Below are 527,244 nucleotides of genomic sequence, written 5' to 3'. Positions count from 1 at the left end.
CACTTCAATAATGTTTGTCATAACTTCCTCTTTCAGTCATATACAGTGGGGAGAACAAGTATTTGATACACTGCCGATTTTGCAGGTTTTCCTACTTACAAAGCATGTAGAGGTCTGTAATTTTTTTTATCATAGGTACACTTCAACTGTGAGAGACGGAATCTAAAACAAAAATCCAGAAAATCTAATTGTATGATTTTTAAGTAATTAATTTGCATTTTATTGCATGATATAAGTATTTGATCACCTACCAACCAGTAAGAATTCCGGCTCTCACAGACCTGTTCGTTTTTTTTTAAGAAGCCCTCCTGTTCTCCACTCATTACCTGTATTAACTGCACTTGAACTCGTTATCTGTATAAAAGACACCTGTCCACACACTCAATCAAACAGACTCCAACCTCTCCACAATGGCCAAGACCAGAGAGCTGTGTAAGGACATCAGGGGTAAAATTGTAGACCTGCACAAGGCTGGGATGGACTACAGGACAATAGGCAAGCAGCTTGGTGAGAAGGCAACAATTGTTGGCGCAATTATTAGAAAATGTAAGAAGTTCAAGATGACGATCTGGGGCTCCATGCAAGATCTCACCTCGTGGGGCATCAATGATCATGAGGAAGGTGAGGGCAGTGTTTCAAATACTTGTTCTCCCCACTGTATGTCACATTCTTGAATTTATTCACCCACCGGATAATTCACCACTTTGGCCAGTTGCTCGAAAGGAGACCACAAGAGATACAATCTAAAGGATAAGAGGGCCCATGAGGTCTCTCTAGTCCTAGTGGCACCAGGGTTTACTACTGTAGAGACTGACTGAGCTGGCCCTAACCTTATAGGGTTTACTACTGTAGAGACTGACTGAGCTGGCCCTAACCTTATAGGGTTTACTACTGTAGAGACTGACTGAGCTGGCCCTAACCTTACAGGGTTTACTACTGTAGAGACTGACTGAGCTGGCCCTAACCTTACAGGGTTTACTACTGTAGAGACTGACTGAGCTGGCCTAACCTTACAGGGTTTACTACCATAGAGACTGATTCTAACCTGGCCCTAACCTACAGGGTTTACTACTGTAGAGACTGACTGAGCTGGCCCTAACCTTACAGGGTTTACTACTGTTCTGTAGAGATGACGGAGCTGGCCCTAACCTTACAGGGTTTACTACTGTAGAGACTGACTGAGCTGGCCCTAACCTTACAGGGTTTACTACTGTAGAGACTGACTGAGCTGGCCCTAACCTTACAGGGTTTACTACTGTAGAGACTGACTGAGCTGGCCCTAACCTTACAGGGTTTATGACTGTTTTGTAGAGACTGACTGAGCTGGCTCTAACCTTTTATAGGGTTTACTGTTTTGTAGAGACAGACTGAGCTGGCTCTAACCTTACAAGGTTTATTACTGTTTTGTAGAGACTGACTGAGCTGGCCCTAACCTTACAGGGTTTACTACTGTAGAGACTGACTGAGCTGGCCCTAACCTTACAGGGTTTACTACTGTAGAGACTGACTGAGCTCGCTCTAACCTTATAGGGTTACTACTGTAGAGACTGACTGAGCTGTCTCTAACCTTACAAGGTTTATTACTGTTTGTAGAGACTGACTGAGCTGGCCCTAACCTTACATGACCGTAGCTAAGCTTTGTTCCTGGCGCTCACACACACTACACTGTTCTGTGTACGTTGTACACATTCCACCTCATGGATGCCAAATAGATGAACAGAGAAATAAAAATGAGTTACGTGATCTGGACAGATTAATGCTAGTCCCTACCACACCACACCTCTCCACGTCCTCTAGACAGATTAATGCTAGGCCTACCCACACCACACCTCTCCATGTCATCTGGACAGATTAATGCTAGTCGTACCACACCACACCTCTCCATGTCATCTGGACAGATTAATGCTTGGCCTACCACACCTCTCCATGTCATCTGGACAGATTAATGCTTGGCCTACCACACCACACCTCTCCATGTCATCTGGACAGATTAATGCTTGGCCTACCACACCACACCTCTCCATGTCATCTGGACAGATTAATGCTAGGCCTACCACACCACACCTCTCCATGTCATCTAGACAGATTAATGCTAGGCCTACCACACCACACCTCTCCATGTCATCTAGACAGATTAATGCTAGGCCTACCACACCACACCTCTCCATGTCATCTGGACAGATTAATGCTAGGCCTACCACACCACACCTCTCCATGTCATCTAGACAGATTAATGCTAGGCCTACCACACCACACCTCTCCATGTCCTCTAGACAGATTAATGCTTGGCCTACCACACCACACCTCTCCATGTCATCTGGACAGATTAATGCTAGGCCTACCACATCACACCTCTCCTGGTTCTCTAGACAGATTAATGCTAGTCCTACCACACCACACCTCTCCTGGTTCTCTAGACAGATTAAAGCTAGTCCTACCACACCACACCTCTCCATGTCCTCTAGACAGATTAATGCTAGTCCTACCACACCACACCTCTCCTGGTTCTCTAGACAGATTAATGCTAGTCCTACCACACCACACCATGTCATCTGGAAAGATTAATGCTAGTCCTACCACACCACACCTCTCCATGTCATCTGGACAGATTAATGCTTGGCCTACCACACCACACCTCTCCATGTCATCTGGACAGATTAATGCTAGGCCTACCACACCACACCTCTCCATGTCATCTAGACAGATTAATGCTAGGCCTACCACACCACACCTCTCCATGTCCTCTAGACAGATTAATGCTTGGCCTACCACACCACACCTCTCCATGTCATCTGGACAGATTAATGCTAGGCCTACCACACCACACCTCTCCTGGTTCTCTAGACAGATTAAAGCTAGTCCTACCACACCACACCTCTCCATGTCCTCTAGACAGATTCATGCTAGTCCTACCACACCACACCTCTCCTGGTTCTCTAGACAGATTAATGCTAGTCCTACCACACCACACCATGTCATCTGGAAAGATTAATGCTAGTCCTACCACACCACACCTCTCCATGTCATCTGGACAGATTAATGCTTGTCCCTACCACACCACACCTCTCCTTGCCATCTGGACAGATTAATGCTAGGCCTACCACACCAAACCTCTCCATGTCCTCTAGACAGATTAATGCTTGTCCTACCACACCACACCTCTCCTTGCCATCTGGACAGATTAATGCTAGGCCTACCACACCAAACCTCTCCATGTCCTCTAGACAGATTAATGCTAAGCCTACCACAGCTCTCCATGTCCTCTAGACAGATTAATGCTAAACCTACCACACCTTTTGTTGTCCTCTAGACAGATTCATGCTCAGCCTACCACACCTCTCCTCCTCTAATTCAACTACCAGTTCAAGAGGCCATGCTATGATGCAACTGGTGTTGCAGGCTGGTCTACATCCCAAATGGCACCCTATTCCCTATGGAGTGCACTACTTTTGACCAGAGCCATATGGGCCCTGGTCAAAAGTAGTGCCCTTAATCCCATTTGGGATGCATCCACGATCTCCCAATCAACAAATATCAGTGCTTGTGATAGTGTTCCTCATCAGAGAGGTCAACAGGTCAGTGTTCTGAGGGTTCACGGTCCTCATCAGAGAGGTCAACAGGTCAGTGTTCTGAGGGTTCACGGTCCTCATCAGAGAGGTCAACAGGCCAGTGTTCTGAGGGTTCACAGTCCTCATCAGAGAGACAACAGGTCAGTGTTCAGAGGGTTCACGGTCCTCATCAGAGAGGTCAACAGGTCAGTGTTCTGAGGGTTCACTGTCCTCATCAAGGAGGTCAACATGTTAGATACAGTTAAATTAGGGATTTCCCATCCTCTCTGTCTATGTCCCCAAATGGCAACCTATTCCCTACATGCAGGTCAAAAGTGGTAGGGAATAGAATACCATTTTGGACACAGCATCTTCTAACCCTGCCAGGATACCCGCCACTCTCTACACCTTTATTCTCCAAAAAGCAGCGACCCATTCAGCATCAATTAGCAACAGCCTACATACAAGGATAAAGCAATGAGTTAGGATACCAAAACCCACCTGGTAATTTTCTAGAACTGCTTTAAGGACAAAGGGTGGATTTTAGTTGTGTGTTTTAATTTATTAGACACACCACAAGGTTAAAGTAATTCTCTACATCAGTGAGTCTACTCTGTTGGATACAGAGCTCTGCTAGAGATATCCTGCTGGATGCCCAATCCCCTACTGAGGTTTGGCCAGTCTGATTATCATAGGATATGATCCTCTGACTGAGGATACATCCTCCGCTTTTAGGATTAATACAGTATTCCTCTTGTACCTTTTAGGATTAATACAGTATTCCTCTCTATCATTTTAGGATTAATACAGTATTCCTCTTGTACATTTTAGGATTAATACAGTATTCCTCTTGTACATTTTAGGATTAATACAGTATTCCTCATTTTCTAAATTCTTAGCTCTGGTCCAGGGGGCCTGTGTGGCTTGTTAACCCTGAACGCTGAGCCTCTTTGAGAGTACCAGAGCTACTAAGCCCCCCATATCCAAGACTGGAAATGAATAACAATTACTTCTTTTTTTTAACCTTTATTTAACTAGGCAAGTCAGTTAAGAACAAATTCTTATTTTCAATGACGGCCTAGGAACAGTGGGTTAACTGCCTGTTCAGGGGCAGAACGACAGATTTGTACCTTGTCAGCTTGGGGGTTTAAACTTGCAACCTTCCGGTTACTAGTCCAACGCTCTAACCACTAGGCTACCTGCCGTCCCTACACTCTAACCACTAGGCTACCTGCCGTCCCTACACTCTAACCACTAGGCTACCCTGCCGTCCCTACACTCTAACCACTAGGCTACCTGCCGTCCCTACACTCTAACCACTAGGCTACCCTGCCGTCCCTACACTCTAACCACTAGGCTACCTGCCGTCCCTACACTCTAACCACTAGGCTACCTGCCGTCCCTCCACTCTAACCACTAGGCTACCTGCCGTCCCTCCACTCTAACCACTAGGCTACCCTGCCGTCCCTACACTCTAACCACTAGGCTACCTGCCGTCCCTACACTCTAACCACTAGGCTACCTGCCGTCCCTACACTCTAACCACTAGGCTACCCTGCCGTCCCTCCACTCTAACCACTAGGCTACCCTGCCGTCCCTACACTCTAACCACTAGGCTACCCTGCCGTCCCTACACTCTAACCACTAGGCTACCCTGCCGTCCCTACACTCTAACCACTAGGCTACCTGCCGTCGCTACACTCTAACCACTAGGCTACCCTGCCGTCCCTACACTCTAACCACTAGGCTACCCTGCCGTCCCTACACTCTAACCACTAGGCTACCTGCCGTCCCTCCACTCTAACCACTAGGCTACCCTGCCGTCCCTCCACTCTAACCACTAGGCTACCCTGCCGTCCCTACACTCTAACCACTAGGCTACCCTGCCGTCCCTACACTCTAACCACTAGGCTACCCTGCCGTCCCTACACTCTAACCACTAGGCTACCTGCCGTCCCTACACTCTAACCACTAGGCTACCCTGCCGTCCCTACACTCTAACCACTAGGCTACCCTGCCGTCCCTACACTCTAACCACTAGGCTACCTGCCGTCCCTACACTCTAACCACTAGGCTACCTGCCGTCCCTACACTCTAACCACTAGGCTACCCTGCCGTCCCTCCACTCTAACCACTAGGCTACCCTGCCGTCCCTCCACTCTAACCACTAGGCTACCCTGCCGTCCCTACACTCTAACCACTAGGCTACCCTGCCGTCCCTACACTCTAACCACTAGGCTACCCTGCCGTCCCTACACTCTAACCACTAGGCTACCCTGCCGTCCCTACACTCTAACCACTAGGCTACCCTGCCGTCCCTCCACTCTAACCACTAGGCTACCCTGCCGTCCCTACACTCTAACCACTAGGCTACCCTGCCGTCCCTACACTCTAACCACTAGGCTACCCTGCCGTCCCTACACTCTAACCACTAGGCTACCCTGCCGTCCCTACACTCTAACCACTAGGCTACCCTGCCGTCCCTACACTCTAACCACTAGGCTACCCTGCCGTCCCTACACTCTAACCACTAGGCTACCCTGCCGTCCCTACACTCTAACCACTAGGCTACCTGCCGTCCCTACACTCTAACCACTAGGCTACCTGCCGTCCCTACACTCTAACCACTAGGCTACCTGCCGTCCCTACACTCTAACCACTAGGCTACCCTGCCGTCCCTCCACTCTAACCACTAGGCTACCCTGCCGTCCCTCCACTCTAACCACTAGGCTACCCTGCCGTCCCTACACTCTAACCACTAGGCTACCCTGCCGTCCCTACACTCTAACCACTAGGCTACCCTGCCGTCCCTACACTCTAACCACTAGGCTACCCTGCCGTCCATACACTCTAACCACTAGGCTACCTGCCGTCCCTCCACTCTAACCACTAGGCTACCCTGCCGCATCAAAAAGTATATTCACAAACAAACACAGTAGTCCTTGTCCAAAGTATAACTTTGTTTACCCAGTGCTGTACATGTTAAAGAAATGAAAGCCAGTATGTGGTTTAGTTCAATCCTGTGCTTTTAGCCCTTTGCAGCGTTCAATTCAACATCTCATTGAAAACCCAACAACGATGGTTCACTAAGTATTTGAGCATCTGCTTGTAGAAGTGCCTGTTTCAGTGAAGTTTAGAGTTGACCTTTGACTGGGATTATTAAAAGCACATATTTTATGTGCAATGTTATTCTTCAAGTTTATGTGTGAGTTAAATTGGGGTTTTGGACATTTTATTGGGCTATGAAATGAATTTATGATTAACAGAGACAGACAGACATGCAAGCAGGAAGGCAGGCTGGCTGGCTGGCTGGCTGGCACCTTATTTGCTGGTTGGTTGATTGGTTTGAATTTGTTTAAAATTGTTTTTATTAATAAATCAACATACCACTAGGCTACCCTGCCTAGGAAGATGATTTTATGTTGTATCAACTATTTATTTTTGTTGGTCAGCCCAAGCTTTTTACAAATATTTTTTTGTGTGTGGAGGAGGGAGAGGTGGGGACTGAAGAAAAGGAAGGGATTAAAACCACCAAAGCAAAACTCCAGGGTTTGTCCCGAAATGTGACGTCAGACAGAAGGACTCACTTGTAGCGAGCGTTGACCGGCGCTGGCTGTCATTTCCTCGGCGCCGTTTTGCAATAATCTGAGCTCGTGGAATACGTTCTATTTTTTTTTACAAGAATCTCATTCTGGGTTCAATGAAGTTGATATTGGCATCTCGTAATGAGGTGGCTTCTGCCGTGGATTCTAATAGTAGCCAGCACTCATCAGGTAACATTACTTATTTGATTTAATTCTAACGTTCATACTAACTTTTGATTTATTTTATCTATGGTTTTCAAGATTACAGGTTATGGATTACACATCATAAGAATATGAGACGTATAAATGATCGCAGGTTGTGCACATCTATCCAGATTAGATTATGTAATTGCGTAATAACAGACTTTTTGCGCGCGGTGCCAATTACCAATTACCCATTATTGGTTTCGCATTGACACTGGGCTATAATCGTGTTGTCAATGTTAATCATACAATAGACCTACTCAGAATCTGTCTCTGTGCTAGCGCTGAAACCTAGACAGTCATGAAACGCTAAGATTGGGCACTCCTCTACTCTCTCTTCCACTCTCTCTTTCCTCTACTCTCTCTTCCTCTCTTAGCTCTACTCTCTCCTCCACTCTACTCTCTCTTCCTCTCTTAGCTCTACTCTTTCCTCTACTCTCTCTCTCCTCTACTCTCTCTTCCACTCTCTCTTTCCTCTACTCTCTCTTCCTCTCTTAGCTCTACTCTCTCCTCCACTCTACTCTCTCTTCCTCTCTTAGCTCTTACTCTTTCCTCTACTCTCTCCTCCACTCTCTCTCTCCTCTACTCTCTCCTCCACTCTCTCTCTCCTCTACTCTCTCCTCCACTCTCTCTCCTCTACTCTCTCTTTCCTCTACTCTCTCTTTCCTCTACTCTCTCTTTCCTCCACTCTCTCCTCCATTCTCTCTTCCTCTCTTAGCTCTACTCTCTCCTCCACTCTCTCCTCCATTCTCTCTTCCTCTCTTAGCTCTACTCTCTCCTCCACTCTCTCCTACATTCTCTCTTCCTCTCTTAGCTCTACTCTCTCCTCCACTCTCTCCTCCATTCTCTCTTCCTCTCTTAGCTCTACTCTCTCCTCCACTCTCTCTTTCCTCCACTCTCTCCTCCATTCTCTCTTCCTCTCTTAGCTCTAGTCTCTCCTCCACTCTCTCCTCCATTCTCTCTTCCTCTCTTAGCTCTACTCTCTCCTCCACTCTCTCCTCCATTCTCTCTTCCTCTCTTAGCTCTACTCTCTCCTCCACTCTCTCCTCCATTCTCTCTTCCTCTCTTTCCTCTACTCTCTCCTCCACTCTCTCCTCCACTCTCTCTTTCTCTCTTTCCTCTACTCTCTCTTCCTCTCTTAGCTCTACTTTCTCCTCCACTCTCTCTTCCTCTCTTACCTCTACTCTCTCCTCCACTCTCTCTTTCTCTCTTTCCTCTAGTCTCTCCTCCACTCTCTTTACTCTACTCTCTCCTCCACTCTCTCTTTCTCTCTTTCCTCTAGTCTCTCCTCCACTCTCTTTCCTCTACTCTCTCTTCCTCTCTTAGCTCTACTTTCTCCTCTACTCTCTTCCTCTCTTTTCTCTACTCTCTCCTTCACTCTCTCTTCCACTCTCTCTCATTTTAGCTCAGCTAATGACAGGTCAGGTACTACCTCAGTACTGTCTCTGACTAATATAGTTGAAAGTGTGTTATTTGGTAGGTGTGGTTAAATGACCCTGGCCTGAAAGTGATTTATTTCTGTCAGTCACTAGTCCCATGGATGACCTTATAAGGGGAAACCAAACCACTAGATCCAGTTTGGTATTTGTGTCCATGGGGCACAAACTGAACTAGATTGAATTCAGTAAATGTAATGACTAAGGAAGAACAAACGGGTGTGTTTTGCATGTGATCCCTACCCTACATTGATCTTCAGTCTACAATACTGCAGCCTCATACACAACTTTATCTTCATCTTTAGGTTGGTGGTGGAACTCCTGGCCTTAGTTTGGAAATGTGTCAGAGTGTTTTCCTCTGGAATCAAACATATTTCCACCTGCTGTGGTCTGATGTCATCTACTACTGTCAAAAATGTTCCTGGAAGAACGACTTCCTTCCACAACACATTTGGGGTGAATGAAACTACAGGCCCCATTCCAATGTAACCCCTGTCTACTGTATCACTATACTGGCTGGGTGACCCCATAACCTCTGTCTACTGTATCACTATACTGGCTGGGTGACCCCATAACCCCTGTCTACTGTATCACTATACTGGCTGGGTGACCCCATAACCCCTGTCTACTGTATCACTATACTGGCTGGGTGACCCTATAACCCCTGTCTACTGTATCACTATACTGGCTGGGTGACCCCATAACCCCTGTCTACTGTATCACTATACTGGCTGGGTGACCCCATAACCCCTGTCTACTGTATCACTATACTGGCTGGGTGACCCTATAACCCCTGTCTACTGTATCACTATACTGGCTGGGTGACCCCATAACCCCTGTCTACTGTATCACTATACTGGCTGGGTGACCCCATAACCCCTGTCTACTGTATTACTATACTGGCTGGGTGACCCCATAACCCCTGTCTACTGTATCACTATACTGGCTGGGTGACCCCATAACCCCTGTCTACTGTATCACTATACTGGCTGGGTGACCCCATAACCCCTGTCTACTGTATCACTATACTGGCTGTGTGAGGAGGGGATGTTAGTTGTTGGTGCACATGACCAATGACATAGGTAGTGATGATGAACCTGGAGCTGCTGCTGGTCTCCACTCTGTGGGTTTGCAGGAAGACTGACATGCCAAAGACCAACCCACCTGTATGACCCAGTATTTCATAAATGTTGTTCTGTCCATCCTACAGGTCTTTTCCCAACATCCCACAGCCATGCCTCCCTTGACACCGACCATAGAGCTGTATAACCGTACAGCGTACTGCAAATGGCCGTGCAAGTGTGCCAAGAGCGCCCCCCTGTGTCCGCCAGGGGTCAGTGTGCTCATGGACGGCTGTGACTGCTGTAAGGCCTGTTCCAAGCAGGTGGGGGAGACCTGCAACGAGGCGGACGTCTGTGACTACCATAAGGGACTGTACTGTGACTACAGCGTGGACAAGCCGAGGTACGAAAAAGGAGTATGTGCCTGTAAGTGTCAGATAACTTTCCTCTTTGAGTTGTATCTTTTGTATCATCTCCATCTGTGCTGTGAAGTCCGTTTGTAAATATAGATTCAGTAATGAGAATGGACGTTGTTTTGATTCGACAACTGAATTGATGCATGTATTTCTTCGTGTGCCACAGTGCATTGACACACGGGTCTTTCTTGAGGAAGGCGTTTAGAGCTGGAATGCCGACATTGAACAGTCTCAACTATAACGTGCTTCTTGTTTTCCTATGTATCCCTATAGGGGATGTACTTTACTGTGTAGCGCTGATTCTTATTATTTTTTTACATGATCTATCAAACAGACATGGTGGGCACAGGCTGCGAGTACGACGGAGTGATCTACCGGAACGGTCAGAGCTTCCAACCCAGCTGTAAGTACCGCTGTCTGTGTGTAAACGGCGCCATCGGTTGTGTGCCGCTCTGCACAGACTCCCAACCACCCCGGGTGTGGTGCCAGACGCCCAGGCGGGTCAAACTGCCGGGTCGATGCTGTGAGCAGTGGATCTGTGACGAGCCCAGGAAGACGCGCAAGGCAGACCCCAAGCATGCGGAGATAGGTACACTACTACATTCTATGGGATGCATCTCAAATGGTACCCTATGTCCTTTGTAGTGCACTACTTTTGACCAGAGCACTATGGGGCCCATTGGTTTCCCAGAAAACCCGTTTGGAAGATTCCTGAAATCAGGAAGGATTAAGCAGGGAATCCAGGAGTCTTCCAACCAGTATTTCTGGAAAACCTGGGTGTTTTTTGGGGGGGGGAGTTACCGGAATTTGGCATCCCTAATCAGGAGTCTGTTCCTCTGTTGACATGGCAGTGCGCGCCAGCCACAATGAGGTCTGGCATAAGAACTGCATTACCCAGACAACCTCCTGGTCCCCGTGTTCCAAGACCTGTGGACGTGGCCTGTCCCTGAGGATCTCCAACGCCAACGACCAGTGTGAGTTGATCAAGGAGTCGCGCCTCTGCAACATCCGGCCCTGTGACGTGGACATCACCAAGCACATCAAGGTGAGAACATCTGTCATGGCTTGTGCCCTAAATGGCACCCTATTCCGTATAAAGTGTACTACCCATAGGGCTCTGGTCAAAAGTAGTGCACTCTATAGGGAATAGGTTGGTCCCTGGTCAAAAGTAGTACACTTTATAGACGCACACAATATCTCTCACTTTTGCTTTCAATGAAACCAGCCCCAACTTCATCAACTCATGTATTGTGCATATGAACATGGTTTTAAAGTCAACTGGGTGACATATGTTTTCTCAATACAGTTGAACATCGTTTTGACAGTGTAACGGTATTCTGACTCCATATGTCAACCACTCAAGTGTTGATTCTGACACATGTTGACCTATGAACCCCTCAGCCAGGGAAGAAGTGTCTGAACATTTACAGGGAAGAGCAGAGCCAGAACTTCACAATCTCAGGCTGCAACAGCAAGAAGCCCTACCGTCCAAAATACTGTGGTGTCTGCGTGGCCACAGACGATCGCTGCTGCATCCCTTACAAGTCCAAGACTATCGAGGTGGAGTTCGAGTGTCCCAACGGAGCCACTCTGACATGGCAGGTGATGTGGATCAACGCCTGCTTCTGTAACCTCAGCTGCAGGAACCCCAACGATATCTTCTCTGAGCTGGAGCACTACTACGACCACAATGACGTCATCAACTGACAACTGAGCAGCCTTGTCCGAGCCTGAACGTACGGCCCACAGGGCAGGAGACCATCTCCTGTTTCTGTAGCATGAGGTAGTTTAGTGTACAAGTACAACCCCTGGGTAAGACACTAGTCTGCCTCGGGGCCTTTTACCCAAATACATCTCCTGAATGCTGAATGCCAAGCGTTTTTAGAGTCTTTGGTATGATTCGACTGGGGAGAACTGAGCAGAGGACAGGTTCATTTAGGTTATTATTGACTCCAGCTTTACATTCCTTGGAATAAAGGGATTGATGATTTGTTGCTTAGTTGAATTAGATGTTCAAGTACCAGGCTGGAACAAAGCCTGCACACCCCTAAGGTCACCAGGAGTAGGATTGAAGAACATTGCAGTTGAACCCTGCCCAAACTCTTCATTATAATCTTGATAAAAAATAAAAATAAATAATGCACAGAGTTTATCAATTATTTAACCTCCATTCAATGAAAGGAAAAGGGATGTAGTTGTTTTTCAATTCAATTCATCAGAGAATGAACTCTACAAGGTGTCCAAAGCATTCCACAGGGATGCTGGTCCATGTGGACTCTACAAGGTGTCCAAAGCATTCCACAGGGATGCTGGTCCATGTGGACTCTACAAGGTGTCCAAAGCATTCCACAGGGATGCTGGTCCATGTGGACTCTACAAGGTGTCAAAAGCATTCCACAGGGATGCTGGCCCATGTGAACTCTACAAGGTGTCAAAAGCATTCCACAGGGATGCTGGTCCATGTGGACTCTACAAGGTGTCAAAAGCATTCCACAGGGATGCTGGTCCATGTGGACTCTACAAGGTGTCAAAAGCATTCCACAGGGATGCTGGCCCATGTGGACTCTACAAGGTGTCAAAAGCATTCCACAGGGATGCTGGTCCATGTTGACTCTACAAGGTGTCAAAAGCATTCCACAGGGATGCTGGCCCATTTTGACTCTACAAGGTGTCAAAAGCATTCCACAGGGATGCTGGCCCATGTTGACTCTACAAGGTGTCAAAAGCATTCCACAGGGATGCTGGCCCATGTTGACTCTAAAAGGTGTCCAAAGCATTCCACAGGGATGCTGGCCCATGTTGACTTCAATGCTTCCCACAGTTGTGTCAAATTGGCTGGATGTCCTTTGAGTGGTGGACCATTCTTGATACACACAGGAAACTGTTGAGCGTGAAAAACCCAGCAGCGTTGCAGTTCTTGATACAAACCGGTTCACCTGGCACCTACTACCATACCCCGTTCAAAGGCACTGACATCTTTTGTCACTGTCTGAATGGCACACAGACACAATCCATGTCTCAAGGCTTTAAAATCATTCTTTAACCCGTCTCCTCCCCTTCATCTACACTGATTGAAGTGGATTTAACAAAGTGACATCAGTAAGGGATCATATCTTTCACCTGTATTCACCTGGTCAGTCTGTCATGGAATGTTTTGTACACTCAGTATATTAAAGGAAGTTGATCATGTATTTGTGATGATACCATAGTAGGACACAGGGGTCAAACCTATTGTAATTATGCATCATATTCATATGGGGATAATCTTCTACCAAGTTAGGGCATTAACCACTGGAGTGGTCATCCTGTTGTGTACTCTTCTGTTTCCCTCTTTTTGTGCCATGTCATTAAGCTTACTGTGTATGTACTGTTGTGCTCAACATTTAGTCAAGTATTTTGTAGTTTACTGCAAAGTGTACAGTATATCAGACAAGATTCTCTCACATTTTCTCAGTTTTGCATTGATTTCCATTGACTCTTAGTGAACAATAATAGTGTTTGTCTCAATGTCTGCGTTGTCAAGTCAGTTATTATTTGAGCTCTACGAGGTTAAAAGTGTATCAACTTTTTATTGATTGAAACTTGATTGATCAGCTCAATAAGTGTTGTCATTTATTTCATTGGTCAATACTCTAGTAAACCATGTACCATATCAAATGTCATCATAAACAACAAACAAACTCATCCAGGAAGTCACATTTGATTGGTTCAAATAAATACAAAGTATTAAGATTTGGGTCGTGACAAATCTTTTCAAATAAATTTTGTAAAAATAATTTCTGCATTTTTTTTGCTATTTCTTTAATACAAAGTGGTACTATACATACATTGCATTTCTATATCATTTAAATCGTAATATAATCAGTTTTTCATCATTTGAAAGATTTGACCAAACATTAATACATCTTATCTCAGGGTTATTTAAGCGTCATCCTAGGATCACTGATAGCTACAGTCATTATGTATTACAGACGTCTCATGTTATAAAATAGGGAGTCGTCAGTTTGATCCATCACATATAAAAAGCCAGACAATAGACACAGATGGCTTTAACACCACAACTGTCCATGACATGTTAATGGTGGAAAACCCCCCTGGCATTGTTACATTCTAACATATCAGAGATACTATTTCCACAGAGGAACATCCATACAGATTACATATGACCCAAATGACATACAGTATGACAACCGTTGGGTATAAACTCTTATTACCCACAATGCAGTGAGAACAGAGCATAGGTAGAGGACAGTCTATCATAGCCATATGTTGTGGTTTATTGTCAGCAGCAACACAGGCAGTAGGGTAGACAGGACAGGGGTTATGGGGTTTGTTGTCAGCAGCAACACAGGCAGTAGGGACAGGACAGGGGTTATGGGGTTTGTTGTCAGCAGCAACACAGGCAGTAGGGTAGACAGGACAGGGGTTATGTGGTTTGTTGTCAGCAGCAACACAGGCAGTAGGGTAGACAGGACAGGACAGGGGTTATGAGGTTTGTTGTCAGCAGCAACACAGGCAGTAGGGTAGACAGGACAGGGGTTATGAGGTTTGTTGTCAGCAGCAACACAGGCAGTAGGGTAGACAGGACAGGACAGGGGTTATGAGGTTTGTTGTCAGCAGCAACACAGGCAGTAGGGTAGACAGGACAGGGGTTATGAGGTTTGTTGTCAGCAGCAACACAGGCAGTAGGGTAGACAGGACAGGACAGGGGTTATGAGGTTTGTCAGCAGCAACACAGGCAGTAGACAGGACAGGGGTTATGAGGTATATTGTCAGCAGCAACACAGGCAGTAGGGTAGACAGGACTGGGGTCATGAGGTCAGGGTTTAGGGACACTGGAGTTGTGTCCCAAATGTTCCCTATTTCCCACATAGTCAAAAGTACTGCACTATAAAGGAAATAGGGAGCCATTTAGGAGACAACCTATGACCTTTCAGTGACCAGGGCACTAGCAGACATCCTCAGTCTTGCTGCTGGACACGACAACGGTCTGATCTACGGTGCTGTTGGAGACATTCTCCGTGGACACGTCGGTGTGCTCCCGGGCGGGCTGGTGGTCGTTGGCGTGAGAGCGGCTCCTGCTGCTGTCGCAGGAGGCGATGCTGGAGCCTGAGGCGGTGCGGGACCTCACCAGTCTGGTCATGCTGGCTGAGGACACTAAGAGAAGGAAGGAGAGACAGTTACCATAGCTTGGTATATCTAACATAACATAGCATAACTAGCATAGCATACATATTTTTTTTATGTTTAGGGGGTAGATCAGCTTTAATATTGCAGATAGAGTGTAGCTTCCATCAATGTAATTGTCACGTCCACCCTATTCCCTATATAGTGTATTGCTTTGACCTGAGGGCTCTATTCAATCCGTATCGCGGAAATGCTGTATTACAGCGTGATTGAAATGCAATGCAGAGACGGCATTCACGGTAAAATGCTACACACAGTACGTCGCCTCGACTGGAAATGACCGTTACATTTCTAACGCTTCAGCAACACCGTTTGAATAGACCCCCTAGTCTTAGTGGAGGGGACACCGACACACATCTGTGACGAGCCCAGGAAGACGCGCAAGGCAGACCCCAAGCATGCGGAGATAGGTACACTACTACATTCTATGGGATGCATCTCAAATGGTACCCTATGTCCTTTGTAGTGCACTACTTTTGACCAGAGCACTATGGGGCCCATTGGTTTCCCAGAAAACCCGTTTGGAAGATTCCTGAAATCAGGAAGGATTAAGCAGGGAATCCAGGAGTCTTCCAACCAGTATTTCTGGAAAACCTGGGTGTTTTTTGGGGGGGGGAGTTACCGGAATTTGGCATCCCTAATCAGGAGTCTGTTCCTCTGTTGACATGGCAGTGCGCGCCAGCCACAATGAGGTCTGGCATAAGAACTGCATTACCCAGACAACCTCCTGGTCCCCGTGTTCCAAGACCTGTGGACGTGGCCTGTCCCTGAGGATCTCCAACGCCAACGACCAGTGTGAGTTGATCAAGGAGTCGCGCCTCTGCAACATCCGGCCCTGTGACGTGGACATCACCAAGCACATCAAGGTGAGAACATCTGTCATGGCTTGTGCCCTAAATGGCACCCTATTCCGTATAAAGTGTACTACCCATAGGGCTCTGGTCAAAAGTAGTGCACTCTATAGGGAATAGGTTGGTCCCTGGTCAAAAGTAGTACACTTTATAGACGCACACAATATCTCTCACTTTTGCTTTCAATGAAACCAGCCCCAACTTCATCAACTCATGTATTGTGCATATGAACATGGTTTTAAAGTCAACTGGGTGACATATGTTTTCTCAATACAGTTGAACATCGTTTTGACAGTGTAACGGTATTCTGACTCCATATGTCAACCACTCAAGTGTTGATTCTGACACATGTTGACCTATGAACCCCTCAGCCAGGGAAGAAGTGTCTGAACATTTACAGGGAAGAGCAGAGCCAGAACTTCACAATCTCAGGCTGCAACAGCAAGAAGCCCTACCGTCCAAAATACTGTGGTGTCTGCGTGGCCACAGACGATCGCTGCTGCATCCCTTACAAGTCCAAGACTATCGAGGTGGAGTTCGAGTGTCCCAACGGAGCCACTCTGACATGGCAGGTGATGTGGATCAACGCCTGCTTCTGTAACCTCAGCTGCAGGAACCCCAACGATATCTTCTCTGAGCTGGAGCACTACTACGACCACAATGACGTCATCAACTGACAACTGAGCAGCCTTGTCCGAGCCTGAACGTACGGCCCACAGGGCAGGAGACCATCTCCTGTTTCTGTAGCATGAGGTAGTTTAGTGTACAAGTACAACCCCTGGGTAAGACACTAGTCTGCCTCGGGGCCTTTTACCCAAATACATCTCCTGAATGCTGAATGCCAAGCGTTTTTAGAGTCTTTGGTATGATTCGACTGGGGAGAACTGAGCAGAGGACAGGTTCATTTAGGTTATTATTGACTCCAGCTTTACATTCCTTGGAATAAAGGGATTGATGATTTGTTGCTTAGTTGAATTAGATGTTCAAGTACCAGGCTGGAACAAAGCCTGCACACCCCTAAGGTCACCAGGAGTAGGATTGAAGAACATTGCAGTTGAACCCTGCCCAAACTCTTCATTATAATCTTGATAAAAAATAAAAATAAATAATGCACAGAGTTTATCAATTATTTAACCTCCATTCAATGAAAGGAAAAGGGATGTAGTTGTTTTTCAATTCAATTCATCAGAGAATGAACTCTACAAGGTGTCCAAAGCATTCCACAGGGATGCTGGTCCATGTGGACTCTACAAGGTGTCCAAAGCATTCCACAGGGATGCTGGTCCATGTGGACTCTACAAGGTGTCCAAAGCATTCCACAGGGATGCTGGTCCATGTGGACTCTACAAGGTGTCAAAAGCATTCCACAGGGATGCTGGCCCATGTGAACTCTACAAGGTGTCAAAAGCATTCCACAGGGATGCTGGTCCATGTGGACTCTACAAGGTGTCAAAAGCATTCCACAGGGATGCTGGTCCATGTGGACTCTACAAGGTGTCAAAAGCATTCCACAGGGATGCTGGCCCATGTGGACTCTACAAGGTGTCAAAAGCATTCCACAGGGATGCTGGTCCATGTTGACTCTACAAGGTGTCAAAAGCATTCCACAGGGATGCTGGCCCATTTTGACTCTACAAGGTGTCAAAAGCATTCCACAGGGATGCTGGCCCATGTTGACTCTACAAGGTGTCAAAAGCATTCCACAGGGATGCTGGCCCATGTTGACTCTAAAAGGTGTCCAAAGCATTCCACAGGGATGCTGGCCCATGTTGACTTCAATGCTTCCCACAGTTGTGTCAAATTGGCTGGATGTCCTTTGAGTGGTGGACCATTCTTGATACACACAGGAAACTGTTGAGCGTGAAAAACCCAGCAGCGTTGCAGTTCTTGATACAAACCGGTTCACCTGGCACCTACTACCATACCCCGTTCAAAGGCACTGACATCTTTTGTCACTGTCTGAATGGCACACAGACACAATCCATGTCTCAAGGCTTTAAAATCATTCTTTAACCCGTCTCCTCCCCTTCATCTACACTGATTGAAGTGGATTTAACAAAGTGACATCAGTAAGGGATCATATCTTTCACCTGTATTCACCTGGTCAGTCTGTCATGGAATGTTTTGTACACTCAGTATATTAAAGGAAGTTGATCATGTATTTGTGATGATACCATAGTAGGACACAGGGGTCAAACCTATTGTAATTATGCATCATATTCATATGGGGATAATCTTCTACCAAGTTAGGGCATTAACCACTGGAGTGGTCATCCTGTTGTGTACTCTTCTGTTTCCCTCTTTTTGTGCCATGTCATTAAGCTTACTGTGTATGTACTGTTGTGCTCAACATTTAGTCAAGTATTTTGTAGTTTACTGCAAAGTGTACAGTATATCAGACAAGATTCTCTCACATTTTCTCAGTTTTGCATTGATTTCCATTGACTCTTAGTGAACAATAATAGTGTTTGTCTCAATGTCTGCGTTGTCAAGTCAGTTATTATTTGAGCTCTACGAGGTTAAAAGTGTATCAACTTTTTATTGATTGAAACTTGATTGATCAGCTCAATAAGTGTTGTCATTTATTTCATTGGTCAATACTCTAGTAAACCATGTACCATATCAAATGTCATCATAAACAACAAACAAACTCATCCAGGAAGTCACATTTGATTGGTTCAAATAAATACAAAGTATTAAGATTTGGGTCGTGACAAATCTTTTCAAATAAATTTTGTAAAAATAATTTCTGCATTTTTTTTGCTATTTCTTTAATACAAAGTGGTACTATACATACATTGCATTTCTATATCATTTAAATCGTAATATAATCAGTTTTTCATCATTTGAAAGATTTGACCAAACATTAATACATCTTATCTCAGGGTTATTTAAGCGTCATCCTAGGATCACTGATAGCTACAGTCATTATGTATTACAGACGTCTCATGTTATAAAATAGGGAGTCGTCAGTTTGATCCATCACATATAAAAAGCCAGACAATAGACACAGATGGCTTTAACACCACAACTGTCCATGACATGTTAATGGTGGAAAACCCCCCTGGCATTGTTACATTCTAACATATCAGAGATACTATTTCCACAGAGGAACATCCATACAGATTACATATGACCCAAATGACATACAGTATGACAACCGTTGGGTATAAACTCTTATTACCCACAATGCAGTGAGAACAGAGCATAGGTAGAGGACAGTCTATCATAGCCATATGTTGTGGTTTATTGTCAGCAGCAACACAGGCAGTAGGGTAGACAGGACAGGGGTTATGGGGTTTGTTGTCAGCAGCAACACAGGCAGTAGGGACAGGACAGGGGTTATGGGGTTTGTTGTCAGCAGCAACACAGGCAGTAGGGTAGACAGGACAGGGGTTATGTGGTTTGTTGTCAGCAGCAACACAGGCAGTAGGGTAGACAGGACAGGACAGGGGTTATGAGGTTTGTTGTCAGCAGCAACACAGGCAGTAGGGTAGACAGGACAGGGGTTATGAGGTTTGTTGTCAGCAGCAACACAGGCAGTAGGGTAGACAGGACAGGACAGGGGTTATGAGGTTTGTTGTCAGCAGCAACACAGGCAGTAGGGTAGACAGGACAGGGGTTATGAGGTTTGTTGTCAGCAGCAACACAGGCAGTAGGGTAGACAGGACAGGACAGGGGTTATGAGGTTTGTCAGCAGCAACACAGGCAGTAGACAGGACAGGGGTTATGAGGTATATTGTCAGCAGCAACACAGGCAGTAGGGTAGACAGGACTGGGGTCATGAGGTCAGGGTTTAGGGACACTGGAGTTGTGTCCCAAATGTTCCCTATTTCCCACATAGTCAAAAGTACTGCACTATAAAGGAAATAGGGAGCCATTTAGGAGACAACCTATGACCTTTCAGTGACCAGGGCACTAGCAGACATCCTCAGTCTTGCTGCTGGACACGACAACGGTCTGATCTACGGTGCTGTTGGAGACATTCTCCGTGGACACGTCGGTGTGCTCCCGGGCGGGCTGGTGGTCGTTGGCGTGAGAGCGGCTCCTGCTGCTGTCGCAGGAGGCGATGCTGGAGCCTGAGGCGGTGCGGGACCTCACCAGTCTGGTCATGCTGGCTGAGGACACTAAGAGAAGGAAGGAGAGACAGTTACCATAGCTTGGTATATCTAACATAACATAGCATAACTAGCATAGCATACATATTTTTTTTATGTTTAGGGGGTAGATCAGCTTTAATATTGCAGATAGAGTGTAGCTTCCATCAATGTAATTGTCACGTCCACCCTATTCCCTATATAGTGTATTGCTTTGACCTGAGGGCTCTATTCAATCCGTATCGCGGAAATGCTGTATTACAGCGTGATTGAAATGCAATGCAGAGACGGCATTCACGGTAAAATGCTACACACAGTACGTCGCCTCGACTGGAAATGACTGTTACATTTCTAACGCTTCAGCAACACCGTTTGAATAGACCCCCTAGTCTTAGTGGAGGGGACACCGTTTGAATAGAGCCCCTAGTCTTAGTGGAGGGGACACCGTTTGAATAGAGCCCCTAGTCTTAGTGGAGGGGACACCGTTTGAATAGAGCCCCTAGTCTTAGTGGAGGGGACACCGTTTGAATAGAGCCCCTAGTCTTAGTGGAGGGGACACCGTTTGAATAGAGCCCCTGGTCTCAGTGGAGGGGACACCGTTTGAATAGAGCCCCTAGTCTCAGTGGAGGGGACACCGTTTGAATAGAGCCCCTGGTCTCAGTGGAGGGGACACCGTTTGAATAGAGCCCCTAGTCTTAGCGGAGGGGACACCAATGAGAAGCACTGTCATAGAAAGTGAATAGTCTCTGGGTACACTAGGAGGCTGGTAGCTACATTTTAGTTCTTGTTCTTCAGTTTTCTCTCAGCGCATGACAACGACAGCTTCTGTGAAGTGGAAACGTGTGTTTGGGTGCAGGGATAATGTAGAAACATTGTTTGTTTGGGTGCAGGGATAATGTAGAAACACTGTGTTTGGGTGCAAGGATCATGTAGAAACATTGTGTGTTTGGGTGCAGGGATAGTGGAAACATTGTGTGTTTGGGTGCAAGGATAATGTAGAAACATTGTGTGTTTGGGTGCAGGGATAGTGGAAACATTGTGTGTTTGGGTGCAGGGATAATGTAGAAACATGGTGTGTTTGGGTGCAGGGATAATGTAGAAACATGGTGTGTTTGGGTGCAAGGATAATGTAGAAGCATGGTGTGTTTGGGTGCAAGGATAATGTAGAAACATGGTGTGTTTGGGTGCAAGGATAATGTAGAAACATGGTGTGTTTAGGTGCAGGGATAGTGGAAATGTGTGTTACGATACTTACTGTAACCCACGATACTTACTGTAACCCACGATACTTACTGTAACCCACAATACTTACTGTAACCCACGATACTTACTGTAACCCACGATACTTACTGTAACCCACGATACTTACTGTAACCCACGATACTTACTGTAACCCACAATACTTAGTGTAACCCACGATACTTACTGTAACCCACGATACTTACTGTAACCCACGATACTTACTGTAACCCACGATACTTACTGTAACCCACAATACTTACCGTAACCCACAATACTTACTGTAACCCATGATACTTACTGTAACCCATGCCCTGGATGAAGTACTTGAAGGCCTCTGTCAGTTTGCCAGGCTGACTCACCTGGGGAAGTCCTCCACAGTCAGCCATCTGATTGGACAGAGACAAAAGATCATTGGCCAATCAACCGTCATTTGATCACAACAACCCTTTCTCATTATCCATCACATGTATTGTTCTGGGATGGTCAATGACATTGTGGTTGCGCATCTTTACTGTGAATCTTTACTGTGAATCTTTACTGTGAATCTTTACTGTGAATCTTTACTGTGAATCTTTACTACTTACAAAGTACTTTTGACAGTAATATGAATTGTTACATCTGTCTGAGCCACACATTAAACTCACCTTGAGCAGTGTGGTCTGTGTTGGGTTGAGCTTTGCGTTGCTCTCGACCACAGCCTCGACTGCAGGGGAGCTGTCTCCCACCACCAACAGAGCAGGACACCTGCAGGAGTCAGCAGATTAATTATCTACTTAACTAATAATGCTCATAGTCAATATCATAACTGATACTCATAGTCAATACCATAACTAAAACTCGTAGTCAATATCATACCTAATACTCATAGTCAATATTATAACTAATACTCATAGTCAATATCATAACCAATACTCATAGTCAATATCATAACTAATACTCAGTCAATATCATAACTAATACTCATAGTCAATATCATAACTAATACTCATAGTCAATATCATAACTAATACTCATAGTCAATAGCATAACTAATACTCATAGTCAATATCATAACTAATACTCATAGTCAATATCATAACTAATACTCATAGTCAAGTAATACTCATAGTCAATATCATAACTAATACTCATAGTCAATATCATAACTAATACTCATAGTCAATATCATAACTAATACTCATAGTCAATATCATAACTAATACTCATAGTCAATAGCATAACTAATACTCATAGTCAATATCATAACTAATACTCATAGTCAATATCATAACTAATACTCATAGTCAAGTAATACTCATAGTCAATATCATAACTAATAATCATAGTCAATACCTTAACTAATACTCATAGTCAATATCATAACTAATACTCATAGTCAATATCAAAACTAATACTCAGTCAATAGCATAACTAGTACTCATAGTCAATATCATAACTAATACTCATAGTCAATATCATAACTAATACTCATAGTCAAGTAATACTCATAGTCAATATCATAACTAATACTCATAGTCAATATCATAACTAATACTCATAGTCAATATCATAACTAATACTCATAGTCAAGTAATACTCATAGTCAATATCATACCTAATACTCATAATCAATATCATAACTAATACTCATAGTCAATACCATAACTAATACTCAGTCAATATCATAACTGAAACAATCATGAGTAGCTAGGGCCCTGAGTTTTCCCTGGTCAGGTCATGTGGCCAGGTAGAGTCAGGGTCCTGATGCTGAGTCGGTCCGTGTGACGTACTGCAGAGTTCTGGCGTTAATGTTTCTCCCTGGGACAGGCCTCTCGATCTCCAGGCCCCTGCGGCTCTGGTAGGACTTGAAGAACTGGGCCAGGTTGGACTGGTTGACATCATTGGTGATGTGGTTGCGGTATGTGGCGATCAGATCAGGGTTGTTCTGGATCTCCTCCTGTTGCGCAAAGAACAAATCTCAACGGTAACGCTTTCTATGATGTACATACTTATAATGCCTTATAACATAGTTTATAATGCCTTATAACATAGTTTATAATGCCTTATAACATAGTTTATAATGCCTTATAACATAGTTTATAATGCCTTATAACATAGTTTATAATGCATTATAACATAGTTTATAATGCCTTATAACATAGTTTATAATGCCTTATAACATAGTTTATAATGCATTATAACATAGTTTATAATGCCTTATAACATAGTTTATAATGCATTATAACATAGTTTATAATGCCTTATAACATAGTTTATAATGCCTTATAACATAGTTTATAATGCATTATAACATAGTTTATAATGCCTTATAACATAGTTTATAATGCATTATAACATAGTTTATAATGCCTTATAACATAGTTTATAATGCCTTATAACATAGTTTATAATGCCTTATAATACACATGTAATGTGTTATGACACCGACTATAAACATCCATAACAAAGGGTTGATGTTTCACAACAATTCATAGCTATTTAAATATAAATGTAATTGTATCATTCATAATCATGCATATACTGTAGCTTCCAGAGGGGGACAAGTGTAGCTTCCAGAGGGGGACAAGTGTAGCTTCCAGAGGGGGACAGAAGTCTTATATTGACAGGTTATTGAACGAAGCTACATCTTTAGGATGTTTCAAAACAATATGTTGCTCTTTCCATACGGACTGTCAGTAGTTGTAGTGTAGTAGATGAAACAGAAATAGTCATTAAGGTGTTAGTGCTACTATAGTTCCTGTTTCTATCTAACCCTTACCTTTCCATACAGACTGTCAGTGGTTGTAGTGTAGTAGATGAAATAGTCATTGAGGTGTTAGTGCTACTATAGTTCCTGTTTCTATCTAACCCTTACCTTTCCATACAGACTGTCAGTGGTTGTAGTGTAGTAGATGAAATAGTCATTGAGGTGTTAGTGCTACTATAGTTCCTGTTTCTATCTAACCCTTACCTTTCCATACAGACTGTCAGTGGTTGTAGTGTAGTAGATGAAATAGTCATTAAGGTGTTAGTGCTACTATAGTTCCTGTTTCTACCTTTCCAAACATGTGGTTTAGAACATGATCAGGAAGTGCTTGGATCCAGCCAGTCATCTGAACAGAGAGAGAGTTGGGAGTTTACAGTGGTGTGTGCAGGCTCCTCCAAGCCAGGCTCTGATCTAACACAAAGGACATTAAAGCATATTTATACATAATCCCCTAAGAATTTAACTCTTATCAGAGTAAATCAGCATGTCACCATGAGCTTAGCCTGAATTGTTATGTTAGCCTGAAATACCCACCACAATGTGGACTGTTATGTTAGCCTGAAAGACCCACCACAATGTGGATTGTTATGTTAGCCTGAAAGACCCACCACAATGTGGATTGTTATGTTAGCCTGAAAGACCCACCACAATGTGGATTGTTATGTTAGCCTGAAAGACCCACCACAATGTGGATTGTTATGTTAGCCTGAAAGACCCACCACAATGTGGATTGTTATGTTGGAGGGTCTTAACAATAATACAAAACAAATACAGATATTGCATATTCTTTTATTTACATTTTCAAAAGCACTTAACTTAACTTTGTTAGTTATGCTATGCTATGCTATGTTAGTTATGCTATGTTACTTATGCTATGCTATGTTACTTATGCTATGCTATGTTAGTTATGCTATGTTACTTATGCTATGCTATGTTAGTTATGCTTTGTTACTTATGCTATGCTATGTTAGTTATGTTCATTTTGCCATGTTATGTTATGCTAGTTATGCTATGTTCTGTTAATTATGTTATGTTAATTATGCTGTGGTATGCTTTGCTCTGTTAGTTATGCTGTGCTAGGTTATGTTAGTTATGCTATGTTACTTATGCTATGCTATGCTAGTTATGCTATGCTCTGTTATGTTAGTTATGCTATGTTATGATATGTTAGTTATGCTATGTTATGCTATGTTAATTATGTTATCTTATGTTAGTCATGCTATGCTATGTTAGTTATGTTATGCTATGCTACCTTGTGTGTAAGTGAATCAATCACGCTCTCTGCACGTGCATTGATGTTGATGAGGACAAGTCCCTCAACCTTATCTGGATGGTTCAGCTGTAGACAGGAAGAATAAAGACATGAAGAACATAGCACAACCCATTTGGGACATATTTAGGATTCAGAGAGCAGGAAATGACACAAACACTTATCACAACAACATTAACTTTGTTGTGATATCTACTATGAGCTTCATTGTTTCAGGGGTTCGTCTAACTCAATGATAACCATCACACAGGCTGTGTCTGTACAGTACAGAACAGTGTAGATGTGTACAAACAAAAGACCATTCCAAAAGACACTTTAATAATGCCACTTTAATAATGTTTACATATCTTGCATTACTCATCTCATATGTATATACTGTATTTTATACCATCTATTGCATCTTGCCTATGAGCTCTGTCATTGCTCATCCATGTATTTACATGTACTGTATATATTCTTATTCCATTCCTTTACATAGATTTGTGTGTATTAGGACGTTGTTGTGGAACTGTCAGATTACATGTTAGATATTGCTGCACGGTCGGAACTAGAAGCACAAGCATGTCGCTACGCTCGCAATAACATCTGCTAACCATGTGTATGTGACCAATAAAATTTGATTTGATTTGCTTGGCAATAACAATTATCAAGATTATGTTATATCAGTATCAACACTGTGGTATGTTGAAGGACTTTTACTAGGTTTAAATCCTAGTTGAATTATGGCTGCTCAATTTAACAAAAACAAAAGAGTTCAACGACAACTAAATCCACTCACAGCAAATTTAGCGAGGATGTAGGCACCAGCACCGCTGCCCAGTCCAATGACACTCTTAAACCTGAAAGGAAACAAGAAGAGGTTTGATGGGAGTTTGAAGCTTATAAGAAGAGGATGTAAACCTCTTCGTGAATGTAATTTATATTTAGTTATCCACATAATAAATGTGTTTTTGATCCCGGAGTGTAACACTTGAAAGCATTTATTAAAACAAGTGTTTCTCAATGGTAAAACAAATCAATCATAAGCGAAATCTTGCCTGGTTAAATATACACTACTGTTCAAAAGTTTGGGGTTGCTTAGAAATGTCCTTGTTTTTTAAAGAAAATCACATTTTTTTGTCCATTAAAATAACATCAAATTGATCATAAATACGGTGTAGACATTGTTAATGTTGTAAATGACTATTGTAGCAGGAAACGGACGATTTTTTATGGAATATTTTCATACTGTAAGCGTACAGAGGCCCCATTATCAGCAACCATCACTCCTGTGTTCAAATGGCACGTTGTGTTAGCTAATCCAAGTTTATAATTTTAAAAGGCTAATTGATCATTAGAAAACCCTTTTGCAGTTATCTTAGCACAGCTGAAAACTCTTTTTCTGATTAAAGAAGAAATAAAACTGTCCTTCTTTAGACTAGTTGAGTATCTGGAGCATCAGCGGGTTTAATTACAGGCTCAAAATGGCCAGAAACAAAATCCTTTCTTCTGAAACTCATCAATCTATTCTTGTTCTGAGAAATTAAGGCTATTCCATGCGAGAAATTGTCAAGAAATTGTCAAGAAATTGAAGATCTCGTACAACGTTGTGTACTATTCCCTTCACAGAACAGTGCAAACTGGCCCTAACCAGAATAGAAAGAGTGGGAGGCCCCGGTGCACAACTGAGCAAGAGGACAAGTACATTAGAGTGTCTAGTTTGAGAAACAGACGCCTCACAAGTACTCAGCTGGCAGCTTCATTAAATAGTACCCGCAAAACACCAGTCTCAACGTCAACAGTGAAAAGGCGACTCCGGGACGTACACAGCGTTGTACGAGATCTTCAGTTTCTTGGCAATTTCTCGCATGGAATAGCCTTCATTTATAGCCGTGCTTTTACACCCTCATTGCTTGCTGTTTGGGGTTTTAGGCTGGGTTTCTGTACAGCACTTTGATATATAAGCTGATGTAAGAAGGGCTTTATAAATACATTTTATGATTTCCCAGAACAAAAATAGACTGACGAGTTTCAGAAGAAAGTTCTTTGTTTCTGGCCATTTTGAGCCTGTAAGTGAACCCACAAATGCTGATGCTCCAGATACTCAACTTGTCTAAAGGCGGCCAGTTTTATTGCGTCTTTAATAAGAACAACAGTTTTCAGCTGTGCTAACATAACTGCAAAAGGGTTTTCTAATGATCAATTAGCCTTTTAAAATTATAAACTTGGATTAGCTAACACAATGTGCCATTGGAACACAGGAGTGATGGTTGCTGATAATGGGCCTCTGTTCGCCTATGTAGATAATCCATTAAAAATCTCTGCAGTTTCCAGCTACAATAGTCATTTACAACGTTAACAATGTCTACACTGTATTTCTGATCAATTTGATGTTAATTTAATGGACAAAAAAATGATTTTCTTTCAAAAACAAGGACATTTATAAGTGACCCCAAACCTTTGAACGGTAGTGTAAATATATATATATTTTAAATCATGTTTATGTTGATATTTGTACTGCACTGTTGAGGGAGCTTGCCAGTGCACATTTAGCTGCACCATTTATACCTGCTGTAAACTGTGTATGTGACAAATAAACGTTGATCTGTGATTTACCGAAAGTGCTTGAGGACCTCAGGGAGAGTCTCAGAGAGCTGGTCCATAGAGGGGTAGGTGTACCTGCAGCGGAAGACCAGAACAAAAGTTACCTCAAGTGCTCCTCATCATCACTAACACAAAACAAGTCATGAATGTGTCCCAAATGGCAACCTATTCCCTATATTGTGCACTACTTACAAGTAGTGCACTGTAAAGGGAATAGGGTGCCGTGCTCCTCATCATCACTAACACAAAACAAGTCATGAATGTGTCCCAAATGGCAACCTATTCCCTATATTGTGCACTACTTACAAGTAGTGCACTGTAAAGGGAATAGGGTGCCATTTAGGATGCAGACATAATGTTATTGTGCCAAACTTGACTCTCAAACATGTTGTTGTTGTTGACATGTTTCAAATGAATGTATCATCCATTTGTTATCTGTTGGTGCCTTGTCATTGTCTTGCTACCCTGTGGATATCATCTATTTTCTCACTGGATACTTCTACTACCTCCACATTCAGGTAGAGTGACCTGCAGTAGCCTAGGAGTGACTCGGTCCCCGATGTTGACTGTTTAAGAGTCTTGTGGACCAGGTGCCATGTGACAGTGGAATAGCATGGCAGGCAGCTGCTCTTAGTCCTGATGTCCACTAACACTAACAACAGATGGGACTAGGTCCCATTGTCCACTAACAACAGATGGGACTAGATCCCAGTGTCCACTAACAACAGATGGGACTAAAACCCAGTCTCCACTAACAACAGATGGGACTAAAACCCAGTGTCCACTAACAACAGATGGGACTAGATTCCAGTCTCCACTAACAACAGATGGGACTAGATCCCAGTGTCCACTAACACTAACAACAGATGGGACTAAAACCCAGTCTCCACTAACAACAGATGGGACTAAAACCCAGTGTCCACTAACAACAGATGGGACTAGATTCCAGTCTCCACTAACAACAGATGGGACTAGATCCCAGTGTTCACTAACAACAGATGGGACTACATCCCAGTCTCCACTAACAACAGACGGGACTAAAACCCAGTGTCCACTAACAACAGATGGGACTAGATTCCAGTCTCCACTAACAACAGATGGGATTAGATCCCAGTGTCCACTAAGACTAACAACAGATGGGACTAGTTCCCAGTGTCCACTAAGACTAACAACAGATGGGACTAGATCCCAGTGTCCACTAAGACTAACAACAGATGGGACTAGATCAGATGGGATCTGTGCTATGTGAAATCATTGGATCTGACTAATTTGTTTCTAATCAATTTCATGGTACACTGAGGACTACAACCACCAGAGAATCTTCAACTCAATAACCCGCCTGCGAAGCACAAATTCATGCTGCTAATTGAGGTTGGCACTGGTCACTCACTCTGTGGAGAGAGTGGAGGCACCCTCATGCTGCCCAGGGGCATCAACGTGGCACACGGCAAAGTGCCTCATGATCTCCTGCATGTCCTCGTGGCTGAACAGGGGGTTGAAGCACGACTTGTCTAGACACACAGGAGAATATAAGACAAGTTCAGCAAAGTGCTCCTAAATGTTTGTTTTCTTTCTTGTGCATTGCTGCTTTTGAAATGGACATTGAATTGAATAGAACAACCATATGGGACTGTATACAGATCATGACATGCAAGCCTGAATTAACACATTAAAAAACAAGTCATTTGTTTAAAGTTCTGTTTGTCATCAAAGCGCTGTGCTCTCACTGGTTTAGATGCATATCAATATGGAATGGAACTTATCTCTTTGCTGCCAGATGTGCACAATAACAATAAAGTAATCTTAAGATCAACTGGACTGCCCAGACAGAGGTCTCTCACAACAACCACAACACATACAGTTCAGTCCAATATCATGGAAGGTCATGATGACGGGGCGGCTGCCCTTGGGAACCCCCTTCATGGTGCAGTGGACCTGTCCAAACTGAGTCTCCACGTCATCCTCCTGTCATGGCAAAACAACTGGTTTACACAACTATAACTGTTCCCAACCCTTTTCGGTTACTGTACCACCAACTGAATTTTACTTTGCCCGGAGTACCCTTGATGTACCTTTGTGCATTTTACCAGTAAGCTTTTCAAGAGAAATGCTTGTTGAAGTTATCATGGATTGATCGGTGGTGACCATGTTACCTAGCCTCAGTGCAGTGGGCAGCTGGGAGGAGGTGCTCTTGTTCTCCATGGACTTTACAGTGTCCCAGAACATTTTGGAGTTAGAGCTACAGGATGCACATTTCTGCTTGAAAAAGCTGGCCTTTGCTTTCCTGACTGACAGCGTGTTTTGGTTCCTGACTTCCCTGAACAGTTAAATAGCAGAGTTCCTTTGCCCTTTAGTTCAGAGCCAAACAACCCATGTATTTGTGAAGAACTCTCCTGCGTTTATCCTTGTATTCTGTTATCTGGGCCTCACAGTATCCAACCACACAAACAAGTCAGTAATGGAAACTGAATGGATTATTATAAACAGGAGCATAGACTCTCTAAAACGCAACCTCAAGTCTCTCTCCTTATCCTTGTCCTCTAACCAGGACACCTGCTCCTGTGTCAGCTTCTACCTCACCCAGTACATTCAGAATATAGGGCGGCAGGGTAGCCTAGTGGTTAGTGAGTTGGACTTGTAACTTAAAGGTTGCAAGATCGAATCCCCGAGCTGACAACGTAAAAATCTGTCGTTCTGGCCCTGAACAAGGCAGTTCCTAGGCCGTCATTGAAAATAAGAATTTGTTCTTAACTGACTTGCCTAGTTAAATAGTGGTAAAATAGGTAACCTGCCTCAACACCAAAACCAGCACCTGGATCTCAAGATACACTCCTCTGCACAGGAATAACCTGTGTATCTACATGGTAGTTACATACTGTAGTGAGTAACTGGTACATTGTTACCTTGCAGCTGGTATGATGTAAATACATGGGTTTTAGGTGTTGATACGTACCCTAAAGCCGACCATAAGTCTAGTAACCGCCCCTGTGAGCCCCTGAAGGACAAAACAAAATCGCATTAACCACAGACTACAGCATCATAAATCAACTTGTTGGAGTGAGTTGTTAAACTCTGTTTTATCAAAAATGCCATCAACAGAAAAAGATAGAGAGTCTATCCTAAATGGTAACCTAGAGAGTACAACATTTGACCAGAGCACTGGTCAAAAGTCATGCACTAGAAAGGGAATAGGGTAACATATGAGATATTTGTATAATCTGCAACAGTATGGTTTTAAGTAACCTCAGGGTTCGTCCCAAATGGCACCCTAAATAATTGTTCTGAATGTTTTATTCCTGCCTATGTATTTTGAATGACCTGTGCACCATTTAATCCAAACTGATATCCAGAACTTTCCAGGTGTATAAACAACTAAACGACTCACAGGAAGTGGGTTAACGTTGACCTGCGCCTCATTTTCCTCCAGGTCAACCTCATCCAGCTCCATCAAAGAGGGGATCTGCTGAGAAGCCTGTTGATGTTGATGAGCACCCTGTTGAATGAAAAAGAAAAGTTGCACAAGAAACTGATGGTTGCTTCCCAACTGGCACCCTATTCCCTATATAGTGCACTAGTTTTTACCAGGACCAAATGGTCTCTATTCCCTATGTAGTGCACTACTTTTGACCAGGGCCAAATGGTCTCTATTACCTATGTAGTGCACTACTTTTGACCAGGAGCCAAGCGGTCTCTGGTCAAAAGTAGTGCACTACATGGGTAATAGGGTGCAGTTTGGGAGAAATCCTAATTCAAACAACCAACATATAAATAAATAAAAACATCAATATGACATTTTAAATCGATAGCAAAGCTATTGGATGTGTTATACAGTGGGGATTTAGGTATTACATTAGCTGCATTGTTCTGAAACGCTTCTGTAGGCTTATTTGCCATGGTCAACAAACGGAAACATCAAGCAGCATATGTACAGGTAACATTTGCCATGGTGCTGCGGACCATATGTGTCATTATATCAGTGAACAGATTACAGCAAATGTATTTATTTACACTGGGTTTCTTTTATGAATTAGCTAAAAGGGTAGCCTACTACACGTCCTGAAGTTTGTCAGCCTTTGCGCACGTGTGAGCGCGCAAAGGATTTCCAGCGCACGAGAGACCTCCTGCTAGTGATGGGCATTCCGAGTCTTTTCAGTGAGCTGGCTCATTTGTCTCGGTTCACGTAAAAGAGCCGGTTCATTTATCTCTCAAACAGCTCTTCGTTCAAAATGCTTCAAAATCGACCGAGAACCATGAAAAAGGTGCGAATATCCAATGTAAAGCCCAAAAGGTAGGTTACCATTATGTCAGATCGTGAAATGTGCGTTCAAGTACATTTTTACCTGGCCAAATTATTAGATGGCCTATAAAAAAAATAACCAGATTGACGCGCTCTCCTGAATATTTATTGTTTTTGCAGTGAAGATTCACCGTCTTTAGATAATTCGTTTGTAACTTAATAATTCGTTTGTCTGCAGAAAAAGTTGCTTTGAGCTCAAAAAGCATTATGCAAATCAGGGAGCCAAAATAACGGCTCTTTCCAATAAGATCCGTTCAAAAAGAGCCGTTCGCGAAGGACCCATCATCACTACTTCCTGCCAGTACCACATCATCTCAAAATCACATAAGTACGCATACCCGTACTTTATACCTCAGTGACACATACCCACCTTCCTAGACATGACGCTCAGTCGATGGTGGTACAGATGTGTTGATTGAAAATCGAAAAGGCACCAAGATTCTTAACTTCCTCAATTGTTTCCTTGGCAACTCTGACTATGACGTTTAGCCTAATAAACACATTTCATTCAGATGTCACAAAGAGTTTGGAATATCTGGTTGTCATAACGGTCATCATGGTCTGCCAGTTCAAATGAAAGGCAAATCCCTAGACAATTACCCTCGGTTATTTATAGCAAGCCTCATCATGATGACCTCGTGTTTTTAATCATATGACTGGTTTCTAGTTTGGATTTTATAGCCTGCCCAATAGTGTATTTTACTTCAAATATGCGGTGCTCAATGCAAGAAAAAACAACTCAAAATATAAGTGCATAGCCTACAGTAGGCTATATTTGAATACTGTTCAGATTAATACAACTATAGGGGGGTTATGATAAGCCTATGTGTGCTAAGCCTCTCCATGGGTATCACTCTAACCCAGATTTACAGGTTGAACACAACATGTGAGAGGGTTACATCACAACAATCACAATTTACTCCTCACCGTTTTAATCATTCACATGTCATAAACTCCTCACCACAAACTGTTCATGTCCTGGGGCAGCGAGACAAATGGCCCCCTATTGTCTACACAGTGATGGGCCCTGATCAAATGTCCAAGCACTATCAAGGGAACACACAAAAGGGTTCTTTGGTTGTCTCTGTGGAAAGGGTCCTACAGTCCATGGAACCCAAAAGAGTTTTACCTGGAACCAAAAAGGGGTCTTCAAAGGGTTCTATGGGGACAGTCGAAGAACCCTTTTAGGTTCTAGATAGTTCCTTTTTTTTGAGTGAGTTGTTAAACTCTGTTTTATCAAAAATGCCATCAACAGAAAAAGATAGAGAGTCTATCCTAAATGGTAACCTAGAGAGGACAACATTTGACCAGAGCACTATTGGCCCCGGTCAAAAGTCATGCACTAGAAATGGAATAGGGTAACATATGAGATATTTGTATAATCTGCAACAGTATGGTTTTAATAAACTTCAAGCTTTGTCCCAAATGGCACCCTAAATAATTGTTCTGAATGTTTTATTCCTGCTTATGTAGGAATAAAACAGTCGAAGAACCCTTTTAGGTTCTAGATAGTTCCTTTTTTTCTTAAGAGTGTAGGGTGCCATTTGGGACACAGGCGTATATCCTGTTGGTTCAGTAATCGGGGGGGGTCGCTGCCGATGCCTGGCATGCCAAAAAGCCCATAAATCTTTTGCAGCAGGTGCAGCAGGGGATCTGTTTCAGTCAGTCAATGCCAAAGACTAGAGAGAATATATATCCCAAATGGCACCCTATTCCCTGTATAGGACCTGGTCAAAAGAAGTACACTATAATGGGAATAGGTTGCAATTTAGGATGTAAGTCTAGAGCAGGCATGGGCAGATATCATATTAAAAACCGCAAATAAAAACCCTACTGCATAATGTGTAGAATTGCAAAAAAATTGCTGTGAAACTGCAAAAAATGTCTCTCCTCAAATCAAATCAAATGTTATTTGTCACATGCTTTGTAAATAACAGGTGTAAACTAACAGTGAAACACTTACTTACTTCCTCCCCATGGCTAAATGAGTAGAATTACATGAAATGGGTTAGCACATTTCAAAATCTACTTTCTGCGCTCCAAGGAAAATGTGTAGAATTGAAATTAACTCTAAAACGTACCTTTTTTCTCTTTGCTGTCAAGAGGGCAACCCTAAAATGTGGGCGCCAAAAAAGGCTGAGGCCTTTGACTGCATGTGTGGGTATGGATGTGGGAATGCAAACCCGCGTGTGCCACTGCGGACCCTCATCCCTGGTCTAGAGCAGAGCCCATAGGGAACACAGGGGCACGGGCCCTATCCTGTTTTTTAAAATGACATTTTGTTGTTGTTGTCGTTTCTCTGTAACATTACTAGACACCTAAGCAATTTTATGAAGTTGGCTTTAGCTAGCTTTGAAAGATTCCCAATCTCCTAACTTCTTAACTAGCTACCAAGAATCCATTTCAGGTTATCCATTAAGTTAGAGTATCTTAGCTGGTGTGCTTGTTGGAAAGGTTGGTACCAAAGCATGCAATAACTAAATATACTGAAAAAGACTCACATTCCTTTCAATCTCTTACCCAGATTTGAGCAGAGATGCAGAGTAGCATATTTTGTTTCTTGAAAAAAAAAAAACACCAGTCAGGAGGATTTGACATAGAATTAAGCATAATGATTATGTCTCTTGATTGCAGAAAAAAAAGCTGTTTCAGGTGCTCTCCAATTTACGGTCAGGGGCCTAGAACCCCCTCCAGCCATCCTCATATACTTTACATCACCTCAGATCTTTGGAGTGCATGACACCCCTGGTCTAGAGTCTAGGCCATGGTAATCGCTTCAGAACAGAGTCTGCCACTGCCTGCTGGAATGACACAGCTGTCAAGCATTCTTATTTCTTACCACGGCTTACACCTATGGCTACATCCTAAATTGCACCCTGTTTAATATATAGTGCACTAATTTTGACCAGGACCCATACAAAAGTAGGGCACTATATACTGTAGGATTTTTTAAAAAGTGTTTTATTTAACTAGGCAAGTCAGTTAAAGAACAAATTCTTATTTACAATGACGGCCTACCCCAGACAACACTGGGCCAATTGTGCACCGTCCTATGGGACTCTCAATCACAGCTGGATGTGATACAGCCTGGATTCAAACCAGGGACTGTAGTGACACCTCGTGCAATGATATGCAGGGCCTTAGATCGCTGCGCCACTCAGGAGCCCGAGGAATAGGATCATATTCCCTATTTAGTGCACAAATGTTGACCAGGGCCCATACATGGCACACCCTATTCCCAATGGGCCCCACCCTATTCCCCTCTCCCATCACAGGCCTTCCTTGTCCTATTTATCAGATAGACAAAGCTATTGCAGATTACTGTCGGATTATTAATATCTTTCTGAGCATTAAATTACACTGCATTCTGTGTCAGAGCCTGCTTTTATACTTTATTACATACAGTCACACATGTTTGACTGTGGTCAAGAGGCTTGGATCTATCGTTTGATTGGTCTGTCTGTCTGTCGTACCAGAATACTAGTACTCGGTGTAACATCACCACCAAGTAGCTGTTGTGTACACTTTAATCGTACGCTAGATGGCGTACCAGAGCAACCTAAAATATATACGTTTAGAGCATTGTAGACGTATCATTATGCTATGCAGCTGGGTATTGGACAACAAATAATGGGGTTAGGTAGAAAATATTTTTGAAAACGTCTGGACAGATGACATTTAGAATCTGACATAAGTGTGTTCCCGCCAGCTGTTTAAATGGTTCTGAGACCCGCCCCTATTCTCACAGAACGATTGTGACGCGAGGTCCCCATGGAGACAGAGGAGGGAGAAATGTCATTGTCGTTTTAAAATCACATGGACCGAGTTTTGATCGCTCCGTCTGTGTGCAATGAAATAGCTACAAACAATGTGAAATTGCTCATAAAAGTATCCAAGAGCTGCTGCCGACCAAGCATTTTAAGATACCATCGGTAGCTTGGAAACGGTAAGCCTTTATCAAATGAAATATGAATTTGCATGCAAGATCTAGTCTAACGTTACGGATGTAGCTATCTAACGTTAGCTAGCTTAGTGCTAGTTAGCTTGCCCATAACAACAGTAGCGGTCTGTTTATGATGGTCATTATGGTCATTGTAACTAGCTACCATGCAAACTGTAAACTTGCGTTGTGCGCTAACTAACCAACCATGTGAAGATTCTTGAAACAGGCTTAGTGTTTTGATGGCAACAGGTTAGCATTTTTAAGGTGGTGCGCAGTCCTTGTGCTTCTTCCTTGAATCAAACCATTTTAGAAGCTTTCTTGCTATTGAGGTTGGCTATACAAATACTGTTACACACGAACATCTTATTTCTACCGCAATTCCTCGGGAAAAAAACGATTCGTTTTTCTTGAAAATGCCCGGCTCGCCGAGATGCAAATAAATTCTTGCTCCAGTCCTTTGTTTACTTTAGTTGATGATGGCACACTAACGTTATGCCCATTTCTATGCAACTTTATGGAGGAACTCTCTCTAAAACCTCGAGTCCAGCTTTTATACACTGCGGGCTATGGGCGCTGCTCCCAGTTTTATTTCAGATCAAGATACTGATGAAATTTAACAGCACCAGACAAGATTATATTTATGCATATAGACAATTGAACATAGTGCTGCTGTTTTCTCATTCTCAAAATGTCCAAAGCTGATTTGTAGATTTACTATTGATATTTTAAAAGCAGTTATACAACCATGTACAGCAGCTAAATCCCTTTCACTTCACGAAATGTTCTTTATCCAATTAGTGAAATAAATCCTGATTTGGGGCGCAGTGGTCTAAGGCACTGCATCTCAGTGCAAGAGGCGACACTACAGGCCCTGGTTCGAATCCAGGCTGTATCACATTTGGCCATGATTGGGAGTCCCATAGGGCGGCGCACAATTGGCCCAGCGTCGTCCGGGTTTGGCCAGGGAAGGCCGTCATTGTAAATAAGAATTAGTTCTTAACTGACTTGCCTAGTTAAATACAGGTATCCTTTAAAACGATCATTTTAATATCATAGATGATCAGTCCTTGCGTCCATAGCTCTGGCTATGAGTTTGAGAGTAGTAAAAAAATATCTGTCCCATCCCTTTGCTTTGTTGTGAAACAGTGACGGGGAGGACGCTTTGTTATTGTTTCAACTGCTGATTGCGGCTTTAAGAACCGTTTGGCCTTTTGCAAGTAACACAGTTCCACATGGATAAATCTGTCTGGGAAAAAGTTATTGTGCTGTATTTCAAAATACCCCTGTATACGTTTACTACACCGGCTGCCAGTGGTTATGGAAAGTGGGTCTGATTGGAATAGCGTAGTGTCGGCTAGCAGGTAGCTCTAGATTTTTCTGTTAAAGTACTCTGCCCTGTTGTCACAGGTGTGAACAGGTGTGTGTGTGAAGCAGCAACCTGGTGAGAGGGTGGGCATCTCATCTGCCCTGTTGATTACTTCTACTGTCTTTCCCACATGAAGTCGCTCCGTCACAGACTTTCACATAGCATTCTCTCTCTGTTTTACTGAGGCTGTGGTACTATTGTCCAGACTGACTTCATTACAGGCTACTGCTGTGGTTTGTGGTCCCGGTGGGTCTCCAATATGTTTCTTCTGTCATATAGGCCTAACAGCAGGAAGCGCTGAGGCCTGGGAACAACTCTCCTCTTCTTTCTTGGTTTTGTGTGTTCCTTCCTAAAGGAAGTCATGCTTAGGACAGGCTCAAACTCAAGGCTCTATTGTGGCCACATTTTATTTGTGAGCCACTGACATAATGGGCATATTTCTCCTTGGAGTGTATCCCAAATGGCATGCTTTTCCCGGTGGGTCTTGGTCCAAAGTAGTGCACTATATAGAGTATCCCTATAGTGTGCCATTTGGGATTCAACCCCATGTCTAATTGTAAAGAACCTGTCCCTCTAGTGCTGAGGTTGATGACGGCAGTAATTTTTGATATAGGTCCTGAGTAGAGGCTAGGTCACAGTGGAAACTCCTTATGCATTAAGTCCTGTTCTAGTCACCCTGCTGCTCTGCCCACTGACCTGGCTCAACCTCATTGTTTCCCCCCTTACTGTGACACCGGCTTTTCTCTGCTGGTTGTAAACCAGGAAGGTGTGAGGAGGGAGACCCACCCCAGTTTGTCACACACTGGCCGGCATCCCAAATGATACCTTATTCCCGACTTCTGACCAGGGCTCTATTGGGGCACCACATAGGGAATTAGGTGCTGTTTTGAGATGTAGCCACAGCCTACCTAATCAGCCGCTGGCTCAGGAAGGGGGAGGGAAGGGCGGAGCCCCCGCTCCCCCACCGCTGACTCAGGAAGGGCCAGGAGAGGGAAGGGTGGAGCCCACGCCCACCACCGCTGGGCAGGGGTGTCCTAACAGTTGAATGTGTCAGTCCTCACTCATGGCATCGGCAACCATTGACGTAAATGGCTGCCATGGGGCAAGGGGTGGCTTCCTCCGCTTCAGTAATCCTGATACGCCCCTTTTATTGGGAAAATATGAGGCCCTGGAAAATGCATCAAGGAGGACTGGTGGGTGGTGGATGTGCTGGCACACACTCTGTGTGGAACTTGTTGGGGGGCACAAGCAAACAGTTTCCCTGATGCTGGAAACAGAGCTACAATTCAATCTATGAAGAAATGATTAGCTATAAAAGCATGGAAACCTCGCAAATGATCTCGCTTTCCCTTGCAAATGATATCCCTGTACGCACTTGATTTCTAAGTTGGATTATTCCGTTGTGTTAGACCCTTTTATGTTTTTATGCTGTGAAAGCAGTTGCGTGTGGCTGAGTCAAGTGATCCCAACTCATGAGGAGGCCTCTTCTGGGAATCCAGCTTTGTTCTCAAAGCCCCCTGGGATCAGTCACTCTTGACAGTAGTGAGGGAACCTGTTACTCTGTGGCTGGTAATACCCCCCCAGGTCACTCTTGACAGTAGTGAGGGAACCTGTTACTCTGTGGCTGGGGGGGCCAGGTCACTCTTGACAGTAGTGAGGGAACCTGTTACTCTGTGGCTGGTAATACCCCCCCAGGTCACTCTTGACAGTAGTGAGGGAACCTGTTACTCTGTGGCTGGGGGGGCCAGGTCACTCTTGACAGTAGTGAGGGAACCTGTTACTCTGTGGCTGGTAATACCCCCCCAGGTCACTCTTGACAGTAGTGAGGGAACCTGTTACTCTGTGGCTGGGGGGGCCAGGTCACTCTTGACAGTAGTGAGGGAACCTGTTACTCTGTGGCTGGTAATACCCCCCCAGGTCACTCTTGACAGTAGTGAGAGAACCTGTTACTTTGTGGCTGGCTGGTAATACCCCCCCAGATCACTCTTGACAGTAGTGAGGGAACCTGTTACTCTGTGGCTGGCTGGTAATACCGCCCCAAGTTCATAGCAGAACCAGCCATGTTGCCCAGAGCCAAGTTTCACAGCTACAGCTCAAATGGCACCCTATTACCTATTTAGTGCACTACCTTTGACCAGGACTAGGGCCCATAGGTCTTGGTCAAAGTAGTGCACTATATAGGGAATAGGGTGCCATTTGTTAATTGGCCCTCCATCTGACTTTCCTCTTGCCTTCTGCATGCAGGACCTGGCTCCCAGCCAACCAACTGCTGTTAAAGAAGCATAAAGGGACAGAATACAACTGGTGGAGCTTTGGGACTCGTATGGGAGCCTAATAAATGGTTATGTTAGGATTCCCTAAGGAGCAGGCCTCCCCTTTTCCTCATATTGGCATTTTGGAGCACTAATTGGGCACAGACATCACAGCCCAGGCAAGCCCACTGGTACGCATGTACACTCTCAAAAAGAGAGGCAAGCAGGAAGCACATGGTTTTAAAAGGGAACTTTTTCTGGAAGTGCAAATAGGTTCCTGACCCATTTGGATCGACCACTCTGAAAGGTGAGATCTCCGTTAAGTTTCAAGCTATTCTTGTTATTTCTGCTTGTTACAGTGCAAAACTGTAAGGCAGAGCTTTCTGCTTTTCCCTTTTTGTTCTGTAATGATATGGTCTGTGACTTTTATAGAATGTTTAGCCTCGTGGCAAAGTAATAGCAGGTATTGCACCGATGCTTCTTAGAATTACAGAGCTGTACGTCTCATTGTGCTGTGTGGATATAATGTCCTTCATGAATTACAGAGCTTTATGTCTCATTGTGCTGTGTGGATATAATGTCCTTCATTAATTACAGAGCTGTATGTCTCATTGTGCTGTGTTGATATAGCTGTCCTTCATGAATTACAGAGCTGTACGTCTCATTGTGCTGTGTGGATATAATGTCCTTCATGAATTACAGAGCTGTACGTCTCATTGTGCTGTGTGGATATAATGTCCTTCATGAATTACGGAGCTGTACGTCTCATTGTGCTGTGTGGATATAGCTGTCCTTCATGAATTACAGAGCTGTATGTCTCATTGTGCTGTGTGTATATAGTTGTCCTTCATGAATTACGGAGCTGTACGTCTCATTGTGCTGTGTGGATATAGTTGTCCTTCATGAATTACAGAGCTGTATGTCTCATTGTGCTGTGTGGATATAGCTGTCCTTCATGAATTACGGAGCTGTACGTCTCATTGTGCTGTGTGGATATAGTTGTCCTTCATGAATTACAGAGCTGTATGTCTCATTGTGCTGTATGGATATAGTTGTCCTTCATGAATTACAGAGCTGTACGTCTCATTGTGCTGTGTGGATATAGCTGTCCTTCATGAATTACAGAGCTGTATGTCTCATTGTGCTGTGTGTATATAGTTGTCCTTCATGAATTACGGAGCTGTACGTCTCATTGTGCTGTGTGGATATAGTTGTCCTTCATGAATTACAGAGCTGTATGTCTCATTGTGCTGTGTGGATATAGCTGTCCTTCATGAATTACGGAGCTGTACGTCTCATTGTGCTGTGTGGATATAGTTGTCCTTCATGAATTACAGAGCTGTATGTCTCATTGTGCTGTATGGATATAGTTGTCCTTCATGAATTACAGAGCTGTACGTCTCATTGTGCTGTGTGGATATAGTTGTCCTTCATGAATTACAGAGCTGTACGTCTCATTGTGCTGTGTGGATATAGCTGTCCTTCATGAATTACAGAGCTGTACGTCTCATTGTGCTGTGTGGATATAGATGTCCTTCGTGAATTGTTAACAGGGTAAGTCAGTCAATTGGTATTTAGGAAAATCCTCAGCAATTTAAGGCTTTTCATTGTAGAGACGTGTTGGACATATTTCTTTGTTGTATTTTTCTCCCTACAGTAGCTTGTTGTATTTTTCTCCCTACAGTAGCTTGTTGTATTTTTCTCCCTACAGTAGCTTGTTGTATTTTTCTCCCTACAGTAGCTTGTTGTATTTTTCTCCCTTCCAGTAGATTGTTGTATTTTTCTCCCTTCCAGTAGCTTGTTGTATTTTTCTCCCTTCCAGTAGTTTGTTGTATTTTTCTCCCTTCCAGTAGCTTGTTGTATTTTTCTCCCTTCCAGTAGCTTGTTGTATTTTTCTCCCTTCCAGTAGCTTGTTGTATTTATCTAGCTTTGTCTCCCAGTGTATGATATAATCTTCTGCAGGATTAATTAACTTAGTGAAAGAGATTCCCAAGCAAGTGACTGAAGAAGTTCAACCAACCCATGAGGAAAGACTCAACGCAGGCCTCTGAAGTTCAGGAGGTTCCTTCAAGCCTGCAGGCAGCTGCACAGTTTAGGCTAGTTAGCATGGCGTGCATTATCTCCAGAAAACTCCAGAGTCATACTAACTCATTTAAATGTTGCTGTTGCTCACAGAGGTCTTCTTGACCTGGCTCGTCTTTCATCTGGTTCTCTCACCCTCATCTGATATATTCCATCTGACATGGCCTTTTTAATGACACTCTGGGGAGGGGATTCTCCAGACACTCCTAATCTTGATTTATGAAGTGCCAGTGAGCCCTTACTCTAGGGAGTGTGCGCTCGCTTGTCTGCTGATGGACGGCTGTGGTTATGTGTGTCCTAAAGGGCACACTGTTATCTACATAGTGCACTGCTTCTAGGGCTTTGGTCAAAAGCAGTGAAGTATATATAGGGAATTGGGTGGTGTTTGAGACTCAGCCACTGTGTGTGTGTACTCTGCTGGCTAGTGTCAGCCAAGCCTCAGAGGACCCCATAGCATAGACAGGCACCACAGAGATACAATGAAGGGAAATGCTTCCTGTGGGGGATCCCGCCAACTTCTGCCACACTTGGCTAAATCAGATGGGATATTTTTGGAATTTTGTGATGTGTTGTCAGAGAGAGAGATGGGGATGGGGGGGGTGAAGCAATTGTATTTGTCATCTGCAAAAAGCTCCGAGCACTGGCATATTTGCCTGTGTTTATGGAAGGCTTTGAGGCAGTGAAGCTATATTTAAGATCACCTCTGGAGTCCTTAAGGGTGGAAAGTGCCAGTGCCTGCTGGTGCCTGTTCTGACTGCCAACACTGTAGAGCTGTCAGATGAGCACACGAATGCCGGCCTCTCTTAACCTGATATCTAATCTTGAAAACTGGCACATGGAAACAAGACCATGGTACGGTTGTCAGCTTTCTTAGACGGGTAAAAACCCAAGTGTTGCTTTGCTGCTGACCTCACGTTCTCCCCTCCAGAGAACTAGGCTAACTAGTACCAGGATCACCTCACATTCTCCCCTCCAGAGAACTAGGCTAACTAGTACCAGGATCACCTCACGTTCTCCCCTCCAGAGAACTAGGCTAACTAGTACCAGGATCACCTCACGTTCTCCCCTCCAGAGAACTAGGCTAACTAGTACCAGGATCACCTCACGTTCTCCCCTCCAGAGAACTAGGCTAACTAGTACCAGGATCACCTCACGTTCTCCCCTCCAGAGAACTAGGCTAACTAGTACCAGGATCTCTCAACTTATAGTTCTGTCTCGAGTTTCCACATTTTATGGCGCTAGGGGCTGTTTGACCTACCTATATTGTAGGTCATAGGCCCTATGTATTATCAGTGACACTCCAGCAGGTCGAGATGACTGGAAGAGGAACTAAAGTGACACTTGACTTGGGTTAGGATTTTCAAACAGTCTTTGGCAGGTTTGTTTTTCTCTTAAAGGGTAAGATGGATTGGACTGGTGTTATTGTCATTGTAGTGGGAAAATGCTAGCAAATTTGAACCCGTGTGAGATGTGATTACTGAAATCTACTGTAAATGACAGGCCCAGGCCTTGAATTTAGTGATTTTTAGGGGCAAGGCCATATGGCGTTCAAGCGGTGCCCAATCTGCCACGGCACCAAGGCCATTAACCAAAATATCCAATTAAATTGATTTGAAAACTGAATACCTGAGGCACTGTTTCTTCTGAAGTTGCCATTTGTGCAACTTCACCAATCTTGCAATCTAAGCGTAGGCAGTAAACATTTTGAAACTATTTAACCATAAACATAATTGTTTCAAACCTGGACGTTTTGGGGTATTTTATGAGGCATGTCTTAGAGTTACTAGCATAGGAATGTTATGGGGATTCTTTCATAAACACTTCCTTATATGCCATTGAAACCAGTATTTATCTCATGTTCTCAACTTTCTTTCGTTGTCGAGGAGCCAAAGACACAATCCTAGTCATAGTAACAACCCTAGTCATAGTAACAGCCCTAACAACCCTAGTCATAGTAACAACCCTAGTCATATTAACAGCCCTAACAACCCTAGTCATAGTAACAACCCTAGTCATAGTAACAGCCCTACCAACCCTAGTCATAGTAACAGCTCTACCAACCCTAGTCATAGTAACAGCCCCACCAACCCTAGTCATAGTAACAGCCCTACCAACCCTAGTCATAGTAACAGCCCTACCAACCCTAGTCATAGTAACAGCCCTACCAACCCTAGTCATAGTAACAGCCCTACCAACCCTAGTCATAGTAACAGCCCTACCCACCCTAGTCATAGTAACAGCCCTACCAACCCTAGTCATAGTAACAGCCCTACCAACCCTAGTCATAGTAACAGCCCTACCAACCCTAGTCATAGTAACAGCCCTACCAACCCTAGTCATAGTAACAGCCCTACCAACCCTAGTCATAGTAACAGCCCTACCAACCCTAGTCATAGTAACAGCCCTACCAACCCTAGTCATAGTAACAGCCCTACCAACCCTAGTCATAGTAACAGCCCTACCAACCCTAGTCATAGGAACAGCCCTACCAACCCTAGTCATAGTAACAGCCCTAGTCATAGTAACAGCCCTACCAGCCCTAGTCATGGTAACAGCCCTCGTCATGGTAACAGCCCTCGTCATGGTAACATGTGCACTGCTAGTCGCCTAGTTCTACGCAGTGTTAAATAACCCAGGGCATGTGTACTGCTAGTCACCTAGTTCTACACAGTGTTAAATAACCCAGGGCATGTGTACTGCTAGTCATCTAGTTCTACAGTGTTAAATAACCCAGGGCATGTGTACTGCTAGTCCCCTAGTTCTACACAGTGTTAAATAACCCAGGGCATGTGTACTTCTAGTCCCCTAGTTCTACACAGTGTGAAATAACCCAGGGCATGTGTACTGCTAGTCACCTAGTTCTACGCAGTATTAAATAACCCAGGGCATGTGTAGTGCTAGTCCCCTAGTTCTACGCAGTATTCAATAACCCAGGGCATGTGTACTGCTAGTCCCCTAGTTCTACGCAGTATTAAATAACCCAGGGCATGTGTACTGCCTAGTTCTACACAGTATTAAATAACCCAGGGCATGTGTACTGCTAGTCCCCTAGTTCTACAGTGTTAAATAACCCAGGGCATGTGTACTGCTAGTCACCTAGTTCTACGCAGTATTAAATAACCCAGGGCATGTGTACTGCCTAGTTCTACACAGTGTTAAATAACCCAGGGCATGTGTACTGCCTAGTTCTACACACTATTAAATAACCCAGGGCATGTGTACTGCTAGTCATCTAGTTCTACGCAGTGTTACGTAACCCAGGGCATGTGTACTGCTAGTCCCCTAGTTCTACAGTGTTAAATAACCCAGGGCATTTGTACTGCTAGTTGCCTAGTTCTACACAGTGTTAAATAACCCAGGGCATGTGTACTGCTAGTCCCCTAGTTCTACGCAGTATTAAATAACCCAGGGCATGTGTACTGCTAGTCACCTAGTTCTACGCAGTATTAAATAACCCAGGGCATGTGTACTGCTAGTCCCCTAGTTCTACGCAGTATTAAATAACCCAGGGCATGTGTACTGCCTAGTTCTACACACTATTAAATAACCCAGGGCATGTGTACAGCTAGTCATCTAGTTCTACGCAGTGTTACGTAACCCAGGGCATGTGTACTGCTAGTCCCCTAGTTCTACAGTGTTAAATAACCCAGGGCATTTGTACTGCTAGTTGCCTAGTTCTACACAGTGTTAAATAACCCAGGGCATGTGTACTGCATAGTTCTACACAGTGTTAAATAACCCAGGGCATGTGTACTGCTAGTCCCCTAGTTCTACGCAGTATTCAATAACCCAGGGCATGTGTACTGCTAGTCCCCTAGTTCTACACAGTATTAAATAACCCAGGGCATGTGTACTGCCTAGTTCTACACAGTATTAAATAACCCAGGGCATGTGTACTGCTAGTCATCTAGTTCTACGCAGTGTTAAATAACCCAGGGCATGTGTACTGCCTAGTTCTACACAGTATTAAATAACCCAGGGCATGTGTACTGCTAGTCACCTAGTTCTACGCAGTATTAAATAACCCAGGGCATGTGTACTGCTAGTCCCCTAGTTCTACGCAGTATTAAATAACCCAGGGCATGTGTACTGCTAGTCACCTAGTTCTACGCAGTATTAAATAACCCAGGGCATGTGTACTGCTAGTCCCCTAGTTCTACGCAGTATTAAATAACCCAGGGCATGTGTACTGCCTAGTTCTACACACTATTAAATAACCCAGGGCATGTGTACTGCTAGTCATCTAGTTCTACGCAGTGTTACGTAACCCAGGGCATGTGTACTGCTAGTCCCCTAGTTCTACACAGTGTTAAATAACCCAGGGCATTTGTACTGCTAGTTGCCTAGTTCTACACAGTGTTAAAAAACCCAGGGCATGTGTACTGCATAGTTCTACACAGTGTTAAATAACCCAGGGCATGTGTACTGCTAGTCCCCTAGTTCTACACAGTGTTAAATAACCCAGGGCATTTGTACTGCTAGTTGCCTAGTTCTACAGTGTTAAAAAACCCAGGGCATGTGTACTGCATAGTTCTACACAGTGTTAAATAACCCAGGGCATGTGTACTGCTAGTCCCCTAGTTCTACACAGTGTTAAATAACCCAGGGCATGTGTACTGCTAGTCACCTAGTTCTACGCCGTATTAAATAACCCAGGGCATGTGTACTGCTAGTCACCTAGTTCTACACAGTGTTAAATAACACAGGGCATGTGTACTGCTAGTCACCTAGTTCTACACAGTGTTAAATAACACAGGGCATGTGTACTGCTAGTCACCTAGTTCTACACAGTGTTAAATAACACAGGGCATGTGTACTGCTAGTCACCTAGTTCTACACAGTGTTAAATAACCCAGGGCATGTGTACTGCTAGTCACCTAGTTCTACACAGTGTTAAATAACCCAGGGCATGTGTACTGCTAGTCATCTAGTTCTACAGTGTTAAATAACCCAGGGCATGTGTACTGCTAGTCCCCTAGTTCTACACAGTGTTAAATAACCCAGGGCATGTGTACTTCTAGTCCCCTAGTTCTACACAGTGTGAAATAACCCAGGGCATGTGTACTGCTAGTCACCTAGTTCTACGCAGTATTAAATAACCCAGGGCATGTGTAGTGCTAGTCCCCTAGTTCTACGCAGTATTCAATAACCCAGGGCATGTGTACTGCTAGTCCCCTAGTTCTATGCAGTATTAAATAACCCAGGGCATGTGTACTGCCTAGTTCTACACAGCGTTAAATAACCCAGGGCATGTGTACTGCTAGTCCCCTAGTTCTACAGTGTTAAATAACCCAGGGCATGTGTACTGCTAGTCACCTAGTTCTACGCAGTATTAAATAACCCAGGGCATGTGTACTGCCTAGTTCTACACAGTGTTAAATAACCCAGGGCATGTGTACTGCCTAGTTCTACACACTATTAAATAACCCAGGGCATGTGTACTGCTAGTCATCTAGTTCTACGCAGTGTTACGTAACCCTGGGCATGTGTACTGCTAGTCCCCTAGTTCTACAGTGTTAAATAACCCAGGGCATTTGTACTGCTAGTTGCCTAGTTCTACACAGTGTTAAATAACCCAGGGCATGTGTACTGCATAGTTCTACACAGTGTTAAATAACCCAGGGCATGTGTACTGCTAGTCATCTAGTTCTACAGTGTTAAATAACCCAGGGCATGTGTACTGCTAGTCCCCTAGTTCTACACAGTGTTAAATAACCCAGGGCATGTGTACTTCTAGTCCCCTAGTTCTACACAGTGTGAAATAACCCAGGGCATGTGTACTGCTAGTCACCTAGTTCTACGCAGTATTAAATAACCCAGGGCATGTGTAGTGCTAGTCCCCTAGTTCTACGCAGTATTCAATAACCCAGGGCATGTGTACTGCTAGTCCCCTAGTTCTATGCAGTATTAAATAACCCAGGGCATGTGTACTGCCTAGTTCTACACAGTATTAAATAACCCAGGGCATGTGTACTGCTAGTCATCTAGTTCTACGCAGTGTTAAATAACCCAGGGCATGTGTACTGCCTAGTTCTACACAGTATTAAATAACCCAGGGCATGTGTACTGCTAGTCCCCTAGTTCTACACAGTATTAAATAACCCAGGGCATGTGTACTGCCTAGTTCTACACAGTATTAAATAACCCAGGGCATGTGTACTGCTAGTCATCTAGTTCTACGCAGTGTTAAATAACCCAGGGCATTTGTACTGCTAGTTGCCTAGTTCTACACAGTGTTAAAAAACCCAGGGCATGTGTACTGCATAGTTCTACACAGTGTTAAATAACCCAGGGCATGTGTACTGCTAGTCCCCTAGTTCTACACAGTGTTAAATAACCCAGGGCATTTGTACTGCTAGTTGCCTAGTTCTACACAGTGTTAAAAAACCCAGGGCATGTGTACTGCATAGTTCTACACAGTGTTAAATAACCCAGGGCATGTGTACTGCTAGTCCCCTAGTTCTACACAGTGTTAAATAACCCAGGGCGTGTGTACTGCTAGTCACCTAGTTCTACGCCGTATTAAATAACCCAGGGCATGTGTACTGCTAGTCACCTAGTTCTACACAGTGTTAAATAACACAGGGCATGTGTACTGCTAGTCACCTAGTTCTACACAGGGCATGTGTACTGCTAGTCACCTAGTTCTACACAGTGTTAAATAACACAGGGCATGTGTACTGCTAGTCACCTAGTTCTACGCAGTGTTAAATAACCCAGGGCATGTGTACTGCTAGTCACCTAGTTCTACGCAGTATTAAATAACCCAGGGCATGTGTACTGCTAGTCACCTAGTTCTACGCAGTATTAAATAACCCATGGCATGTGTACTGCTAGTCACCTAGTTCTACACAGTGTTAAATAACCCAGGGCATGTGTACTGCTAGTCACCTAGTTCTACACAGTGTTAAATAACACAGGGCATGTGTACTGCTAGTCACCTAGTTCTACACAGTATTAAATAACCCAGGGCATGTGTACTGCTAGTCACCTAGTTCTACGCAGTATTAAATAACCCAGGGCATGTGTACTGCTAGTCACCTAGTTCTACACAGTATTAAATAACCCGGGGCATGTGTACTGCTAGTCACCTAGTTCTACACAGTTCTTGCTTCCAAGTGAATGCAGCCTGGTTGGTATATTTAGCCCTAATCTTTCAGTAGCCTAATTCCCCATGACTTTCAATTCGGAGTGGAATTCAGAATGCCAAACAGAAGTTCATTGTTAGATGTTGTCTGAGGTCATTGATAGCAAGGCTATAGATGAGAAGTAGTTGCTTAACGTTGAAAAGGGAATCTGAGGTGAAAGGCAGGTAGCCTGAGTGCCAGTCTGTTTGTGCCATCATGCCAAACCGTTGTCACTCATGGTCATGTTTGGCTTGACAATGGCATCAATGGAGCTGGTAAGAGCACAAACAGATGTGGGACCGGTCTAAAGGCAGGCTGGCTGCACCATGGATCATGTGAACCCCTGTAGTACTGTAGCCTAACGTCCAATCGATCAGCAACAACGAGGTGTCTGATTTGAATCCAGGACAACTCAATACGAGAGGCAACTCTCTAAAGATAGAGGAAGAAGACATTTACACCATGAGCCCAGCAGGGTCAGTAATGCAGAATGAAATCCTCATGTCTAGCAGGGCGTTAAGAGGTATTCAGTTCCGGTGTTCCACACCCTGTGGCTCCTATTTATATCTGAAACACCAATCCTGTATGTCTCAGTTGTGGCTTACAGCAGGTCCACCTTTCAGAGCCACCAGTCCTCATGTGATCTGTTGTGGCCTGGATGAAAGAGTTCAGTTGCAGCAGCAGCTGGCTTCCTGCTCATAACAGGAAATGCAATTAAAAAAAGGAAGTTGGAATGAAGATGCTTGAAAGCTATTGCGCAAGGATTAGTCAAGTGTGCATGTGTATTTGTTGCCTTGATCAAACCCATGTGTCAAGCTCAACATGTCCCGTGATGATATATTTACCATGGGGATTTGAAAGCTACAGACCGTGTTGCTCCTAGCAACATCTTCCTACTGGGCCGTGTTGCTCCTAGCAACATCTTCCTACTGGGCCGTGTTGCTCCTAGCAACTTCTGCCTACTATATAGCCAAGTATTTCCAGGAAATAAATTCAGCCTTATCATGTTATAAATACCATTTTGCTGAGGTTCTTAAGATTCACTGGTAGGTCTAACCCTCTTCCAATATTTGTGCCATGCCTGCGTCCCAAATGGCACTCTCTTCCCTATATGTGCACTACTGGTCAAATGTTTTAGAACACTTTCTCATTCCAGGGTTTTTCTTTATTTTTACTTTTTTCTACATTGTAGAATAATAGTGACCATCAAAACTATGAAATAACACATATGGAATCACGTAGTAACCAAAAAAGTGTTAAACAATTCCAAATATATTTTATATTTGAGATTCTTCAAATAGCCACCCTTTGCCTCTTGGCATTCTCTTAACCAGTTTTACCTAGATGCTTTTCCAACAGTTTTGAGAGTTCCCACATGCTGAGCACTTGTTGGCTGCTTTTGTTTCACTCTGCGGTCCGACTCATCCCAAACCATCTCAATTTGGTTGAGGTCGGTGGATTGTGGAGGCCAGGTCATCTGATGCAGCACTCATCACTCCTTGGTAAAATAGCCCTTACACAGCCTGGAGGTGTATTGGGTCATTGTTCTGTTGAAAAACAAATGATCGTCCCAATAAGCCCAAACCAGATGGGATGGAGTATTGCTGCAGAATGCTGTGGTAGCCATGCTGGTTAAGTGTGCCTTGAATTCTAAATAAATCACAGACAGTATCACCAGCAAAGCACACCCACACCATAACACCTCCCCCTCTATACTTTACTGTGGGAAATGCACATGCGGAGATCATCCGTTCACCCACACAGCGTCTCACAAAGACAGTGGTTGGAACCAAGAATCTCCAATTTCGATCTTCAGACCAAAGGACAGATTTCCACCGGTCTAATGTCCACTGTTACTACATGATTCCATATATGTTATTTCATAGTTGTGATGTCTTCACTATTATTCTACAATGTAGAAAATGGTACAAATGAAAGAAACACTTGACTGAGTAGGTGTTCTAAAACATTTGACCTGTGTGTGTGTGTGTGTGTGTGTGGTTAAAGGGAATAGAGTGCCATTTGGGACGTAGCCTACCCCATGTCTAAACCATAGATCTGTGACTGGCTCAGAGTTGAGCAAGTACATCAGACAGAGCAGAGATAGTAGAGCAATCTGTTCCTGTTTCTCTACATGAGAGTGCAGCTTTCTTGTGGGTTACCCTTAGTTCAGCTAAATTAACCAGTGTGCCACTCTGGCTGACATTGGCCTTTGGAGTGGGCTCTGTTGGGGGAAAAAAGCCATTCATCCTATTTTTGGAAGCTGGTATGTCCTCCGCAGGACTCCCCGCTCTAAGAGAAAGCAGTATTGGAGTGGGGTTTTGTGTAGAAGCCACATCAAGCACGTAGCTTTCTGGGAAAAATCCATCCTATCCCCTATGGCCTTTTTATAGATGTGTATGACACACACACAAGTCCCCATAGCCAGAAGCCTTGTAGGCCTACTTTTTACCAGACTGTAGTTGCTCGCCGAGGCTTGCAGATGCCACAGGTGGAGAGGGCATATTGGCAGCAATAACAACAGTGATGATGTCATATAAAGATAATGAATCTCTCTGGTTGGTTACCTCCTCTGACCATGTGAGCCAACCAAGGGGAAAAAAGGATGAGCTCATGTTATCTCAGTGATTATATTACTCATACTTACGTCCACTTTCCATACAGAGCAGTTCATCTAGTCCACTCAGCTGAACGCATTAGCTAGATATTTGATGACCGCACTCACTGAGGTGATTCCAAGGTTACACTGTGTACACACGTCTTCAGGTAACCCTGGGTGGGTTTTTTAAAACATATTTATTGAACCTTTATCCAACCAGGAAGTCCCATTAAGGTCAGAAGACCTCTTTTACAAGGGAGACCTGGCCAAGAGGGTAGCAATGGTGAGTGGGGTACAATCAAATCACATTTTATTGGTCACATATTTAGCCGATGTTATTGCGGGTGTAGTGAAATGCTGGTGGTCCTAGCTCCAACAGTGCAGTAGTATCTAACAATTCAAAACAATACACACACATCTAAAAGTAAAAGAATGGAATTAAGAATAATATAAATATTAGGATGAGCAATGTCGGAGTGGCATTGACTAAAATACAGTAGGAATACAGTATCTACATATGAAATGAGTAAAACTGTGTGTAAACATTAATAATGGATTTGATGTCAAATCTAAAAACGAGCCAGGATTTTGAGGGGGTATGTATGATCACATGTGCCTGCAGGGGAGTGACCTGGCAGGATGCATACCAGCTGTACTATCCCTTTAGGAGTCACTATAGTGACAGATCTCTGACTCCTTGGGGTCTGACAGGCTGGCTGTTTAAACATGCACTTGACCTTGATTTCTGACGTCCAACAAAGGATTCCCATGAGGTCAAGAATAGCCCTTCATCTCAAAAGGAAGTTTTACTTTACCAGCTATCACAGTTTTTATCATGTTGGGATATATCAGAGTCTCAGGGCTCTCTCTCTCTCTCTGTATGAATCAATGACCTACCAATATAACAAAGTCCCTGTCCTTCTAGTCTTTTGCTCTGCGATTGTACAGTAATTGTGCAATCTGACCTTCTATAACCCGTGCCTTTCTAACAGAGAAGTTTCTTTTGACTTTCTAAGAACCTGAGGTTACATAATATTTCTTAGAGGGCTTGATTTAACCCTGTAGTCAGAGAACCTGGCAATCAAAGAGATACTTTATGCACGGAGAGAGAAAGCACATATCTAATTGGTCAGCAAAGTGGTTTCTTATGGGTTAGTTGTGACTGATCAATTAAATGAGGACAGCCCCCATTCTAATTGAACAAGAGCATGCCTAGTTAACATTGCATATGTATGTTACCTCTGTTGGCACATTCAGGAAGCCCCTGGTTTGAAATGAGGCTCTCCGAAATATATATATATATATATATTTTTTGATACCACAAATCAGGCATGCCCATTGATGTAAATGGTACTGCTGTGGTGTATATAGCCTTTCCACCCAAAGCTAGGTTGCCAAGATGTTGTGTAACACCGTTGTCTTCTAGGCTCCGCCTTCTCCAGGGTGTAGGGTATCCCAGGGTGCGTCATTGTGTTTGTTTTTGTCAGTTTGACCTTTACAGTTGGGCAATGCACTCCCATGACTACATGAAAGGGCTATCGGCAGCCGGGGGGGGGGGGTAGATAAGGTGGGCAAACTGAAATTTTAAATATATGCTATCAGTAAGCCTATTCCAGGTCTTGTACCATTCATTACCCTAGATGTGTAGTCCAGCCTAATGTAGCTATTCCATGTCTTGTACCATTCATTACCCTAGACGTGTAGTCCAGCCTAATGTAGCTATTCCATGTCTTGTACCATTCATTACCCTAGATGTGTAGTCCAGCCTAATGTAGCTATTCCATGTCTTGTACCATTCATTACCCTAGACGTGTAGTCCAGCCTAATGTAGCTATTCCATGTCTTGTACCATTCATTACCCTAGACGTGTAGTCCAGCCTAATGTAGCTATTCCATGTCTTGTACCATTCATTACCCTAGATGTGTAGTCCAGCCTAATGTAGCTATTCCATGTCTTGTACCATTCATTACCATAGACGTGTAGTCCAACCTAATGTAGCTATTCCATGTCTTGTACCATTCATTACCATAGACGTGTAGTCCAGCCTAATGTAGCTATTCCATGTCTTGTACCATTCATTACCATAGACGTGTAGTCCAGCCTAATGTAGCTATTCCATGTCTTGTACCATTCATTACCCTAGACGTGTAGTCCAGCCTAATGTAGCTATTCCATGTCTTTTTTATTTTTTTATTTTGTATTTATATAGCCCTTCGTACATCAGCTGATATCTCAAAGTGCTGTACAGAAACCCAGCCTAAAACCCCAAACAGCAAGCAATGCAGGTGTAGAAGCACGGTGGCTAGGAAAAACTCCCTAGAAAGGCCAATACCTAGGAAGAAACCTAGAGAGGAACCAGGCTATGTGGGGTGGCCAGTCCTCTTCTGGCTGTGCCGGGTGGAGATTATAACAGAACATGGCCAAGATGTTCAAATGTTCATAAATGACCAGCATGGTCGAATAATAATAATAAGGCAGAACAGTTGAAACTAGAGCAGCAGCACAGTCAGGTGGAAGTTGAAACTGGAGCAGCAGCATGGCCAGGTGGACTGGGGACAGCAAGGAGTCATCATGTCAGGTAGTCCTGGGGCATGGTCCTAGGGCTCAGGTCCTCCGAGAGAGAGAAAGAAAGAGAGAAGGAGAGAATTAGAGAACGCACACTTAGATTCACACAGGACACCAAATAGGACAGGAGAAGTACTCCAGATATAACAAACTGACCCCAGCCCCCCGACACATAAACTACTGCAGCATAAATACTGGAGGCTGAGACAGGAGGGGTCAGGAGACACTGTGGCCCCATCTGAGGACACCCCCGGACAGGGCCAAACAGGAAGGATATAACCCCACCCACTTTGCCAAAGCACAGCCCCCACACCACTAGAGGGATATCTTCAACCACCAACTTACCATCCTGAGACAAGGCTGAGTATAACCCACAAAGATCTCCGCCACGGCACAACCCAAGGGGGGGGGGGCGCCAACCCAGACAGGATGACCACAACAGTGAATCAACCCACTCAGGTGACGCACCCCCTCCAGGGACGGCATGAGAGAGCCCCAGCAAGCCAGTGACTCAGCCCCTGTAATAGGGTTAGAGGCAGAGAATCCCAGTGGATTCTTGTACCATTCATTACCCTAGATGTGTAGTCCAACCTAATGTAGCTATTCCATGTCTTGTACCATTCATTACCCTAGATGTGTAGTCCAATCTAATGTAGCTATTCCATGTCTTGTACCATTCATTACCCTAGATGTGTAGTCCAACCTAATGTAGCTATTCCATGTCTTGTACCATTCATTACCCTAGATGTGTAGTCCAGCCTAATGTAGCTATTCCATGTCTTGTACCATTCATTACCCTAGACGTGTAGTCCAGCCTAATGTAGCTATTCCATGTCTTGTACCATTCATTACCCTAGACGTGTAGTCCAGCCTAATGTAGCTATTCCATGTCTTGTACCATTCATTACCCTAGACGTGTAGTCCAGCCTAATGTAGCTATTCCATGTCTTGTACCATTCATTACCCTAGATGTGTAGTCCAGCCTAATGTAGCTATTCCATGTCTTGTACCATTCATTACCCTAGATGTGTAGTCCAGCCTAAATGTTCAGAGTTGTAAGTGTAACAAATGGAGTGATACATGTGCAGTACATCAACCTTATTAACAACCAAATATAATGACATAACAAGGTGTGGTAGTGTACTCCAGAAGACACTCCCATCACAAGGACGCCAGACGAATTCTAAAATGGCCTCCTCTGAAACGTATCAATGCTGCTCCATTTTATGTTCAGTGTCTTTTTTAAATCTGCAATCTTCTTCCTGTTTGACTTTGTTTTTGGACCAGAGGAGGGGTCTCGGGTTTCAAAACAAGCGACCCCAGCTAGCTCCCGGAGTTATCCAACGTTGCCTGGCTACTCTTGGTTGCAGCCAGCCCAGGCTAAATGTATTAGATAACAGCTGGTGGTGTTAAATATAGACAGCAGGTGTCTGCGAGGGCCCTGACTACAGTACTCACTATGAAGACACTCTGGAGTGTAGTGTCACAACAATGCTGGTGTCCAACACACATCTCCCATCCTGTCAAACGCAGCAGACCTGTTCTGTCCTTACCAAGACTTGACCCACCTGGGGGAACGCCTGTAATGCCGACAGACTGCTACAGAATTCCAACCCAACTATCAACTTTGATACCTTGTGTATGTCCCAAATTACACCCTATTTCCTATATAGTGCACTACTTTTGACCAGAGTCCTGTGGGGACCCTATTCCCTATATAGTGCACTACTTTTGACCAGAGACCTATGGGGACCCTATTCCCTATATAGTGCACAACTTTTGACCAGAGCCCTATGGGGACCCTATTCCCTATATAGTGCACAACTTTTGACCAGAGCCCTATGGGGACCCTATTCCCTATATAGTGCACAACTTTTGACCAGAGCCCTATGGGGACCCTATTCCCTATATAGTGCACAACTTTTGACCAGAGCCCTATGGGGACCCTATTCCCTATATAGTGAACAACTTTTGACCAGAGCCCTATGGGGACCCTATTCCCTATATAGTGCACAACTTTTGACCAGAGACCTATGGGGACCCTATTCCCTATATAGTGCACTACTTTTGACCAGAGCCCTATGGGGACCCTATTCCCTATATAGTAACACAACTTTTTTTTATTTCCCTTTATTTAACTAGGCAAGTCAGTTAAGAACAAATTATCATTTGCCAAACCCGATTGACACTGGGCCAATTGTGCGCCGCCATATGGGACTCCCAATCACGGCCAGTTGTGACACAGCCTGGAATCCAACCAGGGTCTGTAGTGATGCCTCTAGCGTTTTTGTTGTATGTTTAGCTCACATTATATAATTTTAAAGTATGCATTTAGGTGTGTAATAGAATATCAAAATGGTTGAGAGAATGCCGAGAGAGTGCAAAGCTGTCGTCAAGGCAAAGGGTGGCTACTTTGAAGAATCTCACATATAAAATATATTTTGGTTACTACATGATTCCATATGTGTAATTTAATAGTTTTGATGTCTTCACTATAATTCTACAATGCAGAAAATAGTAAAAAATAAAGAAACACTTGAATGAGTAGGTGTGTCCAAACTTTTGACTTGGTACTGTATGGTGAGCATGAATCTGAATAAAATCTCAGTATCGAATCGCAATCCATATAGAATCGGCACCTCCGTATCGTGATCGTGAGGTCCCTGGCAATTCCCAAACCTAGTTAGTTCCTTCATCACGGTGATTTATGTAGAGACTGATCATTAGAACTAGGGGTCCGTACCCTATAGCATCATGAGCTGTATCAATACAGTAACATCATGTCACTCAATGTCTTTCATGTTGTTCACAACAAGTCATCAGTGTTTGACTCTCTCTCTCTCTAAACGCACCTAATGTCTCTAACTCTGAATGAACAGCTATGAAAAGCCAACTGACATTTACTCCTGAGGTGCTGACCTGTTGCACCCTGTGATTATTATTAATTGACCCTGCTGGTCATCTATGAATGTTTGAACATCTTGGCCATGTTCTGTTATAATCTCCACCCGGCACAGCCAGAAAAGGACTGGCCACCCCTCATAGCCTGGTTCCTCTCTAGGTTTCTTCCTAGGTTTTGGCCTTTTTAGGGTGTTTTTCCTAGCCACCGTGCTTCTCCATCTGCATTGCTTGCTGTTTGGGGTTTTAGTCTGGGTTTCTGTATAGCACATTGTGACATCGGCTGATGTAAGAAAGGCTTTATATATACATTTGATTGACCTGTTATGCTCTCTGTGATCTCTGTTGTCTACCCAGTGTAGTCATGTGATCGTCCATTCCAGCCACATAATCATCCAATTAACGTCCTCAGAGGACAGCCCAAGCCTTCTGAAGATTTCTCAGAATGATGCTCTGGCCTCTGTGGCCTGGCTGCTAGGATACCGTGTGGACATGTTTACTAGTCATCTAGTCAGTCTGCGTGACAACAACAATGGAGAAGTCTAGCCTCACCGCCGTGCCCTCTAGTTGTTGTGGATATCTGCCCGGTACTGCTGTGCATCGATGACTCTAAAGTAGTGGACCTACAATACCTAGGACTAAATAGCGTTTTATGATAAATCTTGTGTTTACGAAGTCAACCCTGAGGTCTATTTGAGCCCTCAAACTGCTAAGCTTAATAGTTTTTTTAATCCCAGCTTGTTGTGGTTGACAGTCAATGTAGTAGCTAATAAGCTTGGCCAAGCTACATCCTTTACTGAGCCACGGCATGACTTCATAACCCGAGTATAAAGCCAACAACAAACAGATTGCCCTCCTCCGGGATCACTGGGCACTATATTTAGGCCTATCCAGAGACAGAGCTGTTAAAGTCTAGTTTTGTAACACACTGGCCCTGTGTATGAAGGATTAGACTGTGTGTACAGGTGAGAAGCCATTAAGGAGAGTGGAGAGATAAGCCATGGTGGAGAGAGAGAAGTTAGGCTATGAGGAATTGTTGTTCTGTTGTCTGCCATGTGTTGCTGTTGTCTATAGTATCCTGATTCATTTAGTCAGTTATCAAGTGCTAGTTTTAATGGAAGCTGAAGACTTACAAACCAACGAATTGACTTCCCAAACCTCAAATTCAGGTCTGGTCTGTTTGGTCTGCATCTCCTGAAGCTGCTCGGCACTCTGGGTTTAAAACTCTGTGTACCTGCTCCTCAAAGGAGGAAGGACCACAGCTTGCTGCTCTGTCCCTGCTACAAACATCTAACTGGTCTCTAAGGTTTGGGTCTCGTGTTTGGGCTGGTGAGAGAGTGTGTGTGTGTGTGTGGGGTTTGGGCTGGTGAGTCTGTGTGTGTGTGACTCCATATGAGTAATCATACATAATATCTGGTCCTCTGGCAAGGCTCAGACTTGGACTACATCCCAAATGACACCCTATTCCGTTTATAGTGCACTACTTTTGACCAGGGCCCGTCATAGTAGATATAGGGTGCTATTTGGTAAGCAACCTTTGGCCCAGTTTCAGCTACTCAGCAGGGCTTCCTACCTCTTGATAGGCTGAAATGGTTTTACTCCACAGGAGGCCCTGTAAATCTCCCTCCTATTTAGAACAACAACAGCCCTGATAGATATAATAGGCTACTGTGTTCAGGTGAGACCGGAATAGACACATAACAACATTAGATAAAGGAGTGGTGTTTGGCTAGGCTACAGTAAGGCTGTTATTGGAACAGTGATCCTGGACTGGAGCATGGTATACTGGTGATCTAGCTTGCTAGCCTGATCCTGGACTGGAGCATGGTATACTGGTGATGTAGCTAGCTAGCCTGATTTTGGACTGGAGCATGGTATACTGGTGATGTAGCTAGCCTGATCCTGGACTGGAGCATGGTATACTGGTGATGTAGCTAGCTAGCCTGATCCTGGACTGGAGCATGGTATACTGGTGATGTAGCTAGCTAGCTAGCCTGATCCTGGACTGGAGCATGGTATACTGGTGATGAAGCTAGCTAGCTAGCCTGATCCTGGACTGGAGCGTGGTATACTGGTGATGTAGCTAGCTAGCCTGATTTTGGACTGGAGCATGGTATACTGGTGATGTAGCTAGCCTGATCCTGGACTGGAGCATGGTATACTGGTGATGTAGCTAGCTAGCCTGATTTTGGACTGGAGCATGGTATACTGGTGATGTATCTAGCCTGATCCTGGACTGGAGCATGGTATACTGGTGATGTATCTAGCCTGATCCTGGACTGGAGCATGGTATACTGGTGATGTAGCTAGCCTGATCCTGGACTGGAGTATGGTATACTGGTGATGTAGCTAGCCTGATCCTGGACTGGAGCATGGTATACTGGTGATGTAGCTAGCTAGCCTGATCCTGGACTGGAGCATGGTATACTGGTGATGAAGCTAGCTAGCTAGCCTGATCCTGGACTGGAGCATGGTATACTGGTGATGTAGCTAGCTAGCCTGAGCCAAGGACTATTGTTTGTACTCCAACAGTCTGGACTATTCGTGACAAATAACACACCTAAAGTCTGATAAAAATGTTAAGAGGTGGAGCAGGGAGTTGTAACAGCGGTAATGCAGAGTATGTGAGTGGAGCTGGAGCGAGAGGCGGAGCTTGCCCAATTTAACTGGAGCACGGAGCAACTTTCCCAACGGCTGGAGCGTCGGACTTTCACCAGCTCCAATATCGCTCTAGTAACGCTCACTTCACCAGCCCAGGACATGCCTGGCCCAGCATGCATTTGTAGCCTACTTGTGTGCTGCTGTATCCCCTTGCTTTAGCTACTGTCATGGAGTTCACTAAATATTTTCATAAAGAAAATGATGAAACACACAGGTGCTAAACCAAGGTGACTTACAAAGATGAGGAGGACCAAGCAGTGGAGGGAGTGTGATGTAGTGTCCACAACTAATGAATCCTTGTGGAATCTGAAAAATCACCTTAAATAAATGCATGATTGGGTACTTACTACAGTTTAAAATAATGAATTCAAAGGCACTGTAGATTGAGCCTTATAAGGCATTCTTTGTGTAATTTGTATTTAATTCTAAGTCACATCCTATATGTGCAATTTCTAGACGACAATGATTTAACACAACTAAATGTTTAAATGCTAAGCGCTCTTTGTCCCTGCCTCTCTACCAGCCTAGTGTGTCACACTCACTAATGCTCCACAATGGATTTATTTGTAGGCTATAGCCTTGTGATAATAGTCTAATAATATAGCTTAAATAATACATTGTTGTTCCGTCTTAGGCTACCTGTCTGGCTACTGGCCTATTTACAGTGTTTCTATGCTGTTTAATACGACACATGACCTGTTTTCAAATGAAGAGCGCTTCTTAGTCACCTTTTACATGTTTCAATTATTTTCATTCAAATTATATGGTTTGGTTTCAATACTTCAAAAGCAAATGGTCGGTCCATGTAGTCACAAATAGATGGGTGTTGGTTAAAAATATATATATATTAATGAATAGAACGAATTTGGAGCTGCGTTTTTTTAAATGTCCTGTAAGCGAGGAGTGTTTTCTAGCGGAGCGGTTAGAAAGGACATGGCGCGCCCGTGCGCGAGGAGCGTTTTCTAGCGGAGCGGGTAGAAAGGACATGGCGCGCCCGTGCGCGAGGAGCGTTTTCTAGCGGAGCGGGTAGAAAGGACATTGCGCGCCCGTGAGCGAGGAGCGTTTTCTAGCGGAGCGGTTAGAAAGGACATGGCGTGCCCGTGAGCGAGGAGTGGGATTTCCGACCGCTCAGCTCACGCACTCTGCAGCAATGACAATGAAACAGCCCATCAAAAACACTGCTTCATTGCTGCAGATAGAAGTCTGACTCATGTGTGATGTTATTTATGAGCCAGTCAGTAGATGTAGTCCTTTCATTCCCCACCTGACCCACAGTCACACTGTCTGAGTCCCAAATGGCACCCCATTCCCTTATATAGTGCGCGACCTTTGACCAGGCCCGATAGGGAGTAGGGTTCCATTTGGGACTAGAGCCACAGTTAATGCTCTTATAGGAATGGCTGACCTGTGGGCTCCATTAAAGTCCTTGGCTGGCGTGCTGGCAGCTACACAGAAATAGCCCGTCAAGCCCCTTTGTTCAGCCGCCACAGGTTTCTGTCAGCTAGCTAGCGCCACTATGGGTTTGATTGACAGCTGAAGAGATGTCCCATGGTGGTACATGTTTCTGTATACTAGCAGTGAAGGGGAGTGAACAGAGTAATGGTGGTACATTATGTTTCTGTATACTAGCAGTTAAGGGGAAGGGGAGAGAACAGAGTGAAGTTGGTTAGGTTTATGGGTTGTTCTGACTCCTGGGGGTGACTGTTAAATATAGTGAAGTTGGTTAGGGTTATGGGTTGTTCTGACTCATGGGGGTGACTGTTAACCCTAACCAACTTCACTATATTTAACAGTCACCCCCAGGATTCAGAACAACCCATAACCCTAACCAACTTCACTATATTTAACAGTCACCCCCAGGAGTCAGAACAACCCATAACCTAACCAACTTCACTATATTTATGGGTCAACTCTCTGTGCCTCCTAGAGCATTACATGCATTTGTTTGTGACATTAACAGTTGAGTGCTGTCAGTGTCATATGACAAACCTGGGCAGCCTCAACTGGTTCAGAACAGAGATGGCAGAGAGAGAGAGAGCCTGTGGGAGGGACCACAGGAGGAGAGAGAGCCTGTGGGAGGGACCACAGGAGGAGAGAGAGCCTGTGGGAGGGACCACAGGAGGAGAGAGAGCCTGTGGGAGGGACCACAGGAGGAGAGAGCCTGTGGGAGGGACCACAGGAGGAGAGAGAGCCTGTGGGAGGGACCACAGGAGGAGAGAGAGCCTGTGGGAGGGACCACAGGAGGAGAGAGAGCCTGTGGGAGGGACCACAGGAGGAGAGAGAGCCTGTGGGAGGGACCACAGGAGGAGAGAGAGCCTGTGGGAGGGACCACAGGAGGAGAGAGAGCCTGTGGGAGGGACCACAGGAGGAGAGGCGTGGTGAAGATGTATTTGCCTAGATTACTATAAGCTTTCTCACGGGTGTGTGCAGTGTGGATGGACGCTCAGTGTGTGAAGGGGAAGCTCTGCAGAGTAACAGGTTGGAGAGACTCCTTGGAGGACCTGGGGTTTGATGAGCTTGATCAACCTGGTGGTGACAGAGGAATGAAATGCTTCTTGGGCTATAGCTGTGAGGGAGGAATCTAAAGAAGACTGCTTGTTGTTTCTCTTCTTGTCTATTTGAGGATGTTTTCTTGTCAAAGAAGTTGTCTCAGGTGAGCAGTACAATCGGTGGCTTCTCTAAGTGCTAGTTTTACTCTGGACTTTTACTTTCACATACAGTTGACTTCAACAGTTGTATTTTCTACTTCACAGTTGGCTACTATGTGTTCAGTTAGGAGGTAGTGAGGGAAGTTATTTTGGCAAGGAGATAGTGTAGTAATAACTGTAAAGCCGAAGCCCCCATAGATTGTATCGAATTACTGTCAGTGTGTCCGCGTTACCTCAATTAGGCAGCAACCTCATCCTTATTACATTTAAACGGTAGGCTACAACCTCATCCTTATTACATTTAAACGCTAGGCTGCAACCTCATCCTTATTACAGTTAAACGCTAGGCTGCAACCTCATCCTTATTACATTTAAACGCTAGGCTGCAACCTCATCCTTATTACATTTAAACGCTAGGCTGCAACCTCATCCTTATTACATTTAAACGCTAGGCTGCAACCTCATCCTTATTACATTTAAACGCTAGGCTGCAACCTCATCCTTATTACATTTAAACGCTAGGCTGCAACCTCATCCTTATTACATTTAACCGGTAGGCTGCAACCTCATCCTTATTACATTTAAACGGTAGGCTGCAACCTATAACATTACGACAGACAACACTACTAGGTTACAGTATGTCTCTACAGGTAAAACAACACTACTAGTATCATCCTGATCAAGTTTGTGAATTGTGGTATAACTGTAGAAATAACTGGAGAAGTGTCCCTACTGCACAGTGTTTTCCATTTGTGTCCTACCATCTCGAAGTATGCAGTATGTTTAGCGTATGGCGCTGTGTGCGGTTAGCGTATGGGGCTGTGTGCGATTAGCGTATGGGGCTGTGTGGGGTTAGCGTATGGGGCTGTGTGGGGTTAGCGTATGGGGCTGTGTGCGGTTAGCGTATGGGGCTGTGTGGGGTTAGCGTATGGGGCTGTGTGGGGTTAGCGTATGGGGCTGTGTGCGGTTAGCGTATGGGGCTGTGTGGGGTTAGCGTATGGGGCTGTGTGCGGTTAGCGTATGGGGCTGTGTGCGGTTAGCGTATGGGGCTGTGTGGGGTTAGCGTATGGGGCTGTGTGGGGTTAGCGTATGGGGCTGTGTGGGGTTAGCGTATGGGGCTGTGTGGGGTTAGCGTATGGGGCTGTGTGGGGTTAGCGTATGGGGCTGTGTGGGGTTAGCGTATGGGGCTGTGTGGGGTTAGCGTATGGGGCTGTGTGGGGTTAGCGTATGGGGCTGTGTGGGGTTAGCGTATGGGGCTGTGTGTGGTATTTGTGGAATTGGCAGTTCTAGGGTATCAGTTATCCTCACCTAGGCCCAGGGCCTAAAATTAACACCCGCCACCTGCTGAACGTGGGTAGATTTTGCCGTTGGCAGGTAAGAATGTATAATTCACCAGCTATGTTAGTGCGTGGCGGTACTCCAGGCTCTACAGTGTGGGTATTTCATAAAAATAGTCAAGCATTGGCCCAAGTGAGTTGTGATTTATAGCTAAATAAAAGCTGCAGTAGCTGTTTTCAAAGTATTAATGCCATTTTGTTTCGTATCTGTTAATGCACAAAGAAAGCTATAACATTAGGATTCAGATATCAGGCAGCAACACTGCCTGTCTGGGGGCTTTGAGTGTGGAAATATTTGTTTTTAGAAGCAATGGGCTCAGGCATAAAAGTTGGTCTAATTTACTCAAGTATCCTACAGTGATTTCTTGTTAATTTACATTGTTTTGTTCACAAACTAGGTTACTTTTTCAATGTTTGAGTTTCCTCCCACTGCTAGCAAAAAGAGACCTCGTTGGCTCTCTACTAGTGACACAGGCACAGGTGATGACTTGAGTGGCCCTGTTACCAAGGTAACCTTTAAAAGGGCAGCTAAACATTTTTTGTCTGATATTTATGTTAAAAATACTCAGGTCACAGAATAGTAAATTACATTGAGAAATATAACCAATAACTTCTTACTAGTAATACATTTCTTGTTTTAGAAACATTACTAAGCATGGCAGTTTGTTTGTTTCTTTGTGTAATTATGGCAGCACATTTTTTAAGATTTTGACTGGTAAAAAATCTGATTGGCTGGTAGATTACTTTTTGTATCTACCTGCCACAGTGGCTGCTATACAAAAAAGTTAGTTTTAGGCCCTGTCTAGGCCTGTCTTTTATCTGTCTGTGTCCTCTCCTTACCCTGTGTGTGTAGTTTGATAGAATAAAAGTTTACCAAATGATCTTCAGCCCAGCTTGATCAAAACAGGAAATGATGTCCTGAACTGACTGACTGGGGATAATGGAGAATAGGTAGACTTTCTCTCCCCAACTAACTGTGTGTGTGTGGTTTGACTGTTAGTCCCACTGACTCTCTCCTCTGTCTCGTGTGTGTGTGTGTGTGGTTTGACTGTTAGTCCCACTGACTCTGTCTCTGTGTGTGTGTGTGTGTGTGTGTGTGTGTGTGGTTTGACTGTTAGTCCCACTGACTCTCTCCTCTCTGTGTGTGTGTGTTTGTGTGTGTGTGTGTGTGTGGTTTGACTGTTAGTCCCACTGACTCTCTCCTCTGTCTCTGTGTGTGTGTGGTTTGACTGTTAGTCCCACTGACTCTCTCCTCTGTCTCTGTGTGTGTGTGGTTTGACTGTTAGTCCCACTGACTCTCTCCTCTGTCTCTGTGTGTGTGTGGTTTGACTGTTAGTCCCACTGACTCTCTCCTCTGTGTGTGTGGTTTGACTGTTAGTCCCACTGACTCTCTCCTCTGTCTCTGTGTGTGTGTGTGGTTTGACTGTTAGTCCCACTGACTCTCTCCTCTGTCTCTGCAGCGCTGCACTCAGGCCGGCCAGTCGTTGATGGAGTTCTTGCAGGGGAGCGGTGACTACTGCCACGCCCAACATCTCAGCGCTTGAACCCAGGCCCCGGGGGGAGGATGGCCCTGTTGCCCTGCTGCACCTCCCACCCCTGAATGCCCACAGCCAGGTCGCCCTCTCCACCCAGACCCAGACACCCCCACTCTGACTGTAGACTGACCGACGGACGGCAGGCCCACTAACTCACCAGATGGGGTAGTGAGTGTCGGTGGCCAAGGGCAGCGTAAGCTAACGGACAGCTACCTCTTCACCTCCCCCGAACCCCCCCGGCACCTTACTCTTCACCCTGTCCAACCCCCACTCTATTCCCAGCACCCCAAGACACCCTGGACAGGAGAGACTTGAGAGGACCTTGTAAAGTCCTTCTGAGGTGGGGTGTTGTTGCTGGGGTTTGTTCCTCAGCCTCAGAGAGACTAGCAGGGGTGACCTGCCTTCTTGGCTTCCTGCCTGGCTTCCTGCCTGCTGTGTCAGGACAGTGTAGTGTAGCTGGTGGGCTGGGTGCTCCTCTGTCAGGGTGGGTGTGGGCCCCTGGGTCTGGGTCGACGTCGTGGCGTCTTCTCCTGAGAGTGGGATCCTCAGTGTGTCCAGAATGAACCGTCCGGCTCCCCCCGTCGAGGTCTCCTACAAGAACATGAGGTTCCTCATCACACACAACCCCACCAACGCCACCCTCGACACCTTCATCGAGGTGAGACAGAGAAGAACCTTCCACACAACACCACTAACACCACTCTTATCACCTTCATCGAGGTGAGACAGAGAGGAATCTTCCAGACTGTTCTGGCTCTCGGTCGTCTAATCCTGCTGAGTTAGAAGTGTGACCTAGGTAACTGATCTAAAATCAGATTACTTCTCAGGGCTAAGCTTCATGAATATTCATGTTAGGTGAAAATGGAAGTGTCACAATGAATGGAATTTCATGACAATTAATATTTAAATTGGGTGACAATCTGTGATTGGCTAACCCTGAAAACTTGTTTCTAAGAACAGAGTGTGAGCCTCTCAGGGAAAACCCAGAACTGATGGTAGATCAGCATCTAGGGAAAACGTAATCCTACTCGGTCTGATTGGTATTACCACTGTAACTAGCTGTGTCATGTGACAGGGCGGTTACCAAATCAATCTAACTGGTATTACAACTGTCATTGTCAAACCTCCGACTCATGAATGGTTTTAATGAAGTTACCTCTCCCTTTTCCAGGACCTGAAGCAGTATGGTGCAACAACAGTGGTGCGGGTGTGTGAGGTCACCTACGACAAGACACCTCTGGAGAAGGATGGCATCACAGTCATGGTGCGCAAAGATACACACACACACACATCGGATCCCTCTTCTCTACACTCTCTCACTAGGGTCCTATTCACTAGGAACCAAACGGAAGCAAAACAGGCTGAAACGAAGGGGGACCGACCTGAATTTGTTCAATGAGAAAAGCTTTTTTTCATTTTTCTGTTGCAAGACGTTTTGCTACGGTGCCAAAAGTTCTGGTACGCTGTGCACTAATGAATATGACCCTGGTGGTGTTCAGTAGGTACAAAATGAGGTGAAACGTGGCCTGCTACTGTCTGAACTGGTCCATTGAGACTAGTCTACTGGTCCATTGAGACTAGTCTACTGGTCCATTGAGACTAGTCTACTGGTCCATTGAGACTAGTCTACTGGTCCATTGAGACTAGTCTACTGGTCCATTGAGACTAGTCTACTGGTCCATTGAGACTAGTCTACTGGTCCATTGAGACTAGTCTACTGGTCCATTGAGACTAGTCTACTGGTCCATTGAGACTAGTCTACTGGTCCATTGAGACTAGTCTACTGGTCCATTGAGACTAGTCTACTGGTCCATTGAGACTAGTCTACTGGTCCATTGAGACTAGTCTACTGGTCCATTGAGACTAGTCTACTGGTCCATTGAGACTAGTCTACTGGTCCATTGAGACTAGTCTACTGGTCCATTGAGACTAGTCTACTGGTCCATTGAGACTAGTCTACTGGTCCATTGAGACTAGTCTACTGGTCCATTGAGACTAGTCTACTGGTCCATTGAGACTAGTCTACTGGTCCATTGAGACTAGTCTACTGGTCCATTCCATTGAGACTAGTCTACTGGTCCATTGAGACTAGTCTACTGGTCCATTGAGACTAGTCTACTGGTCCATTGAGACTAGTCTACTGGTCCATTGAGACTAGTCTACTGGTCCATTGAGACTAGTCTACTGGTCCATTGAGACTAGTCTACTGGTACCTGAACTTGTCCATTGAGACTAGTCTACTCGCTCTGTTTCAAAACATTTTCTCCAGTATGTTCCTACTGACCCTGTTTCCTCTCTCTCTGCCATGTGGAGGATGTTATTCATGATCTCACCCTGCTGCACATGTGTTGGAGTAGAGGAAACACTACCTCCTGCCCCGAACACACACACACACACACACACACACACACATCTGGCTCAGCGTCAGGGTTTACCTCATGGTTTTACTCCTCTCTTGTCTCCCAACATCCTCTCCTCTCACCTGGTCTTTCTTTTTCTTCACTCTCGCTCTCTCCATTCTCTCCCTCTGAGTTAATAACGTTGTTGGGAGCAGTGAGCGAGTACCCTCTCAGAGGAGGGGTAGCATCAGATGAGAAGAATGTAGGGATGTAGAGATAGCTAGAGGCCCGGGTTACATAAGGCCCTTAACCACCCTCTGTCTGTTGTGTTATCAGAGTGACACGGTCACACAGAGTCCTCTCTCTTCTCTTCCCTGTGTGAGAGAGAGCCTTGTATCCTGGCTGACTGAGTCCTCTCTCTTCTCTTCCCTGTGTGAGAGAGAGCCTTGTATCCTGACTGACTGAGTCCGGCTCTGGTCAAAGGTAGTGCACTATGTAGGGAATAGGGTGCCATTTGGGACGTACCCTTGTACACTTGCTGACTGACTGGCTCAGTGCCTCCTCTTCAATAGGAACACAGCAGAGAGCAGAAGATTAGCCACCAGCTGAGAGAGACTGGCTGGCAGGTGAAACCCAGTTCCCTGTTCCCCTCCACATCTTCCTGAACTCCAGATGAAAACCATGTTGTCTGTCTCATTCAGAACGCTGTGTAATGTGCTGTTCTGTCTGACGTGGCTCGGGATGCTTTCATTGCTCAGAGAGGTTATTTATTGTCATTATATGGAGAAATGTTACTCCCTCAATCTCTGCTTTTGCAGGTTTCTTTAGTCTTACCAGTGTATCAGTAATGGTGGGGGTATATTTGGAGGCCATATATAACCAGTAATGACAGTGGTAAGTACCAGAGGTGCGTCCATCCACCTTGTGACTGACTTAACATAGACCATCCTCTGTAGCATGTGATAACGTTCAGCTGGCTGATATAAAGGGACTGTGGACGCATTCAGGAAGTGGCCCAAAATGGCACCCTATTGTGTCTATATAGTGCACTACTTTTGAGCAGAGCTCTATGGTCCCTAATCATAAGTAGTGCACTGCACTATAAAGGGAATAGGGTGCCAGATTTGAGACCTACACTCTGCCAAACGTCTCGCTGGTTGTCGTATGAGAGTCAAGTTGCAGAGGAAGAAGGATACCATGGTGACAAGGTCTGTTCTGGGGGTTCCGAGAAACGGCCCAAGACGTTCTTCGGGCCACAATTAGAACTCTGCCGCCTCCTCCTCCAAGCTCTTGTCTCAAGCTCTGGGCTGCGTTGGTTGGACTTGGAATGAGCTTCACGACATGAATAGCTTACTGTTGACATACCAGGCGGCTCTGTTCACCTCTTAGTAGATGTAAATGTTATTTTTAACCACATCCTCTCTACAGTCGAAGATTCTATTAGGGAGAGATTTACTCTCAAGGTTGTCACAACAGGTTCACCCATTATGGAGTTCTGTGGCGTCAAAACAGACATGTAAATGGACATTTCTGTATCTTCGGTGTTGTGGTGACTTCTACATATCTTGATGCCCACAACTTCTTTAGATATCCACAACAGGATGCAGAGCAATTCAAGGCATTTCATGTGAGGTTAGGGTCAGGCCTTGCCATGTACAGGATTTAGTGTCCTACCTGGAACATTGAACAGAGAGTAGAATGTATCCTGTGGTGGGTTCTGGCTGTGTGATACTGGTAGAATGGATCCTGTGGTGGGTTTTGCCGGTGGGTTACTGGTAGAATGGATCCTGTTGTGTGTTACTGGTAGAATGGATCCTGTTGTGGGTTTTGCCTGTGTGTTACTGGTAGAATGGATCCTGTTGTTGTTTTTGCCTGTGTGTTACTGGTAGAATGGGTCCTGTTGTTGGTTTTGCCTGTGTGTTACTGGTAGAATGGATCCTGTTGTGGGTGTTGCCTGTGTGTTACTGGTAGAATGGATCCTGTTGTGGGTTTTTCCTGTGTGTTACTGGTAGAATGGATCCTGTTGTGGGTTTTGCCTGTGTGTTACTGGTAGAATGGATCCTGTTGTGGGTTTTTCCTGTGTGTTACTGGTAGAATGGATCCTGTTGTGGGTTTTGCCTGTGTGTTACTGGTAGAATGGATCCTGTTGTGGGTTTTGCCTGTGTGTTACTGGTAGAATGGATCCTGTTGTGGGTTTTTCTTGTGTGTTACTGGTAGAATGATCCACTGGCTCAGCTGAGCTGTTGCCTTGGTAACGCATTGTCGTCAAACACACAAGATGTTTGTCCCTGGGAGCAGGTATTGTGTTGTTGGAAGTCCCACTCCACTAGAAGATAAGAGATGACTCTCTCTCTCTGTGTGTGTTATTTTTTACATGTAACCTTTTATTTAACTAGGCAAGCCAGTTAAGAACAAATTCTTATTTATAATGACGGCCTACCCTGGCCAAACCCGGACGGCGCTGGGCCAATTGTGCGCCGCCCTATGGGACTCCCAATCACGGCCGGATGTGATACAGTGTCTGATGGGTCTCTAGTGTGACTGATCCCTCCTAGACACCCATGGTTTCTGCTTTAAGCCTTCATCTGTCCAATGGAGGAGTCAAACAGCTGGTTTGAGCATCCTTGATGCTGTATGGTGCATTAGGTCTACATCTGACCAGGTGATGGATGTCTTAGTTAATCTACCATCGTTGCCTAATCCTTCAATGAAAGAGTGTTTGTCATTATAGGGGATGGTAGCCCAACATGGCCAGAAAAATACATTGTATCCAACCGACTGATTTAATGTACACTAACCAAACCAATTAAACGTTGAAGTCAAACAGTTCACCACAGTTCACTCAGTGAAGAAGAGGTGACCACACATCTGTTCTCTGTTGTGGTTCTGCACCAACTACAAACAAACCCCTTATAGTGTGTCTGTGTTGACAGAAGGCTTTCCTGATGCTGTGGGTGCTGATGGAACATGTATGTGTCCCAAATGGCACCCTATTGCCTACATTGTGCACTACTTTTGACCAGAGCCCTATTGTAGTGCACTATATAGGGAATTAGGGTACCATTTGAGACGAATCTAGGCCCTCAGAAGCCACCAGTCGCTGACTGAATGTTCCCACTATTTGGATGGGAGGTGCTTGTTGAGATGGCAGGAACAGTGAATAGTGTAGGAAGGACACAGTGTGTTGTCTGTGGGGACAGTTGGTTCATGTTGCGAGTCATGCTTAGATGACTGAGGTTGGTACACTCTGCGTTCCTCCCTGTTACGTGGGTACAGATGTCTCATTTCACAGTGTGTTGTCTGTGGGGACAGTTGGTTCATGTTGCGAGTCATGCTTAGATGACTGAGGTTGGTACACTCTGTGTTCCTCCCTGTTACGTGGGTACAGATGTCTCATTTCACAGTGTGTAGCGGCTTGGAACCAGTTGTTTCAGACATGCAGCGCTTCACAAACTCTTTTAAAAACATTCACCCTCAGTAGGGGATTCTGCTTTGTCTGGTTCCTCAGTTTGAAGTAGATAGGGGTGCAGTGTAGAGCTGCTTTGTCTCGTAACAATGGGCTCCCTCAGAGTGCCAATGCTAATCAGCTGTTTCTGTCAGAGAGACAGAACTGTACTGTTTATGATGTGTGATGCTGAAGACCAATTCCCACATTGTGTGGATAATTACATTGTTTTCTAATGTGAATGTATTTGTATGTTTTCCAGGACTGGGCCTTTGATGACGGTGCCCCTCCTCCCACTAAGATCGTAGATGATTGGCTGAACCTGCTGAAGACTAAGTTCCGCGAGGACCCTGGCTGCTGCGTGGCGGTGCACTGTGTTGCCGGGCTGGGACGGTACGGATCTTTAATACTCTTCTGTCTTAGGGTTCTGATTGGGCGAGACAGTTGAACCAAGATCACAAGGCTGCAGTGTCATCCACCCACTGTGACGGCCACTGTCCCAGCAGCCACCAGTCTCTCCCCTTCTCCTACAGCCAGACAAGGGCCCTCTCTCTGCATGCAGACAGAACCAAGTCAACTGTTAGCCAAGGGCCCTCTTTCTGCATGCAGACAGAACCAAGTCAACTGTTAGCCAAGGGCCCTCTCTCTGCATGCAGACAGAACCAAGCCAACTGTAAGCCAAGGGCCCTCTCTCTGCATGCAGACAGAACCAAGCCAACTGTTAGCCAAGGGCCCTCTCTCTGCATGCAGACAGAACCAAGCCAACTGTTAGCCAAGGGCCCTCTCTCTGCATGTAGACAGAACCAAGTCAACTGTTAGCCAAGGGCCCTCTCTCTGCATGCAGACAGAACAAGTCAACTGTTAGCCAAGGGCCCTCTCTCTGCATATAGACAGAACCAAGCCAACTGTTAGCCAAGGGCCCTCTCTCTGCATATAGACAGAACCAAGCCAACTGTTAGCCAAGGGCCCTCTCTCTGCATATAGACAGAACCAAGCCAACTGTTAGCCAAGGGCCCTCTCTCTGCATATAGACAGAACCAAGCCAACTGTTAGCCAAGGGCCCTCTCTCTGCATATAGACAGAACCAAGCCAACTGTTAGCCAAGGGCCCTCTCTCTGCATATAGACAGAACCAAGCCAACTGTTAGCCAAGGGCCCTCTCTCTGCATATAGACAGAACCAAGCCAACTGTTAGCCAAGGGCCCTCTCTCTGCATATAGACAGAACCAAGCCAACTGTTAGCCAAGGGCCCTCTCTCTGCATATAGACAGAACCAAGCCAACTGTTAGCCAAGGGCCCTCTCTCTGCATGTAGACAGAACCAAGCCAACTGTTAGCCAAGGGCCCTCTCTCTGCATATAGACAGAACCAAGCCAACTGTTAGCCAAGGGCCCTCTCTCTGCATGTAGACAGAACCAAGCCAACTGTTAGCCAAGGGCCACTCCTTCACAACTAATCCACCGTTTATTATTCAAAGCACAGAGGTTGAGTTCTGAAAAACGTTGAAGCAGCATTTATTTCTATTGTGTGTCTAAGTGTTTCCTCTCAGATTGGATCTCTACTAGTTAGCTCACCAGAACTCTGGTCAAAAGTAGTGCACTATATAGGGAATAGGGTGCCATTTGGGATGTAGCCAGTTGTCTTGTGAAATGTCAGTTAGCTGTATTCTGGTTGGCCATGCCCAGACTTGTAATGTATGTTCTGTAGTTGAGCCTCTGGACTCCCGTTGGCCATGCCGTACATTAGTTCGTACAGTTGGCCATGTCGTACATTAGTTCTTATGGTTGGCCATGCCGTACATTAGTTCTTATGGTTGGCCATGCAGTACATTAGTTCTTACGGTTGGCCATGCCGTACATTAGTTTGTACGGTTGGCCATGCCGTACATTAGTTCGTACGGTTGGCATGCCAACCAACATAACAGAGGAGTTGACGAAATAGAAGCACAAACTGATCTGGTTACCAGGCTCATTTTAACCCTGTCCTGTCTGGTGTTCCTTCAGGTGTCCTCTATGGCAGAGGAGAGACAACGAGTCACATCTGTACTGATGGAGTATATTAGCTAGTAGAGGAGAAAATGTCTCAAATGGTACCCTGTTCTATACATAGTGCACTACTTTTGACCAGAGCCCTGTGGGCAATAGGGAGCCATTAAACCAGGTTAAACCAGGCCTTTGGTACTAATAATGGTTGAGCTCATTGGTAGGAAGCTGAAGGAGCCCCTGTTCCCCTCCCCTCCTGGGTAAGCTGAAGGAGTCCCCCAGCCCCCTGGCCTCCCCAGGCTCTTCCGTTCCCCTTCCTGTGTTAGCTGAAGGAGCCCCCCCAGCCCCCTGGCCTCCCCAGGCTCTTCCCTCCCCTCCTGTGTTAGCTGAAGGAGCCCCCTGGCCTCCCCAGGCTCTTCCCTCCCCTCCTGTGTTAGCTGAAGGAGCTCCCCAGCCCCCTGACCTCCCGAGGCTCTTCCCTCTCCTCCTGGGTAAGCTGAAGGAGTCCCCCAGCCCCCTGGCCTCCCCAGGCTCTTCTCTCCCTCCCCTCCTGTGTTGGCTGAAGGAGCTCCCCAGCCCCCTGACCTCCCCAGGCTCTTCTCTCCCTTCCCTCCTGTGTTAGCTGAAGGAGCCCCCCCAGGCTCTTCCCTCCCCTCCTGTGTTAGCTGAAGGAGCCCCCCCAGGCTCTTCCCTCCCTCCCCTCCTGTCTTAGCTGAAGGAGCTCCCCAGCCTCCCCTCCCTGGGTTGGTGAAGCACCGTCTATCTCTGACGTACTGGAGACCTCCTCTGGGACTCGTCTGTGGTTTTTGACAGGGCGCCAATGTTTACTTAACTCTGAACTGTTTGTTGTCCTGTTAATCAGCTGGGGAGTCTTTGGCTTTCAGCTGGTAACCTCTGCAACATCTAAGTGGTCTGGGGGCTGATATGGCTTGACAGGGTAGAGTTAGATGAATATGTTTGAATGTCTCATGTCCATGCAGGCAGGCACCTCATCTGTTTCACTGATTCCTAGAAGTCCCGTGTTTGTGTTAGTGGTGTTATGCTCTTCAGCTCTCTATTTCCACACTGACTTACCGTAACCACAGCAACAACCCATATAAGGCTAGAAAAGGGGAAAGTGGGCTACAGCTTTTCCTAATGATTTGTTACCTGTAAATATTAGTGGCCAAATACAGCACAACTAGTTCCATTTCTCAACGTGCAGCAGGGCTTTCCTTTGTCCAAACCAGAATGAACTCCATTCCCTGGGAACTGGCTGTGTTGTGACAACATGGAGAGAGAGACGTTGCTGGGGGCATAACAGGAAGGATACTAATGGATGTCTTTTATTCCCCGTCTTAATATGTGAATGCTGTTTCTAACGTCCCAAATGGCGCTATATTCCCTGTTAAGTGCACTACTTTTGACCAGGGCCCATAAGGTTCTGACTGTGTCGTTAAGTCCCAGTATTAGTAGCAGTCTGACTGTGTCTTTAAGTCCCAGTATTAGTAGCAGTCTGACTGTGTCTTTAAGTCCCAGTATTAACAGCAGTCTGACTGTGTCGTTAAGTCCCAGTATTAACAGCAGTCTGACTGTGTCTTTAAGTCTCAGTATTAACAGCAGTCTGACTGTGTCTTTAAGTCCCAGTATTAACAGCAGTCTGACTGTGTCTTTAAGTCCCAGTATTAACAGCAGTCTGACTGTGTCGTTAAGTCCCAGTATTAACAGCAGTCTGACTGTGTCTTTAAGTCTCAGTATTAACAGCAGTCTGACTGTGTCTTTAAGTCCCAGTATTAACAGCAGTCTGACTGTGTCTTTAAGTCCCAGTATTAGTAGCAGTCTGACTGTGTCTTTAAGTCCCAGTATTAGTAGCAGTCTGACTGTGTCTTTAAGTCCCAGTATTAACAGAAGTCTGACTGTGTCTTTAAGTCCCAGTATTAACAGCAGTCTGACTGTGTCGTTAAGTCCCAGTATTAACAGCAGTCTGACTGTGTCTTTAAGTCCCAGTATTAGTAGCAGTCTGACTGTGTCTTTAAGTCCCAGTATTAGTAGCAGTGTGACTGTGTCTTTAAGTCCCAGTATTAACAGAAGTCTGACTGTGTCTTTAAGTCCCAGTATTAACAGCAGTCTGACTGTGTCGTTAAGTCCCAGTATTAACAGCAGTCTGACTGTGTCTTTAAGTCCCAGTATTAGTAGCAGTCTGACTGTGTCTTTAAGTCCCAGTATTAACAGCAGTCTGACTGTGTCTTTAAGTCCCAGTATTAACAGCAGTCTGACTGTGTCTTTAAGTCCCAGTATTAACAGCAGTCTGACTGTGTCTTTAAGTCTCAGTATTAACAGCAGTCTGACTGTGTCTTTAAGTCCCAGTATTAACAGCAGTCTGACTGTGTCTTTAAGTCCCAGTATTAGTAGCAGTCTGACTGTCTTTAAGTCCCAGTATTAGTAGCAGTCTGACTGTGTCTTTAAGTCCCAGTATTAACAGCAGTCTGACTGTGTCGTTAAGTCCCAGTATTAACAGCAGTCTGACTGTGTCTTTAAGTCCCAGTATTAGTAGCAGTCTGACTGTGTCTTTAAGTCCCAGTATTAACAGCAGTCTGACTGTGTCTTTAAGTCCCAGTATTAACAGCAGTCTGACTGTGTCTTTAAGTCCCAGTATTAACAGCAGTCTGACTGTGTCTTTAAGTCTCAGTATTAACAGCAGTCTGACTGTGTCTTTAAGTCCCAGTATTAACAGCAGTCTGACTGTGTCTTTAAGTCCCAGTATTAGTAGCAGTCTGACTGTCTTTAAGTCCCAGTATTAGTAGCAGTCTGACTGTGTCTTTAAGTCCCAGTATTAACAGCAGTCTGACTGTGTCGTTAAGTCCCAGTATTAACAGCAGTCTGACTGTGTCTTTAAGTCTCAGTATTAACAGCAGTCTGACTGTGTCTTTAAGTCCCAGTATTAACAGCAGTCTGACTGTGTCTTTAAGTCCCAGTATTAACAGCAGTCTGACTGTGTCGTTAAGTCCCAGTATTAACAGCAGTCTGACTGTGTCTTTAAGTCTCAGTATTAACAGCAGTCTGACTGTGTCTTTAAGTCCCAGTATTAACAGCAGTCTGACTGTGTCTTTAAGTCCCAGTATTAGTAGCAGTCTGACTGTGTCTTTAAGTCCCAGTATTAGTAGCAGTCTGACTGTGTCTTTAAGTCCCAGTATTAACAGAAGTCTGACTGTGTCTTTAAGTCCCAGTATTAACAGCAGTCTGACTGTGTCGTTAAGTCCCAGTATTAACAGCAGTCTGACTGTGTCTTTAAGTCCCAGTATTAGTAGCAGTCTGACTGTGTCTTTAAGTCCCAGTATTAGTAGCAGTGTGACTGTGTCTTTAAGTCCCAGTATTAACAGAAGTCTGACTGTGTCTTTAAGTCCCAGTATTAACAGCAGTCTGACTGTGTCGTTAAGTCCCAGTATTAACAGCAGTCTGACTGTGTCTTTAAGTCCCAGTATTAGTAGCAGTCTGACTGTGTCTTTAAGTCCCAGTATTAACAGCAGTCTGACTGTGTCTTTAAGTCCCAGTATTAACAGCAGTCTGACTGTGTCTTTAAGTCCCAGTATTAACAGCAGTCTGACTGTGTCTTTAAGTCTCAGTATTAACAGCAGTCTGACTGTGTCTTTAAGTCCCAGTATTAACAGCAGTCTGACTGTGTCTTTAAGTCCCAGTATTAGTAGCAGTCTGACTGTCTTTAAGTCCCAGTATTAACAGCAGTCTGACTGTCTTTAAGTCCCAGTATTAACAGCAGTCTGACTGTCTTTAAGTCCCAGTATTAACAGCAGTCTGACTGTCTTTAAGTCCCAGTATTAACAGCAGTCTGACTGTGTCTTTAAGTCCCAGTATTAACAGCAGTCTGACTGTCTTTAAGTCCCAGTATTAACAGCAGTCTAACTGTCTTTAAGTCCCAGTATTAGTAGCAGTCTGACTGTCTTTAAGTCCCAGTATTAACAGCAGTCTGACTGTCTTTAAGTCCCAGTATTAGTAGCAGTCTGACTGTCTTTAAGTCCCAGTATTAACAGCAGTCTGACTGTCTTTAAGTCCCAGTATTAGTAGCAGTGTGACTGTGTCTTTAAGTCCCAGTATTAACAGCAGTCTGACTGTGTCTTTAAGTCCCAGTATTAACAGCAGTCTGACTGTCTTTAAGTCCCAGTATTAACAGCAGTCTGACTGTGTCTTTAAGTCCCAGTATTAACAGCAGTCTGACTGTGTCTTTAAGTCCCAGTATTAGTAGCAGCATGTAAAGGCTGTTTCTTTGTTTCTCCCTCCAGGGCTCCTGTGCTGGTGGCTCTGGCTCTGATCGAGGGCGGGATGAAGTATGAGGAGGCAGTTCAGTTCATCAGGCAGTATGTACAACTCACCTCCAGATTCAGTTCCGTTCATCAGGCAGTATGTACACCTCACCTCCAGATTCAGTTTATCAGGCAGTATGTACACCAGATTCAGTTCATCAGGCAGTATGTACACCTCACCTCCAGATTCAGTTTATCAGGCAGTATGTACACCAGATTCAGTTCATCAGGCAGTATGTACACCAGATTCAGTTCCGTTCATCAGGCAGTATGTACACCTCACCTCCAGATTCAGTTTATCAGGCAGTATGTACACCAGATTCAGTTCATCAGGCAGTATGTACACCTCACCTCCAGATTCAGTTTATCAGGCAGTATGTACACCAGATTCAGTTCATCGGGCAGTATGTACACCAGATTCAGTTCATCGGGCAGTATGTACACCAGATTCAGTTCATCGGGCAGTATGTACACCAGATTCAGTTCATCGGGCAGTATGTACACCAGATTCAGTTCATCGGGCAGTATGTACACCAGATTCAGTTCATCGGGCAGTATGTACACCAGATTCAGTTCATCGGGCAGTATGTACACCAGATTCAGTTCATCGGGCAGTATGTACACCAGATTCAGTTCATCGGGCAGTATGTACACCAGATTCAGTTCATCGGGCAGTATGTACACCAGATTCAGTTCATCGGGCAGTATGTACACCAGATTCAGTTCATCGGGCAGTATGTACACCACCTCCAGATTCAGTTCATCAGGCAGTCAGTAGGAACACCTCACCTCCAGATTCAGTTCAGTTTATCAGGCAGAAGGAACATCTCACCTTCCGTCTCTTGATGTTTTTAAGGAGAGTGGAAGTCCACTCAACCTTTTTAGTGTTGTTCCTGTTTCATCTGACAGCTGTATATTTAGATGGGGACATTATGGGACATCATGAGGAGGGAGAAAGGGATTGAACCGCTCTGTACTGAGGAGGATTATGGGACATTATGAGGAGGGAGAAAGGGTTTGAACCGCTCTGTACTGAGGAGGATTATGGGACATTATGAGGAGGGAGAAAGGGTTTGAACCGCTCTGTACTGAGGGGGATTATGGGACATCATGAGGAGGGAGGAAGGGATTGAACCGCTCTGTACTGAGGAGGATTATGGGACATTATGAGGGAGAGAGAAAGGGTTTGAGCCGCTCTGTACTGAGGATTATGGGACATCATGAGGAGGGAGAAAGGGATTGAACCGCTCTGTACTGAGGGAGATTATGGGACATTATGAGGAGGAGAAAGGGTTTGAACCGCTCTGTACTGAGGAGGATTATGGGACATCATGAGGAGGGAGAAAGGGATTGAACCGCTCTGTACTGAGGGGGATTATGGGACATTATGAGGAGGGAGAAAGGGTTTGAACCGCTCTGTACTGAGGGGGATTATGGGACATTATGAGGAGGGAGAAAGGGTTTGAACCGCTCTGTATGTACTGAGGGGGATTATGGGACATTATTAGGAGGGAGAAAGGGTTTGAACCGCTCTGTACTGAGGGGGATTATGTGGTTTGAGCCGGGAGTGTCTTTCACTCCGCCGGGGCTCTGCACACCTCTGGATTCTTCTGACACTCATTGGCTCTACATTATGGGTCAGGTTCTCTGGAAAAACATCAAGCCTACTACCCTCCCGGACTGAGCACCATGATGCTCAATGGTCAATCTGAATTGAAGGTGCTTTTTAGTCCAGGAATAAATAGGCTTCGTGTGGATCTGGGAAAATCATCCCCCAAGTGAATTATAATTGTCTCTTTACATGAGGGCCCTTATACAGCAAAGGTGTGTCTGTGTGGCTACAGTGTCAAGCTGTTTAGCTTCACATATAAAGGGCCCCTAGTCCCCAAATGTTGCACTGCTTTTAACCAGAGCCCTGTGGGCCCCTAGTCCCTAAATGTTGCACTGCTTTTAACCAGAGCCCTGTGGTCCCCTAGTCCCTAAATGTTGCACTGCTTTTAACCAGAGCCCTGTGGGCCCCTAGTCCCTAAATGTTGCACTGCTTTTAACCAGAGCCCTGTGGGCCCCTAGTCCCTAAATGTTGCACTGCTTTTAACCAGAGCCCTGTGGGCCCCTAGTCCCTAAATGTTGCACTGCTTTTAACCAGAGTGGAAACGGGTCAGAAGTAGTGAACAGGGTGCCAATTGGGACACAACAGAGGTTCCTGTAGGGAGTAACCGTAGACCTGTCTCTCTCTGTCTCCTCAGGAAGCGCAGGGGAGCGATCAACAGCAAGCAGCTGACCTACCTGGAGAAATACCGCTCCAGACAGCGACTACGCTTCAAAGACCCTCACAAACACAAGAACAAGTGCTGTGTGATGTGATGATGTAGTGTGACCCCGCAGCCCGCTTGTTCTGACCCATATAGAACGACTACATGAACTTTTAATATTGGACCGACCTCCACCCCGCTAAGATGCATTTAGGACTTGACCTGTTGTCTGTCTCCATGGGGACAGTTAGTTGCCACTGTTCTGTTGGGATTCTTCTGCTTCTCACTCTCAGGGCTGTTAGAGACCATCTCCTCTCTGATGTCTTTGAATGAACACGTTCGTCCCCAACTGCCGGCCAATTGAACTCAGAGAGAGGAAAAACAAACAAGCCCTATTTCCATCAAGTACACACACACACACACATACATACATACATACACACACACACACACACACACACACACACTGACAAACTATTTTGCACTGATTGTGACATACTGTGACATACACACACAGCGCCATTGACCACCAGACCAACCCCTCAACCAGCAGCAACACTGTCAGCTTGGTCCCAGGCCTGATCGTTCCTCTTTCCTCCCTGCTGCTAGGTAGCACTGACCCAACCCAAAGCACTGTCAATGAAACACACCACTAGCTGTCACAACAGGTCTGCATCACCATACACCATGTTAACTGAAAGCCCCTGCTAGCCATGATGACATGAATGAAATAATCATGAAAAATAACAGATTTTATGCTGTCTGTGTGTTTTTATCTCAATGTTTCAAGGAAATCCAGTTTAACGTCTTTGTTAAATTGAAATGCCATCCACAGAGCTCAGCCATCTTGCTCCTTGCTCCGTTTTCATAATGCATGTAAGTTAACACTTGTTAGAATCATGTCCTTGTCTCCTTTTTTTTTGAGGATATGGGGATGCGGGATGGGACTTAAAATAGGACGAGGTTTTGTGCTGAGTCGCCGTTTTTTAAATAGCAATATTTTTTACATTGTGATATGAAATTCTCTGGGATTAGGATTCTTCACCACTGGCTGCTTCTGTTGTACAACATGAAGGATCTCAGTGTATCATGTAGGAGTCAGCTGAGCCTGGGTGGGCTTGGTAGGCAACACCGTCTGTGTCCCAGATGGCACCCTATTCCCTATATAGTGCACTACTTTTGATCAGATGTCTATGGGCTACAATGCCTTGAAATATACACAAAAACATGGACTCGCACTGATCCTATGGGCTCCGGTCAAAAGTTGTGCACTATATAGGGAGTAGGGTGCCATCTGGGACGCGTACTATGCTTTGGGAACGTAAACATGGCGGTGCCCCGTAGTCGTCTCTGGGATGAAAAACAGCCAACTGAACCGTCTGCTCAGAAATAACGTCCTGGCTCTGTATCTGTCAGTGTGGATATAAATGTCTCTCATCCTGCCTCTGAAATAGCACCCTATTCCCCTTTTATAGTGCACTACTATATAGCACACTTTTGACTATAGTCCTATGGGCTCTGGTCAAAAGTAGTGCACTAAATAGGGAATAGGGTGCAAGTTAAGGACCGGTACTGAAGGAATGACTCGTATCCTTGGAAGAAAGCTGTCACATTTATCTGCTGCCTTGGAAGTAACCCACTTCAGATTGTTCACAGTTAATGAAGTACAAGAAATAAAGTAATTGTTAAAAGTATGCTGGCCTGTTTTGTGCTTTATTCTGGAGTTGACTTGTGGGGAAACGAATCATTTTAAACAACCACTTTTGCCTTGTTGTGAAAGCAAGCTAAATGCTGCCATCTAGTGGCCATGTGCAGTTATTCACACATTATTAGTAGTGGCATTGTTGGCCTTAATTTTTGCAATTTCTGAAATAGATTTATCGTTTTCTCTTCAATGACCATATTGTTAATTTGAGATTATAATATGGCACATGTATCATCTATATTGTAGATTAAGTCATCACCTTATTATCTCAAACATTCCTGTTTGTACAACAATGACGTATGCTATACTGGCTACTTCCGGACGGAATCTAATTACAATTGAGAAAGATAGCAGCGCTCGAGCGGCTAATTCTATGTCCTTTGTTGTATTATATAAACGTCTTGTCCGTGGTGATATTGTCTATATAAATCACGCAGGTCTTTTTGCCTGTGGTACGTCCGATATAGCTAATTCTGGAAAGGACCCGAGATAAACGCAAGGCACAGTGCAGACGGTAGGCTAATTAAAATGCACCTTTGTCTTGCATGAGCATCCTTTTAGCCGGCACCCAATGTAGGCCAAGTCTATCTAACGGTTCAAAATGTGTTCTGGTCATTGTGTGAAAACCTAGGCGCACCACGATTTTAACTGGAGAATACATGGTTTTACTGGTGATGGGGAGAACAATCTAGAAATGAAATGTATTCAATGTGCTGCAAATGTAGCAAAACATGTTCAATGTATGTACAGCGTAATAAGCCTCACCATGGCATCCAGGGCCATTGCTTTTTCGTTTTTATTATTTAATTGGTAGTTATTATAGGCGAGTCCACACTGTCAAATACTGTATGATGTACAGTATTTGGAGTGCGTGATATCAACATTTCTCTACCATCATGCCATAGGCTACAATCCTCATTTCTGCTTGTTTTGTTTTCCATGCCTCGGTCTGCTCGGTCATCCATCAGGATTTAAAATAAAGTTTTTTCTTTGTCTCGTAGTGTTTTGTCATTTTATTAATGTTTTGCATTACGTTCCCACTTCTCATTTTCATAATTTAATAGCACCTACTTACTGATCGTGCAGGTAAAGAAAATATTTGTACTGTAACGACCCTGGGTTTATAAGCGCGGAAATCGACTCTGCAGCACGAGCATGCTTTTGCGGCACAGTCAATAGCGCGCCGGACCTCGAGCTAGAAGGTCGCGGGTTCGAGACTTGCTCCCTGCTGTTTCATTACAGTACGTTGTTCATTTAGTATCAAATGTATCATTTGCTTTCAAAATGTACTTGCCACTTTCCAATGTAATAACTGCATCTTTGGGAGTTGCATCTCCTTGGCTCCTAGGTGCTGTAAATAGTTCCATCCATATAATTAGAATAAATGATGTTCCATTCTCACTATGCTTTGTCAGTCCAATCACACAATTTCATGTCGAATTGAACATCCCAACCATTCGCCCATACGTTAGTTTATGTTTCCGGCATTGATAGATACACAATGACACTGATACAGAGATTAAAGCTATAGGTGGATACTGATACAGAGATTAAACCTATAGGTGGACATGATACCGATGCAGAGATTAAAGCTATAGGTGGATACTGATACAGAGATTAAAGCTATAGGTGGATACTGATACAGAGATTAAACCTATAGGTGGATACTGATACAGAGATTAAACCTATAGGTGGACATGATACTGATACAGAGATTAAACCTATAGGTGGATACTGATACAGAGATTAAACCTATAGGTGGATACTGATACAGAGATTAAACCTATAGGTGGACATGATACTGAAACAGAGATTAAACCTATAGGTGGATACTGATACAGAGATTAAACCTATAAGTGGATACTGATACAGAGATTAAACCTATAGGTGGACACGATACTGATACAGAGATTAAACCTATAGGTGGATACTGATACAGAGATTAAACCTATAGGTGGATGCGATACTGATACAGAGATTAAACCTATAGGTGGATACTGATACAGAGATTAAACCTATAGGTGGATACTGATACAGAGATTAAACCTATAGGTGGACATGATACTGAAACAGAGATTAAACCTATAGGTGGATACTGATACAGAGATTAAACCTATAGGTGGATACTGATACAGAGATTAAACCTATAGGTGGATACTGATACAGAGATTAAACCTATAGGTGGACATGATACTGATACAGAGATTAAACCTATAGGTGGACATGATACTGATACAGAGATTAAACCTATAGGTGGACATGATACTGATACAGAGATTAAACCTATAGGTGGACATGATACTGATACAGAGATTAAACCTATATTTATTTATTTTATTTAACCAGGCAAGTCAGTTAAGAACAAATTTTTATTTACAATGACGGCCTACCAAAAGGCAAAAGGCCTCCTGCGGGGACGGAGGCTGGGATTAAAAATGTCAAATAAATGAAATATGAATATAGGACACAACACACATCACGACAAGAGAGACAACACAACACGACATAAAGAGAGATGTAGGTGGACATGATGCTGTGCATGACCCATGGATTGATGTGTAATCAACTGTAATGGTAGCATTGAAGGGTTTTGTAGAACACCTATATTTAGTGCTAGAAAGGGGCTTGTTAATCTTGTCTACCAGCCAGCTTTCTGAACCTACAGCACCAGTCAAAGTTTGGACACACCGACTCATTCAAGGGTTTTTCTTTATTTTTATTTTTTTAAACCATTTTCTACATTGTAGAATAATAGTAAAGACATCAACACTATGAAATAACACATATGGAATCATGTATTAACCAAAAAAGGTTTAAACAAATCAAAATATATATTAAATAAGAATATGTTCCTAACTGACTTGTTACATAAAGGTTCAATAAAAATATGAAACATTTTAAATTATGATAATTCCGTTTTCCATGCAGTTCTGTAGCCTGGTCCCAGATCTGTTGTCTCCTTCTGTAGCCTGGTCCCAGATCTGTTGTCTCTTTCTGTAGCCTGGTCCCAGATCTGTTGTCTCTTTCTGTAGCCTGGTCCCAGATCTGTTGTCTCCTTCTGTAGCCTGGTCCCAGATCTGTTGTCTCCTTCTGTAGCCTGGTCCCAGATCTGTTGTCTCCTTCTGTAGCCTGGTCCCAGATCTGTTGTCTCTTTCTGTAGCCTGGTCCCAGATCTGTTGTCTCTTTCTGTAGCCTGGTCCCAGATCTGTTGTCTCCTTCTGTAGCCTGGTCCCAGATCTGTTGTCTCCTTCTGTAGCCTGGTCCCAGGTCTGTTGTCTCCCTCTGTAGCCTGGTCCCAGGTCTGTTGTCTCTTTCTGTAGCCTGGTCCCAGATCTGTTGTCTCCTTCTGTAGCCTGGTCCCAGATCTGTTGTCTCCTTCTGTAGCCTGGTCCCAGATCTGTTGTCTCCTTCTGTAGCCTGGTCCCAGATCTGTTGTCTCCTTCTGTAGCCTGGTCCCAGATCTGTTGTCTCCTTCTGTAGCCTGGTCCCAGATCTGTTGTCTCCTTCTGTAGCCTGGTCCCAGATCTGTTGTCTCCTTCTGTAGCCTGGTCCCAGGTCTGTTGTCTCCTATAGCCTGGTCCCAGATCTGTTGTCTCCTTCTGTAGCCTGGTCCCAGATCTGTTGTCTCCTTCTATAGCCTGGTCCCAGATCTGTTGTCTCCTTCTGTAGCCTGATCCCAGATCTGTTGTCTCCTTCTGTAGCCTGGTCCCAGATCTGTTGTCTCCTTCTGTAGCCTGGTCGCAGGTCTGTTGTCTCCTTCTATAGCCTGGTCCCAGGTCTGTTGTCTCCTTCTGTAGCCTGGTCCCAGGTCTGTTGTCTCCTTCTGTAGCCTGGTCCCAGGTCTGTTGTCTCTTTCTGTAGCCTGGTCCCAGGTCTGTTGTCTCTTTCTGTAGCCTGGTCCCAGGTCTGTTGTCTCCTTCTGTAGCCTGGTCCCAGATCTGTTGTCTCCTTCTGTAGCCTGGTCCCAGGTCTGTTGTCTCTTTCTGTAGCCTGGTCCCAGGTCTGTTGTCTCCTTCTGTAGCCTGGTCCCAGATCTGTTGTCTCTTTCTGTAGCCTGGTCCCAGATCTGTTGTCTCCTTCTGTAGCCTGGTCCCAGATCTGTCTGTGCTCTTGCCAACTCATTTGCTCATTGTCAAGCCAAACATACATGACAAGGAAGGACAAGGAGTTGGCATGTTAGCACAAACAGACTGGCACTCAGGCTAGCAGTTCTCAGAGAGAATTGGTGAATTTTCTAGTGGTCCTACTGTGTTGTATATCAACATGCAGAATGAACCAGGCTAACTGTGTTGTATCAATGTACAGAATGAACCAGGCTAACTGTGTTGTATGTATCAACATGCAGAATGAACCAGGCTAACTGTGCTGTATCAACATACAGAATGAACCAGGCTAACTGTGCTGTGTCAACATGCAGAATGAACCAGGCTAACTGTGCTATATCAACATACAGAATGAACCAGGCTAACTGTGCTGTATCAACACACAGAATGAACCAGGCTAACTGTGCTGTATCAACATGCAGAATGAACCAGGCTAACTGTGCTGTATCAACATGCAGAATGAACCAGGCTAACTGTGCTGTATCAACATGCAGAATGAACCAGGCTACCTGTGTTGTATGTATCAACATACAGAATGAACCAGGCTAACTGTGTTGTATGTATCAACATACAGAATGAACCAGGCTAACTGTGCTGTATCAACATGCAGAATGACCCAGGCTAACTGTGCTGTATCAACATGCAGAATGAACCAGGCTAACTGTGTCCTATGTATCAACATTCAGAATGAACCAGGCTAACTGTGTCCTATGTATCAACATACAGAATGAACCAGGCTAATTGTGCTGTATCAACATGCAGAATGAACCAGGCTAACTGTGCTATATCAACATACAGAATGAACCAGGCTAACTGTGCTGTATCAACATGCAGAATGAACCAGGCTAACTGTGCTGTATCAACATGCAGAATGAACCAGGCTAACTGTGCTGTATCAACATGCCCGAATGAACCAGGCTAACTGTGTTGTATGTATCAACATACAGAATGAACCAGGCTAACTGTGCTGTATCAACATACAGAATGAACCAGGCTAACTGTGCTGTATCAACATACAGAATGAACCAGGCTACCTGTGCTGTATCAACACACAGAATGAACCAGGCTAACTGTGCTGTATCAACATACAGAATGAACCAGGCTAATTGTGCTGTATCAACATGCAGAATGAACCAGGCTAACTGTGATATATCAACATACAGAAGGAACCAGGCTAACTGTGCTGTATCAACATGCAGAATGAACCAGGCTAACTGTGCTGTATCAACATGCAGAATGAACCAGGCTAACTGTGCTGTATCAACATGCAGAATGAACCAGGCTAACTGTGTTGTATGTATCAACATACAGAATGAACCAGGCTAACTGTGCTGTATCAACATACAGAATGAACCAGGCTAACTGTGCTGTATGTATCAACATACAGAATGAACCAGGCTAACTGTGCTGTATCAACACACAGAATGAACCAGGCTAACTGTGCTGTATGTATCAACATACAGAATGAACCAGGCTAACTGTGCTGTATCAACATGGAGAATAAACCAGGCTAACTGTGTTGTATGTATCAACATACAGAATGAACCAGGCTAACTGTGCTGTATCAACATGCAGAATGAGCCAGGCTAACTGTGTTGTATGTATCAACATACAGAATGAACCAGGCTAACTGTGCTGTATCAACATGCAGAATGAACCAGGCTAACTGTGCTGTATCAACATACAGAATGAACCAGGCTAACTGTGCTGTATCAACATGCAGAATGAACCAGGCTCACTGTGCTGTATCAACATACAGAATGAACCAGGCTAACTGTGCTGTATCAACATGCAGAATGAACCAGGCTAACTGTGCTGTATCAACATGCAGAATGAACCAGGCTAACTGTGCTGTATCAACATGCCCGAATGAACCAGGCTAACTGTGTTGTATGTATCAACATACAGAATGAACCAGGCTAACTGTGCTGTATCAACATACAGAATGAACCAGGCTAACTGTGCTGTATCAACATACAGAATGAACCAGGCTACCTGTGCTGTATCAACACACAGAATGAACCAGGCTAACTGTGCTGTATCAACATACAGAATGAACCAGGCTAATTGTGCTGTATCAACATGCAGAATGAACCAGGCTAACTGTGATATATCAACATACAGAAGGAACCAGGCTAACTGTGCTGTATCAACATGCAGAATGAACCAGGCTAACTGTGCTGTATCAACATGCAGAATGAACCAGGCTAACTGTGCTGTATCAACATGCAGAATGAACCAGGCTAACTGTGTTGTATGTATCAACATACAGAATGAACCAGGCTAACTGTGCTGTATCAACATACAGAATGAACCAGGCTAACTGTGCTGTATGTATCAACATACAGAATGAACCAGGCTAACTGTGCTGTATCAACACACAGAATGAACCAGGCTAACTGTGCTGTATGTATCAACATACAGAATGAACCAGGCTAACTGTGCTGTATCAACATGGAGAATGAACCAGGCTAACTGTGTTGTATGTATCAACATACAGAATGAACCAGGCTAACTGTGCTGTATCAACATGCAGAATGAACCAGGCTAACTGTGTTGTATGTATCAACATACAGAATGAACCAGGCTAACTGTGCTGTATCAACATGCAGAATGAACCAGGCTAACTGTGCTGTATCAACATACAGAATGAACCAGGCTAACTGTGCTGTATCAACATGCAGAATGAACCAGGCTCACTGTGCTGTATCAACATACAGAATGAACCAGGCTAACTGTGCTGTATCAACATGCAGAATGAACCAGGCTAACTGTGTTGTATCAACATGCAGAATGAACCAGGCTAACTGTGTTGTATCAACATACAGAATGAACCAGGCTAACTGTGCTGTATCAACATGCAGAATGAACCAGGCTAACTGTGTTGTATCAACATACAGAATGAACCAGGCTAACTGTGCTGTATCAACATGCAGAATGAACCAGGCTAACTGTGCTGTATCAACATGCAGAATGAACCAGGCTAACTGTGCTGTATCAACATGCAGAATGAACCAGGCTCACTGTGTTGTATGTATCAACATGCAGAATGAACCAGGCTAACTGTGCTGTATCAACATGCAGAATGAACCAGGCTAACTGTGCTGTATGTATCAACATGCAGAATGAACCAGGCTCACTGTGTTATATGTATCAACATGCAGAATGAACCAGGCTCACTGTGTTATATGTATCAACATGCAGAATGAACCAGGCTCACTGTGTTATATGTATCAACATGCAGAATGAACCAGGCTAACTGTGTTGTATCAACATGCAGAATGAACCAGGCTCACTGTGCTGTATCAACATACAGAATGAACCAGGCTAACTGTACTGTATGTATCAACATGCAGAATGAACCAGGCTAACTGTGCTGTATGTATCAACAGGCAGATTGCTGCTTTCTTATCTATCTAGTAGGACGAAGATGTCTGACAAAAGCGACCTGAAAGCTGAGCTGGAGCGAAAGAAACAGAGGCTAGCTCAAATACGAGAGGAGAAGAAGAGAAAGGAGGAGGACAGGAAAAAGAAAGAGGTGAGGAGAAATCTCTATTCATTTGAATGTGATGTGAACTTCTTTGGTTTAGTGAATAGAGCATTTCTACAACAGGTTATAAGAAGTCTGATTTGGGTTGGTAGTGTTTCTGAAGTCTTTGTGGAAATACACTGCCTCCGATCCAAATGACACCCTATTCCCTATATAGTGCACTTCAAATGGCACCCTATTCCCTATATAGTGCACTTCAAATGGCACCCTATGCCCTATATGGTGCACTTCAAATGGCACCCTATTCCCTATATAATGCACTTCAAATAACACCCTATTCCCTAGATATTGCACTACTTCTGGCCAGTTCACCACGTAGGGAATAGGGTGCTATTTGGGACAGAGACAGTGATACTGAAGTTCTCCCCAACACCTGTTCAGTCTGAGAGTCTGCAGCAGAAAACAGAGAATGTCTCTGAAGATTCTGACTTGGACCGCAAACGAAGAGAGACGGAGGCGCTGCTGCAGAGTATTGGGATCTCACCAGAACCACCATTAGGTATACCAGTCATATCCTTGTTGCTTTCTGAGACCATCCTATCCTACCATCCTACTGACCTTTCTGAGACCATCCTACCCTACCATCCTACTGACCTTTCTGAGACCATCCTACCCTACCATCCTACTGACCTTACTGAGATCATCCTACTGACCTTTCTGAGATCATCCTACCCTGCCATCCTACTGACCTTTCTGAGACCATCCTATCCTACCATCCTACTGACCTTTCTGAGATCATCCTATCCTACCATCCTACTGACCTTTCTGAGATCATCCTATCCTACCATCCTACTGACCTTTCTGAGATCATCCTACCCTACCATCCTACTGACCTTTCTGAGATCATCCTATCCTACCATCCTACTGACCTTTCTGAGATCATCCTACCCTACCATCCTACTGACCTTTCTGAGATCATCCTATTCTACCATCCTACTGACCTTTCTGAGATCATTCTACCCTACCATCCTACTGACTTTCTGAGATCTTTCTACCCTACCATTGTACTGACCTTTCTGAGTTCATTCTACCCTACCATTGTACTGACCTTTCTGAGATCATCCTATCCTACCATCCTACTGACCTTTCTGAGATCATTCTACCCTACCATCCTACTGACTTTTCTGAGACCATCCTACCCTACCATCCTACTGACCTTTCTGAGATCATTCTACCCTACCATCCTACTGACCTTTCTGAGACCATCCTACCCTACCATCCTACTGACCTTTCTGAGATCATTCTACCCTACCATCCTACTGACCTTTCTGAGATCATTCTACCCTACCATCCTACTGACCTTTCTGAGATCATTCTACCCTACCATCCTACTGACCTTTCTGAGATCATTCTACCCTACCATTGTACTGACCTTTCTGAGACCATCCTACCCTACCATCCTACTGACCTTTCTGAGATCATTCTACCCTACCATCCTACTGACCTTTCTGAGATCATTCTACCCTACCATTGTACTGACCTTTCTGAGATCATTCTACCCTACCATCCTACTGACCTTTCTGAGATCATTCTACCCTACCATCCTACTGACCTTTCTGAGATCATTCTACCCTACCATTGTACTGACCTTTCTGAGATCATTCTACCCTACCATTGTACTGACCTTTCTGAGATCATTCTACCCTACCATCCTACTGACCTTTCTGAGATCATTCTACCCTACCATCCTACTGACCTTTCTGAGACCATCCTACCCTACCATCCTACTGACCTTTCTGAGACCATCCTACCCTACCATCCTACTGACCTTTCTGAGATCATTCTACCCTACCATCCTACTGACCTTTCTGAGACCATCCTACCCTACCATCCTACTGACCTTTCTGAGATCATTCTACCCTACCATCCTACTGACCTTTCTGAGATCATTCTACCCTACCATCCTACTGACCTTTCTGAGATCATTCTACCCTACCATCCTACTGACCTTTCTGAGATCTTTCTACCCTACCATCCTACTGAACTTTCTGAGATCTTTCTACCCTACCATCCTACTGACCTTTCTGAGATCTTTCTACCCTACCATCCTACTGACCATTCTGAGATCATTCTACCCTACCATCCTACTGACCATTCTGAGATCATTCTACCCTACCATCCTACTGACCTTTCTGAGATCATTCTACCCTACCATCCTACTGACCTTTCTGAGATCATTCTACCCTACCATCCTACTGACCTTTCTGAGATCATTCTACCCTACCATCCTACTGACCTTTCTGAGATCATTCTACCCTACCATCCTACTGACCTTTCTGAGACCATCCTACCCTACCATCCTACTGACCTTTCTGAGACCATCCTACCCTACCATCCTACTGACCTTTCTGAGATCATTCTACCCTACCATCCTACTGACCTTTCTGAGACCATCCTACCCTACCATCCTACTGACCTTTCTGAGATCATTCTACCCTACCATCCTACTGACCTTTCTGAGATCATCCTACCCTACCATCCTACTGACCTTTCTGAGATCATCCTATCCTACCATCCTACTGACCTTTCTGAGATCATCCTACCCTACCATCCTACTGACCTTTCTGAGATCATCCTATCCTACCATCCTACTGACCTTTCTGAGATCATCCTACCCTACCATCCTACTGACCTTTCTGAGATCATTCTACCCTACCATCCTACTGACCTTTCTGAGACCATCCTACCCTACCATCCTACTGACCTTTCTGAGATCATTCTACCCTACCATCCTACTGACCTTTCTGAGATCATTCTACCCTAACAAAAACATTTCCAGTGAGAATGTTTTTCAGACCTGAACTAGGTTTAATCTGTGTGTGGGAAACTGGCCCGTCTTTGTTTATTGAGTGTATCTTGTGGTAATGGTCTCCATACAAAATAATCAGGTCATGAAATGATCTTCAGTTTACAGTATATCATATATTTAAACAAATCATTTACATTATTAATTGACTCTAATTTCCCTTTATGGTATAAACACATTAAAATTCCATTGTGTCATTGCCAAAAGCTTAGGTATAAAAATCCAGTCATTTGGTTGGTAGGGTTATATATTCATGGCTTTGATGCCATTTTGTTTAAATGAAGATGTATTTGAAGAGACTACTGCAGGTATGAATCTATGTATTCGGTTCAGAGGGTTAGTTTGATATGATGTGTCAACATATTGAAAGATTTCACACTAGTTTGGCAGTCGGTCGTTATTATGTCACAAACCAGTTGGGTGTCCATCCGGAAGTACGTTTGACGATTTCTTTCCCTCTTTTCTTGTGAATTCTTCTTCCTTTGCGTTGAACCATTTCAATCCATCCTGTTGATTTGGAACCCTTCTGGTTTGGCTGTGGGGGTCTGACTGCTGGCCACCAGTGCAGCCTCTGCAGCTCTTAACATGGGATACCTGTTATTTTCATTATTTAGTCCCAACCCCTATGTCTCCCTCTTCACAATCAGTGAGCACCACCAGTGATGCTGGCAGCCAGGAGTCCGTAGATGGGGGGACAGTGGGAAGGTATGGAACATGCTCTTTACTCTATCACACACCGATACACACACACACACACACACACACCGACACACACACACACACACACACACCGACACACACACACCGACACACCGACACACCGACACACACACACACACACCGACACACACACACACACACACACACACACACACACACACACACTGACACACACACACACACACACACACACACTGACACACACACACACACACACACACACACACACACACACACACACACACACACACACACACACACACACTGACACACACACACACACACACACACACACACACACACACACACACACACACACACACACACACACACACACACACACACACACACACACACGCACACACACACACACACACACCTGCTATCAGATGTAGTATTGATGTCATGGAAGATGTTCACTGTTACAACCAAGCAGAAGGTATTTTAGTACTGTTCCATGATTTTCTATATGAACACACAGACACATGGATGTACAGTTGGAAAGAATTGGTATTGGCATTCTATACGACAACAACAAGGTATATTGTATGCTAGAAGCTTCTCTCTTTGGTTCTAACAATTCCTAAATGTTAGTCTATCAATGTAGCTAACATTATGAACATATGACATTGAACATGAGAACTGTGGAAATGCTTGTGTCCCAAATGGCACTCTATTCCCTACAGCAAATAATATAGTGCACTACTTTTGACAAGAGCCCATAGGACTTCTGGTCAAAAGTAGTTCACTATGTTGGGAAAGGGGTACCATTTGGGACTCAGACAATGTATATGCGCACAGTGGCACAGAGTATCTGATGTTTATCCCTTCTCTTTTCATCTTGTAATGGGACATCAGATATAGGTAAGAACCAGAGTCGATGTACTAGTGATTATGGAGAAGATGTTTCTGTTCAGGGAGACTTCAGTATCGTCGTGCAGTGACATCAGTTGATTATGTGACATCAGTGACATCAGTTGATTATGTGACATCAGTTGATTATGTGACATCAGTGACATCAGTTGATTATGTGACATCAGTGACATCAGTTGATTATGTGACATCAGTGACATCAGTTGATTATGTGAGATCAGTTGATTATATGAGATCAGTTGATTATGTGAGATCAGTGACACCAGTTGATTATGTGAGATCAGTGACACCAGTTGATTATGTGAGATCAGTGACACCAGTTGATTATGTGAGATCAGTGACACCAGTTGATTATGTGAGATCAGTGACACCAGTTGATTATGTGAGATCAGTTGATTATGTGAGATCAGTGACACCAGTTGATTACGTGAGATCAGTGACACCAGTTGATTATGTGAGATCAGTGACACCAGTTGATTATGTGAGATCAGTTGATTATGTGACATCAGTGACAGCAGTGGAACTGTGAATGTGTCTCTGTCCCAAATGCCACCCTATTCCCCATATAGTCAACTATTCTTGACCAGAGCCCTATGAGCCCTGGTCAACATTTGTGCACTACTACATAGAACATAGGGTGGTATTTGGGATCCATCCTGTGTTTTGTTTAATGTTTGTTTTGTGTACACACTGTCATGCATGAATTCATATGTTCTAAAAGGGATGTCCCTTGAGTTGATGTATGGACTAATTTGTGTTGTTTTGGCGCCCCCTGCTGCTGTGTTTAGGACCCTGCAGTGGGACACGGACCCCTCTGCTCTCCAGCTGCAGGCAGACTCTGAGCTGGGGTATGTCTTTCCTCTTGATTCTGCTCCCAAATGGCACCCTATTCCCTATATAGTGCACTACTTTTGACCAGAGCCCATAGGACTTACACAAAGGTTATATTTTTCTTGACTGATAGCAGAGTGTTCCCTGTATGTCTTCTACACCATTTATTCCATCTTTCAGGCGCAGGATGCACAGACTTGGAGCGTCAAAAATAGTACAGATTGACTTCGTTCCCAAAGAGCTTGTGACCTACACTAAAGAGACCCAGACTCCTTCAGCAGCACATCAATCTGAAGGTAATGAATATTGAGTTGGATGTTGAATTGACTCTTGAATTTGAGTTGACTCTTGAAGTTGACTCTTGAGTTGACTCTTAAAGTCAACTCTTGAAGTTGACTCTTGAGTTGACTTTTGAAGTTGACTCTTAAAGTCAACTCTTGAAGTTGACTCTTGAGTTGACTTTTGAAGTTGACTCTTAAAGTCAACTCTTGAAGTTGACTCTTGAGTTGACTTTTGAAGTTGACTCTTAAAGTCAACTCTTGAAGTTGACTCTTGAGTTGACTTTTGAAGTTGACGCTTAAAGTCAACGCTTGAAGTTGACACTTGAAGTGGACTCTGTATGTGTGTAACACAGGAGGTTGGTGGAACCTTAATTGGGGAGGACTGGGCTCGTGGTAATGACTGGAGTGGAATCAGTGGAATGGAATCAAATACCTCATACACATGGTTTCCATGGTTTCCAAGTGTTTGACACCATTCCATTCACTCCGTTCTGGATGTTATTATGAGCCGTTGTCCCCTCTGCAGCCACCTGTAGTGTAGAACATAAAACACGTCTTTCTTCCCAGAAGAAGAAGAGGATGAGGAGAGCAGTGAGCCTAAAGCTTCCCCTCAGACTGACCAGCCGGAGGAGGAAGGAGAGGCAGAGGACAGTAAAGAGGGTAATAATGACTTTATGTTCTTTAACACACTGCTGTTAGGAAAAGCACTCGCAGCCTCTGAGGTGACTTGTTGGGCAGCTAAACATATACAACCAACAGATATTCTCAACACTGGTATCACAATGTGTGTGATCCCTCTCAGCCCATCCCAGAGAGCTGACGGAGGAGGAGAGGGAACAGATTCTCCACTCAGAGGACTTCCTGGTGTTCTTTGAGCGGTCGGTCTCTGTGGTGGAGCGGGCGCTGGCCGAGGAGGGAGACATCTTCTTCGACTACAGCGGCCGGGACCTGGAGGACAAAGAAGGGTGAGCATTGGCGTGTCCCAAATGGCACCCTGATCCCTATGTAGTGCACTACGTTTGACCAAGGTCCATAGGGCTCATCAGCTCATCACAGCTTTGTACTGAATTTCCATTAATAAAACAATGAAAAACTGAAAAGTCCCAGTTATTGCAGGATATCCAAGGAATGGGGCCATTTAGGATGCACACCATGTTCCCTGTGGATGGATGTTATGGGAGGAATAAGTACACATTACACTGGAGTAGCACTGGAGTGGCACTGGAGTAGCACTGGATTAGAACTGGAGTAGCACTGGAGTAGCACTGGAGTAGCACTGGAGTGGCACTGGAGTAGCACTGGAGTAGCACTGGAGTAGCACTGGAGTGGCACTGGAGTAGCACTGGAGTATAACTGGAGTAGCACTGGAGTGGCACTGGAATAGAACTGGATTAGAACTGGAGTAGCACTGGAGTAGCACTGTAATAGAACTGGATTAGAACTGGAGTATAACTGGAGTAGCACTGTAATAGAACTGGATTAGAACTGGAGTAGCACTGGAGTAGAACTGTAATAGAACTGGATTAGGAACTGGAGTATAACTGGAGTAGCACTGTAATAGAACTGGATTAGAACTGGAGTGGCACTGGAGTAGCACTGTAATATAACTGGAGTATAACTGGAGTAGCACTGGAGTGGCACTGGAGTAGCACTGTAATAGAACTGGAGTATAACTGAAGTAGAACTGGAGTGGCATTGGAGTAGCACTGTAATAGAACTGGAGTATAACTGGAGTAGCACTGGAGTGGCACTGGAGTAGCACTGTAATAGAACTGGAGTATAACTGAAGTAGAACTGGAGTAGCACTGGAGTGGCATTGGAGTAGCACTGTAATAGAACTGGAGTATAACTGAAGTAGAACTGGAGTAGCACTGGAGTGGCATTGGAGTAGCACTGTAATAGAACTGTAATAGAGCTGGATTAGAACTGGAGTAGCACTGGAGTAGTACTGTAATATAACTGGATTAGGAACTGGAGTATATATAACTGGAGTAGCACTGTAATAGAACTGGATTAGAACTGGAGTATAACTGGAGTAGCACTGTAATAGAACTGGATTAGAACTGGAGTATAACTGGAGTAGCACTGTAATAGAACTGGATTAGAACTGGATTAGCACTGGAGTAGCACTGTAATAGAACTGGATTAGAACTGGAGTATAACTGGAGTAGCACTGTAATAGAACTGGAGTATAACTGAAGTAGAACTGGAGTAGCACTGGAGTGGCACTGTAATAGAACTGTAATAGAGCTGGATTAGAACTGGAGTAGCACTGGAGTAGTACTGTAATATAACTGGATTAGAACTGGAGTAGCACTGGAGTGGCACTGGAGTAGCACTGTAATAGAGCTGGATTAGAACTGAAGTAGCACTGGAGTAGAACTGTAATAGAACTGGATTAGAACTGGATTAGAACTGAAGTAGCACTGGAGTGACACTGGATTAGAACTGGATTAGAACTGAAGTAGCACTGGGGTAGCACTGTAGTAATAGAACTGGAGTAGCACTGGAGTAGCACTGGAGTAGCGCCGGAGTAGAATCAGAGTAGAACTGGAGCGAACATCTTTCCCATTTCCCTTTCTGTCTTATCAGGGACATGCAAGGTGGATCCAATCTGTCTTTCAACCGTGTGTTCCATGACGATCACTGGTCCAAACACCGAGTAGTCACCTGCTTAGACTGGTCCCCACAGGTACAATGGAACTTTCTCCCAGTTTAGAACATATCTGATGCATCTACTTCCTTCATTTCCTTTTTTGTCTATGTCAAGACCACAGAACCAGAATGAATGCCACTTTGAGTTCACCCCTGAGTTTACAGTCATGGTCAGAGGTTCCAAGCCCGTTCTGTTCATTCCATTTCTATGGTCAAGACAGAAGAAGAAGACTTGGTTGAAGTAACAATCCCAGTCCTGTTCTATACTATATTGTGTCTTTGCAGTACCCTGAACTGATGGTGGCCTCTTACAACAGCAACGAGGATGCTCCACACGAGCCTGATGGGATAGCGCTGGTGTGGAACATGAAGTTCAAGAAGACCACTCCAGAGTATACATTTCACTGCCAGGTCAGCAGCTGTTTGTTGATCTGATGTGACGTATGACTGATGCTTCAGAGAGGATGGATGACATTTCATTATACAACGTTGAAGTCATTTTACTTGCTAACATTCAGAACCACAAGTTAAAAACATAATGGAAGGGAATATATTGTTAAATATCACACAATATAATGGCAGGCAGCCTAGTGGTTAGAGCGTTGTAGTAGCAGTGTGACTGTGTCTTTAAGTCCCAGTATTAGTAGCAGTCTGACTGTGTCTTTAAGTCCCAGTATTAGTAGCAGTCTGACTGTCTTTAAGTCCCAGTATTAGTAGCAGTGTGACTGTGTCTTTAAGTCCCAGTATTAACAGAAGTCTGACTGTGTCTTTAAGTCCCAGTATTAACAGCAGTCTGACTGTGTCTTTAAGTCCCAGTATTAACAGCAGTCTGACTGTGTCTTTAAGTCCCAGTATTAGTAGCAGTCTGACTGTGTCTTTAAGTCCCAGTATTAACAGCAGTCTGACTGTGTCTTTAAGTCCCAGTATTAGTAGCAGTCTGACTGTGTCTTTAAGTCCCAGTATTAACAGCAGTCTGACTGTGTCTTTAAGTCCCAGTATTAGTAGCAGTCTGACTGTGTCTTTAAGTCCCAGTATTAACAGCAGTCTGACTGTGTCTTTAAGTCCCAGTATTAACAGCAGTCTGACTGTGTCTTTAAGTCCCAGTATTAACAGCAGTCTGACTGTGTCTTTAAGTCCCTTTATTAGTAGCAGTCTGACTGTGTCTTTAAGTCCCAGTATTAACAGCAGTCTGACTGTGTCTTTAAGTCCCAGTATTAGTAGCAGTCTGACTGTGTCTTTAAGTCCCAGTATTAGTAGCGGTCTGACTGTGTCTTTAAGTCCCAGTATTAACAGCAGTCTGACTGTGTCTTTAAGTCCCAGTATTAACAGCAGTCTGACTGTGTCTTTAAGTCTCAGTATTAGTAGCAGTCTGACTGTGTCTTTAAGTCCCAGTATTAGTAGCAGTCTGACTGTGTCTTTAAGTCCCAGTATTAGTAGCAGTCTGACTGTGTCTTTAAGTCCCAGTATTAGTAGCAGTCTGACTGTGTCTTTAAGTCCCAGTAACCTAGTGGTTAGAGTGTTGGACCAGTAACCGAAAGGTTGCTAGATTGAATCTCTGAGCTGACAAGGTAAAAATTGATCGTTCTGCCCCCACTGTTCCTAGGCCCTCATTGTAAATAAGAATTTGTTTTTAACTGACTTGCCTAGTTAAATAAAGGTAAAATAAAAACTAACATAATTTAACTTGATTCAAATCATTATTATATTATTCTAGGTAGTTTTGCTGTATATTGGCATCTCATTTTACTCTCTCTCTATCTCTCTATTTCTGTCTCTGCCTCCTCTGGTTATCTGCCTCTCCCTCTTTCTCTCTCTATGTCTTTCTCTCTTTCTTTCTCTCTCTGTCTTTCTCTCCCTCTTTCTCACTTTCTCTCTCTCTGTCTTTCTCTCTGTCTCTTTCTCACTTTCTCTCTCTCTGTTTCTTTCTTACTTTCTCTCTCTGTCTTTCTCTCTGTCTCTTTCTCACTTTCTCTTTCTCTGTCTTTCTCTCTTCTCTCGCTGTCTCTCTATCCCTCTCTTCCCCTCTCTCTCTCTTTCTCTCTCTGTCTCTCTATCCCCCCCCCCTCTCTCTCTGTCTCTCTATCCCTCTCTCTCTCTCTCTTTCTCTCTCTGTCTCTCTACCCCCCCCTCTCTCTCTCTGTTTCTCTATCCCTCTCTCTCTCTCTCTCTCTCTCTCTGTCTCTCTATCCCCCCTCTCTCTCTATCCCTCTCTCTCTCTCTCTTTCTCTCTCTGTTCCTCTACCCCCCCCCTCTCTCTCTCTCTCTCTCTGTCTCTCTATCCCTCTCTCTCTCTCTGTCTCTCTATCCCCCCCTCTCTCTCTCCCTCTCTCTCTCTCTCTCTCCCTCTCTCTCCCTCTCTCTCTGTCTCTCTACCCCCCCCCCCTCTCTCTCTCTCTCTCTCTCTGTCTCTCTATCCCCCCCCTCTCTCTCTCTCTCTGTCTCTCTATCCCTCTCTCCCTCTCTCTCTCTCTGTCTCTGTCTCAGTCGTCAGTGATGTCTGTGGGCTTTGCTCAGTTCCATCCTAACCTGGTGGTGGGGGGAACTTACTCAGGACAGATTGTGTTGTGGGATAACCGTAGTCACAGGAGGACCCCCGTCCAGAGGACCCCCCTGTCTGCTGCAGCACACACTGTAAGTTAACAGACACCTCCCTCCACACACTGTAAGCTAACAGACACCTCCCTCTACACACTGTAAGCTAACAGACATCTCCCTCTACACACTGTAAGTTAACAGACATCTCCCTCTACACACTGTAAGTTAACAGACATCTCCCTCTGCCTCTCATATACTCTACTGTAGCGTATTTATATCAGTGTGACCTCTGGGACCGTATCAAACTTTTTAGAGTAGGAGTGCTGATCTAGGATCAGGTATCCCGTGTCCATGGAATCTTATTGGTTGTCATCTGAGAACTCCTACTCTAAGTTGCTTCGTATATACAGCCCCTGATCAGCCCCTGGTCTCTGATTCAAGCTGCTTTTTCTTTCTTTTTTAACTAATTCTAAAAGATTTCAAACAGATTTGTGTTAACCTCGTCCCCAGGCCAGTTGCGTATAAGAAGCGTTGGGAAGAAGTGTCTGGGGAACAACATTAGATTTGTGGTAACATATCTAAGAACCGACCTACTGTTCTTTCCTCTAGCATCCAGTGTACTGTGTGAACGTGGTGGGTACCCAGAATGCCAACAACCTGATAACAGTGTCTACTGATGGGAAGATGTGCTCCTGGAGTCTAGACATGCTCTCTCAGCCTCAGGTGAGCAGAGGGGCATAAGCTGCTTCCTAAATGGCCCCCTATTCCCTTTATAGTGCACTTATTTTGACCAAGGTCCATTGGGTAATAGTGCACTACTTTTGACTAGGGTCCATTGGGTAATAGTGCACTATTTTTGACCAGGGTCCATTGGGTAGTAGTGCACTACTTTTGACCAGGGTCCATTGGGTAGTAGTGCACTACTTTTGACCAGGGTCCATTTGGTAGTAGAGCACTACTTTTGACCAGGGTCTATTGGGTAATAGTGCACTACTTTTGACCAGGGTCCATTGGGTAATAGTGCACTATTTTTGACCAGGGTCCATTGGGTAGTAGTGCACTACTTTTGACCAGGGTCCATTGGGTAATAGTGCACTACTTTTGACCAGGGTCCATTGGGTAGTAGTGCACTACTTTGACCAGGGTCCATTGGGTAGTAGTGCACTATAAAGGGAATAGGGTTGCCATTTGAGACGTATGTATCGCAATAAACTCCTATTAATTCTCCTCAGAGAATTTATCTAAATAAACGATTTCATTATATATGATTTTTTTATCCATAAAGAAAATGACTAGTATTTGTCTTTGTTCCATGTTTATTGAGGTAAACTATATGAGCCTGCATTTAACAGGAGAGTATGGAGCTGGTCTACAATAAGTCCAAGCCCGTAGCAGTAACAGGAATGGCCTTCCCTGCCGGAGATGTTAACAACTACGTGGTGGGAAGCGAGGAAGGGATGGTGTACTCTGCGTCCCGCCACGGCAGGTTAGTGAGCTGAGGCTCAACAGGGACACTTATTTATAACATGAATGTGTCTTCACGTTTCCATAGAAACAGCACATGACACTGGGGGATGTGTGTAATGTCAGTCTCTCCACATTATCTACATTTTACAATGTTTTTTATTGTTACAAATGATGCAACATCATGAAGTTGATGTTATTTATGTTTCCAATTAAAACAGCGTAAGATGTTTGCGATATGTGTGTGTCCTTCGACCAACCAACCTACGGTATCTGGAATGATAGCTTTATCTTAAGGCTCATTGAATGTACTTAGGTGAATGCCTTGTTATGTTGTTGTGTGCAGTAAAGCAGGTATAGCTGAGATGTTTGAGGGGCACCAGGGCCCAGTGACTGGGATCAGCTGCCATAACGCTGTGGGCACTGTGGACTTCTCACACCTCTTCATCACGTCCTCCTTTGACTGGACTGTAAAACTGTGGTCCATCAAGGTAAGACAAGTCACAATAGTGCACATGGTAGCAAAACGTTTTGCAAAGGAACATCAAACCAGCCTTTCTTATTGGACAACTTCAGCTTGTCCCCTCCCTGTTTCAGTCCATTTTCTTTCGCCTGGTGCCTAGTGAACACGATCCAGCTACAGCACACTTTGATTGACTTGGCCCCCCATCATGAGGCAAATATAGAGATAGCCTACCTGTATGTGTCTACGGGTTGTGTTGCTGTTCATCATGTGATCGAGCACATTGCAGCATATGCTTGACTAACATGGGCATCATAAACATGGTGTTTGTATGGGAAACACTATTTCACGTACTCCTGGGGTAAGGAATGTTTTTGGATCCCTCAGGATCCTCCTGGGTTAAAAGAATGTTTTTTGGATCCCTCAGGATCCTCCTGGGGTAAAGAATGTTTTTGGATCCCTCAGGATCCTCCTGGGGTAAAGAATGTTTTTTGGAAAATTACACTATGCTCCATCACATGATGACATAAACACAAATCCGAGCCGTATACAACTCTACACATATTGTTATGTCATCTCAAGTCGTCATAAGTCTACTGAAAACACAACAAAGAGTTTGTTGTTTTACCGACTTAAAGGCATCACTGTGACACAGCAAGTGGTGGGATTCTAAAAATAGAACAATAAGGCCATAGAGTCCTGTTATTAGAGGACTGTGAGCTGTGGTACCTCCTCCATGGCTGGATTACAGACCAGGGGTAAAGAGTTAGGTAAATCCAGTCAGAGGGGCTTTATGGGAGGTGACACACAGGGGACATGTCACAGTGAGTCGGCAGAAATACCAGAGCCCTCAGAAGTCCCCCTTGTCCCCACTGCGGCACTCACAAACCCCAGCCTGAACCCTAGCCTGATCCAGAGGCATGGAAGGCCATTTATATTTATCAAGACTAGTGTTCACTTGCAGTGTGTTTCAAATTTTGGGGGGGATTAGTCAAAAAAAAAAAATGAATACTTTATGTCTACACCTGCAAATGAAATCAATTCACTTAGAATTAGGCTCTGGCCTGTGAAAGGTTCTGGACCAGTGGAAGGTTCTAGGCTAGTGGAATTTGTCATAGACATGGATGTAAAGAAGGACCAGTACACTCCAACACATACCTTTACAATAGTATGCATGACAACCAGCCCTGTAAAACCCTCGCCTATTGGCTCATAAATTCAGTTTTTCCTACCCGTCTCCTCCTCTCTTCCTCTCTTCCCTGCCAACAATGACATCCCCAATCAGCTCTGTAACCCAACCTCTTTGTTTTCAGCTAACTGCTCTTACACTACAGCTTGTGACTTGGCTGACCCTACGTAAATATAGAGTTGTAAACGCACACTAAAGGAATACATTTAAACAGCCGGACCCTGAAGAATCCTCTTGGATCCTGGAGATGTTTACCAAGCCTTGATGAATGAGTTGAAAGGAGCCAGCATATGGGTATTCAGTTTAGGGAGAGACATGCGTGTTCACAGACACACACGCACGCACACACACTCACACTGACACACAAAAACACACACACACACAAAGGATTAGTGTCTATACAGAAGGTGGGGCCTCCATTGTGGCAGCATTAGGCCTCATTAGAACATATTTCCACCGTGACGCCTACTTTGTAGTCAGAGCCCTCCAGATGTTCCTTACACTGTCTACTCAACAGAGTGTGTGTGTGTGTGTGTGTGTGTGTGTGTGTGTGTGCGCGTGCGCACGTGTGTGTGTGTAGATTGTGTGTGCGTGTGCCCATGTGCGTGGTTGCTTGTGTGCATGAATATGTGTCCATGGCTGTGCGTCCCCATGGCTGTGTGTGCCCATGCTGTGTGTCCCCATGGCTGTGTGTGTCCATGGCTGTGTGTCACCATGGCTGTGTGTGTCCATGGCTGTGTGTCCCCATGGCTGTGTGTCCCCAAGGCTGTGTGTGTCCATGGCTGTGTGTGTCCATGGCTGTGTGTCCCCATGGCTGTGTGTCCCCATGGCTGTGTGTCCCCATGGCTGTGTGTGTCCCCATGGCTGTTGTGTCCATGGCTGTGTGTCCCATGGCTGTGTGTCCCATGGCTGTGGTGTCCCCATGGCTGTGTGTGTCCATGGCTGTGTGTCCCCATGGCTGTGTGTGTCCATGGCTGTGTGTGTCCATGGCTGTGTGTGTCCATGGCTGTGTGTGTCCTCGGCTGTGTGTGTCCTCGGCTTTGTGTGTCCATGGCTGTGTCTGTCCATGGCTGTGTCTGTCCATGGCTGTGTGTCCCCATGGCTGTGTCTGTCCATGGTCCATGGCTGTGTGTCCACATGGCTGTGTGTGTGTCCATGGCTGTGTGTGTCCATGGCTGTGTGTCCACATGGCTGTGCCATGGCTGTGTGTGTCCATGGCTGTGTGTGTCCATGGCTGTGTGTCCCATGGCTGTGTGTCCATGGCTGTGTGTGCCCATGGCTGTGTGTGTCCATGGCTGTGTGTCCATGGCTGTGTGTCCCCATGGCTGTGTGTGTCCCCATGGCTGTGTGTCCCCATGGCTGTGTGTCCCATGGCTGTGTGTCCATGGCTGTGTGTCCCCATGGCTGTGTGTCCCCATGGCTGTGTGTGTCCATGGCTGTGTGTGCCATGGCTGTGTGTGTCCATGGCTGTATGTGTCCATGGCTGTGTGTGTCTATAGCTGTGTGTCCATGGCTGTGTGTGTCCATGGCTGTGTGTCCATGGCTGTGTGTGCCCATGGCTGTGTGTGTCCATGGCTGTGTGTGTCCATGGCTGTGTGTGTCCATGGCTGTGTGTGTCCCTTGGCTCTGTGTGTCCACAGGCTGTGTCTGTCCCATGGCAGATGTGTCTGTGTCACATGGCGTGTGTGTCCCCATGGCTGTGTCTTGTCCATGGCTGTGTGTTCCAATGGCTGACTGTGTGTGTCCATGGCTGTGTGTGTCCATGGCTGTGTGTTCCACATGGCTGTGCCATGGCTGAGGGAATGTGTGTCCATGGCTGTGTGTGTCATGGCTGTGTGTACCCCATGGCTGTGTGTCCATGGCTGTGTGTGCCCATGGCTGGTGTGTCCATGCTGTGTGTCCATGGCTGTGTGTGCCCATGGCTGTGTGTGTCCCCATGGCTGTGTGTCCCCATGGCTGTGTGTCCCATTGGCTGTGTGTCCATGGCTGTGTGTCCCCATGGCTGTGTGTCCCCATGGCTGGTGTTGTCCATGGCTGTGTGTGGTCCATGGCTGTGTGTGTCCCATGGCTGTATGTGTCCATGGCTGTGTGTGTCTATAGCTGTGTGTCCATGGCTGTGTGTGTCAATGGCTGTGTGTCCATGCTGTGTGTGCCCATGGCTGTGGTGTTCCATGGCTGTGTTTTTCCATGGCTGTGTGTGTCCATGGCTGTGTGTCCATGGCTGTGTGTGTCCATGGCTGTGTGGTCCATGTCTGTGTGTGTGTCCATGGCTGTGTGTCCATGGTTGTGTGTGTCCATGGCTGTGTGTGTCCATGGCTTGTGTGTCCATGGCTGTGTGTGTCCATGGCTGTGTGTGCCCATGGCTGTGCAATGCAGGGGTGCGTCTGTGCGTGTCCATCCATGTACTGTTTATGACTGTGTGCGTCTGTCCATCCAAGATCATAGGACGTTAGGAAATGAGGAAGGGAAAAGGATAACTTTCTTCTTTTGCCAGTTGACAAAAAAAGGAAAAACAAGAGATATGAAAGAGAAAAGTCAAGGCTCCTTCCTCTAAAGATCTAAGACAGGAAGACAGAAGAAGACAACGCTGACTAAAGATCTGAGGAGCATTTGACTTTCATGTTCTCAGGTAGGTGTGGTGTTAAAGGAGGAACAGGGAGGAGGTATGGAACGATAGAGGGATCTGAAGCTTGGGGAGGGAGGAGGGGAGGAGGAAGGTTGAAGGGAAAATTGGAAGCATGAGCTTCTTAGCTGGGGCAAACGGGAGGGAAGAGAGTTGGAGTGTTGTTTGGCATTGGGAATCTGGGCATTAGACAGACACACCCTTTTTCAATGGTGGGGTAACAGCTGTGGATGTCTCCCACCTGGTACTCAATTGTCTTGCTGCTGGTTGGCTGATTGCCTAGCCGTGAGTGGTTGATTGGCTGGTTGAGACTGGGTTCATTGGGTACAATACCATCTAAACTGAGCTGGTTAACCGCATCACACATAGCAGGTGACTCTCTCTCCTCTGTCTCCATCTCTCCAACTCTTTGATACTTACACCTTTTCTTTCTTTCTTTCTTTTTCTTTCTTTTTTTCTTTCTTGCTTTATTCCTCTCTTTTTTTCTTTCAATCATTCTTTCTTTTACAACTCATATCCCACATGCTGTTAAACAGCCCCAGGCTCTGACTCTGGTTGCTTACACAGCAAATAAAGCACAGAGAAGAAAATAAAATAAAGAAAGAGTGGGGTAAATCCAGTAAGGGTTGATTCAAAGAACAATGTGGTTTGTTAGATGCTCTGTAGCACGCAGACAAAGGTAGCAGCTGCACCACTGAACAGTGACAGAGGTGAGTCAGACCATTTTTATTTAACTAGGCAAGTCAGTATTCTGCCGTGTGTGGAATATTCACTCCTCTTCTTCAGTAATTGGGATGCATTGCCTATAATGTTATTCATACATGCAGACAGATAAATATATATTCTAACACATTGTGTCTGAATGTTGACATTTTTATGCTGCCATGTGAGAGCTGAGAAGAATTCCGCATGCACCTCTTGATGTAGGCACTCAGGATGAACAGCAAAAGATGTTCAATTATACACAGTGACCTACAGAATGAGCCACCGGCATACAGCATCATGGTGAATGTGTTTTGCTTGAGAGATGTTGGCTGGAATCAGGTCAGTGTGTGTGTGTGTGTGTGTGTGTGTGTGTGTGTGTGTGTGTGTGTGTGTGTGTGTGTGTGTGTGTGTGTGTGTGTGTGTGTGTGTGTGTGTGTGTGTAGCCTGAGACTTTGGCGTCTCATTACCTCTCACTCAACAGGTGAGAGCACAGCTGCACACAAAGTATACATCTGTCATAGAGGAGAGGAGAGGAGAGGAGAGGAGAGGAGAGGAGAGGAGAGGAGAGGAGAGGAGAGGAGAGGAGAGGAGAGGAGAGGAGAGGAGAGGAGAGGAGAGGAGAGGAGAGGAGAGGAGAGGAGAGGAGAGGAGAGGAGAGGAGAGGAGAGGAGAGGAGAGGAGAGGAGAGGAGAGGAGAGGAGAGGAGAGGAGAGGAGAGGAGAGGATGGTAATGGTGGGGTGGGCAGAGGAGGGCAGAAGAAGGGAGAGGAGGGGAGGTAGCTAGGGAAGTTGAGAGGGGGAAGGATGGAGCACAAAACACAGCTGTCCCTCAAAACACACACACAAACACAGACAAACACACCAAGGCCAACCCTGATGTGCCTGTAGATAAGCAATGCCAAATCACCCCAGTTTCTCCTTCTTGTGGTTGATAGGTCACCATCAGCCCTCATGACCAGTTAACACTGTGTTAAGTTCTCTTCAAAACCAGACAATACCTAGGTTTCCATCCAATTGGTGACAGATTTTCTGTGAATATTCTAAAATCTGCATAAATAAAATACGTTCATTTTCCTACCAGAGATGTGTTTCTATCAAATTGACTCGTTGCAGATAAAAGTTGTTGCAAAAATATAGTTTTGTGTTTAATATCCCATGTAAAAAATCAAAAGTTAAAACCTCTGAAGGATCGGACCCTTTTTTTCAATTTTCACTTGAAATGACATCTATCTGCCTGTAGCTCAGGACCTGAAGCAAGGACAGGCATAATCCTGATACTATCTGAAAGGAAAGACTTTGGAGCTTGTGGAAATGTGAAATTAATGTAGGAGAATATAACACATTAGATCTGGTAAAAGAAAAACAAAAAAAACATGCATTTTCAAACAACAACAAAAATCATCATCTACTATCTGTAATAGTAACTATAAATTAGAAGTTAAACTTGCGGGCCATATAAGATATGTCTATGTCCTGGAAAGTTTGCTGTTACTTACAACGTCATTCTAGTCACATTAGCTCACGTTAGCAACAACCGCCCCGGGATAGGGACACCGATCCCGTAGATCCTTACTGATGGTTTTGTCACAAAAGCAATTGCCTGACAGTATAAAGTGAATGTACCCACTCTGTTCTTGATACGTGTGCTCTAGCCAACAGCTCACAGATACAGTGCGGGTATAGCCTACATGAGGAAATTGTTATGGCCAAAAGAGCAAGATTATTTTAATTTGTCAAACAGCAGCCAAGCATAGATCATCATCATGTCACCAGAATAAAACCCTCAATATTTATTGGAAAGGAGCATCATGCTCATCGCCGTGCACTTTCACTTCAATGTAATGGTTATAGGTATAAATATTTGGCATAGAAGTGTTTCCACCACCATTTCTCGCATAATTAATTTTATTGACACCAAAAAATCGAACCTAGCGGATTTGTTTTGTTGAGATTGGAAAGTTTACTGACAAATTTGCGGTTTCCATCAGGCCTGTTGTGACATTTTCTATCACACGTGTACTCTCATAAAAAAGTTGGGTGGAACCTGGTTACTGCCATCCATTTGGTCCATTTTCAGTACTGGAATATATAACTGAGAGAGAATAATTGTCAAAATGCTATTATTATTATTATTGTGAGTAAATCTCCAAAGTCCCCTTTGAGGTTTACAGTCAATGTCCTTTCTCTTCTGTGACCAATAAAGAGACCAAGAGACAGATGAGACTTATAGTAAACTCCCACAGTGTAGTGTGTTAGAGTGGGGATTTCCTGTTATAGCAGCCTGAGCCTCCCCTGCTGCATTAACAATAACTGGACACACATACCACACACATATACACACACATACACACACACATATACACGCAAATACACACACACATACACACACACATATACACATGCAGGATGCTGAGTTATTTCACACCATTTCACTCTCTCCCAGGTATGCTGCTCTGATGGTGCCCACAGCGACTGAGTCACCAGCCTGCTGTCTCTGTCTGTCCCTCTGTCCCTCTGTCCGTCTGTCTGTCTGTCCCTTTTCCTGTCTCTGTCTGTCCCTGTCTCTGTATGTCCATTTTCCTGTCTCTTTCTGTCCCTGTCTCTGTCTGTCCATTTTCCTGTCTCTCTCTGTCTCTATTCCTGTCCCTGTCTATCTCTCTCCTCTCTCTCTGTATGTCTCTGTCTCTATCCCTGTCCCTCTCTGTACGTCTCTGTCTCTATCCTGTCCCTGTCTCTCTCTGTATGTCTCTGTCTGTATGTCTCTGTCTGCATGTCTCTGTCTCTCTCTGTATGTCTTGGTCTCTCTCTTGTATGTCTTGGTCTCTTTCTGTATGTCTTGGTCTCTCTCTTGTCCCTCTCTGTATGTCTTGGTCTCTCTCTGTATGTCTTGGTCTCTCTCTCTGTATGTCGTGGTCTCTCTCTGTATGTCTTGGTCTCTCTCTCTGTCCCTCTCTGTATGTCTTTGTCTCTCTCTTTCCCTCTCTGTATGTCTTGGTCTCTCTCTGTAGTCTTGGTCTCTCTCTCTGTATGTCTTGGTCTCTCTCTGTATGTCTTGGTCTCTCTCAGTCGTTGTCTGTCTCTATCTCTGTCTCTCTCTGCCTATATCTGCCCTGTCTCTCTCCTCTCTCTCTCTCTCTCTCTCTCCTCTCTCTCTCTCTCTCTCTCTCTGTCTCTCAGCCTCTATCCCTCTCTCTCTGTCCCTGTCTATGTCCCTGTCTATGTCCCTCTCTCTGTCCTGTCAGTTTTTAAGTTCCATATGGCATGGTACATACACCATTATTATACTGTGAGCTGTGAAAATGAGCTTCTATTACAAGATGAACAATCGGAATATAAATCTCAATATGATTACATGGACATTATGAAAATAATATTTTTCAAGCAGCTTTATTAATTCGCAGATAGTTGAAATAGCGAAAGTCCTTTACAGTAAATATTACTGTTCCTCTCCAACTCTCTAAGCCTAACCCTCTCCTAACCCTCTCTGATTATGGAGGAGACTGAAGGAATTTGTTTCTATCGTCTCAGATCAGACGTCAGCGCTAGGGATGAGGAGACATTCCAGAGATGCCATTCACTTTAACACACACACACACACACACACACACACACACACACACACACACACACACACACACACACACACACACACACACACACACAAAATCACAAGGACACACACACTAAATCACAAGGACACACACAACTCAGTATTAGGAAGGTGTTCCTAATGTTTGGTATACCCTGTATTTTGACATGGTGAGAGTGGTAATGACCAGGGGTGCAACTTTGGTTTTAGAAGTGATTGGGGACAAAACCTGGTAGGTCTTGAGTAAAGTGTGAATTACTTAGCAAAAAACTTTGTGGGTCTTTAATTGAACCATTCTTCTATTTGTTTAAAATCCTAGGTTGTACTGCTAAAGAGGTAAATATGAAAATTAAAGCTTATTTCATATGAAACAAACACCCCCACCTCCATGTCATGGTTTAAACCAGTGACAGTTGGCTCAGGTTCTTTCAATCGCATTCATCTCTCTACACCACCTGTCTCTGGTCTCTCGCTGTCTGTCCTGTATTAACTGGGTCCAGCCAGCTAGTGAACTTCCAACATTGTATTAACTGGGTCCAGCCAGCTAGTGAACTTCCAACATTGTATTAACTGGGTCCAGCCAGCTAGTGAACTTCCAACATTGTATTAACTGGGTCCAGCCAGCTAGTGAACTTCCAACATTGTATTAACTGGGTCCAGCCAGGTAGTGAACTTCCAACATTGTATTAACTGGGTCAAGCCAGGTAGTGAACTTCCAACATTGTATTAACTGGGTCCAGCCAGCTAGTGAACTTCCAACATTGTATGAACTGGGTCAAGCCAGGTAGTGAACTTCCAACATTGTATTAACTGGGTCCAGCCAGCTAGTGAACTTCCAACATTGTATTAACTGGGTCCAGCCCACTAGCGAACTTGTAACATTGTATCAACTGGGTCTTCACAGTTTCCTGCTGCGTTGAGATCAGGACAGACACAGCTGTGTTTGCTTACTGTATTACAGCCCCTTTTCAGTTGTCCTGACTTTTCCTTTTACAAAAAGGTCCATTTGTCAACATCAAGCATAAATTCATTCAGGCTACAAGAGGGTAGGCCTAATGACAGTTGCCAAATGTAATTACAACATTTTGATGTTTTGTAACCGATGTCTCTTTCCAATCATTTCAAATGGTAGGTGCACAGAGCACTGTTTGGATGCTGGAATTCATTTGGAGTGGACCAACATGCACAGGTAGCCTCCTTTTTTAAGTGATTTGTTTGACAATCAGATGAAAACATGGTTGTGTTCAAGCCACATTAAAATGCATAACGTTAAAAAACATGACTTTTAGGGACAGAAAAAATACCTGTGAAAAAATGTTTAACCCGCAGAATTTCACGGTATAATTCACATTTTGGTCTTGGGGTCCTTCCCCAGATTCTATATACAGTGTGTGCAAATGAAGAAAGATTAGTTAGGTAAGGCAATAAATAGGCCATAGTGGCGAAATAATTACAATGTAGCAATTAAACACATGAGTAATAGATGTGAGGTAGTTGGGTGGGCTATTTAAAGAAGGGCTATGTACAGGTGCAATGATCTGTAAGCTGCTCTGACAGATGATGCTTAAAGTTAGTGAGGGAGATATGAGTCTCCAGCTTCAGTGATTTTTGCAATTTGTTCCAGTCATTGGCAGCAGAGAACTGGAAGGAAAGGCGGCCAACCGAGGGGTTGACCAGTGAAATATACCTACTGGAGCGCATGCTACCGGTGGGTGTTGCTATGGTGACCAGTGAGCTGAGATAAGGTGGGGTTTTACCAAGCAAAGACTTATAGATGACCTGGAGCCAGTGGGTTTGGCGACAAATATGTAACGAGGGCCAGCCAACGAGAGCATACAGGTCGCAGTGGTGGGTAGTATATGAGGCTTTGGTGACAAAACGGATGGCACTGTGATAGACTGTATCCAATTTGCTGAGTAGAGTGTCGGAGGCTATTTTGTAAATGACATTGCCGAAGTCAAGCATCAGCAGGATGGTCAGTTTTACGAGGGAATGTTTGGCAGCGTGAGTGAAGGAGGCTTTGTTGCAAAATAGAAAGCCAATTCTAGATTTAATTTTGGATTGAAGATGCTTAATGTGAGTCTGGAAAGAGACTTTACAGTCTAACCAGACACCTAGGTATTTGTAGTTGTCCACATATTCTAAGTCAGAACCGTCCAGAGTAGAGATGCTGGATGGGCGGGCAGGTGCAGGCAGCGATCGGTTGAAAGCATGCATTTAGATTTATTTAGAAAAGAGTCGGCCCGAGCATAGTTGCCTGCATAGTTGTTTAATTTAAGAAACGATTTCTGTGGCAGGGTATAGGAGACAAAGGTGATAAGGCTGTCACTGGGGAAACCTAGCGATGGAATTATCACTTATCCCCTCTGAGTGTCAATATGTAAACATGTGTATAGGAGACATTGCTCGGTTGTTGGGTATGACTGTTTCAAGGCAGTGGCACATTCATTGTTCTTGTAGGACTTTTGTAAACATTATGTTTGTGTGTTTGTTTTATTTAACCTTATTTAACTAGGCAAGTCAGATAACAACAAATTATTATTTACAATGATGGCCTACCCCGGCGAAACCCTCCCCTAACCCGGAAAACGCTGGTCCAATTGTGCACCGCCCTATGGGACTCCCGATCATGGCCGGTTGTTATACAGCCCGGGATCGAACCAGAGTCTGTACTGAGATATTTTATTTATTTATTTTATTTCACCTTTATTTAACCAGGTAGGCCAGTTGAGAACAAGTTCTCATTTACAACTGCGACCTGGCCAAGATAAAGCAAAGCAGTGTGACACGAACAGAGAGTTACACATGGAATAAACAAATGTACAGTCAATAACACAATAGAAAAAGTCTATATACAGTGTGTGAAATGAAGTAAGATTTTAGGGAGGTAAGGCAATAAATAGGCCACAGTGGCGAAATAATTACAATTTAGCAATTAACACTGGAGTGATAGATGTGCAGAAGATGAATGTGCAAATAGAGATACTGGTGTGCAAAGGAGCATAAAAAAATATCAATATGGGGATGAGGTAGATGGGTGGGGAATTTACAGATTTATTTGCAAGGCCTTAGAATGCTGCTGTAACGGCTGTTGGTGGAAGAAGGTGAGGACCAATGCGCAGCGTGGTACGTGTTCATCTTTTTCATAAGGTAAACTGAACACTGAATAACAAAACAACAAAGAAACAACCGGAACAGTTCTGTCTGGTGTAGACACACAAAGACTGGAAACAACCAGAACAGTTCTGTCTGGTGGAGGACACACAAAGACTGAAAACAACCGGAACAGTTCTGTCTGGTGGATGACACACAAAGACTGGAAACAACAGGAACAGTTCTGTCTGGTGGAGACACACAAAGACTGGAAACAACCGGAACAGTTCTGTCTGGTGGAGACACACAAAGACTGGAAACAACGAACAGTTCTGTCTGGTGTAGACACACAAAGACTGGAAACAACCAGAACAGTTTCTGTCTGGTGTAGACACACAAAGACTGGAAACAACCAGAACAGTTCTGTCTGGTGGAGACACACAAAGACTGGAAACAACCGGAACAGTTCTGTCTGGTGTAGACACACAAAGACTGGAAAACAACCAGAACAGTTCTGTCTGGTGGAGACACACACAGACTGGAAACAACCGGAACAGTTCTGTCTGGTGGAGACACACAAAGACTGGGAAACAACCGGAACAGTTCTGTCTGGTGTAGACACACAAAGGACTGAAAACAACCGAACAGTTCTGTCTGGTGGAGACACACAAAGACTTGGAAACAACCGGAACAGTTCTGTCTGGTGTAGACACACAAAGACTGAAAACAACCGGAACAGTTCTGTCTGGTGGAGACACACAAAGACTGAAAACAACCGGAACAGTTCTGTCTGGTGTAGACACACAAAGACTGGAAACAACCGGAACAGTTCTGTCTGGTGTAGACACACAAAGACTGAAAACAACCGGAACAGTTCTGTCTGGTGGGAGACACACAAAGACTGAAAACAACCGGAACAGTTCTGTCTGGTGTAGACACACAAAGACTGAAAACAACCGGAACAGTTCTGTCTGGTGGAGACACACAAAGACTGAAAACAACCACCCACAAAACACAATGGAAAACAGGCTACCTAAATATGGTTCTCAATCAGGGACAACGATTGACAGCTGCCTCTGACTGAGAACCATACCAGGCCAAACACAGAAATAGAAAATCATAGACAAACTAACATAGACAACCCATCCAACTCACGCCCTGACCATACTAAAACAAAAGACAAAACAAAGGAACTCAAGTCAGAACGTGACAGCTGCAACATATCGGGAGGCCATTAAATGCATTATATATACTGTCCAGTTACTGTCGCTCGCTGCAGCAAAACTGAAAAGATGAAGCGACCCAGGGATGTGTTTGCTTTGGGGACCTTTAACGGAATGTCACTGGCAGAACGGGTGTTGTATGTGGAGGATGAGGGCTGCAGTAGATATCTCAGATAGGGGGTGATTTGATAACTGATGATATGATATCTTACTTCCCTGAAATAGACGTAACCACTGGCCTATACTAATGGGGCTTTCCTGATTTACTGCCACTGATGGTTGCCCTTAGGATTACATGGTATCCAGGGTTAGTACATGCCACCTGTCTAACAGGCCAGTTGAACTGATTTACCCAGGTGGAGGCATGCATAGATGTGTATGTGTGTGTACTAACTTCACCTAATCTCCAGATTAAGCAGATGATCCTACATGCCACTATATATCCCAGTCAGACGCCTGTGCAGCCAGACAGTACAGTACAGTACAGTACAGTACAGTACAGCACAGCGCAGTCAGCGTACTCACACAAAGAGAGCCTTGTACTAATGCAACACAAGGAAACAGAGAACATTAACACAAACAGCAGATCAGATCGGAGTGTACAAGCACACATCTGTAGAACACCCCAGAGGATGCTGCTTGAACCCCTGTTTGTGTGTGTGTGTGTGTGTGTGTGTGTGTGTGTGTGTGTGTGTGTGTGTGTGTGTGTGTGTGTGTGTGTGTGTGTGTGTGTGTGTGTGTATTGGTGGGGGGGGGTGTATGTTCGGTGACTGGCTTTGCTTTTGTTTTTCATTACGTACTTCCCCACTCGGCTCTGGCAACAGTCTCTGTCAGTGCCACGGAGCCCTGCTCTGTCCTCGGAATGATCAGATGTTAAAGACCTTGATGAGGAGAGGAAAGGCATCAACTATACCCACTGCAGCTGGGGAGAGGGGTCCTCTCTTACGTCAATGGAGGCTCAGGCCCAGACAGAAAGAACTACTCTGCCTCCAGGCTGTGTAGTCAAGGAGGGGAGGTTCAGAGACTGGGAATGAGACATGAGGTCTACTGTCTGTGTTTGATTTTCTTCAAATGGTCAAAGTCATTGCTTTTGAAATGTACAGCGACAGAATTCAGAACATGGGCCTGTATTATTCTCCTGTACACAAAGTCAGAAAAGTAGGATGAATAAAGGGGGCATATAAGCAGACAAGAAATCTCTTACAATATTCAATTATGACATTTCTCTAAAACAGGCTATGGGCGTATACGTGCATCACAAATTCAGAACAGTAGGCTAAGTTAATATGGGAAAAGGGACCAAATTATTAGGGTGAGGCATATGGGCTACTATCAACTTACTACACAACATACACTTAGTATTACTTTCTTAGTCTACAGTATAGATATCTGCCTGGCATATTACATCATTTATGCAGCACACACAATACATATTTGGACCTTATTTGGACCTTGTTGTGCTGTGCTCACTTGAACAGGCAGGTGATGCAGCGGTCATTCTTGTGGACATACTGTACTTTGTCATCAAAGTCTGTCATTCTCTGGATTTATGGTGCTTTCAAGACAACTGGGAACTCGAAAAAAAAACAGGGTCGAATCATGACATCAGTTTTCTTCAGGTCGGAGCTCTAGAAGGAGTCGGAGCTCGTTTTTTTCAGAGTCTCAGTTGTCTTGAACTAACTGAGGTCTGAGATTTTCCAATTCAGAGTTTTCCAGTTGTTTTGAATGTGGCAGAAGTCATGCTGGATTGACATCATGGCCAATGTATTCAACCTTTTCTGGCCGATGGTGTTGCATGTGAATGTTTATCCTTTTCAACTTGGAAAGAGACCCTTAAACCTAGACTTGGACCACACACTCTCTCTGTGTAATAGCAGGCTAGTGATTGCTTTGCAATGTTGCAGTTAGCCGCTGATTCCTTCCAAACAAATCATTGTTTAATTTGCGATTTCCAACTTGTGTAATGTTTATGTCCAATGGCAAATGAGCACCGACACGTTTTATCTATAATTTCTCTTCATATGACAAGTATTGAAAAGGATTGTCGACTTGATTCACGATGATGACTGCTTGTCTAACTTGCTACCTAAGATTTTTTAAGTATTATATAGACATAATCTGTCCAATCAAAGCTACAGAAGATATAATGTGATTTGACATCATTTTATCTGTGTCCAATGACCTTGAGCCTTGTTGGATAGGCACTTCTAATGTAAAATCTATGGCAGCACCCAAGGGGCTTCAACTTTCTAGCTCTCCCTTTAGATTTTGCTGTTACGTAGTGTCCCCATGAGTGACAGAACACTGAGGTAATCGTGGCGTAACTAGAGAACATTACCAACCCCTACCCTCTGCATATTCCGCTGGCTGCCCCACCACCACAGAAAGCACTGAGCATGACTGAAACACCTGCATTTTGGAGCTGCCTTAACCGAGAAAGCAAAAGAGAGCATGTTTGCACGCAAATTTATTAACTCAATTATATACACTACCATTCAAAAGTTTGGGGTCACTTAGAAATGTCCTTGTTTTTGAAAGAAAAGCACATTTTGTTGTCCATTAAAATAACATCAAATTGATCAGAAATACATTGAGAAAGACTATTGTAGCTAGAAACGGCTGATTTTTTAAATGGATATCTACATAGGCGTACAGCGGCCTATGTAGTACAGAACACTCCTGTGTTCCAATGTCACATTGTGTTAGCTAATCCAAGTTTATTATATTTAAAACAGATAATTGATCATTAGAAAATCCTTTTGCAATTATGTTAGCACAGCGGAAAACTGTAGTGTGATTAAAGAAGCAATAAAACTGTCCTTTTTTAGACTAGCTGAGTATCTGGAGCATCAGCATTTGTGGGTTTGATTACAGGCTCAAAATGGCTAGAAACAAAGACCTTTCTTCTGAAACTCGTCAGTCTATTCTTATTCTGAGAAATGAAGGCTATTCCATATGAGAAATTGTCAAGAAATGTAAGATTTTGTACAATGCTGAGTACTACACCCTTCACAGAACAGCACAAACTGGCTCTAACCAGAATAGAAAGAGGAGTGGGTGCACAACTGAGCAATAGGACAAGTACATTAGAGTGTCTATTTTGAGAAATTAAATATCCCATGAAACATATTACCAGAAAGCTTGACCTACATGGAAAAATCAGCTTCTGTGATACAACAAGTAAACGAGAACAGTCATAGTTTGTTGTGACAGTTAAGACTGTATACCGTGCATTCGGAAAGTATTCAAGCCCCTTCCCTTTTCCCAATTTTTTTTACATTCCAGCCTAATTCTAAAATGGTTTAAATAAATACAAATCCTCATCAATCTCCACAAAATATCCATAATGCAAAGCGAAAACAGGTTTTGAGAAATGTTTGCATATTTATTAAAAATTATAAACAGAAATACCTTATTTGGATAAGTATTCAGACCGTTTTCTATGAGACTCGATATTGAAAACCGGTGCATCCTGTTTGCATTGATTATCCTTTAAATGTTTCTACACCTTGATTGGAGTCCACCTGTGGTTAATTCAATTGATTGGACATGATTTGTAAAAGGAACACAACTGTCTATATAAGGTTCCACAGTTGATAGTGCATGTCAGATCAGTACCAAAACATGTCTGCAGCATTCAAGGTCCCCAAGAACACAGTGACCTTCATCACTCTTAAATGGAAGAAGTTTGGAACCACCAAGACTCTACCTAGAGCTGGCCGCCTGGCCAAACTAAGTGATCGGGGGAGAATGGCCTTGTCATGGAGGTGACAAAAAACCCAATGGTCACTCTGACAGAGCTCCAGGTTCCTCTGCGGAGATGGGAGGACCTTCCAGAAGGAAAATCATCTCTGCAGTACTCCACCAATCAGGCCTTTATGGTAGAGTGGCAAAACGGAAGACACTCCTCAGTAAAAGGCACATGACAGCCCGCTTGGAATTTGCCAAAAGGCACCTAAAGGACTCTCAGACCAGATTCTCTGGTCTGATGAAACCAATTGAACTCTTTGTCCTGAATGCCAAGCGTCACATCTAGAGGAAACCTGACAACATCCCTACGGTGAAGCATGGTGGTGGCAGCATCATGCTGTGGGGAGGATTTTCAGCGGTAGGGACTGGGAGACTAGTCAGGATCGAGGAAAACATGAAGGGAGCAAAGTGCAGAGAGAGCCTTGATGAAAACCTGCTCCAAAGCACTAAGGACTTCAGACTGGTGTGAAGGTATACCTTCCCCATTCAACCTGACAGCTTGAGAGGATCTGCAGAGAAGAATTTGAGAAACTCCCCAAATAGGGGAATAGGGGATACCTAGTCAATTGTACAAATTAATGCATTCAACTGAAATATGTCTTCCGCATAAAACCCAACCCCTCTGAATCAGAGAGGTGCAGGGTGCTGCCATAATCAACATCTTCAGCAGTGGGGGAACAGTGGGTTAACTGCCTTGTTCAGGGGTAGAACAACACATTTTTACCTTGTCAGCTCGGGGATCAATCTAGCAACCTTTCAGTTAATGTCCCAACGCTCTAACCACCAGCCTATTCTCACAGCTGATTCTCAGTTTATTCTGACAGCCCATTCCAGACCTGATATAAAGCCGCTATTTTTAGACATAACAGGTCATCTCAGATAAGAGATATGAATAGATCATTGATGATGAGTCATGGTCATTCTGTTTTTATGTGTGGAATATGGTCATGTCTCTTTTCCTCCAAGTCTGTGAGGGCTACGCCTTGGCTGTTTGACACAGCGTGTCCAGTTGGCTTGGCTCACAGATCACCCTAATGTCTATCTCTTAGATGTGTTAGGTGGACAATTGTACCAAAGGCAGCTTTGCAGTACATGGAGGTCAATGTTAACTGTGGAGCAGAGAACAACAAATGTTCCTTAAAGACTTGCAGTGTTTTACAAGTCTTCACAAGAGTATGTTGTCCAGCCCAGTGCAGATTGCAGTAGTACGATAGCCTCGAAGGCAAATACTCCCCAGAGGACTCAATAAAATGACGGTGCCATGAGCAGCATCCCAGATAGGAGTGGCATTCAAGAACTCACACTCACACAGTCAGTAAACAGTATCTTGCGCATGTGCTAGGGTAGCCAGGGCACTGAAAAAGCGGAGAAGTTGAGCCTTGCGCTTCAACGCTCTTAGATGTTGGGAAAATAGACCCACTATGCTGTTTACTTTCTGCATCTAAGTCATATTGATGAGTCTACATTTAATGCACCATGGAGAGCACAAGTCTGGGCTTCAAACACAATAGGCGTCAGTCCACTCCACTTACAGTAGTACAAATACCCAGGAGAAAGACATGTAGGGAAAGAGATACATTCAAATAGGTTAGATTCTCTCTTTACCTTTATTCTCTGAGCTAAAGCTCAGCGTGCACTTATGTAATGTCTGGTAGAGTTAGAGGACCCCCCTGATATCCAGTAAAGTTAGATGACTCCCCCTGATATCCAGTAGAGTTAGAGGACTCCCCCTGATATACAGTAGAGTTAGAGGACTCCCCCTGATATCCAGTAGAGTTAGAGGACTCCCCCTGATGTCCAGTAGAGTTTAAAGGACTCCCCCTGATGTCCAGTAGAGTTAGAGGACTCTCCCCTGATATCCAGTAAAGTTAGAGGACTCCCCCTGATATCGAGTAGAGTTAGAGGACCCCCCTGATATCCAGTAAGTTTACAGGACCCCCTGATGTTCCAGTAGAGTTAGAGGACTCCCCCTGATATCCAGTAGAGTTAGAGGACTCCCCCTGATATCCAGTAGAGTTAGAGGACTCCCCCTGATGTCCAGTAGAGTTAGAGGACCCCTGATATCCAGTAGAGTTAGAGGACCCCTTGATATCCAGTAGAGTTAGAGGACCCCCCTGATATCCAGTGGTTATAGATTCCAGAGAGACTCCCCCTGATATCCAGTAGAGTTAGAGGACTCCCCCTGATGTCTCAGTAGAGTTAGAGGGAGAACCGTAGTTCGCTACCTAGTAATCCATGTTTATGTTTAATATTGTGAAGCTACTTGTCGGCCTTTCTCCAGTTTACTTCTGCCCGTGTTAGCTTGCTAGCTTTGTGCTTGATTGCACTCTGCAGAGGTTAGCAGCACTAGCGGTAGCAAGCAGTACAAGTTCGTTTCGTTTTAAAAACCACATATATTAAAGTCAAGCAAGCTAGCTTCTCTATTTTCTCGGGAACTTGTTCTAATGCCGATTGAATTTATCAATGCTATAACTATCTTTTTTGTTACCTAATGTTCCTAACTAGCTTGTTTTTAGACTTATGATGTAGCAGGGCTCTGAATGTTTTCATAATGCAGATAAAGATTTGAAATGGAATGTTTTTCACACAACCCAGGTTTCTGAGTTAGTTACACCATTATTCTGGCAGATCGTTGAAATCCAACGTCAATCCAACGCCATCTCTGCTGTTTCTAAAATGACACCGTATGAGGGAGACATGGTCAATGGAATAACAACAACACTGAATGTTGTAATATATGGATAGATAAACTTGTCAGTATTGTCTTATTTGACTTGTTCATGTTTTCTCACAGCCCTGTAGGGGGCGACCAAGGTCAAAGTTCACTTTCAATTTCCTTAGCTGCTATTGTCAGTGACAGACTGCATACAGTAGTATCATCTTTACAGATATGTTCAGTGTGTTGTCAAGATTGGTTGCCTGGTACTGTAAACATCCCCGACTGGAAGCTGTGATGTACATGTTCTAGCTTTCAGTAGGGTGTTTGCTGCTCCATTCTTCCGCAGACTCCTAGACCAGTGTTGTTGTTTGTAGATCTAGGGCTGCATTCCAGTCAAAATTAGCACCTTCTCTTCCTCCCATCACTTGGAGTAAACCCTCCAGTGATGTATGTATGGCGAAGTGGATGAGGGAAGCGGTTGCAAGTAAAAGTGGATCGGGACCCACGGGAGGCTGCTGAGGGGAGGATGGCTCATAATAATGGCCAGAACTGCATGAATGGAATGGCATGCGTTTGATGTATTTGATACCATTCTGCTCCAGCCATTACCACAAGCCTGTCCTACCCTATTAAGATGCCACCAACCTCAGGTTTGCATCTGCATTTAAATAACTGAATGTTATTGTTTGTACATCTGGTGTTTCCCAGACACAAGTGAGTGTGCTTTACTTCCAGTTCTACTGCTGTGGAAATGGAAGTATCCATTCTGAGTGTAGTTACTGTAAACATCCTACACTCAGCTATAGCCTGTATGGAAGGCTGGGGAGAGGGTGTTTACTTGGCTGGCTTGGACAGCTTCAATCTGCATGGATGGGATTTAATGGATCACTCATGACGAGATGGAAAGATTTATTTTTGTATGAACATGCAATTGATTCCCATTGGTATTTTTTTATGAGAAACCTAACATGTAGAAGATGCAATCAATGGATGATATTTGGATGCATTGTCACCGATCAATAATGACAATACTGTTTGTTATTGCAAAAAATTAAACTTTGCAAATGTGGATTGATTGATTGACTTGACTGATTATTTTATTCATTGGAATGTTCAAATGTGTATTGATTAAGTGACTTTCTTTTATTCCTTGGAATGTTTATAATGTATATCACAGTTATAGCATACTATTAGCCTAACATTTTTATGGACCTGGTTAAAAATTGTAGTGATTGCTGAAGAAAATGCACATTCATTCACAAATTGAAATGTTTTGCCAGTTCACACACCTGTATTCAAAATCCATGTAGGCTACATTAATTTAAAGCTTAATCATTTCATCACATTATTTATATAAATTACAGTTTTCTACTGTTATGGGAACAAATTTAATAACCATTGAGCATATATATCTTGGCGTGAGTAACCAATCATGATATGTCAGAGGATTTGTAATAAGGAGAGTACTGTACACGATCCTATTCAAAAGAATGGAGTGGAAACCTTTTACAAATGTGTCAAGGGTAGACTATGCCTTCTGGTCATCCCAGCCACTGGGGGAGAACATCCCAAACCAGCCTGCTTTTCTCTCCACAGGAAGACTTTATCCGCCATATTTGTTGTCGCAGATTCGCCAGAAACCTTCCTCAAAACAAATAAAAATACGATTTTTCAATTACTTATTCAATAAGTAATGTAGATATAAATAAATGCACATGTAACTCTTGGGGTATTACGTTTTATTTTACAAACATGGCGACGTCAACTGCAGGTAAGTACTCGATTCGATTGTTTACCTTTCGTACAGTACTATGTCGAGAAATAACATTTCTTAGCTAGGTAAAAGTAGCAAGCTAGCCAACAGATGTAGTCAAATTACTCATGTGAAGTTTATTCTATGCTAAAAGTGGGGTACATAATTACCGTGACCAGCCACAACATTGACAGCACATTTATTGCAGCTAAATGTTCAGCCTAAAGTTATTAGATTTAGTTTGTAAAGAAAGTATTATCACGAAACTGTTCCTGTTCTCCCAGGGTTTAGCTAGCTTTATTCATACTGCTGAGGAGTCAGGAGTTCAACCATCTTTGCTGTTGCAGTGGTAGCTAAACCTGCCTGGAGAGCTACAGAGCAAACCAATAAACTATACTGCACTGACCTCATTCCATTTCTGTATTCCCAGCTTGTAGTTGCTAGGCTGGCTTGATCATGTAGGCCCTAGCTAGGGTTGAAATCAGTATTTTAACTGAAAGAAAGGTAGGTAGCTAGAGGAAAAATATACAGTCCCTGACCAAAGAATGAACCACGCAGAACGAACACTAAACACACGAGGAGACACACAAGCACAATGTAAAGGCCAATCCACTGCCAGCCTATTGAAAATATCTCATTTCCATTGAAGTAATTTAGCAGACACTCTTCTCCAGAGCGACTTACGTTTTCATTCTCTTCTTTTTCTTGCGTACTGGTCCCCCGTGGAAATCGAACTCACAATTCTGGCGTTGCAAGCACCATGCTCTACCAACTGTCAATTCAACTGTCAATGTGTAATGATTTTATTATTGGGCCGTCAACCTTTTCCACAGTAAAATTTGTACATAAACACACATTAATCTTGGCCTGCCTGGCTGTTAATTCACAGGTGGGACTTCCTCCATCTTCATGTGTAAACTGTGCAACCTGTTCTCTCCACACCGAGCACAGCTCCTCTCCCATGTGTCTGAGAAGCACCACACAGAGGGGCTCAACCCTGATGACATCATTGTGGCCCTCATGCCATTGACAGCTCCACTGGAGAATGGTGGAGGTGAGCACCTCCTCAAAGCAACCAGGGATACTAATGGTGGTGATCACCTCTTCAAAGCAGCCAGGGATACTAATAGTTGAGCTGAGCACCTCTTCAAAGCAGCCAGGGATACTAAGGGTGGAGGTGAGCACCTCTTCAAAGCAACCAGGGATACTAAGGGTGGAGGTGGAGGTGAACACCTCTTCAAAGCAGACAGGGATACAAATGGTGGAGGTGAGCACCTCTTCAAAGCAACCAGAGATATTAAGGGTGGAGGTGAGCACCTCTTCAAAGCAACCAGGGATACTAAGGGTGGAGGTGGAGGTGAACACCTCTTCAAAGCAGACAGGGATACAAATGGTGGAGGTGAGCACCTCTTCAAAGCAACCAGGGATACTAAGGGTGGAGGTGAGCACCTCTTCAAAGCAACCAGGGATACTAAGGGTGGAGGTGAACACCTCTTCAAAGCAACCAGGGATACTAAGGGTGGAGGTGGAGGTGAACACCTCTTCAAAGCAACCAGGGATACTAATAGTTGAGGTGAGCACCTCTTCAAAGCAGACAGGGAAACTAATAGTTGAGGTGAGCACCTCTTCAAAGCAGCCAGGGATACTAATAGTTGAGGTGAGCACCTCTTCAAAGCAGCCAGGGACACTAATGGTGGAGGTGAGCACCTCTTCAAAGCAGCCAGGGATACTAAGGGTGGAGGTGAGCACCTCTTCAAAGCAACCAGGGATACTAAGGGTGGAGGTGAACACCTCTTCAAAGCAACCAGGGATACTAACAACCGACCGTATTATGGTGTTTCTTTGTTTTTCAACGATCTGAATAATTGGCTACTCAGTGCCTCGGTAGTCCTTCAAACATTTGTAGCAGATTGTAATCCGATTTTGACAGCTCTTTTAATCCAGGACTAGGCTTAATTTGTGTCTGGGAAACCGGCCCTATAGGTCTGTCTGTGTGTAATAGAGTGATTGATGGCAGTGATCATATTTCCCCCACAGATAGCCCTGTTAAGAGAAAACGAGGACGTCCTAAGGGCTCAACCAAGAAGATTGTAGCTGATGGGCCCATGACAGAGACTACTAGCCCCAACCAGAAAAAGCAGAAACAACAGAAAGTAGAGGCGCAATCAGAAGCTGGGCCAGTGGACGAGGAAGAACCAGAGGACAACAATGCCCTGGACTGCAAGAAGTGCAACCGTGTGTTCGGCAACAGACGACAGATCATGAAACACATCTGCTTGATGGACCTCAGAGAGGATGAGGATCAGGAGGAGGACAACGGTATGTGTGAAGTCAACTGTTTTATGTCTGTTTAGAATAGATCGGAATAGAATAGTGCTTTATGGTCCATCTAGGGATATGTCCCAAATGGCATCCTATTTCCTATATAGTTCACTACTTTTTACCAGGGCCCATACACGACATGGCCAAAGGTATGTGGACACCTGCTCATCAGACATCTCATTCCAAAATCATGGGCATTAATATGGAGTTGGTCCCCCCTTTTGCTGGTGTAACAGCCTCCACTCTTCTGGGAAGGCTTTCTACTAGATGTTGTTGGAACATTGCTGTGGGGACTTGCTTCCATTCAGCCACAAGACTGAGGTTGGGTGATTAGGCCTGGCTCGCAGTCTGCGTTCCAATTCATCCCAAAGGTGTTCGATGGGGTTGAGGTCAGGGCTTTTTGCAGACCAGTCAAGTTCTTCCACAACAATCTCGACAAACCATTTCTGTATGAACCTCTCTCTGTGTACGGGGGTATTGTCATGCTGAAACAGGAAAGAGTCTTCACCAAACTGTTGCCACAAAGTTGGAAGCACAGAATCATCTAGAATGTCATTGTATGCTGTAGCGTTAAGCTTTCCCTTCTCTGGAACTAAGGGGCCTAGACCGAACCATGAAAAACAGCCCCAGACCATTATTCCTCCTCCACCAAACTTTACAGTTGGCACTATGCATTGGGACAGGTAGTGTTCTCCTGGCATCCACCAAACCCAGATTTGTCCATCAGACTGCCAGATGGTGAAGCGTGATTCCACTGCTCCAGAGTCCAATGGTGGCGAGCTTTACACCACTCCAGCCGAGGCTTGGCATTGTGCATGGGGATCTTAGGCTTATGTGCGGCTGCTCGGCCATGGAAACCCATTTCATGAAGCTCCCGACGAACAGTTATTGTGCTGACGTTGCTTCCAGAGGCAGTTTGGAACTCTGTAGTGAGTGTTGCAACAGAGGTTAGGCGATTTTTACGTGCCACGCACTTCAGCACTTGGCGGTCCCGTTCTGTGAGCATGTGTGGCCTACCACTTTGCGTCTGAGCCGTTGTTGCTCCTAGACGTTTCCACTTCCCAATAAAATCACTTACAGTTGACAGGGGCAGCTCTAGCAGGGCAGAAATTATACAAACTGACTTGTTGGAAAAGTGGCATCCAATGACGGTGCCACGTTGAAAGTCACTGAGTTCATCAGTAAGGCTGCCAATGTCTATCTATGGAGATGGCATGGATTGCATACACGCCCTTCCCGTCAAGCGTTCCACAGGGATGCTACCCCATGTTGACTCCAATGATCCCACAGTTGTGTCAAGTTGGCTGGATGTCCTTTGAGTGGTGGACCATTCTTGATACACACAGGAAACTGTTGAGCATGAAAAACCCAGCAGCGTTGCAGTTCTTGACACAATCTGGTTCTCCTGGCACCTACTACCATACCCCATTCAAAGGCACTTAAATCTTTTGTCTTGCCTATTCACCCTCTGAATGGCACACATACAAAATCCATGTCTCTGATTGAAGTGGATTTAGCAAGTGACATCAATAAGGCATCATAGCTTTCACCTGGATTCATCTGGTCAATCATGGAAAGAGCTATGTTCACCATCTAAATGTCTATATCAATATGTTCACCATCTAAATGTCTATATCAATATGTTCACCATCTAAATGTCTATATCAATATGTTCACCATCTAAATGTCTATATCAATATGTTCACCATCTAAATGTCTATATCAATATGTTCACCATCTAAATGTCTATATCAATATGTTCACCATCTAAATGTCTATATCAATATGTTCACCATCTAAATGTCTATATCAATATGTTCACCATCTAAATGTCTATATCAATATGTTCACCATCTAAATGTCTATATCAATATGTTCACCATCTAAATGTCTATATCAATATGTTCACCATCTAAATGTCTATATCTATATGTTCACCATCTAAATGTCTGTCTATATGTTCACCATCTAAATGTCTATACCATCTAAATGTCTATCTATATGTTCACCATCTAAATGCCTGTCCATATGTTTACCATCTAAATGTCTATATCAATATGTTCACCATCTAAATCTCTGTATCAATATGTTCACCATTTAAATGTCTATATCAATATGTTCACCATTTAAATGTCTATATCAATATATTCACCATCAAAATGTCTATATCTATACCATCTAAATGTCTGTCTATATGTTCACCATCTAAATGTCTATCTGCTCTGTTTTATTGATTGATGCTTAGTTTTCATGATCTCTCCCCACAGACAAAGAGTTTGAGGCTCAACCTGGCGCAGCAGAAGGCAAAGAGGAGGATGGGGAGAGAAGCTCAAAGAGGCCACGGCCACTCCGCTCTGAGAGGGTTTCTCTTGTGAAGGAGCAGGAACCAGCAGGAGGCCCCAAGAACCCCATCATCAGTGTGGTTCTGACCGCTCATGAGGCACTTCCTGGTAAGTTACAACTACATTATCATCAGTGTGGTTCTGACCGCTCATGAGGCACTTCCTGGTAAGTTACAACTACATTATCATCAGTGTGGTTCTGACCGCTCATGAGGCACATTATCAGTGTGGTTCTGACCACTCATGAGGCACTTCCTGGTAAGCTACAACTATATTATGCCTGCGCCTCAAATGGCACCCTACTACCTACACGGTGTTATAATTTTGACCAGGGCCCATAGGGAATAGGCTGTAGGGAATAGGCTGTAGGGAATAGGCTGTAGGGAATAGGCTGTAGGGAATAGACTGTAGGGAATAGGCTGTAGGGAATAGGCTGTAGGGAATAGGCTGTAGGGAATAGGCTGTAGGGAATAGGCTGTAGGGAATAGACTGTAGGGAATAGGCTGTAGGGAATAGGCTGTAGGGAATAGGCTGTAGGGAATAGGCTGTAGGGAATAGGCTGTAGGGAATAGGCTGTAGGGAATAGGCTGTACTGTAGGGAATAGGCTGTAGGGAATAGGCTGTAGGGAATAGGCTGTAGGGAATAGGCTGTAGGGAATAGGATGCACGTGGATCAACCAGAGGATCTTCAGATTTTATCCAGAAAAGTATAGATTCACAATGTTGCTGTTGGTACATTTTCAGAGTTTTATGTATGAAAAATCAAGAAAGTTTATAGTCTATGTATTCCCGATGACTTGTCTTTGTACCTAGGCTGTATAAACTTTTATCTGTCTGTGTATTTGTTTATTTAGGTGCGACAAGGATAGTGCCGATCGAGGCCACCCCGGCAGAGCCGGTTGCTCCAGCAGACACAGACCCTCAGGAGGCAGGACAGAAGAGAGGATTTCAGGAATATTCCATACAACAAGCTGCTTATGAAGTGCCATTAAAGTCAAACAGGTACAGACGTTTGGGTTGTTCACCACACAGCAGTTGAAGATGAAGTACCCAGACTGTATTGTGGCGTTAATAAACATAATGATGTATTGAGTGAACTGAATCAATGTAGTCTACAGTATTATTAAGCATTGGAAAATGTCATAGTCTATATGTAACACTTTAATGGATGTGTCAACAACAGATTTCAGCATTGTCACTGTAGATACAAACATCATGTTTTTGCTATAGCGCAAATATAATTTTGGCAAGTTATTTTGGAAAAAGAGCAACACATATTTGGTTCTACTGTATGTGTATTGCAACATCCCTCGTTCATACAGAATAGGACAGACCCAGTTGAAGATCTTCACCTGCGAATACTGCAACAAGGTCTTCAAGTTCCGCCACTCGTTGCAGGCCCATCTGCGAACCCACACCAACGAGAAACCCTTCAAGTGCCCACACTGTGACTACGCCAGTGCCATCAAAGCCAACCTCAGTGTTCACTTGCGCAAGCACACGGGAGAGAAGTTCAGCTGTGAACACTGCTCCTTCCAGTGCCTCAGCAAGGGCCACCTCAAGGTGCACGTGGAGAGAGTTCACCACAAGATCAAGCAGCACTGTCTCTTCTGCAAAAAGAAGTACTCTGATGTCAAGAACCTGCTGAAACACATGAGGGAGAGCCACGACCTAGAGGACAAGAAGGTGACGGACCTCTCTCTTTTTAAAAATCATATGCCTTTATACTGTCTTTATTATGAGATCTTATTGATGTAGATATTAATAACATGTATTATGATGTAGGTGAAGGACTCGTACCATGAGTATAGTCTACAGACCAGGGAAGGCAAGAGGCAGCTCCTCTACGACTGCCAGATCTGCGACCGCAAGTTCAAGAACGAGCTGGACCGTGACCGCCACATGATGGTTCACGGTAGCGAGAGGCCGTTCGGCTGCGAGCTGTGTGACCACGGCTGCACCAAGTTTCAGGCTCTCCAGGCTCACGTCCGTAAGCATCCCTTCCTCTACGTATGTGCCGCCTGCCAGCAGAAGTTTGTCAGCTCCGTGCGGCTGAAGGCCCACCTGAAGGAGGCTCACCCAGAGTCAGAGGAGGCGGTTGGGTTCTCAGAGTCCATCAACAGCAGCTTCTGTCTGCTGGAGCCGGGGGATGACATCAAGAGAGAGATGCTGAGACAGGATGAGATCAGGATGGCTGAGGAGCTATCTCTACTCAACGCCCAGCAGGAGGAGGAGGAGGCCCTCGCTGGTGACCCCTCAGAGGAACAGGAGGAGGCCCTCGCTGGTGACCCCTCAGAGGAACAGGAGGAGGCCCTCGCTGGTGACCCTTCAGAGGAACAGGAGGAGGCCCTCGCTGGTGACCCCTCAGAGGAACAGGAGGAGGAGGCCCTCGCTGGTGACCCCTCAGAGGAACAGGAGGAGGAGGCCCTCGCTGGTGACCCCTCAGAGGAACAGGAGGAGGAGGAGGAGGAGGCCCTCGCTGGTGACCCCTCAGAGGAGCAGGAGGAGGGGGAGGGAGAGGAACAGGAGGAGGGGGAGGGAGAGGAACAGGAGGAGGAGGAGGGGGAGGGAGAGGAACAGGAGGAGGGGGAGGGAGAGGAACAGGAGGAAGGACTGGGAGAGGGGGAAGAACAGGTGGTCCCTGATCTGGGGCCTGAGGAGACATGCGTGTTAAATCAACCTGCACAAGAGACTGAGACTCTACAAGACAGAACTGAACCAATCAGTCCTGAACAAACCCAGACAGCAAGCAAAGGCACGACCCAGGAAGTAATCAGTGAGGAGAGACCTGATAAGACACTGATGGAGGAAGACAAGCCTCATGGGGAGAATGACGTCATTGTGGCTGAACAAGACACTTTGGTAGAAAGGCCTTCAGGCAAGGAGGAGTCAGTGGTGGGCCACCAGCAGCATCCAGATGAAGACAAAGGTTCTTCATCAACATCACAAGGTCACGTTGAGGAGACTCTCCGGTCTTTGGTTCTGATTCAGGGGGAGGTCATAGGTCAAACAAACGCTTCAGCTGGCCCACAAGGAGAAGATGGCACAACGGAGGAGAGGAGCGCTTTCCAACAGATTCTAGATAAGTTGCAGAAAAGGCAGCTGAACATGGTTGTCTTTGACAGAATCCGAAAAGTATACGGAGACCTGGAATGTGAATACTGTGGTAAGAATATATCACACAAATATATTGACATAGGAAACCATTTTCTAGCAGTATAAGTTGCATTTTTACAAGAGTTTGTAATTTGAGCTATTTCATCATTTCCTGTGTGTTGGTAATTCATCTGTAAACCAGCTGTTTTTTTTAAGCCACATGTGTTTTGTTGTTCCCCATCTAGGAAAGCTCTTCTGGTACCAAGTGCACTACAACATGCATGTGCGTACTCACACAAAAGAGCATCTACATTACTGTACCCAGTGCAGCTATTCGTCCATCACCAAGAACTGTCTGAAGCGTCATCTGATCCAGAGACACAGTAACATCCTGCTCCAGTGCCCCATGGAACACTGTCAGTACTGCACACCTGACAAGTACAAGCTGCAGGCCCACCTCAAAACACACTTTGACAATGTGAGTCTGGGGCCGGGGCCCAAATGGAACCCTACTTTTGACCAGGGCCCATAGGGGGTCACAATTATGATCATTATTACATTGAAATGTCTGTTTGTTGACGATTGTGGATTCTTAACATCATCAATTGAATCCAATATTAAAGGAGAAGAAAAGCGTTGCCTGCCCTGTGTGTGAGGAAACGTTCACTGAAGATAAACTCAAGCATCATATCAAGAACATTCATCCAGGTAAGAGACCGGAACTAAACCTACTCTTTAGTGTTCTATTACAACAGCAGAGTGTTAATCATGTTTAAATCCAAAAATATCATAGCCATTTCCTGATTGGAGCCAGGCAGGAAGGTAAGTAAGCCTCGTCAGAGCCAGAACGGCCCATAGGGCAGGAGCCTAATCCTGTTTCTGAATCTTGAGACAGCTTTAATGTACATGTACAGCCCCTGGACAGGACGCTGGCTATGTAGGTTAAACCATCTCTTATCTGCAGATACGCCGATGAATACAATCTCCGAGGCGCTTGGGGTACGGGTGCAGGTGAAGGGCTTGATCGGGAAGAGAGCGTCTAAGTGTCCTTACTGTGACAGCTACTTCATGAGGAACGGAGCTGATCTGCAGCAGCACATCTGGGCTCACCAAGGTAGGACAATCAAACTCATTAGGCTGCGTACCAAATGCCATCCTATTCCCTATAATGAGTTCTACTGTTGGACTCTGAGGTGGCCCGAAGTGGTTTTCTACACAATAGGCAATAGAAACTACCACACTTAACTTTTTAGAGGAACGTTTTGCTTGCAACGAATGTGATGTGTGCTTGTCTTATCGCTGTGATATGTGCTTGTCTTATCACTGTGATGTGTGCTTGTCTTATCGCTGTGATGTGTGCTTGTCTTATCGCTGTGATGTGTGCTTGTCTTATCGCTGTGATGTGTGCTTGTCTTATCGCTGTGATGTGTGCTTGTCTTATCGCTGTGATGTGTGCTTGTCTTATCGCTGTGATGTGTGCTTGTCTTATCGCTGTGATGTGTGCTTGTCTTATCGCTGTGATGTGTGCTTGTCTTATCGCTGTGATATGTGCTTGTCTTGTCGCTGTGATGTGTGCTTGTCTTATTGCTGTGATGTGTGCTTGTCTTATCGCTGTGATGTGTGCTTGTCTTATCGCTATGATGTGTGCTTGTCTTATCGCTGTGATGTGAGCTTGTCTTATCGCTGTGATGTGTGCTTGTGATGTGTACTTGTCTTATCGCTGTGATGTGTGCTTGTCTTATCGCTGTGATGTGTGCTTGTCTTATCGCTGTGATATGTGCTTGTCTTGTCGCTGTGATGTGTGCTTGTCTTATCGCTGTGATGTGTGCTTGTCTTATCGCTGTGATGTGTGCTTGTCTTATTGCTGTGATGTGTGCTTGTCTTATCGCTGTGATGTGTGCTTGTCTTATCGGTGTGATGTGTGCTTGTCTTATCGCTGTGATGTGTGCTTGTCTTATCGTTGTGATGTGAGCTTGTCTTATCACTGTGATGTGAGCTTGTCTTATCGCTGTGATGTGTGCTTGTGATGTGTGCTTGCCTTATCGCTGTGATGTGTGCTTGTCTTATCGCTGTGATGTGTGCTTGTCTTGTCGCTGTGATGTGTGCTTGTCTTGTCGCTGTGATGTGTGCTTGTCTTGTCGCTGTGATGTGTGCTTGTCTTGTCGCTGTGATGTGTGCTTGTCTTGTCGCTGTGATGTGTGCTTGTCTTGTCGCTGTGATGTGTGCTTGTCTTATCGCTGTGATGTGTGCTTGTCTTATCGCTGTGATGTGTGCTTGTCTTGTCGCTGTGATGTGTGCTTGTCTTGTCGCTGTGGTGTGTGCTTGTCTTATCGCTGTGGTGTGTGCTTGTCTTATCGCTGTGATGTGTGCTTGTCTTGTCGCTGTGATGTGTGCTTGTCTTGTCGCTGTGATGTGTGCTTGTCTTGTCGCTGTGATGTGTGCTTGTCTTATCGCTGTGATGTGTGCTTGTCTTATCGCTGTGATGAGTGCTTGTCTTGTCGCTGTGATGAGTGCTTGTCTTGTCGCTGTGATGTGTGCTTGTCTTGTCGCTGTGATGTGTGCTTGTCTTATCGCTGTGATGTGTGCTTGTCTTATCGCTGTGATGTGAGCTTGTCTTATCGCTGTGATGTGTGCTTGTCTTATCGCTGTGATGTGAGCTTGTCTTATCGCTGTGTTGTGTGCTTGTCTTATCGCTGTGATGTGAGCTTGTCTTATCGCTGTGATGTGTGCTTGTGATGTGTGCTTGTCTTATCGCTGTGGTGTGTGCTTGTCTTATCGCTGTGATGTGTGCTTGTCTTATCGCTGTGATGTGAGCTTGTCTTATTGCTGTGATGTGTGCTTGTGATGTGTACTTGTCTTATCGCTGTGATGTGAGCTTGTCTTATCGCTGTGATGTGTGCTTGTGATGTGTGCTTGTCTTATCGCTGTGATGTGTGCTTGTCTTATCGCTGTGATGTGTGCTTGTCTTATCGCTGTGATGTGTGCTTGTCTTATCGCTGTGATGTGAGCTTGTCTTATTGCTGTGATGTGTGCTTGTGATGTGTACTTGTCTTATCGCTGTGATGTGTGCTTGTCTTATCGCTGTGATGTGTGCTTGTCTTGTCGCTGTGATGTGTGCTTGTCTTGTCGCTGTGATGTGTGCTTGTCTTGTCGCTGTGATGTGTGCTTGTCTTGTCGCTGTGATGTGTGCTTGTCTTGTCGCTGTGATGTGTGCTTGTCTTGTCGCTGTGATGTGTGCTTGTCTTATCGCTGTGATGTGTGCTTGTCTTATCGCTGTGATGTGTGCTTGTCTTATCGCTGTGATGTGTGCTTGTCTTGTCGCTGTGATGTGTGCTTGTCTTGTCGCTGTGATGTGTGCTTGTCTTGTCGCTGTGATGTGTGCTTGTCTTATCGCTGTGATGTGTGCTTGTCTTATCGCTGTGATGTGTGCTTGTCTTGTCGCTGTGATGTTTGCTTGTCTTGTCGCTGTGATGTGTGCTTGTCTTATCGCTGTGATGTGTGCTTGTCTTATCGCTGTGATGTGTGCTTGTCTTATCGCTGTGATGTGTGCTTGTCTTATCGCTGTGATGTGAGCTTGTCTTATCGCTGTGATGTGAGCTTGTCTTATTGCTGTGATGTGTGCTTGTGATGTGTGCTTGTCTTATCGCTGTGATGTGTGCTTGTCTTATCGCTGTGATGTGTGCATGTCTTATCGCTGTGATGTGTGCTTGTCTTATCGCTGTGATGTGAGCTTATCTTATCACTGTGATGTGAGCTTGTCTTATCGCTGTGATGTGTGCTTGTCTTGTCGCTGTGATATGTGCTTGTCTTGTCGCTGTGATGTGTGCTTGTCTTATCGCTGTGATGTGTGCTTGTCTTATCGCTGTGGTGTGTGCTTGTCTTATCGCTGTGATGTGTGCTTGTCTTATCGCTGTGATGTGTGCTTGTCTTGTTGCTGTGATGTGTGCTTGTCTTGTCGCTGTGATGTGTGCTTGTCTTGTCGCTGTGATGTGTGCTTGTCTTATCGCTGTGATGTGTGCTTGTCTTGTCGCTGTGATGTGTGCTTGTCTTGTCGCTGTGATGTGTGCTTGTCTTGTCGCTGTGATGTGTGCTTGTCTTGTCGCTGTGATGTGTGCTTGTCTTGTCGCTGTGATGTGTGCTTGTCTTATCGCTGTGATGTGTGCTTGTCTTATCGCTGTGATGTGTGCTTGTCTTATTGCTGTGATGTGTGCTTGTCTTATCGCTGTGATGTGTGCTTGTCTTATCGCTGTGATGTGTGCTTGTCTTATCGCTGTGATGTGTGCTTGTCTTATCGTTGTGATGTGAGCTTGTCTTATCACTGTGATGTGAGCTTGTCTTATCGCTGTGATGTGTGCTTGTGATGTGTGCTTGTCTTGTCGCTGTGATGTGTGCTTGTCTTGTCGCTGTGATGTGTGCTTGTCTTGTCGCTGTGATGTGTGCTTGTCTTGTCGCTGTGATGTGTGCTTGTCTTGTCGCTGTGATGTGTGCTTGTCTTGTCGCTGTGATGGGTGCTTGTCTTATCGCTGTGATGTGTGCTTGTCTTATCGCTGTGATGTGTGCTTGTCTTGTCGCTGTGATGTGTGCTTGTCTTGTCGCTGTGGTGTGTGCTTGTCTTATCGCTGTGGTGTGTGCTTGTCTTATCGCTGTGATGTGTGCTTGTCTTGTCGCTGTGATGTGTGCTTGTCTTGTCGCTGTGATGTGTGCTTGTCTTATCGCTGTGATGTGTGCTTGTCTTATCGCTGTGATGTGTGCCTGTCTTGTCGCTGTGATGTGTGCTTGTCTTGTCGCTGTGGTGTGTGCTTGTCTTATCGCTGTGGTGTGTGCTTGTCTTATCGCTGTGATGTGTGCTTGTCTTGTCGCTGTGATGTGTGCTTGTCTTGTCGCTGTGATGTGTGCTTGTCTTATCGCTGTGATGTGTGCTTGTCTTATCGCTGTGATGAGTGCTTGTCTTGTCGCTGTGATGAGTGCTTGTCTTGTCGCTGTGATGTGTGCTTGTCTTGTCGCTGTGATGTGTGCTTGTCTTATCGCTGTGATGTGTGCTTGTCTTATCGCTGTGATGTGAGCTTGTCTTATCGCTGTGATGTGTGCTTGTCTTATCGCTGTGATGTGTGCTTGTCTTATCGCTGTGTTGTGTGCTTGTCTTATCGCTGTGATGTGAGCTTGTCTTATCGCTGTGATGTGTGCTTGTGATGTGTGCTTGTCTTATCGCTGTGGTGTGTGCTTGTCTTATCGCTGTGGTGTGTGCTTGTCTTATCGCTGTGATGTGTGCTTGTCTTATCGCTGTGATGTGAGCTTGTCTTATTGCTGTGATGTGTGCTTGTGATGTGTACTTGTCTTATCGCTGTGATGTGAGCTTGTCTTATCGCTGTGATGTGTGCTTGTGATGTGTGCTTGTCTTATCGCTGTGATGTGTGCTTGTCTTATCGCTGTGATGTGTGCTTGTCTTATCGCTGTGATGTGTGCTTGTCTTATCGCTGTGATGTGAGCTTGTCTTATTGCTGTGATGTGTGCTTGTGATGTGTACTTGTCTTATCGCTGTGATGTGTGCTTGTCTTATCGCTGTGATGTGTGCTTGTCTTGTCGCTGTGATGTGTGCTTGTCTTGTCGCTGTGATGTGTGCTTGTCTTGTCGTTGTGATGTGTGCTTGTCTTGTCGCTGTGATGTGTGCTTGTCTTGTCGCTGTGATGTGTGCTTGTCTTGTCGCTGTGATGTGTGCTTGTCTTGTCGCTGTGATGTGTGCTTGTCTTATCGCTGTGATGTGTGCTTGTCTTATCGCTGTGATGTGTGCTTGTCTTATCGCTGTGATGTGTGCTTGTCTTGTCGCTGTGATGTGTGCTTGTCTTGTCGCTGTGATGTGTGCTTGTCTTGTCGCTGTGATGTGTGCTTGTCTTATCGCTGTGATGTGTGCTTGTCTTATCGCTGTGATGTGTGCTTGTCTTGTCGCTGTGATGTTTGCTTGTCTTGTCGCTGTGATGTGTGCTTGTCTTATCGCTGTGTGATGTGTGCTTGTCTTATCGCTGTGATGTGTGCTTGTCTTATCGCTGTGATGTGTGCTTGTCTTATCGCTGTGATGTGAGCTTGTCTTATCGCTGTGATGTGTGCTTGTCTTATCGCTGTGATGTGAGCTTGTCTTATCGCTGTGATGTGAGCTTGTCTTATTGCTGTGATGTGTGCTTGTGATGTGTGCTTGTCTTATCGCTGTGATGTGTGCTTGTCTTATCGCTGTGATGTGTGCATGTCTTATCGCTGTGATGTGTGCTTGTCTTATCGCTGTGATGTGAGCTTATCTTATCACTGTGATGTGAGCTTGTCTTATCGCTGTGATGTGTGCTTGTCTTGTCGCTGTGATGTGTGCTTGTCTTGTCGCTGTGATGTGTGCTTGTCTTATCGCTGTGATGTGTGCTTGTCTTATCGCTGTGATGTGTGCTTGTCTTATCGCTGTGATGTGTGCTTGTCTTATCGCTGTGATGTGTGCTTGTCTTGTTGCTGTGATGTGTGCTTGTCTTGTCGCTGTGATGTGTGCTTGTCTTGTCGCTGTGATGTGTGCTTGTCTTATCGCTGTGATGTGTGCTTGTCTTGTCGCTGTGATGTGTGCTTGTCTTGTCGCTGTGATGTGTGCTTGTCTTGTCGCTGTGATGTGTGCTTGTCTTGTCGCTGTGATGTGTGCTTGTCTTGTCGCTGTGATGTGTGCTTGTCTTATCGCTGTGATGTGTGCTTGTCTTATCGCTGTGATGTGTGCTTGTCTTATTGCTGTGATGTGTGCTTGTCTTATCGCTGTGATGTGTGCTTGTCTTATCGCTGTGATGTGTGCTTGTCTTATCGCTGTGATGTGTGCTTGTCTTATCGTTGTGATGTGAGCTTGTCTTATCACTGTGATGTGAGCTTGTCTTATCGCTGTGATGTGTGCTTGTGATGTGTGCTTGTCTTGTCGCTGTGATGTGTGCTTGTCTGTCGCTGTGATGTGTGCTTGTCGCTGTGATGTGTGCTTGTCTTGTCGCTGTGATGTGTGCTTGTCTTGTCGCTGTGATGTGTGCTTGTCTTGTCGCTGTGATGTGTGCTTGTCTTGTCGCTGTGATGTGTGCTTGTCTTGTCGCTGTGATGTGTGCTTGTCTTATCGCTGTGATGTGTGCTTGTCTTGTCGCTGTGATGTGTGCTTGTCTTGTCGCTGTGGTGTGTGCTTGTCTTATCGCTGTGGTGTGTGCTTGTCTTATCGCTGTGATGTGTGCTTGTCTTGTCGCTGTGATGTGTGCTTGTCTTGTCGCTGTGATGTGTGCTTGTCTTGTCGCTGTGATGTGTGCTTGTCTTATCGCTGTGATGTGTGCTTGTCTTATCGCTGTGATGTGAGCTTGTCTTATCGCTGTGATGTGTGCTTGTCTTATCGCTGTGATGTGAGCTTGTCTTATCGCTGTGATGTGTGCTTGTCTTATCGCTGTGATGTGAGCTTGTCTTATCGCTGTGATGTGTGCTTGTGATGTGTGCTTGTCTTATCGCTGTGATGTGTGCTTGTCTTATCGCTGTGATGTGTGCTTGTCTTATCGCTGTGATGTGAGCTTGTCTTATTGCTGTGATGTGTGCTTGTGATGTGTACTTGTCTTATCGCTGTGATGTGAGCTTGTCTTATCGCTGTGATGTGTGCTTGTGATGTGTGCTTGTCTTATCGCTGTGATGTGTGCTTGTCTTATCGCTGTGATGTGTGCTTGTCTTATCGCTGTGATGTGTGCTTGTCTTATTGCTGTGATGTGTGCTTGTCTTATCGCTGTGATGTGAGCTTGTCTTATTGCTGTGATGTGTGCTTGTGATGTGTACTTGTCTTATCGCTGTGATGTGTGCTTGTCTTATCGCTGTGATGTGTGCTTGTCTTGTCGCTGTGATGTGTGCTTGTCTTGTCGCTGTGATGTGTGCTTGTCTTATCGCTGTGATGTGTGCTTGTCTTATTGCTGTGATGTGTGCTTGTGATGTGTACTTGTCTTATCGCTGTGATGTGTGCTTGTCTTATCGCTGTGATGTGTGCTTGTCTTGTCGCTGTGATGTGTGCTTGTCTTGTCGCTGTGATGTGTGCTTGTCTTGTCGCTGTGATGTGTGCTTGTCTTGTCGCTGTGATGTGTGCTTGTCTTATCGCTGTGGTGTGAGCTTGTCTTATCGCTGTGATGTGTGCTTGTCTTATCGCTGTGATGTGAGCTTGTCTTATCGCTGTGTTGTGTGCTTGTCTTATCGCTGTGATGTGAGCTTGTCTTATCGCTGTGATGTGTGCTTGTGATGTGTGCTTGTCTTATCGCTGTGGTGTGTGCTTGTCTTATCGCTGTGATGTGTGCTTGTCTTATCGCTGTGATGTGAGCTTGTCTTATTGCTGTGATGTGTGCTTGTGATGTGTACTTGTCTTATCGCTGTGATGTGAGCTTGTCTTATCGCTGTGATGTGTGCTTGTGATGTGTGCTTGTCTTATCGCTGTGATGTGTGCTTGTCTTATCGCTGTGATGTGTGCTTGTCTTATCGCTGTGATGTGTGCTTGTCTTATCGCTGTGATGTGAGCTTGTCTTATTGCTGTGATGTGTGCTTGTGATGTGTACTTGTCTTATCGCTGTGATGTGTGCTTGTCTTATCGCTTTGATGTGTGCTTGTCTTGTCGCTGTGATGTGTGCTTGTCTTGTCGCTGTGATGTGTGCTTGTCTTGTCGCTGTGATGTGTGCTTGTCTTGTCGCTGTGATGTGTGCTTGTCTTGTCGCTGTGATGTGTGCTTGTCTTGTCGCTGTGATGTGTGCTTGTCTTATCGCTGTGATGTGTGCTTGTCTTATCGCTGTGATGTGTGCTTGTCTTATCGCTGTGATGTGTGCTTGTCTTGTCGCTGTGATGTGTGCTTGTCTTGTCGCTGTGATGTGTGCTTGTCTTGTCGCTGTGATGTGTGCTTGTCTTATCGCTGTGATGTGTGCTTGTCTTATCGCTGTGATGTGTGCTTGTCTTGTCGCTGTGATGTTTGCTTGTCTTGTCGCTGTGATGTGTGCTTGTCTTATCGCTGTGATGTGTGCTTGTCTTATCGCTGTGATGTGTGCTTGTCTTATCGCTGTGATGTGTGCTTGTCTTATCGCTGTGATGTGAGCTTGTCTTATCGCTGTGATGTGTGCTTGTCTTATCGCTGTGATGTGAGCTTGTCTTATCGCTGTGATGTGAGCTTGTCTTATTGCTGTGATGTGTGCTTGTGATGTGTGCTTGTCTTATCGCTGTGATGTGTGCTTGTCTTATCGCTGTGATGTGTGCATGTCTTATCGCTGTGATGTGTGCTTGTCTTATCGCTGTGATGTGAGCTTATCTTATCACTGTGATGTGAGCTTGTCTTATCGCTGTGATGTGTGCTTGTCTTGTCGCTGTGATGTGTGCTTGTCTTGTCGCTGTGATGTGTGCTTGTCTTATCGCTGTGATGTGTGCTTGTCTTATCGCTGTGATGTGTGCTTGTCTTATCGCTGTGATGTGTGCTTGTCTTATCGCTGTGATGTGTGCTTGTCTTGTTGCTGTGATGTGTGCTTGTCTTGTCGCTGTGATGTGTGCTTGTCTTGTCGCTGTGATGTGTGCTTGTCTTATCGCTGTGATGTGTGCTTGTCTTGTCGCTGTGATGTGTGCTTGTCTTGTCGCTGTGATGTGTGCTTGTCTTGTCGCTGTGATGTGTGCTTGTCTTGTCGCTGTGATGTGTGCTTGTCTTGTCGCTGTGATGTGTGCTTGTCTTATCGCTGTGATGTGTGCTTGTCTTATCGCTGTGATGTGTGCTTGTCTTATTGCTGTGATGTGTGCTTGTCTTATCGCTGTGATGTGTGCTTGTCTTATCGCTGTGATGTGTGCTTGTCTTATCGCTGTGATGTGTGCTTGTCTTATCGTTGTGATGTGAGCTTGTCTTATCACTGTGATGTGAGCTTGTCTTATCGCTGTGATGTGTGCTTGTGATGTGTGCTTGTCTTGTCGCTGTGATGTGTGCTTGTCTTGTCGCTGTGATGTGTGCTTGTCTTGTCGCTGTGATGTGTGCTTGTCTTGTCGCTGTGATGTGTGCTTGTCTTGTCGCTGTGATGTGTGCTTGTCTTGTCGCTGTGATGTGTGCTTGTCTTATCGCTGTGATGTGTGCTTGTCTTATCGCTGTGATGTGTGCTTGTCTTGTCGCTGTGATGTGTGCTTGTCTTGTCGCTGTGGTGTGTGCTTGTCTTATCGCTGTGGTGTGTGCTTGTCTTATCGCTGTGATGTGTGCTTGTCTTGTCGCTGTGATGTGTGCTTGTCTTGTCGCTGTGATGTGTGCTTGTCTTGTCGCTGTGATGTGTGCTTGTCTTATCGCTGTGATGTGTGCTTGTCTTATCGCTGTGATGAGTGCTTGTCTTGTCGCTGTGATGAGTGCTTGTCTTGTCGCTGTGATGTGTGCTTGTCTTGTCGCTGTGATGTGTGCTTGTCTTATCGCTGTGATGTGTGCTTGTCTTATCGCTGTGATGTGTGCTTGTCTTATCGCTGTGATGTGAGCTTGTCTTATCGCTGTGTTGTGTGCTTGTCTTATCGCTGTGATGTGAGCTTGTCTTATCGCTGTGATGTGTGCTTGTGATGTGTGCTTGTCTTATCGCTGTGATGTGTGCTTGTCTTATCGCTGTGATGTGTGCTTGTCTTATCGCTGTGATGTGAGCTTGTCTTATTGCTGTGATGTGTGCTTGTGATGTGTACTTGTCTTATCGCTGTGATGTGAGCTTGTCTTATCGCTGTGATGTGTGCTTGTGATGTGTGCTTGTCTTATCGCTGTGATGTGTGCTTGTCTTATCGCTGTGATGTGTGCTTGTCTTATCGCTGTGATGTGTGCTTGTCTTATTGCTGTGATGTGTGCTTGTCTTATCGCTGTGATGTGAGCTTGTCTTATTGCTGTGATGTGTGCTTGTGATGTGTACTTGTCTTATCGCTGTGATGTGTGCTTGTCTTATCGCTGTGATGTGTGCTTGTCTTGTCGCTGTGATGTGTGCTTGTCTTGTCGCTGTGATGTGTGCTTGTCTTATCGCTGTGATGTGTGCTTGTCTTATTGCTGTGATGTGTGCTTGTCTTATCGCTGTGATGTGAGCTTGTCTTATTGCTGTGATGTGTGCTTGTGATGTGTACTTGTCTTATCGCTGTGATGTGTGCTTGTCTTATCGCTGTGATGTGTGCTTGTCTTGTCGCTGTGATGTGTGCTTGTCTTGTCGCTGTGATGTGTGCTTGTCTTGGTCGCTGTGATGTGTGCTTGTCTTATCGCTGTGATGTGTGCTTGTCTTATCGCTGTGATGTGTGCTTGTCTTATCGCTGTGATGTGTGCTTGTCTTATCGCTGTGATGTGTGCTTGTCTTATCGCTGTGATGTGTGCTTGTCTTGTTGCTGTGATGTGTGCTTGTCTTGTCGCTGTGATGTGTGCTTGTCTTGTCGCTGTGATGTGTGCTTGTCTTGTCGCTGTGATGTGTGCTTGTCTTGTCGCTGTGATGTGTGCTTGTCTTGTCGCTGTGATGTGTGCTTGTCTTGTCGCTGTGATGTGTGCTTGTCTTGTCGCTGTGATGTGTGCTTGTCTTGTCGCTGTGATGTGTGCTTGTCTTGTCGCTGTGATGTGTGCTTGTCTTGTCGCTGTGATGTGTGCTTGTCTTGTCGCTGTGATGTGTGCTTGTCTTATCGCTGTGATGTGTGCTTGTCTTATCGCTGTGATGTGTGCTTGTCTTATCGCTGTGATGTGTGCTTGTTTTACCTACCTTAGTTGAATGCACTGACTGTAAATCACTCTGGATTAGAGTGTCTGCTAAATAACTACTGACTGTAAATCACTCTGGATTAGAGTGTCTGCTAAATAACTACTGACTGTACATCACTCTGGATTAGAGTCTCTGCTAAATAACTACTGACTGTAAATCACTCTGGATTAGAGTGTCTGCTAAATAACTACTGACTGTAAATCACTCTGGATTAGAGTGTCTGCTAAATAACTACTGACTGTAAATCACTCTGGATTAGAGTGTCTGCTAAATAACTACTGACTGTAAATTACTCTGGATTAGAGTGTCTGCTAAATGACCAACATGTAAAAGCCACTGTATCTCTTCCCTGTTAGGAGTGAAGCCCTTCAAGTGTTCCCTGTGTGACTACGCCAGCCGCAGTAAGAGCAACCTGAAGGCCCACATGAGCAGACACACCACGGAGAAGACACACCTGTGTGACATGTGTGGCAAGAAGTTCAAGTCCAAGGTCACTCTGAAGAGCCACAAGCTGATGCACACAGAGGACGGTGAGAGAAAACCCACAAACGCTTTGAGATCTAGGATGAGTCCCAAATGGTACGCTATTCCCTATATAGTGCACTACTTTAGACCTGGTCAGAGTTCCTGGTCAAAAGTTGTGCACTATATAGGGCTCTGGTCAAAAGTTGTGCACTATATAGGGCTCTGGTCAATAGTAGTGCACTATATAGGGCTCTGGTCAATAGTAGTGCACTATATAGGGCTCTGGTCAATAGTAGTGCACTATATAGGGCTCTATATAGGACTCTGGTCAATAGTAGTGCACTATATAGGGCTCTATATAGGGCTCTGGTCAGAGTTCCTGGTCAAAAGTAGTGCACTATATAGGGCTCTGGTCAATAGTAGTGCACTATATAGGGCTCTGGTCAATAGTAGTGCACTATATAGGGCTCTGGTCAAGAGTAGTGCACTATATAGGGCTCTGGTCAAGAGTTCCTGGTCAAAAGTAGTGCACTATATAGGGCTCTGGTCAATAGTAGTGCAATATATAGGGCTCTGGTCAGAGTTCCTGGTCAATAGTAGTGCACTATATATGGAATAGGGAGCCATTTGGGATCTAGTTGGGCAGTTAACATTTAAGTATTTTACCTCTGACTGTACTAAGCAGCTGATGAGTCTGTCTCTGTACCTCCATACTGTAGGGTTAGGTATGTACCTCCATACGGTAGGGTTAGGTATGTACCTCCATACGGTAGGGTTAGGTATGTACCTCCATACGGTAGGGTTAGGTATGTACCTCCATGCTGTAGGGTTAGGTATGTCCCTCCATACTGTAGGGTTAGGTATGTCCCTCCATACTGTAGGGTTAGGTATGTACCTCCATACTGTAGGGTTAGGTATGTACCTCCATACTGTAGGGTTAGGTATGTACCTCCATACTGTAGGGTTAGGTATGTCCCTCCATACTGTAGGGTTAGGTATGTCCCTCCATACTGTAGGGTTAGGTATGTACCTCCATACTGTAGGGTTAGGTATGTCCCTCCATACTGTAGGGTTAGGTATGTACCTCCATACTGTAGGGTTAGGTATGTCCCTCCATACTGTAGGGTTACTGTAGGGATAGGTATGTCCCTCCATACTGTAGGGTTACTGTAGGGTTAGGTATGTCCCTCCATACTGTAGGGTTAGGTATGTCCCTCCATACTGTAGGGTTAGGTATGTCCCTCCATACTGTAGGGTTAGGTATGTCCCTCCATACTGTAGGGTTAGGTATGTACCTCCATACTGTAGGGTTAGGTATGTCCCTCCATACTGTAGGGTTAGGTATGTACCTCGTTACTGTAGGGTTAGGTATGTACCTCCATACTGTAGGGTTAGGTATGTCCCTCCATACTGTAGGGTTAGGTATGTCCCTCCATACTGTAGGGTTAGGTATGTACCTCCATACTGTAGGGTTAGGTATGTCCCTCCATACTGTAGGGTTAGGTATGTCCCTCCATACTGTAGGGTTAGGTATGTCCCTCCATACTGTAGGGTTAGGTATGTACCTCCCATACTGTAGGGTTAGGTATGTCCCTCCATACTGTAGGGTTACTGTAGGGATAGGTATGTCCCTCCATACTGTAGGGTTAGGTATGTACCTCCATACTGTAGGGTTAGGTATGTACCTCCATACTGTGGGGTTAGGTATGTCCCTCCATACTGTAGGGTTAGGTATGTACCTCCATACTGTAGGGTTACTGTAGGGTTAGGTATGTACCTCCATACTGTAGGGTTACTGTAGGGTTAGGTATGTCCCTCCATACTGTAGGGTTAGGTATGTCCCTCCGTACTGTAGGGTTAGGTATGTCCCTCCGTACTGTAGGGTTAGGTATGTCCCTCAATACTGTAGGGTTAGGTATGTCCCTCCGTACTGTAGGGTTAGGTATGTCCCTCAATACTGTAGGGTTAGGTATGTCCCTCCGTACTGTAGGGTTAGGTATGTCCCTCCATACTGTAGGGTTAGGTATGTACAGAGTGTGATTACAGTGCTGATGAGTATTGTCATCCTGTCTCTGTCCCTCCATACTGTAGGGTTAGGTATGTCCTTCCATACTGTAGGGTTAGGTATGTACCTCCATACTGTAGGGTTAGGTATGTCCTTCCATACTGTAGGGTTAGGTATGTACCTCCATACTGTAGGGTTAGGTATGTCCTTCCATACTGTAGGGTTAGGTATGTCCCTCCATACTGTAGGGTTAGGTATGTCCCTCCATACTGTAGGGTTAGGTATGTCCCTCCGTACTGTAGGGTTAGGTATGTACAGAGTGTGATTACAGTGCTGATGAGTATTGTCATCCTGTCTCTGTCCCTCCATACTGTAGGTTAGGTATGTACAGAGTGTGATTACAGTGCTGATGAGTATTGTCATCCTGTCTCTGTCCCTCCATACTGTAGGGTTAGGTATGTACAGAGTGTGATTACAGTGCTGATGAGTATTGTCATCCTGTCTCTGTCCCTCCATACTGTAGGGTTAGGTATGTACAGAGTGTGATTACAGTGCTGATGAGTATTGTCATCCTGTCTCTGTCCCTCCATACTGTAGGGTTAGGTATGTACAGAGTGTGATTACAGTGCTGATGAGTATTGTCATCCTGTCTCTGTCCCTCCATACTGTAGGGTTAGGTATGTACAGAGTGTGATTACAGTGCTGATGAGTATTGTCATCCTGTCTCTGTCCCTCCATACTGTAGGGTTAGGTATGTACAGAGTGTGATTACAGTGCTGATGAGTATTGTCATCCTGTCTCTGTCCCTCCATACTGTAGGCAAGCAGTACCAATGTACAGAGTGTGATTACAGCGCTGCACAGAAACCTCTACTGGTACGACACATGGAGCAGCACGCCTCTTTCAAGGTAGTCAGAAGAGGGCCGTCTCTCTATATAAAGCTTTTATAATACAGTCACTAGCATCAACGTATCAACACCAGCCTCTAACAGGTTCAACTTCCACTACCATGAAATACATTTGGACAGCTTAAGGGAGCAGCACGATGTTCCCTCAGAAAAAAAAAGACCCTTTCTAGTCTTCATTATTGAAGCCAATTGAAATGTGTTTTCCACAGCCCTACCGCTGCGGCCACTGTCACTACTCCTGTAACATAGCAGGACCCCTGAAGAGACATTACAGCAAGAAGCACCCCAACCAGGAGTACTGTAATGCAGGGCCTGGGCCAGCCACCTCTGAGGCTGTGGAGCAGCAAGGTGAGTGGCTCAGCAGAGACACACCGATCTCTGTGTCTCATACTGTACCAACCAGGAGTACTGTAACGCAGGGCCTGGGCCAGCCACCTCTGAGGCTGTGGAGCAGCAAGGTGAGTGGCTCAGCAGAGACACACCGATCTCTGTGTCTCATACTGTACCAACCAGGAGTACTGTAACGCAGGGCCTGGGCCAGCCACCTCTGAGGCTGTGGAGCAGCAAGGTGAGTGGCTCAGCAGAGACACACCGATCTCTGTGTCTCATACTGTACCAACCAGGAGTACTGTAACGCAGGGCCTGGGCCAGCCACCTCTGAGGCTGTGGAGCAGCAAGGTGAGTGGCTCAGCAGAGACACACTTAGAAGACGCTCTTATCCAGAAAGACTCAGTCAATGTATTCAACTAAGTTTAAAAGGGAAAAACAAGTATTGTTGTCTCTACCTTCTTGCCCATTGTGCTGTTGTCTCTACCTTCTTGCCCATTGTGCTGTTGTCTCTACCTTCTTGCCCATTGTGCTGTTGTCTCTACCTTCTTGCCCATTGTGCTGTTGTCTCTACCTTCTTGCCCATTGTGCTGTTGTCTCTACCTTCTTGCCCATTGTGCTGTTGTCTCTACCTTCTTGCCCATTGTGCTGTTGTCTCTACCTTCTTGCCCATTGTGCTGTTGTCTCTACCTTCTTGCCCATTGTGCTGTTGTCTCTACCTTCTTGCCCATTGTGCTGTTGTCTCTACCTTCTTGCCCATTGTGCTGTTGTCTCTACCTTCTTGCCCATTGTGCTGTTGTCTCTACCTTCTTGCCCATTGTGCTGTTGTCTCTACCTTCTTGCCCATTGTGCTGTTGTCTCTACCTTCTTGCCCATTGTGCTGTTGTCTCTACCTTCTTGCCCATTGTGCTGTTGTCTGTGCCCAATCATGTTTGTACCCTGTTTTGTGTTGCTGCCTTGCTATGTTGTTGTCTTAGGTCTCTCTTTATGTCGTGGTGTGTTTTGTCCTATATATATATATATATATTATTATTATTATTTTTATCAATCCCAGCCACCGTCCCCGCAGGAGGTATTTTGCCTTTTGGTAGGGCCGTCATTGTAAATAAGAATTTGTTCTTAACTGACTTGCCTAGTTAAATAAATAAATCAGTCATGTCAGTTCCAGTAGACCCATCTCCAAAATAAAACCTGGAATCAGTCTTTACTCAGTAGAACAGAGGACCCGGAATCAGTCTTTACTCAGTAGAACAGAGGACCTGGAATCAGTCTTTACTCAATAGAACAGAGGACCTGGAATCAGTCTTTACTCAGTAGAACAGAGGACCCGGAATCAGTCTTTACTCAGTAGAACAGAGGACCCGGAATCAGTCTTTACTCAGTAGAACAGAGGACCCGGAATCAGTCTTTACTCAGTAGAACAGAGGACCCGGAATCAGTTTTTACTCAGTAGAACAGAGGACCCGGAATCAGTCTTTACTCAGTAGAACAGAGGACCCGGAATCAGTCTTTACTCAGTAGAACAGAGGGCATGGATTCAGTCTTTACTCAGTAGAACAGAGGACATGGAATCAGTCTTTACTCAGTAGAACAGAGGACCTGGAATCAGTCTTTACTCAGTAGAACAGAGGACATGGAATCAGTCTTTACTCAGTAGAACAGAGGACCTGGAATCAGTCTTTACTCAGTAGAACAGAGGACCTGGAATCAGTCTTTACTCAGGAAAACAGAGGACCTGGAATGAAGTGTCCATCTCTAGGTAGAGTGAAGTGTCCCATATCTCTAGGTGGAGTGAAGTGTCCTATATCTCTAGGTAGAGTGAAGTGTCCTATATCTCTAGGTGGAGTGAAGTGTCCTGTATCTCTAGGTGGAGTGAAGTGTCCTGTATCTCTAGGTGGAGTGAAGTGTCCTATATCTCTAGGTGGAGTGAAGTGTCCTGTGTGTGACTGTCCTATATCTCTAGGTGGAGTGAAGTGTCCTGTATCTCTAGGTAGAGTGAAGTGTCCATCTCTAGGTAGAGTGAAGTGTCCTATATCTCTAGGTGGAGTGAAGTGTCCTATATCTCTAGGTAGAGTGAAGTGTCCTATATCTCTAGGTGGAGTGAAGTGTCCTGTATCTCTAGGTGGAGTGAAGTGTCCTGTATCTCTAGGTGGAGTGAAGTGTCCTGTATCTCTAGGTGGAGTGAAGTGTCCTGTATCTCTAGGTGGAGTGAAGTGTCCTGTATCTCTAGGTGGAGTGAAGTGTCCTGTATCTCTAGGTGGAGTGAAGTGTCCTATATCTCTAGGTGGAGTGAAGTGTCCTGTATCTCTAGGTAGAGTGAAGTGTCCTATATCTCTAGGTGGAGTGAAGTGTCCTGTGTGTGACTGTCCTGTATCTCTAGGTGGAGTGAAGTGTCCTGTGTGTGACTATGTCCTATATCTCTAGGTGGAGTGAAGTGTCCTGTGTGTGACTGTCCTGTATCTCTAGGTGGAGTGAAGTGTCCTGTGTGTGACTATGTCCTATATCTCTAGGTGGAGTGAAGTGTCCTGTGTGTGACTGTCCTGTATCTCTAGGTAGAGTTAAGTGTCCTGTGTGTGACTGTCCTATATCTCTAGGTGGAGTGAAGTGTCCTGTGTGTGACTGTCCTGTATCTCTAGGTAGAGTGAAGTGTCCTGTGTGTGACTGTCCTGTATCTCTAGGTGGAGTGAAGTGTCCTGTATCTCTAGGTGGAGTGAAGTGTCCTGTATCTCTAGGTGGAGTGAAGTGTCCTGTATCTCTAGGTGGAGTGAAGTGTCCTGTATCTCTAGGTGGAGTGAAGTGTCCTGTATCTCTAGGTGGAGTGAAGTGTCCTGTATCTCTAGGTGGAGTGAAGTGTCCTGTATCTCTAGGTAGAGTGAAGTGTCCTATATCTCTAGGTGGAGTGAAGTGTCCTATATCTCTAGGTGGAGTGAAGTGTCCTGTATCTCTAGGTAGAGTGAAGTGTCCTATATCTCTAGGTGGAGTGAAGTGTCCTGTGTGTGACTGTCCTGTATCTCTAGGTGGAGTGAAGTGTCCTGTGTGTGACTATGTCCTATATCTCTAGGTGGAGTGAAGTGTCCTGTGTGTGACTGTCCTGTATCTCTAGGTGGAGTGAAGTGTCCTGTGTGTGACTATGTCCTATATCTCTAGGTGGAGTGAAGTGTCCTGTGTGTGACTGTCCTGTATCTCTAGGTAGAGTTAAGTGTCCTGTGTGTGACTGTCCTATATCTCTAGGTGGAGTGAAGTGTCCTGTGTGTGACTGTCCTGTATCTCTAGGTAGAGTGAAGTGTCCTGTGTGTGACTGTCCTATATCTCTAGGTGGAGTGAAGTGTCCTGTGTGTGACTATGTCCTATATTTCTAGGTGGAGTGAAGTGTCCTGTATCTCTAGGTAGAGTGAAGTGTCCTGTGTGTGACTGTTCTATATCTCTAGGTGGAGTGAAGTGTCCTGTGTGTGACTATGTCCTATATTTCTAGGTGGAGTGAAGTGTCCTGTGTGTGACTATGTGTACGGTACCAAGTGGGAGATGAACAGACACCTGAAGAACAAGCATGGCCTCAAAGTGATTCAGAGTGACGTGCTTGGTCTCAACCAATGGGAGGTAAGGTTTCATACTCTCCTATATATATGGTCAATATTAAGATGTTTTTCTGTCTAGACACCGTGTTGTGTGTGTGTGTTCTGAGGTGGTGGAGCAGTCGGTGGAGGAGCCCCTTACCCAGTACCTCCACATCACTGAGACAGAGGACCCTCAGGGGACCGAAGCTGCCGTGTCGGCCCTCCAGGATCTCAGGTTCACAGAGAACGGTTAGGACAAGTTAGCCTGATCCCAGATCTGTTTGTACTCTTGCCAACACCATTTGGCTCCTTGTTAAGCCACATACAACAGAGTGACAAAGAGTTGATATATCCTTGGTTTCACTCACTGTGTTTAATGTATTGGAGTGCTCTGCTTAGGGGTGGTGGCGACCACCACAGAAGGGCTGGATCCCACAGCGGTTAACATCCTGCAGCAGATCATTGAGCTGGGGGCAGAGTCTAATGATGCCACAGCAGCCTCCATGGTGGCCATGGTCCCTGGCAGAGTGACCGTGGTGGAGCAGGTAAGAGCAGTGTCAAAAGTAGTGCACTATAAAGGGAATAGGGTGCCAATAGTGCACTACTTTTGACCAGGGCTCTCTTGGTCAAACTTAGTGCACTATAAAAGGGAATATGGTGCTTGGGCCCTTGTCAATAGGGAATATGAGTTTGAGTTTATTTTTATTTTTACAGGGACAGTGCACATTAATCAACGTTTCAGTAAAAGTGCCGATTTTAGCCAGCCAGCTAATTTTCAACCGCAGTCCCTGGGCAGGTTATTAAAAACAATTACAATATAGACAATAGCAACATAGAACAGGCAAGACATAGCAACATAGGACAAGCAAGACATAGCATACAGACAGAGCAACATAGCATACAGACAGAGCAACATAGGACAAGCAAGACGTAGCATACAGACAGAGCAACATAGGACAAGCAAGACGTAGCATACAGACAGAGCAACATAGGACAAGCAAGACATAGCATACAGACAGAGCAACATAGGACAAGCAAGACGTAGCATACAGACAGAGCAACATAGAACAAAAAGCAGCAAGTCAAAATTCATAAAAGCAACAAAGTGTTTCCACACCTCACAAGCTACAGACAACATGGAGAGCGGCAACATACTGCTAGGGACCATGTTCACAAATCTGATTGACCTTTAGCCATGTCTTCAAGCATTTTGTGAAAGTGTGATATGTGGTGCAGTTATGTGTGTCTGATGGCAGTGTATTCCAGACATGGGAAGCTCTCACAGAGAATGCAGATTTACTAAAGGTGCTTTTCCTTAAGGGAACTATACAGTCACCTCTCATGGCAGACCTTGTGGATCTGCTGCCATATGTCTGGGTTTTCTGTTTAACAAAAATATTGAGTGGAGGGGGAGCCAGGCCATTAAGGATCTTGAATACAAGTCATGCGTCGGTGTATTGCACAAGATTTTCCCAACTCAAGAGCTCATGCTTTCTAAGGATGTGACAATGATGATGGCTATTGGGCTTCCTATCAAGCACTTTGAGAGCCTGTTTGTAGACAGACTGAATAGGTTTTAATGTTGTACAGCAAGCTTGGGCCCAACTAGTCAAGCAGTATGTTAAGTGGGGGAGTATCATAGATTTGAAGTACAGTTTTGCTACCTCTGTAGTCAAACAATTTCGTATAAATCGGAAATTAGCTAGGTTGAATTTGGTTATTTGTTGCCATTTAGGACATACCACTCCAATCCTCTTTCCAACATCTTCCAGGTGGCTGAGGAGGAGGAGCAGGGGAGCCACACTGTGATGATCCAGGACCCCTTCCAGCAGGCAGCCTCCATGGGGCTGGGTGAGGAGCACCATCTGGTGGTGTCGTCTGATGATGTGGAGGGCATGGAGACGGTCACCGTGTACACTCAGGGAGAGGACGCCTCCCAGTTCATCGTCTATGTCCAAGAGGCTGTGCAGACTGAGGAGCATACTGTGGAATCTATCTGAGCAGTTGGTGCAGGCATGGAGGAGCAGTCAACAGTTTCATCCCGGGTCATTCAGTAGGTGGAAGACATTTTTAACACGGGGAGATATTATCTGAACTTGTCCAATTAGAACACAGATTTGCATTGTTCCGTTGCTAGACATTTTTCTACAGTGTGCCCTATTGAACTCCACCCTGGCTTGCTCTATGAAACCCACAACCAATCTCCAATGGCTTTGATTGGAATAACATAGTGGCTTGAAATGTATCATTTCATCGCTTATGCCTTTTCTCTGTGATTAGCATATTCTTACATTAATTCAACTTAATATAGCAAAGGATTTTCTTAGAAAACAAGATTTTGGAATGTACTGTTTATACAAGTGTATAAGTCATTTAGTAAGGGGATCATTCAAATATTCATGGCGGGATTCAATCTGTAACGCTGTGGACAATGAGCCTTTGAAAGGCTTCGTCACCGCGTTCACAGAGATCACATTCAAGGCAAACGCTACAGAGGACGCCTTATTTCGGAAATGACCTTTTAAAAATATCAAGAGCCTTTTCAGATTGCATCTCGGGCCTTTTACTTAACTTACAACATAGTTGCAGTTTTTGCATGATGTGCCTTTAATGTTTACAACAGATCATTTACAGGACTGGATTGGTGATCATGTTTTTCTATATACACCCCCCCCCCATCCTGTTGACTAATTTCTACACCTATTGGAATGGTAGTCAATGAACAATTAAACGTATCATGACAAACTCAATACCTTGAAAGTGTTTATTGACATGAACAATTCACCCATGTCTGATCTCTGGTGTAAAACTACCAAAACACACATGTAAGAAGAGGGGATCTCCAGAACACTGGTCATTCATGTTGCCTTCCAATGCTCCTCGGAAGTGAGAAATACAAGGTTCCGAAGGCGAAACAAACCACTTGGAATGACTCTCCCAAGTTGGACTTCTGAATAGGAAAGTCTGTGATGGAGATGATAGTTGTGATGTTTCGTCACTGACATTTCACCTTTTCAACTAAGGATCTAGGACTTCCTGCTCTCCTCAGCCATGAGTTCTCTGACCTGGTCGTCTTCCTGGCTGAATGCCCGGCCGTCCTCCTCCTCCCTCTCCTGACCCTGGCTGTGCCTGGACAGAAGGTACTCCTTAGGAGTGATATCTTCATCAACGGGCCGTTTAGACTTCTTCTTCTTCTTCTCCATTATCTTCTGCTTCCTGTACTCTGCCAGCACCTCCAGCTGCTGCATTGTGAGCTCTGGTGCCAGGGTGTTTGAGGTAGTGTCTTTGACCCTCAGTTTGTAGTCCAGGATCTGTTTGTTGAGAGCGTCGTGGTCAACCCCGAACAGCACAGGTTTTTTAGATGTGGTGGGCTGTCCTGATTCCACTTCATGTAGTTGTTCTCTGGAAGAAATTAGATGTAATTATGTCAACTTCAAAAATTCACTTGACTGTATTTACTATTTGTGCCCCAGTCATCAGATTCTCACCCCAGACCATCTTCAGGACCAAAGTCAGCCATCTTGAGTAGGTTTTCAACCTAACAGCACAGTCCACAAGCACAAAGTCCATCAGCACAGTCTTTCATAAAATGTTGAATATTGTTTGTGGTCTAATGAATATGAAATGCCAATTACCTCAGACATGGCTGCGTACTGTTTATCCTTTATGAAAACCAAAGGAGGGACACCACCAAGGGTTTGATGAGCCATAATGAGGTACCTGTTAACAACAGAACAGCACAGGGGTTCTCTCTAACATCATCCTGAAACCACCTAGCCCGAGTGTCAGTCTCCGTGTGCTATCCTGCCAACTCCTTGACATGGACCGTTGGCAAGAACACATAGATCTGGAACCAGGCTAGAAACAATCACCACAGAAAGAGAAGAGTACTGCTATTTTCCTGAGAGAGTGCTTACCTTATACGAGGACTGCTCTTGTCCAGTGCTTGCTGAATCTGGTCATCCCTCTCTGACACACCACTGGTTTTCCAATAGACCCGGCAACTAGAGAAGTCTGCAGGCAGTGACACCTGATGTGACACACACGCAATATTATAAAAACTCAAACAGGCAGTGCTGAGAGGGATAGAATGTACACAATACTAGCACCAATTTTATGAAGCTACTTTGCATTACCAAAATGTCATTGAATATTTCAGTCCAAGCTGAAGTACTTCCTAGCCTAGTCCCAGATTGTGCTCAATGCTGTCATTGTCCAGCCAAACATGACAATGCGTGACAGGGAGTTGGCATGATTGCACAAACACACCGGGCACTCAGGCTAGGTTATTCCTACCCTTGAGATGTCCACACTGTAGTTGTAGACCTCATAGTTGACTTCGGGGGAACTCAGTAGATCAGTGATGGCCTTGTACAGGATGGAGTTGAGGACTCTGGTGCGCATGTTGTCCTCTTGGCTTCGTTTCTTAGGTGGCTTCAGAGCACTGAGCTGACTGGACGGTGGCCCCTGTCAGAATTACAAAGGTTAAAATGTGAAACCGGATACAGCAAGCCTGAGTGCCAGTCTGTTTCTACTGTCCTGACAACTCGTATGGAATTGTTATGCCAATGACAACAGATCAGGGACCAGGCTGAGAATAAGCATAATTACAATCTAAATCATGACATGAGACAGTACCAACCTGGGGCGGTGTTTCATACCAGAGCTTCTTCCTGTTGAAGACATGCAATGAAGAAAACGTTACTCAAGTCATAGCAGAAGAGGAGCCTGGTACCTGATCCGTTTGTGCTCATGCTAACAACTTGTTATTGTCGAGCCAAACATGCTTGGCGTGACAAGGATTTGACATGACGGCTCAGACTAAACAGGCTAGCAAGACATGATGAATCAAATCAGACAACAACAAGAGCTTGCTACCAAAACGTCAAACCATAACGTTCTCTTACTTTGTTTTGTTGACAAACTTCCTCAACAGGTTTTTACCAGCACACTTGGAAGAAGTGTGAAAATCTCTTCTGTCATGACAAACTGATGAGACCGAACGGCGCTCGCGGTTCAAATGATGGACTCGATGCTGAGGATCAAGTTCGACACTGCCGCTGGTCCGTTTCATCATAGCCATACAACTGCTCGCGTAATGCTGAACAACTAGACATTGCTTTACTCTTGAGTATGTATTAATACCAAACATAATTAATGTTACTCAACCCTTTAAAAAAAAAAGCTTGTGATTTTCTTCGGTCGCACACCAGCTACCTAGCTAGCATGTATATAAACATCACTCTGCACAACTAGTAATGTCTGTCTGAAGAATGGGTTAAGGCAGAAGCAATCGTTGTCAAAGCGACTTATTTTTTGGTATTGTGGCAAACAAATGTTATAAGTGTAGGCCGCCACCTACTGTATTGGCTGTGTATCCGCCTACTATTCTGTAGTATGTATTCAATACACTTTGTGAAACAATTACCCTACCAACTAACCTTGCACCCCTTAAAACCTCACCACTACTCCACTACTTTAGCCCGATCTAAACCTACTTCAGGCCAGCAGCCCGGGACACTATCGTTCAAAATATCTTGTAACTCTACTGCAGTAAAATGCCCGTACACGCTAGAAATCATCGATTGTGGATTTATACCACAGATAAGGTTAGATAATATTAATTCAAATTGTTAATACAATTTTTATAAATCTACTAGTAGACTTGTTGGGTGTATTTCAAGCCAGGACATAATATATGTAATTCATTTTAATCCACACGCCAAACCCAATAAAGAAACAAACTAACATTTATACAAATATGGTCATTTATGTGCAAAACAAAAACACAGATCAACGAGGTCATTTCTAGAAAATAAGAAAAAACACACATCCTTTAATTTAGCACACCGTGAAAACTTCTATAGGAGAACCGAGAGGCACTTGTACTATGCATCTTGAATATTATATACTACAGCATATTAGACTAATAAACTGCTTTAGTTTTTGAGCCAAATAGTGCGTGTTTACAAGCTGCCCAGGCTGTGAAGTTATACTGTACATATAGTTTATCAATGACATGAGATTCCAAATAAACATTGTATGTGTCCACAAGTTCTTGGGTATATTAACAGATCGTATAAAATATCTACACACGTTTCAATTCTACTAAACACTCTTTACAATTGTACAAAAACAAATTGGTCCACACTGTCTTTTTTTATGTTTGTCAAAATGGGTACATGTATAAACTCAAGTGTTAATTGACAAAATACTAGTTAGACTTTTTTTCCCCCCCATGACTTCAAAAAGGGACATCTAATTCTCATGACTCTTTAAATGTTGTCTCGATGACATCATTTCCTTTAAAATTCCCTTTTTCATAATAAGAAAATAATGACAAGGGTTATCACCGTTTCTTTCTATACATCCAAAATATATCTTCTAGATAAACACAGCTTGCAATTTGGTTAATATATTTCCTTGTTTGTTTGTTTTTTTGCACACTGACTCACTTTAAATGCATTCCGTCTGCAGAATGACTGTGCATACAGTAAGTTAGACATTTACGTTCCCTGGCTCAGCTTTCTTTTCAGGTTCAATCTCTGGAACAACAAGGTCGTGCTTCAGCTTGCTCAGCTCAGTCCAGTTAAACCCCATCAGAACCTTAGTCTTCTTCTGTCGGAGTGCTTTCATACACCGGCTGCGCTTCGCCCCAAACAGAGACGCCACATCAGTCCTCTGGAACCACAGACGGCCCGCCAGGGCCTCCATCTCTTTCCTAGACAGGTAGGGCCTCTGGTGGAAGTATCTAGTGAGGAACTCCTTTCTATCCTGGAAGGGAAGCATCTCCATTCCTGTGGGATCCAGCACCAGGGACACAGTGGGGTCAAATGTAAAAGCACCAGGTTTGGATTTGTGCCCCACCTGCTGCTTGGTGGCCCCCCCTGTCGCTTCCCTAGACCTACTCGGTCTGCTCTGATCCAGGGTAGCGGCCGGCACGCCACCGTTGATTGTCTGGGCATTTGGATCAGGGTTGATCAATCTCTCTGCATCCTTGGCTGCCTTGGGGGCACACCTGCAGCGCTGGACGTGTATGGAGATGGTTTTGGAAGTGGACTTGTCTGTGTACACCCCCAGGCAGTATACACACTTGAAGGCTGGGGCCTTCAGTATGGCATGTATAGTGGGTACAATGTGATGCTTTGTCTTCAGATGGAGCTCGTAATCCTCCCCGTTCTGAGGCTTCTCTGGACAGAAGGGACAACCGTCTTTTGCTAGGTTTTGATATGCTGACTTGATGGACTCTCGTCTCAGCTTCAGATAGATCCGGTCTTTAGTCGATGTGACCAGAACCACGTTTAGCTCCTTGTCTGCAAGCAGGTCTTTAGGGACAGTTGCGCTCATGTCAAAAAAGGGAAACAAAAGGCCCCCCTGGGGATTGATTCCCAGACGATATTTCTCTTTGAGGACGTCACAGTTGGCTTTGTCTGAGAGCTTGTGTTCCTTACCCATGTGTACCATGACTTGCTGGATGGAATAGAACACCAATGGGCAGAGTAAACACTGCAGACCATGCAACAAATGCTGAAAAATACCCTTCTCCGACAATAACGTTTTACATCTTGTGCATTTCACTGTGTTATTCTCCATCTTCTTCAGAAATTGTGTCTGCACAGCCAACTCTTTGGGTTTCTCAGTGCCGTTGTCACCTTGTGTCAGGTTCATCACGGCCGTGCTAGGCGCTTGATTGGACACCGTACCGTTTCCCATGACGATTATAGTCGACGGCTTGTTCTGCTGTTGTAGAGTGGTCATGTTCTGCGTCACAAGCACACCTTTATTGACAATTTGGGTGACCCCAGCAGACTGGACTGGCATGGCAACCTGAACAGTTTCCAGTGTGTAGGTTGGCATGCCGTTTACCTTGTTGCCAGTAGGGACCAGACGGACAGACTGGGAGGACATGACGGCTCCTCTGGGACCAGACTGGGTCAACATAAAGGGCTGGGAACCACCACCCATCTTGTTGTGGACATTGATTTGGACACCAGGTGGAAGTAGGACCTGTCGGGGCTGTTGTTGTTGTTGTTGGGGAACTCTAATTGTTATTGGTAACGGTTTGGTGGCATTCTGCTGGGTGTTGGGCAGCATCATTCTGATGGGACCAGCTTTGACGAGTGTGGAGGTGGGCAAGGCAGCACGGTTCTGAAGAGAAGTAACTGCCCGCTGAGTGAGTACTAAGCCGTTTCCTCCTGGGCCCTGTGTGGCGAGGAACATGTGCCTCTGGTTTGGACCACACACAAGGGCCGTTGTGTTACTTGGAGCAGCCAGAAGCATAGTACCGGTGGAAGGGTTTTTTGACATGGACCTTCCGTTGGGTTGCTGTTGGTTACTGTTCTTGGAGACCAGAGAGACTACTTTTTGGACAGCCCTGGGAGCCAGGTTCGGAAGCTTCTGCTGCGGGCCGTTCCTTATGCTAGTTTTGAGGTTCGTGTTGACATGTTCGACGATGAAGGGCCTGATGTGCTCGTGCAGTTCCTTGTGTTTGTCTGAGCTCAGAATGTGGTAGAGCAGGTGCTCCGACGTCTCCGCCGGCATGTTACACATCCTGCAGAAGAACGTGGACAATTTGACCCCGCCCGCTGTCTGTTCCGCTTCGTTCCGGTGACCATAGTAACGGTTCAACAACGACCCGTAGTGGTTCACCAGGACGTGTTTTCTCATGACATAGAACAGCGAGTCGTGGAACCCACAGCCTCGACACGAGTATTTGTCTCCTACGTCAGTGGTGGAGACTGAATGGATGGTAGTATGGGACGTGGTGGAGGTTAAAGTACATGAGGCACTGGTGGTTTTGGCTGAGCCCCCGTGGAACAGCTTGATGTGTTGATTGGTGACATCAGGCTGGCTGATGAAGGAACAGTTGGGGCAGGAGGACAGGGCGCTGATGTCCTCCTCCTCCTCGTGACAGCGCTGGACGTGTCCTCTGAAGGTGTACCATGACCGGGTAGAGAACCAGCACAGGGCACAGCATAGCATCTCTCTGCGATATGGCCACTGAGTGATTTAAATAATAATGATGAAGTTAGCATGTGATTTAAATATTAATGATGAAGTTAGCATGTGATTTAAATAATAATGATGAAGTTAGCATGTGATTTAAATAATAATGATGAGGTTAGCATGTGATTTAAATAATAATGATGAAGTTAGCATGTGATTTAAATAATAATGATGAAGTTAGCATGTGATTTAAATAATAATGATGAAGTTAGCATGTGATTTAAATATTAATGATGAAGTTAGCATGTGATTTAAATATTAATGATGAAGTTAGCATGTGATTTAAATATTAATGATGACGTTAGCATGTGATTTAAATATTAATGATGAAGTTAGCATGTGGTTTAAATATTAATGATGAAGTTAGCATGTGATTTAAATAATAATGATGAAGTTAGCATGTGATTTAAATAATAATGATGAAGTTAGCATGTGATTTAAATATTAATGATGAAGTTAGCATGTGATTTAAATATTAATGATGAAGTTAGCATGTGATTTAAATATGAATGATACATTTAAAATATAAAGTTAAGACATATTACAGTATTGTAACAGCTATTATGACAGAATAATAAATGACTTGTCGTCCACAATGATGAGCGTACCCTTTTTCTCCTTTTGCCATGGTAACCGTCCGTTAAATCCTCCCAGTCTGTGTTCTCAAAACAGTCGTCTCCTGCATCAAAGCATTTAAGATCCTGGAAAACAAAATAGACCAAGAGAGGGTTAATGCAAAAATGAATCTATCAATATTCTATTAAGAGTAGCCACAGTGAACAAAGTCCCACTAATATCTGTGCTTGAACATTTGTAGTGTACAAACAGAACTTACATCCAACAACTTTTTGCAGTTGTCAAGTCCAATGTCACATAGAATATCTTTGACTCTCTTCCTTGATTGTCTGATTTTGTCCAGTTTCTCCACAGGTAGTTGGTACATCTTTTCCCTGCACGAGCAAAACACAGCAGTAAATAAAAGGTTCATTTCACAAGCCAGAGGTAGGCCTAGAAACAAAAACAAGACATTTTAAATCAGTTTTTTTGTATATACTGTAAACAATAACCACTTCAGTGTCAGTGATACAAAGCAGCATTTAGTGGAGGTGCCTCTGGACTAGTAGGCCAAGCAAGCGGTTGCCTCTGAATCCCATAAATAGTTCTATATAAAATGATAACAACTTTGTCATTAGTCATTGTTGGCGGAAACGGTACGTTCCTCGGTTTTCGTTACTGGCTACATGAACGCAATGCCAGCCAAGTAGTAAAACGTATCATTTGGTCACTTCGTCTGCTGCGAAAAACTGCAGTTAAGAGAAGTTACATAATTCTGTGAATGGCACACTGACAGTTGGATGTTACTGGCTAGCAAATAACTACGAAGAATGAGCAGAGAAATACCAAACCACTGATCAATCATCAGGATGCATAATAATACTGCATCTGCGCAAGCCAGCTAAAACAGTTGTTAGCTAGCTGGATGACTGATGCTAGCATCGCATTTTGCCTAATTTGCATGCACACACAGACAGGTCACTGAGGTAACTTCACCAGTCATACACATTTGGCGGCAGGATTTAAATATTTGGTGAATTGCAACAACGTTTTGGACACAATGTTAATCATGCAGATATATAGTGAAGATACATTTGGGAAAGTGTACCTTACACGACCTGGCAGTCGAAGAGACAGCTCTCAACAGAGTGCGTGCTCGTGAGTCTGTTTTCACCAATCCGAGTGGAGAAGAGCTTAGGCGCGCGCACCACACGGCTATGAAAAATATACCATGAAATACTCGGCATGCATTTATCAAATCGTTTTCTTCGCCTATAATACCAATAATGGCAGAATTTCCTCTATTTTTAATCAACCATTTCTTTTGTTTGTTCTGTTGAAGAGCATCATCCAACTATTGATAGGAAACATGGCGCACAGGAAGTGAGGAAGTGACGTTTGCTCATTAACATATTGCATGGTCATGACCCTCCAATCAAATGAGTGTGTCTCTAATTCTTACCCTGGATCATTTTGAGCACAGTAGAACAATTGATTTGACCTTGATCACCACTGGGGACCACACCTGTTGCCACCAGGTGTATCACACTCATCAATTCATATCATACCTGTTGCAGCTTGGGGCACCCTGTGAAATCACACCTATGGGGAATAAACTACAATAGGTTAACATGGCATATTGAATATAGAATACATATAGAATTTTTATGGAATACATATAGAATTCTAGAATTCAAATTTGCCTGGTTCAATGAGAGATTTCTGCAGCTCTAAGTATTTCTGGTCAATGTCATTTTCCCATAAGCAGAACATTATGACAACAAATATCATACCAGGTCAGATGTGAGCTCAAGACAGGGTCAAGCATTAGGTACTTGAACAATATTTTTGATAACTTATCAGCAAGCATGGTCTACATCTGTATTGTTGAAGTGGGTCAGGGAGACTGTTTTGTTTCATCTTTGAGTTAAACCTATGGGCCTACTGTAAGCAAATCACAAATTACTGAAACTGTGGTTGATATTTAGCCCACATCCTCTTTAATCAATGTCTGTGGACAGAAGGGCTGAAAACTCACAGATACAAACGCCAGTGGCTCACACAGTTCATAATGACACAGTTCATAATGACACAGTTCATAATGTCACAATTCATAATGACACGGTTCATAATGACACAGTTCATAATGACACAGTTCATAATGACACAGTTCATAATGACATAATTCATAATGACACAGTTCATAATGACACAATTCATAATGACACAGTTCATAATGACACAGTTCATAATGACATTTGGGACACACATAATGGCTTGATATTTTGGTAAGGGGATAGTTAAGGATGTATTCCTCATAAATGGCATTAGACATATTTATTTAACTAGGCAAGTCAGTTAAGAACAAATTCTTATTTACAATGATGGGCCAATTGTGATACAGTCTGGAATCGAACCAGGGTCTGTAGTGACACCTCTAGCGCTGAGATGCAGTGACTTAGACCGCTGTTCCACTTGGGAGACATAATAAAACCACAACATTGCTGTAGCTTTAATAATACAATCTCTCTACACAATGCATCAGCAGTACATGTAAAGGACATGCACATTCACAGTATAACAACAAGTGCCAGAACTGCATTTACTAATAATACATAATGGTGTTTCATGACTATTTCCATATTAAATACTTAGGCGCTCCGCTTTGTGGTTTCAAATTTGCTGAGAGACTGACGCTGAGAGGGACAACATTTAAGTGGGTTCAAAAGGTCAGATCCCTGAATTCACAATGTATCATCAACACCCTATTCCCTTTATAGTGCACTACTTGTGACCAGGGTCCAGGTCATAGGAATGTGCTATATAGGAAATGGGGTGCCATTTGGGAGCCAATAAGAAACGTCTCCTCCGTCTCAAGCATTGAAAAGGTATAACAAAGGCTGGCAGTGTCTGTAGCACAGGAGGTTGGTGGCACCTTAATTAGGGAGGACAGGCTCGTGGTAATGGCTGGAGCAGAATGAGTGGAATGGTATCAAATACATCAAACACGTGGTTTAATCAAACACCTGTTTTATACCATTCACTTCATTCTGCCCATTTTTATGTGCCGTCCTCCCCTCCCTGTGGTTTGTAGTGTTCTAGAATCTGACTGTAGAATCACAGGGTGATGACCATTCCGTCCTCCCCTCCCTGTGGTTTGTAGTGTTCTAGAATCTGACTGTAGAATCACAGGGTGATGACCATTCCGTCCTCCCCTCAGCAGCTCCCTGTGGTTTGTAGTGTTCTAGAATCTGACTGTAGAATCACAAGGTGATGACCATTCCGTCCTCCCCTCCCTGTGGTTTGTAGTGTTCTAGAATCTGACTGTAGAATCGCAAGGTGATGACCATTCCGTCCTCCCCTCCCTGTGGTTTGTAGTGTTCTAGAATCTGACTGTAGAATCGCAAGGTGATGACCATTCCGTCCTCCCCTCCCTGTGGTTTGTAGTGTTCTAGAATCTGACTGTAGAATCACAAGGTGATGACCATTCCGTCCTCCCCTCGGCAGCCCCCTGTGGTTTGTAGTGTTCTAGAATCTGACTGTAGAATCACAAGGTGATGACCATTCCGTCCTCCCCTCGGCAGCCCCCTGTGGTTTGTAGTGTTCTAGAATCTGACTGTAGAATCACAGGGTGATGACCATTCCGTCCTCCCCTCAGCAGCTCCCTGTGGTTTGTAGTGTTCTAGAATCTGACTGTAGAATCACAAGGTGATGACCATTCCGTCCTCCTCCACCCCTCCCCTCTGTAGCACCAGGCTGCGTCGTAGCTCTGTCCTCAGGGTGAGCAGGCTGCTGTGGTTAAACACACCTCCATTCATCTCCCTGATGGCTGGGCTGCTACCGTAGTGCTGCTGCAGGGTCAGGTCTCGGTTCAGTCTGAGGTTCAGGTTAGTGAGGCTGGGCTGTGAGTGATAGGAGGTTGAGGAGATGATAGAGTAAGGTCGACGGGGAGGACGTCGGGTGGATGGCCTAGGAGAAGGCCTAGGACTCTGCTGGGGCTGGGACCAAGCCTGGGAACGGGAGGCTGTGGAGGTGGAGGCACAGGAGCGACGGGATGAGTTTCTGAGTCTTCTCTCAATCACAATGTCCAAGTCCTCGTCGCTCTGCAGCTCGTCATCAGTGAAGCTGTAGGCTCCCACACAGATGGGCATGCTGTGGTAACTCTGGTAGTCTAAAGAGCTGACACTGCCTGAGTTTATCCCCGACATCCAGCTGCCGGTACGCACTATGTTATTACGCTGGTTCACTGGCTTCACTGTGATGATAAGATTGTGACTGTTTGCGATCATCATGTCTGTTACCTGGTCTAACACCTTGCCCATCACCTCAATCCCATTCACCTCAAGCACCTGGTCGTTAATGGCCAGCAGCCCTGTGCTCTCAGCCAGGCCTCCAGGGACCAGCCGTGAGATGAAGATCCCAGGTACCTTCTCCAGGCCGTGGGGAGTCACCCTCACAGTGGTCCCATCCCGGATATAGAACCCCAGGGGCCTCTCTGAGCCCTGGCGGTAAAGGCGCACCCGGCGCTGAGATGCGGGCAGGAAATCTGTGTCAATAATGGACGAGATGGGGCGGAAGTCCTGCGGCCTGCTGATGTGGACCGTGGGCCTTTTGCGGTTCACGTCGCCGCGTGGCAGGGGGATCGCTGGCACCTTCCTCCGGCGTGTCACAGTGGCATTGGGGCAGAAGGTATTGTCGTCTACTTCCTCTGTGAAAAGGAAATCTGTTAGTACGCGTCTTGAAAAGCAAAACTTGTCAAATGTACTAACTAGTTTAATTCCCCTAAGGGCTACAATGCAAATCAACTGATGCATTGTTTGTTTTACTGTGTGGGTCAATGTGGGCAAGAAACAACTTCTGACTTAGCACAACAACCAGGGCATAAATCATACTGTCAACATGCAGGATATGTTCTGATTCTCTACAAACTATATAAACAGGAGTTCCTGAGGGTACATAAACAAGGGAAACAAATGTAGATAGTCCACCATGTAAACAAACATACGAAAATAGCAGCACACAGCAATTACATGAGAATAAACATCAACCCTGGACAACTAAATGACTTCCCCTTCTGCTGTTGGTGGAGACACACATAAACAACTTCCCTGATGCAAACTCTGATAAATCCCGTATGACGAAGGCTTGCAAGAAGCATATATGAATTCCAGTCTCAGCTTTGGATGATATGTTATCTCAGTGTTATTGAAGCCTATCGATGTTACCTGGTTTTTATTACCTTTTTAATGACAGATAACCATAATAACTGGCTTAGTCTTGCATAATTACAGCTAGTTGTGTTTAGGGCTTCAGAGTAAAACAACAGGCTGGTCTGTTCTGGGTGTATACCTTGTCTCTGTATGAAGATCCGCAGTAAGGTAGGAGCAGTGGACACGGCCTTGCAGAAGTTGCCATCGTTATTGATGGGTAGTAGCTCTCCCTGGATATCTGCATAGCCAATGATGACATCAATGCTGGTTAGACGGTGCAGGCGCAGGATGAGCTTGTAGAAATCTTGGAACTCCCCGGGGTTGGAACGGTTAAGGGAAAACCTTCTGAACTCTGCTCCATACTAAAGACAGAATGTTTCGGAGAAACTTTGAACGATAAAGAAAAGTTGTCCTTTCCATACTTATTAGACAAATCAAAGCAATTCATTGACGAATGCGGTTTTGATATTGAGTGTCAGCGATGTATTAGGCTACTGGACTAAACTAAGATGATATGGAGCAAAATATACATGTACCTATAGATCAGCCATGAATTGTGAGCAGAAAATCTATCTAGCTTATAGCCATAATATTGGCTACTACATATGCAGGTAATAACAAATTTCTTATAATCTAAAATATAATGTTATGGCAGGTAAAAATGGAAATGAATGGGTGAATGGACCACCAAATTGGTGGTAAACAGATGATTTCATACCATAAAAACATAAACACATTTTTTTTTAAATGACAGTAGCCTACACTAGGGTGACATATTGGTTGTAGGACTATATATAATTTTAGTCAAGGACCGTTATTCTTCCATTTATCGGGAGCACAATGCGCAGCTAGACAGCATCCTCTCCAAATGGAACAATAGTCATCCCATAAAACAGGATGCCCAACTCCCGCGCGGCTACTTACTTTGCTTTTCACTTCCACTGTCGCACGATACTGCAAAGAAGACTGCGATTTACTTAAACTCCGATTCATTTTCTTATTCTTCAGAACCCCACTGGGTTCTGTGTGGGTTGTAGACTACTACGTCTGTGGGTTCAGTTTGATCCACTGTCTGCTGCCTGTGCGTAAAGTTACGCTTCTTCAAACAAAGCCGTTTTCCCGTACTTCTGCGGGAGTAGTTACTGCTTTCTTCTGTCACATAAAAAAAAACTGTGTTGTTCCCGGCTGACTGGTGCGGGACCGGGGCCGACGGATTGGGTAAAGTTAACCATCATGACATCACCGCCCTCATCCTTTCCATAGCTTCCCTCTCCTCTCCACCGGAGGACGCAGTTTCTTCTCTTAAGTGCTGTAGGGATGGATTACATTGGACTACTAAATATCTTATAACTTTGCTTCAGATTTACTAAATATTTATAACTTTGCTTCAGATTTACTAAATATTTATAACATTTGATGTATATATTTGTGACACATTAATACACAAAAATAACCTGGTGTGTCAAGTTGTTTATTTTGCAGTTAGAAACACAGTATGCATAATGCTCTAAACCTTTATAATCAGTGGTTATAATGAGTTCAATCAACAGTCAATATGAAGTGATATAAATTACAGTACATTTCGAAGTACTGTCTGAGAAGGCATATTCACCATTCAGAAGCAATATATTCCATTTCTATCCAACATTCTATTATCTATAGTGTCATAACTTCTATAGAATTTTCCAGGACGGAGCTATGATTAGGTGCTTATTAATGTGGATGGTGAAGACTTCTCTGATTAGTGACACTGCTGCATTGTGGTGGCTAAGTCTCAATACTAAATATCTAATTTTCCTCCTCTCCTTTCCTTCATCCCCGCTGGATAGATTTACCCCATCGTCCTCCTTCCTTCCACATTCTGCTAGATCAGTGATGGTGGAAGTTAGGACCCTCTAAGGCAGGTCTTCTACAACAATGGTTCCCAAACTGAGAGGTCGGCAGGGGGAGGGAGGGAGGGAGGGGTCCCCCCCCCCCCCCCCCCATTTTTTAAATATTTCAGTCTGGCTTTAAACTTACTTTTGAAAGTTGTAATAGTAGAATGCACAAGGTGCAAAAGTGAAATTGAGTGGTGCATCATCAGTTCCTCTTGTCATGTGTGATTGCAGACCTTAGAGAGCTATGTATGTATAACTGGTCTGAAATGTCCAGATCAACTAGCCCATGTCAGCTAACGGTTTTATTTTAATTTAAAAAAATTTGCCCATAAATATTGTGGTCATTTTTTTGTCCCACAAATATCACATGTATACACATTAGACATGGCAAAATGTGTGGAATTGCAAGAATATTTTTGCTTTAAAACTGCAACATTTTATTTGCACCACATGACAAAATGTGTTGAATTGCAGGAAATAAGCTTTAAACCTGCAAAATTCTCTCCACCAACAAGAGGGGTGTGAACAGTTTGTGTCATGAACATTGCTTGTGCCCATAGAAATAGACATGGCGCGGGATGTTCCCCAATGCTGGAAGGGGGGCACCCCGAGGACCGCACTGAAAGTGTTGTATTTCCTTGCCGTCAAAATGTGAGAAAAAAAATAGTCCTTTATCCATCATTTTAGAAATTTGCTTCCTGACTGTGTAGCTCTAATTTCTGGGATTATTAGCGAGCTGGACACAGTCAAGATACTGTATGAATGTTTCCTAAATATTTGAGGCTACTCAAACCACCCATGGGCCGGATTGGACCCCCTGGTGTGCGGGGCCGTATGTTTGACACCCCTGCTCTAAGGCATGGCTGCTAGTTAAAACTGGCATGGAGGGTCCAGGGTGATTCCTGAGGAATAGGGTGAAGTTGCCCCAAGATGCCGATTTTGGTTTTATATTTAGCATTTTGCCCACTAATGGTTCAGGTTAGGATTGGGGGAATAGAAACTGATCCTAGATCTGTACCTAGAGGAAACTTCTCTGACCTACACCTTGACCTCATCAGGAGGATGGTTCCCTCCTAGTACTGCCAGGGCGTTGGTCACCATCTTCTCCACCATTAGCTGCGTCGTCTCAACGGAGTGGGTCCCTATGTGGGGCAGGATGATGACATTTGGAAGAGCAGCAAGGGGGTGGCCTCTGTCCAGGAAAAAATAAACAGAAATGTGTTATTTGAGGGTTATACAAGTGCCTAAAGAAAGTCTTTTCAAAAATGTAACTAGGCCACTCAGGAACCTTCACTATCTCCTTGGTAGATTTGGCTTTGTGTTGTAGGTTATTGTTTTGCCGAAGCAGGTTTTCCTCTAGGATTGTGCTTAGCTCCATCCTGCTTTTTTTCATCCTGAAAAACACCCCGTCTTTGCCAATGTCAAACATACCCACAACCAAGCTTGAAAATAAAGAGGCAGTTACTCAGTGATGTGTTGGATTTGCCCCAAACATAAGGCTTTGCTTTTAGGCCAAAAAAGTGCATTCCTTTGCCACGTTTAAATGTATTTTTTTACAGTATTATTTTAGTGCCTTTTACCATACATATACTGTATATGAATGTTTTTGGGAAAAATGTATTCTGTATATTTGTATTCCTCTTTTCACTCTGTCGTTTAGGTTATTGTGGGGTCACTACAATGTTGTTGATCCATCCTCCGTTGTCTCCCATGACAGCCACTAAGCTCTGTAGCTGTTTTCAAATTCCCAATGGCCTCATGGTGACATTCCTAAGCAGTTTCCTTCCTGTCCTGCAGCTCAGTTCAGAAGGACGACTGCATCTTTGATGTGTTTGGGTGATTTAATACATCATCCACAGCATAATTATTAACTTGACTAAGATATATTCAATGTCCGATTTGTTATTGTTACCCATCTACCAATCACTGCCCTTCATTATGAGGCTTTCGAAAAGCTCCCTGGTATTTGTAGTTGAATCCGTGCTTGAAATACTTGACTGAGTGACCTTACAGATGCTGTATGTACTGTATGGGGGACAGAGGAAGGGGTAGTCATTAAAAAATCATGTCAACCTCTATCTACAACCTCCCACTCTCACACAGAGTGAGTCCATATAACTTAAGTGATTTCTTAAGCCAAATTTTACTTGGGAACTAATTTAGGCTTGCCCAAACAAAGGGGGTGAATACTTATTGAATTTCTATATTTTAGTTATGTAATTTGTATGAATTTGTAACATTTTCACTTTGACATTACGGAGTACTCTGGAGCGCTTGAGGGGTTCATGGTATCAGTCTAACATTGGTAGGGGTTTAGGGTGTCAGTCTAACATTGGTAGGGGTTTAGGGTATCAGTCTAACATTGGTAAGGATTTAGGGTATCAGTCTAACATTGGTAGGGGTTTAGGGTATCAGTCTAACATTGGTAGGGGTTCAGGGTATCAGTCTAACATTGGTAGGGGTTCAGGGTATCAGTCTAACATTGGTAGGGGTTCAGGGTATCAGTCTAACATTGGTAGGAGTTCATGGTATCATTCTAACATTGGTAAGGGTTCAGGGTATCAGTCTAACATTGGTAGGGGTTTAGGGTATCAGTCTAACATTGGTAGGGGTTTAGGGTATCAGTCTAACATTGGTAGGGGTTTAGGGTATCAGTCTAACATTGGTAGGGGTTTAGGGTATCAGTCTAACATTGGTAAGGATTTAGGGTATCAGTCTAACATTGGTAGGGATTTAGGGTATCAGTCTAACATTGGTAAGGATTTAGGGTATCAGTCTAACATTGGTAGGGGTTTAGGGTATCAGTCTAACATTGGTAGGGGTTTAGGGTATCAGTCTAACATTGGTAGGGGTTTAGGGTATCAGTCTAACATTGGTAGGGGTTCAGGGTATCAGTCTAACATTGGTAGGGGTTCAGGGTATCAGTCTAACATTGGTAGGGGTTCATGGTATCAGTCTAACATTGGTAGGGGTTTAGGGTATCAGTCTAACATTGGGAGGGATTTAGGGTATCAGTCTAACATTGGTAGGGGTTCATGGTATCAGTCTAACATTGGTAGGGGTTCATGGTATCAGTCTAACATTGGTAGGGGTTTAGGGTATCAGTCTAACATTGGTAGGGGTTTAGGGTATCAGTCTAACATTGGGAGGGATTTAGGGTATCAGTCTAACATTGGTAGGGGTTCATGGTATCAGTCTAACATTGGTAGGGGTTCATGGTATCAGTCTAACATTGGTAGGGGTTTAGGGTATCAGTCTAACATAGGTAGGGGTTTAGGGTATCAGTCTAACATTGGGAAGGGTTTAGGGTATCAGTCTAGCATTGGTAAGGGTTTAGGGTATCAGTCTAACATTGGTAGGGGTTCAGGGTATCAGTCTAACATTGGTAGGGGTTCATGGTATCAGTCTAACATTGGTAGGGGTTCATGGTATCAGTCTAACATTGGTAGGGGTTCATGGTATCAGTCTAACATTGGTAGGGGTTCATGGTATCAGTCTAACATTGGTAGGGGTTCAGGGTATCAGTCTAACATTGGTAGGGGTTCAGGGTATCAGTCTAACATTGGTAGGGGTTCAGGGTATCAGTCTAACATTGGTAGGGGGTTTAGGGTATCAGTCTAACATTGGTAGGGGTTCATGGTATCAGTCTAACATTGGTAGGGGTTCAGAGTATCAGTCTAACATTGGTAGGGGTTCAGGGTATCAGTCTAACATTGGTAGGGGTTCATGGTATCAGTCTAACATTGGTAGGGGTTCATGGTATCAGTCTAACATTGGTAGGGGTTCATGGTATCAGTCTAACATTGGTAGGGGTTCAGGATAAGTCACATCCAGTGCAGCGGCTCGGATCACTTTCTTCAGGAGGGCTTCCACCAACGCATCTTGGTCTACAACGAGGCCTGTGAAAACAAATGCTCCAATGTTTATTACATTTGTTATGGCGAGTCTGATCACAATAACTTTAGGGTGAATCTAACTTTAGGTCCTTGTGTGTGGCTCACATTTTGTACAATACTCTAATTTACATCAATGCATGATTTATGTGAAAGTCGTAAGTTCTTCCGCCCATAGATCTCAGGTCAGGATTTAGTCTTATGTGTGTCAGGTCCTTAGATATAGAATCACTGAGCTTACTGCTACGGGGACACTCATAATGACCTGAATGGGGAGGGCCATTTCTACTTATTCTAACTCTATGGTCTGGTCATACCTCTACTGATGTTGATGAGAGTGCTGGTAGGTTTCATCATGGCTAGTTCCTTGGCACCGATCAGTTTCTGGGTGGCAGGTGACAGGTTCACCAACCCCATCACAAAGCTGACTGCTGGAGCAGATCCTCCATGTTGGCACAGTACATCGCTCCCACTGCTCTCTCTTCCTCTTTCCTGGAAAGAAAGAAATACAAGTAAAAAACCACAATCACATTGTCTTTAGAATAAATTAAAGATGAAAGAAGTCTGTTTGGGTACTGAGTCTGTGTTACAGTGAGTTTAGAGTTAAAAATCCTAATTTAGTTTGAATCAGTAAATGAGTAGTAAATTAATGAACAGGGTGAATGTGTAGCTTTCAGAATCACACAGCAGACCAATGTCTAAACCTAACCTTAACCACAACCATTCTACTGTCTAGATTGAGTAACGTCCTGCTGATTTAATTGACCAGCATTTGATGTACTTTGGATGTAAGGTGTCTTAGAGTGTGTTGGAAACTATGTCAATCAAATGTATTATGACCACCTGCGGTTCCTGTTATGATAGAGGATCTTCATATCAAACNTTCATAATGACACATTCATAATGTCACAATTCATAATGACACAGTTTCATATGACACAGTTCATAATGACCATTTGGGACACACAAATGGCTTGATATTTTTGGTAAGGGGATAGTTAAGGAATGTATTCGTCCATAATGGCATAGACACATATTTTTTATTTAACTAGGCAAGTCAGTTAAGAACAAATTCTTATTTACATGACGGGCCAATTGTGATACAGTCTGGAATCGAACCAGGGTCTGTAGTGACGCCTCTACGCTGAGATGCAGTGACTTAGACCGCTGTGGCCTTGGGAGACATAATAAACCACAACAGTGCTGTAGCTTTAATAATACAATCTCTCTACACAATGCATCAGCAGTACATGTAAAGGACATGCACATTCACAGTATAACAACAAGTGCCAGAACTGCATTTACTAATAATACATAATGGTGTTTCATGACTATTTCCATATTAAATACTTAGGCGCTCCGCTTTGTGGGTTTCAAATGTGCTGAGAGACTGACGCTGAGAGGGACAACATTTAAGTGGGTTCAAAAGGTCAGATCCCTGAATTCACATGTATCATCAACCACCTATTCCCTTATAGGGCACTACTTGTGACCAGGGTCCAGGTCAAAGCAGTGTGCTATATAGGAAATGGGGTGCCATTTGGGAGCCAATAAGAAACGTCTCCTCCGTCTCAAGCATTGAAAAGGTATAACAAAGGCTGGCAGTGTCTGTAGCACAGGAGGTTGGTGGCACCTTAATTAGGGAGGACAGGCTCGTGGTAATGGCTGGAGCAGAATGAGTGGAATGGTATCAAATACATCAAACACGTGGTTTAATCAAACACCTGTTTTATACCATTCACTTCATTCTGCCCATTTTTTATGTGCCGTCCTCCCCTCCCTGTGGTTTGTAGTGTCTAGAATCTGACTGTAGAATCACAGGGTGATGACCATTCCGTCCTCCCCTCAGCAGCTCCCTGTGGTTTGTAGTGTTCTAGAATCTGACTGTAGAATCACAAGGTGATGACCATTCCGTCCTCCCCTCCCTGTGGTTTGTAGTGTTCTAGAATCTGACTGTAGAATCACAAGGTGATGACCATTCCGTCCTCCCCTCCCTGTGGTTTGTAGTGTTCTAGAATCTGACTGTAGAATCACAAGGTGATGACCATTCCGTCCTCCCCTCCCTGTGGTTTGTAGTGTTCTAGAATCTGACTGTAGAATCACAAGGTGATGACCATTCCGTCCTCCCCTCCCTGTGGTTTGTAGTGTTCTAGAATCTGACTGTAGAATCACAAGGTGATGACCATTCCGTCCTCCCCTCGGCAGCCCCCTGTGGTTTGTAGTGTTCTAGAATCTGACTGTAGAATCACAAGGTGATGACCATTCCGTCCTCCCCTCGGCAGCCCCCTGTGGTTTGTAGTGTTCTAGAATCTGTCTGTAGAATCACAGGGTGATGACCATTCCGTCCTCCCCTCAGCAGCTCCCTGTGGTTTGTAGTGTTCTAGAATCTGACTGTAGAATCACAAGGTGATGACCATTCCGTCCTCCTCCACCCCTCCCCTCTGTAGCACCAGGCTGCGTCGTAGCTCTGTCCTCAGGGTGAGCAGGCTGCTGTGGTTAAACACACCTCCATTCATCTCCCTGATGGCTGGGCTGCTACTGTAGTGCTGCTGCAGGGTCAGGTCTCGGTTCAGTCTGAGGTTCAGGTTAGTGAGGCTGGGCTGTGAGTGATAGGAGGTTGAGGAGATGATAGAGTAAGGTCGACGGGGAGGACGTCGGGTGGATGGCCTAGGAGAAGGCCTAGGACTCTGCTGGGGCTGGGGACCAAGCCTGGGAACGGGAGGCTGTGGAGGTGGAGGCACAGGAGCGACGGGATGAGTTTCTGAGTCTTCTCTCAATCACAATGTCCAAGTCCTCGTCGCTCTGCAGCTCGTCATCAGTGAAGCTGTAGGCTCCCACACAGATGGGCATGCTGTGGTAACTCTGGTAGTCTAAAGAGCTGACACTGCCTGAGTTTATCCCCGACATCCAGCTGCCGGTACGCACTATGTTATTACGCTGGTTCACTGGCTTCACTGTGATGATAAGATTGTGACTGTTTGCGATCATCATGTCTGTTACCTGGTCTAACACCTTGCCCATCACCTCAATCCCATTCACCTCAAGCACCTGGTCGTTAATGGCCAGCAGCCCTGTGCTCTCAGCCAGGCCTCCAGGGACCAGCCGTGAGATGAAGATCCCAGGTACCTTCTCCAGGCCGTGGGGAGTCACCCTCACAGTGGTCCCATCCCGGATATAGAACCCCAGGGGCCTCTCTGAGCCCTGGCGGTAAAGGCGCACCCGGCGCTGAGATGCGGGCAGGAAATCTGTGTCAATAATGGACGAGATGGGGCGGAAGTCCTGCGGCCTGCTGATGTGGACCGTGGGCCTTTTGCGGTTCACGTCGCCGCGTGGCAGGGGGATCGCTGGCACCTTCCTCCGGCGTGTCACAGTGGCATTGGGGCAGAAGGTATTGTCGTCTACTTCCTCTGTGAAAAGGAAATCTGTTAGTACGCGTCTTGAAAAGCAAAACTTGTCAAATGTACTAACTAGTTTAATTCCCCTAAGGGCTACAATGCAAATCAACTGATGCATTGTTTGTTTTACTGTGTGGGTCAATGTGGGCAAGAAACAACTTCTGACTTAGCACAACAACCAGGGCATAAATCATACTGTCAACATGCAGGATATGTTCTGATTCTCTACAAACTATATAAACAGGAGTTCCTGAGGGTACATAAACAAGGGAAACAAATGTAGATAGTCCACCATGTAAACAAACATACGAAAATAGCAGCACACAGCAATTACATGAGAATAAACATCAACCCTGGACAACTAAATGACTTCCCCTTCTGCTGTTGGTGGAGACACACATAAACAACTTCCCTGATGCAAACTCTGATAAATCCCGTATGACGAAGGCTTGCAAGAAGCATATATGAATTCCAGTCTCAGCTTTGGATGATATGTTATCTCAGTGTTATTGAAGCCTATCGATGTTACCTGGTTTTTATTACCTTTTTAATGACAGATAACCATAATAACTGGCTTAGTCTTGCATAATTACAGCTAGTTGTGTTTAGGGCTTCAGAGTAAAACAACAGGCTGGTCTGTTCTGGGTGTATACCTTGTCTCTGTATGAAGATCCGCAGTAAGGTAGGAGCAGTGGACACGGCCTTGCAGAAGTTGCCATCGTTATTGATGGGTAGTAGCTCTCCCTGGATATCTGCATAGCCAATGATGACATCAATGCTGGTTAGACGGTGCAGGCGCAGGATGAGCTTGTAGAAATCTTGGAACTCCCCGGGGTTGGAACGGTTAAGGGAAAACCTTCTGAACTCTGCTCCATACTAAAGACAGAATGTTTCGGAGAAACTTTGAACGATAAAGAAAAGTTGTCCTTTCCATACTTATTAGACAAATCAAAGCAATTCATTGACGAATGCGGTTTTGATATTGAGTGTCAGCGATGTATTAGGCTACTGGACTAAACTAAGATGATATGGAGCAAAATATACATGTACCTATAGATCAGCCATGAATTGTGAGCAGAAAATCTATCTAGCTTATAGCCATAATATTGGCTACTACATATGCAGGTAATAACACATTTCTTATAATCTAAAATATAATGTTATGGCAGGTAAAAATGGAAATGAATGGGTGAATGGACCACCAAATTGGTGGTAAACAGATGATTTCATACCATAAAAACATAAACACATTTTTTTTAAATGACAGTAGCCTACACTAGGGTGACATATTGGTTGTAGGACTATATATAATTTTAGTCAAGGACCGTTATTCTTCCATTTATCGGGAGCACAATGCGCAGCTAGACAGCATCCTCTCCAAATGGAACAATAGTCATCCCATAAAACAGGATGCCCAACTCCCGCGCGGCTACTTACTTTGCTTTTCACTTCCACTGTCGCACGATACTGCAAAGAAGACTGCGATTTACTTAAACTCCGATTCATTTTCTTATTCTTCAGAACCCCACTGGGTTCTGTGTGGGTTGTAGACTACTACGTCTGTGGGTTCAGTTTGATCCACTGTCTGCTGCCTGTGCGTAAAGTTACGCTTCTTCAAACAAAGCCGTTTTCCCGTACTTCTGCGGGAGTAGTTACTGCTTTCTTCTGTCACATAAAAAAAAACTGTGTTGTTCCCGGCTGACTGGTGCGGGACCGGGGCCGACGGATTGGGTAAAGTTAACCATCATGACATCACCGCCCTCATCCTTTCCATAGCTTCCCTCTCCTCTCCACCGGAGGACGCAGTTTCTTCTCTTAAGTGCTGTAGGGATGGATTACATTGGACTACTAAATATCTTATAACTTTGCTTCAGATTTACTAAATATTTATAACTTTGCTTCAGATTTACTAAATATTTATAACATTTGATGTATATATTTGTGACACATTAATACACAAAAATAACCTGGTGTGTCAAGTTGTTTATTTTGCAGTTAGAAACACAGTATGCATAATGCTCTAAACCTTTATAATCAGTGGTTATAATGAGTTCAATCAACAGTCAATATGAAGTGATATAAATTACAGTACATTTCCATGTACTGTCTGAGAAGGCATATTCACCATTCAGAAGCAATATATTCCATTTCTATCCAACATTCTATTATCTATAGTGTCATAACTTCTATAGAATTTTCCAGGACGGAGCTATGATTAGGTGCTTATTAATGTGGATGGTGAAGACTTCTCTGATTAGTGACACTGCTGCATTGTGGTGGCTAAGTCTCAATACTAAATATCTAATTTTCCTCCTCTCCTTTCCTTCATCCCCACTGGATAGATTTACCCCATCGTCCTCCTTCCTTCCACATTCTGCTAGATCAGTGATGGTGGAAGTTAGGACCCTCTAAGGCAGGTCTTCTACAACAATGGTTCCCAAACTGAGAGGTCGGCAGGGGGAGGGAGGGAGGGGTCCCCCCCCCCCCCCCATTTTTTAAATATTTTTTTTAAGGAATTCAGTCTGGCTTTAAACTTACTTTTGAAAGTTGTAATAGTAGAATGCACAAGGTGCAATTGTGAAATTGAGTGGTGCATCATCAGTTCCTCTTGTCATGTGTGATTGCAGACCTTAGAGAGCTATGTATGTATAACTGGTCTGAAATGTCCAGATCAACTAGCCCATGTCAGCTAACGGTTTTATTTTAATTTTAAAAAATTTGCCCATAAATATTGTGGTCATTTTTTTGTCCCACAAATATCACATGTATACACATTAGACATGGCAAAATGTGTGGAATTGCAAGAATATTTTTGCTTTAAAACTGCAACATTTTATTTGCACCACATGACAAAATGTGTTGAATTGCAGGAAATAAGCTTTAAACCTGCAAAATTCTCTCCACCAACAAGAGGGGTGTGAACAGTTTGTGTCATGAACATTGCTTGTGCCCATAGAAATAGACATGGCGCGGGATGTTCCCCAATGCTGGAAGGGGGGCACCCCGAGGACCGCACTGAAAGTGTTGTATTTCCTTGCCGTCAAAATGTGAAAAAAAAATTGTCCTTTATCCATCATTTTAGAAATTTGCTCCCTGACTGTGTAGCTCTAATTTCTGGGATTATTAGCGAGCTGGACACAGTCAAGATACTGTATGAATGTTTCCTAAATATTTGAGGCTACTCAAACCACCCATGGGCCGGATTGGACCCCCTGGTGTGCGGGGCCGTATGTTTGACACCCCTGCTCTAAGGCATGGCTGCTAGTTAAAACTGGCATGGAGGGTCCAGGGTGATTCCTGAGGAATAGGGTGAAGTTGCCCCAAGATGCCGATTTTGGTTTTATATTTAGCATTTTGCCCACTAATGGTTCAGGTTAGGATTGGGGGAATAGAAACTGATCCTAGATCTGTACCTAGAGGAAACTTCTCTGACCTACACCTTGACCTCATCAGGAGGATGGTTCCCTCCTAGTACTGCCAGGGCGTTGGTCACCATCTTCTCCACCATTAGCTGCGTCGTCTCAACGGAGTGGGTCCCTATGTGGGGCAGGATGATGACATTTGGAAGAGCAGCAAGGGGGTGGCCTCTGTCCAGGAAAAAATAAACAGAAATGTGTTATTTGAGGGTTATACAAGTGCCTAAAGAAAGTATTTTCAAAAATGTAACTAGGCCACTCAGGAACCTTCACTATCTCCTTGGTAGATTTGGCTTTGTGTTGTAGGTTATTGTTTTGCCGAAGCAGGTTTTCCTCTAGGATTGTGCTTAGCTCCATCCTGCTTTTTTTCATCCTGAAAAACACCCCGTCTTTGCCAATGTCAAACATACCCACAACCAAGCTTGAAAATAAAGAGGCAGTTACTCAGTGATGTGTTGGATTTGCCCCAAACATAAGGCTTTGCTTTTAGGCCAAAAAAGTGCATTCCTTTGCCACGTTTAAATGTATTTTTTTACAGTATTATTTTAGTGCCTTTTACCATACATATACTGTATATGAATGTTTTTGGGAAAAATGTATTCTGTATATTTGTATTCCTCTTTTCACTCTGTCGTTTAGGTTATTGTGGGGTCACTACAATGTTGTTGATCCATCCTCCGTTGTCTCCCATGACAGCCACTAAGCTCTGTAGCTGTTTTCAAATTCCCAATGGCCTCATGGTGACATTCCTAAGCAGTTTCCTTCCTGTCCTGCAGCTCAGTTCAGAAGGACGACTGCATCTTTGATGTGTTTGGGTGATTTAATACATCATCCACAGCATAATTATTAACTTGACTAAGATATATTCAATGTCCGATTTGTTATTGTTACCCATCTACCAATCACTGCCCTTCATTATGAGGCTTTCGAAAAGCTCCCTGGTATTTGTAGTTGAATCCGTGCTTGAAATACTTGACTGAGTGACCTTACAGATGCTGTATGTACTGTATGGGGGACAGAGGAAGGGGTAGTCATTAAAAAATCATGTCAACCTCTATCTACAACCTCCCACTCTCACACAGAGTGAGTCCATATAACTTAAGTGATTTCTTAAGCCAAATTTTACTTGGGAACTAATTTAGGCTTGCCCAAACAAAGGGGGTGAATACTTATTGAATTTCTATATTTTAGTTATGTAATTTGTATGAATTTGTAACATTTTCACTTTGACATTACGGAGTACTCTGGAGCGCTTGAGGGGTTCATGGTATCAGTCTAACATTGGTAGGGGTTTAGGGTGTCAGTCTAACATTGGTAGGGGTTTAGGGTATCAGTCTAACATTGGTAGGGGTTCAGGGTATCAGTCTAACATTGGTAGGGGTTCAGGGTATCAGTCTAACATTGGTAGGGGTTTAGGGTATCAGTCTAACATTGGTAGGGGTTCAGGGTATCAGTCTAACATTGGTAGGGGTTCAGGGTATCAGTCTAACATTGGTAGGAGTTCATGGTATCATTCTAACATTGGTAAGGGTTCAGGGTATCAGTCTAACATTGGTAGGGGTTTAGGGTATCAGTCTAACATTGGTAGGGGTTTAGGGTATCAGTCTAACATTGGTAGGGGTTTAGGGTATCAGTCTAACATTGGTAGGGGTTTAGGGTATCAGTCTAACATTGGTAGGGGTTTAGGGTATCAGTCTAACATTGGTAAGGATTTAGGGTATCAGTCTAACATTGGTAGGGATTTAGGGTATCAGTCTAACATTGGTAAGGATTTAGGGTATCAGTCTAACATTGGTAGGGGTTTAGGGTATCAGTCTAACATTGGTAGGGGTTTAGGGTATCAGTCTAACATTGGTAGGGGTTTAGGGTATCAGTCTAACATTGGTAGGGGTTCAGGGTATCAGTCTAACATTGGTAGGGGTTCAGGGTATCAGTCTAACATTGGTAGGAGTTCATGGTATCATTCTAACATTGGTAAGGGTTCAGGGTATCAGTCTAACATTGGTAGGGGTTCATGGTATCAGTCTAACATTGGTAGGGGTTCATGGTATCAGTCTAACATTGGTAAGGGTTTAGGGTATCAGTCTAACATTGGTAGGGGTTTAGGGTATCAGTCTAACATTGGTAGGGGTTTAGGGTATCAGTCTAACATTGGGAGGGATTTAGGGTATCAGTCTAACATTGGTAGGGGTTCATGGTATCAGTCTAACATTGGTAGGGGTTTAGGGTATCAGTCTAACATTGGTAGGGGTTTAGGGTATCAGTCTAACATAGGTAGGGGTTTAGGGTATCAGTCTAACATTGGGAAGGGTTTAGGGTATCAGTCTAGCATTGGTAAGGGTTTAGGGTATCAGTCTAACATTGGTAGGGGTTCAGGGTATCAGTCTAACATTGGTAGGGGTTCATGGTATCAGTCTAACATTGGTAGGGGTTCATGGTATCAGTCTAACATTGGTAGGGGTTCATGGTATCAGTCTAACATTGGTAGGGGTTCATGGTATCAGTCTAACATTGGTAGGGGTTCAGGGTATCAGTCTAACATTGGTAGGGGTTCAGGGTATCAGTCTAACATTGGTAGGGGTTCAGGGTATCAGTCTAACATTGGTAGGGGGTTTAGGGTATCAGTCTAACATTGGTAGGGGTTCATGGTATCAGTCTAACATTGGTAGGGGTTCAGAGTATCAGTCTAACATTGGTAGGGGTTCAGGGTATCAGTCTAACATTGGTAGGGGTTCATGGTATCAGTCTAACATTGGTAGGGGTTCATGGTATCAGTCTAACATTGGTAGGGGTTCATGGTATCAGTCTAACATTGGTAGGGGTTCAGGATAAGTCACATCCAGTGCAGCGGCTCGGATCACTTTCTTCAGGAGGGCTTCCACCAACGCATCTTGGTCTACAACGAGGCCTGTGAAAACAAATGCTCCAATGTTTATTACATTTGTTATGGCGAGTCAAGAGTCTGATCACAATAACTTTAGGGTGAATCTAACTTTAGGTCCTTGTGTGTGGCTCACATTTTGTACAATACTCTAATTTACATCAATGCATGATTTATGTGAAAGTCGTAAGTTCTTCCGCCCATAGATCTCAGGTCAGGATTTAGTCTTATGTGTGTCAGGTCCATAGATATAGAATCACTGACTTACTGCTACGGGGACACTCATAATGACCTGAATGGGGAGGGCCATTCTACTTATTCTAACTCTATGGTCTGGTCATACCTCTACTGATGTTGATGAGAGTGCTGGTAGGTTTCATCATGGCTAGTTCCTTGGCACCGATCAGTTTCTGGGTGGCAGGTGACAGGTTCACCACCACCATCACAAAGTCTGACTGCTGGAGCAGATCCTCCATGTTGGCACAGTACATCGCTCCCACTGCTCTCTCTTCCTCTTTCCTGGAAAGAAAGAAAATACAAGTAAACAAACCACAATCACATTGTCTTTAGAATAAATTAAAGATGAAAGAAGTCTGTTTGGGTACTGAGTCTGTGTTACAGTGAGTTTAGAGTTAAAAATCCTAATTTAGTTTGAATCAGTAAATGAGTAGTAAATTAATGAACAGGGTGAATGTGTAGCTTTCAGAATCACACAGCAGACCAATGTCTAAACCTTAACCACAACCATTCTACTGTCTAGATTGAGTAACGTCCTGCTGATTTAATTTGACCAGCATTTGATGTACTTTGGATGTAAGGTGTCTTAGAGTGTGTTTGGAAACTATGTCAAATCAAATGTATTATGACCACCTGCGGTTCCTGTTATGATAGAGGATCTTCATATCAAACGCCTGGGCCCTCCTGGCCACCTTGTATCCTATCCTCCCCATACCGATGATGCCCAGGGTGGCCCCGCTGACGTCCATACCCATGGAGCTCTCTGGCAAGTCCTCATTGTTGTGGGTTAGGGTGTAATGGTGACCTGTAGGAATATGATAAGGAATAGAAGGGGATTCATTCTGTCACTTTATGGGCGGGTTCCCCCGGAAACAGATTAAGACTAGTCCTGGATTAAAAAGCACTTTCAATAGAGATTCTTCATTGAGCATTCTTCTTAATCCAGAACTAGACTTCATCTGTGTATGGGAAACTGGCCCTATATGTTTGAATGAGAAACAACTAACTCTGAGTTTCTGACATACAGTAGACCTACCTTCAACGATCTTCCTTGCAGACGCCAGCATCAAACCCATCCCGATGTCGGCAGTGGCGTTGTCAACAACATGAGGGGTGTTGCACACCTTCACCCCAAAGCTGTTGATCATGGGTATGTCCAGATGGTTCACTCCCACCCCTCCGTTAACCACCACCTTGAGGTTAGGCAGAGACTGCATCAGACCTCTGTCAACTTTCAGGGCAACGCCCCATACAAACACTGCTTTGACCTGTTCTGACAGATTCTTCTGGTCTAGCAGGAATGTCTCGTATGGGATAATGGTGAAGTGTTTCTCGACAACAGGTGCAAAGCATTTGTAGATGCCTCCATGTGCTCCGAAGGTAGTGGCCAGTATGCAGGGCTTCTCCATGTTGATCTGAACGAGAATAAATCAGGGGGTTTATATTCTCTCTCTCTATATATATATATATTATATTCTCTCTCTCTCTCTATATATATATATATATATATATATATATATATATATATTCTAATCATTCTATTTCAATGGCATTCAACATAACGTTTATGGAACAATAAACGGAGTAGATCGCTTTGGATATCACTATAATCGTCAACTGTTTTCACAATTGTTTCAAAATGTAGAACAATACAATAGAGTAGGCATTTCAGATTGTAAATGCATTCTAACCAATTCTAATTTTCCAAAAGATCATTCACTGTTTAAGTAAACCTTCTTCATATGTATGTATGTATGTCGAGATTCGTCTGCAACAGTCCGCTATCAAAGCTCAGACGTCACTACGTAAACAAGATAGTCTAAAGAAACATTTTCTTCGTCAAGACATGATCATAAAAGTATATTTCACTTCCTTACCCGTTGGGATATTGTGCGCGTTCCTCCAAATGACAGCAGTGGAGTCTTCAATCTGTGTATCAAATGGAACATGTCATGTCTGTTTGACAGCCAGGCGCGATTAATCAACTACCGTTTCACCGATGAAAGGAGGCTTTAGTCTGTGAAATATTCACAGGGCTCTGTACAACATGCCAATGGGAACAAGACAAACATTAATCCACTAACCCACTCTGTCCTACATAACAGAGTATGTAGCGACAGATAATCAACTCAAGAGAGCTCGAGTTCTAAAACTTCTCTCTCTCAAATGGATAACCTCATTCAAACTGTGTGTGGTATGCATTAGTGTGTTTACATGTTGATTTCATGTCATGTTTAAGTCTAAAACATCTACATCAGACCGTCCTACAACATCATCATCATCATCATCAAACTGTCCTAAAACATTAGCATCGGACTGTCCTAAAACAACAGCAGACTGTCCTAAAACGTTAATATCAGACTGTCCTAAAACATCATCATCAGACTGTCCTAAAACATCAACACAGACTGTGTGTGTGTGTGTGTGTGTGTGTGTGTGTGTGTGTGTGTGTGTGTGTGTGTGTGTGTGTGTGTGAAAGACTGTGTGCGTGTGTGTGCGTGTGTGAAAGACTGTGTCTGTGTGTGTCTGTGTGTATATGTGTGTGTGTGTGTGTGTTAGTTTCATGAGAATCAGAGTTTGCATTTGTATTTATTTGTTTACTTGTAATGACCAAGATGACTAAAAGTAAATCCAGTTTCAGGAAGCCTGTCCATATGTCAAATCAAATCAAATCAAATCAAATTTATTTATATAGCCCTTCGTACATCAGCTGATATCTCAAAGTGCTGTACAGAAACCCAGCCTAAAACCCCAAACAGCAAGCAATGCAGGTGGAGAAGCACATGTCCAGCAGGGGGAATAATACACACGTCCCACAGAGCTCGAGATCTGCCTCATTCATTTCTAATGATCAGCTAGTATTGCTCTGGTCATGTTATACTGCCCTTCCTTACTTTTCCAAGAATGAATGAAGCCTTTAGTGGTTGACTACCAGATCATTTGTCAACTCAAGTCTAAACGCCAGTTCACATGATTGTAATGAGGGGTCCACCTTGGCCTATACACCTGAAATCAAGTCGTCATGACAAACGTCACCAACCATCCACACACACACCACATACACTTTAAATACACCAGTGAAACCATTAGAATGTGAATATAGACATTAATAGTCTACAACCTCCCCCTTCCTTTCCTCATTCACAGTCTAACAGTAGGCTCTCTGTTTCTAATTTAGAAATGTAAACTAAGGTCCTCATTCACAGTCTAACAGTAGGCTCTCTGTTTTTAATTTAGAAATGTAAACTAAGGTCCTCATTCACAGTCTAACAGTAGGCTCTCTTTCTAATTTAGAAATGTAAACTAAGGTCCTCATTCACAGTCTAACAGTAGGCTCTCTGTTTCTAATTTAGAAATGTAAACTAAGGTCCTCATTTAGACAGGCTTTGAGGACCTGCCAAACGTTCTTTAGCATTGTCCTCATTAATTTCTAATGATCAGCTAAAGGTCAGGTAGTATTCCTCTGGTCATGTTATACTGCCCTTCCTTACTTTAACAAGAATGAATGACTGAGGGAGTGATTTACTGAGTGAATGACTGAATGAATGACTGACTAAACGACAATGAATGACTGAGTAAATATTATACTTGACTAAAATAAATATTTTCTTAACTCTATTTTCTTAAAACTGCATTGTTGGTTAAGGGTTTGTAAGTAAGCATTTTAAGGTAAGGTACCTGTTGTATTCGGCACATGTGACAAATAAAATTGGATTTGAGTGAATGACTGTCTTCTTTTGGTCAAACTGATGCAACTCATTTCCGTTAAGCTGTTTGGGCCCTTGTGCCGCATACCTAACATGCCATGTACAATCTTTTGAATTCACACACCTGCTATTCCTATCACTCGTTTATTTCCCTTCATGGATTTTAAAGGATATGATTTGTGTATGGAAACTTTCTCTAGCCCAAATGCTTGCCCCAATCCTATGCTTTAAACCCCTGACGACGTGAAGAATGTGAACGTGCACACTCCTGGAAAAGAGTGCAAAATTTGGGACGCAACCATTCAGAAGTGAGAGAGGCAGCTCAAGTTCTCTACATGGTTCCTCCCCTCCTTTTGCCGGGTGGTTCAGTGACAGCCTGACCCCAGTCAGTCACCCCTGTGTCAGCCCCATAATTAATGCTGGTGTCCAATGCCCCCTATGGTCTTCTGGGCTTGGTCCCTGAAGGACTGTGTCTGTAGACAGACAGTAAAGGCCCTGTCAGTATAGTCAGGCCCCAGATGTAAGCCCTGAAGGACTGTGTCTGTAGACAGACAGTAAAGGCCCTGTCAGTATAGTCAGGCCCCAGATGTAAGCCCTGAAGGACTGTGTCTGTAGACAGACAGTAAAGGCCCTGTCAGTATAGTCAGGCCCCAGATGTAAGCCCTGAAGGACTGTGTCCTGTAGACAGACAGTAAAGGCCCTGTCAGTATAGTCAGGCCCCAGATGTAAGCCCTGAAGGACTGTGTCTGTAGACAGACAGTAAAGACCCTGTCAGTATAGTCAGGCCCCAGATGTAAGCCCTGAAGGACTGTGTCTGTAGACAGACAGTAAAGGCCCTGTCAGTATAGTCAGGCCCCAGATGTAAGCCCTGAAGGACTGTGTCTGTAGACAGACAGTAAAGGCCCTGTCAGTATAGTCAGGCCCCAGATGTAAGCCCTGAAGGACTGTGTCTGTAGACAGACAGTAAAGACCCTGTCAGTATAGCCAGGCCCCAGATGTAAGCCCTGAAGGACTGTGTCTGTAGACAGACAGTAAAGGCCCTGTCAGTATAGTCAGGCCCCAGATGTAAGCCCTGAAGGACTGTGTCTGTAGACAGACAGTAAAGGCCCTGTCAGTATAGTCAGGCCCCAGATGTAAGCCCTGAAGGACTGTGTCTGTAGACAGACAGTAAAGGCCCTGTCAGTATAGTCAGGCCCCAGATGTAAGCCCTGAAGGACTGTGTCTGTAGACAGACAGTAAAGACCCTGTCAGTATAGTCAGGCCCCAGATGTAAGCCCTGAAGGACTGTGTCTGTAGACAGACAGTAAAGACCCTGTCAGTATAGTCAGGCCCCAGATGTAAGCCCTGAAGGACTGTGTCTGTAGACAGACAGTAAAGGCCCTGTCAGTATAGTCAGGCCCCAGATGTAAGCCCTGAAGGACTGTGTCTGTAGACAGACAGTAAAGGCCCTGTCAGTATAGTCAGGCCCCAGATGTAAGCCCTGAAGGACTGTGTCTGTAGACAGACAGTAAAGACCCTGTCAGTATAGTCAGGCCCCAGATGTAAGCCCTGAAGGACTGTGTCTGTAGACAGACAGTAAAGACCCTGTCAGTATAGTCAGGCCCCAGATGTAAGCCCTGAAGGACTGTGTCTGTAGACAGACAGTAAAGGCCCTGTCAGTATAGTCAGGCCCCAGATGTAAGCCCTGAAGGACTGTGTCTGTAGACAGACAGTAAAGACCCTGTCAGTATAGCCAGGCCCCAGATGTAAGCCCTGAAGGACTGTGTCTGTAGACAGACAGTAAAGGCCCTGTCAGTATAGTCAGGCCCCAGATGTAAGCCCTGAAGGACTGTGTCTGTAGACAGACAGTAAAGGCCCTGTCAGTATAGTCAGGCCCCAGATGTAAGCCCTGAAGGACTGTGTCTGTAGACAGACAGTAAAGGCCCTGTCAGTATAGTCAGGCCCCAGATGTAAGCCCTGAAGGACTGTGTCTGTAGACAGACAGTAAAGGCCCTGTCAGTATAGTCAGGCCCCAGATGTAAGCCCTGAAGGACTGTGTCTGTAGACAGACAGTAAAGACCCTGTCAGTATAGTCAGGCCCCAGATGTAAGCCCTGAAGGACTGTGTCTGTAGACAGACAGTAAAGGCCCTGTCAGTATAGTCAGGCCCCAGATGTAAGCCCTGAAGGACTGTGTCTGTAGACAGACAGTAAAGGCCCTGTCAGTATAGTCAGGCCCCAGATGTAAGCCCTGAAGGACTGTGTCTGTAGACAGACAGTAAAGACCCTGTCAGTATAGTCAGGCCCCAGATGTAAGCCCTGAAGGACTGTGTCTGTAGACAGACAGTAAAGGCCCTGTCAGTATAGTCAGGGCCCAGATGTAAGCCCTGAAGGACTGTGTCTGTAGACAGACAGCAAAGGCCCTGTAAAGGCCTACTATAGAATAACACAGCTTTACAACACTAAAAGTTTATCTCTACAAATGGAAAACAACATGCTTTAAATCAGCGTTGAAGGACAACAGTCCCTCTAATGATGCTGCTGAAACCAGTCTATGAATCACAAGAGGGGTTTGTGTTGTATAAAAAGGCTAAGCTCAACATCAAACTAAATAAATGATGACTGTAACATATTAGTAATGTGTGTATGGCCTTGGGCCACGGCTAGATTCTTGTCTCAAAAGCCCCTGAGAAAACATACAGGAATGTATTGGGATTCTGAAATATAATACAACAAACTGGATGGACCCCTGCAGTGATCAGTCTAGATGCTTGTAAATCAAAGTGCTTCTTTGGGCCCGTCCCAAATGGCACAGCATTTCCTTTATAGTGCATTACTTTTGACCAGGGCTAATAGGACTCTGGTCGAATGTAGTGCACTATTTTGGGAATAGGGTGTCATGTGGAACACAGTTTATATTACCCATTTATAGCGAGGGATAATGGTCAGTTGAGTTGAAGGATGTGCTTGACTGCAGGGCCTAATGAATTCTGCATCAGCTCCAGTCTGTGGACTTTTAGAGGCTGACTACCAGATCATTTGTCAACTCAAGTCTAAACGCCAGTTCACATGATTGTAATGAGGGGTCCACCTTGGCTTACACACCTGAAATCAAGTCGTCATAACAAACGTCACCAACCGTCCAGTCACCCCCCCCCCCCCCCACACACACACCACATACACTTTAAATGCACCAGTGAAATCATTAGAATGTGAATATAGACATTAATAGTCTACAACCTCCCCCTTTCATTCCTCATTCGCAGTCTAACAGTAGGCTCTCTGTTTCTAATTTAGAAATGTAAACTAAGGTCCTCATTTAGACAGGCTTTGAGGACCTGCCAAACTTTCTTTAGCATTGTCCTCATGCAGCTGCATGTACTTTCCTTCTCAGTTTATTCCTGCAGAGACATGACTCCACCCCTGCATTAGTCTCTCTCTCTTTCTCCCCCCCCCCTCGCTCTCTCTCTCCCTTTGTCTCTTTCGCTCTCTCTCTCCTCTCTCACTCTCTCTCCCTTTCTCTCTCTCCCTCTCTCCCTCTCTCTCTCCCTTTCTCTCTTTCTCTCTCTTTTGCACTCTCTCTCTCTCTCTCTCCCTCTCTCTCAATTCAATTCAATTTAACGGCTTTATTGGTATGGGAAATATATGTTTACATTGCCATAGCAGGTGAAATAGTTCATAAACAAAAGTGAAATAAACAATCATAATTAACAGTAAACATCACCAAAGTTTCAGAGGAATAGAGACATTTCAAATGTCATATTATGGCTATGTACAGTGTTGTATGTACAGTGTTGTAATGATCTCTCTCTCTCTCTCTCAATTCAATTCAATTTCAATTTAAGGGCTTTCTTGGCATGGGAAATGTATGTTTACATTTCCAAAGCAAGTGAAATAGATCATTAACAAGAGTGAAATAAACAATAATCTCTCCCTCTCTCTCATGTTCTTGTCTGTTGGTCAGAGTGATTTCAATAGGTGTTGGACATCCCATTTTTTCCAGTTTGTTATTTGCCACCATGCAGCAGACTCAACATCCCTCCGTGTAGCTTATCTCACACTCACATCAATACATATATAGACTGTGTAGCCCTTGTTCTGCAACTCAACAAAATAAACATTGTCGTTCGTATGGTAAATACATTGTGACCATGTAATTACAATGTTAGCGGCTACATCGTTGGCATTTCTAACTTGGTTATTATGTGTGTAGTCTTTATTGATGGGCCTATTTTAATACATTTTAAATTATGAATAAAGGTACATTACAATAATATAGTATATGGCATTGTAAATGTTATTTATTGATATGGAACTCATTTAGGAGGCCGGTCCATGGATCTTCGAGGGATGTATCGCGACATTGCTCCTCACGCCAGATGACTGTGTTTGTATTTTCACCCAGTCCCTAACGTGGTACTGTATTCCTCGAGACTCACCGCTGGGGCATATTCCCCGGTCTGTCGCGGTAGGAAGACGCTGCAGATAACCCCATGCCGTTACCATTACTAGCGGTGTGGGAGAGTTAACTCGTCGTCTGGCAGACACCGCTGAAACGTGTTTCTGGATTTTGGAGAAAAAAAAATTCGGGGGAGAAGCATTTTTTTTGTACCTTTTAACTCCCGTCTGTGATATTCTTCAACACGGAATCTGCTGGGCCCTCAAAGCGTGTTTGATTTGTGCCTCGAGGATATCCAGGATACATGCCCTTTTCATTCGCATAATGGGAGATGGTCCGGTTCGTTGTTATGCATATGTTATAACGCAGTGATTTTGGGGGGGTTTAAATTTGTGTTTCTTGCCGTGGATTGCAAAATTGGAATTTCTCTCCCAGGCGACTCAGCGAAAAGGGAAGTAGAGACCGCGAGAGAGAGAGAGAGAGAGAGGGAGAGAGTGGGGATAAAGACACTGCCACCTCGCTGGATCACACCACGGGATTTAAATAATTGCATGTTCTAAAAAAGGATATACATGTGGCTATTCGGTGTTTAACCGAACCAATCCGGTTTGCAGGATGAGTAAAGACAGACCCAAAAGGAACATCATACAGAAGAAATACGTAAGTATATTCTAAATGTGTTCTGAAATGCTTAATATCGTTCCAAAACTTCTCTCTTGCTAATGGATAACGTCATATAAACTGTGTGTGGTATGCATTAGTGTGTTTACATATTGGTTTCATGTCATTTTTTTTGTCCTAAAACATCAACATCAGATGTCCTAAAACTTTAGACTGTCCTAAAACATCAACATCAGACTGTCCTAAAACATCAACATCAGACTGTTCTAAAACATCAACATCAGACCGTCCTAAGACATCAACATCAGACTGTCCTAAAACATCCACATCAGATGTCCTAAAACATCAACACCATACTGTTCTAAAACTTCAGACTGTCCTAAAACATCAACATCAGACTGTCCTAAGACATCAACATCAGACTGTCCTAAAACATCCACATCAGATGTCCTAAAACATCAACACCATACTGTTCTAAAACTTCAGACTGTCCTAAAACATCAACATCAGACTGTCCTAAGACATCAACTTTAGACTGTCCTAAAACATCAACATCAGACTGTTCTAAAACATCAACATCAGACTGTCCTAAGACATCAGACTGTCCTAAAACATCAACATCAGACTGTCCTAAGACATCAACACCATACTGTTCTAAAACTTCAGACTGTCCTAAAACATCAACATCAGACTGTCCTAAAACATCAACATAAGACTGTCCTAAAACACCAACACCATACTGTTCTAAAACTTCAGCCTGTCCTAAAATATCGACATCAGACTGTCCTAAAACATCAATATCAGACTTTCCTAAAAAAACAAACACCATACTGTCCTAACACATTAACATCGACTGTCCTAAAACATCAGACTGTTCTAAAACATCAACAGCAGACTGTCCTAAAACATCAACATCAGACTGTCCCAAAACATCAGACTGTCCTAAAACATTAACACCAGACTGTCCAAAAACAACAACCCCATACTGTCCTAAAACATTAGCACCAGACTGTCCAAAAACAACAACACCATACTGTCCTAAAACATTAACATCAGACTGTCCTAAAATATCAACACCATACTGTCCTTTAAACAACAACCCCATACTGTCCTAAAACATTAACACCAGACTGTCCAAAAACAACAACCCCATACTGTCCTAAAACATTAACATCAGACTGTCCTAAACAACAACACCATACTGTCCTAAAACAGCAGACTATCCCTAAAACATCAACATAAGACTGGCCTAAAACATCAACATCAGACTGTCCTAAAACAGCAGACTATCCCTAAAACATCAACTTCAGACTGTCCTAAAACAGCAGACTATCCCTAAAACATCAACATAAGACTGGCCTAAAACATCAACATCAGACTGTCCTAAAACATCAACAACATACTGTCCTAAAACATCAACAACATACTGTCCTAAAACAACAACACCATACTGTCCTAAAAATTAACATCAGACTGTCCCAAAACAGCAGACTATCCTAAAACATCAACACTGGACTGTCCTAAAACATCAACATCAGACTGTCCTAAAACACAAGACTGTCCTAAAACATCAACATCAGACTGTCCTAAAACATCAACATCAGACTGTCCTAAAACATCAGACTGTCCTAAAACATCAACATCAGACTGTCCTAAAACATCAACATCAGACTGTTCTAAAACATCAGACTGTTCTAAAACATCAATATCAGACTGTCCTAAAACATCAACAGCAGACTGTCCTAAAACATCAACATCAGACTGTTCTAAAACATCAGACTGTCCTAAAACATCAACATCCGACTGTCCTAAAACATCAACATAAGACTGGCCTAAAACATCAACATCAGACTGTCCTAAAACATCAACACCATACTGTCCTAAAACATCAACACCATACTGTCCTAAAACAACAACACCATACTGTCCTAAAACATTAACATCAGACTGTCCTAAAACATCAACATCAGACTGTCCTAAAACATCAGACTGTCCTAAAACATCAGACTGTCCTAAAACATCAACATCAGACTGTTCTAAAACATCAGACTGTCCTAAAACATCAACAGCAGACTGTCCGAAAACATCAACAGCAGACTGTCCTAAAACATCAACACGGGACTGTCCTAAAACATCAACATCAGACTGTCCTAAAACATCAGACTGTCCTAAAACATCAACATCAGACTGTCCTAAAACATCAACATCAGACTGTTCTAAAACATCAACACCAAACTGTCCTAAAACATCAAACTGTCCTAAAACATCAAACTGTCCTAAAACATCAGACTGTTCTAAAACATCAACATTGGAATGTCCTAAAACATCAAGACTGTCCTAAAACATCAAACAGCTTTTCTCAGTCAGTTACTTAATTCTGAGAATAAGATATTTTCACCATTTTATATTTAATTTTATATGACCAATCCAGTGCTGTCTCCCTATGGTGGTTCTAGTGTGTGTGTGTGTGTGTGTGTGTGTGTGTGTGTGTGTGTGTGTGTGTGTGTGTGTGTGTGTGTGTGTGTAAATCCCAGAATGAGCCCCGATCCACGATTTACAACATCACATCAATAGTTGATGATTTATATTCAAAAACCCGAATTGTCTTTCAGAAAATGTAATATATTTTATGACTTGTAGTATGATCATATGGGGACTAATGCTGACTGTAAGACATTAGGGGCCTGTGGCAAAAGTGAAGGTGTCCAATTTCCTGTGCATATGCTGATTTGAAGATGTTTAAACAATTCGCAACCTATCCTCATTTGACTTCTTCCCCAATTTAGCTAATTTATTGTGCCCATTGTTCCAACAATGTTATTGCATTAATTCATCATTTACTTTCCAATCAACCTTATTCAGCAAGTATCAGACAGGACGTTTATTTAATAGCTCTACCTAATAATAGGTGGCATTTTCCTTGAATCCTACAGCAACAGGAGCTATTTTTATGGTGTAAATATTATTCACAATTAGTGTCACACCTACTGCAATTACATTCCTTTTCCAGTTGTCTTCCACTTCAACAGGGCTCCCGGGTGGTGCAGCGGTCTAAGGCACTGCATCTCAGTGCAGACCCTGGTTTGATTCCAGGCTGTATCACAACTGGCTGTGATTGGGAGTCCCATTGGGCAGAGCACAATTGGCCTGTCTGGGTTTGGCCCAGGGTAGGCTGTCATTGCAAAAAAATTATTTGTTCTTAACTTAACTAGTTAAAGATACATTTAAAAAGGAATTCTAACACACGAGGTGTCATGTCCTAAAGTGCTTCCTAATGTTCTTGTTCACTCCTATCTCTTCTATGGTTCATATTTTCCAAGAAGGCAACATGGGAAAAAAACTCCTGTCTAGTTTTCGGTAAAAGTTTATCAGAAATGCAGTAAGTCGGCCACTATAACAAACAAAGTGGACTTCTTCTTTGAACCTGGACTCAGACAAGCACTTGCCCTTGTCGTTTAACTTCCTCTCAATGAGCGTGTGATTGTTATTACCGAGGCTTTGTTTAAGGGCTGAGACACACCAGTAAGCGGTTCCTGGCTGAGAGTAATAGAACGTCATTTGCCAACCCGAGTGAGTGCCGCATGTAGTATCGCGTGAAAAATGTCGGCAGACGTCTACAGAGGGTGGTCCCTAAAGCAATCTGTGCTGAACGATGGGCAGACCTCTACAGCGGGTGGTCCCTAAAGCAATGTGTGCTGAACGATCGGCAGACCTCTACAGCAGGTGGTCCCTAAAGCAATGTGTGCTGAACGATCAGCAGAGGCCTACAGAGGGTGGTCCCTAAAGCAATGTGTGCTGAACGATCGGCAGACCTCTACAGCAGGTGGTCCCTAAAGCAATGTGTGCTGAACGATCGGCAGACCTCTACAGTAGGTGGTCCCTAAAGCAATGTGTGCTGAACGATCAGCAGACCTCTACAGCAGGTGGTCCCTAAAGCAATGTGTGCTGAACGATCGGCAGAGGCCTACAGCAGGTGGTCCCTAAAGCAATGTGTGCTGAACGATCAGCAGAGGCCTACAGCAGGTGGTCCCTAAAGCAATGTGTGCTGAACGATCAGCAGAGGCCTACAGCAGGTGGTCCCTAAAGCAATGTGTGCTGAACGATCAGCAGGGGCCTACAGCAGGTGGTCCCTAAAGCAATGTGTGCTGAACGATCAGCAGAGGTCTACAGCAGGTGGTCCCTAAAGCAATGTGTGCTGAACGATCAGCAGAGGCCTACAGCGGATGGTCCCTAAAGCAATGTGTGCTGAATGATCGGCAGACCTCTACAGCAGGTGGTCCCTAAAGCAATGTGTGCTGAACGATCGGCAGACCTCTACAGCAGGTGGTCCCTAAAGCAATGTGTGCTGAACGATCTGCAGACCTCTACAGCGGGTGGTCCCTAAAGCAATGTGTGCTGAACGATCGGCAGACCTCTACAGCGGGTGGTCCCTAAAAGCAATGTGTGCTGAACGATCGGCAGACCTCTACAGCGGGTGGTCCCTAAAAGCAATGTGTGCTGAACGATCGGCAGACCTCTACAGTGGGTGGTCCCTAAAGCACTGTGTGCTGAACGATCAGCAGAGGCCTACAGCAGGTGGTCCCTAAAGCAATGTGTGCTGAACGATCGATCGGGAGACGCCTACAGCAGGTGGTCCCTAAAGCAATGTGTGCTGAACGATCAGCAGAGGCCTACAGCGGGTGGTCCCTAAAGCAATGTGTGCTGAACGATCGGCAGACCTCTACAGCGGGTGGTCCCTAAAGCAATGTGTGCTGAACGATCGGCAGACCTCTACAGCAGGTGGTCCCTAAAGCAATGTGTGCTGAACGATCGGTAGACGAACGCTAGATCCACATTCGGTGCGATGTGTGCTGAACGATCGGTAGACGAACGCTAGATCCACATTCGGTGCGATGTGTGCTGAACGATCGGCAGACGAACGCTAGATCCACGTTCGATGCGATGTGTGCTGAACGATCGGCAGGCGAATGCTAGATCCACATTCGGTGCGATGTGTGCTGAACAATCGGTAGACGAACGCTAGATCCACATTCGGTGCGATGTGTGCTGAACGATCGGTAGACGAACGCTAGATCCACATTCGGTGCAATGTGTGCTGAACGATCGGTAGACGAACGCTAGATCCACATTCGGTGCGATGTGTGCTGAACGATCAGTAGACGAACGCTAGATCCACATTCGGTGCGATGTGTGCTGAACGATTGGTAGACGAACGCTAGATCCACATTCGGTGCAATGTGTGCTGAACGATCGGTAGACGAACGCTAGATCCACATTCGGTGCGATGTGTGCTGAACGATCGGTAGACGAACGCTAGATCCACATTCGGTGCGATGTGTGATGAACGATCGGTAGACGAACGCTAGATCCACATTCGGTGCGATGTGTGCTGAACGATCGGTAGACGAACGCTAGATCCACATTCGGTGCGATGTGTGCTGAACGATCGGTAGACGAACGCTAGATCCACATTCGGTGAGATGTGTGCTGAACGATCGGTAGACGAACGCTAGATCCACATTCGGTGCGATGTGTGCTGAACGATCGGTAGACGAACGCTAGATCCACATTCGGTGCGATGTGTGCTGAACGATCGGTAGCCGAACACTAGATCCACATTCGGTGCGATGTGTGCAAGCTGAAAGAAGGGCTCACTGAAAGAACAAGCCGGCTCTGATGGCTAAAATCAAACCTGATTTGTGAACAGTTCTATGCCAAGGACATACTGTGTTAGCATGATATAATAAACATAATCAGACCAAGAACAGGAATCATTGATTTCCCATAACACAAAATTGCGTTTTAAAGTGTACATTTTTGCACTTATAAGTCATTTTTGTTTGAATACCATATTGCCCCTTTAACGGGTGAAAATTCATTTGGGTATCGAGTTTCTTGGGCAACATATTGGCAGGACTTTTCCTCTGATATTTGATGGACTTTTCTCTTTCTCAAGTTATTATTCACAATTCATAAAGAAAAACAACATAATGAGAGACGAGGGGTGTTAAAAATTGAAAGTGTTGTTTTAATGAACGACAGTAGTTAAAGCTTCAGAACAGTACATCAAAGGGGATCCTATAGAGGATAACAGGGCTCCTCTGTGTAGTTGCCTCAGTGCAGCCCCTCAGCCGGTCTAAAGCCTAATTCATTGGTGTGTGGTGGGGTAAGCACAGCTGCCACTGCTGGGCCTTTACACATGTAAAGAGGCTGTCACAGCTTACGTCCCAAATGGCACCCTATTCCCTATATAGTGCACTACTTTTGACCAGGGCCCAATGGGGCAATTGACCAAATCCCAGTGGGCAATTTGACCAGAGCTCTATGGTCCCTGATCTAAAGTACTGCACTATATAGGGGACAGGGGGACATTTGGGACACAGTCACGTTGTTTTATCAGGCGCACAAGTGAGGAGGGCCAAGTTGAAGTATGTGCTTCAGTGTGTGGCGGAACCAGACAGACACCGAGCAGCAGAGGGTTGTGTGGCCGGGCCAGCGCCATGAAGAGAGAGGACAGACAGACACAGAGCAGCAGAGAGGTGTGTGGCCGAGCCAGCGCCATGGAGAGAGAGAGGACAGACAGACACAGAGCAGCAGAGAGGTGTGTGGCCGGGCCAGCGCCATGGAGAGAGAGAGGACAGACAGACACAGAGCAGCAGAGAGGTGTGTGGCCGAGCCAGCGCCATGGAGAGAGAGAGGACAGACAGACACAGAGCAGCAGAGGGGTGTGTGGCCGGGCCAGCGCCATGGAGAGAGAGAGGACAGACAGACACAGAGCAGCAGAGGGGTGTGTGGCCGGGCCAGCGCCATGGAGAGAGAGAGGACAGACAGACACAGAGCAGCAGAGGGGTGTGTGGCCGGGCCAGCGCCATGGAGAGAGAGAGGACAGACAGACACAGAGCAGCAGAGAGGTGTGTGGCCGGGCCAGCGCCATGGAGAGAGAGAGAGAGGACAGACACAGAGCAGCAGATGGGTGTGTGGCCGGGCCAGCGCCATATAGAGAGAGAGAGAGGACAGACACAGAGCAGCAGATGGGTGTGTGGCCGGGCCAGCGCCATATAGAGAGAGAGAGAGGACAGACACAGAGCAGCAGATGGGTGTGTGGCCGGGCCAGCCCCATATAGAGAGAGAGGACAGACAGAGCAGCAGAGAGGTGTGTGGCCGGGCCAGCGCCATATAGAGAGAGAGAGAGGACAGACACAGAGCAGCAGATGGGTGTGTGGCCGGGCCAGCCCCATATAGAGAGAGAGAGAGGACAGACACAGAGCAGCAGATGGGTGTGTGGCCGGGCTAGCGCCATATAGAGAGAGAGAGAGAGGACAGACACAGAGCAGCAGATGGGTGTGTGGCCAGGCCAGCGCCATGGAGAGAGAGGACAGACAGACACAGAGCAGCAGAGAGGTGTGTGGCCGGGCCAGCCCCATATAGAGAGAGAGAGAGGACAGACACAGAGCAGCAGATGGGTGTGTGGCCTGGCCAGCGCCATGGAGAGAGAGGACAGACACGGAGCAGCAGAGAGGTGTGTGGCCGGGCCAGCGCCATGGAGAGAGAGAGGACAGACACAGAGCAGCAGAGGGGTGTGTGGCCTGGCTAGCGCCATGGAGAGAGAGAGGACAGACAGACAGGAGGCCTGCAGCTGGAAAGACTAAGGCTTGTCCCAAATGACTCCCTATTCCCTATATAGTATACAACTTTTGACCAGGGCCCATAGGGAATGAGGTGCCATTTGGGACACTGCCTTAAACCCTCCCTAACTACAAGGCTGACTCATTGTGTCAGAGCCAAAATAGATTTGATCTAAATACTGTTTTAGACGCGGGAGTGGAGTCATCGTGAAGACAGATGGAAATGTAACTAGATTGACACATAGTTGCAACAGGAGAAGCCCAGGGAGATATGAATGGAGAAATGGAGGAATGAACTCGGATGAACGAACAAGACAAGTCTGTTATTTTATTTCTTGGCCTGGGAAGTTGTGAGCTGTGATTTTGCTGCCAATAGGGAATGTTCCACTTCGCTGCGTAGTCGCCGGGGTTTCTCCCTGAATTAGATGTGCAGTGTCAGCAGTAAACAGTCTTTCTCCTAACACAGTGAGGCAATCGTTTTGCTTTTGTTTACACAGTTTGACAGTTGTCTGTTATGTAATGGGTGTATTAGCGGTCTACAGGGCAGTTACAAATGACTTAATCAGAGGAGCTTTATCAGTGTCATACAGTCTCATGGCTAAATCAGTGTTCAGGACATTACGCTTAATCAAAGTAGCTTTAAGGGCCTACTTTGATTTAAAGGCCTACTTTGATTTAAAGGCCTACTTTGATTTAAGGGCCTACTTTGATTTAAAGGCCTACTTTGATTTAAAGGCCTACTTTGATTTAAGGGCCTACTTTGATTTAAAGGCCTACTTTGATTTACGGGCCTACTTTGATGTAAAGGCCTACTTTGATTTAAGGGCCTACTTTGATTTAAAGGCCTACTTTGATTTAAAGGCCTACTTTGATTTAAAGGGCTACTTTGATTTAAAGGTCTACTTTGATTTAAGGGCCTACTTTGATTTAAAGGCCTACACATTTCTACTCTTGTATTAAAGGGTTTTCAGGCCCTTTTTATAGAGTGAAGTGAGATGTGATTCCAGTAGTGAGAAGAACTGTCAGTAAAACAGACAATCAGATATCAGTCGGTAGCTTTATTATTCAAATCAGGTTAATAGAAACTAGGGGATTTGTCAACGTCTTCAAGATAATTGTATGGGATTTATAATACATCTGAGCTAGATTACAGCAAGCCTTTTGGAATATTCAATCATTTCCTCAATCTCTACGTTTAATCCATACTGGAGACCATAGATGTTGAGAGAAGTGAAAACATCGAAAAGAGACTTTTAATTTCAGATGAATTCATTGTTCAGTATTTCTTTCCTTCAGGAAAAGCAGCAGCAGCGAGGTTTATTGACCAAACAGAGGTAGTTCTGATACAGAACAGGATTCTACAGGATTCTACATAGAATGCGAGAGTGGGACACAAAGGAGAGGCAGTTTTCATCTTAGGGATTGTCAACAGATAAATCCAGACTACTCCCCACAGACAGATTTATACTTCAGCATTGTTACGAGGTGATGAAGAAGGACCGATACATACAGACTACTCCCCACAGACAGATTCATACTTCAGCATTGTTACGAGGTGATGAAGAAGGACCGATACATACAGACTACTCCCCACAGACAGATTTATACTTCAGCATTGTTACGAGGTGATTTTTATTTATTTATTTATTTTACCTTTATTTAACCAGGTAGGCAAGTTGAGAACAAGTTCTCATTTACAATTGCGACCTGGCCAAGATAAAGCAAAGCAGTTCGACAGATAAAACGACACAGAGTTACACATGGAGTAAAAACAAACATACAGTCAATAATGCAGTATAAACAAGTCTATATACAATGTGAGCAAATGAGGTGAGAAGGGAGGTAAAGGCAAAAAAGGCCATGATGGCAAAGTAAATACAATATAGCAAGTAAAATACTGGAATGGTAGTTTTGCAATGGAAGAATGTGCAAAGTAGAAATAAAAAAATAATGGGGTGCAAAGGAGCAAAATAAATAAATAAATAAAAATTAAATACAGTTGGGAAAGAGGTAGTTGTTTGGGCTAAATTTTAGGTGGGCTATGTACAGGTGCAGTAATCTGTGAGCTGCTCTGACAGTTGGTGCTTAAAGCTAGTGAGGGAGATAAGTGTTTCCAGTTTCAGAGATTTTTGTAGTTCGTTCCAGTCATTGGCAGCAGAGAACTGGAAGGAGAGGCGGCCAAAGAAAGAATTGGTCTTGGGGGTGACTAGAGAGATATACCTGCTGGAGCGTGTGCTACAGGTGGGAGATGCTATGGTGACCAGCGAGCTGAGATAAGGGGGGACTTTACCTAGCAGGGTCTTGTAGATGACATGGAGCCAGTGGGTTTGGCGACGAGTATGAAGCGAGGGCCAGCCAACGAGAGCGTACAGGTCGCAATGGTGGGTAGTATATGGGGCTTTGGTGATAAAACGGATTGCACTGTGATAGACTGCATCCAATTTGTTGAGTAGGGTATTGGAGGCTATTTTGTAAATGACATCGCCAAAGTCGAGGATTGGTAGGATGGTCAGTTTTACAAGGGTATGTTTGGCAGCATGAGTGAAGGATGCTTTGTTGCGAAATAGGAAGCCAATTCTAGATTTAACTTTGGATTGGAGATGTTTGATATGGGTCTGGAAGGAGAGTTTACAGTCTAACCAGACACCTAAGTATTTGTAGTTGTCCACGTATTCTAAGTCAGAGCCGTCCAGAGTAGTGATGTTGGACAGGCGGGTAGGTGCAGGTAGCGATCGGTTGAAGAGCATGCATTTAGTTTTACTTGTATTTAAGAGCAATTGGAGGCCACGGAAGGAGAGTTGTATGGCATTGAAGCTTGCCTGGAGGGTTGTTAACACAGTGTCCAAAGAAGGGCCGGAAGTATACAGAATGGTGTCGTCTGCGTAGAGGTGGATCAGGGACTCACCAGCAGCAAGAGCGACCTCATTGATGTATACAGAGAAGAGAGTCGGTCCAAGAATTGAACCCTGTGGCACCCCCATAGAGACTGCCAGAGGTCCGGACAGCAGACCCTCCGACTTGACACACTGAACTCTATCAGAGAAGTAGTTGGTGAACCAGGCGAGGCAATCATTTGAGAAACCAAGGCTGTCGAGTCTGCCGATGAGGATATGGTGATTGACAGAGTCGAAAGCCTTGGCCAGATCAATGAATACGGCTGCACAGTAATGTTTCTTATCGATGGCGGTTAAGATATCGTTTAGGACCTTGAGCGTGGCTGAGGTGCACCCATGACCAGCTCTGAAACCAGATTGCATAGCAGAGAAGGTATGGTGAGATTCGAAATGGTCGGTAATCTGTTTGTTGACTTGGCTTTCGAAGACCTTAGAAAGGCACGGTAGGATAGATATAGGTCTGTAGCAGTTTGGGTCAAGAGTGTCCCCCCCTTTGAAGAGGGGGATGACCGCAGCTGCTTTCCAATCTTTGGGAATCTCAGACGACACGAAAGAGAGGTTGAACAGGCTAGTAATAGGGGTGGCAACAATTTCGGCAGATAATTTTAGAAAGAAAGGGTCCAGATTGTCTAGCCCGGCTGATTTGTAGGGGTCCAGATTTTGCAGCTCTTTCAGAACATCAGCTGAATGGATTTGGGAGAAGGAGAAATGGGGAAGGCTTGGGCGAGTTGCTGTTGGGGGTGCAGTGCTGTTGTCCGGGGTAGGAGTAGCCAGGTGGAAAGCATGGCCAGCCGTAGAAAAATGCTTATTGAAATTCTCAATTATGGTGGATTTATCAGTGGTGACAGTGTTTCCTATCTTCAGTGCAGTGGGCAGCTGGGAGGAGGTGTTCTTATTCTCCATGGACTTTACAGTGTCCCAGAACTTTTTTGAGTTAGTGTTGCAGGAAGCAAATTTCTGCTTGAAAAAGCTAGCCTTGGCTTTTCTAACTGCCTGTGTATAATGATTTCTAGCTTCCCTGAACAGCTGCATATCACGGGGGCTGTTCGATGCTAATGCAGAACGCCATAGGATGTTTTTGTGTTGGTTAAGGGCAGTCAGGTCTGGGGAGAACCAAGGGCTATATCTGTTCCTGGTTCTAAATTTCTTGAATGGGGCATGTTTATTTAAGATGGTTAGGAAGGCATTTTTAAAAAATATCCAGGCATCCTCTACTGACGGGATGAGATCAATATCCTTCCAGGATACCCCGGCCAGGTCGATTAGAAAGGCCTGCTCGCAGAAGTGTTTCAGGGAGCGTTTTACAGTGATGAGTGGAGGTCGTTTGACCGCTGACCCATTACGGATGCAGGCAATGAGGCAGTGATCGCTGAGATCTTGGTTGAAGACAGCAGAGGTGTATTTAGAGGGGAAGTTGGTTAGGATGATATCTATGAGGGTGCCCGTGTTTAAGGTTTTGGGGAGGTACCTGGTAGGTTCATTGATTATTTGTGTGAGATTGAGGGCATCAAGTTTAGATTGTAGGATGGCTGGGGTGTTAAGCATGTTCCAGTTTAGGTCGCCTAGCAGCACGAACTCTGAAGATAGATGGGGGGCAATCAGTTCACATATGGTGTCCAGAGCACAGCTGGGGGCAGAGGGTGGTCTATAGCAGGCGGCAACGGTGAGAGACTTGTTTTTAGAGAGGTGGATTTTTAAAAGTAGAAGTTCAAATTGTTTGGGTACAGACCTGGATAGTAGGACAGAACTCTGCAGGCTATCTTTGCAGTAGATTGCAACACCGCCCCCTTTGGCAGTTCTATCTTGTCTGAAAATGTTGTAGTTTGGAATTAAAACTTCAGAATTTTTGGTGGTCTTCCTAAGCCAGGATTCAGACACAGCTAGAACATCCGGGTTGGCAGAGTGTGCTAAAGCAGTGAATAGAACAAACTTAGGGAGGAGGCTTCTAATGTTAACATGCATGAAACCAAGGCTATTACGGTTACAGAAGTCGTCAAAAGAGAGCGCCTGGGGAATAGGAGTGGAGCTAGGCACTGCAGGGCCTGGATTCACCTCTACATCGCCAGAGGAACATAGGAGGAGTAGAATAAGGGTACGGCTAAAAGCTATGAGAATTGGTCGTCTAGAACGTCTGGAACATAGAGTAAAAGGAGGTTTCTGGGGGCGATAAAATAGCATCAAGGTATAATGTACAGACAAATGTATGGCAGGATGTGAATACAGTGGAGGTAAACCTAGGTATTGAGTGATGAAGAGAGAGATATTGTCTCTAGAAACATCGTTGAAACCAGGAGATGTCATTGCATGTGTGGGTGGTGGAACTAATAGGTTGGATAAGGTATAGTGAGCAGGACTAGAGGCTCTACAGTGAAATAAGCCAATAAACACTAACCAGAACAGAAATGGACAAGACATATTGACATTAAGGATAGGCATGCTTAGTCGAGTGATCAAAAGGGTCCGGTGAGTGGAGAGGTTGGTTGGTGATTTAGACAGCTAGCCAGGGCATCGGTAGCAAGCTAGCATAGGATGGAGGTCTGTTAGCCACCCCTTACGTTCCGTCAGTAGATTAGTGGGGTTCCGTGTGGTAGAGGGGATTAATCCAAATCACACAACAACAACAAAAATAAAAACAATAGATATAGTTATAGAGGCCCAAGAAGAAAATATAATAATAATAATTAAAAAAAATAATTTAAAAAAAATAATAATAAAAAAATTGTCCGATTGTCTATTCAGATAGCAGCCGGTAAGACAGCTAACGGTTAGCAGGCCGCAGATGGGCGTTCAGGTAACGTCGCGACGGAGGAGCCGGCCGAATAACTCCTTCGGGTAGATAACGTCGGCAGTCCAGTTGTGAAGGCCCGGTGGGGCTCCGCGAAGGCAGTAAAACGGGTCCGGATAGGTGACTGCAGCCCAGGTGTGATTGATGGAACTCAGGAGTGATTGACGGAGCTTGCTAGCTCCGATGGTCACACGGATAGCAGCTAGCTAGCTGTGAGATCCGGGTATGAATGTCCAGGGACATGGAGAGAAAAATTGGTCCGGTATGTTCCGTTCCGAGCCGCGCTGCGCCGTACAGAACTGGCGATAGATTTTCGAGCTAAAGGATAGCTGATGACCACAAACGGTGGTTAGCTGAATATTAACGATTTGCCAGTAAAGGAGCTAACTAGCTTCTGAACTAGCTTCTGGATTAGCTTCTGGCTAGTTTCAGGCTAGCTTCTTGGAGTTTCTGGCTAGCTTCTTGGAGGATTACAGATCTGAGGTAAATAATACTTTTTTATAAATATACATTGGTGAGGCGGGTTGCAGGAGAGTGTTTTGAAGATGAGTTGATGGAAAATAAAAATAAAATGTATGTGAAAAAGTTGTAAATATATATATATACAGGACACGACAAGACGAGGACAAAAGACGTCTGAACTGCTATGCCACCTTGGAGATAGGTGGCATAGTGATGAAGAAGGACCGATACATACAGACTACTCCCCACAGACAGATGATACTCTTTTGATATTTGTATTTTTTTTAAATTTAACCTTTATTTAACTAGGCAAGTCAGTTAAGAACAAATTGTTATTTACAGTGACAGCCTTCCCCCGGGCCAAACCCTAACCCGGACGACGCTAGACCAATTTTGCGCCACCCTATGGGACTCCCAATCACGTCCGGTTGTGATACAGCCTGGAATCCAACCAGGGTCTGTAGTGACACCTCTAGCGCTGAGATGCAGTGCCTTAGACCGCTGCGCCACTCGGGAACCCTGTATGTAGGGAATAGTTTGGCATTTGTGACAGATCCACACTGTATCTAGACTAACTAACTGACTAACTATAATGCCAAAGACAGAATTAGAAACATGCACTGATTGGCCCAGGCATAATTCACATTTGCTCATTGTAAATAGTTTGAATTCATGATGAATTTATGTGAAAGTACTTATTTTTTATTGCACTGTATCAAGTCTCTGTTCATAACCTTAGCCATGTCCAACAGAGCTGCTATTAAGGTAGTGATTTCTAGGATCAACACAGACTCCATTGAGAGAGTCTAAATGTGTTGGTTAAAATGAGGTGCTGTTAATCCACCTCCTTAATGATGTGGATCAAGCTGTTTTACTGCCGCTCCAGGTTGACATGGGGCCCCAGTCATGAAATCCTGGCATGGTGGCAAAGCACTGAACAGAGACAGGCACTACTTCTTACTTCCATGTTGTATAGAGAGATAGGATGGACAACATGTTGTATGGAGAGATAGGATGGACAACATGTTGTATAGAGAGATAGGATGGACAACATGTATAGAGAGATAGGATGGACAACATGTTGTATAGAGAGATAGGATGGACAACATGTTGTATAGAGAGATAGGATGGACAACATGTTGTATGGAGAGATAGGATGGACAACATGTTGTATAGAGAGATAGGATGGACAACATGTTGTATAGAGAGATAGGGTGGACAACATGTTGTATAGAGAGATAGGATGGACAACATGTTGTATAGAGAGATAGGATGGACAACATGTTGTATAGAGAGATAGGATGGACAACATGTTGTATAGAGAGATAGGATGGACAACATGTTGTATAGAGAGATAGGATGGACAACATGTTGTATAGAGAGATAGGATGGACAACATGTTGTATAGAGAGATAGGATGGACAACATGTTGTATAGAGAGATAGGATGGACAACATGTTGTATAGAGAGATAGGGTGGACAACATGTTGTATAGAGAGATAGGATGGACAACATGTTGTATAGAGAGATAGGATGGACAACATGTTGTATAGAGAGATAGGATGGACAACATGTTGTATAGAGAGATAGGATGGACAACATGTTGTATAGAGAGATAGGATGGACAACATGTTGTATAGAGAGATAGGATGGACAACATGTTGTATAGAGAGATAGGATGGACAACATGTTGTATAGAGAGATAGGATGGACAACATGTTGTATGGAGAGATAGGATGGACAACATGTTGTATAGAGAGATAGGATGGACAGCATGTTGTATAGAGAGATAGGATGGACAACATGTTGTATGGAGGAGAGATAGGGTGGACAACATGTTGTATAGAGAGATAGGATGGACAACATGTTGTATAGAGAGATAGGATGGACAACATGTATAGAGAGATAGGATGGACAACATGTTGTATAGAGAGATAGGATGGACAACATGTTGTATAGAGAGATAGGATGGACAACATGTTGTATAGAGAGATAGGATGGACAACATGTTGTATGGAGAGATAGGATGGACAACATGTTGTATAGAGAGATAGGATGGACAACATGTTGTATAGAGAGATAGGGTGGACAACATGTTGTATAGAGAGATAGGGTGGACAACATGTTGTATAGAGAGATAGGATGGACAACATGTTCTATAGAGAGATAGGATGGACAACATGTTGTATAGAGAGATAGGATGGACAACATGTTGTATAGAGAGATAGGGTGGACAACATGTTGTATAGAGAGATAGGGTGGACAACATGTTGTATAGAGAGATAGGATGGACATGCAAGTAGTCTTTAGCCTATATTTTTTTAATTCAATAAATGGCTGCTGAATTTTTCAAGGGATGCTGGGCGAAAAACAACAACATATCCCTGCTCTTTCCCCTCCCGTTTCTCAACCAAAAAAAGGTTGATGGAAAAGGTTATTCTCAAATCCTTCTCCTCACTCACTCTCTGTTTTTGGAGATTCGTGCCAAGTAGGTCATTGTAAAGGAACCTCATACAGTGTTTCCTGCAGAGCCAGGCAGCCAGCTGACTGCAGCATTATGGGATCTGACTGTACGTTAAGCCCCACGACATCAGGCAACCCGAGCTTCCTGATAAAAGCTTGGGGGGGGGGGGGGTGTTCAGTGGGGGGGGGGCGGGGGGGTGTTCAGTGAAAACACTAAAGGCCCATGGGTACAAGTACAGGCCCCGAGTGGCTCTGTTCTGTTTAAACCCAAACAGAATCCAACGAGGGTCAGGGTGAGGTCAAGCTATCCGCCGGACCATCTGATTCACAGAGAAGGTTCACACTGTGTCAGAACCAAGATGATGAAGAGTAGAGTGGAGTAGAGGGCAAAGCGTTTGGTCTACGACAGAGATAGAGAAACGGGCTGGCGTGGAAAAAACAGCTTGTTGCCAGGGAGAGCTGGAGAGGAAAGGAGGGGCTCTCTTTCTCTTTCTGCTGTTGTCTGGCTGGGTCCACGCTGATCCATCTTGCGGCGCGAGGTGACTGATTGGATAATGCTGTCACAGAGAACAAAGTGCCCTTGATGAGCCAACTCCGGATCTCTGTGTGGCGTAATCGGACGCTTCAGGAGTCCGCAGAGCATTGTCCTTTTGTGTTTACACTGCTAATAACATGGTGAACAAGAGCCCCCTCAACACACAGACGGGTTGTAGAAGCTAGCAGCACCACTAGACAGGTCAGACTGACACAGGGAGAGACTAGCAACACACAGACGGGTTGTAGCAGCTAGCAGCACCACTAGACAGGTCAGACTGACACAGGGAGAGACTAGCAACACACAGACGGGTTGTAGCAGCTAGCAGCACCACTAGACAGGTCTAACTGACACAGGGAGAGACTAGCAGCACCACTAGACAGGTCAGACTGACACATGGAGAGACTAGCAACACACAGACGGGTTGTAGCAGCTAGCAGCACCACTAGACAGGTCAGACTGACACAGGGAGAGACTAGCAGCACCACTAGACAGGTCAGACTGACACAGGGAGAGACTAGCAACACACAGACGGGTTGTAGAAGCTAGCAGCACCACTAGACAGGTCAGACTGACACAGGGAGAGACTAGCAACACACAGACGGGTTGTAGAAGCTAGCAGCACCACTAGACAGGTCAGACTGACACAGGGAGAGACTAGCAACACACAGACGGGTTGTAGCAGCTAGCAGCACCACTAGACAGGTCAGACTGACACAGGGAGAGACTAGCAACACACAGACGGGTTGTAGCAGCTAGCAGCACCACTAGACAGGTCAGACTGACACATGGAGAGACTAGCAGCACCACTAGACAGGTCAGACTGACACATGGAGAGACTAGCAGCACCACTAGACAGGTCTGACTGACACATGGAGAGACTAGCAGCACCACTAGACAGGTCAGACTGACACATGGAGAGACTAGCAGCACCACTAGACAGGTCAGACTGACACATGGAGAGACTAGCAGCACCACTAGACAGGTCAGACTGACACATGGAGAGACTAGCAGCACCACTAGACAGGTCTGACTGACACAGGGAGAGACTAGCAACACACAGACGGGTTGTAGCAGCTAGCAGCACCACTAGACAGGTCTGACTGACACAGGGAGAGACTAGCAACACACAGACGGGTTGTAGCAGCTAGCAGCACCACTAGACAGGTCTGACTGACACAGGGAGAGACTAGCAACACACAGACGGGTTGTAGCAGCTAGCAGCACCACTAGACAGGTCAGACTGACACAGGGAGAGACTAGCAACACACAGACGGGTTGTAGCAGCTAGCAGCACCACTAGACAGGTCTGACTGACACAGGGAGAGACTAGCAACACACAGACGGGTTGTAGCAGCTAGCAGCACCACTAGACAGGTCAGACTGACACAGGGAGAGACTAGCAACACACAGACGGGTTGTAGCAGCTAGCAGCACCACTAGACAGGTCTGACTGACACAGGGAGAGACTAGCAGCACCACTAGACAGGTCTGACTGACACATGGAGAGACTAGCAACACACAGATGGGTTGTAGCAGCTAGCAGCACCACTAGACAGGTCAGACTGACACAGGGAGAGACTAGAGAAGAGTTTATTCTTTCCTTTTAAAGTGTTTAACCTATGAAGAAAGTGTGACACTTAAACCCTCTCTCTGCCCCCCCATTTTAGGCTTTGTAGTGTAATGCTTGATGATGTACAACCCAGGGGCGAGTGGGTTTGTTTCTGCCCTGTTCATGGGGATATTTGTGTTTTTGTCCCAAATGGTACCCTACTCCTTATGCTCCTGGTCTAAATCAGTGCCCTACATAGGGAATAGGGCCATTTGGGATGCTTTATCTCACATTGTGTGTCGTGCTTGTCTGTGGGTCTCCGAGGGTGACATCTAGGCCCCACTGTGGAATGTCCTTTGTGTCAGGGGAGAGAGGGAGGCAGGGAGGGAGGGAGGCAGGGAGGCAGGCAAGGAGGGAGGCAGGCAGGGAGGCAAGCAGGGAGGGAAGGTTGGTGGGTGGGTTGGAAGGAGGGAGGGAGGGCAGGAGGGAGGAAGGCAAGATGGAAGTGAGGGCAGGAAGGAGGAGGGAGGGAGGCAAGGTGGGAGGCAGGGTGGGAGGGATCACTAGCCCTTCCCATTAGCCCATAGGGCTCTGGTCAAAAGTAGTTCACTAACACTATATAGGGAATAGGGTGCCATTTGGGATGAATCCACTAGCTACATGGCTGCCACAGTGACTGACTTCCCTTAAAAAAACACCTCACGTTCACGTCTCTTCACATTTGCTAGCGTGTCTAACAGACAGACAATGATTGGACAGAAATCCTCTAGAATACTCTGGGAACGATGTTTAACAAGTTGAGGAGGAAAGAAAAGGCCTGGAGTCAAATCTGATTACATTCAGTCATGAGGACAGGACCAGGAAGTGTAGTGTGAAGAGGACAGGACATGGAAGTGTGAGGAGGACAGGACCAGGAAGTGTGAAGAGGACAGGACCTGGAAGTGTAGTGTGAAGAGGACAGGACCTGGAAGTGTAGTGTGAAGAGGACAGGACATGGAAGTGTGAGGAGGACAGGACCAGGAAGTGTGAGGAGGACAGGACCAGGAAGTGTAGTGTGACGAGAACAAGACCTGGAAGTGTAGTGTGAGGAGGACAGGACCAAGAAGTGTGAGGAGGACAGGACCAAGAAGTGTGAGGAGGACAGGACCAGGAAGTGTAGTGTGAAGAGGACAAGACCTGGAAGTGTGAGGAGGACAGGACCAGGAAGTGTAGTGTGAAGAGGACAGGACCAGGAAGTGTAGTGTGAGGAGGACATGACCAAGAAGTGTGAGGAGGACAGGACCAAGAAGTGTAGTGTGAGGAGGACAGGACCAAGAAGTGTGAGGAGGACAGGACCAGGAAGTGCAGTGTGAGGAGGACAGGACCAGGAAGTGCAGTGTGAGGAGGATGTTCAAAGAGGTGTAGAATAAACTTAATAAAAAGGTTGGCTTGGTTTATTCATCACGTCGTTGTAGCTGCACTTAGATGACGGACAGATTGACACTCACGCACACTCACGCACACACACGCACACACACACACTCACACACGCAGGGAGAGAGAACAGAACAAGACAGACGTCTTTAAAAGAGCTATTCTTTGTGGTCAGGCGCCATGCTCATTACCGGCTGACTAAATTGCTGACAGGAAGTCAGAGGTCAACAGTCCCCTTTGACCCCAGGGCTGGCAGGGGTGAGGGGGATTGAGTCCAGCAGACCAGACAAGACCAGCCTGAAGGAAGCAGAAGGGAGAGAAGTGTGACAGGACCAGGAAGTGTAGTGTGAGTAGGACAGGACAAAATGGCACCCTATTATAAGGACTAGTGTTCTATCTGGGAGGCAGATGGAGACTCTCATGGTTGTGTTGTGTTGTATAGTCAAATCAAATTTAAACAAATGTTATTTGTCACATGCACCGAATACAACAGGTGTAGACTTTACAGTGAAATGCTTACGTACAAGCCATTAACCAACAATGCAGCTTTAAGAAAAATAAGTGTTAAGAAATTATTTAATAAAATAAACTGAAGTAAAAAATAAATAAAAATACATAAATGAAACATTTAAATTTAAAAGAAGAAAATAGAAAAATAACAAATAATTCAAGTGAGACAATAAAATAACAGTAGCGAGGCTATATACAGGCCCAGATTATATACAGGCCCAGATTATATACAGGCCCTGATTATATACAGGCCCAGATTATATACAGGCCCAGATTATATACAGGCCCAGATTATATACAGGCCCTGATTATATACAGGCCCAGATTATATACAGGCCCTGATTATATACAGGCCCAGATTATATACAGGCCCAGATTATATACAGGCCCAGATTATATACAGGCCCTGATTATATACAGGCCCAGATTATATACAGGCCCTGATTATATACAGGCCCAGATTATATACAGGCCCAGATTATATACAGGCCCAGATTATATACAGGCCCAGATTATATACAGGCCCAGATTATATACAGGCCCTGATTATATACAGGCCCAGATTATATACAGGCCCAGATTATATACAGGCCCAGATTATATACAGGCCCAGATTATATACAGGCCCTGATTATATACAGGCCCAGATTATATACAGGCCCTGATTATATACAGGCCCAGATTATATACAGGCCCAGATTATATACAGGCACAGATTATATACAGGCCCAGATTATATACAGGCCCTGATTATATACAGGCCCAGATTATATACAGGCCCTGATTATATACAGGCCCAGATTATATACAGGCCCAGATTATATACAGGCCCAGATTATATACAGGCCCAGATTATATACAGGCCCTGATTATATACAGGCCCAGATTATATACAGGCCCAGATTATATACAGGCCCAGATTATATACAGGCCCTGATTATATACAGGCCCAGATTATATACAGGCCCTGATTATATACAGGCCCTGATTATATACAGGCCCAGATTATATACAGGCCCTGATTATATCGAGGCCCAGATTATATCGAAACCCAGATTAAATCGGGGCCCAGATATTATCGAGGCCCAGATTAAATCAAATCATTCACCCTCTTTACCAAACTAACAATGACAAATCCTAGATGTCTCACATTGTGAACCCATATCAAACTACAAAAATCTCTGAAGCTGGAGACTCATATCTCCCTCACTAGCTCCCCTCACAGCGCCAGCTGTCAGAGCAGCTCACAGATCACTGCACCTGTACATAGCCCATCTGTAAACAGCCCATCTATCTACCTACCTCATCCCCATACTGTATTTATTTATTTATATTGCCCCTTTGCACCCCAGTATCTCTACTTGCACATTCATCTTCTGCACATCTATCACTCCAGTGTTTAATTGCTATATTGTAATTACTTCACCACAACGGCCTATTTATTGCCTTAACTCCCTTATCGTACCTCATTTGCACACATTGTATATAGACTTTTTGTTTTCTTTTGTTCTCTTTTGTTCTACTGTATTATTGACTATGTTTTTGTTTATTCCATGTGTAACTGTGTGTTGTTGTATGTGTCGAATTGCTAAGCTTTATCTTGGCCAGGTCGCAGTTGCAAATGAGAACTTGTTCTCAACTAGCCTACCTGGTTAAATAAAGGTGTTCTCAACTAGCCTACCTGGTTAAATAAAGGTGTTCTCAACTAGCCTACCTGGTTAAATAAAGGTGAAAAAAAAAAAAATGCTTGACTTTGTTCAATAGTCCCAAAAGTGCAAACTGTTGGACAGATATGGAGGGACAGTGTAGATATGGAGGGACAGTGTAGATATGGAGGGACAGTGTAGATATGGAGGGACAGTGTAGATATGGAGGGACAGTGTAGATATGGAGGGACAGTGTAGATATGGAGGGACAGTGTAGTGAATACAATGTAAATGCTTCTAAATCTGCAGTGTGGTTTTGTGTCCTGTACACACGGCAGAGAGTTCGTGGCTGTATTCGTTTCCCTTCACATGGTGTGCACCCTGCAATTCCATATATATAGTGCACTACATTTGACCAGAGCCCTATGGCACTATATAGGGAATAGGGTGTAATTTGGGAAAATCCTTTCACATCTGTCTCTGCATGAAAGTACATTACAGTTTCTGTGTGTGACGGTGGATTCTGACTGAGCGGTGTGTGCTGTGGCCTCACACTGTGTGGACTGGAAAGATCCAGTTCTGTTAAGGCTGGTGAAATTAGGCCAGGTTTGTCATTCTGGCTCAGCAGCAGCACCCTTAACTCTTCAGCTGCCACAGGAACATGTGCAGATACACTGAGCCAAAAGAAACTGGCACAGGGTCGTGGCTCAATCTCATTCCGACTCCGTTAACCCAGGAAAGGGAATTTACATTAAATACATTCAATTCACACATTTTGTGACAATTATTAGTCATTTTCAGTTCACGAATTGCATTTGGATCATATATTGACAGGAAGGAATTGACCCCAAACCTAATCTGGAGTAGAGAGTAGAAAGACGAGGATTGGACTCACTATGGGTCCTTACAACATGGTCTTCACAGTTCCCTATTCATCATGTATCAGTCAGGACCTACAATGTAGAGTGGTGGCTGAGTGGTAGCTAACACTCTGTCTGTGCCCTTGAGCAAGACATTTAACCCTAATTGCTCCTGTAATTCTCTCTGGATAAGAACGTCTGCTACATGTAAAATGTCGCCCCCTATAATTTACAATCTGTCTAAATAAATCTGGAAAATACATTTAAAGAAAATCAAGATGAGCAGGACTGTATTTGACTCCAGTCTCTGCTTCGGTTCAGGGGCGAAGGACTGTCTGACTGTATTTGACTCCAGTCTCTGCTTCGGCTCAGGGGCGAAGGACTGTCTGACTATATTTGACTCCAGTCTCTGCTTCGGCTCAGGGGCGAAGGACTGTCTGTCTGACTGTATTTGACTCCAGTCTCTGCTTCGGCTCAGGGGCGAAGGACTGTCTGACTGTATTTGACTCCAGTCTCTGCTTCGGCTCAGGGGCGAAGGACTGTCTGTCTGACTGTATTTGACTCCAGTCTGCTTCGGCTCAGGGGCGAAGGACTGTCTGTCTGACTGTATTTGACTCCAGTCTGCTTCGGCTCAGGGGCGAAGGACTGTCTGTCTGACTGTATTTGACTCCAGTCTGCTTTGGCTCAGGGGCGAAGGACTGTCTGTCTGACTGTATTTGACTCCAGTCTGCTTCGGCTCAGGGGCGAAGGACTGTCTGTCTGACTGTATTTGACTCCAGTCTGCTTCGGCTCAGGGGCGAAGGACTGTCTGACTATATTTGACTCCAGTCTCTGCTTCGGCTCAGGGGCGAAGGACTGTCTGACTGACTATATTTGACTCCAGTCTGCTTCGGCTCAGGGGCGAAGGACTGTCTGACTATATTTGACTCCAGTCTCTGCTTCGGCTCAGGGGCGAAGGACTGTCTGACTGACTATATTTGACTCCAGTCTCTGCTTCGGCTCAGGGGCGAAGGACTGTCTGTCTGACTGTATTTGACTCCAGTCTCTGCTTCGGCTCAGGGGCGAAGGACTGTCTGACTGTATTTGACTCCAGTCTCTGCTTCGGCTCAGGGGCGAAGGACTGTCTGACTATATTTGACTCCAGTCTCTGCTTCGGCTCAGGGGCGAAGGACTGACTGTCTGACTATATTTGACTCCAGTCTCTGCTTCGGCTCAGGGGCGAAGGACTGTCTGTCTGACTATATTTGACTCCAGTCTCTGCTTCGGCTCAGGGGCGAAGGACTGTCTGTCTGACTATATTTGACTCCAGTCTCTGCTTCGGCTCAGGGGCGAAGGACTGTCTGTCTGACTATATTTGACTCCAGTCTCTGCTTCGGCTCAGGGGCGAAGGACTGTCTGACTATATTTGACTCCAGTCTCTGCTTCGGCTCAGGGGCGAAGGACTGACTGTCTGACTATATTTGACTCCAGTCTCTGCTTCGGCTCAGGGGCGAAGGACTGTCTGACTATATTTGACTCCAGTCTCTGCTTCGGCTCAGGGGCGAAGGACTGTCTGACTGTATTTGACTCCAGTCTCTGCTTCGGCTCAGGGGCGAAGGACTGTCTGTCTGTATTTGACTCCAGTCTCTGCTTCGGCTCAGGGGCGAAGGACTGTCTGACTGTATTTGACTCCAGTCTCTGCTTCGGCTCAGGGGCGAAGGACTGTCTGACTATATTTGACTCCAGTCTCTGCTTCGGCTCAGGGGCGAAGGACTGTCTGTCTGTATTTGACTCCAGTCTCTGCTTCGGCTCAGGGGCGAAGGACTGTCTGTCTGACTATATTTGACTCCAGTCTCTGCTTCGGCTCAGGGGCGAAGGACTGTCTGTCTGACTATATTTGACTCCAGTCTCTGCTTCGGCTCAGGGGCGAAGGACTGTCTGTCTGACTATATTTGACTCCAGTCTCTGCTTCGGCTCAGGGGCGAGGGTCTGTCTGACTATATTTGACTCCAGTCTCTGCTTCGGCTCAGGGGCGAAGGACTGTCTGTCTGACTATATTTGACTCCAGTCTCTGCTTCGGCTCAGGGGCGAAGGACTGTCTGTCTGACTATATTTGACTCCAGTCTCTGCTTCGGCTCAGGGGCGAAGGACTGTCTGTCTGACTATATTTGACTCCAGTCTCTGCTTCGGCTCAGGGGCGAAGGACTGTCTGTCTGACTATATTTGACTCCAGTCTCTGCTTCGGCTCAGGGGCGAAGGACTGTCTGTCTGACTATATTTGACTCCAGTCTCTGCTTCGGCTCAGGGGCGAAGGTCTGTCTGACTATATTTGACTCCAGTCTCTGCTTCGGCTCAGGGGCGAAGGACTGTCTGTCTGACTATATTTGACTCCAGTCTCTGCTTCGGCTCAGGGGCGAAGGACTGTCTGACTATATTTGACTCCAGTCTCTGCTTCGGCTCAGGGGCGAAGGACTGTCTGTCTGACTGTATTTGACTCCAGTCTCTGCTTCGGCTCAGGGGCGAAGGACTGTCTGTCTGACTATATTTGACTCCAGTCTCTGCTTCGGCTCAGGGGCGAAGGACTGTCTGTCTGACTATATTTGACTCCAGTCTCTGCTTCGGCTCAGGGGCGAAGGACTGTCTGTCTGACTATATTTGACTCCAGTCTCTGCTTCGGCTCAGGGGCGAAGGACTGTCTGTCTGACTATATTTGACTCCAGTCTCTGCTTCGGCTCAGGGGCGAAGGACTGTCTGTCTGACTATATTTGACTCCAGTCTCTGCTTCGGCTCAGGGGCGAAGGACTGTCTGTCTGACTATATTTGACTCCAGTCTCTGCTTCGGCTCAGGGGCGAAGGACTGTCTGTCTGTCTGTATTTGACTCCAGTCTCTGCTTCGGCTCAGGGGCGAAGGACTGTCTGTCTGACTGTATTTGACTCCAGTCTCTGCTTCGGCTCAGGGGCGAAGGACTGTCTGTCTGTCTGTATTTGACTCCAGTCTCTGCTTCGGCTCAGGGGCGAAGGACTGTCTGTCTGACTATATTTGACTCCAGTCTCTGCTTCGGCTCAGGGGCGAAGGACTGTCTGTCTGACTATATTTGACTCCAGTCTCTGCTTCGGCTCAGGGGCGAAGGACTGTCTGTCTGACTATATTTGACTCCAGTCTCTGCTTCGGCTCAGGGGCGAAGGACTGTCTGTCTGACTATATTTGACTCCAGTCTCTGCTTCGGCTCAGGGGCGAAGGACTGTCTGTCTGACTATATTTGACTCCAGTCTCTGCTTCGGCTCAGGGGCGAAGGACTGTCTGTCTGACTATATTTGACTCCAGTCTCTGCTTCGGCTCAGGGGCGAAGGACTGTCTGTCTGACTATATTTGACTCCAGTCTCTGCTTCGGCTCAGGGGCGAAGGACTGTCTGTCTGACTATATTTGACTCCAGTCTCTGCTTCGGCTCAGGGGCGAAGGACTGTCTGTCTGACTATATTTGACTCCAGTCTCTGCTTCGGCTCAGGGGCGAAGGACTGTCTGTCTGACTATATTTGACTCCAGTCTCTGCTTCGGCTCAGGGGTGAAGGACTGTCTGTCTGACTATATTTGACTCCAGTCTCTGCTTCGGCTCAGGGGCGAAGGACTGTCTGTCTGTCTGTATTTGACTCCAGTCTCTGCTTCGGCTCAGGGGCGAAGGACTGTCTGTCTGTCTGTATTTGACTCCAGTCTCTGCTTCGGCTCAGGGGCGAAGGACTGTCTGTCTGTCTGTATTTGACTCCAGTCTCTGCTTCGGCTCAGGGGCGAAGGACTGTCTGTCTGACTATATTTGACTCCAGTCTCTGCTTCGGCTCAGGGGCGAAGGACTGTCTGTCTGTCTGTATTTGACTCCAGTCTCTGCTTCGGCTCAGGGGCGAAGGACTGTCTGTCTGTATTTGACTCCAGTCTCTGCTTCGGCTCAGGGGCGAAGGACTGTCTGACTGACTGTATTTGACTCCAGTCTCTGCTTCGGCTCAGGGGCGAAGGACTGTCTGTCTGTCTGTATTTGACTCCAGTCTCTGCTTCGGCTCAGGGGCGAAGGACTGTCTGACTATATTTGACTCCAGTCTCTGCTTCGGCTCAGGGGCGAAGGACTGTCTGACTATATTTGACTCCAGTCTCTGCTTCGGCTCAGGGGCGAAGGACTGTCTGTCTGACTATATTTGACTCCAGTCTCTGCTTCGGCTCAGGGGCGAAGGACTGTCTGTCTGACTATATTTGACTCCAGTCTCTGCTTCGGCTCAGGGGCGAAGGACTGTCTGTCTGACTATATTTGACTCCAGTCTCTGCTTCGGCTCAGGGGCGAAGGACTGTCTGTCTGTCTGTATTTGACTCCAGTCTCTGCTTCGGCTCAGGGGCGAAGGACTGTCTGTCTGACTGTATTTGACTCCAGTCTCTGCTTCGGCTCAGGGGCGAAGGACTGTCTGTCTGACTGTATTTGACTCCAGTCTCTGCTTCGGCTCAGGGGCGAAGGACTGTCTGTCTGTATTTGACTCCAGTCTCTGCTTCGGCTCAGGGGCGAAGGACTGTCTGTCTGTCTGTATTTGACTCCAGTCTCTGCTTCGGCTCAGGGGCGAAGGACTGTCTGACTGTATTTGACTCCAGTCTCTGCTTCGGCTCAGGGGCGAAGGACTGTCTGTCTGTCTGTATTTGACTCCAGTCTCTGCTTCGGCTCAGGGGCGAAGGACTGTCTGTCTGACTGTATTTGACTCCAGTCTCTGCTTCGGCTCAGGGGCGAAGGACTGTCTGTCTGTATTTGACTCCAGTCTCTGCTTCGGCTCAGGGGCGAAGGACTGTCTGTCTGTATTTGACTCCAGTCTCTGCTTCGGCTCAGGGGCGAAGGACTGTCTGTCTGTATTTGACTCCAGTCTCTGCTTCGGCTCAGGGGCGAAGGACTGTCTGTCTGTATTTGACTCCAGTCTCTGCTTCGGCTCAGGGGCGAAGGACTGTATGTCTGTATTTGACTCCAGTCTCTGCTTCGGCTCAGGGGCGAAGGACTGTCTGTCTGTATTTGACTCCAGTCTCTGCTTCGGCTCAGGGGCGAAGGACTGTCTGTCTGTCTGTATTTGACTCCAGTCTCTGCTTCGGCTCAGGGGCGAAGGACTGTCTGTCTGACTGTATTTGACTCCAGTCTCTGCTTCGGCTCAGGGGCGAAGGACTGTCTGTCTGACTATATTTGACTCCAGTCTCTGCCTCGGCTCAGGGGCGAAGGACTGTCTGTCTGTATTTGACTCCAGTCTCTGCTTCGGCTCAGGGGCGAAGGACTGTCTGTCTGTATTTGACTCCAGTCTCTGCTTCGGCTCAGGGGCGAAGGACTGTCTGTCTGTATTTGACTCCAGTCTCTGCTTCGGCTCAGGGGCGAAGGACTGTATGTCTGTATTTGACTCCAGTCTCTGCTTCGGCTCAGGGGCGAAGGACTGTCTGTCTGTATTTGACTCCAGTCTCTGCTTCGGCTCAGGGGCGAAGGACTGTCTGTCTGTCTGTATTTCACTCCAGTCTCTGCTTCGGCTCAGGGGCGAAGGACTGTCTGTCTGACTGTATTTGACTCCAGTCTCTGCTTCGGCTCAGGGGCGAAGGACTGTCTGTCTGACTATATTTGACTCCAGTCTTTGCTTCGGCTCAGGGGCGAAGGACTGTCTGTCTGTCTGTATTTGACTCCAGTCTTTGCTTCGGCTCAGGGGCGAAGGACTGTCTGTCTGTCTGTCTGTATTTGACTCCAGTCTCTGCTTTGGCTCAGGGGCGAAGGACTGTCTGTCTGTCTGTATTTGACTCCAGTCTTTGCTTCGGCTCAGGGGCGAAGGACTGTCTGTCTGTCTGTATTTGACTCCAGTCTTTGCTTCGTCTCAGGGGCGAAGGACTGTCTGTCTGTCTGTATTTGACTCCAGTCTCTGCTTCGGCTCAGGGGCGAAGGACTGTCTGTCTGTCTGTATTTGACTCCAGTCTTTGCTTCGGCTCAGGGGCGAAGGACTGTCTGTCTGTCTGTATTTGACTCCAGTCTCTGCTTCGGCTCAGGGGCGAAGGACTGTCTGTCTGTCTGTATTTGACTCCAGTCTCTGCTTCGGCTCAGGGGCGAAGGACTGTCTGTCTGTCTGTATTTGATGATTAAGATCTTCTAACCCACAGAGAGAGAGAAAGAGAGAGAGAGAATATAATATTACATTTGTAATGTCTTTATTGTTTTGAAACTTCTGTATGTGTAATGTTTACTGTTAATCTTTATTGTTTATTTCACTTTTGTATATTATCTACCTCACTTGCTTTGGCAATTTTAACACGTTTCCCATGCCAATAAAGCCCCTCAGAATTGAATTGAATTGAGAGAGAGAAAATAGAGGGGAAAGAAAGAGAGAGAGAGAGAAAAGAGAGAGGGAGGAAAAGAGAGAGGAAAAAAGAGAGAGAAAGAGGGAGAAAGAGAGAGAGAAAGAGAGAGAGAGAAAGAGGGAGAAAGAGAGAGAGAAAGGGAGAAAGAGAGAGAGAAAGAGGGAGAGAGACAGAGAAAGAGAAAGAAAGAGAGAGAGAAAGAGAGAGAGAAAGAGAGAGAGAGAAAGAGAGGGAGAGAGAGAGAGAGAGAGAGAAAGAAAGAGAGAGAGAGAAAGAAAGAGAAAGAAAGAGAGAGAGAGAGAGAGAAAGAGAGAGAGAGAGAAAGAGGGAGAAAGAGGGAGAGGGAGAGGGGAGTTTTTAGGGAGTTTTTCCTAGCCACCGTGCTTCTACACCTGCATTGCTTGCTGTTTGGGGTTTTAGGCTGGGTTTCTGTACAGCACTTTGAGATATCAGCTGATGTATGAAGGGCTATATAAATAAATGTGATTTGATTTGATTTGAGAGAAAGAGGGAGAAAGAGAAAGAGAGAGAGAGAGAGAGAGAGACAGAGAGTCTGAGCAGCACGTTTAGCACTTTGACTTCAGTCTCTGGGGGACTGTCAGTCTAGTGACTTCTTGAGTCCCAAATGGCACCCTCTATTTCCTTTTTAGTGCACTGCTGGTCAAAAGTAATGCATTAAATAAGGAACAGGGGGCCATTGGCGATGCAGCCTCAGTCTAGTCAGTGTTGTTGAAGAGTGTTGAACAGCCTGAAATGCAGGATTGTTTCCCTCCATGATATCTGCCAGATAACTAGCTGGTATGTCAGACAGTATCCCACATCTGTCAAACCATGAAAAGCATGACACGTAAAAGTACTGGATCGTCCACAGCAATCCGTACAAGGTTGCATCCCAAATGGCACCCTATTCCCTACATAGTGCACTACTTTTGCTCAGGGTCTATACAGTACACAAGGAATAGGGTGCCAGTTGGAACGCAGCCTTTCAGTGGGCTTCTCAAGGGGTGATTCAGGGGTGATGGTTATTTATAGCTGTGTGGCGTTTCATGAGATCAAGTGCAAAGTGTTGATAAATAAACAGGCTGTGGGTTAGTTAGGTCCTCCCTGAAGGAGTTGATGTGCTTCAGTGTACATGCCTGGGTGAACTGAAGGATGCTCTGGGACAGAAACACAAACCTACACAATGCTAGAAATGTAAGGATCACATGACTTGACGTCTCACTATTCTAAGAGTGCTTTGGGAGAAACAACGTATGATGTATACCATTTAGCAGATGCTAAAACACACATCTGCTCTCTCGTTGACCCCACTGCTGAAACCCTCATTCACGCTCGGATTACTACTGTAATGCCATTCTCTACGGACTCCCCGCCAAAACACTGGACAGACTTCAACATATTCAACATTCAGCTGCACAAGGACCACATCACCCCCACCCCCATCAAACTCCACTGGATCCCAGTTCAACACAGGACTGCTCATGCTCACCTAGAAAATGCTCAATGGACTGGTGCCCACATACCTTACTGACCTGCTGCACCCCTACATTCAACCTGTTCAGTGCACTGCTCTGACACTGGCCTCCTCACCATCCCACCACTAGGATCCTCTCCATGGGAGACCAGGTCACTAGCCTCCTCACCATCCCACCATCAGGCTCCTCTCCATGGGACACCAGGCCACTGGTCTCTTCACCATCCTACCACCAGGCTCTTCTCCATGGGAGACCAGGCCACCGGCATCCTCACCATCCCACCACCAGGCTCCCCTCCATGGGAGACCAGGCCACTGGTCTCCTCACCATCCCACCACCAGGCTCCTCTCCATGGGAGACCAGGCCACTGGCCACCACCAGGCTCCTCTCCATGGGAGACCAGGCCACTGGCCTCCTCACCATCCCACCACCAGGCTCCCCTCCATGGGAGACCAGGCCACTGGCCACCTCACCATCCCACCACCAGGCTCCTCTCCATGGGAGACCAGGCCACTGGCCTCCTCACCATCCCACCACCAGGCTCCCCTCCATGGGAGACCAGGCCACTGGCCACCTCACCATCCCACCACCAGGCTCCTCTCCATGGGAGACCAGGCCACTGGCCTCCTCACCATCCCACCACCAGGCTCCTCTCCATGGGAGACCAGGCCACTGGCCTCCTCACCATCCCACCACCAGGCTCCTCTCCATGGGAGACCAGGCCACTAGCCTCCTCACCATCCCACCATCAGGCTACTCTCCATGGGACACCAAGCCACTGGCCTCTTCACCATCCTACCACCAGGCTCTTCTCCATGGGAGACCAGGCCACCGGCCTCCTCACCATCCCACCACCAGGCTCCCCTCCATGGGAGACCAGGCCACTGGTCTCCTCACCATCCCACCACCAGGCTCCTCTCCATGGGAGACCAGGCCACTGGCCACCACCAGGCTCCTCTCCATGGGAGACCAGGCCACTGGCCTCCTCACCATCCCACCACCAGGCTCCCCTCCATGGGAGACCAGGCCACTGGTCTCCTCACCATCCCACCACCAGGCTCCTCTCCATGGGAGACCAGGCCACTGGCCACCACCAGGCTCCTCTCCATGGGAGACCAGGCCACTGGCCTCCTCACCATCCCACCACCAGGCTCCCCTCCATGGGAGACCAGGCCACTGGCCACCTCACCATCCCACCACCAGGCTCCTCTCCATGGGAGACCAGGCCACTGGCCTCCTCACCATCCCACCACCAGGCTCCTCTCCATGGGAGACCAGGCCACTGGCCTCCTCACCATCCCACCACCAGGCTCCTCTCCATGGGAGACCAGGCCACTGGCCTCCTCACCATCCCACCACCAGGCTCCCCTCCATGGGAGACCAGGCCACTGGCCTCCTCACCAGCCCACCACCAGGCTCCTCTCCATGGGAGACCAGGCCACTGGCCACCACCAGGCTCCTCTCCATGGGAGACCAGGCCACTGGCCTCCTCACCATCCCACCACCAGGCTCCCCTCCATGGGAGACCAGGCCACTGGTCTCCTCACCATCCCACCACCAGGCTCCTCTCCATGGGAGACCAGGCCACTGGCCACCACCAGGCTCCTCTCCATGGGAGACCAGGCCACTGGCCTCCTCACCATCCCACCACCAGGCTCCCCTCCATGGGAGACCAGGCCACTGGCCACCTCACCATCCCACCACCAGGCTCCTCTCCATGGGAGACCAGGCCACTGGCCTCCTCACCATCCCACCACCAGGCTCCTCTCCATGGGAGACCAGGCCACTGGCCTCCTCACCATCCCACCACCAGGCTCCTCTCCATGGGAGACCAGGCCACTGGCCTCCTCACCATCCCACCACCAGGCTCCCCTCCATGGGAGACCAGGCCACTGGCCTCCTCACCAGCCCACCACCAGGCTCCCCTCCATGGGAGAGCAGGCTTTAAGCAGTGCAGCTCCACTACTCTGGACCTTCCTCCATGTCAGAACCTCACAATCCCCACACATATTCTAGTCCACACTAAAGACACACCTCTTCACACAGGCTTACCCGGATACTCTGTTTTCGCTTTTATCCAATGTCTAGTTCACTTCCTGGTTAGTCTGTCATCATGTCTAGTTCACTTCCTGGTTAGTCTGTCATCATGTCTAGTTCACTTCCGGGTTAGTCTGTCATCATGTCTAGTTCACTTCCTGGTTAGTCTGTCATCATGTCTAGTTCACTTCCTGGTTAGTCTGTCATCATGTCTAGTTCACTTCCGGGTTAGTCTGTCATCATGTCTAGTTCACTTCCTGGTTAGTCTGTCATCATGTCTAGTTCACTTCCTGGTTAGTCTGTCATCATGTCTAGTTCACTTCCTGGTTAGTCTGTCATCATGTCTAGTTCACTTCCGGGTCGGTCTGTCATCATGTCTAGTTCACTTCCTGGTTAGTCTGTCATCATGTTTAGTGTTCTCCCTGGTCTGTCTGTCATCATGTTTAGTGTTCTCCCTGGTCAGTCTGTCATCATGTTTATTGTTCTCCCAGGTTAGTCTGTCATCATGTTTAGTGTTCTCCCTGGTTAGTCTGTCATCATGTTTAGTGTTCTCCCTGGTCAGTCTGTCATCATGTTTAGTGTTCTCCCTGGTCAGTCTGTCATCATGTTTATTGTTCTCCCAGGTTAGTCTGTCATCATGTCTAGTTCACTTCCTGGTTAGTCTGTCATCATGTCTAGTTCACTTCCTGGTTAGTCTGTCATCATGTCTAGTTCACTTCCGGGTCGGTCTGTCATCATGTCTAGTTCACTTCCTGGTTAGTCTGTCATCATGTCTAGTTCACTTCCTGGTTAGTCTGTCATCATGTCTAGTTCACTTCCTGGTTAGTCTGTCATCATGTCTAGTTCACTTCCTGGTTAGTCTGTCATCATGTCTAGTTCACTTCCTGGTTAGTCTGTCATCATGTCTAGTTCACTTCCTGGTTAGTCTGTCATCATGTCTAGTTCACTTCCGGGTCGGTCTGTCATCATGTCTAGTTCACTTCCTGGTTAGTCTGTCATCATGTCTAGTTCACTTCCTGGTTAGTCTGTCATCATGTCTAGTTCACTCCCTGGTCAGTCTGTCATCATGTTTAGTGTTCTCCCTGGTTAGTCTGTCATCATGTTTAGTGTTCTCCCTGGTCTGTCTGTCATCATGTTTAGTGTTCTCCCTGGTCAGTCTGTCATCATGTTTATTGTTCTCCCAGGTTAGTCTGTCATCATGTTTAGTGTTCTCCCTGGTTAGTCTGTCATCATGTTTAGTGTTCTCCCTGGTCTGTCTGTCATCATGTTTAGTGTTCTCCCTGGTTAGTCTGTCATCATGTTTAGTGTTCTCCCTGGTCTGTCTGTCATCATGTTTAGTGTTCTCCCTGGTCAGTCTGTCATCATGTTTATTGTTCTCCCAGGTTAGTCTGTCATCATGTTTAGTGTTCTCCCTGGTTAGTCTGTCATCATGTTTAGTGTTCTCCCTGGTCTGTCTGTCATCATGTTTAGTGTTCTCCCTGGTCAGTCTGTCATCATGTTTAATGTTCTCCCAGGTTAGTCTGTCATCATGTCTAGTTCACTTCCTGGTTAGTCTGTCATCATGTCTAGTTCACTTCCGGGTCGGTCTGTCATCATGTCTAGTTCACTTCCCTGGTTAGTCTGTCATCATGTCTAGTTCACTCCCTGGTCAGTCTGTCATCATGTTTTTTGTTCTCCCTGGTTAGTCTGTCATCATGTTTAGTGTTCTCCCTGGTCTGTCTGTCATCATGTTTAGTGTTCTCCCTGGTCAGTCTGTCATCATGTTTATTGTTCTCCCTGGTCAGTCTGTCATCATGTTTAGTGTTCTCCCTGGTCTGTCTGTCATCATGTTTAGTGTTCTCCCTGGTCAGTCTGTCATCATGTTTATTGTTCTCCCTGGTCAGTCTGTCATCATGTTTAGTGTTCTCCCTGGTCTGTCTGTCATCATGTTTAGTGTTCTCCCTGGTCAGTCTGTCATCATGTTTAGTGTTCTCCCTGGTCAGTCTGTCATCATGTTTATTGTTCTCCCTGGTCAGTCTGTCATCATGTTTAGTGTTCTCCCTGGTCAGTCTGTCATCATGTTTATTGTTCTCCCTGGTCAGTCTGTCATCATGTTTATTGTTCTCCCTGGTCAGTCTGTCATCATGTTTATTGTTCTCCCAGGTTAGTCTGTCATCATGTTTAGTGTTCTCCCTGGTTAGTCTGTCATCATGTTTAGTGTTCTCCCTGGTTAGTCTGTCGGTCATCATGTTTAGTGTTCTCCCTGGTTAGTCTGTCATCATGTTTAGTGTTCTCCCTGGTCAGTCTGTCATCATGTTTATTGTTCTCCCTGGTCAGTCTGTCATCATGTTTATTGTTCTCCCTGGTCAGTCTGTCATCATGTGAAGATTGCATTGTGTTTTTTATGCTATCTGATCACTCTTATAAGAGAACATCCTGAGGAAGCTCCTGGTAATGGTCCTGTAAACCACTCATTTCTGTTGTGACATTCAGTAGGCTGCTATTATCACTCTGTGTTGGGAAGGACTTGACCTATTGGCTAAAGGCCAGACGGGTTTTTATTAGGTGTGTGTGTGTGTGTGTGTGTGTGTGTGTGTGACTCCTTCACTGCAGCAGCACTGCTACAGTAAACGTGAAAGGAATTTTTAGACACAGTGCTATGTGGGATTTTCCCTGTGAGTGTGTGCATCCATGTTTGGTGTGAGTGTGTGTGTGTGCCGCGTCTGTCTGTGTGTGTGTATGCGACTGCGCGTGTGTACGTCTGTTTGTGTGTGTGTGCGTGCATGTCGGTGTGTGTGTGTATGTCGGTGTGTGTGTGTGTGTAGAGATGTGGGTCATGTGGAACAGGAAGAGGGGAGATCCACACAGGAACAGCTTCTGGGGGAGGAATGTATGCTGTTCAAACACTGTGGCCTACGTCCCAAATGGCAGCCAGAGAGCTCTGTTGTCCCTGGTCAACAGTCTTATATAGGGAATAGGGTGCGATTTGGGATACGACCACTACAGTTCACTGACAGGCAGTGTGTGCTATAATAACACGATTCCGCCTGTTGGAAACCCTCTCTGACTCTCTAACAGAGGATTTCAAGTTCAACAGCATTTTCATATCAAGTGTTTGTAATGACTCTCTCTTTGTACATGTTATACAGTACAGCCTGGCTGGCCTTAACTGGTGCATAGACAGACTTACTACTGTGGTGAAGGGGCTTGAGTCTCAAGACCGACACACTGCTGAAGGACACATTAGTCTATATGATTCATGCATTACTGTACTGTGTGGTTCTGGGTTCATTTCCATTTGGTTAGTACCTAGATGAAAGTTGACTAGTTGAGAGAGAACCCCCCCCCCACGTTCAGTTTGGTTCCTTGTTTTCCCGTTGAACTGCTATGTCCAGTCTCTTTGATTTGATGTGTCATAGACATTTCAGCCAGGTGCTCTCCAGCTGAACAAATACTATTTCAAACTGTGTCTGTCTGAGTCAGTGCATCCCAAATGGCACCCTATTCCCTACATAGTGCACTACTTTTTGACCAGAGCCCTGGGTGTGGTTTGGGACGCAGGCTGAGAGATGAAAGCCTGTGATTTATAGAACAAACACCCAGAAGTGAGACGAGGGATACTACATCCCAAATGGCACCCTATTACCATTTAAGTGCACTACTTTTGACCAGAGCCTTATGGGTCAGTAGTGGTCCTATATAGGGAACAGGGTGCCATTTTGGACGTAGCCCAGCTCTGTAGTCACACACAGGGAGGCTGCCCGACTGCCTGCTATACATCTCACCCAGGGTATTGCTTCAATGCTTTGTTCCTGAAAAGCTCTCTGGGTAATTTCCACATGTAAGGTCCGAAGGGAGGAGATGTGTGGAGCAAGGTTGTGTTCCAAATAGTAGCCTATTCCCTACATAGTGCACTACTTTTGACCAAGGTTCAAAGAGATTTGGTTTACAAAAAAGTAGTGCACTATATAGGGAATAGGCTGACGTTTGGGACGCAACCCAACAACTGAAAGGGACTTACTCTGTGTAGGACAGGCTCAGCTCAAGGTGACCGACCGGTATTGGTATTTGGTATTTTATTAGGATCAGCATTTAGCTGTTGAGAAAGCAGAAACTACTCTTCCTGGGGTCCAACACAGAACATGAAACATGACAGAATACAGAACATTAATAGACAAGGACAGAACTACATCCATTTAAAATGTCACGTATCAGTAGATACACACACAATATCTATGTCAAATAGAGGAGAGGTGTTGTGAGGTGTTGCTTTATCTGTTTTTGAAACCAGGTTTGCTGTTTATTTGAGCAATAAGAGATGGAAGGGATGCAGTCATGGCTCTGTATAATACTGTTCACTTTCTTGAACTTGTTCTGGATTTGGGGACTGAAACGTGTGTGTGTCAGTGCAAGTTGTGTAAGTTATACTATACAAACAATTTGTCATTTTCAACACATTAATGTTTCTTAGAAAAAATAAGAATTGATGCATTCAGTCTCTAGTATGTATGGATATAGTATGGATATTATCCCTCGGATTACAGTGTAGAGACGTGCCGCTCTGTTCTGGGCCAGCTGCAGCTTAACGACGTCTTTCCCAGCAGCACTGGACCACGCGAATGGACAATAATCAACATAAGACAAAACTAGAGCAGGACTTGCTTTGAAAGGAACAAATGAAACCATTATATTATATGACTAATTGTTGGCTCTTACCTGGCCCAGCTGCCGTGTGTTTGTGTGTGAGAGAGAGAGTGTGTGTGTGTGTGTGTGTGTGTGTGAGTTTTTCACATCTCACTGTCAGAAGACATCAGTTCCATTCACTGAATGAAAAAGGTTTCAGCCCAATATGGCGCCCTATTCCCTATATAGTGCACTACCTTTGACCAGGGCCTATGGGGATAAGTAGTGCACTATATAAGAAATAGGGTGCCAGTTTGGGACAGATACCAGTTGTGAAAACAGTTATGATGTTCTTCCCTCTCTGAGACCGTGGCGTTTGCTACAATAAGCGGACATCGCTAACCCTGCGTGTCCCCCGTCCTTTCTCAGGACGACAGTGACGGAATCCCGTGGTTAGAGGAACGAGAGGTGAGGAAGGTGCTCTACCTTTCTCTGAAGGAGTTTAAGAACACCCAGAGGAACAAGGTGACAGATGGCCTCGGCACAGGAAACATCAACGGTGAGTCTGTCGCCTGTAGCTGTTATTGTCACAATGGCCACATCCCAAATGGCACCCTAATCCCTATGTGGTGTACTACTTTTGACCAGAGCCCTATGGGAGAATAGGGTTCCATTTGGGAGGAAGCCATTGTCAGTGGGCCTTCAACAATAGCCTGCGTTGCCTTAGAAATGACAATTGTGTTGACCGTTTCACTTTCTACCACATCCACAGCATACTTGTCACTAAATGGTTCTCTGGCACAGTTAGTTTCTTTAGTCTCATCAAACCAGCCAGACCTCGTGAGATCAAAGTCTGTTTCACTTAACCAAATGTGAGCGCAGTGTTTAGTCTGGTTTCATGAGGCTAGAATTTCTTACCATAAGAAGTGAGAAAGAATAGGTTCATTTTGGTATTCACAAATACCATGTTATACCTCCTTGGTGAAATAGCCTCCTGTTCATACAGTACAATATTATAATTTTCCAACCTGGATAAAGAGTATTCTGAGCAGGCAGGAGAAAGGCCTGTTTTATGCGAAATGATTCAGCCTTTCGAACTAAACACCAACGCATTCAGAGTCAGACTCAAACCCTATTCCCCGTTATGTAGTGCACTGCTTTTGACCACGGCCCGTAGAGTCCCGGTTCACTAATAAAAGGCACAGGGTGCCGTTTGGAATGCACACCTAGACACAAACTAACAGTTTTTATTTATTTTACCTTTATTTAACTAGGCAAGTCAGTTAAGAACAAATTATTATTTTCAATGACGGCCTAGGAACAGTGGGTTAACTGCCTGTTCAGGGGAAGAATGACAGATTTGTACCATGTCAGCTCGGGGATTTGAACTTGCAAACTTCCGGTTCCTAGTCCAACGCTCTAACCACTAGGCTACCCTGCCGCCCCAAACCGTAGGAAAAGCATTGTGCTATTCAGACAGGCTCTAAAGATCAGAATAAGTCATCTGGGAATAACAGAAATGGAACAGGAAGTGAATGCTGCATACACAAGTAGATGCTTCCATTCTGGCTTCCCTTCTCTACAGTAACACGTCTTCTCTACAGTAACACGTCTTCTCTACAGTAACACGTCTTCTCTACAGTAACACGTCTTCTCTACAGTAACACGTCTTCTCTACAGTAACACGTCTTCTCTACAGTAAAACGTCTTCTCTACAGTAAAACGTCTTCTCTACAGTAACACGTCTTCTCTACAGTAACACGTCTTCTCTACAGTAACACGTCTTCTCTACAGTAACACGTCTTCTCTGGCTGTTTACCCACACTGACACGCTGGGGGGGGAATTCCTCTTTTCCCTGTATGCATCCCAAATGGCACCCTTCTCCCTATTTAGGCCATTTTCCCTAGGGGCCCTGGTCCAAAGGAGTTCTACTATGTAGGGTATAGTGTGCCATTTGGGATGCATGCCTCTTTTTCTCTTTGTTCACTTTCTGTTTAGACTCTCTTCTGATGTTTGTGACTGATTGGCATTTGAGTCAGGATATGGAAGTGCTGTGCTCAGCCTCTCCACGGTGCCACTCCAGGCCACTTCTGAACCTCAGCAGGAATCTCCCTATGCATGGAGGAGGCTATTATTATCTCTTGGTTTAACGTGTTTCTCTGCACTTTAACACCACTAAGAGACAACGCATGGCATTCCTGCACAGAAAATATCCTATTTTCACACCAATATCTAATATCTAAAATATATATTTTTTGAATTCTCAAAAAGTGCAAATGTTTCAGATGAATTCTCAAGGCAGACTAGATTAGATTAAACTAGACTAGAATAGAATTCTGTATAAATCACTTCCTCCTTTTCCCTCTTTCCTATGTGCACTATTCATGTTCACTCATCCACTTGTACTCTTCTAATCTCCACCCGGCACAGCCAGAAGAGGACTGGCCACCCCTCAGAGCCTGGTTCCTCTCTAGGTTTCTAATCTCCACCCGGCACAGCCAGAAGAGGACTGGCCACCCCTCAGAGCCTGGTTCCTCTCTAGGTTTCTAATCTCCACCCGGTACAGCCAGAAGAGGACTGGCCACCCCTCAGAGCCTGGTTCCTCTCTAGGTTTCTAATCTCCACCCGGCACAGCCAGAAGAGGACTGGTCACCCCTCAGAGCCTGGTTCCTCTCTAGGTTTCTAATCTCCACCCGGTACAGCCAGAAGAGGACTGGCCACCCCTCAGAGCCTGGTTCCTCTCTAGGTTTCTAATCTCCACCCGGTACAGCCAGAAGAGGACTGGCCACCCCTCAGAGCCTGGTTCCTCTCTAGGTTTCTAATCTCCGCCCGGCACAGCCAGAAGAGGACTGGCCACCCCTCAGAGCCTGGTTCCTCTCTAGGTGTCTAATCTCCACCCGGTACAGCCAGAAGAGGACTGGCCACCCCTCAGAGCCTGGTTCCTCTCTAGGTGTCTAATCTCCACCCGGTACAGCCAGAAGAGGACTGGCCACCCCTCAGAGCCTGGTTCCTCTCTAGGTTTCTAATCTCTGCCCGGCACAGCCAGAAGAGGACTGGCCACCCCTCAGAGCCTGGTTCCTCTCTAGGTTCCTGCCTTTCTAGGGAGTTTTTCCCAGCCACCGTGCTTCTACATCTGCATTGCTTGCTGTTTGGTGTTTAAGACTGGGTTTCTACATCTGCATTGCTTGCTGTTTGGTGTTTAAGACTGGGCTTCTACATCTGCATTGCTTGCTGTGTGGTGTTTAAGACTGGGCTTCTACATCTGCATTGCTTGCTGTGTGGTGTTTAAGACTGGGTTTCTGTATAATCACTTTGGGACATCTGCTGATGTAAAAAAGTGCTTCATAAAGACATTTGATTGATTGATGCCAATCATTTGTTCAGTAACACCAACGAAATGAAACAGGCAGAGGAGAGCAGCTTGAACCCTCGACCTTCTGGCCTGAAGCCCAGAGCGCCATCGACTGTGCCACAGAAGCATGCTCCTTTACACTACAGACAGAGGAATATTTGAGGCGTCACTACAGACACCCTGGTTCGAATCCAGGCTGTATCACAACCCGGCCGTGATTAGGAATCCCATAGGGCGGCGCACAGCGTGGTTCGTGTTTTCACCAGGGTGAGGCCGTCATTGTAAATAAGAATTTGTTCTTATCTAACTTGCCTAGTTAAATAAAGGTTCAATTAAAATATATATCAAACATAATCAACAAACTGTCAGACATAATCAAATCAAATCAAATCAAATCAAATGTATTTATATAGCCCTTCGTACATCAGCTGATATCTCAAAGTGCTGTACAGAAACCCAGCCTAAAACCCCAAACAGCAAGCAATGCAGGTGGAGAAGCACATAATAAGCTGATGAACCCTAAATCTCAGTCAATACCGGCATGCAGACATTATTCAGCCTCTGGACAAAAGCTATGCAAGATCCCCATTGCCAGTGTTACACTAGTGCCATGCTAAATTCAGTTATTTCTCTAGTTCAATGGGTCATTAGGAATATTATAATTCTGCCATGATTACAGTGACTGTCTGTTAGTAAAGTGCATTCTGTCTAATAATGTAAGGATAATGCCCCCTTCTGTGGCTTTTACTGTGGACTTCCTGTCTGATTCATTTCTCTCTAATGGGCTCTCCTACGCACGCACGCATGCACACACACACACACACACACAATCACGCACTCGTGCGCGCAGAGAGAGAGACACACACACACACACACACACACACTCGCACACACACACACACACTCGCACACACACACACACACTCGCACACACGCACACACACACACACACTCGCACACACACACACACACACACACACACACACACACACACACACACACACACACACAGACAGAATCAGTCTGATTGTCAATCTTACAGCATTGAAACGCTCTAACATTCAGCTCAGTGTCCCTCAGGTCATTATCAATGGGACCGCAGGCAAATAACCAGCTGTACCTGGTGTTCTGGTACAGGAACGAGCCATTCCCTGACAAATGGCACCCTATGCCCTATATAGTGCGCTACTTTTTTACCAGAGACATATTGGCCTTGCACTAAATATGGAATAGGGTGTCATTTGGGACACAGTCCTTTGAGCAGACCAAAGTACAGCAACACCGACGGACGACTTCTGTTTCTGGGCTCGCTGCATGCATTTATGTCCTCAACAACGATCAACAATGATCAACAACTTAGGTACAAGGGGGAGCAACAACTTAGGTACAAGGGGGGAACAACAACTTAGGTACAAGGGGGGAACAACAACTTAGGTACAAGGGGGAGCAACAACTTAGGTACAAGGGGGGGACAACAACTTAGGTACAAGGGGGGGACAACAACTTAGGTACAAGGGGGGGACAACAACTTAGGTACAAGGGGGGGACAACAACTTAGGTACAAGGGGGGGACAACAACTTAGGTACAAGGGGGGGACAACAACTTAGGTACAAGGGGGAGCAACAACTTAGGTACAAGGGGGGGACAACAACTTAGGTACAAGGGGGACAACAACTTACGGGGGGCAACAACTTACGGGGGACAACAACTTACGGGGGGACGACAACTTACGGGGGACGACAACTTACGTGGGGACAACAACTTACGGGGGGACAACAACTTACGGGGGGACAACGACTTACGGGGGGACAACGACTTACGGGGGACAACGACTTACGGGGGACAACGACTTATGGGGGACAACGACTTACGGGGGACAACGACTTACGGGGGACAACAACTTAGGTACAAGGGGGGGCAACAACTTAAGGGGGGGAAAAGTACGGCCCACGGGCATTTCAATCCGGCCCCCTTTTTTCTCCACAATTCCGTTGTGTCCAGTTTGGTAGTTACAGTCTTGTCCCATCGCTGCAACTCCCGTACAGTACTCCCGGTAGAGGCGAAGGTCGAGAGCCGTGCATCCTCCGAAACACGACCCAACCAAGCCGCACTGCTTCTTGACACAATGCCTGCTTAACCCAGAAGCCAGCAGCACCAATGTGTCGGAGGAAACACCGTACACCTGGCGACCATGTCAGTGTGCATGTGTCCGGCCTGACACAGGAGTCGCTAGAGCGCGATGGGACAAGGAAATCTCGGCCTGTTTAAACCTCTCCTAACCCGGACGATGCTGGGCCAATTGTGCGCCGCCTCATGGGTCTCCCAGTCACGACCGGCCTGGGATAGAACCTGGGTCTGTAGTAATGCCTTAGGCTTGGGAGGCCCCCGCAAATTGATTTGAACAAACAATTGGTGCCCTAAAAAATGCGTCCCTCAGTTGAATTTCAAAACCCTGATGTGGCCTTTGAGCCAAACAATGATGAACAATGACAGGGCTTTTGGTTTTGTTCAACTGGGATAGTTTGCTGGCTATAGACAGTATTATTACAGTAGTAAATGCATCAGCCAAGTATAGCAAACAAGTGCTTAAAAAGTACATCAGAAATGTTTAATTGGTATTGAAACTGATAAAAAGATGCTAAACAATAATCACATTCAGTAACACCATCTGTCTGTTTAGAATCAACAGAAACACATATGAGAATGTAAAAAAGGCTGTTTTCTTGCCAAGCCAGATTGCTTGATGGTTTGGGATAAAGCTGTTGCGTCATGGAATATAACTTTGCATCGTTACAAAGCGGAACGGCCGTGTGCGACATGGGATTGAATCCCACCCCTAACACTTTCCTACTTTCTCTTTTTAAAAACAAGTTACATGGCTGACGCTCTAGCTACTGAATTTGATTCTGCACCTTTGAAATGTCAGTTAGTGTTGATTGTAATTGATTGTCCCTCTCCCTGACCAACAGGCTCTTTCCCACACAGCCATGGCTGCCGGTCAGGACCAAAGGCAGGGATACTGGCAGTCAACGGTAAAGCTGAGTGCTCACGCTGCTCGTCTCAAAGCAACGATGGCAGCAGCGAGTATTCAGGGGACGATCCAGTCAGAAAGAGGTGACCCCCTCCCTGTATTTACAATGTGGTTCAACTGTGTTAAAGGGGCAATCTGGGATTGGTACATATATTTCTGACCTTACATGAATGATATATATATTGATTCTTGAATAATATAAAGCTCTCTCTATAAATGTCTCATAAGCTTAGCTCAACAGTCTTACCCTATCAGAACCCAAAATAAAAGCTTGTTTTACTCAGAACAGCAATATGTTATAGTGTTGTGATCTGAGTATGTACGAGAACAGGAGGATTGGACTGCTGTGGTCTGGGCACTGTGTTACTGTTTGGACCAGGGAGGCGCTGGTAAGAAGGGACGTTGTGTAGTGTACAGTCCTCCTGCTGTCCACCGGCTGTCTCCTATTGGCAGCCAATCAGACCAGGCTGTGTGACAGCCAACTGTCCTGTTGCTCCACTCTGCCAAGTCCAGATCTAATAAAACAACTACCAATGTTTTTGCAACTGTTTTAAATCATATTCAAAGACATCTAAAAGAACAGCCAGTGTTTGTGACAGTCTGTGTTTCTGTGGTGCTGAAAACAAAGCCCACCAAAAGACAGTGTCTGTGTTTCAAATGGCACCCTATTCCCTGCATAGTGCACTACTTTTGACCAGAGCTCTGGGGCTAGTATTGACCTAATTTAGTCAGGAAGGAGATGCTGAGATCACTGAGAGAGAGCTTATCAACTGAAGAGAGAGAGAGAGAGCTTATCAACTGAAGAGAGAGAGAGAGCTTATCAACTGAAGAGAGAGAGAGAGAGAGCTTATCAACTGAAGAGAGAGAGAGAGAGAGCTTATCAACTGAAGAGAGAGAGAGAGAGCTTATCAACTGAAGAGCGAGAGAGAGAGCTTATCAACTGAAGAGAGAGAGAGAGAGAGCTTATCAACTGAAGAGAGAGAGAGAGAGAGAGAGCTTATCAACTGAAGAGAGAGAGCTTATCAACTGAAGAGAGAGAGAGAGAGAGCTTATCAACTGAAGAGAGAGAGAGAGAGCTTATCAACTGAAGAGAGAGAGAGCGAGCTTATCAACTGAAGAGAGAGAGAGCGAGCTTATCAACTGAAAAGAGGGAGAGCAAATCAAATCAAAGTTTATTTGTCACGTGCGCTGAATACAACAGGTGTAGTAGACCTTACAGTGAAATGCTTACTTACAGGCTCTAACCTGCAAAAAGGGTATTAGGTGAACAATAGGTAAGTAAAGAAATTAAACAACATTAAAAAGACAGGCTATTTACAGTAGCGAGGCTATAAAAGTAGTGAGGCTACTTACAGACACCGGTTAGTCAACTGAAGAGAGAGAGAGAGCTTATCAACTGAAGACAGAGAGGGAGAGCTTATCAACTGAAGAGAGAGAGAGAGAGAGCTTATCAACTGAAGAGAGAAAGAGAGAGCTTATCAACTGAAGAGAGAGAGAGAGAGCTTATCAACTGAAGAGAGAGAGAGAGAGAGCTTATCAACTGAAGAGAGAGAGAGAGAGGAGAGAGCTTATCAACTGAAGAGAGAGAGCTTATCAACTGAAGAGAGAGAGAGCTTATCAACTGAAGAGAGAGAGAGAGCGAGCTTATCAACTGAAGGTGGGAATATTCTAATTACTTCCATTTATTGGCCCAATGAATCAGTTGGATATTTGTAATTGGGTAATATTGATATCTGTCTCATCTCTTCTTAACCTGAGTCCCAAATGATACCCTATTCAGTGCACTAGTTTACTACCAGGGCCCATAGAATGTAAATGTGAAAATGTCTCTTCTCTCCCTTGCCAGACCACGGCTGCAGGCTCAGAGGAAGTTTGCCCAGTCTCAGCCCAGCTCCCCCAGTGCCACACCGATCAAGCTGTCTGAGACCCTCTTGCCCCCCAGCCCCACCTCTCCCCTCAGCGACCTCACCAGACGCAAGCCCAAGACCGAGGACTTCCTCACCTTCCTCTGTTTACGAGGTGAGTGGCCTGCAACCTTTAGTTTTTATGGAACTTTGATTTATCCAGGAAGTTCTGTAGAGGTCAGAATAGCTCTTTTACAAGGGAGACCTACCACAATATAAAGGGCTTCTGTGTCACGGCTCAGACTAAGACCCAGATACAGACACATGAGGCGGATAGTACGAGTCTCAGAGTTTATTATAGAACAAGGGGCAGAGGAAAGGTAAGTCAAGACAGGCAAAGAGTCCTAATCCAAATCAGAGTCAGACAGGTACAGGACAACAGGCATGATCAGGGTCATGATAGGCAGACATGTCAGAACTGGGAAGACTAGGAGAAACAAAAAACTAGAGCACAGGAAAACACAGGGAACACGCTGGTAGGACTTGACAGGACAAGACGAACTGGCAACAGACAAACAGAAAACGCAGCAATAAATAGACAGGAGATAATGGAGACCTCCTCGGAGACACCTGGTAGGGGGTGGAGACCTCCTCGGAGACACCTGGTAGGGGGTGGAGACCTCCTCGGAGACACCTGGTAGGGGGTGGAGACCTCCTCGGAGACACCTGGTAGGGGGTGGAGACCTCCTCGGAGACACCTGGTAGGGGGTGGAGACCTCCTCGGAGACACCTGGTAGGGGTTGGAGACCTCCTCGGAGACACCTGGTAGGGGGTGGAGACCTCCTCGGAGACACCTGATAGGGGGTGGAGACCTCCTCGGAGACACCTGGTAGGGGGTGGAGACCTCCTCGGAGACACCTGGTAGGGGGTGGAGACCTCCTCGGAGACACCTGGTAGGGGGTGGAGACCTCCTCGGAGACACCTGGTAGGGGGTGGAGACCTCCTCGGAGACACCTGGTAGGGGGTGGAGACCTCCTCGGAGACACCTGGTAGGGGTTGGAGACCTCCTCGGAGACACCTGGTAGGGGGTGGAGACCTCCTCGGAGACACCTGGTAGGAGGTGGAGACCTCGGAGACACTTGGTAGGGGGTGGAGACAAGCACAAGACAGGTGAAAAACAGATCAAGGTGTGACATTCTGTGCACTTTCATGTCCAATCCCATTTTACACAAATTAACACATTTGGATTGCAAAGTTCAGTTATGTGTTGAAGTGCTGTGTGTGTGTGTGTGTGTGTGTGTGTGTGTGTGTGTGTGTGTGTGTGTGTGTGTGTGTGTGTGTGTGTGTGTGTGTGTGTGTGTGTGTGTGTGTGTGTGTGTGTGTGTGTTCCCTCATGTACTACTGTGAAGTGGATGGTACACGTGTTCAACAGTTTTAGTCGTGGGCTGACTTGGCAACCTGTCGTGTAAGCTTATTGGTCGAATGCGGAACACGAGCTCACGAGGAAGTAATGCTTCAATGTCATAGGCTAACGCAGTAAGTAGTGCGCTATGTAGGGAATAGGGTGCCACTAGGGACACAGTTCTGGTTTTATGATGGTGTTCCCTTTAAGTGGCCTGTAACTGGGCTAAGTATTTAGAGTGTCTGGTCTGGCTCCAGTCCAAGGGTGGATCTGAATTACAGTCCATTATACTGTGGGTTGGCTTCCTCCTAACCTCAACCTCAACCTCAAACACAAATCTCTTTTCCCCCTGAAAAAGTTAGTGACAGCTTCAGGTTCCAGACAGCCTTGAATATGTCTCAGTGTCTTATCTTATTCATCTAGTGATGAAGGGGTTGGAATAGCCAGACAAACACTGAAACTTACGTACCAAATCAGAGAATACATTCATGCTGATCTGTGTCTCTATCTCTGTAACTTGTCAGTATAGCAGTGGTGTCAATGGAACAGTATAGTAGTGGTGTCAATGGAACAGTATAGTAGTGGAGTGTCAATGGAACAGTATAGCAGTGGTGTCAATGGAACAGTATAGTAGTGGAGTGTCAATGGAACAGTATAGCAGTGGTGTCAATGGAACAGTATAGTAGTGGTGTCAATGGAACAGTATAGTAGTGGTGTCAATGGAACAGTATAGTAGTTGAGTGTTAATGGAACAGTATAGTAGTGGTGTCAATGGAACAGTATAGTAGTGGTGTCAATGGAACAGTATAGCAGTGGTGTCAATGGAACAGTATAGTAGTGGAGTGTCAATGGAACAGTATAGTAGTGGAGTGTCAATGGAACAGTATAGTAGTGGTGTTAATGGAACAGTATAGTAGTGGTGTCAATGGAACAGTATAGTAGTGGTGTCAATGGAACAGTATAGTAGTGGAGTGTCAATGGAACAGTATAGCAGTGGTGTCAATGGAACAGTAAAGTAGTGGAGTGTCAATGGAACAGTATAGCAGTGGTGTCAATGGAACAGTATAGTAGTGGTGTCAATGGAACAGTATAGTAGTGGTGTCAATGGAACAGTATAGTAGTTGAGTGTTAATGGAACAGTATAGTAGTTGAGTGTTAATGGAACAGTATAGTAGTGGTGTCAATGGAACAGTATAGTAGTGGTGTCAATGGAACAGTATAGCAGTGGTGTCAATGGAACAGTATAGTAGTGGAGTGTCAATGGAACAGTATAGCAGTGGTGTCAATGGAACAGTATAGTAGTGGTGTTAATGGAACAGTATAGTAGTGGTGTCAATGGAACAGTATAGTAGTAGTGTCAATGGAACAGTATAGTAGTGGAGTGTCAATGGAACAGTATAGTAATGGTGTCAATGGAACAGTATAGTAGTGGTGTCAATGGAACATTATAGTAGTGGTGTCAATGGAACAGTATAGCAGTGGTGTCAATGGAACAGTATAGTAGTGGTGTCAATGGAACAGTATAGCAGTGGTGTCAATGGAACAGTATAGTAGTGGTGTCAATGGAACAGTATAGTAGTAGTGTCAATGGAACAGTATAGTAGTGGAGTGTCAATGGAACAGTATAGTAATGGTGTCAATGGAACAGTATAGTAGTGGTGTCAATGGAACAGTATAGTAGTGGTGTCAATGGAACAGTATAGCAGTGGTGTCAATGGAACAGTATAGTAGTGGTGTCAATGGAACAGTATAGCAGTGGTGTCAATGGAACAGTATAGTAGTGGTGTTAATGGAACAGTATAGTAGTGGTGTCAATGGAACAGTATAGTAGTAGTGTCAATGGAACAGTATAGTAGTGGAGTGTCAATGGAACAGTATAGCAGTGGTGTCAATGGAACAGTATAGTAGTGGTGTCAATGGAACAGTATAGTAGTGGTGTCAATGGAACAGTATAGTAGTTGAGTGTTAATGGAACAGTATAGTAGTGGTGTCAATGGAACAGTATAGTAGTGGTGTCAATGGAACAGTATAGTAGTGGTGTCAATGGAACAGTATAGTAGTGGTGTCAATGGAACAGTATAGTAGTTGAGTGTTAATGGAACAGTATAGTAGTGGTGTCAATGGAACAGTATAGTAGTGGTGTCAATGGAACAGTATAGTAGTGGTGTCAATGGAACAGTATAGCAGTGGTGTCAATGGAACAGTATAGTAGTGGAGTGTCAATGGAACAGTATAGTAGTGGTGTCAATGGAACAGTATAGTAGTGGTGTCAATGGAACAGTATAGTAGTGGTGTTAATGGAACAGTATAGTAGTGGTGTCAATGGAACAGTATAGTAGTAGTGTCAATGGAACAGTATAGTAGTGGAGTGTCAATGGAACAGTATAGTAATGGTGTCAATGGAACGGTATAGTAATGGTGTCAATGGAACAGTATAGTAGTGGTGTCAATGGAACAGTATAGTAGTGGTGTCAATGGAACAGTATAGCAGTGGTGTCAATGGAACAGTATAGTAGTGGTGTCAATGGAACAGTATAGCAGTGGTGTCAATGGAACAGTATAGTAGTGGAGTGTCAATGGAACAGTATAGCAGTGGTGTCAATGGAACAGTATAGTAGTGGTGTTAATGGAACAGTATAGTAGTGGTGTCAATGGAACAGTATAGTAGTGGTGTCAATGGAACAGTATAGTAGTGGTGTCAATGGAACAGTATAGTAGTGGTGTCAATGGAACAGTATAGTAGTGGTGTCAATGGAACAGTATAGCAGTGGTGTCAATGGAACAGTATAGTAGTGGAGTGTCAATGGAACAGTATAGTAATGGTGTCAATGGAACAGTATAGTAGTGGTGTCAATGGAACAGTATAGTAGTGGTGTCAATGGAACAGTATAGCAGTGGTGTCAATGGAACAGTATAGTAGTGGTGTCAATGGAACAGTATAGCAGTGGTGTCAATGGAACAGTATAGTAGTGGTGTCAATGGAACAGTATAGTAGTAGTGTCAATGGAACAGTATAGTAGTGGAGTGTCAATGGAACAGTATAGTAATGGTGTCAATGGAACAGTATAGTAGTGGTGTCAATGGAACAGTATAGTAGTGGTGTCAATGGAACAGTATAGCAGTGGTGTCAATGGAACAGCATAGTAGTGGTGTCAATGGAACAGTATAGCAGTGGTGTCAATGGAACAGTATAGTAGTGGTGTTAATGGAACAGTATAGTAGTGGTGTCAATGGAACAGTATAGTAGTAGTGTCAATGGAACAGTATAGTAGTGGAGTGTCAATGGAACAGTATAGCAGTGGTGTCAATGGAACAGTATAGTAGTGGTGTCAATAGAACAGTATAGTAGTGGTGTCAATGGAACAGTATAGTAGTTGAGTGTTAATGGAACAGTATAGTAGTGGTGTCAATGGAACAGTATAGTAGTGGTGTCAATGGAACAGTATAGTAGTGGTGTCAATGGAACAGTATAGTAGTGGTGTCAATGGAACAGTATAGTAGTTGAGTGTTAATGGAACAGTATAGTAGTGGTGTCAATGGAACAGTATAGTAGTGGTGTCAATGGAACAGTATAGTAGTGGTGTCAATGGAACAGTATAGTAGTGGTGTCAATGGAACAGTATAGCAGTGGTGTCAATGGAACAGTATAGTAGTGGAGTGTCAATGGAACAGTATAGCAGTGGTGTCAATGGAACAGTATAGTAGTGGTGTTAATGGAACAGTATAGTAGTGGTGTCAATGGAACAGTATAGTAGTAGTGTCAATGGAACAGTATAGTAGTGGAGTGTCAATGGAACAGTATAGTAATGGTGTCAATGGAACAGTATAGTAATGGTGTCAATGGAACAGTATAGTAGTGGTGTCAATGGAACAGTATAGTAGTGGTGTCAATGGAACAGTATAGCAGTGGTGTCAATGGAACAGTATAGTAGTGGTGTCAATGGAACAGTATAGCAGTGGTGTCAATGGAACAGTATAGTAGTGGAGTGTCAATGGAACAGTATAGCAGTGGTGTCAATGGAACAGTATAGTAGTGGTGTTAATGGAACAGTATAGTAGTGGTGTCAATGGAACAGTATAGTAGTGGTGTCAATGGAACAGTATAGTAGTGGTGTCAATGGAACAGTATAGTAGTGGTGTCAATGGAACAGTATAGTAGTGGTGTCAATGGAACAGTATAGTAGTGGAGTGTCAATGGAACAGTATAGTAGTGGAGTGTCAATGGAACAGTATAGTAGTGGTGTTAATGGAACAGTATAGTAGTGGTGTCAATGGAACAGTATAGTAGTGGAGTGTCAATGGAACAGTATAGTAGTGGTGTCAATGGAACAGTATAGTAGTGGTGTCAATGGAACAGTATAGTAGTGGTGTCAATGGAACAGTATAGTAGTGGTGTCAATGGAACAGTATAGTAGTGGAGTGCCAATGGAACAGTATAGTAGTGGTGTCAATGGAGCAGGATAGTAGTGGTGTCAATGGAACAGTATAGTAGTGGTGTCAATGGAACAGTATAGTAGTGGTGTCAATGGAACAGAATAGTAGTGGAGTGTCCATGGAACAGTATAGTAGTGGAGTGTCAATGGAACAGTATAGTAGTGGTGTCAATGGAACAGTATAGTAGTGAAGTGTCAATGGACCAGCAGCAGCACTAGCTGTTGGGTTGCGTCCCAAATTGCACCTTTTTCCCTATATACTACTTCTGACTAGTGCACTATATAGGGAATAGGGTGCCATTTGGAATGTAGTCGTTGTGTTTTAAAGCAGTGCTTTCCAACCGAACAGCTGATCTTTCACACAGACATGACTTCATATGCTCACTGGATATCAGTCTAAAAGTCTAGCTGGGAAAAGTAGTCAGTTATTTCAAACACGATGAAAGCTCCTTTATTTACATCTATTTAACTTGGAAAGCTGCAGAAAATCCAAGAACAAACATTTAAATGTTGAGCGTGTCAAGTCAGAATATGAATCAATCTCCATTTGATAGATGTTCAATCGAATACACTCAGTCAAATGCATAGGCTGCATGTACAGTATTGTGTAGTGATTTTCACTAAGTCATCTATCAAATAACACGGAACATAATCCAGGCCTGAGATATTGTGATGTGTACAAACTGACTGTAGGAGAACATACATGACAGTAGAATCCTGAAGACACCAGAACTCTGTATTCGCTGTATTTTTTAAATTTAACCTTTATTTAACCTTTATTTAACTAGGCAAGTCAGTTAAGAACAAATTATTATTTACAATGACGGCCTACCCCGGCCAAACCCGGACGATGCTGTGCGCCACCCTGTGGGATTCCCAGTCACAGGTCGGATGTGTCACGGTCGTTGAAATGAGTGGACCAAGATGCAGTGTGGTATGTTTCCATCCTTTTATTTAGAAGAGAAACTTAAAGCACAAAAAACAATCAAGCGAATAAACGAACCGTGACGCTACATGCAGTGCAGAAAGCAACTACACACAAACATAGTCAAGATCCCACAAATCACAATGGGGAAAATGGCTACCTAAATATGATCCCCAACCAGAGACAATGATTAACAGCTGCCTCTGATTGGGGATCATAGCAGGCCAACATAGATATACAATTCCCCTAGATAACCCACCCTAAATCACACCCCGACCCAACCAACATAGAGAATAAACAGCTCTCTATGGTCAGGGCGTGACAGGATGTAGGAAATAGATATGATTTATCCCCCAGTGTACTCTACTTTCACATCATTGTTGTGAGGAAGAAAATAGTTTATTTATTAACCTATTATACTATCTGTCATGAACAACAGAGAGCTATGGCATCCTGTCAACCTGCGCATTGCGCCACCATGAGCAAATAAGCAAATCTCTCTTGTGCAGAAAGAGCATCTTCACACTTGTATAGTCACAGTACACTGTGTAACAAACCCTGCTGTGTATTCATGGAGACAGCAGGCCTGTTATCAGATCTCTAGGCAGCCAGGAAACAGCAGGCCTGTTAGAGGAGCTCTCCTGAGACAGACTGACAAACAGACTGCTGCTGTAAACAAACCAGCCTTTCTCTTCTGCCTGTCTCCCTCTGAGCCCTGGTGAATTAGTGTACCTGACTGGCTGCCTGACTGGCTGCCTGGCTGACCATGCGGACTGGTGAACTGACTGGCTGGCTGACTGGGAGACAGACTGGCTGACTGGGAGACAGACTGGCTGAATGGCTGACTGGCTGGCTGACTGGGAGACAGACTGACTGGCTGTCTGGCTGACCATGCGGACTGGTGAACTGAATGGCTGACTGGCTGGCTGACTGGGAGACAGACTGGCTGGCTGACTGGGAGACAGAATGGCTGACTGGGAGACAGACTGGCTGAATGGCTGGCTGACTGGGAGACAGACTGTCTGGCTGACCATGCGGACTGGGGAACTGAATGGCTGACTGGCTGGCTGACTGGGAGACAGACTGGCTGGCTGACTGGCTGGCGGACTGAATGGCTGACTGGGAGACAGACTGGCTGGCTGACTGGCTGGCGGACTGAATGGCTAGCTGGCTGGCTGGCTGGTGGACTGAATGGCTGACTGGGAGACAGACTGGCTGGCTGTCTGGCTGACCATGCGGACTGGTGAACTGAATGGCTGACTGGCTGGCGGACTGAATGGCTAGCTGGCTGGCTGGCTGACTGATTGACAAACCCGTTATGTTATAGACCCCTGCTGGGTTGTTAAGCCTCTGTTGACAAGAAAACCAAAGCTCTTCCACAGAGCAGTTAAGGACAAGACATACTATAACGAATGACAGCTCTGCACTGCACATCACCTGCTGGGTGTCGACAAACGGTGGTGATTCAACATATGTACAATCGTTAGGAAATGGAACAGAAAATGACTAAAGATCCCTTACCTATGTCACATTTTCCATTCTGCCCTTTTGGTCCATCTGAATCTAACACTAGTTTACTCTACATTTAACTTCAAGACACTCCTCAGGGCACCACCAAGGTTAGTTACATCTAGCAAAAAACACTATTGTAGACCAGGTACATGTAACACACCACCGTTGTAGACCAGGAAGTGAATGAATGAGTCCTGCTGTACTTTACCGTTGGTAAATAATGTGTCTTTATTTGCATTATTGGAGTAATAATGTGTTTCCTGTAACACTATATACTCATTTATTATAGAGGAAAAGGGAAGAAAACCACCAGCTTTATTAGCAGCTATTCCCTATGTGGTGCACTACTTTTCACCAGAGCCTTATGGGTCCTGTTCAAAAGTAGTGCACTACAAAGGATGTGCACCATTTGGGACGTAGACAGAATAAGCCTATAGCCTAAAGGCCTGTAGAATATATTAGCCTTTCCTGTGGCAGGGAGACGGAGAACCCAGTCAACCGGCTAATAAATCACTTACAGTCAGTGGCCCACACAACGTTACACTACAGTACCAACCAGCTCACAGTACACTACAGTACCAACCAGCTCACAGTACACTACAGTACCAACCAGCTCACAGTACACTACAGTACCAACCAGCTCACAGTACACTACAGTACGAACCAGCTCACAGTACACTACAATACCAACCAGCTCACAGTACACTACAGTACGAACCAGCTCACAGTACACTACAATACCAACCAGCTCACAGTACACTACAATACCAACCAGCTCACAGTACACTACAATACCAACCAGCTCACAGTATACTATAATACCAACCAGCTCACAGTACACTACAATACCAACCAGCTCACAGAACACTACAATACCAACCAGCTCACAGTATACTACAATTCCAACCAGCTAACACTCACAGTACACTATAATACCAACCAGCTCACAGTACACTACAATACCAACCAGCTCACACTCACATTACACTACATCACCAACCAGCTCACAGCTCACAGTATACTACAATACCAACCAGCTCACAGTACACTACACTACCAACCAGCTCATAGTACACTATAATACCAACCAGCTCACACTCACAGTATACTACAATACCAACCAGCTCACACTCACAGTACACTACAATACCAACCAGCTCACAGTACACTACAATACCAACCACCTCATACTCACAGTACACTACAATACCAACCAGCTCACACTCACAGTACACTACAGAACCAACCATCTCACAGTACACTACAATACCAACCACCTCATACTCACAGTACACTACAATACCAACCAGCTCACACTCACAATACACTATAATACCAACCAGCTCACAGTACACTACAATATCAACCAGCTCACACTCACAGTACACTACAATACCAACCAGCTCTCAGTACATTACAATACCCACCAGCTCACAGTATACTATAATACCAACCAGCTCACAGTACGCTACAATACCAACCAGCTCACAGAACACTACAATACCAACCAGCTCACAGTATACTATAATACCAACCAGCTCACAGTACACTACAATACCAACCAGCTCACAAAACACTACAATACCAACCAGCTCACAGTATACTACAATTCCAACCAGCTCACAGTATACTACAATTCCAACCAGCTAACACTCACAGTATACTACAATACCAACCAGCTCACAGTATACTACAATACCAACCAGCTCACAGTACACTACAGTACCAACCAGCTCACAGTACACTACAATACCAACCAGCTCACAGTACACTATAATACCAACCAGCTCACAGTACACTACAATACCAACCAGCTCACAGTACACTACAATACCAACCAGCTCATAGTACACTAAAGTACCAACCAGCTCACAGTACACTATAATACCAACCAGCTCACAGTACACTACAATACCAACCAGCACACAGTAACCTATAATACCAACCAGATCAAAATATACTACAATACCAACCAGCTCACAGTACACTATAATACCAACGAACTCACAGTACACTACAGTAACAACCAGCTCACACTCACAGTACACTACAATACTAACCAGCTCTCAGTACATTACAATACCAACCAGCTCACAGTACACTACAATACCAACCATCTCACAGTACACTACACTACCAACCAGCTCACATTACACTACAATACCAACCAGCTCACAGTACACTACAATACCAACCAGCTCACAGTCACAGTACACTACAATACCAACCAGCTCACACTCACAGTACACTACAATACCAACCAGCTCACAGTACACTACAATACCAACCAGCTCACACTCACAGTACACTACAATACCAACCAGCTCACAGTACCCTACAATACCAACCAGCTCACAGTACATTACTATACCAACCAGCTCACAGTACACTACAGAACGAACCAGCTCACAGTACACTACAATACCAACCACCTCACACTCATAGTACACTACAATACCAACCAGCTCACACTCACAATACACTATAATACCAACCAGCTCACAGTACACTACAATATCAACCAGCTCACACTCACAGTACACTACAATACCAACCAGCTCTCAGTACATTACAATACCAACGAGCTAACAGTATACAATAATACCAACCAGCTCACAGTACACTACAATACCAACCAGCTCACACTCACAGTACACTACAATACCAACCAGCTCACAGTACACTACAATACCAACCAGCTCACAGTACATTACAATACCAACCAGCTCACAGTACACTACAGAACCAACCAGCTCACAGTACACTACAATACCAACCACCTCACACTCACAGTACACTACAATACCAACCAGCTCACACTCACAATACACTATAATACCAACCAGCTCACAGTACACTACAATATCAACCATCTCACACTCACAGTACACTACAATACCAACCAGCTCTCAGTACAGTACACTACCAACGAGCTAACAGTATACTATAATACCAACCAGCTCACAGTACACTACAATACCAACCAGCTCACAGAACACTATAATACCAACCAGCTCACAGTATACTATAATACCAACCAGCTCACAGTACACTACAATACCAACCAGCTCACAGAACACTATAATACCAACCAGCTCGCAGTACACTACAATACCAACCACCTCACAGTACACTACAATACCAACCAGCTCACAGAACACTACAATACCAACCAGCTCACAGTATACTATAATACCAACCAGCTCACAGTACACTACAATACCAACCAGCTCACAGTACACTACAATTCCAACCAGCTCACAGTACATTACAATACCAACGAGCTCACAGTATACTATAATACCAACCAGCTCACAGTATACTATAATACCAACCAGCTCACAGTACACTACAATACCAACCAGCTCACAGAACACTACAATACCAACCAGCTCACAGTATACTACAATTCCAACCAGCTAACACTCACAGTACACTATAATACCAACCAGCTCACAGTACACTACAATACCAACCAGCTCACACTCACAGTACACTACATTACCAACCAGCTCACAGCTCACAGTATACTACAATACCAACCAGCTCACAGTACACTACACTACCAACCAGCTCATAGTACACTATAATACCAACCAGCTCACACTCACAGTACACTACAATACCAACCAGCTCACACTCACAGTACACTACAATACCAACCAGCTCACAGTACACTACAATACCAACCAGCTCACAGTACACTACAATACCAACCAGCTCACAGTACATTACAATACCAACCAGCTCACAGTACACTACAGAACCAACCATCTCACAGTACACTACAATACCAACCACCTCATACTCACAGTACACTATAATACCAACCAGATCACAGTACACTACAATACCAACCAGCTCACAGTAACCTATAATACCAACCAGATCAAAATATACTACAATACCAACCAGCTCACAGTACACTACAATATCAACCATCTCACACTCACAGTACACTACAATACCAACCAGCTCTCAGTACAGTACACTACCAACGAGCTAACAGTATACTATAATACCAACCAGCTCACAGTACACTACAATACCAACCAGCTCACAGAACACTATAATACCAACCAGCTCACAGTATACTATAATACCAACCAGCTCACAGTACACTACAATACCAACCAGCTCACAGAACACTATAATACCAACCAGCTCGCAGTACACTACAATACCAACCACCTCACAGTACACTACAATACCAACCAGCTCACAGAACACTACAATACCAACCAGCTCACAGTATACTATAATACCAACCAGCTCACAGTACACTACAATACCAACCAGCTCACAGTACACTACAATTCCAACCAGCTCACAGTACATTACAATACCAACGAGCTCACAGTATACTATAATACCAACCAGCTCACAGTATACTATAATACCAACCAGCTCACAGTACACTACAATACCAACCAGCTCACAGAACACTACAATACCAACCAGCTCACAGTATACTACAATTCCAACCAGCTAACACTCACAGTACACTATAATACCAACCAGCTCACAGTACACTACAATACCAACCAGCTCACACTCACAGTACACTACATTACCAACCAGCTCACAGCTCACAGTATACTACAATACCAACCAGCTCACAGTACACTACACTACCAACCAGCTCATAGTACACTATAATACCAACCAGCTCACACTCACAGTACACTACAATACCAACCAGCTCACACTCACAGTACACTACAATACCAACCAGCTCACAGTACACTACAATACCAACCAGCTCACAGTACACTACAATACCAACCAGCTCACAGTACATTACAATACCAACCAGCTCACAGTACACTACAGAACCAACCATCTCACAGTACACTACAATACCAACCACCTCATACTCACAGTACACTATAATACCAACCAGATCACAGTACACTACAATACCAACCAGCTCACAGTAACCTATAATACCAACCAGATCAAAATATACTACAATACCAACCATCTCACAGTACACTACACTACCAACCAGCTCACAGTACACTATAATACCAACCAACTCACAGTACACTACAGTAACAACCAGCTCACAGCTCACATTACACTACAGTAACAACCAGCTCACAGTACACTACAATACCAACCAGCTCACAGTACACTACACTACCAACCAGCTCACATTACACTACAATACCAACCAGCTCACAGTACACTACAATACCAACCAGCTCACAGTACACTACAATACCAACCAAATCACAGTACACTACAATACAAACCAGCTCACAGTCACAGTACACTACAATACCAACCAGCTCACACTCACAGTACACTACATTACCAACCAGCTCACAGCTCACAGTATATTACAATACCAACCAGCTCACAGTACACTACACTACCAACCAGCTCACAGTACACTACAATACCAACCAGCTCACACTCACAGTACACTAGAATACCAACCAGCTCACAGTACACTACAATACCAACCAGCTCACAGTACATTACAATACCAACCAGCTCACAGTACACTACAGAACGAACCAGCTCACAGTACACTGCAATACCAACCACCTCACACTCACAGTACACTACAATACCAACCAGCTCACACTCACAATACACTATAATACCAACCAGCTCACAGTACACTACAATATCAACCAGCTCACACTCACAGTACACTACAATACCAACCAGCTCTCAGTACACTACAATACCAACGAGCTAACAGTATACTATAATACCAACCAGCTCACATTACACTACAATACCAACCAGCTCACAGTACACTACAATACCAACCAGCTCATAGTACACTAAAGTACCAACCAGCTCACAGTACACTATAATACCAACCAGCTCACAGTACACTACAATACCAACCAGCTCACAGTAACCTATAATACCAACCAGCTCACATTACACTACAATACCAACCATCTCACAGTACACTACACTACCAACCAGCTCACAGTACACTATAATACCAACCAACTCACAGTACACTACAGTAACAACCAGTTCACAGCTCACATTACACTACAGTAACAACCAGCTCACAGTACACTACAATACCAACCAGCTCACAGTACACTACACTACCAACCAGCTCACATTACACTACAATACCAACCAGCTCACAGTACACTACAATACCAACCAGCTCACAGTACACTACAATACCAACCAAATCACAGTACACTACAATACAAACCAGCTCACAGTCACAGTACACTACAATACCAACCAGCTCACACTCACAGTACACTACATTACCAACCAGCTCACAGCTCACAGTATACTACAATACCAACCAGCTCACAGTACACTACACTACCAACCAGCTCATAGTACACTACAATACCAACCAGCTCACACTCACAGTACACTACAATACCAACCAGCTCACAGTACACTACAATACCAACCAGCTCACAGTACATTACAATACCAACCAGCTCACAGTACACTACAGAACGAACCAGCTCACAGTACACTACAATACCAACCACCTCACACTCACTGTACACTACAATACCAACCAGCTCACACTCACAATACACTATATTACCAACCAGCTCACAGTACACTACAATATCAACCAGCTCACACTCACAGTACACTACAATACCAACCAGCTCTCAGTACATTACAATACCAACGAGCTAACAGTATACTATAATACCAACCAGCTCACAGTACACTACAATACCAACCAGCTCACAGTACACTACAATACCAACCAGCTCACAGAACACTACAATACCAACCAGCTCACAGTACACTACAATACCAACCAGCTCACAGTATACTATAATACCAACCAGCTCACAGTATACTATAATACCAACCAGCTCACAGTACACTACAATACCAACCAGCTCACAGAACACTACAATACCAACCGGCTCACAGTATACTACAATTCCAACCAGCTAACACTCACAGTACACTATAATACCAACCAGCTCACAGTACACTACAATACCAAACAGCTCACACTCACAGTACACTACAATACCAACTAGCTCACACTCACAGTACACTACAATACCAACCAGCTCACACTCACAGTACACTACAATACCAACTAGCTCACACTCACAGTACACTACAATACCAACCATCGCACACTCACAGTACACTACAATACCAACCAGCTCACACTCACACTATACTATAATACCAACCAGCTCACAGTACACTACACTACCAACCAGCTCATAGTACACTACAATACCAACCAGCTCGCACTCACAGTACACTACAATACCAACCAGCTCACAGTACACTACAATACCAACCAGCTCACAGTACACTACAATACCAACCAGCTCACAGAACACTACAATACCAACCAGCTCACAGTACACTACAATACCAACCAGCTCACAGTATACTATAATACCAACCAGCTCACAGTATACTATAATACCAACCAGCTCACAGTACACTACACTACCAACCAGCTCACATTACACTACAATACCAACCAGCTCACAGTACACTACAATACCAACCAGCTCACAGTACACTACAATACCAACCAAATCACAGTACACTACAATACAAACCAGCTCACAGTCACAGTACACTACAATACCAACCAGCTCACACTCACAGTACACTACATTACCAACCAGCTCACAGCTCACAGTATATTACAATACCAACCAGCTCACAGTACACTACACTACCAACCAGCTCACAGTACACTACAATACCAACCAGCTCACACTCACAGTACACTAGAATACCAACCAGCTCACAGTACACTACAATGCCAACCAGCTCACAGTACATTACAATACCAACCAGCTCACATTACACTACAGAACGAACCAGCTCACAGTACACTACAATACCAACCACCTCACACTCACAGTACACTACAATACCAACCAGCTCACACTCACAATACACTATAATACCAACCAGCTCACAGTACACTACAATATCAACCAGCTCACACTCACAGTACACTACAATACCAACCAGCTCTCAGTACACTACAATACCAACGAGCTAACAGTATACTATAATACCAACCAGCTCACAGTACACTACAATACCAACCAGCTCACAGTACACTACAATACCAACCAGCTCATAGTACACTAAAGTACCAACCAGCTCACAGTACACTATAATACCAACCAGCTCACAGTACACTACAATACCAACCAGCTCACAGTAACCTATAATACCAACCAGCTCACATTACACTGCAATACCAACCATCTCACAGTACACTACACTACCAACCAGCTCACAGTACACTATAATACCAACCAACTCACAGTACACTACAGTAACAACCAGTTCACAGCTCACATTACACTACAGTAACAACCAGCTCACAGTACACTACAATACCAACCAGCTCACAGTACACTACACTACCAACCAGCTCACATTACACTACAATACCAACCAGCTCACAGTACACTACAATACCAACCAGCTCACAGTACACTACAATACCAACCAAATCACAGTACACTACAATACAAACCAGCTCACAGTCACAGTACACTACAATACCAACCAGCTCACACTCACAGTACACTACATTACCAACCAGCTCACAGCTCACAGTATACTACAATACCAACCAGCTCACAGTACACTACACTACCAACCAGCTCATAGTACACTACAATACCAACCAGCTCACACTCACAGTACACTACAATACCAACCAGCTCACAGTACACTACAATACCAACCAGCTCACAGTACATTACAATACCAACCAGCTCACAGTACACTACAGAACGAACCAGCTCACAGTACACTACAATACCAACCACCTCACACTCACTGTACACTACAATACCAACCAGCTCACACTCACAATGCACTATATTACCAACCAGCTCACAGTACACTACAATATCAACCAGCTCACACTCACAGTACACTACAATACCAACCAGCTCTCAGTACATTACAATACCAACGAGCTAACAGTATACTATAATACCAACCAGCTCACAGTACACTACAATACCAACCAGCTCACAGTACACTACAATACCAACCAGCTCACAGAACACTACAATACCAACCAGCTCACAGTACACTACAATACCAACCAGCTCACAGTATACTATAATACCAACCAGCTCACAGTATACTATAATACCAACCAGCTCACAGTACACTACAATACCAACCAGCTCACAGAACACTACAATACCAACCGGCTCACAGTATACTACAATTCCAACCAGCTAACACTCACAGTACACTATAATACCAACCAGCTCACAGTACACTACAATACCAAACAGCTCACACTCACAGTACACTACAATACCAACTAGCTCACACTCACAGTACACTACAATACCAACCAGCTCACACTCACAGTACACTACAATACCAACTAGCTCACACTCACAGTACACTACAATACCAACCATCGCACACTCACAGTACACTACAATACCAACCAGCTCACACTCACACTATACTATAATACCAACCAGCTCACAGTACACTACACTACCAACCAGCTCATAGTACACTACAATACCAACCAGCTCGCACTCACAGTACACTACAATACCAACCAGCTCACACTCACAGTACACTACAATACCAACCAGCTCACAGTACACTACAATACCAACCAGCTCACAGTACACTACAATACCAACCAGCTCACAGAACACTACAATACCAACCAGCTCACAGTACACTACAATACCAACCAGCTCACAGTATACTATAATACCAACCAGCTCACAGTATACTATAATACCAACCAGCTCACAGTACACTACAATACCAACCAGCTCACACTCACAATACACTATAATACCAACCAGCTCACAGTACACTACAATATCAACCAGCTCACACTCACAGTACACTACAATACCAACCAGCTCTCAGTACACTACAATACCAACGAGCTAACAGTATACTATAATACCAACCAGCTCACAGTACACTACAATACCAACCAGCTCACAGTACACTACAATACCAACCAGCTCATAGTACACTAAAGTACCAACCAGCTCACAGTACACTATAATACCAACCAGCTCACAGTACACTACAATACCAACCAGCTCACAGTAACCTATAATACCAACCAGCTCACATTACACTGCAATACCAACCATCTCACAGTACACTACACTACCAACCAGCTCACAGTACACTATAATACCAACCAACTCACAGTACACTACAGTAACAACCAGTTCACAGCTCACATTACACTACAGTAACAACCAGCTCACAGTACACTACAATACCAACCAGCTCACAGTACACTACACTACCAACCAGCTCACATTACACTACAATACCAACCAGCTCACAGTACACTACAATACCAACCAGCTCACAGTACACTACAATACCAACCAAATCACAGTACACTACAATACAAACCAGCTCACAGTCACAGTACACTACAATACCAACCAGCTCACACTCACAGTACACTACATTACCAACCAGCTCACAGCTCACAGTATACTACAATACCAACCAGCTCACAGTACACTACACTACCAACCAGCTCATAGTACACTACAATACCAACCAGCTCACACTCACAGTACACTACAATACCAACCAGCTCACAGTACACTACAATACCAACCAGCTCACAGTACATTACAATACCAACCAGCTCACAGTACACTACAGAACGAACCAGCTCACAGTACACTACAATACCAACCACCTCACACTCACTGTACACTACAATACCAACCAGCTCACACTCACAATGCACTATATTACCAACCAGCTCACAGTACACTACAATATCAACCAGCTCACACTCACAGTACACTACAATACCAACCAGCTCTCAGTACATTACAATACCAACGAGCTAACAGTATACTATAATACCAACCAGCTCACAGTACACTACAATACCAACCAGCTCACAGTACACTACAATACCAACCAGCTCACAGAACACTACAATACCAACCAGCTCACAGTACACTACAATACCAACCAGCTCACAGTATACTATAATACCAACCAGCTCACAGTATACTATAATACCAACCAGCTCACAGTACACTACAATACCAACCAGCTCACAGAACACTACAATACCAACCGGCTCACAGTATACTACAATTCCAACCAGCTAACACTCACAGTACACTATAATACCAACCAGCTCACAGTACACTACAATACCAAACAGCTCACACTCACAGTACACTACAATACCAACTAGCTCACACTCACAGTACACTACAATACCAACCAGCTCACACTCACAGTACACTACAATACCAACTAGCTCACACTCACAGTACACTACAATACCAACCATCGCACACTCACAGTACACTACAATACCAACCAGCTCACACTCACACTATACTATAATACCAACCAGCTCACAGTACACTACACTACCAACCAGCTCATAGTACACTACAATACCAACCAGCTCGCACTCACAGTACACTACAATACCAACCAGCTCACACTCACAGTACACTACAATACCAACCAGCTCACAGTACACTACAATACCAACCAGCTCACAGTACACTACAATACCAACCAGCTCACAGAACACTACAATACCAACCAGCTCACAGTACACTACAATACCAACCAGCTCACAGTATACTATAATACCAACCAGCTCACAGTATACTATAATACCAACCAGCTCACAGTACACTACAATACCAACCAGCTCACACTCACAATACACTATAATACCAACCAGCTCACAGTACACTACAATATCAACCAGCTCACACTCACAGTACACTACAATACCAACCAGCTCTCAGTACACTACAATACCAACGAGCTAACAGTATACTATAATACCAACCAGCTCACAGTACACTACAATACCAACCAGCTCACAGTACACTACAATACCAACCAGCTCATAGTACACTAAAGTACCAACCAGCTCACAGTACACTATAATACCAACCAGCTCACAGTACACTACAATACCAACCAGCTCACAGTAACCTATAATACCAACCAGCTCACATTACACTGCAATACCAACCATCTCACAGTACACTACACTACCAACCAGCTCACAGTACACTATAATACCAACCAACTCACAGTACACTACAGTAACAACCAGTTCACAGCTCACATTACACTACAGTAACAACCAGCTCACAGTACACTACAATACCAACCAGCTCACAGTACACTACACTACCAACCAGCTCACATTACACTACAATACCAACCAGCTCACAGTACACTACAATACCAACCAGCTCACAGTACACTACAATACCAACCAAATCACAGTACACTACAATACAAACCAGCTCACAGTCACAGTACACTACAATACCAACCAGCTCACACTCACAGTACACTACATTACCAACCAGCTCACAGCTCACAGTATACTACAATACCAACCAGCTCACAGTACACTACACTACCAACCAGCTCATAGTACACTACAATACCAACCAGCTCACACTCACAGTACACTACAATACCAACCAGCTCACAGTACACTACAATACCAACCAGCTCACAGTACATTACAATACCAACCAGCTCACAGTACACTACAGAACGAACCAGCTCACAGTACACTACAATACCAACCACCTCACACTCACTGTACACTACAATACCAACCAGCTCACACTCACAATGCACTATATTACCAACCAGCTCACAGTACACTACAATATCAACCAGCTCACACTCACAGTACACTACAATACCAACCAGCTCTCAGTACATTACAATACCAACGAGCTAACAGTATACTATAATACCAACCAGCTCACAGTACACTACAATACCAACCAGCTCACAGTACACTACAATACCAACCAGCTCACAGAACACTACAATACCAACCAGCTCACAGTACACTACAATACCAACCAGCTCACAGTATACTATAATACCAACCAGCTCACAGTATACTATAATACCAACCAGCTCACAGTACACTACAATACCAACCAGCTCACAGAACACTACAATACCAACCGGCTCACAGTATACTACAATTCCAACCAGCTAACACTCACAGTACACTATAATACCAACCAGCTCACAGTACACTACAATACCAAACAGCTCACACTCACAGTACACTACAATACCAACTAGCTCACACTCACAGTACACTACAATACCAACCAGCTCACACTCACAGTACACTACAATACCAACTAGCTCACACTCACAGTACACTACAATACCAACCATCGCACACTCACAGTACACTACAATACCAACCAGCTCACACTCACACTATACTATAATACCAACCAGCTCACAGTACACTACACTACCAACCAGCTCATAGTACACTACAATACCAACCAGCTCGCACTCACAGTACACTACAATACCAACCAGCTCACACTCACAGTACACTACAATACCAACCAGCTCACAGTACACTACAATACCAACCAGCTCACAGTACACTACAATACCAACCAGCTCACAGAACACTACAATACCAACCAGCTCACAGTACACTACAATACCAACCAGCTCACAGTATACTATAATACCAACCAGCTCACAGTATACTATAATACCAACCAGCTCACAGTACACTACAATACCAACCAGCTCACAGAACACTACAATACCAACCAGCTCACAGTATACTACAATTCCAACCAGCTAACACTCACAGTACACTATAATACCAACCAGCTCACAGTACACTACAATACCAAACAGCTCACACTCACAGTACACTACAATACCAACTAGCTCACACTCACAGTACACTACAATACCAACCAGCTCACACTCACAGTACACTACAATACCAACTAGCTCACACTCACAGTACACTACAATACCAACCATCGCACACTCACAGTACACTACAATACCAACCAGCTCACACTCACACTATACTATAATACCAACCAGCTCACAGTACACTACACTACCAACCAGCTCATAGTACACTACAATACCAACCAGCTCGCACTCACAGTACACTACAATACCAACCAGCTCACACTCACAGTACACTACAATACCAACCAGCTCACAGTATACTACAATACCAACCAGCTCACAGTATACTACAATACCAACCAGCTCACAGTATACTATATTACCAACCAGCTCACAGTACACTACAATACCAACCAGCTCACAGAACACTACAATACCAACCAGCTCACAGTATACTACAATTCCAACCAGCTAACACTCACAGTACACTATAATACCAACCAGCTCACAGTACACTACAATACCAAACAGCTCACACTCACAGTACACTACAATACCAACTAGCTCACACTCACAGTACACTACAATACCAACCAGCTCACACTCACAGTACACTACAATACCAACTAGCTCACACTCACAGTACACTACAATACCAACCATCGCACACTCACAGTACACTACAATACCAACCAGCTCACACTCACACTATACTATAATACCAACCAGCTCACAGTACACTACACTACCAACCAGCTCATAGTACACTACAATACCAACCAGCTCGCACTCACAGTACACTACAATACCAACCAGCTCACACTCACAGTACACTACAATACCAACCAGCTCACAGTATACTACAATACCAACCAGCTCACAGTATACTACAATACCAACCAGCTCACAGTATACTACAATACCAACCAGCTCACACTCACAGTACACTACAATACCAACCAGCTCACAGTATACTACAATACCAACCAGCTCACAGTATACTACCATACCAACCAGCTCACAGTATACTACAATACCAACCAGCTCACAGTATACTACAATACCAACCAGCTCACACTCACAGTACACTATAATACCAACCAGCTCACAGTACACTACAATACCAACCAGCTCACACTCACAGTACACTACATTACCAACCAACTCACAGTACACTACAATACCAACCAGCTCACACTCACAGTATACTACAATACCCACCAGCTCACAGTACACTACAATACCAACCAGCTCACACTCACAGTACACTACAATACCCACCAACTCACAGTACACTACAATACCAACCAGCTCACACTCACAGTACACTATAATACCAACCAGCTCACACTCACAGTACACTACATTACCAACCAGTTCACAGTACACTACAATACCAACCAGCTCACACTCACAGTACACTACATTACCAACCAGCTCACACTCACAGCACACTACATTACCAACCAGCTCACATACCACCAGGAACAGCAAAGACCTGCCCACTTGCTGCTCAGACTAGTCTTATGTCAAGTGTCATACTTCAACATGTAGCACTATGGAAAGCAGTACAAATGCAGACTGGCATTAAAGCTCAGCGTTTTTCTCTCCCATTCAACTATATTATCATGATTGCCTTTCTGATCGATTATCTTGGTCTAGCCCATGCAACTATATTATCATGATTGCCTTTCTGATCGATTATCTTGGTCTAGCCCATGCAACTATATTATCATGATTGCCTTTCTGATCGATTATCTTGGTCTAGCCCATGCAACTATATTATCATGATTGCCTTTCTGATCGATTATCTTGGTCTAGCCCATGCAACTATATTATCATGATTGCCTTTCTGATCGATTATCTTGGTCTAGCCCATGCAACTATATTATCATGATTGCCTTTCTGATCGATTATCTTGGTCTAGCCCATGCAACTATATTATCATGATTGCCTTTCTGATCGATTATCTTGGTCTATCCCATTCAACTATATTATCATGATTGCCTTTCTGATCGATTATCTTGGTCTAGCCCATGCAACTCAATGGAATCTTTCCCCAATGCCCGTACACATTCACACCAGCCCCAATGCCATAGCCTAACTGCAATCAATTACTAGCCCACCATGCAACTCTGCATACTATCTCCCCAATGCACGATCACATGGCAGCCCAAGCGGCAGGCATGCAGTGCCATGGACCCGCTGACCTTCAGAGAGGATAAATGGCCATTCATTTGCCCTTGGGCCGAGATGAGGGCTGAGTAGGCTGAACAGGCTCTCCATTGTGAGGAGGGCAGTAGCCTGGGGTCTCCTCTCAGTGAGGATCATCGTCATGGTGGACTAGAGGGAGGTCGGGGGGACGGAGGGAGCTGTCTTCGTCCCAAATGGCACCCTATTCCCTACATAGTGCACTACTTGTGACTAGGGCACGTACAGACTGAAGTGCATACTTTTTGACCAGAGCCATATGGGTCTTGATCAAAAGTAGTGCACTATGTAGGGAATAGGGTGCCATTTGGGACGCTTCCTGTCATTAGGTTCAGCTGATGCCTCCAGGGTTGGTTGGTTAGTGTCATGGCCCAGGGGCTATTAATACTGAGTGTCCTATAGACATGTGGTGTGTCCAGATGTGTTTTAATGTCACGTGCACAAATACAGTGAAATGCCTTTTTTAACAAACTCTAAACCCAACAATGCAGTAATCAATATCAATGTGGTACTAAAAATAACAAGGTAGAACAAAAACACAGGAGATATAAAAATAAGAAATAAAAATAACAGGAGAAAGTAAGAAGCTGTAAACAGGGTCAGTTCAGTACCATATTAACAATGTAGAGGGGTAAACATACTATATACAGGGTCAGTTCAGTAACATATTAACAATGTAGAGGGGTAAACATACTATATACAGGGTCAGTTCAGTAACATATTAACAATGTAGAGGGGTAAACATACTATATACAGGGTCAGTTCAGTAACATATTAACAATGTACAGGGACACTGGAGTGGTAGAGGTAGATATGTAAAGGGTTAAAGGTGACTAGGCATCAGGATATATGATAAACAGAGTAGCAGCAGTGTAAATGATGATTGTATGTGACTGTGTGTGTGTAGAGTCAGTATAAATGTGTGTGCATGTTGTGTGTGTGTTGGAGTGTCAGTGTGTGTAGAGTCAGTATAAATGTGTGTGTGTAGAGTCAGTATAAATGTGTATGTGTGTGTGTTGGTGTCAGTGTGTGTGTATGTGTGTGTGTGTGTAGAGTCAGTATAAATGCGTGTGTGTGTAGAGTCCGTATAAATGTGTGTTTGTGTAGAGTCAGTATAAATGTGTGTGTGTGTGTAAATCAAATCAAATCAAATTTTATTTGTCACATACACATGGTTAGCAGATGTTAGTGCGAGTGTAGCGAAATGCTTGTGCTTCTAGTTCCGACAATGCAGTAATAACCAACAAGTAATCTAGCTAACAATTCCAAAACTACTACCTTATAGACACAAGTGTAAGGGGATAAAGAATATGTACATAAAGATATATGAATGAGTGATGGTACAGAGCGGCATAGGCAAGATACAGTAGATGGTATTGAGTGCAGTATATACATATGAGATGAGTATGTAAACAAAGTGGCATAGTTAAAGTGGCTAGTGATACATGTATTACATAAGGATGCAGTAGATGATATAGAGTACAGTATATACGTATACATATGAGATGAATAATGTAGGGTATGTAAACATTATATTAGGTAGCATTGTTTAAAGTGGCTAGTGATATATTTTACATAATTTCCCATCAATTCCCATTATTAAAGTGGCTGGAGTTGAGTCAGTGTGTTGGCAGCAGCCACTCAATGTTAGTGGTGGCTGTTTAACAGTCTGATGGCCTTGAGATAGAAGCTGTTTTTCAGTCTCTCGGTCCCAGCTTTGATGCACCTGTACTGACCTCGCCTTCTAGATGATAGCGGGGTGAACAGGCAGTGGCTCGGGTGGTTGCTGTCCTTGATGATCTTTATAGCCTTCCTGTGACATCGGGTGGTGTAGGTGTCCAGGAGGGCAGGTAGTTTGCCCCCGGTGATGCGTTGTGCAGACCTCACTACCCTCTGGAGAGCCTTACAGCCGGACAGGATGCTCTCGATTGTGCATCTGTAGAAGTTTGTGAGTGCTTTTGGTGACAAGCCAAATTTCTTCAGCCTCCTGAGGTTGAAGAGGCACTGCTGCGCCTTCTTCACGATGCTGTCTGTGTGGGTGGACCAATTCAGTTTGTCTGTGATGTGTACGCCGAGGAACTTAAAACTTACTACCCTCTCCACTACTGTTCCATCGATGTGGATAGGGGGGTGTTCCCTCTGCTGTTTCCTGAAGTTCACAATCATCTCCTTAGTTTTGTTGACGTTGAGTGTGAGGTTATTTTCCTGACACCACACTCCGAGGGCCCTCACGTCCTCCCTGTAGGCCGTCTCGTCGTTGTTGGTAATCAAGCCTACCACTGTTGTGTCGTCCGCAAACTTGATGATTGAGTTGGAGGCGTGCGTGGCCACACAGTCGTGGGTGAACAGGGAGTACAGGAGAGGGCTCAGAACGCACCCTTGTGGGGCCCCAGTGTTGAGGATCAGCGGGGTGGAGATGTTGTTGCCTACCCTCACCACCTGGGGGCGGCCCGTCAGGAAGTCCAGTACCCAGTTGCACAGGGCGGGGTCGAGACCCAGTCAGTATAAATGTGTGTGTGTGTAGAGTCAGTATAAATGTGTGTGTGTGTAGAGTCAGTATAAATGTGTGTGTCGAGTCAGTATAAATGTGTGTGTAGAGTCAGTATAAATGTGTGTGTAGAGTCAGTATAAATGTGTGTGTCACGGATCCCTCCGGAACGTTCATTACGGTTACCTGGCCCCTGTTCCCACTGATTAGTACTTGTATAAGTGTTCCCTTTGGTTTCCATTGGGCTGTTGGGATGTTTGACTACCTGTGCTGTGTGTTTTGGCTTTCGTACCATTGTGCGCAGATGATTACGGGTCGTAATTTGGGTTAAAACATTTTTTTTTACTATTACGCATTCCTGCGTCTGTCTCCGGAATCATTTATGCTAACGTGACAGTGTGTGCATGTTGTGTGTGAGTTGGAGTGTCCGTGTGTGAGAGTGTGTAGAGTCCTGTGAGTGTGCATAGAGACAGTGGAAAAAATTAAATACAAGGATATTGGGTGTGGTCTTTATTCCTCGTGATTACAACTATGAGGAGGGAGGTGGGTAGTATAGATGGAGATGAGGAGGGAGGTGGGTAGTATAGATGGAGATGAGGAGGGAGGTGGGTGGGTAGTATGGATGGAGATGAGGAGGGAGGTGGGTAGTATAGATGGAGATGAGGAGGGAGGTGGGTAGTATGGATGGAGATGAGGAGGGAGGTGGGTGGGTAGTATAGATGGAGATGAGGAGGGAGGTGGGTGGGTAGTATAGATGGAGATGAGGAGGGAGGTGGGTAGTATAGATGGAGATGAGGAGGGAGGTGGGTAGTATAGATGGAGATGAGGAGGGAGGTGGGTAGTATAGATGGAGATGAGGAGGGAGGTGGGTAGTATAGATGGAGATGAGGAGGGAGGTGGGTAGTATAGATGGAGATGAGGAGGGAGGTGGGTAGTATAGATGGAGATGAGGAGGGAGGTGGGTAGTATATATGGAGATGAGGAGGGACGTGGGTAGTATGGATGGAGGTGAGGAGGGAGGTGGGTAGTATAGATGGAGATGAGGAGGGAGGTGGGTAGTATAGATGGAGATGAGGAGGGAGGTGGGTAGTATAGATGGAGATGAGGAGGGAGGTGGGTAGTATAGATGGAGATGAGGAGGAGGTGGGTAGTATGGATGGAGATGAGGAGGGAGGTGGGTGGGTAGTATAGATGGAGATGAGGAGGGAGGTGGGTGGGTAGTATAGATGGAGATGAGGAGGGAGGTGGGTAGTATAGATGGAGATGAGGAGGGAGGTGGGTGGGTAGTATGGATGGAGATGAGGAGGGAGGTGGGTAGTATAGATGGAGATGAGGAGGGAGGTGGGTAGTATAGATGGAGATGAGGAGGGAGGTGGGTAGTATAGATGGAGATGAGGAGGGAGGTGGGTGGGTAGTATGGATGGAGATGAGGAGGGAGGTGGGTAGTATAGATGGAGATGAGGAGGGAGGTGGGTAGTATAGATGGAGATGAGGAGGGAGGTGGGTAGTATAGATGGAGATGAGGAGGGAGGTGGGTAGTATAGATGGAGATGAGGAGGGAGGTGGGTAGTATAGATGGAGATGAGGAGGGAGGTGGGTAGTATAGATGGAGATGAGGAGGGAGGTGGGTAGTATAGATGGAGATGAGGAGGGAGGTGGGTAGTATGGATGGAGATGAGTAAAGCACTAAACACACCGTGTCGGTGTGGCCATGTGATCACCTGCTGGGTGTCGACCAACGATGCTGATTCAGCGTGTAGAATTGGAAAATAAACAGAAAATGACAGCTGATTTCCTGGTCAGAGGAAGATTGAAGCACATCTGGCATTTTCCATGCCAACAAGGGCCTCAAACCAAGTCATACTGCAATAAGAGCTCTTCATCATTGTGTTGAGTATCTCTACGTCAAAATGTGTTTGAGTTACAATAAATGAATGTTCTTGTTGCTACGGCTAGTTGCTATGTGCTATATTCTTGTTGCTATGTGCTATGTTCTTGTTGCTATGTGCTATGTTCTTGTTGCTAGTGGTAATATCGGCTCAGTTGTGTGCTACAGACTCCTTTCTAAAAGTGTCTGTTTCCCTCTCTCTGTCCCTCTCTTCCTCCATGCCCATCCCTCTCTCTGTCCCTCTCTTCCTCCATGCCCATCCCTTTCTCTGTCCCTCTCTTCCTCCATGCCCATTCCTCTCTCTGTCCCTCTCTTCCTCCATGCCCATCCCTCTGTCTGTTCTCCCCCTCTCTACTCTCCTCCCTCCCATCCTTCCTCTCAGGCTCGGCTGCGTTGCCGGGCAACATGGCGTACTTTGGGAGTGCCCAGGATGATGTGGATCTGGAGGATGAAGATGATGAAGAGGAGGAGTGTGACGACAGGATGTCAGCTCACAGCCACAACTCAACTTCCTGTCCGTCCTCACAGCGGAAAAACAAAACAACGCCGGGGAAGAAGGTCTCCAATGGACATGGTACTACTGATCTACCATGTTGTTTTGGTACACACTACTGATCTACCATGTTGTTTTGGTACTCACTACTGATCTCCATGTTGTTTTGGTACTCACTACTGATCTCCATGTTGTTTTGGTACTCACTACTGATCTACCATGTTGTTTTGGTACTCACTACTGATCTCCATGTTGTTTTGGTACACACTACTGATCTCCATGTTGTTTTGGTACTCACTACTGATCTCCATGTTGTTTTGGTACTCACTACTGATCTCCATGTTGTTTTGGTACTCACTACTGATCTACCATGTTGTTTTGGTACTCACTACTGATCTCCATGTTGTTTTGGTACTCACTACTGATCTCCATGTTGTTTTGGTACTCACTACTGATCTCCATGTTGTTTTGGTACACACTACTGATCTCCATGTTGTTTTGGTACACACTACTGATCTCCATGTTGTTTTGGTACTCACAACTGATCTCCATGTTGTTTTGGTACTCACTACTGATCTCCATGTTGTTTTGGTACACACTACTGATCTCCATGTTGTTTTGGTACTCACAACTGATCTCCATGTTGTTTTGGTACTCACAACTGATCTCCATGTTGTTTTGGTACTCACAACTGATCTCCATGTTGTTTTGGTACTCACTACTGATATACCATGTTGTTTTGGTACTCACAACTGATCTCCATGTTGTTTTGGTACTCACTACTGATATACCATGTTGTTTTGGTACTCACTACTGATATACCATGTTGTTTTGGTACTCACTACTGATCTCCATGTTGTTTTGGTACTCACAACTGATCTCCATGTTGTTTTGGTACTCACTACTGATCTCCATGTTGTTTGGTACTCACTACTGATATACCATGTTGTTTTGGTACACACTACTGATATACCATGTTGTTTTGGTACTCACTACTGATATACCATGTTGTTTTGGTACACACTACTGATCTCCATGTTGTTTTGGTACTCACTACTGATATACCATGTTGTTTTGTTCTCCTTCTTATTCACTCAGTCACTCACTCAGTCACTCACTTACTCAGTCACTCACTCAGTCAGCCAGTCACATCACTCACTCTTTCCCAGACGTCGTTCTACTCTACCTAGTAACAGAGCCTAGAGGCCCATACTGTATAATTCTCCCTCACCAATCAGAAGAAGCCTAGTGAATTACATCTCTGTCTCCTCTCACACCATGAGTTGATGGAGAGCATCCCAAATCTATAGTGCACTACTTTTAACCAGCGCCCAGGCCCAAAGTAGTGCACTACATAGGGAATAGGGTGCCATTTAGGAAGCAAACGATGTACTCAATGATCCACGTCCACAAACAGAGATCCATCATCCTCCCTTTACACACACACACACACACACACACACACACACACACACACACACACACACACACACACACACACACACACACACACCCTGTAAGCATAGCACCGGGCGTTTTTCACTTCTACTGAAGCAAAGTATAAACAGTCCTCACCCAGGTTCATGGGTCTTAAAGGAGTAGCAGCTCTCACCCAGGGCCATGGGTCTTAAAGGAGTAGCAGCTCTCACCCAGGTTCATGGGTCTTAAAGGAGCAGCAGCTCTCACCCAGGGCCATGGGTCTTAAAGGAGTAGCAGCTCTCACCCAGGGCCATGGGTCTTAAAGGAGTAGCAGCTCTCACCCAGGGCCATGGGTCTTAAAGGAGTAGCAGCTCTCACCCAGGGCCATGGGTCTTAAAGGAGTAGCAGCTCTCACCCAGGGCCATGGGTCTTAAAGGAGTAGCAGCTCTCACCCAGGGCCATGGGTCTTAAAGGAGTAGCAGCTCTCACCCAGGTTCATGGGTCTTAAAGGAGCAGCTCTCACCCAGGGCCATGGGTCTTAAAGGAGTAGCAGCTCTCACCCAGGGCCATGGGTCTTAAAGGAGTAGCAGCTCTCACCCAGGTTCATGGGTCTTAAAAGAGCAGCAGCTCTCACCCAGGTTCATGGGTCTTAAAGGAGTAGCAGCTCTCACCCAGGTTCATGGGTCTTAGAGGAGTAGCAGCTCTCACCCAGGTTCATGGGTCTTAAAGGAGCAGCTCTCACCCAGGGCCATGGGTCTTAAAGGAGTAGCAGCTCTCACCCAGGGCCATGGGTCTTAAAAGAGCAGCAGCTCTCGCCCAAGGCCATGGGTCTTAAAGGAGCAGCTCTCACCCAGGTTCATGGGTCTTAAAGGAGCAGCTCTCACCCAGGGCCATGGGTCTTAAAGGAGTAGCAGCTCTCACCCAGGGCCATGGGTCTTAAAGGAGCAGCAGCTCTCACCCAGGGCCATGGGTCTTAAAGGAGTAGCAGCTCTATGGGCCTACAGAGTCCGAGTCACAAATGTCACCCTATTCCCTTTATAGTGCACTACATTTAAACCAGGTCCAATCACCCTATTCCCTTCATAGTGCACTACATTTAAACCAGGTCCAATCACCCTATTCCCTTCATAGTGCACTACATTTAAACCAGGTCCCATCACCCTATTCCCTTCATAGTGCACTACATTTAAACCAGGTCCCATCACCCTATTCCCTTTATAGTGCGGCTGGTAGGTAGCCTAGTGGTTAGTGCATTGGCCTAGTAACCGAAAGGATGCAAGATCGAATCCCTGAGCTGACAAGGTAAAAATCTGTCGTTCTGCCCCTGAACAGGCAGTTAACCCACTGTTCCTAGGCCCTCATTGAAAAGAAGAATTTGTTCTTAACTGACTTGCCTAGTTAAATAAAGGTAAAATAGTCCACTACTTTTAACCAGAGCCCTTAGTTTTTGACCTGGTCACTATAAAGGTAATAGTTTGCCATTTGGGACACAACCAGAGTAGAGCACAGTGTTTGAGGAAGCGTGTCTTAGGACGGATGTGAACATGCTAGGTCTTGTGCAGACAGTCAGTAGTATGTATGGGGGATCAACTCAGCAGGAATCCGAGAGAGAGAGAAACTTACTGTGGAGGTCAACAGTCCACACACAGCTCAGCACTGACACCACCTTATAGAGAGAGAGAGAAACCTACTGTGGAGGTCAACAGTCCACACACAGCTCAGCACTGACACCACCTTACAGAGCGAGAGAGAAACTTACTGAGGATGTCAACAGTCCACACACAGCTCAGCACTGACACCACCTTACAGAGCGAGAGAAACTTACTGTGGATGTCAACAGTCCACACACAGCTCAGCACTGACACCACCTTACAGAGAGAAACTTACTGTGGAGGACAACAGTCCACACACAGCTCAGCACTGACACCACCTTACAGAGCGAGAGAGAAACTTACTGTGGAGGACAACAGTCCACACACAGCTCAGCACTGACACCACCTTACAGAGCGAGAGAGAAACTTACTGTGGAGGTCAAAAGTTGAGATCATGTTTATTCTGTCAACTATGATGGATGGAGGAGGAGGAGGAGGAGGAGGAGGAGGAGGAGGAGGAGGAGGAGGAGGAGTGCTTGTCTACATGTTGGACATACACTTAAACAGCCTGGCCAGAATTAGGGAAGGGATGTGTGTGTGAGCATTTGTTTGTGTGTATGAGTGTGTGTGAGAGCATTTGTTTGTGTGTGTGTGTGTGTGTGTGTGTACTGTATACAGAGGGTGTGTGTGTGTGTGTGTGTGTGTATGAGTGTGTGTATGAGTGTGTGTATGAGTGTGTGTATGAGTGTGTGTGTGAATGTGTATGAGTGTGTGTGTGTGTGTGTGTGTGTGTGTGTGTGTGTGTGTGTGTGTGTGTGTGTGTGTGTGTATGAGTGTGTGTATGAGTGTGTGTGTGTGTGTGTGTGTGTGTGTGTGTGTATGTATGGGTGTGTGTGTGTCTGTGTGTGTGTCTGTGTGTGTGTGTGTGTGTGTGTGTGTCTGTGTGTCTGTGTGTGTGTGTGTGTGTGCTGAAAAGTGCTCTGTGGGAAAGCCAAACGTTACCCAGAGCCAGAGTGTTGGTCCGACACACGTTGAGGGAACCAGAGACTTCTCCCAGCTAGAGCTTGTGCCAAGTAGGACACTTTAATATGCTGCACTGGCGGGAGGCCAACTGCTTGGTGTAACATACAGCTCCCTCAGGCAGATATAGAGCACTGCTTTCACTGATTAACTGACCCAACAAACACTATTTCTCTGTTTCACTATCATCTTACTTTCCAACATTGGACACTTTCTTTTCAGTAGGTCTACCGTCACAGTACTTGTAGTTTGACAGCGGCAGGATATTTGAAGGGATGGATTTTTAGATGTTGATATAACCTTGGGTGGTTCTTGATGCATTTTGTTCCTTTTTTCAAAGAGATATTGAGTGGTGTTGAAATGAAAGCGTTGTAAAGAAATGGGATTGGTCACCGTTCAAATAGGTGTTTGTTAGAATGACACTTCTGGGAGCACCACAGGGACTCACTGAAAGCTTTTCAACTGATTTGATTAAGCACAGTCTCTTCAATGTACAGTCTCTTCAACGTACTGTCTCCTCAACGTACAGTCTTTAACGTACAGTCGTTAACGTACAGTCTTTAACGTACAGTCTCTTCAACATACTGTCTTCAACGTACAGTCTTCAACGTACAGTCTTCAACGTACAGTCTTCAACGTACAGTCTCTTCAATGTACAGTCTCTTCAACATACAGTCTCTTCAACGTACAGTCTTCAACATACAGTCTTCAATGTACAGTCTTCAATGTACAGTCTTCAACGTACAGTCTTCAATGTACAGTCTTCAACGTACAGTCTTCAATGTACAGTCTTCAATGTACAGTCTTCAACGTACAGTCTTCAATGTAGTCTTCAATGTACAGTCTTCAATGTGCAGTCTTCAACATACAGTCTTCAATGTACAGTCTTCAATGTACAGTCTTCAACGTACAGTCTTCAATGTAGTCTTCAATGTACAGTCTTCAATGTACAGTCTTCAATGTAGTCTTCAATGTACAGGCTTCAACGTACAGTCTTCAATGTAGTCTTCAATGTACAGTCTTCAACGTACAGTCTTCAATGTAGTCTCCAATGTACAGTCTTCAACATACAGTCTTCAATGTACAGTCTTCAACGGTACAGTCTTCAACGTACAGTCTTCAATGTACAGTCTTCAATGTACAGTCTTCAACGTACAGTCTTCAATGTACAGTCTTCAATGTACAGTCTTCAACGTACAGTCTTCAATGTAGTCTTCAATGTACAGTCTTCAATGTACAGTCTTCAATGTACAGTCTTCAACGTACAGTCTTCAATGTAGTCTTCAATGTACAGTCTTCAACGTACAGTCTTCAATGTACAGTCTTCAATGTACAGTCTTCAACGTACAGTCTTCAATGTAGTCTTCAATGTAGTCTTCAATGTACAGTCTTCAATGTACAGTCTTCAACGTACAGTCTTCAATGTACAGTCTTCAATGTACAGTATTCAACGTACAGTCTTCAACGTACAGTCTTCAATGTAATCTTCAATGTACAGGCTTCAACGTACAGTCTTCAATGTAGTCTTCAATGTACAGTCTTCAACGTACAGTCTTCAATGTAGTCTTCAATGTACAGTCTTCAACATACAGTCTTCAATGTACAGTCTTCAGTGTACATTCTTCAACGGTACAGTCTTCAACGTACAGTCTTCAATGTACAGTCTTCAATGTACAGTCTTCCATGTACAGTCTTCAATGTACAGTCTTCAATGTACAGTCTTCAACGTACAGTCTTCAATGTACAGTCTTCAACGTACAGTCTTCAATGTAGTCTTCAATGTACAGTCTTCAATGTACAGTCTTCAATGTAGTCTTCAATGTACAGGCTTCAACGTACAGTCTTCAATGTAGTCTTCAATGTACAGTCTTCAACGTACAGTCTTCAATGTAGTCTCCAATGTACAGTCTTCAACATACAGTCTTCAATGTACAGTCTTCAACGGTACAGTCTTCAACGTACAGTCTTCAATGTACAGTCTTCAATGTACAGTCTTCAACGTACAGTCTTCAATGTACAGTCTTCAATGTACAGTCTTCAACGTACAGTCTTCAATGTAGTCTTCAATGTACAGTCTTCAATGTACAGTCTTCAATGTACAGTCTTCAACGTACAGTCTTCAATGTAGTCTTCAATGTACAGTCTTCAACGTACAGTCTTCAATGTACAGTCTTCAATGTACAGTCTTCAACGTACAGTCTTCAATGTAGTCTTCAATGTAGTCTTCAATGTACAGTCTTCAATGTACAGTCTTCAACGTACAGTCTTCAATGTACAGTCTTCAATGTACAGTATTCAACGTACAGTCTTCAACGTACAGTCTTCAATGTAATCTTCAATGTACAGGCTTCAACGTACAGTCTTCAATGTAGTCTTCAATGTACAGTCTTCAACGTACAGTCTTCAATGTAGTCTTCAATGTACAGTCTTCAACATACAGTCTTCAATGTACAGTCTTCAGTGTACATTCTTCAACGGTACAGTCTTCAACGTACAGTCTTCAATGTACAGTCTTCAATGTACAGTCTTCCATGTACAGTCTTCAATGTACAGTCTTCAATGTACAGTCTTCAACGTACAGTCTTCAATGTAGTCTTCAATGTACAGTCTTCAATGTACAGTCTTCAATGTACAGTCTTCAACATACAGTCTTCAATGTACAGTCTTCAATGTACAGTCTTCAACGTACAGTCTTCAATGTAGTCTTCAATGTACAGTCTTCAACGTACAGTCTTCAATGTAGTCTTCAATGTAGTCTTCAATGTACAGTCTTCAATGTACAGTCTTCAATGTACAGTCTTCAATGTACAGTCTTCAACGTACAGTCTTCAATGTACAGTCTTCAATGTACAGTCTCTTCAACGTACAGTCTTCGATGTAGTCTTCAATGTACAGTCTTCAACGTACAGTCTTCAACGTACAGTCTTCAATGTACAGTCTCTTCAATGTACAGTCTCTTCAACGTACAGTCTTCAATGTAGTCTTCAACATACAGTCTTCAACGTACAGTCTTCAACGTACAGTCTTCAACGTACAGTCTTCAATGTACAGTCTCTTCAACGTACAGTCTCTTCAACGTACAGTCTTCGATGTAGTCTTCAATGTACAGTCTTCAACGTACAGTCTTCAACGTACAGTCTTCAACGTACAGTCTTCAATGTACAGTCTCTTCAATGTACAGTCTTTTCAGGTTACTTTGTAATAATAATGTAACTGTACCTGACATAAAACACATATAGACATATCATAACGGACTGCCAGTTGCATCCCACTGAGAACACACTGGTTGAATCAATGTTGTTTCCACGTCAATTCAATGAAGTTACGTTGAACCAACGTGGATTAGACGTTGAATTGACGTCTGTGCCCAGTGGGATAGCTCTTAACACATGACAGATAGACTGACACTGCTATCATAGTTATCAGCTTAGGCATTGTCTTCCGTATATTATTCAAGTGTGAAATATGGTTTATCTGAGAAGCTTCTGCATAGTTTGAATAGCTAGCCTACTTTTGTTTGTCCATTTAGTATGGTATTTATGGTTTGTTAATAATAGCTGCACACGCATTCAGTGTGGATGTGGCTTTGGCCACACCAGGTTCAAGGTTAATGTAAGGATAGAGTAAACAGAAAAGTTGTAAAACTGATGTTGAAAACAGTGTAAACAGTCCATACATTTCATCGTTCTCATTCTGTGTTCCAGTGTTGAATGGCCACAGCAGGTCCTTACGGGGGAAGGAGCTCTTCCTGAGGCCCAGAGGGAGAGAGGCTATCCAGGCCAGAGAGAGGGCTGAGAGGGGAGAGGCCCGGAGGGAGAACCACAGGACCTCTACAGGACCCTCAGCCAGGACCTCCAGCACCACCCACAGTCTTCGCCACAGCAGGCCCAACAAGGAGCACCCAAAGCAGGTACACCAGGGAGACACAGATGGGCTGGGATGGAGAGTGCCTGGGCTGAATCCCAAACGGCACTCTATTGAATATTCTATATGTAGTGTACTACCCTTGACCAAGGCCTATAGGGCTCTGGACAAAAGTGGTGTACTGTATAGTGAATAGGGTGCCTTTCGGGACAGATTAAGTGTGTATCTTAATGGTCTGATGCCAGCATGCCAGTCTGTTAGTGTTGGCCCCAGTATTCTGTCGCTGCTGGAGGGTTTACATTTCCTGTCCTCTTGGTACAGCTTCCTGTTGGCTACAGACATGCTGACCTCTCTCACTCCCCCAAATTCTCTCTATGTCTCAAGCCAGACTTCCCCTTCCCCTCGGCCGTAACTAACCCCTCAACGTTTACAAATCTGTAAGGTTTAAGGAAGCAGTATGATGGAAACTCCACCATTACACTGCTGACATAGTGACACTGTTCTGTATGGCAACTGGGAGCAGTGATGCCCTCTGGTGGGCGGAGTGGGATGGTTCCCTCATTCTCCCCAGCAACGCTCAGCCCCTCCCCGACACACACACACAGACACCTTTATGCAGAGGAATAATACTGACAGCTACTGGCTTCATGTACATAACCTTGGCAGACATACGTCATTAAGAATATTTAGCATGAGTGCTATTTCAAACACATTCCAATTTGGGTCTTCATTCAGTCTCTGATCCAAATGGCACCCTATACCCTATGTAGTGCACTACTTTTGATTGGTGCCCTATGGGCTCTGGACAAAAGTAGGCAACTATATAGGGATTAGGATGCCATTTGGGACACAGACCTGATCTCCTTTGTGCATCTGCTGTTGTATAGGAGGGATGCCAGAAACCTCTCCCTGTCCTTGGCAAACCAACAGGTGACAGATTGTCTGGTGTCCTGTCCACCTTGGTGTGGAACTAATCAACTACACCTCAGTAAGAGAGGAGATATGAAGTCTGTAATGTTCCACTACTGTATATGATCAGGTTAAAACGTGGACCGATGGTCAATGATGAAATGTACAGCAGCTAATAGATATAGAAGGAGAAGACATACTGGACCTAGGTACAAATGATGATGGAGCTAGGTATAAATGATGATGGAGCTAGGTATAAATGATGATGGAGCTAGGTATAAATGATGATGGAGCTAGGTATAAATGATGATGGAGCTAGGTATAAATTATGATGGAGCTAGGTATAAATTATGATGGAGCTAGGTACAAATGATGATGGAGCTAGGTATAAATGATGATGGAGCTAGGTATAAATGATGATGGAGCTAGGTATAAATGATGATGGAGCTAGGTATAAATGATGATGGAGCTAGGTACAAATGATGATGGAGCTAGGTACAAATGATGATGGAGCTAGGTACAAATGATGATGGAGCTAGGTATAAATGATGATGGAGCTAGGTATAAATGATGATGGAGCTAGGTATAAATGATGATGGAGCTAGGTACAAATGATGATGGAGCTAGGTATAAATGATGATGGAGCTAGGTACAAATGATGATGGAGCTAGGTACAAATGATGATGGAGCTAGGTACAAATGATGATGGAGCTAGGTATAAATGATGATGGAGCTAGGTATAAATGATGATGGAGCTAGGTATAAATGATGATGGAGCTAGGTATAAATGATGATGGAGCTAGGTACAAATGATGATGGAGCTAGGTACAAATGATGATGGAGCTAGGTACAAATGATGATGGAGCTAGGTATAAATGATGATGGAGCTAGGTATAAATGATGATGGAGCTAGGTATAAATGATGATGGAGCTAGGTATAAATGATGATGGAGCTAGGTACAAATGATGATGGAGCTAGGTATAAATGATGATGGAGCTAGGTATAAATGATGATGGAGCTAGGTATAAATGATGATGGAGCTAGGTATAAATGATGATGGAGCTAGGTATAAATGATGATGGAGCTAGGTATAAATGATGATGGAGCTAGGTACAAATGATGATGGAGCTAGGTATAAATGATGATGGAGCTAGGTATAAATGATGATGGAGCTAGGTACAAATGATGATGGAGCTAGGTATAAATGATGATGGACCTAGGTATAAATGATGATGATGTGAGATTTCCAAAATCATCCTTGTGTCTATTGCAGGTTTCAACAGTGAACAGGCTGTCGCGGGTATCGTCAGCTACCGTACGCAACTCCTGTGCCAAAAAGCCCCCGGCCTCCCGACCACTGCTGTCCAGAACTGTGAAGTCCGCAGCCACAGCGCTTCCCAGGGGCCACGTCCGCTACACCAAAGCCAGTCTTCTCAAAGAGGCCAAACTCACCGTGGGCAAAAGAGCCTCCTCCAAAGCTCGCCAACCCCTGAAGAACCAACGGCGCTCTGCCTGTGGCAGTGCCCGCCGCCACCCACGCCCACCACACTCCAACTCAGGAAAACTCTCAAGTGGCGATGCAAAGACTCCCAACAAACAGAAGGTACAATCCAACAAGGCAGCTGGCAGGTGTTGCCTACAACGAGTCAACGGGCAGCTTCACCCACGCCGATGTGGCGGTAAGCAGGTACTGCAGGGGCGTGAGGGCGTCAGACACTCCAAGCGACGTCTGGGGCTCCCGGCTGAGGAGAGTCCAACAGAGACACCGGAGTCTTCGCCGGAGGTCAAAAAGGTTAGACTGCAGGTCAATGCCCCGGAGACGCGAAGCAGCAGGAAGGTCAATGTCCAGGAGAAGGCTGTGGCGGGGTCCGGCGGCCATCTTGGTAAGGTCACGTCATCCCGACCTTCCTCCTCGAAGCAAAGACCCAAACGAGCCTCCGCTGCCAAGCTGACCCGACAAGCACAGCCCATACCCCCTACTGCTAATACTACTACTACTGCTAATACTACACCACCAGCTAAGAACACCACTTCTAAGAAAACTTTCCAGGGCACTTCCAAGAACACTTCCCATGTCACTTCCAAGGGCACTTCCACCTCCACTTCCACTAGCTCAGCAGCCAAGGTGAAACCAGGCACCAGCAGCCCAGCTAAACCAGCAGCAGAGAGGCAGCGGGAGAGTGGGGAGAAGAGAGGTGCAGCACCGCCCCCTCCCCCGCCCCTAACCGAGGTGCCAGTGTTCAGGCCCAGTCTGGAGGAGTTCCACGACCCCCTGGTGTATGTGGAAGCGGTGCGGGGGCAGGCAGAGAGCTATGGGCTGTGCAGGGTGGCTCCTCCTCAGGACTGGAGGCCAGAGTGCAAGCTGAAAGAGGACATGAGGTTTGTGACCCAGGTGCAGCACATCCATAAGCTGGGTCGGCGCTGGGGGCCCAATGTACTCCGGCTGGCCTGCATCAGGAAACACCTCCAGGCCCAGGGCATCTCCATGGAGGACCCCCCGCTCATAGGTACATTTCTGTAGAACTGATACTTAGTGTGCATCGCAACTGGCACCCTATTTGCTACATAGTACACTACTTTTGACCAGAGCCCTATGGGGGCCCTATGGACCCTGGTCAAAAGTAATGTACTAAATAGGGAAAAGGGTTTCATTTGGGACTAAGACTGTCGCTAAGGTTGAATGTCAAAGACATTTAGTTCCGCCACATCCTGTTATTCTAGTACAGTTTCATGTTATTCTAGTACAGTTTCATGTTATTCTAGTACAGTTTCATCTTATTCTAGTACAGTTTCATCTTATTCTAGTACAGTTTCATCTTATTCTAGTACAGTTTCATCTTATTCTAGTACAGTTTCATCTTATTCTAGTACAGTTTCATCTTATTCAAATCAAATCAAATCTTATTTGTCACATACACATGGTTAGCAGATGTTAATGCGAGTGTAGCGAAATGCTTGTGCTTCTAGTTCCGACAATGCAGTAATAACGAACAAGTACTGTACATTCTAGTACAGTTTCATGTTATTCTAGTACAGTTTCATGTTATTCTAGTACAGTTTCATCTTATTCTAGTATAGTTTCATCTTATTCTAGTACAGCTTCATCTTATTCTAGCACAGTTTCATCTGATTCTAGTACAGTTTCATCTGATTCTAGTACAGTTTCATCTTATTCTAGTACAGTCATGTTATTCTAGTACAGTTTTATCTGATTCTAGTACAGTTTCATCTGATTCTAGCACATATGTCAACTCTACATAGAGTGGCTATCTATCAGGTTTTACAGTTTGAAGTTTCCTCTTGTTAATTCAGTGTGCTGCTAAAGGTTTCCTTCTGAGGGAACTATACTATAGTTAAATGGCTTCTCCCAAATTACCTCTGACCCCCTCATCCTGACCTCTGAACCACCTCTCATCCTGACCTCTGAACCACCTCTCATCCTGACCTCTGAACCACCTCTCATTCTGACCTCTGAACCACCTCTCATTCTGACCTCTGAACCACCTCTCATCCTGACCTCTGAACCACCTCTCATTTTGACCTCTGAACCACCTCTCATCCTGGCCATACTGCCCATTGGCTGCTGCTGATTGCTCTTAGTGTGTTTGTAAGTGAGACCTTGATTCTGACCTTACCAAGTGAGGAAGGATTACAGTTCCTCTGCCAGGTGGCAGCTTTGATGAGATTACACTGGGAGAGATGGGGGTTGTCAGGATCCCAGACACACACACACACACACACAGTCACCCACACACACACACACACACACACACACACACACACACACACACACACACACACACACACACCACACACACCACACACACACACACACGACTAATGTAGCTCACACACAGTCACATACACTCACACTCACACACACTGACAACCCCCAGACCAGTAGCAGTGTGTGTGTGTGTGTGTGTGTGTGAGAGAGTGAGTGAGTGAGTGTGTGTGTGTGTGTGAGAGAGTGAGTGTGTGTGTGTGTATGAGAGTGAATGTGTGTGTGAGTGTGTGTGTGTGTGAGTGTGTGTGACAAATGGGGAACGTCTGTAAGGGGATTTTACAGGCAGCAGAATCCCACGGTGAGGGAAAGGAGAGGAACGAAGTAGCAGAGATATTACACTCTGTCTGCATCTCAAATGGCACACTATTCCCTATATAGTGCATGACCAGGGCCCATATTAGTTATATAGGGAATAGGTTGCCATTTGGGACACAGACATTCTCTCTCACAGGCTCCAATACCTACAGGCCTCTGCTTTGTCAGAGTGGGCCTCAACCTCAAACAGGATCATGGCTGTCTAAACCAGGCTGTCTAAACCAGGCTGTCTAAACCAGGCTGTCCTGGCTAACAGAGCCAAGTCATTCATTCATCAAACATCCACAGCCTCTCATAATTTGGCTGTAATTTGTTTGAAAGCTTATTGTAAATGTAGTGAATGTTGCTGCTTTTTCAGAATCCAAGTTTATCAGCCCCGTTGGTCCTCTCTATATCCTCCCAGATGCATACAGTATATCCATTTTAACCTGTGTTCTACTATCTTGGTCATGGGCGCCCACAGGGAGCGCATGCTTTTGTTCCCATCACTAACAGCCCAGTACTAATACACCAAATCAACCAATCATTATAAGCCATGTGGTTTCACAGAACCAGGATTAAAGAACATTGTTTTAACCTCCTTGTTCTGTGTTCTGTCTCACCCTCCTTCATTCCCTTCTCTTCCTCCTTATCCTCGCTCCCTTCTCTCCCTCGCTCCCTCCTTCACTCCCTCCCAACCTCCTCCCTCCCTCTCTTCCTCCTTCACTCCCTCCCTATCCCTCTCACCCTCCCTCTCACCCTCCCTATCCCTCTCACCCTCCCTCTCACCCTCCCTCTCACCCTCATTCCCTCCCTCTTTCACTCCCTCCCTATCCTCCCTCCCTCCCTCCCTCTCACCCTCTTTCACTCCCTCCCTCCTTCACTCCCTCCTCTTCCTCCATGTCCTCCCTCTTCCTCCCTCTCTCTCCTTCACTCCCTCCTCTTCCTCCATGTCCTCCCTCTTCCTCCCTCCCTCCTTCACTCCCTCCTCTTCCTCCTTATCCTCCCTCTCTCTCCTTCACTCCCTCCTCTTCCTCCATATCCTCCCCCCCCCCCCCCTCCCTGCCAGGCGGATGTGAGTTGGACCTGGCCCGGTTCTTTCAGCTCATCAACGACATGGGCGGCATGCAGCAGGTCAGCGACATGAAGAAATGGAATAAGCTAGCCGACCAGCTCCGTATCCCCAAGACTGCACAGGTACGGTACTGCTTCAAGGCTGCATACATGGCACCATGTCCTCTATATAGTAGACTGCTTTTGACCAGGGTCCATAAGGCTCTGGCCTACTATATAGGGAATAGGGGGCCATTCGGTACTCAGCCTCTTGTGTTGACCATGATGCTGTTCTGTATCAAACAATTCCTTCCGGTATCCGTGTCTTGTAGTGTTTCATCTACACTGAAGTGGGTCATTTTGTTTTTATCCTACTTTTGTATTTGAGATTGACTTCTGATGAAAACCAACAGCCAGCCCAGCTAGCTGCATAGCTAAGTATAGCACTTTGACATTTGATGTTAACACTGCCCTCCCTGTCAACTGTCAACTGCAACGTAATAATATCCTACCACCCGACCACAGGATCGTCTGGCCAAGCTGCAGGAGGCCTATTGTCAGTACCTACTGTCCTACGACTCCCTGGACCCCGCTGAGCGCATCCGCCTGGAGAGGGAGGTGCTGGAGGAGAAGGGGAGGCTGGAGAAGAAGAGAGGGCCCCTGGAGGGCCACTCAGATGACTCCCAACAGAGCCTGCTCCAGCTGCCCCGCTGTGAGCCCAAGAACGGCCTGGTAAACGGGGTGATCCGGAGGAACGGCCTGGTAAACGGGGTGATCCGGAGGAACGGCCTGCCCAGGAACCTGGAGGAAGGAGCGAAAGAGGGGAAGAATCAGGAGAAGGACATGTGGCTGAGGTCCAGCAGGAGGAGACTGTTCTCTCAAGAGAAGGACATGTGGCTGAGGTCCAGCAGGAGGAGACTGTTCTCTCAGGAGAAGAAAGGAGGAAGAGGAGGAGCAGAGGAGGAGAAAGAGTTTCTTAGCGACCAGCACAAGTGTATATACAGGGTAGGTCATGTTAGCCCCTTTCTCTGGCCCTGTTCACACTCAGGTTGAACAACTGATGTACAACACATTTGGCACAACAAATGTGATCCAACAGACAGTTTTTCTGGACCAAAATAATTACCTAAGCATAGTGGAGGCACTACAACATGCACAATGCTTGTGTAAATATTCGATTGGTTAAATCTATTGGTTAATGAGCTCTGTGGTAGCTGTGTGTGGGCAGATTGAATACAGTGCAGCACTGTCAATACAGTGTGTATAGCTGTTAGTGCCTGGAGGCAGAACTACAATATCCCTGGTTCAGTTGCTCTCACATCTAATATAGGTCATTGCACATCTGCAAGCACAGAGGCCACACACACGATCAGACACACACACACACACACGATCAGACACACACACGATCAGACACACACACGATCAGACACACACACCTCACCTCATTTTGTCACCTCATGTGAACTTATCACTGCCAGTATTTATGTCTTGATGCTGCATGATGATCTTCTGTTGCTCACACTTCTCTTATCAGTAGTGTCAGTTCCAGTTCTCCTCTAGTATCAGTTAGTTCTCCTGTAGTATCAGTTACAGTTCTCCTGTAGTATCAGTTAGTTCTCCTGTAGTATCAGTTATAGTTCTCCTGTAGTATCAGTTAGTTCTCCTGTAGTATCAGTTAGTTGTCCTGTGGTATCAGTTACAGTTCTCCTGTAGTATCAGTCACAGTTCTCCTGTAGTATCAGTTAGTTCTCCTGTCGTATCAGTTAGTTCTCCTGTAGTATCAGTTAGTTCTCCTGTAGTATCAGCTAGTTCTCCTGTAGTATCAGTTACAGTTCTCCTGTAGTATCAGTTAGTTCTCCTGTAGTATCAGTTATAGTTCTCCTGTAGTATCAGTTAGTTGTCCTGTGGTATCAGTTACAGTTCTCCTGTAGTATCAGTCACAGTTCTCCTGTAGTATCAGTTAGTTCTCCTGTCGTATCAGTTAGTTCTCCTGTAGTATCAGTTAGTTCTCCTGTAGTATCAGCTAGTTCTCCTGTAGTATCAGTTACAGTTCTCCTGTAGTATCAGTTAGTTCTCCTGTAATATCAGTTAGTTATCCTGTAGTATCAGTTAGTTATCCTGTAGTATCAGTTAGTTCTCCTGTAGTATCAGTTACAGTTCTCCTGTAGTATCAGCTAGTTCTCCTGTAGTATCAGCTAGTTCTCCTGTAGTATCAGTTAGTTCTCCTGTAGTATCAGTCAGTTCTCCTGTAGTATCAGTTAGTTCTCCTGTAGTATCAGTTACAGTTCTCCTGTAGTATCAGCTAGTTCTCCTGTAGTATCAGCTAGTTCTCCTGTAGTATCAGTTAGTTCTCCTGTAGTATCAGTTAGTTCTCCTGTAGTATCAGTTAGTTCTCCTGTAGTATCAGTTAGTTCTCCTGTAGTATCAGCTAGTTCTCCTGTAGTATCAGTTAGTTATCATGTAGTATCAGCTAGTTCTCCTGTAGTATCAGTTACAGTTCTCCTGTAGTATCAGTTAGTTCTCCTGTAGTATCAGTTAGTTCTCCTGTAGTATCAGTTAGTTCTCCTGTCGTATCAGTTAGTTATCATGTAGTATCAGCTAGTTCTCCTGTAGTATCAGTTACAGTTCTCCTGTAGTATCAGTTAGTTCTCCTGTGGTATCAGTTAGTTCTCCTGTAGTATCAGCTAGTTCTTCTGTAGTATCAGTTAGTTATCCTGTAGTATCAGCTAGTTCTTCTGTAGTATCAGTTAGTTCTCCTGTAGTATCAGCTAGTTCTCCTGTAGTATCAGCTAGTTCTCCTGTCGTATCAGTTAGTTCTCCTGTAGTATCAGTTAGTTCTCCTGTAGTATCAGTTAGTTCTCCTGTAGTATCAGTTCTAGTTCTCCTGTAGTATCAGTTAGTTGTCCTGTGGTATCAGTTACAGTTCTCCTGTAGTATCAGTCACAGTTCTCCTGTAGTATCAGTTAGTTCTCCTGTCGTATCAGTTAGTTCTCCTGTAGTATCAATTAGTTCTCCTGTAGTATCAGCTAGTTCTCCTGTAGTATCAGTTACAGTTCTCCTGTAGTATCAGTTAGTTCTCCTGTAATATCAGTTAGTTATCCTGTAGTATCAGTTAGTTATCCTGTAGTATCAGTTAGTTCTCCTGTAGTATCAGTTACAGTTCTCCTGTAGTATCAGCTAGTTCTCCTGTAGTATCAGCTAGTTCTCCTGTAGTATCAGTTAGTTCTCCTGTAGTATCAGTCAGTTCTCCTGTAGTATCAGTTAGTTCTCCTGTAGTATCAGTTACAGTTCTCCTGTAGTATCAGCTAGTTCTCCTGTAGTATCAGCTAGTTCTCCTGTAGTATCAGTTAGTTCTCCTGTAGTATCAGTTAGTTCTCCTGTAGTATCAGTTAGTTCTCCTGTAGTATCAGTTAGTTCTCCTGTAGTATCAGCTAGTTCTCCTGTAGTATCAGTTAGTTATCATGTAGTATCAGCTAGTTCTCCTGTAGTATCAGTTACAGTTCTCCTGTAGTATCAGTTAGTTCTCCTGTAGTATCAGTTAGTTCTCCTGTAGTATCAGTTAGTTCTCCTGTCGTATCAGTTAGTTATCATGTAGTATCAGCTAGTTCTCCTGTAGTATCAGTTACAGTTCTCCTGTAGTATCAGTTAGTTCTCCTGTGGTATCAGTTAGTTCTCCTGTAGTATCAGCTAGTTCTTCTGTAGTATCAGTTAGTTATCCTGTAGTATCAGCTAGTTCTTCTGTAGTATCAGTTAGTTCTCCTGTAGTATCAGCTAGTTCTCCTGTAGTATCAGCTAGTTCTCCTGTCGTATCAGTTAGTTCTCCTGTAGTATCAGTTAGTTCTCCTGTAGTATCAGCTAGTTCTCCTGTAGTATCAGCTAGTTCTCCTGTAGTATCAGTTAGTTCTCCTGTAGTATCAGTTAGTTCTCCTGTAGTATCAGCTACTTCTCCTGTAGTATCAGTCAGTTCTCCTGTAGTATCAGCTAGTTTTCCTGTAGTATCAGCTAGTTCTCCTGTAGTATCAGTTACAGTTCTCCTGTAGTATCAGCTAGTTTTCCTGTAGTATCAGCTAGTTCTCCTGTAGTATCAGTTAGTTGTCCTGTAGTGTCAGTTAGTTCTCCTGTAGTATCATTTAGTTCTCCTGTAGTATCAGTTAGTTCTCCTGTAGTATCAGTTAGTTCTCCTGTAGTATCAGTTAGTTCTCCTGTAGTATCAGCTAGTTCTCCTGTAGTATCAGCTAGTTCTCCTGTAGTATCAGTTAGTTCTCCTGTAGTATCAGTTAGTTCTCCTGTAGTATCAGCTAGTTCTCCTGTCGTATCAGTTAGTTCTCCTGTAGTATCAGCTAGTTCTCCTGTAGTATCAGCTAGTTCTCCTGTAGTATCAGCTAGTTCTCCTGTAGTATCAGTTAGTTCTCCTGTCGTATCAGTTAGTTCTCCTATAGTATCAGCTAGTTTTCCTGTAGTATCAGCTAGTTCTCCTGTAGTATCAGCTAGTTCTCCTGTCGTATCAGTTAGTTTTCCTGTAGTATCAGTTAGTTCTCCTGTAGTATCAGCTAGTTTTCCTGTAGTATCAGCTAGTTCTCCTGTAGTATCAGTTAGTTGTCCTGTAGTGTCAGTTAGTTCTCTTGTAGTATCAGCTAGTTCTTCTGTAGTATCAGTTAGTTCTAGCGTTTCATCTCTCAGTTTGACTTCCTACTTTTTAAACCTGGCTCGTAGGGACTATTCTGTCTGTGACTGCCAGCATAGCTGGACCCATATGAAATCAATATATTGGACCATAGTAAGAAATACATCTCCTCCACACATGTGGGAAAGCTTACAGTGACTGACCGTAGTCCAACCAACCAGGGATTTTCCTGGCACATTCATACAGGCTCTCAGTCTCTGTCCCTGCCCGGCTGTCTGTCGTGTATCTGAGCTTATGTCCCAAATGGTGCCCAATTCCCTGTCTAGTGCACTACTTTTAACCAGGGCCCTTAGGGCTCCGATCGAAAGTAGTACTCTATATAAGGGAATAGTTAGCCATTTGGATAAGGAAATAGGGTGCCATTTGGATAAGGGAATCGGGTGCCATTTGGGAGGCAACCTGAGAAAGCCGTCTGGATGCAAGACTCCCCTTCAGAATGTGCTGAGGCTGCAACAGCAGGGAGAGGAAGGAAGATGATGTCATGCAGCACAGTGACATCCACATGTATCATTTTTGTCTGGCTGTTCAACTAACTCTCCCATCTGGTTGGCTGTGATAATCGTTACATTGACAGTGGTCTGCGTCCCAAATCACATTCCTATTCCCTTTTCTGATGCACTACTTTTGACCAGAGCCTGTTCAAAAGTAGGATGTCGTTAGGGACGGAGACAGTGTATCAAGGGACATAAAAGACTACTTCCTGTATGGTCTTACTAGTCTCTTTGGTTATGCTTCTGAGTCATTCGATTGGCAGGATATCAAAACACCTCAGTCCATAAGCTCGTACACTCTTTGTGATGATTGATGATTTGCTGTGATAATCTTTACATTGACTGTGTATCAGGGAACTTGAAAGGGACCGTAAGGTCTCAGCCCTCTCTTTGTGTTTCTCTATGGCAGGGGAAGTCGGTTTCTCTCACTACGTTCTACAGGACAGCCAGGAATACTATGAACATGTGTTTCAATAAGGAGCCAGGGACGGCTGAGGTGGAGGTAAGGTCTACATATCCCAAACTGTTATATACCTGCTACGTAGGTTGCGCTACTTAAGGCCCTATTCAGGTTTCAGAGAAGTTGACTTAACATGGACTTAAATTTAAAAAATTTAAAAATTGACTTGTCCATATTTTATAGACATAAATCCATGTTAAGTCTACTTATTTCAAGTCTGAATCGGCCCTTAGTGCACTACTTTTGGCCAGGGTCCTGCTTTTTGGGACGCAACCATATAGTCATAATGAATAAGTAGTATAATTCACTGGGACCGTAAGTAGTATAATTCACTGGGACCATAAGTAGTATAATTCACTGGGAGCATAAGTAGGATATTTCACTGGGACCATAAGTAGTATAATTCACTGGGACCATAAGTAGTATAATTCACTGGGACCGTAAGTAGGATAATTCACTGGGACCATAAGTAGGATAATTCACTGGGACCATAAGTAGTATAATTCACTGGGACCATAAGTAGTATAATTCACTGGGACCATAAGTAGGATAATTCACTGGGACCATAAGTAGTATAATTCACTGGGACCATAAGTAGTATAATTCACTGGGACCATAAGTAGTATAATTCACTGGGACCGTAAGTAGGATAATTCACTGGGACCATAAGTAGGATAATTCACTGGGACCATAAGTAGTATAATTCACTGGGACCATAAGTAGTATAATTCACTGGGACCATAAGTAGGATAATTCACTGGGACCATAAGTAGTATAATTCACTGGGACCATAAGTAGTATAATTCACTGGGACCGTAAGTAGGATAATTCACTGTGACCATAAGTAGTATAATTCACTGGGACCATAAGTAGTATAATTCACTGGGACCATAAGTAGTATAATTCACTGGGATCATAAGTAGTATAATTCACTGGGACCATAAGTAGTATAATTCACTGGGACCATAAGTAGTATAATTCACTGGGACCGTAAGTAGTATAATTCACTGGGACCATAAGTAGTATAATTCACTGGGACCGTAAGCAGTATAATTCACTGGGACCATAAGTAGTATAATTCACTGGGACCATAAGTAGTATAATTCACTGGGACCATAAGTAGGATAATTCACCGAGACCATAAGTAGTATAATTCACTGGGACCATAAGTAGGATAATTCACTGGGACCGTAAGTAGTATAATTCACTGGGACCATAAGTAGTATAATTCACTGGGACCATAAGTAGGATAATTCACTGGGACCGTAAGTAGTATAATTCACTGGGACCGTAAGTAGGATAATTCACTGGGACCATAAGTAGGATAATTCACTGGGACCATAAGTAGTATAATTCACTGGGACCATCAGTAGTATAATTCACTGGGACCATAAGTAGTATAATTCACTGGGACCATAAGTAGTATAATTCACTGGGACCATAAGTAGTATAAATCACTGGGACCATAAGTAGGATAATTCACTGGGACCATAAGTAGTATAATTCACTGGGACCATAAGTAGTATAATTCACTGGGACCATAAGTAGGATAATTCACTGGGACCATAAGTAGTATAATTCACTGGGACCATAAGTAGTATAATTCACTGGGACCATAAGTAGTATAATTCACTGGGACCATAAGTAGTATAATTCACTGGGACCATAAGTAGTATAATTCACTGGGACTGTAAGTAGTATAATTCACTGGGACCATAAGTAGTATAATTCACTGGGACCATAAGTAGGATAATTCACTGGGACCATAAGTAGTATAATTCACTGGGACCATAAGTAGTATAATTCACTGGGACCGTAAGTAGTATGGAGATGACTGATCAAGTCATTGACATATTTATTTTCTCCTTTTGTCTTTCTTGTCAGCCATCCCACTGTGTGATCTACTGTCACTACTTGTTTTTTCATCTACATTAATGCAATAATGTTTCTGTCTGTGATTGCAGCAGGAGTACTGGAACATCGTGGAGCAGAGAGAATGTCATGTTGCAGTGCACTGTGGGAAAGTAGACACTAAAACTCATGGGAGTGGCTTCCCAGTTGGAAAGTCTGAGACGTTTTCAAAGTAAGGGCCTAACGGCATTATCCGATCACATGAATGGAGGATTTTGAATATCCTGCTTATTCCCTCCTGATTCCTGGAATCTTCCAACTGGGATTTCTGGAGAACCGGGAAAATTTTTGGAAAGAATTTTACAACCCTATAAGGACATGCATAAAATATGTGTTCTGTTCTCTTGTCTCCACTCAAGACATGGATGGAACCTTACAATCCTTCCCAATAATTCAGGATCCATCCTACGCCATCTTGGTGCTGTGCCAGGTAATCATCTGTACCTATGACCCTCTCCTGTTACACAGGATGACAGTACATTGTATTGTAATACAGACCGTTGTAAGTAGCTGCAGAGTGAACTGAAGGACTCCCATCAGCTTTTTAAAAAAAAAAAATTTAAAATTTGACCTTTATTTAACCAGGCAAGTCAGTTAAGAACACATTCTTACTTTCAATGACGGCCTAGGAACAGTGGGTTAACTGCCTGTTTAGGGGCAGAGCGACAGATTTGTACCTTGTCAGCTCGGGGGTTTGAACTCGCAACCTTCCGGTTACTAGTCCAACACTCTAACCACTAGGCTACGCTGCTGCCCCGATTAACTACAACAGTTCCTTGAATGTATGTTGTGATAGTTTTGTATTGTTTTATACAGTATATCCTCATTTTTGGTGACACAATTCAATAGTATTCTGCTATGAATTAAGTGAACTTGAACTGACTAGAAAAGCTTGTCGGTCTACTATGTCTTCCTTTGTGGTTGTACAGGAGTGACCATTCCTTGGCTGAACATCGGCATGGTCTTCTCTACCTCATGCTGGTCGCGAGACCATCACCGCCTTCCATACATTGATTACTTACACACTGGTGCTGACTGCATTTGGTAAGTAGTGGTTCACTGCTCACTGCCCTCTCCCAGTTTAATCCTACGGTCACTCAGGTTCACCACCTGCCACAGCCAATGGAGAACGAGCTCAGCGTCAGTTAGTCAAGCCTGATCAAATAGAACTGGTGGAGATTGATTTAATAGAACTCCCTGAGCGTGGTCAGTACAGTATGAAGGAAACGCTGTATGGCTCAGTAGGTAGAGCATGACGCTCGCAACACCATCCATACGTAAAATGTATGCAGTATGACTAAGTCTTTATTGGATAAATCTGCTAAATGGTATATATTTAAGCAATTAGGCCACGAGGGGTGTGGTATATGGCCAATATACCACAGCTAAGGGCTGTTCTTAAGCACAGCGCATTGCGGAGTGCCAGGACACAGCCCTTAGTCGTGGTATATTGGCCATATACCACAAACCCACGGGGTGCCTTAATGCCATTATAAACTGGTTACCAATGTAATTAGAGCAGCAAAATGTTTTGTCATACCCATGGTATACGGTCTGATATACTACGGCTGTCAGCCAATCAGCATTCAGGGCCCGAACCACCCAGTTTATTATATATATAAATATATAAAATCAGGAATTCTTGAAAGACGGTACAATATAAACTTTTCTTCCACAAATATTTGTCTTAGTATCTGATAGACCAAATAATATATATATCACACCATGTAAAGGAACAACCTCCTAATTCACAAATGTTTTTCTCATAAATTACAACTAAGTGGATTTATGTCAACTCAGTCAGACACCATAAAATGCATTTAATTTGTACATTTATTGTCCAAGTGTTTGAAGACCTTGTTTGTTTAATTCTATCATTACATTATTCAAATATGAAATACAAATCTCCAAATGTATTTTTATAAAGCATTTTTATAACGCTATATATAATGCTCCGGGGCTCATTTTGTTAGCATTTTGGCATGTTTTTCTAGATTCAGAACATAAAACATTTATTAGCATTTTGGCATGTTTTTCTAGATTCAGAACATAAAACATTTATTAGCATTTTGGCATGTTTTTCTAGATTCAGAACATAAAACATTTATTAGCATTTTGGCATGTTTTTCTAGATTCAGAACATAAAACATTTATTAGCATTTTGGCATGTTTTTCTAGATTCAGAACATAAAACATTTATTAGCATTTTGGCATGTTTTTCTAGATTCAGAACATAAAACATTTATTAGCATTTTGGCATGTTTTTCTAGATTCAGAACATAAAACATTTATTAGCATTTTGGCATGTTTTTCTAGATTCAGAACATAAAACATTTATTAGCATTTTGGCATGTTTTTCTAGATTCAGAACATAAAACATTTATTAGCATTTTGGCATGTTTTTCTAGATTCAGAACATAAAACATTTATTAGCATTTTGGCATGTTTTTCTAGATTCAGAACATAAAACATTTATTAGCATTTTGGCATGTTTTTCTAGATTCAGAACATAAAACATTTATTAGCATTTTGGCATGTTTTTCTAGATTCAGAACATAAAACATTTATTAGCATTTTGGCATGTTTTTCTAGATTCAGAACATAAAACATTTAGCGTTTTGGCATAAAACATAATTTATAAAGGAAACATTATCCCTTAGCTCTATCACAGCAAATATGTCAATAGTTTAACCATGTGTTGCAGAAGAGTGATTCAAATATTTTTTTATAACAATAAAAAAAATTCATAAGGGGTTTAGCCATCAGTGACGGAGTTGACAACAGATACTCAAAACAGACATTTTTGCCTCAAAGTATTTTACATTTGTAAAATATATTAAATGATTCTTTCAGCACTCTGACGGAGTTGGCGTTAGCGTTACCGTGGTGATTTGACGTTGACGTTACCGTGGTGATTTCTATATTGTTTGTTTAAAACATATCAGATAGCAGAGAACTTTCCAGAACACAAGTGGTCTTGTTGCACTACATGTAATGAGAACATGAATAAGAGGTCATTATGGTAGAGCTCACCCTGCTCATTCCTGATTTGAGTTGACCCAATCTCCAGACACATCTTTTAGGAATCACCGTTTCGAGATAAGGGCTATTGCAAATAACTACACAAGATCCTTTTTCAGTTAATGTTAATTATTGCTACTTTTTTGGAGAGTTTGAAATTGGGATCCTTTTCTTCAGACAATGGCATTTCCGGGTATAGAGCCAACATGGAAATGAATAATATTTAAAAAATTTAGAAAATTCCGAAAGCAAATCTTTCCCCTCATAAAATTCCCCTTAATGTAATTGTTGAGCTCAAATAAAATCCTATAAAACTACAATAAAAAATAAAGTTTCATTGCCAGACAAGGATATTTTTGATTTACTAGTGCTATGACATGTGTCCACTAACTCCAACATGTTATCATATAGTGATACACAATTAGATCCCAATAACCCATGTGACCCGGTGTTCAGGTACTGTATTCCTGCTGAGGAGAAGGTGAAGCTGGACAAGGTGGTTCACACACTACTGCAGGCTAATGGAACCCCAGGACTGGAGATGTTGGAGAACAACATCATGGTGTGACTACAGGATACACTGTCCACACATACAGTATAAACATGGACTACAGATACACTGTTCCCCCCCTACAGTATAAACATGGACTACAGAAACACTGTCCCCCCCCTACAGTATAAACATGGACTACAGAAACACTGTCCCCCCCCTACAGTATAAACATGGACTACAGAAACACTGTCCCCCCCTACAGTATAAACATGGACTACAGAAACACTGTCCCCCCCTACAGTATAGACATGGACTACAGAAACACTGTCCCCCCCTACAGTATAAACATGGACTACAGAAACACTGTCCCCCCCTACAGTATAAACATGGACTACAGAAACACTGTCCCCCCCCCTACAGTATAAACATGGACTACAGAAACACTGTTCCCCCCCTACAGTATAAACATGGACTACAGAAACACTGTCCCCCCCTACAGTATAAACATGGACTACAGAAACACTGTCCCCCCCTACAGTATAAACATGGACTACAGAAACACTGTCCCCCCCCCCTACAGTATAAACATGGACTACAGAAACACTGTCCCCACACATACACACTGTGCTCTGGTGAAAAGTTCTGCACTATATAGGGAACAGGGTGTAAGTAGTGCACTATATAGGGAACAGGATGCCATTTGGGATGTAGACATGGTCGTTAGGTAATACATGTTCTCTGTCTCTCTCCCTCCCGCCAGATCTCTCCGGAGGTGCTGTGTCGAGCGGGGGTCAAAGTGCACCGGACCGTCCAGCAGAGTGGCCAGTTCGTCGTCTGTTTCCCGGCGGCGTTCGTCTCCAAGGTGTGCTGCGGCTACAGCGTCTCCGAGACAGTGCACTTCGCCACCCCCCAGTGGCTGAACACGGGATACCAGGCTGCCAAGGTTGGAGCCCCCCGTCGTATCAATACTTGAAGGAAAAGCTATTCGTTGAAAGAAGAGTATAGTTTAATTCAGTACATAATGTATTATAATGTTACGTGCCATGCTAACATTACTGTAGTATTTAGTATAGTGTTACTAGTCATTGGCATTAAATGTTGTTTTCACAGATAAAGTTGCAAGATCAGTTTGTTTAAAGTATTGGTCTTAAGCATTAATACAGATTCAATTCTCCATTTAAAAAAAAAATCTGAATGACTTTGCTGTTACAATAAAATAGATATATTGTTATTCAAGACAATTTTAAAATGATATAAATGTCTTTGCTAAAATTAACGAAAATTCATTTTCGTTTAGGGGTCTGACCACATAGAGTATGAACTCCTGTCCTGTACCTCTCCATGCTCCTGTACATCTTGGGGTGGCCAGTTTGACTGAGTTCCAGTCCTGAAAGCTCCTCACGAAGGGGTGGTAAACCAGGCTCTAAAGTCTGACTTAACCAGCTTAGTTTAGTCAGTCAGTCAGTCTGTCTATCAGTCAGTCAGTTCAGATAGAGTGGACAAACTGAGGGTAGAGAGTGCCTCTGTGTACCCAGTGTTACGCTGGTCAATTCAGTATCAAAGATTCTGTTATCCACATGGATCTTAGTTCCCTACACATCTACTGCATGAAAGGAGGGATTTGCGAGGGTTTACCAAACTGAGCACCTCCATTAATCTGAACTGGGATATGTTGTGAAAAGACCCTGTCATATCAAATGTTCAAATATCTCTTACCTCTCCTTCCCAGGAGCTGAAATGTCGACGCATAGAGAGGTCCTTCTCCATGGAGAAGTTGCTGTACCAGATCGCAATGTCAGAATCCAAACGGGAGAATGGTGTCATTCTGAGTACCATGACCTCACTTCTCAAAGACCTCAGGTGGGTTTAACTATTTAACCAATAGCAGTATTATCATTCCAGATCACAGTATCAATAGCAGTATTATCATTGTAGATCACAGTATCAATAGCAGTATTATCATTCCAGATCACAGTATCAATAGCAGTATTATCATTGTAGATCACAGTATCAATAGCAGTATTATCATTCCAGATCACAGTATCAATAGCAGTATTATCATTCCAGATCACAGTATCAATAGCAGTATTATCATTTTAGATCACAGTATCATTGTAGATCACAGTATCAATAGCAGTATTATCATTCCAGATCACAGTATCATTGTAGATCACAGCATTAATAGCAGTACTATATTTGTAGATCACAGTATCAATAGCAGTACTATATTTGTAGATCACAGTATCAGTAGCAGTATTATCATTGTAGATCACAGTATTAATAGCAGTATTATCATTGTAGATCACAGTATCAATAGCAGTATTATCATTGTAGATCACAGTATCAATAGCAGTATTATCATTGTAGATCACAGTATTAATAGCAGTATTATCATTGTAGATCACAGTAGTCACCCCACCACCTGTTGAATAAACAGCAGTCACCCCTCCACCTGTTGAATAAACAGCAGTCACCCCACCACCTGTTGAATAAACAGCAGTCACCCCTCCACCTGTTGAATAAACAGCAGTCACCCCACCACCTGTTGAATAAACAGCAGTCACCCCTCCACCTGTTGAATAAACAGCAGTCACCCCTCCACCTGTTGAATAAACAGCAGTCACCCCTCCACCTGTTGAATAAACAGCAGTCACCCTACCACCTGTTGAATAAACAGCAGTCACCCCTCCACCTGTTGAATAAACAGCATTCACCCCTACCACCTGTTGAATAAACAGCAGTCACCCTACCACCTGTTGAATAAACAGCAGTCACCACCTGTTGAATAAACAACAGTCACCACCTGTTGAATAAACAGCAGTCACCCCTCCACCTGTTGAATAAACAGCTGTGGGGTGGGGCTGGAGAAATGTAACCACTCAAGAATCAATAGCTATACATCATTCATTTAAAAGTACAACATGTTACCTCTCTCAAATTGACCCTTTCCACAACTTAAAAAGTCAACAGTAGCCAGTGATGACAGACGATACACCAGTCTGCTCTACCTGTTCCAGGGATACAGAGTTGAGACAGCGCAGGGATCTGTTTGATGCCGGGCTGCGGTCTGTTGCCCGCTACTGTAGCCATGACAACCAGGCCTCGTCAGAGAGCAGGAGGATCCAGCGCCAGTGGCTGAGGCTCGACCCCTCGGACCGACGCTGCCAAGTGTGCCAACACCTCTGCTACCTCTCCATGGTGAGTCTTTACTGGGCAGGGAAGGTTGGGCACAAACAGGGATTCAATCAAAGGCAGGTTGTCGACAAGCGTACTGTACGGCCAATAAGGTGCCTTCTAAAGGACATTTCCCTGATGTTCGTGGAGATGGCATCAATGGTTAAGTCTGCAGATGGGGGCTCAATCGTAAATGTCCTGTAAAAAGACTGGTCTTACTTTATTGTCCCTGAAGGGAAAATGTGCTTATTCTGTGTCCTGATGGCATGCTCCTCATGTCGCTGCAGATGGTTCAGGAGGGAAAATGTGTTTATTCTCTGTCCTGATGGCATGCTCCTCATGTCGCTGCAGATGGTTCAGGAGGGAAAATGTGTTTATTCCATGTCCTGATGGCATGCTCCTCATGTCGCTGCAGATGGTTCAGGAGGGAAAATGTGTTTATTCCGTGTCCTGATGGCATGCTCCTCATGTCGCTGCAGATGGTTCAGGAGGGAAAATGTGTTTATTCTGTCCTGATGGCATGCTCCTCATGTCGCTGCAGATGGTTCAGGAGGGAAAATGTGTTTATTCTGTCCTGATGGCATGCTCCTCATGTCGCTGCAGATGGTTCAGGAGGGAAAATGTGTTTATTCTGTCCTGATGGCATGCTCCTCATGTCGCTGCAGATGGTTCAGGAGGGAAAATGTGTTTATTCTGTCCTGATGGCATGCTCCTCATGTCGCTGCAGATGGTTCAGGAGGGAAAATGTGTTTATTCTGTCCTGATGGCATGCTCCTCATGTCGCTGCAGATGGTTCAGGAGGGAAAATGTGTTTATTCTGTCCTGATGGCATGCTCCTCATGTCGCTGCAGATGGTTCAGGAGGGAAAATGTGTTTATTCTGTCCTGATGGCATGCTCCTCATGTCGCTGCAGATGGTTCAGGAGGGAAAATGTGTTTATTCTGTCCTGATGGCATGCTCCTCATGTCGCTGCAGGTGGTTCAGGAGGGAAAATGTGTTTATTCTGTCCTGATGGCATGCTCCTCATGTCGCTGCAGGTGGTTCAGGAGAGTGAGAACGTGGTGTTCTGTCTGGAGTGTGTCCTGCTGTACGTACAGAAACACAAGTCCTGCCGAGGCCTCAAAATGATGTACCGTTACGACGAGGTACTACACTACACTACACACTACTACAGTACACTACAGTACACTACACACTACACTACACACTACTACAGTACACTACTACAGTAAACTACACTACACACTACTACAGTACACTACACACTACTACAGTAAACTACACTACACACTACTACAGTAAACTACACTACACACTACTACAGTACACTACACACTACTACAGTACACTACACACTACTACAGTACACTACACACTACTACAGTACACACTACTACAGTAAACTACACTACACACTACTACAGTAAACTACACTACACACTACTACAGTAAACTACACTACACACTACTACAGTACACTACACACTACTACAGTACACTACACACTACTACAGTACACACTACTACAGTAAACTACACTACACACTACTACAGTAAACTACACTACTACAGTACCCTACACACTACTACAGTAAACTACACTACACACTACACTACACACTACTACAATACACACTACTACAGTACACTACACACTACTACAGTACACACTACTACAGTACACTACACTACAGTAAACTACACACTATTACAGTACACTACACACTACTACAGTACACTACACACTACTACAGTAAACTACACACTACTACAGTACACTACACACTACTACAGTACCCTACACACTATTACAGTACACTACACACTATTACTACACCCACTACACACTACTACAGTACACTACACACTACTACAGTACCTCCATTATTAGGCAGTAGGAGGTCGTCAATTACTACACCCACTCTTCAATGTCAACCCACATTCTTCTTCTCCTGATTCCAATTCCTCTTCCTCTCAGGACCAAATCAACCATCTGGTGAGCAGGGTGTGTGGGAGAGTGCTGGAGAAGAGCGGCGCTGAGAAGAGGAGAGGGATGAGAGGACTTCAGGGCCCCGGTGAGGTGTCCACCCCAGCCAAACGCAGCGCCCGAAACAGAACCTCCATCACTGTGTCCCTCACCCGCCTCCCCTCCTCCACCCTGCCCAAGACCGCCCTCAGCTCTAAATAACTCACATCATGGGCCGCGTTCCATTACTTCACATCCTTCCTTCCTGGGTTCTTTGAGGTAAACACAGATTTACAAGTGGTTAGGTTACTACCACCCAATTACTGTCACCAATCCAACCGATTCACACCTGTGATTACTTCAAAGGAAGGAAGGAAGGAAGGACTTCTGAAGTGTTCCAACAGGACCAGTGCTTCACTACGGTACATTTCTCTCTGCTCAGTGTGGAGAATGTGCTCCTTAAACCACGGCTTTTGCACTAGAGTAAAAAACATGTTTTTAAGAGGCATTAATGGCTGGATTCAGTTCCGTATCGGAGGATCCACAGCTCAATTGAAATTTGAAGGCAACGTTCCAGCGTATCTCAGCTCAATTGGAAATTACCTTTAAAATGTTAGCGCGGATCTTCATCGATATGGATTGAAACCCAGCCCTTCGTCCAATACTGTATATTGTATCTAGATATCACAATATCCTCCTAGCTACACCTACTGTTATTACCTACAGACTTCACTTCCCTGGTGCTACATCTTGGTGCTCAATTTATACTGTCATTGGTGTAGTAGTAATAATAATGATAATTTCTCTTTTGCTCAAAGCCATTGGACTGCATCCTGAACTGTGAACACTTTTTTAGAACTTGTTACCAATAAGTTGATTCTACACACAGTTTTGCATTTAGACTCCAACCAGTAATAAGGCTCTTCAGGGGTTTGTAATACATGCATTACGATACAAAGATGTTTCCAGCGGAGCGCAAAAAGTGGGTTGTGTTTATTAGTGCTAAACGTAGCAAAACTTTTTGCAAACAGAAAAAAACAAGCGTTCCTTATTGGACATGTTCAGGAAGTCCCTCCCCGTTTTGGCCCTTTTGCTTCCTAGTGAATACGACCCTGGCCTCAGTATTAAACAGGGCCCCTTCTCAGATCATTGATGTTATAATTATTTAGAGAATTGGCCAAGAGTGGAACGGTAATCATGGGCTTCACACCGCTCATCTGACCATTTTGGTGTGAAACACTGTGCCTAAAAAAAAAAATGCATACTAATAATTTTCAATCACTTCTGGTGCCGATAGTTTTTGTTTTGTGACCAAGTTATCCACTCTAGACCCTTACAGGCTCTTGACCTGTAACTCTTGGGTCTGCGGGACTGCGTTCCAAATGGCAGCCTATCCCCTATTTAGAGCACTAATTTTGACCCGAGCCTCAAGGGCACTATATAGGGAATAGGGTGCCATTTGGGAGAGTCACAGTCCAGGTGTTTTATCAAAGAACAAAAACTGAAAACCACAACAGCATTGTACATATAAAACATTGTCAATGTCTAAAGATACATGTACCTGAGCCTTTTAAGGAATGGAATGCAGTGTTTTGGAGTAGGGGATTTATGAAGAAAAAGCCTTACCCCCCCCCTCCACCACCACCAGTTACTTCATCTGTGGCCCCGTATACTCAACGGTTGTGATACAAAACAAATCTAGAATTACACAAGTGTTGTGGAGACGGTGAAATGGTTGTGTAAACACTTTTTGTGCAGACACAAAATAATAATATATTGTATCACAACCCTTGTGTCAACTGTGTTGGACATTAGTTGTATGGGGCCAGGGTTGCCCTGGTAACAAGTATGGAGAAGTGCTGCATAGTTTGAATCCCCTCGTTTTTTACCTAAACTTTTTTTAATGAAAAGGGAAAATAAGTAGAAGAATAATAAAAATGGTCAAATCTACTATGTACAGAAGGAGTAACTCCTGTTGTTGCACTCCAGCCTCGCGACAAGAGTCCTTTCAAATCAGCTTGTTGAGACCCCTTACAAAAACTATCCATTTTCGAAGTTCACATATATACAGAGTTGGATGTTTTTTAAAAAGCGTGCTTAATGTTTTGGTTGTTTTTTTTACAACAGGCTCATTACAGCCGACCGTCTCATTTCTTATCTCTGATTCTGTTTTCCTTCCATGCTGATTCAAGTTGGACAATGACCCTTTTATTTTCTATTTTATTTGTTAGTACCCATTAAGGTTGAATAAAAAGGTTTGACAGTGTCTATCCAAACGTGTTCTTCTCAGTGCCGTGTGTCTGTACCCTCCAAGCATCCTTCCCTAAACATCTCTGTGTTTAAGAACCACCAAGCTATTCTAGTAATTGACTTCAAAGCTTTGGTTTAAACTCCCAGTGTAATGTCTGAAGAATGCAGTCCCTTGAACATTTTAAACAACTTTATTATTATTTACTTAGAATTGGATACAAGGAAGGAAGCTACATTTCATTTATAAAAAAAACAGAAAAGAAAAAAAGGTTTTGGGGGGGAAAAATGCAAAACGGACCCCCAGATCAGCGTCTAGGAGCTGCCCTATACCGCCTAGAGCCGGTCTCACCCAGGGGGCAGCTCTGTGACGGCTCCTAAGAGGCCTGCGAGTCGCTGTCGTCAGAGTTCTTGAACATCTCTGCCTCGGGCAACGACACCAGGGCTGTGTCGGCCTGCACTTCCTCCTCGTCTGGCAGTACCAGGGGCTGGTCTCCGTCTCCGCTGGCCTCACTGCCCTCCCCCTCCTGGCACTCCCCCAGGCTGGTGTCCTGGCTGGTGTCCTGGCACTCCCCCAGGCTGGTGGCCTGGCTGGTGTCCTGGCCGGCTGAGCCTGGCTCCGTGGAGGAGAAGGAAGACGGCTTGTTCCTCAGTTCCGCCTGGGTGGGCACCCGCAGGGAGATCTCAGAGGACAACGACTCAGGGTCTGGACCTGGGGGGAAAGGAGGGAGGGAGAGGGGATCAGTCCAACATCACGGCTCTGCCCATATATGGGATACAGGGTTCCATTTGGGACTCATCCACATGCTCCATCATGTGATTCTAGTGTGCTGCAGTGTATAATCTCTGTTTTGTTTGAACTCGTGACAACACAACTCTTGTTATCCCCAGGGTGACGCGCATGCTTTGATACCATGCGTTCATAAGAAAGTGGCTCGCTAGCAACGCACTTAATAACATGAATGGACACAAGCGAATACGGTCTCTGTACCATTGGTGGCTACGTGATAGCATTAGCCATACTGTCTCTGTACCGTTGGTGGCTACGTGATAGCATTAGCCATACTGTCTCTGTACCGTTGGTGGCTACGTGATAGCATTAGCCATACTGTCGCTGTACCGTTGGTGGCTACGTGATAGCATTAGCCATACTGTCTCTGTACCGTTGGTGGCTACGTGATAGCATTAGCCATACTGTCGCTGTACCGTTGGTGGCTACGTGATAGCATTAGCCATACTGTCTCTGTACCGTTGGTGGCTACGTGATAGCATTAGCCATACTGTCTCTGTACCGTTGGTGGCTACGTGATAGCATTAGCCATACTGTCTCTGTACCGTTGGTGGCTACGTGATAGCATTAGCCATACTGTCTCTGTACCGTTGGTGGCTACGTGATAGCATTAGCCATACTGTCCCTGTACCGTTGGTGGCTACGTGATAGCATTAGCCATACTGTCTCTGTACCATTGGTGGCTACGTGATAGCATTAGCCATACTGTCTCTGTACCGTTGGTGGCTACGTGATAGCATTAGCCATACTGTCTCTGTACCGTTGGTGGCTACGTGATAGCATTAGCCATACTGTCTCTGTACCGTTGGTGGCTACGTGATAGCATTAGCCATACTGTCCCTGTACCGTTGGTGGCTACGTGATAGCATTAGCCATACTGTCTCTGTACCATTGGTGGCTACGTGATAGCATTAGCCATACTGTCTCTGTACCATTGGTGGCTACGTGATAGCATTAGCCATACTGTCTCTGTACCGTTGGTGGCTACGTGATAGCATTAGCCATACTGTCTCTGTACCATTGGTGGCTACGTGATAGCATTAGCCATACTGTCTCTGTACCGTTGGTGGCTACGTGATAGCATTAGCCATACTGTCTCTGTACCGTTGGTGGCTACGTGATAGCATTAGCCATACTGTCCCTGTACCGTTGGTGGCTACGTGATAGCATTAGCCATACTGTCTCTGTACCATTGGTGGCTACGTGATAGCATTAGCCATACTGTCTCTGTACCATTGGTGGCTACGTGATAGCATTAGCCATACTGTCTCTGTACCGTTGGTGGCTACGTGATAGCATTAGCCATACTGTCTCTGTACCATTGGTGGCTACGTGATAGCATTAGCCATACTGTCTCTGTACCGTTGGTGGCTACGTGATAGCATTAGCCATACTGTCTCTGTACCGTTGGTGGCTACGTGATAGCATTAGCCATACTGTCTCTGTACCATTGGTGGCTACGTGATAGCATTAGCCATACTGTCTCTGTACCGTTGGTGGCTACGTGATAGCATTAGTCATACTGTCTCTGTACCGTTGGTGGCTACGTGATAGCATTAGTCATACTGTCTCTGTACCGTTGGTGGCTACGTGATAGCATTAGCCATACTGTCCCTGTACCGTTGGTGGCTACGTGATAGCATTAGCCATACTGTGTACCATTGGTGGCTACATGATAGCATTAGCCATACTGTCTCTGTACCGTTGGAGGCTACATGATAGCATTAGCCATACTGTCTCTGTACCGTTGGTGGCTACATGATAGCATTAGCCATAGTGTCTCTGTACCGTTGGTGGCTACGTGATAGCATTAGCCATACTGTCTCTGTACCGTTGGTGGCTACGTGATAGCATTAGCCATAGTGTCTCTGTACCGTTGGTGGCTACGTGATAGCATTAGCCATACTGTCTCTGTACCATTGGTGGCTACATGATATCAACAAATGGTCGTCCCAAATTGCACCCTATTCCCTACATGAATGAGTACAAATAAGTAGCAAGCCTTCTGCAAGCCTGTTTCTGTAGTGAGACAGCTTCATGTACCAGTACACCTCCTGGACAGGACACTAGTCTATCTCCTGTTTCTCTAGTGAGACAGCTTGATGTACCAGTACACCCCCTGGACAGGACACTAGTCTATCTCCTGTTTCTGTAGTGAGACAGCTTGATGTACCAGTACACCTCCTGGACAGGACACTAGTCTATCTCCTGTTTCCGTAGCGTGAAGCTACTCCCAATCCTCCAATTTCAGGGAGGACACTAACCACAAGGCCACTGAGTTGGTTATTCCCTACAGAGTGCACTGTGTTGATAACTACCTGAGGTGAGTGAGGAGGTCAGGCTGTTGATAACTACCTGAGGTGAGTGAGGAGGTCAGGCTGTCGTCTTCTCCTCCAGAGTTGAGAAAGACGTCGAGGGCCTCGTGGTCTGACACGTCCATCAGGTCCATCTGTTCCAGAACGTCGACGTTCACCTCCATGGAAGACATGCTACCTATTGGCCCTGTGGAGCGACACACACAACCAGCATCACTTCACACTGCAGCTGCACCACACCGCTACTGTTCCGCATTCCCATCCTGCCTCCATTTCTCACAAGGAACCCTGGGACTTATCCTCCAATGTGGTTGAAAGGGAGGCGAGGAGATGGGGTGCGAGGAATCACGGAATGACGAATTCAGAACCTCAGACTGGCGGACAGTACAACACTGAAGATACACACATGTCACTGTTACAGACTGACAGACAGTACAACACTGAAGATACACACACACGTCACTGTTACAGACTGACAGACAGTACAACAGCACAACACTGAAGATACACACACGTCACTGTTACAGACTGACAGACAGTACAACACTGAAGATACAAATCAAATCAAATGTATTTATATAGCCCTTCGTACATCAGCTGATATCTCAAAGTGCTGTACAGAAAACCCAGCCTAAAACCCCAAACAGCAAGCAATGCAGGTATACACACACGTCACTGTTACAGACGGACAGACAGTACAACACTGAAGATACACACACGTCACTGTTACAGACGGACAGACAGTACAACACTGAAGATACACACACGTCACTGTTACAGACAACACAGCTCTGACATGAGACACACAGACAGACAGCACTATCATACCTCATGTATGATGAAAGCAGGAAGGGGAAGCACAATAAAAGACGTAGGAAACAGTCCATTAACCGGCGTAGCATCACTGGTTACTGTAAAGCTCAATGTCCCAGACAGAGCAGAACAAGGGAAAAGTCATAGAATCTACACCAAAACAGCAGTTACACCAGCAGTTACACCAGCAGTTACACCAGCAGTTACACCAGCAGTTACAACAGCAGTTACACCAGCAGTTACACCAGCAGTTACACCAGCAGTTACAACAGCAGTTACAACAGCAGTTACACCAGACCAAAGTCAATACAGAAAATATCATCTTAAAACACAAGTCAACCTTTTTAAAAAGAGCCTTTCTTTGACCTTCTGCAACGTTTATTATTTTTTATTTTACCTTTATTTAACTAGGCAAGTCAGTTAAGAACAAATTCTTATTTTCAATGAGGGCCTAGGAACAGTGGGTTAACTGCCTTGTTCAGGGGCAGAACGACAGATTTGTACCTTGTCAGCTCGGGGATTCGATCTAGCAACCTTTCGGTTACTAGCCAACCACTAGGCTACCCTGCCGCCCCCTGCCATATCAACAGAGGTAGTGTTCCAAATGGACCCCTATTTCCTACAGACCCGTAGTGCACTACTTCCCAGGGTCCGTAGTGCTATGGTCCCAAGCAGTGCACTATAAAAAGGGGAGCCGCACAGTGTGTGTTCTGGGTTCCAGCTCACCTCTTCTGTCAGTGATCTGCAGGTAGCCAGTAGAGAGGTACTGATCCATGTCCTGTTGGAAAGCTTCTTCAAAGTACTTCTGCCTCTCCTTCAGCTTCCCCTGCTGGGCGTGCTCCATGTCCAGCACCTTCTGGGCGTGCTCAGAGTCCAGCTCGGCTGGGGGGAAACAGGAAGTACACATAAACATAGAGGTGGATAGAGGGTTGACTTGCGCTCACGGAAGCAGCCATTGAAAAGATAGTAGATGAGCTCTAGTACATTTCTATGGAGGTCAGTAATACCCTCTGGATAGACATAAGGACAAGCCACAGTCAAATGCCTCAGTCTTCCATTATTTAATGGAAACATGTTTCACAAATCTGCACTGTGAAGGTCACTGTGTAGGTCACTGTAAAAGTTACTGTATAGGTTACTGTATAAATCACTGTGTAGGTCACTGTGTAAGTCACTATATAGTTACTGTATAGTTACTGTATAGGTTACTGTATAAGTCACTGTATAGGTTACAGTATAAGTCACTGTATAAGTCACTGTGTAGGTCAGTGTGTAAGTCACTGTATAAGTCACTATATAGTTACTGTATAGGTTACTGTATAAGTCACTGTATAGGTTACAGTATAAGTCACTGTATAAGTCACTGTGTAAGTCACTGTGTAAGTCACTATATAGTTACTATATAGTTACTGTATAGGTTACAGTATAAATCACTGTGTAGGTCACTGTGTAAGTCACTATATAGTTACTGTATAGTTACTGTATAGGTTACTGTATAAGTCACTGTATAGGTTACAGTATAAGTCACTGTATAAGTCACTGTGTAGGTCACTGTGTAAGTCACTGTATAAGTCACTATATAGTTACTGTATAGTTACTGTATAGGTTACTGTATAAGTCACTGTATAGGTTACAGTATAAGTCACTGTGTAGGTCACTGTATAAGTCACTATATAGTTACTGTATAGTTACTGTATAGGTTACTGTATAAGTCACTGTATAGGTTACAGTATAAGTCACTGTATAAGTCACTGTGTAGGTCACTGTGTAAGTCACTGTATAAGTCACTATATAGTTACTGTATAGTTACTGTATAGGTTACTGTATAAGTCACTGTATAGGTTACAGTATAAGTCACTGTATAAGTCACTGTGTAGGTCACTGTGTAAGTCACTGTATAGGTCACTATATAGTTACTGTATAGTTACTGTATAGGTTACTGTATAAGTCACTGTACAGGTTACAGTATAAGTCACTGTGTAGGTCACTGAATATAAACAAGTCATTGTTTGGTATTCCTGTTAAGCTCCATGGGAAGTGGCAGCTTTTTGTCAGAGTAGCCTGTGCTCTTTTCTAGTGACCCCAAATCCATTGACCACATACATACAGGTTGGGACGCAACCTGTAGTTAGCCGTTTACATCAGATAAATGTCTTCTCACTATTATAATGATCAACATCATCCTATAGATATCATAAGATAGAAGTCAGTAATTAGTCCCAAGTTATTATTGAAAGACTTCCTCTGTAGCGGCAGAGAACAGAGCTCCTCATCTCTCTCGCACTGTCCTTACTGTAGTGGTTCTCTCCTCACAGGTCCCTGAGTCTGGCCAGAGACACTGTCCTTACTGTAGGGGCTCTCTCCTCACAGGTCCCTGAGTCTGGTCAGAGACACTGTCCTTACTGTAGGGGCTCTCTCTTCACAGGTCCCTGAGTCTGGCCAGAGACACTGTCCTTACTGTAGGGGCTCTCTCCTCGCAGGTCCCTGAGTCTGGTCAGAGACCATCCTTACTGTAGGGGCTCTCTCCTCACAGGTCCCTGAGTCTGGTCAGAGACCATCCTTACTGTAGGGGCTCTCTCCTCACAGGTCCCTGAGTCTGGCCAGACACCATCCTTACTGTAGGGGCTCTCTCCTCACAGAGCCCTGAGTCTGGCCAGAGACACTGTCCTTACTGTAGAGTCTTCTCACAGAGCCCTGAGTCTGGCCAGAGACACTGTCCTTACTGTAGAGTCTTCTCACAGAGCCCTGAGTCTGGCCAGAGACACTGTCCTTACTGTAGGGGCTCTCTCCTCACAGGTCCCTGAGTCTGGTCAGAGACCATCCTTACTGTAGGGGCTCTCTCCTCACAGGTCCCTGAGTCTGGTCAGAGACCATCCTTACTGTAGGGGCTCTCTCCTCACAGGTCCCTGAGTCTGGCCAGACACCATCCTTACTGTAGGGGCTCTCTCCTCACAGAGCCCTGAGTCTGGCCAGAGACACTATCCTTACTGTAGAGTCTTCTCACAGAGCCCTGAGTCTGGCCAGAGACACTGTCCTTACTGTAGAGTCTTCTCACAGAGCCCTGAGTCTGGCCAGAGACACTGTCCTTACTGTAGGGGCTCTCTCCTCACAGGTCCCTGAGTCTGGTCAGAGACCATCCTTACTGTAGGGGCTCTCTCCTCACAGGTCCCTGAGTCTGGTCAGAGACCATCCTTACTATAGAGTCTCCTCACAGGTTCCTGAGTCTGGCCAGACACTGTCCTCACAGGTCCCTGAGTCTGGTCAGAGACCATCCTTACTGTTGGGGCTCTCTCCTCACAGGTCCCTGAGTCTGGCCAGACACCATCCTTACTGTAGGGGCTCTCTCCTCACAGGTCCCCGAGTCTGGCCAGACACCATCCTTACTATAGAGTCTCCTCACAGGTCCCTGAGTCTGGCCAGACACCATCCTTACTGTAGGGGCTCTCTCCTCACAGGTCCCCGAGTCTGGCCAGAGACACTGTCCTTACTATAGAGTCTCCTCACAGAGCCCTGAGTCTGGCCAGAGACACTGTCCTTACTGTAGAGTCTTCTCACAGAGCCCTGAGTCTGGCCAGAGACACTGTCCTTACTGTAGCGTCTCCTCACAGGTCCCAGAGTCTGGCCAGAGACACTGTCCTTACGGTAGAGTCTCCTCACAGAGCCCTGAGTCTGGCCAGACACCATCCTTACTGTAGAGTCTCCTCACAGAGCCCTGAGTCTGGCCAGAGACAATGTCCTTACTGTAGCATCTCCCCACAGAGCCCTGAGTCTGGCCAGACACCATCCTTACTGTAGAGTCTCCTCACAGAGCCCTGAGTCTGGCCAGAGACACCATCCTTACTGTAGCGTCTCCTCACAGAGCCCTGAGTCTGGCCAGAGACACTTCTGTGTGGAGCGTGCAGAGACTAGCACCCTGAGTCTGGCCAGAGAGACTATTCTGTGACCTCTTTATCTCAGATAACAACCCTTTCTTGTGATACTAGGATACTAACAAGATACCACTACAATACTACAGGATACTAACAAGATACCACTACAATACTACAGTACCAGGATACCACTACAATACTACAGGATACTAACAAGATACCACTACAATACTACAGGATACTAACAAGATACCCCTACAGTACTACAGGATACTAACAAGATACCACTACAATACTACAGGATACTAACAAGATACCACTACAATACTACAGGATACTAACAAGATACCACTACAATACTACAGGATACTAACAAGATACCACTACAATACTACAGGATACTAACAAGATACCACTACAATACTACAGGATACTAACAAGATACCACTACAATACTACAGGATACTAACAAGATACCACTACAATACTACAGGATACTAACAAGATACCACTACAGTACTACAGGATACTAACAAGATACCACTACAATACTACAGGATACTAACAAGATACCACTACAATACTACAGGATACTAACAAGACACCCCTACAGTACTACAGGATAGTAACAACAGCAGAGGAACCCTTGACTTTATCATCACACTTGTATTTTCTTATAAGCACCAACTTTGCTGACAGCTGCTTTATTGAGGAACGGTTTTAAATCAAATCAAACTTTATTTGTCACGTGGCCGAATACAACAGGTGTAGTAGACATTACAGTGAAATGCTGAATACAACAGGTGTAGTAGACCTTACAGTGAAATGCTGAATACAACAGGTGTAGTAGACCTTACAGTGAAATGCTGAATACAACAGGTGTAGTAGACCTTACAGTGAAATGCTGAATACAACAGGTGTAGTAGACCTTACAGTGAAATGCTGAATACAACAGGTGTAGTAGACCTTACAGTGAAATGCTGAATACAACAGGTGTAGTAGACCTTACAGTGAAATGCTGAATACAACAGGTGTAGTAGACCTTACAGTGAAATGCTGAATACAACAGGTGCAGTAGACCTTACAGGGAAATGCTGAATACAACAGGTGTAGTAGACCTTACAGTGAAATGCTTAATACAACAGGTGTAGTAGACCTTACAGTGAAATGCTGAATACAACAGGTGTAGTAGACCTTACAGTGAAATGCTGAATACAACAGGTGCAGTAGACCTTACAGTGAAATGCTGAATACAACAGGTGCAGTAGACCTTACAGTGAAATGCTGAATACAACAGGTGTAGTAGACCTTACAGTGAAATGCTGAATACAACAGGTGTAGGTAGACCTTACAGTGAAATGCTGAATACAACAGGTGTAGTAGACCTTACAGTGAAATGCTGAATACAACAGGTGTAGTAGACCTTACAGTGAAATGCTGAATACAGTAGGTGTAGTAGACCTTACAGTGAAATGCCGAATACAACAGGTGTAGTAGACCTTACAGTGAAATGCCGAATACAACAGGTGTAGTAGACCTTACAGTGAAATGCCAAATACAACAGGTGCAGTAGACCTTACAGTGAAATGCCGAATACAACAGGTGCAGTAGACCTTACAGTGAAATGCTGAATACAACAGGTGCAGTAGACCTTACAGTGAAATGCTGAATACAACAGGTGCAGTAGACCTTACAGTGAAATGCTGAATACAACAGGTGTTGTAGACCTTACAGTGAAATGCTGAATACAACAGGTGTAGTAGACCTTACAGTGAAATGCTGAATACAACAGGTGTAGTAGACCTTACAGTGAAATGCCAAATACAACAGGTGCAGTAGACCTTACAGTGAAATGCTGAATACAACAGGTGTAGTAGACCTTACAGTGAAATGCTGAATACAACAGGTGTAGTAGACCTTACAGTGAAATGCTGAATACAACAGGTGTAGTAGACCTTACAGTGAAATGCCAAATACAACAGGTGTAGTAGACCTTACAGTGAAATGCTGAATACAACAGGTGTAGTAGACCTTACAGTGAAATGCTTACTTCCAGGCACTAACCAACAGTGCAAAAAAGGTATTAGGTGAACAAAGAAATAAGTAAAGAAATAAAACAACAGTAAAAAGACAGGCCAAATACAGTAGAGAGGCTATATACAGTAGTGAGGCTACATACAGTAGAGAGGCTATATACAGTAGACAGGCTATATACAGTAGAGAGGCTACATACAGTAGACAGGCTATATACAGTAGTGAGGCTACATACAGTAGACAGGCTATATACAGTAGAGAGGCTATATACAGTAGTGAGGCTACATACAGTAGACAGGCTATATACAGTAGAGAGGCTATATACAGTAGCGAGGCTATATACAGTAGAGAGGCTACATACAGTAGAGAGGCTACATACAGTAGACAGGCTATATACAGTAGAGAGGCTATATACAGTAGAGAAGCTATATACAGTAGAGAGGCTACATACAGTAGACAGGCTATATACAGTAGAGAGGCTATATACAGTAGAGAGGCTATATACAGTAGAGAGGCCAAATACAGTAGAGAGGCTATATACAGTAGAGAGGCTATATACAGTAGAGAGGCTATATACAGTAGAGAGGCTATATACAGTAGAGAGGCCAAATACAGTAGAGAGGCTATATACAGTAGAGAGGCTATATACAGTAGAGAGGCTATATACAGTAGAGAGGCTATATACAGTAGCGAGGCTATATACAGTAGACAGGCTATATACAGTAGAGAGGCTATATACAGTAGAGAGGCCAAATACAGTAGAGAGGCTATATACAGTAGAGAGGCTATATACAGTAGTGAGGCTACATACAGTAGACAGGCTATATACAGTAGCGAGGCTATATACAGTAGAGAGGCTATATACAGTAGAGAGGCTATATACAGTAGTGAGGCTACATACAGTAGACAGGCTATATACAGTAGAGAGGCTACATACAGTAGACAGGCTATATACAGTAGAGAGGCTATATACAGTAGACAGGCTATATACAGTAGAGAGGCTATATACAGTAGCGAGGCTATAAAAGTAGCGAGGCTACATACAGACTTACTGTGACTGAGATACAAGACTGTCTCACCTAGTTACCTTAAGATGAAAATCACTCTGGATAAAAGCACCTGCTAAATGACTAAAATATACATTTATATCACCCACATTGTAGGCTAATTATTTACCTGCCTGCCCAAGTGTGTCTCCTCCAGATCAGAAAACAACGGGACGGTTCTGTTATGTGAAGCCAGACATGTATCGTGACTATCGTCCCAGTAAGCTCTAGTCCCCACTGTGAGCCAAGTCTCTCTCGGTCTTAAAGACAGGAAGCACCTACCCACTTCTCAGAACAGCAGGAAGTGGTTATGTTACTTTTATGGAACCATAGGAGTGTCTGTGTTATGGCTAGAGGTGCTACATCCTTTTAAAAGATGCATATTGTTGCAGTGAATCTTTTGTCCTAGATCAAGCTCTACTCATCAGCTGCCTTTACAAGAACTGACATCCATGTGGAGTCAAGTAACAGCAGATTGAGGAACTAAGTATCTTCTTTGTTTTCTGACAAAAGTTCATCCCAGAAATGCTGCCTCATTGAAAATAAGAATTTCAACCCTGAATCATTGGATTCTCACAAATCCTTGAAATGCCCGCCAAGGTGCCAATACAGGCTCAGGATTTCCAGGTAGGTCATTTCTCCTCGTCAGAATCTACCAAAGCATTTGAACACAGTCAGTCAGTCACCCCTGTGGTAAAGGGGTGTTGTTGTCAGTGGGCTGGATGTGTCAACTCGACTAGTCCCAGGTGGGCAGGAAGTCAAGCCAGCTGTCACCAGGCAGGGCCCCAGAATAACTGTCTGTCCCCCAAACGGCTCATTATTAGTGCACTACTTTTGGACCAGGGCCCATAGGAAATACACAGACTAGGGTGCCATTTCTAGGGAATACTAGGCTTCCATCTGGGAAGCTACCTGTGATCAGAGACATGCATTCTATCTTCCACATGGTGAACAGCAGCTCAACAGAACCAGCCTCTGATTCACTAGAAATACCACTCTCCTTTTATCATATATTGCAACACCATAACTCTTCATCCACAATACATCTACATGACGGCCTCCCATAGGTAACGTGATGATCTCCCATAGGTAACGTGATGTCAATGGCTTTCTGACAGAGAGAATGATGTCAATGGCTTTCTGACAGAGAGAATGATGTCAATGGCTTTCTGACAGAGAGAATGATGTCAATGGCTTTCTGACAGAGAGAATGATGTCAATGGCTTTCTGAGAGAGAGAATGATGTCAATGGCTTTCTGAGAGAGAGAATGATGTCAATGGCTTTCTGACAGAGAGAATGATGTCAATGGCTTTCTGACAGGGAGAATGATGTCAATGGCTTTCTGAGAGAGAGAGAGAGAGAGAATGATGTCAATGGCTTTCTGAGAGAGAGAGAATGATGTCAATGGCTTTCTGACCGAGAGAGAATGATGTCAATGGCTTTCTGACCGAGAGAGAATGATGTCAATGGCTTTCTGAGAGAGAGAGAATGATGTCAATGGCTTTCTGAGTGAGAGAATGATGTCAATGAGCCCTCCAACCTCTCTATTGACCCCCAGGGAAGGAGAGACACAGCCTATCCCCCCCCCCCCCCCCCCCAGCAGGATAAATGTATAATGATGAGCCCTCCAACCTCTCTATTGACCCCCAGGGAAGGAGAGACACAGCATTCTATTACTGCTCCTAATTCCACTGTTATAAACATTCTATTACAGCTCCTAATTCCACTGTTATAAACTTTATATTACTGCTCCTAATTCCACTGTTATAAACATTCTCCAAGTCATGCGTCACCACTATAAATAGGAACCAAGATTAAATGTTCAGAGAAATGTAATTATATTTAATACCAAGCTATGTTAGGGGGGTTTCAGAGGGCAACCAGTGGTGACATTCTGTAAAGCCTAGTGAATTCAGTCATATACCCTCAACTGATAAGACCCCTACAGTTCATTACATTCCTATATATTATCAAAGCAGTGGTCACCAACCGGTCGATCGCCATCTTCAAGGCATTTCTAGCGGATCACCAAACATTTCAGTAGAAAAGCCAACGGCATAAAGGCTTGCGTTCCTTTTGTTTTTCTTCGTGTTGTGCTGTTGGCGGTCGGTGCACTTGATGTACCAGGTAGGCAAAGTGTTCCCAGTTTGAACCATTTTATTTGTCTGAAAAGACAAACTTCTCCAACCCGGCAGACTCTTGAGATCGGTGGCTAAATCGACGGTGCCTACTGCGCTGGCCAATCGGATAGTTCAAATCACCGTGCCTCCCTACAGCTTCCACCACCCAGGCAAAGTTTGATACTCAAGGAAATTAAAGAGAGAGCAGGGACCGTGAGAGGCAGACCCTCTGCTGCTCTCACTCCCCCCGCTGAGACTAATGCCGTGTTCAAAACAACTGGGAACTTGGAAATGTCTGACTTCAGTACATTCAAGACAACTGGGAACTCCAGGGAAATTCTTTTTTTTTTTAAAGGTCATCCAACTTGGAAACTCTGGCATCTTTCTAGAGCTCAGACTTACCGACCTGATGTTCACGGACATCATCATTTGATCTCATTTCTTCCAGAGTTCCCAGTTGTCTTGAAAGCATCATGACCGTCAGATGCATGTACCATCAGTCCAGTAAAACACAATTATCTCAATTTAGACTCAGCATGTTCTACACCAACTGATGTATTGTTATTAATGCTTAAGTTTTAAAATATAATATGGTCTGAGAGGAACAATATTGGCAGGCCAGGCATATAACCAATATATGATGTGATAACGTTTCAGGCCTACTGCACAAACCTCATTCCTACTGAACTGGTTTAATTAGGTTAATGAGAACTTTGACTGTGGTTTTGACCACTGTTCTAAAGGGTCTGAGCCATAGATGTAAAGCTATTATATTAGCTATGATCTGAGAGGGGGAGGCAGAGCACTGGCCCCAGCCTCAGCTCTCATGTTAGGTTGCTGTATACTACTCATCTCCAACATGTGGGCTGCCAAGTTAGGCTACTGTGGGCTGCCAAGTTAGGCTACAGTGGGCTGCCAAGTTAGGCTACTGTGGGCTGCCAAGTTAGGCTACTGTGGGCTGCCAAGTTAGGCTACAGTGGGCTGCCAAGTTAGGCTACAGTGGGCTGCCAAGTTAGGCTACAGTGGGCTGCCAAGTTAGGCTACAGTGGGCTGCCAAGTTAGGCTACAGTGGGCTGCCAAGTTAGGCTACAGTGGGCTGCCAAGTTAGGCTACAGTGGGCTGCCAAGTTAGGCTACAGTGGGCTGCCAAGTTAGGCTACAGTGGGCTGCCAAGTTAGGCTACAGTGGGCTGCCAAGTTAGGCTACAGTGGGCTGCCAAGTTAGGCTACAGTGGGCTGCCAAGTTAGGCTACAGTGGGCTGCCAAGTTAGGCTACAGTGGGCTGCCAAGTTAGGCTACAGTGGGCTGCCAAGTTAGGCTACTGTGGGCTGCCAAGTTAGGCTACTGTGGGCTGCCAAGTTAGGCTACTGTGGGCTGCCAAGTTAGGCTACTGTGGGCTGCCAAGTTAGGCTACTGTGGGCTGCCAAGTTAGGCTACTGTGGGCTGCCAAGTTAGGCTACTGTGGGCTGCCAAGTTAGGCTACTGTGGGCTGCCAAGTTAGGCTACTGTGGGCTGCCAAGTTAGGCTACTGTGGGCTGCCAAGTTAGGCTACTGTGGGCTGCCAAGTTAGGCTACTGTGGGCTGCCAAGTTAGGCTACTGTGGGCTGCCAAGTTAGGCTACTGTGGGCTGCCAAGTTAGGCTACTGTGGGCTGCCAAGTTAGGCTACTGTGGCACACACACTGCACTGCTTTGCTTTATCTTGGTCAAGTCGCAGTTGTAAATGAGAACTTGTTCTCAACTAGCCTACCTGGTTAAATAAAGGTGAAATTAAAAATTTTAAACACACACACACACCAAACTCTGGTCAGGTGTGGGCATCCTGCTCTTCAGATATGACCTCCCGTCCCAACTCCCGTCAGGCCTGACCAGATTTGGTACTCACAAGTAATCCAATCATAGCGGTTTCAGACAGCACTGCTTACCTCAGCAAGCCATTGATCTCCGCAATAGCAGCCACAGTGTACGTCCCAAATGTCACCCTATATAGTGCACTACTTTCTACCAGAGACCTGATCAAAAGTAGTGCACTATATAGGGAATAGGGTACCATTTGGGACGTAGACCTACCATCTTACTCTAAATCCCTGCCTCTTTACTATAATGGTTAAGAGCTAGAGAAATCAATACCCTCTGAATGGAGCGTAAAAGTAAGGAGTGAATAGACTGACACTTTAAGCCATTTTCCTGCTATTACTTCTCCAGTGCTGCATTTTTACCCACACCACCGAGCGAATTACCCTCCTCACCCGCTGCCGAGACTGATTTAAGTAGTAAAACAACAACAACAACAACAACAAAGACCCACATTTCAGACAGGTGTCCTATCGCTGCCTGTAATCTTTTTTATTTTTATTTTACCTTTATTTAACCAGGCAAGTCAGTTAAGAACAAATTCTTATTTTCAATGACGGCCTAGGAACAGTGGGTTAACTGCCTGTTCAGGGGCAGAACGACAGATTTGTACCTTGTCAGCTCGGGGATTTGAACTTGCAACCTTCCGGTTACTAGTCCAACGCTCTAACCACTAGGCTACCCTGCCGCCCCAAATCACCCATAGCGACACGGCAAGTCGCCCGGTAACAGTGGAACACACCGTTCACAGTCCAGTGAGCACCAGAGCAGATACCCCAGACCGTCTATGTCTGCGTGGAGGCATTCTAATTAGATTCTAATGTGGCATATCAGCTCTACATGTTATGGAAGAACGTTGCTGCACATTCCTGACCAGTGATGTATATTAAGGTAACTGGTGACCACTGCATTCATAGAGGAGTTATTGACGGGTAGAATCGCTCCCGTTACTAACACTTAGATCCCTTCAACATGACCTTTTCTGTTTCCTGACAATAGACAAACTGTTGGGGCAAAAAGGAGCAGAGCGTAACTGCATGGGTTCATCATATGACTGAGTCACACACACACACACACACACACAACCCAGGCTGCACTAAGTAAAGTCCTACTGAAAGAATACCGTGGCAGTAGCACAGATCACCAACATCAAAGCATCACCAAATAGACATTCCACTTTAAACATGAGGAGAATAACTAATACAGAGAGACAGACAAAGGGAGGGACATGGAGAGACAGACAGAGGGAGGGACATGGAGAGACATGAAGACATAAAGACAGGGACATGGAGAGACAGACAGACAGAGGGAGGGACATGGAGAGACATGAAGACATAAAGACAGGGACATGGAGAGAGAGACAGACATGAAGACATAAAGACAGGGACATGGAGAGAGACAGACATGAAGACAGGGACATGGAGAGAGAGACAGACAAAGAGAGGGAGAGAGAGAGACATGAAGACATAAAGAGATGGACATGGAGAGAGAGACAGACATGAAGACATAAAGAGATGGACATGGAGAGAGAGACAGACATGAAGACATAAAGAGATGGACATGGAGAGAGAGACAGACATGAAGACATAAAGAGAGGGACATGGAGAGAGAGACAGACAAAGAGAGGGAGAGAGACAGACATGAAGACATAAAGACAGGGACATGGAGAGAGAGACAGACAAAGAGAGGGAGAGAGACAGACATGAAGACATAAAGAGATGGACATGGAGAGTGACAGACATGAAGACATAAAGAGATGGACATGGAGAGAGACAGACATGAAGACAAATACAGGGACATGGAGAGAGAGACAGACAGACATGAAGACAAAGACAGGGACATGGAGAGAGAGACAGACATGAAGACATAAAGAGAGGGACATGGAGAGAGAGACAGACATGAAGACAAAGACAGGGACATGGAGAGAGAGACAGACAAAGAGAGGGAGAGAGACAGACATGAAGACATAAAGACAGGGACATGGAGAGAGAGACAGACATGAAGACATAAAGACAGGGACATGGAGAGAGACAGACATGAAGACATAAAGAGAGGGACATGGAGAGAGAGACAGACATGAAGACATAAAGACAGGGACATGGAGAGAGACAGACATGAAGACATAAAGAGAGGGACATGGAGAGAGAGACAGACATGAAGACATAAAGACAGGGACATGGAGAGAGACAGACATGAAGACATAAAGACAGGGACATGGAGAGAGACAGACATGAAGACATAAAGAGAGGGACATGGAGAGAGAGACAGACAAAGAAAGAGGAAAATGGAGAGACATAACAGAGAGAAAAAAAACGAGAGAAAAATGAGAGAGAGAGACAGAGAGGAGAAAAGCATTGTAACCTACAGGAGTTCCTGGAGCTGCTCCCTGGAGAGGACATGTCTGGTGTCCTGGTGATCGTGACGACCCAGGCCGGCCCAGACCCCGAGCGGAGAGCGAGACCAGACGCTCAGCTATGCCACGGCTATATCACCACTACAGCTAACCCCCCATTCTGCATCGACAGAGTGGTTACACACTACCTCGCTCGGACGGATAACGCTTCTGTGCTGCCAAACACACACACACCGCGATGCTGTGAGGGAGCACGTGCAGTACTGCCAGGCTGAGGAGACACTGCTGTAGTGGTGAGAAGAGAGGATGGGAGGGCTGCCTGGGAGTGTACCACTCACTTCTCACAAGAGGGGGGGACAGCTGCCTGGGAGTGTACCACTCACTTCTCACAATAGGGGGAGGGCTGCCTGGGAGTGTACCACTCACAAGAGAGGGAGAGCTGCCTGGGAGTGTACCACTCACTTCTCACAAGAGGGGGAGGTCTGCCTGGGAGTGTACCACTCACTTCTCACAAGAGGGGGAGGTCTGCCCGGGAGTGTACCACTCACTTCTCACAAGAGGGGGAGGGCTGCCCGGGAGTGTACCACTCACTTCTCACAAGAGGGGGAGGGCTGCCTGGGAGTGTACCACTCACTTCTCACAAGATGGGGAGGGCTGCCTGGGAGTGTACCACTCACTACTCACAAGAGAGGGAGGGGCTTCTAATAATAAAGACAGATAGTGGGAAACCTAGGCTGCATCATAAATGCCACCCTCTTCCCTACATAGTGCACTGCTTTTGGAAGTAGTGCACTAAACAACCTGCCAATTAACTTGTTGTTGTCCCCCCCTTGTTGTTGTCCCCCTCCCTTGTTGTTGTCCCCCACCCCCCAAAGTTCATCAAATGTCTACCCTGCTAGACCTGCCCCGGTCAACTTTAAGTGCTGTTTTTGTGAAGTGAAAACATATAGGAGCAACAACGGCTCAGCCATGAAGTGGTAGGCCACAGTGCCTTCCGACATGCCACATTTTGTTGTGTTACAGCCTGAATTCAAAACGGATTAAATATATATTTTTCCCCCTCACCCATCTATACACAATAATGACAAAGTGAAAACATGTTGAGAAACATCTGCAAATTTATTGAAAATTAAAAACACAAATATCTCATTCGCACCTCTTTGCCACGACACTCCAAATTGAGCTCAGCTGCATCCAATTTCCTTTGATCATCCTAGGACCACTGCCTTAGACAGCTATTTATAACGTCCAGGTTCAGAAATGCCCAGAAAATTGCAAGGAATTTGCTTTAAAACTGCTAAATGTTCTCTCCGCCAACAAGAGGCGTGTGAACAATGTGTCGTGGCCAGTGGTTGTGCCCATAGAAATAGATGTGTCACGTTCCCCAAGGAACAAAGGTTTCTTCCTAGGTTCTGGCCTTTCTAGGGAGTTTTTCCTAGCCACCGTGCTTCTACACCTGCATTGCTTGCTGTTTGGGGTTTTAGGCTGGGTTTCTGTACAGCACTTTGAGATATCAGTTGATGTACAAAGGGCTATATAAATACATTTGATTTAATCCTCTGTGAAAATGTTTGGGAACCACTGAGCTACTGTACAATCTGCATATCATAATGCTATGCAAATGATCAGGTAATTAACCTTATCCTCGGCATTTGCTATATAAAGATACAGTAAATGTATGGTGCTCTTCCAAGTCGAGTTAAAATGCTCTTTTTGCTGAAGAGAAGCTCATAAGAGATATTGATTGAGATTGATCTCTATAGAGACTACTGTGGAGGAGGGATTGACACACCTACTGCATTAGAAATTCATTGCACCTAGCTAGATGAGTTTCTATAAAAGAACCACAAAAACTCCCATGTCTTTAGTTAAGATCCCTGACAGCGGAATAGATTCTGTGACTGAACTTAGAACAGTCTCTCCCGTCCGTTCCGTCTGCGGTCAAGACACGGTCACGCCCGTTCCGTCTGCGGTCAAGACACGGTCACGCCCGTTCCGTCTGCGGTCAAGACACGGTCACGCCCGTTCAGTCTGCGGTCAAGACACGGTCACGCCCGTTCAGTCTGCGGTCAAGACACGGTCACGCCCGTTCCGTCTGCGGTCAAGACACGGTCACGCCCGTTCAGTCTGCGGTCAAGACACAGTCACGCCCGTTCAGTCTGCGGTCAAGACACGGTCACGCCCGTTCAGTCTGCGGTCACGCCCGTTCCGTCTGCGGTCAAGACACGGTCACGCCCGTTCAGTCTGCGGTCAAGACACGGTCACGCCCGTTCAGTCTGCGGTCAAGACACGGTCACGCCCGTTCAGTCTGCGGTCAAGACACGGTCACGCCCGTTCAGTCTGCGGTCAAGACACGGTCACGCCCGTTCCGTCTGCGGTCAAGACACGGTCACGCCCGTTCCGTCTGCGGTCAAGACACGGTCACGCCCGTTCCGTCTGCGGTCAAGACTCAAGCCTTTAGTTTAATCTCACATTAGCTCAGCAGCTCTCTCTCTCTTTCTACTAGAAAGGATCTGCTCCTGCAGTACTGAACAAGACCACACTGCTTCAAGGTAGCATCCCAAATGGCACCCTATTGACCAGGGCCCAAGGCCAAAAATAGTGCACTATATAGGGTATTGGGTGCTATTTGGGATACAAACACTGACTAAACAAATGTAAAAGTGTAGAGAACAGACATATAAAATATAAATCTCTGAAAAGAGATGCAATTTATGTCTCAGCTCGCTGGAGGGGACAAACGACTATCTAATTCCTTTCTTTCTTTCCTTTCTTTAACTCCTTATTGTGACATGATCTCTGTGGTGTATCTAATGTGATAGATCACTCCGACTAAAAATAGCAAGGTGGTGGGGTGTTCTAAGCAGTTCCCATCCTGGCTACAACAGGAAATTAACGTCATGCATAATGAGGCGAGGAGAATTTCAAGGAAATGTAGCCCCTGAAGCTAAAATCTTGTGTCTTACTGCTATTCTGGCCCATTCGGTTTAATTTATATGTTAATACGGAATAAAAGCCACAAATATAAACAATGAAAGCCATGTATGAATATTAACTAAACAAAAACAATATGTATTCTACCACGTAACATTTCCAGATGAGAATATCCATGGACAATTACACTTCACAGAGAACAGCCTACCTGTTTAAAAGACCACAACAGACACACTCATTGATCCCCTTCCATTATTCATATCCTGAGAACGCAACTCTTGCATAGCAACATCCAAATCGCTATTTTCTTTTTTAGTACCACACACACACTAGTAAAGTGGTTATTGAATGGCTCATGAATGATTCATTATAGACACTGGACAGAACTAAGCTTCTAGCGTCAAACTCGTTTCTGGACACATCACTGTCAGGCAGACCTTTACAGTCAGGTTGATCCATCTCTCCTCCCCTCCTCCTCCCCTCCCACATCATCTCTCCTCCCCTCCTCCTCCCCTCCCACATCATCTCTCCTCCCCTCCTCCTCCCCTCCCACATCATCTCTCCTCCCCTCCTCCTCCCCTCCCACATCATCTCTCCTCCCCTCCTCCTCCCCTCCCACATCATCTCTCCTCCCCTCCTCCTCCTACATCATCTCTCCTCCCCTCCTCCTCCTCCCCCCCTCCCACATCATCTCTCCTCCCCTCCTCCTCCTACATCATCTCTCCTCCCCCCCCCCCCCCCCTCTCCCACATCATCTCTCCTCCCCTCCTCCTCCTCCTCCTCCTCTCCTCCCACATCATCTCTCCTCCCCCTCCCCTCCTCCTCCCCTCCTCCCTCCCTCCTCCTCCCCTCCCACATCATCTCTCCCCCCCTCCCTGACTCTCACTGTGTCTGCGTCCCAAATGACACTCTATTCCCTATTTAGTGCACGACCAGGACCTCTGGTCAAAAGCAAGGCACTATATAGAGAACAGGGTGTCCTTTGGGATTCAGCCTGGGAGCCAGTAAACTGCCTCCAACAAGGGAATCTCATCATGTTCGCTTCGATAACATCACAACTAGCTATTCTGTGAGAATACTGTGTTTATAGCTGTGAAACATATTTTATTCCCTGGGGGGGGGGGGGGGGGGGGGGCACGTTGTAATGTCGCACTGTTCATTCTATTGGAGGTGAAGTAACGTTGTAATGTAGCACTGTTCATTCTATTGGAGGTAACGTAACGTTGTAATGTCACACTGTTCATTCTATTGGAGGCGACGTAATGTTGTAATGTAGCACTGTTCATTCTATTGGAGGTGACGTAACGTTGTAATGTCACACTGTTCATTCTATTGGAGGTGAAGTAACGTTGTAATGTAGCACTGTTCATTCTATTGGAGGTGAAGAAACGTTGTAATGTAGCACTGTTCATTCTATTGGAGGTGACGTAAAGTAATGTCGCACTGTTCATTCTATTGGAGGTGAAGTAACGTTGTAATGTAGCACTGTTCATTCTATTGGAGGTAACGTAACGTTGTAATGTAGCACTGTTCATTCTATTGGAGGTGAAGTAACGTTGTAATGTAGCACTGTTCATTCTATTGGAGGTAACGTAACGTTGTAATGTCACACTGTTCATTCTATTGGAGGTGAAGTAACGTTGTAATGTAGCATGAAGATCCATACCAGAACCAGGATATTCCTGCTGAGAGGTTCATTATGACAGAGAGGTTCATTATGACAGAGAGGTCAATGTGACGCAGCTTGTGACGATACTCTTACTGACAATACTGTTCTGTTTAGAGGACATCTTACTGACTGTACAGAATACTGTTCTGTTTAGAGGACATCTTACAGACTGTACAGAATACTGTTCTGTTTAGAGGGGATCTTACTGACTGTACAGAATACTGTTCTGTTTAGACATCTTACTGACTGTACAGAATACTGTTCTGTTTAGACATCTTACTGACTGTACAGAATACTGTTCTGTTTAGATGGGTTCTGTTTAGATGGGTTCTGTTTAGATGGGTTCTTACCTTTGAGAGACTCCAGCTCTTTCCTGTGAAAGAAAATAGGAACAACAGTTAGAAGCAGTCTTTTCACTAGTGTCCCTCACGCTCTGTGAAGGAGTCTTTACACTAGTGTCCCTCACGCTCTGTGAAGGAGTCTTTACACTAGTGTCCCTCACGCTCTGTGAAGGAGTCTTTACACTAGTGTCCCTCACGCTCTGTGAAGGAGTCTTTACACTAGTGTCCCTCACGCTCTGTGAAGGAGTCTTTACACTAGTGTCCCTCACGCTCTGTGAAGGAGTCTTTACACTAGTGTCCCTCACGCTCTGTGAAGGAGTCTTTACACTAGTGTCCCTCACGCTCTGTGAAGGAGTCTTTACACTAGTGTCCCTCACGCTCTGTGAAGGAGTCTTTACACTAGTGTCCCTCACGCTCTGTGAAGGAGTCTTTACACTAGTGTCCCTCACACTCTGTGAAGGAGTCTTTACACTAGTGTCCCTCACACTCTGTGAAGCAGTCTTTTCACTAGTGTCCCTCACGCTCTGTGAAGGAGTCATTACACTAGTGTCCCTCACGCTCTGTGAAGGAGTCTTTACACTAGTGTCCCTCACGCTCTGTGAAGGAGTCTTTTCACTAGTGTCCCTCACGCTCTGTGAAGGAGTCTTTACACTAGTGTCCCTCACGCTCTGTGAAGGAGTCTTTACACTAGTGTCCCTCACGCTCTGTGAAGGAGTCTTTTCACTAGTGTCCCTCACGCTCTGTGAAGGAGTCTTTTCACTAGTGTCCCTCACGCTCTGTGAAGGAGTCTTTACAGCTTGTTCCTGCAGGACCAGAAATAACAGCAAGACATTTCAATTGTAACATGCTTTTCATTTAACAACTACTGCAAAGTGCTGCTACAGTCAGTCCATCATTGAGTCTATAACTACATGATGCTCATTCTAAAGCTTCATTCAGATACAGCAGAGTTCAGCTCCTCTCTCTAGTCTCTACCCTCAGATGAACAATAACCTCCCATCAGCTCCTCTCTCTCTCTCTCTCTCTAGTCTATACCCTCAGATGAACAATAACCTCCCATCAGCTCCTCTCTCTAGTCTCTACCCTCAGATGAACAATAACCTCCCATCAGCTCCTCTCTCTCTCTCTCTCTCTAGTCTATACCCTCAGATGAACAATAACCTCCCATCAGCTCCTCTCTCTAGTCTCTACCCTCAGATGAACAATAACCTCCCATCAGCTCCTCTCTCTCCCTAGTCTCTACCCTCAGATGAACAGTAACCTCCCATCAGCTCCTCTCTCTAGTCTACACCCTCAGATGAACAATAACCTCCCATCAGCTCCTCTCTCTAGTCTCTACCCTCAGATGAACAATAACCTCCCATCTGTGAATCAAGGCCAGAAACAAAGTCTTTCAGATGTCTGGGTTTACACATCACTTAACAGCCAGGGCTATTTAATGGCTGTTTAATGGCAAAGTACAACTAAAAACACAAATCTTTTTATTTAACCTTTATTTTAGTACGCAAGTCAGTTAAGAACAAATTGTTATTCATCCTGACTGCCTACCCCGGCCAAACCCGGACGACTAGAAGCACTATAATGCCAAGGCCTGACATGAATAACAGGCATGTTGTTTTCCTTTCAACGGATGCCGCTTCATTTTGTCTCACATAAATCACTGAACGTGAAACTCACTCACTCACTCACTCACTCACTCACTCACTCACTCACTCACTCACTCACTCACTCACTCACTCACTCACTCACTCACTCACTCACTCACTCACTCACTCACTCACTCACTCACTCACTCACTCACTCCCTCCCTCACTCCCTCACTCCCTCACTCCCTCACTCCCTCCCTCCCTCCCTCCCTCACTCCCTCCCTCCCTCCCTCACTCCCTCCCTCCCTCCCTCCCTCCCTCCCTCCCTCCCTCCCTCCCAGTGGTAACCGGAAGGTTACAAGTTCAAACCCCGAGCTGACAAGGTACAAATCTGTCGTTCTGCCCCTGAACAAGGCAGTTGACCCACTGTTCCTAGGCCGTCATTGAAAATAAGAATTTGTTCTCAACTGACTTGCCTCGTTAAATAAAAGGTCAAAAAACCTTTAATTAACCTCTTAACCGCATTGCACTTCATCATTTATTTCCTTATAGAATCATAGCCACGTGAAGGGTTCTGAACGAGCCACCCTGGTTCATGGAAATACATTTACCAAAGTTATAGAATTCCTGTTCAGAAAGAAATTCAGAACATTCAGAACAGCCTGGTACAGCATGAGAAGGACTATCATTTAGCCACAGAGGACCACTAGCTGTGGACTGTAGCCCAATAAAAAGGACTGTCATTTAGCCACAGAGGACCACTAGCTGTGGACTGTAGCACAATAAAAAGGACTGTCATTTAGCCACAGAGGACCACTAGCTGTGGACTGTAGCACAATAAAAAGGACTATCATTTAGCCACAGAGGACCACTAGCTGTGGACTGTAGCACAATAAAAAGGACTGTCATTTAGCCACAGAGGACCACTAGCTGTGGACTGTAGCCCAATAAAAAGGACTATCATTTAGCCACAGAGGACCACTAGCTGTGGACTGTAGCCCAATAAAAAGGACTGTCATTTAGCCACAGAGGACCACTAGCTGTGGACTGTAGCCCAATAAAAAGGACTGTCATTTAGCCACAGAGGACCACTAGCTGTGGACTGTAGCCCAATAAAAAGGACTATCATTTAGCCACAGAGGACCACTAGCTGTGGACTGTAGCCCAATAAAAAGGACTGTCATTTAGCCACAGAGGACCACTAGCTGTGGACTGTAGCCCAATAAAAAGGACTATCATTTAGCCACAGAGGACCACTAGCTGTGGACTGTAGCCCAATAAAAAGGACTATCATTTAGCCACAGAGGACCACTAGCTGTGGACTGTAGCCCAATAAAAAGGACTGTCATTTAGCCACAGAGGACCACTAGCTGTGGACTGTAGCCCAATAAAAAGGACTATCATTTAGCCACAGAGGACCACTAGCTGTGGACTGTAGCCCAATAAAAAGGACTATCATTTAGCCACAGAGGACCACTAGCTGTGGACTGTAGCCCAATAAAAAGGACTGTCATTTAGCCACAGAGGACCACTAGCTGTGGACTGTAGCCCAATAAAAAGGACTATCATTTAGCCACAGAGGACCACTAGCTGTGGACTGTAGCCCAATAAAAAGGACTATCATTTAGCCACAGAGGACCACTAGCTGTGGACAGTAGCCCAATAAAAAGGACTATCATTTAGCCACAGAGGACCACTAGCTGTGGACTGTAGCCCAATAAAAAGGACTATCATTTAGCCACAGAGGACCACTAGCTGTGGACTGTAGCCCAATAAAAAGGACTATCATTTAGCCACAGAGGACCACTAGCTGTGGACTGTAGCCCAATAAAAAGGACTGTCATTTAGCCACAGAGGACCACTAGCTGTGGACTGTAGCCCAATAAAAAGGACTGTCATTTAGCCACAGAGGACCACTAGCTGTGGACTGTAGCCCAATAAAAAGGACTATCATTTAGCCACAGAGGACCACTAGCTGTGGACTGTAGCCCAATAAAAAGGACTATCATTTAGCCACAGAGGACCACTAGCTGTGGACTGTAGCCCAATAAAAAGGACTGTCATTTAGCCACAGAGGACCACTAGCTGTGGACTGTAGCCCAATAAAAAGGACTATCATTTAGCCACAGAGGACCACTAGCTGTGGACTGTAGCCCAATAAAAAGAAATAGCCTACAGTCGGGAACGTGAGGCAAATCTGTCAGTGAAAACACAGGTTGGAAAGCAAATGGCTCCTGCTGAAAACACTGTAGGCTACCAACATATTAGATCTACTTCCAAATATTGTTTTACAAGAAGAGAGAGAGAAGCTTTTGACACGAGCGCGTCGTCAATCACCAGAGAGTGAGCTGCTCATCAGTGAGTGATTCAGTGAAACTGGGCTCCCGAGTGACGCAGCAGTCTAAGGCACTGCATCTTAGTGCAAGCGGCATCACTACAGTCCCTGGATCGAATCCCAACCAAGCCGCACTGCTTCTTAACACAGCGCGCCTCCAACCCAGAAGCCAGCCGCACCAATGTGTCGGAGGAAACACCATGCACTTGGCGACCTGGTTAGCGTGCACTGCGCCCGGCCCGCCACAGGAGTCGCTGGTGCGCGATGAGACAAGGATATCCCTACCAGCCAAACCCTCCCTAACAAGGACGACGCAAGGCCAATTGTGCGTCGTCCCACGGACCTCCCGGTCGCGGCCGGTTACGACAGAGCCTGGACGCGAACCCAGAGTCTCTAGTGGTGCAGCTGGCGCTGCAGTACAGCGCCCTTAACCACTGCGCCACCCGGGAGGCCAAGGTGGTTTTATTGATCTCAGATTCTCAGTGTCATAGTAGCCTGCCGTCTCCATCAGGTGTGTGGTATTAAAACAAGATTCTGTCAGTCTCCATCAGGTGTGTGGTATTAAAACAAGATTATGTCAGTCTCCATCAGGTGTGGTATTAAAACAAGATTCTGTCAGTCTCCATCAGGTGTGGTATTAAAACAAGATTCTGTCAGTCTCCATCAGGTGTGTGGTATTAAAACAAGATTGTCAGTCTCCATCAGGTGTGGTATTAAAACAAGATTATGTCAGTCTCCATCAGGTGTGATATTAAAACAAGATTATGTCAGTCTCCATCAGGTGTGATATTAAAACAAGATTCTGTCAGTCTCCATCAGGTGTGATATTAAAACAACATTCTGTCAGTCTCCATCAGGTGTGTGATATTAAAACAAGATTATGTCAGTCTCCATCTGGTGTGATATTAAAACAACATTCTGTCAGTCTCCATCAGGTGTGATATTAAAACAACATTCTGTCAGTCTCCATCAGGTGTGTGGTATTAAAACAAGATTCTGTCAGTCTCCATCAGGTGTGGTATTAAAACAAGATTCTGTCAGTCTCCATAAGGTGTGACATTAAAACAACATTCTGTCAGTCTCCATCAGGTGTGATATTAAAACAACATTCTGTCAGTCTCCATCAGGTGTGTGATATTAAAACAACATTCTGTCAGTCTCCATCAGGTGTGTGGTATTAAAACAAGATTATGTCAGTCTCCATCAGGTGTGGTATTAAAACAAGATTATGTCAGTCTCCATCAGGTGTGGTATTAAAACAAGATTCTGTCAGTCTCCATCAGGTGTGTGGTATTAAAACAAGATTGTCAGTCTCCATCAGGTGTGGTATTAAAACAAGATTATGTCAGTCTCCATCAGGTGTGGTATTAAAACAAGATTCTGTCAGTCTCCATCAGGTGTGGTATTAAAACAAGATTCTGTCAGTCTCCATCAGGTGTGGTATTAAAACAAGATTCTGTCAGTCTCCAGTCATGTAAAAAGACGACTTCATGTAATGTGTTTATAAAAGGACCCCGGGCTACTAAAAATGTCCCCATGTGTGTTATGTCAGTAGGTATCTCTACTCCACTGCTCTATGCCAATACGGTGATATGCATGCAATGCTTTATTATAGAAGGTGAACCTCAGAACTCCCCAGGTTCTGCCCACTCTCACGCTCACATTGACAAATGAAGCACTGGGCTCTTAATGATGACTGTAGTCTAGTGGACACGCCATCAAATAGACCTGGCAGTTTCTGACGGCGTAACAACAGTGGAATTGAAGAAGCAGCTTTGTGCATCTTGGTAAACTGTCAGGCAGCATCACACCGTAATGAGAACCTCAAGGCGTACAGAATAATAATCCCACATCACAGATAAGAGGACAATGCCGCTGGAGGATTGCAGCTGTAAAGGCTTTTCTACCGAGGTGCAGAAAGGCTTAAGCAGCAATGACAGTACATCGCTTTCTGTACACGTTTCTATGAAGTATCCAATTTCCCCCACAGATGTGAATATTTTAGGATATACAACGTCAATGGGTCATACAGTGGGGCAAAAAAGTATTTAGTCAGCCACCAAATGTGCAAGTTCTCCCACTTAAAAAGATGAGAGGCCTGTAATTTTCATCATAGGAACACTTAAACTATGACAGACAAAATGAGAGAGAAAAGAATATTTTAAAAAATCACATTGTAGGATTTTTTATGAATTTATTTGAAAATTATGGTGGAAAATAAGTATTTGGTCACCTACAAACAAGCAAGATTTCTGTCTCTCATGAATTTTGACTATACCAGCCAGAATATAGCACGAGCTTAAAGTGTGGCAACTTGGTGTGAACTTTGAACTGTTATTCACTAAAGAAGTGCTACCCCCTCCGCCCGCTAAACGTGGGCTAGGAGAGGACGGACAGAGTATCCATTCTACCACGCTCCAGTTCATCACTAGACAGTCTTCAAAGGACAACCCGGCCTACCATCTACGACCAATCTACCGAAGCAGAGCTCAGAGTAAATATTTCTTGCATTTTCCTTTCTCAAATAGGCGGTAATTTAGAATGCATAAGATACTGTATTTACGATAGCATAGCTTCTCCCTTTGTTACTCAGTCTTCCCGCTCTTTCACTCAAACCCAGCCCCTTTTCTTTGTGTAACCAGCCGCTGTATCGGCTCCGTTCACCAGGTCCATCAATGTATGATTCATTCTGTGTATATGTAATTCTGTGTGATTAGTATATAGTAAATAAATAATTAAACCAAATGTTGTGTTGCTGATTCAACTTGTTAGCCAGGTTTCATGAAGATGAGAATTTACAACTTTCAGATGAGACTAAATAAGGTGAGGATTAAATATTGACTGCTACTGACGTTAAAGATTACCAGGTCTTTAAGAGTTTACTCGGAAGACAACAGCTCTATAAACATTATTTCGTGGTGCCCCACCTTCCTAGTTAATTATTTACCTGATTAGCTTAATCAGGTAATATTATTTACAGAAAAATGATTTTATAGAATAGCATGGCATATCACTTAATCCGGCATAGCCAAAGACACAACAACCCCCTGGACAGGACACTAGTCTATCTCCTGTTTCTGTAGTGAGGCAGCTTGATGTACCAGTACACCCCCTGGACAGGACACTAGCTATCTGTCACAAATGAGCAGCTACAAGTACAGCTTGTAGATTCAGTAAGGTTTTTTCCTGTGACTATGTGATAATGATAGCCATCAGCAGATTATATGTGGAGCTTGTTCATACAGTGCATTTAGAAAGTATTCAGACCCAATGAGTTTCTCCACATTTTGTTTACGATACAACCTTAGTCTAAAATGGATTTGTTTTTTATTCCCTCGTCAATCTACACACAATATCCCATAATGACAAAGCAAAAACAGATATAGATGTTTTTGGAAAATATATATATTTTTTTTTAAATGTCTGAAATGTCACATTTCCCACAGTATTCTGACCCTGCTGCTTGTTTTTCCTGGGCCGGTATGATACTATGTTATAATACTGAAGAATCCATCTGGACGCAACACAGTGGTGCATCAAGTGGTGAACCTGTTTTCATATCAGACATTAACTCAGGGATATAGAGTTGGAGGCTGGTTGTCACGTGAAGTGGAGTATTAGCCAGGACAAATGACCACAATGTTATTATGTTGTAAAATCCTGAGGTCAGAGAGAACGGAAAACCTACCTCTTTTTCTTCTTGTAGTTCTCCAGCTGCAGGACCTGGAAGTGTCTGAAACGCTGCTGCTCACACTGACCACACAGGTTGTCCAGGTACATCAGCCGGCTCTCCAGCTCCTCAAAGTCTGCCTCCAGGTGGGCTGTATGTGGCAGAGGGAACATATTACATTTAGTCATTTTAGTCATCCAGAGCGACTTACAGGAGCAGTTAGGGTTAAAGTGCCTTGCTCAAGAGCACATCAGCAGATTCAAACCAGCAACTTTTCAGTTACTGTCCCAAAGCTTTTTACTGCTAGGCTACCTGATGGAACTATTGTCATGACAACTTCATTGTGCTGTGAAGCTGTATCTCATTGTTGTGTCTGTCCAACTGCTGCTGGGAGACTGTTGCCAGACTCTGTCCAACTGCTGCTGGGAGACTGTTGCCAGACTCTGTCCAACTGCTGCTGGGAGACTGTTGCCAGACTCTGTCCAACTGCTGCTGGGAGACTGTTGCCAGACTCTGTCCAACTGCTGCTGGGAGACTGTTGCCAGACTCTGTCCAACTGCTGCTGGGAGACTGTTGTGTCTGTCCAACTGCTGCTGGGAGACTGTTGCCAGACTCTGTCCAACTTCTGCTGGGAGAATGTTGCCAGACTCTGTCCAACTGCTGCTGGGAGACTGTTGTGTCTGTCCAACTGCTGCTGGGAGACTGTTGCCAGACTCTGTCCAACTGCTGCTGGGAGACTGTTGCCAGACTCTGTCCAACTGCTGCTGGGAGACTGTTGCCAGACTCTGTCCAACTGCTGCTGGGAGACTGTTGCCAGACTCTGTCCATCTGCTGCTGGGAGACTGTTGCCAGACTCTGTCCATCTGCTGCTGGGAGACTGTTGCCAGACTCTGTCCATCTGCTGCTGGGAGACTGTTGCCAGACTCTGTATAACATTTTCATGTGAATAATTCCAATAAAACACAAAGGAACTATTATTCACTACACTACTGAAACACAAGTGAACACTGACATATGGTGGTCATATAGGGAAACTGTTTGTACTTGGAACACTATTTATTAATAAAAAAAAATATTTAACTAGGCAAGTCAGTTAAGAACAAATTATTATTTACAATGACAGCTTACCCCGGCCAAACCCTCACCTAACCTGAGACCGCTGCGCCACTCGGGAGCCCAACCACTATCACTGTCCAAAGGCAAAGACAACATAAAAGGAAATGTGCCATTTTTGAGGCAATATCTGGAACTCTATACAGGGCAGGAACAAATCTTACAAATGTAAATGTTCTAAATAAAGTTAAATCCACTGAATTATATTCAACTTCTTTCACCTTCCTAGAACACATCTCTCAGTCTGTTCACACTGGAATTCCCCATGTGCTCGCTAGAATTCACATCACGTGCAACTCATTGGCTGAGACAGGAGACACCCATTCTAGAATGATGGAATGAAAGTCCTCAGAGTTCTAAACAGTCCAACTACTATCTAACATGGATTACAGCACAACCAGCACTGAACAGTGAGTTAAAATAAACTACAAATCTAAGGGTTGTTTGCTCTAATGTCCACATTTTGGGCTTGGCAGTTTTGGGCTCAGGCTTGAAGACATCTGGCGAATCAACAGGAAATCAATGGCATTAGGAGAACACACCCTATGGCCAGTGACAAATCACAGGGTACACTACAACAGAGACAGATTATTATCCTGATGAGATCTCCGTCACTACTGACTTTTCAGGGAGGGGAGGAGTCTCCGTCACTACTGACTTTTCAGGGTAGGGGAGGAGTCTCCGTCACTACTGACTATTCAGGGCAGGGCAGGGGAGGAGGGTTCCAATTCCATGAACAATGTACAAAACTAGAAACTATTTAGAGAAGACCGATACATACTGGTAAAGGCCACTGCATGGAATAATACAGAAAGTATCGAAGACTACTCCGTGCTATATGGTATATGATGAGGAAGTAGGTCAAGCTACCTACAGAGGTGGCTTGGGAATCTGATTCTGAAGTCAGATTTGATGTCAGATCCGTCCCCTTAGACTATAAACGTGTTGTGTTTCAAACTAGCCATGTGTAAAAAGGCTTCATCTTTTCCCGTTGTCTCTGTTGTTGTCTACCAACCCCCCCTTCACCATGTTGGCACCAGTAGCTGTTATTACCCCACTGCCAGCTGAAGCACCACAGGTAACAGGCAGGCCGTGGCAGCTGGTGCCCTACAATACCACCGCTCTCTCAAGGTGAACACAGCTCAGCCCGTCATAAACACCTCTGACATCAACCTACTCTACAACAATGGTAACAAAAGGTCCCCCCAAAATTAATTTTTAATGAAGAGTGGCATTGACATTCAGTAATTGTGACATTTCTCTCCACTATAATAGGATCCACTGTTGACTGGTCCTAAAGGTTTCCTGGTGCAGTCTATGATACTTAGGCTACGTCCTGAATTTCCACCCTCTTCCTCCCAAGTGTGCACTTGGTGTAAGCATTGTCTGGAGAGTTTCCACCATTGTAAAATCCATGCGAGAAAGAGTGTGCAAGTACACACTTGAGCAGAAGAGTGAAGACTCTAAACTCAGACATAGTGACTCACCGATGCGGTTGGTGCACGTCTCCAGGTCTGTGAGGAAGCCTGGGATCTGCTGTAGTTGTTCCTGTAGTTCCACCACTGCTGCTCTTCTCTTCTCCCAGTGTGCAGACAGCATCACCACCTCTCCATCCACTGTCTGAGACATACAGAGACATACAGAAAGAGAAGACAAGACGAGAGAGAGAGACAGACGAGAGAGAGAAAGAGAGAGAAGATGAGAGAGAGAAGACGAGAGAGACCGACGAGAGAGAAAGAGAGAGAAGACGAGAGAGAGAGAAGACAGACGAGCGAGAGAAAGAGAGAAGACAGACGAGAGAGAAGACAGACGAGAGAGAGAGAGAGAAGACAGACGAGAGAGAGAGAAGACAGACGAGAGAGAGAGAGAGAAGACAGACGAGAGAGAGAGAGAGAAGACAGACGAGAGAGAGAAGACAGACGAGAGAGAGAGAGAGAAGACAGACGAGAGAGAGAGAGAGAAGACAGACGAGAGAGAGAGAGAGAGAAGACAGACGAGAGAGAGAGAGAGAGAAGACAGACGAGAGAGAGAGAGAGAGAAGACAGACGAGAGAGAGAGAGAGAAGACAGACGAGGGAGAGAGAAGACAGACGAGAGAGAGAAGACAGACGAGAGAGAAGACAAGACGAGAGAAGACAGACGAGAGAGAGAAGACAGATGAGAGAGAGAGAGATGAGAGAGAGAGAAGACAGACGAGAGAGAGAAGACAGACGAGAGAGAGAAGACAGACGAGAGAGAGAAGACAGACGAGAGAGAGAAGACAGACGAGAGAGAGAGAGAAGACAGATGAGAGAGAGAGAGAAGACAGATGAGAGAGAGAGAGAGATGAGAGAGAGAGAAGACAAACGAGAGAGAGAAGACAGACGAGAGAGAGAAGGTGAGATGTTCCTATGTATTATTATTGTTGTCTAATTAATACATTGAGCTACAGTTCATACAAACCTCTCCAGCTTTCGCACAGTCTTTAGCTTTTCTGTGGAGAGTCACCCAGGTGTCTTCGTACCTTTGAAAGACAAGAAACTAATGAAACAAACGAGGCCTTGTGTTTTATTAGTGTTTCAATGTCTGCATCACAAATGGCACACTATTCCCTATATTGTGCAATAATTTAGACCCTGTGGGACCTGGTCCAAAGAGACCTGTGGGACCTGGTCCAAAGAGACCTGTGGGGCCTGGTCCAAAGAGACCTGTGGGGCCTGGTCCAAAGAGACCTGTGGGGCCTGGTCCAAAGAGACCTGTGGGGCCTGGTCCAAAGAGACCTGTGGGGCCTGATCCAAAGAGACCTGTGGGGCCTGGTCCAAAGAGACCTGTGGGGCCTGGTCCAAAGAGACCCGTGGGGCCTGGTCCAAAGAGACCTGTGGGGCCTGGTCCAAAGAGACCTGTGGGGCCTGGTCCAAAGAGACCTGTGGGGCCTGGTCCAAAGAGACCTGTGGAGCCTGATCCAAAGAGACCTGTGGGGCCTGGTCCAAAGTTATATCCAATGAGAGCAACACCTACCGACTGAGCAGTTCTACTCCAGCAGAAAACTGTGTCAGATGTTCATGTCTGTTGAGAGACAGGAAATGAGTCATTAAGGGAAATAGACAATGAAGAGGATATAAGAGAATGAAAGTAGATGTAAATGGATGACTTGACTGGTACTCCTGGGCCGTATTCATAAAGCACCTAAGATCAGGTCCTCTCTGTCCATATAGTCTATATTCATTATGATCTTAAAGGCCAACCTGATATTACATCATCACTCAGTTAAGTTAATAAATCAACTTTTTTTAATTTTATGACTCCAACTCTGAGCCACTATGGATACAGGACTGCCTTACCTGTGTTTCTGCTTTACTTTGGCCTCCTTTGATTTGTCACTCAGAGTCTTCATCCTAAAGGGAAATGATAAAGATGTGAGCAGGTAAATCAACATGTATATGTGGGACAGCCGTCACAGCAATGTCAATATTCATTGGATGACAGTAGACACTTTGTCTGTTTCCTAAATGGCACCCTATTCTCTATATAGTGAACTAATTTATACCAGAACCCAAAGTAGTGCAATATATAGGGAGCCATAAATATTTGCTGAGACTTGTTCTGCTTCACTCTTCCGGCATCAGGTTCCAGTCCAGAATGTCTCTCTCACTTCCATCACATGATGGTCAGCTGAATGTAATCAACTTAGCTAGCTGTAGTTAGCTAACTGTATCAATAAGCTGTGGCAGCATCTAAATTCATGGTTTTCATTTACTGCCAGCCTGGGTGTGTTTTGTGTTTAGTATTAGTTAGTTACGCAAAACTTGTTCGGTGGTTTCGTCCCACACAGTTACATCCAGCTAGATAGATAGCCTTTCAGCCATGCTGGCAAAGAGGGAGAAACTAGCGAGCTAATTAACGTAGATGGTTTTTTAAATTGCTAATACAGAAATGTCAGAACAGGCAGGGTCACAATACATAGGGCCATGAATGAGGCATTAGCTATAAAAGTAGCTTTAATACAAACCCCGTTGTGAAATCTTGCTGCACCGTCTGCAACCTTTCTTTGAAATTCTCAAACATCTTCCTGGTTTCTTCCAAACTGCAAATCCGTTTTTTTTCTTCTCTTCGCATTAACTGTATTAGCTAGCTTCTTTGTGAATATTCCTCAAGTGCCATGTTAAGCTACGGGTCAATGTTCAGATTGTATACTTCTATAAGTAGCTAAAGTCTGATAGATGGTTGTTGTTTGGTCTTTGCTCAGCTGTTTTCCAGACGCAGTCAAGTGTCAACATGCAGTGGGGTTGTTGAGTAGAATCAGGGTTGCGCAGCTATTCGCAGCCGACATTCTTTCACATAGAACACAGGAAGCCATTCATTAGGTACATCAAAATGTTAAAATAACACATTTCTGAATATTTTGAGGGTAAAATGATTGTGAGTTTACATGAATATTTGTGTGTGTAGCATAGCTTCTAAAAGCGGTTTTATATGAATGAACAGGTAACATGGTTAGAATGAACAACCCGGTAGGTGGCGACAAAAACCTTGTTTACGTCTGTGTGTTTACACTGATTGGTTGTTGAGAAGTTCGTTGAATGAAGGGGGCGGTGTTTTACTCTCCGAGCCATATAAAATCCCACGGTTGTATTTTTGGACACGGCCTGATCAGTCCATGGACTGTAAAGTTTGAATGTTTGGTTTTCCTGTAAAGTGTAAGTGTATCGATAGATTAAACTACTATAGGACAACTATTGCAAACATACAGACAAATAAAAATGCTTTGCCATATCACGCGACCGGACTCGATGGTGATGGAGGTGGATGTTGATTCGAAGGCTAATGGAGAGGACTGTTTACACAAGGTACCATTCAAGTCTATTTTATTCCATGTTGTTAGTATCTGTGTGTTGGGGTTGCAAATTAATGCAGTTTTAATCATTTTGGTTTCTGTAAATATTTTGAGAATTTGAATAAAAGTTAACGTGTACGTACACTTGTAACAATGTATCAACAGCGTAGTACATGTAACGTTGTATTTAACTACCAGTCTTTATGAGGCATTGACTTCTTTAGTGAAGTGGGTTGTTCTATTGTTTTGACTCACAGGTCTGTCGGAAACTGGGAATAATAGAGGTGGATTACTTTGGGCTTCAGTTCTGTGGAAGCAAAGGGGAGAGTTTGTGGTTGAATCTCAGGAACAGGATCTCCCAACAGATGGATAACCTGTCTCCCTGCAGACTGAAGCTCAGAGTCAAGTTCTTTGTGGAACCCCATCTGACCCTGCAAGAACAGACAAGGTATGTTTATTTTAGGGGACCTATTTGCAGTAAGGCACTCTGCCTATTGTAGCTAATGGTACTGCAAACATTAGATAGTAGTATATTTTTTAAATGCAATAAGATTAACAAATGTAGTGACAGAACAGAATGGATCAGATAAAATTGAGTTAAACCCCACCCTATCAAACATTAAAACCCTGCTAATTCAGTTAACTTGTAGTTTTTCAGCCCATTTAGGATCAATAAATAATATGACCTAATGGCTTCTCTCCCCATCAAGGGGAAGTTTGACCTCCCGTATGCAAACAGTGTCTGGTGACGCGTCTGCAGCGAGTTAGTTACCGTGCATTTCACTGTGTGTCCAGCAGGTTCTATCCCAAACCGACATGTCAATGTGCTCTATAGGCGTTGTACCAGTGTCTGGTGACGCGTCTGCAGCGAGTTAGTTACCGTGCATTTCACTGTGTGTCCAGCAGGTTCTATCCCAAACCGACATGTCAATGTGCTCTATAGGCGTTGTACCAGTGTCTGGTGACGCGTCTGCAGCGAGTTAGTTACATGCATTTCACTGTGTGTCCAGCAGGTTCTATCCCAAACCGACATGTCAATGTGCTCTATAGGCGTTGTAACAGTGTATAACGTGACTCGGGGTGCATCCCAGAGGGCACCCTATTCTCTTTATAGTGCACTGCGTTCCTCTGGGTGCACTAGGGTTGTGTCCCAATTTCTCTACCCTTATCCCAAAATGTGCACTTTGCACACTCCACCTTGCTGAGTGCTTATTGCTTTTTGAGGCTTGCTTAAAAAATAAATCACGGTTTCGATGATTTGGGATGAGTGCTGTAACAACACAGAATAAAACAATGAATTAGTCCCATGATGGTAGTGATGTCCATTACTGCTGATCCCTTATTAACCATCATTTATTCACAGTACTTTACTTTAATAACATATTTCAGTTGTTGTGTATTTTACATTTTTTTTATTTGATGACTTTATTATTTCATTCCAAGTCATCTCATCTCTATAGAGCTCCTCCCTATGCTTTCTGACAAAATTCATATTTTAGTAGTTCTTCAAAGTAAGTAAGGCATACTTTTATGACTGCTGAATGCCAACTATTAATTACTTAGATCATGTATTTTCAGTTAGAGATACCTGACGAAGCAACAGCTGCTCGCTACATCCCATCAAGACAACGCATTCTTTTGCCTCTTTTGAAGCAGGTGTGAAAAGAAAAAAAAACGCACATACCAGACAAGTAGTTGCTCAATGGATTATAGTCATTGTAGTTCATTACCACGTTTTGATGCACTAAACTATGTAGAATATCGGCCTGTTGGAAACTACAACTCCCTACCACATCGCACAGTTCAGTCTGGATCTGATTTATCTCTAGAGAAACTGTGGAATGTGAGTATTGAGCTCACAAAAATAAAAAATGGAATTCAAATAAACTACAGTACTATACCAGCCAGCCAGGGTACCTACAGTACTATACCAGCCAGGGTACCTACAGTACTATACCAGCCAGGGTACCTACAGTACTATACCAGCCAGCCAGGGTACCTACAGTACTATACCAGCCAGCCAGGGTACCTACAGTACTATACCAGCCAGCCAGGGTACCTACAGTACTATACCAGGGTACCTACAGTACTATACCAGCCAGCCAGGGTACCTACAGTACTATACCAGCCAGCCAGGGTACCTACAGTACTATACCAGGGTACCTACAGTACTATACCAGCCAGCCAGGGTACCTACAGTACTATACCAGCCAGCCAGGGTACCTACAGTACTATACCAGCCAGCCAGGGTACCTACAGTACTATACCAGTCAGCCAGGATACCTACAGTACTATACCAGCCAGGGTACCTACAGTACTATACCAGCCAGGGTACCTACAGTAGTATACCAGCCAGGGTACCTACAGTACTATACCAGTCACCCAGGGTACCTACAGTACTATACCAAGCCAGCCAGGGTACCTACAGTACTATACCAGCCAGGGTACCTACAGCACTATAACAGCCAGGGTACCTACAGTACTATACCAGTCACCCAGGGTACCTACAGTACTATAACAGCCAGGGTACCTACAGTACTATACCAGCCAGGGTACCTACAGTACTATACCAGCCAGGATACCTACAGTACTATACCAGCCAGGGTACCTACAGTACTATACCAGTCAGCCAGGGTACCTACAGTACTATACCAGCCAGGGTACCTACAGTACTATACCAGTCAGCCAGGGTACCTACAGCACTATAACAGCCATAACAGGCTGGCAGAGTACCTACAGTACTCTGCCAGCCAGGGTACCTACAGTACTATGCCAGGGTACCTACAGTACTATGCCAGGGTACCTACAGTACTATGCCAGGGTACCTACAGTACTATGCCAGGGTACCTACAGTACTATGCCAGGGTACCTACAGTACTATACCTGCCAGCCAGGGTACCTACAGCACTATACCAGGGTACCTACAGTACTATGCCAGGGTACCTACAGTACTATGCCAGGGTACCTACAGTACTATGCCAGGGTACCTACAGTACTATACCAGGGTACCTACAGTACTATGCCAGGATACCTACAGTACTATACCAGGGTACCTACAGTACTATACCAGCCAGGGTATCTACAGTACTCTACCAGCCAGCCAGGGTACCTACAGTACTATGCCAGCCAGCCAGGGTACCTACAGTACTATGCCAGGGTACCTACAGTACTATACCAGCCAGGATACCTACAGTACTATGCCAGGGTACCTACAGTACTATACCAGCCAGGATACCTACAGTACTATGCCAGCCAGGGTACCTACAGTATTCTACCAGCCAGCCAGGGTACCTACAGTACTATGCCAGCCAGCCAGGGTACCTACAGTACTATGCCAGGGTACCTACAGTACTATACCAGCCAGGATACCTACAGTACTATGCCAGGGTACCTACAGTACTATACCAGCCAGGATACCTACAGTACTATGCCAGCCAGGGTACCTACAGTACTATGCCAGCCAGCCAGGGTACCTACAGTACTATACCAGCCAGGATACCTACAGTACTATGCCAGCCAGCCAGGGTACCTACAGTACTCTACCAGCCAGCCAGGGTACCTACAGTACTATGCCAGCCAGGATACCTACAGCACTATGCCAGCCAGCCAGGATACCTACAGTACTCTACCAGCCAGCCAGGATACCTACAGTACTCTACCAGCCAGCCAGGATACCTACAGCACTATGCCAGCCAGGATACCTACAGCACTATGCCAGCCAGCCAGGGTACCTACAGTACTATGCCAGCCAGCCAGGGTACCTACAGTACTATGCCTGCCAGCCAGGGTACCTACAGTACTATGCCAGGGTACCTACAGTACTATGCCAGGGTACCTACAGTACTATACCAGGGTACCTACAGTACTATGCCATGGTACCGACAGTACTATACCATGGTACCGACAGTACTATGCCAGGGTACCTACAGTACTATGCCAGGGTACCTACAGTACTATGCCAGGGTACCTACAGTACTATACCAGGGTACCTACAGTACTATACCAGGGTACCTACAGTACTATACCAGGGTACCTACAGTACTATACCAGGGTACCTACAGTACTATGCCAGGGTACCAACAGTACTATGCCTGCCAGCCAGGGTACCTACAGTACTATGCCAGCCAGCCAGGGTACCTACAGTACTATGCCAGGGTACCTACAGTACTATACCAGGGTACCTACAGTACTATACCAGGTTTTCCTACAGTACTATACCAGGGTACCTACAGTACTATGCCAGCCAGCCAGGGTAATACAAGAGCCTAGTGTATTTTCTTCAATGACAAAATTGTTTCCCCCCAGAAAGTAGCCTACTACTAGGGCATAGCTTCAAATGACATGTCAATGTCAACCTGGACATGTCAAACCAGTTTGCTTTGCCCTGGGTAACCCTGACACCGTGTATCGACTGACAAGACAGAGGGCACTGTGTGCTATGAAGGGGAGTGGCCTGACTACCATCCACATCGCTCTGGCCAAACACCACGTCACTATAGTTTCTTCTAATGTGTAGAGCGATCGATAGAGCAGCAGAGTTCCATTCAGGATGTATGTGACCGTTATTCAGAATGAGTCCTCAGGCTAGTTCAGGAACCTACTGTATGTGACTGTTATTCAGGATGAGTCCTCAGGCTAGTTCAGGAACCTACTGTATGTGACCGTTATTCAGGATGAGTCCTCAGGCTAGTTCAGGAACCTACTGTATGTGACCGTTATTCAGGATGAGTCCTCAGGATAGTTCAGGAACCTACTGTATGTGACTTTTATTCAGGATGAGTCCTCAGGCTAGTTCAGGAGCCTACTGTATGTGACCGTTATTCAGGATGAGTCCTCAGGCTAGTTCAGGAACCTACTGTATGTGACCGTTATTCAGGATGAGTCCTCAGGCTAGTTCAGGAACCTACTGTATGTGACCGTTATTCAGGATGAGTCCTCAGGCTAGTTCAGGAACCTACTGTATGTGACCGTTATTCAGGATGAGTCCTCAGGCTAGTTCAGGAACCTACTGTATGTGACAGTTATTCAGGATGAGTCCTCAGGCTAGTTCAGGAACCTACTGTATGTGACCGTTATTCAGGATGAGTCCTCAGGATAGTTCAGGTACCTACTGTATGTGACTTTTATTCAGGATGAGTCCTCAGGCTAGTTCAGGAACCTACTGTATGTGTCCGTTATTCAGGATGAGTCCTCAGGCTAGTTCAGGAGCCTACTGTATGTGACCGTTATTCAGGATGAGTCCTCAGGCTAGTTCAGGAACCTACTGTATGTGACTGTTATTCAGGATGAGTCCTCAGGCTAGTTCAGGAACCTACTGTATGTGACTGTTATTCAGGATGAGTCCTCAGGCTAGTTCAGGAACCTATGTATGTGACCGTTATTCAGGATGAGTCCTCAGGCTAGTTCAGGAACCTACTGTATGTGACCGTTATTCAGGATGAGTCCTCAGGATAGATCAGGAACCTACTGTATGTGACTTTTATTCAGGATGAGTCCTCAGGCTAGTTCAGGAACCTACTGTATGTGACTGTTATTCAGGATGAGTCCTCAGGCTAGTTCAGGAGCCTACTGTATGTGACCGTTATTCAGAATGAGTCCTCAGGCTAGTTCAGGAACCTACTGTATGTGACCGTTATTCAGGATGAGTCCTCAGGCTAGTTCAGGAACCTACTGTATGTGACCGTTATTCAGGATGAGTCCTCAGGCTAGTTCAGGAACCTACTGTATGTGACTGTTATTCAGGATGAGTCCTCAGGCTAGTTCAGGAACCTACTGTATGTGACCGTTATTCAGGATGAGTCCTCAGGCTAGTTCAGGAACCTACTGTATGTGACCGTTATTCAGGATGAGTCCTCAGGCTAGTTCAGGAACCTACTGTATGTGACCGTTATTCAGGATGAGTCCTCAGGATAGTTCAGGAACCTACTGTATGTGACTTTTATTCAGGATGAGTCCTCAGGATAGTTCAGGAACCTACTGTATGTGACTTTTATTCAGGATGAGTCCTCAGGCTAGTTCAGGAACCTACTGTATGTGACCGTTATTCAGGATGAGTCCTCAGGATAGTTCAGGAACCTACTGTATGTGACTGTTATTCAGGATGAGTCCTCAGTAGGGTTGCATATTTTGGGGAATATTCAGAGGTGGAAACTTTCCGTGGGAATTAATGGTAATATATGGGAATTCACGGAAATATATACTAATTAATATGAATACCATTTATATTTAGATGTGGTTTTTTGCATTGGATATATTTACCATATCATATGGAGACAGAAACATAAACCTTTTACCTTATTGGGGCGGCAGCGTAGCCTAGTGGTTAGAGCGTTGGACTTGTAACCGGAAGGTTGCGAGTTCAAACCCCCGAGCTGACAAGGTACAAATCTGTCATTCTGCCCCTGAACAGGCAGTTAACCCATTGTTCCCAGGCCGTCATTGAAAATAAGAATATGTTCTTAACTGACTTGCCTGGTTAAATAAAGGTAGAATAAAAATAAAAATAATAATTACACATAATTGCAAATGATTAAATCCTTCTAATAGAAAAAACATCTAAATAATTTAGTTACGAATTTAACTTGAATTAAATGAGTTGACTCTTCACATGGATGATTTCACTGAACAACAAAGTAAAGGGGATATTAAATTATCCATCGCATCTCCCAAAACCGTTTTCAACATGCATCTGTAAAATGATAGTTTAGAAAATAATCTTTGGTTGTCTTCCTCTCAGGCTTTCATGTCTTCTCCCTGGACCTCCTCAATGTCCACCTCTTGAACATCAGACTCTGAGGCCTCAGCTTCACTGTCACTTTCCAACCCTGTTGAGGATGGCTAGTTGTCAGGCTCAAAAAGCCTCAAATTTGCCCGGATGCCCACCAATTTTTCAACCCTTGTATTGGTCAGCCCGTTGCGTGCTTTGGTGTGTGTGTGTGTTCCCAAACAAGGACCAGTTGCGCTCTGAGGCGGCTGATGTTGGTGGGATTTGGAGAATGATGGAGGCAACAGGGGAAAGGGCCTCAGATCCACAAAGTCCCATCGCATCAGCCACCTGGTGGAAATGTTGGCACGATTGCCATATTGCATCTCCATCTACCAAGAACCTTGCTTTCATCCAGGCCAAGGTGGCAAGACACGTTAGTGATGACACCATAGGCCTTGTTGATCTCTGCACCAGACAGGATGCTCTTGCCAGCAGACTTGGGATCCAACATGAATACTGTAGCGTGTTTGGACTTCAGGCAGAAGTCTTCACGCTTTTTGATGTATTTCAGAACTGCAGTTTCCTCTGCTTGGAGCAACAGAGAAGTGGGCAGGGCAGTATGGATTTCTTCTCTTACATCTGCAAGCAGAGTCTGAACATCAGACAGGCTGGCATTGTCTCCCTCAATCAGTGCAATGGCTACTGCTACAGGTTTCAGGCTGCTTACCACTCTCTCCCAAAATACACCATCCAGGAGGATGCTCTTGATCGGACTGTCCATATCGGCAGACTGTGATATGGCCATTTCTTGGAGAGACTCCTTCCCCTCCAGGAGACTGTCAAACATGATGACAACACCACCCCAACGGGTGTTGCTGGGCAGCTTCAATCTGGTGGTCTTATTCTTACACTTTGCTTGGTGAGGTGGATTGCTGCTATAACTTAATGACCCTTCACATACTTAACCATTTCCCTGGCTCTCTTGTAGAGTGTATCCATTGTTTTCAGTGACATGATGCCCTTGAGGAGCAGATTCAATGCATGAGCAGAACAGCCAGTGGGTGTGATGTGGGGGTAGGACTCCTACACTTTAAACCAAGATGTTTGCAGCATTGTCTGTCACCAGTGCAAATACCTTCTGTGGTCCAAGGTCATTGATGATGGCCTTCAGCTCATCTGCAATGTAGAGACTGCTGTGTCTGTCCCTTGTGTCTGTGCTCTTGTAGAATACTGGTTGAGGGGTGGAGATGATGTAGTTAATTATTTCTTGGCCACAAACGGGGCGGAAGGGTAGTCTAGTGGTTAGAGCGTTGGACTAGTAACCGGAAGGTTGCAGGTTCAAATCCCTAAGCTGACAAGGTACAAATCTGTTGTTCTGCCCCTGAACAGGCAGTTAACCCACTGTTCTTAGGCCGTCATTGAAAATACGAATTTGTTCTTAACTGACTTGCCTAGTTAAATAAAGGTCAAATAAAATAAATGAAAACATTCAACCACCCATCAGAGATGATTGCAATAGCCTGCTTTCTCTATGATTTTCTTGACCTTCACTTGAACTCTGTTGAACTCTGCATCCAGCAAATGAGTAGATAAAGCATGTCTGGTTGGAGGGGTGTATGCTGGGAGAAGAACATTGAGAAATCTCTTCCAACACACATTGCCAGTGAGCATCAGAGGTGAACCAGTTTGCATACACAGCTTGAGCAAGACATTCATCAGCATTTCTCTGACTACGTTCCTCCATTGAGTTAAACAACGTCTGATTCCAGGAGAACCATGAGCTGTTGATAAGGTGTCTTATTCCAGGAGAACCATGAGCTGTTGATAAGGTGTCTGATTCCAGGAGAACCATGAGCTGTTGATAAGGTGTCTGATTCCAGGAGAATCATGAGCTGTTGATAAGGTGTCTGATTCCAGGAGAATCATGAGCTGTTGATAAGGTGTCTGATTCCAGGAGAATCATGAGCTGTTGATAAGGTGTCTGATTCCAGGAGAATCATGAGCTGTGTCTGATTCCAGGAGAATCATGAGCTGTGTCTGATTCCAGGAGAATCATGAGCTGTGTCTGATTCCAGGAGAATCATGAGCTGTGTCTGATTCCAGGAGAATCATGAGCTGTGTCTGATTCCAGGAGAATCATGAGCTGTGTCTGATTCCAGGAGAATCATGAGCTGTGTCTGATTCCAGGAGAATCATGAGCTGTTGATAAGGTGTCTGATTCATAATGTTCTGCTCCAATAGAAGTAGAGGGATGTTTGTCAGTTGCTTGTTGTGAGCGCTGAGGGAACGCTGTGCACTTGGTCAGATGATCCTGCATCATTGTTGCATTCTTCACATATGATTTGGCACAGTATTTGGAAATGTACACAGCTTTTCCTTCTACATTAGCTGCAGTGAAATGTCTCTACACATCAGATAGTGCCCGTGGCATTTTCCTGTAAAGATGAGAAAAAAATGAGTATTAAAAAACAACAAATACAATTCCATGTACAGATAAATAGTGACACCATTAGATTAAACAACTCCTTTGTAAGATAAATGTTTTAACATGAAATGGGTGAATTAACACTCCTCAGTTAGCAGGCTCCAGCAAGCTAAAACCCACATGGTAGCAAAAACTAACTAGCAGAAATTGTTAACAAGTTAGAAATTATTTAAACACACTTTGCTGTAGGTTACTATTTACTAGTTAACAAAAATAACATGTATGTCATATAAAATATATTCACCCCACCCAGTATTGTAATCAAAACTTACCAGAAAGCATGTAGTCCTTGGCTCAGACAGTGTAGTAGTGTGGGCTCAATAGCATCTCATTTGTGTGCAAGATCTTGAGAATCAGCTGTACAGAATGCGCTGTGCATGCAGAGGGTTGCAATTCCATTGAATTGGGGATAGTTTAACCATAATATGCCACAAGACCTAGAATTGCCTTTTGTGTATCCCACAAAAAACAGATTCACTGTTATAAGCTACCTTTTTTTTAATGAATTTAAGCGAAATGACTTAACTTCATATTGACAAATTCCAGAAATTTACCTGAAGGTTTCCAACCCTTTGCAACTGTAGTCCTCAGACTAGTTCAGGAGCCTGTATATATGTATGTGTGTGTGTGTGTGTGCATGTATGCATGTATGCATGTATGCATGTATGCATGTATGCATACATACATACATACATACATACATACATACATACATACATACATACATACATACATACATACATACATACATACATACATACATACATACATACATATGCATACATACATATACATACATACATGCATACATACATACATACATACATACATACATACATACATACATACATATATATACATACATACATGCATACATGCATGCATACATACATACATACATACATACATACATACATACATACATACATATACATACATACATATGCATACATACATACATACATACATACATACATATGCATACATACATACATACATACATACATACATACATACATACATACATACATACATACATACATACATACATACATACATACATACATATGCATACATACATACATATGCATACATACATACATATGCATACATACATACATATATACATACATATGCATACATATACATACATACATACATATGCATACATACATACATATACATACATACATACATACATACATATACATACATACATACATACATACATACATACATACATACATACATACATATATGCATACATACATACATACATATATGCATACATACATACATACATACATACATACATACATACACACATATATATATACAGGCTCCTGAACTAGTCTGAGGACTATATATATACATACATACATACATACATACATACATACATACATACATACATACATACATACATACATACATACATACATACTGTATGTGACTCTTATTTGATCTATCTGGTCTCTCCTCACTACAGGAGCTATATTGATTATATCGGGAGGAATCTTATTCCATCCCTTTACTTAGATTTGTGTGTTTTAGGTAGTTCTTGTGGAATTGTTAGATTACTTGTTAGTTAGTGCAGTAATGTCAACTAGAAGCACAAGCATTTTGCTTAATTCGCAATAACATCTGCTAGCCATGTGTATGTGACCAATAACATCTGCTAACCATGTGTATGTGACCAAGAACATCTGCTAAACATGTGTATGTGACCAATAACATCTGCTAACCATGTGTATGTGACCAATAACAAAGACTTTCAATATGGAATGTTGTCCTCCAGTGACCAACCAACCCATTCTCATTGAAGGGATCGGGATCATGTCACTATGAGGTGTGTGTACTAATAACACAGCTGACACGAGGCCTGTAGTAATAACACGGCTGACACGAGGCCTGTAGTAATAACACAGCTGACACGAGGCCTGTACTAATAACACAGCTGACACAAGGCCTGTACTAATAACACAGCTGACACGAGGCCTGTAGTAATAACACAGCTGACACGAGGCCTGTAGTAATAACATAGCTGACACGAGGCCTGTAGTAATAACACAGCTGACACGAGGCCTGTAGTAATAACACAGCTGACACGAGGCCTGTAGTAATAACACAGCTGACACGAGGCCTGTAGTAATAACACGGCTGACACGAGGCCTGTAGTAATAACACGGCTGACACGAGGCCTGTAGTAATAACACGGCTGACACGAGGCCTGTACTAATAACACGGCTGACACGAGGCCTGTAGTAATAACACGGCTGACACGATGCCTGTAGTAATAACACGGCTGACACGAGGCCTGTACTAATAACACGGCTGACACGAGGCCTGTACTAATAACACGGCTGACACGAGGCCTGTAGTAATAACACAGCTGACACGGCATATCTGAAATGCTGAACTTCAGAAAAGACACATTGCATAACTGACAGGTGTGGGAAAGAATGTCTGAAACATTAACCAGTAAGGACAACTTCTCTGGCTAAACAAAGGATTGAGAAAGTCAATTTAACGGAAAAGGACAGATGCTCTTAATCCTCTGTCATAGTGTAGCCTAAATCCTGTAATCTACGTGGAAATCCATATCATTTCTTAATGTACAGTAGGACAACGTAGATTACATTATTCATTCTCATAGCCTAACACGGGCAAAACACACCTAATGTGAGCATGCAGGCTAATATGCAGGCTAATATGCAGGCTAATATGCAGGCTAATATGCAGGCTAATATGCAGGCTAATATGCAGGCTAATATGCAGGCTAATATGCAGTCCAATATGCAGGCTAATATGCAGGCTAATATGCAGGCTAATATGCAGCCCAATATGCAGGCTAATATGCAGTTTAATGGGCAGGCTAATATGCAGGCTAATATGCAGCCCAATATGCAGGATAATATGCAGGCTAATATGCAGCCCAATATGCAGCCCAATATGCAGGCTAATATGCAGGCTAATATGCAGGCTAATATGCAGCCCAATATGCAGCCCAATATGCAGGCTAATATGCAGCCCAATATGCAGGCTAATATGCAGGCTAATATGCAGGCTAATATGCAGGCTAATATGCAGTTTAATATGCAGGCTAATATGCAGGCTAATATGCAGGCTAATATGCAGGCTAATATGCAGGCTAATATGCAGGCTAATATGCAGCCCAATATGCAGGCCAATATGCAGCCCAATATGCAGGCTAATATGCAGGCTAATATGCAGGCTAATATGCAGGCTAATATGCAGGCTAATATGCAGGCCAATATGCAGGCCAATATGCAGGCTAATATGCAGGCTAATATGCAGCCCAATATGCAGGCTAATATGCAGGCTAATATGCAGGCTAATATGCAGGCTAATATGCAGGCTAATATGCAGTTTAATATGTAGGCTAATATGCAGGCTAATATGCAGGCTAATATGCAGGCTAATATGCAGGCCAATATGCAGGCCAATATGCAGGCTAATATGCAGCCCAATATGCAGGCTAATATGCAGGCTAATATGCAGGCTAATATTCAGGCTAATATGCAGTTTAATATGTAGGCTAATATGCAGGCTAATATGCAGGCTAATATGCAGGCTAATATGCAGGCTAATATGCAGGCTAATATGCAGGCTAATATGCAGGCATGTAGGTGGCAAGATCAGAAAGTGTCATGTTTATTTCTTTTGTCACATTCACCAGATGGATGCAGTGAAATGTGTTAAGGGTCAGCCATACAAATTCGTTTTTCTTTTTAGGGTTTTATTTTTACTATTTTTATATACATTTTAAAAAATGTTCACCTTGTCTGCTAGATGGGCTAACACCGTACTGGTGTGTTCTCAGCCTTTGCGTGAGTAGGGTTGACACGAGGAAACACTGCAAACGATGGAACATGAACCATGTATCACAGATAACAACAAAGTATCGGCTGTCGCCCAATAAGTGTTATTATTATTTATTATTATTATATTATTATTTTATTTATTATTTTATTTATTTTTTATTTTTTATTATTATTATTATTATTTTTTACATTTAATGAATAATGTGGTAAATTTATAGTGCTACTATATAACTCAGCCTTCAGATTATTCCAAAAGTAAAAGAACACACCTTGGGAATCATGACTCGTAACAACAATGTTTGATTTGTTGAATCAATTCAACAGGAGGCTTATGTAAGTAATCTCTAAGCACGTGCTCTGCTGGCCCTGAAAGAGTTGGGCAAACAAGAGAGCGGAGAGGCCCTCGGTCTGTCAGCAGTCCACATGCAGCTCCACACTCACTGACAATGAGAGCCATGCATCCTGCAGGCTTAGCATGCACAGTCCCCCACATCCAGCCACCCCCTTACCTCCTGGCTGGCTGAGAGTGAGAACACACGGTACTAGCCATTGTTAATCCAAGCAGGCATCCATCCTGTTGGCTACAGCTGAGAGCCCCACTAGCTAAACACCCACTGCTTTATCACATTGTACTGCATACAAGCTGTTTAAATAGGATGTTCTGCTGATATCAACTTGCAGGGCAGAGTTCACATAGCAACAGTTCCGGAGAGCATTCAGCACTTCATCTGTCCTACAGCTGAGCGGCACCATGGGAGAATGTGTGGTTGAGAGTTGGTGGTTTCCATTTTAAAATTCATAATGAGTAAAACCATTTTGTCAAAACAGCTGCTACAGTGTGTTGTCTTGTCTGTGACTGTCAGTTCTGTACCTACAGTGTCTTGTCTGTGACTGTCATTCCTCTACCTACAGTGTCTTGTCTCTGACTGTCAGTCCTCTACCTACAGTGTCTTGTCTGTGACTGTCAGTCCTCTACCTATAGGTGTCTTGTCTGTGACTGTCAGTCCTCTACCTACAGTGTCTTGTCTGTGACTGTCAGTCCTGTACCTACAGTGTCTTGTCTGTGACTGTCAGTCCTCTACCTACAGTGTCTTGTCTGTGACTGTCAGTCCTCTACCTACAGTGTCTTGTCTGTGACTGTCAGTCCTGTACCTAGTGTCTTGTCTGTGACTGTCAGTCCTCTACCTAGTGTCTTGTCTGTGACTGTCAGTCCTCTACCTACAGTGTCTTGTCTGTGACTGTCAGTCCTCTACCTATAGGTGTCTTGTCTGTCACTGTCAGTCCTCTACCTATAGGTGTCTTGTCTGTCACTGTCAGTCCTCTACCTATAGGTGTCTTGTCTGTCACTGTCAGTCCTCTACCTATAGGTGTCTTGTCTGTCACTGTCAGTCCTCTACCTATAGGTGTCTTGTCTGTCACTGTCAGTCCTCTACCTATAGGTGTCTTGTCTGTCACTGTCAGTCCTCTACCTATAGGTGTCTTGTCTGTCACTGTCAGTCCTCTACCTATAGGTGTCTTGTCTGTCACTGTCAGTCCTCTACCTATAGGTGTCTTGTCTGTCACTGTCAGTCCTCTACCTATAGGTGTCTTGTCTGTCACTGTCAGTCCTCTACCTATAGGTGTCTTGTCTGTCACTGTCAGTCCTCTACCTATAGGTGTCTTGTCTGTCACTGTCAGTCCTCTACCTATAGGTGTCTTGTCTGTGACTGTCAGTCCTCTACCTATAGGTGTCTTGTCTGTGACTGTCAGTCCTCTACCTACGGTGTCTTGTCTGTGACTGTCAGTCCTCTACCTACGGTGTCTTGTCTGTGACTATCAGTCCTCTGCCTACATTGTCTAACGGGAGCCTGTTAGGACTTGATAGGCTACATCTTTAGAACTAGAGCCATGAAACATACATGAATATACCTACTGTAGGCTGTAGATCCATGTACCCACTGTAGGCTACGTACTGTAGATTCATGTGCCTACTGTAGGCTATGTACTGTAGATTAATGTACCTACTGTAGGCTACGTACTGTAGATTCATGTACCCACTGTAGGCTACGTACTGTAGATTCATGTACCCACTGTAGGCTACGTACTGTAGATTCATGTACCCACTATTGGCTACGTACTGTAGATTCATGTACCCACTGTAGGCTACGTACTGTAGATTCATGTACCCACTGTAGGCTACGTACTGTAGATTCATATACCCACTGTAGGCTACGTACTGTAGATTAATGTACCCACTGTAGGCTACGTACTGTAGATTCATGTACCTGCTGTAAATTCAATGCAGCAGATATGTGGATATCTAGCCTAATCTCAGCACCCAGAACCAAATCAGCTACTGAATGTTAATGTTATGGCTGTAACGAGAGACCAGTGGATATGTGATGTTATACCAAAGACCAGTGGATATGTGATGTTATACCAGAGACCAGTGGATATGTGATGTTATACCAGAGACCAGTGGATATGTGATGTTATACCAGAGACCAGTGGATATGTGATGTTATACCAGAGACCAGTGGATATGTGATGTTATACCAGAGACCAGTGGATATGTGATGTTATACCAGAAACCAGTGCATATATGATGTTATACCAGAAACCAGTGCATATGTGATGTTATTCCAGAGACCAGTGGATATGTGATACCAGAAACCAGTGGATATGTGATGTTATACCAGAGACCAGTGGATATGTGATGTTATACCAGAGACCAGTGGATATGTGATGTTATACCAGAAACCAGTGGATATGTGATGTTATACCAGAGACCAGTGGATATGTGATGTTATACCAGAGACCAGTGCATATGTGATGTTATACCAGAGACCAGTGGATATGTGATGTTATACCAGAAACCAGTGGATATGTGATGTTGTACCAGAGAACAGTGGATATGTGATGTTATACCAGAGACCAGTGCATATGTGATGTTATACCAGAGACCAGTGCATATGTGATGTTATACCAGAGACCAGTGGATATGTGATGTTATACCAGAGACCAGTGGATATGTGATGTTATACCAGAAACCAGTGGATATGTGATGTTATACCAGAGACCAGTGCATATGTGATGTTATACCAGAGACCAGTGGATATGTGATGTTATACCAGAAACCAGTGGATATGTGAGGTTATACCAGAGACCAGTGCATATGTGATGTTATACCAGAGACCAGTGCATATGTGATGTTATACCAGAGACCAGTGCATATGTGATGTTATACCAGAGACTAGTGCATATGTGATGTTATACCAGAGACCAGTGCATATGTGATGTTATACCAGAGACCAGTGGATATGTGATGTTATACCAGAGACCAGTGGATATGTGATGTTATACCAGAGACCAGTGGATATGTGATGTTATACCAGAAACCAGTGCATATGTGATGTTATACCAGAAACCAGTGCATATGTGATGTTATACCAGAGACCAGTGGATATGTGATGTTATACCAGAAACCAGTGGATATGTGATGTTATACCAGAGACCAGTGCATATGTGATGTTATACCAGAGACCAGTGGATATGTGATGTTATACCAGAAACCAGTGGATATGTGATGTTATACCAGAGACCAGTGCATATGTGATGTTATACCAGAGACCAGTGCATATGTGATGTTATACCAGAGACCAGTGCATATGTGATGTTATACCAGAGACTAGTGCATATGTGATGTTATACCAGAGACCAGTGGATATGTGATGTTATACCAGAGACCAGTGGATATGTGATGTTATACCAGAGACCAGTGGATATGTGATGTTATACCAGAAACCAGTGCATATGTGATGTTATACCAGAAACCAGTGGATATGTGATGTTATACCAGAGACCAGTGGATATGTGATGTTATACCAGAAACCAGTGGATATGTGATGTTATACCAGAGACCAGTGCATATGTGATGTTATACCAGAGACCAGTGCATATGTGATGTTATACCAGAGACCAGTGGATATGTGATGTTATACCAGAGACCAGTGCATATGTGATGTTATACCAGAGACCAGTGGATATGTGATGTTATACCAGAGACCAGTGGATATGTGATGTTATACCAGAGACCAGTGCATATGTGATGTTATACCAGAAACCAGTGCATATATGATGTTATACCAGAGACGAGTGCATATATGATGTTATACCAGAAACCAGTGCGCCCCCGATACTGTGCAGTTACACCTCCGACACTGTGCCATTACACCTCCGACACTGTGCCATTACACCTCCGACACTGTGCCGTTACACCATAGTAGTATACATTGGAGTGAAGCACAGACTGAGTTTGTTAAGTTTAAACAGGCTTCCTGTTTATCACATGGGACAGTCTGGGGTCGTGACCTGCCTGTACCAGCAATTCTGCCGCCCACATTCCTCACTGGAGCAATACGATGGATAGCTGACCCTGTGGACAGAAAGGTCAAGCGCTCGTAGCAGGCATGAGAGAACTGTCATTTTATAAAGAAGGCTATCTTCATTCCTATATTCAGTGCAACTTCCTGTTTTGAGGAGGCACAGAGGGCTAGTTTACCATCACCAGTTAAGCTGTATTCTTGTTCTTTCTCTTTTAGGACTGTGTTGAAGATAACAACAAGAGGATTCTAATATCCCATAATTCTTTGCATAAATGAGGAAGAATTCTAGACCAAGGGACCAGTGATACTAGTTATTGCGTTGTTCTAACCTGGGTATCTTCAACCTAGATTTAGGGCCTACAAAGAGGATTATCTTCCTTCCTCTTTTCAGTGCAATGACGAGGCAGTTTTGTGAAGTTGTATTCTCGTTCTTCCTCATGTCCATCATATAACCCTTTACACATCCCTCTCTCCTCCAGACATATGTTCTTCCTGCACATAAAGGAGGAGCTGGACAGTGGCAGCCTGCAGATGGAGGCTGAGCAGGCCAAGGAGCTGTGTGCCCTCCTAGCCCAGGCTGAGTATGGAGACTACAACCAGAACACAGCCAAGTACTGCTCCAGCCAGATCTTCAGACAGGAGCCTGACCTGGCAACCATCAACAGGTCAGCACAGCAATGATTAACTTGACTCCACCTGCATTCCATGTCTTACTAAGTACTTCTCTGTGCTGACTTGTAGAACTGCTACAGATACAACATGATAAAAATTATAACATTTTTGATGTGTGAAGGCCCTCTGAAGAGCTGACTAAACCATGGTTTGGTCTTCTGTTATGGCCTTGATGTGGGAGGAGCCTAAATACTCCCAAATTAGCATATAAATGGGATTCACAACATCTGTCCCTAAAACACTAGGCTGCTGACTCAGCTAGCCCTGCAGCTATATACATTCACTACCGGGCACTAAAGTACAGTTCTCATTCCTCATGTGTTTAGTTTAGTTTAAGTACATTTTATTTCGTAGATCTTTTTTTTTTATATATAAATAATCCATTTAAGGGACAAAAGAAAAGAAACCCAGCAGGGATTATTTGGAGGCAGCATTTGAAATAGAAGGTAGAAAACATGTTTAATTGTATGGGTGGGCCCCCCTGGTGAGTGAACAGTATTACAACAGCAGAAAACGTAACCCTTCTGTCCCGTCCTGCCGTGTCCGTCTGCAGCATCCAGGAGAAGCACCGTGAGCTAGAGGGTCTGAGCCAGGCGTCAGCAGAGTACCAGGCCCTACAGCTGGTGTCCTCCCTGGAGAACTACGGGGTGGAGTGGCACTGGGCCAGGGACTCAGAGGGACAGAGGCTGGCGGTAGGGGTCGGCCCTGAAGGGGTATCTATCTGTCAGGAGGACTTCACCCCCACCAACAGGTATATTCACTAAACTAACCTGACTTCACCCCAACCAAGAGGTATATTCACTAAACTAACCTGACTTCACCCCCACCAACAGGTATATTCACTAAACTAACCTGACTTCAGCCCCACCAACAGGTATATTCACTAAACTAACCTGACTTCACCCCCACCAACAGGTATATTCACTAAACTAACCTGACTTCACCCCCACCAACAGGTATATTCACTAAACTAACCTGACTTCACCCCCACCAACAGGTATATTCACTAAACTAACCTGACTTCACCCCCACCAACAGGTATATTCACTAAACTAACCTGACTTCACCCCCACCAAGAGGTATATTCACTAAACTAACCTGACTTCACCCCCACCAAGAGGTATATTCACTAAACTAACCTGACTTCACCCCCACCAACAGGTATATTCACTAAACTAACCTGACTTCACCCCCACCAAGAGGTATATTCACTAAACTAACCTGACTTCACCCCCACCAACAGGTATATTCACTAAACTAACCTGACTTCACCCCCACCAAGAGGTATATTCACTAACCTGACTTCACCCCCACCAACAGGTATATTCACTAAACTAACCTGACTTCACCCCCACCAACAGATATATTCACTAAACTAACCTGACTTCACCCCCACCAACAGGTATATTCACTAAACTAACCTGACTTCACCCCCACCAACAGGTATATTCACTAAACTAACCTGACTTCACCCCCACCAACAGGTATATTCACTAAACTAACCTGACTTCACCCCCACCAACAGGTATATTCACTAAACTAACCTGACTTCACCCCCACCAACAGGTATATTCACTAAACTAACCTGACTTCACCCCCACCAACAGGTATATTCACTAAACTAACCTGACTTCACCCCCACCAACAGGTATTAAACTAACCTGACTTCACCCCCACCAACAGGTATTAAACTAACCTCACTTCACCCCCACCAACAGGTATATTCACTAAACTAACCTGACTTCACCCCCACCAACAGGTATATTCACTAAACTAACCTGACTTCACCCCCACCAACAGGTATTAAACTAACCTGACTTCACCCCCACCAACAGGTATTAAACTAACCTGACTTCACCCCCACCAACAGGTATTAAACTAACCTGACTTCACCCCCACCAACAGGTATTAAACTAACCTGACAGTTCTGTTTGCAAAACATGTTATTCGTTGATGCACTGAACAACAACAACAAAGAAACTAATGTTGAGGTCGGCTGCCTGCCTTTTTCTACTGTGCAGTGTTTGTATACGGATGTAGCAGAGTTGAAAATATAACACTGACCGGTTATACAAACTCAGCATGCTCCTGTTAGAGTAGACACCGTTACTATGTGATTATGTAGTTCTATCGACAGGTCTAGACACCGTTACTATGTAGTTCTATCTACAGGTCTAGACACTGTTACTATGTGATTATGTAGTTCTATCTACAGGTCTAGACACCGTTAATATGTGATTATGTAGTTCTGTCTACAGGTCTAGACACCGTTACGATGTGATTATGTAGTTCTATCTACAGGTCTAGACACCGTTACTATGTGATTATGTAGTTCTATCTACAGGTCTAGACACTGTTACTATGTGATTATGTAGTTCTATCTACAGGTCTAGACACCGTTACTATGTGATTATGTAGTTCTATCTACAGGTCTAGACACCGTTACTATGTGATTATATATTATGTTGGACATTTGATATGAAGTTATATAGAGCCTACAATGACTCTCTGTCCTCTGTTCTAGGATCATTTATCCCATCATCCAGATGGCCACCCAGTCAGGGAAGAATGTGTACATGACCATCACTAAGGACAGTGGTGAGGATGTGGCCCTGCTGTTTAAGATGACAAGCACCAGAGCTGCCAGCGGCCTGTACCGGGCCATCACAGAGACCCACGCCTTCTACAGGTCAGCAACCATGTAGCATGGCTCACATACCAACAACATGCCTTCTACAGGTCAGCAACCATGTAGCATGGCTCACACACCAACAACATGCCTTCTACAGGTCAGCAACCATGTAGCATGGCTTACACACCAACAACATGCCTTCTACAGGTCAGCAACCATGTAGCATGGCTCACATACCAACAACATGCCTTCTACAGGTCAGAAACCATGTAGCATGGCTTACACACCAACAACATGCCTTCTACAGGTCAGCAACCATGTAGCATGTAGCATGGCTCACATACCAACAACATGCCTTCTACAGGTCAGAAACCATGTAGCATGGCTTACACACCAACAACATGCCTTCTACAGGTCAGCAACCATGTAGCATGTAGCATGGCTCACATACCAACAACATGCCTTCTACAGGTCAGCAACCATGTAGCATGTAGCATGGCTCACACACCAACAACATGCCTTCTACAGGTCAGCAACCATGTAGCATGGCTTACACACCAACAACATGCCTTCTACAGGTCAGCAACCATGTAGCATGGCTCACATACCAACAACATGCCTTCTACAGGTCAGAAACCATGTAGCATGGCTTACACACCAACAACATGCCTTCTACAGGTCAGCAACCATGTAGCATGGCTCACATACCACCAACATGCCTTCTACAGGTCAGCAACCATGTAGCATGTAGCATGGCTCACATACCAACAACATGCCTTCTACAGGTCAGCAACCATGTAGCATGTAGCATGGCTCACATACCAACAAAATGCCTTCTACAGGTCAGAAACCATGTAGCATGTAGCATGGCTCACATACCAACAACATGCCTTCTACAGGTCAGCAACCATGTAGCATGTAGCATGGCTCACACACCAACAACATGCCTTCTACAGGTCAGCAACCATGTAGCATGTAGCATGGCTCACACACCAACAACATGCCTTCTACAGGTCAGCAACCATGTAGCATGGCTTACACACCAACAACATGCCTTCTACAGGTCAGCAACCATGTAGCATGGCTTACACACCAACAACATGCCTTCTACAGGTCAGCAACCATGTAGCATGGCTCACATACCAACAACATGCCTTCTACAGGTCAGCAACCATGTAGCATGTAGCATGGCTCACATACCAACAACATGCCTTCTACAGGTCAGAAACCATGTAGCATGGCTTACACACCAACAACATGCCTTCTACAGGTCAGCAACCATGTAGCATGAAGCATGGCTCACATACCAACAACATGCCTTCTACAGGTCAGAAACCATGTAGCATGGCTTACACACCAACAAAATGCCTTCTACAGGTCAGAAACTATGTAGCATGTAGCATGGCTCACATACCAACAACATGCCTTCTACAGGTCAGCAACCATGTAGCATGTAGCATGGCTCACACACCAACAACATGCCTTCTACAGGTCAGCAACCATGTAGCATGGCTTACACACCAACAACATGCCTTCTACAGGTCAGCAACCATGTAGCATGGCTCACATACCAACAACATGCCTTCTACAGGTCAGCAACCATGTAGCATGGCTTACACACCAACAACATGCCTTCTACAGGTCAGCAACCATGTAGCATGGCTCACATACCAACAACATGCCTTCTACAGGTCAGAAACCATGTAGCATGGCTTACACACCAACAACATGCCTTCTATAGGTCAGCAACCATGTAGCATGTAGCATGGCTCACATACCAACAACATGCCTTTTACAGGTCAGAAACCATGTAGCATGGCTTACACACCAACAACATGCCTTCTATAGGTCAGCAACCATGTAGCATGGCTCACATACCAACAACATGCCTTCTACAGGTCAGCTAGCATGTAGCATGTAGCATGGCTTACACACCAACAACATGCCTTCTATAGGTCAGCAACCATGTAGCATGTAGCATGGCTCACATACCAACAACATGCCTTTTACAGGTCAGAAACCATGTAGCATGGCTTACACACCAACAACATGCCTTCTATAGGTCAGCAACCATGTAGCATGGCTCACATACCAACAACATGCCTTCTACAGGTCAGCAACCATGTAGCATGTAGCATGGCTCACACACCAACAACATGCTCACACAGGGTGACATTTTCCTCTTGTAAAAACATCTCTGCTGTGAGCCAATGTAGAGTAAGAAATGTATAATATGCAGCACAGTATATGTTGTACATTTTCTGATCATTTCCATGAGTTGCTGCTAAGTTTAGTTTTAGTGTACATGTTTTAGTGTACATGTTTTAGTGTACATGTGGAGTCACTCCAGTTTCACAGTGTAATAACATTTTATAATATTGATTTTAGTGTTTTTGGTCAGTAACTGTGATGTTACTTGTCCTTCAGGTGTGACACGGTGACGAACGACGTGATGATGCAGTACAGCCGTGACTTCAAGGGTCACCTGGCGTCTCTCTTCCTCAACGAGAGCATCGACCTGGGCAAGAAGTATGTCTTCGACATCCGACGCACCTCCAAGGAGGTCTACGACCACTGCCGCAGGGCGCTCTACAACGCCGGCATGGCAGGGGACTGTGTGTCCGGCGAGCAGAGCCCGTCGCGGTCCCCTGGGGTGGGGGAAGGAGGCTGTGAGGGGTGCCAGAGGAGCCGGGTTCTGGAGGAGAAGCTGCAGCAGCTCCAGGATGCTCTGCTGTGTATGCTGTGCTGTGAAGAGGAGATGGACGCTGCCTTCTGCCCCTGTGGACACATGGTGTGCTGCCACAACTGTGCTGTCCAGCTAGAGGTAACCATAACGCCATGGTTTAAAATAAGTATATATATACATACTCACTCACTCACTACCAGTCAAAAGTTTTAGAACACCTACTCATTCAAGGGTTTTTCTTTATTTTTACTATTTTCTACATAAGAGTGAAGCCATCAAAACTATGAAATAACACGTATGGAATCATGGAGTAACCAAAAAAAGTATTAAACAAATAAAAATATTTTATTCTTCAAATAGCCACCCTTTGCCTTGATGACAGCTTTGCACACTCTTGGTATTCTCTCAACCAGTTTAACCCGGAATGCTTTTCCAACAGTATTGAAGCAGTTCCCACACATGCTGAGCACTTGTCGGCTGCTTTTCTTTCACTCTGCGGTCTGACTCAATCCAAACTATCTCAATTTGGTTGAGGTTGTGTGATTGTGGAGGCCAGGTCAACTGATGCAGCGCTCCATCACTCTCCTTCTTGGTCAAATATCCCTTACACAGCCTGGAGGTGTGTTGGGTCGTTGTCCTGTTGAAAAACAAATGATAGTCCCATTCAGCGCAAGCCAGATGGGAAGGCGTAACACTACAGAATGCTGTGGTAGCCATGCTGGTTAAGTGTGCCTTGAATTCTAAATACATCACCGACAGTGTCACCAGCAAAACACCATAACACCACCTCCTCCATGCTTCACGGTGGGAACCACACATGCAGAGATCATCCATTCACCTACTCTGTGTCTCACAAAGACACGGCGGTTGGAACCAAAAATCTCCAATTTGGACTCCAGACCTAAGGCCAGATTCCCCCCGGTCTAATGTCTATTGCTCGTGTTTCTCGGCCCAATCAAGTCTATTCTTCTTATTGGTGTGCTTTAGTAATGGTTTCTTTGCAGCAATTTGACCATGAAGGCCTGATTCACACAGTCTCCTCTGAACAGTTGATGTTGAGTTGTGTCTGTTACTTGAACTCTGTGAAGCATTTATTTGGACTGCAGTTTCTGAGGCTGGTAACTCTAATGAACTGATCCTCTACAGCAGAGGTAACTCTGGGTCTTCTTTTCCTGTGGCGGTCCTCATGAGAGCCAGTTTCATCATAGCGCTTGATGGTTTTTGCAACTGCACTTGAAGAAACTTTAAGTTCTTAAGTTCTTTAAATGTTCCGTATTGACTGACCTTCATGTCTTAACCTTTGTGTTGTCTTAAGGGTAGAAAAGGCCCCCCACTCTGTTTAACAGCAGAGAGAACCCCCTAAATGATATTTTTTCAACTTGAAATTTGATGTTTTCCTAGAGTGAGTGACCTCAACATTATAAAAAGTGAAACATCGCCTTTGTTTATATTTCCATGAAAGCTGTACATCACCAGGATACAAAGATTGTCTTCGGGGGCATTTTTGACCCGGCAGTTAAAATCATTTACACACCACAAAAACCACGAAGACACACACACACACACACACACACACACACACACACACAATGAGAAATGTAGATTCTGTGTGCTACTGATTGAACTCAGACAAAACTAAAACCTTCTTGTGCACCTGCAGCATCTCCCCTCCACCACCACACACATCAACACATGACTCAAGTTCACAGACAAAATTAAAACAATTTCAGACTAAATTAAAATGTATTGAAAGCCTTGTTTACTAATGGGGAATGCAGTCAGAGACTAACGGTTCTGCAGATGACCGTCCTCCCCAGTTCTCTCTTTGCTGAAGCCATGAGTGCACAGGTCGTAGATCAGATTTTGTCAGATGTCCAGGAGGAACAAGATAACAAAGATTTAGAAGAAGATTAGGTATCTGAAGAAGAAGATGGGGAAGAATACAACCCAGAGCCACGATGTATCATCTTCAGATGAAGAAGAGAACCCCCAAGCTGAAAGAGACATTTTTGTCAAAGAACAGCAACATAACATGGTCCTTGTCACCATATGACAACCAGGGCAGGATGGCAGCACAACATGTCAGAAGGACGACCCCAGGGCCCACAAGACATGCATATCCAGGACATCATCTCAACATTCTACATGTTCATCACACCAGCCGTCGAAAAAATTCTCTTGGAGAAGACAAATTTGGAGGATTTCCGTAAATATGGAGACAACTGGAAAAGGATGGATCAGATTGACCTGCGTGTCTACATAGGGCTGCTAGTCTTAGCGGGTGTGTATAGGTCCCGAGGTGAGGCTACATGTAGTCTCTGGGATGCAGAGAGTGGAAGGGCGATTTAAAAAAATTAATCATTTTTTAAAAACGCCTTTAAAAAAAATATATATATATTATTATTTTTTGTGCCACAATGCCACTGAAAGTTTTTCACACTTTCTCAAGAATGCTACGATTTGAGAACCGTGAGTCAAGACCTGCAAGACGTGTGAGAGGAAAATGCTCTTGTAACCCCACACATTCAAAGAAGGGAGTGCCTCCCCCCGCACAGCAGCCTTTGCAGTGCTTGTGGCAAGTTAACAAATACTATGTGCTGCACATGTGAGAAATACACCTGTAAAGTCCACGCACACACACTTGCATACTGTCCTACAGATGCTAATTAGAGTTGATTGATTTCTGTTCTTCACGTTTTTGTTTTGTATCGATCTTATTTTATTGTTATTTATTGTTGTTGTTTATACACCTTGTGGGTGGGGGGCGAGGGTTAAAACAATGGGAGAAGACTAGTATTTTGTAGTTGAATTCCTCATTGTACAGTCCATAAGTATATATCAAAAAAACCAGATATTCACAAAGTTTGTGATGAATGACAGGTTGTTTCTTCAAGCAAAATAGATTTAGTGTTTAACATTCAATTAGGCTGCTTTATTTTAGGGGTTTAGTGAAGGCGGGTCATTTTTTAACCTTTTAGGACAAGGGGAGTATACAGAATGTTAAGACTACACAAGGGTTAAAGTAATGGTGGACTGTCGTTTCTTTTTGCTTATTTGAGCTGTTCTTGCCATAATCTGGACTTGGTCTTTTACCAAATAGGGCCATCTTCTGTATAATAATGCTCAAACGCATTATGAAGGAAAGAAATTCCACAAATTAACTTTTAAGAAGGCACACCTGTTAATTGAAATGCATTCCAGGTGACTACCTCATGAAGCTGGTTGAGAGAATAACAAAAGTGTGCAAAGCTGTCATCAAGGCAAAGGGTGTATTTGAAGAATTTTTTATATTTGAAGAATCTCAAAAATAAAATATATTTTGATTTATTTAACACTTTTTTTGGTTACTACATGATTCCATATGTGTTATTTCATAGTTTTGAGGGAGTCACTATTATTCTACAATGTAGAAAATAGTTTAAAAAATCAAGAAAAACCCTTGTATGAGTAGGTGTTCTAAAACTTTTGACCGGTTGTGCGTGTACAGTATATAATTATTGATGTATTTTGTAGTCTGTATTGATAGATACAGTGAAGAAGTGATTGAAATGGAGGAGAAGGACAGAATGGAATGTGACTCAGTCGGAGTTTGAACCGCAGCCTCCATGGGTTTTATGTGTTCCAGGGGTGGCAGCACTAAACACTAGTCCCTGTTACACCATAACGCCATGTTCTAGTATCTTCCACTGTGCTGAATGAACTTTGAAGCTCCAAGTTAAACTTTTAGAGAGGTCATGGTGGTTGGCAGTGAATGTAAAGAGCTGGTACTGTTTTTTTCCCTTTTTAAGCAAATTAAGTGAACTGTTTGGTGAGGAGGAGTATGGTAGCCGGGAGGAATGTTTGCAGAAACTATAGTTACCCTTCATCCCGTGGTTTATTGGCTGTCCTGAACCTTCTGTAGCCTGTAGGTCGTAGGTTAAATGCCTGTAGTGCAGTACTGTCAGCTACTCTGTGGACACCGTTAATCCAAGATTATATAGATTAATTAATCCAGATCTATAGGACTGTATCTTAACAATAAGTCTGTTTGATTCCGCACAAGTCACATATATATATATATATATATATATATATATATATATATAATATAATATAATATTATATTCTAATCAAATCTTTTGATCTCACCCCTTCAGGTGTGTCCGGTGTGTCGGTCAGAGGTGGACCATGTCCAACACATCTACCTGCCCACCTGTGCCAACCTGCTGTCCCTGGCAGTGAGCAGTGCTGCCCCCTTCAATATTCCCAGAGACCTGGCCACTCACCTCTGTTCCTCCAGAGAGTTCTACACCAGCACAGACCAGATCTGTCACACGTAGATTTACTTCCAAATAGCTATCATTGCTAACGTTAGCTAGCTAAAAATCTGGAGGTCTCCCCTCAATCTTAGCTAGCTGGCTAACGTTAGCTAGCTAAAATCTGGAGGTCTCCCCTCAATCTTAGCTAGCTGGCTAACGTTATACTGCATCTAAAGTTAATCCGGCGACATCAAAATGATGAAAAAAGGTTTTCCTACTAGCTATTTGCCGCCTTTAGAAATGTCATTGTGTTTTCAAGCCACAGTAATAAACTTTAGACTGAATATTCATCAGCCCCCAATGAGGATGCATTGAGTAGAATGTTCAGTTGGGCATCAGTCCTAAAACAAACCTTCAAAACAATATTGTGAAGCAACGTGCAAACCATAAATACCAGGGGTAGTGCTGTAGTAGTATACCAGTAGTAGTGCTGTAGTAGTTGTATACCAGGGGTAGTGCTGTAGTAGTATACCAGTAGTAGTGCTGTAGTAGTTGTATACCAGTAGTAGTTGTATACCAGGGGTAGTGCTGCAGTAGTTGTATACCAGTCGTAGTGCTGTAGTAGTTGTATACCAGGGGTAGTTGTATACCAGTAGTAGTGCTGTAGTAGTTGTATACCAGGGGTAGTGCTGCAGTAGTTGTATACCAGTAGTAGTTGTATACCAGTAGTAGTGCTGTAGTAGTGCTGTAGTAGTTGTATACCAGGGGTAGTGCTGCAGTAGTTGTATACCAGTAGTAGTGCTGTAGTAGTTGTATACCGGTAGTAGTTGTATACCAGTAGTAGTGCTGTAGTAGTTGTATACCAGTAGTAGTGCTGTAGTAGTGCTGTAGTAGTTGTATACCAGGGGTAGTGCTGTAGTAGTTGTATACCAGGGGTGATGCTGTAGTAGTATACCAGTAGTAGTGCTGCAGTAGTTGTATACCAGGGGTAGTGCTGTAGTAGTTGTATACCAGGGGTAGTGCTGTAGTAGTTGTATACCAGTAGTAGTGCTGTAGTAGTTGTATACCAGGGGTAGTGCTGTAGTAGTATACCAGTAGTAGTATACCAGGGGTAGTGCTGTAGTAGTTGTATACCAGGGGTAGTGCTGTAGTAGTATACCAGTAGTAGTATACCAGGGGTAGTGCTGTAGTAGTTGTATACCAGTAGTAGTGCTGTAGTAGTTGTATACCAGTAGTAGTGCTGTAGTAGTTGTATACCAGGGGTAGTGCTGTAGTAGTATACCAGTAGTAGTATACCAGGGGTAGTGCTGTAGTAGTTGTATACCAGTAGTAGTGCTGTAGTAGTTGTATACCAGTAGTAGTGCTGTAGTAGTTGTATACCAGGGGTAGTGCTGTAGTAGTATACCAGTAGTAGTATACCAGGGGTAGTGCTGTAGTAGTTGTATACCAGGGGTAGTGCTGTAGTAGTTGTATACCAGGGGTAGTGCTGTAGTAGTTGTATACCAGGAGTAGTGCTGTAGTAGTTGTATACCAGGGGTAGTGCTGTAGTAGTATACCAGTAGTAGTATACCAGGGGTAGTGCTGTAGTAGTATACCAGTAGTAGTGCTGTAGTAGTTGTATACCAGGGGTGATGCTGTAGTAGTTGTATACCAGTAGTAGTGCTGTAGTAGTTGTATACCAGTAGTAGTGCTGTAGTAGTAGTATACCAGGGGTAGTGCTGTAGTAGTATACCAGTAGTAGTGCTGTAGTAGTTGTATACCAGTAGTAGTGCTGTAGTAGTTGTATACCAGGGGTGATGCTGTAGTAGTATACCAGTAGTTGTATACCAGTAGTAGTGATGTAGTAGTATACCAGTAGTAGTGATGTAGTAGTTGTATACCAGTAGTAGTGCTGTAGTAGTAGTATACCAGGGGTAGTGCTGTAGTAGTATACCAGTAGTAGTGCTGTAGTAGTTGTATACCAGGGGTGATGCTGTAGTAGTATACCAGTAGTAGTATACCAGTAGTTGTATACCAGTAGTAGTGATGTAGTAGTATACCAGTAGTTGTATACCAGGGGTAGTGCTGTAGTAGTATACCAGTAGTAGTGATGTAGTAGTTGTATACCAGTAGTAGTGCTGTAGTAGTATACCAGGGGTAGTGATGTAGTAGTTGTATACCAGTAGTAGTGCTGTAGTAGTAGTAGTATACCAGGGGTAGTGCTGTAGTAGTATACCAGTAGTAGTGCTGTAGTAGTTGTATACCAGGGGTGATGCTGTAGTAGTATACCAGTAGTAGTATACCAGTAGTTGTATACCAGTAGTAGTGATGTAGTAGTATACCAGTAGTTGTATACCAGGGGTAGTGCTGTAGTAGTATACCAGTAGTAGTGATGTAGTAGTTGTATACCAGGGGTAGTGCTGTAGTAGTATACCAGGGGTAGTGCTGCAGTAGGAATATACCAGGGGTAGTATACCAGTAGTGTAGTAGTACTGCAGTATTGGTGTTGTAGTAGTAGTAGTGTGCTACTGTATGCGGTGCTATATGACTGCATACAGTAGCATTCTGAACATTAATTTCTCTGGCAACAGCTCTGGTGGACATTCCTGCAGTCAGCATGCCAACTGCACGCTCCCTCAACTTGAGACATCTATGGTATTGATGTTGTGTGACAACTGCACATTTTAGAACAATCTTTTATTTTCCCCCAGCACAAGGTGCACCTGTGTAATGATTGTGCTGTTTTAATCAGCTTCTTGATATGCCAGCTTCTTGATTATCTTGGCACAGGGGAAATGCTCACTACCGGGGATGTAAACAGATTTGTGCACAATTTGAGAGAAATAAGCTTGTTGTTCATTATATGTATACTTTACACTCCATTGTATGTTTATCTTTATCTCTGGTATATAAATGTGATGTCTCTGACCATAGTGTTGAAATCGTCATTACATTAGACTAGAAGAGTGTACCAGACCAGGTAAATAGTCTTTATTCGATTTTTTTTTTATCAGGGCCCATAGGGCTGTAATGAAGTAGTGCACTATATAGGGTGTCTGTTGGGATGGATGTTCCCACTGTCTTACACAGATGAGTTACTCAATCTATCTTCTGGCCTGCAGCGAGTTCAAACAATGTACCATACCAGGCCTGTTACCAGTCTACAGAGGTCACAGTATTGCTTCTCATACCACCCTGCATCCCACTGCTGGCTTGCTCAGATCTAAACATGGTTTGTCTCTGGATGCTGCTGGAAGTGGTGTTGGAGGGCCAGTAGGAGGCACCCTTTCCTCTGCTCTAAAAAAAAAACATCCCAATGACCCAGGACAGTGTTTGGGGACATTGCCCTGTGTAGCGTGTCGTCTTTCGGATGAGACGTTAAACGGGTGTCCTGACTCTCTGTGGTCACTAAAGATCCCATGGCACTTAATTACAAGAGTAGGGGTGTTAACCCTGATGTCCTGACTAAATTCCCAATCTGGCCTTCATACCATCATGGACACTTAATCATGTATGAGCTGCCAATTGGCTCATACATCCTCTCCCCTGTAACTATTCCCCAGGTCGTTGCTGTAAATGAGAAAATGTTCTCAGTCAACTTAACTGGTAAAATAAGGGTTAAATGAAATTGAGAAGAATTCTCTACCAAAGCTCTTCATTTCTTTTTAAATAGCTATTTACACTATGTACCTGAAGAATGGATTTCAATTTGTTGATCAATGATTTCTGTAGTTAAGGTTCTGTTCTGTATTTAAAGTTCTGTTTTAATGAGTTGACATTTTTAACCAAGATTTCATATTTATTTTCAAGTATTAATAAAATATTTATTTTGTAACTTAATGTTTCATTTGTGAGTATTTTCTATCAGTTGTGAACTAGTCTCAAGATGTCATAGAGATCCTAAAGGAGTTGTGTTTGCACTGAGCAATGCTGTTACTGATAACCTAAAGACAGATATCTGAGTGACAACCTCCATCGATGATTAGGGGAGACTGGGGGAAATTGTAAAAGTGTATTTTGCTCAGAGACCCCTTGAAGTAGGCCAGTCATGTTTTTATCATTAGGGAAAGGGGGGGGGGATACCTAGTCAGTTGTACAACTGAAATGTGTCTTCTGCGTTTTAACCCAACCCCTCTGAATCAGAGAGGTGCGGGGGGGGGGGGGGGCTGCCTTAATCAACATCCACGTCTTCAGCGGGAACAGTGGGTTAACTGGGGGAACAGTGGGTTAACTGCCTGGCTCTGGCTGCTTGGCTCATTTAACACTGCGTTACTTTTGTCCCCAACCCAGCAGCCATGGCAATGTGCCAACCAAGAGACTACAAGAGTGACATGTCAGTAACCATGTTTCTGTCACATTTTGAAAGATAACCAATTCAATACTTTAAAATGGGTGAAATAAAATATTAATTTGACATGTAAAAAAATAATTTTTAAAACCTTAGGCTACACACAATGTGAACTACTGCTCATTTGAATAACTTTTTGTTGAATTCCTTAAAGTTAGGGTAGCCTATGGGATGCAGGGTGAAGATATCATCATTTGTTAAAGTGATCATTTGTGTTAAATACTAACTAAATGGAAAATGTCTCATTGTTGAATACGGTCCGCAGTTATTAGGACATTTCTTGGTGGGACTGGAACAGTTTGTATTTCCTCATGAAAAGAAACTCCCTTTCCCCACCTAGTGGTGTGGTTGGGTAATACATCCTATTTCATTATGTGATTCAGGTTCCATTTTCTCAATATTTGAGAAACTATTTTGATTATATAGTTGAGGATGATGAATAGCATGATACAATGAAGAGGATGATGATGATCATTTTATCCATAGGATAATAACACATAGAATTAATGCAAAGTAATGCACAGAATTTGGCCTTCAGTGACCCATTAAAAAAACATTTTGGGGTTTCCTACCTTGTGAATGTTTTAGTGTATATACCTCACCCCATCCCCTCTGAGAATGTTGACTGACTCCAGCACTTCCTGGTTCTGTTAGCAGCTGTGCTGTTCTCTGCAGTGATAGGTCCATCTGACATGGATGTGTGTCAGATGGCCAGTGACAATACCACTTCTACTAGTGCTGCAACTGCGGCTGCCTCCCTCTGCACTGCTCTCAATTATATATATGAGAGAGAGAGACAGAGAGAGAGAGAGAGAGAGAGAGAGATAGAGAGAGAGAGACCAAATAAAGCCATAGGTGCGTGTGCTGCTAGGAGGGGAGAGCCTGTTAAGCATGCTATAAATATTTAATGCATCTGGAGGTTCAGGGTTGGCTACTGTCTGGGTCTCAGCAGACCACATCACAGGCTCTATGTGGATCTAGTGATTCATAGAATTATTGATTTATTGGACTGGGACAGGGATTGGACCATCCCGGAGGTAACAGGCCATCATGCCTCGGATAGACATGGATGTGAAGCTGGACTTTAAAGATGTCCTGTTCAGACCCAAGAGAAGCAGCCTGAAGAGCAGGTCAGAGGTAAGGTGTTATAAACCAGCCTTTATAGCTGCTGTTGTAGATGTCTGTGTTTTGCCTTGTCAGCACAGAAAAGAGAAAGGTGGAGCCATGGTGGACTCCCAAGGGGGCCAAGAACATCAAGTCTTATGTTCAAATCTGCGTTGAATCACAAATGACATACTAACTAGCCCAAGCCAGCTGTGTTGGGTGGGTCAGTTGTGGAGGGTCAGTGATGAAAGATACCATAGGATTCCATATAGAACTGGTGATGTAGAGGATATATGTGTAGAACATACTCTATGGTTCCTTAGCTTGCTACAGCAGAACACAGTAACCTTCCCTGTGTGTGTGGAGGTCACCTTCCCATAAGCGGGACTTGTATGGGCGTGTGTGTGCGCCTGTGCGTGCATGCTTGTGTGTGTTTGACTCTTTATGTTGGTCTTTGTGTGTGTGTGTGTGTGTGTGTGTGCATACGTCAATGTGTGTGTCTATTTGTGCCTTCTCCCACTGCCTGCCTGGCACAGAGTTCACAATGTTCTGTCTGGCTAGCGCCTGTCAACACCTATACCTCTATGTAATGACATGACAAGGCAGGATATGAGACATGACACGGCAGGATATGAGACATGACACGGCAGGATATGAGACATGACACAGCAGGATATGACACGGCAGGATATGAGACATGACACGGCGAGACATGACACGGCAGGATATGAGACATGACACGGCGGGATATGAGACATGACACGGCAGGATATGAGACATGACACGGTGGGATATGAGACATGACACGGTGGGATATGAGACATGACACGGTGGGATATGAGACATGACACGGCAGGATATGACACGGCAGGATATGAGACATGACACGGTGGGATATGAGACATGACACGGCAGAATATGAGACATGACACGGCGAGATATGAGACATGACACGGTGGGATATGAGACATGACACGGCAGGATATGACACTGCGGGATATGAGACATGACACGGCGAGATATGACACGGCAGGATATGAGACATGACACGGTGGGATATGAGACATGACACGGCAGGATATGAGACATGACACGGCAGGATATGAGACATGACACGGTGGGATATGAGACATGACACGGCAGGATATGAGACATGACACGGCAGGATATGACACGGCGTGATATGACACATGACACGGCGGGATATGAGACATGACACGGTGGGATATGAGACATGACACGGCAGGAAATGAAACATGACACGGCAGGATATGAGACATGACACGGCAGGATATGAGACATGACACGGCAGGATATGAGACATGACACGGCAGGATATGAGACGGCGGGATATGAGACATGACACGGCAGGATATGACACGGCAGGATATGAGACATGACACGGCGAGATATGAGACATGACACGGCAGGATATGAGACATGACACGGCGGGATATGAGACATGACACGGCAGGATATGACACGGCAGGATATGAGACATGACACGGTGGGATATGAGACATGACACGGTGGGATATGAGACATGACACGGTGGGATATGAGACATGACACGGTGGGATATGAGACATGACACGGCAGGATATGACACGGCAGGATATGAGACATGGCACGGTGGGATATGAGACATGACACGGTGGGATATGAGACATGACACGGCAGAATATGAGACATGACACGGCGAGATATGAGACATGACACGGTGGGATATGAGACATGACACGGTGGGATATGAGACATGACACGGCGGGATATGAGACATGACACGGCGGGATATGAGACATGACACGGCAGGATATGAGACATGACACGGCAGGATATGAGACATGACACGGTGGGATATGAGACATGACACGGTGGGATATGAGACATGACACGGTGGGATATGAGACATGACACGGCAGGATATGACACTGCGGGATATGAGACATGACACGGCGAGATATGACACGGCAGGATATGAGACATGACACGGTGGGATATGAGACATGACACGGCAGGATATGAGACATGACACGGCAGGATATGAGACATGACACGGTGGGATATGAGACATGACACGGCAGGATATGAGACATGACACGGCAGGATATGACACGGCGTGATATGACACATGACACGGCGGGATATGAGACATGACACGGCAGGATATGAAACATGACACGGTAGGATATGAGACAAGGCACGGTGGGATATGAGACATGACACGGCAGGATATGAGACATGACACGGCAGGATATGACACGGCGTGATATGACACATGACACGGCGGGATATGAGACATGACACGGCAGGATATGACACGGCGGGATATGACACATGACACGGCGGGATATGACACGGCGGGATATGACACATGACACGGCGTGATATGACACGGCGGGATATGACACGGCGGGATATGACACGGCGGGATATGAGACATGACACGGCGGGATATGAGACATGACACGGCGGGATATGAGACATGACACGGCAGGATATGAGACATGACACGGTAGGATATGAGACATGACACGGCGGGATATGACACATGACACGGCAGGATATGAGACATGACACGGCAGGATATGAGACATGACACGGCGGGATATGACACATGACACTCTGAGTTAAACGCTAACTAAATGGAATATGCCTCATTGTTGACAACAATCCACAGGCTGTTATTAGGATATTTGTGTGTGTGTGTGTGTGTGTGTGTGTGTGTGTGTGTGTGTGTGTGTGTGTGTGTGTGTGTGTGTGTGTGTGTGTGTGTGTGTGTGTGTGTGTGTGTGTGTGTGTGACTGTTCCACAGCCTTTTTTTCAGGTAAGATACCAAAAATAATAATTTATAGTTGAATGAACATATGAGACAAATAGAGAAAACCCATCCCTTTAAGTTGGCTGAATTCTTTTCCTGCGTTTTCTCATATTAGAGATATTGTTGGGCCTACTAAAAAAGTTCAGGTAACACTTTGACCGAAGAGTTGAGTAAACTTAAACAAGGCTTTGGTACCAGTTACTGAATAAGGATTGGTTGAAACAACTACATTTGTGGGTGTTTCTATTTTATATATATATATTTTTTACAGTACATGACATGAGAGAGTCAGGCTTGCACCTTATTCCCATATGGCACGATATTCCCTATATAGTTCACTTATTTTGACCAGGGCCCATAGGGGACAGTGAGTGTGACACTGAGTGGCACCCTATTCCCTATATAATGCACCATAGGGCTCTCAAATGTAGAGTACTATATAGGGTGCCATTTGGGACGTAGACAGAGACACTGTTAATCTGTTCTGTCCTACATCTGAGGTTCTATTTGCTTATTCATTTAGGATTAACCCAGACAGGCTGATTCAGGGTGAACCCAGACAGGCTGATTCAGGGTGAACCCAGACAGGCTGATTCAGGGTGAACCCAGACAGGCTGATTCAGGGTTAACTCAGACAGGCTGATTCAGGGTGAACCCAGACAGGCTGATTCAGGGTGAACCCAGACATGCTGATTCAGGGTGAACCCAGACAGGCTGATTCAGGGTGAACCCAGACAGGCTGATTCAGGGTGAACCCAGACAGGCTGATTCAGGGTGAACCCAGACAGGCTGATTCAGGGTGAACCCAGACATGCTGATTCAGGGTGAACCCAGACAGGCTGATTCAGGGTGAACCCAGACAGGCTGATTCAGGGTGAACCCAGACAGGCTGATTCAGGGTGAACCCAGACAGGCTGATTCAGGGTGAACCCAGACAGGCTGATTCAGGGTGAACCCAGACAGGCTGATTCAGGGTGAACCCAGACAGGCTGATTTAGGGTGAACCCAGACAGGCTGATTCAGGGTGAACCCAGACAGGCTGATTCAGGGTGAACCCAGACAGGCTGATTTAGGGTGAAGCCAGACAGGCTGATTCAGGGTGAACCCAGACAGGCTGATTCAGGGTGAACCCAGACAGGGTGATTCAGGGTGAACCCAGACAGGCTGATTCAGGGTGAACCCAGACAGGCTGTTTCAGGGTGAACCCAGACAGGCTGATTCAGGGTGAACCCAGACAGGCTGATTCAGGGTGAACCCAGACAGGCTGATTCAGGGTGAAGCCAGACAGGCTGATTCAGGGTGAAGCCAGACAGGCTGATTCAGGGTGAACCCAGACAGGTTGATTCAGGGTGAACCCAGACAGGCTGATTCAGGGTGAACCCAGACAGGCTGATTCAGGGTGAACCCAGACAGGCTGATTCAGGGTGAACCCAGACAGGCTGATTCAGGGTGAACCCAGACAGGCTGATTTAGGGTGAAGCCAGACAGGCTGATTCAGGGTGAACCCAGACAGGCTGATTCAGGCTGATTCACGGTTAACCCAGGCAGCCTGATGCTCAGGCTGATTCATGGTGAACCAAGGCAGGCTGAGGCTCAGGCTGATGTATGGTGAACCCAGGCAGCCTGATGCTCAGGCTGATTCATGATGAAGCCAGGCAGGCTGAGAAAACAATGAGACATCATCATCAGAGGATTGAGATCAAGGCTTTTTTTTAACGTGTCGTTTTACTGTAGTTGACACAATATTATGCTTTTAGCATATGGCCATACACTCACTAGCAGCCATTGGTTCGTTGATTAGTCATTGAATTAGATTGAAGGATGGATAATAGGTTATTTGTTGCCAGCATTGTCATACATTTTATCCCGGATGGAGAGACATCTCGGGGAGAAATATCAACATATGTTTGTTTTAATAGTTTTATAATAATTCTACTTCAATACCAGTGGTCTAACTTCTTTACACCGTCAAATAGTTTCAATACAGGCCGTCACTCTGGGGGCAAATCCAGCAAACATCACCTGTATGTTATACATTACCACAACTTAACTGGTCTTCCCAATCCTCTCATGTTATGTCAACTGTCCTGACTTCAGGCAGTATTCCCACAACTTCTAATGCTAAATGCCTGTGTGGTTTCCTCTTCGATTCTTACTTTTTAGGATGTGCATTTGTACCTTTTGGTGTTTTGATAGACGTTGAATGAATAAAATGTGTGATTTATTGGCTTGCGTCCCAAATGGCACCCTCTGTTCTCTATGTAGTGCACATAGGGCTCTGGTCAGAAGTAGTGCACTATATAGGGAATAGTGTCCCATTTGGGATAGACTAGGATTATTTATTGTTACTGTGCTCCCCTCCTCACAGGTGGACCTACGGAGGACGTTCACGTTCCGTAATTCCAAACAGAGTTACCATGGCATCCCCATCATCGCTGCCAACATGGACACCACGGGTACCTTTGAGATGGCACAGGTCCTCAGCAAGGTTAGCACTGTACCGTTTGGGATTGTGCATTCCAAATGGCACTCTATTCCCAAATGGCACTCTATTCCCAAATGGCACCTATTCCCAAATGGCACCCTATTCCCAAAATGGCACCCTATTCCCAAAATGGCACCCTATTCCCAAATGGCACCCTTTCCCAAAATGGCACCCTTTTCCAAAATGGCACCCTATTCCAAAATGGCACCCTTTTCCAAAATGGCGCCCTATTCCCAAAATGGCACCCTATTCCCAAAATGGCACCCTATTCCCAAAATGGCACCCTATTCCCAAAATGGCACCCTATTCCAAAATGGCACCCTATTCCCACAGGGCTCTGGTCAATAGTCAAATAGTCAAACTTAAATTGATTTGCAAATAGTCTGGGTAGTCATTTGATTTTCTGTTTAGGAGTCTCATGGCTTGGGGGTAGAAGCTATTTAGGAGGCGCTTGGACCTAGACTTTGCGCTCCGGTACCGCTTGCCGTGCGGTAGCAGAGAGAACAGTCTATGACTAGGGTGGCTGGAGTCTTTGACCATTTTTAGGGCCTTCCTCTGACACCACCTGGTATAGAGGTCCTGAATGGCAGGATGCTTGGCCTCGGTGATGTACTGGGCCGTACGCACTACCCTCTGTAGTGCCTTGCGGTCTGAGGCCGAGCAGTTGCCATACCAGGCATTGATGCAACCCGTCAGGATGCTCTCGATGGTGCAGCTGTAAAACCTTTTGAGGATCTGAGGACCCATGCCAAACCTTGCCATGGTAAGGGTCAGGGAGTTTCTACTGACCACGTGATCAGACCTGGACACATGCCATGGTAAGGGTCAGGGAGTTTCTACTGACCACATGATCAGACCTGGACACATGCCATGGTAAGGGTCAGGGAGTTTCTACTGACCACATGATCAGACCTGGACACATGCCATGGTAAGGGTCAGGGAGTTTCTACTGACCACATGATCAGACCTGGAAAAACTCCAGTGGTTCTGTTGATTCTCTGTCAACAACAACAACAACAACAACAAGTCCAGTCATCCCCAGGTCTGCTTCAGTGAAGTCTTGACCACCTGATGACCTGTGAAAGAGAAGCCAGGGTGATGACCTGTGAATGGGTAGCCAGGGTGATGACCTGTGAATGGGTTGCCAGGGTGATGACCTGTGAATGGGTAGCCAGGGTGATGGCCTGTGAAAGGGTTGCCAGGGTAATGACCTGTGAAAGAGTTGCCAAGGTGATGACCTGTGAAAGGTCAGTTGCCAGAGGACTAAGTAACGCTGTGAATTTCCGTTCTTCTTGTTTCTCTACATTCTCCTCTAGCAAACTCTCTTCACCGCCATGCAGAAGCACTACACTGTGGAGGAGTGGAAGGCTTTTGCAGCCAAGTTTCCAAAATGTTTGGAGGTTTGTAATAATCCCAGACAACAATGTTTGGAGGTTTGTAATAATCCCAGACAACAATGTTTGGAGGTTTGTAATAATCCCAGACAACAATGTTTGGAGGTTTGTAATAATCCCAGACAACAATGTTTGGAGGTTTGTAATAATCCCAGACAACAATGTTTGGAGGACAGCTAGAATTGCCTTCATACAGCATTTTCATGACCTCATGCAACAGTGGTGTCCCCAGGGTTTGAATAATGTATTGAATTCAGGAGTTGTTATGGAAATAGTGGGTGGCCCATGGTAATGTTTCTAACGCTTATAAGGACTAGTGCTCTGATTTGTTATGGGAGTGCTTATAGTAGCACCCATAGAAATATAATTGCTAGAACGGCCACCCCTTTACAAGTCAATGATGCCATGACTGGTAGCCATTTTGAGTTTCCCCCATGAGTTTACCAGTCAAATCAGAGGCTCCAGACCCGTTCTAATGATTCTATTTCTACGGTAGCACCTCCATCCTTCCAACCCTGGTTGTTCTCTCACACTGCCGGCCTGTCCCCATCCCCCTCAGCACGTAGCGGTCAGTTCAGGCAGCGGTCAAGCCGACCTGGAGAAGCTGTGCAGCGTCCTGGAGGCCGTCTCTGACATCAGATTCGTCTGTCTGGACGTTGCCAACGGCTACTCTGAACACTTTGTGGAGTTTGTCAAAACCGTCAGGGGGAGGTTTCCTCAACACACTATCATGGTGAGGCTGTTCCATCAAGTTAACACAAAGCAGAACAGCTTTCCAAGACTTCATTTGCTTATGTCATTTTAATTACTGCAAATATTCTAACATGTGCAATGTGATGTGCCATGCAATGTTAAACTATCACCTGTTTGGTAGTTAGTTGGTTTGGTAGCTGTATAGGGATTCTAAATGCTATGACTGTGTCTGTCTGTGTGTCTGTCTGTGTGTCTGTCTGTGTGTCTGTCTGTGTGTCTGTCTGTGTGTCTGTCTGTGTGTCTCTAACTGTGGTCAGGCTGGCAACGTGGTGACAGGAGAGATGGTGGAGGAGCTGATCCTGGCAGGAGCTGACATCATTAAAGTGGGTATTGGGCCAGGTGGGTCTGTTACTCTGGTACTCTGTTACTCTGTCTGTTACTCTGGTACTCCGTATGTTACTCTGTTACTCTGTCTGTTACTCCATATGTTACTCTGTTACCCTGTCTGTTACTCTGGTACTCTGTCTGTTACTCTGGTACTCTGTTACTCTGTCTGGTACTCTGTCTGTTACTCTGTCTGTTACTTTGGTACTCTGTCTGGTACTCTGTTACTCTGTCTGTTACTCTGTCTGTTACTCCGGTACTCCGTCTGGTACTCTGTTACTCTGTCTGGTACTCTCTGTTACTCTGGCACTCTGTCTGTTACTCTGTTACTCTGTCTGGTACTCTGTCTGTTACTCTGTATGTTACTCTCTGTTACTCTGTCTGTTACTCTGTCTGTTACTCCGGTACTCCGTCTGGTACTCTGTTACTCTGTCTGTTACTCTGTCTGTTACTCTAGCACCCTCTTCCCTGCACAGTGTACTATATGGAGTCATGAGTTCACCAGGGCTCCCTTCAAGAGAGAAAAATACTTCAGCTGAGTGCATTCAGCTCCTGACAAACTGCCACGTCATGATTCCCCTCTAGGTTCTGTGTGTACGACGCGCATTAAAACGGGAGTGGGATACCCCCAGCTCAGTGCTGTCATAGAGTGTGCAGACTCCGCCCACGGCCTGAAGGCTCACATCATCTCAGTGAGTGACCTCTGACCTCAAGAACCTTCTGACATTCTGACCTCTTGGGTCAGATTCAGGAGGGTTCAACGCACTTGCACAATACATGTATCTACACAACATTTCTATCTGAACGAACCCAGGGGTTAAAGGTGCTGGAGCTCGGGTTACGCTTGGCTTTCCCTTTGAGACATTAAACCACTGAACGTTCCCACAATGCTTGCTCAATATGTTTTGTTTTATCTCACCAGGATGGCGGATGCAGCTGTCCTGGGGATGTGGCTAAGGCATTTGGTGAGTCCTGGTTTGATAAATCATACTATCATAGTGACATTGTGTGTGTGTGTGTGTCCTATTCTTTATGGTGCCTGGTCATTGTAGTGCACTATATTGGTGATAGGATGCATTTGGAACGCATGCATTGTGTTGTGTCACTCAAAAATACTGCCTTGCTTGCCCCTCTCTCAACAGGGTTGTGTGTGTGTGATTCTAGGCGCTGGAGCTGATTTTGTGATGCTGGGGGGCATGCTGGCTGGCCACGACCAGTGTGCCGGGGAGGTCATTGAGAAGAATGGCAGAAAGGTCCAGCTGTTCTATGGGATGAGCTCTGACACGGCCATGAAGAAACATGTAGGGGGAGTGGCAGAGTACAGGTAAACAGTACTCATTAGGTAGGTGCTTATATCTGTCCTGTCTTACACGTGGGGGGGGGGGCATATCCCGTTCTCCCTGAGATGCCCTCGGAGAGTGAGGTCAAAGCCAGGGCCCTGGAGAAATGAGTGTTAAGTGCCTTGCTCAAGGGCACATCAACAGATTGTTTTCACCTTGCCGGGGTGGGGATTCAAAGTAGCAACCTTACGGTTAATGGTCCAATGATCTAACCGCTAGGCCAGTGGTTCCCAGCCTTCTTCGGGTTACTGTACCACCGACTGAATTTAGCTCTGCCTGGAGTACCCCTGAAGTACCCCCTTGTGCATTTTACCAGAAGGCCTATGGTCTCATGAGTCTTCTCAAGTACCCCTGGGGGTCCTTGTACCCCTGGTTGGGAACCCCTGCACCAGCCTACCTTCCACCCACACTATATAAATACAGTATCCTTTCTGTTTTTCTTACAGTAACTTACAAGCAAGCGAAATCCTTCACAAAATGTTCATTTAGTAGTTAGCTCTGGTCTGTTTAGGACAAAACTGTAGATGATGTCGAAGACCTAAGAAATCAATGTGCCTGATCAACCCAATGGAAAGACCATAGATTTATTGACAAGTTTTCCCCTCTTCCTCAATCCCTCCATACCCCTCTCCTCCTGCAGAGCATCAGAGGGCAGGACGGTGGAGGTACCGTACAGGGGGGATGTAGAGGCCACCATCAGGGACATTCTGGGTGGTCTGCGCTCCACCTGCACCTACGTAGGAGCTGCCAAACTGAAGGAGCTCAGTCGCAGGACCACCTTTATCAGAGTCACACAGCAGGCCAGCCACATGTTCACATAGTAGTAAATAGACGGACGGATGGAGGGACGGACAACATGAACTTTCTTGTTTCAATTGTGCTGATTTAACTTAAAATGTAAAAGTGTGAATCTAGAGCAATATTTATGTGAATGCATGCGTTTTTTTTGTTGCCTGTACACAATAAACAGAAAGAGGAGAAACAGAATGAAATACCAACCTGGACTCAGGGGTAGACGTAACATAGTAAACTTATATCCGTGACACTCCAAATAGTATGATATGTAACGTTTGGCATGCTTTTCAATTGTGGATGTCCATCTTCCATTTCGTACAATATGTTACGAATTTGCAAAACGTATGATATGTTATGAATTCTAATTTGTTGAGGCTAAAGTTATCTAGGTGGCTAATGTTAGCCAGGTTAGGGGTTAAGGTTAGGAGTTAGGTTAAGGTTACGGGAAGGGTTAGCTAACATGCTAAGTAGTTGCAAAGTTGCAAAAAATTGGTAAGTAGTTCCAAAGTTGCTAATTAGATAAAATTCAAAAATTGTCTGTGATGTTATTCATACACACAGCCTTTGGGTTGCTTGATGTTCATGTTTTACACCTACCCAACCTGACCAACCACTCTACTTTAGTTTTTTGTCTTAAGTAACCTTCTGTCTTATGTAACCATACCAAATGTAACATATTATAATAAATTGAGTGTTTTCGAAATCTGGATTTACATTTACTATGTTACGTGTAGTCTATGACACCAGGCTGGGAAAACAGTGCTAGAGTATGTTACGTGTAGTCTGAGACCAGGCTGGAAAAACAGAGTGCTAGAGTATGTTACATGTAGTCTATGAGACCAGGCTGGAAAAACAGAGTGCTAGAGTATGTTACGTGTAGTCTATGAGACCAGGCTGGAAAAACAGAGTGCTAGAGTATGTTACGTGTAGTCTATGAGACCAGGCTGGAAAAACAGAGGTGCTAGAGTATGTTACGTGTAGTCTATGAGACCAGGCTGGAAAAACAGAGTGCTAGAGTATGTTACGTGTTGTCTATGAGACCAGGCTGGAAAAACAGAGTGCTAGGGTATGTTACGTGTAGTCTATGAGACCAGGCTGGAAAAACAGAGGTGCTAGAGTATGTTACGTGTAGTCTATGAGACCAGGCTGGAAAAACAGAGTGCTAGAGTATGTTACGTGTTGTCTATGAGACCAGGCTGGAAAAACAGAGTGCTAGAGTATGTTACGTGTAGTCTATGAGACCAGGCTGGAAAAACAGAGTGCTAGAGTAAGCACTCTAGCTCCTCTTGAAAGACGAATGACAGAATTTCAGTTGACTCTGTTATTTATTACTCTGAGTATACAGAGACAATACATTTGTTAATGTTCTTTTGTGTTTCTTTAAACAAATTTGTTGAAATCTAAATGAAACGTTTAAAAAATGACCACTGAAATATTTTGTCCATAAACCTGCAAAACCTCTCTAAGAAAGAGACCATAGAACATACAGAACAGATTGGAGTATATCCTACAAATTAAACCGTAAAACTACAGTTAGAAAAGCAACTTTGAAGTCTTCAATGCCTCTTGTTTCCTGTTTCCTGTTGTACATAAATGTATCTTACATATGAGGTACACAAAAAAGTTATTTCACAACCTTTTTTGGGGTTTGCGGACCAATGCGTGAACATTTTTTAAATCACAGATTGTACAATAATAACAATGATCCTATTTTGTATAATATCTACAACAATGTTTATATTTTAGCACATACATATCTCAGGGAAAAACAGTCAATAGGCGGTGTCTGTTTCTCTGCCAGTTCACCTGATTATTGGCAAGATGCAAACAACAGTCTAATAATCTCTATTCATTCTATTCTCTCTCTCTCTCTCCCTCCTCTCTCGCTCTCTTCCTCTCTCTCCTCTCCTCTCTCTCTCGCTCTCCCTCCTCTCTTTCTCTCACTCTCCCTCCTCTCTTGCTCTCTCTCTCCCTCCTCTCTCGCTCTCACTTTCCCTCCTCTCTTGTTCTCTCTCTCCCTCCTCTCTTGCTCTCTCTCTCTCAATGAATTTGAAAATATCCAATAGCTTTCTGTGATGATAAACAGTTTTATGATAATCACACACACACACACACCATTCCTGACTTCTGTAGTAAATACTTTATTTTGGCTGTAAGAAAAATGATAAATAGTATAATTTTAAACTGAAAGAAAAGAGAGACACCTGTGAGAATTCAGTCTAAAGTAAGTTGGGTACACGAGCGGGTAGTGAGGCCAGGTAGTTACAGAATGTAGAGAAATGTCCACATGCATGTGCACAGGTTCCTCTACTGTTGAACCTATGGCACTGGTCCATATTCACTGATGATCTTGACTCTAGCTTTTTCACTTGATAGTACCATGATTACTCGGATTTGCCTGAATTAAAAGTATGAAAATATACATTTTAATGATTCATGTCACGTGAAGATACAATGTGTTCTTAGGTGACATATTGCAAGTTGAGGTTTGAGTTTTACATGGGATGTCATTCATACAAAGAACTGATGAAAGTGAATCAGAGACATTTTAGAGGGTCATTGGCTGTAATGATTTAACATGGAAAAACACAAACCTATTATTCAGGTATTGCACATACAACACAATTACAACTAAGTTAATTGTACAGGTTCACTATACCTGTAGTTCAATGTCAGTGGCTCTCCCTCCACCACCTTTTACAGTGTAAAACGTTGTATAACGTCCAGAAGAACCACTGTAAAACGTTGTATAACGTCCAGAAGAACCACTGTAAAACGTTGTATAACGTCCAGAAGAACCACTGTAAAACGTTGTATAACGTCCAGAAGAACCACTGTAAAACGTTGTATAACGTCCAGAAGAACCACTGTAAAACGTTGTATAACGTCCAGAAGAACCACAGAATGCCACCGATAAAAGGTGAAGTACAACTCACTGCAGGAGAAGCTATCAGGTAACTTACTACAGTATATCTAAAACAAGAAGGGAATGAAGACATTAAATCACAAAGAATACATCCCAAATGGCACCCTCATCGCTTTATAGTGCACTACATCTGACCATAGCCCAAAATTTGTGCACTTTATAGGAAAAGGGTGCCATTTGGGACACAAACTAGCAACAACGATACTACTAACCCTGTCCTGTAGACATTGGTTGATGTTCAGATCAATATGGTTACTCTTTGAATTGACTTTCTGGAATATGGCCTATAACTAAATTATACACACCCACATTTCTGCAAACTAACATGATTGCAACATACAGTGCCTTTGGAAAGTGTTCAGACCCCTTGACTTTTTCCACATTTTGTTACGTTACAGCCTTATTCTAAAATGGATTCAATTGTTTTTTTCCCTCATCAATCTACACACAACACGCCATACTGACATCACAATACCCCATAATGACATCACAATACCCCATACTGACAAAGCAAAACTATTTTTTGTTTTTTTGCTAATTTATAAAAATACAAAACTGAAATATCACATTTACATAAGTATTCAGACCCTTTACTCAGTACTTTGTTGAAGCACCTTTGGCAGAGATTACAGCATCAAGTCTTCTTGGGTATGACGCTACAAGCTTGGCACACCTGTATTTTGGGGAGTTTCTCCCATTCTTCTCTGCAGATCCTCTCAAGCTCTGTCAGGTTGGATGGGGAGTGTCGCTGCACAGCTATTTTCAGGTCCCTCCAGAGATGTTCGATTGGGTTCAAGTCCAGGCTCTGGCTGGGCCACTCAAGGACATTCAGAGACTTGTCCCGAAGCCACTCCTGCATTGTCTTGGCTGTGTGCTTAGGGTCATTGTCCTGTTAGAAGGTGACCCTTCGCCCCAGTCTAAGGTCCTGAGCGCACTGGAGAAGGTTTTCATCAAAGATCTCCCTGTACTTTGCTCCGTTCATCTTTCCCTCGATCCTGGCTAGCCTCCCAGTCCCTTCTGCTGAAAAACATCCCCACAGCATGATGCTGCCACCACCATGCTTCACCATAGGGATGGTACCAAGTTTCCTCCAGACGTGATGCTTAGCATTCAGTCCAACAAGTTTAATCTTGGTTTCATCAGACCAGATAATCTTGTTTCTCATGGTCAGAGTCATTTAGGTGCCTTTTGGCGAGCTCCAAGCGGGCTGTCATGTGCCTTTTACTGAGGAGTGGCTTCCATCTGGCCACCCTACCATAAAGGCCTGATTGGTGGAGTGCTGCAGAGATGGATGTCCTTCTGGAAGGTTCTCCCATCTGCACAGAGAAACTCTGGAGCTCTGTCAGAGTGACCATCTGGGTTTTTTATTTCACCTTTATTTAACCAGGTAGACTAGTTGAGAACAAGTTCTCATTTACAACTGCGACCTGGCCAAGAATAAAGCAAAGCAGTTCGACACATACAACAACACAGAGTTACACATGGAATAAACAAACATACAGTCAATAATACAGTAGAAAAGGTCTATATACAGTGTGTGCAAATGAGGTAAGATAAGAGAGGTAAGGCAATAAATAGGCCATGGTGGCGAAGTAATTACAACATACCAATTAAACACTGGAGTGATTGATGTGCAGATGAATGTGCAAGTAGAGATACTGGGGAGCAAAGGAGCAAGATAAATAAATAAATACAGTATGGGGATGAGGTAGTTGGATGGGCGATATTACAGATGGGCTATGTACAGGTGCAGTGGTCTGTGAGCTGCTCTGACAGCTGGTGCTTAAAGCTAGTGAGGGATATATTAGTCTCCAGCTTCAGTGATTTTTGCAGTTCGTTCCAGTCATTGGTAGCAGAGAACTTGAAAGGCGGCCAAAGAAGGAATTGGCTTTGGGGGTGACTAGTGAGATATACCTGCTGGAGCGCGTGCTACGAGTGGGTGCTGCTATAGTGACCAGTGAGCTGAGATAAAGGCGGGGCTTTACCTAGCAGAGTTGTAGATTACCTGGAGCCAGTGGGTTTGGCGACGAGTATGAAGCGAGGGCCAGCCAACGAGAGTATACAGGTCGCAATGGTGGGTAGTATATGGGGCTTTGGTGACAAAACGGATGGCACTGTGATAGACTGCACCCAATTTGTTGAGTAGAGTGTTGGAGGCTATTTTGTAAATGACATCGCCGAAGTCGAGGATCGGTAGGATGGTGAGTTTTACGAGGGTATGTTTGGCAGCATGAGTGAAGGATGCTTTGTTGCGAAATAGGAAGCCGATTCTAGATTTAATTTTATATTTAATTTTGGATTGGAGATGCTTAATGTGAGCCTGAAAGGAGAGTTTACAGTCTAACCAGACACCTAGGTATTTGTAGTTGTCCACATATTCTAAGTCAGAACCGTCCAGAGTAGTGATGCTGGACGGGCGGGCAGGTGCAGGCAGCGATCAGTTAAAGAGCATGCATTTAGTTTTACTTGCATTTAAGAGCAATTGGAGGCAACAGAAGGAGAGTTGTATGGCATTGAAGCTCATCTGGAGGTTAGTTAACACAGTGTCCAAAGAAGGGCCAGAAGTATACAGAATGGTGTCGTCTGCATAGATGTGGATCAGAGAATCACCAGCAGCAAGAGCAACATTATTGATATATACAGAGAAGAGAGTCGTCCCTAGAATTGAACCCTGTGGCACCTCCATAGAGACTGCCAGAGGTCGAGACAACAGGCCCTCCGATTTGACACGCTGACTCTATCTGAGAAGTAGTTGGTGAGCCAGGCGAGGCAGTCATTTGAGAAACCAAGGCTGTTTAGTCTGCCGATAAGAATGTGGTGATTGACAGAGTCGAAAGCCTTGGCCAGGTCGATGAATACGGCTGCACAGTAATGTCTCTTATTGATGGCGGTTATGGTATCGTTTAGTACCTTGAGTGTGGCTGAGGTGCACTCATGACCAGCTCTGAAACCAGACTGCATAGCGGAGAAGGTACGGTGGGATTCGAAATGGTCGGTGATCTGTTTCTTAACTTGGCTTTCAAAGACCTTAGAAAGGCAGGGTAGGATAGATATAGGTTTGTAGCAGTTTGGGTCTAGAGTGTCTCCCCCATTGAAGAGGGGGATGATAGCGGCAGCTTTCCAATCTTTGGGAATCTCAGATGATACGAAAGAGAGGTTGAACAGGCTAGTAATAGGGTTTGCAACAATTTCGGCAGATAATTTTAGAAAGAGAGGGTCCAGATTGTCTAGCCCGGCTGATTTGTAGGGGTCCAGATTTTGCCGCTCTTTCAGAACATCAGCTATCTGGATTTGGGTGAAGGAGAAATGGGGAGGCTTGGGCGAGTTGCTGTGGGGGGTGCCGGGCAGTTGACCGGGGTAGGGGTAGCCAGGTGGAAAGAACGGCCAGCCGTAGAAAAATGCTTATTAAAATGATCTATTATAGTGGATTTATCGGTGGTGACAGTGTTTCCTAGCCTCAGTGCAGTGGACAGCTGGGAGGAGGTGTTCTTATTCTCCATGGACTTTACAGTGTCCCAGAACTTTTTTGAGTTTGTGCTACAGGATGCAAATTTCTGTTTGAAAAAGCTAGCCTTAGCTTTCCTAACTGCCTGTGTATATTGGTTCCTAACTTCCCTGAAAAGTTGCATATCACGGGGGCTATTCGATGCTAATGCAGAACACCACAGGTTTTGTGCTGTTTTTGTGCTGGTCAAGGGCAGTCAGGTCTGGAGTGAACCAAGGGCTATATCTGTTCCTGGTTCTACATTTTTTGAATGGAGCATGCTTATTTAAGATGGTGAGGAAGGCACTTTTAAAGAATAACCAGGCATCTTCTGCTGACGGGATGTGTCATTCCAAGATACCCCGACCAGGTCAATTAGAAAGGCCTGCTCGCTGAAGTGTTTTAAAGAGCGTTTGACAGTGGTGAGGGGTGGTCGTTTGACCGCAGACCCATAACGGATGCAGGCAATGAGGCAGTGATCGCTGAGATCTTTGTTGAAAACAGCAGAGGTGTATTTGGAGGGCGAGTTAGTTAGGATGACATCTATGAGGGTGCCCGTGTTTACGGATTTGGGGTTGTACCTAGTAGGTTCATTGATAATTTGTGTGAGATTGAGGGCATCAAGCTTAGATTGTAGGATGGCCGGGGTGTTAAGCATGTCCCAGTTTAGGTCACCTAGCAGCACGAGCTCTGAAGATAGATGGGGGACAAATCAATTCACATATGGTGTTGAGGGCACAGCTGGGGGCAGAGGGTGGTCTATAGCAAGCGGCAACGGTGAGAGACTTGTTTCTGGCCGGGCGGCCAGCTCTAGGAAGAGTCTCAAGGATGATGCACCTGAGCTCAATTTCGAGTCTCATAGCAAAAGGTTTGAATAATTACGTAAATAAGGTACTACTGTTTGTTAGGGGTTAAAAATGTCAAAAAAAAAACTGTTTTCACTTTGTCATTATGTGGTATTGTGTGTAGATTGATAAAGATTTAAAAGAAAAATCAATTTCAGAATAAGGCTGTAACGTAACAAAATGTATGAAAAGTCAAAGGGTCTGAATACTTCAGGAATGCACTGTATACGGTGTATGTGTTGTGTTTTTTCATTGAAACAAATATTCCATCCTATTTTTTTTGGGGGGGGGGGGGGGTAGATTTAGGCGTTCCGTGCCGCTACTAATACAATAACACCATGGAAAAGCTGATAGTGAAAGCTTTTCCCTAAACTAGTATTTCACTGCCTCTCAAACCTGATTCTGAGGTCCATTCTTCCTCGCTGGGACTGTCCTCACAATCAGAGGGTATGATCTTAACTGCTCAATTAGGCTGCTTTGGCCCTTAGAATGTCCCTGGGTTCATTGTCTGGGAATCTACATGTCTATCATTCAGCATTGTATTTCCCTTTAAAGTAGCCTAACTGCACAACGTTGTCCTGAGGCAGCAAAATGAAAACTACATTTCATCACATAAAACAATGTCCTCAAATGTATGGGGGGTGGGGGTTCTGATGACTGAGGGTAACGATGAGCAGTAGAGGGTTGTATTCTAACAAGGCAGAAATTATCAATTGATATAACTCACACATGCATAATTCACTTTATAGGTCAATATAGAGGACAAATCTCATGGTTTAGTAAATTCAAGCCTGTCCAGGTCAACCATCTGCTAGCTACAGTATCAACTCATTGTGTTCTGGAGAGAGACTGGCCTCCCAGGCAGTGGGCCACTCACTGTGTTCTGGAGAGAGACTGGCCTCCCAGACAGTGGGCCACTCACTGTGTTCTGGAGAGAGACTGGCCTCCCAGACAGTGGGCCACTCACTGTGTTCTGGAGAGAGACTGGCCTCCCAGGCAGTGGGCCACTAACTGTGTTCTGTAGAGAGACTGGCCTCCCAGACAGTGGGCCACTAACTGTGTTCTGGAGAGAGACTGGCCTCCCAGGCAGTGGGCCACTCACTGTGTTCTGGAGAGAGACTGGCCTCCCAGGCAGTGGGCCACTCACTGTGTTCTGGAGAGAGACTGGCCTCCCAGGCAAGTGGGCCACTAATTGTGTTCTGGAGAGAGACTGGCCTCCCAGGCAGTGGGCCACTCACTGTGTTCTGGAGAGAGACTGGCCTCCCAGGCAGTGGGCCACTAACTGTGTTCTAGAGAGAGACTGGCCTCCCAGACAGTGGGCCACTCACTGTGTTCTGGAGAGAGACTGGCCTCCCAGGCAGTGGGCCACTAACTGTTTTTGCAGAGAGACTGGCCTCCCAGACAGTGGGCCACTCACTGTGTTCTGGAGAGAGACTGGCCTTCCAGACAGTGGGCCACTAACTGTGTTCTAGAGAGAGACTGGCCTTCCAGGCAGTGGGCCACTAACTGTGTTCTGGAGAGAGACTGGCCTCCCAGACAGTGGGCCACTCACTGTGTTCTAGAGAGAGACTGGCCTTCCAGGCAGTGGGCCACTAACAGTGTTCTGGAGAGAGACTGGCCTCCCAGACAGTGGGCCACTCACTGTGTTCTGGAGAGAGACTGGCCTCCCAGACAGTAGGCCAAACACAGAGACAACAATGTTCCTTCCATAGAAATAGAATCATAAAACATGTATATACCAGGTAAATGAATCGTTTCCATTAAGGTGGATAGATAGATTAAACCAAACAGCACTAACAACGTTACAAACATATAAAACTATGTTCCCTCCTGTACAACACTCCAGCTCCTTCAACAACTAACCTTTGACCTTCCTTCGATGGAGAGTTTGACCTGCTGAGTTATAAAAGAGGGTTTTGGCAGAGTCAAAGGGGGTTCCTCGTCCGCCCTCTCTGTCTGATCTCTCTCTGGAGCAGACCACCTCCTCTTACGACCCCAGGGTTTTTCTTTGTCTGCCTCACCCACTTCTGTCTTGAGGGGCGGAGGGAGCATGGGGCTATTCTGTTCTCTGTCTCTCATCTCTCCATTCCCTGAGACAGCATGCAGGTCCGAGGTGCTCCTGGGTCCAACTCCAGTTCCGTAGACCCCTGGTCCAGATCCGGGTCTCAGTCCAGATCCTGTCCCCTGGTCCACACAGCGGGGGACGTCCCTATCCTCCTTATTCAACATGTCTGTTTTGGCCACTTGCACCAGGAAGACACTGTTGCTGCCTGCAGCATTCAAACTGTTCCTAAAGTCCTTGTCCATACTCTGACCGTCTCTCTGACCATTACTCTGGTTATTCCCCTGACTGTTAGACCCCTGTGTGATGTCCCCAGTGTTGTGGCTGTGCCTCAGCTTGACTTCGTGACCCTGGCTGTTGTGGTTCCTCCCAGACACAGAGCCACCGCCACCCCTCAGGCTCCTGAGGGTCAGGGAGACACACACGTCCCCAACACACAGCTTGGCACAGCTCAGCTCCAACAGCTGAGTGGTCCGGTCAGGGCAGCAGGACGACCAGCCCTGGCCGAACACAAAGAACGGGTACTCTAACAGCACCTCCACACACACCTGCAGAGGAATACAACACACAAAGGATACACAATAAACTGTTATTGGCATAAACATTGACATTAGGATGGGGTTATGGTAGCCTGGTCTCAGATCTGTTTGTGCTCTTTTCAACACCATTGCGGTGTGAGAATGAGTGACAAGGCATTGGCAGGGTAGTACAAACAGACTGGCACTGAGTCTAGGGGAATGGAGACAACAACAAGCATCGCAAGCTTACCTGTGCTTTGTGTTCCCCGACACCGAACTGTATGATGACAGCGTTGGGTGTCTGGCCCGTGTCGATGCGTTCCACTGTGCTGGAGTCAATCTTCAGCTCACTGCTGATCTCAGCACTCTGGATAAAGTCCTCCGTCTTCAGGTCCTCCACTCGCTTCAGCTCCCCGTCCGCCAGCTGGATGATGGAGCCACGCATGAAGAACGGAGGGAGCGTGGTTGGAGAGGAGGAGAGAGAGGGGGAGGCCTGGACAGGTCCTGGAGCTAGGGCTGGGGCAGGGGAGGGGGAAGAGGAGGGACAGGGGGAGGCCTGGACAGGTCCTGGAGCTAGGGCTGGGGCAGGGGAGGGGGAAGAGGAGAGAGAGGGGGAGGCCTGAACAGGGGCTGGAGCTAGGGCTGGGGCAGGGGAGGGGGAAGAGGAGAGAGAGGGGGAGGCCTGAACAGGGGCTGGAGCTAGGGCTGAGGCAGGGGAGGGGGAAGAGGAGAGAGAGGGGGAGACCTGGACAGGTCCCGGAGCTAGGGCTGGGGCAGGGGAGGGGGAAGAGGAGAGAGAGGGGGAGACCTGGACAGGTCCTGGAGCTAGGGCTGGGGCAGGGGAGGGGGACGCCACCACATTAGCAGTTGTGTTAGATGGGATTTGGATGTGTTGGATGGGTAGTACTTGGGCCTGGAGTACAGCAGGGGACTGGTGGTGGCCGTCCGACCCCAGCATCTCACACTTGGACAGGGACGCGGTGAGGTAGGTGTGGCGGGGGAGGGATGCGGTCGCTGGAGCCAGCTGAGAGGCGGTGGTGCTGGCCGTCCTAGCGGTCACCGAGCAGGCAGCCTCGAGGTCCGTAGTGGTGGTAACTCCGTTAACGGGTATCAGGAGAGACTGGAGGGACTGGCCGTCCGGGATGACCAGGTGCTGCGGCAGGGTGGCGTAGCTGACGCCATGCTGGTTACCTGCCCTGGCAATGTAGCCGATGATTGGTGCCTGGGTGGTGGAGTACAGGCTGTGTACATGCTCGTCAGAGTGGTGGGTGGTCTGGATAACCGTGTGAGGGGCAGAAGAGACCTTCAGAGCCTCAGAGGAGTTGAGGGAGGTGAAAGAGGAGGTTCTGGAGACAGGTTTCCTTAGACAGATGCCTCCTCCCTCACTGTGTATTAATGATGGGTGGACCTGGACCGTGTCCTGCTCAGCACCACTGGTAGGGTGAGGGTGGGGGTGGGGGCTGGGCTGGGCGTTTGCTACCAGCACCAGGGAGGTTTGTAGCCCTGTGGAATCCTGGGTAGTGTAGTCTGCGGGAATGAGGATGTGTCGAGCTTCATATCCATGGTGAACCTGCTGATTGTTCTGGTTAGAGTAGGAGGTTCCTTTGATGCCAGCACAGCTCTGTTTACCGAAACTCCTCTCCAGCTCTCCATTCAGCTGCACCACCTTCAAATCAAATCAATCTTTATTTGCCATATCCACAGGATACAGTGTAGTCTACACTGTAGAATGACATGCTTACCCACAAGCTCTCCTTGCAAACAAATATCTTAAATTAAAAAACGATGTAAATACCTTGGTGTGTCCGCCCTCAGCTTTGTTGATCCCTAACCCATCCGTATACTGGACCAGCACCTGGGAGGGGGCGAGGGTGAGGGTGTGGGGGAGGAGGCCCACCCCAGGGTGGGTGTGGAGCTGGAGAGGCTGGAGGTGGCCCTGGGTAGGGGAGGTGACGGTCAGAGGGCTGCTGCTGTCCAGCTGGATGTACTGGTGGGTAGTGGTGAAGTGGGTCCCTCCAACGGACACAGCTAGGTCAGACGGCAGACCTATCTGGACCTGGTTCTGCTGGTCCCCAACCTTAACATAACATAACAGCCAGGTCAGACGGCAGACCTATCTGGAGCTGGTTCTGCTGGTCCCCAACCTTAACATAACACAACAGCCAGGTCAGACGGCAGACCTATCTGGACCTGGTTCTGCTGGTCCCCAACCTTAACGTACATAACAGTCAGGTCAGACGGCAGACCTATCTGGACCTGGTTCTGCTGGTCCCCAACCTTAACATAACAGAGAAACGTGGCTGGGTCTTTCGGCATGACAATGATCCAAAACACACCACCCGGGCAACGAAGGAGTGGCTTCATAAGAAGCATTTCAAGGTCCTGGAGTGGCCTAGCCAGTCTCCAGATCTCAACCCCATAGAAAATCTTTGGAGGGAGTTGAAAGTCCGTGTTGCCCAGCAACAGCCCCAAAACATCACTGCTCTAGAGGAGATCTGCATGGAGGAATGGGCCGAAATACCAGCAACAGTGTGTGAAAACCTTGTGAAGACTTACAGAAAACGTTTGACCTCTGTCATTGCCAACAAAGGGTATATAACAAAGTATTGAGATAAACTTTTGTTATTGACCAAATACTTATTTTCCACCATAATTTGCAAATAAATTCATAAAAAATCCTACAATGTGATTTTCTGGATTTATTTTCTCATTTTGTCTGAGTTGAAGTGTACCTATGATGAAAATGACAGGCCTCTCTCAGCTTTTTAAGTGGGAGAACTTGCACAATTGGTGGCTGACTAAATACTTTTTTGCCCCACTGTATAATAATAATACCACTAATTAATTACACAATAAATACCATTGTTGGGGAAGCTACTATGAAAGTTTATCAAGCTAACAATTACTTCACTCTGGAAGAAGTTACGCTACATTAAATCTAGCCTTAAGAAAATATAGTTTACTGAACCTTAAAGTTACCTTGAAAAAGTAGTTGACTACATTAATGATTCATTATCATATTGAAATCTGAAATGTCATAGTCTAGAAATTGCAAAAACAGATCACAATCTAGTCTATTAAACACAAAAATGATGTTTTATGTGAGAATTGGGCAGGTCTGACACAAATTGTCTTCCCATAATAATAAACTACCAGCAAAATACTGCAAAATGTAGTTAACTTACTAGTTGAACTCCATGTAGTTCACTACTCCCCAACACTGATATACGGTGCCTTTGGAAAGTATTCAGACCCCTTGACTTTTCCACAATGGAGTAAATACATAAACAATCTGAACACAGTGAACATAATGACAAAGCAAAACCAGCTTTTTATACATTTTTGTAAATGTATAAAAATAAATGTATAAAATACCTTATTGTGTGTAGATTAATGAGGGGGAAACTATTTAATCTATTTTAGAATAAGGCTGTAACGTAACAAAATGTGGAAAAACTCAAGGGGTCTGAATACTTTCCGAATGCATACACAATAGACACACACCTTGGTGGCCTGGGAGATGAGGGCGGTGGTGTAGCAGTGGCCGTCCAGATGGTGGCGCTGTTGCCCTGTGGAGGCGGCTACATTGGTGGCAGTGGACTGGATGATCTGAGAGGAGATGTAGCCAGTGTACGGCCCCGAGCTAATGAACTGGAGGTTAGGGGCCAGCTGGGCGTACTGGATTGTCCCGCCCTGTTGGCTGAGCCCCACCCCAGTGGGGTAGATCGTGGAGAGAGAGGACAGGGGGAGAGCAGAATGGGAGGGGGATGAAGAGGAGGACGAGGAGACATGAAACCTGGGGCTGGGAGTTTCTGTGGATCTGCAGCGTTCGCTGGCTACATTGGCCAGCCAAGCCAGGTTCTCTGTGTGTAAGGTAGTGTCTGCTGAGGCTGCAGCTGCTGCTGTTACCACTACAGGCCTCTGCTCCAGGGCTAGGATCTCAGCTGCTGCTGGTACCACCACAGGCTTCTGCTCCAGAGCTAGGATCTCAGCTGCTGCTGTTACCACCACAGGCCTCTGCTCCAGGGCTAGGATTTCACGCTTCTTTGGAGGTAGACAGCCATGGCTCCTCTCCTGGTTGGATTTCATGGTTGGTTTTCACTCTTTGTTTGTCTCTCAAGTAGGCTTTTTGAACCTACTGTCTCTCTCTCTCTTTGTCCCTATCTCTGTTTCTCTCTCAATTTCAATTCAATTTAAGGGCTTTATTGGCATGGGAAACATCTCTCTCTCTCAAGTGTTGTCGTGGGCTCTATCAGGTCTCTTTCAGGTCTTCACTGTGTGACTGTGTGTCCTGGACTCAGTAGTCTAGAGAGGGCAGAGTGACGCCCGCCAGGTGACAGAGAGGACGACTCCATGGACTTCATGAGGAATCATCTCTGACTAACCACCAGCCTCCACAACGTCCGCCAGCTGTAAATCTGGAGACAGAGGAAGAAACACAATTGTTATGTTCTAGCATGTTGAAACAACAGAGAAGAATGATGGCTGTACATTTCCAACATGCTTACTCTCTGTGCATGACACATGTCAAAGGATATAAGCAATCATCACATTCCATATTTTAACATGCGCCCCTGCAGGCATGAGATGCGGGTGAGTAGAGAGTGAGAAAGAGGGGTGGACATGTAACAGGCTTGGCTTGAAGTGCTGAACATCATGGCATGAGTTTAGGCTATTACTAGCATCAGAACTTTACTTAAATACAGAATATTTTCGGGAACAAAACAATAACATTATTAACCGATTCTCAAGATTTGAAAACAACAGTTCTGTTCCGGAACACTAGAGATCTCTTTAGTTGCTGGTTCTATTTCTGTTACTTGAATTATTATTATTTTTTTCACTGTTTTTGGTTCTGTTTCCTGAACCGGTACCAACCCCTGCTTCAATGACTGTGAGTGGAAAAAGGTAGGTGTGAAAATCAAGCCAGACACCAGATCCAATGACATCCTGGTTGTTGTTGTTGTTCTGTGTGTATTTATATCAATTTTTTTTACCCCTTTTTCTCCCCAATATCCTGGTTTCCAATTGGTAGTTACAGTCTTGTCTCATCGCTGCAACTCCCGTACGGACTCGGGAGAGACGAAGGTCGAGAGCCATGCGTCCTCCGAAACACAACCCAACCAAGCCGCACTGCTTCTTGACACAATGCCCACTTAACCTGGAAGCCAGCCGCACCAATGTGTCGGAGGAAACACCTTACACCTGGCGACCGTGTCAGTGTGCACTGCGCCCGGCCCGCCACAGGTGTCGCTAGTGTGCGATGAGACAAGGACACCCCTGCCGGCCAAACCCTCCCCTAACCCGGACAACGCTGGGCCAATTGTGCACCACCCCATGGGTCTCCCGGTCGCGGCCGGCTGCGACAGAGCCTGGACTCGAACCCAGAATCTCTAGTGGTACAGCTGGTGATGCAGTGCCTTAGACCACTGTGCCACTCGGGAGGCCTGTGTGTGTGTATTTATGTGCGTGCGTGTGTGTGTGTGTCCATCCATTTCACCCAAGTCACTCCGCATTGAAATGATAATTTGACAATCACATCATGATGTTCTAGGAAGTCACGTTGTATTGTGTATATTACCCCCTGCCTCACGTCATCACATCTACATCATCTACACATTCAACAATAAACATACAGGCAACCGGACTGAAGACCTCAGTGAACCTCCATGTGTGCCTGATAAAGCCTGCTAGATGTACCATTCTATATCTATAACAGAACAGCCTGATAAAGCCTGCTAGATGTACCATTCTATATCTATAACAGAACAGCCTGATAAAGCCTGCTAGATGTACCATTCTATATCTATAACAGAACAGCCTGATAAAGCCTGCTAGATGTACCATTCTATATCTATAACAGAACAGCCTGATAAAGCCTGCTAGATGTACCATTCTATATCTATAACAGAACAGCCTGATAAAGCCTGCTAGATGAACCATTCTATATCTATAACAGAACAGCCTGATAAAGCCTGCTAGATGTACCATTCTATATCTATAACAGAACAGCCTGATAAAGCCTGCTAGATGTACCATTCTATATCCTATAACAGAACAGCCTGATAAAGCCTGCTAGATGTACCATTCTATATCTATAACAGAACAGCCTGATAAAGCCTGCTAGATGTACCATTCTATATCTATAACAGAACAGCCTGATAAAGCCTGCTAGATGTACCATTCTATATCTATAACAGAACAGCCTGATAAAGCCTGCTAGATGTACCATTCTATATCTATAACAGAACAGCCTGATAAAGCCTGCTAGATGTACCATTCTATATCTATAACAGAACAGCCTGATAAAGCCTGCTAGATGTACCATTATATATCTATAACAGAACAGCCTGATAAAGCCTGCTAGATGTACCATTCTATATCTATAACAGAACAGCCTGATAAAGCCTGCTAGATGTACCATTCTATATCTATAACAGAACAGCCTGATAAAGCCTGCTAGATGTACCATTCTATATCTATAACAGAACAGCCTGATAAAGCCTGCTAGATGTACCATTCTATATCTATAACAGAACAGCCTGATAAAGCCTGCTAGATGTACCATTCTATATCCTATAACAGAACAGCCTGATAAAGCCTGCTAGATGTACCATTCTATATCTATAACAGAACAGCCTGATAAAGCCTGCTAGATGTACCATTCTATATCTATAACAGAACAGCCTGATAAAGCCTGCTAGATGTACCATTCTATATCTATAACAGAACAGCCTGATAAAGCCTGCTAGATGTACCATTCTATATCCTATAACAGAACAGCCTGATAAAGCCTGCTAGATGTACCATTCTATATCTATAACAGAACAGCCTGATAAAGCCTGCTAGATGTACCATTTTATATCTATAACAGAACAGCCTGATAAAGCCTGCTAGATGTACCATTCTATATCTATAACAGAACAGCCTGATAAAGCCTGCTAGATGTACCATTCTATATCTATAACAGAACAGCCTGATAAAGCCTGCTAGATGTACCATTCTATATCTATAACAGAACAGCCTGATAAAGCCTGCTAGATGTACCATTCTATATCCTATAACAGAACAGCCTGATAAAGCCTGCTAGATGTACCATTCTATATCTATAACAGAACAGCCTGATAAAGCCTGCTAGATGTACCATTCTATATCTATAACAGAACAGCCTGATAAAGCCTGCTAGATGTACCATTCTATATCTATAACAGAACAGCCTGATAAAGCCTGCTAGATGTACCATTCTATATCTATAACAGAACAGCCTGATAAAGCCTGCTAGATGTACCATTCTATATCTATAACAGAACAGCCTGATAAAGCCTGCTAGATGTACCATTCTATATCCTATAACAGAACAGCCTGATAAAGCCTGCTAGATGTACCATTCTATATCTATAACAGAACAGCCTGATAAAGCCTGCTAGATGTACCATTCTATATCTATAACAGAACAGCCTGATAAAGCCTGCTAGATGTACCATTCTATATCTATAACAGAACAGCCTGATAAAGCCTGCTAGATGTACCATTCTATATCTATAACAGAACAGCCTGATAAAGCCTGCTAGATGTACCATTCTATATCTATAACAGAACAGCCTGATAAAGCCTGCTAGATGTACCATTCTATATCTATAACAGAACAGCCTGATAAAGCCTGCTAGATGTACCAGAGGTAACAAAGGAGAGGTGCAGCTGAGAGGCAAGAGAGGAGATAAACAGAGAGGCAGGAAGAAAGGGAGAAGGAGAGGAGATAAACAGAGAGGCAGGAAGAAAGGGAGAAGGAGAGGAGATAAACAGAGAGGCAGGAAGAAAGGGAGAAGGAGAGGAGATAAACAGAGAGGCAGGAAGAAAGGGAGAAGGAGAGGAGATAAACAGAGAGGCAGGAAGAAAGGGAGAAGGAGAGGAGATAAACAGAGAGGCGGGAAGAAAGGGAGAAGGAGAGGAGATAAACAGAGAGGCAGGAGGAAAGGGAGAAGGAGAGGAGATAAACAGAGAGGCAGGAAGAAAGGGAGAAGGAGAGGAGATAAACAGAGAGGCAGGAGGAAAGGGAGAAGGAGAGGAGATAAACAGAGGCAGGAAGAAAGGGAGAAGGAGAGGAGATAAACAGAGAGGCAGGAAGAAAGGGAGAAGGAGAGGAGATAAACAGAGAGGCGGGAAGAAAGGGAGAAGGAGAGGAGATAAACAGAGAGGCAGGAGGAAAGGGAGAAGGAGAGGAGATAAACAGAGAGGCAGGAGGAAAGGGAGAAGGAGAGGAGATAAACAGAGAGGCGGGAAGAAAGGGAGAAGGAGAGGAGATAAACAGAGAGGCAGGAGGAAAGGGAGAAGGAGAGGAGATAAACAGAGGCAGGAAGAAAGGGAGAAGGAGAGGAGATAAACAGAGGCAGGAAGAAAGGGAGAAGGAGAGGAGATAAACAGAGAGGCAGGAGGAAAGGGAGAAGGAGAGGAGATAAACAGAGAGGCAGGAAGAAAGTGAGAAGGAGAGGAGATAAACAGAGAGGCGTGAAGAAAGGGAGAAGGAGAGGAGATAAACAGAGAGGCAGGAAGAAAGCGAGAAGGAGAGGAGATAAACAGAGAGGCAGGAAGACAGAAAGCATGATGGCAGGCAGGGAGGGAGAAAGAGATAAACAGAAAGACAACACACATGATGGCAGGCAGGGAGGGAGAGATGCAGCGAAAAACATGGAGTGACAAAGAAAGAGGGAGGGGAAAAAAGAGAGAGAAAAACAAAGCGAGAGGGAGGGAGAGAGGAAAAACAGAACGTGGCAGAGGATGGGAGAAAGAGAGAGAAAGAGAGAGAAAGAGAGAGAAAGAGAGAGGAGAGGGAGGGAAAGAGAGAGCTGCTTTTCCTGACCCACATTAAGCGGTGCCTGTAGCATCAGAGCACCATATAGCCTCCACTTCACGCAGACATTGTCGATTAGCTCCACACAGACACACACACACTACGACACTGCTACAGCACAACCCCATCACCATGGCAATCCCATGACAACACCACAACAACCCAAGCCTTGACAATGAACACTGCGGTAACACAAAAACAATCTCTGAGGCATGGTTACAGGAGAGTCACAACACGGAGACACCATGTCCCACTTTCCACTGGTGTAAAAATAGTCATCTGTTTAGAGTCCAACACACACACACACACACACACACACACACACACAGCTCCACAACGCTACAGACAACCAGAGGATCCCAGCACCCTTGGACAACTCTCCTGTGCTCAGCTATATAGAGAGTCTCTCCTCACATGCCCCAGAGGCAGCAGACACGTCCTGAATGGGAACAAGCATTGGTTCCATTCACTACCACTCAGTCACCTTACCTCACCTCACCTCAACTCACCTATTTCACCTCACCTCACCTCACCTACCTCACCTCACCTACCTCACCTCACCTCATCTAACCTACCTCACCTCACCTCATCTCACCTCACCTACCTCACCCATCTCACCTCACCTCAACTCATCTCACCTACCTCACCCATCTCACCTCACCTACCTCATCTCACCTCACCTCACCTACCTCACCCATCTCACCTCACCCCCTCTCACCTCACCTCATCTCACCTACCTCACCTCACCTACCTCATTTATCTCACCTCACCCATCTCACCTCATCTCACCTACCTCATCTCACCTCACCTCAACTCAACTCACTCACTACCAATGACTGGCTATGTCCTAAATCTGGGTTTGGTGGATGCCAGGACAACACTACCTGCTCCAAGTTTGTTGGAGGAGGAATAATGGACTGGGGCTGTTTTTCATGGTTTGTGTCCTTTAGTTCCAATGAAGGGAAATCTTAACACTACAGCATACAATGACATTCCAGAAGATTCTGTGCTTCCAACTTTGTGGCAACAGTTTGGGGAAGGCCCTTTCCTGTTTCAGCATGACAATGCCCCTGTGCACAAAGCGAGGTCTGTACAGAAATGGTTTGTCATGATCAGTGTGGAAAATTTTGACTGGCCTGCACAAAGACCTGACCTGTACCCTATCGATCACCTTTGGGATGAATTGGAACGTCGACTGCGAGCCAGGCCTAATCGTCTAACATCAGTGCCTGACCTCACTAATGCTCTTGTGGCTGAATAGAAGCAAGCTCCTGCAGTTATGTTCCAACATCTAGTGGAAAGCCTTCCCAGAAGACGGGAGGCTGTCATAGCAGCAAAGGGGGGACCAACTCTATATGAATGCCCATGATTTTGGAAGGAGATGTTCGAAGAGCAGGTGTCCACATACTTTTGGTCATGTAGTGTATCTGTATGATGGCATTTGGGATGCAGGCACTCACTGACATGGATAGCAAGCAGCACAGAAACCAAGGAGGAAACCGTCTCCATTTCCCACAGTTATTATTATAACCTCGAGACCAACAAACACACGGCCAGTAAGATAACACTGATGAGAACACTCATGTACTAAACCCACAGTCCACAAATACAGGAAGCTCTTTGGGTCCTTTGGCTAGGCAGATCTGGAGAGGGACTAGTTGCATCCCGTATGGCACCCTATTCCCTATATAGTGCACTTGACCTTATGGGCCATGGTCACATTATGTACATTATTCCCAGAAATTAGCTTTGACGACCAAATAACAACAAAAAACAACCAAACATTGACGATGAAACAACATGTTGCCTTGCTGTGTTTCTGTCACCTGACTCTGTTGTTGTCACAGAGACTACACTACATATGACTGGCTGAATGACTGGCTGGATGGCTGGCTGACTGAATGGCTGACTGATTGAATGGATGACTGACTGGCTTACTGACTGACTGATTGAATGACTGGCTGGCTGGCTGACTAACTGACTGATAGACTGGCTGGCTGAATGACTGAATTAATGAATGACTGACAATGACTAGCTGGCTGTCTGACTGACTGACTAACTGACTGGTTGACTGAATGACTGACTGGCTGGCTGGCTGACTGACTGACTAACTGACTGACTGACTGGCTGAATGACTGACTGGTTGATTGACTGACTGATTGACTGGCTGACTGACTGGTTGACTGGCTGAATGATTGGCTGACTGGTTGACTGAATGACAGGCTGACTGACAATGACTAACTGACTGTCTACACTCTCCATCAGATATTATCTTTCCCCCACAAACCTCCTATAAATGTACCAAACACAAGGTTAACCATCTGTGTGTGTCTATTGGGCTACTAGCTTTAATGCTCCAAATAAACCCTTCCATTCTGACTCTCCCTTTAAAAGGCGGACCAGGAGTGTAAAGGAGATTCTAATGCTGTGTTCGTCACCAAGTGGGAGGTGGGAATATACAAAGTCGGATGCATTCACATACTTGAAACAAGTTTAAAAGAAACGCCGATTGGCTAATGGCCAACAAACTGCGTAAACCATAAACTAAAAGTACAGCTATCGTGCTTATAAACAAATTATAGTGTTAAAAAACAACAACATATTAACAGATTGATTTTTATTTAAAAAAGTTTTGTTGTTTGCAGTTAAATACCCAAAATGCTGTTGTGAAGGTCATTTCCTTGGTAGGTGACGTCAGAGGTCAGCATGTGGGTGAAGTGGCAGCTCAGGATGACAGATGAGTTTTACACTAGTAATTACCGGTTGGAGGGCCGTTCAACTGGATTTTTCCCAGTCGTATGTGGTGAATTCCCATTTAGTTATGAACGCAGTATTAGCGTGAGAGAGAAAGAGAGAGAGAGAGCTGTGGCTAGCTGGCTGTTTGTCTTCTTTTCACAATGACTCCAGCGTCCTGCATCGCTCATCTCCTCACTAAGCTCACACAATGTTAGACGACAGACAGACGCAGACAGACGCAGACAGAGAGGCAGAGACAAACAGAGAGGTCAGGGATTCCCGTGTAAACAAGCAAACACCTCTCTCTACAAAACCTGTATGACTTGGCTCTTTTGTAAATGTATTTATCGTAATGCGATCCAAAGCCAACCAGATGCAGTGTACGTTCTGTAGCCTCTAGGGGCATTACTGGATGAGGGAATGACAGTGGTGATGAACGCATGAGTGGAGAGGACCAGGGTCCAAAATACTATGTCACAAATGAAGAAGAAACCAGAAGAAACACTGCCTTTGCCGAGGTAGAGGGGAAAAGCTTACCAGGCTGTACACAGCCACAGCTGGCAGAGCATTGTCAGACTTCCTCTTGCCTGTGTAGCTTCTACACTACGTATTCCTATAGGGAAATCCTCTTTCTCTACGTCTCCTTTGTGCAGGTCTATTTTTCAGAGCCAGCCCTGTTTTCCTCCAAGCTCCAGGTAGGGTCCGTCCGGGAGAGCGGGTGAACATGTACACCTAGCCGTAAGGCTCTGTGATGAGCCAGCGATAGAGGAAGTCCCCCTGGTTGAAGAATCACATGAAGTCCTGCGTGCAAAGCTGCTCCAACGTGTGTTATGCAAGGCAGTCAGACCTCTCTCTCTGTCTCTCCCTTTCTCCCTCTCTCCATCTCTCTCTCATTCGGTCTCTCTCTCTCTCTCTCCCACGCTCCCTCCCTCCTTTTCTCCCAATACTCCAGTAACATAGCTCCTCCCACAGCCAGCCGCATCAGATATTCATTCAAAAACACATTCTACTTGGCTGAGCGCCCAGACTACGCTCACACACAGAGAAGGGAGGAGGTAGAGAGAGGGGGAGGAGGCAGAGAGAGAAGGGAGGAAGAGAGGGAGGAGAGAGAGAGAGAAGGGAGGAAGAGAGGGAGGAGAGAGAGAGAAGGGAGGAAGAGAGAGAGAAGGGAGGAAGAGAGGGAGGAGAGAGAGAGAGAAGGGAGGAAGAGAGGGAGGAGACAGAGAGAAGGGAGGAAGAGAGGGAGGAGACAGAGAGAGGGCAGGAAGAGAGGGAGGAGACAGAGAGAGAAGGGAGGAAGAGAGGGAGGAGACAGAGAGAGAAGGGAGGGAGAGAGGGAGGAGACAGAGAGAGAAGGGAGGAAGAGAGGGAGGAGGCAGAGAGAGAAGAGAGGGAGGAGACAGAGAGAGAAGGGAGGAAGAGAGGGAGAGAGGGAGGAGACAGAGAGAGAAGGGAGGAAGAGAGGGAGGAGGGGATAAAAGAGGGATGGGTGGAAGATAGAAAGTAAGTGAATAGCTTGTACAGACATATATATATATACACACACACACACACACCAGACTACGCTCACACACAAAGGAGGGAGGAAGGAGAGAGAGGGCATCTCTCCCCAGACCTCCCCTAGCTCTACCCCAGACCTCCCCTAGCTCTCCACCAGGCCTCCTCTAGATCTCCCCCAGACCTCCCCTAGCTCTCCCCCAGACCTCCCCTAGCTCTCCCCCAGGCCTCCCCTAGCCCTCCCCAGACCTCCCCTAGCTCTCCCCAGACCTCCCCTAGCTCTACCCCAGACGTCCCCTAGCTCTCCACCAGGCCTCCTCTAGATCTCCCCCAGACCTCCCCTAGCACTCCCCCAGACCTCCCCTAGCTCTCCTCCAGACCTCCCCTTGCTCTCCACAGACCTCCCCTAGCTCTCCACCAGGCCTCCTCTAGATCTCCCCCAGACCTCCCCTAGCTCTCCCCCAGACCTCCCCTAGCTCTCCCCTAGCCCTCCCCAGACCTCCCCTAGCTCTCCCCAGACCACCCCTAGCTCTACCCCAGACCTCCCCTAGCTCTCCACCAGGCCTCCTCTAGATCTCCCCCAGACCTCCCCTAGCTCTCCCCCAGACCTCCCCTAGCTCTCCCCCAGGCCTCCCCTAGCCCTCCCCAGACCTCCCCTAGCTCTCCCCAGACCTCCCCTAGCTCTACCCCAGACCTCCCCTAGCTCTCCCCCAGACCTCCCCTAGCTCTCCCCCAGACCTCCCCTAGCTCTCCCCCAGGCCTCCTCTAGATCTCCCCAGACCTCCCCTAGCTCTCCCCAGACCTCCCCTAGCTCTACCCCAGACCTCCCCTAGCTCTCCCCCAGACCTCCCCTAGCTCTCCCCCAGAACTCCCCTAGCTCTCCCCCAGGCCTCCCCTAGCTCTCCCCCAGGCCTCCTCTAGATCTCCCCCAGACCTCCCCTAGCTCTCCCCAGGCCTCCCCTAGCTCTCCCCCAGACGTCCCCTAGCTCTCCCCTAGCTCTCCCCCAGACCTCCCCTAGCTCTCCTCCAGACCTCCCCTTGCTCTCCACACACCTCACCTAGCTATCCACCAGGCCTCCTCTAGATCTCCCCCAGACCTCCCCTAGCTCTCCCCCAGGCCTCCCCTAGCCCTCCCCAGACCTCCCCTAGCTCTCCCCAGACCTCCCCTAGCTCTACCCCAGACGTCCCCTAGCTCTCCACCAGGCCTCCTCTAGATCTCCCCCAGACCTCCCCTAGCACTCCCCCAGACCTCCCCTAGCTCTCCACAGACCTCCCCTTGCTCTCCACAGACCTCCCCTAGCTCTCCACCAGGCCTCCTCTAGATCTCCCCCAGACCTCCCCTAGCTCTCCCCCAGACCTCCCCTAGCTCTCCCCTAGCCCTCCCCAGACCTCCCCTAGCTCTCCCCAGACCACCCCTAGCTCTACCCCAGACCTCCCCTAGCTCTCCACCAGGCCTCCTCTAGATCTCCCCCAGACCTCCCCTAGCTCTCCCCCAGACCTCCCCTAGCTCTCCCCCAGGCCTCCCCTAGCCCTCCCCAGACCTCCCCTAGCTCTCCCCAGACCTCCCCTAGCTCTACCCCAGACCTCCCCTAGCTCTCCCCCAGACCTCCCCTAGCTCTCCCCCAGACCTCCCCTAGCTCTCCCCCAGGTCTCCTCTAGATCTCCCCAGACCTCCCCTAGCTCTCCCCAGACCTCCCCTAGCTCTACCCCAGACCTCCCCTAGCTCTCCCCCAGACCTCCCCTAGCTCTCCCCCAGAACTCCCCTAGCTCTCCCCCAGGCCTCCTCTAGATCTCCCCCAGACCTCCCCTAGCTCTCCCCAGGCCTCCCCTAGCTCTCCACCAGACGTCCCCTAGCTCTCCCCTAGCTCTCCCCCAGACCTCCCCTAGCTCTCCTCCAGACCTCCCCTTGCTCTCCACACACCTCACCTAGCTATCCACCAGGCCTCCTCTAGATCTCCCCCAGACCTCCCCTAGCTCTCCCCCAGGCCTCCCCTAGCCCTCCCCAGACCTCCCCTAGCTCTCCCCAGACCTCCTCTAGATCTCCCCCAGACCTCCCCTAGCTCTCCCCAGGCCTCCCCTAGCTCTCCCCCAGACATCCCCTAGCTCTCCCCCAGACCTCCCCTAGCTCTCCCCAGACCTCCTCTAGCTCTCCCCCAGACCTCTCCTAGCTCTCCCCCAGGCCTCCTCTAGATCTCCCCCAGACCTTCCCTAGCTCTCCCCAGGCCTCCCCTAGCTCTCCCCCAGACGTCCCCTAGCTCTCCCCTAGCTCTCCCCCAGACCTCCCCTAGCTCTCCCCAGGCCTCCCCTAGCTCTCCTCTAGACCTCCCCTTGCTCTCCACAGACCTCCCCTAGCTCTCCACCAGGCCTCCTCTAGATCTCCCCCAGACCTCCCCTAGCTCTCCCCCAGACCTCCCCTAGCTCTCCCCCAGGCCTCCCCTAGCCCTCCCCAGACCTCCCCTAGCTCTCCCCAGACCTCCTCTAGATCTCCCCCAGACCTCCCATAGCTCTCCCCAGACCTCCCCTAGCTCTCCCCAGACCTCCCCTAGCTCTCCCCAGACCTCCCCTAGCTCTCCCCAGACCTCCTCTAGCTCTCCCCCAGACGTCCCCTAGCTCTCCCCCAGACCTCCCCTAGCTCTCCCCCAGACCTCCCCTAGCTCTCCCCAGACCTCCCCTAGCTCTCCCCAGGCCTCCCCTAGCTCTCCTCCAGACCTCCCCTTGCTCTCCACAGACCTCCCCTAGCTCTCCACCAGGCCTCCTCTAGATCTCCCCCAGACCTCCCCTAGCTCTCCCCCAGACCTCCCCTAGCTCTCCCCAGGCCTCCCCTAGCCTTCCCCACATACACCCTCCACAGCACCCTAACACACACACACACACACCTGACATCCGACAGCCACAAATGTTATGAGGGTTGAATATTTTCACTAAAACACAACTGTGTCCTAAATGGTGCCTTTCCCATTATAGGCCTATAGTGCTCTGGTCCAAAGTAGTGCCCTACAGTATACAGGGAATAGGATGCCATTGGGGACGTTGCTGTACTAAAAGGTCTACTGTAGCTGCTACAATAGCAACTTCTATGGCTCCTGCAGGGTCAAACTACATATGTACTGACTTTACCAGGCAACATGTGAACAAGGGTGGCTTGGATCAGTCTGTGGATGATGTTCACAGAAAATTCATCATTGTAACCATGAGAAAGGTGTTTGTGTGTGTGTGTGTGTGTGTGTGAGCTTGTGTGTGTGTGTGAGCTTGTGTGTGTGTGTGTGTGAGCGTGTGTGTGTGTGTGTGTGTGTGTGTGTGTGTGTGTGTGTGTGTGTGTGTGTGTGTGTGTGTGTGTGTGTGTGTGTGTGTGTGTGTGTGTGTGTGTGTGTGTGTGTGTGTGTGTGTGAGACAAACGGTCTTATTTTTACTTGTGACAAACTGGGGATTATTAGGTGACCGTGACGGTTTGAGGGCCAGATTTGGGAATGTAGCCAGGACACCAGGGTTAACACCCCTACTCTTATGATAATGGGATCTTTAATGACCTCTAAACTAACATGGGACTATGTCCATAGCCAACGACGGGCACAGTTGAACCAGTTACTGTGGACATAAAAATGGTCTGTCTACAAGCATTTCCTTCCCTGTTCTGTATCTACGCAGCCTGTCCCCACACACTTTCTGTGACGTAGGCTATTCTTCTATTTCAAGGCCTAGCTAGTCATCTCTCTCTCTATACATACATATATATATACACAATCACCATGAATACTTTATTTTCACATTTTCTCATTTCCTTTTTCACACCTTTCACCTTGTCATCACCGGGAGAACCACGGCTGTTTTGTTGTGGCATGTTACACAACTTTCCCTTTAATAGGGCATCTAGACAGACCCACCTCCTCCCAGAACTGAGAGAACTCCATCACTAATAGGGCATCTAGACAGACCCACCTCCTCCCAGAACTGAGAGAACTCCATAACTAATAGGGCATCTAGACAGACCCACCTCCTCCCGGAACTGAGAGAACTCCATAACTAATAGGGCATCTAGACAGACCCACCTCCTCCCGGAACTGAGAGAACTCCATAACTAATAGGGCATCTAGACAGACCCACCTCCTCCCAGAACTGAGAGAACTCCATCACTAATAGGGCATCTAGACAGACCCACCTCCTCCCGGAACTGAGAGAACTCCATAACTAATAGGGCATCTAGACAGACCCACCTCCTCCCGGAACTGAGAGAACTCCATAACTAATAGGGCATCTAGACAGACCCACCTCCTCCCGGAACTGAGAGAACTCCATAACTAATAGGGCATCTAGACAGACCCACCTCCTCCCGGAACTGAGAGAACTCCATAACTAATAGGGCATCTAGACAGACCCACCTCCTCCCGGAACTGAGAGAACTCCATAACTAATAGGGCATCTAGACAGACCCACCTCCTCCCGGAACTGAGAGAACTCCATAACTAATAGGGCATCTAGACAGACCCACCTCCTCCCGGAACTGAGAGAACTCCATCACAAAATAATAGAATTGAATCCCCCACACTTTGTTGATACCTCTCTGGCCTTAAGTGGCATGAATGGGTTGTGTCCTAAATAAAACCCTGTAGGGCGGGCTTCCGGTCAAATGTAACGCACTACATAGGGAATAGGTTGCCATTTGGGACGCTACGAGGTATCTCACAATTAGGTATTCAACTCACCTTAAGTGTGTAAAACTGTGATATTTGTCTTCTCGACGTTGAGAACAGATGTGAGATCAGATCAGTCGCTCCAAAGTGACCAGTTTCCTCAAAGGAAATACCGCGTGGTGTCTTCTCCTTAAACTTTAAAGTTCAAACAGCATTGAGACATGAGAAGCAGAGATGATTTAAGCACTGCAGGCCTGAAATACTATAGAATAAAACCTGTTATTATATAGGAACTTGCCATGCACCACACGGTCTGTCCTGTCTGAATACATGCACCAGACTGCCTGTCCTGTCTGAATATATGCACCAGACTGCCTGTCCTGTCTGAATACATGCACCACACGGTCTGTCCTGTCTGAATACATGCACCAGACTGCCTGTCCTGTCTGAATACATGCACCACACGGTCTGTCCTGTCTGAATATATGCACCACACGGTCTGTCCTGTCTGAATACATGCACCAGACTGCCTGTCCTGTCTGAATACATGCACCACATGGTCTGTCCTGTCTGAATACATGCACCAGACTGCCTGTCCTGTCTGAATATATGCACCAGACTGCCTGTCCTGTCTGAATACATGCACCAGACTGCCTGTCCTGTCTGAATACATGCACCACACGGTCTGTCCTGTCTGAATACATGCACCACACGGTCTGTCCTGTCTGAATACATGCACCCGACTGCCTGTCCTGTCTGAATATATGCACCAGACTGCCTGTCCTGTCTGAATATATGCACCAGACTGCCTGTCGTCTGAATACATGCACCAGACTGCCTGTCCTGTCTGAATATATGCACCAGACTGCCTGTCCTGTCTGAATATATGCACCAGACTGCCTGTCGTCTGAATACATGCACCAGACTGCCTGTCCTGTCTGAATATATGCACCAGACTGCCTGAATATATGCACCACACGGTCTGTCCTGTCTGAATATATGCACCAGACTGCCTGTCCTGTCTGAATACATGCACCAGACTGCCTGTCCTGTCTGAATATATGCACCAGACTGCCTGAATATATGCACCACACGGTCTGTCCTGTCTGAATACATGCACCAGACTGCCTGTCCTGTCTGAATATATGCACCAGACTGCCTGTCCTGTCTGAATATATGCACCTTTTATTCTCCTCTTAACACTCAACTCCCAGCAGAACATTACCTTTAACTCTCCTCTTAGCAGTCTACTCCCAGCAGGACAGCACCTTTAACTCTCCTCTTAGTCTACTCCCAGCAGGACAGTACCTTTAAATCTCCTCTTAACAGTCTACTCCCAGCAGGACATTACCTTTAATTTTCCCTAAACCCAGTTGTAGACATGTCCGGACATGTAGCACAGAGTCAGAAACACAGGGGGCAGGCAGGGTGACTCACGTATAAATCACAGGAGGCTGCTGAGTGAAAGAAGGCTCATAATAATGGCTGGAACAGAACTTATGGACTGTTTGATGCATTTGATACCATTCCACTAATTCCACTCCAGCCATTACCATGAGCCTACCCTCCCCAATTAAGGTGCCACCAACCTCCTGTGATGTAAATACATGTAGTAGAGCTAACTGGAGTGTGGTTGGTGGTTGGCCCCATTGGTAGCCCTAGTTAGTAGTAGTTAAACACAATAATGACCCCTTAGTTAATTCAGGAAATGTTCACCAAACCTGCTCAGAGTGAACTACTCCATGTGACACCACAGAGGAAGAGGAAGTCAGCTCCTATGTCATGTGACCAGGGTTTTAGAGTTTCTACACATAAGCCCCAAGGACAAGACAACCTTGATTGTATAGATTTATTGACATTAAATGAATGTATGTATAAATGTATCCAAAGCAACTGCATTGTGGGTCGGGAACCACAGGAGAAACAGCATATCAATATCCACCTTTATGGCTATGGACTAATAAGAAAGCATTGATAAACAGTATTATTATTCAAGGTTATATATCAACACCTCATGTACATTATGCAGCTTATGTGTCTTTAACAGACCTGGGTTCAAATAATATTTGAAATAATTTCAAATACTTTATCTTGATTGATTGAGCTTGCATGGCTAAATGCAGTGTTTCCCAACCCTGGTCCTCCAGTACGCCCAACCCTGGTCCTCCAGTACGCCCAACAGCCCAACCCTGGTCCTCCAGTACGCCCAACAGCCCAACCCTGGTCCTCCAGTACCCCCAACAGCCCAACCCTGGTCCTCCAGTACCCCCAACATCCCAACCCTGGTCCTCCAGTACCCCCAACATCCCAACCCTGGTCCTCCAGTACCCCCAACAGCCCAACCCTGGTCCTCCAGTACCCCCAACATCCCAACCCTGGTCCTCCAGTACCCCCAACATCCCAACCCTGGTCCTCCAGTACCCCCAACAGCCCAACCCTGGTCCTCCAGTACCCCCAACATCCCAACCCTGGTCCTCCAGTACCCCCAACAGCCCAACCCTGGTCCTCCAGTACCCCCAACATAACACATTTTAAACTTCAGCCCTGGACAAACAACTCAGTCAACTCATTGAAGGCTTTATGATTAGTTAACAAGTTGAATCAAGTGTGCTTGTCCAGGTTTACAGTAAACATTTGTACTGTTGGGGGTACTTGAGGTCCAGGGTCAGGAAACACTGGCTTTGTGAACCAATAGAATTGCCCCAAAATAGCAAACTCCGCCCATCTGGCACTCCAGGCAGGACAGATCAAACGCTCACAGGTTCAGATAGTATTTGAACCCAGGTTCTTCTCATGACACAGTCAGAGCAGATGATAACAGATCTTCAATGATACACATTACAGTATGGCTTTTCAATCGTTACAGTAACAGAAAGTTACCCGACAGTATGGCTGAGCTAAGCTAACAATTATGTCAATTAAATCTATAAAACAAATACTGTACTTTTCCCTTTCATTCTTCATTCCCTGAGAGCACGGGGGAAGAAAAGCCATCACTTCCCCTTACCGCCGTAGATGGGGCATGAGGTGGAGCGGTCGGTCTTCTTGAACACGTTGTATTTACATGCCTTTTGGTCAAACTCCATCATGCAATCATCAGGAAATCTTGTGGGCTCAGAATACCTGCAATCAAACAATCAACATCAGCAAATGCTTTGGTAAAACAATGTATGAGCTATCACTCACCCACTCATTCTCAAATCAAATATTATTTGTCATGTGCGCTGGAATTCAACAGATGTAGACCGTACCGTGAAATGCTTCCTTACAAGCCCTTACAATGCAGTTAAGAAAATATTTACTAAATAAACTAAAATTTTAAAAAGTAACACAATAAAATAACGAGGATATGTAGAGTGGGTACTGAATTAATGTGCGGGGTACAGGTTAGTCGAGGTAATTGAGGTCATTTGTACATGTAGGTAGAGGTAAAGTGACTATGTATAGATGAATCAAATGGAGGCCCGAACGGTGTTTAATTGTTCAGGAGACTTATGGTTTGGGGTAGCAGCTGTTAAGGAGCCTTTTGGACCTAGACTTGGCATTCTGGTACCACTTGCCGTGTGATAGCAGAGAGAATAGACAATGACTTGGGTGGCTGGAGTCTTTGAAAACAACCTGACACCGCCTGGTATAGAGGTCTTGGATGGCAGGGAGCTTGACCCTAGTGATGTACTGGGCCATACGCACTACCTTCTGTAGCGCATTTGAATCAAGACGCCGAGCAGTTGCCATACCAAGCGGTGATGCAGCCAGTCAAGATGCTCTCGATGGTGCAGCTGTATAACTATTTGAGGATCTGAGGACCCATGCCAAATCTTTTCCATCTCCTGGGGGGGAATAGTCTTCACGACTGTCTTGGTGTGTTTGGACCATGATAGTTTGTTGGTGATGTGGACACTGGAAGCTCTCGACCCACTCCACCACAGCCCCGTCGATGTGAATGGGGGCGTGTTCGGCCCTCCTTTTCCTGTAGTCCACGATCAGCCCCGTCGATGTGAATAGGGGCGTGTTCGGCCCTCCTTTTCCTGTAGTCCACAAACAGCTCTTTTGTCTTGCTCATGTTGAGGGAGAGGAGTGGGTCTAGGGTCTCCGGGATGATAGTGTTGATGTGAGTCATAACCAGCCTTTCAAAGCACTTCATGGCTACAGATGTGAGCGCTACAGGGCGATAGTCATTTAGGCAGGTTACTTTGGCGGTCTTGGGCACAGGGACTATGGTGGTCTGCTTGAAACATGTAGGTATTACAGACTGGGTCAGTTAGAGGTTGAAAATGTCAGTGAAGACTTAAACCGCTGCTTGTAGAGATGGAAATAATGAGCACTGTGATAGTTATATGGACCAGTGTGGTGGTACAGACTGGGAAGGCTGAGGGTTATATGGACCAGTGTGGTGGTACAGACTGGGAAGGCTGAGGGTTATATGGACCAGTGTGGTGGTACAGACTGGGAAGGCTGAGGGTTATATGGACCAGTGTGGTGGTACAGACTGGGAAGGCTGAGGGTTATATGGACCAGTGTGGTGGTACAGACTGGGAAGGCTGAGGGTTATATGGACCAGTGTGGTGGTACAGACTGGGAAGGCTGAGAGTTATATGGACCAGTGTGGTGGTACAGACTGGGAAGGCTGAGGGTTATATGGACCAGTGTGGTGGTACAGACTGGGAAGGCTGAGGGTTATATGAACCAGTGTGGTGGTACAGACTGGGAAGGCTGAGGGTTATATGGACCAGTGTGGTGGTACAGACTGGGAAGGCTGAGGGTTATATGGACCAGTGTGGTGGTACAGACTGGGAAGGCTGAGGGTTTTATTGACCAGACATTTAGTGGGTGCTAGAATAAAAGCGGTGTATGGTACTCACGCCTGACAGCATTGCATGTCCCCGTTGGCTTGACAATAGCAGTTCATGCAATCACTGGTCCTCCAGCGGGACCCGATATCATGCAACGTCCCATCCTTGTCGTAAAGACACTGCCTCATGCCTAAACAAGGAAACAATATAACATATCACTATGTTTGTTGTCTTTTCAATGAGATTCAAGACTCAAGTGTATTAGAAACATAATTGCATAACAATATGAAATGAGATGCTCTTTACAGGTCATAAAATACAAATATAAAACACTAAAATCACATAATGATTTGGTACAAGTGGTTATTTTATTAAATTGATAAATGTACAGGGGTGTGTGTGTGTGTGTGCGGTACAACACCAACTACTTTTGCCCAGAGCCCTATGGTTGTGTGTGTGTGTGTGTTAACAGCTGGTTATCTTTGTCCTTTACCTGGTTTAGCTTGTTCAAACCAGCAGCCAGCATGGAACAGTGGCAGCAGTGCACACAGCATTACAGCTACAGCCAAGGACCTCTTCACGGGGAGAAAGAAGAAAATAGCATATGTTATCAGAATCACCTTTATTCTCCAAGTAGGCTACATTTACAGTACTTTCTGACCACAATGAAGAGAATATACACACAGGATACATAGACGCAGACCGAGGGCAATAAAACATAGGCCTTTCATCAAACCGTCTAAACATTAAAGATGAAGAACTAGCAAAGTGAACTGACACATTTTAACATGTGGAGGTGATAGGTCATTAACCCTCCTCTAGATCTCTGGGTAATAAGATAACTTAAAGTAATTTCTAATTCCTCATACATAACATGCAATGATAGAAGGAACTTACCATGATTGACAGGAATTTAGACTGGATTCACAGGTAGAATCTGTAGGTTCTGTTGAGCTGTAGAGCGAGGTGTCATTCAATAATCCTTCCCCATAACATCAGACAATAAGCACAACAAGAGAAGGAAACCCAATCAGTCTCTTACCTTCAGTAACAAGACGCTGGCGCTAGCAAAGTATGCCGAAAAGGTCTTCTCACATTAACCCAATTTTGTCATTGGAAGTAATATTTCTGAAAAAAGTAGGATTAGTTTGCACGAGATGCTAAGCTAAAAAAAAAAGGGAAACAATATTTTCTCTTCCTGTGTCCCGTTTAAATTCCTCCGCCTTGCGCGACGGAAGTCCCGCCCTTTGTACTTCCGTTTGATTTCAGCATTCTGCATCAATGGTGGTGAGAATCGCAAGTACATCTCTTAAAAGAAGTAGGGAAATCCAAACTTGGATCACGTTAAGATATCCAGCCAATCGCAATTGACTGAATATCGACGTCTCATACAATTTAACTAACAAGTGAAATTGCCTGATTTAAGTGGATCTTTTAAATAATATCCAAATTGATTGGGCTTCTACAATGAGACAATATGAATTTTTTTCCACATTAACTTAGATGAAGCAAAGCTCTCAGGTTAATTTAAAGTGTAATTCCCAGATGGCCTATACAGGTTTGATTATTCATTAGATTTGATCAATCAGTAAAATCTGCTTTTGCAAAGCACAATCAATCAGTCCCGCCTCCAGTGGGAATCCCATATGGATGTGGCCTGAGGGGAAAGTGTACCATAGTAGTGAAAGTACCTAACATTACTTTTTTGATAATCCAGCAATCTCAATTGCTTGGGTATCATCGTCTCATTCAATTTATTTATTTAAATTGTTGAACATACTTTTCTAGGTTCTTCCAATTAAATTATACATCTTAAACTTTACAATAGTAACCTAGATGAACCAACTTCCCAGGTTAATTTAAAGTTTAATTCCCAGGTATGATTAATCAAATTGTCCAGTACTGATGGTTCATTAAAGATTAAAATCATGTGGGGCCTCTCGGGTGGCGCAGTGGTCTAGGACGCTGCATCGTAGTGCTAGCTGGGCCACCAGAGACTCTGGGTTCGACTCTGGGTTCGTCGTTCGGGTTAGGGAGGGTTTGGCCGGTAGGTAGGGATATCCTTGTCTCCTGTGTGCGCGCTAACCAAGGTGGCCAGGTGCACGGTGTTTCCTCTGACATTGGTGCAGCTGGCTTCTGGGTTGGAGGTGCGCTGTGTTAAGAAGCAGTGTGGCTTTTGACCTTTGTCTCTTCTGAGCCCGTACGGGAGTTGTAGCGATGAGACAAGATAGTAATTACTAACAAGGGGTTAAATAATAATACTTTTTTTAATCGTCTTTGCAGCTCCCAACATATTCCAAAACCAAACGTTGGAAAATTAGGAAAAACATTTTTCCTTTCAAATGTTCTAATAATGTGCAAGCTATTCCCCCTCCCTCTGCACCATCCCCCTACATCTGTCTCCCACACCCAGGCTGCTGTGGTCAGAGAGGTTGTAAATTCCTGGAGGAGAATCCTGCCTCAGGGCCAGACAGTATAGATAGAGTGAGTTTTCATAGAGTGAACAAAGGAATTTTGCCTCCAGGGGCACAGACAGGACAGGACATGAGATAGCCTTTTCTATGTTCCGAATAAAACCCCCACCTGGGTTTTCTATCACCAGACCAGCTTACCTCGATAACAAGAGGGCCAAGGTTTGAGACCAGACCAGTACCTCTATCACAGAGGGAAATAAGGTTTAAGTAGATTGCTGAATCTTTTAACCATCCCACGTGGTTAAACTCTTAGACTATCGATACGGACAGAATAAGAACAAGTCTTTGATATTAATTACTAGTCTGCAGCTAGGAATTCGGTATCATTGAGCCAACAACCGCAGAAACATCGTCACTCTGAACTATCCATTCTAACCACGAGAGAGACAGAGAGAGAGGGTGCTGGACAAGATGACAAGATGCTGGAGCTGGTCTGTGTGATCAGGAGTCCAGACAAGATGCTGGAGCTGGTCTGTGTGATCAGGAGTCAAGACAAGATGCTGGAGCTGGTCTGTGTGATCAGGAGTCAAGACAAGATGCTGGAGCTGGTCTGTGTGATCAGGAGTCAAGACATGATGCTGGAGCTGGTCTGTGTGATCAGGAGTCAAGACAAGATGCTGGAGCTGGTCTGTGTGATCAGGAGTCAAGACAAGATGCTGGAGCTGGTCTGTGTGATCAGGAGTCAAGACAAGATCCTGGAACTGGTCTGTGTGATCAGGAGTCAAGACAAGATGCTGGAACTGGTCTGTGTGATCAGGAGTCCAGACAAGATGCTGGAGCTGGTCTGTGTGATCAGGAGTCCAGACAAGATGCTGGAGCTGGTCTGTGTGATCAGGAGTCCAGACAAGATGCTGGAGCTGGTCTGTGTGATCAGGAGTCAAGTCCATGTCTTCTAACCATTTTATACTAGATGTAACACAAGTCCTTGTAGTTGCTCAACCAAGGGGCGTGACTTTGCGATCTTGTAATTCTGGTGAAATCGGTGATCACTATTGTTAAGTCCAGTAAGAAGTGGAGTTACATAGACAATAGTAAAGTGTGATGTGTTGTAACATGTTGTTATCAAAAGGAAACACACTTGTGATAAACAATTTTGCAATGCTGTTCCTTCCCTGGTATAACGATGATAATAATGTTGTGTTTTTATTATTTAACCATTGTTCAAATGGCAGCAATTCAATGACATTTGAACAATGATTTGTGGAAAAAATACAAAACAAGGAAAAACCATTCTCCTCATACCAGGGACGGGACAGCGTCTCAAAACGGTTCTCCTCATACCAGGGACGGGACAGCGTCTCAAAACGGTTCTCCTCATACCAGGGACGGGACAGCGTCTCAAAACGGTTCTCCTCATACCAGGGACGGGACAGCGTCTCAAAACGGTTCTCCTCATACCAGGGACGGGACAGCGTCTCAAAACGGTTCTCCTCATACCAGGGACGGGACAGCGTCTCAAAACGGTTCTCCTCATACCAGGGACGGGACAGTGTCTCAAAACGGTTCTCCTCATACCAGGGACGGGACAGCGTCTCAAAACGGTTCTCCTCATACCAGGGACGGGACAGCGTCGCAAAACGGTTCTCCTCATACCAGGGACGGGACAGCGTCGCAAAACGGTTCTCCTCATACCAGGGACGGGGCAGCGTCGCAAAACGGTTCTCCTCATACCAGGGACGGGACAGCGTCGCAAAACGGTTCTCCTCATACCAGGGATGGGACAGCGTCTCAAAACGGTTCAAGGTATTGTTTTGCATGTGCACTGTAACTGAATTTTAACCGACACTTTACCCCATAGGACCACCTAAAGGACCACCTAAAGGACCACCGTACTGGCAGTTTCCAGTTTTAATGTCACGTGCACAAATACAGTGACACTTTAGGACCACCTAAAGGACCACCGTACCGGCAGTTTCCAGTTTTAATGTCACGTGCACAAATACAGTGAAATGCCTTTTTTTAACAAACTCTAAACCCAACAATGCAGTCATCAATAACGATGTAATATTAAAAATAATAAGGTAGAATAAAAACACACGAGATATAAAAAGAAATAAGAAGTTCTCTTTTTCTCCAATCCAGAAGTCTTCTGAAACAACATCACGATACCTACAGAAAGGTATGACAGAAGATATATGAGAGGTGGTTATTGGGCAGCACCTTGTATTAGTTAGGAATAATGTGATTCAGATATTGGTGTCAGCAGTGGGATTAAGGCTTTGTTCCAAATGGCACCCTATTCCCTTTATAGTGCACTACTTTTGACCAGGGGCCTATTGGGAATAGGGTGCCAATTGGGAAACATCTGAAGTGTCACTACATCAGAGGAGACGGTAAGCTTCACTGTGCTCCCTCAGAGAGCAGAGCAGAGCGGTCTCTGTGTCGTGGAAGGGAGCATTCTGAAGGAACAGCAAGCCAGTCAACAGTAGCTGGGGAAATGCCAATAAGAGCAGTGCTTGCTGCCATGGCAACAGGGCAGCGCCACAGTTCTCCCCACTCCATTAAGAAAGATGTGGTGGCTCTGCGGCTCTGCAGCTCTGCCCTCAATGGTGCTGTAGCATGACACCGCCGTGCTTATAGAGCCCATTGAGACTAAGCTGGGGAATTCAGCAGTTAAGGAAAATAGCAGGGTTGTCTCCCAAATAGCACGCTAGTCCCTATATAGTGCACTACTTTTGACCAGGACCCACAGTGCACTACTTTTGACCAGGGCCAGCTCAGATCCATTGGCAAGGTGTCACTCATCCCACCCCACCACCTGAGTTTCAAGCAGCAGAAACAAAAATACATGTTGGTGTTGTACCACACACAACACTGGGGAATATAGAATAATAAATAGAACCCTGGGGAATATAGAATAGAACCCTGGGGAATATAGAATAGAACCCTGGGGAATATAGAATAATGAATAGAACCCTGGGGAATATAGAATAGAACCCTGGGGAATATAGAATAGAACCCTGGGGAATATAGAATAATGAATAGAACCCTGGGGAATATAGAATAGAACCCTGTGGAATATAGAATAGAACCCTGGGGAATATAGAATAATGAATAGAACCCTGGGGAATATAGAATAGAACCCTGTGGAATATAGAATAATGAATAGAACCCTGGGGAATATAGAATAGAACCCTGTGGAATATAGAATAGAACCCTGGGGAATATAGAATAATGAATAGAACCCTGGGGAATATAGAATAGAACCCTGTGGAATATAGAATAATGAATAGAACCCTGGGGAATAGAGATGAATGAATAGAACCCTGTGGAATATAGAATAATGAATAGAACCCTGGGGAATAGAGATGAATGAATAGAACCCTGGGGAATATAGAATAATTAATAGAACCCTGGGGAATAGAGAATAATGAATAGAACCCTGGGGAATATAGAATAATGAATAGAACCCTGGGGAATAGAGAATAATGAATAGAACCCTGGGGAATATAGAATAATTAATAGAACCCTGGGGAATAGAGAATAATGAATAGAACCCTGGGGAATATAGAATAGAACCCTGGGGAATATAGAATTGAACCCTGGGGAATATAGAATAGAACCCTGGGGAATAGAGATTAATGAATAGAACCCAGGGGAATATAGAATAATTAATAGAACCCTGGGGAATGTAGAGTAATGATTAGAACCCTGGGGAATATAGAATAATGAATAGAACCCTGGGGAATATAGAATAGAACCCTGGGGAATATAGAATAGAACCCTGGGGAATAGAGTTTAATGAATAGAACCCGGGGGAATGTAGAGTAATGATTAGAACCCTGGGGAATATAGAATAATTAATAGATTGTAGAATAATGATTGGGGAATGTAGAATAATGAATAGAACATTGGGGAATGTAGAATAATGAATAGAACCCTGGGGAATAAAGAATAAGCTGAATATTCTGAGGTTGGAGCGTTTTGAAACATTCTCCTTGACCCAATCAATTCAGCACAATAAAAGGGTGGTCTTAAGGTCATATTGCTGGGGAACTGGTTTTGGTGAATACACATTTGGTGATGCAATAGTAAGACCAAACCTCATAGATGTGTCAAGCTATGGTGTCAAGCTATGGTGTGAGGAACAGCAGTTTTGTTCTCTAGAAATAGGGCATTATATTGTGAGACGTGAGCAGCAATTTCAACCTCAGGAAGGCCTGTATAATGTGAATTATGGACTATTGAATGAATGAATGAATGAATGAATGAAATGTTATTTTCGTGTCACATCGCCAGTTGGCAACCCTTCCCATATGGGATCAATTGACAGATAAACAAACATTACAACAATTCACTGTGATAATTCAGTGATAATTTAGTCTTCCAGTGTTCTCTGTAGTGTGCATCGCATAAAGAGTGAAACAATGAAAATATAAAAATCATAAATAAGGTTATCCAAACAATAATTATATCCCTAGAACAGTAAAAAGATATACATACATATACAGTACCAGTCAAAGGTTTGGACACATCTACTTTCAAGGGTTTTCTTTGTTCCTACTAGTTTCTACATTGTAGAATAATAGTGAAGACATCAAAACTATGCAATATTAGCCCAAAATAGTAGCCTAAAAAGTGTTACATGTTATATTTGAGACTCAACAAAGTAGCCACCCTTTGCCTTGATGACAGCTTTGCACACTCTTGTCATTCTCTCAACCAGCTTCATCTGGAATGCTTTTTCAACAGTCTTGAAGGAGTTCCCACATATGCTGCTTTTCCTTCACTCTGTGGTCCAACTCATCCCAAACTATCTCAATAAGGTTGAGGCCAGGGGATTGTGGAGGCCAGGTCATCTGATCAAATCAAATCAAATCAAATTTATTTATATAGCCCTTCGTACATCAGCTGATATCTCAAAGTGCTGTACAGAAACCCAGCCTAAAACCCCAAACAGCAAGCAATGCAGGTGTAGAAGCACGGTGGCTAGGAAAAACTCCCTAGAAAGGCCAATACCTAGGAAGAAACCTAGAGAGGAACCAGGCTATGTGGGGTGGCCAGTCCTCTTCTGGCTGTGCCGGGTGGAGATTATAACAGAACATGGTCAAGATGTTCAATGTTCATAAATGACCAGCATGGTCGAATAATAATAAGGCAGAACAGTTGAAACTAGAGCAGCAGCACAGTCAGGTGGAAGTTGAAACTGGAGCAGCAGCATGGCCAGGTAGACTGGGGACAGCAAGGAGTCATCATGTCAGGTAGTCCTGGGGCATGGTCCTAGGGCTCAGGTCAGTTGAAACTGGAACAGCAGCATGGCCAGGTGGACTGGGGACAGCAAGGAGTCATCATGTCAGGTAGTCCTGGGGCGCGGTCCTAGGGCTCAGGTCCTCCGAGAGAGAGAAAGAAAGAGAGAAGGAGAGAATTAGAGAACGCACACTTAGATTCACACAGGACACCGAATAGGACAGGAGAAGTACTCCAGATATAACAAACTGACCCCAGCCCCCCGACACATAAACTACTGCAGCATAAATACTGGAGGCTGAGACAGGAGGGGTCAGGAGACACTGTGGCCCCATCCGAGGACACCCCCGGACAGGGCCAAACAGGAAGGATATAACCCCACCCACTTTGCCAAAGCACAGCCCCCACACCACTAGAGGGATATCTTCAACCACCAACTTACCATCCTGAGACAAGGCTGAGTATAGCCCACAAAGATCTCCGCCACGGCACAACCCAAGGGGGGGGGGGGTGCCAACCCAGACAGGATGACCACAACAGTGAATCAACCCACTCAGGTGACGCACCCCCTCCAGGGACGGCATGAGAGAGCCCCAGCAAGCCAGTGACTCAGCCCCTGTAATAGGGTTAGAGGCAGAGAATCCCAGTGGAATGCATCTGATGCAGCACTCCATCACTCCTTCTTGAAAAAATAGACCTTACACAGCCTGGAGGTGTGTTGGCTCATTGTCCTGTTGAAAAACAAATGATAGTCCCCCTAAGCGCAAACCAGATGGTATGGCGTATCGCTGAAGAATGCTGTGGTAGCCATGCTGGTTAAGTGTGCCTTTAATTCTAAATAAATCCCAGACAGTGTCACCAGCAAGGCACCATCACACCTCTTCCTTCCATGCTTCACGGTGGGAACTACACGTGTGGAGATCATCCGTTCATCTACTCTGCGTCTCACAAAGACAGGGTGGTTGGAACCAAAAATCTCAAATTTGGACTCATCAGGTTGTGTTTCTTGGCCCAGGTGCCATTTGGGACACACAGTCCGTCACCAGTGAGAACAGTGAGCAAGAACATTGCAGCCCGTCACGCTTACTCCTGCTCCCTTCCTCCAGGGCTTACTCCTGCTCCCTTCCTCCAGGGCTTACTCCTGCTCCCTTCCTCCAGGGCTTACTCCTGCTCCCTTCCTCCAGGGCTCGACGTCGACGGTCTACTAACCACTGGTCCTGGCATCCCACATTTTGCACACCTGGCAACCATCATTGCGCACAACTGGCATCCCACATTTTGCACACCTGGCATCCCACATTTTGCACACCTGGCATCCCACATTTTGCACACCTGGCATCCCACATTTTGCACACCTGGCAACCATCATTGCGCATACCTGGCATCCCACTTTTGCACACCTGGCAACCATCATTGCGCACACCTGCTCCCCATCGTTAAGCACACCTGCTCCCCATCATTAAGCACACCTGCTCCCCATCGGCACACCTGCTCCCGATCGTTAAGCACACCTGCTCCCCATCGTTAAGCACACCTGGACTTCATCACCACCCTGATTACTCCCCCTTCATTATAACCCTCAGTCGTCAGGCAGTATTGGTTTTGGTTACGTTCAGTACTCTACTCCTGTTTTGTATTTTCTTCACGATTGAATCCATTTCAGAATAAGGCTGTAGCGTAACAAAATGTGGAAAATGGAAGGGGTCAGAAAAAAAAGAACCCCTCTTATAGAAATATTATGATGCGATTTTCAGTTTTTATTTCAGTGGTCCTCCACATGACCTTTAACCTCATTTCATATTGTTATGGACTGATGTTTCTTGGACGTGGCATGACATCACAACAAATATTTTATTTATTTATTGTTTTCTTGGTTAGGCATGAGGCAGTGTCTTTACGACAAGGATGGGACGTGGCATGATATCGGGTCCCGCTGGAGGACCAGTGATTGCATGAACTGCTATTGTCAAGCCAACGGGGACATGCAATGCTGTCAGGCGTGAGTACCATACACCGCTTTTATTCTAGCACCCACTAAATGTCTGGTCAATAAAACCCTCAGCCTTCCCAGTCTGTACCACCACACTGGTCCATATAACCCTCAGCCTTCCCAGTCTGTGCCACCACACTGGTCCATATAACCCTCAGCCTTCCCAGTCTGTACCACCACACTGGTCCATATAACCCTCAGCATTCCCAGTCTGTACCACCACACTGGTCCATATAACCCTCAGCCTTCCCAGTCTGTACCACCACACTGGTCCATATAACCCTCAGCCTTCCCAGTCTGTACCACCACACTGGTCCATATAATCCTCAGCCTTCCCAGTCTGTACCACCACACTGGTCCATATAACCCTCAGCCTTCCCAGTCTGTACCACCACACTGGTCTATATAACCCTCAGCCTTCCCAGCAGTCTGTACCACCACACTGGTCCATATAACCCTCAGCCTTCCCAGTCTGTTCCACCACACTGGTCCATATAACCCTCAGCCTTCCCAGTCTGTACCACCACACTGGTCCATATAACCCTCAGCCTTCCCAGTCTGTACCACCACACTGGTCCATATAACCCTCAGCCTTCCCAGTCTGTCTACAGAGGTAAGAGGAAGTGATGTGTTTTCTTCCCCGTGCTTTCAGGGAATGAAGATTGACCACTCCACTCCATGCCCTATCTACAGTGCCTTGCGAAAGTATTCGGCCCCCTTGAACTTTGTGACCTTTTGCCACATTTCAGGCTTCAAACATAAAGATATAAAACTATTTTTTTGTGAAGAATCAACAACAAGTGGGACACAATCATGAAGTGGAATGACATTTATTGGATATTTCAAACTTTTTTAACAAATCAAAAACTGAAAAATTGGGCGTGCAAAATTATTCAGCCCCCTTAAGTTAATACTTTGTAGCGTCACCTTTTGCTGCGATTACAGCTGTAAGTCGCTTGGGGTATGTCTCTATCAGTTTTGCATATCGAGAGACTGACATTTTTTCCCATTCCTCCTTGCAAAACAGCTCGAGCTCAGTGAGGTTGGATGGAGAGCATTTGTGAACAGCAGTTTTCAGTTCTTTCCACAGATTCTCGATTGGATTCAGGTCTGGACTTTGACTTGGCCATTCTAACACCTGGATATGTTTATTTTTGAACCATTCCATTGTAGATTTTGCTTTATGTTTTGGATCATTGTCTTGTTGGAAGACAAATCTCCGTCCCAGTCTCAGGTCTTTTGCAGACTCCATCAGGTTTTCTTCCAGAATGGTCCTGTATTTGGCTCCATCCATCTTCATCAATTTGAACCATCTTCCCTGTCCCTGCTGAAGAAAAGCAGGCCCAAACCATGATGCTGCCACCACCATGTTTGACAGTGGGGATGGTGTGTTCAGGGTGATGAGCTGTGTTGCTTTTACGTCAAACATAACGTTTTGCATTGTTGCCAAAAAGTTCAATTTTGGTTTCATCTGACCAGAGCACCTTCTTCCACATGTTTGGTGTGTCTCCCAGGTGGCTTGTGGCAAACTTTAAACAACACTTTTTATGGATATCTTTAAGAAATGGCTTTCTTCTTGCCACTCTTCCATAAAGGCCAGATTTGTGCAATATACGACTGATTGTTGTCCTATGGACAGAGTCTCCCACCTCAGCTGTAGATCTCTGCAGTTCATCCAGAGCGATCATGGGCCTCTTGGCTGCATCTCTGATCAGTCTTCTCCTTGTATGAGCTGAAAGTTTAGAGGGACGGCCAGGTCTTGGTAGATTTGCAGTGGTCTGATACTCCTTCCATTTCAATATTATCGCTTGCACAGTGCTCCTTGGGATGTTTAAAGCTTGGGAAATCTTTTTGTATCCAAATCCGGCTTTAAACTTCTTCACAACAGTATCTCGGACCTGCCTGGTGTGTTCCTTGTTCTTCATGATGCTCTCTGCGCTTTTAACGGACCTCTGAGACTATCACAGTGCAGGTGCATTTATACGGAGACTTGATTACACACAGGTGGATTGTATTTATCATCATTAGTCATTTAGGTCAACATTGGATCATTCAGAGATCCTCACTGAACTTCTGGAGAGAGTTTGCTGCACTGAAAGTAAAGGGGCTGAATAATTTTGCACGCCCAATTTTTCAGTTTTTGATTTGTTAAAAAAGTTTGAAATATCCAATAAATGTCGTTCCACTTCATGATTGTGTCCCACTTGTTGTTGATTCTTCACAAAAAAATACAGTTTTATATCTTTATGTTTGAAATGTGTCAAAAGATCGCAAAGTTCAAGGGGGCTGAATACTTTCGCAAGGCACTGTACAGCGGTAAGAGGAAGTGATGTGTTTTCTTCCCTGTGCTCTGAATAAACAGGATATAAAACTACAAATTGTTTTGCGTAAGAGACTGTTTAAAAAAAGTGTGTATTCATTTAACAGCTTTTTACACCATATCACACTTTACTATTGTCTATGGGGCCCCGTCTCCCTGGAACTAGCGATTTGATCACCAATTTCAACTAAATTACAGGTTGTCACTCAAGAGTCACACTCCTCCAGTTGAGCAAACACAATGACTTGTGTTAAATCTAGTATGAACATTGTGAGTTACTGGAAAGAAGACATCGATTTGACTCCTGATCTTAGAGAGTTTTGCCCAGGGCCCTGGATACAAGTAATGAATTATAAAAGGTTTTAGATAGTGGGGTATTTGGGACATTTGGGACATTATTAATCAGTTACAGTCAGCAAACCTTTTAACTTCCAGTGAACCAGACTCCCATCTGCAGTTGTGACTAGATAGAGTACAGCTAAAGTTCAAAAAAAAAATTTTTTAATTGAGTCGTGTCTGTAACAATTTTAGCTAACTCTTATCCTAAGCTTAAACCAATTCTCATATGGAAACACTTGAGTAAATGAGAGATTCCATGTATATTGAAAGCAGGTGCTTCCACACAGGTGGGGTTCCTGAGTTAATTAAGCAATTAACACCAGGGGTTGGAACCTGTTCAGGGAACAGAACAACATTTTTCAAGGAACAGAAATAGAACCTGGAACGAAAGTGATCCATACTGTTCCGGAACAGAACCGTTACTTTAAAAGCATGGGAACCGGTTAATGAAGTTCTTATACATTCCAGGCATTTTTTTCTAGTCCTACAACAAAAACTCTAAGCACCTATGCAAAACCCTCACTCTGTCAGGCCATTATTTTACTACCATGGCTATGCCCCCATTGGATGACAATGCCCACATCCACATGGCACGAGTGGTCACTAAATAATATGGTGAGCATGAAAACGATGTAAACCATATGCCATGGCTGTCTCACTCACCAGGTCTCAAGATTTTTTTCTGAAATGTTTTATGAGATTGGAAAACCTTTTAGGAGGAATCTAAGACCACTCCTCCACACATTATCTTTCCAGATCCTTGATACCCTTTGTTTGTGCTTATGGACTGCCCTCTAAGTCAAACCACATGTTTTCAATGGGGTTCAATTCCAGAGACAGATGGCCATTGCAAAATATTAATGTTGTGGTCAATTAGGCTAACCATTTATTTGTGGATTTTGATGAATGCTTGCTTGGGGTTATTATCTTGCTCGAAGATCTACTTGTGGCCAAGTGTCAGCATCCTCGCAGAGGCAAACCATTTTGGGCTAAAATGTCCTGGTACTTGGTAAAGTTTGTGATGTCGTTGACCTTAAAGGGCCCCAGGACCAGTGGAAGCTAAATTCCGCCATAACATCACAGATCCACTACCATATTTTACTGTAGGTATGAGGTATTTTTCTGCAGAAGCTTATGTTTTTCAACATCAAACCCACTGCTTTCAATACATGTATAAAATAATAATAAAAAATAAAAGTAAATTAGCAAAATGTTTGTTACAAGGTTTTCATCACAGCGACGATAAGCAGAAAATAATACCCATACCTACTGTAAAATATGGTGGTGAATCTTTGTTATGGGGCTATTTCACTCCCACTGGTACTGGGGCCCTTGTTAAGGTCAACAGCATCATGAACATCACCCAGGTAGGGGGCCATTTGGGGCATATGAATCAGTGAGAGGCCCTTCAATGTAGTCCCTAGTTGCAGTACCGGATTCACACAACAGAGGGCAGTGTTCAATGCAGCACATTACAACCCAGCATACATTACACAACACAATCCATTGTATTGTACAAGTGGGATTCCAGTGGCAGAAAAATGACGTTACATGTAGGAAGGCTGCACTATATTTGGAGTAAGGGGTGGAACACCCAGAACATAACCATGACGACAACAAATTCATCAAAATCCACAAAACTCTATCCATGTAATAGGATTCTGGTCAAAAATAATGCACTATATAGGGCACTATATAGGGCATACTATGACCTTGTCCAGCTTATGGTGGGGAAATGACTGATTGGCCCGAAATGGCTTCTAGAACATTGTGGGGTTAAGTTGTTTAATAAACATTGAACTGTTGCCAGGCAGATCAGATTTGCTGCTTGGTTCCAATCTGTGATAAAGTGGAACACTGGAGCGGCAGTTAGCCTGGGCTGGGGACAGTCAGACGTGGACAAGCACCTCTCCAGGCTAAGCCATTAGCAGTACCACAGAAAAACAACTCTCTACTTTGTCTGTCTGCCCTTGCTTATTACCCTATGTACTGGGCCATTTATTATAATGAAAACAGGGAGGTAAGTAGATGAAGTAGAGCTGACATTCATTTAATCTCTCTTGTGGACAGAACTGGTTGTCTTCATATCTTAACCAAACCTAGATTGCGTCCCAAATGGTGACCTATTCCTATTGGGCTATGGTCAAAGGTAGTGTGCTATGTAGGAAATATGGTTCCTGACGACTCATCCTCAATTGAACTCCTCTGCTCTATCGTTCACTACATACAGTCTGAAACTGCCACCCTAGAAGTTGTTTGTGGGACTTCAAAATGAGGGCCGTTCATCAGCGATTGGATCGTCTCTAACCAGTCAGAGTATCAAAGTTGATATCATGTAGGGCCGCCTTTTTCCCAACCCATTAGTTTTCTGGGGACCAATCAGAACGGTCAGAATGTGTTCGCATTCCAGAAAATCATCAGAGAGGGAGGCAAATCCAGACTCATCGTGCAAAAGAAACGATGAGATGAGGATGGGTAGCCAGACAAGGGAACATGGTGCCATTTTGGGGACACACCCTCAACAGCTTTCTCATCTGTCCTTCTCTTGGAAAACACTGTAGATTTCTACAACGGAATAGAGAGGCAGATCTCCCTACTGCGTGTACTGCGTGGAGGGAAAAATAACAGACACCGGCCAAACACACACATTTTCCAATACATTTATTGATCACTAACCCAAACAGGTCTATAATAGATTAAAAAAAGACTAAATATGTTACAACTTCCCCCGGTCTCCCCTTACTAATGGAACGTGTAACTTTAAAACAATTTCCCTCACTCTTCCCTACCCACGAATCAAGTTAATTCAGACAAGCATGACAGAGTTCAAGGATATTTTTCAATGAAAGTAAAGGTTAGTAACCAAAGCCAAAAATACTTTTTTACCAAAACCAAAATAAACAAACATAAGTATATACGTTTATACATGTAGATTTTTTCGTTAACGAGAACGGTAGAAGATGACCGTGGTACTACTTTAAGGAAGGAAGCCCTGTCACGGCTCAGTATAAGACCCAGATGCAGACACAGGAGACAGAGGGCAGAGAGACAGAGGTTTAATCCTAGACACATGAAAAGTGGGATGTATACGGAGGGTGCTGGGGCAACAGAAGACGAACAGCAGAGGGGCTAAGGATTTTAGAGATGAGGCAAGGGCCGATAAAACCTGGGGACCCTCACCTTGTCAGAATCCATCTGAATATTTCCTGCAGGGAGGAGACAGTGGAGCGATGGAATTCACATTTCTCTGCTTTCACAAAAAGCTGGTTCTCCAGGAAATGCTGGAGGACCTAGAGGACGTCCTCTTGAGCTGAACAGGGGGAGGGGTGGGGGGTGGGGGGTGTCTTCGTGGTCGATGAACACGAACAGGTTCAACATGTCATGGAGCATATCGTTGACCAGGGCCTGGAATACTGCGGGAGCGTTGGTCAGTCCAAATTGCAAACGTTACCAACTTTACCAAAAGTTTTGTCACAAAAACTGCTGCGTTGAATAGCAAATGTGCCTCCTCTGGTCTTTGCACGTGCTCTCTAGCCTACAGCTGGCAGATACAGTGCAGGTAGGCTAGTCTACATGACGAGGTTATTATGGATAAGAGCAAGAATAGTTTTATTTGTCAAATGGAATTTGTCTTGGAAAGAAAAGTCCTCATTAACCACATTTCCATCCACAGGTGTTATACCAGTAAAGTCATAGCGTTTTCATCCACAGGTGTTATGCCAGTAAAGTCATAGCATATTCATCCACAGGTGTTATACCAGTATAGTCATAGTGTATTCATCCACAGGTGTTATGGCAGTAAAGTCATAGCATATTCATCCACAGGTGTTATGCCAGTAAAGTCATAGTGTATTCATCCACAGGTGTTATGCCAGTAAAGTCATAGCGTTTTAAAAAAGTGATGGAAAGAGGAAGTTTTGATACAATTTTACAAATGACGACAGAAAAAGTGTTTTTCGACATGGTGGGATATTATTTTGTTGGTCAAATTAATTATGCAGGAAATGGCAGTTGAACCGCCTTTTTGCACAAATATTGATATGATAACCATCATACCAAAGTAAATTTGGAGTCACACGATGATATGGTGTGTGGTCCCCCCACTACGACCCAGAAAACCATGTTTATTAGGCTAAAATAAAACAAATTATGAAGGGAGACCCGGGAGAAAAGTAACATGGGGTGAAAGTAACACAGACAGAAGCATGTACCTAATGCAGAGGACGAGCTCCCTGAAAAAAAAAAACAGCCCAGTCCGATCATGTTTTGCTAAGTTATCAATAAAAAGTGGTTTTGAACTATAGAGTTGTGTTTAGTTGTTCAAGGTTCCTAACATATGTAATATTTTTTAACCCATCTAGTGACTAAATGACAGCATAGGTTTCAAGTATCATGCTAGCTATTCATGGGTGTTGTGGTGCATTGTGGAACTCTGGTCAAAGCATGACGTCCATGATCTTCCGGTCAGAAAGTCGGCGCTCTAGATAGAGGCCCGAATTCCCGAATTGAAATTCTGTGTTGGATGACCGTTGAAAACCATTTTCCCCAGTCAGGGATAGTTTTTTTTTTGTTGAGTTCCCAGTGAGTCGGTAGTTAGAGATTTCTGAGTTCCCAGTTCTTTTGAACTCGACATTAGCCTGGGAGAAGTTACAGGAGAGATGGGTGGGACGAAAGTAACACAATGTTAACGGAATAAAATTGGGTAAATGTTTTAACACAGGCCATTGTCTTCTCTAGTTGACACTGCTTTTACAATGCCAAATGTCAACAAGTGACTGAATGTTCGAAAATTCTATATGATATTATTAGAATTATGCCTTAATCAATTCACTTGATGAATCAGCTACTCACATAAGCTTTTATCGACAGGTTAGGGGTTATTAAAAATATATATTTTTATGATTCTGTGGGTTAGTTACCTTGTGTCAAGCCATGGAAATGTGATAAGCCTGATGAGTTTTCCGTTTGTGAAAATAATAAAAATGTTTATTCTACCAAGACACGAGGAGTGTGCATGAGAAGGACAGTTGGAGCGCACCTGATTGGCTTAGCATGAATAGTCATGGAAAATGGAAAGATATCCTACTACATTCCCATTAATGTGAGGTGAGAAAATGGTTAATATAGCTGTTATCTGATACATTTTAGTCTGATTCATATTCTGATTCATATTCTAAGGCAAATTGTTGTGTTTGCGCAACATTGCAATGTTGAAGCATGGTTCATTTTCATACATTTTTAACCTATAGCATGAATTACTGAACTCAATAGAAACATGAAATGATGGCTGATAGTACATTTGTTGAAAGTAACAAGCATTACTAAACAGAAATATGGAAATAAAACAGATATTGTGCACTTCTCGCCAGCTGTTACTTTCATCCCAAGGTTGGGTTTCTCCCGCCCCTTCGGCCAACGTACAGAATAATACGAAATGCTCTGAGACCAGGCTGCGTAATTTTGCTGAAATTCCGTTCTTGGTCCATTAGATTTTTTTGTCATTTATTCTAGAAACGAAATTAGTTGCTAATAGTAGAGGACATATACATTGTTTGTCATAAAATACGTTCTCTCTAGCGCTATCGATCTGTGAGTAATTAGGGGGAAAACGGCGTTAAAGTGTTCATCCCGGTTCTTTCCAATTTAACAGGGTGGTGAAGGCTACACCTTTCCAATAAATATCGAGGGTCTGATTCTAGTGACATGATGATCGATGCTTGACTGCCGTTTGACAACAAAAAATATTCTCAATCTTATCCATAATAATTTCATAAATGTAGACTACCCGCAAAGTATCTTCGAACAGTTGACTAGAGCGCACGTCCAAGGCCTAGAATTGCACTAGAATTGTGTTTAATTATTATTTCTATATTTTATTTTCTGTATGTATTTAGTATTTTCTTGTTTATACCTGTTTTGTGTTTTGTTTTGTTAGACATGTTTGATGTAGCGGTGTAAAGTTGATAATTTTGTATTATACATTTTTTAAAAACGTTTAAAAAAATATTACAATTAATTAATACAAAAAAGTCAGTTTGGTGGAAACACCACTGATGGGGAAAATGCAAATGATTTTTTTATTCGGATTTTAGACTATTTGTATGAAAATCTGTCAGAAATTGGATGGGAACAGAAGCTAGTGTCTGACATGGAGTCAAGACCGAGTAAAAACTTATCCAACGTCGAGACCAACACACTGTAGACCGGTCTGGAATAATGCAACACTGGTGTGTTGTTGCATGGCAGAACTAGTCATGCATGGCAGAACTAGCTAAGGGGTCTAGTCAATCAATATATTTAGCAAGGATAGTTCACTCAGTGACCAGGGCCCATAGGCTGCACCGTTCGGGACGCTCTGAGTGATCCAGTGGTCTCCATTTGCCAGCACACACAGACAATACAATATGTCATGGTATTGTTGGGTTAATTACACTTCATAACAGAATGCTTTGGCACATATCGATATCATCACACAGACGCCAAGGAAACTGAACAGTTGCCATGACTGGTCCATGAAATTTGAAACCCATTCTCTGTAAAATAATGATCAATAAAGTTTTATTCATGTGAATTAAAATCCATAAAAAGTGCAAATTCAACCCCGAAATGTGCCGACAATTCCAACTAATACACCAAGCTCATTTACTAAAATAAAATAATTAGTACACAATCATATTTCATAAATTAATGTATAAAACTACAAATAAAATACATCAATACTGCACTATCATCCCATGGTATTAGATGTAGCCTAGCAACTGAATTACTTACATTTTATACCGGGCCATTTTCTTTATACGGTTACTGTACTTTTACAAATGTATAGCAATACTGTAGTACTTATATTCTATAATCAAGGCAAATATATTAAAATGACAACCAAGGAAAGGTAACATGTTGTTAGGAAGACAGGTGAGCCTGTCACTTTGGACTAAAACAACAAACAGAAATTAGAATCATAGTTAGCTGACATCTAATTCTGAAAAAGTGATACTACATCTGGACTCAATACTCAGGTATTCACCATTTTCCCCAGAAATTCTGGCTAAAGGATTCTGGATTTCTTGCTTCAGAATTCAGGAATCTTCAAACTGGGATTTCTGGAAAACCTGGGAATTTGGGGGAAATGACCAGAATTGAAACCCCAATGGCACCTCATATGGTAGTAGCATTTACTGACAGACACTATCATAATACTGTCCGCTTGAAGCACTCAAAATGTTTTAATCTCCGTGGCGAAATTGGATATGGTGACAAGTTTGGTGGTCATGGGTACATTTAGACAAGATTAGACCAATCATTAATATTCCCCTTAATACTTGTTGAGTTCATTAATGCAGGCTGTGGTAAAATTGCTTAATGCTGTGATGGAGAACAACGTGCCACTCACTCCAGCTTTCTGGTATTTGGTCAATTATCTCATGTTACAAAGTTTAAGGAATGATTTAGAGAGTGGTTCAATTACGACTGAAGTTCCAAACATAAATACAGTCCTAAGAAACAAATGTGTTTTTCCATGTTAGATCAGATACTATATCAACTGAAACACGACCACATGGGGCTCCTGAGTGGCGCAGCGGTCTAAGGCACTGCATCTCAGTGCTAGAGGCATCACTAGAGACCCTGGTTCGATTCCAGGCTGTATCACAGCCGGCCATGATTGGGAGTCCCATAAGGGCGGCGTGCAATTGGCCTAGCTTCGTCCGTGTTAGGGGTAGGCCGTCAATGTAAATAAGAATTTGTTCTTTAACTGACTTGCCAGGTTAAATACATCTCCTCTTGAGCATTGAGATAATACACGTGAAAGTCTACACTGAATCAGCCCAGGTCTTCTGTTAACAGATCCAAAATAAAGCTATTTTATAGTCTGATGACAACCAAAGAAGTGTCTAGTTGTAACCAGATAATGATGAGACAATAATTCACCCATAGTGCAGTAAGACACGAGGGCAATGTCAACCAAACCATTAGCATGTTGTAATTCTAGGAGTGTTGGATTGTTACCAAGCAATATCTTAAAATAAGTCAAATCATAAAACTGCATCAATATGCTGATAGGTTAAAACTACTAAATAACTATTCTCTAGTCTTCCACTTACTCATCCTAGAGATTAGATTTTCATTTAATACATTTTGAAAAGCAAAGGCAATTCAATGAAAACCTTTAATAACTTTTCCTCAGTGCTTCCTAACTGATCAGGTGCTAATTTGCATACTACCATTGCACAAATCTAAAAGGGTAGAGCGTATACCTCCTCTGAAAAACAACCAGAGTACAGTAGTTGAGAAACAAGAGATGGTTCTAAAAACTCTGACGTCACAAACAAGAGCTTTGTAGAGGGACCTAGATACTGATGATGTCATAGTGTATTTCCTGTCTTCAGGCTCATGCAGAGCTTTCGCCTCCCGTCATCGTTTTTGCAGAGTGGTTCCCAGTTCAGTTGTCTCCCCAGACTAGTGACACTAGGCTGCCTTAGTGGTGTCACTTTCAACCGGAGGACGGGCTCACTGTAATGGATGGAACGGAATTTATGGTTTCCATGTGTTTGATACCATTCCATTCACTCCACTCCAGCCATTATTATGAGATGTCCTCCCCTCACCAGCCTCCTCTGTACTGCAGGGTTGAGAGCAACATGTACCTCTTTAAATAAAATAGTAGCCAGGTCCCAGCCAGGCATTAGCTTGGCCTTAACCAATCAGAATGGTCATCTGGCTCCGGTGCGCTTGACAACGATAGTGCCAGCCACCATGTCATACACAGTCCTGTTGTGTTGGAAGAAGAAGACCGTGATGAAGGCTGGGAACAAGAAGGCAATGGAGAAGTTTTTGTTCATGGCTCGGACTGTCGATCTGAAGAAGGACACAGGGACAATACGTGTGAAAGTCACGGAGATGATAGAAACAACAGACGAGCAGAACATCAAGGGACTTCATCTAATGGCCAGATTGTCATGTTTCCCCTCATCACCACTTCAAAAATCAAGTGTCAAATAACCAAATGAGCTGGTTTATTATTTCACAACACGTGGATGGAGGGTTGGTGTTGGTGTGATCCACTACTTACGCAGAGAGAGTGACATTAGTGGCAGGCACCACGAGGACCCGGTTGGGTTGAACCAGGATGGAGGAATCACAGCTGATCACTCTGAGACCAATGAGAAACTTCCCTGGAGTGGCACCCCCTGCTCCCCAGATACACACAATCTGACAGGAGACAATCAATCAATAAAACCGTACTATCAAGAGGGAACTTGTATTTGCAGACAGAGAGGAGAAACATGATAAAATACACCAAATCCATATCAAAGACTTAAACTATCACACTGCAACGTCAGGACAAACACAGAAACATCATCCCTCTGCAACGTCAGGACAAACACAGAAACATCATCCCTCTGCAACGTCAGGACAAACACAGAAACATCATCCCTCTGCAACGTCAGGACAAACACAGAAACATCATCCCTCTGCAACGTCAGGACAAAGACAGAAACATCATCCCTCTGCAACGTCAGGACAAACACAGAAACATCATCCCTCTGCAACGTCAGGACAAAGACAGAAACATCATCCCTCTGCAACGTCAGGACAAAGACAGAAACATCAGGACAAAGACAGAAACATCATCCCTCTGCAACGTCAGGACAAAGACAGAAACATCATCCCTCTGCAACGTCAGGACAAACACAGAAACATCATCCCACTGCAACGTCAGGACAAACACAGAAACATCATCCCTCTGCAACGTCAGGACAAAGACAGAAACATCATCCCTCTGCAACGTCAGGACAAAGACAGAAACATCAGGACAAAGACAGAAACATCATCCCTCTGCAACGTCAGGACAAACACAGAAACATCATCCCTCTGCAACGTCAGGACAAACACAGAAACATCATCCCTCTGCAACGTCAGGACAAAGACAGAAACATCATCCCTCTGCAACGTCAGGACAAAGACAGAAACATCATCCCTCTGCAACGTCAGGACAAACACAGAAACATCATCCCTCTGCAACGTCAGGACAAACACAGAAACATCATCCCTCTGCAACGTCAGGACAAAGACAGAAACATCATCCCTCTGCAACGTCAGGACAAACACAGAAACATCATCCCTCTGCAACGTCAGGACAAACACAGAAACATCATCCCACTGCAACGTCAGGACAAAGACAGAAACATCATCCCACTGTAACGTCAGGACAAAGACAGAAACATCATCCCTCTGCAACGTCAGGACAAAGACAGAAACATCATCCCACTGCAACGTCAGGACAAACACAGAAACATCATCCCTCTGCAACGTCAGGACAAACACAGAAACATCATCCCTCTGCAACGTCAGGACAAAGACAGAAACATCATCCCACTGCAACGTCAGGACAAAGACAGAAACATCAGGACAAAGACAGAAACATCAGGACAAAGACAGAAATGTCAGGACAAAGACAGAAATATCATCCCACTGCAACATCAGGACAAAGACAGAAACATCATCCCTCTGCAAAGTCAGGACAAAGACAGAAACATCATCCCTCTGCAAAGTCAGGACAAAGACAGAAACATCATCCCACTGCAACGTCCGGACAAAGACAGAAACGTCAGGACAAAGACAGAAACGTCAGGACAAAGACAGAAACATCAGGACAAAGACAGAAACATCAGGACAAAGACAGAAACATCAGGACAAAGACAGAAACATCATCCCACTGCAACGTCCGGACAAAGACAGAAACATCATCCCACTGCAACGTCCGGACAAAGACAGAAACATCATCCCACTGCAACGTCCGGACAAAGACAGAAACATCATCCCACTGCAACGTCAGGACAAAGACAGAAACATCATCCCACTGCAACGTCAGGACAAAGACAGAAACATCATCCCACTGCAACGTCAGGACAAAGACAGAAACATCAGGACAAAGACAGAAACATCAGGACAAAGACAGAAATGTCAGGACAAAGACAGAAACATCATCCCACTGCAACATCAGGACAAAGACAGAAACATCATCCCTCTGCAAAGTCAGGACAAAGACAGAAACATCATCCCTCTGCAAAGTCAGGACAAAGACAGAAACATCATCCCACTGCAACGTCCGGACAAAGACAGAAACGTCAGGACAAAGACAGAAACGTCAGGACAAAGACAGAAACATCAGGACAAAGACAGAAACATCATCCCACTGCAACGTCCGGACAAAGACAGAAACATCATCCCACTGCAACGTCCGGACAAAGACAGAAACATCATCCCACTGCAACGTCCGGACAAAGACAGAAACATCATCCCACTGCAACGTCCGGACAAAGACAGAAACATCATCCCACTGCAACGTCAGGACAAAGACAGAAACATCATCCCACTGCAACGTCAGGACAAAGACAGAAACATCATCCCACTGCAACGTCAGGACAAAGACAGAAACATCATCCCACTGCAACGTCAGGACAAAGACAGAAACATCATCCCACTGCAACGTCAGGACAAAGACAGAAACATCATCCCACTGCAACGTCAGGACAAAGACAGAAACATCATCCCACTGCAACGTCAGGACAAAGACAGAAACATCATCCCACTGCAACGTCAGGACAAAGACAGAAACATCATCCCACTGCAACGTCAGGACAAAGACAGAAACATCATCCCACTGCAACGTCAGGACAAAGACAGAAACATCATCCCACTGCAACGTCAGGACAAAGACAGAAACATCATCCCACTGCAACGTCAGGACAAAGACAGAAACATCATCCCACTGCAACGTCAGGACAAAGACAGAAACATCATCCCTCTGCAACGTCAGGACAAAGACAGAAACATCATCCCACTGCAACGTCAGGACAAAGACAGAAACATCATCCCACTGCAACGTCAGGATAAAGACAGAAACATCATCCCACTGCAACATCAGAACAAAGACAGAAACATCATCCCACAGCAACGTCAGAACAAAGACAGAAACATCAGGACAAAGACAGAAACATCATCCCACTGCAACGTCAGGACAAAGACAGAAACATCATCCCACTGCAACGTCAGGACAAAGACAGAAACATCATCCCACTGCAACGTCAGGACAAAGACAGAAACATCATCCCACTGCAACGTCAGGACAAAGACAGAAACATCATCCCACTGCAACGTCAGGACAAAGACAGAAACATCATCCCTCTGCAACGTCAGGACAAAGACAGAAACATCATCCCACTGCAACGTCAGGACAAAGACAGAAACATCATCCCACTGCAACGTCAGGATAAAGACAGAAACATCATCCCACTGCAACGTCAGAACAAAGACAGAAACATCATCCCACAGCAACGTCAGAACAAAGACAGAAACATCAGGACAAAGACAGAAACATCATCCCACTGCAACGTCAGAACAAAGACAGAAACATCATCCCACTGCAACGTCAGAACAAAGACAGTCAAGGGTCATTTCACAGCCCAGAGACATTTAAAGCAGAAAATCAAAACATTGTATGTGATTTCTGTTCACAGTAGCAGTTTGATTTGTCACCTGACCTCATAGAAACAGACTAATATCCGGTAGACCAGGGCGACCAGCATCATCTTCTGGAGTTCTTCCATGGACGTGTCTTCATCTATTTCCTCCACAATGAAATGCATGGCGAACTTGGAAATGTCCCTGAAACAAGAATACAAATGATTCTTCAATCATGACTATATACAGTAGTTATGCATGCTACAAATGATTCTTCAATTATGACTATACACAGTAGTTATGCATGCTACAAATGATTCTTCAATCATGACTATACACAGTAGTTATGCATGCTACAAATGATTCTTCAATCATTAATACATAAATCAAATCAAATCAAATTTTATTTGTCACATACACATGGTTAGCAGATGTTAATGCGAGTGTAGCGAAATGCTTGTGCTTCTAGTTCCGACAATGCAGTAATAACCAACAAGTAATCTAACTAACAATTCCAAAACTACTGTCTTATACACAGTGTAAGGGGATAAAGAATATGTACATAAGGATATATGAATGAGTGATGGTACAGAGCAGCATTGGCAAGATACAGTAGATGATATCGAGTACAGTATAATATATACAGTAGTTATGCATGCTACAAATGATTCTTCAATCATTAATACATACAGTAGTTATGCATGCTACAAATGATTCTTCAATCATGACTATACACAGTAGTTATGCATGCTACAAATGATTCTTCAACCATGACTATATTTTATTTATTTATCCGTTATTTTACCAGGTAAGTTGACTGAGAACACGTTCTATACAGTAGTTATGCATGCTACAAATTATTCTTCAATCATGACTATATATTCACAGTAGAGGTCGACCGATTATGACTTTTCAACGCCGATACCGATTATTGTAGGACAAAAAAAGCAGATACCGAAAATGTATTTGTAAAATGACAATTACAACAATACTGAATGAACGCTTATTTTAACTTAATATAACGCATCAATAAAATCAATTTAGCCTCAAATAAATAATGACACATGTTCAATTTGGTTTAATTAATGCAAAAACAAAGTGTTGGAGAAGAAAGTAAAAGTGCAATATGTGCCATGTAAGAAAGCTAACGTTTCAGTTCCTTGCTCAGAACATGAGAACATATGAAAGCTGGTGGTTCCTTTTAACATGAGTCTTCAATAGTTTTAGGTTGTAGTTATTATAGGATTTATAGGACTATTTCTCTCTATACCATTTGTATTTCATATACCTGACTATTGGATGTTCTTATAGGCACTTTAGTATTGCCAGTGTAACAGTATAGCTTCCGTACCTCTCCTCGCTCCTACCTGGGCTCGAACCAGGAACACAACGACCAGCCACCCTCAAAGCAGCGTTACCCATGCAGAGCAAGGGGAACAACTACTCCAAGTCTCAGAGCGAGTGACGTTTGAAACGCTATTAGTGCGCACCCCGCTAACTAGCTAGCCATTTCACATCACATCGTTACACCAGCCTAATCTCGGGAGTTGATAGGCTTGGAGACAAACAGCAGAGCTGCTGGCAAAACGCACAAAAGTGCTGTTTGAATTAATGCTTATGAGCCTGCTGGTGCCTACCATCGCGCAGACTGCTGTATCAAATCATAGACTTAATTATAACATAATAACACACAGAAATACGAGCCGTAGGTCATCAATAATATGGTCGAATCCGGAAACTATCCTCTCGAAAACAAGACGTTTATTCTTTCAGTGAAATACGGAACCGTTCCGTATTTTATCTAACGGGTGGCATCCATATGTCTAAATAGTCCTGTTACATTTATGAGGTTTCTGTGTTATGCACTATAGCCCATTACCATATATATGATTTAATATTATCTGCTGTTGGCTTGTGTGGATGTATGTATGTGTTGTGCAACATAGCTGACTTGAAACATTGTTAAAAGTTTCAAGGCCATGGGCCTTTCTCATGATGGGAAAATACAGAAGACAGGAACTGTGCAATGAGTTGGGGGGGGGCACATTCAGAGCGTGGGGTTGCAGAACAAGCGGTCTTTTGTTAGATAACAGGAGCCAGGTGTGAGATAACGGTATCGAGCATGAGCGCATGGATGTTCTTCACAGCAACAGTTACATCTATCAACAGAAGCGCCAAGAGGCGGGGACCCGCCTGAGCGCCTGCAATAGGCTGAGCAAGTTTAAACCACGCCCAGTCTTTACTCTGACAGGCCGGCTCGGAAGCCGGAACTACTACTGTCATCAGGGTATATTATAATATCTTTGTCAGGAACAAGTCAGTTCTCTGTTCTGCCCTGCGTGGTATTACAGTGAGCCCGTATATATGAAAGTTGCATTTACCACTTATTGCTTAGCTAATAAAAAATACATAGCATACAATCGGTGACTCATTGTTATATTTATCCTGATACCAGATTCGAATTGACGCAACCTTCGATGTTATGTTATAATTACGTAAAATTCTGGCAAATTAGTTCGCAATGAGCCAGGCGGCCCAAACTATTGCATATACCCTGACTCTGAGTGCAATGAACGCAAGAGAAGTGACAATTTCACCTGGTTAATATTGCCTTCTAACCTGGATTTATTTTAGCTAAATATGCAGTTTTAAATATATACTTCTGTGTATTGATTTTAAGAAAGGCATTGGTGTTTATGGTTAGGTACATGTTGGAGCAACGACAGTCCTTTTTCGCGAATGCACTGCAACGCAGGACACGCTAGATAAACTAGTAATATCATCAACCATGTGTAGTTATAACTAGTGATTATGATTGATTAAGTTTAATGCTACCTAGCAACTTATCTTGGCTTCTTACTGCGTTTGCGTAACAGGCGGGCTCCTCGTGAGGCAGGTGGTTAGAGTGTTGGACTAGTTAACCGTAAGGTTGCAAGACTGAATCCCTGAGCTGACAAGGTAAAAATCTGTCGTTCTGCCCCTGAACAAGGCAGTTAACCCACCGTTCCTAGGCCGTCATTGAAAATAAGAATGTGTTCTTAACTGACTTGCCTAGTTAAATAAAGATTAAATAAAGGTGTAAAAAAATATATATTATTTTTTTTTACATAAAAAAAATAAATAAATCCAAATTGACCGATTTCTGATTGTTATGAAAACTTGAAAAAGGGCCATTCAGATTAATCGGTCGACCTCTAATTCACAGTAGTTATGTATGCATTGGACTAATCTTCACCAACACCCATGGAGTGCGAAACAAATCAATTTCTAGGATATTTAAATAAAATACTATTCCCTGTAGTGCACTACTTTTGATCAGAGGCCCAATAGAGGGGACCCCATAGAGGGGGGCCCCATAGAGGGGGACCCATAGAGGGGGACCCATAGTGCTCTGGTCTAAAGGAATGCACTATAGGGAATAAAAGAACAGAAACATTTGTATTATACTAAACTCACTTCATCCCACTCAGATGCATGATGCTGAGAATAATAGTTGCTTTGATGAAGAACAGAATGAAGAAATCCACCATTTCAGCCATGAACCTTTGAAGAGGAGAGGGAATACTGTATTCTCGACCTGCAAACACATACAAAATATTTACATTTGAGTCATTTAGCAGACGCCAGGGGTCACCAAACTCTTTCCTTTCGGGGCCCCCCTTCCAGCGTTGGGGAACATCCCAGGCCACCCCTGTGCGTGCACGCACCATGTCTATTTCTATGGGCACAGGCAATGTTCACGACACACACTGTTCACACTCCTCGTTGGTGGAGAGAATTTTGCAGGTTTAAAGCTTATTTCCTGCAATTCTACACATTTTGTCATGTGGTGCAAGAAAATGCTGCAGTTTTAAAGGACATTTTCTTGGAATTCTATACATTTTACCATGTCTAATGTGAATTCATGTGATTTTTGAGTGACCAAAAAAATGACAACAATATCTATGGGTCTCCCCATAGATTTGGGAACCTCCGATTTAGCAGATGCTTTTATCCAGAGCATCTTAAAGTCGTGAGTAAATATATTTTCATATTGATTTTCTGTACTGGTCTCCCATGGGGATCGAACCCACAACCCTGGTGTTGCAAGCACCGTGCTCTACCAAATGAGCCACAGATGTCGCCAACACATTCATTGACGACGGTTATTGTCCTTCAAGAGGAAATTCCTTGTTTCAAAAATGTTAATATGCCTAGGTTGGGGGGTCTTTAGCAACCCAGGCCTATAGCAGATGAGCCTACGGTGTTTACTTTAGCAGACAACAGAGGGCACTATTTTCATAATTCATCACTGTAACAGGCCTGTTGTCATGTTGCTTTATCTCAAACAGTTATTTAGCTATATAACCAACGTTATCATATTAGACACATTAAACAAATACAATAATAACAACACCTGTGTCTCTGATAGCTACCTGGCCGTTGTGCATTGCCGTTCTGTTGTGGTTGTTGTTGCGCTGGTACTGAAGTGGACACAGCACCACTCCCAGCCGTTTCCCCAGGCGGAATCCCAGCCGCGGGGATGGCGGTTGGATACGTCGATAAGGGGAGTCCAAATGGATTATTGTACCAGTTCTGGGCATCAAAATTAGGGAAATCCGCTGGCCAGACGGGTGCAGTGAGTGGTTGCATTGGTTGCGGTGCAAAATACGGAGAAGCAGACACTGCCAGCCAACTTTGCCAGTTCACATATGCCGTGTAGTACTGCCACATCCACCCCTGCAACTTTTCACAGTACTCCGAGGTTGTACGTGTTTCGACAGTGCCCTTTCCACTTTCCGAAGTGTCTTGATGACGTAATTTTGGCATATTTTCGCCGATATCTAGCTTCTCTCTAATATTAAAAGACATGTTTTTCTTATCGACTTGTCTGTTTGTGTTCTCCACATCAGCCATGTTTAACGTCGACGTCACATCCGGAAGGATGTTTCCATTTCCGTGAAGAAAATATACGATTTCTGGAATAACATAATTACTGTGATAATAATTGCAAATATTTTGCGAGTAAGCTGCATTCAAAGAGGTAAACAATATCGATGATAAAACAATCACTCACAGCAACATCTCATAAAATAAATAGTTTCGTCATCCTATTCCCAGTCTGGCCGAAATGAACACCGTGCACTTCTACATACCACTAGGGCGCAGCACTGCTTCCCTTATAGTGAAAGACGCAGAGCATTGGAAATACACTGACTAGCCTTCTGTACCAGATAGTATTATTGACTATTCTTCTCTCCAATCACAATGAATTCGACTATGGTCTTTAGTTCCAAACCCATCACTAATAGCCATATTATTTTCACCTATCCTGTTTTCAGATCATTTCCAAAGAATGACCAGAGAGAGAGAGGAGATCTTTGTTCCATTAAGGCCTGGTATATCCTTGAAATGACTTACATCTCACACCTTCAATGGATGACTGGAGGTGCAGTGTGCACAACCTTGTCCTGCAAATCTGCCACTGTCTGTATATTTTATATAGCAATAGTAGGCTATTTAACCACTCTGTGTTTTTTTGCACTTTGAGAATTGTGAAATTGGATGCATCTGATATGCCCTCTATGTCCACCGCTACTGCTGCTTTTCTTAACGTTTTACAGCAAGCAAACAGTTAATAAGTTCAATTACATTACAGCCTTCATCTCAGAATTCCTTAGCCAACTCATTTCCAAGAACTTGCCAATCGGTTCTTTGATGCCTCAAAATAAAATAAATATGTTCAAAGGACCCCTGCCACTACCACAGAGTCTAAAGAAAAATCTGAGGCACAAGGCCATTTTCAAAGAACTGCCCTAAGTCAGCTTAACCTAAACAACAATGTGGTTATTCAGCCGTAACAATCGGACACCCAGGGTTCCGACGTTCTTTGGGAGATCAGATTGTAATAGAAAGTCCCTGAATGTGTTCTCAGGATACAGGGAACTGGTAAGTTGAGTAGGGGTGGACAGGGGTCTGGTAAGTTGAGTAGGGGTGGACAGGGGTCTGGTAAGTTGAGTAGGGGTGGACAGGGGTCTGGTAAGTTGAGTAGGGGTGGACAGGGGTCTGGTAAGTTGAGTAGGGGTGGACAGGGGTCTGGTAAGTTGAGTAGGGGTGGACAGGGGTCTGGTAAGTTGAGTAGGGGTGGACAGGGGTCTGGTAAGTTGAGTAGGGGTGGACAGGGGTCTGGTAAGTTGAGTAGGGGTGGACAGGGGTCTGGTAAGTTGAGTAGGGGTGGACAGGGGTCTGGTAAGTTGAGTAGGGGTGGACAGGGGACTGGTAAGTTGAGTAGGGGTGGACAGGGGACTGGTAAGTTGAGTAGGGGTGGACAGGGGACTGGTAAGTTGAGTAGGGGTGGACAGGGGACTGGTAAGTTGAGTAGGGGTGGACAGGGGACTGGTAAGTTGAGTAGGGGTGGACAGGGGACTGGTAAGTTGAGTAGGGGTGGACAGGGGACTGGTAGGTTGAGTAGGGGTGGACAGGGGACTGGTAAGTTGAGTAGGGGTGGACAGGGGACTGGTAAGTTGAGTAGGGGTGGACAGGGGATATAGTAAGGAGAAGAAATGGGAAAATGGAGCGAAAGAGTGTCAGAGGAGTATGTGTAAATGTGTGTGAGTGCGTGTGTGTCCTTGGTCTTATTCAACTTGGCTAGATCAGCTTTTCATTAATCAGGACATTTTGCTTGCTGCAGGAGCACCACCCATGGTCATAATCATTCACTAAAACCCCCAAATCTTTCTGAGAATTTGGCCGCAACCTACTGCCCCAGAAAGCCCTAATTAAAGGAATTAGGTGCACTTGCTTGGACTGGAAGTCTGTGGCTGTGTCCTAAATGGCACCCCATTCCCTATTTAGTGCATTTCTTTTGACCAGAGCCCTATGGGCCCTCCTATGGGCCCTAGTCATAAGTAGTGCACTATAACGGGAATAGGGTGCCATTTGAGGCAGATGTAGTATCAGAGTGGCTGAGGGGGTTTAGACTAACTGTTTGACTAACAACAGCATAACAAGGGACCCCGTGACACTCCTCAGTTGTAACCCTGCTGGTTTCAAAGTGTGTGCAAGGCAGTGTGAGCTTTTTGATCCAATAGTTATGTGCATACTTGATACATTTGGCAAACACAATGTTCGAGGAATAGTTTGGCCTTGGTTTTGAAGAAACACTCCCGGATGTGTTGACTGAATCTGTGTGTGTGTGTGTGTAACCAACTAACTTGCAACTGTAGTGACGCTATCATGAAAAATCAACACTTAGTTTCAAAAAGCACATGATATCATGTGTGAAAAATCTGACCATGAAGCAAAGGAAAGTTGGTCTTCTCTCAAGGTCTGCATCCCAAGTGACACCCGATTCCCTTTATAGCGCATAGGGCTCTGGTCAAAAGTAGTGCACTATGCAGGGAATAGGGAGACATTTGTGATGCAGAAAGGTTAGGCCCGGGTCAAAAGTAGTGCACTATGTAGGGAATAGGGAGCCATTTGGGATGCATTAAAGTTTTAGGTTTAAGGCATCTCAACCCAAAGAGTCAGATACAAAAAGGTGCTTGTCATTCATTCATCAGTCCAGGTCCATTAAGCAGCAACACTAAACCAGTGGTTTTACAACTTTAATACTCAGAACTTCCTCCGTTCATGAACAAGAGACTGTTAATGCTGCGTTCCTAACCAGGTGGGATGTTACCAGTTGTGAAGCCATGAATACCAGTTGGATGCATTCACGTGCTTTGAACTCGTTGAGGAATGCTGATTGGCTAATGGCCAACAAGCTACATAAACCATAATCTAACAGAGGTCAGCATGTGGGAGAAGTGAGAGCTCAGGTTGAGTTTCCCACTAGTAATTACCAGTTGGAAGTCTGTTCTAATGGATTTTCCCCCAGTCGTATGTGGTAAATTCCCACTCCGTTACGAATGCAGCATAAGGTGTCAGGTGTAATGTCTAATGGGTGCTGGAAGACTGAAGAGGGATGGACAGTACTCCCTATGGCATTGTGCCTTATTGGATTTGACATTATTGGGACTTGATGACAAGCTCATTTGGACTAATCTTTCTGGAAGATTTCTGTATTTTGTTAGCCCATAACAGTAGGGTGATATGTCAGTCTTATGGGAGACGGCATAACCTTTACTTTTTGGGACTACATGACTCTACCCAGATAAACACCCCATTCCATAGACGCGCTGGCACATTAAACCTCTGACAATCTTGACTTGGTCTTGAAATGTTACCATTTCTGATCTTGGGTCTACATATAAACCCGTAAGCTGTTAGGCCTACCTCTGGGACAAATTAGCCCTTAGCCCTACAACCGAACAGCCAAACGGGGGGGGGGGGGAACTACTATGTAGAATGTAAGCCGATTATATTTTTTATTGTAGACAACTTGGCATCTGTACTTGTAGTATGAGAATGTTTAATTTTGGCACCCAGCCTGGGTAAGCTTGTGAATTATTTCCCACCCATGAATGGATTTAGGATTCAGCAAGTGTCCTGTAACTTTATTTGCATTTAGGAATTTTGACAAGGGCCCTTAAGGCTTGTGAAAATGAGTGCACTATAAACCTAACAGGGTGGCATTTGGAACACTTGAGTAGGACCTTTCCTAGAGACACATTGAACAAACGGCAACGCTGCAGTCAACAGCACCACTGGGCAGACCACTGGTCCCAGTAGTCATATTCAGAAGCACCTGAAAAGTTCACAGCATAGAACAGTCCTAAATGGGCAAAGAAATTAAGGTTTTAAAGTTCAGTAATAGCTAGTTAGCAGCAGCACACTAATATGAAGGTATCCAGGGTTTAGTTACCATGCCACTGCTCAGACAATACTTCATATTCCTCAGTGGTTTAGGAGTGGTGATAGCCCAGTGTCACAATAAAGAATCATTCCCCCCCCCACTAGTCAGTCTAGCATTTTTTGCATCGTATTGTAGACAAATGGTCCGTTTCGGACATTTCTACCTGGTCACCAGTTCTCAAAATAGGTAGTGTGAAATCAATGTATTTTGCCGTGAACACTGTGTAGCGTGCTCAAAGTAAACTAACATTCATTTATTGGAGAAAAATTGACACTGAAATGTTGAATGTTAACGCCACCTACAACCGAAGTACTCAGGATAGACCAGAGATTTGCCCGTTTGTAATCCACATGGATTAAGTTAGCTGAATAGGCCTTAGCCTCCAAACTGGCCTACATATTGCAATGAAGGAAATACCACTTTTCACAAAGCAGAACTGACTTTATTGAAAGCTTCATGGGATTTTGGTACCAATGGAGTCAGTGAATTTAACATGGTAGGTATTGAACAGATAACGTTTTTGATTTGCTGGTGGGGGTCTTCAATTCAGCAAACTGGAATCACACCTCTTTCTCATAGGTCCTCAGCGCCACCACATCATCCATTACACATTTCTGGAAAAGAGAGCAGTACACGCTCGAGGTCATGCAATAACACGTGTCAGAACCTAGAACTCAAAATGTAATGACACATTCAGTGATGAACAAACCACCAAATCAGCCTGAGTGTGTCAGTCGTTGTAGTTCCACTTGAAACTGCAGTCTGAATGAGCCAAACCACGTTACCTTCCTTTAAACTGAAGGGCATTATGACCGAAGCCAAATGTGACAGGGTAAGAGTTAAAACGTCAAATATAAAAGGGAACTGACAATGTTGACCAATGAACAGAGCGTAGATAAGTTAACAGGTTTAATATGAACTATAAACCCTGGATGACTGACAGGGGGCACCATTGATACCACCGTAATATTATATCATAAAATCCATGATAGAATCTATATTCATTTATTCTATTAACAGACACTCACATAATGTGAGCTAAATAATGCATTAAATTACTTTAAGGAAACTGATGTTACTGTACCCACTACAACCCTCACCCCCCCAAAAAACATGCATTCCATTCATTCCTATGGAGGACTGGTCCTACTGGATAGTGCCTGTGGCGGACTGGTGGCAGCAAAGCCTCGCAATGGCAATGCCAACACATGCAGCAGCAATCACAGGTTTATGTAAATCATTGGGTTTATTAGCACTCGATAACCAATGAATCATTTAGTTTAAAATAATTAAGTAGCGTGTTGCACATGACTGCAAGTGCTTATCAAGCCACGCTTCCCAGCCAAAACTATAAAGGACATTTTGAACCGGTCCGCGCGTAAAAACGCGTGCCATCCTTGCTGGTACCCCGGGAGTACGCAATTTACAACATAACGTGTATTGCATAATGATGATCACATGCAACATTGAACAATATTGCAATATCAAGCATTGACATTGCAAAATAGGCTTATGAAAAACGCAAATTTTATGTCAAACCAAGCAGAGAAGGGAATAGCAAGCAAGACATTAAACCTTACCGCAATCAATTTTCCATCTTGCAACTCCCGCTCGAGCGTGGTAGTCTTGCCGTCCCAAGTTTGTTTCTGCACCAGTTTTCCGTTCTCAAAGGTCATCAGAGTCTGGAAATAGAGTAGTGTCAGGAGGGCACAACTCACTCATTTTAAAGTAATTTCTTTTTTACAATCAATTGGAAATCACACTACTGTAACAACCGGCATGTCTATAGTGTGGCTCCTGCACCCACCTTGGTTTTCCTGTCATCTGCAGTTATCTCGTCGAATTCTTCATTCAATTTAAACTTGGCCTCTGTGGTTTTGAAGGTGCTCTGGGATTTCATTGATATTACACCGTCGTCGATGCTGAACAGCAAATTGGGCTTCGCCATATTCCCCATCTGCCGAGTAGCAAAACCCACACCTGTGAAACAAACGGATATTTATCTAATCAACTTTAGTAAGGTTCTAGATGTCTTTCATTAAAAAAAACTGCTTTATTTAATAAGGTAAGACTTCACCTATTGCCTTCATATATTCATCAAAATTCTCGCTGGAAGTCATCTTCCAAGTTCCAACGAATGCCTCGACCATGTTGTAAATTTGAGCTAATCAACACCACAAACCACGTTAACGCACACTGCTTCGACTCTGCAATAATTACATCTGGGCCCGTTGTCATATTTGAAGCCTCATCTAGCACGTGTTTACCCATGCAAGCCAATCAAGTGCTATATCTGGTGCTTCCATGGCAACAGAGAGGATGAGGGGCGGGGGATAAATTATTTTCGGGCAGGGACTCAGCCTGCACTGTCTTTGGCAGGGGTCTTCAACCTTTTCTTACCCAGGGACTCCCTGCCAGGCAAACCGGAGACCAAGGAACCCCAATCACATGTTGGCAAAAATATATTTAAAAACAGATGTGAATGATCATGTCAAGGAGAAGTAATCAACATTTTCAAATGAATAGATTTGGTAGATAGTTTTGACCTCAACACATGATAGCCTAATTGGAAGAGAACGTGTAAACCCTAACATAGCCAATTAGCTAGAAAGGTAACTCAAAAACATGTTCACTAAGAGCAGCTGTTTAGCTGGTAAAACAGAGATTAAAGACAACAAGGATGTGTTGGCAAAAATGGATGTAAAGTCAAGAAAGCCTATCAGCAGCCAGCGGCCCTTGAAGCAATGGTAGCCTATTTGAGGGTGCTTTTTGAAAGGGTGATTTGCTCAATAATAGGAATTGGAGAAAAAAAACATACACATTTATAAAATAATATATTCTCCTCTTTTCTACTGTGGGTATATAATACACATTTAGTTTATTCCATTATTGCTAGCGATATTCATAAAAACATTTAAATAAATTCAAATATTTTTCACTTTTTTATTTATTTTAATATATACACTACTGTTCAAAAGTTTGGGGTCACATAGAAATGTCCTTGTTTGTGAATAAAACAAACACATTTTTTGCACATTTAAATAACATAAAATTGATCAGAAATACAGTGTAGACATTGTTAACGTTGTAAATGACTATTGTAGCTGGAAACTGCAGAATTTTTATGGAATATCGACATAGGCGTACAGAGGCCCATTATCAGCAACCATCACTCCTGTGTTCCAATGGCACGTTGTGTTAGCTAATTCAAGTCTATCATTTGAAAAGGCTAATTGATCATTAGAAAACCCTTTAGCAATTATGTTAGCACAGCTGAAAACTGTTGTTATGATTAAAGAAGCAATAAAACTAGGCATTCTTTAGACTAGGTGAGTGTCTGGACAATCATCATTTGAGTGTCTGGAGCATCATCAAAATGGCCAGAAACAAAGACCTTTCTTCTGAAATGATATTCTTGTTCTGAGAAATGAAGGCTATTCCATGTGAGAAATTGCCAAGAAACTGAAGATCTCGTACAACGCTGTGTACTACTCCCTTCACAGAGCAGCGCAGACTGGCTCTAACCAGAATAGAAAGAGTGGGAGGCCCCGGTGCACAACTGAGCAAGAGGACAAGTACATTAGCGTGTCTAGTTTGAGAAACAGACGCCTCACAAGTCTTCAACTGTCAGCTTCATTAAATAGTACCCGCAAAACACCAGTCTCAACGTCAACAGTGAAGAGGCGACTCCGGGATGCTGGCCTTCTATGCAGAGTTGCAAAGAAAAAGCCATATCTAAGACAATAAAAGATTAAGATGGGCAAAGAACACAGATACTGGACAGAGAAGCCCCACGGTGGAGGTGTCACAATACCCATTAAACTTAGAGGTCAAATAGGGAAATGGTTCCAAACATTTTTCCACCATTCATTTTTCCCATAGGGGATTTTAGAAACACTTCAAATAAGGGCTGTGTATCGTGTAGACTTCCCCTGGTGTGACGTTTTGATAACCATTTCAATCTCTCTCGGACAAGGTGACTTTCATCAATATATTCTGCTCTATTTGCTCTCAGATTCTAAAATGCGAATTAGCATTAAACTAGACATCAAATCAAACTTTATTTGTCACATGCACCGAATACAACAAGTGTAGACTTTACCGGGAAATGCTTCTAAAATCCTCTGTGAAAAATTAATGGTGGGGAAATTATTGAAACCATTTCCTTGATTGACCGCTAGTTTTAATGGGTATTATGTTCTATTCCATTCTCTTCTATTCTATTCTCTTCTGTTCTATTCTCTTCTGTTCTATTCTCTTCTGTTCTATTCTCTTCTGTTCTATTCTCTTCTGTTCTATTCTCTTCTACTCTGTTCTGTCCTGTTCTATTCTATTGTAAAGCAGTGAGGTCCATTGAGCCAGCAGATGGAGCCAGTGAACACCATATTGAACAACCTTCCACATCCACATCCAACAAAGTTTGTCTGACTCAGTAACAGATTGTAGAGAACAGGGGAGGGAAGAGAAATCTTGAGGTTTTAGAGATTTTACGCTTTTTCTTTCCGCTGGGACGCTTTAAACCTTTACACTAATGATGTGGCTGCAGCAAGTCTCCAACACTAGTATTCTACTGTCACCCAATGGTCTCTAGTGGATACATTGCATACTACTACAGCAGGAACTTAAAGGGCACATCGAGTGACTGTGTCCCAAATGGCACCCTATACCCTACTGTACACTACTTTTGACCAGAACCCCATGAGCCCTAGTCAAAAGTGATCTACTGTTGTCTACAGGCTTCAGTATGTGTCATCCAGCTGCCATCTATACCTCAATCTTGGCTACACACCCAGCCAGCCGTGACACAGTTGAAACCGATAAATGATTTGAGTTTATTTGAAGTGATGTGGGAAGTGGACAACATAATCTAAACCCCACAACAGTTCATAGGTTAAACACATGAATCCTGAGCATTGATTAAAAAAACACGCATCTTCTTACAAACTCAGTTTATTGGTACAAAAATATTACAAAACTACATTTTTTCAAGGTTGCTTTCTATATAAAGCATGTTCGACAATCCCATATAGACATAACTAATGTATTAGCAGATCCAGTTCATGTTTAACTCTATTTGTGATACATTGCAGGTGTATTTGTTCTCTTTCAAAGCTGCAGGAGTTCTATTTTTACAATATTATATTTGACCTACAAATACCCCAAAATCCTTCTTAGTGCACTCTGATAATAAACCAAATGAAATCAGTTTTGTGGTCATGAAACAATAGTCAGTCCTTTCCTACCTTGGAGGCCATACCTGGGCTCACAACAACATTTAACAATTATTCATGATAAAAACATATAGGATAGAACACTGTTATCCATGTTCCTTTCTACAGCAATACTGACCAAGGGAGGTGGCATTAGCCTACCTCATCCCCCTCATTGCCAGAGGGGAAAAACAGATGAGACAGCCAGGTACTCCTGCTGGGTTTGTGGCAGGTTGGCGGGAGGCAGGTTGGCGGGAGGCGGGGATCTAAGTTGTTGCCTTCCGGTCCTGATGATCACAAGAGTTCAGAAGGCCCCGATCTCAGTCCCCCAGGGCCTGTAAGGCTGATTTCTCAGGGCTGTGGAGGAGCCTGCTGAATTGAGGGCTGCCGGGGACACTAGGGGAAAAGTAGTGAAGGAGAAGGCAGACAGGGAGGAGAGGAGGGGTGGTGGTTGGGAGAGCTTGGAGGCTGAGACTGACAGGGCCAGGCCCAGGGGTAGATTGTCATTGGGGGGGCACCCTGAGTGCCTCTGAGGGGGCCGTCACGCTGAGTCTGGAGGTCACTGAGGTATCAGTTGAACATGGAGGAGGAGGAGGAGGGTGGGCTGCTGGTACTGTGGGGGGCTAGTGTCCGTCCCTGGGGGAGTGGTAAGAGGGGGTGTGGTAGGTGGGCGGAGGGTGTCCAAAGCAGAGCCCCAGGCTAGTTGTCCAGGGTGTCCAGTCAATCCAGTGTGGATGTCTCTGAGAGGCATAGTTGTTGAGGTGAGAGACCAGGTGTACGCGGAGTGGGTCGACACTGTTCCAGCCCTCCACGATGCTTAGGTAGCGGGCCGTCTCTAACACACTCCATGAAGCCTAGGCTGCGGTAGTCCTTGGCCAGGGCGTGGGCTTTTAAATACCCTTCCAGGAGAGGGAGGCAGAGGGTCAGGAACAGGAACTACAGGAGTATACAGAGCACTAGACAACTAGAGGAACAAAAGGACATGGAGACACTTGGTTCTAATTCTGTGGTGGAGCTTGGAGGATATTCCTAGTTCCCGACAAATATGCAGAAGTTTTTCTAGTAGTTCCCCTATCACTACATATTTTGTACAGGCTGTCATCATAAATCACATCTTTGTATTGTTTTGGTATTGGCTCACCTTGTCCGCTGGCAGCATGTATCATCTTCAAATGATCTACAGTAATCTGCAAAATTTCAGCTTTTTCCAATTTTGACGATCCCTGTGACAAAAGGCAAACATTCGATTAGACTGTTACTTGTAAAATAAGTCCTAACCAAAGATGTAGAAAAGGCGGAAGTTGACAGATACTATGAATCTAATGTCTGTATGGTATATATATATATATATATATATACACACACACACACACACACACTTGTACTGTAGCCTACCTGCTTCTCAAACGCACAAGTGTTGAGATCAGGCTGTTGTTGAGTCGGTCACATCGCCGTTTTTCAATAATCTGTGGCTGAGAGAGAGGTAGGATTTTGGAGTCTCTGACAGCATATCAAGGCGATGGTGAACCTCAATGGCAATATTTGGTGCATAATTATGCAAGAGTAATGGAATACTCAATCCTCTGCATCGTTTTCTGGCTTTAGTTGGAGTTGTTTTCGGGGGTGACATCAAGTCATGTTCTGAAATAATCAAAGTAGCACCTTTCCTAGAGACACTTGGAACAAACAGCACCACTGGGCAGACCACTGGTCCCAGTAGTCATATTCAGAAGCACCTGAATGCTGCTGAAAAGTTCAGAATAGATCAGTCCTAAATAGGCAAAGAAATTCTGGTTTTAAAGTTGTGTAATAGCTAGTTAGCAGCAGGACGCTAATATGAAGGCATCCAGGGTTTAGTTAACCCACTAGTCAGTCATGGCAGTTTTTTCATCTTAGACAAATGGTCAGTTGGACATTTCTACTTGGTCACCAGTTCTCAAAATAGGTAGTGTGAAATCAATGTATTTTGCCGTGAACTCAGTGTAGCGTGCTCAAAGTAAGCAAACATCAATTTTTCTCCAATAAATTGACACCGAAATGTCTTGAATGTTAGCACCACCTACAACCGAAGTACTCAGGATAGACCAGAGATTTGCCCGTTTGTATCCACATGGATTAAGTTAGCTGAATAGGCCTTAGCCAACAAACTGGCCTACATATTGCAATGAAGGAAATACCACTTTTCACAAAGCAGAACTGACTTTATTGAAAGCTTCATGGGATTAGAGTACCAATGGAGTCAGTGAATTTAACATGGTAGGTATTGAACAGATAACATGCATGTTTTTGATTTGCTGGTGGGGGTCTTCAATTCAGCAAACTGGAATCACACCTCTTTCTCATAGGTCCTCAGTGCCACCACATCATCCATTACACATTTCTAGAAAAGAGAGCAGTACATGCTTTAGGTCATGCAATGACAACAAGTGTCAGAACTGAGAACTCAAAATGTAATGATACATTCAGTGATGAAAATCACCAAATACCTGTTGGAATCTATATTAATTTATTCTATAACAGGCACTTTACATTATGTGAGCTAAATAATGCATTATAAATTACTTTAAGGAAACTGATGTTACTGTACCCACTACAACCCTCAACCCCCCAAAAAACATGCATTCCATTCATTCCTATGGAGGACTGGTCCTACTGGATAGTGCATATGGCGGACCGGTGGCAGTAAAGCCTCGCAATGGCAATGCCAACACATGCAGCAGCAATCCCAGGTTTATGTAAATCATTGGGTTTATTAGCAATGAATCAATTAGTTTAAAATAATTAAGTAGTGTTGCACATGACTGCAAGTGCTTATCAAGCCACGCTTCCCAGCAAAAACTAGAAAGGACATTTTGAACACGTTCGCGCGTAAAAACGCGTGCCATCCTTGCTGGTACCCCGGGAGAACGCAATTTACAACATAACGTGTACTGCATAATGATGATCACATGCAACATTGAACAATATTGCAATATCAAGCATGGACATTGCAAAATAGGCTTATGAAAAACGCATATTTTATGTCAAACCAAGCACAGAAGGGAATAGCAAGCAAGACATTAAACCTTACCGCAATCAATTTTCCATCTTGCAACTCGCGCTCGAGCGTGGTAGTCTTGCCGTCCCAAGTTTGTTTCTGTACCAGTTTTCCGTTCTCAAAGGTCATCAGAGTCTTGAAATAGAGTAGTGTCAGGAGAGCACAACTCACTAAATGTTAAAGTAAAATTACATTTAAGAAAAAATAAATTGGAAGCCACACTACTGTAACAACCGGCATGTCTATAGTGTGGCTCCTGCACCCACCTTGGTTTTCCTGTCATCTGCAGTCATCTCGTCGAATTCTTCATTCAATTTAAACTTGGCCTCTGTGGTTTTGAAAGTGCTCTGGGATTTCATTGATATTACACCGTCGTCGATGCTGAACAGCAAATTGGGCTTCGCCATATTCCCCATCTGCCGAGTAGCAAAACCCGCACCTGTGAAACAAACGGATATTTATCTAATCAACTTTAGTAAGGTTCTAGATGTCTTTCATAAAAAAAAACTGCTTTATTTAATAAGGTAAGACTTCACCTATTGCCTTCATATATTCATCAAAATTCTCGCTGGAAGTCATCTTCCAAGTTCCAACGAATGCCTCGACCATGTTGTAAATTTGAGCTAATCAACACCACAAACCACGTTAACTCACACTGCTTCGACTCTGCAATAATTACATATGGGCTTGTTGTCATATTTGAAGCCTCATCTAGCACGTGCTTACCCATGCAAGCCAATCAAGTGCTATATCTGGTGCTTCCATGGCAACAGAGAGGATGAGGGGCGGGGACTCAGACTGCACTGTTTTGACATGGGTCTTCAACATTTTCTTACCCAGGGACCCCCTGCCAGGCAAACCGGAGACCAAGGAACCCCAATCACATAATATTCTGTATCTTGTCTTATCATCTGGTGAATGATAATGTCAAGGAGAAGTAATCAACATTTTCAAATCAATAGATTTGGTTGATAGTTTTGACCTCAACACATGATAGCCTAATTGGAAGAGAACGTGTAAACCCTAACATAGCCAATTAGCTAGAAAGGTAACTCAAAAACATTTTCACTAAGAGCAGCTGTTTAGCTGGTAAAACAGAGATTAAAGACAACAAGGATGTGTTGGCAAAAATGGATGTAAAGTCAAGAAAGCCTATCAGCAGCCAGCGGCCCTTGAAGCAATGGGAGCCTATTTGAGGGTGATTTTTGAAAGGGTGATTTGCTCAATAATAGGAATTGGAGGGAAAAAACATACACATTTATAAAATAATATATTCTCATCTTTTCTACTGTGGGTATATAATACACATTTTGTTTATTCCATTATTGCTAGCGATATTCATAAAAACATTTAAATAAATTCAAATATTTTTCACTTTTTTATTTATTTTAATATATACACTACTGTTCAAAAGTTTGGGGTCACATAGAAATGTCCTTGTTTGTGAATAAAACAAACACATTTTTTGCACATTTAAATAACATAAAATTGATCAGAAATACAGTGTAGACATTGTTAACGTTGTAAATGACTATTGTAGCTGGAAACTGCAGAATTTTTATGGAATATCGACATAGGCGTACAGAGGCCCATTATCAGCAACCATCACTCCTGTGTTCCAATGGCACGTTGTGTTAGCTAATTCAAGTCTATCATTTGAAAAGGCTAATTGATCATTTGAAAACCCTTTAGCAATTATGTTAGCACAGCTGAAAACTGTTGTTATGATTAAAGAAGCAATAAAACTGGCATTCTTTAGACTAGTTGAGTGTCTGGACCATCATCATTTGAGTGTCTGGAGCATCATCAAAATGGCCAGAAACAAAGACCTTTCTTCTGAAATTCTATTCTTGTTCTGAGAAATGAAGGCTATTCCATGCGAGAAATTGCCAAGATACTGAAGATCTCTTCCAACGCTGGGTACTACTCCTTTCACAGAACAGTGCAAACTGGCTCTAACCAGAATAGAAAGAGTGGGAGGCCCCGGTGCACAACTGAGCAAGAGGACAAGTACATTAGCGTGTCTAGTTTGAGAAACACACACCTCACAAGTCTTCAACTGGCAGCTTCATTAAATAGTACCCGCAAAACACCAGTCTCAACGTCAACAGTGAAGAGGCGACTCCGGGATGCTGGCCTTCTATGCAGAGTTGCAAAGAAAAAGCCATATCTAAGACAATAAAAGATGAAGATGGGCAAAGACCACAGATACTGGACAGAGAAGCCCCACGGTGGAGGTGTCATAATACCCATTAAACTTAGAGGTCAAACAGGGAAATGGTTCCAAACATTTTTCCACCATTCATTTTTCCCATAGGGGATATTAGTCTCCATCACTAGTTTTCTACTGCTATCCACTAGTCTCTAGTGGATACATTGCATACTACTACAGCAGGAACTTAAAGGGCACATTGAGTGATTGAGTCCCAAATGGCACCCTATTCCCTACTGTACACTACTTTTGACCAGAACCCCATGAGCCCTAGTCAAAAGTGATCTACTGTTGTCTACAGGCTTCAGTATGTGTCATCCAGCTGCCATCTATACCTCAATCTTGGCCACACAATAGTCTCCTGCCCAGACCAGACCATATTAGTGGGGTCAGACCAGACCATATTAGTGGGGTCAGACCAGACTATATTAGTGAGGTCAGATCAGGCCAGTCCATATGAGTGGGGTCAAGGGGCATCGATGATTTCCTCAAGGATTTCCTTTTAATCACTTCCTGGGTATTCATGGAGGCAACAATGGCACTAAAACTAAGTTTTGGAGACTGTGTCTCGACCAACCCTAATCTCGTCAACCCAGAAACACAATCTTGCGTCTGTCCACAAGAGATTACAACCAGCCAGCTAGTCAGTCAGTCAGATTCTCTGCTATATTACTGCTAGCTACCACTTTGCTCATATATAAAACATATAGTACAGACAGATGTAGGATCTTAATTTGAGCCAGTTTGTTACAATAGGAAAATAATCCTGCAGCAACAGAAAATGTGAAATATGTGGATTATAATTAATGGACATTTTTGTAGGGGTTGATACCTTTTTCTGCAGGGCAAATCAAGTCTGAAATTTCAATGTCGGAATTACACTTTAGAAGTCTTTATAAAACTCAAATACACTACAAGTTTGAATTTCCTGCTGTGTAGGACAATTCTCAGCAACAGAAGAGTGATCAAATGAAGAGCCAACATCTGTATGCAACTCCTTCATTCACCAAAAACCAAGAAAAAGGGCAGTTTGTCACGACTCCCGTCGAAGTTGGCTCCCCCGCCTGGTCGGGTGGTGCTCGGAGGTCTTCGTCACCGGCCTACTAGCCGCCAACAATCCCTTTTTATGTTCGGTTAGTTTTGTCTCATTCGTTACACCTGTTCCTATTTTATGTGTGCTTGATTGTCTTTCCTATTTAGCGTATGGAACCCGCCCCTTTATTGTGCGGGGTTATTTTGATGTTCACGTTGTTTTCGTCGGTGTTGTTCGTGCTCTGGACCTTGTTACCCGTTGGTTTGGGTTGGTCAGTGTTTGCTCCCTGCGTGTTGGGCATTTCATTTTGGTGCCGTATTAAAGTGCACTTTTCCCCTGAACCTCGCTGCTCTCTGCGCCTGATTCCTCGCTACACACCCAGCCAGCCGTGACACAGTTGAAACTGATAAATGAGTTTATTTGAAGTGATGTGGGAAGTGGACAACATAATCTAAACCCCACAACAGTTCATAGGTTAAACACATGAATCCTGAGCATTGATTAAAAAAACAGCATCTTCTTACAAACTCAGTTTATTGGTACAAAAATATTACAAAACTACATTTTTTCAAAGTTGCTTTCTATATAAAGCATGTTCGACAATCCCATATAGACATAACTAATGTATTAGCAGATCCAGTTCATGTTTAACTCTATTTGTGATACATTGCAGGTGTATTTGTTCTCTTTCAAAGCTGCAGGAGTTCTATTTTTACAATATTATATTTGACCTACAAATACCCCAAAATCCTTCTTAGTGCACTCTGATAATAAACCAAATGAAATCAGTTTTGTGGTCATGAAACAATAGTCAGTCCTTTCCTACCTTGGAGGCCATACCTGGGCTCACAACAACATTTAACATTAATTATTCATGATAAAAGGCGGGTTGGGGGGAGGCGGGTTGGGGGGAGGCAGATTGGGGGGAGGCAGGTTGGCGGGGATCTAAGTTGTTGCCTTCCGGTTCTGATGATCACAAGAGTTCAGAAGGCCCCGATCTCAGTCCCCCAGGGCCTGTAAGGCTGATTTCTCAGGGCTGTGGAGGAGCCTGATGAATTGAGGGCTGCCGGGGACACTAGGGGAAAAGTAGTGAAGGACAAGGCAGACAGGGAGGAGAGTGGTTGGGAGAGCTTGGAGGCTGAGACTGACAGGGCCAGCCCCAGGGGTAGATTGTCATTGGGGGGCACCCTGAGTGCCTCGGAGGGGGCCGTCACGCTGAGTCTGGAGGTCACTGAGGTATCAGTAGAACAGGGGGATGACATGGAGGAGGAGGTGGAGGAGGAGGAGATGGAGCAGGAGGAGGGTGGGCTGCTGGTACTGTGGTGGGCTAGTGTCCGTCCCTGGGGAAGTGGTAAGAGGGGGCGTGGCAGGTGGGCGGAGGGTGTCCTCAAAGCGGAGCCCCAGGCTAGTTGTCCAGGGTGTCCAGTCAATCCAGTGTGGATGTCTCTCTGAGAGGCGTAGTTGTTGAGGTGAGAGACCAGGCGTACGCGGAGTGGGTCGACACTGTTCCAGCCCTCCATGATGCTTAGGTAGCGGGCCGTCTCTGACAGACACTCCCTGAAGCCCAGGCTGCGGTAGTCCTTGGCCAGGGCGTGGGCTTCAAAATACCCTACCAGGAGAGGGAGGCAGAGGGTCAGGAACTACACAGGAGTATACAGAGCACTACAGGAACTAAAGGACATGGAGACTTGGTCTAATTCTGTGGTGGAGCTTGGAGGATATGGCTAGCTCCATACAAATATGCATTAGTTTCCCTATCACTACATATTTTTTACAGGCTGTCATCATAAATCACATCTTTGTATTGTTTTGGTATTGGCTCACCTTGTCCGCTGGCAGCATGTATCATCTTCAAATGATCTACAGTAATCTGCAAAATTTCCGCTTTTTCCAATTTTGACGATCCCTGTGACAAAAGGCAAACATTCGATTAGATTGTGTTACTTGTAAAATAACAGTCCTAACCAAAGATGTAGAAAAGGCGGAAGTTGACTACTGAGATGAATATACTCTGAATCCAATAGGTCTGTATGGTATATACAATTGTACTGTAGCCTACCTGCTTCTCAAACGCACTTGGTACAAGTCTTCTGAGATCAGTCAGGCTGTTGTTGATTCGGTCACGTCGCCGTTTCTCAATAATCTGTGGATGAGAGCGAGGTATAATTAGATTTTTGCGTCTCCGACAGCATATCAAGGTGATGGTGAACCTTAATAATGGCAATATATGGTGTATAATTATGCAAGAGAAATGTAATTCTCACTCCTCTGCGTCGTTTTCTGGCTTGAGTTGGAGTGGTTTTCGGGGGTGACATCAAGTCATGCGAAGAGTCAAGGTTTCTGAAATAATCAAAGTAATTTTCATTCAGTTTCAATAACATATTGGTGACGATAGGCTTCTGTCACGCATAGCCTGTTTTTCAAGAGAGACACACTGTGTAGAGATGCGTGACTTAGATTAGCCTACCACAAAGAAATACACATTAGGCTTATATCAGAATGACAAATAAATTGATTTTCTCATTTAAAATATTTCCTATTCTTCATTACTGAATTTTCAACATACACATTTTCGTCACCACTGTCCTTCTCCACTTCTATATTGTCATCAAGTTCGCTATCAGATGAACAGCTGTAATTGTGATTTCGTCTCATTTTGCTCCAGAATCCCAAGTAGCAATATTCAGTATAGATTGTCCCTCAATGTGATCTCCGCAAATCCTGTGAAAGCGACGTGTCCGCGCAACTGTTTAAAGTCAAGCCTTGTTCTCAGGGTATTCTTTTCAGACCATGTAGCTTAAAATGAAAGGGGCGGGGAATAGGCGGGCTTTAAAAGTACTAAGCCTATTAAAATCAAGCTGACGTTTGAGTGATATGTTTTGTTGTTTTCGCTCAATGATGGCGGGGCCTCTCTGAATAGCAGTATGGGCGACACAAATATAATCCGTAGACTCCAAATGTAGGTCTACCATTAGTTAAAGATGCACTAGGCAGAAATCGCTCAGCAAATTCTAAGTTTGCCTAATTTCATTTTACGCAAAAAAAACAAATGTTGTATTCTAATAGTTTGCCTAATTTCTGTTTACGCAAACACCGAAATGTTTTATTTTATTTCATACATTTTTTGTACCCTTATTTTACAATGTACATTTACTGAGAACAGGTTCTCATTTACAGCAATGACCTGGAAAATAGTTACAGGGAGAGGAGGGAGGGATGAGTGAGCCAATTAGAAACTTAAGAACGGGAGGCATAGCAATAGCGCACATAGAACTGATCTAACACTTCTTAGACTTGCTTTCAACAAAAATTACATATCTATAACTCCATTTTCTATGTGAATATGGTCGAGTAACCAAAAAAGATACATAATTGCAGTTTTAAGATAACCCACAAAATATGTTTTCAATCACCATTCAATAAATACTTTTAACCTCCTCAAGGATTTGTCCCAAATAGCACGCTATTCTCCATAAAATGCACTACTTTTGACCAGATCCCTATAGGGTTGCCACTTGAGGCTCAAACCAAGACTCCCAGGCAGCCAGCCTGTCAGTCGGTCCTCAGCCCCCCTGTTGAGCTCCGAGTCAGGGGCCACAGGGACCATTAGCCCAAGAGCTCTCACCCTCTTCACTGGTGTGTAACAGGACTCATGGGCCATTAGGCAGAGTGTGTTGTTCATTGTATGCTGTCAGCTGTGTGGGTCAACAGCAGCATTGATCGGACTGGAGGCCTCAGTGGCTCTGGTTGCTTCAGTGGCCAAGCACTTCTATGAAGTTCCCTGTTCTGAAGAGCAACCAGGTGAATTGACTGGCTCAAGGAGCCTGAATGGCACCCCTCACCTAGGAAACATTCAGCCAGTAATTGGAGAAAGAAAAGCATGACACTGACAGATCTTTACCATGGGCAAAACTAGATGTTTCTCCAGAGTTGAGTCAACAGTTGTCTGTCTCTGTTCTGTTCCCAGCAGCACCTTGGAGCAGGTCTCTGCCCTGTCTGTCTCTGTTCTGTTCCCAGCAGCACCTTAGAGCAGGTCTCTGCCCTGTCTGTCTCTGTTCTGTTCCCAGCAGCACCTTGGAGCAGGTCTCTGCCCTGTCTGTCTCTGTTCTGTTCCCAGCAGCACCTTAGAGCAGGTCTCTGCCCTGCCCGTCTCTGTTCTGTACCCAGCAGCACCTTGGAGGAGAGCACCTGTTTCCCTGGCCTGTCCATCAGCTCAGTTGTTAACTTGTTGGCACTTGGAGTTGATTCCAAGGAGCAGCTGCACACACAAACACACACACACACACACACACACACACACACACACACACACACACACACACACACACACACACACACACACACACACACACACACACACACACACACACACACACACACACCCATCAAGTCCTGACCAACTGCAGCAAATACTTACATTTCCACACTGGCCAAATTATAGAGCTTGACATGTGTGTGTAATGCAGTGGTGTAAAACAGTCATATCCCTTCCTGCGCCCCTGTACATTCTCCCTGCTGTACAGTCTCCCTGCTGGACAGTCTCCCTGCTGTACAGTCTCCCTGCTGGACAGTCTCCCTGCTGTACAGTCCCCCTGCTGTACAGTCCCCCTGCTGTACAGTCCCCCTGCTGGACAGTCTCCCTGTTGTACAGTCTCCCTGCTGGACAGTCTCCCTGCTGTACAGTCTCCCTGCTGTACAGTCTCCCTGCTGGACAGTCTCCCTGCTGTACAGTCCCCCTGCTGTACAGTCCCCCTGCTGGACAGCCTCCCTGCTGTACAGTCCCCCTGCTGGACAGTCTCCCTGCTGGACAGTCTCCCTGCTGTACAGTCCCCCTGCTGTACAGTCCCCCTGCTGTACAGTCCCCCTGCTGGACAGTCTCCCTGCTGTACAGTCTACCTGCTGTACAGTCTCCCTGCTGGACAGTCTCCCTGCTGTACAGTCCCCCTGCTGTACAGTCCCCCTTCTGGACAGTCTCCCTGCTGTACAGTCTCCCTGCTGGACAGTCTCCCTGCTGGACAGTCTCCCTGCTGTACAGTCCCCCTGTTGGACAGTCTCCCTGCTGTACAGTCTCCCTGCTGGACAGTCTCCCTGCTGGGCAGTCTCCCTGCTGTACAGTCCCCCTGCTGTACAGTCTCCCTGCTGGACAGTCTCCCTGCTGTACAGTCTCTCTGCTGTACAGCCTCCCTGCTGTACAGTCTCTCTGCTGGACAGTCTCCCTGCTGTACAGGCTCTCTGCTGTACAGCCTCCCTGCTGTACAGTCTCTCTGCTGTACAGCCTCCCTGGACAGCCTCCCTGGACAGTATCCCTGGACAGCCTCCCTGGACAGTATCCCTGGACAGCCTCCCTGAACAGCCTCCCTGGACAGCCTCCCTAGACAGCCTCCCCTAGACAGCCTCCCCTGGACAGCCTCCCTGGACAGCCTCCCTGGACAGCCTCCCTGGACAGCCTCCCCTGGACAGCCTCCACTGGACAGCCTCCCTGGACAGCCTCCGCTGGACAATCTCCCTGGACAGCCTCCCCTGGGCAGCCTCCCCTGGACAGCCTCCCTGGACAGCCTCCCTGGACTGCCTCCCTGGACAGCCTCCCTAGACAGCCTCCCCTGGACAGCCTCCCTGGACAGTATCCCTGGACAGCCTCCCTGGACAGCCTCCCTGGACAGCCTCCCTGGACAGTATCCCTGGACAGCCTCCCTGAACAGTCTCCCTGGACAGTCTCCCTCTGCAGCTTCCCCTGGACAGCCTTCCTGGTCAGCCTCCGCTGGACAATCTCCCTGGACAGCCTCCCCTGGGCAGCCTCCCCTGGACAGCCTCCCTGGACAGCCTCCCTGGACTGCCTCCCTGGACAGCCTCCCTAGACAGCCTCCCCTGGACAGCCTCCCTGGACAGTATCCCTGGACAGCCTCCCTGGACAGCCTCCCTGGACAGCCTCCCTGGACAGTATCCCTGGACAGCCTCCCTGAACAGTCTCCCTGGACAGTCTCCCTCTGCAGCTTCCCCTGGACAGCCTTCCTGGTCAGCCTCCCTAGACAGCCTCCCCTGGACAGCCTCCCTGGACAGCCTCCCTGGACAGCCTCCCTGGACAGTATCCCTGGACAGCCTCCCTGGACAGCCTCCCTGGACAGTATCCCTGGACAGCCTCCCTGGACAGCCTCCCTGGACAGCCTCCCTGGACAGCCTCCCCTGGACAGACTCCCTGGACAGTCTCCCTAGACGGCGTCACCTGGACGGCCTCCCCTGGACAGCCTCCCTGGACAGCCTCCCTGGACAGCCTCCCTGTGTTATTCTCTCTGTATTCCAGAATGCTTAGGGAGTTCTGACAGGCCTTTGGCAGGACAGTCCACTGACCTAACAACTCAGCCAGATCAACGACAACCACTTGCTTTACCTTGACCCCAGACAGAAGCCGAACATGGCCCCTCTGTGACTTTCCCCTGAGCTTCAGTGGATTTAGGAGGCGTCGCTCCAACTCTGTTTATGGAGCGGCTAGCCCTAATCAGGCTCTACGGTGGTGCTGCTACATCTACACTAGGTATGCGTAACAAATGGCACCCTATTCCATATATAGTGCACTACTTTTGCACTACCCTGGTCAAAAGTAGGGCACTATATACACTTTAGGGTGCCATTTGGGATACTCAAGCCAAGATTGGTGATCAGATGGTTTCCATTAGCCAGACACAAACCGTTCTCCTCACACTGACTACTGTCAAGGCCTTCTGTATTAGTACTGAATTATTTGTGTTCTTTACACACAATTATGTTACTTTCCCCAGCAAACCAATTATGTTACTTTCCCCAGCAAATCAATTATGTTACTTTCCCCAGCAAACCAATTTTGTTGCTTTCCCCAGCAATCCAATTATGTTACTTTCCCCAGCAAACCAATTATGTTACTTTCCCCAGCAAACCATTTATGTTACTTTCCCCAGCAAACCAATTATGTTACTTTCCCCAGCAAACCAATTTTGTTGCTTTCCCCAGCAATCCAATTATGTTACTTTCCCCAGCAAACCAATTATGTTACTTTCCCCAGCAAATCAATTATGTTGCTTTCCCCCCCAGCAAACCAATTATGTTACTTTCCCCAGCAAACCAATTATGTTGCTTTCCCCAGCAATCCAATTATGTTACTTTCCCCAGCAAACCAATTATGTTACTTTCCCCAGCAAACCAATTATGTTACTTTCCCCAGCAAACCAATTATGTTACTTTCCCCAGCAAACCAATTTTGTTGCTTTCCCCAGCAATCCAATTATGTTACTTTCCCCAGCAAACCAATTATGTTACTTTCCCCAGCAAATCAATTATGTTACTTTCCCCAGCAAACCAATTTTGTTGCTTTCCCCCCCAGCAAACCAATTATGTTACTTTCCCCAGCAAACCAATTATGTTACTTTCCCCAGCAATCCAATTATGTTACTTTCCCCAGCAAACCAATTATGTTACTTTCCCCAGCAAACCAATTATGTTACTTTCCCCAGCAAACCAATTATGTTACTTTCCCTATGCAAACCAATTTTGTTGCTTTTCCCAGCAATCCAATTATGTTACTTTCCCCAGCAAACCAATTATGTTACTTTCCCCAGCAAACCAATTTTGTTGCTTTCCCCCCCAGCAAACCAATTATGTTACTTTCCCCAGCAAACCAATTTTGTTGTTTTCCCCAGCAAACCAATTTCAACCCTCATATCTCTTCTGGATGTTTGGATGTTTGCCCTCATGGCATTGGAACAAAAGGGTCTTCTGATTTGCAATAATTTGCCCTTAGTTCGTTTGCTTCGTCTTTATTTTACATGATTGTAATATTATGACCTTACTGTAAAGAAATATAAATATGGCACCAGAACTATTAATAATGAACTAATCCAAGAATCCCATGGACCATGAGCCTCATACTGGTTCTCAAGGCAGAGTCAGGAAGTTAAAAGCTATCAGAAAGCATTTGTTAGAGACATGGCGTGTGCCCAGCTGCCTTCCTCAGTCTTCCCTCAGGTTTCCCTTAGTGACTGTTTGTGTGTGTGTTTGTGTGTGTGTCTCAGTGAGTGTGTGTGTTCAGGAGGTGCTGATTCCCACAGCCCTGAGCTAATTCTGTGGTAATTCAATCTCCGTGTGAGCGGGTCCCGGCGAGCGTTATCCCACCCGTCTACAGACCCTCTCTAGCTGGCTGAATGTGACACACACACACACACACACACACACACACACACACACACACACACACACACACACACACACACACACACACACACACACACACACACACACACACACACACACACACACACACACACACACACACACACAGCAGGTAAGTCTCACAGGAACCTCCCAGGGTTGATTTACTGTGTCGACTGTGGGGTCTGTCGGCAGCAACGGCACTCACAGGCCTCCTGCGTCCTGTGTGCACACCACCAAGACATCTTATATCTGTCATGCAACAACTGCAAGAGAATAAGGGAGTGTGTGTGTGTGTGGGGGGGGTGGGGGGGGGGTGCGGGTGTGCGTGTGTGTGTGTGCGTGTGTACGTGTATGTGGTTGTGCGTGTGTGTGTGTGTGTGTGTGTGTGTGTGTGTGTGTGTGTGTGTGTGTGTGTGTGTGTGTGTGTGTGTGTGTGTGTGTGTGTGTGTGTGTGTGTGTGTGTGTGAGTGAGTGAGTGTTGACTGACTGCATGGTAAGGATTCATTTCTTGATCATCATTCTTAACCATTAGTAAATCAATAATTCAAAGTTCTCATTTAATGTAATAATTAGAATCCTAAATAGACAAAGGCATTTAAAAAGAGAGAGTAAATAAATGCCTCACAATATACCACATAGTGACTTCAGAGACTTAGGTGTGTCCCAAATAACACCCTATTTCCTATGTAGTGCACTACTTTTGATGAGGTCTCTGGACAAAGTAGTGCACTATATAGGGAATAGGGTGTTATTTGGGACAGAACTTTAGACATGCATTTCAGCGCTACCCATGGTGCTCCTAACCTGCCTGTGTCCCCCCAGACACCCTCAGTACAACAATGTTATCGTATGGGCCACAGCTTCCTGTCTCCCTCCCACTGGTTCCAGTCTACACCCAGTCAGTCTACACCCAGTCAGTCAGTCAGTCAGCCAGTCAGTCAGTCAGTCTGTACCCAGTCAGTCAGTCAGTCTGTACCCAGGCAGTCAGTCAGTCTGTACCCAGTCAGGCAGTCAGTCAGTCAGTCAGTCTGTACCCAGTCAGGCAGTCAGTCAGTCAGTCAGTCTACACCCAGTCAGTCAGTCAGTCTACACTCAGGCAGGCAGTCAGTCTGCATTCAGTCAGGTAGTCAGGTAGTCATTCAGTCTGTACCCAGTCAGGCAGTCAGTCAGTCATTCAGTCAGTCTACACCCAGTCAGTCAGTCAGTCTACACTCAGGCAGGCAGTCAGTACCCAGTCAGTCAAGCAGTCAGTCAGTCAGTCAGTCTGTACCCAGTCAGTCAGTCAGTCAGTCTGCACTCAGTCAGGTAGTCAGCACCCAGTCAGTCAAGCAGTCAGTCAGTCAGTCAGGCAGGTACCCTGATCCACCAGGGATCTATAATATAGTGTGTGTCGGTCGGTCGACAGGCGGCCGGTCGACCAGTCAGTCAGTTTCTATACCGGGACCAGACCAGACCCATTCCCACCAGCCATCAGACCAAAATACACCTTCCTTCTCGCTGTTCACCTTCCTACCTTTGTTGGCATCCATTAATTCTAGTCTGTGTTTGTATTTTGACAGAGAAGGCCTTGTAAAAGCATCCATTAATTTTAGTCTGTGTTTGTATTTTGACAGGTGAAACCTTGTAAAGTCATCCATTCATTTTAGTGTGCGGTGGTTTCTGGACAGGTGAAACCTTGTAAAGTCATCCATTCATTTTAGTGTGCGGTGGTTTCTGGACAGGTGAAAACCTTGTAAAGTCATCCATTCATTTTAGTGTGCGGTGGTTTCTGGACAGGTGAAACCTTGTAAAGTCATCCATTCATTTTAGTGTGCGGTGGTTTCTGGACAGGTGAAACCTTGTAAAGTCATCCATTCATTTTAGTGTGCGGTGGTTTCTGGACAGGTGAAACCTTGTAAAGTCATCCATTCATTTTAGTGTGCGGTGGTTTCTGGACAGGTGAAACCTTGTAAAGTCATCCACTCATTTTAGTGTGCGGTGGTTTCTGGACAGGTGAAACCTTGTAAAGTCATCCATCCATTTTAGTGTGCGGTGGTTTCTGGACAGGTGAAACCTTGTAAAGTCATCCATTCATTTTAGTGTGCGGTGGTTTCTGAACAGGTGAAACCTTGTAAAGTCATCCATTCATTTTAGTGTGCGGTGGTTTCTGGACAGGTGAAAACCTTGTAAAGTCATCCATTCATTTTAGTGTGCGGTGGTTTCTGGACAGGTGAAACCTTGTAAAGTCATCCATTCATTTTAGTGTGCGGTGGTTTCTGGACAGGTGAAACCTTGTAAAGTCATCCATTCATTTTAGTGTGCGGTGGTTTCTGGACAGGTGAAACCTTGTAAAGTCATCCATTCATTTTAGTGTGCGGTGGTTTCCGGACAGGTGAAACCTTGTAAAGTCATCCATTCATTTTAGTGTGCGGTGGTTTCCGGACAGGTGAAACCTTGTAAAGTCATCCATTCATTTTAGTGTGCGGTGGTTTCTGGACAGGTGAAACCTTGTAAAGTCATCCATTCATTTTAGTGTGCGGTGGTTTCTGGACAGGTGAAACCTTGTAAAGTCATCCATTCATTTTAGTGTGCGGTGGTTTCTGGACAGGTGAAACCTTGTAAAGTCATCCATTCATTTTAGTGTGCGGTGGTTTCTGGACAGGTGAAACCTTGTAAAGGAGGATGTGTTCACTTCCCTGTTCCTCTGTTTAGTCAAAGGTTTGTTTTGATTTGAAGAGAGCTCCTCAGGTTACACACCAGTGACATCACATGGACTCGTCCTAAATGGCATCCTAGTCCCTAAACCCTACATATAGTGCACTACGTTGGACCAGGGCTCACAGGGCATGTAGTGAATAGGGTGCTTTTAACTTAAACACTAACCTTCTCTTGAATTCTAGAATCTTCAAAAAAAGTTTTCATAAACTATTCTAACCATTAACCCAAAATAAAAAATATATATTTTAAACACTAAGTATTGGCAAACACTCCAATCCCCATCACAATATGTATGTTTACTAGACTTGATGCATTCTTCCAAACCTACTGCCATATCTCCCCTGTAACAGAGTACATGTCACACCATAAGCAGGCACACTATAATCCAATACACCTACTACCAGCATCCAGCCTTAAGCAATGACACAATGGTTGGAAGGCAGGCAAGGCAGCCCTAAAGACTGGTTCCCAAACCAGCACAACAGGAGACAGCACGTGAAGTCCTCACCAGGGAAGTGAGGACCAAAGAGAAAGCAGCTTTTGAGGCCACACATTGTCCCCCGACCTACATTCCGGAAAAACAATGTTTGCATATCAATGGGAAAGTGGCAAAAACAAAACCTGGAGTGAAACGTAACTCTGGCTGGCTAAGATCATGAAATAAGAGGCTGGACCTGCTGCTATATAGAGAGAGAGAGACTGGACCTGCTAATATATATATAGAGAGACTGGACCTGCTACTATATATATAGAGAGAGACTGGACCTGCTACTATAGAGAGAGACTGGACCTGCTAATATATATATAGAGAGACTGGACCTGCTACTATATATATAGAGAGACTGGACCCGCTGCTATATAGAGAGAGACTGGACCTGCTACTATATAGAGAGAGACTGGACCTGCTACTATATATAGAGAGAGACTGGACCTGCTACTATATAGAGACAGACCGGACCTGCTACTATATAGAGAGAGACTGGACCTGCTAATATATATATAGAGAGACTGGACCTGCTACTATATATATAGAGAGACTGGACCCGCTGCTATATAGAGAGAGACTGGACCTGCTACTATATAGAGAGAGACTGGACCTGCTACTATATATAGAGAGAGACTGGACCTGCTACTATATAGAGACAGACTGGACCTGCTACTATATATAGAGAGAGACTGGACCTGCTACTATATAGAGAGAGACTGGACCTGCTACTATATATAGAGAGAGACTGGACCTGCTACTATATATAGAGAGAGACTGGACCTGCTACTATATATAGAGAGAGACTGGACCTGCTACTATATATAGAGAGACTGGACCCGCTGCTATATAGAGAGAGACTGGACCTGCTGCTATATAGAGAGAGACTGGACCTGCTACTATATATAGAGAGACTGGACCTGTTACTATATGTAGAGAGAGACTGGACCTGCTACTATATATAGAGAGACTGGACCTGCTACTATATAGAGAGAGACTGGACCTGCTACTATATATAGAGAGACTGGACCTGCTACTATATAGAGAGAGACTGGACCTGCTACTATATAGAGAGAGACTGGACCTGCTACTATATATAGAGAGAGACTGGACCTGCTGCTATATAGAGAGAGACTGGACCTGCTACTATATAGAGAGAGACTGGACCTGCTACTATATAGAGAGAGACTGGACCTGCTACTATATAGAGAGAGACTGGACCTGCTACTATATAGAGAGAGACTGGACCTGCTACTATATAGAGAGAGACTGGACCTGCTACTATATAGAGAGAGACTGGACCTGCTACTATATAGAGAGAGACTGGACCTGCTACTATATATAGAGAGAGACTGGACCTGCTACTATATATATAGAGAGACTGGACCTGCTACTATATATAGAGAGACTGGACCTGCTACTATATAGAGAGAGACTGGACCTGCTGCTATATAGAGAGAGACTGGACCTGTTACTATATGTAGAGAGAGACTGGACCTGCTACTATATATAGAGAGACTGGACCTGCTACTATATATAGAGAGAGACTGGACCTGCTACTATATATAGAGAGACTGGACCTGCTACTATATAGAGAGAGACTGGACCTGCTACTATATAGAGAGAGACTGGACCTGCTACTATATATAGAGAGAGACTGGGCCTGCTACTATATAGAGAGAGACTGGACCTGCTACTATATAGAGAGAGACTGGACCTGCTACTATATATAGAGAGACTGGACCTGCTACTATATAGAGAGAGACTGGACCTGCTACTATATAGAGAGAGACTGGACCTGCTACTATATATAGAGAGAGACTGGACCTGCTACTATATAGAGACAGACTGGACCTGCTACTATATAGAGAGAGACTGGACCTGCTGCTATATATATAGAGAGACTGGACCTGCTGCTATATAGAGAGACTGGACCTGTTACTATATAGAGAGAGACTGGACCTGCTACTATATATAGAGAGAGACTGGGCCTGCTACTATATAGAGAGAGACTGGACCTGCTACTATATATAGAGAGACTGGACCTGTTACTATATAGAGACAGACTGGACCTGCTACTATATAGAGAGAGACTGGACCGGCTACTATATAGAGAGAGACTGGACCTGCTGCTATATATAGAGAGAGACTGGACCTGCTACTATATATAGAGAGAGACTGGACCTGCTGCTATATAGAGAGAGACTGGACCTGCTACTATATAGAGAGAGACTGGACCTGCTACTATATATAGAGAGACTGGACCTGTTACTATATAGAGAGAGACTGGACCTGCTACTATATAGAGAGAGACTGGACCTGCTGCTATATAGAGAGAGACTGGACCTGCTGCTATATAGAGAGAGACTGGACCTGCTACTATATAGAGAGAGACTGGACCTGCTACTATATATAGAGAGACTGGACCTGCTACTATATAGAGAGAGACTGGACCTGCTGCTATATATAGAGAGAGACTGGACCTGCTGCTATATATAGAGAGAGACTGGACCTGCTGCTATATATAGAGAGAGACTGGACCTGCTACTATATATAGAGAGACTGGACCTGTTACTATATAGAGACAGACTGGACCTGCTACTATATAGAGAGAGACTGGACCGGCTACTATATAGAGAGAGACTGGACCTGCTGCTATATATAGAGAGAGACTGGACCTGCTACTATATATAGAGAGAGACTGGACCTGCTGCTATATAGAGAGAGACTGGACCTGCTACTATATAGAGAGAGACTGGACCTGCTACTATATATAGAGAGACTGGACCTGCTACTATATATAGAGAGAGACTGGACCTGCTACTATAGAGAGAGAGACTGGACCTGTTACTATATATAGAGAGACTGGACCTGCTACGATATATAGAGAGAGACTGGACCTGCTTCTATATATAGAGAGAGACTGGACCTGTTACTATATATAGAGAGACTGGACCTGTTACTATATATAGAGAGACTGGACCTGCTACTATATATAGAGAGACTGGACCTGCTACTATATAGAGACAGACTGGACCTGTTACTATATATAGAGAATGGACCTGCTACTATATAGAGAGAGACTGGACCTGCTACATGTCAGCTGCCTTTGCTGCAGTAAAGTCTTCCCTCCTCAGTGGAAGCACAATACCAGCTGGCAGCCTCAGACCTGTGGGAAATTCTGTTGTGGTTAATAATTGATTCCGCCCTGCCAGCCCCATTACTTTCTACTGCATTGAAACTTTCAGCGGCCTGCAATAAGCCTTTTAGTGTTAGTACAGCCCCCTTTCTCTCTCTCTCTCTCTCTCTCTCTCTCTCTCTCTCTCTCTCCCTCTCAATTTCAATTTTAATTTCAATTTAAGGGGCTTTATTGGCATGTTTTCTCATGATTTGGTTGGATCTAATTGTGTTGCTGTCCTTGGGATCTGTGTGGTCTGTTTGTGTTTGTGAACAGAGCCCCAGGACCAGCTTGCTTAGGGGACTCTTCTCCATGTTCATTTTTCTGTAGGTGATGGCTTTGTTATGGAAGGGTTGGGAATCACTTCCCTTTAAGTGGTTGTAGAATTTAACGTCTCTTTTCTGGATTTTGCTAATTAGCGGGTATCAGCCTAATTATGTTCTGCATGCATTATTGGTTTTACGTTATACACTGAGGATGTTTTTGCAGAATTCTGCATGCGGAGTCTCAATTTGGTGTTTGTCCCATTTTGTGAATTCTTGGTTGGTAAGCGGACCCCAGACCTCACAACCATAAAGGGCAATGGGTTCCGCCTTTGTGCAAGGAGGAGCAGGAGGAGCACTGCCAGAACCCTGCAAAATGACCTCCAGCATGCCACAAATGTGCATGTGTCTGCTCAAACGGTCAGAAACAGACTCCATGAGGGTGGTATGAGGGCCCGACGTCCACAGGTGGGGGTTGTGCTTACAGCCCAACACCGTGCAGGACGTTTGGCATTTGCCAGAGAACACCAAGAGTGGCAAATTCGCCACTGGCGCCCTGTGTTCTTCACAGATGAAAGCAGGTTCACACTGAGCACATGTGACAGACGTGACAGAGTCTGGAGACGCCGTGGAGAACGTTCCGCTGCCTGCAACATCCTCCAGCATGACCGGTTTGGCGGTGGGTCAGTCATGGTGTGGGGTGGCATTTCTTTGGGGGGCCGCACAGCCCTCCATGTGCTCGCCAGAGGTAGCCTGACTGCCATTAGGTACCGAGATGAGATCCTCAGACCCCTTGTGAGACCATATGCTGGTGCGGTTGGCCCTGGGTTCCTCCTAATGCAAGACAATGCTAGACCTCATGTGGCTGGAGTGTGTAAGCAGTTCCTGCAAGAGAAAGGCATTGATGCTATGGACTGACCCGCCCGTTCCCCAGACCTGAATCCAATTGAGCACATCTGGGACATCATGTCTCGCTCCATCCACCAACGCCACGTTGTGCAGGAGTTGGCGGATGCTTTAGTCCAGGTCTGGGAGGAGATCCCTCAGGAGACCATCCGCCACCTCATCAGGAGCATGCCCAGGCTTTGTAGGGAGGTCATACAGGCACGTGGAGGCCACACACACTACTGAGCCTCATTTTGACTTGTTGGATTAGCCTGTAGTGTGGTTTTCCACTTTAATTTTGAGTGTGACTCCAAATCCAGACCTCCATGGGATGATAAATTTGATTTCCATTGATAATTGTTGTGTGATTTTGTTGTCAGCACATTCAACTATGTAAAGAAAAAAGTATTTAATAAAAATATTTAATTCATTCAGATCTAGGATGTGTTATTTTAGTGTTTAGTGTGTTATTCTTTTGAGCAGTGTATGTTGAAGAGGGTAGGGCTTGAGCTGCATCCCTGTCTCGCCCCCAGCCCTGTGGAAAGAAATATGTGTTTTTTTGCCATTTAACCACACACCTGTTGTTTGTGTACATGGATTTTATAATGTCGTATGTTTTTCCCCCAAACCCCCTTTCCATCAATTATCAAGTATATCAGACCCTCTTTCCAAATCAAGTCAAAGGCTTTTTTGAAATCAACAAAGCAATTAGAGTGTACAGGGTGAATACGTGGTCTGTCGTACGGTAAATTGGTAAAAAGCCAATTTGACATTTGCTCAGTGCATTGTTTTCACTGAGGAAATGTACGAGTCTGCTGTTAATGACAATGCAGAGGATTTTCCCAAGGTTGCTGTTGATGTATACCCCACGGTAGTTATTGGGGTCAAATTTGTCTCCACTTTTGTGTATTGGGGTGATCAGTCCTTGGTTCCGAATATTGGGGAAGATGCCAGAGCTAAGGATGATGTTTAAAAGTTTAAGTATAGCCAATTGGAATTTGTTGTCTGTATATTTGATCATTTCATTGAGGAGACCATCAACACCACAGACCTTTTTGGGTTGGAGGGTTTGTATTTTGTCCTGTAGTTCATTCAATGTAATTAGAGAATCCATTGGGTTCTGGTCGTCTTTAATAGTTGATTCTAAGATTTGTATTTGATCATGTTTATGTTTTTGCTGTTTGTTCCATACATCTCCATTTTGGATAGATAATTCTTCGTGTTGTTGTTTCTTTAGTGTTTTCCAAATTTCCCAGAAGTGGTTTGAGTCTATGGATTATTCAGTTACATTGAGCGGATTTCGGACGTGCTGTTCCTTCTTCTTCTGTCGTGTATTTCTGTATTGTTTTAGTGATTCACCATAGTGAAGGCGTAGAGGTTTTCTGGGTCTCTATGGTTTTGTTTGGATAGGTTTCTCAATTTCTTTCTTAGGTTTTTGAATTCTTCATCAAACTATTTGTCATTGTTGTTAGATTTGATAGGGAAGCTGAGAGGTCAAATATACTGTTTAGATTTTCTACTGCCAAGTTTACACCTTCACTATTACAGTGTAACGTTTTGTCCAGGAAGTTGTCTAAAAGGGATTGAATTTGTTGTTGCCTAATTGTTTTTTTTGTAGGTTTCCACACTACTTTCCTTCCATCTATAGCATTTCTTAATATTATTCAGTTCCTATGGCTTTGATGCCTTATGATTGAGTATTGCTCTGTTCAAGTAGACTGTGAGTTTGCTGTGATCTGATAGGGGTGTCAGACAGAGAGAGAGAGAGAGACAGAGAGACAGAGAGAGAGAGAGAGAGAGAGAGAGAGAGACAGAGAGAGAGACAGAGAGAGAGAGAGGGAGAGAGAGAGAGAGAGAGAGAGAGAGAGAGAGAGAGAGAGAGGGATAGAGAGAGAGAGATGTAGTAGTTAATGTAGTTACATACAGTACATCAGACAGCCAATGCAACAGGCAAGACACACACACCCACGCACACACACACACACACATGCACTTCCCCTCTATGAAAGCGTGGCATCACAACATGTTGTACCAATTAATAATAAGTGAATACTAAACACCTTACTACTATCTCTAGTGCCAATCTTTCAAATCCAACACTGCCATTCAATGTAAAGGAGATTGGCTCTGAAATGCAGGGATAAGGTGCGGTGGCTTGTTGTCATGGCAATTCACCAATCTGTCATTGTCATCACACTATGTTATTAGAACACAGACACCCCCCATATCATCACACTGTTATTAGAACACAGACACCTCCCATATCATCACACTGTTATTAGAACACAGACACCCCCCATATCATCACACTGTTATTAGAACACAGACACCCCCCATATCATCACACTGTTATTAGAACACAGACACCCCCCATATCATCACACTGTTATTAGAACACAGACACCCCCCATATCATCACACTGTTATTAGAATACAGACACCCCCCATATCATCACACTGTTATTAGAACACAGACACCCCCCATATCATCACACTTTTATTAGAACACAGACACCCCCCATATCATCACACTGTTATTAGAACACAGACACCCCCCATATCATCACACTGTTATTAGAACACAGACACCCCCCATATCATCACACTGTTATTAGAATACAGACACCCCCCATATCATCACACTGTGTTATTAGAACACAGACACTCCCCCACATCATCACACTGTTATTAGAACACAGACACCCCCCATATCATCACACTGTTATTAGAACACAGACACCCCCCACATCATCACACTGTTATTAGAACACAGACATTCCCCCTCCGTCCCTCCTTCCTCCTCCCTCCCTCGCTCCCTCCATCCTCCTCCTCCCTCCTCCCTCCCCCCTCCCTCCTCCTCCCTCCCTCCCTCCTCCTCCTCCCCCTCCTCCCTCCCGCCGACCCAAATGTGTTGGTCATGCATTATTAAGTGCAGTCATGTGTTGAGACGGTGTTGTTCGTGGGTGATTGGTTGTCAGGGTCTAACACAAGCCACATGTCTAATGAAAGGTAAGTGTTCTACCCATCCAATTAGTCCACAATTAGGGTCACCACTCTGTGCTTTCGCATCTGTGCTCCTCCCTCAGCCCATGGCTGACTGCTGACTACCCAGCAGGGAGTGAAAGGGGAGGATGAGGGTGATTGGGGGAAGGGGTAGGGGGGGTTGGAGACTGTCACATTAAATTAGTTGGCTGTCACATTATGTCTTGTGTTGCAATATCCTGATTTTCGGGAACAAATTTAGTTTTGGAGTGGATTTCCACTGTTTTGTGTGTGTAATGTGTGTGCAATGTGTGTGTAACGTGTGTGTAATGTGTGTGTAATGTGTGTGTAATGTGTGTGTAACGTGTGTGTAATGTGTGTGTAATGTGTATGTAATGTGTGTGTAATGTGTGTGTAATGTGTGTGTAATGTGTGTGTAATGTGTGTGTAATGTGTGTGTAACGTGTGTGTAATTTGGGTGTAATGTGTATGTAATGTGTGTGTAATGTGTGTGTAATGTGTGTGTAATGTGTATGTAATGTGTGTGTAATGTGTGTGTAATGTGTGTGTAATGTGTGTGTAACGTGTGTGTAATGTGGGTGTAATGTGTATGTAATGTGTGTGTAATGTGTGTGTAATGTGTGTGTAATGTGTGTGTAATGTGTAATTGTTTGAGGATCATAGTAATGACACCCTGTACATAGAAAAGTGCCATTTAGGACACAGCTTGTGATTGCAGTGTCCCCTGTGCAGCTTGTGATTGCAGTGTCCCCTGTGCAGCTTGTGATTGCAGTGTCCCCTGTGCAGCTTGTGATTGCAGTGTCCCCTGTGCAGATTGTGATTGCAGTGTCCCATGTGCAGCTTGCAGCACCTCCCAGCATTATGGACACAGAACAAGCAGTGTCTCAGTGAGAGGAGCAGCGGCCGCCCCCGTATCCCCACGTCCCCCCTCCCCTGTCCATCGGGGTGCTCTGCAGACTGGGGGCCTGAGGCACAGAGAGAAGATCAAAGCAGGAGGCATGAAAAGGCTCCCATCACACAAGTAAGCCTCCTCCCTACATACACACACAGAGCCTCTCGCCTCTCGCCCCCCTTCATACAGCAGCCGCCCGTGGAGGCTGTGAGGAGAGGGCAGGTCCCAAGGCCGTGTGAGCCTGACAACAGATGGCTGAGACTGGGGAGCACGGACCATAACACAAGCCCCCTGCTGGAGCTCAGAGCTGGCAACAACATCTCAAGGACATTCTCCATGCCTGTGAGAGAAAGTGGGCTTGTCCGACTTCACAGCTGACATGATGCGTTTAGGGTAACTTGTGACTGACTGTGATCTTCATATAATAATGACTAGTAATTTAGGATGCAAAGTGATCAGTAGATCAGACCAAGGCCATGTGATTATTCCACAATTGGCAGCACTCCATGCCCAAATATGGGCACCATGGCTCTTCCTATAAATAGTCTAAATAGTGTGGTTAAATCACACTGCAGTCTGTGCTTTCATACAAACTCAAATCAATCACAACGTTCCCATTTATAAAAAACTACATTTGTCGTTCTCAGAGTTATCTGTTTAGACAAGTGGCTTTCCCTGGACAAAGATTTTTTCCATCACGTTGTGGGTTGAGAAGGTAACATTGTTGACACAGGCCTGTCATAACTAAATAAAAGCCTGTACTAAAGCATCTAGAGTAATCCTGTAGGATTAGGTGGAAGGTCCTGGTCTACAGGGGAAGGATTACTCCTCTATACACAGAGCAGGGACAGGTATATTACTCCTCTATACACAGAGCAGGGACAGGTATATTACTCCTCTATATACAGAGCAGGGACAGGTATATTACTCCTCTATACACAGAGCAGGGACAGGTATATTACTCCTCTATACACATAGCAGGGACAGGTATATTACTCCTCTATATACAGAGCAGGGACAGGTATATTACTCCTCTATACACAGAGCAGGGACAGGTATATTACTCCTCTATATACAGAGTAGGGACAGGTATATTACTCCTCTATACACAGAGCAGGGACAGGTATATTACTCCTCTATACACATAGCAGGGACAGGTATATTACTCCTCTATATACAGAGCAGGGACAGGTATATTACTCCTCTATACACAGAGCAGGGACAGGTATATTACTCCTCTATATACAGAGCAGGGACAGGTATATTACTTCTCTATACACAGAGCAGGGACAGGTATATTACTCCTCTATATACAGAGCAGGGACAGGTATATTACTCCTCTATATACAGAGCAGGGACAGGTATATTACTTCTCTATACACAGAGCAGGGACAGGTATATTACTCCTCTATACACAGAGCAGGGACAGGTATATTACTCCTCTATATACAGAGTAGGGACAGGTATATTACTCCTCTATACACAGAGCAGGGACAGGTATATTACTCCTCTATATACAGAGCAGGGACAGGTATATTACTCCTCTATACACAGAGCAGGGACAGGTATATTACTCCTCTATACACAGAGCAGGGACAGGTATATTACTCCTCTATATACAGAGCAGGGACAGGTATATTACTCCTCTATACACAGAGCAGGGACAGGTATATTACTCCTCTATACACAGAGCAGGGACAGGTATATTACTCCTCTATACACAGAGCAGGGACAGGTATATTAATCCTCTATACACAGAGCAGGGACAGGTATATTACTCCTCTATACACAGAGTAGGGACAGGTATATTAATCCTCTATACACAGAGCAGGGACAGGTATATTACTCCTCTATACACAGAGCAGGGACAGGTATATTACTCCTCTATACACAGAGCAGGGACAGGTATATTACTCCTCTATACACAGAGTAGGGACAGGTATATTACTCCTCTATACACAGAGCAGGGACAGGTATATTACTCCTCTATACACAGAGCAGGGACAGGTATATTACTCCTCTATACACAGAGTAGGGACAGGTATATTACTCCTCTATACACAGAGCAGGGACAGGTGAAGGGCATAGGTGAAGAGGAGAATAACATTCACAGAAGTGAATGGGAAAAGGACAAACCCTCAGTCCACACAGATCAGGAAGTGGTTGTGTGGGACAGGTATATGACTCCTCTATACACAGAGCAGGGACAGGTATATTACTCCTCTATACACAGAGTCCCTACTCTATACACAGAGTAGGGACAGGTATATTACTCCTCTATACACAGAGCAGGGACAGGTATATTACTCCTCTATACACAGAGCAGGGACAGGTGAAGGGCATAGGTGAAGAGGAGAATAACATTCACAGAAGTGAATGGGAAAAGGACAAACCCTCAGTCCACACAGATCAGGAAGTGGTTGTGTGGGACAGGTATATTACTCCTCTATACACAGAGCAGGGACAGGTATATTACTCCTCTATACACAGAGTCCCTACTCTATACACAGAGTAGGGACAGGTATATTACTCCTCTATACACAGAGCAGGGACAGGTATATTACTCCTCTATACACAGAGTCCCTACTCTATACACAGAGTAGGGACAGGTATATTACTCCTCTATACACAGAGCAGGGACAGGTATATTACTCCTCTATACACAGAGTAGGGACAGGTATATTACTCCTCTATACACAGAGCAGGGACAGGTATATTACTCCTCTATACACAGAGCAGGGACAGGTATATTACTCCTCTATACACAGAGTAGGGACAGGTATATTACTCCTCTATACACAGAGCAGGGACAGGTATATTACTCCTCTATACACAGAGTCCCTACTCTATACACAGAGTAGGGACAGGTATATTACTCCTCTATACACAGAGCAGGGACAGGTATATTACTCCTCTATACACAGAGCAGGGACAGGTATATTACTCCTCTATACACAGAGTAGGGACAGGTATATTACTCCTCTATACACAGAGCAGGGACAGGTATATTACTACTCTATACACAGAGCAGGGACAGGTGAAGGGCATAGGTGAAGAGGAGAATAACATTCACAGAAGTGAATAGGAAAAGGACAAACCCTCAGTCCACACAGATCAGGAAGTGGTTGCTGTGGGACAGGTATATTACTCCTCTATACACAGAGCAGGGACAGGTATATTACTCCTCTATACACAGAGCAGGGACAGGTATATTACTCCTCTATACACAGAGCAGGGACAGGTATATTACTCCTCTATACACAGAGCTGGGACAGGTATATTACTCCTCTATACACAGAGTAGGGACAGGTATATTACTCCTCTATACACAGAGTAGGGACAGGTATATTACTCCTCTATACACAGAGTAGGGACAGGTATATTACTCCTCTATACACATAGCAGGGACAGGTATATTACTCCTCTATATACAGAGCAGGGACAGGTATATTACTCCTCTATACACAGAGCAGGGACAGGTATATTACTCCTCTATATACAGAGTAGGGACAGGTATATTACTCCTCTATACACAGAGCAGGGACAGGTATATTACTCCTCTATACACATAGCAGGGACAGGTATATTACTCCTCTATATACAGAGCAGGGACAGGTATATTACTCCTCTATACACAGAGCAGGGACAGGTATATTACTCCTCTATATACAGAGCAGGGACAGGTATATTACTTCTCTATACACAGAGCAGGGACAGGTATATTACTCCTCTATATACAGAGCAGGGACAGGTATATTACTCCTCTATATACAGAGCAGGGACAGGTATATTACTTCTCTATACACAGAGCAGGGACAGGTATATTACTCCTCTATACACAGAGCAGGGACAGGTATATTACTCCTCTATATACAGAGTAGGGACAGGTATATTACTCCTCTATACACAGAGCAGGGACAGGTATATTACTCCTCTATATACAGAGCAGGGACAGGTATATTACTCCTCTATACACAGAGCAGGGACAGGTATATTACTCCTCTATACACAGAGCAGGGACAGGTATATTACTCCTCTATATACAGAGCAGGGACAGGTATATTACTCCTCTATACACAGAGCAGGGACAGGTATATTACTCCTCTATACACAGAGCAGGGACAGGTATATTACTCCTCTATACACAGAGCAGGGACAGGTATATTAATCCTCTATACACAGAGCAGGGACAGGTATATTACTCCTCTATACACAGAGTAGGGACAGGTATATTAATCCTCTATACACAGAGCAGGGACAGATATATTACTCCTCTATACACAGAGCAGGGACAGGTATATTACTCCTCTATACACAGAGCAGGGACAGGTATATTACTCCTCTATACACAGAGTAGGGACAGGTATATTACTCCTCTATACACAGAGCAGGGACAGGTATATTACTCCTCTATACACAGAGCAGGGACAGGTATATTACTCCTCTATACACAGAGTAGGGACAGGTATATTACTCCTCTATACACAGAGCAGGGACAGGTGAAGGGCATAGGTGAAGAGGAGAATAACATTCACAGAAGTGAATGGGAAAAGGACAAACCCTCAGTCCACACAGATCAGGAAGTGGTTGTGTGGGACAGGTATATGACTCCTCTATACACAGAGCAGGGACAGGTATATTACTCCTCTATACACAGAGTCCCTACTCTATACACAGAGTAGGGACAGGTATATTACTCCTCTATACACAGAGCAGGGACAGGTATATTACTCCTCTATACACAGAGCAGGGACAGGTGAAGGGCATAGGTGAAGAGGAGAATAACATTCACAGAAGTGAATGGGAAAAGGACAAACCCTCAGTCCACACAGATCAGGAAGTGGTTGTGTGGGACAGGTATATTACTCCTCTATACACAGAGCAGGGACAGGTATATTACTCCTCTATACACAGAGTCCCTACTCTATACACAGAGTAGGGACAGGTATATTACTCCTCTATACACAGAGCAGGGACAGGTATATTACTCCTCTATACACAGAGCAGGGACAGGTATATTACTCCTCTATACACAGAGCAGGGACAGGTATATTACTCCTCTATACACAGAGCAGGGACAGGTATATTACTCCTCTATACACAGAGCAGGGACAGGTATATTACTCCTCTATACACAGAGCAGGGACAGGTATATTACTCCTCTATACACAGAGCAGGGACAGGTATATTACTCCTCTATACACAGAGCAGGGACAGGTATATTACTCCTCTATACACAGAGCAGGGACAGGTATATTACTCCTCTATACACAGAGCAGGGACAGGTATATTAATCCTCTATACACAGAGCAGGGACAGATATATTACTCCTCTATACACAGAGCAGGGACAGGTATATTACTCCTCTATACACAGAGCAGGGACAGGTATATTAATCCTCTATACACAGAGCAGGGACAGGTATATTACTCCTCTATACACAGAGTAGGGACAGGTATATTAATCCTCTATACACAGAGCAGGGACAGATATATTACTCCTCTATACACAGAGCAGGGACAGGTATATTACTCCTCTATACACAGAGCAGGGACAGGTATATTACTCCTCTATACACAGAGTAGGGACAGGTATATTACTCCTCTATACACAGAGCAGGGACAGGTATATTACTCCTCTATACACAGAGCAGGGACAGGTATATTACTCCTCTATACACAGAGTAGGGACAGGTATATTACTCCTCTATACACAGAGCAGGGACAGGTGAAGGGCATAGGTGAAGAGGAGAATAACATTCACAGAAGTGAATGGGAAAAGGACAAACCCTCAGTCCACACAGATCAGGAAGTGGTTGTGTGGGACAGGTATATGACTCCTCTATACACAGAGCAGGGACAGGTATATTACTCCTCTATACACAGAGTCCCTACTCTATACACAGAGTAGGGACAGGTATATTACTCCTCTATACACAGAGCAGGGACAGGTATATTACTCCTCTATACACAGAGCAGGGACAGGTGAAGGGCATAGGTGAAGAGGAGAATAACATTCACAGAAGTGAATGGGAAAAGGACAAACCCTCAGTCCACACAGATCAGGAAGTGGTTGTGTGGGACAGGTATATTACTCCTCTATACACAGAGCAGGGACAGGTATATTACTCCTCTATACACAGAGTCCCTACTCTATACACAGAGTAGGGACAGGTATATTACTCCTCTATACACAGAGCAGGGACAGGTATATTACTCCTCTATACACAGAGCAGGGACAGGTATATTACTCCTCTATACACAGAGCAGGGACAGGTATATTACTCCTCTATACACAGAGCAGGGACAGGTATATTACTCCTCTATACACAGAGCAGGGACAGGTATATTACTCCTCTATACACAGAGCAGGGACAGGTATATTACTCCTCTATACACAGAGCAGGGACAGGTATATTACTCCTCTATACACAGAGCAGGGACAGGTATATTACTCCTCTATACACAGAGCAGGGACAGGTATATTACTCCTCTATACACAGAGCAGGAAGTGGTTGCTGTGACAAGTGAAAGGCTGTATGAACTTGCCCGAGGTCTCAGAAAGGAAAAATAACTTTCTCAACTGTCAAATCTTCGGGATGTCTTAGCTCTGTGAATATACAAGGACCTGCACACGTGATTCTTACTGAGTCAATATAATACATCAACATCCAGATGTATAGTATGTTACACACACACGCACACGCACACGCATAAATACATTGCACACACACAGAGCACTGCAGCTATCTGACTCCAGGTTACAGCAGACACACTGGTAGTGAATGTGACCCCACCATTACTCATTTGCTTAAAAGGTTAAAACAAGCAGCTTCAGATTTGAAATAACCCCACTTCGTCACATGTTGTGTCCCAAATGGCACCCTATTCCCTATGGGTCCTGGTCAAAAGTAGTGCACTAAATAGTGAATAGTGTGCCAAACCTCCTCTCAACCTCCCTTTGCACCCGAGGATCCTGTCTCCATTATTCATGAGCCCTCAGGTTGGGCCCTGGGAACAAACCTGGCGAGGCCCTGAGTCAATAAAAGGCACTGGCCGCCACAATGGCCTCAGCCTCCAACTACACAACTACACTGTTGAGAGACACCGTCACAAAGGAGCAGACAGGGGCTCCCCCTACGTTCTCACACAAAGAAGAATGAGTCAGTGTGCTGCGGCTCCTAGCTTCTGTTTGTACAGTATATAAAGCCAGTGTTGGCCCCATCAATAGGGGACTGGAGTGTTGATGAAACGCTGGGAGAAAGGCCTCCTCTGTGACTGCCAGGGAGAGTTCATGTTCATTACAGGGTATCTCGGGGCTCTACAGCCTGCTAGATAGCACCTGGCTCCACCCTGGGTGAGAAGACAACAACGTCTCCTCTTATTAGGGTGGTAAACAGCATGCTATAGAATACTGGGATGTTAGACTTTAGAATACTGGGATGTTAGACTTCAGAATACTGGGATGTTAGACTTTAGAATGCTGGGATGTTAGACTTTAGAATACTGGGATGTTAGACTTTAGAATACTGGGATGTTAGACTTTAGAATACTACAATGTTAGACTTTAGAATTCTGGGATGTTAGACTTTAGAATACTACGATGTTAGACTTTAGAATGCTGGGATGTTAGACTTTAGAATACTGGGATGTTAGACTTTAGAATACTGGGATGTTAGACTTTAGAATACTGGGATGTTAGACTTCAGAATGCTGGGATGTTAGACTTTAGAATACTGGGATGTTAGACTTGAGAATACTGGGATGTTAGACTTTAGAATACTGGGATGTTAGACTTTAGAATACTACAATGTTAGACTTTAGAATTCTGGGATGTTAGACTTTAGAATACTACGATGTTAGACTTTAGAATGCTGGGATGTTAGACTTTAGAATACTGGGATGTTAGACTTCAGAATACTGGGATGTTAGACTTTAGAATGCTGGGATGTTAGACTTTAGAATACTGGGATGTTAGACTTTAGAATGCTGGGATGTTAGACTTTAGAATACTGGGATGTTAGACTTTAGAATACTACAATGTTAGACTTTAGAATTCTGGGATGTTAGACTTTAGAATACTACGATGTTAGATTTTAGAATGCTGGGATGTTAGACTTTAGAATACTGGGATGTTAGACTTTAGAATACTGGGATGTTAGACTTTAGAATACTGGGATGTTAGACTTTAGAATGCTGGGATGTTAGACTTTAGAATACTGGGATGTTAGACTTTAGAATGCTGAGATGTTAGACTTTAGAATACTGGGATGTTAGACTTGAGAATACTGGGATGTTAGACTTTAGAATGCTGGGATGTTAGACTTTAGAATGCTGGGATGTTAGACTTTAGAATGCTGGGATGTTAGACTTCAGAATGCTGGGATGTTAGACTTTAGAATACTTGGATGTTAGACTTTAGAATACTACGATGTTAGACTTTAGAATACTGGGATGTTAGACTTTAGAATGCTGGGATGTTAGACTTTAGAATGCTGGGATGTTAGACTTTAGAATACTGGGATGTTAGACTTTAGAATGCTGGGATGTTAGACTTTAGAATGCTGGGATGTTAGACATTAAAATGCTGGGATGTTAGATTTTAGACTGCTGGGATGTTAGACTTTAGAATACTACGATGTTAGACTTTAGAATGCTGGGATGTTAGACTTTAGAATGCTGGGATGTTAGACTTTAGAATGCTGGGATGTTAGATTTTAGAATGCTGGGATGTTAGACTTTAGAATGCTGGGATGTTAGACTTTAGAATGCTGGGATGTTAGACTTTAGAATGCTGGGATGTTAGACTTTAGAATGCTGGGATGTTAGACTTTAGAATGCTGGGATGTTAGACTTGGAAGTACAAGTGCTGCACCAGATCAAGACGCTCACATACAAGACTTAAGACTTCAATAAAGGCACTGTAGGGAATCTAAAAAGCCCCTTTCAATCAATGCAATACAGTATAGACAATACAATTAAGTTCAGTATTAGTCGTCAAAAAGCTTTACTGCCCCCTGCTGGAAACAACAGCACTCTGTGTTAGGAATGAGTTCATCTTGGAAAACTCAGAACAAAAATTGTGTCAGTTACTCGATTTATGTAACAGTCTGTCCACAAAAGATCAGGAATGGGCAAATGGGACTTTGAGTTGATTAGATTTAGCAACCGTTCTAGAACTGGAAACCGTGACGGAACAAACAGCAAATGTTCCTGGGACCTGACTTGTTGTGTCATAAAAGGCACAGGAGTGTAAACATTATAGCTATTAGTTTGTCCGCATGTCGGTCCGCCTGTCCGTCTGTCCGTCCGCCTGTCCGTCTGTCCGTCCGCCTGTCAGTCTGTCTGTCCGCCTGTCCGCCTGTCCATCTGTCCACCCATCCGCCCTTCTGTCTGTCCACCCATGGTTATGGAGCCAGTGTTGTTTGTGTCAGCTGACCCAGTTATTGTCTATCTGCCTTTCCATCTAGCAGACTGTGGGGAAGTGGGTGTCTATTGTTGAGAGTTCAGGCCGTCCTTCCTGGTAGCTAATACTGAATACATTGTTACACAGTGCCTGGATAAAGGTCTCTGTGCCGGTCAATGTTGTAGACTTCTATGTCTTCAGTATTCCGGATCAGAGAACTGATGCTTCAGGATCAACTTTACTCTGCATGACAATAACACATGGACCTCAGTGACCCCCATCCCTGTTACTGAAGTTCTGCGTTACTGCTTGCGTGCACTGCATGATGGAACAAAAACATCCCTGCCGGCCAAACCCTCCCTTAACCCGGATGACGCTGGGCTAACTGTTCGCCATCGGCTACGACAGAGCCTGGACTCGAACCAGGATATCTAGTGACACAGCAAGCACTTTGGTGCAGTGCCTTAGATCACTGCACCCCTCGGGAGGCGCCTGGTTTCATACCCTCTGGTTAACAAAACCCACTGGGTGTTGGTCTACAGACTGACCGTATAATCTAGCCACATACCCAGCAAATAGACTTGTAACAGTCCCCATTATTGTCTCTTTTACAGTCAGTATGTTACGTTGACCCCTGAGTTTAGGTTGTTTTTACAGTCAGTATGTTATGTTGACCCCTGAGTTTAGGTTGTTTTTACAGTCAGTATGTTATGTTGACCCCTGAGTTTAGGTTGTTTTTACAGTCAGTGTGTCATGTTGACCCCTGAGTTCAGGTTGTTTTTACAGTCAGTATGTTACGTTGACCCTTGAGTTTAGGTTGTTTTTACAGTCAGTGTGTCATGTTGACCCCTGAGTTTAGGTTGTTTTTACAGTCAGTATGTTATGTTGACCCCTGAGTTTAGGTTGTTTTTACAGTCAGTATGTTATGTTGACCCCTGAGTTTAGGTTGTTTTTACAGTCAGTATGTTATGTTGACCCCTGAGTTTAGGTTGTTTTTACAGTCAGTATGTTATGTTGACCCCTGAGTTTAGGTTGTTTTTACAGTCAGTATGTTATGTTGACCCCTGAGTTTAGGTTGTTTTTACAGTCAGTGTGTCATGTTGACCCCTGAGTTCAGGTTGTTTTTACAGTCAGTATGTTACGTTGACCCTTGAGTTCAGGTTGTTTTTATAGTCAGTATGTTATGTTGACCCCTGAGTTTAGGTTGTTTTTACAGTCAGTATGTTATGTTGACCCCTGAGTTTAGGTTGTTTTTACAGTCAGTATGTTATGTTGACCCCTGAGTTTAGGTTGTTTTTACAGTCAGTATGTTACGTTGACCCTTGAGTTCAGGTTGTTTTTATAGTCAGTATGTTGTGTTGACACTTCAGTTCAAGTTTTGTTTAAGAATAGGTTAATTTCAGAAACTCAGAACTAAAATGTTCCTTATTTGCTCCAGATACTCATTTTAAATGATGTAGTCTGTCCACTCGAGATTAGGAGTCTTTTTTAGATTAAGCAATAGTGGTGGAACTGTGAACCCAGACAGCAGAGCAGGACAGTGGGAGGAGCTATAGGAGGACGGCCTCATTGTACTGGCTGATCTGTTGTACCATGAAAGACAGAGGAGAGCAAACATTAGATCATATAAAGACTGGAACTATCCTTAGCATTACTGAAACATCAACAGGCAGAGTGAGACAGATATGATGCTGGCTGTGTGTGTTACTGTTGTCCTGGGCCTTCTCTCAGTGAGTGGCTCCCAGGCGGCCCCTTTAACCTGTGAGGATCTCCTGAGACCACTGGAGCTGAGCAGTGTCACTCAGGTAGTATCTACTGAGCTGTACTGTCTGTCTGTCTGTCTGTCCATCTACCTGTCTGTCTGTCCGTCTACCTGTCTGTCCTTCTGTCTGTCCATCTACCTGTCTGTCTGTCTGTCCGTCTACCTGTCTGTCTGTCTGTCCGTCTGTCTGTCTGTCTGTCTGTCTGCATGTCTGTCTGTCTGCATGTCTGTCCGTCCATCCGTCTGTCCGTCCGTCCGTCCGTCCGTCTGTCTGTCTGTCTGTCTGTCTGTCTGTCTGTCTGTCTATCTGTCTGTCTATCAAATCAAATCAAATGTATTTATATAGCCCTTCGTACATCAGCTGATATCTCAAAGTGCTGTACAGAAACCCAGCCTAAAACCCCAAACAGCAAGCAATGCAGGTGTAGAAGCACGGTCAGTATGCTTTTATCACTCCGTCTGTCTGTCTGTCACTCCGTCTGTCTGTCCGTACGTCTGTCTGTCCGTACGCCTGTCTGTCCGTCGTCTGTCTGTCCACCCATGGTTAGAGAGACAGGGTTGTTTGTGTCAGCTAACCCAGTTATTGTCTACCTGCCTTTCAATCTTGCAGACTCTGGGGAAGTGGATGTATATTGCTGAGAGTTCAGACCGTCCTTTCTGGGAACAAATACTGTATACCTTATTACACAGTGCCTGGATAGAGGTCTCTGTGCCGGTCGGTACCCAGAACAACATTCTCGACATCGCCCAGTTCTATGGCATCGGTATTCCACATCAAAATGCTTTTGGATTCGGATGCTCCAGGATCAACTCTAACTTTACTCTGCATGACAATAGCACATGGACCTCAGTGAGTCCCATCCCTGTTACTGAGGTTCTCCTGACAACGTGCTCAGACTGCCTCCTGACCCTGGAGAAATGGGATGAGGATGGGAAGACCTACACCTCTCTAACGCTCTACAGTAGGAGACGGGAGCTCACTGCTACTGAACTAGACTTCTATAAGAAACAGGTGGATTGTCTCAGTCTGCCACCAGCGACGTTCATCGATCCAAAGAAAGATCTCTGTCGCGACACAACTCCACTCTTAGAAGATCAAATTGCGAAGGAAGTTGAGAATGCAGTTGAACTTATTTCAGAGATTCCAAGAATGCTCAGAAATGCATTTGAAGAATTAAAGAATTCTGTTTATCAGGCATTTTCTGACATTTTCGGGTAATGAGTAGTCCTCCACCATGTGGGCAACAGTAACCCAGGGTTACAGTACCTAACCCAGCAAGCCTGTAAACAGTCCCTGATGCCTTGATGTGGGACCAAACTCCACTCTGCTCATGTTGCTCTACATTCAACACAATAAATCCAGATTAAGACAAGTGTGATTTACATTGTTTTGTTTGTCCCAATAACCAGCTACAATCAGGAGCCTTTAAACAGAAAAGGAAATAAAAGAATGGGTGATAGTCTACTTCCGGGTTTCTCAAACTGGGTCCCGGGGCCCCCAAGGGAACGTTCAGTCCGCAGGACCGAGTTAGGGAAACCCTGTTCTACTGACATCACTTACAGTAGCCTACTCAACGTCTTTTATCGACAGCAGGACAGTCATTCCTAAAACATCAACCACTCAACATGTTTAGGTCATTGGTTCTTTTATTTGGCAGTTTACATGTTCCCTTGTCTTTAGCACAGAAAATAATGAGATGGTACATGTCATGTTGACAGAAGCCCAAAGCTTTATTCAGCGAAGCTTGAGACACATGGAGGGAGAACACTTGTACTGTAGTAGTCAGCTTGTGGAGGATGCAGGCAGATCGTTGTGACATATTTAAACAGAGTCATTGTAGTGTGCTGAATGTGGAGTATCCATTCTCTATGTATGGAACTACCAGAGAGAGGACGCTGATGATATGACACCTCACTTGAAACACACACACACACACACACACACACACACACACACACACACACACACACACATGTAGACTTAGAGTGAACATGTCTGTCAAGATAAAGGAAAGGGGGCTTTAGAACATTCTACTGGCCAGGATGTCATGTATGGTGGCTCTATGATGTCATCATAACATTCAAGTCTCCAGATTCCGTGGACATATCAGACTAGAGTAAGCTAAAGTTAATCACCTGGCCTGCATCCCAAATGGAACACTATACCCTTTTTTTCTGCACTACTCTGGTCAACAGCAGTGCACTTTATAGGGAACAGGCTGCCATATATAGTCAGGGGTCAGTCTGGAGGAAGTGATAAACAGCTGCTCCCTCTGGAGACACATTGTTAAAGAGGACCAATCACCTCTCTTGTTCCAGCTACCTCAAGATCATTTGAGGACATGTGGACATTTTAAGCCGAGAGTTAGGCAGATTTTTAATGTTAGTTCACAGCATGTGTGTGTGTGTGTATGTGTGTATGTGTGTGTGTGTGTGTGTGTGTGTGTGTGTGTGTGTGTGTGTGTGTGTGTGTGTGTGTGTGTGTGTGTGTGTGTGTGTGTGTGTGTGTGTGTGTGTGTGTGTGTGTGTGTGTGTGTGTGTGTGTGTGTGTCTGTGTAATTGTGTGTGTGTGTAATTGTGTGTGTGTGTGTGCGTGCGTGCGTGCGTCCGTGAGTGTGTGTGTGAGGTGATAAAATGGGATGCACTGTCAGGAGTCTGAGTTCACTACCTGTTAACATTCTTCACAAAGACACAGAAACTGACATCATCAGAAAACAATGCAAACGTCAGCTAACAACCAACTCACAACACCAAAAAAGACTTTCACAAAAAAATTATTGTAGATTCAAATTTCAAGAACCAATAAATAATTAGATAGCAAAAGAAACATTTGAAATTGTACAACACAGTGCATTTGATACACTTGTTTGCGCTCAATCAGCCTAGCCTACCCATCAAGATAGATACAAAAAGGAAGTATTTACAAAATAATACCCATGTTTTCATGTTGTTGATTTTTTTTCCCTTCGGAAAAAATAAATCATGAATTATCTAATGGAAAATACTGTTAATACTGAGTGTGTGTGTGTGTGTGTGTGTGTGTGTGTATGGGTCAGGGTGGGTGGTGTAGTGTGTTGGTAGTGAAGTCCTCCACCCTCCAGGACTCCAGGGCTTGCTGTCTGCTGTGGAGTTTCCAGGGGTGAGGCTGGGTTGGGGGCCGTGATTGGTGGACGTTGGGGAGAGGTGGGGCTCACGCTGTCAGCTCCTCCCTCAGCTCTTTGTTCCTGCGCACCACGGCTGCGTGTCTCTCCTGAAACACAGGTCACAGACACCACAGATAGAGAGGAGGAAGTTAACATCCACACTGGACAGGAAGTTAGAGCTGTAGCTTACACAGGCAGGATGCACCCCTAGTGGTCTCTTAGAATGAAGTCTCTATTTTCATTCTAGTTCTATCATTCTAATTCTAGATCACACCTTCTCCTGCAGGCGTTCCATCATGGCTGCCAGGTTGGCCTGGCGGTTCTCCTTGATCTGCTCCATCTTACATGACTATTACATTACTACCCTGCTACACCATTACTACAATACCATTACTACTACCACATAACTCGTACTGCTACTGCAGTACTACTACTACTACTACTACAATTTCAATACTACTACTACAACTACAGTACTACTACTACTATTTCAATACTACTACTACTACAGTACTACTAGTACTATTTCAATACTACTACTACTACTACAACTACAGTACTACTACTACTTCTACAGTACTACTACTACTATTTCAATACTACTACTACTACTACTACTACTACTACTACTACTACTACTACTACTACTACACTACTACTACTACTACTACTACTATTATGACAGTAGTACTAACACAGTACTACTATTACTACAGTACTCATACTAGTAATACCACTGGTAGCTAATACTGAATACTGAATACCGCCTGGATAAAGGTCTTAGACTTCTTTGGCTTCAGTATTCCGGATCAGAGGACTCTGATGCTTCAGGATCAACTCTAACTTTACTCTGCATGACAATAACACATGGACCTCAGTGACCCCCATCCCTGTTTCTGAGGTTCTCCTGACAACGTGCTCAGACTGCCTCCTGACCCTGGAGAGATGGGATGAGGATGAGAAGACCTACACCTCTCTAACGCTCTACAGTAGGAGAAGGGAGCTCACTGCTACTGAACTGGATTGTCTCTACTACTACTACTACTACTACTACCACTACAACTCCATTAATACTACTACAGTACTACTACTACTATTACTACTACTACTACTACATTACTACTACTACTACTACTACATTACTACTACTACTACCACTGCTACTACTCTATTACTACTGCTACACTACTACTAATACTACTACTACTACAATACTACTACTACTACTACTACTACTACTCCATTACTACTTCTACTAGCACTACTACTACTACTACTACTACTACTACTCCATTGCTACTTCTACTACTACGACTCCATTACTACTACACTCATACTACTACTACTAATACTACTACTACTACGACTACTACTCTATTACTGCTACTACACTACTACTACCGCTATTACTACTTATACCACTACTACTACTACTACTCCATTACTACTACTACAGTACTATTACTACTATTACTACTACTACTACTCCATTACTGCAACTACGACTACTACTACAGTATTAATACTACTACTCCATTGCTACTACTACTACTACTACTAGTACTCCATTATTAATACAACTACTACTACTCCATTATTACTACTACTACTACTACTACTACAGTATTACTGCCACTATTATGATACTAATATTACTACTACGACTACTACTCCATTAATACTACTGCCGGTAGTTGTATTAGCATTAGTAGTAGCATTAGTACTGTGGTAGTAGTAGTAGTATTAGTAATAGTAGTAGCAGTAGGACTGTATTAGTAGTAGTAGTATTAGTAGCAGTAATACTGTAGTAGTAGTAGTAGTACTACTACTAATACTACTACTGCTACTACTACTACTACTAATACTAATACTACTACTACTATTCCATTACTGCAACTACTACTACTACTACTACAGTATTACTACTACTACTACTCCATTGCTGCTACTACTACTACTAGTACTCCATTATTAGTACAACTACTACTGCTCCATTATTACTACTACAGTATTACTACTACTACTACTCCATTGCTACTACTACTAGTACTCCATTATTAATACAACTACTACTACTCCATTATTACTACTACTACTACTACTACTACAATATTACTGCCACTATTATGATACTAATATTACTACTACTGCTACTCCATTGATACTACTGCTAGTAGAATTATTATTATTAGTAGTAGTAGCAGTAGTACAGTAGTAGTAACCATAGTATTAGTATTAGTAGTAGCAGTAGTACTGTAGTAGTAGTAGTAGTAGTATTAGTAGTAGTAGTATTAGTAGTAGTAGTATTAGTAGCAGTAGTAGTAGTCGTAGTAATACTACTACGACTACTACTCCATTAATACTACTGCCGGTAGTTGTATTAGTATTAGTAGTAGCATTAGTACTGTGGTAGTAGTATTAGTAATAGTAGTAGCAGTAGGACTGTATTAGTAGTAGTAGTAGTATTAGTAGTAGTAGCAGTAGTATTAGTAGTAGTAATACTGTAGTAGTAGTAGTATTATTACTACTACTACTACTACTGCTACTACTACTAATACTAATACTACTACTGCTACTACTAGTACAGTCCTGCTGCTACTACTAATACTAATACTAAGACTAATACTACTAATACTAATACTAATACTAATACTAATACTGGCAGTAGTATTAATGGAGTAGTAGTGTAGTCGTAGTTATATTACTACGACTACTACTACTAATACTACTACTACTACGACTACTCCATTAATTCTACTACTACTACTACTACTACCACTACACTACTACTACTTCTACTGCTACTACTCCATTACTACTACTACTACTACTACTCCATTGCTAGTACTACTACTACTATTACTACTACTCTATTACTGCTACTACACTACTACTACTACTGCTACTACTACTTATACTACTGCTACTACAGTACTACTAATACTAATACTATTATTCAATTTCTGCTACTACTGCTACTACTACTACTCCATTACTACTACTACTACTACAGTAGTACTGTAGTACTGTTGTAGTAGTAGTAGTAGTAGTAGTAGTAGTAGTAGTATTAGTAGTAGTATTAGTAGTAGCAGTAGGACTGTAGTAGTAGTAGTAGCAGTAGTATTAGTAGTAGTAATACTGTAGTAGTAGTATTACTGCTACTACTACTACTACTAATACTACTACTACTACTCCATTACTACTACTACTACTACAGTCATTCTGCTACTACTAATACTACTACTACTACTACTACTACTACTACGACTTCAGTACTACTGGCAGTAGTATTAATGGAGTAGTAGCCGTAGTAGTATTACTACGACTACTTCTACTGCTACTACTACTACTACTACTCCATTACTTCTACTACTACTAATACTGCTACTACTACTAATACTACAACTACTTCTCCATTACTACTACTACTACTACTCCATTACTACTACTACTACTACTAATACTGCTACTACTACAAATACTACTACTACTACTCCATTACTACTACTACTACTACTACTGTACTACTGCTACTACTAATACTACTACTTATAATAATACTAATACTACTACTAGTACTCCATTATTACTACTACTACTACATCTATTACTACTTCTACTACTACTGGTTCTACTACTCCATTACTACTTCTACAGTACTACTGGCCAGTCTTCTCTCACCTTCTCCTGCAGGCGTTCCATCATGGCTGCCAGGTGGGCCTCCCGGTTCTCCTTGATCTGCTCCATCTTCATGGTTAGCTTCTCCTCTGCCATTTTGCTGAAGTTGTTGTTCTCTTCCATGGCCTTGAGCAGCACATCCCTCTCATGCTCCCTCTTCTCTGCCAGGGCCCTCAGCACCTGGGCCTCCTGGGACTGGACCACAGAGAAACCATGGATGTCACCATAGAGTTGGAATCACTAGAATGGTCAAAGCACCTCAGACAATATTAATAGTAATTGTTTTAATTGTACCCCCTTTTCTCCCCAATTTCGTGGTATCCAATTGTTAGTAATTACTATCTTGTCTCATCGCTACAACTCACGTACGGGCTCGGGAGAGACAAAGGTCGAAAGCCATGCGTCCTCCGATACACAACCCAACCAAGTCGCACTGCTTCTTAACGCCAATTGTGCGTCGCCCCGCGGACCTCCCGGTCGCGGCCGGCTGCGACAGAGCCTGGGTGCAAACCCAGAGTATCTGGTGGCACAGCTAGCGCTGCGATGCAGTGCCCTAGACCACTGCGCCACCCGGGAGGCCCAGACAATAGTAATTTGACTGGTACATTCAATATGGCCGCCGATCCATCCACCACGGAATGTGAACTTGAATGGGACAGCTGTTCTGTTGATTCTAATTATATGGATATGAATGATTATATCAAAACGCAGGGCCCTGGGGTTGCCTACTCAAAGATCTAGAATTCTATACACTCTAAGGAAAAAAAGCTGCTATCAGAGAGCCGTCATTTTGGTTCCAGGTAGAACCATGGAACCAAAAAGGGTTCTACTAAGGGGACAGCCGAAGAACACTTTTGGGATCTTTTTTCTTAGAGTGTACCTACTGTTTTTATCATTCTAGTTCTATAGTTCTACTACTCACCCTCCTCCGGTCCTCAGCTGCCTCCAATTTCTTCTGGATGTCCTCTAGGGACACTTCCCTCTTGGGGGGCGAAGCGATGCTGTGGGCCGCATCTGACATCGGGGAGGGGGGCTTCAGAATCACCTCAAAGGCCTGGCCCGACGCCCGCTTGTTGATTGGCTTCACCTCCATGTCTGAAAACAAGTGAAAAGATGTATTATTTTTTTCTGTGGTCTGGTCTTCTGGGGTCTGGTCTTCTGGGGTCGGATCTTCTGGGGTCTGGTCTTCTGGGGTCTGGTCTTCTGGGGTCTGGCCTTCTGGGTTTTGAGGTCTGGTCTTCTGGGGTCTGGTCTTCTGGGGTCTGGTCTTCTGGGTTCTGGTCTCCTGGGTTCTGGTCTTCTGGTCTTCTGGGGACTGGTCTTCTGGGGTCTGGTCTTCTGGAGTCTGGTCTTCTGTGTTCTGGGGTCTGGTCTTCTGGGTTCTGGTCTTCTGAGGTCTGGTCTTCTGGGGACTGGTCTTATATTATTTTTACTCTTTTCTACATTGTAGAAGACATCAAAATGATGAAATAACACATATGGAATCATGTAGTAACCAAAAAGTGTGAAATAAATCAAAATATGTTTATATTTAAGAATCTTCAAAGTAGACACCCTTTGCCTTTGAGGTTACCTGGAGGTGTGTTGGGTCATTGTCCTGTTGAAAAACCCTTGAATGAGTAGGTGTATAAAACCTCTGACTGGTATTTTATATATATACAGTATATATTTTTTATTTTTCAATCTTATTTTTCCTCTTTTTTTTTTCTTATAGTTTCCTAAAACTCACGTGTTTTTGAAAAACTCACGTACGCTTCTATAACTCTCGTCCCCTCGGAACGAGCTCAGCCAAGACGATACTCAAAACAAATTGTGAGCCAGGGCAACAAACTGGCTGAACGCAAAACACAAAACGTATTACCTGCCCACCCTTGGGAGATAATCAGCAACCAAGCTGTCCTTACCACAGACATGTCGGATTTCAAGAGGAAACTCCTGCAATATCTGTAGTAACTTTCCTATCCTGATTGGTTCTTACCTCTCGTGTGACCTGGTTCTTACCTTCGAACTCACAGACGACCAGCTTGTTGCGTGCCTCTGGATAAAAGCAGGAGCAGATGAGGGAGAAAACAGACAGCTCCTTCATCTTCTCTTTGTATGCTGAGGGAATACAAACACACAAGACTGTTAACACTGCTATGTGGAGGAGTCCAAAATGGCCCCCTATTCCCTATATAGTGCTTTAGCACCCTATTCCCTATATAGTGCTTTAGCACCCTATTCTCTATATAGTGCAAAAGTAAAGCACTATAGGGAACAGGGTGCCATTTTTGACACAACCAAAGTCAGACACTATAATGGCACCTATAGGAGATAACATTGTTATTATGCTGTTTATTGACTGTGGAATAAAGATCATTCATACAGGCTTGCTTCACACTTACAGTATAAAGCCTTGTGCGGGCCAGAGTGGCTCATACAGCCAGGCGTGTGGAATAAAGATCCTTCATACAGGCTTGCTTCACACTTACAGTATAAAGCCTTGTGCGGGCCAGAGCAGCTCATACAGAACATTCATACAGGCTTGCTTCACACTGACAGTATAAAGCCTTGTCCGAGCCAGAGTGGCCCATAGAGAACATTCATACAGGCTTGCTTCACATGGACAGTATTAAAGCCTTGTCCGAGCCGGAGTGGCTCATACAGCCAGGCGTGTGGAATAAAGATCATTCATACAGGCTTGCTTCACACTGACAGTATAAAGCCTTGTTCGAGCCAGAGTGGCCCATAGAGAACATTCATACAGGCTTGCTTCACATGGACAGTATTAAAGCCTTGTCCGAGCCGGAGTGGCTCATACAGCCAGGCTTGTGGAATAAAGATCATTCATACAGGCTTGCTTCACACTGGCAGTATAAAGCCTTGTCCGAGCCAGAGTGGCCCAGAGAGAACATTCATACAGGCTTGCTTCACATGGACAGTATTAAAGCCTTGTCTGAGCCAGAGTGGCCCATAGAGAACATTCATACAGGCTTGCTTCACACTGACAGTGTTAAAGCGGCAGGTAGGTAGCCTAGCCTCTGGCCTTTTCACCTACCTCATCCCCGTACTGTTTCTATTTATTTACTTTTCTGCTCTTCTGCACACCAATATCTCTACCTGTACATGACCATCTGATCTTTTATCACTCCAGTGTTAATCTGCAAAATTGTAATTATTTGCCTACCTCCTCATGCCTTTTGCACACATTGTATATAGACCCCCCCTTCGTTTTCTACTGTGTTATTGACTTGTTAATTGTTTACTCCATGTGTAACTCTTTGTTGTATGCTCACACTGCTATGCTTTATCTTGGCCAGGTCGCAGTTGCAAATGAGAACTTGTTCTCAACTAGCCTACCTGGTTAAATAAAGGTGAAATAAAAAAAATAAAAATAAAATAGTGGGTAGTGGTTGGGGCGGCAGGTAGCCTAGTGGGTAGTGGTTGGGGCGGTAGGTAGCCTAGTGGGTAGTGGTTGGCGCGGCAGGTAGCCTAGTGGGTAGTGGTTGGGGCGGTAGGTAGCCTAGTGGGTAGTGGTTGGGGCGGTAGGTAGCCTAGTGGGTAGTGGTTGGGGCGGTAGGTAGCCTAGTGGGTAGTGGTTGGGGCGGCAGGTAGCCTAGTGGGTAGTGGTTGGGGCGGCAGGTAGCCTAGTGGGTAGTGGTTGGGGCGGTAGGTAGCCTAGTGGGTAGTGGTTGGGGCGGCAGGTAGCCTAGTGGGTAGTGGTTGGGGCGGTAGGTAGCCTAGTGGGTAGTGGTTGGGGCGGCAGGTAGCCTAGTGGGTAGTGGTTGGGGCGGTAGGTAGCCTAGTGGGTAGTGGTTGGGGCGGCAGGTAGCCTAGTGGGTAGTGGTTGGGGCGGCAGGTAGCCTAGTGGGTAGTGGTTGGGGCGATAGGTAGCCTAGTGGGTAGTGGTTGGGGCGGCAGGTAGCCTAGTGGGTAGTGGTTGGGGTGGTAGGTAGCCTAGTGGGTAGTGGTTGGGGTGGCAGGTATCCTAGTGGTTAGAGTGTTGAGCTAGTAACCTGAAAGGTTGCTAGATCGAATCCCCAAGCTGACAAGGTAAAAATCTGTGGTTCTGCCCCTGAACAAGGAAGTTAACCCACTGTTCCTAGGCCAGTTAACCCACTGTTCCTAGGCCAGTTAACCCACTGTTCCTAGGCCAGTTAACCCACTGTTCCTAGGCCAGTTAACCCACTGTTCCTAGGCCAGTTAACCCACTGTTCCTAGGCCAGTTAACCCACTGTTCCTAGGCCAGTTAACCCACTGTTCCTAGGCCAGTTAACCCACTGTTCCTAGGCCAGTTAACCCACTGTTCCTAGGCCAGTTAACCCACTGTTCCTAGGCCGTCATTGTAAATAAGAGTTTGTTCTTAACTGACTTGCCTAGTTAAATAAAATAATAAAAAGCCTTGCCAGAGCAGCCCATAACTGATCATGATTTTTTGTTGAACTTGAGCTCTATTAATGAATTCTATCATGATCTGATAACAGTAAGCTAATGGGCATTAGCTAAAGGCTAGATGCTACTCTATCTTAATAGTGTTTAAATTGTCATTATTACGAGGAAGTCTTCACTTCAATAGTGACGGAGGGATTTAGAAGTGACAGGCTCTGTCCAAATTCAAAATGGCACCCTTTGGATCAGGGCCCCATATGGCACACACAAAGTCTCTACCTCAACACCAACACCAACACCAAAAGAAATACCTAGTGTATTACTATCACCCTACTGTATTAGGTACTAGTAGCCCTGACTCCACTAAGGTACAGCATCAGAGAGCGAGAGAGAGAGAGAGAGCTCTGTCCGAAGACGACTGCAGATTGTCAATACTGATTAGCCAACTGCTGCAAAGGCCAGCAGCGTGTGGAGCGGCCCATTGCTGCAGGGCTGGCCACTATCCCAGCCTGCTGTCTGGCGGCCTGCTACACCTGCGTGCCATGGCCCACTGCTCAACACAGCCTGCTGCCACATGTCATCAGAATCACTAAGATCCTATGGAACTGCATGGATCCATTTCCATTCCATAATAGAATGTAGGCCCTACTGAACATAGAATACATTCCGGCACTATGGAAGCCCAAGAGCAAATATTTCTAGGTAAAACAGAGATCAGAGAACAGGAAGTAGGCCTATACCTTTTAAGTGTTGGCTATTGTCAGACAGAAAAGAGAATCAACTCTTTTGGATAATCAATCACTTTTACAGTTCCACTAAGAAACAACTCAGAAAAATGTCAAACAAAACATAAAGCAACAAATTGTTTTCTCTCCCCCTTTTATTGTGTTATATTGACATAGAACAGTTGAATTCAGTGTAGTATCCTCCACTAAAACAAAATACTCTTGGCCTTGTTTTGCATTGGCATATCATGGCTGATATTGATGACAAGGCCCTTATTCATTTATACTTTTTGTTTAATATATTAAATGTAACCCACATTTACTGTAATATAAAACACACAAAACTGCCAAATGATCCTAAATACATATCAGCCAAATGATGGTAACAAATACATGACTAACTATTGTAGCCCAACAAATGAACCACTGAATTCAATGCATTGTCAGCACGCCCCTTTCATTCACCTAAAATTGATTCTCTATCATATTCGAGCTCAAACAAGCGATATAACCGTTATATACATAAAAAGTACATAAATGAAAAAATAAATGATATCTCAGCCTGTCAAGCTGTGTTGAAATGGTAGTCAAACCGCGTATTGGGTGGGGTCTCTCTGCATTATGCTTCTACTAGAGCCGCCGCCGTATCACCAGCAGTAGGTGCAGCGTTGTAAATAAAACCGCTATAAATAAGAAAAAAACAGTCGCGCCAACATATTAACCAAAATAAATCTTACACTTGATATAAAATCATAACATACATAAAATGTCCAATCTAGAAGAGCAGTTTTTGGCTGCAGTCCCTACGGGCCCATATACTGTAATAAAATAATGAGGACGATGCAGGTGTCCGCGCAGATCTCAGCCTCCATCCCTATAACAAACTCTAACAATAATCCATGCTGAAAAATCTTACTCGCATCCTTACCAATTGCAGTTTTGGCCATGGCTGTCTGCGGGTGTTTTGCGGCTAGGGTCTGAAGGGCGAAAATATTGTTTTAAGGCACTGTGTCAGCGAAAAAGACAAGACCGGGGGCTGAGATCAGGATGAGAGGTGCGGAGCGAGCTGGAAGATGGGAGCGGTTGAATTATGAGCGTCTCTGCGCATGAGCAGATTGCTTGGCCACCCTCCGTCCTTTGACGCGCCTCTCTCGTCGAGATCAGACATTCCATCCACAGCAATAGAATAGGCCTAGTGGTACCGTAGGAATAGCCTACAGTAAAAATGTTACAGAGGTACATTTTGAGGAAAAACGAATAAAGTATTCTGTTTGAAATGTTTAAATACTTACAAATACACAACATGACCAAAAGTGTGCTGACACCTGCTCGTTGAACATCTCATTCCAAAATCATGGACATTAATATGGAGTTGGTCCCCGTTGCTGCAATAACAGCCTCCACTCTTCTGGGAAGACTTTCCGCTAGATGTTGGAACATTGCTGTGGGGTCTTGCTTCCATTTAGTCACAAGGGCATTAGTGAGGTTGTGCATTACACATGGTAATCTTAGGCTTGTGTGCGGCTGCTCGGCCATGGAAACCCATTTCATGAAGCTCCCGACGAACAGTTCTTGTCCTGATTGTGCTTCCAGAGGCAGTTTTGAATTCGGTAGTGAGTGTTGCAACCAAGGACAGAGAATTTTTATGCTCCAGGTGCTTCAGCACTTGGCGGTCCCTTTCGTGCGCTCATGTGTCCTACCACTTCGCGGCTGAGCCGCTGTTGCTTCTAGACGTTTCCAATTCACAATAACAGCACTTACTGAACAGTTGACCAGGCTAGCTCGATCAGGGCAACAATTTGACAAACTGACTTGCTGGAAAAGTGGCATCTTATGACGGTGCCACATTTGAAAGTCACTGAGCTCTTCAATAAGGCCATTCTACAGCCAATGTTTTTTTATGGAGATTGCATGGCGGTGTGCTCGATTTTATACACCTGTCAGCAACAGGTGTGGCTGAAATAGCCGAATCCACTAATTTGATGGGCTGGCCACATACTTTTGTATATATAGTGTATATTACAGTATATAAACCTATGGAACGCATTCATGACCTAAACATATTCACAGGTCCCACTTGAACACGCCCCTAGCTCACGTATGCTAAAGGCTACCAGACCTTGTGAATGGCTTCAGACACAGCTAAAAAGGGGAAACAAGGAGCATCATCACAATGTTGGTATAGAGAATTAGTGCATTTATCAATGAGACAAGGCAATGCTGCTAGGGACATGAGTCAATCAATGATCAATGTCAATCAACTGAAATATGCATGACAGAAAATCCAAGGCCTGCCCGACACTGTGGGCCAGTTTCCCGGACACAGATAGTCCTGGACTATAAAGATAGTTTCCATGGAGAGTCTACACTGATCTTGCTTTTACGTCCAGGTCCAGGTTTAATCTGTGTCCAGGAAACCTCCCATACAGGGACGGCTTCTGTATCTGTACTTACTAAGGATCCCCATTAGCTGCTTCCTAATGTTGATGACATAAACCCATTTTAATCACACTGAAATATTTACAGTATTTGTGGTTTTATTACTCATAAGATGACATTAGAAGCACTCAGTTACATATTTTCTCAGTAACAGGACGACACGTTGAATGTATGATTATGGTTTCAGAGCAACATTTGATAGTACAGTACAATGCAGTGTCGATAAGTCTTCAAAGTAGCTAACGAAGTGCAGAGAAGTCTTATCTTTAATATTCATAACTTGCTCGTTACCATAGCTACAGCATATAAAACTAAAATATACATACTGGTGAATTAAAACAAAACATGTCATTTTAAAAGCTTGGGGTTAAAAAAAAAGGTTTTAAAAAACAAACTGTGTATAATATATTTTCTAATGTTACACAAAGCAACAACTTATGGAACAGGTTACTTTACTTCGCTCAGCATTGGTTTATTTGGTATAAAAACAGAGGTAGTGTCAGGTAAGAGGTGTGTTTGATGTTTCTCATGATTACTGTACTAATTTGGTTACACTTAGCTACAATCCAGAAACAATAGATATGATCGATATATATATATATATATAATGGCTTCTATACGGTCAATGATTGCTATTGAGAATGATTGTGAAAATCCATAGTGAAAGCAGCCAGGCTATATGGAATGAATGACTGAATAAGGGCTGCCCTAAATTACACTTACACCGAGTATACAAAACATTAAGCTTAAGCTCTTTCCATGACACTGACCAGGTGAATCAAGGTGAAAGCTATGATCCCTTATTGATGTCACATGTTAAATCCACTTCAATCAGTGTAGATGAAGTGGAGGAGACGGGTTAAAGAAAGATTTTTAAACCTTGAGACAATTGAGACATGGATTGTCTATGTGTGCCATTCAGATGGTGAGTGGGCAAGACAAACGTGCCTTTCAATGGGTTATGTAGTAGGTGCCTGGAGCACCGTTTTTTTGTCAAGAACTGCAACTGAGGCTGAGGTTTGGAGCATCTTCTTGATCAGGTGACCGACCAGTATCTGAGGACGTTGTTGGTAGCTGTGGAGAACTTCATGAGAGCTGATCAGCTGGTCACCTTTCTGACGGTCCAATAGCGTCACACACACCACGGCCGCTTCAGAGGGACACAGTGACAGAGGACAGAGATTGATTATTTACTAGTCCTGAGTGCCAGTCTGCTACAGTATCATGCCAACTCCTCGAACATGAGACAGGGAGTTGGCATGACAACACAAAGAGATCAAGGACCAGCCTATTTATAACCAGCAACACAATACAGAACTTTGATCCTACCAAAAGGTCCAACATTAGGACCTTCAAGGGAATGAATATGATGTAAAAACACATGTATTTAATACATCTATTCAAATGCATCTTTATTTCATCTTTAACGCATATAAAGTCAAAGGTTTTGTTTCTTTATTTTAAAAAAACCTTTATGTCTGCGAACAACACTGCTAATACGGCTGGTACTGTCATCATGGAGAGCTACAACTACACCCGTGGGGTACCTTTCAGACCGCTGAGTTTACACATGGCAGCGAACACGGAAGACTCCATCTCGATGTTCCGAACCCCAGACTCATAGGCCTTGGTCAAGTAGTCCTGTTTATCCTTCTCTGTGTAGGAGCAGAAGGCCCCATCCAGACGCGCTTGTCCTGGACACACAAAATACCAGCTAGATACACACAGTAACTCTAGTAGGGCACATCCATATAACCTGAGTGCCAGTCTGTTTGTGCCATCATGCCAACTCACTCACAGTCATGCCTAACATGTTGGGCTTTACAATGACAGCAATGGAGTTGACAGGGGCACAGACAGATCGGGTATCAAGTTAACACAGGATAACATTGAAATAAAAAGACAGATTCGCAGACAACAAGCAGAAAAGGGAAGTAGCGTATAATAACCGACACCTTCATAGAAATCCATTGTGCACATAGTGTTTCCGATGACCGTCTCAAATTGACCCAGGTCCTTGCTACACTGGAGCAGCTCTTCAGCCAGACCTTGGTCCAGGTCCGTGCTGCGTACCACAGTATTCCCCAGGATGACCTGCTCCAACCTGGGCAGGAAGGTGGCGTCTACTGACTGCTTGGTGACAACAACCGTGCCAGGCTCGAGGCCTGGAGAGAGAAAGGGGAACAGAGTGGATGGACAATGTACAGCAAATATGGCTTGTTTTAGGCCTGTGTCCCAAATGGCACCCTATTCCCTATAAAGTACACTACTTTTGGGCCATACTTTTGGGCTCCCGAGTGGCGCAGCGGTCTAAGGCACTGCATCTCAGCGTCAGAGGCGTCACTGCAGTCCCTGGTTTGAATCCAGGCTGCATCACATCCGGCCAGGATTGGGAGTCCCATAGGGCCGTGATTGGGAGTCCCATAGGGCCGTGATTAGGAGTCCCATAGGGCCGTGATTGGGAGTCCCATAGGGCCGTGATTGGGAGTCCCATAGGGCCGTGATTGGGAGTCCCATAGGGCCGTGATTGGGAGTCCCATAGGGCCGTGATTGGGAGTCCCATAGGGCCGTGATTGGGAGTCCCATAGGGCCGTGATTGTAAATAAGAATTTGTTCTTAACTGACTTGCCTGGTTAAAAGTTAAATAAAAATATATACATATATAGGGAATAGGGTGCCATTTGGAACACATCTTTAGATTAATCAAAGGACTTTAATTGATTGATTGATTGATTGAAACACCCCATATTAGCGTTATTACTAGTTTGACTACAGTGGGATTCAGATGTGCTGTGGTTAATCAGAAAGGAATGAAATCATATCCAAAGCACTTGAGAAGTACAACCAGACAGAAAACGTCTGAACAAACTCTCTAGGCCTACCTAATCCACCGGAGGTCCCAATGCGAAAGATGGTAACATCAGTGCAGCGAGCATGGTAGAGGAGCTTGATGAGCTCGTGTAACATGATGGCGATGGAGGGGATACCCATGCCATGCTGAAAAACAACGAGAGAGAGACACGTGATGTCATAGATGTACCACATTACACCACCACAGTCTCACGTCAGATAGCGTGGCGACCTCGTCTGCACTACTTCATGGCAACGCGGTTGAGTTAGAAGGACGACACTGATGAAGCCTCTCAATTCAGTCTGTTCGGCAGAACACACTGCTACACCGACACGTCCATTTATTTTACAAAGAAACCTTCTCTATTACTTCATATTACCTTTCAAACCCAGGACATCGATTACAATTCCACCCAAAGGTGCAACATTGTGAGTGCGTCCCAAATTGCAGCATATTACCTGGTGATGGCCTTTGTCCAGAGCCCTTGTCCAAAGTAGTTTAATATAGAGTACCATTTGAGATACAACTCATGTTAAACCTACTAACATCTAGCGACTCTAATAAACTACAAGTGATTGAAACCTGTGTTAAACCTACTAACATCTAGTGACTCTATAATAAACTACAAGTGATTGAAACCTGTGTTAAACCTACTAACATCTAGTGACTCTATAATAAACTACAAGTGATTGAAACCTGTGTTAAACCTACTAACATCTAGTGACTCTATAATAAACTACAAGTGATTGAAACCTGTGTTAAACCTACTAACATCTAGTGACTCTATAATAAACTACAAGTGATTGAAACCTGTGTTAAACCTACTAACATCTAGTGACTCTATAATAAACTACAAGTGATTGAAACCTGTGTTAAACCTACTAACATCTAGTGACTCTATAATAAACTACAAGTGATTGAAACCTGTGTTAAACCTACTAACATCTAGTGACTCTATAATAAACTACAAGTGATTGAAACCTGTGTTAAACCTACTAACATCTAGTGACTCTATAATAAACTACAAGTGACTGAAACCTGTGTTAAACCTACTAACATCTAGTGACTCTATAATAAACTACAAGTGATTGAAACCTGTGTTAAACCTACTAACATCTAGTGACTCTATAATAAACTACAAGTGACTGAAACCTGTGTTAAACCTACTAACATCTAGTGACTCTATAATAAACTACAAGTGATTGAAACCTGTGTTAAACCTACTAACATCTAGTGACTCTATAATAAACTACAAGTGATTGAAACCTGTGTTAAACCTACTAACATCTAGTGACTCTATAATAAACTACAAGTGATTGAAACCTGTGTTAAACCTACTAACATCTAGTGACTCTATAATAAACTACAAGTGATTGAAACCTGTGTTAAACCTACTAACATCTAGTGACTCTATAATAAACTACAAGTGATTGAAACCTGTGTTAAACCTACTAACATCTAGTGACTCTATAATAAACTACAAGTGATTGAAACCTGTGTTAAACCTACTAACATCTAGTGACTCTATAATAAACTACAAGTGATTGAAACCTGTGTTAAACCTACTAACATCTAGTGACTCTATAATAAACTACAAGTGATTGAAACCTGTGTTAAACCTACTAACATCTAGTGACTCTATAATAAACTACAAGTGATTGAAACCTGTGTTAAACCTACTAACATCTAGTGACTCTATAATAAACTACAAGTGATTGAAACCTGTGTTAAACCTACTAACATCTAGTGACTCTATAATAAACTACAAGTGACTGAAACCTGTGTTAAACCTACTAACATCTAATGACACTATAATAAACTACAAGTGATTGAAATGGCTAGCGGTATTGTATTTCTTCACTTACGCTGACGGACAGCACGGGGCCAATCTTGTACATGGCATAGCGGTCAGTTCCTGCACAGATGTTGGGGTACTCAGCCTTGGGGTCCTCCAGACTCAGCTCTCCAGCAATGTACTCTATGAAGGACTTCATTCTCCAGGGACTGCCCCCAACACACACAAACTGAGACATGAACATAAGAGCAGACAATGTAAATGTTAACGTCCTGGGAAGGAATACAAAACATCAATAGAAATACAGGACTGCTTTCCTGAACACAGATGATTCCTACTCTATTTGTTATTTTATTGAACCATTATTTAACTGGGCAGGTCTGTTAAGAACAAATTCTTATTTAGAATGACGGCCTACCAAAAGGCAAAAGGCCTCCTGCGGGAAATGGGGCTTGGATTAAAAATGAAAATATAGGACAAAACACACATCACGACAAGAGAGACACTACATAAGGAGAAATCTAAGACAACAACATAGCAAGGCAGCAACACATGACAACACAGCATGGTAGCAACACAACATGACAACAACACAACATGACAACAACATGGTCACAACATGGTAGCAGCACAAAACATGGTACAAACAATTATTGGGCACAGACAACAGCACAAAGGACAAGAAGGTAGAGACAACAATACAATAAACCTAGTCCTGGATTAAAACACATGGTCTTTGGTGAACGTCCATTGAAAGGGTTTTTTAGTCCAGGACTAAACTTAATCTGAATCTGGTAAACCAGCCCAATGTGTGAGGAATACAGAAAAGCTGACCTTATTGAATGCAGGAAATAAGATGTTATGAATGTCCATTTACTGACGCAATCTAGCTAGTAGCCGAATGAATCAATCAGTAATCTTACTTTGACATCGCCAAACATGGCAGGCAGGTTGTGTGTGGAGGTCCCCAGGTTAAAGTGGTAGAGAATGTCATCTTTCATCCCATCCAGGTGGGGGTTATGCACATAGACAGTACTTTCACTAAGAAAATCAATCATACAAGGACATTTAGGGAAGACCAGTCTTTTATTTGACGACCTGCTAAACTTCTGGGCCCATGTTCATGAAGCATATTTGGTTTTGGTTCGACATGTTCAACATTGTCTTCGTATTACTGTTTGTCAATAGGATATAATCGCCTGGTTGTGAGTCATTTTCCTTTATCCTTGTAGGGTGTAATGTAATGCTCAATGATACGTGCTTCTGTACAGGAAGTCAATTTCTCTGGATGACACACCTCTCTGCCGTTTCCTGGTTTTACAGATGAACTCAAATATAGTCCACTGATTAAAGGGAGTGGTTAGCCTACTGTCAAAAGTCAATGTAAAATGTACAGTACAAAAGTCAATGTAAAATGTACAGCACAAAAGTCAATGTAAAATGTACAGTACAAAAGTCAATGTAAAATGTACAGTACAATAGTAAAAGCTTTATCCGGGTGTTATTTGTCATGTTGACGTTGAATTCATTTAATTTTCAGACGATAACACGAATCAAATCACTTTGATGACATAGTTATAGACAATGACGTGATCCAACCATTACTTATTAGATGTTAGTGTACCTCTCGCACAATGTCTCATTCTTTTCATCACTGAAACCTGGTCCTGGTGCCATATTCCTGAAAAAAACGGAAGAAGCACAAACCACCGGAGCAAACACATGAAATGAACTTGATTTCCAAATGTTGGATTTGTCAAATTCAGACATAGATGTCGTCACTACTGGTCCAGTTAGTGATACGAACATCGGTTTCTGCGAGGATGTGATGTATCCCATATCGTAGTCTGTAGGCTAACATCGACTACTACCAAAAATATGCCGGCTGGTATGTCAGATAAACAGCGATTGAATATATGTAGATTACCTGTAGCAGGTGGATGATTCGCATATGCACGATGCTGCGTTAGATGCGTCCCGTTTCCTAAATATCTATCTGCAATGTAGTAAATGTATAAGATGCAGTAATTGAAAGCTGTGCTAAGGAACTTGTCACTGACATTGGGTTGTCACTAGTTATCACAGCCGCAAAGTAAAAATGGTGTAGATCTTAACTAAAAATTCATGAAAACTAAAATTTGTTTTTGGTCTTAATTAAAATTTGAGAAATGAAAAGGTTAGCAGTGCTGTTTAGGTTTAACATCTGATTTTAAGAAGATAAATTGTAGAAATAGGCGGGGTTTAGCCATAATTATGACTTTGTGGCTGTGGCAACTCGTGAATGCCCTGCCATTGACTGTATATGAAGGTGTCACTAGTGAGTACGTTGATATGCGCACTAATAATTCGATATTATACGGATTATGGCAGTTGGCCGAGTACGGCAATAGTCAAGTAAACACTTTAATCTGTTTATTTTAATCGTCGTAAATTCAAAATAGAAGCATACGCCGATTAAACCCTGATTTTAGTTTTTTAGCAATCTTTCGAATTATCATCACATCTAAACAGTTTAATCGGAGTATCTGATCTGCGCATGTGCTAACACCGCCTCTTATGCGCGAGTGACTCTGGAATTATGCAATTTACAAAGTATGCAATTTACAAATAGTTCACATACAAACGTTATGTCCCAACTCTGAATCAAATAGACTTGGCAAAAATAACATGATTTCGGTGGTAGAACGTTTATTGGCCATTTTTGGAATTGATTGAAGTCCCATCAGGTAGCCTGATTTCAGATGCGTCCATGATTAGGAAAATCGTTCTTGCAGAACATGTAAACGTTTTAAAACGAACTATTATATTAATCTGTCTGGACTCACTGTAGACGTAACTCATGAACATCAAAACGCCAGTAGGGGAGATGTTACACAGGATCTGTGCGCACCACTGGCGCAGTTTTTACACCAGTGAATTACCACTAGAATGGTTATTGTCTCTGGTTTCTCGTTTACGCAGTGTGACTAAAATTTCTGTTTTAGTCTTACATGTAAACTAGATTACATGGCGAGGTTTCATTATTACAGATTTTGATAATGCAAGGTTCGAATTTGAGGTATAGTCAGCATTTGAGCTGCTTCTGGTGTAAAATGACACTTCACAAGACAACATTTGTCATACATTTTTTTATTTTTTATAAGAGCACAGAAATGTACAGGGCTATTAGGGCAGATCCCAGATCAGCTCATACGTCTTGGAGCAAGGAGAGGATGTGCACCATAGCCTATTTAATTTTGTGTACTATCTTCACAATGTGCAACTTGAAAGTCAAAATCAATGTGGGGGGGGGGGGGGGGGGGCACTTATTTAACCTACTGCATATCTGAAAATACATGGTTACACTTTGGCAGTCCCTTTACATTAGCATAGGAAAGTCCTCTCAGCCTTGTATCAACAAAAAGCCAACATCTTGGAATGAAGCCCGCCATCATGACTAAGCCTCGATAGGCAAATAGCTTATAACAAAATAAGGATAAATTAAATAAATACACTTCAAAAATAAACAGGCACTCAATTTCCCCCATTCCACACTAGAACCACAACAGTCTCCCCATTCCACACTAGAACCACAACAGTCTCCCCATTCCACACTAGAACCACAACAGTCTCCCCATTCCACACTAGAACCACAACAGTCTCCCCATTCCACACTAGAACCACAACAGTCTCCCCATTCCACACTAGAACCACAACAGTCTCCCCATTCCACACTAGAACCACAACAGTCTCCCCATTCCACACTAGAACCACAACAGTCTCCCCATTCCACACTAGAACCACAACAGTCTCCCCATTCCACACTAGAACCACAACAGTCTCCGAACACAAGCTGCATAATAAACTACCCCTTATGTACACAGGCAAGTCAAGGCGACGGGTTTCACTAACTCTGTGCTAATTTACACAGCTGTTATTCACATTCAACTACTATAGAATAAACTGAGAAAAGGTGCAGTAGGGGAGAGATGTACTATTTGATATGACTAGAGGACTGACCCTCAGAGGAGTGGGGGAGAGATGTACTATTTGATGTGACTACAGGACTGACCCTCAGAGGAGTGGGGGAGAGATGTACTATTTGATGTGACTACAGGACTGACCCTCAGAGGAGTGGGGGAGAGATGTATTATTTGATGTGACTACAGGACTGACCCTCAGAGGAGTGGGGGAGAGATGTACTATTTGATGTGACTACAGGACTGACCCTCAGAGAAGTGGGGGAGAGATGCACCATTTGATGTGACTACAGGACTGACCCTCAGAGAAGTGGGGGAGAGATGTACTATTTGATATGACTAGAGGACTGACCCTCAGAGAAGTGGGGGAGAGATGTACTATTTGATATGACTAGAGGACTGACCCTCAGAGGAGTGGGGGAGAGATGTATTATTTGATGTGACTACAGGACTGACCCTCAGAGAAGTGGGGGAGAGATGTACTATTTGATGTGACTACAGGACTGACCCTCAGAGGAGTGGGGGAGAGATGTATTATTTGATGTGACTACAGGACTGACCCTCAGAGGAGTGGGGGAGAGATGTACTATTTGATGTGACTACAGGACTGACCCTCAGAGAAGTGGGGGAGAGATGCACCATTTGATGTGACTACAGGACTGACCCTCAGAGAAGTGGGGGAGAGATGTACTATTTGATGTGACTACAGGACTGACCCTCAGAGAAGTGGGGGAGAGATGTACTATTTGATGTGACTACAGGACTGACCCTCAGAGGAGTGGGGGAGAGATGTACTATTTGATGTGATTACAGGACTGACCCTCAGAGAAGTGGGGGAGAGATGTAGTATTTGATGTGACTACAGGACTGACCCTCAGAGGAGTGGGGGAGAGATGTACTATTTGATGTGATTACAGGACTGACCCTCAGAGAAGTGGGGGAGAGATGTATTATTTGATGTGACTACAGGACTGACCCTCAGAAGGATAGTGTGCAAAGGCAGGCTCAGTTTTCAATGGGGGAATAGAGACAAGTTATGCAGCAGGCCTATACTTCAACATTCAACTAGTTGATATAAGTCAATAATCAATCTTCAGTGACAATATCAAACCTAAAACACCCATACTCCAACATATGAAAAAGTGAAAGGGTTAAATGAATGTAGTGTTGGTCTTGGGAGGTCGTTGTAAGGTTACTCAGAGTCAATGGCCTCCAACTGAGGCGTTATTAGCATTATGCCATATGTAAACATCACACAGTGCAAGGGGCATTTGTTAGCATCAAGGCACATCATTCAACCACGCATTATTATTTTAGACTGAAACACACCATTTAAAACATGTAGGCTACGGTACATTTTCAGGTTTGTGTCCACCAAAGGAACCAACATTTGTCAAAGGAAAAAAAAATATATATATATATATATATACACCTCTCGCTTACAACTCTCATGGTCATGGCTGTTTATGATCTGAACCCTATCGACCCTGGTCAAAAGTAGTGCACTAAATAGGACATAGGGTGCTATTTGGGACGCCTGTGGTGTTCTGGGCTCAACTGGGATTTTTGTTGTTGTTGTTGGTATATCACTCAATGGCAGAGCAAGTTGTAGTGGTGTGTGGTTTGAAAAGCAGCAGCAGCAACCAGACTTCCTGGCTCCATGTTAGCCTAGGCAAGCCTAAACGAGAAAATATCCACACAAACATGTTGGATTAATAAATCATTCATTATTTCTACAATTGTGTTAAAATAGATATTGCACCAAAAAAAAGAAGCTTTATTGACTTCTACAGAAGCTGTGGTAAAGGAAAACACTTTGGTCTGATTTCACAGAATCTCTCAAATCTTCACCTAATAACTGTAGATATTCTTTACAAAATGTATCTTCGCACCAGGCAAGTTCATTGACACACTTGTATTTTTACTTACATTTCATTGTTTTCATCAAACCTCTTCTCCAACCATGGCACACCAGGTTCTCGCTGTGGAAATGAATGAACATTCAATATCAGGAATTTGCAATAAGCCACGTTAAGTTATGGCACTGAGAACAGGTTAAAGGTAAACATACTGAGCAGGTTGGCAAGTGATACGAAAGGTAAATCAAAAGGAGAGGCTTCTGAATTTACTCTGATTCAATAAAGGAACTGCTAAACAAGCCATAATTGAGTACGAGTCGAATGACGAGCTTACCGCCTTTTCCAAAACAACAGGATGTTCTGGTAAGAAGTCCGGTTTTCTTTTGGCAATGGGGGAACTGGCCAGTTGAATCAGGAAGTCTCTAGTGTAAGATATCCTCACTAGGAGAGAGAATCACTTGAATCAGTCAACATCCATACACGATAACATGTGGATTGTGTCCCAAATGGCACCCTATATAGTGCACTTCCTTTGAGCCTTGGTGAACAGTAGCGCACTATAGGGAATAGAGTGCCATTTGGGACACAACTATGGACTAAAGTAATTCAAACATTTTCAACTCACACTTCTATAGATAGATAGATAGATAGCTTACCTTTAGTTGGGGTGGAGTCTTTTTGTGGTGTCTGAGTATGGAGATGGAGGATTTCAAAAAACTGTTCCACTCCAATACTGTTAATCTTTCCACAGGATAAAAACATGGTCAATGCAAGAAATAGATTAATCTTATAGACTGACTACTTATCCGAGCACGTAATTGTCAGTTCTCTGGGTAAAACTATGCATCACTCACTGTTTTTTCTCCAGCTTGTCCACACGCAGATGGCTCATTTCTAAAGCAGGAATCTGTATAAAGAGAAAGTGGGACACTGGCTGCAGTTGGATTCTCTACCCTTCTCTTTGAAGTGTGCACTCACTCACTCACTTCCCCTCATCGACTAAAAAGGAATTGACTTGAGTAAGAAATATCGTAGAAACTGACAACCTTTGCCTACACCAATCCTATCCTTTTAAATATAACAGGGAGGGAGCAAGAACACACTTTGGGTAGAAGGGTAGGTAGGTAATCAGATCTTGAATACTGCCTGTTAGCCGACACATTCATTAATTTTTGTTCTTAGTCCATGACTGTTTGTGAGGATCACACTTCATAAAATTGGGCCAAGGATGACTTAAAAAGTAGCAAGACGTGTAGGTTGACAGTTGAACATGAGAGAGAGTGAACTAGTCCAGTTAAGTTTACCCTGGTCAGTACTGCAGCGCCGCAGTGGTCTGGCTGGCTGCAGGTGCTTCTGTAAGATCCGCCTCCTTGACACTTCCATCCTGTAACAGCAAAGTGTAATGAAGCCGTCTAACTTAGGATGTCATGGTCATGTCTATTTAAAGTTAGTCTGGTCCCAGATCTGTTTGTGCTCTTGCCTGCTCGGATTGTCAAACTACAATGAGAGACAATTGTATGATTATGACGGCACAGATTGTCACTCGAGCTAATTCAAAGTGGTGCGTGTCACCCACCACATTTGATAAAAACATGACCTCAGGTCTTTCATCACTCGCTCATCAGCACTGCAAAAGCTGAAGTGTTGACTTGAATTGATTCGTTTTGACCCCATAAAAAGGTGATAAGTTTATTATTCTAGAAAGTTTGATGTTTTGACCGGGGCTAGTTACATAAGATGTGAATGTTGTCTTTAATAAACTAGCAACAGATAATTTGACAGATGAGTTAAACTATCCTAAAAACTCTCCCAGTCAGCTGATTTGCTATTTCCAAAAAGCCTAGCTAGCTAGCACTGGCAACCCCGTTAGAAATCCACCGGATAACGTTAGAAAAACGAGCTATGCTTTATCAACTTTGATTTATGGGTTTTAATCAATTCAACTTGGCTAAGTTAGTTGTTAAGTTGTGACAGTCATTTCGCGTGAAATAGCTACTAAATGGATGCAGTATCTCGGTGAAAACTTTCAGCGCTAGCACTCCCATCATCGCTAGGCGGCTGGCTAAATAGCCATGGCTGCCACCTAACGTTAGCTAGCGAAGTTATCTCGTTGGCCATTAAAAAAAAAAAAAAAAATCGAATAATGCTGACCGTAATTTATTTATCATGGCAACAAACAAACAAAAAGTTTCTCAAGTTCTGTTCACTATGAAAACCCTAGCAGGCTACCATTATTGTGTCTAGGTCATATTTACCTGACCCTGTATGTTCGGCGACACAGGCGTGCCTTTCCCTTCCGAGAGATGCCACACTGATGAGGTGCCGTTTCTGCTGTGGTCACAAAGGTTCAACACCAGACGCGCAGCAAAGCAACGTTTCGAACGAAATACACGCGAGCGGAGACGAACGGGTTACGGACGCAATCTTTCCCTATTGAAATCCGTGCAGAACAAATTCTTAGAATATCATACTGATATCAAACGGCGTTTTCCTGCTTTATCGTCATGTTCACCGTTACAATACTCGTTTGATAAAATAACTTTAAAAGTTCTGCTGCACATTTTCCAAGGCAAATCTGTCTGTTCAGTTATCTGGCCTTATTGCTTAAATATATATTTGTGTTACAGAAATAGGATAATTGACAATAATTATTTCAATAAATGTAATTGGCGTGTCAGTATGTAGTAAAGTTCATGTTTATGCCACAAGAGCGCGCTATGGTACAACGCCATGGGCCATTAGACTGGAAAGAAGAAATGTACCTATCGATTCATTTTATACGTGTATATATATATATATAAATAAAATGGTCACATATACCGGATAGCTGCAGTGCCTTGCTCAAGGGCACATCGACACCGTGTCAAAAATCAAATTTTATTTGTGACATGCGCCGAAAACAGGTGTAGACTTTATCGTGAAATGCTTACTTAGGAACCCTTTCCCAACAATGCAGAGTTAAAAAGTAAAGCGGGATTAGCACAAAAAGTAAATAGTAAGACAAAATAATCAGGCTATATACAAGAAGCCTTACCAGGTCAATGTGCAGGGGTACGAGGTAGTTGAGGTAATTTGTACATGTAGGTAGGGGTAAAAGAGACGAGGTAATCAGGATAACGTAACAGCAGCATGTGATGTGTGAGAAAGTGTTCGTATGAGTTTCTCAGCTGCCTTATGGTTTGGTGGTAGAAGCTGTTAAGGAGCCTTTTGGTTCCCGACCTGGCGCCCCGGTACAGCTTTTTTTCCTTTTTAACTAGGCAAGTCGGTTAAGAACAAATTCTTATTTACAATGACAACCTACACCAGCCCTACCCAGACAATGCTGGGCCAATTGTGTGCTGATTGTGACTCCAATCACGGCTGGGTGTGATACAGCCCGGATTCGAACCAGGGTGCCTGTAGTGATGCCTCAGGCACTGAGATATTGTGCCTTAGATCGCTGCACCACTCAGGAGGCCCGAGCTTGCTGTACGGTAGCAGAATGAACAGTCTATGACTTGGGTGGGTGGAGTTCTTGACCATTCTTAGGGCCCTTCTCCAAGGTATTCGAACCAGTGACCTTTTGATTACTGGCCCAAAGCTCTAACCGCTAGGCTACCGGCCACCCAGTTATTACTTCAAGGTTTAAAGGGGAAAACCGTCATTTCTGTGAGAATAGTGAACAACATTCTATCCTTTGGTCACCGTAGTCCAACTCTTGGTTACTTCTGGAAATTGGGTAGCTGGAATTAATGTAGGTGCAATTCACAGATCCTCAGTAAAGCGTGAAAGTCTCCTGCCTTCTAAACTCGGGCTTTATTCTCACTGCTCCTGACGAACTAAATACATGCATCTGCAACAGAATCAAATAAAAAAGGGAGTGAATGCAGACAGTTACACCCTTTGCTTGTGTTAAATCCTGCATAACTTGCAGTATGATTTGGGGAATACCTAACGTATATAGATACTTAACAATTTGAGTGTTAGCGTGTCCCCCCCAGTTGAAGTAAAATAACATTGCATTCATGGTCATTCTGATTCCAAAGACCACCAGATTGACCACAGGGAGAAAAAAGGACCATGGGCAATGCAGTATTTATCATACAACACAATATCTTAGACAATCTTGGAAGATGACAACAGGAGAACATTATGAATTTTAATCAAAGAATTTCCACTAAGTTTAAATGGACAACTTTTACACTACAGAATGCAATAAACATTTAAACAAATAGTAGCAAAATTAAGTTTTACCTTCACCCAGCTGTTAAAGAAAATACAATTTCAGGCAAATTTCACTAAAAAGAAAAAGCTTCAGAAACAGGCTACATGACAAGCAAGCGATGGGCAAAATACAAATAAATCATTTTGTTATTCTTTAAGGGGGGGAAAAAAACTATGGACAAAAGGTTTGTCCGTTACACATTGAGTAGAAGGCTATATACACATACACACACAGTATTTTTTTAAATCTACAATTGTTCAGTCGCCATTGTTGGAATCCATCAGACTAACCAAATACTGTGAGTTGTTCTTCCTAAAACATCACATTTTAAAGCCCCAAAAGGTTCTTTCCTGTTCTATACGGATTTCACACAAAAACTAGTTTTACTTTTCTGCTGCCTATTGGTCTTCCACTCAATTCCTCAACTGCCGTTAACGCCTCCAAGCGAGATCCAAAAACAACCGTTGCTGAGCCTTTGGGAATCCCTTTGTTGTCATACTGCAATGAGACCGATCCAGGAATTACACGATATCCATAGCAAAAGTCATAGATTTCGTCAATTCTGATAGTCGAAGGCAGATTAACCAGTTTCAGGCATGTTGGACCATCAAACTGCTGCGGTGCAGAAGGTCCATAGCCTCCATGTCTATGAGCAGAGCCATTGCCCCGGTTGTCAAGCAGAACAGGGCTTTCCATCATTTGAGAATCGAGACCCAGACTGCTGCCTCCATGAATATGAACCTGCAGGTCGTTCATAGGAAGATGGCCTATATCAGGGTTTACCCTGTAATCAGTGTACAGATGGGACATCGCCTCACTGTTCCTGGCCAGGTACCTCTCTGAGCTTCTCTCTATCTTTTGCTCTTTCACTGCAGGTTCACCAACACCAAATTCACGCATCTGAGCCAGAGAAATGCATTTCAGGATGAGATTTGTTCCAAGAAACCCTTGCCCATTCAGAGACTGTGCCCTCATAGCCTCCTCCTCAGTCTGAAAGATCACCAAAGCCTCTCCAAGCCCATTGCCCTTATGGTCAAGCAGCAAAACAACAGCCTCCTCTGAGATTCTGAAGCCTAGGAAGAAGTCCACAATCTCAACTTTGCGCACGTCGAAAGGCAGGTTTCGCACATACAGGCAAATCTTCTCAGATTCATACACATCCTTCTCGGTCTCTCTTGGAGGCCTTTCCTGAGATCGGCTGGAAGACCTTTCAGAGGGTGGTGTGCCCTCCATTGTATTTCCCCCAGATTCTAGCATGGTGACCATTTTCTCTTTCGAGATAGGAGAGATGTACACACATCGTTTGAGAAATTTCTTCTTGTGAAGAGTCAAGGCAGCACCGTAGTCCCTCAGGTTGTTGAACAGCACAAATGCGGACCTTGTCTCTGACCCATACTTGTCAAGAAGGTGAAGGATCTGATCATACTTGAGGTCTGCATGAATGAAGATCTCCTTTATGTCCCTCTTCTCCACTAAGTAGGGAAGGTTTTCCACCAAGACACAGAACTCATCATTGGAAGGAGAAGGGGACTTAGACCTGTAGGCCACTGGTGAGAAAGACCTAGCACGGTCTGGAGGAGACCTCTCAGTGGGAGCTGAGGAAGGCCCTCTTCTAAACGTACCACTGCTGTTCCATGCCAACATCTGTTCCCTACCAACATCTGCCTTAAAATACTGCTCTTCTGAGCATACATCGATTTCCACAAACCTAGTTCCAATGTAATGCCGATTTCTTTTCAGACCCTCTCTAGCATCCCGTCTGGATTTGAACTTGACAATTCCTTTCACATTTGGTTGGCCGCGGTCATTTCTCATTATAATAATGTCCTCCACCTCTAATCCGCTAAAGAATTCTTTCACGTCGTCTTCGTTCGTAGTAAAAGGCATGCCTTGCATAAGCAAATACAAGTCATCTTGACTGATGGGCTGTGAGGAAGGCTTTCGGGCCTGACTACGTACATTACTGTAAGACCCTGATCTACTGCCCATCTCTACAAGCTCTTTTCTTCCAGGTTCCTCATTCCTGCCTTCTCTTTCCGGTCTTCTGAAACCTTCCTTATACGGCCTCTTTTTGGTCACCTCGGGTTTTATACTTTGCTTGAGAACGGCCTGCATTTCTGACTTGCTGCTCAGCCGTAAGTGAACCGGAAAACCTTTGATGGATCCCTCCGAACGGGTCATCGCCCGCCTCGCGTCTTCATCGGAAGCAAAGATTATGAAAGCCTCCTCACGCTCCCCACCAATAATGTGCACCCCACCATCTGGGATTTTGAGGCCAGTGAAGAAATTGCGAACATCCTCAGAACCTGCAGTGATTCTGAGCCCCTGTAAATGGATGACCACCGCCATTCCGACAACAGCACAAACAGCACCACCTGTAGACAGAGGGGTACATAATAGCATTATTGCAGAACAGTCGTGTCCAGCTCACCAATGCTCTCCAGACCATTCCACTATAACATCACCAAAACAGGTGACACCTTGAGAATGAAAACAGCAACTGAAAACGTTCTGAAAGGACTACGCTGTGCACAAATCTGAAGGTCCCAATACGACACTTACGCCACTACAAAAATGGAAACACCATAAAAAATATATATACAGGCAACAACGGTAGGTCGGAGATTCTAACATCTGAAAGATTAGTATGTCATCTCCAGGAGTGACAAAGTTCAACCATTAAACTGGATGTCCCTTTCACAGAGTGTTCCATCTCAAATCAGCTGTGCATACATTAAATGCATCAGGTATGAACCTTCACCATAGTATAATGGCAGGCTTTCAATCTACAATTCCAGGCTTCACTTTATTCAATAAAGTGTTAAAAGGCTCACAAGTTTCATGCAATATTCTCCTTCATTAAGTCACATATACACTACATGACCAAGAGTATGTTGACGCCTGCTCGTCGAACATGTCATTCCAAAACCACAGGCATTAATATGGAGTTGGTCCCCCCTTTGCCGCTATAACAGCCTCCACTCTTCTGGGAAGGATTTCCACTAGATGTTGGAACATTTCTGCGGGGACTTGCTTGCATTCAACCACAAGAGCATTGGTGAGGTCGGGCAATTAGGACTGCCTTGCAGTCTGCGTTCCAATTAATCCCAAAGGTGTTCAACGGTGTTGAGGTCAGGGCTCTGTGCAGACCAGTCAAGTTCTTCCACACGACAAACCATTTCTGTATGGACCTCACTTTGTGCACGGGGTCATTGTCATGCTGAAACAGGAAAGGGCCCTCCCCAAATTGTTTCCACAAAGTTGGAAACACAGAATCATCTAGAATGAAATTGTATGCTATAGTGTTAAGATTTCCCTTCACTGGAACCAAGGGGCCCACTCCATGAAAAACAGACCCAGACCATTATTCCTCCTCCCCAAAACGTTACAGTTGGCACTATGCAATGAGGCAGGTAGGGTTCTCCAGGCATCCGCCAAACCCAGATTTGTCCGTCGGACTGCCAGATGGTGAAGCGTGATTCATCACGCCAGAGAACGCATTTCCACTGCTCCAGAGTCCAATGGCGGTGAGCTTTACACCACTCCAGCCGACACTTGGCATTGCACATGGTGATCTTAGGTTCGTGTGCGGCTGCTTGGCCATGGCTGTGTGCTCGATTTTATACACCTGTCTGCAACGGGTGTGGCTGAAATGACAAAATCCACTAATTTGAAGGTGTGTCCACATACACTATATTTACAAAAGTATTTATTCTCTGTGTCGCTGGCATGAAATTGTGTATTTGCCAGAAACTCTCCAAACTATATGAGAAACAGGCATATATTTCAGACCATCAGAATATCCAGACCACAAAAAAACAAATTTCTGTAGATACTTAATATCTAGCAATAACCCATCAATCATTAGGCCTACATCTCGACATACCATACACATCATAATTGCTAAATAGGGGAATGAGATGGGGAATGAGATTAGCCATGGACATAGTTAAGCGCTTTTCGGACAGCAGAATATCGCCTAGTACCCCTCTGAGTACACCACTTGTCCCTCAAATCAAAGCGGCTAGTGTCTCCGGCAGCTGTTCCAAAGACTGTGACCATAACAACGAAATAAACATAATCGACGTACGAACGAAGAAACGCTATAATGCCATAAGCATTCATTAAAAAAAAGTATTTACACACAACAGAAATGATAAATCCAAAAAACGTATTAGGGAGAAAAATATGTATTGTTAAACGTGACTCTAAACTGACAAGTGTTTGCTAGTGGGCAAGTTAGCTGATCCTGCTGTTGGACGTCAGTGTGGATGTATCGCCACGCAGGCTACATGTTCTACTGTGATTGGTCAACAACGGCACCCCTTGAAAATAAGAGCAGAATCCTATTTTCTCTGGCTGAGCGGCTTCCGTGTGCAATGAGAACCACCGACCGCTCCGCCTGGATAGAATTGTGCCACCCCGTGCTTTCTGTCCGTGCCTTTAATCCTTTTCTTTGATATGTATCAGTCCACAGAGTCAGATATTTTTATCTTTACCTTTATTTAACTAGGCAAGTCAGTTAAGAACAAATTCTTATTTTCAATGACGGCCTAGGAACAGTGGGTTAACTGCCTGTTCAAGGGCAGAACGACAGATTTTGTACCTTGTCAGCTCGGGGGTTTGAACTTGTAACCTTTCGGTTACTGGTCCAATGCTCTAACCACTAGGCTACACTGCTGCCCCAATGGGCTTTTCCAATACAGCAGTGTTGTTACTCCAGTCCATACACCCTGGTGTATTACTAATAAGGAAAGTGTTTCCATCACTACGCTAAGGACTTGGAACAGTTACTTACTTACTTTGTGTTAACCATGTTCTGGAAAAAAAGTTACTTTCCCAGGTCTGGCCTGAGTAAGTTCACGGCCCAAGACCTTTCGATTTTTGGGGGGCCAGGCCTCAGAGGTGGAAAAAAACAAGTCTTCAGTCCAATCACCAGGGTAAAGTCTACTGGAAATGCACCATAGGCATAAGAGTAATATCTGGCATACTTGAGTATGATTAGTCGTTCTGCTGCACAAATCAAAAAGAAGCAGCCCACACCCTACTGTGACGGCTACTAGTCAAAACGTCATGCCACAAAATACATTTCATGTAGAGCACACACACGCCATTGGTCAATTTAACGCCAACATATACTGACACCTATAAAAATATATAATTTGTATAAACTAGATAGATTACTTTTTACGGCGAGCGAGATAAAAAATCTCCAGTCGCACACCGTGATTCAGGGTTTCATAATCATCGACCATTAACATAATTGGAGGGGGCGACATTTCAGTTAAATGCAGAGAAGAGAAGAAAACCGTCACAAAGCAACCAGTGCGAAACGCACTCATCTGGCTAGAACAAATCAGGATACGTGAAACTAGTTAGAAAAACCAAAAGCTATGCCATCACTTGAGGAAGTTAGCACACTGTTCCTAGGCCGTCATTGAAAATAAGAATTTGCTCTTATTAACTGATTTGCCTAGTTAAATGAAAGGTCAAACAAAAAAATAAACAGCCCACCATAGCACGGTTCCTAACGTTAGCTAGCCACTGTGTATGCTAGCCGGTTAGTTCAGTTGAACAGCCACATTGTCAGCGTTTTAGTTACCTAAGAAAATGCACAAGCAAAATGCACCATACAACATTAAACACTGAATTAGTATTTGTTTTAAAGAAAGTCGCAATCTAACGTTAGCTAGCTACATATCAGCTAGCGTAGCTAACAACGCTAGCTAGCAGGGCCTTGTAGCCTGGCTACTCGTAAAATAACGCTACGCTAGCATGATAATTTCATCCCAAGAGTCACACCGAAGAGAGAAACTTACACAGGCAGCGAGAGAAAATGTTATTTCTTAGAAAATGTGACCAAAAAAATCAAAAGGATGGCGGGAAATAATATATTTTTTGCACTTCTTGAGGATATAACACGTTTGGAAATACGGAAACGGAGAAGTTAGAAGATCTCGCAATGTCAGTGTTGCCGACTCCTCAGTAAGGAACGTAGCTATTGGCTGTCCTAAAAGTCGCTAGAAGTCGATAAATGACGTCATCGCTTAATTTGTACAATTGACAATGTGCATGTAATTGTGATGTACGCTGTAGGAGAGAGGAATAACGTCGTGGGAGAGATAAAAAGTGAGTAAAAAAACACCCTAAATATGTTTAGAATTACAAATGAACGTTCTTTTGTCCATTCTTGTTTTTTTTATGTCACAATTCCAACCCTCCTCCTTTATCCGGGCTTGGGACCGGCAAAAGTGACCCAAAAGAGACACTCTGGCTGAATTACTTACTTTTCTATTTTTGTTTTTTGTTTTTTACTTTAGTTTTCTAAATTTGGTTTGGTTTTTAACCTTATGGTCCACACCCCAAACAGCAAGCAATGCAGGTGTAGAAGCACGGTGGCTAGGAAAAACTCCCTAGAAAGGCCAATACCTAGGAAGAAACCTAGAGAGGAACCAGGCTATGTGGGGTGTCCAGTCCTCTTCTGGCTGTGCCGGGTGGAGATTATAACAGAACATGGCCAAGATGTTCAAATGTTCATAAATGACCAGCATGGTCGAATAATAATAAGGCAGAACAGTTGAAACTGGAGCAGCAGCACAGTCAGGTGGAAGTTGAAACTGGAGCAGCAGCATGGCCAGGTGGACTGGGGACAGCAAGGAGTCATCATGTCAGGTAGTCCTGGGGCATGGTCCTAGGGCTCAGGTCAGTTGAAACTGGAACAGCAGCATGGCCAGGTGGCCTGGGGACAGCAAGGAGTCATCATGTCAGGTAGTCCTGGGGCATGGTCCTAGGGCTCAGGTCCTCCGAGAGAGAGAAAGAAAGAGAGAAGGAGAGAATTAGAGAACGCACACTTAGATTCACACAGGACACCGAATAGGACAGGAGAAGTAACAAACTGACCCCAGCCCCCCGACACATAAACTACTGCAGCATAAATACTGGCAATGTGAGAAAGTTATGTTAACTAGTCTGGCCCTAATTCAGGTAAAAAATACACTGCTCCAAAAAATAAAGGGAACACTTAAACAACACAATGTAACTCCAAGTCAATCACACTTCTGTGAAATCAAACTGTCCACTTAGGAAGCAACACTGATTGACAATCAATTTCACATGCTGTTGTCCAAATGGAATAGACAACAGGTGGAAATTATAGGCAATTAGCACTCCTTTATTGGGCAACTCCCAATAAAGGAGTGGTTCTGCAGGTGGTGACCACAGACCACTTCTCAGTTCCTATGCTTCCTGGCTGATGTTTTGGTCACTTTTGAATGCTGGCGGTGCTTTCACTCTAGTGGTAGCATGAGACGGAGTCTACAACCCACACAAGTAGCTCAGGTAGTGCAGCTCATCCAGGATGGCACATCAATGCGAGCTGTGGCAAGAAGGTTTGCTGTGCCTGTCAGCGTAGTGTCCAGAGCATGGAGGCGCTACCAGGAGACAGGCCAGTACATCAGGAGACGTGGAGGAGGCCGTAGGAGGGCAAAAAAATTGCCACTGGTGCCCTGTGCTCCTCACAGATGAAAGCAGGTTCACACTGAGCACATGTGACAGTCTGGAGACGCCGTGGAGAACTTTCTGCTGCCTGAAACATCCTCCAGCATGACTGGTTTGGCGGTGGGTCAGTCATGGTGTGGGGTGGCATTTCTTTGGGGGGCCGCACAGCCCTCCATGTGCTCCAATGGCCTGACTGCCATTAGGTACCGAGATGAGATCCTCAGACCCCTTGTGAGACCATATGCTGGTGCGGTTGGCCCAGGGTTCCTCCTAATGCAAGACAATGCTGGACCTCATGTGGCTGGAGTGTGTCAGCAGTTCCTGCAAGAGGAAGGCATTGATGCTATGGACTGGCCCGCCTGTTCCCCAGACCTGAATCCAATTGAGCACATCTGGGACATCATGTCTTGCTCCATCCACCAACGCCAACGTTGCACCACAGACTGTCCAGGAGTTGGCGGATGCTTTAGTCCAGGTCTGGGAGGAGATCCCTCAGGAGACCATCCGCCACCTCATCAGGAGCATGCCCAGGCGTTGTAGGGAGGTCATACAGGCACGTGGAGGCCACACACACTACTGAGCCTCATTTTGACTTGTTTTAAGGACATTACATCAGCACATTCAGCACATTCAACGATGTAAAGAAAAAAGTATTTAATAACAACATTTCATTCATTCAGATCTAGGTTGTGTTATTTTAGTGTTCCCTTTATTTTTTTGAGCAGTGTATATATTTTTATGTAAGCCAGGGTGGGATCAGCCAGTGGCGGCTTCCCGCATGCGCAATTCATTTGCAATCTGGACACGAAGGGGTGAACATCTCCTGTTCTGACTGCAGCTGGGAGGGACTGCTGTGTGAGGACTGGGCCTCCTGTGAGTGCATTGGGACGTGGGGTGGGGGCCCACAGCAGCACCTGCTGCTCGTTGAGAAGAGTAAGAACGATAAGTGCTTTCACGTCAGTCTCCAAAAGTCTCCAATAACACCAGAAAAAGTCGCTAGATTTGTCGCGAGTCGCTTTTTTGAAAATGTGTCGCTACGGGGGGTTGGCAACACTGTCTCGCATGTCATTTCTTCTTCTTCTTCTTTGGCATCATGGCGTTCACACATTTTGTTTGTGCATGCCGCCACCTACTTTGTGGTTGTGTGTGTTAAATCACGTTACATTTTGTGATACAAAAAAAATATATATATATAAATACACACATAGTACCAGTCCAAAGTTTGGACACACCTTCTCATTCAAGGGGTTTTCTATATTGTAGAATAATAGGGAAGACATCACAACTATGAAATAACACATATGGAATCATGTAGTAACCAAGCAAATCAAATTGTATTTATATTCTTCAAAGGAGCCACCCTTTGCCTTGATGATAGCTTTGCAAACTCTTGACATTCTCTCAACCAGCTTCACATGAAATGCTTTCCCACATATGCTGAGCACTTGTTGGCTGCTTTTACTTCACTCTGCATTCCAACTCATCCCAAACCATCTCAATAAGGTTGAGGTCGGGTGATTGTGTAGGCCAGGTCATCTGATGTAGCACTCCTTCACTCTCCTTCTTGGTGCAACGCACCCCCACACCATCACACCTCCTTCTCCATGCTTCACGGTGGGAACCACACATGCGGAGATCATCCGTTCACATACTCTGCGTCTCACAAAGACACGGCGGTTGGAACCAAAAATCAGACCAAAGGACAGATTTCCACCTGTCTAATGTCCATTGCTCATGTTTCTTGGCCCAAGCAAGTATCTTCTTATTATTGGTGTCCTTTAGTGGTGGTTTCTTTGAAGCAATTCAACCATGAAGGCCTGATTCACACAGTCTCCTATGAACAGTTGATGTTGAGATGTGTCTGTTACTTGATCTCTGTGAAGCATTTATATGGGCTGCAATCTGAGGTGCAGTTAATTGCCGATTTGAGGCTGGTAACTCTAATGAACTTATCCTCAGCAGCAGAGGTAACTCTGGGTCTTCTTTTCCTGTGGCGGTCCTCAAATTAAATAAAAACATACTGTTTTTATTTAATTTACTTTTCTGCTCTTTTGCACACCAGTATCTCTACCTGCACATCATCATCTGCTCATTTATCACTCCAGTGTTAATCTGCTAAATTGTAACTATTCGCTCCTATGGCCTATTTATTGCCTACCTCTTCATGCCTTTTGCACACAATGTATATAGACTTTATTTTTTCTACTGTGTCATTGATTTGTTTGTTATTGGCTTGCTTATTGTTTACTCCATGTGTAACTGTGTTGTTTGTGTCACACTGCTTTGCCCTATCTTGGCCAGGTCGCAGTTGCAAATGAGAACTTGTTCTCAACTGGCCTACCTGGTTAAATAAAGGTGAAGAAAAAAAAACTGAGTTTATGTGCAGGGGTACGAGGTAGCTATGTACTGTACATATAGGTTTGGGTCACGTTACTAGGCAACAGGATAGATAAGACAGTAGCAACAGCGTGTGTGTGTGTGTGTGTGTGTGTGTGTGTGTGTGTGTGTGTGTGTGGGTAGAGTCCAGTATGTGGTGTGTGTGTTGGGGTGTCAGTGTAAGTATGTGTGAGTAGAGTTCAGTATGTGTGAGCGTGTGGGTAGAGTCCAGTATGTGTGTATAGAGTCAGTGCAAGAGAGTTTGTGCAAAATAGGGTCAATGCAGGGAGCCATTTGATTAGCTATTTAGCAGTCTTATGGCTTGCGGGTTGAAGCTGTTCAGGGTGCTGTTGGTTCCAGACTTGGTGCATTGGTACCACTTGCCGTGTGGTAGCAGAGAGAACAGTCTGACTTGGGTGTGAGAGATATCCAAACACAGGCCTATTGATTTCAGGGCAAATTTGCCTTAACATCACCATTGATCTTAAAAACGGCAATTGGAGTTGAATCTGGACAATAGTTTGAAGGATACAGATTTCCCTGTGGGGGAAAGCTGTGGAACAGGTTGGAGGGTGCAGCTGGCCAAGGATTCCCAGCGAGTCTTCTCACTGAAGTGGGAGAGGCATCACAATACATACAGGTTAAGTCCCAAATGGCACATTACTCCCTGTGTAGTGCACTACTTTTGACCAGAGACCTGTAGGGAACCTAGTCAAAAGTAGTCCACTATAAATAGGAGGGTGCCATTCGGACACAAACAAACACTTTCGCTGAGAGGCCAGCAATTCCCTGTGTATTAAATAATTCAACTGATTCATCCAAACACTGTACTTACACATGTAATTACAATGTAATAAAGACATGCGATTTTCCAAGAAGTCTTTCAGATGGACATCATACAAGTGTTTGTAATGGCACATCTGGAACAAGCCTGAGGGGTGAAGGAGTCTGGCTGCAGGTAAAGGGCACACAGACCTAATCAGTTCCAAGGGCTCCACACCTCAACTCAGGCCACTGGAGAAACCACCAACATCAGCAATTTACACTGAGGGACAATTGAATTGACATGTATTTAATACAAGGCATTAGTAACAAAATGCTATGGTCAGCAGAGTAGAACGTATTGCCCTTCTATCACAATGTAGTCATTGTCCTTGGTTTGCATCCCAAATGGAACCCTATTCCGTACATAGTGCACTACTTTTGACAGGGGCTATGGTCAAAAGTAGTGCACTATGGTCAAAAGTAGTGCACTATATAGGGTGCCATTTGGGATACAGACTTGTGTCTGACTATGGGTACCTACCTGACTGTGGTGAGGCTGTGGACAGGCAGCAGTAGTCCAGCCATGCGTGAGGTGATGTGTGTATTCATCACAGAGAGGGATTCTGCTGCTGGTGGAACAACAGAGAGAGAGAGAGGATGATGTGCTCATGAGCGCCCTCTGTAGGGCCTGGGCTCAGGGTCAGGGCCTGGTCATTATGAAACAGGAGCACATTGTCAGCAGACATGAAGGCAGGCGAGGACCAGGGCCCATATTCATAAAACTTCTCAGAGTGCTGATCTAGGCTCAGTTTTGCCTTTTATATCATAGTCACTATTCTATCCTACGTATTCTAGATATACTAAATATTCTATCCACATACTGTCCTTAATATCTTTACAGCTAGATATTACTGAACTGCTGGGAGCTAGGAACACAAGCATTTACCTACACCTGCAATAACATCTACTAAATATGTGTATGCGACCAATAAAATATAATTTGATGTTGAATCAGATTATTATGGACAGGGAGGACCTGATCCTAGATCAGCAGTCCTACTAAAGCTTTTTGAATACAGGCCCAAGTCTGACTCAAAACTAGACATTTGGTATTCCTTCTGGGTTTAGTATTATTGGGCAACGAAGGCTACTTTTGACTCAAAGAAGACAAACACAGACCTTTGCAGTGAGGCTAAACTCAGCAGTGTGCTGTAGTGTTGAACGGGATTCTCTGCACTTTGGTGCGGCGCCACTGATCCAGTCAAATGTGACCGAAACGTGTCACGGATCTCCTCACACAGCTTGGAACTGAGCCCTGGAACAATGACAGCACAAACAGTCAGCAAACTCATCATCGCCAATTATGTTATGCTGCCTAGATGACTAGACGTTTTCTATCAGCATAAAGGACATTTCTCTGAAGATCGCGACTACACACCAGCAGGGCCAGTTTCCCAGACCCAGATAATACGTTCAGTCCTGGACTACAAAGCTATTTCAATGGAGATTCTCCATTGACTGTGTTGTTTAGTCCAGGACTAGGCTTAATCTGTGTCTGGGAAACTGGCCCTTATTACTGTTCACTGACCTCTATTCTTTCCAAATTATGCTAGAGCCCATGTCTGCATCTCAAATTACACATTTTTCCCTATAAAGTGCACTACTTTTGAGTAGAGTCCCATATCCCTATGGGCACTGGTCAACAGTAGGGCACTACATAGAGAACAGGGTGCCATTTGGGACTGGTCCCATGCTTACCCACCAGATCCTGTGTCCCCCACTCAGGCTGTGAAGTAGCACCCCTCCAATGTCGTAATCTATTCTCTCCACCTGCATCGTCTGCTGGAGTAAACTATTACTCTCCTCGCCCCAATGTTCATTGTAACCTTGTGGGTTTAAATAGCAGTATCATAACAACTCAGAGCATTCTGTAAAAGGTATCCAGGGCTCTACAATGCGAGTATTTCACTCGCATTTGCCCTTAAATTGATGTGTGCGAACCGGCAAAATGATTTACGAGCACAGTGTGCGAGTAAAGATTACAATCTACCGTAATCTATTTTTTTTTCTCCCCACAAGCGCCAACCACAGTAGGGTTTTCAGTGCTGACGCAGTCCAGTCAGAGTGAGAGAAAAGTGAACAACACTGGGGGGAAAGTATTGGTATAGGCTGTAAATTAACGTGCAGACTAAGCTAAAAATGAAGCCCATTACATTTTATTTTAAGCGAATAAGAGACGAGGAGAAAGAGTAATCAGGCGAGGGGGATTCGCAAGGTTCAACTAATGAAGCCTCTTCACAAGGTTTACATGAGGCGGTTAGCGATGCTACGGTGACCCCCGGCTGTCACTTCAACGTCCACTGTAGCCGGCGGAGGGAGAACATATAGATTCAACGCGAATTGGCTCAAAATGTTACCATGGCTAGAGTTAGAAAACAATGTAATGTTCTGCAAATATTGTAGAAGGCTGCAACAGGCAGGCAACCCGTCCTTCGTGTCAGGAAACCCGCATCTGAAAAGAGATATAGCGCAGCGAAACATAACATCTGTCTGCGGCATATCCAGTGCAGAGATCTGAACATGTTGAGACAGGAGACACCATAAAGCACGGTGTCAGCAGCCTTGAGGAGGCAAGTGCTGCTGTCTGAGGAGGAGACAGCTGAAAATAAGCTAAACATACCATACTAAATTGCGAAAGAACCTTTAGTCAAATTTGGTCGGACAACAGACTTCGGAACACTCCATGCCATTGGTAAATTGTTTATCTTTATAGGCGTTATTTTGGTGTAAAATTGAATCCTTATTCGTAATGGAGATAAGAATTTATTTAGTAATAAATGCTTTTGTATTATTATTTTGTTGTCCATTCGAGGTGTTTTGGATGCCACCAAGACCGCATATCGTGATGTTTGCCCAGAGGAAGATGGAGGGTCATGGATGAAGAAGTGGGTCTCCTTTGGGGCAGATGGTGCCACCATGGGGGAGTGATTGACCACCTGCAGAGAGGCAGGGGGGCATATAATCCCAATCCACTGTATGCCACATATATTTGTAACTAATAAATGATCTGATTTAGTTTTATTTGCCATCAGATAAAACTAGGACCCCCTGTCCGGGGGTGTCCTCGGATGGGGCCACAGTGTCTCCTGACCCCTCCTGTCTCAGCCTCCAGTATTTATGCTGCAGTAGTTTATGTGTCGGGGGCTAGGGTCAGTTTGTTATATCTGGAATACTTCTCCTGTCCTATCCGGTGTCCTGTGTGAATTTAAGTATGCTCTCTCTCGGAGGACCTGAGCCCTAGGACCATGCCTCAGGACTACCTGACATGATGACTCCTTGCTGTCCCCAGTCCATCTGACCGTGCTGCTGCTCCAGTTTCAACTGTTCTGCCTTATTATTATACGACCATGCTGGTCATTTATGAACATTTGAACATCTTGGCCATGTTCTGTTATAATCTCCACCCGGCACAGCCAGAAGAGGACTGGCCACCTCACATAGCCTGGTTCCTCTCTAGGTTTCTTCCTAGGTTTTGGCCTTTCTGGGGAGTTTTTCCTAGCCACCGTGCTTCTACACCTGCATTGCTTGCTGTTTGGGGTTTTAGGCTGGGTTTCTGTACAGCACTTTGAGATATCAGCTGATGTACGAAGGGCTATATAAATAAATTGGATTTGATTTGTTAAACAATACTGTGTGTGTCTGTGTGTGCTCTAAGTGCTGGAATGGTAAATACCACAGAATTATTGTTTTCTGTTGGCACAAGAGATGGGGGGGGGGGGTGAATTGTTTGGAAGATTCTGTTCTGACTTTCACAGGCTAGAGCTGGCAATACTGACCATTCAGAAGAAAGAGACAAATGTGTCTGTCGTGTATGATCTTCTGAATCTGATATGTATCACTTCAGAAGATGTATCACTTCAGCGGAAAATCCAAACGAGAGCTCTATGTTCTCGGGCACGAGCTCAGTGTAGATATTTGCACACCGTCTAGCGTCGAGGGAACTCGCTGGATCCCCATGTCCACATAGCCCTCAGTGTTCCTGAGGCATGGACGAGACAAGGACCTTACCGCTGACGAAGGCCAGGACTCCGTTGTTCTGCAACACATCAACAACAGCGGACGTTCAAGGGCAGGCAAAGAAGGTCTGTTTACACAGGAAATGGAATACAACACTAGTTTTAAAAAATAGGTCAAATTAACTTTCAGAATAAAGTAATTTACAGGTGCTAGTTTATTTACTCACTACTTAACCGATAAAGCGGGAAATGGAGAATGCACGTGTGTATTCTGCCATTTTCTCTGACATGTTTGAGGAGCTATCCTCACTTAGCCTCACCCTGCAAAGAAATGACCTGATCCTCCCCCAAGCCATGTCAGAGTGAGGAGCTATCCTCACTTAGCCTCACCCTGCAAAGAAATTACCTGATCCTTCCCCAAGCCATGTCAGAGTTGGGGAAGACAGTGGCCTGACTGGAAGCACTAAAGCTTAGGGCAAAGGCAGGAGGGCATGCTGGAGAAGATCCAGACCATGCTTGCTCAGCAGCAGGGTGATGAGAGGAGATTCCAGGTGTGTTAGGCTGAGAGCTTGTTAGGATGCAAGATAAATCGATTATTAAAATCAACGATTAAGACTGATTCCCACACTGAGAATCTATGTATTCGTTACCCAATAGAACAATTTGAGGATAGGAGGGGAAATGCAGTGGAGAAGTCTTCAAAAAATGTTTATGGGAGACAGACAAATGGCCAGACATGTCATTGTGGTGTGTGTGTTATTTCTGTTAAGGGTATAACACTGAAGGGGAATCTGAAAAGGCTTCACAGACCTCACCAATCCCTAGCTGAAGCAGCACATGGAGGCGGCCATCAACATTGGCGTGGATGATCTCAAAGCCATGTTTGCTGAAGAATGAGGGTGTCCAGACCCCAGTGGAGACTTTCAGAGTGCTAAACCCTGACACATGGCCAGAAGACCAGGCCAGCCTTCTCACCTTTGGCAATGATGGTGTGGCAGACCTGATGAGGCATTTCAAGGAGCTGAGAATTTATTTGACACTGCATTGCCATATGAGACAATGTTTATATTTGCATATTTGCAAAACTCACTTGCTCTGTTAAATCCTACAGATTGGGGTGTGCAACATGGCTGCAATCCAGGATGAGTGGCAGGGGCTGAAAATCCTGGTCAGCCACAATTTCAAGGACAAGTCTTAGTGGCATGTGGGAGACCATGTTGACAAAGGACCCCTACAGGCACGATTACAAGGTAGACTAACAGTCCAGAGTGGTTATGTATGGTATCCTTTTATGGTTGGTTTGATAAGTTAATGGTAAGATTAAAATGGAATTGAAAGATATCATCTTTTCCTAGAACATACTGGAGTTGGTGCAGCTTATGCTGGTGCTGCCCATTTCAGCCGCCCAGTGTGAGTGAGGCTTCTCTGCACAGAACTCGATTAAGATTGACAAGAAGCTGCCTTGGGGTCTCTACCACCGAAGACCTGATGAGGATCAGCCTGGGGGTCTTCTGTCGAGGAGTTGGATCCCACTCCTGTCGTGGACCGCTGGCTGACCTCTAAGCGTGCCAACATACAAAAGCAGCTGGACAACTGATATCCTTTGCGTCTAGTAGCCATGAGTCAATGTGTGATTG

The 527,244-nt window shown here is 44.6% G+C and overlaps 25 protein-coding genes, 1 non-coding gene and 1 pseudogene across 44 annotated transcripts; 8 read left to right on the top strand and 19 right to left on the bottom strand.

The window, feature by feature from the left end:
- Window positions 1-7,086: 7,086 nt before the first annotated feature.
- LOC109877197 (WNT1-inducible-signaling pathway protein 1-like) lies at window positions 7,087-14,025 on the top strand. Of its 2 annotated transcripts, XM_031820868.1 has the most exons (6): window positions 7,087-7,321; window positions 9,078-9,228; window positions 9,983-10,259; window positions 10,584-10,838; window positions 11,101-11,294; window positions 11,651-12,725. In XM_031820868.1, exons 2-6 carry the CDS (start codon window positions 9,166-9,168, stop codon window positions 11,954-11,956), a joined length of 1,095 nt encoding a protein of 364 aa, XP_031676728.1. In that variant the 5' UTR covers window positions 7,087-7,321; window positions 9,078-9,165; the 3' UTR covers window positions 11,957-12,725. The 2 variants fall into 2 exon arrangements, with proteins under 2 accessions (XP_031676728.1, XP_031676729.1); XM_031820869.1 differs by lacking the exon at window positions 9,078-9,228 and having other exon boundaries at window positions 7,088-7,321; window positions 11,651-14,025.
- A 4,856-nt stretch (window positions 14,026-18,881) lies between these two features.
- LOC116352903 (protein NDRG1-like) lies at window positions 18,882-33,061 on the bottom strand. Its single transcript, XM_031820870.1, has 13 exons — window positions 32,893-33,061; window positions 31,611-31,718; window positions 31,179-31,220; window positions 30,085-30,190; window positions 29,616-29,736; window positions 28,238-28,300; window positions 26,421-26,481; window positions 25,625-25,711; window positions 24,662-24,718; window positions 23,396-23,562; window positions 22,271-22,370; window positions 21,925-22,012; window positions 18,882-20,414 (listed from the first exon to the last, which is right to left on the bottom strand). Exons 1-13 carry the CDS (start codon window positions 32,902-32,904, stop codon window positions 20,206-20,208), a joined length of 1,221 nt encoding a protein of 406 aa, XP_031676730.1. The 5' UTR covers window positions 32,905-33,061; the 3' UTR covers window positions 18,882-20,205.
- A 3,210-nt stretch (window positions 33,062-36,271) lies between these two features.
- LOC116352962 (protein tyrosine phosphatase type IVA 3-like) lies at window positions 36,272-81,541 on the top strand. 6 transcript variants are annotated; one of them, XM_031820861.1, is made up of 6 exons: window positions 36,272-36,468; window positions 65,462-66,194; window positions 66,708-66,800; window positions 71,583-71,713; window positions 77,575-77,649; window positions 79,842-81,541. In XM_031820861.1, exons 2-6 carry the CDS (start codon window positions 66,096-66,098, stop codon window positions 79,957-79,959), a joined length of 516 nt encoding a protein of 171 aa, XP_031676721.1. In that variant the 5' UTR covers window positions 36,272-36,468; window positions 65,462-66,095; the 3' UTR covers window positions 79,960-81,541. The 6 variants fall into 6 exon arrangements, with proteins under 6 accessions (XP_031676721.1, XP_031676719.1, XP_031676723.1 ...); XM_031820859.1 differs by having other exon boundaries at window positions 36,275-36,468; window positions 77,575-77,692; XM_031820858.1 differs by lacking the exon at window positions 36,272-36,468 and adding an exon at window positions 62,427-62,669 and having other exon boundaries at window positions 77,575-77,692.
- A 101-nt stretch (window positions 81,542-81,642) lies between these two features.
- LOC109876927 (cytoplasmic dynein 1 intermediate chain 1) lies at window positions 81,643-102,314 on the top strand. Its single transcript, XM_031820843.1, has 16 exons — window positions 81,643-82,066; window positions 89,048-89,193; window positions 89,587-89,704; window positions 92,659-92,716; window positions 93,590-93,595; window positions 94,393-94,452; window positions 94,616-94,731; window positions 95,284-95,376; window positions 95,519-95,681; window positions 97,309-97,408; window positions 97,657-97,782; window positions 99,856-100,002; window positions 100,516-100,629; window positions 101,259-101,392; window positions 101,717-101,861; window positions 102,261-102,314. Exons 2-16 carry the CDS (start codon window positions 89,086-89,088, stop codon window positions 102,312-102,314), a joined length of 1,542 nt encoding a protein of 513 aa, XP_031676703.1. The 5' UTR covers window positions 81,643-82,066; window positions 89,048-89,085.
- Window positions 102,315-122,334: 20,020 nt separating this feature from the next.
- On the top strand, window positions 122,335-151,906 carry zfat (zinc finger and AT hook domain containing). Its single transcript, XM_031820841.1, has 18 exons — window positions 122,335-122,435; window positions 123,307-123,471; window positions 124,455-124,736; window positions 127,007-127,189; window positions 127,936-128,083; window positions 128,404-128,767; window positions 128,867-129,553; window positions 129,620-130,247; window positions 130,423-130,655; window positions 130,801-130,885; window positions 131,142-131,291; window positions 142,254-142,427; window positions 145,187-145,275; window positions 145,485-145,623; window positions 149,075-149,199; window positions 149,285-149,405; window positions 149,556-149,701; window positions 150,929-151,906. The coding sequence occupies exons 1-18, from the start codon at window positions 122,417-122,419 to the stop codon at window positions 151,154-151,156; spliced, it is 3,966 nt and encodes a 1,321-aa protein (XP_031676701.1). The 5' UTR covers window positions 122,335-122,416; the 3' UTR covers window positions 151,157-151,906.
- LOC109877254 (putative ribosome-binding factor A, mitochondrial) lies at window positions 151,907-154,719 on the bottom strand. Its single transcript, XM_020469552.2, has 7 exons — window positions 154,064-154,719; window positions 153,799-153,829; window positions 153,453-153,623; window positions 153,074-153,186; window positions 152,792-152,876; window positions 152,645-152,694; window positions 151,907-152,558 (listed from the first exon to the last, which is right to left on the bottom strand). Exons 1-7 carry the CDS (start codon window positions 154,306-154,308, stop codon window positions 152,183-152,185), a joined length of 1,071 nt encoding a protein of 356 aa, XP_020325141.1. The 5' UTR covers window positions 154,309-154,719; the 3' UTR covers window positions 151,907-152,182.
- Window positions 154,720-155,391: 672 nt separating this feature from the next.
- On the bottom strand, window positions 155,392-160,110 carry LOC109877253 (activity-dependent neuroprotector homeobox protein 2-like). Of its 3 annotated transcripts, none has more exons than XM_031820845.1 (4): window positions 159,826-160,110; window positions 158,998-159,112; window positions 158,771-158,863; window positions 155,392-158,156 (listed from the first exon to the last, which is right to left on the bottom strand). In XM_031820845.1, the coding sequence occupies exons 2-4, from the start codon at window positions 159,103-159,105 to the stop codon at window positions 155,655-155,657; spliced, it is 2,703 nt and encodes a 900-aa protein (XP_031676705.1). In that variant the 5' UTR covers window positions 159,106-159,112; window positions 159,826-160,110; the 3' UTR covers window positions 155,392-155,654. The 3 variants fall into 3 exon arrangements, with proteins under 3 accessions (XP_031676705.1, XP_031676704.1, XP_031676706.1); XM_031820844.1 differs by having other exon boundaries at window positions 159,831-160,110; XM_031820846.1 differs by having other exon boundaries at window positions 159,836-160,110.
- Window positions 160,111-160,694: 584 nt separating this feature from the next.
- On the bottom strand, window positions 160,695-165,171 carry LOC116371816 (partitioning defective 6 homolog gamma-like). The gene is made up of 3 exons (XM_031820856.1): window positions 164,852-165,171; window positions 164,067-164,289; window positions 160,695-163,425 (listed from the first exon to the last, which is right to left on the bottom strand). The coding sequence occupies exons 1-3, from the start codon at window positions 164,918-164,920 to the stop codon at window positions 162,419-162,421; spliced, it is 1,299 nt and encodes a 432-aa protein (XP_031676716.1). The 5' UTR covers window positions 164,921-165,171; the 3' UTR covers window positions 160,695-162,418.
- A 206-nt stretch (window positions 165,172-165,377) lies between these two features.
- LOC116371817 (glyoxylate/hydroxypyruvate reductase B-like) lies at window positions 165,378-170,590 on the bottom strand. Its single transcript, XM_031820857.1, has 4 exons — window positions 170,541-170,590; window positions 170,015-170,189; window positions 169,607-169,703; window positions 165,378-166,996 (listed from the first exon to the last, which is right to left on the bottom strand). Exons 2-4 carry the CDS (start codon window positions 170,112-170,114, stop codon window positions 166,843-166,845), a joined length of 351 nt encoding a protein of 116 aa, XP_031676717.1. The 5' UTR covers window positions 170,115-170,189; window positions 170,541-170,590; the 3' UTR covers window positions 165,378-166,842.
- Window positions 170,591-171,498: 908 nt separating this feature from the next.
- Window positions 171,499-174,852, bottom strand: LOC109876516 (partitioning defective 6 homolog gamma). Its single transcript, XM_020468925.2, is given in 4 exon segments — window positions 171,499-172,402; window positions 172,404-173,104; window positions 173,746-173,968; window positions 174,530-174,852. Coding segments are annotated over 4 exon segments (1,299 nt in total). The 5' UTR covers window positions 174,599-174,852; the 3' UTR covers window positions 171,499-172,096.
- Window positions 174,853-175,594: 742 nt separating this feature from the next.
- LOC116371815 (putative 2-hydroxyacid dehydrogenase SE_1879) lies at window positions 175,595-181,803 on the bottom strand. Of its 2 annotated transcripts, none has more exons than XM_031820854.1 (6): window positions 181,504-181,803; window positions 180,663-181,041; window positions 180,260-180,431; window positions 179,733-179,908; window positions 179,320-179,416; window positions 175,595-176,679 (listed from the first exon to the last, which is right to left on the bottom strand). In XM_031820854.1, exons 1-6 carry the CDS (start codon window positions 181,573-181,575, stop codon window positions 176,526-176,528), a joined length of 1,050 nt encoding a protein of 349 aa, XP_031676714.1. In that variant the 5' UTR covers window positions 181,576-181,803; the 3' UTR covers window positions 175,595-176,525. The 2 variants fall into 2 exon arrangements, with proteins under 2 accessions (XP_031676714.1, XP_031676715.1); XM_031820855.1 differs by having other exon boundaries at window positions 176,571-176,679; window positions 179,290-179,416.
- Window positions 181,804-186,927: 5,124 nt separating this feature from the next.
- LOC109876517 (protein Jumonji) lies at window positions 186,928-295,215 on the top strand. 2 transcript variants are annotated; one of them, XM_031820865.1, is made up of 19 exons: window positions 186,928-188,369; window positions 225,939-226,068; window positions 231,833-231,977; window positions 233,741-233,913; window positions 262,687-262,878; window positions 270,533-270,738; window positions 272,876-274,109; window positions 276,753-276,880; window positions 277,262-277,741; window positions 282,324-282,416; window positions 284,339-284,457; window positions 284,645-284,715; window positions 285,215-285,329; window positions 287,763-287,868; window positions 288,560-288,661; window positions 289,529-289,659; window positions 290,817-290,997; window positions 292,011-292,118; window positions 292,952-295,215. In XM_031820865.1, the coding sequence occupies exons 1-19, from the start codon at window positions 188,325-188,327 to the stop codon at window positions 293,159-293,161; spliced, it is 3,969 nt and encodes a 1,322-aa protein (XP_031676725.1). In that variant the 5' UTR covers window positions 186,928-188,324; the 3' UTR covers window positions 293,162-295,215. The 2 variants fall into 2 exon arrangements, with proteins under 2 accessions (XP_031676725.1, XP_031676724.1); XM_031820864.1 differs by having other exon boundaries at window positions 288,560-288,742.
- LOC109878848 (dysbindin-A-like) lies at window positions 294,273-330,309 on the bottom strand. The gene is made up of 10 exons (XM_031820867.1): window positions 330,013-330,309; window positions 329,345-329,398; window positions 329,022-329,069; window positions 328,467-328,527; window positions 327,513-327,645; window positions 324,931-325,063; window positions 317,331-317,353; window positions 299,831-299,986; window positions 298,332-298,478; window positions 294,273-295,898 (listed from the first exon to the last, which is right to left on the bottom strand). Exons 1-10 carry the CDS (start codon window positions 330,117-330,119, stop codon window positions 295,564-295,566), a joined length of 1,197 nt encoding a protein of 398 aa, XP_031676727.1. The 5' UTR covers window positions 330,120-330,309; the 3' UTR covers window positions 294,273-295,563.
- Window positions 330,310-330,400: 91 nt separating this feature from the next.
- On the top strand, window positions 330,401-362,278 carry LOC109887225 (E3 ubiquitin-protein ligase MYLIP-A). The gene is made up of 7 exons (XM_031820866.1): window positions 330,401-330,850; window positions 331,095-331,285; window positions 348,717-348,902; window positions 349,463-349,660; window positions 351,434-351,598; window positions 353,969-354,365; window positions 358,364-362,278. The coding sequence occupies exons 1-7, from the start codon at window positions 330,764-330,766 to the stop codon at window positions 358,544-358,546; spliced, it is 1,407 nt and encodes a 468-aa protein (XP_031676726.1). The 5' UTR covers window positions 330,401-330,763; the 3' UTR covers window positions 358,547-362,278.
- A 1,324-nt stretch (window positions 362,279-363,602) lies between these two features.
- On the top strand, window positions 363,603-377,131 carry LOC109882590 (GMP reductase 1-like). The gene is made up of 9 exons (XM_031820875.1): window positions 363,603-363,929; window positions 369,086-369,205; window positions 370,519-370,602; window positions 371,156-371,329; window positions 371,607-371,688; window positions 372,259-372,365; window positions 372,596-372,638; window positions 372,838-372,997; window positions 373,654-377,131. Exons 1-9 carry the CDS (start codon window positions 363,843-363,845, stop codon window positions 373,832-373,834), a joined length of 1,038 nt encoding a protein of 345 aa, XP_031676735.1. The 5' UTR covers window positions 363,603-363,842; the 3' UTR covers window positions 373,835-377,131.
- A 3,859-nt stretch (window positions 377,132-380,990) lies between these two features.
- Window positions 380,991-396,130, bottom strand: LOC109888222 (ataxin-1-like). Its single transcript, XM_031820874.1, has 5 exons — window positions 395,765-396,130; window positions 387,148-388,061; window positions 385,439-385,720; window positions 383,894-385,309; window positions 380,991-383,673 (listed from the first exon to the last, which is right to left on the bottom strand). Exons 2-5 carry the CDS (start codon window positions 387,730-387,732, stop codon window positions 382,915-382,917), a joined length of 3,042 nt encoding a protein of 1,013 aa, XP_031676734.1. The 5' UTR covers window positions 387,733-388,061; window positions 395,765-396,130; the 3' UTR covers window positions 380,991-382,914.
- A 7,056-nt stretch (window positions 396,131-403,186) lies between these two features.
- Window positions 403,187-407,394, bottom strand: LOC109882595 (uncharacterized). Its single transcript, XR_004209033.1, has 5 exons — window positions 407,188-407,394; window positions 407,043-407,099; window positions 406,639-406,720; window positions 406,215-406,335; window positions 403,187-404,475 (listed from the first exon to the last, which is right to left on the bottom strand). It is a non-coding gene; the product is annotated as an uncharacterized LOC109882595 (transcript).
- Window positions 407,395-424,991: 17,597 nt separating this feature from the next.
- Window positions 424,992-435,859, bottom strand: LOC109882591 (protein FAM8A1-like). Its single transcript, XM_031820848.1, has 5 exons — window positions 435,333-435,859; window positions 434,374-434,494; window positions 430,998-431,121; window positions 427,523-427,662; window positions 424,992-427,308 (listed from the first exon to the last, which is right to left on the bottom strand). The coding sequence occupies exons 1-5, from the start codon at window positions 435,811-435,813 to the stop codon at window positions 427,164-427,166; spliced, it is 1,011 nt and encodes a 336-aa protein (XP_031676708.1). The 5' UTR covers window positions 435,814-435,859; the 3' UTR covers window positions 424,992-427,163.
- A 968-nt stretch (window positions 435,860-436,827) lies between these two features.
- LOC116352819 (repetitive proline-rich cell wall protein 1-like) lies at window positions 436,828-438,592 on the bottom strand. The gene is made up of 2 exons (XM_031820840.1): window positions 438,578-438,592; window positions 436,828-437,412 (listed from the first exon to the last, which is right to left on the bottom strand). The coding sequence occupies exons 1-2, from the start codon at window positions 438,590-438,592 to the stop codon at window positions 436,828-436,830; spliced, it is 600 nt and encodes a 199-aa protein (XP_031676700.1).
- A 1,521-nt stretch (window positions 438,593-440,113) lies between these two features.
- Window positions 440,114-441,921, bottom strand: LOC109882593 (fatty acid-binding protein, adipocyte-like). The gene is made up of 4 exons (XM_031820849.1): window positions 441,771-441,921; window positions 441,501-441,673; window positions 441,274-441,375; window positions 440,114-440,307 (listed from the first exon to the last, which is right to left on the bottom strand). The coding sequence occupies exons 1-4, from the start codon at window positions 441,841-441,843 to the stop codon at window positions 440,254-440,256; spliced, it is 402 nt and encodes a 133-aa protein (XP_031676709.1). The 5' UTR covers window positions 441,844-441,921; the 3' UTR covers window positions 440,114-440,253.
- Window positions 441,922-444,689: 2,768 nt separating this feature from the next.
- LOC116371813 (hairy/enhancer-of-split related with YRPW motif protein 1-like) lies at window positions 444,690-446,627 on the bottom strand (annotated as a pseudogene).
- Window positions 446,628-447,083: 456 nt separating this feature from the next.
- Window positions 447,084-448,621, bottom strand: LOC116371814 (fatty acid-binding protein, adipocyte-like). The gene is made up of 4 exons (XM_031820850.1): window positions 448,477-448,621; window positions 448,207-448,379; window positions 447,974-448,075; window positions 447,084-447,283 (listed from the first exon to the last, which is right to left on the bottom strand). Exons 1-4 carry the CDS (start codon window positions 448,547-448,549, stop codon window positions 447,230-447,232), a joined length of 402 nt encoding a protein of 133 aa, XP_031676710.1. The 5' UTR covers window positions 448,550-448,621; the 3' UTR covers window positions 447,084-447,229.
- A 3,081-nt stretch (window positions 448,622-451,702) lies between these two features.
- On the bottom strand, window positions 451,703-453,977 carry LOC109882598 (hairy/enhancer-of-split related with YRPW motif protein 1). The gene is made up of 5 exons (XM_031820847.1): window positions 453,752-453,977; window positions 453,450-453,525; window positions 453,245-453,328; window positions 453,010-453,091; window positions 451,703-452,794 (listed from the first exon to the last, which is right to left on the bottom strand). The coding sequence occupies exons 1-5, from the start codon at window positions 453,838-453,840 to the stop codon at window positions 452,169-452,171; spliced, it is 957 nt and encodes a 318-aa protein (XP_031676707.1). The 5' UTR covers window positions 453,841-453,977; the 3' UTR covers window positions 451,703-452,168.
- A 27,774-nt stretch (window positions 453,978-481,751) lies between these two features.
- On the top strand, window positions 481,752-483,311 carry LOC109882682 (uncharacterized). Its single transcript, XM_020474778.2, has 2 exons — window positions 481,752-481,975; window positions 482,543-483,311. Exons 1-2 carry the CDS (start codon window positions 481,856-481,858, stop codon window positions 483,149-483,151), a joined length of 729 nt encoding a protein of 242 aa, XP_020330367.1. The 5' UTR covers window positions 481,752-481,855; the 3' UTR covers window positions 483,152-483,311.
- Window positions 483,312-483,561: 250 nt separating this feature from the next.
- LOC109882681 (stathmin-2-like) lies at window positions 483,562-494,947 on the bottom strand. Its single transcript, XM_031820873.1, has 5 exons — window positions 494,775-494,947; window positions 490,755-490,853; window positions 489,676-489,848; window positions 488,757-488,948; window positions 483,562-485,182 (listed from the first exon to the last, which is right to left on the bottom strand). The coding sequence occupies exons 1-5, from the start codon at window positions 494,791-494,793 to the stop codon at window positions 485,123-485,125; spliced, it is 543 nt and encodes a 180-aa protein (XP_031676733.1). The 5' UTR covers window positions 494,794-494,947; the 3' UTR covers window positions 483,562-485,122.
- A 1,416-nt stretch (window positions 494,948-496,363) lies between these two features.
- LOC116352699 (uridine phosphorylase 1-like) lies at window positions 496,364-503,458 on the bottom strand. 2 transcript variants are annotated; one of them, XM_031820871.1, is made up of 8 exons: window positions 502,859-503,139; window positions 502,556-502,612; window positions 501,855-501,972; window positions 501,002-501,160; window positions 499,168-499,282; window positions 498,241-498,450; window positions 497,833-497,979; window positions 496,364-497,435 (listed from the first exon to the last, which is right to left on the bottom strand). In XM_031820871.1, the coding sequence occupies exons 2-8, from the start codon at window positions 502,606-502,608 to the stop codon at window positions 497,245-497,247; spliced, it is 993 nt and encodes a 330-aa protein (XP_031676731.1). In that variant the 5' UTR covers window positions 502,609-502,612; window positions 502,859-503,139; the 3' UTR covers window positions 496,364-497,244. The 2 variants fall into 2 exon arrangements, with proteins under 2 accessions (XP_031676731.1, XP_031676732.1); XM_031820872.1 differs by lacking the exon at window positions 501,855-501,972 and having other exon boundaries at window positions 502,859-503,458.
- Window positions 503,459-504,044: 586 nt separating this feature from the next.
- LOC109882684 (RNA-binding protein 12B-like) lies at window positions 504,045-517,169 on the bottom strand. 8 transcript variants are annotated; one of them, XR_002254056.2, is made up of 8 exons: window positions 515,756-516,745; window positions 509,784-513,328; window positions 508,054-508,133; window positions 507,604-507,656; window positions 507,406-507,490; window positions 507,084-507,190; window positions 506,820-506,872; window positions 504,045-506,568 (listed from the first exon to the last, which is right to left on the bottom strand). XR_002254056.2 is itself a non-coding variant. In XM_031820853.1 (7 exons), exons 1-7 carry the CDS (start codon window positions 508,421-508,423, stop codon window positions 506,559-506,561), a joined length of 486 nt encoding a protein of 161 aa, XP_031676713.1. In that variant the 5' UTR covers window positions 508,424-508,781; the 3' UTR covers window positions 504,045-506,558. The 8 variants fall into 8 exon arrangements, 4 of the variants coding, with proteins under 4 accessions (XP_031676713.1, XP_031676711.1, XP_020330369.2 ...); XR_002254055.2 differs by lacking the exons at window positions 509,784-513,328; window positions 515,756-516,745 and adding an exon at window positions 516,773-516,967; XR_002254054.2 differs by lacking the exons at window positions 509,784-513,328; window positions 515,756-516,745 and adding an exon at window positions 509,005-509,305.
- Between the last annotated feature and the right edge of the window lie 10,075 nt (window positions 517,170-527,244).

This window comes from Oncorhynchus kisutch, unplaced genomic scaffold (genome assembly GCF_002021735.2).
Source record: "Oncorhynchus kisutch isolate 150728-3 unplaced genomic scaffold, Okis_V2 scaffold3711, whole genome shotgun sequence".
Taxonomy (NCBI): domain Eukaryota; kingdom Metazoa; phylum Chordata; class Actinopteri; order Salmoniformes; family Salmonidae; genus Oncorhynchus; species Oncorhynchus kisutch.
The sequence above is the reverse complement of the archived record's forward strand: the minus strand, read 5'-3'. Positions and strand labels throughout refer to the sequence as shown.

What these genes read in the sequence shown, in the direction of transcription:
- LOC109877197 (XM_031820868.1), top strand. Translation starts at nt 9,166, where the DNA reads ATGTCATCTACTACTGTCAAAAATGTTCCTGGAAGAACGACTTCCTTC. An exon ending in CGAAAAAGGAGTATGTGCCT is followed by an intron (nt 10,260 to 10,583) that starts GTAAGTGTCAGA and finishes TCTATCAAACAG; the next exon opens with ACATGGTGGGCACAGGCTGC. An exon ending in ACATCACCAAGCACATCAAG is followed by an intron (nt 11,295 to 11,650) that starts GTGAGAACATCT and finishes TGAACCCCTCAG; the next exon opens with CCAGGGAAGAAGTGTCTGAA.
- LOC116352903 (XM_031820870.1), bottom strand. An exon ending in CCATGATATTGGACTGAACT is followed by an intron (nt 29,737 to 30,084) that starts GTATGTGTTGTG and finishes CTGTGTGTCTAG; the next exon opens with ACAAGTCGTGCTTCAACCCC. An exon ending in ATTAACGCCAGAACTCTGCA is followed by an intron (nt 22,371 to 23,395) that starts GTACGTCACACG and finishes TGACTCCTGCAG; the next exon opens with GTGTCCTGCTCTGTTGGTGG.
- LOC116352962 (XM_031820859.1), top strand. Translation starts at nt 66,096, where the DNA reads ATGAACCGTCCGGCTCCCCCCGTCGAGGTCTCCTACAAGAACATGAGG. An exon ending in CCCTCGACACCTTCATCGAG is followed by an intron (nt 66,195 to 66,707) that starts GTGAGACAGAGA and finishes TCCCTTTTCCAG; the next exon opens with GACCTGAAGCAGTATGGTGC. An exon ending in AGGATGGCATCACAGTCATG is followed by an intron (nt 66,801 to 71,582) that starts GTGCGCAAAGAT and finishes TATGTTTTCCAG; the next exon opens with GACTGGGCCTTTGATGACGG.
- LOC109876927 (XM_031820843.1), top strand. Translation starts at nt 89,086, where the DNA reads ATGTCTGACAAAAGCGACCTGAAAGCTGAGCTGGAGCGAAAGAAACAG. An exon ending in AGTATACATTTCACTGCCAG is followed by an intron (nt 97,783 to 99,855) that starts GTCAGCAGCTGT and finishes TCTCTGTCTCAG; the next exon opens with TCGTCAGTGATGTCTGTGGG. An exon ending in TCTGCGTCCCGCCACGGCAG is followed by an intron (nt 101,393 to 101,716) that starts GTTAGTGAGCTG and finishes TGTTGTGTGCAG; the next exon opens with TAAAGCAGGTATAGCTGAGA.
- zfat (XM_031820841.1), top strand. An exon ending in TCCACTGGAGAATGGTGGAG is followed by an intron (nt 123,472 to 124,454) that starts GTGAGCACCTCC and finishes TTTCCCCCACAG; the next exon opens with ATAGCCCTGTTAAGAGAAAA. An exon ending in ACGACCTAGAGGACAAGAAG is followed by an intron (nt 128,768 to 128,866) that starts GTGACGGACCTC and finishes ATTATGATGTAG; the next exon opens with GTGAAGGACTCGTACCATGA.
- LOC109877254 (XM_020469552.2), bottom strand. Translation starts at nt 154,308, where the DNA reads ATGTTTGGTATTAATACATACTCAAGAGTAAAGCAATGTCTAGTTGTT. An exon ending in GGTATGAAACACCGCCCCAG is followed by an intron (nt 153,624 to 153,798) that starts GTTGGTACTGTC and finishes TAATTCTGACAG; the next exon opens with GGGCCACCGTCCAGTCAGCT. An exon ending in AAGAGCAGTCCTCGTATAAG is followed by an intron (nt 152,877 to 153,073) that starts GTAAGCACTCTC and finishes TGTTGTTAACAG; the next exon opens with GTACCTCATTATGGCTCATC.
- LOC109877253 (XM_031820844.1), bottom strand. Translation starts at nt 159,964, where the DNA reads ATGCCGAGTATTTCATGGTATATTTTTCATAGCCGTGTGGTGCGCGCG. An exon ending in CTCTTCGACTGCCAGGTCGT is followed by an intron (nt 159,113 to 159,830) that starts GTAAGGTACACT and finishes TTGCTCGTGCAG; the next exon opens with GGAAAAGATGTACCAACTAC. An exon ending in ACTGCAAAAAGTTGTTGGAT is followed by an intron (nt 158,864 to 158,997) that starts GTAAGTTCTGTT and finishes TTTGTTTTCCAG; the next exon opens with GATCTTAAATGCTTTGATGC.
- LOC116371816 (XM_031820856.1), bottom strand. Translation starts at nt 164,920, where the DNA reads ATGAATCGGAGTTTAAGTAAATCGCAGTCTTCTTTGCAGTATCGTGCG. An exon ending in CAGTGGAAGTGAAAAGCAAA is followed by an intron (nt 164,290 to 164,851) that starts GTAAGTAGCCGC and finishes TTCTGTCTTTAG; the next exon opens with TATGGAGCAGAGTTCAGAAG. An exon ending in GATCTTCATACAGAGACAAG is followed by an intron (nt 163,426 to 164,066) that starts GTATACACCCAG and finishes TCCTTTTCACAG; the next exon opens with AGGAAGTAGACGACAATACC.
- LOC116371817 (XM_031820857.1), bottom strand. Translation starts at nt 170,114, where the DNA reads ATGGGGTTGGTGAACCTGTCACCTGCCACCCAGAAACTGATCGGTGCC. An exon ending in TCTCATCAACATCAGTAGAG is followed by an intron (nt 169,704 to 170,014) that starts GTATGACCAGAC and finishes TTGTTTTCACAG; the next exon opens with GCCTCGTTGTAGACCAAGAT. An exon ending in TATCCTGAACCCCTACCAAT is followed by an intron (nt 166,997 to 169,606) that starts GTTAGACTGATA and finishes TTTCCTGGACAG; the next exon opens with AGGCCACCCCCTTGCTGCTC.
- LOC116371815 (XM_031820854.1), bottom strand. Translation starts at nt 181,575, where the DNA reads ATGTTCCATTTGATACACAGATTGAAGACTCCACTGCTGTCATTTGGA. An exon ending in TGCAAGGAAGATCGTTGAAG is followed by an intron (nt 180,432 to 180,662) that starts GTAGGTCTACTG and finishes ATATTCCTACAG; the next exon opens with GTCACCATTACACCCTAACC. An exon ending in TCTCATCAACATCAGTAGAG is followed by an intron (nt 179,417 to 179,732) that starts GTATGACCAGAC and finishes TTGTTTTCACAG; the next exon opens with GCCTCGTTGTAGACCAAGAT.
- LOC109876517 (XM_031820864.1), top strand. Translation starts at nt 188,325, where the DNA reads ATGAGTAAAGACAGACCCAAAAGGAACATCATACAGAAGAAATAC. An exon ending in ACATCATACAGAAGAAATAC is followed by an intron (nt 188,370 to 225,938) that starts GTAAGTATATTC and finishes GTCCTTTCTCAG; the next exon opens with GACGACAGTGACGGAATCCC. An exon ending in TCACTTCTCAAAGACCTCAG is followed by an intron (nt 289,660 to 290,816) that starts GTGGGTTTAACT and finishes TACCTGTTCCAG; the next exon opens with GGATACAGAGTTGAGACAGC.
- LOC109878848 (XM_031820867.1), bottom strand. Translation starts at nt 330,119, where the DNA reads ATGCGAAGAGAAGAAAAAAAACGGATTTGCAGTTTGGAAGAAACCAGG. An exon ending in AACTACAAGAAGAAAAAGAG is followed by an intron (nt 317,354 to 324,930) that starts GTAGGTTTTCCG and finishes TTTCTTTCACAG; the next exon opens with GAAAGAGCTGGAGTCTCTCA. An exon ending in GACCTCCTCACTCACCTCAG is followed by an intron (nt 295,899 to 298,331) that starts GTAGTTATCAAC and finishes CTTTCCCCCCAG; the next exon opens with GTCCAGACCCTGAGTCGTTG.
- LOC109887225 (XM_031820866.1), top strand. Translation starts at nt 330,764, where the DNA reads ATGCTTTGCCATATCACGCGACCGGACTCGATGGTGATGGAGGTGGAT. An exon ending in GAGAGGACTGTTTACACAAG is followed by an intron (nt 330,851 to 331,094) that starts GTACCATTCAAG and finishes TTTGACTCACAG; the next exon opens with GTCTGTCGGAAACTGGGAAT. An exon ending in ACCCTGCAAGAACAGACAAG is followed by an intron (nt 331,286 to 348,716) that starts GTATGTTTATTT and finishes TCTCTCCTCCAG; the next exon opens with ACATATGTTCTTCCTGCACA.
- LOC109882590 (XM_031820875.1), top strand. Translation starts at nt 363,843, where the DNA reads ATGCCTCGGATAGACATGGATGTGAAGCTGGACTTTAAAGATGTCCTG. An exon ending in AGTTTCCAAAATGTTTGGAG is followed by an intron (nt 370,603 to 371,155) that starts GTTTGTAATAAT and finishes CATCCCCCTCAG; the next exon opens with CACGTAGCGGTCAGTTCAGG. An exon ending in GGGGGAGTGGCAGAGTACAG is followed by an intron (nt 372,998 to 373,653) that starts GTAAACAGTACT and finishes CTCCTCCTGCAG; the next exon opens with AGCATCAGAGGGCAGGACGG.
- LOC109888222 (XM_031820874.1), bottom strand. Translation starts at nt 387,732, where the DNA reads ATGAAATCCAACCAGGAGAGGAGCCATGGCTGTCTACCTCCAAAGAAG. An exon ending in TCATCTCCCAGGCCACCAAG is followed by an intron (nt 385,721 to 387,147) that starts GTGTGTGTCTAT and finishes TGTTATGTTAAG; the next exon opens with GTTGGGGACCAGCAGAACCA. An exon ending in TCGGGGAACACAAAGCACAG is followed by an intron (nt 383,674 to 383,893) that starts GTAAGCTTGCGA and finishes ATTCCTCTGCAG; the next exon opens with GTGTGTGTGGAGGTGCTGTT.
- LOC109882591 (XM_031820848.1), bottom strand. Translation starts at nt 435,813, where the DNA reads ATGGCTGATGTGGAGAACACAAACAGACAAGTCGATAAGAAAAACATG. An exon ending in ATGCATCTGAGTGGGATGAA is followed by an intron (nt 431,122 to 434,373) that starts GTGAGTTTAGTA and finishes TTCTTGTTTCAG; the next exon opens with GGACATTTCCAAGTTCGCCA. An exon ending in TATTAGTCTGTTTCTATGAG is followed by an intron (nt 427,663 to 430,997) that starts GTCAGGTGACAA and finishes GTCTCCTGTCAG; the next exon opens with ATTGTGTGTATCTGGGGAGC.
- LOC109882593 (XM_031820849.1), bottom strand. Translation starts at nt 441,843, where the DNA reads ATGGTCGAGGCATTCGTTGGAACTTGGAAGATGACTTCCAGCGAGAAT. An exon ending in CAGATGACAGGAAAACCAAG is followed by an intron (nt 441,376 to 441,500) that starts GTGGGTGCAGGA and finishes CTCTATTTCCAG; the next exon opens with ACTCTGATGACCTTTGAGAA. An exon ending in AAGATGGAAAATTGATTGCG is followed by an intron (nt 440,308 to 441,273) that starts GTAAGGTTTAAT and finishes TCTCTTTTCCAG; the next exon opens with AAATGTGTAATGGATGATGT.
- LOC116371814 (XM_031820850.1), bottom strand. Translation starts at nt 448,549, where the DNA reads ATGGTCGAGGCATTCGTTGGAACTTGGAAGATGACTTCCAGCGAGAAT. An exon ending in TGAATATATGAAGGCAATAG is followed by an intron (nt 448,380 to 448,476) that starts GTGAAGTCTTAC and finishes TTTGTTTCACAG; the next exon opens with GTGCGGGTTTTGCTACTCGG. An exon ending in AAGATGGAAAATTGATTGCG is followed by an intron (nt 447,284 to 447,973) that starts GTAAGGTTTAAT and finishes TCTCTTTTCTAG; the next exon opens with AAATGTGTAATGGATGATGT.
- LOC109882598 (XM_031820847.1), bottom strand. Translation starts at nt 453,840, where the DNA reads ATGAGACGAAATCACAATTACAGCTGTTCATCTGATAGCGAACTTGAT. An exon ending in GACAGTGGTGACGAAAATGT is followed by an intron (nt 453,526 to 453,751) that starts GTATGTTGAAAA and finishes TGATTATTTCAG; the next exon opens with AAACCTTGACTCTTCGCATG. An exon ending in CAAGTGCGTTTGAGAAGCAG is followed by an intron (nt 453,092 to 453,244) that starts GTAGGCTACAGT and finishes CTTTTGTCACAG; the next exon opens with GGATCGTCAAAATTGGAAAA.
- LOC109882682 (XM_020474778.2), top strand. Translation starts at nt 481,856, where the DNA reads ATGATGCTGGCTGTGTGTGTTACTGTTGTCCTGGGCCTTCTCTCAGTG. An exon ending in AGCTGAGCAGTGTCACTCAG is followed by an intron (nt 481,976 to 482,542) that starts GTAGTATCTACT and finishes TCAATCTTGCAG; the next exon opens with ACTCTGGGGAAGTGGATGTA.
- LOC109882681 (XM_031820873.1), bottom strand. An exon ending in CAGCTGAGGACCGGAGGAGG is followed by an intron (nt 488,949 to 489,675) that starts GTGAGTAGTAGA and finishes TCTGTGGTCCAG; the next exon opens with TCCCAGGAGGCCCAGGTGCT. An exon ending in TGGAACGCCTGCAGGAGAAG is followed by an intron (nt 485,183 to 488,756) that starts GTGAGAGAAGAC and finishes CCTGTGTTTCAG; the next exon opens with GAGAGACACGCAGCCGTGGT.
- LOC116352699 (XM_031820871.1), bottom strand. Translation starts at nt 502,608, where the DNA reads ATGGCACCAGGACCAGGTTTCAGTGATGAAAAGAATGAGACATTGTGC. An exon ending in TGGGACCTCCGGTGGATTAG is followed by an intron (nt 498,451 to 499,167) that starts GTAGGCCTAGAG and finishes TTCTCTCTCCAG; the next exon opens with GCCTCGAGCCTGGCACGGTT. An exon ending in TAAACTCAGCGGTCTGAAAG is followed by an intron (nt 497,436 to 497,832) that starts GTACCCCACGGG and finishes GTCCCTCTGAAG; the next exon opens with CGGCCGTGGTGTGTGTGACG.
- LOC109882684 (XM_031820851.1), bottom strand. Translation starts at nt 513,302, where the DNA reads ATGGCGGTGGTCATCCATTTACAGGGGCTCAGAATCACTGCAGGTTCT.